This window comes from Euleptes europaea, chromosome 1, assembly GCF_029931775.1.
Source record: "Euleptes europaea isolate rEulEur1 chromosome 1, rEulEur1.hap1, whole genome shotgun sequence".
Lineage (NCBI taxonomy): Eukaryota > Metazoa > Chordata > Lepidosauria > Squamata > Sphaerodactylidae > Euleptes > Euleptes europaea.
In genome coordinates, this window is record NC_079312.1 from 113860494 (window position 1) to 114437209 (window position 576716).

The window sequence follows — 576716 nt, forward strand, 5'->3', positions numbered from 1 at the left end:
GCGATGGGGGAGGGGAGGAGGGAAAAAGCGAAAGGTCCGGCGGCCGAAGGGGAAGGGGGGGGGAAACAACCACCCCCACTGTAGACCTTCGCCTGGGCTCTGCTCGCCATTACTGCAGTGCAGATTTGTGCACAGAAGAGCGCACACCCTAGGAATGTCATATTAAAAGGAAAGCTCCTACCCTGCCAGAAAATATTTTTGCTAGTCTTGAAGGTGCTACTGGACTCTTGCTCTTTTCTACTACTGCAGACAGACTAACAGGGCGACCCACTGTGACTTATATTAAAAGGAGTACACAACTTGTGGCTGCGGATTCCTCCTGTCCTTTACGTCAGAGTAGGACGGTTTGTTTGGGCGGGATTTTTTTTTTTGCCCCCAGTGGAAGGCCTCCACTGGAAGCACATTCATTGTATTCCGGTCCAGCTCGGCTAGCGTGGGGAGCTGGATGGAGCATGCGTATTGCTCCCTTTCTGCAGTCACTTCCCTGGCCGCCAATCGGTTCCCGGGCTTAATTTAAGGAATTGGCTGTCACGTACACGCTTGGTGGCCTCGCGTCTGCGAGTCCGTCTCTCTCCTTATGCTCCCCCCCACGAAAACTCCGCTTATCTGAACAGGGTTTATCTGCACCAACCTGCAAATGGGCAAAATCGACAACTGCCCGTACATGTGTCTTCTCAGTTGTGGCCCCCACCTTGCAGAATGGCCTGCCCGAGGACGTAAGGAAGGCTCCCACTCTCCTGGCTTTCCACGAACTATCCAAAACCGAATTATTCAAGAGGGCTTTTCTAAGAGGGCAATAAGATAGCACTATACAAATGATCCACAGAGTTACCTGGACAAATTATTAGGGGCTGTGGTCTACACTACTGTGTATAGTTTGCTGTAAATTGGGCCCGACTTGATAATCTTTCATCATTTTATGTGTCGTGTTAGCACGTGCACCTTGCTTCAATCGTTTTTTAGATTTCTGTTTCGTTCTACAAACCAAATCCAATTTCATTGTTTATTGAATGTCCCGTCCTGTTGATCGTATTGACTCACTCTGTGTAATCTGCCTTGAATCCCAGTGAGGAAGGCAGACTGTAATGTAAATAAAATAAATAAATGTATGCATGGGGACAGCAGCCGATTCACACATGCATGTACATCCCTTGATGAATGCATTCCAGAATACACTTGCTGAGTTGGCAATTGATGTATGAACTGAATTCTTTGAAAAACACCTCCCAGCAACATGCAGATTTTAATCTGTGGGGGTTTGCAGGTGTAGTTCAATAACCTCAGGTGCACATTCAGTGTAAAAATGGTAATTTCAGCCAATGCTTAGGATAACTTGGAGCATTGCAAAAAAAAAAAAAACCCCACTCTATATCAATAAAGGCAATACTATTTCTACTGGGCACAACATTTCTAGATCTAGGGTTATCAAAGTAGGAGGCCGGCTTTAGTGCAAACAAAGGTTAGGGGAGATACCAGCTTCATGCTGACCAAACTTAGCTTCACTGAGAGTGCAGACTTACTGATTTCCCAACCATTACTGCCTAATTCACATGTGTGTATGCACCACATGATTGTTCTACACTTGATTATTGTACTTGTATTTGGCAGAACTTGCTTCATTAAAAAACAACATTGAATTTGTGAAAGCTCTACCTGTGGGATTATATTTGTGCTGTGACACATACATACGTGAACCAGCAAGACAAAACAGGTAACTGCACCTTCCCACTTCAGCAGTTCTCATGATACAGCCCAATTCTGTCCATGTTCATTTGGAAGTAAGTCGGATTGATTTTGGCATGATTCACCTTGTGTGCATAAATGCAAAAACTTGCTTTGCACTTCCCACATTACTAACGTAACTAAAATCTGAGTTGGTTAGAATGAGCATTTGATTTCAATGTTTCTTTTCTGCATTAACAACATTCACAAGATATACACTCCAAATTAAAAAGCATTATTTGGACTGAAGTCCAAGTCCACTCATTTCAAGGGAATTGACTTCAAATTAAGGGTGTCTCCAACAAAAACACCTTTCTTGGTGGCAGTCGATCAAGCTAGGGATCTAATGCAGAAGCTCCCTATTTTTGCTTGCTTGGAATCCCTCTCTTTGGACTTCCAAACATAAATTCTCTAATGGGGGAGATATCTGGGACAAGAGATAACTTTTTTGCTTTGACAGTTATGAGTATCAGGTGATTTCCCCCCCCCCCTTAGATTTGAAAACTCACTATTTAGTTAAGACTCAGTCAAGAACTAATCTGCTATATTAATGCAGACAGATTACTAAAACAAATTATAAATATCCTGTATGTTTATGATACTGAATGTCATTTGAAATTTAATTTTTTAATACTGCAAAATTACATTAAAGATTTACCTGCTAATTGGATTTAACACAAATATATACATTTCTGCTCTGTGGCTGCAAATTGGTACTTGCAGTCCCTATATTCTAAAATTGATGAAACTGGCTATCAAAATGCAAAAGATGTTGAATTAAAAATGATGCTGATTGTTGCATTCTAAACATGATACAAATGTCACCTGCAGAAACCAAAATGATGCACAAAATTATTTATGGGTGCAAGTGGTAAAAGCACAACATGAGCAACCTACACTTTTCCTGAAAGCACAACCTCCCCCACACCCTATGTAAACTAAGCTAAAGATGCCAGTGCAGGATCAGTGTAAGTGCAAACAATGTGCAAAACTTTCTGCCTTTTCTTCAAACAGCTGAGGCAATGTTTTAATTTCCAGTTGCTCACTTCTAGGTCAGGCATACCACTCATTTCACAAAGTGTGCTTTCACTCCTTCTGGTCTCTGACAGAACACTAGAAAGGGGCCAAACAATGCATGTGGAGTTTTTTTCCTGTCTCTGAAGTCTTATCTGTGGCCTGCTATGTTTAACGAAAGATCAGTTACCTGAGAGATGCTGCCTTTGATGTACCTCTGTAAACATGACTGCAATATGTGAATTTTTATACATGCACAAAAACTAAATTTCTCTGTTCAAGGCACGACACTGTGCACTCTCATATACAAATGAGAATTCACAGTTGCTCAGTGCAGCACTAATTTGGACAGCGCAATAGCCAGCAAGTGTGTGCTGGGAATGATGTGCTACTGTTCAGGTATGCTTTATTGTTTCTGTTACCCCACTCAGATTCCAAAGACTTTTGGTCATTCTCCCTTCCCCAGCAGCTCCTACACTAGCAGAACATAGAGGAGAGTGTTTCTGTCCTGTCCTCAGCATGGGTATGTGGGCCGCTTCTCTTCCATGGCGAGCTGCCACTGAGGTAGAAAGGGGAAATCGGTGTCTATTAGATGGGACTGGCAGCAGATATGGCTAGGACTGCTGCTGCCTGAAAGCTGAGGTGGGTGAAAAAGCTAAGATGATAATTTATCTTCCCTTGTAGTTTTGAGCAAAACAAACAATTTTTAGCCTCTGGGATAAGGATTCCAAACAACCTAGTCTCTAGCTTTCTGTACTAAAGTACACTTTCCTCTGTTTTGTGCTTGATGCAACATTTCGTAATTCCTGTTAAACTGCAACCAGCATTCCTAACTCAAGCCTTGCTTTGTATTGGGAGTGCTTCTGTTACTGTACTAGCAATCATCACTTTCAACACTATAAAAAGTACAAGTCTTGTAAGTTTCAACTAAATTGCATGCGACTTCCACCAAAAGGAAACCAAATAGATTGTAGTTGCAACCCTGGGTACATTATTATGTGTGAATAACTAGCAAATTTAATGAAACCTATTCAGAACCCTGACTCAGGTTGGGCCTAAATGAAGTTTGGAAAGTAACCATGCCCGATCCTGTACATGCAGACCCGGAATTAAGTCCTGTTGTGTCCACCGGGGCTTACCTTTAAGGGCGGCCTAGGTTGACATCATGTCTTTCGCACTCACCTGGCTTTGTTTACTCTGCACCCGCCACCCGCTATTTGCACACATTAGTTGACGTCTGCAGCGTGCATGTCCACGCCCTTAACGCAGCCGCAGCAGACCGCTTTTAAAATCTTCTGCCTCCACAAGCCTTGTACTGATTTGCTCCCTTTTCAGCAATGCACCCAAGCCACCAAGGTAAACAGAGCCCCCCCCCCCCAGTCTCAAAGGGCCATTTATGCACGGGAGGTTTTGCCTTGAATTTGCCGCTCTCTAGATGCACATTTCCCCCATCCAAATTCTCAAAACTCTGCACGGGGGCTTATGGTAGAGTGCTGAGAATTCGAATGGGGGAAATGTGCATCCGCATCTAGAGAGCTGCAACCCCAAGGTGAAATCCCCCGTGCATAAAAGGAGAAAGAAATACCCTCAACCGCTTCCGCTCCCCTCCCCCGGGCTTTCACACAGTTGCAAGGGCTCCTCCCTCTGTTTAGGTCACCCCAGTCTCCTCGGTGCCCGTTCCCCTCCCTGTATTATTGGGCGATGACGGCAAGGGGAGGAGTCGCAGTTGCGTCTGGCAGCGTTTTAAAAATGCTGACGCGAGTCGGCGGCTCCGGCTTCCTGTTTCCATACATGGGCAAAGGTTGCCCAGGGCCCCGCGGAGTTTCCGGGCGCGTGTCCAAGGGCTTGGCGCCTGCTTCGCGGACGCGGCGCGAGGCGAGGTGACGCGACGCTTTGTGCAGCGGCCCTCTCGCGCGCTGCGGAGCACCGGCGCGGCGACCGGTTTGTTTGTAGGCGCTATTTGGGAAGCCCTGGGCTCACGAGCGCCACGAGCTCTCAGCCGTCCGACGCGGGCGGAGAACTCTTTCCCTCGGTCGTTTCCACGCGGGCGGCTCTTCCCGCCGTTCTCACGAGCTGGCTTATATGAGATGCCTTCAGTTGGCAAGCGGGGGTGCAGCAGGCGAAGGCGACGCTCGCTCGCGTGTGACATTAAAGCCCAGACTATGGGAAGCATAAAGAGCACCGCTTATTCCCTTCCCTGGAGGTTTTTAGGAAGAGGCTAGATGGCCATCTGTCATCAATGCTGGTTCTATGACCTTAAGCAGATAATGAAAATAATAAAATAAAATAATAATAAAAGCTCATAATGTATAATAATATAAATAATATATAATTATAAAAATAATATAATAATACTATAAATAATAATAATATATACTAATAAAAGCATACTCTACCAGAAAATATTTTTGTTAGTCTTTAAGGTGCTACTGGACTCTTGCCCTTTTCTACTACAGATAATGAAAGAGGGCATCTTGGCCATCTTCTGAGCAGAGTAAGGGTCACTGGGGATGTGTGGGGGAGGCAGTTGCGAATGTCTTGCATTGTGCAGGGGGTTGGACTAGATGACCCTGGTGGTCCCTTCCCACTCTTACGATTCTATGTAACTGCGATCACTTTCCCCCCTACACGTATCCGCTAAGGCTACAATCAGATGCCCACGTACGGATTTGGCGCTGAAAACTGCACCGCCCTCGTAAGCTTGCATTGAAGGAAAATCCCCCCCCTTTTTTTTTAGCCACTCTAATAATGCATGAATGAAAGGTGAAGCGTGTTGTGGAGTAATTGATGTGCGTTACGGTCCCGAGGGGGTGCATCCTCGGAGCGGAGTTCGAGATCTCAAACGTTACCAGGCGTCTGTTGGTAAAGTCGGAGCGAGGTGGCGCAGAGATTAATGAATGAGAACCCCAGGAGGCTTCGCTGCTATTCTGGGCCACGTTGCTTGTGCGAGTGACGCATTTACCATTTCCAGGAAGTGGAAGGGGGGGGGAGAAACGGCGCCAAAAAACAACCCAGTAGCACCTTCAAGACTAACAAAAATATTTTCTGGTAGGGTATGAGCTTTCCTGAGCCACAGCTCACGCTGTGGCTCAGGAAAGCTCATACCCTACCAGAAAATATTTTTGTTAGTCTTGAAGGTGCTACTGGACTCTGGCCCTTTTCTACTACTGCAGACAGACCAACACGGCGACCCGCTGTGAAAAAACAACCCGGCAGGCATTCCAGGGATTCTCTCCAACCAAATAAACCCCGGGCGCTTCCCTCCCCTCTGCTGGCTCCTCCCTCGAGGGAAGGCCGGCTCCGCTTTGGAAGGCGGGCGGGGAAAGTCGCGTCGCCGCCGGACGGGAAGAGGCGCCCGCAGCCAAAGTGGCCGCCGGGGGGGCTTCAGCGCGGGCGGAAGCGGGGAGCTCGCGCTTCGCCCCTCCGCCTCGCCTGGCCGGCCGGGTCGGCGCTGGTTTCCTGGAGGCGGCTGGGGGCGAGGGGCTCGGCCGGTCCGCCATGTCTCTGGAGGACCCGTTCTTCGTGGTGAGAGGGTGAGTGACGGCCACTAGTGGAGGTCGCGAGCAGGCCCGGCGCCAGTCATTTTGGCACCCTTGGCAAAGCTAACTACTATTATTATTATTATTATTATTATTATTATTATTATTATTATTATTATTTTAATTTTAATTTTAATTTTCTTATTAAGTCACACACAATTTCAATATTGTCCTCTTCAGAGTTACATAAAATAAAAACAATTTCAAACTGATCAACCTAATCAGTATTGACTTTTTCTGACTTCCCCTCTCCCCTCCTCTATCCAATTAATATCTACGTAACCCCCTCTGTATTTGTTTCCTAATTCATTATAGTTCATTGTATCATTTCAATAAACTGCATGTTATCATCCTATGTACTTTAATTGTTAAATACTTCATCCTTTCAACATTAATCAACGTTCAGACATTAATTAATGAATTAGATTAAGTCATAGCCTTTAACATTTCCCATATTTAATTCGTTTTCACAATATGTTGTCCATGCCTCCCGTTCTCTCGCATATTCTTCATTGTCTTTTTGATGGACTAAAGACAAAGCTAACTACTTGTGCACTGCTAACCAACTTTCCAAAACAGAGGTCTTGTAGAAAAAAAATAAAAGCACACAACTTTTTAGAAGAGGTTATAATTAATGATATGCCAGAGCGCTGTCGTGGTGCTTATCTGAAAGTTAAAAAAAACATAAATTGTCAGCGGCGTTTTTCCCCAAGGAACGAATCTGTTTCCAGCGGTGCCCCTGAGGCCAGTCCTGCGCCCCAGGCGGCCGCCCAGTTCGCCTGAACGGGAGCGCCGGCCCTGCTCGCCCCCGCAGGCAGGCAGGCAGTCGGGCTGGCCGGCCCCGCGTGGGTTGTGCGAGCGCTGGGAGGTTTGAGTAAGCCGGAAATCTCTGTGAGCCGCGGGCCGGTCGAGAAGCCTGGGGAAGTTTTTTGGGGGCGTGATAGTTCTTCAGAAACCCCTTGGAACCGATTCGTCAGGCGGGCCCTGGCACATAATTTCTTGAACTCTAGAAGCTAGCCCCAACCTTTAGGCGTTTGGTCTTCCAATGACCAGATTTTCTGATGTATGGCCACTGCAAAACCTAAAACTCTTCACAATTTCTTGTAATTTTAAACTATATTTTTTTACAATCACATATTCAGATATATTTTATTTTACTTGATTAATATTCATGCTTGTTATATGGTATTGTATTCGACTAAGTTTATTTTTCCATTGAATCTGCTATATTGTTTTTGTATCTCAAACGGTTTTTACCCTTCCCTTCTTTTCCCTTCTGTATCCCCTTAATTATAAAAATAAACCTTTAAATAAAAACAAAAGTGTTGTAGTACCTGTAAATATAGGTGTGGCCCTGGGTGGTTGTCATCTAGGGTTGCCAACCTCCAGGTGGTGGTTGGAGAGCTCCCGCTATTACAACCAATGTCCAGGCGACAGATGACCCTTTCGGAAACAGTGGCTTGTTTTCCCCTCTCTGTCTTTTGTAGTGTGCATAGATCAGTGCAGATCATGCTTTGTTGCACTGTGGCCCCTGGTAGTATAATCGTTAACACGACTGCTCAAGAGAGTTTACTCCCAGAAAAGTGTTTTTAGGATTGCACTGTTAGTGTCCTCATGGTGGTGTAGTGGTTAAGAGCGGTGGTTTGGAGCGGTGGGCTCTGATCTGGAGAACCTGGTTTGATTCCCCACTCCTCCACATGAGTGTCAGTCACTAATCTGGTGAACTGGATTTATTTCCCCACTCCTACACATGAAGCCAGCTGGGTGACTTTGGGCTAGTCACAGCTCTGTTAGAGCTCTTTCAGCCCCACCTACCTCACAGGGTTTCTGTTGTGGGGAGGGGAAGGTTATTGTAAGCCAGTTTGAGTCTTCCTTAAGTGGTAGAGAAAGTTAGCATATAAAAACCAACTCTTCTTCTTCTTCTTTGCCCTGCTGGGTGAGGAAACATTGCTCTGTATCAAACTGTTCTTACTTCTGGGGTGTTTGCAATGTATTAATCAGTTTGTAAATTATTTTATTTATTTTTATCCTGACTTGGTTCTCAGGGTGGCATATATAGTTCCTCTCCCCCCCCCCCCAATTTTGTAATCCCCACAACAACCCTGTAATGTAGCTAGGGCTGAGAGAGAATGAGCGTCCCATTGTCACCAGTGAGCTTCATGGCAGAGTGTGGATTAAAGTTTGGTCATCCTCATTGTAGTCCAGCACTTTAACCACTATACAATAATGGCTTTCAAGTTTAGGCACGTTACTAGCTCACAACATATTTGTCAGGTCACCTGACCATATATGTCTGTGTTACATGTTTGTGGGTGAAAAGAAAGGGGGGGAAAGAAAAACCGTTCATAAAATTGTCCTTCCAGGTCATCTGGAGATGATTCTTAGCTACCACAGGTGACCACGTGAATACTTTTTACAAGACTGTACAGCAGGGGTGTCGAACTCATTTGTTATGAGGGCTGGATATGACATAAATGTCACTTGGTCATGCCAGGCCAGGCCTCCCCAGCCCAGATCGGGACTGTGGAGGTGGCTGCCTCGGCTGGCTCGTGGGCCGGATAAGAGCTCTCAAGGGGCCAGATCTGGGCTACTGGCCGTATGTTTAACCCCCCCCCCCCCGCTCTATAGTGATGATTCACCCAAGGGAGAGTTGTTGGGGCAGCAATTTCTACAGCTTCCAGCTTCCAAACAGACATCTGAAGTGAATTGGCTTAGATACAGATGCCTCAGGATATGGCAAGGAACTCTGCCTTATGCGAGACTTCAGATCAGATACAGCAGAGCTGTGTGACTCATGACCCACCAAGCCAAATACAGAGCAGCAACCAAGCAGCAGTTCAAGAAACCTGTTATGTTTGCTGCTTGTCTGAGCTCATGTCAGAAAAATGGAAGGCTTGTTGAGCACATAAAGGACATGCTGGATCAGACCAAGGTCCATCAAGTCCAGCAGTCAGATCACGCAGTGGCCACCAGAGCTGGTGGGTTGCATTCTATTAGGTGTCACATTTTGTGCGGACTCTACTTCGAGAGGCAACAAACACCTAGTCCTGGTTCCCTTGCCTCATATGTACCCCTCATTCTGCAAACCTCTTTTGTGCTCCACAGTGAGGTTCAGAAAGCAGTAAATTCAGCACGTGGGCTATACCAGCGCTGGTGTGAGCTGCTTCAGGAGACACATGTTGGCAGCAAAGAGGAATTTGACTGGACGACAAATGAACTCCGCAACAGTTTGCGCAGCATTGACTGGGACCTGGAGGATCTGGAGGAAACCATTTATATCCTTTTGAGGTCCGGTACCCTATTGAAATGGACTGGAGCTGTGAGAATTGGGTCTCCAGAGAGGTGGCCGGACCTAGGGGGTGGCATGCAGACGGGGCGGCAGCACTGCCGCACTTATAGTTAACATTAAAAATCAGGGAGCCAGCCCAGTGTCCATTCAGGCTTCGCTCCTGCTGCAATCGCCACTGCCTGCCGTCTTGGCTGCATTCGTTGCTCTGCGTGCTCCCAGGGGGTTGCCGCCACCGTGCCTGGCAGACGGCACTGGGTGTGTGCAGCCTCCACTTTGTTTGGGGCCTGCTCCCTTTGCAGCAAAGGCCCCCTCCCACCTCTTCCCACCCCGCCTCTGCTAACTTCTGGGTTCATCTCAATGCGCTGGGGTTTGTCATAATGACCCAGGGACAGAATGGGGTTTCCCTTCTATGCTGTAATTGGCAGCAGGAAATGCATGCACGGGCATAATTGTGTTAGGGCCTTGCGAGTCGGGACCAGGTGTTCTTATGCCTCCATTGATATTAAAAGTAGACTGAGGCTCAGGGGTGTTAATAAAAATGTAACAACATCCACTTGTCATATAGAAATATATATGAGGCACTAGGTATGCCCTTATCCAAAATGATTTTTTCTTCTCTAGCAGAACCAGTGCGTTGCAACGGGATGGTGTTAAGATAGGGCTGCCAGCTCCAGGTTCGGAAATACCTGGAGATTTTTTGGGTAGAGCTTGAGGAGGGTGAGGTTTGGGGAGGGGAGGGACTTCAATGCCATAGAGTCCAATGGCCAAAGTGGACATTTTCTCCAGGTGAACTGATCTTTATTGGCTGGAGATCAATTGTAATAGGAGGAGAACTCCAGCTACTACCTGGAGGTCGGCAATCCTATGTTAAGAGCCTGAACAGAACTACACGGAATGGGTGTTAAATGTGTGCTGAAAGTTCTCAAATGTCTTTAAGGCATCCCACTGTGTTTTGAAACAATATAGATTACTTCATGGCTCTTGTAGGTTATCCGGGCTGTGTAACCGTGGTCTTGGAATTTTCTTTCCTGACGTTTCGCCAGCAACTGTGGCAGGGATCTTCAGAGTAGTAACACTGAAGGACAGTGTCTCTCAGTGTCAAGGGTGTAGGAAGAGTAATATATAGTCAGAAAGGGGTTGGGTTTGAGCTGAGTATTGTCCTGCAAAAGTATTGTCCTGTAAGTATCAAGATAATGTGCTAATGAGGGTATGGTATGTTAATATGGAACCATTGTATCCTGAAGTGATCTGTTAATGTGTGTAATCCAAAGCTAATCTGTATGGCTATTGTTGAATGTTGTCTTTGTCTGGAGGTTTTTCAGGGCAGGAAGCCAAGCCTTATTCATTCTTAAACTCTCCTCTTTTCTGTTAAAGTTGTGCTGATGTTTATGAATTTCAATGGCTTCTCTGTGCAATCTGACAAAATAGTTGGTAGAATTGTCCAGTCTTTCAGTGTCTTGGAATAAGACCCTGTGTCCTGTTTGTGTCAGTCCATGTTCAGCCACTGCTGATTTCTCAGGTTGGCCAAGTCTGCAGTATCTTTCATGTTCTTTTATCCTTGTTTGTATGCTGCGTTTTGTGGTCCCGATGTAAACTTCTCCACAGCTGCAAGGTATACGATATACTCCTGCAGAGGTGAGGGGGTCTCTTTTGTCTTTTGCTGATCGTAGCATTTGTTGTATTTTCTTGGTGGGTTTAAACACTGTTTGTAGGTTATGTTTTTTCAAAAGTTTCTCCATCCTATCAGTGACTCCTTTAATAAATGGCAAGAATACCTTTCCTATGGGAGACTGTTTTTCTTGAGTTTTCTGATTTTTGTTTGGTTTAATGGCCCTTCTGATTTCATTCTTGGAGTAGCCGTTTGCTAGCAGTGCGTGATTTAGATGATTAGTTTCTTCCTTGAGAAACTGTGGTTCACAGATCCGTCTTGCACGGTCCATTAATGTTTTGATTATTCCTCTTTTCTGTCGGGGGTAGTGGTTGGAGTTTTTGTGTAAGTAGCGATCTGTGTGAGTTGGTTTCCGGTAGACCTTGTGACCTAACTGAAGGTTTGATTTACGGATGACAAGGGTATCAAGAAATGGGAGTTTACCCTCAATTTCCTTTTCCATGGTAAACTGAATGTTTGGATGGATATTATTAAGATGGTTTAGAAAGTCCATTAATTTTTCTTCACCATGGCTCCAAATGGTAAATGTATCATCTACGAACCTGAACCAGACTGTAGGTTTGTAAGGTGCTGATTCTAATGCTGTCTTTTCAAAATATTCCATGTAAAAGTTTGCTATTACTGGACTGAGTGGACTTCCCATAGCTACTCCATCAATCTGTTCATAAAATTCTTGATCCCATAGGAAATAACTTGTTGTCAAACAATGGTGAAATAAGGCTGTTATATCTTCTGGAAAAATCTGGTTAATCAATGAGATTGTGTCTTTTACTGGAACCTTGGTAAAGAGGGATACAACATCAAAACTGATTAATATATCCTTTGGATTGAATCTTAACGGACTGATTTTGTTGATGAAGTGAGTTGAATCTTTGATGTAAGAAGTGGTTTTTCCAATGTGGTCCTGTAGGAGGGTGGTCAAATATTTAGCTAATTCATATGTTGGGGAACCAATGGCACTCACGATGGGTCGGAGTGGAACGGAATCCTTATGAATTTTTGGTAGTCCATATAATCGTGGTGGTTGTGCTTCAGTCTTGCATAGTTTTCTGTGTGTGTCGGGATGAAGAGTGGAATTCTTGATCAGAATGCTAGTTTTCCTGGTAATTTTGCAAGTTGGATCTCGTTTTAGTTTTTTGTATGTGGCAGGGTCCAGAAGTTCCTCAATCTTCTTTTTGTATTCTTCTGTTTTCATGATCACTGTGGCATTGCCTTTGTCAGGAAAGAAAATTCCAAGACCACGGTTACACAGCCCGGATAACCTACAAGAACCAATGAACTCTGACCGTGAAAGCCTTCGACAATATTTTACTTCATGGCTGTTCCGAACTCCAGAGTATTCTGTTTCGGCTTTTACACCCCCATTTCAACTCTTGATATACTGTTGCTTTAAAGCAGTGGTTGGGCGTGTCCTTTGCAAGGTTCCTGGGAAACAAGGCGTAACTGTGCAACTCTCCCTTCCCATCCAAGAGCTTTGTGAAAAACTCTCTTACTCCATTTGCCTGGAGTATTTTAGGGATCCGGTGAGCATTGCAGAATGTGGGCCCAATTTCTGCGGAGTCTGCCTGATTTGGAGTTGGTGGTAGTCGGAGGCAGAGGCTTCCTGCCCTAAGTGTAAAGGAATATTTCAGCAAAGGAACCTGAAGCCAATTCGGCAGCTGGCAAACGTTGTAGAAATTGCCAAGAAACTCAGTCTTCAGGGAGAGGGTGGGGCAGAAAGAAAGGGGGTGGAAGGAAAGGGGAGAACTTGTGAGAAACACCCAGGAGCCCCTGAAGCTCTTCTGCTAGGATGACCAAGGTCTCCCCTGCGTGGTCTGTGACCGATCTAAGGGGCACCGAGATCACAGGGTCATTCTGGTGGAAGAGGCTTCCCAAGAGTATAAGGTAGGAAGTAAATGACGGTGCTTTGATGACGAATAGCTCTTTGGGGGGAGGGTTGACTGTACATTTGCTCCTGTAAAAAGTCCTGACAGGCCAATCCTGTGGCCCACCTGAGAAGGCCATTGCAATGCTGGAGCTTTACACTGCTGTAAGTAGCAGTAACCTCTATAGGAAAAAAGAGCGAAATCTATTTTATCCTCTAGTTTTTTTACACAAACTGCCCCCAATCTACCCTCAAATTACAGATCAACACCATGTCCACTGACTTAATCCTAAATATGATGGATCTAGTGCAATGCATCAACGGTGCAAAAAATGGGGCATGGTTCCTCAGTATAATTTTAATGCAATTCTCCTGTATTCAGTGGCAATTCAAAGAATGCATCTCCGCAAATTGCACTTTACAAATCACGAATCCAGTGCTTCGGCACAAAAACATAGATCCAAAGCAAAGTAAGCAGACAGTTTTTAGACAGAATAATCTGAAATACACTCTGAAAAACACACGTTGCGTCCATATCCACAGACTGCAGAGGGGGAAAAGGACATAGCCATTGCTTCCTGGTACTGCCACAGTGCAAAAACATGTATCAAAGCTCAAAGATCTTTTATGTATGTTCATCGTTTTCGGCCAGTACTACAGCACAAAAATAGGGATTCAAGTAACAGATCCTCCTAAACTGATATGATTTTTTCACTGAGACAACAGAAAACCATTCTTGTATCACGCTTATACCCTTGTCCACAGACACCAACATAAAAAATCACGGATGTAGTGCTTTGTGGTGCCACCAGGGAATAAAATAATTGCATTAAAAACCTGCATTCTCATGGGTACTTACAATTTTTGCACGGAGGGCCCCACAATTCACCATCAAGTCACACACCTTCATTAGGCAGAATCTAACCCCACCCCACCCCCACACACACTTCATAAAATTCTGAGTAACTAGCAAGTTTTCCTACCCTGTCTGGAATAGAAGCTGCGCCCATGAGATAATGCAAATGTAAAAGTGTAATCATTCATTAACAGTTCATAGAGGTCAACACAATTTATCGTTTAAAAGAGTTGTTGATTATATACATATATAATAATGACTATCTAATATATAGGGGTGTCATTTTGTGCTTTTGCCTCTCTTAAAAAAATGTAGATCTGGCCCTGTTGCTCGGGCAGTACTCTCAACCCTTTGCTGGAACTGGAAAGGAAATATATACAGAGTGCTTCTGCTGGTCTCTGGTAGAACTATGGAATATTTGTAACCGGTCTATCTTTACCCTCAAAGCTGAATGACTCGGAGCTCTTTGCCCTTAACTTACGCACACGCATTGTGGAATCAAACCCTCGTAAGTTCAAAATTAAGCCTTCCGAGGTAGCAGCCCGGCGTGCTTTCGTCACAGAGATGCAGGGATCTGTTAAGGTGAGTCTTCCCCAAAATATATACCTAGCCACCCTCATGGCATTGTGAAAAGCACAGTTGAAAAGTTTCCAATAGTTTAGTACTTTTGTAGTAAATGTGAAGGTTTGGGACTGTTTACTCATATCTGAGATGAGACATTTTCTAAGAAAAAGCAGTAGAGTTTGTGTTATATTGAAGATATTCAAAATATATCTGTTGAAAAAGTGAATTGTGGAATTAGGATTCTTTGGCAGCTCTTGGAGTCAGTGGGGTTGGGAGTAAGGAGTGTGAAATCTATTCCCAACTTTGGTAAAGTGAGATGGTTAAATGTTATATTAAATCTGGTGTCTATTCCTGGGGAGACTGCAGTATTGTGGTTAGAGTGGTGGTACTCAGTGGCTCGGGAGCCACATGTGGCTCTTCTGAGCCCTGTTTCCCATTGTGGCACTTGTCTGGAAAGTGTCAAGGCCCTTGCCTGGACAGGCTTGTAGTTGGCAGGTGGTTCCCGCCTAGAAACAGCTGTTGTCAGAGGAAGTGTATTTGATCAATTCATTTATATCCCACCTTTTCCCCCAATGGGGTCCCAAAGCAGCTTATATCAATCTCCTCCATGTTATCCTCAAAACAACCCTATGATGTAGATGTAGGCTGAGACAGTGTGACTGGCCCAAGGGCCCCGAGCAAGCTTCCATGGCACGAGTCTCCCAGGTAAGCTGCAAGTTTCTCTGTGGTGCAGGACTCATGCTAGGAATGTGGCTCTTTTCATTGATAGTAACTGCAAATGTGGCTCTCCAACATTAGACTGTTGGACTAAGAGTGAGGAGACTTGGATTCAAATCTTTGCTTGGTCAAGAAGCTCACTGAGTGACATAATGCTAGTCACTCTCACAGACTAATCTGTCTGCCAGGATTATTGTGAGGATGTAGTGGAGGAGTGGAGAACCATGTAGGTTGATTTGAGCTCCTTAGACAATGGGCACTTTACAATAGATCAGGGGTCTCCAACCTTTTTGAACCTGTGGGCACCTTTGGAATTCTGACATAGCATGGTGGGCACAGCAACAAAATGGCTGCCCCAAAATGGCTGTTGCAGGAGCCGGAGCTAGCCGCAAAACATTTGCCACATGTTAACTTCAGTAACACAGGTCCTTGTGCTGTGGTGGCAGCTGCTGCCAAAGCAACATTTAAAAAACTGCACAGCCATTCAAATCTCCAGTAGTCAGTCAGACGCTTTGCTGGGCAAAAGCCCTACCTGGCCCCACCCACTTTTCAAAAACACTTGGTGGGCACCAGAGAAGGTGTCAGCAGGCACCATGGCGCCCATGGGCACCACGCTGAGGACACTTGCAGTAGATAGTAATAAAATTGCATGTATACCAGGGTATCCTTGAATTTAGGGTAGAACATACAAGTTTATGAAAGTGACAGGTAAGGCTCATAATAAGTTACATGCTTTAGGATCCCTTGGAAAAAAATATATTCTTAATATTGTTACCGATGCACCATTTGAGGTCTGTCTTTACTGAAGGTTATGCTTTCTTATTGCTTCCCTTTCTTGACTTTAGGAAATATGGGATCACATATCCAGTCCAACAGCACAAGCCATTTTGGAGAAGAAAAACAGAGAGGTAAATGCATTCCCATCACTTCACCTGCGTGCTGAGCTGGGAATTGCCATCTCTGCCTTGAAACACACTTGGAAACCTTGGTCTGTTTGCTCGTTCTCAGCTTAATCTACCTCACAGGGTGGTGGTGAGAATAAAATTGAGGAGGGGAAGGGAGATCCTAGATCCTGGTTGGCCACTGTGTGAACAATCTGCTGGACTTGATGGACCTTTTTCTGATCCAGTGTGGTGTTTCTTGTGTTCTTACGTTCACATACCACCACTCCAAGCTGTTTGGCGGACGTGTATTAGTGCTCTAACCCAGGGTAATTGCACCTTCCTTTCCAAGGCACTTGGAATCACATGGTTGGCCTCTCTCCTAGTGAACCTTCCTGGGTTCCGCTGTCAGACACCAATCCTTGGGGCAAAAGTTGTGCTTTTGAACTTCTAAAAGGAACAGCACTACACCATATTTGCCAGTTCCTCATTTAGCAAGTAAAATCGCCTGGGAGTAGATGCCTCCTGTGTATTCTGGCCTCTGATCTCATTTCCATGTCTACATGAGATGCTAGACTGAACAGGGGGGGAAATCCCCTTTTCATTTCAAGAGAAGAGAGGAATTACTGCTTTCTAGCAGGAGGCAGGTTGTGGTGGTGGTGGGGGGAGCCAGTCTTGCTTCTTCCACCTGGTTCGCTTCTAGGATTTGTATTGCTTCCCGCAGGTTCACTGTGTCCCTTCCAACTCTGTGTTTCTATGATTTCTATGGCTTGTGGGCTACATATTACTATAGGAACTTGTAGAAGCAGCCATCCTATTCTCCCTGCCTTTGCTTCCTCCCCTCTTCCAATACCCCTTCTCAGTCTCTCCGTCTTTCTCTCTGTCTTTCTTCTCTCCATGCCTGCTGCCACTCTCTCACACACACTTTCTCTCCTTCTCCCTCCCCACAATGTCTACTCTGAGAGCCAGAGCAGTGTAGTGGTTAAAGTGTCGGACGAAGACCTGGGAAACCCAGGTTCAGATTCCTCCAGGGTCATCTAGTCCAACCCCCTGCACAGTGCAGGAAATTCACAACTATCTCTCCCCACCTGCTAGATGACCAGAAGATGGCAAAACACTTCCAGGTTCACTGTGTGCTGCTTGAATCCTGACTGCTCATATTTTTTCCCCTTTCCCTGTAGATGCCAGTGGGGAGCAGCGAACGATATCGGCTCTTGGATGCAGAAGGACTCTCAACAGTCGATTTGCGTGCTCTAGAAGAGCAGCAGTTGCATCAGAAGGTGGGAATAGGAACACTGTCTCCACTTAAATGGCAGAGGGCTAATCTAGTTCACTAATTCACCACCAGCCCTTCCTACAGTGAGCCAACAGACATCAGGGTGTGTTCAGCCACTGCCCAGCAAAGTCTGAAGCCTCCTTTTAGCTGAAGGATCCTTTCTCCAATATAAGTGGTACTTCTGTTGGAGGAAGGCTTCCAACTTGGCCAAGCTGGATTCATTCCACTCTCCAGTTTAGTATAGTCACTGAGAAAAATCATGGACTCTAGTGCAGATATAGAGCTCCGTGGTGCAGAGTGGTAAGCTGCAGTACTGCAGTCAAAAGCTCTGCTCGTGACTTGAATTCGATCCTGTTCAAAGTCTGTTTCAGGTAGCCGGCTCAAGGTTGACTCAGCCTTCTATCCTTCTGAGGTCTGTAAAATGAGTACCCAGCTTGCTGGAGGTAAAATGTAGACAACTGGGGAAGGCGATGGCAAACCACCCCATAGACAGTCTGCCTAGTAAACGTCGGGATGTGACATCACCCCATGGGTCAGTAAAGAACCGGTGCTTGCACAGGGAACTACCTTTACTAGTGCAAACACTATTAATTGGGCTTGTGGTGTGCATATTCCTTCTTTTTGGTATCTCACCCTTGGACAGTCTTCTTGGACATTCATTAATGGTTGCCTCAGTTCACCACCTTTCAAAGAGAGACTTCGTTCAGAATGATGCTACTCAACTGGAAGATATGATAATATTGGACTTGGTGTCTGTAGAGTGTGAGAATAACTTTTTCTGCAGCGCAGTATGCAAAGTAATCATCCCTTTTAAAAATGTATGTGTTGTCTATTACAGGTTGAGTATCCCTTATCTGGACTGCTTGGGACCAGAAGTGGTCCATATTTCAGGTCTTTCCGTATTTTGGAATAGTTGCATATACATAAAGAGATATCTTGGGGCTGGGACCCAAGTCTAAACACGAAATTCATTTATGTTTTATATATGTTTTATATACACTTTTTTTAATTTTTATTAAATTTTTAACAAAACATACAATATAAAAAAGAAAAAAGAAATATAAAATACAATAATATTAAAAGAAAAAAGAAAAGAAATTATACAAGGGTATTTATACAACATATTCAATTTAATCATAATCAATCTAAGTATCCAATAATACCCTTTCCCCCACACCCACCGAAAAAGTGACCCATCACCCGACTTCCGAAGAAGTGTCTGGTAGTTTTGTTTACCAATTGTCTAAAACTTAATTTTATTAAAAAAATTATTTTTCTATAACTCACTAAATAATATCGTAAAATCCATTTTTGCCATCTTATCCCAATATGAGGTGGCCTTAGACCATGTTTGCTTAAATTCTTCCATATCATTTCCATGCAGAAAGTCCGTCAATCTGGCCATCCTCATATACAACCATAATTTCTCTCTCCAGTCTATAATCGAAGGTTTATTTACTTGTTTCCATACTTTAGGTATCACAATTCTTGCAGCAGCAAAACTACCGTATTTTTCGCTCCATAAGACGCACCTGACCATAAGACGCACCAAGTTTTTAGAGGAAGGAAAACAAGAAAAAATATTCTGCTGAATAAAGACCCCCGTCCGGTTTCCAGGGAGTCCCTAGAAGCCGGGCGGGGGTCTTTAAACTGCTCTGTGCTGCCTGCCTAGGCAGCGCAGAACAGTTTTACCTCCCCCCCCACTTCCCGGTCCGAGGCTCAGCTATTGGGCGGGGACCCACCTGGCTTCTAGGGACTCCCTGGAAGCCAGGCAGGGACGGGTGGTCTTGAAAGGCCCCAAGTTCAATCTCCAGCATCTCCAGTTAAAGAGCCCGGGCAGGTAGGTGATGTGAAAGACCCCCTGCCTGAGACCCTGGAGAGCTGCTGCCAGTCTGAGTAGACAATACTGAATTGGATGGACCAAGGGGGGGGTCTGATTCATCAGAAAGCAGCTTCATGTGTTCATGTGTATTTTGGAGGGGGCTGTGAGCTCAGTGGCGGAGCCTCTGCTCAGCATGCAGGAGGTCTCAGGTTCAATCCCCAGCAGCATCTCCAGTTAAAGGGACCGGGCAGGTAGGTGATGGGAAAGACCCTTTCTGCCTGAGACCCTGGAGAGCCATGGGGAGGGGGCTGTGAGCTCAGTGGTGGAGCCTCTGCTGGGCATGCAGGAGGTCCCAGGTTCAATCCCCAGCGGCATCTCCAGTTAAAGGGACCAGGCAAGTAGGTGATGGGAAAGACCCCTGCCTGAGACCCTGGAGAGCCATGGGGAGGGGGCTGTGAGCTCAGTGGTGGAGCCTCTGCTGGGCATGCAGGAGGTCCCAGGTTCAATCCCCAGCGGCATCTCCAGTTAAGGTGACCAGGCAAGTAGGTGATGGGAAAGACCCCTGCCTGAGACCCTGGAGAGCCATGGGGAGGGGGCTGTGAGCTCAGTGGTGGAGCCTCTGCTGGGCATGCAGGAGGTCCCAGGTTCAACCCCCAGCGGCATCTCCAGTTAAAGGGACCAGGCAAGTAGGTGATGGGAAAGACGCCTGCCTGAGACCCTGGAGAGCCATGGGTAGGGGGCTGTGAGCTCAGTGGTGGAGCCTCTGCTGGGCATGCAGGAGGTCCCAGGTTCAATCCCCAGCGGCATCTCCAGTTAAAGTGACCAGGCAAGTAGGTGATGGGAAAGACCCCTGCCTGAGACCCTGGAGAGCCATGGGGAAGGGGCTGTGAGCTCAGTGGTGGAGCTTCTGCTGGGAATGCAGGAGGTCCCAGGTTCAATCCCCAGCAGCGTCTCCAGTTAAAGTGACCAGGCAAGTAGGTGATGGGAAAGACCCTTGCCTGAGACCCTGGAGAGTGCTGCCAGTCTCAGTCCCCGCGGGACGCCTCCGCTCCCACCCGCCCCTGGCCCAGGCGTGCCCGGCGCTGCCAGGCCTCCGCCTCCGCCTCCCCCCCACTCGCTGCACGGAGGCCGGGCGGGGCGGGCGGAGAGCAAGGCCGGATCCCGCCGCCGGGACGATCCGCCCGGCCCCCCTCCCTCCCCCCTCCTTCCTTCCCTTCTGCTCGCCTGGCCTCCGTGCAGCAGGGATCGCCGAGGGGGAAGTGGGAGAGGGAAAAAAGGAAGGCCGGGGGTGGGGTAGGCTTGAGGGGGAGACGCCGCCTTCACCCGCAGGGGGGGGGAAGCCGGGGCAGGGGGAGGGGTCTGCTTACCTCCAGCGCCGTCCGCCCAGGAACCCAGCAGCAGCAGGAGCCGCTCCACCCCGGCCCAGGCCTCCTTCCTGTGAGGACTCCCGGGAAGGGGGGCGGTGGGGGTTTAAGCCTCCCCCCCGCGCTTCCCGGCCCTGAAGCGCCCCCGCCCAAGCTGAGCGAAGGCGGTGTCTCCCCTCAGGCCTACCCCACCCCCGGCCTTCCTTTTTTCCCTCTCCCACTTCCCCCTCGGCGATCCCTGCTGCACGGAGGCCAGGCGAGCAGAAGGGAAGGAAGGGGGAAGGAGGGAGGGAGGGAGGGGGGACGGAGGGAGGGGGAGGGAGGGGGGGCGGGCGGATCGTCCCGGCGGCGGGATCCGTCCTCGCTCTCTGCCCGCCCCGCCCGGCCTCCGTGCAGCGAGTGGGGGGGAGGCGGAGGCCTGGCAGCGCCTGGGCCAGGGGCGGGTGGGAGCGGAGGCGCCCCGCGGGGACTGAACCGGGGGCCTCCTGCTATGCCCAAGCAGAGGCTCTGCCACTGAGCCACGGGCCCCTCCTCGGGAAGCTGCCTTCTGCTGAACCAGACCCCCCCCCCTCGGTCCATCCAAGTCAGTACTGTCTACTCAGTACTGTTCTGAGGCTCAGGAACGGGAAGCGTGCGGGGAGGGGAGGTTAAACTGCTCTGCGCTGCCTAGGCAGGCAGCGCAGAGCAGTTTAAATACCCCGCCTCCCAGCTGGCCTTCCAGGCGGGAACGCCGGCTTGCGTTCGGGCGCACCCAGCCGGCTGGCAGGAGGGGCGGGAGTCCGCACATTCGCTCCATAAGACGCACCGACATTTTCCCTCACTTTTGAGGAGGAAAAAAGTGCGTCTTATGGAGCGAAAAATACGGTATATTGGCAAATAATCCTGTCCTGGTCATAAATATTATTTGGTGGGATTCCCAGCAGACAAAATGATGGTTTCCTTTTCACTTTACTATTAATCAAATTATTTGTTTCTGTTACTATTTGTTTCCAAAAAATTTTAATTTTTTTGCACGTCCACCATACATGCATATATGTTCCTCTTTCTTTACCACATTTCCAACATATTCCTTTATATATGTTTTATATACACTTTTATACACATAGCCTGAATACAATTTTAAACAGTAATTTTAATAATTTTGTGTACATTGAACCATCAGAAAGCAAACTGGCGTGCTGTTGAGGGCCTGTGAGTAATGCCTGCATGCCAGCTCAAAAAGCCTTGTTTTCGGTTCAACCCGGATATTGGATGTCCGGATAAGGGATACTCAACCTGTATTCCCTTTGATTTGCCAGTTCAGTAGCAGTTGGGAGTGGTCCACACCTTCTCTAAATGAATTATTTACTCTTCTGAAAGGATGTTGATTGCTGGATCTACTGGATTCAATTCCTAATATTATTTGTTATTTGCATTTATTAATAGCCTCTCCCTAACCCCATCTTGATTTTTTTTCTGCTCTATGTGTGTGTATTTCTGCCAGCTGAGGGTTACACTTCATTCATTTGAAGCCGCGAGCTGCAGCTGTCAGAAAGCTTATGTCATCCAAATCAAGAGCCACGAGACTCTCTGTTGTGCATCCTTCCCTGATGTCTCTCTCCTTGACAGCTGATCATGGATGCCCAGGATGAGCAGCTGGAGCTGGTCTCCGGCAGCATCCGAGTGCTGAAACACATGTCAGGGCGGGTCGGAGAGGAGCTGGACGAGCAGGCTGTGTAAGTGCCGGCAGCAAAAGGGATGTTCCAGCAGTGTGTGTGTGTGTGGGGGAATGGAAACCATTCATTTGCAGGATGTGTAGAGAAGCCCCCACCACAGTAGTCCGAAAGGGCAGCAGAGTAGCCCGCCCCATGTGATACAAATCCAGCAATCCTGCTTCTATCACTAGCTGATTTTGTAAAGCTGGCTTGATGAGAGGCCAAGACCCAGGACCTTCATCTGTCGAGAACTGTGCCTGGCAACTGATTTATTAGAGGATTTATTTTTAAATTCAGCCTGGGCCAAAGGGCCAGCTCTGGCCACCCACTCATCCCTCTGTAAGTTTAGGCCCAGGCAAAAGGTACTCAAAGATCGTCAGCAGGAGCAGCAAAAGCGGCTGTGTCACGGCCCTCCCACTTCAGCTCTTGCTTCCATTGGCCTTGCCTTGTGCCTGGGAGGGGGTAGCTGAGGTTCACAAGGAGGAGACTCTGCCAGCGTGGTGAAGAGCGGTGGACTCTAATCTGGAGAACTAGGTTTGATTCCCCTCTCCTCCACATGAGCAGCTGATGGACGCTAATCTGGTGAACCAGGTTGATTTTCCCACTCCTCCACATGAAGCTGTGTGACCTTGGGCTAGTCACAGCTCTCTCAGCGCCACCTACCTCACAGGGTGTCTGCTGTGAGGAGGGGAAGGTAAGGTGATTGTAAGCCGGTTTGATTCTCCCTTAAGTGGGAGAGAAAGTTGGAATATACAAACCAACTCTTCTTCAAAGTCTCTCTTACTGAGCTGAAGGGAACTAAAGAATCTTTTGCCTCCCGCTTGGTTTTGAGGCTTGGATGCATTGTTAAATACCTGAGCATTCATGGGGGGGGGGGGCTCTCAGGCTCAGGGACTATGCTGGGGGAGAGACAACCCCTCCCCATGGAAGGTCAGATTGAATCCCCAGCCCTTCGTTTCCTATCCCTAATTGGACTTGAAACAGGAGCCAGCGTGGTGTAGTGGTTAAGGTGTCGGACTAGGATCTGGGAAACCGAGGTTTGAATCCCCACTCTGCCATGGAAACTTGCTGGGTGACCTTGGGCCAGTCACACACTCTCAGCCTCAACCCTGGCAAGTATTTGGATGGGAGATCTTCCAAGGAATACCAGGGGCATGATGCGGAGGCAGGCAAAGACAAACCATCTCTGAACGTCTCTTGCCTTGAAAGTCCTACAGGGTCGCCATAAGTCAGCTGTGACTTGACAGCAAAAAAATACACAAACCCCCCCTTAGCAGAGGAGAGATCCGCCCCTCACTCCAAAATAGAAAACATACATGGTCATCATGTCTTTGTACCAGGCTGTCAGGCTTCAGCAAATGCACGGCGTTTCAGGCAATAGAACTCAAATCCAGACAGAGCAGCGATTCAAGGATTTATTCTGAAAGTCAGTGATTTCAGTAAGGAGACGAGCAAGGCTGGAATACATGACTGGGGGAGTGTGGATACATATATACGGCTGATACAATAGGGTTACAGGAACAAAGAGACAATGTAGTCGTTTCCTGCCGATAACGACTTAAGTAAAACTGAAACAAACAATTATGAGCAATCAGTGGAAGAGATGGCCGAGCTCTCGGCTTTGTGCGCGGGACCCGATATCAGATCGGAGATTTACACGGGCGGGTCCCAATACAATTGTAAATCCCTGGCCGGAGCTCGTGTGCAAAACGGGGAGGGGGAGGAGTGCACGGAGAACTCCATCTTGTTTGCGGGGAGACCTTCTTGTTTGGGAACGGAGCTGTCAGAAGCCCTATCTGACATTCCGCCTCTCCAAAGACCCCCTCCCCGGGTTCCCAGGTTTGTCGGGACAACTCCGATGAAACTCGGTGATCAGAGAGGGAGCGTTCACGTGTTCTGCCGCGACCCACTCATCATGACTCGAGTTCAAGTGTTTCCAGTGCACCAGGTACTCCAGCTGACCTCTCCGCAGCCTGGAGTCCAGAACCCTGGAAATTTCAAAATGCTGTTCCCCCTGCACCATGATAGGTGTCGCCACCGGGGGTTCGCGGTGCCAATCGGGAGCGGGAGAAAAGAGCTTCAGAAGGCTAACGTGGAACACGGGGTGTACCCCTTGCAAGGTCTTGGGGAGGTTCAGTTCAGCAGTAATCTCATTGATTACCCGAGATATAGTAAACGGACCCACATACTTTTGACACAGTTTCCGACAAGGACGCAAAGACTTTAAATTCTTGGTGGAAAGGTACACCTTCTCCCCGACCACCAGATCCTACTGGGGCGTTCTGTGCTTGTCAGCCTGCGCCTTGTACCGTTCCTTAGCCTGGTCCAACTGTTTTACTAGCCCCAGCCAAGTATTTCTGATGGTGTTAGACCACGCCGACACCTCAGGAGGATCGCCTCCCGGTGGGAGAGGGACCGCCCCTAAAGGGTCGAAATCCATACCATAGACTGTCTTAAAGGGACTTTGTCCAGTAGCAGAGTGAACAGAGTTGTTATAGGCGTATTCCGCCAGGGGCAGCAGGTCGACCCAATCATCTTGGTGATAATTGGTGAAGCAGCGTAAGTAACATTCAACGATGGCATTCACCCTCTCCGTCTGCCCATCAGTCTGGGGGTGGTAGGTGGAAAATAAGCCCTGTTGTACCCCAACGATCCCCAAAAACGCCTGCCAGAATTTAGAAAGGAATACCGAGCCTCTGTCGCTCACGATCTTCCGGGGAAATCAGTGCAGACGGAAAACCTGTTGCACGAAAAGGCGGGCCAACTTGTGGGCTGAGGGCAGTCCTTCGCACGGAATAAGATGGATCTGTTTTGAAAACAGATCCGTGATCACCCACAGTACAGACTTCCCCTGGCTGGGAGGGAGATTGGTCACAAAGTCCATACCGATCACCCGCCAGGGTGCCTCCGGAGTCTCCAGGGGTTTTAGTAGACCGGGAGGCTTCCCCATAAGGCGTTTATTGGTGGCACACGTTGGGCAGGACCTTACAAAACTATCGATGTCCTATCGCATCCCAGACCACCAAAAGCGTCGCCTAACCAGGTGCAGGGTCTTAACAAAACCAAAGTGCCTCCCTGTCTTGGAGCTGTGGTTCCATTCTAGCACCTCCCGGCGCAGCTTCAGGGGGATGTAAGTCTTTCCCTCCGGGGCCCCGGCCTCTTCCCTCCCAAGAGACTTCCCCCCTCGTTCTTCCAAAAGGGCCTCCCCCCCTAGCCTGGGTGGTAGGGGGCAGGTCGCCAGGGGGTCCCTGCGAGTGGGGGGGGGGTGCGGCCGCTTCCCCTTGCGGGAGGTCAGGGGGAGATGGGGAAACTGCTGCCCGGGTCTGGGCCCGGGTCTGGACTCCCCGGGGACGGGTGGCTTCGGTGGCTTCCCCTTGTGGGAGAAGTGGGGGAGACGGGGAAACTGCTGCCCGGGTCTGGGCCCGGGTCTGGACTCCCCGGGGATGTGTGGCTTCGGTGGCATCCCCTTGTGGGAGAACCGGGGTAGGCGGGGGGGGGCGCTGCCCGGGTTTGGGCCCGGGTTAGAACTCCTGCGCTTGCCCCCTCCGGGTCTAAGCCAAGGTGTTCTGGGGTAAAAAGGGACCCAATCGGCCGCTCAACCCTGCAGTCATACTGCGGCATGCGGGAGAGACCATCCGCCAGGCAATTCTCCTTCCCGGGGACATGCTTAATAGTGAAGTGGAATTTAGAAAAAAAAATCCGCCCAACGAAGCTGTTTGGCCGAGAGTTTCCTCTGCCCCAGGATGGCTTCGAGGTTCCGGTGGTCCGTCCAAACCTCGAACGGCACCACCGCCCCCTCCAAGAACTGCCGCCAGACCGTGAGGGCATGTTTAATTGCCATGGCTTCCTTCTCCCCTATTGGCCAGTTGAGTTCGGCTCCAGAGAACTTTTTGGAAAAATAGGCGCAGGGTCGGAGCTTCCCCTGAGCGTCCTTCTGCAAGAGTGCTCCCCTCATCGCCCTATCAGAAGCGTCCACTTGAAGGGTAAAAGGCTGAGAACAGTCGGGATGAGCCAAAACGGGCCCGGTAGTAAACCGGCTCTTAAGCAAGTCAAACGCCGCCTGGCAGCGGTCGTCCCATGCTACCCGAACATTAGCGGCAGTGGCCGCCTGACCCCCCCCCCCCCTTGGTCTTAAGGAGTTCCGTGATCGGGAGGGCTATTTCGGCAAAATCTGGGATGAAACCCCGGTAGAAATGTGCGAAGCCCAGAAATTGTTGAACCTGTTTGCGGGTCCAGGGTGGTTCCCAATCCCGGACCGCCTGGACCTTCTCGGGGTCCATGATTAACCCATTGGGAGACACTACAAACCCAAGAAAAGTAAACTTGTTCTGGTTAAAGGCACACTTGGACAGTTTGGCGTACAGGTGGTGTTCCCGCAGCAGGCGCAACACCTCCCGCACCAATTTCCGGTGCTCTTCCGGGTCTCGTGAATAAATTAAAATGTCGTCCAAGTACACGATGACCCCCTGGAACAACAGATCATGCAAAATCTTATTGATGAGTTTCATGAAGCAGGACGGAGCTCCAGACAATCTGAAAGGCATAACACTAAATTCAGAAAGCCCATAGCAACACGAGAAGGCAGTTTTAGCATCATCCCCCTCCTTAATCTGAACCCGGTAGTAGGCTTCTGCCAAGTCCAGTTTAGAAAACACCCTGTCTTCCTGTAGCTGGCTGAGAAGGTCAGGGATGAGGGGGATGGGATACATGTTAGTTTCAGTAACTGCATTAAGCCCCCTATAGTCCACACACAACCAGAGGTCTGAAGTCCCCTTCTTCACAAAGAAGCAGGGTGAGAACACAGCCTTGGACGGACGGATGAATCCCCTAGCCAGATTCTTATCCAGAAACTCCCACAATACAGATTTTTCCTGGGGGCTCATGGGGTAAACCAGAGTTTTGGAGGGCTTCCTGTCCACTGTTAACTTAATGGCACAGTCTGTAGTGCAGTGAGGGGGTAGTAAGTCACAGTCCTTCCCCTCAAAGACATCCGCAAAGTCCTGATATTCCGGGGGCAGCGTTACGGGGACCGCTGTCGCGGCAGTCACCCTCCCCCCATCGGGCATGTCCTCCCTGCAATGCCACCTGCATTGGGGGGATTCAAACACTACTTGATGCTGGGATTGTGATCCGCCAGCCAATTGCTTCCCAGAACTATCGGGTAAACGATCCCAGGGGCTATGGTGAGGCCGATTTGCTCCCAGTGATCCCCCACCCCTAACAACACAGGGTCAGAGCGCAAATGAACGGGGCCCCCCTGAAGGTCCCTTTCGTCCATTTGACGGAAGCGCAAGGGCTGGTCCAACTCCACCGCCCCCAACTTTAATCGGTCAAACACTTCTTGGTCTATCAAAGTTCTGGAGCAACCAAGTCCAAAATACCACTACTGCAACTGGATCCCCTCCCTGGGGATTCTTTAACACCACGGGTATCAGGAGAGTCTCTCCCTGGTCACTCACCCAGGTCGGAACCGGTTCGGTTTCTTGTGGGGTAGCCTCCTGTGCTGGTTCACTCACGGGAAGCTTCCGTCTTTTTTGACAGTGAGACCTCTCTGGAACAGCAGCGATGTTCACATGGAGCAGGCTCCAGATCCGTGCTTAAAGCCGCCGTTCCGCGTTGGGTGGGTGTTCCCTCCATTCTCTTCAGATCCGGACCTTGGTAGCCGGTCTGAGCCTTCCTGCCTGTCGCCTGTCTGGGCAATCTGCTGGTACACTTGGCTGCGAAGTGCCCCATTCTTACGCAACGGAGACAAGACCCCTCTCTGAGGCGGCGCGCTCTCTCTTCCGGGAACTTGCCTCGATTTGCCTCGCCTCGGTGTACCTCTGATGCAGCGTTTCCTTTGGTTGGGCCTCTGGGGGGGGATTCCTTCCCCGGGCGATCCTTGGCGAACTGCAGGGTAAGCTTGCGGTGTTCTACTTGCCCTGCCAGCCGGATCCAGCCCTCCACAGTGTCAGGGTCTCCCAGAGTCAGGCAGCCGTCCAACACTTCCCAGCGCAATCCTTCGCGAAAGTGTTGGACCTTGGTGGCTTTGCTCCACTCTCGCACTTTGCACGCCAGGGGATGGAACTCCTGGGCATATTCTAGCACTGACCGGGACCCCTGTGTCAATTTGCGCATGGCAATCTTGGCCTCTCTGCCCGGTGAGGGTCCTCAAAACGGCGGTGCGGGGCTCCCAGGAACTCATTGAGGGAGCGCAAAAGTCCAGGGTTAACTTCTGTTGCTGCCACTGCCCACTCTACCGCCTCCTTTTCCAGAAGCCCTATGGCGTACTGCACCCGGGCTTCTTCGGAAGGAAAAGTCTCACCCTGGTCATTCATGAAACCAGAAAGTTGTAATAAGAAGTGGGGTAACTGGGCGCAGGTCCCATCAAAGGAGATGTTCAGGTCCCGAGCGACAGTGCGTGGAGGATACACGGGTGTGTGTGTGTGTGGCCGCAGCGCCGATGGACGATCGGAGTCCTCGCACCGTTCCTGCTAGCGCCGTCATCTCCCTCTGCAGGGCTCCCAGCTGGGCCTGAAGGTCCCGATTCTCCCGGGTCAGGTCATGGTTCTGCTCCTGTAGAAGACGGTGTTCTTCCTCCCGGGGGCAAGGGGCTGAGGTGACTGGCGCCTGGTCTCGAAGCGGTGTCTCCCTCCTGGAGTACCGGTCTTCCAGCGGGCCTCGGTACAGGTGAACGAAGCTTGGGGTTGTTGTCAATTGGTGGAGCGGTGCCTCCTCGACAAATTCTGCGGGGTACTCTGCCGGGGCTGCCTCCTCCCGGAGCGGGCTGGCTCCCTCTGGGGCTGCTTCCTCCCGGAGCAGTGCCTCCTTCTGCCGTTCCGACTGGCAGATGTGCTCGTACCGCCGGATCAGTTCGGTGGATCGGGACGACATAGAAAACATCTTTTCAAAAACAAACTGGTAGAAAATAAAGAAAATAAAAAATAGGGATTCCAGCCTAATGTCAGGCTTCAGCAAATGCACGGCGTTTCAGGCAATAGAACTCAAATCCAGACAGAGCAGCGATTCAAGGATTTATTCCGAAAGTCAGTGATTTCAGTAAGGAGACGAGCAAGGCTGGAATACATGACTGGGGGAGTGTGGATACATATATAGGGCTAATACAATAGGGTTACAGGAACAAAGAGACAGTGTAGTCATTTCCTGCCAGTAACGACTTAAGTAAAACTGAAACAGAAACAATTATGAGCAATCAGTGGAGGAGATGGCTGAGCTCTCGGCTTTGTGCGCGGGACCCGATATCAGATTGGAGATTTACACGGGTGAGTCCCAATACAATTGTAAATCCCTGGCCGGAGCTCATGTGCAAAACGGGGGGGGGGGAGGAGTGCACGGAGAACTCCATCTTGTTTGCGGGGAGACCATCTTGTTTGGGAATGGAGCTGTCAGAAACCCTATCTGACACAGGCTAAGGTCCCCGTGCTTTATGCAGCTGTGTATTTGAGACCAATGCCTCAATTGGGAAGGGCAGGACATGCATGCTTTGGACAGGGCACGGGTGCCACCTGAGTTGATGATACCTTTACTGACTTTTCAGGATGCTGGAAGACTTTGCTCATGAGATGGACAGCACTCACAGTCACATGGACGGAGTGCTCCTAAAGATGGCCAGAGTCTCGCACACAACCTTGGGTAAGGGATAAAGCTCTTCACGACTCATTCCTGTTCTAACCTAGAACAGAAACCAAAAGTCCTGGTTTCTGTCTCCTCTCTTCAGGTAGAGACCATGATAGAAGAAGAGTTGGTTTTTATATGCTGACTTTCTCTACCACTTAAGGGAGAATCAAACCACCTTCCCTTCCCCACAACAGACACCCTGTGAGGTAGGTGGGGCTGAGAGACTGTGACTAGCCCAAGGTTACCCAGCTGGCTTCATGTGGAGGAGTGGAGAATCAAACCTGGTTCACCAGATTAACATCCACTGCTCATGTGGAGGAGTGCGGAATCAAACTTGGTTCTCCAGATTAGAGTCCACCGTTCCAAACCACCGCTCTTAACCACTATACCACACTTGCTCTCATATACATATTTTGGTACACGGGAGTTTTGACTCAACCGCCCCCCCCCCAAAAAAAACACCCCATTCCCAGATTTCCTTTTCAGATTTGGGAAGGTTTGGAGTAGGGCTGTTGAAAAATTTTTTTGGGTATAGTTCGGCTTTGGCAAAATTCGGCCCGTTTTTATTCGGGCCGTGCCGAAGTCCGAACTCCCCCGCTTCGGATCCCCGGAAATTCGGGGGGGATCCGGAGTTCGGGGGAAAATTCGGCCCCCGCACGCCTTCAGGGGGATCCCCTGAAGGCACGCGGGGGCCCCTTTAAACAAGCCCCTCTGCGCTGTCTGCGCAGGCAGCGCAGAGGGTTTCCAGACCACCCCCCCAGCCCTGCCGGGAGTCCTGGCAGGGCTGGGGGGGGGCTTTAAATAGATCTGTGCCTCCCGGCTGGGAGGCACAGATCAATTTAAAGGGCCTTCCGCGCGCCTCCAGGGAAGCTCCCTGGAGGCGCGCAGCGGGTCTATTTGAAGCCCCCCCCAGCCCAGCAGGGCTGACGGGGGGCTGGCAGGACCCTCTGCGCAGAGGGTTTCCAGACCCCCCCCCCAGCCCTGCTGGGACTCCCGGCAGGGCTGGCGGGGGGCTGGCAAGACCCTCTGCGCAGAGGGTTTCCAGACCCCCCAGCCCTGCCGGGAGTCCCGGCAGGGCTGGGGGGGCTTTAAATAGACTTGTGCCTCCCAGCCGGGAGGCACAGATCAATTTAAAGGGCCTGCCGCGCGCCTCCAGGAAAACTCCCTGGAGGCGCGCGGCGGGTCTTCAAATAGATCTGTGCCTCCTGGCCGGGAGCCCCCCCCCAGCCCTGCCGGGAGACCCCCCCAGCCCTGCTGGGACTCCCGGCAGGGCTGGTGGGGGGCTGGCAGGACCCTCTGCGCAGAGGGTTTCCAGACCCCCCCCCAGCCCTGCTGGGACTCCCGGCAGGGCTGGCGGGGGGCTGGCAGGACCCTCTGCGCAGAGGGTTTCCAGACCACCTCTCCAGCCCTGCTGGGACTCCCAGCAGGGCTGGCGGGGGGCTGGCAGGACCCTCTGCGCAGAGGGTTTCCAGACCCCCCAGCCCTGCCGGGAGTCCCGGCAGGGCTGGCGGGGGGCTGGCAAGACCCTCTGCGCAGAGGGTTTCCAGACCCCTCCCCCCAGCCCTGCTGGGACTCCCGGCAGGGCTGGCGGGGGGCTGGCAAGACCCTCTGCGCAGAGGGTTTCCAGACCCCCCCCCCCAGCCCTGCCGGGAGTCCTGGCAGGGCTGGGGGGGGGCTTTAAATAGATTTGTGCCTCCCGGCCAGGAGGCACAGATCTATTTAAAGGGCCCGCCTCGCGCCTCCAGGGAAGCTCCCTGGAGGCGCGCGGCAGGTCTTCAAACAGATCTGCGCCTCCCGGCTGGGAGGCGCAGATCTATTTGAAGCCCACCCCCAGCCCTGCCGGGAGACCCCCCCCCAGCCCTGCTGGGACTCCCGGCAGGGCTGGCGGGGGGCTGGCAGGACCCTCTGCGCAGAGGGTTTCCAGACCCCCCCCAGCCCTGCCGGGAGTCCCTTCACATGAGTGCTCTAATCTGGAGAACCCACTTCTCCACATTAAGCCAGTTGGGTGACCTTGGGCTAGTCACAGTTCTCTCTGAAATCTCTCACTCCCACCTACTCACAAGGTGTCTGTTGTGGGGAGAGGAAGGAAAGAAGATTGTAAACTGGTGGAGAAAGTCAGCATATAAAAACCAACTCTTCTTCTATCACAGGGGAAGGGTGGGGGGGAGTAGAAAAGAATTGGAATGATGCCAGGGAATAAAACCTCGCGAATCCTGGTGAGATCTTAAAATTTCACTGTTCATTCTCTGTCACTTAACAGAAGCCCGAGGTCAGTGGCAGCCACTTGTCTGGCAAGTCTGCTACACGTCAAACGTTCAACAGTGCCATCTAGTGCATGCTTCATAACATGTGCAGCTCAAGCCTTGGTTTGGTCCTGTCTCTAAGGCAGAAAGAAGACAGCTGCACAGCAGGGAAAGAGACAGGCAGGAATGCAGGCTTGAGAGCATAACCAGGCCCAAAGCCCCCCCCCTTGACTCCTGCCCAAGAACGCCTCAAACACTTGCTACCTGTATGTTCTGTGCTTTAGAATGGCCACCGTTGGCATAGGTTAACATTTAGGCTAAGTACTGATTATCAGCCAAACCATTCTCTTGGCTACTGTGTTTTGTTTGCTACTGGCTTTGTCTTATACTTTCCCTATAATGGGGCCCTTAAAACTCCACATAACTGAGGAGGATTTTCTGAACAAACTAAGCGTTCGAGAGACAACATTCTTAGTTGTGTGTGTGTGGAGTGCCGTCAAGTCGCAGCCGGCTTATGGCAACCCCTTTTGGGGTTTTCATGGCAAGAGCCTAACAGAGATGGTTTGCCAGTGCCTTCCTCTGCACAGCAACCCTGGTATTCCTTGGTGGTCTCCCATCCAAATACTAACCAGGGCTGACCTTGCTTAGCTTCTGAGATCTGATGAGATCAGGCTAGCCTTAGCTGTACAGAAATAATAATAGTTGGTTTTTGTATGCCGACTTTCTCTACCATTTAAGGGAGAATCAAACCGGCTTACAGTCACCTTCCCTTCCCCTCCCCACAACAGACACCCTGTGAGGTAGTTGGGGCTGAGAGAACTGTGACTAGCCCAAGGTCACCCAGATGGCTTCATGTGGAGGAGTGGGGAAACAAATCCAGTTCACCTGATTAGCCTCCTCCGCTCATGTGGAGGAGTGGGGAATCAAACCCAGTTCTCCAGATTAGAGTCCACCACTCCAAACCACCGCTCTTAACCGCTACACCATGCTAAAATCCCAAACCAGAACAGATTCAGTCTCGTTCCAGTTTTAAAGAGTGGAAGTTACAGTGCAGAAGACCGAGACTTGGCTCTCTGGGCCTGTTTGGCAGGGTGGAGGAATGTGGCACTCAGCTCGGACTTGGGGCCCCAAACTTAAGATTCAGCATAAGGCTCCCCATGTGCTTTAAATCCAGTTGTTTGCGCCCGCTAGGTTAATATCATGCCCTTGTAAACAGTTCAGTTAGAGACTGCTGTACCTACCTGTGATGGAAAGGATGGCAGTTTTTTGAGGGGTTGGGCTGGTCTCCCTATGCTCATTCCATCTCCCTGTGTGCTTTCTCCTTATCCAGACCGGCGTCAGTGGTGCATCGTAGGCGTGTTGCTCGTCGTTGTCATGGTGGTGCTGATTCTCTTGTTCACGTTGTGATCAAGCAGCGGGAAAGGGGAGTGGAGACTGCTCCCGACCCTGTTGAGTGGGACACCTGGAGCCACCATGGCCTTGTATCTTGAGGAAAAACGGGAAAGCCTTCCAACTAGCAAGGAAGCAAGTCATTTTGTTGAAGGGATTACCACAAAAATTAACTGTTCAGAGCTGCGGATCTGGTGAAAAGGGGAGGATTTGGAAAGCTGGAGGTTTGTACCTTTGTCTGGCAGATCTGTACAATCTCCTTTTGATGTGTGCACTTAAGATATTGGGATGAAATAACACACAGAAGTTGGAGCTTGTTCACCTTGAGAGCAGGTTGTGCACGCCTTTGTGTTGCCAGTATTGCAGAGGTACCAGTTCCAAGTTTCTGTCTTCCAAATGGAAGAAGCCGAAAACACGCCGCGAGCTGATTAATCTTACTGACATTGAAGAATATGGATCTTTGTTATCTCTTTGAACGGAAGAAAATTGGCTGCACATTAGTTGTATTTTCCCAACCAGCTGTGATTGATTGAAGCAGTCAGTCGTGCTTCATTTTGATTAATGTCGGATGGGAACCATGGCTGGGATTGGACAGCATGCGGATTTGTCCTGCTTTTTTAAAAGATGAAATTACTCAGGGTTGAGGATGATCCAAAGCTGTATTGCAGTTTAAGTGCCAGGAGATCTCAGCTCTCTTATTAAATGGGGGAATAGAATTATGGGTGCCAAGACTCTTCTTCTAATCAGATGTCAACCCCCCCCTCCAGAAGCTGGGAGCAGAATCCAATAGTCCTGTCTCCCAGACCTAGGCCTCAGTGCTATGCTTCAAGATAACAGTGCTACTTCTGTGCTCCCACTAAGTACGCCAAAGAAAATAACTTGCAAGGAAGTCGACTCAGTCCTCTCTCTCCATCTTGGCATTGGGTACAATAGGGTCAGCTACCTCCATCTAAGACTAAATGTATGCCAAACCAACTGCTGTCACCTGCAGGCAGAAGCTACTTTCAGGTAAGGCTCTGTGACCTCTAGACTTACCTGGATGACAGGTCTGTGTGGCTGCTTAGGTCCTGCATGCAGGCCGAAGCCATTCTGTGTTTTTATCGATACAATGGTTTTAAATGCTAAAGAATAAACCTTTTCTATCTATATTTAATACAGTCTGATTCTGGTGGTTTTGTATTTGCTAGAAATTAGGGGGTCTGGCAATAAGTCGATGTCCTCATGGACTCTCTGTGTTCTGTCCCCAAAAATAACTATTTATGGATGCTGCAGGAAGCTGACAAGCAGGGCATGAATCAACTGCCTCTAAACATGAAGGTTCAGCTTTAACTATCATGGTTAATAAAGGTAAAGGTAGTCCCCTGTGCAAGCACCAGGTCATTACTGACCCATGGGGTGATGTCACATCCCTACATTTACTAGGGAAACCATGTTTATGGGATGGTTTGCCATTGCCTTCCCCAGATGTCTACACTTTACCCCCAGCAAGCTGGGTGCTCATTTTACTGACCTTGGAAGGATGGAAGGCTGAGTCAACCTTGAGCCAGCTACCTGTAACCAACTTCCGTCGGGATCGAACTCAGGTTGTGAGCAGGGCTTTTGACTGCAGTACTGCAGCTTACCACTCTGTGCCACGGGGCTCTATCATGGTTAATAGCTACTGATAAATCCATTCTCTATGAACTTCACTAAATCCTTTGTACATGAATTTGTTCCATAAGCGCACAAAGTGTAATTTCAGGGTTTTCCTCCCTGAAGCTTTCAGTTACCTGAACTGGAATGATGCTGGGAGTTAACGTTTTGAGGAAACAAATGCCTTTTGTTCTTTCACAACAAGATTATATCTTCCTACTTCCCATATAACCAAATCTGATATTCTTTCTATGCAAACTTACCCTGTGATCCTGTGAACGCTCACTTGGAACCAAGGCTTATCCTGTGCTGTGGGGCTTAGTCCCAAGTACACGATTTAGAGCCAGTGTGATGTAGTGGTTAAGAACGGTGGTTTGGAGCGGTGGAGTCTGATCTGGAGAACCGGGTTTGATTCCCCCCTCCTCCACATGAGCGGCAGACTCTAATCTGGTGAATTGGATTTGTTTCCCCACTCTTACATATGAAGCCAGCTGGGTAACCTTGGGCTAGTCACAGCTTTCTCAGCCTCACCTACCTCACAGGTTGTCTGTTGTGGGGAGGGGAAGGTGATTGTAACCCGGTTTGATTCTCGCTTAAGTGGTAGAGAAAGTCGGCATATAAAAACCAACTCTTCTTCTAGCACTGCAGCCTTAGTCCGCTTGCTCAGCAAAGTAGTAATTAATTCAACGAGTGTTGCTGAATTATATAAAGAAACTGTGCCAAGTAAAAGTCTGATTACAGTTCTAGCTAAGGAATGCTCTGTATGCAGCTCAGATTAGGTCTATATGGACTTGGAAATGTTTGCTCCTTAATATGATGGATGCCCTGAATTACTCAAAGGCCCAAGTTGTAGCTTTGAAACAGGCAGAGCAATCCTGAAGGTACGGGGAAGGGGACAGGAGCCAGCATGACCCCTGCGCTGGCGGTAGTCCCACTTGTACCAGCTAAACTGGCACTTACACCGGCTCTGGGGAGCAGAGTGAGCCACGAGTGCTGGCGCAACTGCACCAGCAGTATTGTGTCAGTGCCAGTGTTCCCGGGGGCAGGGCTGGCTTTAGTCAGCTCCCTGAGCCCTTTCACCCCAGGAACACCCCTTTTGCTAGCACGAACTTGCGCCGGCAAAAGGGAGGCGTAGCCCCGTTAAACTGCATGGAGCTGCATAAGAGTGCAATCCTGAGTGGAGGGGAGTTGGGGCGGGCCCACGAATGGCACCTCAGCGGAGCAAGCCGAAAATGTTATTTTAGTGAAACCCCCATTAAACTTCCCTCCACTCCGGATTGCACTCTTATGCAGTCTCTTTATAACAAGGCTATTCCATGATGACCCTCTCAAAAGAGGTCTGCAAAGAAATGGCCAGGCACGTGATTGTTACAAACTTTTTTTATTAACATTTCTGAATTCCTTTTTTTTTTCAATCTTTACAGTAGTTAATGTGCAATTCTTGATACTCTCAGGTCACAGGGATGAGGGAGTCACAAAATTTTTCTTGGCACTTTTATAACACAGAACAAATACTGGCATTATCCAGGGGCAAAGGGATGGGTTTCGAGGTAAAAGCAGGGAGTGCTGGGGGAGGGGGGGAGTAGAGTGAGAAAGAGGGGAGAGGTTGCTTTTGTTAATTTATTTTAAAGGTTTTTTTTTCCTCTGGAAGGATTTCACAAGGGGCAGGGGAGGGAAAAGGGGGCCAATATTGGAGCAGCTGCTTGCGTCAACCCAAAGCGCCTGGAAGGGGGGGTAAGAGAAAGTCCATGCTGCATCTGCACAGAAGGTTATATAATCAGGCTTTGTTAGTGCTTTTCAGTGTACATTTTTTGTCCTTTTTTTTAAAAAAATTGTTTGCCCTAGTTTAGAAAAAACAACAAAAATCAAAATGAAAGATGACAAAGTGGATAGAACAACAACAACAAAAAGATACAGGAAGGCCACACTTTCCCTTCCCTCGATCTGGAGTTACTCTCATCCCTAGCAGAAAGCAGGTCCAAGATGCAAATCTGATGTTTTGGAGCATTTCTCAGCTGGTTAACAAAAAAGGGGATCCGGCTGTTTTGAATCTAGGTGACTAGGCGGGTTGGAGGTATTTTGTTGCTTTACCTCCTCCTGTAGTCCATCTGACCCAGCCGGCAGTTCTGGAGGCCCACAAGTCAATGCTGGCCGCCTTCCAAGCTGCTAATGGCCAGGTACGAACCAAGTCCCCTACCAACTTCCCTCACTGTGTTTTCCCAGCACTTGCTGGGGGCAGGGGGTGGGGAGGAAAGATGTCTGGAGAACTGGCCCTGCAGATGCCAATCAGAGATAATCTAATCTAGGATTTGGAGTTACTCGAGTTTGTGCACAGCTACTGAGGTGGGAACGTAGCAAATGTGTTTTAATACATTCCAGTGTTTTTGTGGAAGATTTCCCTGTCCTTGCAAAGAATGTATCTTCTTGGGTTCTTAAATGGTCTTTGATTTTTAAAAAGGACACCATGTTCCAGAATAGCACCATCCCAACAGATGCCCTTATTTCAGGCATTCCTCCGCCAGCGTCTGCTTATTTTTTGGAAATTTTGATCTGATAGCCTCACTTTGGAAGAGATCCCAGTTCACTAGCAGAACAAGCCCCTTTGAGGAAAGAACCCACACCCCCTTCAAGCCCACAGTTAGTGGGGTGCTCTGTTTGTCACTCTGCCGATCTTCTGGTAAGTAAACCAACATTAGCACAACAGGTCTGCCTGTACAACTCTAGAGGCTATTCTGATTTACGTTCCAGTGTAAAACAGACTTGCTCAAAGTTCAGCTGAACTGGAATAACCACCTGGCTCCAATCACGGGGTGTCCACATAGGAACTGCCCTCTGGCACAGATAAATATGAACAGGATGGTGTGTATATGGTCCTCCTGTTTCAACATAAAACCAGGAATTTTTACTTTCCCCTTTGTGTCAAGTTAGATGCCACAGGAATCTGAATCTTCAACTAATCCTCCCTAGCAGATGCCACTATTTTGTATAATCCCAACTTTCTCCCTTCACCAAGAAGAGACCAGGCTCAAATAAGGCTACAAAATTTAAAGATTTAAACTCAGTGAAACACCACTAGCCTGTTGTGCCAAGTCCTAGACTGCCTGCCCTCCCCCCAGTTCAATCAGGTTTTTAGAGATGCTCTGGAACCACTAACCTTACATGAGGAGGCAAGAATGATGGAAGAGAGTCAGTACAAAGCTGGTTAACTAAAAGGGAGTGGGAGAAGGACACATGAACAGATGAAGCTGCCTTATACTGACTCAGACCCTTGGTCTGTATTGTCTGCTCAGACAGGCAGAGGTCTTTCACATCACCTACTTGCCTAGTCCCTTTTACTGGAGATGCCAGGGATTGAACCAGGGACCTTCTGCATGCCAAGCAAATGCTCTACCACTGAGCCATGGCCCTTCCCCACACAAAGGCATTCCACCCCACAAGAGCTTGACCACAGGCCTAAAAAAGTACTAAGCCAGGTAATTAGGTAAAGATGGATCAGCAACAGGCTTGTCCCTTCTTTCACAGACTATCAAACGATAGAGCTACAAAAGAAAGGCCAAGTGAATGTGGAATGTACATTTTTTTTGGTGCCAGCCCTAGTAAGACATCTCTATTCAGACTGCCACTTCTCTGCCCACACTTTCAAATCAGCTGTGGAAGGGAGAAAAGGAGGGAAGAAAATCATTTAAAAGGACAGATCTTAGTATGGTGGTGGAAACAGTCAAAGCAGGTAGCCAGGGTCGCTTCATGTTACCCACAAGAAAGGTACATGCAACAGCAAGGCAAGGCCAATTACAGGTGCAATTGCCCTTTGTCGGATACATGGTGGCATTTGTAGCAAACGTGTGTTGTATTTTAAAGAAGCACACCTACAAAAGTAATGCAGCTCCCAACACTCAGCAGCACAGCTGGAAGGTAAAAGCAAAGAATGTTCTGCTAGGACTTTAGTTGGGCAGAACCACTCTTTTTGGGTAGGACTGTTAGGAATAATAATTATGGATCTGGTAGTCATTCCAGAATTGAAACAATTCCTGCAGCTCCAAACAATTTTACATAAATACAAAACAGCCCGGGGTGGGGGGGACATTAGGCTTATCTTGGTTTTATATAGCCCAGTTTATTGTTCAATGATAGTATTCTCCATGACTTGACTAAGGCTAATGGTTGCACAATAGCTTGTTAGATTTCCCTCTTAAACTATTTAAGAAAGCAGAAGAGGAAAACTAGCATGAAATAAACACACTCTGCGTGCATATATATCACTTATCTTGTCAAAGCCATGCTCTACACTTCCCCGCTTAACTAGAGCATGACTAAAGATTATTTAACATAAGTAAATCTATTCACACACCCCTATTTGGTTTCTAGTAAATGTATTTTTTTTTTAATGTCTCTGTTCTATAGTTCAATTTCTTGAGGGGAAAATAACATCAAGAATGAATGGGTTTAGTCACATAAATGATCACACATGCAATGTTAGCGGCTGGTGACAACAGAACCCCTCCTTTCTACAGAAGGAGAAAAGAAGGACTTGAAAGTGAAAAGTTATTGTTTTATCTAAAATTGTGTCAATGACAAAAAAAGTTTCAGATGTTGGCAAAATGTAATCCATTTCTCAAAGCGTTGCGCAAAACAGCAACACAGTCAAGGCATGACTACACTGCTGTTACTTCATTTATCATGGGTTTTCACGGAACGACCCACCAGAACTATAACTCTGGAAAAGGTTAATTTCCTTTCTCTTTTACAAATGTACAGTTGCAGAGCTCCCCAGGGAAGGCCAGCCACTTAAAGCAGCATAAAAATCAGCCTAGGTTTGTAAAATAAATTAATGATCAGATGGTCACTGACCCTATTAGAAACATTTGATATTGAGTACCAGCCCCCGGGTCAGCACACAAGAAATGGGGGCTCTCCATATCCAGCGTTGTGTGCTCCAGCTCACAAGTCCCAGTTAACGGAGCCCCCTCAGCCAATGGTGTAACTTATACCTCTTATAACATATTACATGGATCGGTCTCCCTCCAGTGGCAAAAATGGGTAAGAAAATAATCCGGCATTTAGTATCAAAGAATTTTCTTGAAAAACAAAGCAACTCCCAACCCCTAGAAGCAGAACTGCCAATTGTCCTAACAAAAGAAAACCAGTAGTGTGCCCTGAAGAAGCTGCCAACCCTTTTAGGATGAAAGACCGACTGTGTAGTGTAGTGGTTAGAGCAACAGAACAGGATCTGGCTGATTCAGGTTCAAGCCAGGGAAACTTGCTGGGTGACCTTGGGCCAGTTACATACTGTCAGCCTAACCCACCTGACAAGGTTGTAGTGATGATAAAATAAAGGAGAACAATCTATGCCCCTTTGGGTCCCCTACTGGAAAGAAAGGTAGGGTATAAATTAAGTAAATAAATGAATGTGTACAGGACACACACAATGCTTTCACAGATCTGGAATTCTACACTGTTTTTCTAAGATTAGCGATACCAGTTCTTCCCCGGTAATGCTGGTACAATTATCTAGATAGTGGGTGGCTATTCTATCCAATTACATGGGAAAGTTCTTGACCAAGATGCTGAATCCCCAAGCGTTGTCTTAGTATCACAGATGTTTTCTCCAGAGCTTGGGATTACAAGCAAATTTAGTTAGGAAATAAACCTACTTTGTATTGATATGTGTCCTTCCTGTGTTGTAAACATTAATGAATTTGTTCGTTATCTGAGCTCCTTTGTGTCAAATGCAAGTTGTCTCCTCAATAAATCGGGACTAGTGCTTACTGACGGGCACTCACAGGTTACCAAACACCCTCTATATGCTGGGCAACTTTCAGACCCATTTTGCAATAATGACTTCTATTCCATTTGTTACTAAGCCTCTCCCATCCCTCTTCCTTATCAAAACTAGGGCAATCTAAAGATTGCAGCCCTCACTTAAGCACACCCAGTACAGTTGGTCCTGTCCACCAGAACAGTCTATAAAAAATTATAAAAAGGTTATTTCACAAGACGTAATTGTGCCTATTTCTCTTTCTAAGAATCACTTTCCCTTTACAAACGATGACAGAGACTGAACTGGCAATTACCAAGTCCTTCATTAGAGAAGAGAAACCCTTTTCCAAAACAAAGTCAGTTGAATTTAAAGAGAAGGTAAGGATCTACCTGAAGTATGCCGACCGACTAGCAGCTGACCTGAAACCAGTCACAGCACAATCTTAAGCAGAGTTACACTTTTACGTCCACGGAAGGCAATGAGCTTACAAGAGTGTACCTCTGCTTAGAACTGTGGCAGCGCAATCAAGAGGGGGGTCGTTTCGCCGAGGATGGCACAGCCGGGCTTCCTCCTGAGCGAGCAAGCTGCACATGCAAATTCCCCAATCCCCCTATGGAACTGCATGCAGCAGTTCCACGGGGCTACGCCACCATTTTTGTTGGCTTGAGTTCACGCTGACAAAAATGGGTGTTCCCGGGGGGGAAAGAGCTCAGGGAGCTGACTCAAGTCAGCCCTGCCCCTGGGAACGCCCCTGGTGCAAGCGCATATGCTGGAGCAGCGCTCCTGAGGCTGCGCTGGTGCCCATGCCTTGGGCTGCTGCACAGTGACCCAGTGCCGATATAAATGACCCAGCATCAGTTTTAGTGCCCATTTGGCCGCAGCAAGTGGCACATACACCGGCGCAAGGGTCACGCTGCCTCCAAAGGCCTTTCAGCACCCCTCCTCCCCTGGATTGCACTGTTAAGTCTTCTAAGGTGCCATAAAATTGGTCCTTCTGCCCCTACAGATTTGATACAGCTACTACTCTGGAATTCATTTCCATGGAAATAAAAGGTCAAGGGGTTGCTACCTTTAAAATATGTTTTGATTATCTTTCATAAAAGATCCCTGCCCGCTTTTGCCTTTCACATTTTAAAAGAACAGCTTGATTTGTTAGGGGAAAGCTTGTTTGCTATGTGGAAAAAAGTGTGCAAAGAAGTTATTTCTGAAAACTAGTGTCTGTGGGATTTGATTTCCGTAAGAGTAGCCAGCTCATTTTTCAAAGGTTTCCAATGGAGAGAGATCTCCCCCAATGCGATTGTGAGGTATTATCTTAACTAAACAAATAGAAATGCAAAAGGAGGCCAAGGGGGTGCACCAGAGGGCATGTCATCCACTCCAATTAGAATGCAAATATTCCGAAACCCTCTCTGTGCCCCACTTACTTTCCCCTACCCCCAACCCAAGATACGGATATATAGTCTACAAACCCACGTATGGAAGTTTTTCATTCTGAATTAGCACCACTTGGAAGCATCATGAATGCAAAATTGAGGGGACAGCTGACAGGGGGCGGGGCGGGGGAGGCAGGCAAGTGGTCAAGTTTCATATCTTGATTAAAAATAAAGAAGTTTGTGGCACTTTAAAAAAAGTAACAGTTCTTATGGAATAAGCTTTACTGGATGACAGCCCTTATCTGAGGGATGAAGTGCCCTCCATTGCTGTTGCCCCCTACCAGCAATTGGTATTCAGGGGTATCCTGCCTTTGAAAATGGCGGGCCTATTTAGCCGTCGCGGTCACATCTGACAGAAGCATAATCTTATCCACACACACAATACATTGTTGTTAGCTTTTAAGGCGCTGTGTGTATGTGTGTTAAGTGCCATCAAGTTGCTTCCGACTCACGATGACCCTATGAATCAATGTCCTCCAAAACGTCCTATCCTTAACAGCCTTGCTCAGGCATTGCAAATTGAGGGGAAAGGCTTCCTTTATAGAGTCAATCCATCCCTTGTTGGGTCTTTCTCTTTTCCTGCTGCCTTCAACCGCTACACGACTTTAAGGTGCTACAAGACCTTTTTTCCCCGGCCTTTCCTTTCAGAAGACTATCTCAAGCTCCCCCTCAGCAGTCGGTGTGACCTCAGCATCGGGTGTGGGGGGGGAAACAAGGGACTACAGTGCATGGAGAGAATTTGCAGTAGCCGCCACTCCTTACCAAGATGAAAATGCTACAAGGTTTGATACAAGCCTGTGATTAGTTGTTGGGAGGACAAAGCTCAGTCAAAGCTTCAGCCTTTAATAAAACACACTGGTCTTAAGAGTCCAACAGACGACACCCCTCCTCGCTCTGTGAACTGTACTGCAGCACCAACCCGGTTGCCAGACAGCTTGCGGCAACGTTAGGAAAGAGGAAGTCACACTTTTCTCCCTCAGCTTCGCCCCTTCCTTCGGAACCCAGCTTCCAAACCCTGTGACAATTTGTTGGGAACAGCCTAACTCAAGAGGCAGAAACAGCTGGAAAATGCTGTTTGTTCCACTGCTCAGCTTGGACAGATCTTTTAGGCAACAGTAGTAAAGAAAAAAAAGGGGGGGGGGAAACATTTCCAGACTAGGAACATTTCCAGACTGGGGCAGCAGGGGGGAGGCAGACAAACTCGCCTTTCAAATGCTCACCCTTGCAGCTGTAGCACTGCAGGTGACCACACAGGCCACACTGTGCATGTACAGAAATCTGGAAGTGGAAAGTGCCATCAAGTCGCAGCCGACGTATGCAGACCCCCCTAAGGTTTTCAAGGTGAGAGGCTAATGGAGGTGGTTTGCCGTTGCTTGCTTCTGCATAGCAACTCTGGACTTCCTCGGTGGTGCCCCATCCAAATACTAACCTGGGCTGACCCTGTTTAGCTTCTGAGATCTGACGAGATCGAGTTAGCCTCGGCCATCCAGACGAGGGCACGGAAATTTAGGCTGATCGAAAACTAACGGTTCAAAATTTACACCCCGTGTTAAAATTTACCGCCTCAAACAAGAGACCTGGTCAGAAGAAAAGGAAGGGGTTACAGCTGTTGGTTAACGGAATCAGTCTTCGGTGCAAGTACTGTAGTACTTAGAAAAGGAAACGATTGCATCTCCTCCCTACCTAACTGCGGAGGAGGCATTCTCCTTGTTCCCTTCACTGACTGGGGCTTGTTCTGTCACAATGAATTGTCTTATAGGTTTATTTTATTTATTTATTTAGCAAGTCAGGGTGATTTAAACCCAAATAAGGAGCTGCCATAGACTGGGGAAGAAGCATAAGTGGGTGGGTGGGGTGGAAAAGCAAGGGGAAGCAAGGGGAAGGGAGGCAGGAAGGGAGTTGAGAAGTATGGGGGTGCCATGACAGCAGCCTTGGGCTTTGATTTCCTTCCCTGTGTTTATTGTGGCACTAGAGTTTCCCCCTTCTCTAGTAGTGACCCTGAGGACACACTTGATGACATCAGTCTCTGTGGTACAGCCCTACCCTGGGAGAACGAGATATGATTAAGAAAGGGGTAATGGTCTGGGCAAATACTTCCCTGGATCATGGCCTCCATTTGCATATGGATTTGGTTTTTAACAATTTCTATTAAAATATATATCTAAAAACAACGGCACAGCGAGGACAGAGGGGAGGGAGGACACAAAGCCAGAGCTGCCCGGGCGGCGGCCATGTCCTCCCATCTGAGCTCGCAGTGCTTGCGGCGCCTGAGGAGTGACGCCCTTACTGGATATTCTTTTTTTTTTTAAGGTGACGGCATGGTGCTTTCTTTCCCCTTTGCCGGAAAAAAAAAAATCAACGGGGGAACAAAAAGGAAATGAAAAAAGGTGGAAAACCATCCTACAAAAATTCAAATTAGGAAATAAAAATCATTGATTGGAAAGGGAAAAAAGAAGAAGAAGAGGAGGGCATGTTTTACTGGAGGCCCTCGGTGGAGGTGCCTGCTTCGCCATCATGGCTGCCGGTCTCAAAGCTGTGCTCCACACCCATGATGTCTGGCTCCATCTTGCCGGTGTCGTTGATGAAGGTGGTGTAGGTGTCTCCTTCAGCCATCAGTAGTTTCAGTTTAGGGATCCAGCTCTTGCGGACAACGCGCCGCGCGTTTGTGCACATGTCAGCAGCGATTGCATTCATCTCACTTTCCTTGAAGTTGGGGGCAAAGTTCTGGCAATAAACTGACAAAAAGGAAAGAGGGCAAGTCTCTGTCAGTGTCCGTACTGCAAGTGACTGGGAATGTTCCCAAAAGATCTTTCCTTCTCTAGACTCCCAACATCTCCCCCAGTCTGCCAAGACATTCAGATATGTTGGTGGCACTCTTAGTTAGGGTTTCCAGCTCTGGGTTGGGAAAGAGCTACAGATTTTGGGGGTGGAGCCTGAGGAGGGAGGGATTTGGGGAGGGCAGGGACTTCAATGCCATAGAGTCCAATTGCCAAAGCGGTCATTTTCTCCAGGGGAACTGATCTCTATCAGCTGGAGATCAGGTGTAATAGCAAGAGATCTCCAGCCACCACCTGGAGGTTGGCAGCCCTACTCTCAGCATACAAGATCCACAACCAAGTGTGAGACAGTGATCTACTTCAGTTTTTTAGGTACAACTCCAAATTTATCTTCTTTGCAGCAATCATAGATTTGTGTACTCGGATGGGATGGAGTAGGATGTACGCCCACTGTCTTGATCTTACCCAGCCCTACTCCCTGCTCTTCAAGAAGGCAGTATTACTATGCTCTTACACGCCTCGCCCTCAAAGAAAGGCCAATTGAATGGATACTCACACTTCACAGCATGCAGCACCCTGCTGTCGAGGGGTTTTCGGCTAGGGTCATTGGTAGAGGAGCGGATTCCAGTGCCACAGCTGTTGGCAAGGGTGTTCCTAGAACATGATTAAAGAGAAAGCAATTAAAACTTATTGAACCAGATTTCTGTATCCCAGGGTCTCTAATTGTCTGTGCTACCCATTTCTACCCCCTCCCTAGCCAGAGTTCTGGCTCCTATCCTGCTCTAACTAAACCTCCTATACCTGCCACAGCTAGGAAGGGAACCTGGCGGGACTGTCTCCCCAATGACTGAAGCAGAAATGCATCCTGGGACAGGAAGGACAGAATCGAACTCCCCCCTTCCCCATTACCACAAACAACTGGAAAACCACACACCGGTCAAAAAAGGATGCTAGTAGCCGTCTGAGAAGCACTTTGTGCCTCGTCCCAGCACTGACGTGACAATTCATCAGCTGTGCCCGAGTGATGTACACATTGGTACCTGGACAGGGAAGAGAGAGAAGGTCTGTTTGGAGAAAAGAATACTTTGAAACAAAATAGAGGACCAAGGAACCAAGTGCTGATAGTACCAGATGCTTTAAGGAAGCAGCAAAAAAAAAGCAATGCAGTTGTGAAAAGGTTCATTTCCTCTCAACTTTTAGAGACATACCGAACATGAGATTGCCTAACAGCCTATTAAAGGGTACATGTTTTGTGGTCTGATCTAATCCTTCTTATTAATTCAGCGGCACAAGAGGCCCTCACCACATTGCAAAAAGAAAGGGGGCCGCACCAAAACAAAACAGAGACAAAAAGCCACAATTGATGCAAGGGAATAAAATTTAGTAAATAAAGTACCCCTACGCATTTCGCACAAGCTTCCTCAGGGGGGGATCTATTCTCTGCGCAAGACCCCGTTGTTTTATTGCTTGCGTTTTGTCTCACATCACCACATTGCACAAAACATCCCAAGGATACTACACAAAACTTTGGGAGACATGCTTGTGGCTAGCAACTTTTGGTGGCCACAGGACATTCGGAAGATGGATTCAGACCAACGCCTAGGAAAGAGGAAGTTTACTTCTGTGGGAAAGTCATCAGGGAGATGTTTGGTCTGTTGGACCTGCAGAAGTTGGACTCCTGAGCAACCCATTTCACAGCAGAACCCAAATCTTCCAAGATGTCTAGCAAAAACTGAATGATTAAACTGAACGATTAAAACTAAGATAACGTGGTAGCTGAAGCAATTTTCTCCCCTTCCTGCTTCAAAAGGTGGGCTAACATAAGTAAGGCATCAAGGAAAGGGAAACTAATTTCCTCTGAGTTCAGTGTTCTGCCCCCCCCCCCCCCGGTGCGGTTTAAAAAGAGGAAAGTAAGTGTTCTCGGCTAATACAAAGCATTTCAGGTGTGCTTGTGGTGTTTGTGCCACAAGAGGTAACAAGGTTTCGTTTTTTAAAAAATTGTAGCTGTGAATGTCAAGGAGAATGGCTGGAGGCTGATCTGCCCTGAGCACGCTATCTATCCCAAGGGCTAATCAGTCTCTGAGGCCATGCATTTAAGCACACGCACAATGCCAACTCCACTCCTATGCCCACAATGCTTGCTAACTTCAGCTTGCCCTCAAGTTAGCCTTGCCTTCATATCCACCACTTGCTGTCACGGGAAGTGTGAGACGGCATAACCTAGTTTAAAAAGGTAAAGGTCCCCTGTGCAAGCACCGGGTCATTCCTGATCCATGGGGTGACGTCACATTCCGACGTTTTCTAGGCAGACTTTGTTTTTTTACAGGGTGGTTTGCCAGTGCCTTCCCCAGTCATCTTCCCTTTACCCCCAGCAAGCTGGGTAGTCATTTTACCGACCTCGGAAGGATGGAAGGCTGAGTTGACCTTGAGCCGGCTACCTGAAACTGACTCCCATTGGAATCGAACTCAGGTCGTGAGCAGAGGTTTTGACTGCAGTACTGCAGCTTACCACTCTGCGCCACGGTGCTCTTCTTTACCAACGAATATATATGAAAGAGAAAATCCTAAATCTCATGGATCGTTTAACGAAAGATAGCACACAACTAGGACATTCTTTCCAAGTACCAACACCTTGTAGGCTAACAATCAGCACTACCCTGCTTCTTGAGAGAATAAATAGTTGATAACAGGACAAACTGCAACTATTTGTACCAACAAACCCTAGTTCAATTAGTCAAAAACTTACACAGAGGTGTTTTTTTTTTGCTAGCTCTAGTTAGGAGGAGGAAGGAGAAGAGGAAGGAGAAGAGTTGGATTTTATATGCCAACTTTCTTGACCCCTTAAGGAAGGATCAAACTGGCTTACAATCACCTTCCCTTCTCCTCCTCACAACAGACACCCTGTGAGGTACGTGGGGCTGAGAGAGCTCTAAGAGAGCTGTGACTAGCTCAAGGTCACCCAACTGGCTTCATGTGTAGGAGTGGGGAAACCAAACCAGTTCGCCAGATTAGCCTCCGCCGCTCATGTGGAGGAGTGGGGAATCAAACCCGGTTCTCCAGATAAGAGTCCACTGCTCCAAACCACTGCTCTTAACCATGGCTGCACGCACGCATGCATTTTACCTTAATGGGGGAAGGCGCAGGATCCTACCTGTCACAAGTTCCAACTTCTCAGCGGGGTCTCCTTCATCGTACAACTTGGGGTGGCATCGGTTCCCGATCTGGTTGATGAGCTCAGCAGGCAGCGAAGCCAAGTCCTGTCGCACTCGTATCCGGTTGCGGGACTCTGATGCCACTTGGTCTGGCAGAGCTTCCACTTTTTCTGCTGGGCGAGCAGAGCGGGAGGACAAGAGAAAGAGGGGAATGGGGACAAACAGCAGGGAAGTGAGCGAGAAACAGAGCCAAGCACAGAGTGGGGGGTGAAAGTTGTGGGATCTACCCAAGAAAACACTATAAAGCCTGTACATTTGTCACCAAAACACTTGTAAATTTGTCACCAAAACCTCACGTTCTTAACTGGGTTGTTTATGCAAGTCATGAAGATTTCTAGCTTCACCCCCCACCCCCGATGTATTTAATTCAGGATGCCTCAATACTACATTGGCAGTCGCCAAATTTCTTTCCCAGTCAATCAAGATTAAAAAAATACCAATTTCCTTGTGGGATATTTAGATAGTTCCTTTTTTAAAATGTTGGTCTCAGTGTGATGTTGTTCAGGGCCGAATTGGCCACATGAACAGTATCAATAAAGTAAGAAGGGTGCCTCAACTCATGCGCCACTTAAAAAGCATTAAACAAGTGAGGGTGGGAAGGGCTCTGCACGGCTGTTTTTCAGAGGAATGCCTGTCATGGAAAAGGATTCGACCCAACATCTCTCATCTGGCCCACGTGCAATTGCATAAATGGAGATGCATTATTGATAAGCGGCGAAAAGACTGACCAAGCCCCCACAGACTGAATACTTTATGCGTCCATTTCTCCTTATCTGAAGCATGAGCTTGATGTTTCATTATAAAAACAGCAAAAAGTCTCGTGTCCCCTTAAAGACTAACACGTTTATTGTTCCAGAAGGTTTCTTGAGCCAGAGCCTATTTCATTAGGCACGTCAGCAGTCTCTGGCGTACAAAGGTTTACACCACACTAACCTGTCGCCCTTTAAAGGTCCGATCAGACGGTCGTTTTCACTGCAGCAGACTAACATGACCACCCTTCTAGCATTTGAGTTCACCGTAGTATTTCATATTCATATGACATTTTCTGGTAAGGGACCAAAGTGTTTTGTTTTTTTTACACACGTTATCTCAATCATTTTTACAATGACCTTGCAGGGTCTTTTTACGTCTCTTTTACACCACCGGTATACGATGCAAACATGTCAGAGAGCCCAGGCTCCCTACAATGTAAGAAAAGCCACGCTGGATCAGACCAAAGGCCCATCAAGTCCAGCATTCTGTTCACACTGTGGCCAACTAGCTGTCTCTAGGAAGCCCACGAACAGGAAGATGGCAACAGCATCATCCTGCCTATGCTTCCCAGCAGTGGATTTAAGGAGGCATTCTATCTCTGGTACTGCAGGCTCCTAATCTATCATGATTAGTAGCCATTGGTAGCCTGGTCCTCCATGAATTTGTCCACTCCCCTTTTAAAGCCTTCCAAGTTGGCGCCCATGACCACATTCTGGGGCAGCGAGTTCCACAAATTAACTATACACCGTGTGAAGAAATACTTCCTTTTGTCTGTCCTCAACTTCCCACCCTTCAGCTTCAGTGGATGACCCTGGTTCCTAGCATTATGGGAGAGGGAGAAAAGTTTCTCCCTGTCTACTCTCTCCACACCATGCAAAATTTTATAAAGCTCTATCAATGTCTCTCCTTACTAGCCTTTTTTCTGTGCTAAACAGCCCTAAGCATTTTAACTGATCCTCATAGGGGAACTGCTCTAGCCCGCAATCATTTTGGTTACTGTTTTGGACACCGTTTCAAGCTCTAAAATATCCTTTTTTAGGTGTGGTAACCAGAACTGTACACAGTATTCCAAGTGTGGTCTCACCATAGCTTTGTACCAGGGCAGTATGACAGCAGCAGTTTTATTTTCTATTACTGTTCTAATTATGGCCAGTGTGGAATTTGCCTTTTTCACAGCAGCAACACACTGCATCCACATTTTCCTCGAGCTACCCACTACCACCCCAAGGTCTCTTTCTTGGTCTGTTGCTGCCAGCTCAAATCTCATCAGGGTATATGTGAAGTTGGGATTATTTGCCCCAATTTGCATTCCTTTACACTTGCTCACATTTAATTTCATTTGCCATTTTAGTGTCAATTTCCCCAGTCTGAAGAGATCCTTTTGGAGCTTGTCACAGTCTGATTTTTTTCTTAACCACTCTAAATAATTTGGTGTCATCTGCAAACTTGGCCACCTCACTACTCATACCTAACTCCAGATCATTTATGAACAAGTTGAAAAGCACTGGTCCCAATACAGATCCCTAAGGGTCCCCGCTGCTCATATCCCTGTTGCGAAAACTGACCATTTATTCCTACTCTCTGCTTCCTGTTTTTTTTAGCAACTTTCCAATCCATAAAAGGACTTGCCCTCTTATCTCATGACTCTGAAGTTTGCTCAGGAGTCTTTGGTGAGGGATTTTGTCAAAAGCCTTCTGGAAATCCAAATAAACAATGTCTACTGGCTCATTCCTATCCACACTGACACAGTGGATAGCCATGTTAGTCTGTCTGCAGTAGTAGAAAAGGGCAAGAGTCCAGTAGCACCTTAAAGACTAACAAAAATATTTTCAGGTAGGGTATGAGCTTTCGTGAGCCACAGCTCACTTCTTCAGATACAGCTAGAATGTGAATCCATCTGTCTTTAAGTAGAGGAGAGTGAATTCAGACAAGCATTAGTATGTAAATGTTAACAGTATGTAAATGTGAATAGCAGGCATGATGGGATAAGGTGTGGTATGCAGAAGAGTCTGTGATGTCCAGGGGAGAGATGGGTGCTGATTTCTCCACACCCATCTCTCCCCTGGACATCACAGACTCTTCTGCATACCACACCTTATCCCATCACGCCTGCTATTCACATTTACATACTAATGCTTGTCTGAATTCACTCTCCTCTACTTAAAGACAGATGGATTCACATTCTAGCTGTATCTGAAGTGAGCTGTGGCTCACGAAAGCTCATACCCTACCAGAAAATATTTTTGTTAGTCTTGAAGGTGCTACTGGGCTCTTGCCCTTTTCTAAAAGGTTGGTGAGACAGGGCTTACTTTTGCAGAAGCCATGTTGGTTTTTATTCAGCAGGGCTTGTCCTTCTATATGCTTGACAATTTTATCTAATAACGCTTTCCAACAATTTACCTGGAACAGAAGTTAAACTAATTGCCCTGTAATTTCCTGGATAACCTCTGGATCTTTTTTTAAAATTGGGAGTTATGTTGGCCCACTCTCCAGTCCTCTGGTACAGAGGCTGATCTTAGGGACATGTTGCATATCTTAGTTAGAAAATCCGCAAATTCACATTTGAGTTCTTTAAGGACTCTAGGATAGATAACCATCTGGTCCTGGTGATTTGTTAGTTTGCAATTGGTTTATTTGTTTGGGCAAGGAGCCCTGTGGTGCAGAGTGGTAAGCTGCAGTATTGCAGTCCAAAGCTCTGCTCACGACCTGAGTTCGATCCCGAAGGAAGTTGGTTTCAGGTAGCCGGCTCAAGGTTGACTCAGCGTTCCATCCTTCTGAGGTCAGTAAAATGAGTACCCAGCTTGCTGGGGGTAAAGGGCAATGACTGGGGAAGGCACTGGCAAACCACCCCGTAAACAAAGTCTGCCTAGAAAATGTCGGGATGTGACATCACCCCATGGGTCAAGAATGACCTGGTGCTTGTACAGGGGACCTTTACCTTTTACCTAAATGGTTTATAAGTCCTCTCTTGTCACCGCTATTTGCCTAAGCTCCACATCTTCCCCTTCTGAAAACGTCCATTCAGGAACAGGTATTGGCCTTATATCTTCAGCAGTGAACACAGATGAGAAGAATCCATTCAGCTTCTCAGCAATCACCTTATCCCCCTTTAGTACGCCTTTAATTCCACTGTCATCCTATGGTCCAACTGCTTCCCTTGCTGGTTTCTTGCTCCTAATGCGTTTAATGAATTCTCTATTATTGGTCTGTTTGCTTTTAGCAATGCATTCCTCAAAATCCTTTTTTGCATCCCTAATTGCCTGCTTGCAATTTCTTTGAGCAAATTTGTGTTTGTTTTAGTTTGCCTCATCTGGGTAAGCCTTCCAGTTTCTGAAGGAAGCCTTTTCCACTCTAATAGCATCCCTTCCCCTGTTTGTTAGCCATGCTGGTGATCTCTTAAACTTCATATTACTTTTCCTGACCTGTAGTATACATTTTGAGCCTCTAGTATTGAGGTTTTGAGTAACCCCCCAAAAACCTTTTCAAGAGATTTGACCCTCTTGACCATTCCTTTCAACTTCTTTTTTATACCAGAGTTTTCATCTTAGACAAGTTTCCTCTCTTGAAGTTAAATATGAGCATGTTAGAGTTCCCTGACACTTTCCCATGTGTAAATTAAATGTGATGCCGTTGTGATCACTGTTTCCAGTCGGTTCAGCCGCATCCACATCTTGCACTAGTCCTGGGCAGCAACACTGAGGATTAAGTTCAGGGTCACTTCCCCTCTGGGACAGATGTGAAGGCCAAGAAAAAACCTGGAAATTTTGAGGAGTACGGAGACAATTTCTATGAAACATTTTCTCTTTTATAATGAGTGAAATGTGTTTAAAGACAAGGTGGGCATGCTGTAGACATATACAGCTCTTAAATCCAAGATGCATTTCCGCACCTAGAAGGATACCTACTCTTCATGTGGGGAGCATGAAGGGGTTTCATTGCTTCTCAACAGTTGCTTGTCTTCTGTTGTCCTTTTGACCTGATGTGGTTGACCTTTTCACCTCCACCTGTGACACATTTACCTATAGACTGGGTAAAAAGTAGCTTATTGCCCTACCTTGCAGGGGGGAGAAAAAAAGATCAGAAGGAGGTGGGGCAGAAACTGCCTCAATACTTCAGAGGAAAACTTAAAGTTTCATTGAGAACTTAGCTCTCTCGTAGCAGATAGCAAAAATTAAGGTACATGTTGGGGGTATTCGCTTGCAGCTTTCTCTCGAGTATTGGGTATATTTGCAATTTTGCTTTTATAACTTTTTAATTCCATAAATATGCAATTTTATATGCTAAGTTATAAATGATGCATTTTGTTTTGTTAAAGCAGTAAAATTAGTTTAGGTTTGATAGGGCAGTAAGTATTTTATATATTTCAGTTTTCCCCACAATTTCTATATTCCCCCCCCCAAAAAAAATCCCAGAATAAAAACCACTTTCCCCCCACCATGGCTTCAAAATTTCCAGAAATTTTACACACATTTATCTAGTCGGTATGAGGGTAGTTAAAGTCACCCATCATTACAACTCCCTCTCCTTCAGATGCCTCCCTGATTTCATTGTTGATGTCAAGATCATCTGGAGCATCTGGTAGGGTGACAATAACATGTCCCCAGTACTAAATTACTTTTGGGGCCCGGTACTGTCACCCACAATGATTCTGTGGAGGAGTCGGCCCTTGTTTAAGGTTTGTTAGACACTATGTCCTCTTTGACGTACACAGGAACACCTCCTCCAGTATGCCCTTCCCTGTCATTCCTATAGAATTTGAATTCAGAGATGACCATGTCCCACTGGTTCTCTCCCTTCTATCAGGTTTCCGTTATGCTCACTTTATGTTTTCCCTTAAAACCAAGCACTCCAACTCCCCCATTTTGGGTTGGAGGCTTCCAGCATTTGCCTGGAAACACCTCCAGACTGCGTTTTACATATTCTTGTGAAAAAAAGACACACAGCTTGTGTTCAGGGAAGACGTGGACACACCACAAATCCACTTGAATACCTGCAGAAGCCCACTGGCTAACCAGATCAACACCTTACAGACTAACAAATTTACTGTGACAGAAGCTTTTGTAAGCCAGAGTCCACTTATCACAACTAGCACAATTGTTTTCCAAACTCTCATAATCTCCCATTCTGGAACGGGCTCAGAATTTTTCCTGAAAACCTGAACAGACAAATGGAATAAGTCTGCTCTTTTTAAGGAGGAGGGAACAGGAATGTCGCCCGTCACCATTTCCCACCCAGTACTCACCAGTCTGTCCTACATTCATCATGCTGTACATAGTGTACATGTTGCAAATCTGCCGGTACTGCTCATCGGAGCCTTCCTCGGGAGGATCCTCCTCTTCATCTTCCTCATTGTGATAGGAGCTGGGACTGTCGCTGGTGTAGGCGCTAGAGGTGCCGGGGCTCGTCTGGTCCGACGTGCTGGGGCCGCTGACGACATTTGCCCCTCCGGACAGTGCCCCCTGCTGCTGGGACTGCTGCTGGGACTGCCGGTTACCCCCGCTGAGCTCCTGCTGGGAGGAGATCTTGGCCATCTTGCGGCTGCCGTTGCTGCCGCTGCCGCCTCCCCCTTCCTTCTGGCTGTTTTCCCAGAGCCGCTTAACCACAAACGTGCACTGGACAGAGTCCGACTCCTGCTGCTCCGTCTTGACGCGAGAGACCAGGGGCAGGGGGGTGTTGCCGGAGGGCCAGGTGGACGTCTGCGCCACGGGGCTCTGCGGCTCGGACGAGGGCGCCTCCTCAGTGTGCAGGCCTTGGGAGTCGCAGCTAGGCGAGCTGACCTTCAGGAAGAACTCAGTCCCCTTCTCCATGATCTCCTGGATCTGCAGGAACCCTGCCGTGTACATTAGCAGGAACTGGTCGCCCACGTTCATGCTGAGGCGGCCGGTGTAGCAGAAGCTAAGGATCTGCTGGAAGGACTGCGGCTGCACAGCGGCAGGCAGCTCCACCACTGTGCTCTTGCTGTTGTTGAAAAGGTCCCGGAAGTAACAGCTACTGGCGGCCAACACGGCCCGGTGGGCCTTGAAAGCATGGCCTTTCACCACCACCGAGACGTCACAGTACAGACCTTGCAACCGCTGCTCGTTCAGGCACTCCAGGATGCTGTTACCGAAGTTGGGGATCTCCATTTGGAGAATCTGAGCCATCCTCTCCTTCTCTTCACTTGGGTAGGTCTTCTGCAAAGCAAATAAGGAGCCAGAGAGGATGTATACGGGACCAATATAGAAGGATACGTACAGAGCCAAAAGAGAAGGATCAACCAGGGGAAGGGAGAAGAGGAAAAGAAGGTTAGCCATTTCCTTTTACTACCTGGTAGGGAGAGATGTGAAGGCCTGGGGGTGGGGAATTGAAAATATTTTTAAAATCCTGGTTTCCCCAAAGTCTTAACAAAAACATTCCAATTTGGGGAGTGGGGAGAGAGACAAAAAAAAACTGGAAATGCTGGGCAGCACTGAAAAAATATTTTCTCTTTTGGAAGTGAAATGTTCTCTGAACGAATGAATGGTTTTATTTGCTTTTAGCCATAGTCCATTACAAACATAAAATGTTTTCTGTGATAAGGCTTTAGTCACTTAGAACATGTAGAAGTTAAGTTAATTTTTAAGAACTAAGTGAACTTCCGTATCCATTCCCTCAAGAAACAAACTGTCTTATTCTATCCAAATTCTCACCTGCGGCACTTCTGTTTTCTTCCTCCCCTCCATTCTTGCCTTAACATTAAAAAAAAATTCTAGTCTTTTTTGCAGTGAAAAAGCATACAAAGGAGTATACATATTCAGTGTAGTAAATGCAACTGTTCATAAAGCTGTTCCAGAAATATAAGACTTTATGACAGATAGTTCTTTCCCCCACTCTCCACTGTGTTAAATTTCAAGTCCTCAAACTTGTATTTGCAAAAGCAATTTCACAAGTACCCTTCTCGGATCCCACTGTCTCCTCTCAATGTTTTATGTGTGACCTATTTCTAGTTGTAACTTTCTCTATAGCTAGGGATGAAAGCACTTGCAGCTCTTGCGGGTACAAAAGTGTATCCATCACCCACGCTATGACCTATGGGAATACTGGGCCACGAACAAGGTGCAGGACAGTCCCGTTCTCAATGCAATGGTACTGTATAATGATTACTATACAGTTGAGGTCCACCTTGGCTGGGCCCTTAGACTTTAATGGTTAAACTAGCCTTAGTACAGTTCATACTCATTGTCCAAACCCCTTCCCCTCCCCCCCAAAAAACTGGCCACTGAAACTTGGAAAAAGAACGATAACATGCTGATAAATTTACCAGTTCTAAAAACTACCATGGATCCTACAATTCAGCTAAATGTGGAGCCTTCGCCTGGCTACTGTGGTGGAAGGCTCAGTAGTTAGCTGAGTAGAGTGATAGGATCCGATGTGTAGAAGAGATGATTGGATGGACTATGTAGATTGGATGTAGCAATCTGTCAGTAGAAGGTGCACGGGGGTCTTCGCTCCTTTTCTCTCCCTCCAGCAATCTTTTCCAGCCTTTTTTTTTTTAAAAAAAAACTTAAATCTCTAAAGATACATAATCACCACTCAGTGTTCTGAAATGTGAAATAGGCAGGAATAAAACCAGGGGACATAAACCATTACTTAAAAGAAAACACTAGCTATGATTCAGGTGAGGGGAATACTTCCCCACTCGACGCCAACAGTCACAGATTATTGCTCCAGATGACCATCTAACTATGTGGAAAGTCTCACCACTTGATAAAGACCCCAAATTTTACCACATAAGTATGCGTGGCAGGAGAAAAAAATTAACCACATTTTTAGTAAAACAGATAACCAAAGAATCATGTGATAAGTAGTTTGTCTGCATTGGTTCAATAGCTAGATTCGAGTCCAGTTAGCACCTTAGAGGTCAACAGGATTTTTGAGGTCTAAACATTCGAGAGTCTAAAGCTCCTTCCCAGCTTATACTCCAGCAATCCTCCCATCAGCGTTTGACTCTGAAAATGGTTTTGGACCCAGGAATGTTTTCCTTTAAGTTTTCAGCAGAATTTAAAAACAAATTTAAAAACAAAATTATACAAGAAAACCATGCAGTGGGAACTACTGGCAGACAATCCTGGTCATTTTGTAAAGCTTCAACCAGTGTTCTTGAAATATTCTGCATCATACACTCATGCAATAAGGATGAAGGGAAGCCAGATGTTCACTTTAATTCATCCTCTTGAACCGAGGACACACGACTCTCCATGCTCAACATTCACAACAGATTAGTGCATATCATAGAGAATTGTATGCCCACAACAGAACACAGGAACAACCAATGAAAGCTCACAAATGTGATTACGGGCCTTGCACATTTCCCCCCCAGCCGTTAAGTCCTGACTGACTTATGGCGACCCTGTGGGGTTTTCAAGGCAAGAGATGTTGAGAGGTGGTTTGCCATTGCCCGCCTCTGAGTCGCAACCCTGGACTTCCTTGGGGGTCTCTCATCCAAATACTAACCAGGGTTGACCCTGCTTAGCTTCCAAGATCTGATGAGATCGGGCTATCCTGGGCTATCCAGGTGATGCTCATAGAAGCTTCCAAACAAGACAATTTAAAAAATAATTCTGGGATTAAGGATGCCATGTGTGTGTAAAGTGCCTTCAAGTCGCAGCCGACTTATGGCGACCTCTTTTGGGGTTTTCATGGCAAGAGACTAACAGGTGGTTTGCCAGTGCCTTCCTCTGCACAGCAACCCTGGTATTCCTTGGTGGTCTCCCATCCAAATACTAACCAGGGCTGAAGGATGCCATAGGGGAGCAAATAATGTGATTAATGTAAATAAAGTTTTAGCCATGAAGGCTGACATGTCTCCTGAGAATTCAAGACAAGAGATGTATTGGTCATGAATGAACCACCCAAAGGCTCTGCTTCCAACATCCGGCCATGGCCTTCCATACCCCAACTTCCATATGAAATCAATCCACATCATCTGCTTTAGGCAGACAGCAGAAGTACCACATTTGCCTGCAAAGAGGTAATAAATTCAGTAAAGGTGAATCAAGATGGCTCCAACAAATGACACATGTAGGCATATCTCTTAAGGCCCGCGAAATCATTTGGTCTGGCCCTTCGTGGGTCCTGGCAGATCTCTAGCTCAGAAGGATCTAAGACTGGCGATCCGTGGACAGGAATAGCCTCTATTCAAGGTGGATGTGAGTTTGTTTTGCTGAGAAAAGGAACCCTTTTTCCCCCTTGCAGAAGAGTCGTTAGCTATGGTGCTGCTAGGACTGCCCAAGAAACTGTGTTAACCCTTTCCCACCCAGGCCGTGAAGAAATGTATTCCCTCTGTACTACAGGAGGGCTAGGGGCAGAAGTGGCGACAATGGAGGGGTTAAAGGGGGCAGGGCCAGAATGCACTTGCACGGGGGGGGGGGGGAGTTCTTAGCCAGTGTGTCCTCATTTCATCCCTGCAGGCAGAGGTAATAGAAGCCGGCTGTAGAATCCGGCCCCAACCGTGTGCAGCAGGAGCAACTCCGGCGTGTGGCTGGACGGCTATGCCCGGTTGGTGCAACAGACCATCCTGTGCCACCAGGTGGGTGAGTGCGCCACCGACTGGATGCCTGTCTGCTTGCCCGCACTGGGGCGGGGTGGTCATCTGGGGCAGCTGCCTGCTTGGGGCTTGGTCGGCTAATTTTTAAGTTGATAATTTTGTATGGCCCACGAATGATATTATAAATATCCAAATGGCCCTTGGCGGAAAAAAGGTTCCCGGCCCCTGCCTTAATGATTCTGCAGCATACCCTCTACTTACATCCAAAGCCAACCAGTAGTCTTTCGACTTGGCTCTATTAAGGACCTGTTCCCTTCAGAGAAGCCTCAATGAACAGGCCAACTCAAGAATGAAGCAGGAAGATGAGTATGTATGTGTGCAAGGAAGTCATAGCAGCTTGTCTGAACTAAGGGAACTGCTGATAGCCTGTTATTGTGTGTGGGGGGAGGAGAGGGAGAGGAAGACAGAAAGGTGTTGTATGTGCTAGTGAAGACTGCCTACAGCAGCAATTTTATTAATTCGCCGACACATGAGCCCTTTTGTACATGATACATTTGTTTATGCCACTGTGGCTATTAGCAGTCAGGAAGGACAATATTGGCAGGGCACTCTTTTTGCATGATTACCAAATATACAATGACCTGATGTTGATAAACTTCAGCTATCAAACAGATAGCCTTGGATTATGAAAAAGCAGCAAGATTCTTTTTATTTCTTGAGGGCAAGCTTTTGTTCAATATTGAAAGCCTGTTCAAAATCTAATCAGAAGCAGCACCTTTTGCTATTTTTTCTTTTCTTTTTTTAAAAAAGAGGTAGACTTGGCAAACAGGGCACAGGCCAGCAGAGGTAGACTGAAAAGTCAACGGGGCCTTTCTATTCTCAGGTCTAAGGGACAGAGCTCTGTGAGCTTACGGATCTTCCCTTCCCATTGCACGTGTGGCTCTGAATCATGGGTATTGTCTGTTCAAGACAAAACTGCATGTGTGTTAGAGATAAGAACACCATGAATGTAAATGAAAGCTTTTGCTAAAAACGGACAAAACCATCATGTGCTTTTTAGGCCTTCACACTTGCCAACTACGGGGCCAAGTTCATACTCAGCTGAATGTCAAAATGCTAAAAATTAATGTACACGGTTTTCGCCGAGGAGGCGGTGTTATTGCGCCTTGGTCAGGAATCACAGTTTCCAACAGTTCGCTTTAAAACATGCCTGTCACAAAACACACTGAGGAGGTATTGCTGTGTGAGGCTATTTTGACAAAGCACTGCGAGAGTGCACATGATCGGCTATGAATATGCGGCCCTGGAATCCTTGCTTTTTTAGAATTCTCCGGTATCCCACGGGCTGGTTGTGAGAAAGGGACATTTGGAGAAGCACAACGCGGTCTCCTGTGTTGTGTTGACAAAGTTATGCCCCCCCCATTTTACTGCAAACGAATATTTTGGGGGGCCCTGGCTGTTCGTTGGCCTTGCAGTGGCCTTATGCTACAAATGCCGCTTGTTATTGTTATTACCATTAGGATATGGAATTTTATTGATTTTAGACCAAATTTAGTGATTCGTAATAATTTTAATGTATGATTGTATTCATTGTATGGATTTTTGTTGTGAGCTGCCCTGAGCCCGGCCTTGGCCAGAGACCGAGGGCAGGGTGTAAGGATAAACAAACAAATAAATTATATTGACTGCTGTTTGCGAAAGCGCTTGTCCACATTTCAGTTACTTACAAGTAAGAAATAAAATTTCTTCAAGTGCTAGCCATTTTTTAAGTATGCGCTAAGTCCGGAAAACTGCAAGTCATCATAAGGATCAGAACACCATGGCACTGAAAAATCCTCAGTGTAACTATCAGTAAACTGATAATCTTTAAAAAGCAAAGCCACCTTCAAATTTGGGAACTCATGATCCCAATAGGGGAGTGGGAGAGGGAGAAAATTTCAAAATTTCCATTTTTAAAAAAGGTTTCCATTATGAGTTGGCGACCATCCACAAAGTACCAACTTGCGTCACCTGAGTTCACAGAACCATTTCTCAAAATCATGATGGGAGATTAGACTTGTTCTTCCCCCAGCTGAAATTATATCACAGCTTTGAGAGGGAATTCCATTATTCTTACTGGAATATTAATTCTGTGCCAGATTTACATCCCTATCCCCCTTCAACTCAAGTTAGCCAGGACTAAGTCCCATTGAAGCCAGTGAACTAACCTAAATTCCACTGCTTTCAGTGGGACTAACAGGGCCATCCCAAGCAAAGTTACACCCTTCTAAATCCATAAAAGTTAACAGTCTTAAAAGATAACTCTGTTTAGGATTGCAGACAGAACAAGTCATGGTGGAAAGCGCCGTCAAGTCACAGTTGACTTATGGCAACCCCGTAGGGCTGTCAAGGCAAAAGATATTCGGAGATGGTTTGCCATTACCTGCCTCCCCATGGGCTGACAGGGTTCTGAGAGAACTGTGACTGGCCCAAGGTCACCCAGCAGGCTTCATGTGGAAGAGTGGGGTATTGAACCCGGTTCTCCAGATTAGAGTCTGCTGCTCTTAACCACTACACCACAGGACTGGAGTCAATTTCCCATGACTGAGGCTCAGTGATAGAGCATCTGCTTGGCATGTAGAAGGTCCCAGGTTCAATCCCTAGCATCTCCAGTTAAAGGGACTAGGCAAGTAGGTGATGTGGAATACCTCTACTTAAGACCCTGGAGAGCTGCTGCCAGTCTGAGTAGACAATACTGACTTTGAAGAATCAAGGGTCTTATTCAGTATAAGACAACTTCATGTGTGTTCACATGTGAAAATACAAAACCTTCTGCCAAATTTCTTATTCACTACAGTTGAAGACAGATGCAAGGTTTAGTGAACAGTCAAAAGAATTACATTGTGCCCTCCCCTACTAAAATTAAAGGCATGATCCTCTTACAGTATGGACACAATGCCTGCAGAGGATCTTCATGCTGTTTTTCTCCTCCCATTGCCTACAAGCACAGTAGGTACATGCACAGGCAGTATGGCGGGACATTAAAGGGAATGGAGAGAATATATAATGTCCATCCCATATACCTCTGCAAGGCAAGGAGTTAAGATGTGGTTTGTGTGCACAAACTTCCTAGTATCCTGTTGTAATGCCTGTGTACATGTTTGCACAGGTGAGCCCTGTCTCATGCCCTATGAACATTATGGTTTTCTGTCCTCATCTTTACTATGAGTAGATCAACTACAAATATGGCACACTCTGGATCTGTCCAAAGGTGGTCACTTCTCATCACACACTTCCAAGCAAGTAGGTTTGGATTTTTTCTCCTGGCAGTAAATTAACAAAGAAGTAGTAATTCCCATTTTCAGCAATATATTATTATTTTTATGCATATAACCCAGGAAATAATATTGTTAAAAACTAATCTGTGGGATGAATAACTTTGATACTAGGACATTTTTTGGACATTTTTAGAACATTTTCCACAGTATAATTTAAAATCACACTACCACAAATCGTATGTGTATGTATGCATCATACTTTGGTCATATCGTACTTTGTGAGAAGGCAAAAGTCACTAGAAAAGACAATAATGCTAGGAAAAGTTGAAGCCAGCAGGAAAAGAGGAAGACCCAACAAGCGATGGATTGACTCAATCGAGTAAGCCACAGCTCTCAGTTTGCAAGACCTGAGCAAGGCTGTAAATGATAGGACACTTTGGAGGACGTTGATTCATGGAGTTGCCATGAGACAGAAGCAACTTGATGGTGCTTCACACACACACACACACACACCCAACTTTTTCCCTTTTGTAAAATTAATTTAGCCATATGTTTTAGAAGAAATCCATTTTGACCAAACTTGGCATTACAAGCTGCATCACCGTTTCCTCCGACCATGGACACAATACATCCATTTACAAAAGGAATGGAAGTTGCAATGGTTTACACATGGAGAAGAATGAGAGCACGTTTATTATTTTCTTTTACCGCTGAAAATATTGTTTGGTTATTATTACATTACTGGGAGATACGCTTCTATTATCATGCACTCTGCTTGGTTTAAGTAAAGCATTAACTGTGCAATACTGAAAGGGTGGGGAGCCCCTTAGGAGCTGGTGTGCCGGCAACCGTGCAACTGGAACTGTCCAAAGTGGCACGGACGCCGGTGCAGGGTGACTTATGCCGGCTCCAGGGAGCGATGTAGCAGCACGAACATCGTGCACCAGCACTGCCTCCCTGGTGCTGGCATCCGGGGGGGCCTTTTTTCTTGGGTGTTCCTGGGGGCGGGAACAAGCCTGCAAAATAGGTGGCGTAGCCTCATGAGACTCAATGGGGGAGTTTTATAGGGGTTCTTTTAATGCAATGTTAACACTTTTTCCCCAGCCAGGAAGCCTCTCAGGAGGTAGCACAGCTGCACCGTCCCCTTAGGATTGGGCTGCCCAAGCATTTTGCAAAATACTATGTAAAAGAAGTATGAGTCATAATTTTTCAAAAATCAAAAATCACGTTGCTTGCTAAATCCTATACCCTGTCCCTGTATATGTGATTCATAAATGGACAACCAATTGAACAGGTAAAGGAATTTAGGTATGTGGGAGTCACCTTTCAATCAAATTTGAGCTGGAAGGCCCATCTGACTAGTGCTTTGGAAGAAGCTAGATTCTCCGCAGTGCAATTATTCAATTCCTCCTCATCCATGGTGGCAATTACATACTAGATGCTATTCAGGTATTCAATTCTAAGGTAGTATCCCGATTATTGTATAGAATTGGGGTCTAGATAGAGGTGGAGGATGAATCATTCAATCGACTCCTGTTACAGTTTATCTGCAAGATTTGCTGGGCACCAAGCTGTGTTTCAGGTATTGCCCTCAGAGCTGAAATTGCCCAGAATTCATTGGAAGATAATGGATCTGGAAATTTAAATTAAAGTAAAAAATCTCCAATGTGAGGAAAGGGATTTTGAATCTTATTAAGAAAGACCCTTATATGGGGCCATGGAAGATAATAGTTAAGAACAGACTCCAATGGTTAGGATTTGATTACAAAGATATCATGGGCATCATAAAACAAATAAATCTCTCAGTAGTGAATTTGGATAGAACAAGTACCTTATTGAGACCACGACCTTTATGCTCACCAGCATTCTTTGGCGTTACCATCTCTTATGCTATTCCGAGCTACTTAAAAGACCTAACTATCCCTCATTATAGAAGAGCATATTTGGACAGAGTTTCTAAATGTGGATCTGGTCAGCTTGATTCCTTAGAACATATTTTATTAGAGTATGAAAAATGGTCTGATTTGAAAGAAAGATATTAGTCCTCCCTCTTAATGAGGTATGTGAATTGACCATCTCAAAAAATTGTCCAGTTCTTTGTAGATGAGGATTGGACAACAACCTTAGCAATTTCTAAACATTTAGCTGCGATGATTGCCTGTAAGAGGGCCTGATCTCGATCTGTTCAAGACCTTTGAGTCAAAAGAACAGTAAGATATGAAGAATACATTACTAGGAGGACAGACAAAAAACACTGGATTTTATTTCAATTGCAGCTGATCATTTGCAAATTTGTCTATCATGGCAGCAATAGTGAGTGTCTGAAAACCACACTGAGTTATTAACTTGCACACCTGATTTTTATGCAGTGGGTTTTCTTAAACTCTTTAAAATTAAGCATATTATTAAAAAAAAAAAGAACCCCACGCCGTTTTAACAACTTCGTATCTGACAGAGAAATGTAATGGTTTTTCAAGACAGAACCCTTGAATTGTAAACATTATCGTTTTTAGAACACTATCATACAATGCCTGTCAAAAAGGTTAAAAGCCACTAGAAGAGAGCCATGATAAAAAAGATAAAAATATGAACTTTTGCAGCATAAGGCATCTCTGTAGAGGGGATGAATGGGAGTGACAAAAAATAAGTTTGAGTATATAGTCTATTTCTTTGTAGAAGTTATTTCAGATTTGATTAGATGACCTGCTACAGTAAAAACTGTAGATCCTTTCTACTGCACTGTTTCCAACAGCTCTTGCTCACAGCTTGGAGACCTTGACAGAGATCTGAGATTGCATTTTTCACACCATTATCACAAGACTCAAAAGAGCAAACAGCGTCTGAATGAGCCCTTTGAGGACAGACACAGAGGTAATAAAGGAGGGGGAAACAACAGGTATACCTTAATTCAGGTGATAAGCTTCTGCATTTGCTTTTCATTCTGGCATATGCGCACCATTCTTGAGGTCTAGAGCTTTGTATTTATCTTTTCAATATAGAAAGTCCATCCATTTTGAGTATTAGCCATTATAATTTTCTAAGAAAAATCACTGCTGTCACTTTATACTAGAGGAATATGACGGGAAGTAGCAGAACAGGGGAGGGGACTTCACCCCAAACCAGAAAAGCATCTAGAAATCCTGATTGTTACCTGTTCCTCCAGCCAGTTAGATCTATTCTTTCAAAAATGCAGAGGGCCCAGAAATCCTTCCTTTCCTGCACTCCTGGCAGTATTACACAGCACATTTTCATTTATCTTATTTTCAAATTTGTAGCCTTCCCACCCCCCAGCAAGCTGGCTTCATTGTGATGAAGATCTAAGCACTTCAGTACAATTCAGTTGCTGTTCTCTGACAATGCCCTTGTGGGAGGCAGGATAAACTATTAGAAGATAATTAGGACCAGGTTCAGAATAAGAGCATGTGTGTGAATTGGGAAGGGAAAATTCGAGGAACGTGTGTTTGTTGGTGAAACACTGCTAATCTCTGGCTCCCCTCACCTACCCTGCCTGGCTTTGTCAAAGACCCATTGAATCATTATTTATTTACTTACTTAATGTTTATCTTGCCTTTCTCCCCAATGAGGACCCAAAGCAGCTTACATGGGTCTCCTCTCCTCCGTTTTATCCTCACAACAAACCTGTGAGATAAGCTGGGCTGAGAGTGTGTTACTGGCCAGGGTCGCCCAGCAAGTTTCCATGGCAGAGTGGGGATTTGAACCTGGGTCTCCCAGATCCAAGCCTGACACTCTAACCACTACACCACGCTGGCTCTCGTGTATATGTAAGATAATTACATATATTACTGTCTCAAGAAGCCTAGTAGGTAAGGCCTAGGACCTAGAATCCCCCCACATACAGACTATTAGTGTGACCTAGAACAAGCAGTGTGCTGTACAAACCTATACACACTTACTCAGAAATAAACCACACTGTGTTCCAATGTGATTTCTCTCAAATAAGCATGTATAAGTCTTAAGTCCTTTATGTCTCAGAGTTCTAGTTGAGCACACAGGTCTGCCTTAAGTGGAAATCTATACAGAAGTAGTAAATACTTGTTTAGATATTGTCGAAGGCTTTAATGGTCAGAGTTCATCGGTTCTTGTAGGTTATCCGGGCTGTGTGACCGTGGTCTTGGTATTTTCAGGAAAGAAAATACCAAGAAAATACGTCAGGAAAGAAAATACCAAGACCACGGTCACACAGCCCGGATAACCTACAAGAACTTGTTTAGATCTTTTATTTCCAAAAATATATGCTGTAACAAGAGCTGGCTTCTCATCAACAGAATTACAGCAGCAGCAGCATTTGCAGTTTCTAGAGAAGCCCCGTCAGAAACAAGAGCTTTCCCCCGTGGGGAACTGCCCCAGATCACAGAGTTCCATACTGAACACATGTATAGCTTCCCCACCACCTTCATGTACCTTACAAAAACTGGAAGTACAGCTTACTTTAGAAAAAGACTGAATGGTTATTAATAGAAGAGAGCATCACTCGTTGCTGAACATTTTGTGATATACTCAAGAGTTAACTAGAACCAAACAGTCATAACACTATATTAGAGTAGTTATACCCGCTACAGTGCCAAAAGCCATTCGTTGCCTTTGCTCCAAAACATATCTTATGAGAAGATGGAGGCAGGACAGGAGGGGGAGGATAAAGTTGGTGGAGAGGTTATTTGACTTTAAAGAACTTTTTTAAAAACTCCAGGTCTGTTCACAACACATAATATACGTTCCTCATTATTTTGGGCACTAAAGCTTCAGGGTATCCCCTACTTTTGACCCGGCACCCCTAGAAAGAGGTCTACAAATTATTCCCCTCAATCCTGCCAGTTTCCCCTAAATGAGGTTCCCAATGATGTGGGTGATAACTGGGTCCACACATGCTTAGCCCCACCAATCCTGGCACATCAGGTGCTGCTAGGTCACCCGCTGGTGCCATCTGGCCTCCCATCCTTCACTTACTATTTGCTCTCCTTGCAGATGCTGCCCCAAGTGGTACCATCTATAGTATTGGGAAGACAGAACATGCCACCGTTTCTTCTCCAGGAGAGGAAGGCCAAAGTTCGTTAGTTTGCGATAATGTCAGGGCTCACCCAACAGCTGTCAAGCAGGCCTAACTCACAACTCATCCTAGAATAGACTGCCTTCAGCATACAAAAATCCATCTCTGTATCTCATTGTTCCAGTGTCACTCAGGAAGCCTCCGCTCTTTTGTGTGCTATGTGCTGGCCACCTGGCTCAGACATACGATATCACCCTGTTTCTTAGGAAGGGAAGGTGTAATGGAACCAGCGGACCAGGGAGGATTTATGCATTGAAGGAAGAACAAAACTAGGAACAAAAGCCGGGGCCTGCCAGGGGAAAAAAACCATGGATCACTGCTTGTGTTTGCTGTTCTCCCCATGTGATCAGGACATCAGACACTGCTCAGGTGTTAAGACAGTCTGCAGGAATGCCGTGCTAGCAAGATTTTAGTGCTAAGGATCAAGGAACTCTGTGTTATGGAAAAGTGTGCTCTACTTACTCCTTATGAGGGATTTCAGAGAGAGAAAGAGAAGATAAGGGTATAGTTAAAGAAGTTAGGAGTTCAAGAACAGGCAGTTGCCTGGGGATTTTAAGGAGGGTGAGTAAAAAAAAAAAGTTAAATCATGAATCCGTGCAGAGCAGCTGTCTTGCTTGTACTTGGCATCCATCCTTGCTCGTATGACATGGACGGACCTCCCAATCTTGAGGCTATAAATGGAGGAAATATAGATCAAACTCGGCAATGCTCTAACAGAGCAAACAGCTTGGGACAAAATCAAGCGAAATACCAGCCTGAACTGATTTAAGAGAAGACTGCAGGGATTTCGTGATCTAGTTCCCCTCCAGGATGTTTCTCTATGTGTTTCAGACAGCAAAAAGCAGTTTAAGGAACAATCACATGTTTCTCAAGGGAACACACAACTCTGCTTCAAGAGTTACCAGATTTAAACCCTGGTACTTGCTAGTTACCCAGCCTTGCTTTAGAAACTATCGCAATCCAACAACTTCATCCTGTGGTAATGAGAGTGCCAGAACAGCTTTTATATTCACCTGGGATGAAGGTGAGGCAACACCCTGCCTCAGTTACCAGCCCATATTTCACAGTGGCTGAGCACACTTAAAATGCCCCAATTTCTAATGACACCGACAGCATGAAGGAGATGTTCCCATCAGTTTCACCTCCCGGTTATGTCAAAATTAATTTAATTTTGCCACCTCTAACTAAACCATGCCGTTTCTCTGATGTTCATCTCCCAAGCTGAGAAAGGTTCTTGATATTTGGCAGGCCTTGTACATAATGCACATTACTGGTAGCACAACTAACAGTGTCCACTCCAGTCCTAAAACTGGAGGCAGGCCAAAGTAAAAGCAAGAGAGCAGATCTCGATAAGCCAATAACATTTAAGAACATATAAAAACAAACAAGAAATATTGTATCAACCCTCAATGCTCCCATCAACACAAAGGGTGCAAAGGGCCTTTTGTCTCCTCACACATGAACTACTCACAAGTTGTTAGCAGGCACACAAACAACACTAAGAATCACAGATTCAAATGACCACAGCCTCCATCAACACAAAGGACAGGACAATTACGAGGGACACCAAATTCCTTACTCCTTTGGAGTTGTGTGTTGTGAAAGATATCCAAGGGTTGAACCTTTCATTAGGCTTAGAACTAGAAACTCAGCCTTACAGATAAATACCAACTCTTTACAGCCCACAACGTGATGAGCCTCCACCGAGTCACAAGATGGCTAGAGTGGCAAGTCTGACAAGTTATTTCCCAAAAGGAATCCAGCCCAGTGGAACATCTGTAAACGGCGATCATAAAGCCTCCATGTTCAGAGACAGTTTCTCTCTGGTCACCAGACTTTAAGGACAGCCAGCTTTTGGTATTTGTCTCCACAGTGCCCTACTTGTGAGCTTCCACAGACATCTCACTAGCCTCTGCTGAAGACAGAATACCGGCGCAGGTGATTTTGTGGTCTGTTTTAGCACATGTATTCTTTATATGCCCTGACCTGAATGGCTCAGGCTAGCCTGATCTCGTCAGATCTCAGAAACTAAGCAGGGTCAGCCCTGGTTAGTATTTGGATGGGAGACCACCAAGGAATACCAGGGTTGCTGTGCAGAGGAAGGCACTGGCAAACCACCTCTGTTAGTCTCTTGCCATGAAAACCCCAAAAGGGGTCGCCATAAGTCAGCTGCGACTTGACGGCACTTTACACACACACATATTCTTGATATCCTGATCCTAAACTTGTGTGTGTGTGTGTGTGTTAAGTGCCGTCAAGTCGCTTCCGACTCATGGCGACCCTATGAATCAATGTCCTCCAAAATGTCTTATCTTTGACAGCCTTGATCCTAAACTTAATTCACTCTAAATTAAACTGCACCAAGAACAGCGGAACACTGCCTTTGAGAATAGTCAGGATTGGAGCCAATGGATGTAAAAACTAGAGGATGTGGCAACTGGTCCCTTCTTGTGACTCGAAATGAATTTTTTTGTTTGTTTAAAAACAACAACAACTTTGTGCCGCGGTAAGTTGTCTCAGGTTCTTGAGGCCCTTTTCATGCATTGTTGAAGGATCATAGATCTTCTGAAATGTAGGCTGGTTGTTCCTCATGTAAATCAACCTCACCAGTGCTGGCCAAAAAAACATTTTGTGCTCTGATACTACAGTGCCAATGATCTCAGCAAAGCCCAGAAGAAAAAAGATCTCTATAACCTCTCCAAGGCTCAGAAGTAACTATTTTAAAAGTCCCTGTTCGTTTCCTTGTTATTAACATGAGAACAAATACACAAAAGGTGTAAGTTGCTCAAGAGTATAAGCAGGGCGGTGGTTATGAGATTTATAGCCTCCCCTCCTCCTTCAGCTATACTCATAGCTGGGGCACAGTACCCAGCAGTTGTTAAAATCTCCTGGCTTCCTGTTCTGTGTTTCTCTCCATGCATAAACCCCAAGTCTTTCACAGCAATAGAATGAGGCCTTCCATTTATGCAGACTTTATAAGCGTTTTGAGTACACAGCCAACCTGCCGTCCCATTGTTTAACAGGCACACAAACCTTTCATTCTTCTGCCTTCCCCTCTTCCCAGCAAGATCAATATGAATGAGAGTAAGGGGTGGGACTTTGATTGTGGCTTCCTTTTGCAACTGGATGAAAACAGAAACCAAACCTGTATGGCAGGCAAGGAATCAGGGAAAATACCCAGCAAGCAGACCCTGGAGACTAGTTCAAACAGCAGAATTGACTCGTCTGCTGATCTACTAAGAATTCTTGCTGATACACTGCAAAGAGGGCAGGCAGATAACCTGCCAAAGCCTTGGCCTAATACTTTAAGGACCCGAAGCTGCCTGTATCGGCATTCTCATCATACTCATAAGAACATCTTCTTCCAGTCAGTCAAACTCATCCACTGAATATGTACTCCCCGCAGCAGGGCTGGGTACGGCCAGCCTTAAATACATACGTACTTGCAGACTATACTGGAGGTATTTATTTCACTGCATAAATCACTTAGAAATCTCAAACATTTCCCAAAATAAACTACCTGATCTTTCTTCCCATTTACCCTCCCCCACTTTTGTCTGGTTTTTACACTAGGGGATAAAATTACCTCCATGTCCCCTCCTTTACTTTCTCACTATCTCCTCTAACTTTAAGCTGCACAATATTGTTACTGCATACCTTTCTATCACACTGGAAATCTGTCTTGGCTTGGCTAAAAGTACACTTGATTCTCGGGCAGGGTCCAAATCCATTAAGATAGTATAACCACTTAAGTTACTAAGAGAAAACCAGATTTCCTTTCTTCTTCTTCTCAGCCTTCAGGATGAGGAGTACTTTATGCAGAGAGAAACTCTGCCCCATCTTAGCCAACACCTATTCATATTTCTATCACTCATAAATTGCATTGTCCCTTCCTAGTGCTGGCAGTCCTGCTTCCAGTAGCAGACAGTATCACAGATCAACAGAATGGTGTGACAAAACAGTACTTTATTTAAATTTGCTGTGCATTAATTTAATCAAGGACCCCACTAGTTAGAAGAATATGTGAAGAGGTAAACAGTTCTGCTAATTTATGCATGATTTTGCATATGACTCATAAACTCACCTAGGTGTTGCTTATCTTGATAGCTCCTTCTCATAGGAAAGGCATTCTATCCCCTGTCCTCCTCTGTATCTTTTCCAAGTTCTGTAATTTTAAGATGTAGGCGGCCAGAACTGTACATACAGTATTTAAAATGCAGATGTTTCCACAGTTTGTTTTGTTAACATATGCATAATCATTGCACAGTGTTTGCATCAAGTCCTCTCTGCCAGCACTTGGCCCATCAGCCAGTGACAAGAACAGAAGTCTTGAGGTTCAGACAGGGTTGCAACCTCACCACAGAGTATCACATCCCAAGAGATCATAACAAGGGTCTGCTATTTCAGAGATCACCATAACTCTATAGAAACAGGAAATTGGATTAACCACACCACCAAACCTTTTCTGTTTTGATTATTTTGAAATCATTCGGTTAACCTGAACATAACACTCAAGCCCCCCAAGGTTCAGTTTACCAACGCAGAAGAAAGTTTTAACTAAAAGTGATGTGGCGATACAAGTCCTGTCTAAAATCAGAATTGAGCTTGAAGACGTTTATTTGATTTACTACATACGAACTAGTATCAGGAAAATTTTAAATACATTTTGCATTTTCTTTCAAGAACTGAAAAACAGGTTTAAGACAGCAACCCAGGGCAGAACAATGATAAGCAGAATAGTAGAGGAAATAAATACTGCATTTACTTGAATGCAAGACTAGGTCCCCCCCCTCAGGTATGGCATCCCTGCCCAAAAGGGATCGTCTTAAATTTGCATACAGGTTACAGTTATGTCCAGTAATTAAAAAAAAAATTGTGCATAACATTTTAGTGGTTCCTCTTCCTTCTGCGTAAATATGGTAGCATTTATAAATGTTTCCTCCCTGCTGCCAGTCATTCTAGCGTCTAAAATTGCCATCAAAACCCATACTTTTTGACCTTTGACCTGCCAGTCAACATATATATAGTTGTTTATTAAACAGTGAAGTTCCCAGACAAGCTGTTTCTATGGTGGTTAGGTTTGCAGTATCCTAGGCAGTACAGAGTCCAGAAGTCTCCCACAGTCCTGATTCTGAACTTATGTCACTCCATGAGAGAAAGGGGGGAAGGCCCTAGAATCAGGCAGCTGAGTGGCGTGGAAATGACCAAGTAAATGGAATTTTTACAATTAAGCTTCTAAGTGTCCCCCATCATATTACATCTTGCAGTAAGCGGAAATAATCAGGATCAACATACTGTTGAACCTACGTAGCCTTCCCACAGCATTCCAACTTCCTATAAACTTTTTTGTTTATCCACATACTATTAAAAGCAGGCTTTATCAGTGTTACGCATTGTATCAGATATGTCATATAACATTATAATGTGAATTGCAAGTAAATGCTCCCACATGAACTGGAACTGATCCAGTGATCAAATTTCTATTTGCCTAAATCAAAACAGCTTCCAGTCACAGCAAATACACACCAAACCCTAAAAGAAAAAAATGGTTTGACTTCATGCAAACACTCACCATTTCATGGTATTTTTCTAGTACCGTGAGTTATAAGACTTTTCAAACATGCCACTCCTATGCTATTTTTTAAAGAGGAAAGATGCACTATGATCATCTTATATTCAGACATCTCAATTCTTGACATGGCTAAAGATTAGCTTGATCTTTATACTCTAGGAAACAACCCACCACTGTTGCATTAGTATTTCAGTACATTGCACCAAAGTTGCAATCCTACATACCCTTACGTCAAGTCCCATTAATCATAGTAGGGTTTTGAGTAATTACGTACGTGCTCTTTGGGGAAGAGATTCTATTAGTGCAGATATCATAACTAACAGACCTTTGGCTTTCACTGTGGCCTGTCAATATAACCTTGGCCTTCATAACACTGTTCACTAATGCACAGACGCAACTACCAATAAGGTGCTCTTTGGAGCAGAACTCTGCTATACATATGCCCTTGTCACCCACAAACAGGGCATCCAGTTTCCCAGGACCCCCCTCAATATGGCCTTCCTATTAGCTGCAATACCCAGCAGAAACTAACTTTGGGAGACCACTCAGAAATAGAATCAGAGTTGGAATGGACCACCAGGGTCATCTAGTCCAACCCCCTGCACAATGCAAAAAATTCACAACTACCTCCCCTCCACACCCCCAATGACCCCTACTCCATGCCCAGAAGATGACCAAGATGCCCTCCATGTTATGTCTAAAGTCATAGAATCAGCATTGCTAAGAGATGGCCATCTAGCCTCTGCTTTAAAACCTCCAGGGAAGGAGCACTTACCACCTCCGGAGGAAGTCTGTTACACTGAGGAACCGCTCTGTTAGAAAATTCTTCCTAACAGCTAGATGGTCAGCCTGTTCAAACTTACATACCTGGCATTCTCCCATTCTTGAAGCCAATTTTATTGCAAAATAATAGTAAGTGAGAGAACCCACTATTTTGGAAGAGATTAGTGGAGTATGAAACACACTGAAATTTCCCCCCGCTATGAAATCACAAGTTCCAAGCCCTATGTGAGAGTAATCTTGATACTTAGAAAGGATAAATAAAAATTCAGCAAGATTTTTTTCCAACAAGAAAATGATTTATGGCAGCAACTTTAGAAAATTATTACTTGCATTGTCCAGTTCTCCTGAACCTACATGACCACCTCTCCAGAAACGCCTTTAAGAGAACAAAGTCATGCCCAAACCAAATCCTTAATATTAAGGTTTCCTTCCCTCATCACATGCACAAAACAGTCCTAATCCTATCCCTCTGAAAACAACCCCCGACAACTTCAACCTCCCCCACCCTTGCAAAATAAAAAAAGTCCCAAAGACCTCAAACCCATGCAAATTTACTTGAGAGCAAGCCCCATTAAACCCAGCGAGATTTTACAGTGCATTCCTAAGGAGAGTTACTCTAAGCCCATTGAAATGAATGGGCTTAGACTGGAGTAACTCTCCTTAGGAACAGAAAAGGGCCAGAGTCCAGTAGCACCTTCAAGACGAACAAGAATATTTTCTGGCAGGGTATGAGCTTTCATGAGCCATAGCTCACTTCTTCAGATACCAAGAAGTATCTGAAGAAGTGAGCTGTGGCTCACGAAAGCTCATACCCTGCCAGAAAATGTTTTTGTTCGTCTTGAAGGTGCTCCTGGACTCTGGCCCTTTTCTACTACTGCAGACAGACCAACACGGCGACCCACCGTGAATTCTCTCCTTAGGCATGCACTGTTAATTCCCGAACCTCCATGCAAAGGACCGGGCAGCACCCGCCAAGCACCGAAGAGCCCACCCCTCTCGGCTCTCTTCCAACACAGGATCACTTTGTAACTTTCGCCCTCTACCTGCCCATAAAAACCCACAAGCTTGAAACTTTAGGAAGTTCAGTTTCCTGGAAGGTTTCCAGGTTGCTGGGTTTGTGGTTGTCCCGGTGCGACTTGAACACTGAAAGGTCACCCTCCAGGAAGAGGGACCTTGCCCCCGGGCTGGAAGCGGGGGCGGGGAGGAGCCCCCCTCCCCCCTCGCCCAAACACCCCCCAGCCCTCGAACCCCCGGTTTCCAAGCCAACCAGCCGGCGAGGCCTCCGCCCGCAAAGGCCAAGTCGCTCAATGCAAACTTTTGTTTTTGGCTTTGTTGGGGGTTTTTTTTTTTGCCTTGAGCTTGCTGGCCGCCGCCGGGCCCTTCCCCCGGGCGGCGGAGTGCGGGGAAAGCGAGGCCACAAGGAGGACAAAGCCCCTGTGGGGGGAAGTCGGGGGATTTCGGACAGGCCTGCGAACAGTTGGAAGCCCGCACCCTCCTGGCCGCCCGGTGCAGACGCGCACCCCGGGCCGGGGGGGGCTGGGTGGTGGGGGGGAAGGAAGCAGATACCCCCAGCGCTGTTTCTAAGGGAAGGGGGTCTATTTGGCGCGGGGGGAGGCAGACGCCCCCCCCGTTCTCTCCAAGGGGGGGGGGAAGAGGTCGCAGACTGCAAAGAGGCCTAGGGAGCAAAGAGGCGCAGCCCCATACCTTCCTCCTCGAGCATAACAGCAGTTGCACTTTCGGGGTGAATTCTGGAAGGGGAGGCAATCGAGGCGGGGGGGAGGGGTGAGTAGGAGAAGGGGGGGTTGAAGAGACGCGGGAGGCCGGCTGAAGGCGGCCTCCCGCACCCAAAAGAAATAGGCACCGGCAACAGCTGCTGTTTTGAGGATGCCGTTTTCCCCCCCTCCCTCTTTGAAAGGTTAGGCAGGTTTGGAGGCTGCTCAAGGGGGTGGTGGTGGAGAAAGTTTAAACATCCAGGATAATGGGGGAGGGGTAGATGGGTTTTTTTTGGGGGGGGGAGGTGGTCGATGGGCAACGTGGCTACAGAAGTGGGGGCACACGAAAGTGGAAAGGTCTTTTGGCGGGGGGGAGGCGGCGTGGCTCTCACCTGTGCAAAGAGAAGAGGGGAGATCTCGCTCAATGGAGGGGCTCTGCTCCCCTAGCCCTCCAAGCAGCACTAGCAGCAGCCATTCATTGTCAGCCTAGGCGGGCTCAGCGGAGAGCCGAGCGGTCGGATGCAGCAGCCGCCGCCGCCGGTGAGCCAATGCAACACGATGCGATTCACAGCCAAGCCGTCTCTGTGCGCTCGCAGGCCTGGCTAGCCGAGCGCCGAGCCTGCTGCAGCCTCCTCTCCCACCCCGCTGCTTCGCTTTAAGTCTCTCCTGCCTTTTCCTTTTAGAGCTGGGAACTATTTGGTTCTGAACTTACTTAGCCTGATTTGTCCCTTGAGCCGGAAACAATTTTTTTGCCTCGGGGAGAAGGCCCTGGTAACAGTGCGATCCTAATCATGTTTACTCAGAAGTAAGTCTCAGTGGTCGCATTGAGTTGCAATAGTTGTATCTGAAGAAGTGAGCTGTGACTCGCGACACAGTCTTTAAGGTGCTACTGGACCTGCTCTTTTCTACTGCTAGTGACAGACTAACACGGCTACCCTCCGTGATCTATCTCAATAGTTGCATTGTAGTACATGATTCACAAAGTTACGTGGAAAACGTCTTAGGGACTGTGGGCTATACTACTGTATATAGCTTGCTGAAACTAGGATCCTGCTATGGAACTTTGCATAATTTAATGTGTCATATTAATACTTATGCCTTTCTTCAGTTCTGTTTTTAGACTTCTGGTTGGTTCTACAACCCTATTCCTATTGCATTGTTTATTGAATGCCCCATCTGTTGATTGTATTGACTCACTCTGTGTAATCTACCTTGAGTCCAAGTGAAAAAGGCAGACTATAAATAACACAAATAAATAAATGTGAAATGGAACTTTCTCCCTAGTAAGTGTGATCACAGTCCAGATATCCCCCCCCCGGAAAAAAAAACTTATTTTTTTTTGCTGTCAAGTTACTGCTGATTTACAGCAACCCCATAGGGTTTTCAAGGCAAGAGACATTCAGAGGTGGTTTGCATTGCCTGCCTCCACGTCACTCCCCTGGCATTCCTTGGAGATCTCCCATCCAAATACTTGCCAGGGTTGAGGCTGAGAATGTGTGACTGGCCCAAGGTCACCCAGCAAGTTTCCATGGCAGAGCAGGGATTCAAACCTGGGTTTCCCAGATCCTAGTCCAACACCACCACTACACCACACAGGCTCTTGAAAAAAACCCACTTCTACCTACATATTTAAGGGGAAATGTCTAGAGTAGGACAAGATACAGCTAAACAGCTGTGCACATCTCAGATGTTTTCCCAGTTTGGATCTCTCCATTCCACATTACCAATTAATGAAATAAAATGAAGTGACCGCTCTCATCCTGTTTGCCGGAATGAAAAGTTGGTACTCCGGGGTGAACCACATAGACATTTCCCATAAATCAGAGCAAGAAACTTACTAAATCGTGATGAAAACAAAATCAGGCTTTTAGAAATAGTCAGACCAACAAGAATTTTAATTAAATAGAAAGTGATAAAGTCTGGGCTCAAGCTTTGGGAAGGAAACAACATTTTCTGCCTACTTAGCAACTCCCCACCCAATGTCCTACACTGGGGTGTCAATAAAACAATAACAGACAAAAACTGGATGTTATATATATTCATGGTTTTATGATCTTCATAATTGAGCATTCAAAATTGTCTATTCTGGTCTTTTTCTTATCCTGAACTTCCAAGCCCAGAAACAGATCGATGAAGGTCAGTTGACAAAGTTCAATGTTACTGGCATGTTTACATCCCAATTCTAAATCTATTTGTGTTGAAGTAAGACCTATTGAGGTCAGTGTAACATAGCTCCAAGTAAGAACAGGATTGCTCAGGCTAGCCCAGTCTCATCAGGTCTTGGAAGCTAAGCAGTTTTGGCCCTGGTTAGTATTTGGATGGGAGACCACCAAGGAAATCCAGGCTCTCTATGCAGAGACAAGCAATGGCAAACCGCCTCTGAACGTCTCTTGCCTTGAAAACCCTATGAGGTTGCTGTAACTTGGCTATGACTTGATGGCACTTTCCACCACCAAGAACAGGAATGGAATATTTGCTAGACATGGATTGCCCAAACAGGACAAGAAACAGACCAATTGTTGGGGTGCGATCCCACCAAAGCTAATTGATTTACATGGAACAATTAAGCATATTCCTGATTCCCTACCACTTATTATAGTACTTAAGTACTTAAATTTGTTTAATTTATAGAGATTGTTTCTACCATAACCACAGATGTTTGGATTTGAAGTAGTACGCAAATGGAAAATTTTACCGAAGTGTAAATGCAATGTAACGTTCACTCTTCCTTCCCATCCCTTGTTCTAGCCTTACAACTGTAAGGTTAGGCCACCACTGATAGCAATTGCCTGTGTATGGTCTCACTCCTCTGGTCTCATAACCAACTGAAATGAAGCCTATATGAAGCTGCCTTTGCTCGCATTTGTGTTTAGGGCATTAGTCTTTTGTTAATATTATTTTGCAAAGCACTGTAAGCATTAAGGATAATATATAAAACAATAATGATAACTAACATCATATAAGTTCAAAAGGGAATAAGGTGTCTGTGGTTTGGGAGGCATAAGTAACTTCTGTTTCTGATATATTTATAGGATTGTGTACTAATGTCTGAGCTTCTTATACCATATATTCCTGGCCTGTAGCCAGAAACAGGGGTGGTGGCAGGGGCTTAAGGTTGCCATCCTCCAGGTGTGGCCTAGAGATCTCTCATAATTATGATTGATCTCCAGATTACAGAGATCAGTTCTTCTGGAGAAAATGGCTGATTTGGAGAGAGGACTAGTCTGGCATAATATTCTGCTGAGGTCTCTCCTCTCCCCAAACCCCACTCTCCTCCAGCTCCAGCCCCAAATCTCCAGGAATTTCCCAACGTGGCGTTGGCAACTCTACATAGACTTAAGGGTAGACTTCAACGACCACCAGTGAATCAGTGTAATAGGACCACTTAGGTTGCCAACTGACCAGACAGAAATGGGTCCACCTAGTCCTATGCTTTTATCTAGTATTATACAACTTAAGCTACAGGAATCAGCAAGTAAAGCATTGTCACATCATAGATACAAACATTATCATTTGCTAATGTTTGCAAAACATGTAATTCTAGAAACACTTACTTGGAAATAAGACCTACTGAATACAGTGGGACTTACCTCTGAGTAGATACACATAAGCTCAAGGTGTAAGGTACAGGTGTCCTATGCATTTGGGTGCTGTAGTTGATAGACTGGAAGGTAAAATATACGTTATGGTATCTTCTTTGAACTTAAGGTTTCATATCAGGATGTGGAGGCATGCTGCTGGGTTCCCCTGAAAGCTGTTCCACTTTACTAATTGTCTTATCGTGAGGCACTTGTTTTAGTATGAGTAGAAAGTGGATTACTCAGCGTTAAGGTCGAGGACGAGGAAACTGAAATTATTCAAGACTTTCTATTCCTTGGCTCCCTCATCACCCAAAAGGGAGACTGCAGCCAAGAAATCAGAAGGAGATTGAGACTGGGAAGGACAACCATGAGGGAGCTAGAAAAGATTCTTAAGTGTAAGGATGTGTCACTGGCCACCAAGATCAGGTTAATTCATACCACAGTATTCCTTATTACTATGTGTGGGTGTGAAAGTTGACAATGAAGAAAGCTGACAGGAAGAAAGTGGATTCCTTTGAAATGTGGTGTTGGAGGAGAGTTTTATGGATACCACGGACCACCAAAAAGACAAATAAGTGGGTTCTAGATCAAATCAAGCCTGAACTGTGCCTAGAAGCTAAAATGAGGCTTTCATACTTTGGTCACATTATGAGAAGTCAAGAGTCACAAGAAAAGACAATAATGTTAGGAAAAGTTGAAGGCAGCAGGGAAAGAGGAAGACCCAACATGAGATAGATTGACTCACTCAAGGAAGCCACAACCTTCAGTTTGCAAGACCTGAGCAAGGCTGTTAATGATAGGACGTTTTGGAGGACTTTGATTCATAGGTTTGCCATGAGTCAGAAGTGATTTGAGGGCGCTTCACTCACACACACACACACACACACACACACACACACACACACACACACACACACACAGAGAGAGAGAGAGAGAGAGAGAGGATACATGGTCCAAGTGTGGGGGTGGGGACAGGAACAAAGGAGTACGTTTTATCTGTGCGCATACTGCCTTGATATATTTGTGTCATTTCAGAAATAAAATAGAAACTGACTCATGAGATTCTGTGCATCAGGTGTGTACAGAGCCCAGAGAAATTATACTTAGGCACTGGGTATATCTTTATGAAATTAATGTGAAAAGAAGTGAAAAAGATTCCAAAATGTTCAAAATTCCTGAAAAATATGTAGGCAGCCAATCAGTCCTGCTGTGCAAACTTCTTTAGGTCCAGAAATAGGCAAGTTTTGGAGTTACTCAGAACACTTTCAGCCAGATCCTGTCTTTTCAGCTGTATGTCACTCTGAATTCACTCCCGAGTTAGCATATACAGGATTGCAGCTTTTATCAGCCAAAGTGTAAAAATAACTAACTTTATTCTTCCGAAGGATAAATTTGGTGCAACACCCGTCAGGACAAGACATTATCAAGGAGAAATATGCACAAATCATCATCATCGTTATCGTCATTTATTGTAGCCTTTTAATAGGCTAAACGATAGTTTTAGAGTTCTACACATCGTTATCTGTCTTTCACAGTAAGTCTCATTGAAATGGATGACAGAGGCTCCTTAGCTGGCGAGTTTATGTGTGTGTGTACAGTGCGGTCAAGTCGCAGCCGACTTATGGCGACCCCTTTTTGGGGTTTTCACGGCAAGAGACTAACAGAGGTGGTTTGCCAGTGCCTTCCTCTGCACAGCAACCCTGGACTTCCTTGGTGGTCTCCCATCCAAATACTAACCAGGGCTGACCCTGCTTAGCTTCTGAGATCTGAAGAGATCAGGCTAGCCTGGGCCATCCAGGTCAGGGCGGAGAGTTGATGGAAGCCCAGATTTTTCAGTTGCGTTTAGGAGCTCTTTTTGTTACTCTATAGGCTGATCCTATTGGCTCAAACGGAGTCACCTGATCATTCCCGAGCCCCTTTCAATATGGCGCTGTCGGCATAGCCTGTTCTGAGAAGCGTGGAAGCCACTGCTGGGTGTTTGCGCTGCTTCTGGGTAGGAAATGCTTGGGAGGAGGAAAGAGTGATTAAGGGGGTGGGTGATGGCTAGCTTGGCGGGCTGGGTTTCTCTGTTTTTTAGCGTGGCTCCTGGGGAGTGGTGCTGCACATTTCAGTCCCCGAGTTCTCTGCCTGTGGCGTGTGAATAAAGCATATAACTATTATCGTACAATTATTAGTGTGCTATTTCTGTCTCCCTCTACACCCCACCCCCCGCTATTCTCTCGTAGTTTTCAGCAGGCGCACAAGCCCACAGCCAGGATTACTAAGCATAATGGAAGTGGAAGTTACCTTTAGGCTAACTGTCTCAAGTTTATGACCTTCCTCTTGCTCCTAGATAAAATCCGTTTACTTGGACAATTCTCTCTTTAAGCTAATCCCAAGATAGGAAACTGTCTCTTACCAAGGTCTGATGGCAAACGCAAGTTTATTGGCAGGTACTACAATTATTATATCATTCTTTTGCCATCAAATCGCAGCCAATTTATGGCAATCCCATAGGGTTTTCAAGACAAGAGACATTCCGAGGTGATATGCCATTGCCTGCCTCTGCATGGTAACCCTTGACTTCCTTGGTGGTCTCCCAAGTATTAACAAAGGCAGACCCTGCTTAGCTTCCAATATCAGACTAGCCTGGACTATCCAGGTCAGGGCAAATTATTTAATTACCATCTGGAAAATGATTGGTTGGACATGGCATTTTGTAAAAATTAAGGAACACTTGTTCTTCACAGATAAAATTAATGAAGGCGTTTTCCACAGTTGATAATCTCCATGGCTTTCTGCGCGTCTTCCCAAGTGGTTAACTGTCAGTAAGCTAGTATATGATGTCCTGTCCATTACAGATTGTCACTTGTATGCAAAACTGAAGTGCTGACAAAGAAGTGCCTGAAAATTCAGGACGCGTGCAATAAGAATAGCTTTTCTTATATTTTTCTTTAATTTCTTATTTTTCTTATATTTTCACAAAACAGTTTATTGAGAAACCTGTGCTGATGACAGGAAAATTTCTCTTACGGATTTGGCTTGTGAGACACATCTTATCACCACACCGAAGTGTAACAGCACGTGTGCTTCAGAAAGCCTGGAACTGCCTGCCTTTTGTTGATCTTCGAGTCAGGACTCTTTCTTTTACTAAAGGCATGGATGGTGACCGGGCCCAAGACGTGGAAACAGATGGTTCTAAACTGGAGCACAATATCGCTCAGCCACCTGCAGTGGACTCCAGCAGTGGCAGTGAGCCTGTAAAAAATGGTGAGACTCTAATCACAGAAGGAAAGGCAAAAATAATTTTTCCAAGTGCCAATGAAGTTTTCTACAACCCTGTCCAGGAGTTCAACAGAGACCTGACGTAAGTGGGAATGTGGGGGGGGGGGGGGAGAGAATGCAGAGGTTGTTTTCCATTGGACTGTTCAGAAGATGGACCGCTGGAGTGTACCCCTATGTTGAGGAAAAGATGTCCCTCTGGTTTTATGATAAAGTGAGGGGTTGGGCTCGTGACTTAGAGTTCTGAACTGCAGTGCTGCCTTCGGTTAGCTTCATGAACCTTTCATGGATACTAAGTCCCCACACTCCCCTTTTGATGGCAAAGTGGGGGTGGGGTGCTTAATTCTTTCTTTCAGTGGTGAAAATAGGATGAATCTTCCTTCAACCCTGAAAAGGTCATAAGAGAAAGGGGAAAGAATTCGGGATCTGAAGACTCATGTTGGAAGGTAGAAGTCTTTGGCATTTATTTTCCCCTCCACTTAGGATCACTGGGAGCATTTCACATTTGCCAGAGAAAAGAATCCTGTCCCTTGGTAGTTCCAAGGATATCTGGATGTCAGAGGCCACTAGGAAGGCCTTGTCCTTGAGCCCCTCTTTGCTGCTGAAAAGAATTTTGCAAAGGGTGGGAGAGTGCTCTGAGGACACATGCCAGAGCATGTGCATTCTTCAATCCAAATTTCCACCCTCATCAGGACCCTTTTGGCTGTGGAGGTTGGCTTGTTGGAAAAGGGCCAGTTGCTGTATATCCATGGTGCTCAATTCATTCTCACTCGGGGTCCTTTTGATGGTAGAACCAACAGCCCCTGTTTGCTGCCAGAAAGAGCCCTGTCAGTCATCAATTTTGGGGACCTGGTAAGCAAGAGGTCCTACCGAGGCCTGTTTCACGTCCCAGTAACTTTCAGTTGAATCCAGGGCAAGTACTAGTTAGGTTTTCGTGTGAATGGCTTATTGCATGTGTCCAGTCTACTTATCCTATACAAATGTTGAAAAGAACACTTTACTGGGGAGGAATGAAGGTGAGAATAGGGCTCTTCTGGAGTCAGGCAGTGAGACTGCTGGGTAAGGATCCTGAACAAACAGTGGCATAAACAAACCCTTATGTAAGATTAGGAATTAGGTTGCTTGTTTGGTAACTATTATGTACTATTCCACAGCTTAGCTGGTGGGAGCTATTCCTAAGAAAAGTGGAGTCTGTTGGAAGTTGAGTTAATCCTATACAAAATGTGGTGCTCAGTTCGAATGCAGAAACAGACACAGGAGAAAATGGAGAATGAAACAACGAATCTGGATCTCTTGTATTTCTTGTAACAAATTATAGAGCATTTTGGTTCCTTGGAGAAGGAGATTCTTTGGAGAATCCAACTGCAGGGGTAGTCAACCTCTGTGTACCTGGTAGATTGAGCTTTCTGGAGTAGATAGGCCTTGGTCTGATATGCAAGATGATTAATTTGCTTGGTTCTTAAGCAAGAGTGCATCCTCAGAATCATTTAACACAAGGTATAATTAAAATACCCTGACCTGGATGGCCCAGGCTAGCCTGATTTTGTCAGATCTCAGAAGCTAAGCAGGGTCAGCCCTGGTTAGTATTTGGATGGGAGACCACCAAGGAATACCAGGGTTGCTGTGCAGAGGAAGGCACTGGCAAACCACCTCTGTTAGTCTCTTGCCATGAAAACCCCAAAAAAAGGAGGCGCCATAAGTCGGCTGCGACTTGACGGCACTTTACACACACACACACACACACACACACCACACACACACACACACACACACACAGCTAGAAATAGATTACATGTGTTTTTAGGGAACTGGAGTTGCACATTTGAAACACTTTGGTGACTAGCAGTGCATTCCTAAGGAGAGTTACTCCAGTCTAAACCCATTCATTTCAATGGGCTTAGACTGGAGTAATTCTTCTTAGGAATGCACTGTTAGTATATGGACTGGTCAGTCTACTTCAGTTGACTTCTGTACTATTTGATCATTTTGGGTACATATCTAGTGAGCCTTCACAGAGGCAAACAATGCATAATTAATGTATTTACTTATAGTCTGCCTTTCTCACTGAGACTCAAGGTGGATTACAAAATTTAGCAATGTAACAGGAATAAGACAATTTACTTTGTAGTAAGATCAAGACACAAAGTTAGAAAACAGTGCAATAAAACAGAATAAGACATGACAAAGAAATGTAAAAACATTAGTCAAAATATTAGAAAACAATACAGTAAAAACAAGAAATGCATACAATAAACCGTGTCATAAAATATAATCCTATTTCCTTTATAAAAATATCCTCCTAAATTATTCCAGTTTTACTGCAGCCCTGTTCTGTGTAAGAAAATGCCTCTCTGAACACTTTCTGCAGGATGATAGAAATGTGAGAGCCAGCGTGGTGTAGTGGTTAAGAGCGGTGGTTTGGAGTGGTGGACTCTGAGCTGGAGAACCGGGTTTGGGTCCCCACTCCTCCACATGAACGGTGGACACTAATCTGCTGAACCAGGTTGGTTTCCCCACTCCTACACACAAAGCCAGCTGGGTGTCCTTAGGCTAGTCACAGCTCTCTCAGCCCCACCTACCTCACAGAGTGTCTGTTGTGGGGAGGGGAAGAGAAGGAGATTGTAAGCTGGTTTGATTCTCCCTTAAGTGGTAGAGAAAGTCGGCATATAAAAAACTCTTCTTTTTCATGACCTCCTCAGGCAGCCCATTCCACAAAGCAGGAACCACTTTGAATGGCAGAAAGTATACGCATGAAGTATTGGATGTGTCATTCTGGAAAATAGGCCCCTTTCAAAGCACCCAGTGTCTTCAGTGATTTTATCCATCCCTACTTCAGGGTAACAAAATTGTACATGTAGCGTATTATAATGCAGAGCACTCTTTCCCCCCTCTATCTGCAGGTGTGCAGTCATTACAGAATTTGCTCGTCTGCAGCTTTCATCCAAAGGGATTCAGAGTGAGTGTTGCTGTTTTTCTCATTATCTTGTGGAAGGTGTTGCAGGGAAAGCCAATAATTGGCAAGATGTGCAATAATTGCTGCTGCTCAGGAAGAGGGGCCACGGCTCCTTTCTCCCCTGCTGTTGATCTGTTGAATTCAGGCTGAGGCTGTTGTAACCACTTGCTAGGAGGCAGCTCTGTGTTGTGCACATGTTCTGGCAGGCATGTGCCCCCTTAATGGCTATTTGACGTGAAACAGTCCAGATCCAGAAACCTGGGTTTGCCTCAAGACCCATGCTTATTAGAGAGAGTGGGGAAAATCTGCAGTACAGAAGTTCCTCTGGTCCTTGTATGTATTGCTATTTAGCCAGGGTCCTGCTCCATACTATAAAGTACGGTGAGCGACCACAACCAGCTTTTGCATCCTCGGCTGAAAGATCAGATGCAAGGCTCATAGAAAAGAGGAGCTAGATTTGACTAAGGGAGCTTATACCCCAAAAATCTTGTTGGTCTGTAAGCCGCTACTAGACTTGAATCGAGCTCTTCTACTGAAGATGAGCATGGCTACCCTCCTGAAACTATCCTAATAGGAAGAGGCCTCTCTGGGGTATTTTTTGAACAGCAAGTGTAGCTCTTGGGACTCCCTAGGGATGCCAGCCTGCAGGTGAGATCTGGGGATCCTCTGGAATTACAGCTTATCTCCAGACTACAGAGATCAATTCCCCCTGGAGAAAATGAATGTTCTAGGGGGTGGAATTGGTGGCATAGTTCCCTGCCGAGGTGCCTGCCCTCCCCAGGCTTCATCCCCAAATCTCCACAAGTTTCCCAACTTGGATCTGGCAGTTCTACCCGGCATGCCCCACTGGCAGCCAGGGGGACGACCTGGCAACCCTACCGCTAAAACGTCTGGGAAGGGGCTGCCATGCAATCCTTCACAAGTAGCTGAATTGCAGTATGGAGCAGCAGGGGCCGAGGAAAGCAGCTGGACCAACTTTTTAATGTAGTGTTGCTCAACTTAACATTGAACATACCTTTGCAGAAAAATGGTTTAGGAATTGCCTATTGAAGGTGAATGTTTTTTTGTTTTGTTTTGTTCACGCAAGATCCCAGGCATCAGCTCCATTGCAGTCTTTGTTGTTGCTCCTTCTTTTCCAGTCGCAGTTCCTGGGGAGGAGAACGTCTCAAAAGTGGTTGTAGATCTTTTAACGGGGGAAAAAGAGGATGAGTTGCAGCCGCCGCCTACTGGGGATAAGGAGGAGCGCAAAGTCGCCACAGTTGGAGAAGTGTGCCAGGTGCCGTGCCCCTCGGTCTCGAGTTTGGTGGCGCTCTTAATGGCTCCACAGGATGACAGCTCATCTTGTTATTGTGCTGATTTTATTGTTTTTCACGCATTCCTCTCTTGCTACCCTCACCTGGGAGGGGCTGTGGCTCAGTGGTAGAGCATCTGCTTAGAAGGCAGAATGTCCCAGGTTCAATCCCCAGCATCCAGTTGAAGGGACTAGGCACTTAGGTGATGTGAAAGACCTCTGCCTGAGACCCTGGAGAGCCACTGCCAGTCTGGGTAGACAATACTGACGTTGATGGACTGAGGGTCTGGTTCAGCATAAGGCAGCTTCATATGTTCATATATACCTTCCCTTCTCGTCTTCCTTTTGTGGTCTCCCTCCACCCCACCCCGGCATCAGCATTTAGATTATAAGGGATCTGTCTTCTTTGCTTAAGTGCCATGTAGGGTGATAGTGCATTACAAATAATAATATTCTCCATTATGTGCCACAGGTTTAGGGATCCGGGCTATATTTGAAACAAACAAGCAGGTGAAACATCACACTGCTCAAACATGTTCCTGCTTATAGCTGTCCACCAAATGTCTACCACTTACCTCCCTAAAATGCTTGAGCCTAAGCTTTAGGAGACATTCTCAAGAAAAGGACTGTGAGCACTGAAGAACAGCCGCTGAGCGGGATGCGTGCTGAAGCATTCAAAAGACCCTGACAACCTCTCAAGCTTTTTTTTGGCAACAGTCAGCCAGCAGTGACTTCAAATTGTGAATTGGTCTTTGGGACAGAAAAGTCACATCTTGTGCGATCTGCTCATCTGAATGCTGAGCCTCCGGTGATGGCTTCTTGATGCTGGACCATCCTGAGGGTGCTTAAATACTGCACCTTAGCCTTAGGAGGGCTGGGCAAGGGCCCACCCTACATACCCTTCCAGCTCCCCTATTTTGTTATTTTAGCAGGACATCCACAGAGCTCATTGGCTCACGGGTTTCCCTTTTTCTGTATCCCCATCCTTTCGCAGGATGGACTCCGAGTGCTGGAGGCCTTGGCTGCATCTGGACTGCGTTCTGTCCGGTTTGCCAAGGAGGTGCCAGGCCTTCGCAGCGTGGTGGCAAACGACGTCTCTGCCAAGGCTGTCGAACTCATCACCCAGAACATTCAGCTGAATGACACGGGGCACCTGGTGACTGCAAACCTGTCAGATGCCCGGTAAGTGGAGGTCTTCTCTTCCGGGCTTTACGGATCACCCAGGACAAGAGTGCCAATCAGTTTCATTTTCAGGCGTATCGTTTGGCCCAGGGTAGCATCTGTGGAGTAATTGAACAGTAGAGGACTGCCTTCTCTTCCCATTCTTCCATTTTTTTGTGGCCAGCCTGAGCGGTACACTGATAAGACATAAAGGTCAAGGGGCTGGAGAAATGGGCCAAACTGGTGTAGTGGTTAGGAGCGGTGGTCTCTAATCTGGAGAACCGGGTTGGTTTCCCCACTCCTACACATGAAGCCTGCTGGGTGACCTTGGGCTAATCACAGTTCTCTTAGAGCTCTCTCAGTCTCACCTACCTCACAAGGTGTCTGTTGTGGGGAGGGGAAGGGAAGGTGATTGTAAGCTAGTTTGATTCTCCTTAAAAAAGGTAGAGAAAGTCGGCATATAAAAACCAACTCTTCTTCTTCCATTCCTAGGCTGGTGATACATTGCTGCCTCCCCAAATAGACACACTTCCCCCTCTTCCTGCCTTCTTCAGTGGCAGTTAATAGGGGAAAACCTCTTGTGTCTGAGTTGCTGGCCCAGAAAAGAACTTTGTGTTTCACTGGCTTAGCTCACACTGAGGTGGTGAATCTGTGTTGGAGCTGTACCATTTAGTACTGAAAGTGGGGGGCTGAGATAACTAAATGTCCATCCATACAAAAACAATCCCTATGCATAAAAAACAACAACAAATAATTAGATGGCAGGGAGAAGACTGAAGCTCCCACTGAAGTCTTCAGTGGTACAATCCAGATACAGGTTTCCCATCAGTGGGAACTAGGCCACAGTCTGTTCTCCCCCACCCACCCAGCATGAAGTGTGATGCTTCTAGCCTGTCTCTCTCCTTCGCACACAGGATGCTGATGTACCAGCACAAGGCAGCCAAAGATCTCTTTGATGTCATTGACCTGGATCCATACGGAAGCCCTTCTATGTTTCTTGACTCTGCGGTGCAGGCTGTGAGTGAAGGAGGTGAGGCAGGAGCTGTGTGCTGCTCTAGGCTTTGCTAACACATTGCTGTGATAACTGGGACTCCGCAGGGATCTGGGACATAGAGTTTCCAACTTTTATTTGGCTGCTGCGGTTGTTTCATTTATAGTCTGTCTTTCTCACTGGGACCCAAGGGGGATTGCCAATATGATTTTAAAGGCTCTTAATCAGTAAGTGGATTACTAAATATGATATCATTTGAATCTTAACAGCCAAGGTTAATAGTAAGACAAAAAATACAGTTGGGCTGGGATTGTAGAACAGGGAACCCAAACAACGTATCTGTTAAAGGCAACAGGGCAATCAGTGTAGGAACGACTTTTCCCCTAATAAAAATACCGGTAATCTCCTGAGTTGAACCATTTTACTGTAGTTTTGCTCCTTCTGCATGAAAGTCTAAGTGACAAATACTTGTTTGCCATTTTGGCCAGTCAGAAGAATCTGTTGACGTTAGAGCAAAACTTGGGGTTTTGGAAGTGAAAATTCATACGAAATGGAGACTGAGGTCTTGCCTTAATGCATGAAGGAAGGGAGCACCGCTATGCCTTCTGGATGTTCAAGCACTATCAGGACCTTAGATAGGGATGGGTGGACGAGGGCACTGGGAGCGGAAAGTCTTGGGAGTCTTTAGCTTTGACACAGACTTGTTTTGGCGAATGATGTGGTCCTCGTTCCCAAAGTTCTCTGAGGACGGGTAGGCTCTCGGGAGACGGTTGTTAAGTCTGTCTGTGCCCCTCTGTGTCCTTCAACCTTCACATATTTTGTCCCTGGTAGGACAGGAGAGGAGTCTCCTTCTCTTTGCGCATACAAGTGCTGATCCAGCTAATGCACTGCTGTGGCTCCCTGCGGCACAACAGAGGCCCTCAGGCCTTAGCACCGTGACCCTTGGCTCCATAACCCTGTTGCATTGCTTGATGTCTCATTGGGGGCAAGCGGTGCGGTCGGGGCAGTGGGAGAAGAAAGGTTGTGTTGTGCTGGGTTGTCAGCAACTTACTCCCACATTGGGGATCCCGTTGCAGGCCTGCTGTGTGTCACGTGTACCGACATGGCTGTGATGGCTGGAAACTCTGGTGAGACCTGCTACAGCAAATATGGGGCCATGTCCATCAAGGCCAAGTTCTGCCACGAGATGGTGAGTTAATAATAATAATTTATTAATACGGTCACTGACCAGCAACCCCCCCCCAAAACAAACAATAACAGCCACAATAGATAATAAGAAAACCACAACAACAGCTACTATTGCTACTACAAATAATCTGAGCTTAAAAATTACATATTACATGTATGAATAAAATTTATATGAACATCATATAACTTGGTGTGACCCCCCTTAATATTTTGAGTAATAAAGTATTTCTGTTACTCTTATCCTGTCAGGGTATGATGTATTTTAATAGCTGCCGCACAGAATTTAGCCGTCAAGAGTGTAAACTGTGATTTTTCATCAGTTAGGAGCTTCTTAGCCAGAAACTCATCTGGTTGGTCAGGAAAAGTGTTAAGCAAAGGGGAAAGAACCCTTGTGCAGACTTCTTGGTAGAATGAACAGCGGATCAAGACATGTTCTGAAGTTTCTGTATCCCCGACCCACAAGGGCAACCTTTCTGCTATAGGGACCTTCTTATATCTTCCCTCCAATACTGCCGATGGTAAGACCGGGCACCTAGCGAGGGTGAATGAGATGGTGAGTGGAATGAAAGGTTGGGAATTCAGATGTGCCCATCCCTCCCTGTCCCTGGAGCCAGCATGGTGTAGTGGTTAAGAGCAGTGGTTTGGAGTGGTGGAGTCTGATCTGGAGAACTGAGTTTGATTCCCCACTCCTCCACATGAGTGGCGGATGCTAATCTGGTGAACCGGGTTGGTTTCCCCACTCCTACACATGAAGCCAGCTGGGTGACCTTGGGCTAGTCACAGCTCTCTTAGAGCTCTCTCGGCCCCACCTACCTCACAGGGTGTCTGTTGTGGGGAGGAGAAGGGTTTGAGTCTCCCTTAAGACTGTCAGCCGGTTTGAGTCTCCCTTAAGTGGTAGAGAAAGTCAGCATATAAAAACCAACTCTTCTTCTTCTGTAGAGGGAACCGATACTCCCCAAATGGTTGCTCTGCAGGGGCAGATGCTAACAACCAGTAGCTCCTTGACATGTCCGCATTACAATTGAGGTTGTGGCTCCACACTCCTTGTGTCTGCCTGCATGGCCATTCCATGTGACGTACCCATTTAGTAGAGAGTAAAGAGCAGCCAGCGTGGTGTAGTAGTTAAGAGTGGTGGACTCTAATCTGGTGAACCGGGTTTGATTCCCCACTCCTCCACATGAGCTGCGGCCTCTAATCTGGTGAACCGGGTTGGTTTCCCTACTCGTCCACATGAAGCCTGCTGGCTGACCTTGGGCCAATCACAGTTCTCTCGAAACTCTCTCAGCCCCACCTCCTTCACAAGGTGTCTGTTGTGGGGAGAGGAAGGGAAGGCGACTAAGCCACTTTGAGATTCCTCGAAGGTAGCGAAAATTGGGGTATGAAAACCAACTCTTCTCCTTCTCTGTGGTTCCTCTTTAGAATGAAGCAATGCACTATTTGAACAATGCGCATAATGTTCCTGTCCCAAAGCAAAAAAGAAAAATGGCTTTCACTGCAGATTCTTTCCTCTTTCAGGCCCTGCGGATTATCCTGCACAGCCTTGACCTACGTGCCAACTGCTACCAGCGCTACATTGTCCCGCTCCTGTCAGTCAGCGCTGATTTCTATATCCGGGTCTTTGTCAGGGTCTTTTCTGGGCAAGTCAAGGTCAAAGCTAGTGCCAGGTGAGGTCGCCCCAGACTTTGCATAGGTGTTCTGTTATGGTTCCTGCTGAGCTTCCATGAGGAGAAAACCCCAAGTCTCTGACTTCTCTGTCTGGGTTTCCAGTTGTTTGAGATAACAGGGAGCTCATCTTCTACAACCGGTCCATCTCAAGCCTGGCATCTGGGCCTTCCCTCCCCTCCCCCTTTTCATATCCAAAGTTGCTGTGTGGTAACGTTTCTCTTTTGTCCCTCTCGGCAGCAAACAGGCCTTGGTTTATAATTGTGTGGGCTGTGGCTCGTTTCATCTCCAAAGACTTGGCAAAGTGGCTCACAATGGAAACAAGTAAGAGAGCTGGGGAGCCAGCGTGGTGTAGTGGTTAAGAACGATGGTTTGGAGCGCTGGAGTCTGATCTGGAGAACCGGGTTTCATTCCCCAGTCCTCCACATGAGGGGCGGAGTCTAATCTGGTTGAACCGGGTTGGTTTCCCCACTCCTACTCATGAAGCCAGCTGGGTGACCTTGGGCTAGTCACGCTTTGTAAGCCCCACCTACCTCACAGGGTGTCTGTTGTGGGGAGGGGAAGGTGATTGTGAGCCGGTTTGATTCTTCCTTAAGTGGTAGTGAAAGTCGGCATATAAAAACCAACTCCTCCTCCTCTTCTTTTTCTTTCTTCTTCTTTCTTCTTCTTCAGAACCACAGAGCAGAATTCCCTCCTTCCTGCCTTTAAGCAATTTGATGGATGGGTTTTAGGCACAATTGTTTTACAAGGTGTTGACCAGGCCAGGAAATTAATTTTTTGGGTGGGCCTTTGAATGAGGCATCGGGGCGGGGGGGGGGGGAGGCCCAAGCATTTTTTTTTTTGGCCCTTTAATTTTCAAAACTACTTGCTGCCTCTGTCCATGATTCTGGCACTTCTGGCTGCAGAGGGCTTTGGTACAGTCATGTGTCTGGGACTCCCGAAATCCAGAAAAACGAAGTGGAGGGAGTGTTATGTGTGTCAGAAAAGAATCAATGTGCGTCCTACAACCTGGAAGCTCCACTAAAGGCTGTCCACATCATTAGCTACTGCAGCTGCTCTCTGCCTGTCATCATTATTGCAAGCATTACTCAGTTCTGTGCTGCACCCGTTAAATCTCTGGCGTACTGAGTGATGGCTTTTGTCGAAGGGGTTGTAAATTGAGGATATATGTAACCAAACCAGAAGCAGCTGTCAGAGCAGTATAAAAAGTCAGCCACTATATCTCAAGAAAGTGCTGTATTTTGCCCTCCAGCCTAGCTCGATTCTCCTCTAAATGCTGCTTTTGTGACCTTTAACCCAACAGTATCAACTACAAGGCCGCCTCCGGCCCGCCTGTGGGGCTCTCCTGTGAGCACTGCCACCAGCGCCACCAGGTGAGGCGTTATCGGTTTCTAAACCCCCTGGTGTTCTCCTCGCGAGCAGACCCCCAAACTTACCCTTGTCCCTCTCTTCCTTCCCACAGCTGGGCGGCCCCATGTGGGCGGAGCCACTGCATGACGCGGACTTTGTCCAGCAAGTCCTGTCAGCAGTTGGGAGCAATCCAGGGCGCTTCCAGACAAGCCAGCGGATTCAGGGTATTCTGAGCATGGCAATTGAGGTGAGGATGACGGTGATTGTGCAGGAGACCATTGGCTGTCGCCAGGCAGGATCTGTCACCTTGTAGACGTCAGCCCAACAGAAGCCACTTCTTGCCAGGGGCAGGGGGAGGGATAGCAAACTTTGCATATTGTAAGAAATCGAGAACAGAAGTTGCCTTTTCTCATTGGTGCCGTCTGGGACAAGGGCCTGTCTCTCTACTTGTTCCAAATCAGCTCGGCCTGATGCATTCTGATTGGGTGCAATACCAGTGGCCAGTACAGTACAAAGGACACCGCTGATCTCACCAATTGAGGGGCAGAACGTATGAACTGGTGTGATGTTGCGTGGCACTTTTATTCAGCGTGCAAATGCCTCCACAGAGGGTTTGTTTGTACTCTGCTCCTGTTAATGAGTTCTATGGCAGCGATTTTCCAACTGTGCTCTGGGGAACCCTTGAATTCCTCAGAAGTTATCAGGTATTCCTCAATGAAAAGGTCAGCATCACTGAATAAGTTTTCACAAATCCCCCTCCAAAATTAGCTTGCCCATCTCTGCTAATCTTTTCTGTGATGCACAGCAGCAGAGCAATGTTATTTGGGCCCAGGGGCTTACTCTCAGAAGCATAATCCAACAGGTTTGGCCAGAGACCTGTGCCAAGTTTCTGCTGTTAAGAACACCCCAGACTTGTCTGTAACGTGGCAAACATTCTGACGCAGAAAGGGCTCCGTAAAGAGAGAAAACTTTAAAACCATTCTTTACTAGGGTCTTCAAGCTGTATCTCTTTCAGAATTCTCTCTAACCCAAACCCCAACATTTACATCCCAAATATATTGAGGCAAAGTCTTGGGATCCTTTTTTGAGGTGTATTAAGGAGCCCCGTGGCGCAGAGTGGTAAGCTGCAGTACTGCAGTCCAAGCTCTGCTCGCGACCTGAGTTCGATCCCAATGGAAGTCGGTTTCAGGTGGCCGGCTCAAGGTTGACTCAGCCTTCCATCCTTCCGAGGTCGGTAAAATGAGTACCCAGCTTGCTGGGGGTAAAGGGAAGATGACTGGGAAAGGCAACAGCAAACCACCCAGTAAACAAAGTCTGCCTAGTAAACACTGAGATGTGACGTTACCCCATGAGTCAGTAATAACCCGGTGCTTGCACAGGGGACCTTTACCTTTACCTTTTTAAGGAGGCTCAAGGCGATTGGTTCTCCTCCTCCCTGGCCCCTGTTCATGGTTGGAATGAATATCCAGAACTGGGGTGAGGTACAGTATTGCTTGCTGTTGCAGTTTCTGAAGGCTGCACTCCTGGCACAGGGGACAAAAGGAGGCGGGAGACTGTTCTTTCTCCACCTGTGGCCAAGTTATGACTGACAGGTGGTCTCTGTGTTCAGGTTCTTTTTAAGAAGGCAAAACAAAAGCTGTAATAGTTTTGTACTAAAGGCAAAATAAACCTAACCCAAAACCATCCATTCTAGGTATAGTACTCCCCTCCCCCAGATTTCCCATTAACTAGAATCTGTTTCTTCTGTGTGGCAGGAACTCAGTGACGCCCCTCTTTATTACACCCTTGACAATCTCAGCAAAACCATCCACTGCAACAGTCCCTCCCTGCTGCAGTTCAGGTAAGTCAGGCCTGCGTTGCGAGAGCCTGTCCTGGCCCTCTGTTACATGAAACCTTGCACCCGCTCAGCTCTTCTCCTGGCCCATGTTACCCGAGCTCTTCTGTTTAGAAGCCAAGGGTCTTGGGGGTGCAAATCCTCTCCTGATTTCCGCTCCAGGTCAGCTCTCCTCCATGCTGGTTATCGGGTGTCTCTGTCCCATGCCTGCAAGAGTGCGATCAAGACAGACGCAACGTCATCTGTCATCTGGGACATCATGCGCTGTTGGGTGAGCAAAGCTTTTCTTCTGCACTAGGGTGCCTTCCTTTATCAATGCTTGCCACGACGGTGGAAGTGGTATAGTTTTCAAACTACTTGAGCCAGCATGGTGTAGTGCAGGGGTGTGGAACCTTTTTTCCGCCAAGGGCCATTTGGATATTTATAACATCATTTGCGGGCCATACAAAACTATCAACTTAAAAATTAGCCGACTAAGCCCCAAGCAGGCAGCATCCCCAGATGACCCCCCCCCCCCACTGCACGGGCAAGCAGGCAGGCATCCAACCAGTGGCGCATTCACCCACCTGGTTCCACAGGATAGTCTGTTGCAGCAGCTGGGCGTAGCCGTCCAGTCACACGCCAGAGTTGCGCCTACTCTGCATGGTTGGGGCCAGATTCTACAGCCGGCTCCTGCTGCCTCTGCCTGCAGGGATGAAATGAGGACACACTGGCTAAGAACTCCCCCCCCCCCATGCTCATTCTGGCCCTGCCCCCTTCAACCTCTCCATTGTCGCCACTTCCACCCCCAGCCCTCTTGTAATACAGAGGGAATACTTTTCTCCACGGCCCGGGTGGGAAAGGGTTAATACAGTTTCTTGGGCGGTCCTAGCAGCTCCATAGCTAACGACTCTTCTGCAAGGGGGGAAAAGGTTCCTTTTCTTGGCAAAACAAACTCACATCCGCCTTGAATAGAGGCTATTCCTGTCCGCAAGAGGGGGCGGATCGCCAGTCTTTGATCCTTGTGAACTAGAAATCTGCCAGGACCCACAAAGGGCCAGACAAATGATTTTGCGGGCCTTAAACAGCTCCTGGGCCTGACATTCCCCACCCCTGAAGAATGGTGGTTTGGAGTGGTGGATTCTGATCTGGTGAACCGGGTTTGATTCCCCACTCCTACACATGAGCGGCGGACACTAATCTGCTGAACCAGGTTGGTTTCCCCACTCCTCCACATGAAGCCAGCTGGGTGACCTTGGGCTAGTCACAGTTCTCTCTGAACTCTCTCAGCTCCACCTCCCTCACAAGGTGTCTGTTGTGGGGAGAGGAAAGGAAGGCAATTGTAAGCCAGTTTGATTCTCCTTAAAAGGTAGAGAAAACCGGCATATAAAAACCAAATCTTCTTCTTCTTCTATTTGCTCTGGGCAATGTCTGGCATTGGTACAACTGTCTGTTTTGAAACAAAAGTAAAAACCAAATGATGTCGTTGGCTGGGGAGACTGAAAATGCAGTTTGGGACACGCAAGCCTTATCATGGTTCTTACCTCATTGCATAGATGCTGGTTCTAGTTTTTCAGAAGATGCCTGCCTTGTATCACACTCTCAGGCTACTACACATCTTGCTCTTTGGTTTCTGACCCTAGAGACAGGCCTTACGCATTGACAGAGGGCCTATTCTCAGCCATCCTTCAGTTGAAGCTCACTGGTGGTTTTACCTCCCTCTATGGCCCTGGAAAAGACAGTCATGCTAGGAAAAGTTGAGGGCAGCAGGAAAAGAAGAAGAGCCAACAAGAGATGGATTGACTCAATCAAGGAAGCCACAGCCCTCAGTTTGCAAGACCTGAGCAAGGCTGTCAAAGATAGGACGTTTTGGAGGACTTTGATTCATGGGGTCGCCATGAGTCGGAAGCGACTTGATGGCACTTAGCACACACACACACACACATGGCATGTTCTGGTGAATAGGTTCAGATTAAGTGTCATTCCTACTTATGCTCCCTTAATTTGTAGGAAAAACTCAACCCTGTGAAGAGAGAGCGCCTTTCAGAGAACTGTCCAGCTGCCTGCATCCTCTCCGTGGAGCCCAAGTAGGTACCAGGGTATAGCAGAGGGCTGGGTCTCATGGGACGTTCGCCTCAGGCAGAGCAGGAAAATGGATTATGGGAGATCAGAAGGGCATAAATCGTTACGGGAGGTTCTTGGTGAAAGGCAGAGCTGGACTGTCAAGATAGCAAAACTCTGGGTATGGGGAGGTGGGTGCATTCTCCCCACTTCGTTCTGACTGAGCGAAGCCAGTGGCAAAAAGCGGCACCCACTAATGGGGCCCTTGAAAGTTTTGGATCCCTCATAGAACTTCTGGCTCTCCCTCCAGTGCTGACTCTCGCTCAACTCCACAGGCTGCAGGCGTCCTTCACTGTCCGGGCAGACGCGAATCCCAGCTCACGAAAGCAAGGCCTGAAACGGTTCCAGCTGAATCCAGAGCCCAACTGGGGGCCAAAAGCAAGAGCCAAAGCTGGGTAAGCCTTGCAGGGCCTCCAACAGCGCCAGGAACAAGAACACCTGGCATCTCTTCTCTGCTCCAGGAGAAGAAACGAGAGTCCGGTAGGCTAGAAGGAAGTCAGGACTCCCCGTTTCTTCCCTCTCCTCAGTGACATCCCTCTCCATTCGTGGCAGCAAGTGCAGTCAAGTTCCAGCCGACTTATGGCGACCCTGTAGGATTTTCAAGGCAAGAGATGTTCAGAGGTGGGTTGCCATTGCCTGCCTCTGAGTCATGACCTTGGGGGTCTCCCAGCCATAACTAACCAGAGCCGACCTGCTTTGCCTGCCAAGATCTGACAAGGTTGGGGAAGACTGGGCCATCCATGTCAGGGCTCCCTCTCTATTACATCCTTGATCGTATCAGCAAACCCATCCGCTGCCAGTCCCTCCCTGCCCAGGGCCAGAATTGTACTTTGGGTCTGTGAGTCGAGGCTGGTTTTTAAATGGAAATAGTGCTTTCGCAGAGGGCCTGATTGAGCAATCTATGTGGCTGATGTTTCTCTGCCTTCTGCTGCCTGGAGTCAGAAAGTTTATTTATAAAATTCCAAACTGGGAGGGGCTGTGGCTCAGTGGTAGAGCATCTGCTTGGCATGCAGAAGGTCCCAGGCTCAATCCCTGGCATCTCGTTAAAGGGACTAGGCAAGTAGGTAGAATCAGAATCATAGAGTTGGAAGGGGCCACCAGGGTCATCTAGTTCAACCCCCTGCACAATGAAGGAAATTCACAACTACCTCCCCCCCCCCGCATCCCCCAGTGACCCCTACTCCATGCCCAGAAGATGGCCAAGATACCGTCCCTCTCATGATCTGCCTAGGTGATGTGAAAGACCTCTACCTGAGACCCTGGAGAGCCGCTGCCGGTCTGAGTAGACAATACTGACTTTGATGGACCCACGCTCTGATTCAGTAGAAGGCAGCGCCATGTGTTCATGTGATCCTCTACTTCAGGAAGTCTCCAGCTACCAGCTCTGTTCTAGGGCCCAGCTTGCTGTCTGGTGTGTGTCTTGGGTAGTTGTGTTTTGTGCTCTCCAGCCTTGAGGGGAAGGTGAGCGGGCCTTTCCTTCCCCATTTGAGAGCCGATTGGCATCTTCCACATCTGTCCTTGAGGTTTTGTATGATGAGATTTTGAGAACAGCCGCCAGAACTGAGCAGCAGCCTTCCTGGCTCTGGCCTGACAGATCTGCCTGGCAGGGGCGGGATCTCTTTCTCTCTGCAGGAAAAGAGGAGGCTACACCAAAACAAGAGGAAGGGCTGTGCAGAAGAGAGTGACGGGAGCCACCTGAAGAGCTTTCCCTGCAAACGGTTCAGGGAGGTGAGTAGTCGGCGCTGCTCTGGCCTGGGGAGATGGGAAGGTAGAAACAGGACAACTCTTAGGCTTACCTGGAAAGGTAGCCTGTTTTGCCAGGGAGTGTGACAGCTTCGAGTCAATGATCCTGCATTAAGCAGGGGGTTGGACTAGATGGCCTGTATGGCCCCTTCCAACTATTAAAGATTCTGTGAAGTCTGACAGAGAAGGGTCATTTGGCATCTGTCAGAATTGGGCCTTTTCCTCATGTACTATGTCTAAGCACCCGAAATAGGTAGCTCTTCAGGTGCTCCTAAAACCCCTACATTTTCAATATTCTTGAGGTAACGTGTCAGTCTAGCAGAGATTTATGGCATGCCTACCTCAGTGATCTGCTCACTGGATGCCTTGGAGAGGTACCCTGCAGCCTCCTGTATTAAAGTAACCTTGGGGCCTTTCCTTTAGAAAGCACAGCAGAGGGAACTGGAGTGTTTTACACTTCTCCTACCATCGTTTCCTTCTGTGGATCCTGGCATCTGGAACATTATACAGGTCAAAGGAGTTCCAGCCAATTTCCCTGCCTGCCTGCCGCTATTCTTCTTCAGATGTTTCCCTTCTTCTAAAATTGTCACAGACTGCGGGTACGATGTGCCCCGGTCCCTTGAAGACTTCTGATGTTTCTGTTGTCTCATAATAGGAGGCTGTGTTTAGTATTCAGATCGACCACAGACCGCTCAGGCCAATTTACATTCTGTCCCAGAGCCAACAGTTAGGTTGCTTCAAAGCAAGGACTCGGATCCCTCGGTTGTTACGATGTGACAATGGATGCCATTTCTCTCCCAGGGCAACTGTTCACTAGGGGACCACTGCCGTTACTCCCACGAGACAGAAAGTGAGCGTGAGCAAAGCAGTGTGACGAAACAGCCCTGAACGTCTGCCTCCGGTCAGGTTTTTAAAAAAATAAATTTGCATTAACAACTGATCCTTTTTCAATTTTGAAACACCTGCCTATCGAGTGTGATCTGCCTGCCATTAAACGAATGGTGGTGTTTCTCTTCAGTGCTTGATTTGTGGTTCGTTATCCAAAAGTTCATTCCTACAGGTTGCTCCTTTGGGTTTAATCATCCAGCCTCTGTGACTGATTGATAGCCATGATTTTCAACTGCTGCAGGGGATAGAGGAGAGCCCCCCACCCCCGACTCTCAGCTTCCCTACAGTAAATATTTTAAGGGTATCCTAATGCATCACTTTACCAGTAAACTATTGGCCTTGTCTTTTCTCTACCAAAGGAGCAGAAAGTCAGGTTTGCCAGTCTAATAAAGGTACACGGCCACTATTCCCCCCAAGATCTTCCATGGGGTTCTTGAAAAGTATCCCAATATTCTGTCCTCTGACCCTCGTTTTCTTTTTCCGACGGCATAAGCTCTTGCCTGAAGCTGGCGGCAATGTGTCTTTACAAACTGAATGCTGATTGGCTTAGGCCTCCCTTGGTCCCCTCTTCCTTGGTGTGTGGGATAGACTTCTTCAGGAGCGAGAACAATTTGTGGTCTTGGTATTAAAAAAAAATACAGCCTGTAAACGGTGTCTGCATATTCAACTCATCATCATTCCTTGGGTGAACATATAGTGCAGGTCAGAAGAAGAAGAGTTGGTTTTTATATGCCAACTTTCTCTACCACTTAAGGAAGAATCAGACTGGCTTACAATCACCTCCCTTCCCCACAACAGACGCCCTGTGAGGTAGGTGGGGCTGAGAGAGTTGTGACTAGCCTAAGGTCACCCAGCTGGCTTCGTGTGTAGGAGTGGGGAAACAAATCCAGTTCACCAGATTAGCCTCCACCACTCGTGGAGGAGCGGGAAGCGACTCCAGTTCTCCAGATTGGAGTCTACCGCTCCAAACCACCACTCTTAACCACTACACCATGCTGGCTCTCAGGACGATGATTAACTGGGTCTACATGCTAGCTGTTCACGCCAAAAGCACAAATCCCTATTTGACCTGTGTAAATAATATTCCCATAGTTATGAGAGATAATGTAGCTGCAACATGCATTCATAGAATCATAGTTGTAAGGGACCACCAGGGTCATCTAGTCCAACCCCCTGCACAATGCAGGAAATTCACAACTACCTCCCCCACACACACCCCCAGTGACCCCCACTCCATGCCCAGAAGATGTCCAAGATGCCCTCCCTCTCATCATCTGCTTAAGGTCATAGAATCAGCATTGCTGACAATCAGCACTTTGCAGCCCTCCACACATTTGGTTGCTTGCACACCAGCAGCTTCAGAGGTAAATGTTGCATTGGGGGGGGGGCACTTTGGCCACACACGCACAAAAGAGGTTTCTTACACTTTCAGTGCAGAAAAACAGCAAGGGAGGGAAGCAGGAACCTCCCCCGCCCCCGCAGTGGCATTCTGAGGCCAGTCAGGGGTTAAAAAACCCATGTTCCATGTGTTGGAATATAGGAATGTATCATGTACATAGTAGCAGAAGAGAGAAGATCCTGCAGGGGGCATGTGGTGCTTGGTGTTTGGCGGGGGTCTCTGGGGCCCTGGGAGACCCCTTTATCTCCCCCACCACCACCCACCCGCAATAAGGATGCAAATCACAGAAAGGGGAAGAAGCGGTGGACTTACAGGTACAGGGCAAAGGCTGTTTTGCAGTCTAGTCCTGGCCTCGCAAAGAGCATGAGGCTCTCCTCTGGACTTGTCAGGCTCGAAGTGGTTTGTACGAAGTGGTTTATTTGAAAAGGTAATGATTGCACTTTCAGTAGCCCAAGAATACATTCATTCACGTCGCAGCCTTTTAGGGGAGAAGTAAAACAGAACCTTCTGTGATCCTTTTTCCATTCACCAACAGGGAGAAGGGGGGGGGAATCCTAACACAAACTCCAAGAAGGGCTTTAAGCAGCCCAAAAGAATCCTCTCTCTGCAAGAGATGACAATATTTGGCCTAGAGAACTGGAGACATTTGCTCCAGCGTGACAGGACCCCTTCCCGGAGACTTCCCATGTCCTTCCGCTGCTTGAGGTTATGGTTGACTCCCAACTGGACGGAATCAGAGGGAGAGTATTCATTTTCACAAGTCGAACACTTGCTGTATTTGAGCCAGGAAGGTCCGAATCTCCATGGGCTGCAGCATGATCCGTGTTGGATCCAGCCAGCGGCCTGACCGGTGACTCGCTACACCTGTAGGCAAAAGGAGAGTGAGGTTAGTCATACTGGAAGACAGATCCTCGTAATAAGTCTCAGATTGGGAGGGAACAAAGACTTAAACAACCTTGGTGGGTTAGTTGCAATTGCCCTCAACGTACCTTATGGATTCATAGCTCTCCTCCCTTAGAATTGGCCTCCATCAATTAATGGTAAGAGTATAAGTTTTGACAGGTAACAGGGTAGGAAGGATCCCCCCCCATACACACAGACGTGCACACTGGAGCTCTTGGAGAACCGATTTAGAAGAACAAGAAGAGTTGGTTTGGATATGCCGGCTTTCTCTATCACTTAAGGAAGAATCAAACCGGCTTACAATCACCTTCCCTTCCCCTCGAACCCAGTTCTCCAGATTAGAGTCCACCGCTCCAAATCACCGCTCTTAACCACTACACCACGCTGGCTGATTTAGGTGAATCAGTGGTTTGCTTCTACATAAGGTAGTCCTATATTCCCATGAAGGAAGACTGGGTATATGAAACTGCTCATGTAATATCATTAGCCCTCCCAAGAGAGGGGTGGTGCCTTTAAGGATACTCCAGCTAGCTGAAGCCAGTCGCCTGCCCTCCGTTATGGCTCTTTTGGAAAGCTGCAGCAAGCAAAGTCTTGGGGAAAATACTCTTGATACTTTTTTCTTTTAATTCTGTGAATGTTGGCAATTGACGTCTAGGGACGAGCAAGCCCCATCACCACCCTGTAATTCTCTTATCTTGCGTAAAGACCCACAACGTTATTGTCAGACACCTGAGGAGCGCTACAATACTTGGTTGTGCTCCCACTCGACAGAGCACAACCGGTTTTATAGTCTGTGCCTGGTGACCGTGACTGCAAAGTGATGCTTCTTGGTCGCATGAAGCTGCCTTATACTGAACCAGACCATTGGTTTATCAAGGTCAGTACTGTCTACTCAGACTGGCAGCGGCTCTCCAGGGTCACAGGCCGAGGTCTTTCATGTCACCTACGACTTGGTCCTTTGAACTGGAGGTGCCGGGAATTGAACCTGGGACCTTCTGCATGCAAACCAGAGGCTCTGCCACTGAGCCGCAGGCCCTCCTATTGTATCTGCGCAAGCAGAGCTCTCTAAATAGTGCCAGGGCTGTCAATGTAGATGGCTAGAGAGAACGAATAGCCCTCTAGAGATTAGCAAATTGAAAATGACCCGACATTATGAAGATAAAAATCACTTGTATCTGCTCCCGCAAGCCACATTAAGGGTTTACTTAACTTTGTTTTAACTAGTAGTGTCAGCAGATATAGGCGAGGCTGGTTGGCAGTTTGAAGGCCGCTAACTGATAAGCTATAACAGGCGAAGGTTACGTTATTTATAATAATAATAATTTATTGCAGTCATAGACCAGTAAATATAATATTGCATGGCTATGCTACAAATCCAAAATCTCAAACCTTACATTTAAAAACCGTAACTAGACAAATAAAAAACAGATAAAATGCTATTTCAGTATAAAACTTGGAGCAGAGTTTCTATAGTTATTAAATTTCCTTATCCTTTCCATCAGCCCTTTTCTTGCTCCGGGCAGTTACGTTTTACTTCATTTAGGATCACTTCTCCCTTTGATGCTGTGTCGTAAGCCATCCTTGTGTTGTAAGTACAGGATGGCTTACAACACAGTTAAAACTAAGCAGCTGACACACTACGGATCTCAGTTTGTGCTAAATTCTTTTGTGAGTGGTAGGATTAATACCTCTTCGCAAACCAGGGAAGTGTCTGCTAGACTGAAGCGCCAGACCCGTCTGCTGCGTCACAGTTCCAGGCTCCCTTTTATTTTTTAAATTTTTTTTGGGAGCATACCGGTTTTCTAGGTGTCAAACCAAACTCGCTTAGATGCTCCAGTCATAAATCTTCATTGAGAACTGGGCAAGGACCTTAGCTTTACTCGCAGAGATATTTAACGCAGACCAACAAATCCTCTCAGTTGCTGTCATCTAGAATCAAGAAACTGATTAAAGACTTGATACATGAGGACCAAGCAGGCTTTGTTCCAGGAAGACAAATAAAGGACAATGTTAGAGTGCTTTTAGATGCTTTGGAGTACTATGAACAGAACATTCAACATAAAGCAGCTTTCGTCTTCCTAGATGCAGAAAAGGCTTTTGATATGGTTTCTTGGGATTATATGAAAAAAACTTTGGAAGTGATGAACTTTGGAGAAAAATTCAGACGAGGTATAGAGGCTATATATACTAAACAGCAAGCGAAAATATTGGTTAATGAATCAATGTCAGGAGAATGTAACATACAGAAAGGGACGAGACAAGGATGCCCACTTTCTTCTTTACTTTTTATTTCGGTGTTGGAGTCCCTATGCTGTAGGATTCGTGAAGCAAAAGACTTAAAAGGATTAAAAATAAATGAACAGGAGTATAAACTGAGGGCATTTGCTGATGACCTGTTATTGATTCTAGATGATCCCAATCAATCTGCGATTAACTTGAAAGAGATATTGGACTCTTACGGTAAAGTTTTGGGATTTAAAATAAAGAGAAAACACAAATGATTTTTAAGAATGTTTCTGGTTCAGAACAGCAGAATTTTATTGCAATGACAAATTGGCAGAAAGCGACTAAAGTGGAATATTTGGGAATTTGGATTTCTATAAAAAATGCGGATATGCTTACTAATAATTATATTAAACTGTGGGAAGAAATAAAGAAAGATATGTTGATTTGGACGAACAAGAATTTATCCCTGTTAGGTCGCATTTCTACAATACAAATGAATGTATTACCAAGATTACTATTCTTGTTTCAGAATCTTCCTATTATATCTCAAGTAAAGTATTTCAATACCTGGAAAAAAGACTTAATGAATTTTATTTGGCAAGGCAAGAAACCAAGGATTGCATACAAATATCTGACAGATGCAAAAGAAAGAGGTGGATTAGCACTTCCTAACTTTAAACTACACGCTGAAGCGGCTGCTCTTGTATGGTTGAAGGATTGGATGGATTTAAAAAATACTCGTTTACTGGATTTGGAGGGCTATGAAAATAGAAGTGGATGGCATGGTTACTTGTGGTATAATAAAATTAAAACTCACGCATCATTTCAGCAACACTTGGTTAAATCATCCCTTTATAGGATATGGACCAGATATAAACATTTATTAGAAGTAAAAACCCCGCTATGGATTTCATCACAAGAAATGTTAACTTTACACCTACTAAGAGTTGCTCAATTCGTAACTTACCAGGATCTTTTGAAATGGGAAGGTACAAAATGTTCACTTAAGGAATATGAAGAAGTTAAGGATCTTTTATCTTGGTTCCAGTATCATCAAATAAACTCGGTTTTCTTACAAGATTTGAAAACAGGATTTTCTAAGACTAAACTTTACAAAAACTTTTACTGGACACAAACGATCATCTTATATCCAAGATGTATAAATTACTGCTATAACTTTATTGTGAACAAGAACGAATAAAACCTACCATGATTAGTTGGGCGCAAATGTTGGGACATGATATAATGTTACAAAAATGGGAAAGGCTATGGACAAAATATTTGAAATGTATATCTTCGCAATTACTAAGAGAAAATGTATACAAAATGATGTATAAATGGTATTTAACACCAAAGAAATTAGCAAAATCATCTCCCTCAATGTCACCTAACTGTTGGAAATGTAACAAAGAAGTAGGATCTTTTCATCATATTTGGTGGACTTGTGAAAAAGCTAAGAAATTTTGGGAGATGATACACAATGAAATAAGGACGATTTTACAACAAAATATTTCTAAAACTCCTGAAATGATGCTATTAAGTATGATACCAGACACTATTTTCACTCATCGAACTTTTTTGATATATACCACCACAGCTGCTTGAGTGATATATGCAGCTAAATGGAAGATTGATGAGATACCGACGAAAAAAGACTGGATTAATAAGATGCTAGAATTGACAGAGATGGCGAAACTTACAGCTTTGATAAATCAGACTGATAACGTACAATTTTGGGGGGAATGGGAGGCGTGGAGAATTTACTGTGAAAATCAATTCGTAATGGGTTCATTTAAAGGATATTCTTTGATTTAATCTCATATATATTTTGTACTATGGTTATATGAAGGTATTCAATTTATACATTTTTACCAAGATAAGATACCTATATATTAATTAAATAATATAAGGATTAACTCTGTTAGCAAAAGTATGTACAATTTATTTTTAGATAGAAGGGAGTGAAGGGGAAGTCATTTTAAGTTTAATCACTATGATTAATAGTTTGATATTATTTGTATAAATTTTAAGTAATAGATGATGATTTCTATGTTGATATTTTAAATGAAGAATAAAAAATTTATATAAAAAAAATGCTCTCAGTTGCTCATGGCGTTTAGGGGGCTGCTGGCACAGCCTTGGAAGGGATCTTTTTCTTGATGGGAGTGGTGTCAGAAAGTAGCAGTGGAGGACAGCTTTAAAATCTATCCAATGTGTTATTACACTGTTTCGTTTTGCCCTTTTTTTTAAGCATCCACATGTAGTTGATGGAAGAGACGGTTGATGACTTTGGAGTCTAGTGTTATTGAGCAGCGATGATACACCGCTTCTTGAAAACTTGACTGCGAGTATGGGCCGAACGTTAACAAAACTGAAGATTATTTATTTGATTACATTTTTACCCCGCACTTCCCAGCCAGAAGGCTCACAAAACTACCACTTCCCGGCTCACAAAACTACCACAAATAATAAAAACAGGATAAAAGCATTAAAACAACAGTTAAAACAGCCCAACACAATCTAATTAATAAGGACAAAAATGTCCAATGGTGCCAAAAAACGAACATCCGGCTGCAGCCGGGTAAGCAGATGGACAAGCCCAAAGGTGGTAGAAAAAAAAGGGGTGAAATTAGCAGTGGGAATGGGGAGGGCTAGGGAGGACAGCATTTACAGTAGCTGACCCTGCGGAATTTTTTGAGATCCCGCAGGGCCCTGATCTCACTGGGGGGACTATTCCACCAGGCGGGGGGCCAGGGCACAGAAAGCCCTGTCCTAGGCCAGCCGGATAATCTGAACGAGCCTAACCCAAGAGGCAGTGGCTCATGTCTTCCAAAAGGGATTACCGCTTCTCCACTAAATGAAGTGGGGCAGTCTGTGAGTACATCCTGATCCTGCACTGCTGCTTGATTCTCAGGTGTCGACGGTAGCCTTTTGCAAGTCTTACATGCTTTAGTCATCTCAGGTTTTTTTAACAAAATTTATGTCCCGCCTTTCTGCCCTCACAATTCAAAGGGCTGGTGGTGCCCTTTGAAGCCTTGAATGACAAGGCCTGAGCACCCACCTCCTTGAGGATGCACCTCTCTGTGCCCTTTAAATATGCCAGAGAAGCTCCGACCAGTGCTCTCCTCTATTATAGATGTGGCATCTAGGAGGGCATCTAGGAATGACATCTAAGACTGCCCTCCTGGAGCACCTGCTCTTATCTGTTGATTTTCTGAAAACATGGCTTTTCCAGTAGCTGATAGGCTAATGATAAATTACAGATGTGGTTGGCTAGATATTTAACTTCTTTTTTGGTGCCGTCAAGACACAGCTGACTTATGGCGACCCCAAGGCAAGAGACATTCAGAGAAGGTTTGCCTCTGTGTCATGCCCCTGGTGTTCCTTGGAGGTTGCCCATCCAAATATTAACCAGTGCCGACCCTGCTTAGCTGCTGAGATCTAATGAGATCAGGCTAGCCCAGGTGCTATCCAGGTCTGGGCAAACATTTAACTAAGTTCTCAGAAAAAGTAGATCATGGAGAAGGCTGACTTCCTCAGAATCCTCAGCACCCTTACAGCCACTGTACCCACGGTTCTTTAGGAAAATATCATGTGACATTGTAGTAAGACTATGGCCAAAGATTTCAGCTAGACTAGTCATCTGTGGGGGGGTAGAACCAGCTGGAGTTCAGAGATGAACTGTAGGATAATTCCTGCCCATTGGTCATCTTCCTCTTATACCAGTGGAGACTGCTGTCATGGACAGATCGGATGGCTCTAGGGTGCAAGCCCTAGTCCTGGATGGATGGAGACGTACCTGCGTCTGACTGCCAGATTAGCCTTCTCATGTCCTCTTGCTTCTGGTTAGCAGCCAAATTCATCTCCTGTATGGTGATGATGTTGAAGGAGGAGAACAAGTTCTGGCATGCGGGAGGGGGAAATAGTGTTATTTGCTCAGGCTTGGATGCTACTGGAAAGTGACTTTCCCCCCCACCGCATTGTGCTGCTTCTGTGTACCTCCCAGGTTTCCCTGTCTTTCCTGCAATCTCTCCTATCTGCTTTGTCGTCATGCTTTTGGAAAGGTCGCAGTGATGCTGGGGTGACACCCAGCTCGATGGCTAAATCTGGATCTCCCCCTTTGGTGCCATCTTCCCTGCCCCAGTCCCCTGCCACCACAAGAGGGCGTTTTGGGTGTGGTTTTTAATCAGCAATTCACATAGAGTTTCCATGTTACCGGAGATGTATTATCGCATTGCTAGAACCTATCAACTGCTGACATTTTTTAAAAAGCCCCTGGTGGCCGGGAATGGTTGCCATGAAGGAATGGGGCAAGGAAAATGCAGTGAAATCTGCCGTGTGGAAGCCCCGTTGCTAGTGCAGGGTGTTAGCAGCAGCAACACAGAAACCACACAAGCTTCCCCCCATATGGAATTCTGTTAACCAAAGCTTTCTCTCTGCTAAAATTTCTTTAACCACATCATTTTTTAAAAAAAATAAAAGACATGTAATACTTTATTAAAGGTAAAGGTCCCCTGTGCAAGCACCTGGTCACCGACCCATGGGGTGACGTCACATCCCGACATTTACTAGGCAGACTTTGTTTTTACGGGGTGGTTTGCCACTGCCTTCCCCAGTCGTCTAAACTTTACTCCCAGTAAGCTGGGTACTCATTTTACCAACCTTGGAAGGATGGAAGGCTGAGTCAACCTTGAGCCAGCTACCTGAAACCGACTTCCGTCGGTATCGAACTCAGGTCAAGAGCAGAGCTTGGACTGCAGTACTGCAGCTTACCACTCTGTGCCACGGGGCTCCAATATTTTATTAGAACCAATCAAAACGGTTCTCCAGAACTTAAACCACAACATCCAGACTTATTAGAATTCCGGGGACTTCAGACACTTGCTCACTCTGATGTTGGCTTGGCTGGTGCTAACAAAAGGCACTGAATGGCTTTTGACCTTGGATTTTGCTTTGGACCAACATGGCTATGTGTAACCTTGGTCTGCCTTTTTAGGTTTCCTAACTCTTTCATGTTTTTTTCAAGATATAGCCCCCTCCCGGTTGGATGCATTTGTTCAACTGCGGCATTAACTAGCCCCATCAAGAGCTAATATTATCTCCTCATATTTTGATTATTACTCTTAGGAGAGCAGCTTTCACTGAGCAAGTGTAGCAGCAAAGACACAGTGACGTAAGCCAGGAACTCTCTAGTTCAAGCCTTATCACAGCAACAGTATACTGAAAAAAGCCTTAGGCAAGTCACCCTCTCTCAGCCCCTGTCCATCATCTATATAGCTGCACAATACAGAAGACCCTAGTCTGCAAAACACCAACCTATCTCATAGGGCTATTGTGTGGATTCAGAACAGAGCGCTCGGCAAAAAGCACTACATGAAATAGCCAAGTATTATGATCTATTAATATTTTCTATAGAGAAGAAGAGTTGGTTTTTATATGCTGACTTTCTCTACCACTTAAGGAAGAATCAAATTGGCTTACAATCACCTTCCCTTCCCCACAACAGACACCCTGTGAGGTACAGTAGGTGGGGCTGAGAGAGTGTGACTAACCTAAGGTCACCCAGCTGGCTTCGTATGTAGGAATGGGGAATCAAATCCAGTTCACCAGATTAGCCTCGGCCACTCATGTGGAGAGGTGGGGAATCAAACCTGGTTCCCCAGAACAGAGGCCACCACTCCAAACCACCGCTCCACGCTGGCTCTCAAAAAAGAACTTCTCAGTGTTGATTCCTTGACCTTGTTCTGATCTATAAACTCAATAAAATAGTTATCACTCACCACCGTCCCTCTTTGGCAAATACTGGAAAAAGTGAGGGGCCTACCATCAAGTTAATGGTGACTGGCAGGGAGCCATTGATGCTCTCCCCTCGCTCAAACTGGTGCTCCAGGCGGATCAGGACGGAGTCCGGCCCCCACTGAGCCAGTGTGAGCAAATGGATATTTGCAGGGAGGGCCTGGCGCAGAGCAGAGAACTGGAAACAGGCACACAGAGAAGGAGAATCAAGGTGTCATGACAAAGATGAACAAGAAAGGCTGGTTCACTATCCTCAGTTCACCTATAAACAATGCTCTGACAAACAGCTCACAATGGCTTATAACATTTTTAAAAAATCAATCAATTCCACAAAAATAATCAGAATAGGAATGCATGGAAAATACAACCTCCTTTTAAAAATTACAATTCCTCAAAAAGAACCATTTCCTTTCAGGAGGACCTTTGTGGCACTTTCTAAAAGGCTCTCAGTTACAGCCGAAGCGCAACAACTCAGTTGGGATATACTCATCACAGAGAGGGATGCACTGCCCAAGGTAGGCTGGGCCCAGGACAAATCTGAACACACGAAGCTGCCTTATACAGATTCAGACCTCTGGCCCATCTAGTCTGGTCTGGTCTATGCTGACTGGACTGTGGCTCGCCACCAAGGTATCACATAGAGAAAGGACTTTACCAAACCCAGGGTACCCGCAATCTTTTAACTGAGCTCAACATAGGACCTTCTGCATAGGCCTCAGCGCCAAGCTGTATATCCCACCCCCCTCCCCAATATAAGACATTATTGGCCAAACACGCCACACTGAACGGGGTCCAGAAGCTTTCTTTTACTAGAGAACTCTGCTGCCTTCCTTACTCTCCCCTCACCTGCTTGAGGCTGCGCTGGCCGAGCTGGTACGGAGGTCCCCCACCAGGCGCTAGCACTAGCTGAGGGGCCATGAACTCCTGCTGGGCCAGCAGCCGGTGTTGCTCAGCGGAGGACTCGGCCGTGTCCAAGAGGATGAGGTGGCGGCCCCGGACCACGAGCCCATCATGGTAAATGCCAGGTTCCAGCAGAGGCTCCCCTACACCCCGGTTGTCATCGTACAGTAGCCGCCGATGTACCTGGAGGAAAGCAGAGAAGGGAAAGAAATGATGAACACATGAAGCTACCTTGGTTCCATCAAAGGCAGCACTGTCTACTCAAACCGGCAGTGGATCTCCAGGGTCTCAGGCAGGAGTCTTTCACATTACCTACCTGCCTAGTCCCTTTAACTGGAGATGCCGGGGATTGAGCCTGGGAATTTCTGCACGCCAAGCAGATGCTCTACCACTGAGCCACGGCCCCTCCATTATCGTCAGGACAGTTCTTACAGTGCCTGGTGCTGTGAGATGGATAAGCCTCTAGGGCAGGGATGTCGAACTCAATCGTTACAAGGTCCGGATATGACATTAATGTCACTTGGTCGGGCCAGGCCTCGCCAGCCCAGATCCAGAGCGGGAGGGGGGGGCTGCCTCGGCTGGCTCGCGGGCCGGATAAGAGCTCTCAAGGGGTTGGATCTGGCCCATGAGCCTTATGTTTGACACCCCTGCTCTGGGTGTCAAGAGTACAAGCCGATTCCTGGGACAGAGAAATGCTGAGTCTTCCTGTGCCAACCCTCAAGAATTTTGCTCTTCCTCTTGACTGGCGTAGGGGCATTTGCAGCAGTGGCGGCTCACCACTACGCAGCCACCTTCACCTGCTTCACGGGGGCTTTCCTTCTTCCTCCTAAACATATTTTAGCACAGGAATGCAGCTCTTGGAAATGCAATAGAGCAGGGGTCCCCAGTGTGGCGTCTGTGGGCATCATGGCACCCACGGATGCCTTTCCTGGTACACCACCATATGTTTTTAGAAAGTAGGTTGGGCTTCTGCCCAGCAGGGTTTCTGAATGGCTGTACAGATTACAAACAGCACTGCCAACGTGGCGTAGTGTTTCAGAGCAGTGGCTTGGAGCGGTGGACTCTGATCTGGAGAACTGGACTTGATTCCCCACTCCTACACATGAAGCCAGCTGGGTGACCTTGGGCTAGTCACAGCTCTCTTAGTGCTCTCTCAGCCCCACCCACCTCACAGATGTCTGTTGTGGGGAGGGGAAGGGAAGGTGATTGTAAGCCGGTTTGATTCTTCCTTGAGTGGTAGAGAAAGTCGGCATATAAAAACCAAATTTTTCTTCTTCAGCAGCAGCAACCGTCACACAAGTACTAATTTATTCTCACACTCCTTTTCCCCAGTGTATTTTTCCAAATTACTCCTCTTGTTCCCTGCACATGGGCTTTCTTTGTGTGTGTGGTTCTGCCTCCCACGGTGGCTATTTTGTGACTGGCTCCACCTCCCCCAGTGTGCCCTTCCTTCCGCCCAGAAGGATCGCTGCGCTCACCATGAGTTCAAGAGAGCCGTCGGCTGTGCTGCTGCCTCCCTGCGAACGGTCCGTCAGTACTGTTAGCTGGACCTTCTGGTCCTGGAGAGGACAAAGAGAAAAAAGCACAAGCCTCAAGTTGCATGCGTGTATACAAAGATGACTCGTACTTGGTAGGCGCTGCAGAATTACAGGTCAGGTTAAAGGTAAAGGTCCCCTGTGCAAGCACCGGGCCATTCCTGACCCATGGGGTGACATCACATCCTGACGTTTACTAGGCAGACTTTGTTTTACGGGGTGGTTTGCCGTTGCCTTCCCCAGTCATCTTCCCTTTACCCCCATTTTACCAACCTCGGAAGGATGGAAGGCTGAGTCAACCTTCAGCCGGCTACCTGAAACCAACTTCCGTCGGGATCGAACTCAGGTCGTGAGCAGAACTTGGACTGCAGCACTGCAGCTTACCACTCTGCACCACGGGGTTACCACTGCAATTACACTCCAGCCCTACCAGAATGCATCTGCAGCCTGCATTGCCCTAACCCACCCTGGATGGAAAGCTGCACCGGTCTCATACTTTTCCTTTGGCTGCAGTATTACAAGTCAGGCTACCGCTGCCAATTCTCCAGCCCTACCGGAACGCGTCTGTAGCCGGATTTCATCCATTGCCCTAACCTACCTTGAAGAGAAGGCTGCAACGGTCTCATACCTTTCCCCAAAGATGCTTTACAGCTGCCCTCCTTGAGCAAGAGTCTGCAGCTACTGTCTTAAATGTTTTTTTAGATTAATTGATTTATTTAAACCTCTATTTACTAAAGAAATCACCTCAAGCTTGCACGCTCTATATAAAAGAAATTTTTGGTTTAACCGCGAGTGTAGACTACTCAAACGAGCAATAACCAGGAAACAGAGAATTCAGAAGGAACAACACTATTTCAGTATTGAAGGAATTGTTAACTATTAAAAAGAACTACAAGGACTTGGTAAACTGGAGGAAAAAAGAGGTCCTATATAAAAATTGGAGGAGCTTGATTACAGCTATAAACAACAATGATAATTCAACCTTCTGGCGGACTGTGAATTCTTTAAGTAATGGCTATGTCAGAGTCCCTGCATGTATCCCGTCTTCAGTCTGGGTAGCTTACTTCAAGAGCCTCTTCTCCTACTCTGTGGAAAACCAGGGTCTTATACCTGTAGCACCTTCTATTTTGCTGAATTCCTGGCCAGATGTGTCTCCTAAGGACATTAAACCGCTCATTGATCGCCTACGCTCAGGCAAAGCCCCAGGTCCTGATCTAATTCCCTACGAACTTTTTAAAGTCAACAGCGAATGGTGGGCCAACATTCTTGCTCCTGTATTCACACAAATTAATGCATCAGGAGCTATTCCAAAATCTTGGAGACATACCATTATCGTCCCAATCTTTAAAAAAGGTCAGCGCTCTGACCCAAGCTGTTATCGTCCAATCAGCCTTTTGTCTTGCTTAGGCAAATTGTATTCCTCCTACTTATTAAAGAGGCTGTTGGACTGGGGTGAGAGTAATGACATCCTTGGCTGGGAACAGATTGGCTTCAGAAGGGGTTGGTCTATCATGGACCACTGTTTAGTGCTCTCCCATCTAGCCGAGAAATATTCCTCCCCCCGAAATGGCACCCTTTATGCGGGTTTTATGGATCTTAAGGGAGCTTTTGATACCATCCCGAGGGAGAGGCTATGGTTGAAACTATCACATTCTACTATGGATAGGAGGTTACTATGGCTTATCCAGCAATTTCATACTGACCTCACAGCTCAGGTTCGCTGTGGCAACCAAGGAGAACTAACCGAGCCTTTTGAACTGGCCAAGGGAGTTAGACAAGGTTGCCTCCTTGCTCCTCTCTTGTTTAATCTATACCTGAATGATATGGCAACCAATTTCTGAGTTTTGCCACCCCCCAATGCTTGCAAGCCATTCCACCCCGATTCTACTCTATGCTGACGATGCAGTTCTCCTGTCTCGCACAAGAATTGGTTTGAAAAGATCTTTGCAAACTTTTTCTGAGTACTGCTCTAGGGAAGGTCTTAAAATAAACCATCATAAATCTAAGATCATGATCTTCACTAAGAGGAGAAAAATGCCTCTTTTTCGCTGGGTATTAGATGGCTTTGAGGTTGACCAAGTCAAGGAGTTTGTTTACCTTGGCATTCTGTTTTCCCATAACCTAAATTGGAATGCCCATCAAAAAGCAGTGTCCAACAAAATTAAACCTGGGGTTGGTGCTATTGTCAATTTTTTTCACACCAAAGGTGGCAAATATATTCCAGGGGCTATTCAGGTTTTTAACCTGAAAATTACCCCAATTATCCTCTTTGGTGTTGCCATCTGGATTACAGCCATCAATGAATCTATAGATCGTCCACTGCTTCAGTTCTTACGAAAACTCCTAAATGCCCCTCGATGTGTTGCTGGCGTTACTCTTCGTTCCGAGTTTGGCCAAATGTCACTTGAAGCTAGGGTGTGGTTGGCCGCCTTTAAACTCCACCTTAAACTGTGCTTTAGCACTGAGGGGTTCCTAGCTTCTCTGAAGCATGACCCTTTCAAATCCTCATGGCAAAAAATCTTAGATGAGAAACTGGCGTTGCTGGGCTTCTCGCAGGATATGTTATCAGATCTTGGGAAAACTGAAGCTTTTGCCAAAATTAAAAAGCGCATTAAAGAACTCGATTATAACAGCACTACTTTTCGTGCTCGTCGCGTCTGTTCATCCCAGTTCTTCGGAATACCCCCTCCACGTGGTCTGCCTGTCTATACATATTATCTGACAACTCCTCGTCTCTGTAGAGCTTTTTGCTTGGCTAGATTGAATGCTAATCCTTCCATGGTAATGAAGGGCAGAATTCTGAATATACCATACTCAGACAGGATCTGCCCTTGCTCTTCTGGCTCTATTGACACATTAGCCCATGCTCTTTTGGAATGCCGCTTTTACGAGGAACTTTGATCGCACTATATTTTCCCCCTTTTAATATACAAATCCAATGCCTCTGTGACTGACATAATGCCTTTTTTACTAAGCAACAGGGACCCCAAGGCTATATTGTCAGTGGCAAGATTTGTTTCAGTCCTTATATCCCTCCAACACTAGATATATGCTGCTCAAGATCAATTGATCAAGGAGCTTCTAAGGGATAAAAGGAAAGATGCTTTACAGGTGGGAAGGTGGAGTCTCCCAAGAGCAGCCAAGCTTATCAGCAATCAGAAGGCACTATTACCTTGATGTAGATGCGGCTGTTCACAGGGTAGTAGTTGCCAGCCACTGGCTCAGTCTGGCTCAGGTTCCACGTGGCCCTGTAATCCCGCCTACCGAGGGGAAGCAAATGGAAGAAGAGGAGCGTCTTAGCTTCTTGCCTGTCTGGATCTGCTTTAGTGGTTAGAGTCTCAGGCTGGGGATAGCCTCCGTTTGCCCTGAGTCTCACTGGTTGTTCTTAGGCCAGTCGCTCACAACGATCCCATGAGGTGGGTTAGGACAAAGTGTGTGTGTGTGGTGGGGGGAGGTGTTCATATTTGCCACCCGTAGCTGCAACAACAGCCAGCTAGAGTTTGGGCAATCCACTGTGACGAGAATACATGCAGTGAAAAAAGACTGAGGGAGAGGAAATTGACCCCCCACAAAGCAGTAAAGATAAACATGGAGTACTCTTAAAGAGCTGACATATTCTCTTAGTAATTCTTACTTTGTACCTGGCAAGACAAAATTATACGAGGAAAAGCTGAGGAAGTTGGGAATGTTCAGTCTGGAGAAGAGGAGGTTGAGTGGGGGGGACATGATTGCTCTCTTTAAGTATTTGAAGGGCTGTCACTTAGAGGAGGGCAGGGAGCTGTTCCTGTTGGCAGCAGAGGACAGGACTCGCAATAATGGGTTTCAATTGCGGGTGGAAAGGTACCAGCTGGATAATAAGAATTATTTGTTTTTACAGTCAGAGTTGTTTGACAGTGGAATCAGCTACCTAGGGAGGTGGTGAGCAGTCACTGGCAGTCTTCAAGCAGAGGCTGGACAAGCACTTGTCAGGAATGCTCTAGGCTGATCCTGCCTTGAGCAGGGGGTTGGACTAGATGGCCTGTATGGCCCCTTCCAACTCTATGATTCGGGACAGGGAATAAGGCTAGTGGAAAATGACTTTAAGGCCCCTCAAACTTGGGGCAGAGTGTGATCTACCTATTTCACCATTCATCCTTTTAACTCCTGCACTATCCCCCCACTCTCCTGGGCTGGGCACAGAAATCTCCTTGTCCACCTACAAAAGGCCACTCCCAAGCCACAAGGTCTCACTCAACTGCACCCGTTGCCCGTACCTTCTCTCCAGAATCTCACGCCCGTTGGAGTCTGTGTAGAAACGCCTGTCTGTCTGCAGGTTTGTATCAAAGCGACTGATGATCTCCTTGCCGAGGCCGTCTCTGTGGCAGAAACAGCGGTCAGAGTCGTGCTCTGGCATGGGCCCTCGCTCCAGCTGCCGATGCTCACCTGATTGGGATGGGTCCTACGGTCCACTCGAGCTCGAGATACGGTTGTCCAGCATAGAGCCGTACCACTTGGGAGCACCAGCTGGAGAAGTTCTGGTACACCTCCTGTACCACTTGGGTCTGCCGAGTAAAACCATATACAAATATTATTCTTGCTTGGCAACAAGAGGGAGTGTTCCCCCTGCACCAACAGAAGCGGTACCAAGAGATGAACCTATTAAAGGGAGACTGTAGCAACTGCCCCTAGAGATACAAGACCCATTCGCAAAATGCTACAAGGGCAGTCTACAGTCATACCCAATGCACGAGAAACTTTAGAAGAGGAGGAGGAAGAGGAAGAGAAGGAGGAGAAGAAGAGTTGGTTTTTATATGCCAACTTTCTCTACCACTTAAAGAAGAATCAAACTGGCTTACAATCACCTTCCCCTCCCCACAACAGACACCCTGTGAGGTAGGTAGGGCTGAGAGCCCAAGGTCACCCAGCTGGCTTCATGTGTAGGAGTGGGGAAACCAACCCAGTTCATCAGATTAGAGTCTGCCGCTCATGTGGAGGAGTGGGGAATCAAACCCAGTTCTCCAGATCAGAGTCCACCACTCCAAACCACCACTCTTAACCACTACACCATGCTGGCTCTCAGGAATGGAACCAGGAGTGTTGTAATAATTATCCAGTTTTTCCACTCCAAGGAGGAATACACCTTCCTCACTCATTTCAAGAGCCGCCTCAGGAATGCTAGTGAGAAACAAAACCTATCTTCGCCTCCATATTCTGGTGACCACAACTGTGCTACCACAGAACTTCTCATAGAGATTGTATTTATACTTTCCCCCCCTGTAGCACTGCTGCCACTACAACCTCTAGTTGCAGGTAGTAAAACACTAGCCCTGCTACTTACATAGACACCTGAAGCTGCCTCATGCTGGGACTGACCATTGGTCTACCAAGGTCAGCACGGGGACCTTGATAGGGGAGGGGCTGTGGCTCAGTGATAGAGCATCTGCTTGGCATGCAGAAGGTCCCAGGTTCAATACCCGGCATCTCCAGTTCAAGGGACTAGGCAAGTAAGGTGATGTGAAAGATATTTGCCTGAGACCCTGGAGAGCCGCTGCCGGTCTGAGTAGACAATACTGACTTTGATGGACCAAAGGTCTGATTCAGCATAAGGCAGCTTCATGTGTGTTCATGTGTACTCTAACTGGCAGTGCGTTTCAAAGGCCTTGGACATCATGTGACCTACCATCTGTTCCTTTCAACTGGAGATGTCAGGGACTGAAATTGGGATCTTTATGCAAATCACCTTCCCCCAGGTATGCCAATCCAATTCTGAGACAACGGCATTGGATCCCACTTGGTTTCCAGGCCCAATTCAAAGAGCTGGTTTTCATAGTTAAAGCCCTAAGTGCTCAAGGGCCACCAGCTCCCATGAGCCTGCCCCACACTCTTGGGCCTCTGACAGATGTACTATTATTCTCTTGCCAAAAGTGTGGGCAGGTGGTTACATGGGAGAGAGCATTCTCGGTGGCAGCATGGAGCCTTTAGGATTCTCTTTCCAGGAAGGCTCACTTTGCGCCGTCTCGTTGATTAACAGTCTGAAATCCAGAAGCCATTTTGTTGTAGAGGGCATTTTTTGGGGGAGGGAGTCAATTCATATTTAGTTGCGCCAGGACACATGGTTTCCTAGGTAACCCTGCTGCTCAAGCCAAGCCCTCAAATCAGGATTAGCACTGCTGCAGGAACCCCTGCTTTTCTTACCTTCACCTGGTAAAAGCGGACTCCCTTGGTAATGGGGAAAGGTTCAGAATTGTTGGGACGGAAGATGTAGGCCCCAGATGCCTGCTCATTCTCATCATTTCCAGTACTGGAATTGTACCTACAAGAAGTGGGTCAATAGGCAGAAATGGTCATGACGCCGAGTCTCCAACAACCCAAATGAAAAGGGAAGAGAGTCCGGCCGTCCTTCGCGTCCCCCTGCCAGGAGTACACACGAGCGCCATTTAGAGTCACGAGCAGAGAGACACCCCCCCACTGGACTTCAGACGCGTCTTCATTCTCAAGGCAGAAGGAACTGAGTCTCCCGACTCACCAAAAGAAGTTTTGAGAAACTGGCAGCGATATGCTCTTGTCCAGGTTCTGAATCTCCTTCAGAAGGCCAGTTTTGGGGTCAAACAGGACCCGCAGATGCTGGAGAAGGGGGACAAGAGAAGAAAGAAAGAGAAGGAAATATTACTGGAGCATGCCCAGTAGGGGAGGAGACCAAGGAAAAAGGGGATTAGGGGAAGAGAAAAAAATTAAACCAGGGAACACTGCTTTCAGAAACAGAATCCTATACTATTTTTAAATTACTCATGTCATCCTACGCCGTTACTCCTTTGGTGGTTGTGGGAGTTCCAGGAATCTTTCCTCAAGACGGCACTTGTGGAAATCTCACCTCCCTGCTGCTGAAATTATAATACTTTAATCCTGGGCAAAACAAATATAATCCCCCCAAGCAAGTAAAGCAATTGCAATTGGGAGACCTGTCATGGGCACCTACTGGTTTTTATATGCCGACTTTCTCTACTACTTTAGGAAGAATCAAACCGGTTTACAATCACCTTCCCTTCCCCTCCCCACAACAGACACCCTGTGAGGTAGGTGAGGCTGAGAGAGCTCTAAAGAGCTGTGACTAGCCCAAGGTCGCCCAGCTGGCTACATGTGGAGGAGTGGGGAAATTAATCCGGTTCTCCAGAGCAGTGTCCACCACTCCAAGCCACTGATCTTAACCACTACGCCATGCCACAGACACAGAGATTTTCAAGAACTCTTGAGGTACAGCAACAGAAAGAAATCCAGGCATGTTGACTGGCCTTCTACCTCATGGGAAAAGTCCAGGAAGTTGACCAGGAAGCCCAGAGTGGAGGCATTCTAGTCAGCCCATACCTCATTCTGGATTCCCCAAGAGAGACTCTGCTTTCCAGGCTGGGCTTGATCATGCAATCTCTTCAGCAGCTTGGAGTGCGCTGGGTTCCTGCCAGGAAGTCTGGAGATGGCGTAAGAACTATAGCCCAGAGGTGGAGCAGATGCCTGGAATACCAGCTCATACATGGCATCGCCTCGATCATGCCGCACACCACGGGTGAAGCTCGATACAGGGATGACCTGGCAACGGGCAGGAGATTGGTTCCACTCATTATCCTGCTTAGCGAACAGCCCAAAAGGGGTGTCCTCCTTTCAAAAGCAAATACCAAGTACCTCAGCACAATTCCATGAACATTTTTCTCCTGCCCATCAGGTCTAAAACCACAAGGAGGCCTTCAGAGGCCTGGACCCCTTAAGACACTCCAGGCACTTCTGAGTTCTCATTTGAAAAAGTAATTACTTAATCATGGAGATATAAATGTGTAGGAGGCAGCGTTTTACCTAACTGGCCTTCAGGAACGAAACGGGCCCTACCCTTCCAGTGTCTTGGCCAACAAGATCAAAACCACAAGGGTGACTGGCAAGCATTTAATTTGCATTAAAGTTAAAGAACTTCTGCTGTTTAGGGATTGGGTTTGGTTTTTTGCTGTTCTTCATGGGACTTCTTCTTTCCACCCTCAACCACCAGCAAAGACTTCAGCCCTCTCACCACAAAATTTCTGGTTTGCCCCCAGTGTTGTAGCAAACCATGCTCGCTTCGATTCTGCGTGCTGCGTAAAACATCGTCAGCTCTACAAGGAACTGGGGTTGCGCCGCTTCCTACCTCGTTCAGAACAGCCTGACCATCAGGCGCTGTCACTGAGTAATGGCTTCCGTTCACCGGCAGTCGGATGTTCTGACTCACTTGGCGTGGCAGCGGGTTGTAGACAATCACCTCAAACTGCAAGGGCAAAAAGCAGCATGGCAGTCCAGGGCAGGCATAAATTTATTTATTTGTTTGTTTGTTTCATTTATAGCCCGCCCTCCCCAGCCAAGGCCAGGCTCAGGGAGGGTAACAATATTAAAGCAACATAACAATAAAACAATAAAAGACATTAAAACTCTAAAATTATTCTCAAATAAAGTGACATGAAAGGGGGGCAGTCAGGGAGCTGGGGGAAGGAGTGCTCGGGATGGGGGGGATGAAGGGGGGTTCCATGCGCGCACTGGAGTGAGGCACTGGTGGCCCCAGGGGCAGAGAGAAATGCGCTGGGCAAGACACATGGCAGCCGCCTCTAAAGAAAGAGAGGGAGAGCAGCAGCCAGTATGAGCTAAGGGTGGGCAGGTGGCATGTGCACCAGCCGGGCAGCGGGTGGGCAGCTGTGCCTGTGCTGCAGCACAGTGGCTCTCCTTCTCCCCATGCCCACGCTGGTGCCCTCCCTCTCCTTGTGCCCGGGGCAAGTGCCCCCACCAGACCTTCCCAAGATCCGGCCCTGACAAGAGGCCCGCTGGACTCCTGGAGCTAGTTAGAGAACTCCAAAGCGCAATCCTTGGTTCTTACAGCCCAACTGGGAGACTTACAGATCCAGAGGAGGGGCCTCAACTGAATGAGGGATCAGGCAGTAACACAGCCCACTCACCGTATGGGCCGCTTCAGTCAGTGGGCAGATGCTGATGTTGAGGTACGTGCAAAACATGAAGTTCTCCTTGCTGCCGCCAATACTGGCCAGGGCATTGGTGACCACAACCTGCAAAGAGAAAAGGGTCCCAATGACAGCATTCTCTCCCTGCCTCTGAGTTATCTAGCGATACAAAAGCATTGCAAGAGGAACCTATTCTTTAACCTATTCTTTATTTTATTGCATTTATAGCCCACCTGTAATTCAAGGCAGCGTACTTGGGATTCCGGACACTGATGAGAACTAGAACAGCTGAGGTGGGGAGGGGCTGTGGCTTAGTTTGTAGACCCTGGAGAGCTGCTGCCGGTCTGAGTAGACGTTACTGATTTTGATGGACCCAGGGTCTGATTCAGTATAAGGCAGCTTCAGGTGTTCATGTGTTACAGAATTCTTTCCAGAACAGCTGAGGTTCAGAAAGGTCACACTTCTTCCATGTAATCTAAAAACCCTCTAAAGACAACCATCAGGCCGCTGTACAGAGCAAGGCAGGAGCTCTACAGAACTTCTCTTGGTGTCAGAGCCAACCATAAATATCCCACCACTGTAGAGAAAATTTTCAATCTTCAGGCACCCCGCAGGCATAGTGGGATCTTAGAGGCAGCCACGATGAAGGGTTCGAGGTAGGAAGACCACAAGCTTCTAGCCTGCGCCGCCCAGGTCCACACGCACTATGGAGAATCAAACCATCTCCTCAGCCAGAGGCAAATTCCAATCTTAGGTCTCCAGTGTGCAGGTTCTACTATTCCCATGGGTCCTACAATCCTATCCTTTCATCTTTTTCCAACACTGGGCAGAGCACTAATGAGCTTCAGAGCAAGAAAGATCTAGGGAGAGCAGCTACAATCATCACTCTCTCAATATTTAAGTTCTTGACCATTTACTAAATGCTGCATATTAGACCTTGCATTGCATTTGAGTTCAAGGTGTTTTTTTTTAACATTATGCCTTACCTAGCATGCAATATGGAGGAGGGTGGGGGAGATCCAACCAATCTCTAAGTAGCCCTCCACCAGCCTAAAGAGCCTTCCAGATGAAGAGAGGCTGTGGCTCAGTGGCAGAGCATCTGCTTGGCACGCAGAAGGTCCCAGGTTCAATCCCCGGCATCTCCAGTTAAAGGGACTAGGCAAGTAGGTGATGTGAAAGACCTCTGCCTGAGACCCTGGAGAGCCACTGGTGGTCTGAGTAGACAATACTGACTATGATAGACCGAGGGTCTGATTCAGTAGAAGGCAGCTTTATGTGTCCAAGAGGCAATTATAACGGAGACAGGCTCCTTTCTTTGGAGGAAGGCTTCAAACATGAGCCAAAATGAAAGGTAGGATATAAATACTCTATCAATCACATAAGTAAATCAATAAAATTTACTAGTGGAGTGGTAGGACAGGGGTAAGATTCACCTCATTATTTCAGATCTTACAAAATGTAAAGGAGGTGCCAGAACAGCGACCCTCCTTTTTCCTTTCACACGTGCAACTGAGTGAATGCTGGTGCCCCCCTCTCCCCCAGCTGGTTCAGGCACATACCTGGCAGGCTTCCCAACCACCCGACAGCTGTTTGGCATAATCGTTCGTCACATGCTGCTTTGCGGTGCCGCTCACTGCATCGTGGTGCTGAGCAACTCCCATGGCCTTGCCTGCAAGAAGATGTCACATAGCATCAGGGTGGGATCCCTCGGGCTTGCGCACAGGGGCAGCAGGGATGCGCAGAGGGAAGTCTACCGCTCAGTGATACAACATGAACAAAACACTCACTCCTAAGTATCAGAAATCCTAGTGCTGAGAAATTAGTATTTTTGTTAAAAGACACACTGATGGGTTTGTTTCTTATAGGACCTCCCTGTATGCTCTGGCGGCAAAGAAAATAAGGTCCAATATGGTTGCTAAGAGAGCTGATTCTTCGAGTTTATTTTAATGGTTGCTAGGTCCCATTGGCTGATTGGGACACCACGGCAATTTTTAGTTATTTCTCTGTATGCATCGATTTAGCAAAGTTGTATTATGTATATTTACTATCAATCCAGCATTTTGTTAACCTTGTATTTCCTATTATTAAGTATCTGGGGTATTGTTGACATGTTTGTAATGGCCTTTGGCTAAATGCAAATAAACTATTCATTCATTAAGTATCAGAAGTACTCAATCTGAACAAAATGGTTTCTGATGGCCAGGAGCAGGAAGGTGCCTTCCAAATCTGACAGTTTCCGTGCAGTCAGTTTCACAGGCAGCAGCAGGAGAAGCCAAGGGAAAGACAGTCAGCTCTGCATGCAATGGGGATTTGGGAACAGGACTGTGTGGAATTGGCACATCTGTGCTCAGCATTTGCACTTTCCACCAAATAATGTATTATCCCAGTGGCCTTGGGAAGGCTTTCCAACTCTGGGCAAGAGCTGAGCTGTTCTGTCACCTCCCATGGTTTAGCCTACAAGGAAAAAAAAAATATTGGGGATGCCACAAAGCACCCAGATGGGATCCCCTGGGGCTCCCACAGGAGCATGTTTGTAGTGAAAATACAGCAGAGACCACTGTTTGCTCCTCCAACAAGCAGCTGGCCTGTTTTGAAGACCTGTGAGGAGAAGCAAACCGAGCCATGGCTCCCCCTCAGTGGCCAACAGCACACCTGCCTGGTAGAGGACGGAGGCAAAGGCTTTGCTTGCTCACGCCAGCAGGATGGGTGGAGGAATAGAGGCACAGATGGTCTTGACTCCCTCACCCTCCACAACAGGCTGGCAGGCAGGCAGGCAGAGCAGCAGAGATGGGAGGGGAGGGAGAAGCAGAGCCAAAAGGCCAGGATTTCACCCACCTGGCAATAAGCAGTTCATCTGCCCTATATCTATACTCAGTCATCTCTCACCAGGAGGACTGTGGGAGGGAGGGCAAGAACAAGGGGAAGCCACACACATCCCACCACAAGACACCATGGTATGATGAAGGGTCAGGTTGTCTCTCCATGAAAGAGAGCTAACAACTCAGGATCTGTGGTCTCTCATTATTCGTAGTGTCAGGCAAAAATACAACTGAAGAGTGACATCTCTTGATATAAATCACCCACCGAAGTCACTATTAGCCAGGGGTGCGGGGTGGGGGGAAAGCAAGCAATATCTGCCACCTACTTATAAAGAAAGATGTGGTGGTGGTGGTAGTGGATTTTCGCCTAACACCAGAGTGTCACGGGAGCTAATCAGAAGTAACTGGGAAATAAAATGTTGAAGGAACCAAAGCACAGCAACGTAAAGCAAGGGGAGAGGAGAATTCAGCTCCTCTCAACCACATGATCCATTTTCCTTTCTGCCTGAAATTTGGAAGAGAAGATCTAGTGCTGGGGTGTCAAACTCAATTTACAAGGGCAGGATATGACATAAATGGCATTTGGTCGGGCCGGGCCATGCCTCGCCAGCCCAGATTGAGAATTGGGGGCTGGGGCTGCCTCGACTGGTTCATGGGCCAGATGAAAGCTCTCAAGGGGTTGAATCCAGCCGCTGGCCTTCTGTCTGACACCCCTGATCTATTGGGTGAGGGATACAGACCCTGAGGATTTCATCCCAACTGTTTGGGGGGGGAGCGGATTGTGTTAAATAAACTTGTTATCTGTTAAAACACCAATTGGAATTATTTCTTAGTATGAGAGCTGTAATTCTAATATTAAAGAATCCAACTCAAAAGTGTTCAGCATGACCCACTTCCACAGTATACCTCTTGGCACACCCTTAACAGACAGTGGCCACCACTGGCCCCGATACGGAGACTACGACCCTGGAACTGTTCCCTCACGGTGCTCTCTAGCAGGACCGCTCTCTGGTCCACCTCCCTCAATCCAAGCACAAATCAGACCAGATAGTGACTGATATCGTTTGCAGGCTGTCACAGAAGCTGCTACTAGGGCTCTCGTCCTAATATCAACACGAAGTCAGGGTGAAATCTATTCTCTCCCACCCCACCCCAAAAACCCTCTCAGGATCTCACATACGCAGCTCAAAACTGCTGGAATTGCCATAAGGCCCCACGTTCGCTCGGGTGCCAGCCAACACCTCTAGCTGGTTGCACACCTGAAAAAAAGGAAAAGCAGTGTCAGAATGTGACATTCTTGCCTGTCAGGTACTGGATGAGATCGAAGGGACACAGCAGAAACAGGGATTGAACCTAAGGAGTCAGTGATCAAGGCTGGGCCAGACCTTGGGAAAGCTGGGCCTCTGTCCTTTTCCCAGCCCGGGGAAGGAGAACAACAAAAGAGTGTGCACGCAAAACCTGCAGGAAGTTGTTGCTGAGCCGCTCATAGCGTTTCAAAGCCGGCCGGCTGGTGAAGTATCCTGTCCAGAAGTGGTGGGGGCCATCAGCATACGGAAAGAAGTCGTCGTATTTCACAGACCTGTCCAATGTAGAGTTCCATCAGCCAGATTCTCCTCAGACAAGAGGGACGCCCCCTGCAGCGCCATCTCTCTGCAGGTGGCATGTCACCAGCCCCTGCCATGCAGATTAATCTCCAGTGCTGGTGAGCAGCCAAGGAGAGGGGCCAGTGTGGGGCAAGGTGCCACGACTTGGGAGGCCAATTCCCTCTTCACCCATGGTTTCACCAACCGCCTGTGTGGCTCCCTGTCTCTGTTTCACCCATCTACAATATGGAAATGGCATGAAACACTCCACAACAGAAGAAGAAGAGTTGGTTTTTATACCCTGATTTTCTCTACCTTTTAAAGAAGACTCAAACCAGCTTACAATTGCCTTCCCTTTCTCTCCCCACAACACCTCGTGAGGCTGAGAGAGTTCGGAGAGAACTGTGACTGGCCCAAGGTCACCCAGCTGGCTTCATACAGAAACAAAACAAATCACTTGAGGGAGAAAGTCTAACAACTGGCATAGAATGAGCTCCCTTAACCTACCCAGATGCCTTGGTACCAAGACGGTATTTATTACACTAACAACAGTTGTGTCATCAATTAATTTTTGTACCCTCTTGCAGATGGGCAGCAGGCAACCTCTTCAGCCAGTGGGGCTGGGCATTCTTATCAGCCATGATGTCCTCCTGAACATCTTCACTGGGGGAAGTCCAGAATCCCTAAGATGGAGAGCCCAGCAGACTCCTTTCCCGGGGAGGGGGACAAAGTTGCCCCAAAGGGCTTGCTTCAATGTAGGGGCTTCTAGGGGCCTGTAAAATGGAACTATTTCCGCCAGGCCTATAATTGAGGGCAGCCGCAAGTTTATCCATCGTTGCTGGCCTCCCCATTCCCCCCCCACTCTTGGTATCTGTGGGGGGGTTGATCTACCGAAATCCGGTTCCATGGTGGCGCATGAGTTGTTTAAGGTCACCTTGTTTGATATTTTACGATATAGTGTTTTAACTGATGTCTTTTTAGAGGATGTTACCTGCCCTGAGCCCAGCTTGGCTGGGAATGAGGGCAGGCTATAAATCTGAAATAACAACAACAACAACAGGGGGCACATTTGCCAGGAAGGAAGGGTTGCCCCACACTCCCAATCTGGCACAGGGAAGGATGAAGAGAAGCAGAAAAACATCAGGGCAGGAGTTAAAAATGACAGCAGCAATGGAAGGCTTTGGGCCTTTGGGCCACTCTCATTCCTTGGGGGACTCCATTTTGACAGCAGCTTTCACAGGCCTCTGAAGCAGCCAGTTCTTGCCACATTAAAACCCAGACCACGCAGAGATGGTCTCACAGAGGTAGAATTAAATTAAACCCAAGCTTGGAGGAAGAGGGTGAGAGAGGGAGATGAGATTAGGACCTGCCACAGAAAATGCTCCTGCTGCAAGCAGGACAGCGTGGAAGAACATCCAGCCCTCTCACCAGGACAGGTTGGCTTTATTCAGCTCCCACAAGTAGCAGCTTGGCGTAGAGTAGAGAACGTGGACGAGGCTCCCTTGGTGTTGCTGGAAGAGAGAAATGAGGCTAATCAATAGGCAAACGTACCCTGGGGAACTAAAGGGCTGTCCTGGGCCATACTGATGGAACCCTGACTGTGGGACAAGAACAGGCCTGACGCTCTGAGTGTCCCTTTCCTCTCTGCCAATTTCTTGTGCCCTTCACTAACAGGGGGGCCCCCTGGCACAGCTTAACTCTCACCTCTCTGCAGTATACCGACTCAGACGCTTCAATAAAAGAGGTATTTTTTTAAAGAGAGAGAGAAGGGCATGGGCAAGGGAGGAAGAAAGGGATGATAATCTGAGGTGGGGCCTACACAAGAAAGCACCAGAAGTAGCTGCATGCGACATGGTGGAGCTTTCCAGATCACAGAGCCTCCTGCACTAACTGGAGAAGCCAGTGGCTCAGTGGTAGAGCATCTGCTTGATATGCAGAAGGTCCCAGGTTCAATCCCGGGCATCTCCAGTTAAAGGAACCAGACAAGTAGGTGATGTGAAAGACCTCTGCCTGAGACCCTGGAGAGCCGCTGCCGGTCTGAGTAGACAATACTGACTTCGATGGACCAAGGGTCTGATTCAGTATAAGGCAGCTTCATGTGTTCATGTGTGTTCTTTGCTCTAAAGGAGGCAGTGCTAGTGGGAGACCAGGAAAGAGGCTCCTTCCCAATCTCAGGGCTGTCTGGAGTGAAACAAGAAGGAGGACAGAGGCTTTGCCTCTCCCCTGTTTTGTCTCTGCATGCAAAAAATGGAATTTGTGGGCAATGGAGGGGATGCCCGTATTTGTGTATCTGTCAGGCTTTGGATTCACCTATGGTGTGAAAAGGGAACACAAGCACACATAGTTTTGATGTCAGAATTCACTGACTGCTTCAGCGCCATTTAAAATCGGATTTACCAGTTCCAGATACCTTATGGGGGGGGGGGGCAAGATCCTTGTCTCAACTTGACATTTACTTAATGATACTGTTCATATGGCCAATTCGGCCCTGAACGATGTCACACTAAGATCAAACTTTAAAAGGAACTATATTATTTATACATACATATATGTATGTGTGTGTGTGTATAAACAGATATCTAGATAAACAATAAGAGAATTGGTTTTTTTATCTTGATTGACTGCGATAAAAACTTGGCAACTGCCAATGAAGTGTCAAAATCCACCCTTGCTAAAAGAACCCTCACATTTTCCAATTCACAAGCAGATTCCCAGATGAAAGGCTTTATCCATCTGTCTCTCCCTTCGTTGAGCAGGTCGCAGCTAAACAAGGAATACTGAAGAATGTCTATTTGACCAGAGCCACACTGTCCTACTCTCTCACAATACGGTACCCTATTTAGACGAACCGTTAACTCCCCTGATGGAATCGCATTTAGTCTAGCCAGCATAAATAATTGTCTGCATTGCGGGATTGCTGGAAAATCAAAATACATTGGGAGAGGACTTGACATTTACATAGTATTGCTGCAGAACAGCGTTTGTGGGGGAGAACCTGTGTTTTGACCTACCCCACCCCCAACTTCAGAGCACAGAATGTTCTTCGGCCCCTTTCCCAGGAACGTAAACAAAGGTCTTAAGAAACCAGGCAGTGTGGGGATAGCCTGCCCACTAGGAAGAGAGCCGAGGCTATAAGGCCAGAGTACCTGCGCATTGACGTGCTTGATCAACTTGTCCATGTTCTTGTACCAGAGGTTGGCGTTCTCGTATTGGAAATCGGAGCCCATTGTCATGACAATGTGGTTGGTGCGATAGTGCTTGGACTGCGGGGAACAGTGTCGACAATTGATAAACCGATCAGCGGCGACCCCCCCTACCCCAAGAGGCACGCCTTGTTCCTCAGCAAGGCACTCTTGGAGACAGCCGACCGTTTTTCCTTCGTCACTGCTATCCCAGACTCTGCTTCACCCCTCCCACCTTCCCTCCAGCCAACACTAACCTGACTAAGGAGGGGACCAAGGAGTCCCACCCCCCAAACCCCATTTCCTTCCTCTAACCTGGGCAGCTGCAACCCCTAGAAAATAGGTCACTAGACTCTGTACATTGTTTTCATCGCTGTTGTCATCCACAATGGGGTCATCAGAGCAGGACTGATCCCAGCAGAGAGCCATCGGCGGGTTGTAGCCATTGGGTAGGACACCTACCAAGAGAAAAAAAGAGGAAAGGAAAGGGCCATGGGTGCTTGCCAGGCCAGGTGTACCATAAAATTTAATGCCAGCTACTGGAACTACAAACTTTATGGAAGACACGGGCAAAGCCGATTAATGATATTATTTTACTTCATTTTTTACTTAAAATACAAACATGCTTAAAACAATAACACTCTTACAGTATTTTCTTTTATTTAACAGTCATTGATCACTGACAATGCAGGACTGGGGGGTGGGGTGGCTGCCTGGACTGGCTCTTGGGCCAAATAAGAGCTCTCAAGGGGCTGGATCCGGCCCCCAGGGCCTTAAGTTTGACACCCCTGCTCTATGGGGTTAAGAGTACAAGCCGATTCCTGGGACAGACAAACGCTGACACCCATGACCTAGCCAGTTATGCGTGTTGTTAGTGTTGCTCTCACTAGAATCCTAAAAAAAACCTCTTCAACTTTGTGATCTACCCAGCAGAACTGATGGCAAAGAAATAGAAAACAATCAGGAAAAAAGTACACAACACACATGACATTACCTCCCCCCTGGGAACCAGGGATCCCAAGTAAAGCTACAGGGTGGCCAACCACTCACTTCAGAAGTAGCTAGGCTATCTGATGGATAAAACGCAAGAACATCAAGAAAATTGGAAGCCTTTCTATAAGTTTATTGTGACAACTTTTTAAGAGAAAAATAAAAAAAGAACACCAGCAACCATATACAGAATAAGATTGAGTGATTGCTAACATACAAGGTGTGCGACAATCGCACATCTCAAATATATATTGGGTTAGACTATCTAACAATCTTAAATGATTATTTTACCGTCAGTATAACAGGCGAGAAAGGTTTGAACTGGCATAGTTATAAATATAATTATAGCTATAAATATTAAAATTATTTGTATGATAGGATTGATTTGTTCCATTCCCCAGTCTTGGTCTTTTTTTTAATGTTACTATCTATGTATCAATTGTACATATATACCTATCAATTTTTGTTTTCCTTTTTTTCTTTTTTCTTTCTTGAAAATCAAGAAAGTGGAGGATGTGGAGGAAACCAGCACCCCTGCTAGTGCCTAGTTTTGCTTCTGCAGCGTTGGAGTGAGAGTACAGAAACAAGCCTCGTTTCTTGGGATGGTATCATTTTCTTCCTACATTACGCTACGGTCCCATTGACCAGAAGCTCCACTTTTGAAGAAAAAAACATCTCTATTGCTTTCACTGGGCAGCTCAAAAGTTCAATTCCATCACCTCCTTGCAACTGTCTTCTCCCTGCTTATTCTGACTGACCACATCTTGTCCAAGACAAGCACATTTTCATGTCGAGAAGAGCAAGAGTCCAGTTGCACCTTAAGGACTAACAAAATTTCTGGCAGGGTGTGAGCTTTCATGAGCCACTGCTCACTTCTTCAGATACATTTTCATGTATTAGTCTGAAGCAAAACTTTAAGCAAGATGTAGCAGTGCCTAAGCATTCCTGTTCCGCCGTTCTCCCAACTATCTCCGCATGTTGCCTCAAGCAGCAGGCTTGACTCCTGTCATTTTTTGTAAGCTGTCCCCCCGCCCCCCGCATTTTCTAGACATTCATGTAGAGGGACCCAAGAACCAACTTCTGAACCTGGGGCAGTTTAACCACCAGCCTATCTCTTGCTTCCAGCTATCACCAGAGCCAGTTACTGAAAGATCCCCTGGTAATATCTGGAGGTAAGAGATTGCCACGTTTTCTAGGGGAACAATTCCACGTTTGCACTAGCTAAGCAGACGACCTGGCTGATGTTCAGCTATGGCGACCCCAAACCACAAGAAGGGAGGCTTAAGAACGTGCCCTTACTCACCAGTGAAGAGATCGGCCACTGGGGGTTCCAGACTCCCGCTCCCACGCCACAGCTGCTCCATCTCGCGCACCGCCTCGCGCCGGGCCTTGTCCTGATAGTCGATGCGACCCAAAAAGAAACCATCGTAGCCCATCTGGGCAAAGAGACAAAGAAAGGGTTTGAGAGGCCGAAGGAGCGGTGCAAATGGAGTCGGCGCATCCCGGCCCCGGGAGCAAGAAGGCAGGCAAAGCTCAAGGACCAATTCATGGGTTGAAGACCAGGACGCCAGTTACGTCGCCCCGTTCCATGCGGGCAAGGGGAGATGTAGCCACGGTGTGGGGGGCTGACCTGCGCAAACAGCGACGCCTGCTCTCGGCTGTGCCCAAAAGGGTCGATGTGCCAGGCAACCTGGGGCCGGCCGCACTCGCCGAAGGTCTCTTTCAGGAAATTGAGCCCAAGGCTCATCTGGTCAATGACGGACGAGTAGTGTACAGCCGCCTCGTCGTTCATGCACCAGCCACCATTCACAAACTCCAAACGCCCTGCCGAGAGGGAAAGCGCATCAGATTAGAGGAGGTGCAGGCGATGCTTCGTCGCCGCTCAGCTGAGGAGGGCAGGCATGCAACACACAAGCTGGAAGACAGTGGCCACCCACCCAGACTGAAACGGGAACCCTGGGGGAGATCTGTACACTACAGCAGGGGAAGAAGAGGGAACTGCAGCTTCACAACTACACTGCTAATGTGATGAAGCAAGACAGAGCACAGCGCAGGCCGTACGGCTATGCAAGAGGAAGAACAACCACTATTCTCCCTGCACATTTCTACCCACACTCAGCCTGCAACCCTATCAGCCACCAAAGTTGCTAAGTCACAGCCCTCCATTGCCACGGAGGATGCGGTCATGGGGTTGTCCCTCCTGCTACCCATCCTCCTTTCTTGCCTGGAGGAAACAGGACTCTTGCTTTGCCCTACAACAACTAGGAGGGAGCAGTGCTACAAAACGCCAGAAGAGCTAAGGAGGAGAAGCAACATCTATATTCCAGTTCATGGGTGCGGAGTAGTTTAAAAAATAATAACATAAGACCAAAGCGCTCTCCAGGCTGTGACCTGGCAATGCAGGTGCAAGTAGAAGCAGTGCCAGCCAATCTTCTCCATCCCCATATCAGGAAAGCCAACATGAACACATGAAGCTGCCTTATACTGAATGAGACCCTTGGTCCATCAAAGTCAGTATTGTCTGCTCAGACCGGCAGCGGCTCTCCAGGGTCTCAGGCAGAGGTCTTTCACATCACCTACTTGCCTAGTCCCTTTAATTGCAGATGCCAGGGATTGAACCTGGGACCTTCTGCATGCCAAGCAGATGCTCTACCACTGAGCCATGGCCCCTCCCCAAAGTAGTCCCCTGTGCAAGCACTGGGTCATTACTGACCCATGGGGTGACATCATATCACAACGTTAACTAGGCAGACTTTGTTTACGGTTTGTCAGTGCCTTCCCCAGTCATCTTCCCTTTACCCCCAGCAAACAGGGTACTCATTTTACCGACCTCAGAAGGATGGAAGGCTGAGTCAACCTTGAGCTGGCTACCTGAACCCAACTACTGCTGGGATTGAACTCAGGTTGTGAGCAGAGCTTTTGACTGCAGTACTGCAGCTTACCACTCTGCACCACGGGGCTCCTATTGAACTAGTCTTTTGAACTAGTTCTGGTGTTCAGGTGCCCTGGACTCCATCCTTGTCTTTCCCTTAAGCATGCTCATCCCTCCATCACTACCTCAAGCATTACATTATGAGGCAGAGAGAGACACCACACGAGGTCCAACTCTCTTTCTTCAGTCTTACCCTCAGCAACAAGCTGCTGCACGGCCTGGCGCATGGCATCGGTCTGCAGCCCCCACCAGCGGGCAAAGAAGGCCACCTCGACATAGATGAAGCGTTTGGTGGGGTCAGCCAGCAGCTCCAGGATGACCGAGTCAAGGATGTACTGCACCCCAGCGTGCTGGATGTCGTTGCGGACTGCAAGGGAAAAGCCGCTGAGGAGGAATTCCCAAGGCAGAACTGGGGCCTTCCACCTGTGAGGCACCACCTCCAACGGTTGGCTGGTTGGAAGAGGCAGCGCTTCATAGAAAAGCTGAGGCCCGATGCTCCCTGGTTCATCTGTGGCCACCCTCGGCCAAATGGGCTATAACAGCCAGTCTTCTAGACCAGAGCTTCTTAAACTTTTTCCACTCGCGGCCCTACAAGGTCGGACCATAACCAACGGGTTAAAATTAAATCAGAAGAGTTTCCATCTAGACATTAGGAAGAATTTTCTAACAGTTAGAGCGGTTCCTCAGTAGAACAGGCTTCCTCTGGAGGTGGTAAGTGCTCCTTCCCTAGGGATCACTGGGTGTGTGTGGGGGAGGTAGTTGTGAAATTCCTGCATTGGGCAGGGGGTTGGACTAGATGACCCTGGTGGTCCCTTCCAACTCTATGATTCTATGACTGTGAAAGTTTTACGCAACCCCGGGAATATAGGTATATAAAATAGATATTCAAATCAAATATTTATTGATAATAAATCAATTTTTTCGTGACCCCCACATTCAGTTACGTGACCCCATATGGGGTAGCGACCCATAGTTTAAGAAGCTTTGTTCTAAACCAGGGCTTCTTAAACTTTTTCCACTCGCGACCCCTTTTTGCCCGATAAATTTTTACGCAACCCCGGGTACATAGGTACATAAAATAGGTATACAAATCAAACATTTACTGATAATAAATCATAAAGAAATTCATTTAAAAACAATTATTTGGTATACATATAACATTACCATTTATTAAAGACAAAAGCAAATTTGCATACTAATGAGAGGGATGTGCTTGTTGCCAAATTTTTCACGACCCCCACCCACAGTTTAAGAAGCTTTGTTCTAGACCAAGGGTACTTTCACACATGCTGAGTAATGCACTTTCAATCCACTTCCAATGCACTTTGCACCTGGATTTTACTGAGTGAACTGGCAAAATCCACTTCCAAATGATCGTTAAAGTGCATTGAAAGTGGATTGAAAGTGCATTAGTTAGTATGTGTGAAAGCATCCAATGACAGGCCTCAACCCCACCCCCTCTTTCATCCATGAAGCAGCAGAGAACCAGCCCGGGATGCTCCTCAACAGCCAGATGCTGAAAGAAGGCTTGTATTTCCAGTGGCTTTGTTCTGCCCTTGGAAGGCAAATATGCTTGCAAAATCCAGTCACACTAGCACGGCCTTCAAAAAACAACAACAGGAAGGTATTAGGTGCATGCAGGGAAGGAAGAGGATGCCCAAGGCCTGTTTATCAGCAGCACTGATCTGCATAGATCTAATGCAAAACAGCAGGCTGGCATTTGTGTGCTCAGCAGGAAGCTGGAGGAGAGAAGTCCAGTTCTGAACACCCATCGACTGGCGGCAGTGGGCAACTCTGACCCATTTCCAGCTGGTGCAGCGTAACAGCGCCAGCTGCTGCCTAAAAAAAGTCATTTTTGCCCTGAACTCCTTGGACTGCCTTAAGCATCTCTCCCTCTCAGATCTTAGGGGGAAAAAATTCCAATAAGGCCATTTATGCAGGGTCAATTTTGATGCTCGCTCAAAGCTCTTCGTTAAAATGTGACTTTTAAAATGCCTATTCATGGTCCTGATGCAAAAGGAGAAATTCCATCCCCCACACTTGCCTGCTCCTTCGTTCCTTCCATTAGCCAACCACCGATTGCATAGCTAATGCCCAGCTGTCATTTTGCATGCTTCCTTGAGGGGATTCTTCAAGGTGGAGCAAACACAAAAGGTCGCATTAAAGAGGCTCTTAAGAAATGCAAAGCAGGTATGTGCCGGCTTCGCAGTCACTTCCTGAATGACGGTTCAGCGTGAAAAACTCAAAAATATGCGGGGCACTTCAGCCTGGAACGTGCTGCTAATTACCAAGCATAAACGGCCCAAGAGTTGTTCAACTGTGAGCTCCCCCCTCTGGCTGTCTTCAAGCAGCAGCTGGACAAACATTTGTCGGGGATGCTCTAGGCTGATCCTGCATTGAGCAGGGGGTTGTACAAGGATGGCCTATATGGCCCCTTCCAACTCTACGATTTTCATTTATAATACGGTAGAATCGTACTGGCCTGCCTTACAGAGCTGCGGTGAGGATTACCGTATATATACTAAGGGTTCTTAGACCATGCAGCATGTTTCCTACCACTCTGCTGAGCAGAGAATGAAGCCTTCCTCCCGCCTAAGGAGCCTTTCTTCGGCCTAAGGTAGGATGCATGCCAGTGAGGAGCCATACAATTCACTGCCAAGGAGATACAGGGCTTTGCTCTCCTAGAGCATCACTGATGTGGTTTAATCTGGCCAAAAGGCTAAGGGGTGCAATCTCAACTCCTATTTCAGCAGCGGGCAATATTGGACTGCGCCTGCTCCGACCTATGCGCAGTCAGCACAGACAGCCGTGACCCTGGCAGCAAACCGCAATGGTCAGCAAAAAGGGCCAACCCAAGTGATCAAGCATCAAGCCTTCTTGGTGCGAACAGCAATGCTAGGACCCTGCTGAGACACCATCCCCTTGCCCTGCGGCTTCAACTCACCTCCAAAGAAATACTGGTCCACTGTCTTCAGCCAGCCCACATCATCGTGTGTGTGTGGGATAAGATGGATATTGAGCATGTTGGGTTTTGTCACAGGGCAGGACTAGAAAAGCAGAGAGGGAGAGACAGGGTGCTTCTCTGAGCTACGTTACACAGCACAACAACACACTCCACGAACTGCCACCAGGGGGCACCAGTCAGCTGAAAAAGCCATCCCTGAAAACTACAATTTTACAGAAGGGTCGCTAACAGCTTCAGTACTACCGATTAAGTGTGCCGCAGGGTGTTGGTGGCGGGTTAAGTACTCTACTTTCCTATACATGCCTTACCTAACATCTTAGAACATCTTAGATGCAAGCAGAGAAACACAAAGCAAGGATGTCAGAACAGCCAAAAAGAAGGCCTTCTAAGGTTCTGCTGATAGTATGCATTGGGAAACAATTCTGATCTACGGGATAAGGCAAGGGGAGGGAGACATTTTCAGATGGAACAGAATTTGATAGCCACAGAGGCTGGGTGCCCAAATTCTCCAGGTTATCTTGCTGTGAAGGTAGCGTTGTCTAGTGCAACAGCAAAAGGGGCTGAGATCCATCGCCGTGGTTCTCAGTCGCACACTGCTGTCAAAGTTTCAAGCAAAGGGCTTTTCTGTATTGCTCACTTGTAGTTTGAAAGCTCGTTTCAGGACTTATGGAAACTTGAGTGGCTTAACTGAAGTGAGTTCCTGCAGAGTTCCTGCAACTCAAAAGACAAAATCCTATGCCCGCTTTATTTGGAGTTGTCCTGGTTAAATTATGAGACTTTCTTCTGAATAAATACGTGTAAGGCCGATTTTTGTATAGCCAAAGGGTGCTTCGATTTCATTACAACTAGGAAGTTTGTACCATACAGAGGAACAAAAGAATGGAATAGTGGGCCCGAAATGAAGAAGAAGAGTTGGTTTTCATATGCCGACTTTCTCTGCCACTTAAGGGAGAAGCAAACTGGCTTACAATCACCTTCCCTTCCCCTCCCCACAACAGACACCCTGTGAGGTAGGTAGGGGCTGAGAGAGTGTGACTAGCCCAAGGTCATCCAGCTGGCTTTATGTGTAGGAGTGGGGAAACAAATCCATTCACCAGATTAGCCTCTGCTGCTCATGTGGAGGAGTAGGGAATCAAACCCGGTTCTTCAGATCAGACTCCACTGCTCCAAACCACCGCTCATAACTACGCTGGCTCTCACAGCAAAGTTACGATAGGCCTTGGGGGCCTGCCAGCAATCAACTTACAGAAACTTGCCATACAGCTTCTGCTTCCTACTCTCTGCTGGAGCTACTTGATGTTCACATAGGCACTCCAAGAGCATTTTCATATATGAGACTTAACACTATTTGAGCCTCTTGGGTGAGTCCGCTTTAATGCAGAAAAGAAACATTCATCACAGAATTAAACTGGCCTATACAGGTTTACATTCATATTAAATAGCACAAAATGCTTTTTAAGCCTCATGTGTAAAGAGACGTCCAGGGGCATCAAAAAATATCTAGCAGTAGCTGTTGCTTTACTTCTGTTGCATTTTCTCCTTTCACACTGCAAAAGGCAGTTGCACACTTGTCCAGCCTGGGAGAGCAAATTCCTCCTCAGCCAAGTTGCTTGAGTGTGTGCAGGTAGACACATATACACACTGCTGGATGGAGATTAATCACGATGGGTAGCCGCGTTAGTCTGTCTGTAGCAGTAGAAAAGAGCAAGAGTCCAGTAGCACCTTAAAGACTAACAAAATTTCTGGCAGGGTATGAGCTTTCGTAAGAAGAAGAGTTGCTTTTTATATGTTGACTTTTTCTAAAGGAAGAATCAAACAGGCTTACAATCACCTTCCCTTTCCCTTCCCACAACAGACGCCCTGTGAGATTGGGGCTTAGAGAGCTTGGAGAGAGCTGTGACTAGCCCAAGGTCACCCAGCTTGCTTCATGTGGAGGAGTGGGGAAACCCACCCGGTTCACCACATTAGAGACTGCCGCTCCAAACCACCACTCTTTACCACTACACCACGCTGGCTCTCACTTCTTCCGATACTCACTTCTTCAGGTACTCTGAAGATATCTGAAGAGGTAACATCTGAAGAAGTGAGCTGTGGCTCACAAAAGCTCATACCCTGCCAGAAATTTTATTAATCTTAAAGGTGCTACTGGATTCTTGCTCTTTTCTACTGCTATGAATGGAGCTTGCTTCTTGGCTAGGGAAGGCTTGCCAGTAAAAGGAGGATACTGCTGTGTTTCCCGAGGAAGGACAGAACCAATGGTGAAGGTTTCCAAAGTGACACGCAGAGGCCTGGGCTGTGCTTTTCTCCTGGTTTTCAAATGCTCCACATCATTTTGCTACTGTGCTGGCCTTGACAACAATCCACAGCAATCATTTCCATAAGCTGCTAGGTTTACATGCGCCAAGCATTGAAGCATGAGAGCACAGTGCTCCTTCGATACAATCTGGCCTTGATGTAACACTTGATCTCACACCCTTTGCACCTATCCCACACGAAGCAGAGAGTTTATGCTGCCAGTGTGAGGAGGTAACAACGGCACAGGATGTTCTCCTACTAGAGCTGCGTGAGAAACTCAACTACCCACATGCAGGCGTGCCATACTGCCAGCCGTGATATATAGGCTTCCTGGGGCAATCAGTTCCAACAAACCCAAGACAGGAAGGAACTTTTGCCTGGAGTGAGATTGGCCAGACTTTTAGGCTCAGGGCATAAGAGAAGCAGATCAGAAAGCAAAGCAGCAGATTAGAGATGAAGGGGGAGGGGCCATGGCTCAGTGGTAGAGCATCTGCTTGGCATGCAGAAGGTCCCAGGTTCAACCCCCGGCATCTCCAGTTGACGGGACTAGGCAAGTAGGTGATGTGAAAGACCTCTGCCTGAGACCCTGGAGAGCCGCTGCCGGTCTGAGTAGACAATACTGACTCTGATGGACTAAGGGTCTGACTCAGTATAAGGCAGCTTCACGTGTTCATGTGACACAGCTGTTGGGAAAGGCATCCCCTACTGGCTGACAATAAAGACCCGGACCTATCTTCCTATTGTTCTCTAATCAGTTTATACCCACTGTCCCCAAAATGTTATCGGAGAGCGGACAATCGGGATCACAGTCCAACTCAGCTCTCTCTGGAAGGTGTGTGGTGTCAGGAAGATCAGGGATTTGTATAGTCAGATGCCACTCAGACAGCCCAGAAGCAGCAGTGGGGGGGGGGGGGAAACAGATGGCAGAAGATATTTATTCACGCAGCATGTAAAATTCATGGCCATAGCACATGGCAACGTTCAAAACAAATTAGCTCAATGGAACAATGGCTTCCACCATCATGTATCTCATCTATCCTTGGACGAAGGGCAGCATATGTGGCTCTCCCCTCTCCTGTTTTACCTTCACAACAAATCTCGGTGAAGCAAGCTAGGCTGAGAAAGAATGACAAGCCCAAGGGCACCCAGTGAACTTTATGGTTAAGTGAAAGGATTCAGCCCAAGACTCTCTGGTCAAAGTCCAGCATGTTAACTACAATATCGATACCATATTCTCAAAGCATGTGGGAGCCCTTCTGGATGGTTCTAGCTGGTAGTCACTACTGGGGACAGAATCCTGGCTTTAGATGCTCTTTAGTTTGACCCAGCAGGGCAATTCTTCTATGCTTTGCCTCCAGCCCTACTCTGTAGGAAAAGCCCAGACTGTATAGATTTGCCCTTTGAGCTTGCAGGGCTTGGTTTAAGAACAGCCTTGGTCTCATCTACCATCCCAAGCTAGTAGCACTCCTTTCCCACTCTTGAGGCTTTGTAGTTCTAACAATGTGCTCCCCCTGCCCACTGAAAACACTTCCTTCCTGCGTGGTGTAGTGGTTAAGAGCCGTGGAGTCTGATCTGGAGAACCGGGTTTGATTCCCCACTCCTCCAAATGAGTGGCGGACTATAATCTGGTGAACCAGGTTGGTTTCCCCACTCCTCCACATGCAGCCAGTTGCGTAACCTTGGGCCAGTCACAGTTCTCTTCGAGCTCTCTCAGCCTCACCTACCTCAAGAAATGTCTGTTGTGGGGAGGGGAAGGTGATTGTAAGCCACCTTGAGACTCCTTAAAGGTAGAGAAAATGCAGGGTATAAAAACCAACTCTTCTTCTTCCCAGATGGCCTATACCGATGATTCACCCTAGAACTGCTTCCTCTTTTTGCCATGCCTGCCTGATTTAGGGAATGCACCTTTGCTCTTGCCACTGGACTCTTACCGTGAAAGTAGGAACTTGAATGTGCATTAACAATTATAAGAGCAGAACCAGGCAGAAATAGTGATTCAGAGAAATATTAACATAGAAAGCAAGAGTGTCACTCTGGGCACGCTGCATCGCCGTTCCTCTTTCACAGTATTTACCAGGAACCACCCAAGATCCCTCCTTTCGTTTAAGTAATCTTTAAGGCCTACTTTTGATACATCATCTTACCAATGATTGTTTTTTCACCAAAACCTAAAAAAGGACCCATAGCTAAAATCTTCATCAAGGTCCTTTTTTAGATCCCAGGGAGAAAAAACTATAGCCCTAGTAAGTCCCTGATATGAGTGATCTCTGTAAGCCAACACATCTTACATTCGCCTTATCTTCCCCCTACCAGATCCCCAGAGTATCCGATCTCACTTTTTGATTGAATGCCTCTCTCTGCTCCATGCAGACATCCATTAAACTGCCGCACCCCTTTGGAGACAGCGCCGCTTTCGCTTTCCACCATCCGATCTCAGGCTCTCAGGAGACCCTTCCGCTCCCCGCACCCCCCGCGGCTCTCTCAGAGTCCCCTGAACACATGAACACATGAAGCTGCCTTCTACTGAATCAGACCCTCGGCCCATCAAAGTCAGTATTGTCTACTCAGACTGGCAGCGGCTCTCCAGGGTCTCCCTTACCTGATACCCGCACGATGCCTCGCCCCCACCCAGCAGCGCTGCTCCGAGCAGGAGCCCCCAAATCGCCGAGAACCCCATCGCTGCTGTTGCTGCTGCTCCACCAGTTGCCACAACCTAGAGCCTGTCATGTGACCAGCCACTCACATGACAACTAGAGCGGCACTCCCCCGCGAGCCACGCCTCCCGAGGGCGAGGCTCGAGCTGCAAAACGGAAGGGATTGGCGGTACACGGGACTGCGGTTGAACTCATGCAAATCGCCGTGTCCCCTGCGAAATGATTGGATGGGTGGGAGAAGTGGGCGGTGACAATTGTGCTAGCCTGTCAGCGGCGCTAAGTAGAGAAAGTAGAAGTTGGTCACTTTCGTGTTTAGGGTTGCCAGGTCCCTCTTCGCCGCCGGCGGGAGGTTTTTGGGGCGGAGCCTGAGGAGGGCGGGGTTTGGGGAGGGGAGGGGCTTCAATGCCATAGAGTCCAATGGCCAAAGCGGCCATTTTTCTCCAGGGGAACTGATCTCTATCGGCTGGAGATCAGTTGTAATAGCAGGAGAGCACCAGCTACTACCTGGAGGTTCTAAACAATAGATACGTATGCTGAATAACACAGTTAAAGAAATAAACAGCGCCAGCTCAACTCCACTTCCACCACTAGGAATTACAAAATAAAGTATGCAACTCTGTAACAATTCTAACAAATTATTATATATATATATATATATATATATATAAAAAACACACCTTACTGGCATTTCACTTCTACACAAATAAATCCGGTTGTCTCAGCATAGAATATTCTTATCAACTTAAAGTTAATTTGTTAGAATTGTTACAGAGTTGCATACTTTATTTTGTAATTCCTAGTGGTGGAAGTGGAGTTGAGCTGGTGCTGTTTATTTCACTACCTGGAGGTTGGCAACCCTGTTCGTGTTCCAAGCTAAGATTCGGGGGAGGGGGAGTCAGGCAAAAAACCTGCAGTCCCAGATGTAAGGCAGGATAAGGGAGATGAAATAAATCCTGGAACCGTCTGCTTTTCCCCATTCCCCCAGTTCTTTTACCTTGTTCCGAGCAAGAGATCGTCCTTCCACTGACAGCAACAGAAAACGTGAACTACAGAATGGTTGAAGCAATTCTGCACGTTAACTGAGACAGCTTTGAACACTTGAAGCTGCCTCATACTGAATCAGACCTTTGGTCCATCAAAGTCAGTACTGTCTACTCTGACCGGCAACGGCTCTCCAGGGTCTCCGGCTGGGGTTTTTCACATCACCTACCTGCCTAGTCCCTTTAGATGCCGGGAATTGAACCTGGGCCCTTCTGCATGTCGAGCAGATGCTCTGCCACTGAGCCACAGCCCCTGCAGTTTGGCTCTTTCAACAGAACAGAGGGAATGTACTATGGCAATTAATGGGGGACCTTACCCACAATGGCATCCACATGTATCCAACCTGGCTGCCCCCCTCCCCCTGTGCGTCTGTAGGAGAGTCCTCGCTAGAAAAAAAATAGGCACCAGTCCTGTTCAGGGAAAGATGGATGCCTGTAGGCCATTTCTTCCAATTATATATCTCCCTGAGAAAGTTCGGACGAATCCCAGGAGCATGGTTGGATAAACCACCTCTGCACTAATGCAAAAGAAGCAGTGAGGACTAATGCATTTTCAGGTCTTATAGGCTGGCTGTGGCACTAAGCATAATAGACACATAGGCAGTCATAAACAGATTTTGAAGTTGAAATCAAAATTATACCTGCTCCTTGATTCAGATTTTATGACAGCTAACATCTAACAGCCAGAACAGAATAATATTCATTCTTAACCTTTTTAGGTATATCATCTAGCTCAACTCTGTTTAGTCAAATAACCTTCCCCTATCTCCATCACTTCCTTCTTAGCGCATTTCCCCTTTCCTTTTTCCTTTCTTTAAATGTTACCATGATGATAATACCAACTGCGCTGTAACAAAATGGTTCAGAAAGATGCTTGAGCAAAGGGTTAGTGACTGTGGACTATGCTAGTAAGTAGGATCCTAGTATGTAATTTCTGGCAATGTTTAACATGTCACGTTACTACTTATGGTTACTTCAGCTCTGTTTCAGATTTCTGGTTGGTTCCTGATTTCCCCTCTTGTTGACAGTATTGATCTACTCTGTGTAATCTGCCTTGATTCCCAGTGAGAAAGGCAGGCTATAAACAATGTAAATATATTTTTTAAAAGGTTTACATGTTCAAACTGTGAAGTAGAACCTTTGACTTTTCTTCACTCCAGATTTTTGTAATGAATCACTAATACTACACACTCGTATTATAGTGACACTTAACAGACAAACCTAAACAGAGTCACACCCCTCTAGCTCCATTGAAGTACAAGTCATTCATATTCATATTAGTAGCAATATAGATACAGTGGCTATGACAGAATGATTAATCCAGAATAAAGGAATGTGGATTTGTATATGCTTTATGGCACTCTTAAAGCACCATTTATTATCTAGCCAGATGTTCTTATTTCACCTTCTCCAGCCATGTGTTCTGTGGAATTAGCTGGAGTTTTGAGTACTTATCACTTTTCATAGTTATGGAACAAATCAGAGATAATCTCTTTATGGCTGTTCTTAATGCAAGCAGAATGAAATTTTCATCCCATTGGACCAGCAAATACAGTGTTGTTTCTAATACTGCAGTGCAAATCTCTGATTTGGGGGTGGAGGGGGGCAAATCTAGTTCATATTTACTTTGGCATGTTCCTGAATGCTCATGCTCCATGTAGTCAGTTCCTGGGCAACTTGTATGACAAGTTAGCATTCAGAATCCAAGGTTGCTTCCAGAATCACAGAAACATACATATTGAGCCTTTGCATGCTTAAAAGGTAAAGGTGCAAGCGCCGGGACATTACTGACCCATGGGGTGATGTCACATCCCGACGTTTACTTTGCATGCTTTAAAGATAAAGGTGCAAGCACCAGGTCGTTACTGACTCATGGGTGATGTCACATCCTGACGTTTACTAGGCAGATTATGTTTAAGGGGTGGCTTGCCATTGCCTTCCCCAGTCATCTACACTTTACCCCCAGCAAGCTGGGTACTCATTTCACTGACCTCGGAAGGTGGGAAGGCTGAGTCAGTTGGCTACCTGAAACCGACTTCCTTCGGGATCAACTTCAGGTCGTGAGCAGAGCTGCAGCTTACTGCTCTGCGCCACGGGGCTTTCTCCATGTACTTTGCATGCTTACTCAAAGGCAAATCAGTGGGACTTCTATGAACTTAGCGGGACTTCCTCTGAGCATTCATAGAAAGGATCAATATGCATGTTTGCCCCAGAAAAAAAAAAGTGTGCCAGATCATAGCTATAGTGTGTTTCCATCCATACTTTTTTGTACCAGCTCCAATACAACACCCTCTAATGCTTCTGGTATGAAACTTATCATGTGCAGGATTTGACCAGTTTTGGAAGTTGCTCTTATCATAATTTAGACAACTATTAAGGGGACAGCCAGCATAGCCACTTTCCCCTCTTTAAGTGAACTTACAATTTCTTGAGGCTGGCATCTATGACCTTTCTAGTGAGCTGCCTTAGGACATGACCTTTTAACTTGGCTCTCATTTATTGATACAGATACAGTGGCCTCTGGTGACTCAACGTGTAGCAACCGTTTGGTTAATACAACCACTTATTGATAGCATAAATTAAGGGTTGTTTTGTGTGTGTGTGTGTGTGTGTGTGTGTGTGTGTGTGTGGATTACTTGTCTTCAGAACATTTCAGCATTTTGCAAGCTGCAGTTCAACATGTTTCTGGACCATGATGTCATGAACTGCAAGCTGGAAATGTGCTTGACTACAGTAACCCTACAATTGCCATAACATATGATTTTACCCTAAATTATGCAAACTGAAGAATGAGGAATAATAGTAAGGACTTGAAAGACAAGTTTTGGATCTCTGCAGCCATTATACAGAGTTGGTGGGACTATTTTTCTTTCATGCCCGGTGTAAACCCATTCAAGTAAGTGGTATGCAAGTGGAATAAGGGAAAATGTATAGCATTTTTTTGCCAGCTGTAATGGGGGCACAGGAATAAATCACTCTGCCTATTAGCTGCCATTCTTTGAGATACAACAAATGGCTTCTTCCTCAAGAGTCCCAAGATCATTGTAGGTTAACCCAAAGTGTTGGGAAATGAGCAACCTGGCTTGCATCTTACAATAGTGCAAAGAAATGACCGGTTGGAGCCTGGTCACAAGTCAGATTTGGTCCACTGAGCAAATTAATCTGGCTTAAACTTTATCTAAGTACAGTAAAAAGTACCTAGATATATTTAATTCACAAGAAAATTTTTTTGTTATCAAAAGTTTTCTCTGAAAGATTCCATACCTTAATGTTACATCTTTTGTGCTTTGTCTATAAGGCCATGTCCATTAGCAACTTCATTTTAGAACCTGAAGACACATGAGTAAGGTGGGTTGTACTGCAAACTACACCTTCAGCCTCTGGACCATAGGTGGTAGAATAACATGGCCCTAGAGATTACAGATGTTGACCATCTCTGCAACAGTCTCATACATAACCAAGCTTTCCATTTTTACAAGTGAGGGAACATGTGGCAGTTTCTATTCCTGAGTTGTACAGATGGATTCCAGAAGGATCCTTGTATGATACTGACATCTATAATGTTACTAGGCCCTACTGCATTGCAAAATATTAGTCATTTTTACAGCCTAGTCTTCATGCACTCTGTTGTTATGGGATTTATCTGAATTAAGACAAAGACAAGACATGCCCTTACTCAATAATTTAATGAGGGCTAGAATCTTGGTTGCAATGTTGCCCCTTGTGGTAATGCCATAATCGGGTGATACAGCCACATTGATTCCAGTTCAGCTTAGCTGCTTTATATCAACTGATGTTTCAGGCCCATGACCTTCTTCTTTATAATTTGTTCATGATGACGCCTTTGATGCCAGTTTATAGCAGGAGAGTTACTGCTGGAATAACCTCAAAGATAGTCCATAACGACCCATGTACCTAACGACACAGAGGCCCACTTTATGTAAAGGTGTATTGGTTGTATGTGACACTTGTCTGATTATAAGCCCTTTGTCACGTGGGTACACACTAGGGAATTTGGACTGGTCAGAACTGTCTACCACATGCATGCCCAGTGGCAAGTACCATGGGCTGGCACATGAAGTCCCTAAAATAACATAAACAAATAAATACCCAATTCAATTTTTGTCCTAGTATTATTCTAATATCAATCACTTCTGATATACCAAAAGATAACTAATGGGACAGTAGGTTAAGAAGTCAAGTGAGCACCAATAAATTTTGTTAATTCATCCTTGCTTGGTTCCAGCAACGGTTAGAGAGTGTTTTTTTAATGCATGGCTGTTTCCCTCGGTGTCACCCCTCCGACGACTTCGGGTCTTTGTGTTGATTAGGCATGCCGTTTCAGACCGTCAGAGGTTGCCTCGCTCTCCCCCTGCATTTCCCCGCGTTTTGAAATTCAAAATAAAACAGGTCTCTCAAAACAGGGGGAAACGCTGGGGGAGAGCAAGGCGACCTCTGACGGTCGGAAACGGCATGCATAATCAACACAAAGGCCCGAAGTCGGCGGGGGAAACAGCCATGCATAAAAGACCATTGTGGAAGATAAAAGGCTTGTTTGGTTCTTTGACTGTATAGTTCCAGCTGATAACTACAATGGTCTTCAATACGGTATAAAAATGTAACTGGTTCCCCGGGTGGGTGTTTGTCAGAATAGATGGGTAGATAAAAAGCTTGCTGCGGTTGAATACAAACATATCTGTGCGTCTGGGAATGAACAGATTTGGGGAAAAAGAAGACTCCAATCCAAGCACTCCTGTTGACCAGCTTCTACTTAACAATCTGTTGTTCATATTCCTCATCTCAGAAAGCAGCAAATAGCAAAACTTCTCATCAACCATGCATAACTGTACATTTCCCTTCATGCAGCATCACAGCATCATAAGAATGGGGGGAAGGTAGGGGTGAAGGAGAGAGGGGAGAGCAAAATATAAGATTAACAACAAAGAACAATTCAATCAAAAATTCATTTTTTTAATATTTTTGTTTTTTTAAGGATTTTTAATTTTTTTTCATTTGACTTTTTACTTTGTTTCATGCAATATTTCACAGTCCCAATCCCACAGGTTTTTTTCAACTTTTTTTTCAAACAAAGTAGGAAAAAAGAAATAAAGAAGCTGAGGAATTATTAATTTTTGATGTCATTTCTTTTTTCTTTTTTTTCAAGCAGGACCAAAATGTCAGAAGAAAATGCTTCATTTTTTATCAATTATTTTTGTCCTTTTTTGTTTTTTTCTGTTTAGTTTTATTATTTCTTTTTTTTTTATCTCTGCAGGCAGTAATATTAGGGTTTGGTATAACCAGCAAGCACTCCTTTGTGTGTGTGTTTGTGTGTATGTATGTATGTATGTGTGTGCTGGGTGTGTGTTCACGTGCGTGTGTCCCTCTTAAAATGGCAGGCCACAAACTTTTTTTTTTAACTTTTTGTTTTTTTTTAAAGTTAACCAGGTAAATCGAGATGATAAAACTCATCAATAGAAGCCCAGGGTTGATTTTTTTTTTTTTGTCTTTTCGCTGCGTTTTGCGCATGTTTAAAAGGTTTTTGTTGCTTACGCTTTTTCCAAAACGTCTTTTGCTGAGGTTGACAAAAAACATCCTTTTCCCATTGCTCCAGTCCCTAGGGTAAAAGTTGGCTTCTGGTCTCGTTTCTCAGAGGCATAGACAGCAGTGGCACGGGGGCTCTTGGACTGCACAAAACCCCCTCCCCACACCTGAGCGCGTTTCCTTTGTGTAGGTTCTGAGTAACGCCCCCCCCTCGAATCACCACACACGACTTGATCTGTAAAAGATAAAACATGCTCTGATCTCCCGGACCCTCGTTTTCCCACCCGACCCCAAAAACCCTTGTGTGTATCCCCCCACCCCACCCCCGAAACTCCCCAACAAAAGATAGAAGTCTCTTCCCCCCCTCCTCTCTCCCACCATGGCAGGCTTCTCCTCCAGGACGCCCCCCCCCCCCCGTCGGTTGGCAGGTTGAATAGTTTGGCTCGTCTCTCGCTTGCGCTCTCTCTCTCTCCCCCTCCCCACGACTGGGAACGCCCCCTCCCCGTCCCTCCCGGGCGTGTGTGTCGCGTGTGCCTGGCGCGCGTGCGCGTGCGTAACGTGGAACCCACCTCCCCTCCCGTCCCCTCCCCTTCCAGGGTTAGCAGCAGTCGTCCTCGTCGGTTTCGCTGTAAGGTTCGTGCAGTCCTTGGCGGGCGCCTGTGCCGCGCGCCTTGGCGGGTCCGTGCGCGTGATAGTACCCGTTGGGGAGGCGCCGCCCCCCGTGCCTGGACGGCGACAGGGAGCGCGAGCCGCCCCCGCCGCCTCCCCCCCGGGAAGTTCTGGGCGAGCGTGCCGCGCTGCTGCTCCCGTGCTGCGTCGTCTCGTAGGGGAAGGCTTCCTCGCTGGGGGGGGCGGCGGCGGCGGGGGCGTAGTCCGGGCTCCGGTAGTAGCCGCCGCCGCCGCCGCCGCCGCCTTGGCGGGGCCCCGGGGGCGGCTCGGAGACGTGCGGCGCCGACCACCGGCTGCTGGCGTGGCGGTAGGCCCGCGGCGAGTCGTTGCGCGGCGGGACGGTGTGCCGCTCCAGGGCCGGGGAGCGGCTGCGGCGCTCCGAGGCGGCTTGGTGGTGGTGGTGTTGGTGGTGGTGCTCGGCGGGCAGCGAGGGGTAGCGGCGCGGCGCCGGGCTGGAGAGTCGGCTGGGGCGCGCGGCCGGCGGCGGCTGTTGCTGCTGCTGGGGGCCGGCGTGGACGGCCTTACGGACCACGGGGGAGTAGGAGATATGTGGCCGGGGCGTAGAAGGGGTCTGTGGGAGCTGGCGGCGGCCTCGCCTCGGGGTGCTGGTGCCAGACGTAGAGAGGACCGGACTCCCACTGACGGAACTACTGCCCTACACGAAAATCGAAACAAAGGAAATCAAAAAGAAAAATATACAAGGGGAAATCAACCGAGAAGAGACAGGAGGGAAAGGGGGCGGGGGGCGGGGAGGGCACCAGGGCGGGGGGCGGGACACAGAGACGAGGACAAGGGCGGAAAGTAGTAATAATAATAATATAGGGGGTTAAAAAAGGGAGGCAAAGGAACGACAACACCATCGGATGGAGAAAACGAAATATTAAGCAACAGCCACATCAGGGGGGGGGAGGAGGGCAAAGGGAGACAACGAAGAAGGGCACAAAGAAAAGGAAACCAGAGAGAAAAAGAAAAGAACACAAAACGAAAAAGCAAAAAAGAGAAATGAGAAATGGAGGTTTGTTTTTGGTAAGTCTCGGGGTCTAAGAAGTAGCGAAAAAAAGCTTATAAGAATCACTGGCACGCTTCCCAAAAAAAAAAAAAAAGTAAAGCAAAAACAAAAGAGCAGAAAAAATAATTTGTGTGTTGTTTTTTTTAAAGGGTGGTGGTGGGGAACAGAGTCTGAGGGAGAAAGGCGGGGCGAGGAAGAGGGTTTCGCCAAGCAGGGGTCCGTACTGCATGTTACCAAAAGTGATTGGGGGGGAGGGGGAGAATTAGAAAAGATATTTGGAGCTTAAAAAAAGAAAAGGGGGGGGGAGTAGGTCGGGACAGATAAAGGTAGGGTTCAGGGAGTGGCAAAGGGGTGGGGATGGAGATCTAGCAAGGGAGGAGGAGGGAGAACACTGGGGCTGGAGAAGTTTGGAACAGAGCCGAACTCTTGACGGAGGCTGCCCAAGTGCTGCTGTCCTGCGTGAGAACTGTTTGCTTACCTATGGGATTGCTTACAAACATGCTAACGGGCAAGAAGAGTATTCACAGCTCACCAACAGTACAGCATAATGTTGTGAAATCAATGCTAAGCTGGCAGAGAGGGTCTGTCAGTCATATTTCTAACGGAGTAAAACTTTTCAGTGGCCGGCTCTAGCACTGAGAGTTACTCCAGTCTAAGCCCACACATTTCATTGGGCTTAGACTGGAATAACTGCATAGGAGTGCATTGTTAGTCCGTTATTTGCCAGGCCCAGACATGTGAAGTGGCCCATTAAAGAGTCAAGGTTGCTATTTTCACTCTTCCTTTCTATGATGCTGTTTGCACAAACCTGGTCAGGCCCTGTGTGGATATGTTCCAATAACATAGGGGACTCTGACTGCATTCTCAATCCAGGTGGTGCTGGACAGGTTGGGAACATATGCTGTTTCTAATCTGGTGAACTCTGCACCAACTGAGAGTACATCCCAGAGGAGTCTGAGGTAATTTATGCATGGCTGTTTCCTCACTGTCACCCTGCCTACTTTTGGAGCCTGGCTTTGATTATGCTTGCATTTTCCAACCGACAGCAGTCGTCTCGTTCTCCCCGCGCATTTTCCAGAAGCTGGCTAAACACAAATCCAAAAAATGCTGGCAAAACTCACGGAAATGTGGGGAGGGGGGGAGAGCAAAGTGACCTCTGACAGTTGGAAAATGCATGCATAATCAAAGCAAAGCCCAGAAGAAGTTGGCGGAGTGACTGCAAGGAAACAGCCATGCATAAATGGCCTCGGAGACAACCTCTCTGATTGTGCACCTGGCCCTCTGCAGCTCTTAGCCAATTGCTCTGTTGATCTGCAGCTCTTAGCCAATTGCTCTGCATTAATTGGGCTCTCCTTGCCCAATTAATACAGGGCTCACAGAGCAGTGGTCTATCCAGACGTCATAGTATATTTAAAAAAAACTAAGATGCTTAATAAGAAGCTGGAAAATAGCTGCTAACGCTGCACTCCTGAGTAGTTATATCCTTTTAAATGTATCAGCTCCAAATGTTGAGTCTGCTTATGACTACACTGTCTACAAGTCTGGGGCCACTAGATCATTGGGGAGTTTTTCGATTAATCATAGACATCTAGACATCATGCACTGCTGACACCTCCACAACCTGATCTCTGCCTGCTGATTGCCTGTTCTCTGCCTGCTGATTACTCTTTACTTTTCAACTTCTTGAACTCTTTTGTCAGTGAGCCCATATTATGTTACTTGTTCCATGAGAATGCTGTTCATGCAAAAGAGAATGCAGAAGAGAAATTAAGTATACATTTCTAGACACGGTAGATTGTACATTCACCTACAGATAAGATTAAGCACCGCATCCATTTAAAACGTGAGAAAACGTTCTTGGCTTTGTGCCACAGAAAACAAGATGATCCACTAAGATTCAAAAACGCATCTTCAGTGTTGTGGCTGCCGTCCAGAGAAGTGGCCAAGATAATGGTCAGGACCATTAACCTGATTGGTCTTGGTTAGGAGACTTTGGGTGTTGAGTAGCAAGCAGTAACGGGGGAAGCAACTAGTTATGTGGCTGACACTTTCAGGTGATGGTTTTCATACAAGAAAACAATCAAGGTTAGGACCACTATCTCGTGTTAGATAACCTACCAAGCTATGTTCCTAGAATCAGTGGGAATTTGCAGTTGCAGGCTTAGGTTGGTGTTTAGATCCCTCAATAGTTATAAAGCGTAGGAAACAGTACTTTCGTTCAGAGCAAATAATAATGAGTAAATTGGGAAGACAGAATTTTTACTCTAGTGCCAAGACAGTTCTGGCCTTTTCTAGCATAGGTCAACAATATTAGAAACGGGCTTTTTGGCTTTGATTATGTGACCGTGGTACTGTGTAAATTCTGTTGTAAAATTATCATCAGTCACCTTCAGACACATGTAAGTAAATAATGTGTGTGACTTTTAAAAAACTGCCACTTTGCAACTGAATGGTGCAGCTTCACCAGGTTGCTGTGAAAAAGCGACTAATAACATTTTCAGTACTGGCTGGGCCAGCAAAAGGTGAAGAAACAAACATCTGTCCTTTCAGTCACAGTTCTTTCCTTTGCCATACTGGGAATAAATTTGGTACCTGTCTGGTAGCTGGCAGTACATTTCGGTTGGTGATAAAAGTGATGTGAACTAGGATAAAAACAGCCCCTGAAAATCATTCAGAAGGACAAAACCAAGTTGGTCATTCTAAATTGAAATCTAAGCCACACATTTTGAGGAGAAACATGGTAGAGATGTTCATGGGCTGGTCAATCACCTTTTTGATGTATTTTTTTTCTCCTGGGATCAGACACCCAGTACTGTTACTTCTGTGGAACGACTGCCTTCTTCTGTGAAATCCTGGCTTTTATTCAGCTCAAACAGCAGTATTGTATAATATGACACATTAGATTATTAATAGGCCGTGGGAAAACTAGACTAACTAGGATAGTCTAGTTTTCAAATCTGCCAGGGAAGGGATTTTTTTTAGTCCTTCCTATTATAAGAGTGTTTGGGTCTGTGAAGTTTCAATTTACTGGGGAAAGAGAGCTTCAGAAGAAAAGCATGAGTGAGAATCCAGTTGTTTGTGGTAAAGCAAAGTTGATTCAGCTTTGTACATCTGAAATGCTGGAGAGTGAACCCCTGAACAACCTATACTGAGGGATAATGCAACCAGGTAAGAACAATCCACTGTAGATTGGGACAAATTACCAACCTCTGAGAGCAAGAATTGGGACATGGCACTCTAAGCTACCTGTAGAAGGAGTCTGTGCTGGCCAAGTCCTCATGGTAAGCTAATCGTCATCCATCCCTCAAGATGGACGGCTAGGAGAAGCTGCCCATCAATGACAGCATCACAGGGCTACATCATCAAATTTAATTTGGAATTGAGGAGCCTTATTTAAGAGAAATTCTAGTAGTACAGCCAGAACCCAGGTGGTGTAGAATTCGAGTTTACCAATAGCCAGGAGTACGATAAGAAGAGGAACCTGTTAACCAGGGTCCAGAAGAATCAGACCCAGATGCTCAGCCACACAGATCAGTTTGCCCCTCTGTGCACCAGCGAAACACAAGTGGCATAAAATTGATGACCGGGACTTGAGAAGAATCCAGGATCTAAAGAAGGAAGGACTGCATCTCACAGATCTGAAGCAAGCAAATGAACTGCTGTTGAGATTACATACGAATAAAGGGACAATAATGAAGTACTCCCAAAGATAATGGTCTTGTGATCAGTACAAAACTGGCAATAAATACTGCGGTTCAAAGTGGAAGGGGCCTTTCTGTGCTTTCTGAGAGAACCCCAGGGAGTATATCTTGCTGGAAATTGTAACCCTCCCTACATACCCTGTGTCCAATATGTATTTGTCGCATGCATACAATTGTGTGTATGTCTGTTTTTACTCCACTGCTTAGATGTGATATATGTGGCTTGTAAGCATGCCTGTCTGTTTAGGTGCAGCTTCATTCCAAACTTTCCAGATTCACAAACCCCAAGAGAGTTCAGTGCCACCAGCGTAACAACAAAGGGGTCACACCACAGACACTGGAGAAAGAGGCCAGCGAGCTGGGCAGGGGCCATCTGCTGGATCAGTTTGGTTTTTTGGTCCCTGCTCACCAACCATCTTACCTGCGCCCGCCCCTCGCCGTGACAGCAGAGCCAAGCACAACGGATACAGAAATAAACATGTAAATAAAGGCAGATTGGCCACGAGACCCTGAGTAAAGTGTCCAAATTTTCCAACGGAAACGAATGAGAACACACAAAAAAAGAGACTTTGCATTGGATGGTGGGGGGCTAAACTGAAAACAATGGAATAAATGACCTTAAAAGGAGCATTTGCCATCAAGTCACTGCAGACTCATTCCTAAACATCCCTCAACAAAACTGCAGTGGTGCTCACAAATCATCATGGCACGGGCCAACCATCTTGGGAGTTTAGCCTGATGTTTGTTCAATATCCCACTAGGGCATTAGATTGATTATTAAACGGACACACTCACTTTAAAGAATAGCAAGCCCGGTTTCACTTTTGTGTTTTCTACTACAGTGCAAATGTGTCTGCTGAACCTGGTGGAAGTGTCTCATCGTGACTTAGGCGAGCTTGGTTTTCCATGCTTCTTGCCTATATAATATGTGGACTGGTGAGAGTGATCATACATTGTTGATCTCATCAGTGTATGGTGGAGACAAAAGAATTATGCTGATCAGCAATCCTGTTCCAAACAATGGCGCAACTCAAAGGCACTACAGTCATAGCCATGGAATTACTCCAGATTGACCCCTGTGAAAAAAACAGCCTTGCTAGACTGCATGATTCAGCTTATTTTGTTGTGAGAAAGACTGCGCCTCCCATGGTATTTCCAACAACAGAATTCCCCGCCCACCTCCTCAACACAGTTGCCTTAATATCTCCTGCTGTTCTTCCCTTTGGGAAAAGCAGAGACAAACAGTATGTCATCTCCTGAGCAGCCTTTCTCCAGCCACTGATTCTCTGTAACATGGCTTCCTCTTATGATATCTTGAGGTGGTTGTAAATGTGGTTGAAAGACTTAGGCTTACTGCAGGGGTGGGGAACCTTTTCCCCGCCAAGGGCCATTTGGATATTTATAACATCATTTGCGGGCCATACAAAATAAAAAATTGGCTGACCAAGCCCCAAGCAGGCAGCTGCCCTAGATGACCCCCCCCATGCGGGCAAGCAGGCAGGCATCCAACCAGTGGCATCTTGGGTGGTCCTAGCAGCTCCGTAGCTAACGACTCTTCTGAAAGGGGGGGGAAAGGTTCCTTTTCTTGGCAAAACAAACTCACATCTGCCTTGAATAGAGGCTATTCCTGTCTGTAGGAGGGAGCCAGTCTTAGGTCCTTCTGAGCTAGAGATCTGCCAGGACCCATGAAGGGCCAGACAAAATGACTTCGCGGGCCTTCAACGGCCCCCGGGACTGACGTTCCCCACCCCTGGCTTACTGGTTCCTCTCTGCATATAAAACAGCAGAACAAGTAGTTGAACGCCAACAGCAGGCAAACTGCTATGAGCTGCCTGCTACAAATGTCTGATAAAAAGGATGGGTAAATGGATTCTCTTTGGAGTAAACGACTGCTGAAGTGGGGTAAAGGAGGGAATCACTTGAAGCAAAATGTACTAGATAGTTTCTCTGCACCATTTACTGGAAATCAAACCTTTTTATGTAGTCACAATATGGTACAAAAGTAGGGGGAAACATCCACATCCATACCTTTCTAAATCTCAAAGCATTCAGTAGTTCGTACAGAAATATCTATACCACAGATTGGTTTGTCAGTTTTTCTCCACAGAGAATCCTGGGAAATGTAGTTTTGTGAGGGGTACAAGCGATAGCTAACAATTCTTAGCGCTCTCACCAAACTAATTTCCAGTATTCTTGGGAGCTGAAGAGAGCCATGGCAATTAAACAGATGTGAGTTTATAGCGTATATCTGCCCTTTGACCTCCTGTGAGGAATTGTGCTACTATGTGTGCTGTCCTCCTCAGCCCAGCTGACGCACTCGCAAAACAGATGGAGCCCCATTACAAATAGCCCTTACATTTGACCACTCAAAATACGTGCAACATGCATTAAAGCAATTGCAAGATATTTCCACAAGTAATGTTTCAGCAACAATAGTACAATATCCGGCCCACGCATATCTTTTTGAGGTATAAGAGATTTGTGCTCTTCGCTACTTTAAAAATAATTACAGTGGGTGTTCAATAGGAAAGTATGCAAACTAAAACTAAAAAAAGTCAAAAGGTTCAAAAATGGCATGACATGCTTGAGCAATATTAGGAAACCATCTCCGTATATGTGCATTGCATTTTCTGACAATGACTGGCTGAAGTCCAGCCTCTGAGCAACGGGGGAGGAGGGAACTGAGAAAGATTAAAAAGGCCACAGTAAGTTATTCAGCACAGGGTAGGAGCTGTGTTGTTGTTCCTTATCTATGTCACAGACTATAGCCAATAGATATTTGCAGAACTGCATTCTGCACTGCAGTCAGCAGTGCTGAATGTGTTGTCTTGAGAAATACCTCCTTTCCCCAGCTACAAACGCATAGTTGTGCTCAGAAAATGCAATCTCTCACATAAGTAGCTACCTCGAAGAATGGCAAGCCACCTGTGAGTTACAAGTAAAAAGGCGTGTCCGGCTAGTGTAGAAAATGGAGCGAGAAGCCCATGAAATCACAAGTTTAAAAGGGAGTTTTGTAAACCTAGTTTAGCCACCTGCTGCTGCAGTTTGCCCACCTATTACTGGGTAAGTATTCTTAGGCTGTATAAATCAGAGGAAGAGCCACCACAGCTCTTCTAGACAACCTATTTCACTACTATTTCCAGCGTGGTGTAGTGGTTAAGAGCGGTGGTTTAGAGTGGTGGACTCTTAAGGAGAACCGGGTTTGTTTCTCCCCTCCTCCACATGAGCGGTGGACGCTAATCTAATGAACTGGATTTGTTTCCCCACTCCTCCACATGAAGCCAGCTGGGTGACCTTGGGCAAGTTATAGCTCTCTCAGAGCTCTCAGCCCCACCTACCTTACAGGGTGTCTGTTGTGGGGAGGGGAAGGGAAGGTGATAGTAAGCCGGTTTGATTCTCCCTTAAGTGGTAGAGAAAGTCGGCATATAAAAACCAACTCTTCTTCGGTTCTTGTAGTTTATCCGGGCTGTGTAACCGTGGTCTGGGTATTTTCTTTCCTGACGTTTCGCCAGCAGCTGTGGCAGGCATCTTCAGAGGAGTACTCCTCTGAAGATGCCTGCCACAGCTGCTGGCAAAACGTCAGGAAAGAAAATACCCAGACCACGGTTACACAGCCCGGATAACCTACAAGAACCAATGAACTCTGACCGTAAAAGGCTTCGACAATATTTTCAACTCTTCTTCTTCTGCTCATCAGTTCCTGTTCTAGAAAGATTATCCAGATATCCTTTTAAAGCTCTCCTTTGCTGCTCTTGAATTCACTGCATTTTGCCCATCCCTTGAGGCCACAACCCAGGCTCTCAAAACTCGTAGCACGTTCTATCTTGACCCCCCCCCTTCACCAAACTAAACAGGGTTACTTAATTTTAAACATATTCACACTAGCTTATTTCCTGGGTTAAGTCCCAGGAAAAACAGGTCCAATTTGCACTAATTTGGGGACACTAATTTGAGCTCCACTTGCTGGCTACGGTTGTGGGAAAGTCAGTTCCTCACAAAAGATGCTTCCACCCAGGGTTTATTTCAGGGTTGCCAGGTCCCTCTTCACCACCGGCAGGAGGTTTTTTTGGGCAGAGCCTGAGGAGGGCGGGGTTTGGGGAGGGGAGGGACTTCAATGCCACAGAGTCCAATTGCCAAAGCGGCCTTTTTCTCCAGGTGAACCGATCTCTATCAGCTGGAGATCAGTTGTAATAGCGGGAGATCTCCAGCTAGTAGGTTGGCAACCCTGCCAGCAGGGCATGCTTCCTCCTGTTATGAGCTTCGATGGTGTAGCTTAATAATTTTAGCTGTACTGCCAGTAGCGATGTGGGACATTTATAACTGTTTCTTTTGCTTCCTTGGTCTGCTAGGTGATACAACATTAGCAGAAGGCCTGAGGCAAGCTTTCCTCTCTTTAATGACTAAGCAGGGAGCCACTCCTATAGTGCACGGATGGGCAACGCTGTCTACCCTGGAAAGACGCTGCCACATAGCTTGAATGTAAAGGCATCACTTGCATCTCTAGCCGTAATTGCTTCCATATATTCCGGGCATGTTTGTAGGGTTGTCAGCTCTGGGTTAGGAAATACCTGGAGTTTTTGGGGGTGGAGCCTGAGGAGGGCGGGGTTTGTGGGGGGGAGGGACTTCTGTGGGGTATAATGCCCTAGAGTCCACCTTCCAAAGTGGACATTTTCTCCAGGTGAACTGATCTCTGTCACCTGGAGATTGGTTGTAATAGCAGGAGATCTCCTGCCACCTCCTGGAGGTTGGTAACCCTACATGTTTGTAATGGCTTAACAAATGTTGGTTGTTGAACAGAAGGGACAGGGCCGGTAAAAAAGAGGCAAAAAGTGTAGAAATGAGGTGGGTGGGGAGAGGACAAACTATGTCAAAATCTCAATGTACATTAACAATAAGGCAACCCAAAAGAGAATTAAGGGAGCAAACTGCTAATGAAACAACAACTAATAAGACACATTATTAATTTGTTTTTATATCTTGTTTTAATACTGATAATTTTATGGCTGTTTTTAATGATTTTATAGGGTTTGTGAACCACATTGAGCAGGTTTCTAGAGAGCTGTCATATCAGTGTTGTAAACAAATCAACACATTCCCCTGCTGGTTGCTTTAGGTCCTGATACAGAAAATGCCCTAAATAATTTGAGACCAGGGTACCTGAAGGACTTCCACCTCCTGTATCAATCGGCTGGCCAACTAAGATCAGCCTCTCCAGCCTAGCTCAGTGTGCCCTTTCCTTCTGACAAGGCCACGAGAAACAGAGCTTTTCTGTAGTGATGCCCCAACTCAGAAATTCACCTAGTGTTACGTCTGCTATCTTTTAGGCACCTTATGAAAGCATTTTTATTTGCTGAGCCTTTCTGTTAGTATCTGTTTGCGTGTTGTTATGGACAAAACTACTTAGGAGAAGCTATTTTATACTGCTATTTTATCCGCTTTTTGCTCCTTTTAAAATGCTGTTTTACATTTATAGCATTAATTTCTTTCAATTTTACTTACCCCATTTTACTCATGTTAACTTTTTTAAAAACCCATTATATTATTTTAGTGATGTTGTTATTTCATTGTTAACTGTTCTGACTAAAATGCATGCAGAAGCAGCTAATAAGAAGTCATGAAAATAAACAAACATATAGAAAGAGACAAGATTGAGTGGTGAGGTAGTCAAATTTGCCAATGACTCCAAACTATTCAGAATGGAGAAATTCCAAGTCGGTGGTGAAGAGCTCAAAGAAGATCTCTCTGAAGAGGGTGAACGGGCGCCTTGTATTTAACGTGACACACTTTGGGACAAAAAAAAATCCTAACTGCATATATATGCTCATGGTAAGCTGCGCCTACCATGGAAAGAGATATCGGAGTCTCAAGTGGAAAACTGACAGAAAACACACCCACATCAGTCAAAGCATGCTCACCCCACATTCTAACTACACCATATTGGTAACGTGAACTGCTCCTTCAGCACACCTTGTATATATATATATACAACTATAGGGTTGCCAGGTCCCTCTTCGACGCCGGCGGGAAATTCTTGGGGCAGAGCCTGAGAAGGCTGGGGTTTGGGGAGGGGAGGGACTTCAATGCCATAGAGTCCAATTGCCAAAACGGCCATTTTCTTCAGGTGAACTGATCTGTATTGGCTGGAGATCAGTGGTAATAGCAGGAGATCTCCAGCTAATACCTGGAGATTGGCAACCCTATGCAACTGCCACCATTTATAGCACCTATAAGTCCTGCTTAGGCCAAAGTGGGTCACAACTCCCTTAACAGAGATCCAGAAACTGATGATTGGGTGCTTGATTCCCTAGGAGCAGAGATCTTCCCAGCTCTTGAAGGACCTGTAGCCCTAGGGGCGCAGCATGGAATGGAAAGCTACACCCACCTGCCTGTGAGGCATATGGTCTCGGCCCTCACTGGGTGAGCGGGACCAGCGTCGATCTCTAGAGCGAGGCCGGCTGTATTCGTGCCTCTCCTGTGAGTACCGCTCCTTGTCAGAAGATGTGTGGTGGTGATGATGGTGGTGGTGGTGGTGATGATGTTTCCGGTCTTTCGGCCTTCCTCGTTCCTGGTCTCTTTCTTTGGGAGGTAGGTCACCCGACTGCGTGGTCATATTGAGGTCCGTACCCAGCTCTGCCAGCAAGAAAGAAGATGGCAGGTCAAGCTGAATGCTTTCGTAACATGTTTGTGCACAGCCACAGAGTCTGATAATGCTTTCCTTCCATCACTGGACCGCAAGCAACAAGAGGGAACATGATAACCCTCAAGGAAATACAGCAGGCAACATTTCACTTGACTTGTGATGTCAACCAGTGTCATATTAACCAGAGTTACACCCTTCTAAGCCTGCTGACTTCAGGGGGCTTAGAAGGATATAACTCTACTAAAGTTGGATCTGCAAAGCACATAACCGCTTAGATGTTTCCTTGCCACCCAGTCTCCTAAAAGGCTTAAGCAAGCACTCCTAAGTCCCTTCACAAATGATCAGGATTAGTTTCCAGCGAGTCCTCAGTGCAAAGTCAACTCAGCTGACAAGATGACCTGGAGGTGCTTCTGGGCAACGTGTGGTCTGTGAGCTACAGGCTGGGGGAAGAAATGGTTTGTAATGAAAGGGAATGAAGGTCCCTGAGGCATACCTCATGTTATTCAACTAACCTCTCAAACGCAGCATAGGTTAGTTACGCAAGATACCTCTGGAAGATACAGCATGAGTACCTCAGACACGTAATGCAACACTCTTCCTTGGCAGATGTCATGCAATTATCTGTATTTCAGTCAGCATTTCCTAGATGAAAAAGCTTCTATTTCCCTTACATTAGTCACTCTGCTGGTCCTGAATCATTAAGGGAACTAGTGACTACTGGAGATCAAATGCTGTAGATTCCATTAGCTGAGTTTCCTCTCGGAAAACTATTAGCCTTGATAAACCAGTCAAGAAAGAAAATCTTGCATATATAATCTGCTAGGATGTGTACATTGCCTCCTAGGTATTATTAAAGGTGTAGGTCCTTTAAATGATGACTGGGTACCATAAGTGAGTTCTGAGCATCCTCCACTTTCGTGATGCTCTCTCCTGTCTCCAGAGAAAAGCTGCCCTCGGCTTCTGGGTTCCGGGGGGCTCCCCTCTGTCCTGGATTGAAGTGTGTGAAGGAGGAATGGGTGGGGGGGAGAGACTGGCAGATGCTGCACAGTCTGTTGGGGCTGCTGCTGCACTTGCCAGAGCATCCGCAGGGCCCCGCAACCATCTCTTTCCAGCATCCTGATCACTGGGGCTCCTGTGGAGTTTCACACAAGCAAGCTTTGGGCCAGATGCTCTGCCGCGCCTGAGAAGAGCTCTGCAAGCTTGGCTGGGGTTATCCCTGTGTTGTGGATGTGGGGCAAAGAACTGCTTGGTTGGGGGTCACCTAGCAGGCTTCTTATTGGCCCCTGTGTGAACAGACTGCTGGACTTGATGGACCTTGGTCTGATCCAGCATGGCTTTTCTTATGTTCTTATAATTCTGTGACTGCAGTCCCTATATCACTCACTCTCTGAGTAGAGCCAACAGCCAAGATTGCAGCTACTCTATAGTAGTCGATGAAAGGACTGCAGCCTTACTCTAGGGCAGTGGTTCCCAAACGTTTCGGGCCACCGCCCCCTTGGTTCCACAAACTCAACCCCAGTGCCCTCTACCCTATCCTGTAAAAAGCACTGTTCAAAATAGGGGTTTGCATGACTCACTAAAGAAGATAATAACAGTAAAATTTCAAAACAGTAACAATTGATTGCACATCTATTCAAAATCAAATTAAAACTTTTTATTTGAAATTTACTCAACAAAACTGATGAACTTGATCCAGTGGCACTAGCTCTTCAAAGTGTAGAAAAAAATTCTGATAGTTTCCACTAAATTTGCCAGCATGGTGCCATAGCTTGATCTATTGTAAATTAGTGAACAACACAGTTGAAGGGGGCCACCTCTGGCGCCCCCCTGCTGCCCTCTTGGTGCCCCCCTAGGTAATCCCACCGCCCCCCAGGGGGTGGTTCTGCTCACTTTGGGAACCACTGCTCTAGGGGCTTACTCCCATGTGTCTCGCAGTCTGACCTGTGTCCACATCTGCATATCGGCTGAGCGAGCGCTCGGACGTCCGGTGGCCCCGTTCCCGCCGCCGGTGATGTCGCTGGTTCTCCTCTGGGATTACTCTCTCCAAAGAATAGTCATCCAGGCGCATGCCTTTGGAGCGTGAGTGGCCCAACATGGAGGCAGAACGTTTCATGGGGCTTGCATCTGTGATTGTCTGGAAAAAGGACAGAAACCCAGAACAGTAACATAAGAGGCACCTAATGAGAAGGCAAACCCCAATAGATTTGGGAAGGCGTGGGATATGGGTATGTGATTACGGGGTTGGCTATCTAGGCAACTAATCAACCAGATATAGTTCAAAGAACATATCTCCATCCACCCATCAAAGTATCTATTCAATTTGAAATCCATACTTCTATACCTATAGCTAGGAAATTATACATGTGCGTATGTGAGTTTCTATATATATATATCCATTCACCAAAGGAACTAGGAAGGGTTGTCTAGGAGGTTGGGAAGGACTGTCTAAGGATTACGAACGTCTGTTTCTGCCTGCGTACTATCCAGCCTGCCTTCCTTCCTTTTTCTCAATCCATTCAAAAACAAACATATGGACTTAGCTAACATATAGCACAGTTGACATATCACGTTTGCTCCAAAACAAGACCAAAACAGAGGATAAAATTGTAAATTTTACAAGAACACCTTGAATGGAAAAAAGCTTTCCCACAGTGTTTGCCATTAGATACTACTACTTTGGGTTGAATGCTACTTGACTGTCTTGACAGAGAAATGTGCTGCTACAACCAGAAGTATTCAGCATACTAATGGAGGAATGTGCTGAGCCAGTAATCCTACTGCTGGTCTCTTTCTCTCTCTCTCTTTTCCATTTTCTGTCATGCAGCTCTGCACAGCTCAAACACATGAGATAAATGTTCATTGAGGAATTGTAACGTCTCTGAAACATTTCAGTGGATAGCATTGGATGATGTTACTGAAAGCATAATTATGCCTTCTGGAGTCCCTCAATCCTGTCCAAATTGGTATTCCCCCGTCTCTCCTCCTGCACAATGAACTGTAATTTCTCTATTACTCAGGGATACCTATTCACTGCCAGAGAGGCATATCTCTCCTTCTTACCCCTTGTTCACATATGTTCATGATCACCAAACTGGAATTACGTATACTGTAAAAGGAATTCCCATTGCTTTAAGACCTGATTCATGCACAACATCTGGGCTGGTGATTGGTAGGTCCCTTCTCTACTCAACCTGGTTGGCACTTAACCTAGCATCTTAGCTGGCATATCTGAAACTGCGGAGTGCATTTGCAGAGAAGATTGACAGCACAGACTTTACCCTCCAATAGCAGAATTCAGAAGCACCTAAGAGACCACTTAATATTGCCCTAGATAAAGAGCCTTCTCACTCAAAAGTGCCCAATGTTATCATAAAGGGCTTGAATGGATTAGGGTACCTTTGGATAGTGCTTATACCTGAATATGGTAAACAGGTTGTAGGACACAGCAGAAAGGAACAGATTCTAAAGCCCAAGATAAAAGGGACAAAGGGGGAAATGTGCACTTATCCAAGCCCTGAACAGTTGCCATATCTCTTGAACGTAACAGCACACGGAGGCTACCGAGTTCTGCTGCTTGAACAATGTACAGGAATGTTGGTGTCAGAAAAGAGAGAGGCAAAATGTAGCTTGGTGAGGCTGAAGACTGCTACCCTGACTAGTGGAGTACCACACAGTTTGTCTACCATCATACTAAGGCTGCAATCACTTCAGAGATTAAGGGTACCAACAACAGTGCAAGAGATGTGAAGTGGAGATTTAGCTACCAGCCAGTTCTGGCCAAAAAAGAGACCTGCAGGGAGACCAGCTGCACCAGCAGGAAAGCCTCTTCATGTCAAAAGGCCAGAACAGATCAGATGATTCCCCTGTTCCCATTTGGGTCAGATTTGCTCACTGGTCTGAACAGCTTTGTTCTCACAAAAGCCTATGGGCCTTGCTCTCCCTTTGTGATTAGGTTGCCTTAGTATCTTTGTATCACATTTAATACAATGTAAACACGGGAGAAAAGAGCCATGGTGCTATCTGTCTACAGAGAAATCCATGGAGAGAAATTATGTTTATCTGGGCATCTGAATGAAATCTTCCATCTTGAATAAAACTTGAATGCTGGCGCTCAGGACAGAATGTGTAGTTCCAGGATTCTTTTCCAGGACACATCTTTATTATTGTTATTACGAAATAAAGCTGCCTGGATTGAGATTTAAATGGAGAGAGTTACTCGAGAGGGAAAGGAGATGGGAAGCAGATGGTGGTCTGCGGGTCCCTTTTTTGGCCAGAACCGGCTGGTAGCTAAATCTCCATCCCACATCTCTTGCACTGTTGTTGGCACCCTCAATCTCTGACGTGATTGCAGCCTTAGTATGATGGTAGACAGACTGTGTGGTACTCCACTAGTCAGGGCAGCAGTCTTCAGCCTCACCAAGCTACATTTTGCCTCTCTCTTTTCTGACACCAGCGTTCCTGTCCATTGTTCAAACAGAACTCGGTAGCCTCTGTGTGCTGTTACGTTCAAGAGATATGGCAGCTGGTGGCACACAGGTTAAATCCCTACCTCACATCTCCTGCATCTGGGGCAAGAAGGCTTTTTAATCTTTTTCCCTGTTGAAAATCACCGCCACCAAGCTGCTCTTACCTCTGCAGGGGAAAACTGATACCCACAAGTTTCCCACAGAGGTAAAACCAGGGGGTTTCCCCCAGGGGAAAAAATAGGTTGGGGAGATTATTAGGGGGAAAGTACCCAAGGAAAGTTTCCCACTTAGTGCGAGTATATCTCTCTTTCAGTCCCTGTGCCATGGGATCAGGGCCAGTTCTCTGGCCAAGCAACCCAAGGAACTGCTTGGGGTGGCATAACAAGGGAAATGCCAATGCACTGGCAGGGGTCTGAGCTTGCTCCCAGCCATCATTAGAAGTGAGTGACGTCCCTTCCTATGTCTGCCCTGCTACTGGTGAGGTCCAAGCCACCACCAGCAGAGGTGTTAATCTGTGAGGGGATCGTGTACCATGCTTGGGAGAACAAACTATCTTGCACCTGGGGAGGGGCCGTGGCTAGTGGTAGAGCATTTGCTTGGCATGCAGAAGGTCCCAGGTTCAATCCCCAGCATCTCCAATTGGGATTAGGTAAGTAGGTGATGGGAAAGACCTCTGCCTGAGTAGACAATGCTGACTTTGATGGACCAAGGGTCTGATTCAGTATAAGGCAGCTTCATGGGTTCATGTGAAGCTCTGCACAGGACGGAGCGACAATAATGTGTAAACAAAGAATTTGCTCTGGGATGTTGCTTACTACCCTGCTAGGAGGCTTGTAGAGTGTGCCCTTTGTCACTTCTCAGATACAGAACTTGAAGCAAAACCTGAGATACAGTAGGACACGACAGCTTCATAACACATCAAGATTGGAGCCAGGAATAAATTCTTCAGTTCCTGTTTTCTGTAATCAGTGCCCTGAACCCTCTCCTGAAAGGGTTAAGTCTGGATATCAGGGCTTGATTTGAGATTCATGTTGTTCCTTCCTTCCCAGTTTTCAGAAGCCATTCTCATTATCTACAGTAGCCAATGCCAGTAACAAGATCATTTTAAAGTATTATCACAAAATCAGCCCTGGATTGGCTCAGGCCGGTGAGGTTGTGCTGCATACAGGGCCGGTGCCACCATTAAGGCGACCTAGGCCTCAGAGAGGCGCAGAACTGGCCTGAGGGGCACCGTTTTAAACATATTAGTTTCTTGGAAAAAATGCAACTGACAATTTTTATTTTTTATTTTAAGATAAGTACCACAAAAGTGCTATGGAAAATAATTAATTATAACGTCTTATAAAAAGTTTTGTAGGAATGCATCAGGCTTTTATTTTTTTCCCCTACAATACATCTTTTTTTTGAAAATTGGTTAGCAATGGGGGCGGCACAAGTAGTTAGCCTTGCCTAGGGCGCAAAAAAGACTGGCACCGGACCTGGCTGCATACAAGCAATACGCACTGGGCAGTAATTTCCTCAAAAGCCGGCCATGGAAAAAAAAATCTGTACTCTGCAAAATACCCCACTCCCAATCCTCACTTTTCTATTTTTGCATGTCACAAAATCAAAAACTGCCAGGTTGGGCTGATATCATGATATATGAAAGTACTTTCACATGTTCTCAGAACTTAAAGAGGCTAACCTTGGCAACTCACATTTACTCAGCCTAAGACAGCTCAGTTTAAAGTAGCGAGTAAGAAGTATTAATAAAAAATGCTCCCCAATAGCCAGAGCTACATAATCTGACAGATAGGTTTGAGTCCAGTAGCATCTTAGAGTCTAACAAGATTTTTGAGGTAAAAGTGTTAGAGAGTCAAAGTTCCCTTTACTCTCAAAAGCTTATACCCCAAAAACCTTGTTGGTCTCTCAGGTGGCACTGGGCTTGAATCTACCTGTTCTACTGCTGATCAACATGGCTATTCTATGAAAAGACAGGCAGTTCATTCCAGAGCTTTGTGGCAGCTGGGGACGGCGTAGCCACAGCACCTCCAAAGAGCTTCCCCGGCTGCCGAAAGGCTAAAAATTAAAAAATTAAAAAATGGGGTATTTGTTCCCCATAGATAACAGCGAGGCTGCACCAGGAAAAGCCTGGTGCAGCAATGCTGTTTCGGAGGGGGGCGTTCCTGGACTGGAAGGGGTTAGGAGGCAGCCTACCAGCAGCCCTGCCTCCCGGAATGCCCCGGTAATGCCTCCCAGGATGCCGGCACGAGCACTTGTGTGTGCCGGCGTCCATGTGCTGTGCTGCTGTGCCAGTCCTGCGGCGCCGCCACAGTCCTGCGGCGCCGCCACAAGTGGCACTATGCCGGCGTCTGTGTCACTTTGCATGGCGCAAGTGGCAGGAACACCAGCGTAGGGGGCTGGTCGCCCCCTAAGCCTGTTTGGCCCCAAGGCTCAGGAATGAGCTGTAAATGTTTTCATTATCACAGTGCTAAAAATCCATCAAATACACAATAAACCTGCTATTAATACAAATGTGAATACCACTGAATTCTATTTGGACTTACAAATCACAAAAATGTATGTTTAGATAAAATAAAAGGTACATGTTGGGCTTTTCTGCATTCTTATTTTCCTCGCTTGTGTGTTCCTGTTGCTTTGGGGGTTTTTTCCTGCTCTGCACGTGTTTTGCTCTAGTGGTCAATTTAATGTTAAATAGCTTTGTGAATACCCTGACCTGGATAGCCCCAGGCTAGCCTGATCTTGTCAGATCTCAGAAGCTAAGCAGAGTTGGCCCTGGTTAGTATTTGGATGGGAGACTTCCAAGGAATACCAGGGGCGTGATGTGGAGGCAGCCAACGGGAAACCACCTCTGAACGTCTCTTGCCTTGAAAACCCTATGGGGTCGCCGTAAGTCAGCTTTGATTTGACAGCACAGCACACCAAAAAATGTCTGACAGGGAGATATGCCTGGCAGGGAGATATGACATAAAACGATGTAATATCAAATTGACCACTAGAGGAAGCAAAAAACGTCGGAGCAGAAACAAACACCCCAAAGCAACAGGAACACACAAGCAAGGAAAATTAGAATGCAGAAAAGCCCATTGTCAAGTTAATATGGATTAAAATACCAGTCTATAACTATATATCGTATTTTGCTATTCTTCTTTCAGCATATTTGTGATTTATAAATCTAAAATTGACCGAATGGTATGTACAGATAGTCATATGTAACAATGTACGTAGGAGAAATTCTAGTTTATTTTATAATTTTTAAAAAATAATTGTGATGTTGAGTGAATGTGATTGAAACACTAAATACACTTGAGTTTGGGTGTCTAGTTAAAGTCTCAGGACAAAAGCCCTTGAGACCTGAAGAAGAAGAAGAAGAGTTGGTTTTTATATGGCAACTTTCTCTACCACTTAAGGCAGAATCAAATTTGTTATTCATGTTCTTGCACACAATGTTGTTAGTGGTGTTACCATCCAAAGAGTACACTTAAGAGGTGTTTTATCATCTGTGCCATGGATGTTCCCTTGGCTTAATCATAATATCCTTTTGGAGAAATCTTGAATACCACTCATAAACTCAAGTATCTACAAACAACATACCCTCTAAAACACTATCTGAATGGTGGTGGTGACCTCATGCAGAATATTCTATAAATGCATTGAAGATTCCATATGTCTCTAAATACATCTTTAACAGAATAATAATAATAATAAGAGTTGGTTTTTATATGCAAACTTTCTCTACCACTTAAGGGAGAAGCAAACCGGCTTACAATCACCTTCCCCTTCCCACAACAGACACCCTGTGAGGTAGGTGGGACTGAGAGAGTGTGACTAGCCCAAGGTCACCCAGCTGGCTTCATGTGGAGGAGTGGGGAAACCAACCCGGTTCACCAGATTAGCATCTGCTGCTCATGTGGAGGAGTGGGGAATCAAACCCGGTTCTCCAGATTAAAGTCCACCGCTCCAAACCACCGCTCTTAACCACTACACCGCGCTGGCTCCACACACACACATCATCTGCCACATTCCAGGCAGAACAGAAATGGCTATGACATTCCTTCATATGACATGCTAAATTCCCTTCAGGAATGCTTCATTACAGTCAGCACTGTTCCCTAAAGAAGACATTGCCAGAACTGGCTGCATGTAGTATCAAGATGTATCTAGAAAGGATTGTGAGACAAACCAAAAAGCAAAGGGTGTTCACAAACAGAAGAGAAACATGTGCAGAAATGGCTGTGCAACATCCAACAGCTGTCATGATCTTACAAAATGAGCTGCCTTCATAAACCCCTACCAGGAGTTACTTAGGCAAAGTTGATGCTAATGCTGCCCACAAGCTAAACATTCTCCTAAGTACATTATAGGGAAATGAAGACATTTTCTCCCTTTTTAGTGCATTCCTTGAAGTGAATTAGTCCCAGGTCATCTGAAACATCTGAATATACTTGGACCGATACTCTGACATCATCTGAAACATCAGATCGCACATCAGGCGGTATTCTGGATGCTATAGGTTCCTTTTTTTTTAGTTGACTGGTGGTTCTATAGAGGTAAAGACAAGAACATATCCTCCACATACAACCTATCCTACTTCTTAAACCTTGTGAATGATGCAGTCCATTACAATGTGTGTGTAGAGAAGGGGTCAAGACTCCACAGAAAATCCCAACCCTGGATATACTGGCTTTGCTCCATTATGCTGTAGATGAGACTTAAGAACTACTTAGAGAAACTGTTCGTTCTTGAAAGAACATTGATTAAGGGTGGCACTCAGTCATGTGAACAAATAATCCCCGTCCTGGATATACAACCCAGAACTTTTAAGTTTACAGCTATCCAGAACTAACCCACTGTACGAAAGGCAGGAACAAAATTTGCTCCCAAGTTCTCTTCGGTGTAGCAGTCTGACTACTTTCACTCCACAGAAGAAGGGAAAAAACATACTCACTTGTAACTGACGTTCTTTCAGATGTCCTCCATCTGCTCCCATCTATAGGTGCAGATGTATATGCAACCGGGCCTTCCAGAAACCTCCCTCCAGTACAGAACTATTGGAGGAGTCTCTTCAGCAAACAGCTGCTTGTACACACTGAGCCACGATTATAACCAAACAAACAATCACACAACTGTGGAGGAGAACCCTTTGAAAAGGGTAAAGCTGCTCCATTTACTTTGGGTGCTAGCTCACAGTCCCATCTGAATATACTTGGACTGATACTCTGACACAAAAGGGTACATATTGCTTGGGGAAAGGGATAGAAATGTACAGAGATAGTTTTAAAGAACATCAGCTACAAGTGAGCAATCTTTTCTTCTTCAAGAGGTTCTGTCCAGTCCCAACGGTGGAACAATAAATAAGCAGCAATGTTTCCTCCAGTGTGGCAGGCTCAATAGGTAAACTCAGGATCAATTTATGGACCTGTCCATTTTTATTACTGTATTGAATAGAAATTACATTTTGAAAAAAGCCAAAGGTTTCCTTTTCATATAAGTTCCACATATGGGAAATCCAGCTTTCTGAAACAGCTGAGAAATGCTTTGGAATTGTTTAATGCAATTGCTAATGTGTCATAGGCTAGTCTGAAAATTAACTGACAAGCAAATAAACTAAATTTCTAGTGTTAATAAATGGAACATTTCACAGATTCCATTGCTGTGCCCAAACAAAAGGAGGAGGTATTTGGGAGCTCCATCCTTTTTAGATGCTTTCTGCGCAGAAATATTTGTGGGACATAGATATCCTTTTTCGGTGCACTGAAAACCTAAGCCTTTTATGCAGGGACATTTCCCCATGGTCACCCACGCCAACTTCTTCAGAACTTCCTTTTGATTAGGCATGCCTTTTCCGTCAGTCAGAGGTTGGCACATTTTGCCTGCATTTTCCAGATTCTGGCTAAAACAGCATCTGAAAAAAACAGGCAAAATACGTGGGGAGAGTTGGGAAATACCTGGAGATTTGGGGGATGGAGTCTGAGGAGGGTGAGGTTTGGAGAGGGTAGGGACTTCAATGCCATAGAGTCCAATTGCCAAAGAAGCTATTTTCTCCAGGGGAACTGATTTATATCACTAGAGATCAGTTGCAATAGTGGGAGATCTCCAGCCACCACCTGGAGGTTGGCAACCCTGTTTTGCAATGAAGGAAGAACCAAAGACTGACACCAGAAGGACTTTCTATCAGATACGAGCCTGGGATTTCTTGCTGGGAATTTAATTCCCAGGTGCACGAGGGTCTAGTTTGGATCAGGACTACATACACAAGGAGAAGGGCTTAAGCCAGGGATGGGGAACGTCAGGCCTGGGGGCTGTTTAAGTCCCGCGAAATCATTTGGTCTGGCCCTTTGTGGGTCCTGGCAGATCTCTAGCTCAGAAGGATCTAAGACTGGCGATCCGCCCCCTCCCGCGGACAGGAATAGCCTCTATTCAAGGTGGATGTGAGTTTGTTTTGCTGAGAAAAGGAACCTTTTTCCCCCCTTGCAGAAGAGTCGTTAGCTATGGAGCTGCTAGGACCGCCCAAGAAACTCTAATAACCTTTTTCCACCCAGACCATGGAGAAACGTATTCCCTCTGTACTACAAGAGGGCTGGGGTGGAAGTGGCGACAATGGAGGGGTTAAAGGGGGCAGAGCCAGAATGCACGGGGGTGTGTGTGTAGAATCCGGCCCCAATTATGTGGAGCAGGAGCAACTTCAGAGTGCGGCTGGATGGCTATGCCCGGCTGGTGCAACAGACCATCCTATGCCACCAGGTGGGTGAGTGCACCACTGGTTGGATGCCTGCCTGCTTGCCCACACTGCGGGGCGCGGGTCATCTGGGCAGCTGCCTGCTTGGGGCTTGGTCGGCTAATTTTTAAGTTGATAATTTTGTATGGCCCGCGAATGATGTTATAAATATCCAAATGGCCCTTGGCAGAAAAAAGGTTCCCCACCCCTGGCTTAAGCTTTCTCTTGCCCCATACCATTTTTGCTGAAACGAAACTGTCTTGGGGAGCTGTCATTTGCCCTCTTGGGGAAATGTAATATGTACAAGTTTTCCCAACAGGGTAAACAGCGGCTCCCGCAGGCCATTTCAGGTTGCAAAAACAGTGCATGGGGAATGTTTAAGCCCCTTTTTCATGCACTCTGCATTCCCAATCTCAATTGGGCCTACATACAACAGGCAACTGAGATCCCAGTGGGAAACTCCTAGTACACATTCAATAGAAACCCATCTGGTAGCCACAAGGACTTTATAATGTGTGAATTGGCTCCGAAACTACAAATCGGCAGGTCATCTTGAAGAAGAAATAAAGGAGATTGTTGGATACAGAATCCAGGCTTTGGAGAAGGGAACATGACAACAAGAACTGATCTGTTTTGATGAAGTTCAGGAAAACAAAACTGATGGAAATACTTGATTGGGCATCAGATGGATAGGAGGATGTGGTTGGTCACCAGCAGGTCCCAAGGAAGCTAGTCACCGGCTTTTTGTTCTTGGCCCACAGAGAACAGCCAGAGTTCAGGAAGGAGCAAGGCCGTGACCAGAATGCACGTGGGGCTGGGGATGACATGAAGTCAGCATAACAAATACAACCAAACAAAAAACTTCATCTGGCCTTAAGGTTCTCTTGCCTGACTCATAAACTTCCATGACTGTGATGTCAGAAAATCGAGCATACCTATGGGGAAGAGGGCTTATTAGGGTTGCCAACCGTGCATTGGAAAATTCCTGGAGATTTGGGAGTGAAGCCTGAGAATGGCAGTTTGGGAATTGGGGGGGGGGCTCAGCAGGGATGTGATGTCATACAATCCACCCTCCAAAGCTGCCATTTTCTCCAGGGGGGCTGACCTCTGTTGTCTGAAGATCAACTCTCATTCTGGGAGAACCCCACCTGGAGGTTGGCAACCCTAAGGCTTACAGTGCACCTCTAAACAGAGTTACACCCATGAACTTCAATGGACTCAGAAGAGCGTAACCCTGGTCAGAATGGCACTAGCAGAGAACTGAAACCAACATTGCAGAAAATAGAGGCAAGCATGGAAACGGGAAGTGAGTGGTTAGAAGCTGAAAGGGCAGTAAGCAGGAGAAAGAATGTAACGTAAGAGAAAGGATGGAGGGGAAAACGTAATGAAGTCAGTTTGAGGACTGAATGGATTGGAAAGAAAGCCATCGCCTGCCTATCACTGAATACAGCGAAAGCAATCGGGAAGGTGCGATATTGATCTGCGAGAGAGAGAAAGTCTATGGAGGACAGACAAAAAACACAGAGTTGGCAGCTTGCTAATCTAGGGAGACCAAGGGGAGTAAACTGAAGACGGGCAGGCGAGCGCACAGAGCCAGGAGCCCAGGCTGCAGTACATACACTGAGATTATTCCCTCGCGGTCGCGCCTTCCTCCTCTGTCGCAGCCATACAAGACGGTGCACACAGAAACGGGAAAGAGAGAGAGAGAAGGAAATAAATATAAAGGCAAAGGGAGGTATAGGGCCAAGGGGAGGGGAGGGCGAAAGAACCAAAATGTGGTACAAGGTTGAGGGGAGGAGTGTAGGGAGAGAACAATCAGGTTAATGTTGGTCATTTATGCACAAGACCGGCCCGACCCAGTGCTGGAGGCTCATCTCCTCAGAGAAATGGTTGCTCCTGACAACCGAGGTAGACAGAGATCGACACCATAAAGGGACAGACAGTTCTCAGTAGTGGGGAGGCGAGCAGAGCAGCGGAGACAAGAGCAAGGCCCCACGACGTGTCCCCCCCCCCCGGCCAGACCCCACACATGCGGCAACAAGCCCCAGCCACCGGAACCTTCAGCCACTGTTAAAAGCTGCAACATTGTGCATGGCCCAAACTCGGACAGTTATCCCAACGAGGAGGCCTACTCTTATTGATAATGCTGGAGTCCCGCATCTCCTCAGCCCTGATTTTGTTTGCCCAGCCCGACAGCCAAAGCAAGAGAGCCTCTGTCTCAGGCCTAACTCGTTTTACAGTTTTTCCATATGTCTTCCGGCTCCCCCTGGGTCTGCGTGATCAGACATGTGTTGCTAGTTCGTGTTTGGAACTAAGTTTCCAGGTGTACATGGGCCTGATTCAGATCGGGATTGTGGTGTGTGGGGAGAGGGAGCTTACAACTCTCCCCATGCCATTTTCCCAGCCTGAAAGGTCCTAGGGGGCTGCTATTTGCCTTACTGGGGCCTCCACATGAAGAAGAAGAGTGGGTTTTTATATGCTGACTTTCTCTACCACTTAAGTAGGGTTGCCAGGTGCCCGCTGGTGGCAGGCAAACCCCTGGTAAAGTGCCCCTGTGCCCGTCGACCAGCTGAGGGTCGGAGGGCAATCGTGCACACCCGCATGCCAGCCAGGAAGCCTCTCCTCTTCCTCCCTCCCCGGGGCGAGCGGGCCGCCCTCTGCAGGCCCGCGCACCAGCCGGGAAGATTCTCCTCTCCCTCCCCGGGGTGAGCGGGCCGCCCTCTGCAGGCCTGCGTGCCAGCCGGGAACCTTTACAACCAGACGTGCCGCATTGGAGCGCGCACCCACACAACTGAAGAGAAACCTCCTGCCGAAGGTGAGTGGGGACCTGGCAACCCTACACTTAAGGAAGAATCAAACCAGCTTACAATCACCTTCCCTCCCCCTCTCCACAACAGACACCCTGTGAGGTAGGTGGGACTGAGAGAGTGTGACTAGCCCAAGTCACCCAGCTGGTTTCATGTGTAGGAGTGGGGAAACAAATCGAGTTCACTAGATTAGCATCCACCACTCATGTGGAGGAGTGGGGAATCAAACCCGGTTCTCCAGATCAGAGTCCACCGCTCCAAACCACCACTCTTAACCACTACACTACACTGGCTCGTGATTCGGTATAACTAGGTTTCCCCAATGGGGCAAATAGACGTCTCTGGGGGCTTTTCAGCTTGGGGAACCAGCACAGGAGGAAAGGCTTAAATCCCCTCTCCCAGCACACTGTGGTCCCAATTCTGATTGGCCTGTGAGCACCTGAGCACTGGACTCCCAGCATGAAACTCCAGGCACATGCCTGATTGTGAGAACCTGGGAGAAATGTAACATGAAGTTAGGCCCTGCCAGGCAACACAGAACTGCTGCAGAAGTCTGGGTGGGGTTCTGTTAGTAGTGAAGCTGAGCTGGTCTACAACTTTTGTAGATATCTAGTGTTGGGTAGCCCAAGATAGGGAAATCCTGTGCACAAAACATTTATTTGGATAGAAGCAGCATTTGGGGGATTCTCTGCACATTTACTCTGGAATTTAGTAATGGCAGTATAGATCGATTGCCTGCTTGGTCCAAGGAGCTTAATAAGTAGAACATGAATGGCCATGGTGCCTTTTCTGCTGACAAGTGAAGTTGGTAGGCACTGGTGTTTTCTCCTGCTTGAAGAGACTTATCATCATAGATGTGAGTGTAAAGTAGGGTTGCCAACTCTGGGTCGGGAAATTCCTGGAGATTTTGGGGGGTGGAGCCTGCGGAGGGTAATGGGGCAGGGGAGGGACCTCAGCAGGGTATAATGCCAGAGGGTATACATCCTCCAAAGCTTCTATTTTCTCCAGGGTAAAAGGTTGAGGGGAGGAGTGTAGGGAGAGATCAATCAGGTTAATGTTGGTCACTTATGCACAAGATTAGTCCATTTGTCTCCAGGCCTCACCTGGAGGTTGACAACCATAGTGCAGAGATGGATCATTCCGTGCTCTGATTCTTGTACTCAATCCAACAGTTGTGAAGACTTTTTGTCAATCTTTTGCCTTGGATACAGAGGGGAACTACACCTGTATCTGTGTGTGTGTGAACGAGAGGGGGGGAGAATTAGGGAAGGAACATCTCTGGTGATCACAGAACTGGGAAAGAAGAACTAAGAGATGTGCCTGCTGTAGGGCATATCCCAAATTTAAAAGACATAGAGTTACAAGATTAGAGGCACTTCCATATAAATGCATTAGGAGTCGGCCAGCCCTATAAACTTACATATTGAGGAACAACTTCCAGTTCACAGGACTGCCGTGGGAGAACAAGCAGTTGTGACACCAAGACAGCAACACTAAGCTTTAATTCACACAACAGGTCGTACTACTTTAACGAGGCACAGCCTGATGCACCCTGCTACTATCACTGATCAGGGCAAGTTACGTATGTAAGCATCTTCATCCACGTTCCACCAAGTAGATTCTTCAGAGTGCCTCTTGTTCTAGACTCGTGTTTTTCCAGAGTGGGAGCAACCTTCCCTATGGACGGACAGCTTTCAAGTAATGGGAACAACACCGGCTTCTGTCTGACCACAACACCCTAGACATGGCACGGGTTGCCCAGCAATTGCTGTCTGTTTGTAGTGCTAATCTAAAGGATGTTGCCACTCCTCTCTGAACCTAGATTCTTGGAGAAGAAGCAGGAGCTTCATGCTAGTTCAGGTTCTGGACTGGGACCTGTTATATACCTAGGGAGACTTGGAGCTCTTTTTCAAAATCTTTGCAGTGCCCTCTAAGGAAATATTTCAGACCTCCTTGACCTACCGGTAAATGAATGCATCCCTTGGAGGGCTGACAACCCCTTTGCATCTTGGGCCAGAAAGAAATGACATCCCAGGGCAACGGGATACCTTGAAGGTCTCTGTAGTCCCCTCTCAGGCATCCTCCTCACCACATCTGATGGCTGCCAAACATAATTTAAATAGAAACCTACAGCAACAACATACTCTAGACCATATTATTTTTCCAGAGGGTTTAATAAATGAGTCTGGGCCCTCTTACTTCTTCTTTTTCTGCTTGGCTACCTTCCAGCAGAAAATGGAGGTAACTGTGGTCTCTTCTACTCTGGCAATCAGGGGATGGCTTTGTAAAAGTTACCTTGTTATTCCACACATGTGTAGGGAAAAGTAATACGGGAACTGGTTATGTCTGAGGTGAGGGGGAACAAATCCATAAGCAGAACTCGACGGGAATATAGGGTTTTGCTCAAATGATCATTCTCCCCTGCCCTGCTCTCTTAAAATTGCAATGATAGCCAGTTCTCAAATGACTTTTCTATTAATATTCTGAATTGATCTTCCAAATTATTGTCACAAGAAAACCAAATAATATATTGGAGTCAACTCTAAGCTACAATGTTTGATTCTGATATTTGCCTCACAGGAAAGGTCTTTTTGGAAAGCTGGCAAACGTACTTTTCCTAAAAAAAAACACCCAATGGTTTTTTAGTAGTGCCCAGCATCTCTTGAGGCAGCCTTGTCAAGGAGACATTTTCCTTTCCCATGACTCTTGAATGACCCTGCTTTCTAGGAGCCAAGTGGGGTGTGTTGCCAAAAAGAATTAATGCAAGTTTAGGCATGGACAGGTAATATCCCAGTAGGCATATAGCCTCTTCCTGTTTGGGAGCCATTGTCATAGCGTCAGGTACAGTGACACCATTTGTCTTTTTCTCCCTCTTCCATAATATTAGAACTGGGTACAACTAATTAAGTCAGGTGGGCAACAGGTTCAGCACAGACAAAAGGAAATACTTCTTTGCTCGAGTAATTAAAAAAGTGGAATTCACTGCCAGTGGTTGTAGTGATGGCCACGAGTGTAGATGGGTTTATAAAGGGGTTAGATAGATTCATGGAGGAGAGGCACGTGGGGACTGAAGGAAGACTTTCCTTTTGCTGTCTTACTCCCTGCCTCCTCCCTCCATCCTGCTGCTGGGAATAAAAGCGTCCTGCTGCTGAATGCCTGAAGCAGCCTATCTCAGGCAACCGGCGACAGGATACCGCATTCTCCACCACAGGGGATGGGGACAAGTCGGCAGCAACAATGTGGCCTGTGGTTGCAGCACGTATCAGCACTGGAGTGGCTCATCTATGACAGTCACACATGCATTAAAAGCAGAGCCCCTTTTCAATGTCCCTCTGTATGCAACGTAAGGACGTTTCACCATTTCAGACTGAGGAGCGTGAACTGTGGGGGGCTAGAAGGCACCGTTTCAGTACTTTCACTACCCGCAATCGAGGTTGCGGGGTGCTGCCGCCTAGACTCAACCCGAGAGTCAGTTTTCCAATGAGAAAGGGGAAGAAGGACCAAGAAGAGAGGCAGTGCTACACAAAGAAAGGCCGATAAAAAAGCTTACAGTGCAAGTGGGGGGGGGGAGGTGCTTACATGTGTTGTGACAGGAAAGTGTCGAAACTGAGAAGAGAATGGGTGGTGTGGTGGTGACAGAATTCCAGATTACTTTGTTTATAAGTGCTATTACATGCTTTGTGAATTTACAAGTGAGATTACTTTGTTTATAAGTGCTATTACATGCCCCTACTCTGTTAAGGATAACAGTTAAGCAGATCTACAAAGAAAAAGTGGTTTCCTTTCTCCTCAGACAAAGAAGTTGCAATGGGACAGAAGAACGGTTTACCTCAGGGGAGGCAGGCAGCCTTCCATTCTGACCTTTTCCTGCTGGCCACACACTGCTCCACCAGTAAGAGCTAAAAAGGTGGGCAGAGATGGAAGGCTCTAACCCTGTCCTGACTTTGGGCTGTAGATGTGCAGCATTTAGCAGGTTCGTTCCCCGTTTAACTCTCTCTGTCGCCTGAACGTTTGATCATAGGACGCGAAGCTCATGCAAAAGAGAAAAGGAGAACCCACCCTGGTCGCTTCTGTCCTTATAGCCAGGCTTTTTTCCTCCTGCATTGTGCCTGTGATCACAGCTGTGCTGAAAGCGACATTTGAACTCTCTCGCATCCTAACTTGTCTTCTCTAGTGGCTGTTTTTGAGGACATTTCCCCAAGACTTTGCAAAAGGTATCCATTCAGTGCCATAGCAAACAAGCAGAGCAGGCAAGTAGTTGGCGGGGAGCAAAAGCCTACGAGACCTCAGAGCACTAGCGGCCAGACACCACACATCAAGTCTGAAGGGTACTGGAATACATACATAATTAAGGCTTATGGTGCCTTGCCATGGTTCATGACTCTGTTCCACTGAGCAGGCAGTCACACAGCCCAGGAGAGTCAGGCAGGGACTGCAGGCCTGACTCTGTGCCATAGGCCTACCTAGGGTTGCCAGCTCTGGGTTGGGAAATACCTGGAGATTTTGGGGCGGAGACTGAGGAGGGCGGGGTTTGGAGAAGGGAGGGACTTCAATGCCATAGAGTCCAATTGCCAAAGTGGCCATTTTCTCCAAGGAAACTGATCTCTGGTGCCTGGAGGTAAGTTGTGATAGCGGGAGATCTCCAGCCACCACCTGGAGGTTGTACAAAAGCAGTATAGGAATATACTAAACTCTATTCAAACAAGATAGCTGATTCATGAGTATAAAGCCAAAGTATAATGTAATACAAAACAACACTCATAAATCTCAACAACAACACTGTGAACAAAATATCAAATAATCTTTAACAAGTGGAGTCTGTCATAACATCCACCTCTGCAAGGTGCAAAGATACAAAGCCAAGTCCACAGATTACGACAGAGAAAAATTGATTTTCTCCAGTCAGCTCCGTTTTAGGCTTTACAATATCTATGAGTGTTGTTTTGTATTACATTATACTTTGGCTTCATACTCATGAACCAGCTATCTTGTTTGAATAGAGTTTAGTATATTCCTATACTGCTTTTGTACTACTTTAATTGGTATAGAGGTGTGATTTTGTACACACACCACCTGGAGGTTGGCAACTCTAGGCCTACCTGTGGGCCTTCCATCTCCTATCCAGATTGCCACAAACCTCTGCTGCTTCTGACACAGCTTAGTCACCTATGCCTTTAAAGCACTGTTTTTCAAAACTTGTGCCTTTCCACATTGACTTGCCTACCAAGGAACCCCTGAATGGTGCAGAGGATTCTGGGACATGTTCTAGGATGCACACTCAGTTCACATAGAGCGTTCACCAGCCTTTGGGGGCCTCGTGATGAACCCACACATGAACCCGCACTGAGGTTTACCTCAGAACACATCCAGAATTTCCCTGAAGTTTTGCACTGCCAGAGAAGATCAGTAATAGTGGCGGTCTCTCAGGGCACCTTGTCTGCCGTTATTGGCTTTCCCACTGAGTAATTCCCTGATAGGCTTCTGAGGAACTCTGGGGTTCCCTGAAACAAAGTTTGAAAAGCACAGCCTTAAAGCAATAAGGCCAAATGCTGAATCAAAGGCTCACACAATGGTAAAATTGCTGTCCAGATGACAGTGAGGTGCTCTCTGTCAGAAACACCCAAAACCAATATGCACACTGGGTTGGCGTGCACCTTGCCCAGCTATCTTTCCACAACATCCCACATTGTTGTAAGGTCATTCAATTGATAGACCTCTGCCTCAAAGACAAGGCCAGTCTTTTGGAGCTAGGTTGCCAAAGCAGAGGTTTTCAACAAGCTGTGACTGCTGAGATCCCTGTTATTTATTACCTTTTGTTTCCAAGTCCTCCCAGGCAAAACGGGGAGACACGGTTATGAAAGACACTGTCTTTACAGTACTTGTTTAAGTCACAGTACTCCCACATTCTCCTTTGCACACACATACACAAAGACACAGATACGCTTAGCCTGTTGGTACAGCGGTAAATGCTGCTACACAGCGGAGCATGCTAAGAGCAATGGCTGCTTGGCACATGCTTAGCAAAGAGCCCTCCCTCGCCCATCCTACCCATCCCACCTCATACAACAGTGGGTGCTGGGAAAGCACCCCACCGCCCTGGAGAGGGTGCTGCCAGAAAGCATGCTTCATGCCAGATTCGGAAGCGTATGTCACTAGCTGGACAGCATCTGCAGAGAGACGAGACCTTTGCTTCTCTGACTGGTGCACTGTGACAGGCTGTAGAGAGGTAGCTGTCAGGTTTGATTTAGTCCTCCTCAACCCCCAGTTGGAGAAGCAAAGAGTGGTGGATACGACTAGCATAACAAAACAGCACTCCACAAGCAGGTAGGGTAAAACTCCAGCCCTGTCAAAGAAACACGTTAAACAAAAAGTGTGCCTCAGAGCAAGGCCATTTATGAGGGGATTAACCCTGAGGCATCCAATGTTGGTAGGACTGCAATGGGAAAGCAGGGCGGAAGGGATGAAATCCTAGGAAACCTCATTCCTAGTCCCCCCAGCCCTGTTAAGATGTTCTGTTTCATAGCCAGAAGTGAATGACATGAGATGCTCCCTCAGGGCACCCCTCCCTCTCTCACCCACACAAAGGCACCATGTCTCTTCCTTGAATCATACTCAAGGAAATCTCAATGGCTGGGACTTGTTCCATGGCTGAATTCTCAAGCCAGTCAATATTTTGATGTTTCTTAAGGAAAAGGGTGTCATCTTCTACCTGGAACCTCTCCCTCTTTGGCCACAGTGGGCTGTACCCCGCTTTCATATCTGCTAATGGAGGCGCGAGAGAGGCCACGCTGCAGCAAATGCTGCTATAGCTGGACACCGCTTACTGATGCAAGTTGAAAGCAATGTGTACCGGGCGTCTGATGCCTTCAGATCAACCAGGCACCATGGGGCAGCTCTATGATCTCAGCTCAACCGGTGGCAGCCAGGAGAACAAAAGAGACACCAGCAGATCTACTCTACTTTCTCCTTTCATTGTGCAATTCTGGTCGGAGTGGGGCTGGAGATAAAAATCTACCTATGCTGTGCTACCAGCTAGCTGTTTGCTCGACATGACCGGACTCCTTGTTCTTCTCCAGCAATTGGGTTCTACAGAACAGAGAATTGTAGAAGTGTGGGGGGCCTTTCCTATCTGAAAGCGTCTTGGAGAGGGTGACACCACTACATTGGTGGTGGAGTGGTGAAGGTGGCGGTAAAGCTGAGAATATAAGGAATGCTTCCTGGATCAGAATCCTGACCTCATGGCATGGAACTGTTGTGTTAATGAGAGCAAATCCACATGTGGACCAATAAGCTGCGATGACCAGAAATGGTTGTCTTTGGCGATATCTTTTTGGGAAAGCTGAACAGCCCCTAGGTGAGTGAAAGAATCTTCACATGAGCATCTGTGACAGAAAGGGTTACCGCACTTTGTATTCCCATCGATGTATTAAGAGTTTGAAAATGTTGTAAAAAACATCGCTTTAAAAGGGTTTTTGGATACCACGGCTTATAAATGGTTGGAAGACGTCTTCACAGCTAAAGGGGCCAAACAAAGTGCGAACAGTATTTTTTATAACGTTTTCAAACTCTTAATACATCGGTGGGAATACATAGAAAGTGTGAACAGTATTTTTTATAACATTTTCAAACTCTTAATACATCGCTGGGAATACAAGTGCGGTAACCGCCAGAGTTGAAAAGCCTAACATCTCCTTCCTCGCATCTTGTCTTTTTCTGAAGGAGGTGGGGATCTCAAAGATCTCCTAACATCTCCTTTCTCGCATCTTGTCTTTTTCTGAAGGAGGTGGGGATCTCAAAGATCTAAGGAAAGTTATATTCTGGTTAGGAACTGCTTTCCACACAGTTCAACAGAGGAAGCATTACTTTTCCAAAAAGGGGGACAGGATTGTCTATGTGATCTTGTGGGCCTGTGTGATCCTGACTGGAGCTTTCCCTTGAACATTCCTGGTAATCTATACTGTCACTTGGTCACATGTCTTTTCCTTAAACTTTCATCTTTCATGTAACTGGGAGGATGATGTTTACATCGCCTATGGGAAAGCACTATATGGTAATTAACCCAAAATATTTCCTGGAAAGAACATGAGATCCAGACCTGACAGTCAGAGCGGTTCCTTAGTGAACAGGCTTCCTTGAGAGGTGGTGGGCTGTCCTTCCCTGGAGGTTTCTAAGCAGCAGCTAGACGGCCATCTGTCAGCAATGCTGATGCTATGACCTTAGGCAGATCATGGGGAGGGGGCAGGAAGGTATGCCGCAGTGTTTGGCTCTCGTGGCCCTTTCTTGCATGCCCAGGGTAGTGCCGATCGCCACTTTGGGGTCAGGAAGCAATTTTCCTCCAGGCCAGATTGGTCACGGATCCTGGTTTTTTTTTTTTTTTTTTTTTTGTCATCTTCTGGGTGTGCAGTATGGGTCACTGGTGGTGTTGGGGGGATGTAGTTGTGAATTTCCTGCATTGTGTAGGGGTTGGACTAGATGACCCTGGTGTTCCCTTTCAACACTATGATTCTATGATTCTATATACACCCTAGAGAAGTTAAGGAGAATTGGACAGTAGAAACATGCTTTCACTTTGCATCAGCACAGGCAGTACTAAGCCCAGCATTGCTACTTGAGTGGTGTGTGTGACATTGAAGACTATTGCTGCCTCCTGGGGCAAGAGAGACTGTAAGGATGGGAGATCCACCACAGTCCTCCAGTTCACAAATGAAACGGATAAAAAAACCCTCACCTGGTTCTCAGCTGGCAATCGTGGCATGGAGGCAGCACGTCCATGACCTTCCATGGGCAGGTACGGGTCACTGTCTGAGTAACCATCCTTTGCCATCTCCCGCATCTCTACAGACTGCATTAGGCAAGAAAGACAATGGGGTCAGGATGTGAGAAGCCAGGCAGAAGGAAATTATTTCCCTTTCTGTACTTGGAGAGTAGGACAGAAGTGGAAACATTTCCTCAACACTAAAGGGCTCCATGGATTTCACCGATAAAGCTTTAGTGTTCTTGCTTCATAGCTTTGCTAACAACATATGTTAATTAAAATGCCCTTCTGCTGTCATGGGCATCTACCCCCCGCCCTGCACCTAAACCCCTAGAAGTCAAGGTCACAAATACAACAGACAGAATGGATGGTCTAGACTCCTATCACTAAAGACTGTGACACTGTTGCTGTGTGTTTTGAGGGCTATGCAAGAAATGTCATATACAAATAGTCCAAAGATGCTGCAAAACCTCCTGTTGGAAATCCTCCTCCAGCAGAGCAGAACAAGAGCCTATTGGGCATGTGTGGATTCTTCTTAATGCTTTCCCCCATTGTTTGGTACATGTAAAAAGCATGTAAGGAAAGGAGGACGAATTGTGCCATTCCATACTGCTGCTGAGTCTTTTCCTGGAGAAACCAATCCTATCCTTCTCCCAATGCACAGACTGAGAACGGAATAGGAGCATCTGTTCCAAAAAAGGGCACCAGTGGAAAGAGTTTGGGTTCAGGTTTGCTCATTTCCACATAGACGCACAGTGCCGCGGTGGTAGCCATCATTTTGCTTCAATGAGGTTTCAATAACTTCCTTACACTTGTGATACCCAAACGCAATCCATACCTACAGAGTGGTCAAGTGGCCAATGCTCCATCAAGACTGTGTGGTGCTAGGACATCACTGTGGCCCAACAGCTGAGTAAGGGTCACTATATCAGAAACAGTAGAAAAGAGCAAGGCTCCAGTAGCACCTTAAAGACTAACGAAATTTCTGGCAGGGTAATGAGCTTTCGCGAGTCACAGCTCACTTCTTCAGATAACTGAAGAAGCGAGCTTTGACTCACAAAAGTTCATACCTTGCCAGAAATTTCATTAGTCTTTTAAGGTGCTACTGGACCCTTGCTCTTTTCTACTGCTACAGACTAACATGGCTACCCATCATGATCTATATCAAAAACAGTCACTATTGCCAAAGGTACCACATCACTGACATGGGGCTCTTTGGACAGATAGACTTGGCTTAGGCAGGATAGGAGTGGAATTGGGGAAGGCTCACCTGCACATTATCCTACTGCTATTTTTGTACTCCACACAGCTTGGAATATTAGTGTAAGTCAGTTAGTGATTTCAAGTGACATATCACACACTTGGGCAGACAAATCTGGTTAAGATGGGATACAAGGCCTATCTTTTGAGAAACTTCATAAGTAACATGAGACATCAAATCCATGTTTTCGCCACATGTTGGCCACATGGAACCTCAGTTTTGGTGGTGGTGGTATTTTGCCTTATCTCTGGAGCTTTGTTTTTAAAAAGGGTGAGGTAAATTCACATGACCAAATTGGCACAGTGAGATGAAGAAAGACAAAGTGAGTTAAGTTTTGTGATAGAATCATAGAATCATAGAGTTGGAAGGGACCACCAGGGTCATCAAGTCCAACCCCCTGCACAATGCAGAAAATTCACAAACACCTAGTGACCAGAAGATGGCCAAGATAGCTTCACCATGAGCTTCATTAGCCATTCAGCTCATATTTACTGTGGCACCACAAACTTTGCATGAAGGTTCAGTAAATATTGGTCACTTTATGCTTGGCTATGGGGCAGCAACCCTCACAAGCTTCCTTCATGTCAAGGAGAGGCTCAAACCAATATTGGCTAATCTCACTATTTGGTCCTGTGAGTTAAACCTTACTTCCCCTGGCGTGATGTCTGATCCTAGTGAAGAGCTGAATTTTATAACAGATCTTTAAAAGGAGGATCAGCTGGGGCAGGGAAAAGAGAAAGACAAGGGAAGGGGAAAAAAAGAGATTGGAGAGTGCCAGTCCAAACACCCTGCCGGCACATAAACCACCTGGGAATTGGTCCTGCTGTTTGGGATGTCCTCTGGGTGCCCTCGGTCAGGGCTCCAGGTTCCTGTTTTCTGGAACATCTCCTGGGCTCGCTGCGTGACCCATGACTCACTTTCTTTCATTCCCCCTTCCTGCATACTCCTGAAGGCAAGAAGAAAAGTCAGAATACAGGCAGCTGCAAAGCCGCGGCCCTAGATAAATGACACAAAGGATCGCTACTGGGTTGGAGGAAGGCAGGGCGACTACAATACAGGAAGCTCCCCGTTATTCTAAACCTGGATTTTCCCAGCAGAAGATGCATAGCAAACAGTGCTGCCTCTAGGGACACTAACTACATGCAATCAGGAATAATCTGACAGGCAAAAGCATCCAACAAGAAGACTTTCAAGCAAACACTTTTCAAGGAGATCTGTTCTCCAGTCTTTGGTATGGCAATGGGATATCTTTTCTGTGGTGTTCTACTGCACTTAGGTGACAGGAAGCATTGGATCCAGAGAATTCCATGCTCCTGAGGAAAGGTCCCTTGAAATACAGGATTCTGAAAGTCATATACAAGACTCACATTACACCTCCTTGATCCAGTTGTGATGAGGGGAGAGCATTCTGTCCTGGGCCACCTTCCTGGGATGGGGATGGTGGTTCCATGCGTTGGAACATAAGTGGTGTCCGATTCTACAGGAAAGCACAGAATGGTACAGAGGCTGGTATCATATATATTCCAGCCCATGCCATAGAGGACCAATACAGCCACAAAATGGATCTGGAGCCAGATGAGGGGATTTATCTACAAGCCTGAAGGAAGCTCTAGATTTGCACAAAAATCTGAAATCTCAAAAATATATATTGCGGGATTAAAAATCCCCAGAGAATAGAACCAACACCTGTAGCTTTAAGAAAAGAATGCCCACTGAACTCTCAGTGGCCATGTTGCAGGGTGCTACGCAACTACAACATTGTTGACCCTTCCAAGCCTTGGTTTCTGTATCTTGGAGGAGAAAACAGCCAAGGAAAATGTCCCATCCCCCTTCCCTATCACATCCCCTGATAGAGGACGACTCACTGGCCTCACCTAGCAATAGCCACTGTATAACTGGGCCCTGCCCGATGGCACCACTTCCCTATCACATCCCCTGATAGAGGATGACTCATTGGCCTCGCCTAGCAATAGCCATTGCATAACTGGGCCCTGCCTGATGGCACCAGTTACCATGCAACTGGTCCTGGTGGCAGCCACCATGCAAATGGGTTTGGTGGTGGTAGCCTCTGCACCACTGGGCCCACTCTAGGGTTGCCAGGTCCCACCTCTTGATCGGTGGGATGTTTTAGGAGGTGGGGCAGCCACGTGCAGGTGCTGACGTCACTTCTGGTTTTACTGCCGAAAGCGTCACATTGTGGCGCTTCCAGAAGTAAAACCAGAAGTGACATCATCGTGTGCATGTGGCCGAGAGTGCACACGATCGCCGCTCCAGAGCGGGTGGGTGGATTGGTGGGCAATTGCCCACCGAAACCACCCACCTGGCAACCCTAGCCCAGTCTATTGGTGGCGGCTGCCAGGCAAATGAACTCGGTACAGTCTGGCAGCAGCAGTGGTCACCTCACAACTCAGGCAGTCTTTTCCCAGGGAGAGGCTGCTGGGGGAGGGAAGGAGGGAAAGCTGAACAGACGGACATAAAAAGGTAGGTTGGCTGATGGGTGGAAAGGAGAAAAGGAAGCAGGAAAAGAAAAAAGGCTATGGGGACTGCCAGGGAAGGGAAAGAGGAAACTGCGGGGAAGGGGGATAGTGGGGGAAATAATATGGTCCCCAGCGAATCCTTGTGTCTACCTTGCTTGTCAAGATATATTTTACAAAGAAGATAAAGCTATCAAGCAGCCTCTCTTCCTCAAGTAAAGTTCAATGCATTTAAGAAAATGTCAGTTACACACAATCCACCTGCCCTGTAAGCACATAATTGGCCATGGTGCCAGGGGCACACGTATGAATGTACTGGAAAGGTGGGTTTGGGGGCATAAATACAGGAGACCTTCTTTTGCTGTGATGCATAATGCAATCCTTTATCTTATAGCTTTAAGTTCGTTGCCCTGATTCCTGATCCTTCACAACCCCTTTGCTCAAAGATTTTTTTCCTCCACAGAAAGGTGCACAAAAGGTCCCATAAACTACTCTTCATTTCTTCCTGTACTGCCTTGCTCATGCTACAGACTGGGCTATGTCTTCCTGTGAAAAGAAAACTGTTAGACACCGTGTCATTTCATTTCTGTTACCTGGTAAACACTGAATAAACAGTAACTAATTTTTGCTCTGCGACTGAAAAAAAAGAGAAGCATCTGGCCCCTGGGCAGCTTTAAGTGAAGGTTAGTGCCTCATGGAAGAGGCACTAACCTTTCTCTTTTGCTTATGTCAGAACAAACATTTTGTGATGTTCCATTTGTCCAAGCAGCTGTTCTACTCCTCCCCATTCATTATTACTATCTTCTTCTTTTAAAATATTAAGTAGAATTTATGCATATTGATCCCTTGCTGTTCCATTACTGGAACTCTTTTGCCTTTGCAAACAAATTAAACAGAAGTTTAATTTGGGTTGCCAGCTCTGGCATGGGAAATACCTGGAGATTTTGGGGGTGTCGCCTGGAGATCAGTCGTAATTTGGGTTGCCAGCTTCCAGGTAGCTGGAGATCTCCTGCTATTACAACTGATCTCAAGCCAATAGAGATCAGTTCACCTGGAGAAAATGGCCCCTTTGGCAATTGTACTCTATGGCATTGAAGACCCCCCCCTCCCCAAACTCCGCCCTCCTCAGGCTCTGCTCCAATAACCTACCACCATTAACGAACCCTAGTTGTAATAGTGGGAGATCTCCAGCTACTACCTGAAGGTTGGCATCCCTAGCTGCAGCCCTGTGACGATTCTGCCTTGTTATTACATTTTATTTTTAATTTACTTTCATTTATAGTCCAGCTTTCCCATTGGGACTCAAGGTAGATTATAAGCATGACAGAAATAATCAGTTAGTCAGTAAGCAGATTACAAAATATGATAACAATGGAATCTAACAGTCAAACAAAAATACTTGGTCAATCAACGAGGCGATTACAAAATATAGCAACAGTTGAGTCTAACAGCAAAGATTCCTAGTAAAACAACATAATTCAGTGGGGCTGGGACTGAAGGGGGGAAATGCATTATCTCTAACAGGGGCATGAGTAGGGTTGCCAGCTCCAGGTTGGGAAACACCTGGAGATTTTGGAGGTGGAGCCTGAAAAGGGCGGGGTTTGGGGAGGGGAGGGACCCCCAGAATACCATAGAGTCCACCTTCCAAAGTGACCGTTTTCTCCAGGTGAACTGATCTCTGTCACCTGGAGATCAGTTGTAATAGCGGGAGATCTCCAGTCACCATCTGGAGATTGGCAATCCAGGGCATGGGGCCTGCTCATTTCCTTTTTCTTTCAGCCCTTTTCAAGCATAAATAAATTCCAGAAAGGAGAAAAAGGGGCACATAGTTGGACAGGGACATTTTTTAAAAACTCTCCTTCCAGGTATGCAAGTTTAATTTCTCATGTGAATTACAGCTGTTAAAAACAGAAATAAATGTATCTCCTGGGAGGTGGGCCACAGAATCAATAAAGGAACAATGATTACAGTAATATTATTTCACTTATGCTGTCATTTGTCACAGAAATGTGAAGTTAAGCATCAAGACATAATGAAGATATATGCTGTAAAACCATATTGAGAGTCTGATGAGGTTTGGCACAAAAGCATAACTACAAGAGGCATGTGAAGTTGCAAAGGTTATTGGTAGAAAGTATCATAAGAAAATCTGTTCTCATCAAAAGCTAATACTGTGAGATGTGTGATTGGACTCTCCACTGTGAAATGGTTCAAAAGAATAAGAAGAGTTGGTTTTTATATGCCAACTTTCTCTACCACTTAAGGAAGAATCAAACTGGCTTACAATCACCTTTCTTTTCCCCTCCCCACAACAGACCCCCTGTGTGGTAGGTGGGACTGAGAGAGCTGTGACTAGCCTAAGGTCACCCAGCTGGCTTCATGTGTAAGAGTGGGGAGACAAATCCAGTTCACCAGATTAGCCTCCGCTGCTCATGTGGAGGAGCGGGGAATCAAACCCGGTTCTCCAGATCAGAGTCCACCACTCCAAACCACTACACCACTCATAGTTTTCAAGTGGTCTGGTGAATAACATGCCCGTCACTGTTATTTACAACAGGATTGGACCACTTGTAGAAGAAGCCTCAGCTTTTAAATTATACTTTTTTGTTGTTGTTCTTAAAATTAGTGAATTCAGAATTGGCATAAGCCAGTACTGAAGAAGGGACAAAGAATTCACTAAAAATGTCTATGCTGAGATCTAGGGGATCCTTTCTGAAGTTTTTCTTAGTGGTCCACACATACCTGCTCCTCCCGTATAGCCTGCAATTTCTTGGCCTTGCTTTGGCGGTAATATTCCATGATCATCATGGCTGCATAGATTTTGCCCACTGTCAGGTCGGTGGCTGCAGGGTGAATAGAGTGGGACAGTGAAGAATGGCTCTTTCTGCCTGTTCATAAGAATATAAGAAAAGGCATGCTGGATCAGACCAAGGCCCATCAAGTCCAGGAGTCTGTTCACACAGTGGCCAATCAGGTGCCTCCAGGAAACCCCCAAACAAGATGACTGCAGCAGCACCATCCTGCCTGTGTTCCGCAGCACCTAACATAATAGGCATGCTGGATCCTGGAGAGAATAGGTATGCATCATGACTAGTATCCATTTTAACTAGTAGCCACAAATACCCCTTTCCTCCATGAACATGTCCATATCCCCTTTTAAAGCCTTCCAAGTTGCCAGCCATCACCACATTTTGGGGCAGGGAGTTCCACAATTTAACTATGCGTTGTGTGAAAAAATACTTCCTTTTATCTGTTTTGAATCTCTCACCCTCCAGCTTCAACAGATGACCTCACGTTCTAGTATTATGGGAGAGGGAGAAAAACTTCTCCCTGTCCACTCTCTCCAAACCATGCATGATTTTATATACCTCTATCATGTCTCCCCTTAGCTGCCTTCTTTCTAATCTAAACAGCCCTAAGCGTCTTAACCGCTCCCCATAGGACAGTTGCTCTAGTCCCCTAATTATTTTGGTTGCTCTTTTCTGTACCTTCTCAAGCTCTGTAATATCCTTTTTTAGGCGTGGTGGCCAGAACTGTACACAGTATTCCAAGTGTGGTCTCACCATAGATTTGTACAAGGGGAGTATGATATCAGCAGTTTTATTCTCTATTCCTCGTCTAATTATGGCCAGCATGGAATTTGCCATTTTTACAGCAGCCGCACACTGGGTTGACATCTTCATTGAGCTATCTACTACCACCCCAAGATCCCTTTCTTGGTCTGTTGCTGCCAGCACAGAGCCCATCAGTGTATACGTGAAGTTGGGATTTTTTGCCCCAATATGCATCTTTACACTTGCTCACATTGAATATCATTTGCCATTTTAATGCCCATTCTTCCAGTTTGTAGAGATCCTTTTGGAGCTCTTCACAGTCTGATTTTGTTTTAACCACCCTAAATAATTTGGTGTCATCTGCAAACTTGGCTACTTCACTGTTCAATCCCAACTCCAGGTCATTGATGAACAGGTTGAAAAGCTGTCCCATCACAGATCCCTGAGGGACCCCACTGCTCACATCCTTCCATTGGGAGAACTGACCATTGATTCCTACTCTTTGCTTCCTATTTTTCAGCCAGCTCTCAATCCATAAAAGGACTTGTCCTCTTATCCCATGACTATGAAATTTGCTTAGCAGTCTTTGGTGGGGGACTTTGTCAAAAGCCTTCTGGAAATCCTTTGGCACTACCCAACAGGGCACTCTGGACTCTACTTCAGGTTAATATCTCTAGGCTGCTTGGTCATTCTGTGCAATTGAGTGTGTGTGTGAAAGGGTTTGGTCCTTGTGGCCTCTTCAGAGTGGAAGCCCAGGTAAACATCTGAGGGAGAGTTCAAATCTGAGTGGGAATTCAAATGGTTAGTATAAATTATGGTGAGTCCCCGTGGAAAACTACCTCTTTATCTCTCAGCTTGGCTCTCATTTGGAGCTATTTCTCTGGAGTGGGAAGAGGCACTGGTCTATGGTGAAAAAGGGGAAATGGCTTGGTTTATATCCTTGCTCTTCACTGTGATCAGTTTTGAGCAGCCTTTACTGTTTGGGTCAGCATCTCCCTGTGACTCAGGAGGTGGGCCCTCCCAAAGAGTGACTCCCTGTCTGTGCAGTTTATCATAACAAGAAAAGACCTCTGGTGGATCACAGCAAAAGTTTAACAAATTCAGCTTCCTTTATCCCACAGTAGTCAAACACAAGTACTCCATGACTAAGTGAGACGGTGACAGATGGCTCCCATGTTTTCAGAGATTGTCGGGTCCTTTTCTTCTGTCATGCTACATCCTAGTCAGGGAAAGGCTGCAGCGCAAATTGGACAGGGATCCCAGAGGGCTTTGGTCACCCCATTGCTCCTTTTCCTCTGGGTTAGAAGGGCAAGAAAGGGAACAAGGCACAGCCAAGGGAAATTGGTAGACTGAGGGGCAGGTAGGCACTTGCTGGGAAAGCAACTCAGAAGTGTGGGCATGGGACCAGGAATACGAAAGGGAACTCTTACATTTGTGAGGGGTGACCAGGAGATCCAGCGTTTTCTGGGAGAGGTTGGGCCAAATTGCCATCATCTCTTTCCTCAGCTCAGAATCCATCTGCTGTTTGTCTGCCCCCCCTAGGAAAAAAAATGAATCAAGGATGAGAGATAAGCAACAAACATGTAATGCTCTCTTGGACATATCAGAGCTACTTGTTTATTCTATTTCTATGGTTAAAAAAAAGTGGATGCTGTTACACCTTTCCCATTATTAAAGCTGGTATGAGCCAAGCAACATTTTAGAATGAATCACATGAGAGGGTCCTTCCTCTACAGTAACACGTCAACATTGCAAGTGGGAGAACAGTATGTTTGATGTTTCCCCACCAAGAGGAAGATTCTAGCATAGACTTCTTCTTGCCCTTCAGTTTTTCTACTTGCACAGATGCTTTTTTAAATGGAAGAGCATTCTAATATTCATTCCAGGAAAGAGTCTGACCCCCAGTTCTGTGAGTTTTAAAGGAAAGGGATACATATCCAGTTTGATGCTTGTTCCTTTGAGAGTTATTGAGAGGTGAGTGTACTTGGTATGATATTCAAGCACCGAATGAGTTGTGCAAAGAGGTTTTGAGTTGTCTGTGTGAAAGCCAATAAACATTTATAATGCTTCTAAAGTCACAAAAGAAAAACTGATACCAAATCTGACCATACCTTCACAAAACGGATACACACTGTTGTAGCATAAAGTCCAGGTAGTACTCCAGCCCAGGAGACTCCAAAAAACGGGAACCATGAGACTTTTAATAATTGCAAGGACAACCAGTTGAGTTCATCACATGACCCCTTGTACTGAAAAATGCCCTGGTTCAAAACAATAGCACCCTCTTTCTTTAACAGAAGCTCCTTCTTCTTCTAGCAGGGGCTAGCACTGAAGAAGTTGGAAAAGGAGATACAAAATGCCCGCTCCGTGCCAACTCCTCCAGGGAGTCTCATCTCTTTCATAGGCCATGTTTACCCTTTAGATCAGGGGTGTCAAACATAAGGCCTTTGGACAGGATCCGGCCTCTTGAGAGCTCTTACCTGGCCCGCGAACCAGCTGAGGCAACCCCCCCACACCTCCACTCCCAATCTGGGCTGGTGAGGCCTGGCCCGACCAAGTGACATTTATGTCCTATCCGGCCCTCGTAACAACTGAGTTCGACACCCCTGCTTTAGACTGAAAATGTCCCATACTTTAATGTGCCATACAGGCAGGGTCTTACGAGCTCAGGATATGCTTCCCTGTGTTTACGTCTCATTTCCTGGAACCCTGTGATCTGACAGATGGAATCCCTAGTATGTACGGTAGCATCACTTGCCTTTAGCAATCTTGATGTCAAGCGCAGTCCGGATCAATGCCATGAGGGTGGAATTGAAGTGGACCGTATTGTCGTCTGCTACAGGCAAATCCATACGAAGTAGTCTCTGCAGAAATCCAAGCAGAAAGGTGTCATCTTATGACGCCAACTTCCCGAGATATCTTGTACACAGGAATATAAGAGCCCTGGGGAGAACTCTGAGCTCAGCGACTTTTCCTCTGTCACTCCTACTACTCAGAGTGTAACCTCTCCTCTCCCATGCAGATTACAATCAAAGCCCTGCTGTAATAACTTCAATACTCAGCAGGCTCCTCAGCTCTTGTCCCCCTCCAAACTTTTCTTTTGGCCAGAGTGTTCCACACACTTTTGTCCAGATATTGGCCAAGAAACAACCCCATGTTGCAATTCTAAGCATGCTTGCTTGCTTGCTTAGAGGTTTATCCCAATGAAATAAATGGAACTTACTTCCATTGGTTAGAATTGACCTGGATTAAAATCAGAGTTTTGCCATTTGCTTTATTAGGAGATTATTACTTGTGTGTGTGTGTGTGTGTAAAGTCACAGCTGACTTATGGCGACCCCGTAGGGTTTTCAAGGCAAGAGAAGTTCAGAGGTGGTTTGCCATTGCCTGCTTCTGTGTCACGACCCTGGTATTCCTTGGAGGTCTCCTATCCAAATACTTGCCAGGGTCGACCCTGCTTAGCTTCTGAGATCTGATGAGATCAGGCTAGCCTGGAGCTATCCAGGTCAGGGTGATTGTATCTTAAATGCCTCTTTATTTTGTAGCAGAACAGGAAGCCAGAACTTGGCTTCCAAGCTTCAGATTTCACATCCTATCCAAGATAGGATTAGCATAGTGTTCTAGCGTTAATCACTATGCTAATTCCTTTGAGGGGTGTTAGAATTTAAGAGTTCTGATCCTGTGTATTTTGCCTCCACTAGACCTCACACAATGTTCTCTCCAGAATTAATAACTTTTAAAGATCCTAACTTTCACAGAGTTCTTCCAAGGAGCTCGTTATTTGTCCGTATAGTAAAATAAAGAAATATAAAAGAACCAAAAAAAAAAATATCAACTTTCCAAGATAGCAGCAGACAGCAGTGGTAAAGGGAAGGGATAAAAGGAGAATGCATTGCAACCATTCAATAGAGCAGGTTTCATAAAATGTGCAAGACTACAATCATGCAAGAAGAACATGCAACATGCGTCACGGCACAGCACAGTGCAAAGGCATCCCACAGATAACACATTGAGACTCATTCATAGCTCTGGTATAGATTGCTCTAAAGGGAGAGATCCGGATTGTGGGCTTTTGGTGCAAAAAATGGGTGGGTGCGTCCTTAAGGTAGAAAAGAAATAAATGAAATTGACAGACTATGGGGCCATGTGCCATTCCTCTGAGCCAAGGCCATGGGCTGGAGTTCACACAAGATGCTCGGGGTGGGGCTTGACCAGCTAGTGCATTAGCTGAGATAGGCTGTGGACCAATGGAAATGGGGGTTAGACGATCAGGGTCTTTGGGGGATTGTTAAGTGGATGTCACTGAACAGAGGTGTGCAGGGTGAAGACAGGTGAGTTTAAAAAAGGGGAGGAGGTACAGAATGAGGAAGAGGAAGACGCACATACAGGTGCTGATTCAGCAGGATGATGCCTCAAGGGATCTGGTGCCCAGAAAACCTGTAAATCTTGGAAACCGCTGTGTTAAGAGCCTAATTAACAGATCTCCCCAGTGCTTTTGTGTATCGGTAAGCAGCATTCTCTCCCGTTGGGCAGTTTGGCAAGAATGCTGTCTGTTCCCTTCCGTTCTCTTGTTTCTACACTGTCCGTCAACAGGCCATTGTGTCAACCACAGTTCTGTTGCAGAAGTCACTTCACCCTGGCAAAATCTTGTTTTTGCTGTACAGAAAGTTTGGTGCGGATGCCAAGGATGAAGCGCTCCTAGTCAAAACGAAGTAGCAACATCTTGAAGTAGCATCCTCCCCCTCCTTTGTACTACATTTGGAAATACGTGACAAATGTTAATGGATGGGATCTTTACACCTTTTGGCAGCTGACCAACAATTTAGGAGCAGTTGCAATTTTTATTTTGCAACCAGAACCCAACCGGTAAGCCCCTTGGGAATATCAGGTGGCTGTCACGCTGCTCAGTAGCCACCTTTTGAGGAATTTCAGGGCTTTTATGCATGGGTTGTTTCCGTGGCGATCTCCCCCCCCCCCCCAAATACTCCGGGCTTCGTTGTCATCATGCACATCTTTCCCAACCTTTAGAGGTCAGTTCACTGTCTCCCCACATTTTCCCTGCATTTTCTGGATGCTCTTTCGGGCAGCATCCAGAAAATGTGGGAGAAATGCAGGGAGAGGGCTTCGTTTTCATTATGCACAACCTCCCCAACCTTTATAAGTCACTGCTCTCTCCCTGTGTTTCCCCTGCATTTTCTGAATGCTGTTTTTGGCAGCATCCAGAAAATGTGGGAAAAACGCGGGGAGTGAAGTGACTTCTAAAAGTTGAAAAAGATGTGCACAATGAAAACGAAGCCCTGAAGTATTTTTTTTTTGGGGGGGGGGGTTGACTGCCATGGAAACAATCAGTGCATAAAGGGCCTCAGTCTCCAAGACTGAGAGTCTATTTGTGTATTACCAGGAGAAGTCTGGGATTATTTGTCTACTCTATTGAACTGCTGTGGCATGGCTGCTTCCTTTAACATCTGAAGTCATGTTGGTGGGCCCATCAACATGGTGGCTCTTCATAGTAGCATCACATTACCCTGGGGGTACATTACAGTGGGGGGGGGTACCCACTGTCATGGGTAGTATTCACCTTGGTGCTGCCGCCCGCATACTTGGCTTCTCTCCACCATCCTTCTGCTGCTAAAAATGTAGGGACTGAAGCACATAGCAGCAGCTTGGGACTTGTTGCTCATCTTCCCACAGCGCCATGTTCAGTTTCCCAAAAGCCTCTGAACTGTACCAGTCTTCACCCTTTTGTTCCACTTCCCTGACCACCACAAGCTTTTCTTGAATTGATCTAAAACACCTCGATACTTGCCAAAAATTCCATAATACGTGAATATTTATAAGAAAAAATATGTACCGTATATACTCACGTATAAGCCGACCCGTGTATAAGCCGAGGTGCCTAATTTCACCCCCCTCCCTCCACCTACCGTATTGACCGAGTTGGGATTTTCAGCCCTTTTTTTGGGCTGAAAAACTCGGCCTATACGCGAGTATATACGGTACTTCCACTTTGCATACAGTATCGCAGTCACATAATTTGTTTCCATTTTCTGAATGTGAACTTTCTTATGGAACATTTTTTTTTTTTTTGCTGGTGGCACAAAATTTGCAGGACACTTTTTTTTGGGGGGGGGACACTACTTATGTTTTTCATCCCTGCAGTGGAGCCAAACATGGACTGGCAAGCTAAAAGAGATGAAAAGGCCATGCTAAAGTAAGGTAAAGGTCTCCTGTGCAAGCACTGGGTCATTTTCTAGGCAGACTTTGTTTGCGGGGTGGTTTGCCAGTGCCTTCCCCAGTCATCTTCCCTTTACCCCCAGCAAGCTGGGTACTCATTTTACCGACCTCGGAAGGATGGAAGGCTGAGTCAACCTTGAGCCGGCTACCTGAAACCAACTTCTGTTGGGACCGAACTCAGGTCGTGCTAGAATACATGAAAACGCCATAGGCACCAAGGTGGTAAGAAAAATGAACCTCTGGGTGGATGGCTGAAGCAGAACTACTTCCGAGGAGACTGCTTGCTCTTGGATAGCCACAGTGAAGAAAGGAAACGGGGGTGGGATGGATACAGACAGCAATTCTCCCTTGGGGCAGTTAGGGCACTCAGAAATCCCCTTTTCCCACAGGCAGGCAAGGGAATTGCAGACTGCATATATCTCACAATGGTTTTCTGGACAACCAATGTCATGGAGAAATAAACATAGGGATGTGTAGATAATGACAGCAGGTGGGAAGAACATGGAAGTGTAAACAAAGAAGGCCACTGCAAAGGGAGGAGGGAGGTGATTGTGAGATATTACTCCAAACAGTTTTACTCAAAGGATTCAACAGAGTTGGGAAACTGAGGGCCAAACTACACGCGACGGCGTCCTCGTGATGGCCATGAGGACACTGCCACCATTTAAAAGTAATTTTAAAATGCTGCCCACCATCACTCTTATTTCCCCCTCCCGTGCCTTTTCAAGTGCCCAAACAGTCACAGTGTGTGTGTATATTTAGCTGTTTTGGCACTTGATACGATGCAGGAGTGAAACAATAGTGCCTCAGCCTGCCACACTGTGGGCCCTGCAGAATTTCAAAATGCCTTTAAAATGGCGATGGTGTCCTTGTGGCAGCCACAAGGACACAGTCACGTTTAGTTTGACCCTGAAGCACAGATATGGAAGTGGCACAGCTGAGAATGGAAACTGTGGGCCGATAACCAAGACACTAGCCCAAAGCTCATGTTCTTTATTCCTGTTTCCATGTCTTCGTCCTCTTTTTACCAAGCCTGTATTCATCTCTCACATTGACAGTGCAACTGTACGTAGTTACTCTACTCTAAAACAATTGATTTCAATGCATGTAGACTGAAGTAAATTTACATAAGATTGCTCTGTAAGTCTCATTCATAGAGCCAGGAAAATCATCAAGGATTTTCAGCATCCAATACAGTTCTGTACCTTTACTCTGCTGTTAAAACTGGCCTTTAAAAGCAGGTGCCTATCTGGCTCTGATGCTCAGGTGATGGGTGCATTTCTTCTTATGGTAGGTAGCTCTTGTAAAAAGTTGAAGTGGTATTAAGTAATCTTGCTTTATTGCTCCCATCCTCAACACAGTCTTGGCCCAGAGTGTTATATAACCAGGAACTGCTTTAACTGATATTCAGAGGTTTACTACCTCTGGATGTAGCAGTTCCCTTTAGTCATAATGGCTAGCAGCCTCCACAAGACTGGCACAATGCAGGTTTCGTAATAGGTTTGTACTTATTCTACGTTGAGCCTTGTCTCATTGGATGTGCTTAATTTACTTAAATCTTGTTTGTTTAGCATATCTGCTACACTCATGCTTTCTGTTATCCAGGACGGTCAGGTTCCTATATGACTAACACAAATGACTGAGAGTGAGAGAGCGAGAGAGATTTCTGTGTTTATATGAAGTATATAAAGGTAAAGGTCCCCTGTGCAAGCACCAGGTCATTCCTGACCCATGGGGGGACGTTGCATCCCGACGTTTACTAGGCAGACTTTGTTTTATGGGGTGGTTTGCCAGTGCCTTCCCCAGTCATCTTTCCTTTACCCCCAGCAAGCTGGGTACTCATTTATTGACCTCGGAAGGATGGAAGGCTGAAACCAACTTCCTTTGGGATCGAACTCAGGTCGTGAGCAGAGCTTGGACTGCAGTACTGCAGCTTACCACTCTGCGCCACGGGGCTCCTATGAAGTATATATATGAAGGCCCTTTCTTCAACTTCTCATACACAGACAATGTATCTGCAGCTCAAAAACACTGAAGGTGTGTAACATTACTACTTTTATCTGCTAGGTCAGAAGCTGACTTAAGGTGGACTGCATTTCCAAGCACACCTAAAATCAAGCATTTTCTGGACCAATCAGAGCCTACATGACCTGCCATAGGTGCTGCCAAAATTAGACAGGATTTTGTGCAGTAGCGTACAGGTGATGGCTGGGGGATAAAGAATCTTCTTGGTCCTTGGTTCCTTTATTGGTATATGTATTGGTTGGCATTATGTTATATTGCAACTATCTACGTTTTTGGTGTGATAATGTAGCAGCCATGGCTTTTTCAATGAATATAGCATGAACAACTTTTGCTAGATGGTTCTGCTTATTGGGAAGACATTTTGGTTTCTTGCTTGCTTCATCAAGACTGGATCTTCTTTATGAAATTTTCAACTTTTTTTTTGCAGTCAAGTCACAGTTGACTTACAAAGACCCCATAGGATTTTCAAGGCACAAAACATTCAGAGTTGGTTTGCAGTTACCTGCCTCCACATCACAACCCTGGTATTCCTTGGAGGTCTCCCATCTAAATACTTGCCAGGCTCAGGGCTAAGAGTGTGTGACTGGCCCAAGGTCACCCAGCATGCTTCTATGGCAGAGTGGGGATTCGAACCTGGGTTTCCCAGGTCCTAACCTGACACCTTAACTAGGGGTGTGCAAAAAAATAATAATTGGTAAAATTCAGATTAGGGTCTAATGGACCTGAAATTTTGGGGGGAACCCAGATGTGCTGGAACCCCAATATTAAAAATAGCTGGATTCCCCAAAATGTTGGGTCCATTAGACCCGAATTCTAATTTTACCCCGTCTCCCCTCCCCCCTCCCTTTGCTTTCCTTGAGTCCAGCGATGGTGGTGGCTGCCTCCAAGCTCCAAGTGAGACCCGGAGGTGGTGGTGGTGGGGCAGAGAGCTGCACATTGGAGCCCAGCTCACAGCTCTGCGCCAGCTGCTGCCTCCAAACCCCATATGGAGCCAGGAGACAGCGGTGGTGGAGTTCTGCGCCAACTTGGCCGGCTATCAGGTGAGGGAGAGGGGAGGGGGAATTTCCCCTCTGTTTTTTTTTTTTAATGGCGGCAGGGCCAAGGCGGCTTGAATCACGCTGAAAAAATTTGCATGATCAGGGATCAGCTTTTCGGCGCCCTTTAAATTGCTGCCATTTGGGGGTTTACCAATTTTTCAGGGTTTTTTTCGAGTTGGCTTTGCTGAATGCACCCCCCCCCCAACCTTAACCACTACACCACGCTGACTCTCATTCATTTCAACTCTTATAGACCTTATTTAACACAGTATGTAGAGCTGGCCGCAGCAACTTAGGTTCCTGGAATTCCGTGATGATGAAACAGTTTGGTCTTCATTATAATGTTTATGCAGATCACATTAAACTTCATCTTTCTTTCCTCCCCCTTCTGTTCTGTTTAGCATCACCGCTTTTCTGTTTGAAAAACTCATTGTCTTCACCTCTATACCTCCTCCTTTTTAAATATATGTCCATTGGCTGCCCATTCTTTCCCATTTCAGTCTCCATGGCATTTTAAAAAAATTATCTTCTCAAATTTCTTCTACTGATAAGTCCTTTGGTACTTTTATTTTTAACATCACAGGGTTTCATTCTTTTATCTCTGTTGATACTTCTAAGGTTCTGCTCCAAGTTCTTATTGTCTCTTGACTTCTATAACATTTTTCTTCCAGTTTTCTCCATGTGTGTGTGTGTGTGTGCTGCTGACTTATGGCGACCCCCTTTTGGGGTTTTCATGGCAAGAGACTAACAGAGGTGGTTTGCCAGTGCTTTCCTCTGCACAGCAACCCTGGTATTCCTTGGTGGTCTCCCATCCAAATACTAACCAGGGCCGACCCTGCTTAGCTTCTGAGATCTGACGAGATCAGGCTAGCCTGGGCCATCCAGGTCAGGGCTTATACCAAGATCATGAAAAAGTTTGAAGAATGAGAAGCAGTAGTTTACAGTGAATGTAAACAACTGACAACAAATGCAGGGGATGATAAACTGGGGAGTTGTGACTGAAATTATGACCCAACAAGATAATATGGACAATAGAATTTTTTTTTAAAGGTTCTCCTTCATATTGAACCTTTAAAAAAATTCTACTGTCCGTATCATAAATTCATAATCATAAAATTGGGTCATAAATTCAGTCACAACTCTCCAATTTATCATCCCCTGCATTTGTTGTCAGTACTTCACATTCACTGTAAACTACTGCTTCTCATTCTTCAAACATTTTCATGATCTTGGTATTCCTTATTTCCCTTCTTCAATAGTCCAGATCATGCACTTAATTTTTGTGATCGTTCTTCTGTTAAAGCCAAAGATTTTATCCTATTTATGATAATTTCCTTTTCTAACCTGTTTCTGTCAACATAGAACTCTCTACCTTCTAACATCTGCATAGTGTAATCATTAAAAGCAGTGGACTCTAATCTGGAGAACCGGGTTCGATTCCCTGCTCCTCCACATGAAGCCTGCTGGGTGACCTTGGGCCAGTTACAGTTCTCTCAGAACTCTCTCAGCCCCACCTACCCCACAAGGTGCCTGTTGCAGGGAGATGAAGGGATTGAGATTGTAAACCACTTTGAGACTGCTTCAGGTACAGAAAAGAGGGGTATAAAAACCAACTCTTCTTCTTCTGTTACACTTCTCTACCCTCCTTTGAAAATGCCTTTACCTTCTCACTTGCTTTTAAAAAAGATTCCTCTGCTTTAATTTAAAAAAAAAAAAAAACAGCTTGCGTCTATTTGTACTTGTGGCTTGGATCCACTGGAGAGTTTTGCAGACAAATGGGTGTTTATCCATGAAGCATGACTTCCTTGCCTCCCTGTCTCATGGTGCAGCCCATGCTATCCCCTGAAATGCTGCTCCTGGAGGAAAGGGGACCCCATAAACAGTATAGGTGGGTCAGAGATTTGCAGTAGGGACAGAGATTTGATGAAAAGTGCTCCCCTTCCATCTTCAAAAATCCTGCATGGGATTGAAGCTTCGTATTGTATACTTGTTATGAAGAATTTTATGCTACGTATTCTAACATCACTTTCTGCCCTCTCTCCCTTTTCCTATATTTAAATTGCAGCCCATCGTGCAAGTGCACAATTCCCCCTCCCAATCCTTGCCACAATTACAATGCAGGGGTGGTGGTGTGTGTGTGTGTGTGGAGGAGGGGGGGTAAGGATCTACGAATTAGCTGAAAGAGCTGGTATCTTTAGTTCAGCAGCAAAAAGCACCTGAGGACTAATTATGACTTCTCTGTGACGTCTGATCTGGTAACCTTGGAATGGAGGAAATATGTATGGAGGAAGGCTGAGATCATGTGGGAAGAACCACACAAGCATTAGAGACCAAACAGGTGTGATGGGACTCGCACAGTAATAAAACTGTGCCTCTCCCCATGAAGTTCCTCTATTGCCAGAGCAGTGGGAACCAGATGATCTTGTAATTCTGAACCTTGTGATTTTTCAGTATGCTCAGTTTGGTCTGCAACTGTCCTCTGAAGTACTGGGTGCTGTTGTTATTTGAGCTAGTTATTTGAGCTAGGAAACTACACAGATGGGTCATTTTCAAAACATTAAGGGACGAGGGCAATCCTTCATCTGAAGAACTTCAGTCACAGGAGTGTGTGTGTGTGTGTGTTAAGTGCTGTCAAGTCACTTCTGACTCATGGCGATCCTATGAATCAATGTCCTCCAAAGTGTCCTATCCTTAACAGCCTTGCTCAGATCTTGCAAATTGAGGGCCATGGCTTCCTTTGTAGAGTCAATCCATCTCTTGTTGGGTCTTCCTCTTTTCCTGCTGCCTTCAACTTTTCCTAGAATGATTGTCTTTTCCAGTGACTCTTGTCTTCTCATAATGTGACCAAAGTACGACAGCCTCAGTGTAGTCATTTTAGCTTCTAGGGTCAGTTTTAGCTTCTAGGGTCAGTTGATTTGATCTATAAACCACTGATTTTTCAGTCACAGGTATTCCCTCCTAATCGCCATCACGTTTGGAAGAATGTAATCTCTCCTTGCCTCTCTTGACTGAGTGGGAACCATGTCCCTACTCCCATCATACAATGGCATGCTCGTTCTATAACATGTGGCATCAAAGAACCACAGATTCCACTCCCATATTGACAAACAGCAGAGGGATTTGGCTCCCTCCACCTCTCCATATTCAAACAGTCACTGCAGTGAGAGTGAGCATTTCAATATCTGTGCCATGAATCATTAGCAGAAACCCAGTGGCTGAGGGAAAGAAAACAGGAGACACGCACATGAAGGAAAATGTCACAGGGAAAAACTCTGGGTTGCTGAATGATAAATAGTATAGTGGGAAAGAAAAAGAGAAAGAAAAGGCCAGTCATGGATCAGCTAGTGAGGCATATGGGGATTAGGGTTAGAGTATGGAGATATGGAAGGGCAAAGGGGAAAGCTTTTCATAGGTTAGAACTGCATTGACAGAGAAAGGGGCATGGAGTAGCAGAGAGAAGGGGCAGAGAAATAGGATTAGTTGCTGTTAATTTGTCTCTGATTGAAAGTAGAGAACTACTACTCCTAATGTTGTGTTCTTTGGTAGGAAGTTGCATCATCATGGAGACAGAAGCCTGCTAGACCCTTAGGGGACTGAAAGGATGTAGGTGTCAAAGTTATGTAAAGAGGCCAAAGAACTATGAGATAAACCATGAGAACATTTTTGCCTTGTTGTTTTATAGACAGCCGGAAGGGTATGAGAGAGCAATCTGACAATACAGTCAACTGCTAACAACAGTTGCTGTCCTCCGACAGGTGTGCAGGACCCAGTACAAGCACATCAATCTGCTCTTACACAGAAAGAGCGCTGTTTGGGCATGTATCCAATGGTTGCTCTGTGTGAGTACAAGAGAGAACAGCCCTACGCTTCTTGGATCGGATAAACGGGCAAGTGTACTGACGGTGCATAGTGACTGTCACAAAGCTCTCTAAAAGTAAAAAGGCTTTTAAACCAGCACATTATACAAGTCCACTTGTACTAATTTGGTCTCTCCAGTTTTGCTTAAAATGATACGAGTGTTCCCAGGTTAACAAATGGGTAAAGGCCAAGCACTCCAAAAGTTAGCTTCCCCTCCCTTTAATTTTCAGTTCTGCATGGAAATCTGCAGATATAGGATTTCTCAAGTGGAAAGCACACCAACACCCGCAAGTCATGTATGCACGATACTGATTCCCAGGCTAATACTTACTGGAACCAATGGTAAACTAGAGAACTGACAGGATCAGCATGGGCAGCATAGTCCAAATCATGGACTGTGACGGGACTATAGTACAAAACTCTACGCAACTCTGAGTGTCTTCTTATTTGAGGTGCCGTTTATGGCCCTTCTGTTTGGAAGCTAAATTCGCACAACCGATAGCAGTAAACTAGATAGAGCTTGAAGTGGCCATAAACGTCTATAACCCTGTTGCTAAGCCGGTTGCTACACGTGTTTTATGCTTGTTTTAGAGCATATGCAATTAGTAAATTCAGCTGCTTTTACTTTCAGAAGCATTTACTTATTTATAATGAACACTTCTTAAATAATAGCTTACTTAAACCACTTCTTGTCTCCTTTAGTTACCAGGCCATAGTAGTTGATGGAGATTTTTTTAAAAGGGATCACTTCAACATGTTAATGGTGATAATGATCTGGAAAAACCCACCTGGGGGATCTTGGAAGAGAGGACTGTGCAGGTCAGATAGGTAAGGGGCTTGAACAATGCTGTGGAGAGGGACACACACACCAGTCCCCACTTTTTTAAATACCAGAAAACGTTCCTATTCTAAAGCAAGTTCTCATTCTTTAAATGAAAACAATCATACCCCACATTTAAAAAGACAATTTTCCAATAAATTCTTAGGTGGGGTAAAAGGGAGCACATCTGGTTTGGAATTTATCTAATGCACAAAGACTAACTTCCAGGACAGTGTCTGGACATCGAGGACTCAACTACATGTTATGCTTTCTTCAAGCTTATTTTAATTCATTTTTTTTAATTTTGTAAATTTAACCCCCTGAGAGTCTTTTACCAAGAAGGAGTACTTTACCAAGCTGGGGGGGGGGGGGGTTGAGAGGGAGGAAATTTTTAACCATTTCCTCCCCTGCCATTTTCTTACTGGGAAAAAACCCACCGAGCTGCTTTTATTCCCACTTGGGAGGGGGGATATGTGTACCGGTAGGTTTTCCCTGGGAGGAATAAAAGTGGCTCTGGGATGGTTTTTTCCCGCAAGAAAATGGCAGCGGGGGGGAGGCTAATGGTTCCCTCTCTTCTCACCACGTTCTCTTCCTTGTTTGCACATGCACAGATACTCCACCCGGAGCAGCTAAATTGGGGAAATAACTCCTGCCGAGCATAGTTTTCATGTGGGAAAACAACTGGGGGGGGGGGGGAAGCAGGAGCCCTTCCTCCCCTGTGGCATCAGTCTGAGCTTGTTTGAATTCTCCTTTTTTATTTTTTAAAGAAGCTGTTCCCTGCAGCTTCTTTATGGCTGCAGAGAACACGAGTTTGGTCCTGAGATACCAGACCCAACTCTTTAAAAACGTAACGTTTAGTTTGTCCCATAGCTGAGCTCTGAAATACTTAGTCTGAACTTCAGTTTGGATTAGGGTTGCCAGGTCCCTCTTCACCACCGGCGGGAGGTTTTTGGGGCAGAGCCTGAGAAGGGCAGGGATTGAGGAGGGGAGAAACTTCAATGCCATTGAGTCCAATTGCCAAAGCTGCCATTTTCTCCAGGTGAACTGATCTCTATCGGCAGGAGATCAGTTGTAATAGCAGGAGGTCTCCAGCTAGTACCTGGAGGTTGGCAAACCTAGTTTGGATCTAGCTTTGGCCTATAGACTCTGGTGCTAGACAATGACTTTGCCGGAGCACATCAGGGCACAGGTGCTAAAGATCCAGTTTCTGGTTTCACATCACTAATGGGGCCTTCACCGCTGCCCTGCATGTCACATTACTTAATGGACGCGGGTTGGGAATTGTTGGAAGGATTGTTTTGTTTTGTGCCATAAGGGCAGCAGTGTGGCCTTTGGTCTTGGCTGTTGAGAGAAACATGTGGTGCATTCAGGAAAGCTGGGAACCCCGGGAACTTTGTTTTAACTGGGGGTGGGGGAATCCACTCTGAATGGAACAATATGAGGCAAATATCTAATTTGTGCTATGTTGCTCAACTGTGCATATGGATAGTTGCTAGGTGGACATGGGGTTTATGATGATTCCAAGCCCAAGTGCATCAACAACTATCCAACGATGGTAATAACATTAATTTCCTCTCCAGTGTTCAGCACTCCTCCTTGTCTACATGTTACGCTTGGTATATTGTAACCTGGTTCAACCCTAAAACCACTAGATTTTAATGGGTGTTCCACAATAGAAGGAAATGTGCTGCGTTAAAGTGGAAGGTTGCCTAGGGAGAGACAAAGTGATATGCAGAAGTTCCTCAAGGTCTGATTAGATCAGGGGTGTCGAATTCAATTGTTGCAAGGGCCGGATATGACATAAATGTCACTTGGTCGGGCCGGGCCATGCCTCGTCAGTCCAGATCGAGAGTGTGTGCGGGGGCTGCCTCGGTTGGCTTGCTGGCCGGATAAGAGCTCTCAAGGGGCCAAATCTGGCCCCCAGGCATTATGTTTGACACCCCTGGACTAGATATGTTATACCCCAACCCAACTCACATTTCAAGTGTAATCTGGCACTAGATTTAATGTGTTTTGGACCATTGATCTCTCATCCCCTTACAGCTTTGCTATTTCCATTTGATCTGGGGATTTATATGGGTTGGGTAGTCACAGAGCCATTACTGCTGTAGGTGGTCCAAGAGGTGGCAAAATGCAAGTGGGAAGTAGAAAATGTTCAAAGCAGTGTTTCTTCTGCTACAAGCAGAAGGATGGGCTGGTGGTACTTTGATGAGAGATTTTGAGTAGGAACATGCACCTTGGATTGGTTTCTTACCAGCCCCACCTTTACTGGCCATAATGGAGTCTCTGAAACATGAAACGCTAACGGTACTGAACGGACACACTGTTACTGCTCAAGAGATTGATTGAGGGGGGGGAAAAGAAAATTACAGATTTATACTTTGTTTTTGGGGGGAAATGATTAAAAATGAAGCTAACTTGAAATATTTCTTGTTTATTTCTTAAAAATTATTCTACCTTATAAGCCACACGGGCTGGGCATTTCTTGCCTAACCCCAGGGGTGGAGACATATGTCTCAGCATCTCATACATGTCCATGAAAGTCATCCGGCCCCTGGGAGCAAAAAATTAAAAAACAAAAAAATAACCAAAAAAAAAAAAAAAAGGAAAAATACACGGAAAAAATAGAAAAGACAGAAAGATGCAAAGAGAAAAATATCGGAAATCAATTGGAAAAGGAAAAAAATGGAAGATAAAAATGTAGACATTACTGCGCTGCTTGCCAGCAAAGAGTTTGAATATGCTTGATCTTCGTGGATGACTGGGACTAGAAGGATGGATCGCGAAACTGTGGCTGTGATATAGCAAAATGCTTAAGCATACACTTCTATACGCTTGGAGCAGGTGTTCGCATCCCATCAGAGCCAGATATAAGCTTGGGCCTCCATCTGTTTTTGCTCAGCCTGAGATTACAGTGCGGACCACCATCCCACTTGGGGTTATAGGGCCGAGTGTGTCAAGACCCCTTAGTAACAAAGAACCTCAGAAAGGAGGAGAGAAACAGAAAGAAAGACTGAGAATGAGGGAGCCCCTCTTTGCCAATGTGGGGAGGAGGGCAGACGGCGAGGAAAGAAGGTGGAGGGAAAAGGAGGGTGGAGAGGACTGGGGAGGAGGAGGGAGGAAATGGCTGAGGTGTCAATGTAGTCTCTGTCCTCCCCAAATGAAGAATTAATGCGCAGAAGGTGGTGGAGGTGGGTAAAGAGAGACTCATAGAACCCTTCAGGCCTAGCTCCAGCTAACAGCAAGCAGAGATGGTTCAAGGTAACTGATATGCTCCATGCTTTACTGGTCCAGGTGGCAGCATCATTTCACGCATTCTGTTGGCTAATTACATTACTAAATTACTCTTGAAAGTGCAATATATAGATAGATATGTGTACAGATAGATATATATATCTTAAAAATATATATATTAAAGAAACCATAAGCAACATTCATTCCGTTGATGCTAGCAGGTTTTAGTGTAAGTCAAACCTTGCAAGCAACCCTATGAGGGCATTTCTTGCCTAAGCCCAGGGGGGGAGATATTACACGTAATAAACTGTACATATCCTTATAATGAATTCGGCCACTGCAAGAAGAATACATGGGAGTTAGTGCAGATGCTACAGGGCAAGAGAAACACATACTGTCAAGTCAACATAAAACACAGCAGGGCTGCTGGCTAGAGACCTTCAGTCTAGCCATACACCACTTCCCTCAGTTCTACGGAGGAACTGTGAATCCCCAATGGCTGCAATCAGAAAGGAGCCTCTCTAGGCCTTATTGCAGCTCTATGTGCTTCTCTGTCAGCATTGTGAGAAGCAAGGAGACTACCACTGGCATTAATATATGGGGAATAGATGTGCCTTATTGGACAGACGTGAGATTTATCTTAGATCTTAAGTCAGACGTGACCAGACCCACATATGAGTCTCAACTTCTAGCTTTGACATTTCTTCCATGAAGAGCCTTAGGAATCAATCACATTGTGTGCCATGTAGTTTTTGGAGTCTGGTCTTTATACCAATATTTCCCTCTCCTTTCTTTTCAGTGCGGTTGAGTAATAAATGCACTGGAAACCAGTACTCGGGCGGGGGAAGGCCTGGATTTCCTGCCCTCGCTCGGCACAGGTTTCCTCACGGACACTCCCTCAGCTGGGCTTGGCAGGGCTTGCCAGTTAGGGCCGGCAGCGTAAACGAACACATTAAACCTGGACACAACGGGCATTCATACTGAACAGGGCACAGGGATGGTCAAAGATACTGAGAGAACTCTGGGGGAGAACCTTCTGCTAGGTGCACATTATCACAACCCTGCTGACTGCATCTGCTTGCAACAGCAGAGTGCCTGGCCCCTCACAACAACAACAAAAAATTACAAAATACAGCATTACATAGCAGAGTGGAAGACCAGGCCCTAGCACCCGTGCACGCACACACACACACACGTACACACGTCTCCACAGGTCGAAGTATTAGGAGCATGTCATCTATTACTAACAGAGCTATTAAGTATTTCTTTTACTGCTGCGTAATACATACTACCTGTGGGTTTTGTCCAGGCTGCGAAGCCAATACCCCAATTACTCCTATTTGGCTCAGATGTGACTAACGTGGCACAAAAACACAAAGCATCGTTGCCAGGGGGGTTTCACTGACACAATCATTGTTTGGCTCAAACATTGCTAATTATGGTACTCGGTTTTGCCCATTGTCAGGTCAATGTAGCCCACAAGGCAGGATGGGAAAATGGCAAGAGGCGTGTCTGGACACACGGGACACACAGCGTGCCCTCCGTTTTTGGGTTTTTTAGGGGATAATGTGAGGGTGTATGTGGCCTTGACAGAATCCAGCTGCAAAAACCTAAAATTAAAAGAGGAAATGTTAATCAGTGATTAAACCACCACATACCTGCTCCCTCCAATCATTTGTTTCTGGCGAGACCCATAAAAAAATTAGCCAACAGGAATGATAATGGGAATGGCATAGTGGCGGGGGGCCACAGATCCACACACTGATTGGAGTTCAGCTCAGGTGACACACAATGGATCTGCATGCAAACCGAGGCAGTGGCTCTCGTTTTTGTGTCCGCTGGAGCCTCCTGAACACGCTCGAAGCTGCCTTCTCCAAAGTCCGAATTTATTCTATCACGGTCAGCACTGTCTACTCTGACTGGCAGTGGCTCTCCAGGGTCTTGGGTAGAAGTCTTTCACACCACCCACTACACAATCCTTTCAACTGGGGATACCGGCTCTTGGACCTGGAGGCCTTCTACTCGCAAAGCTGACGCTCTGCCATTGAGCCTCAGCCCCTCCCTTCCTCTCGTGTCACAGGAGATAAAGGCTGCGTCTGCCAAAATAACTTCCCATCTCAGCTCTGCCAGAATAGACCGTATCCTTATTTTCAGAACATAAGCAAGGAGCTGTAGTTCCCACCCACCTTCCTATTCAAGCCCATAATTATTGCTTCCCTCCCACGAGTGGAGCAAGAACCCAGGGTTGAGGCTTGTATCAGCCTTATGCCTCTCTTATGTGAAGGAAGCAAAAGGATCCTAGGACTCCTGGCCTTCCCTGCTTTCCTCTATGAACTATTACATACTACTTCATACTAGGGTGGAACCCAAAAACTGGAGGTTCCAGCTGACATGCCCAGTTGCTAGGTTTACTTCTTTAACTCTCCCTCACCCCAGTCCTGCTTAACCAAAAGGCTTGTGTCCAAAGTTGGATCAGTATGATCCACTTACTCCAGCTTTTTCCTTCAGGGAGGGACAACAGCTCTACATTTATCACCAGGAGGATCAAGAGAGGTATGTCCTTACCAGGCAGAAGGGTCATACTCAGCCCACACACGCACATACTCGTCCAGGTGGTGAGGCCCCAAAATGGAGGAGTCTCGTGTCAGGTACTCAAAGTTATCCATGATGACAGCCACAAAAAGGTTCAACATCTGCAGTTTCAAGGAAACAGGGAGACAGACACAGGCACTGAGTAAGCTGAGATGCCAGAGAGAATGCTGAGATCTACCTTAGCAAGAAATAAAACACAGACAAAGGTGTCAAATGGGACCTTGAAACCATGGGAGTCAATAGTAACAACACACACCTCCCCCACTAGGGTTACCAACTCCAGGTTGGAAAATACTTGGAGATTTTGGGGGTGGAGCCTGAGGAGGGGGGGTTGGGCAGGGGAGGGACTTCAATGCCATAGATTCCAATTGCTAAAGCAACCATTTTCTCCAGGTGACTGATCTCTATCGGCTGGAGATCAGTTGTAATAGCAGGAGATCTCCAGCTAGTACCTGGAGGTTGGCAGCCCTATTCCCCACACATGTATGCACAAACACATACGTACATATGGTCACCTCATTGTACATCCTAGCAAGGATAGTCATAAATACCCATGGATGGTCAATTCACAAACCTACAGATGTACAGGGATGAAATTAGCACATTCAGACTGGAAACCAGCATGCACAAGCTTCTCTCTACATGCACACGCTCTCTCTTTTTCAAATGTATACATGTTTTTTGTCACAGGAGAGTGACAGCTTGCCTATCTCTAAATACTCTCTTACAGCTGCAGTTTCAAACACCTTCAGCATACTGTGCAAGGCATGAGAACCGCAGGCCCTTGTTGAAGCACCAGCCCTGCCCCAATCATCTTCTGAGAAGGGCCAATAGCAAGAAGGAAGGAGCTGCGATGGACCCAAAGCTGCTCCATTTCCCGATTAAAAAGAAGGGGGGGAGGAGGAGGAGGAGGAGGAAGAGAAGGAGAGTTGGTTTTTATATGCCGACTTTCTCTATCTTTTAAGGAGAATAAAACCGGCTTATAATCGCCTTCCCTGCCTCTCCCCACAACAGACACCCTGTGAGGTAGGTGAAACTGAGAGAATTCTGAGAGAACTGTGACTAGCCTGTTACAGGCTTTGAAATATTGGAACATATGAAGGTTATGTAAAAGTTGTACTTAAACAGAATTTTCCTATTGAACTCTCATTGAAAACTATTCAAGGACTTTCTCTCCCTAGTAGAAACTAGTTGGCAAAATTATGCCTCTTTCTATAGCAAGGCTGGAGAGCAAAGAATGCCTACATTCCTTGCAGAGACCTTGAGCACTCTCCAAGTGTTAAAATGCTTTAAAATTAAGCATCCAGGAAAGCCTCGGTAACTAGGCTGGTAACTAGGCTACAGCTGTGACATTTTCCAGCCTAAAATGTTGTCTGTTTTAGCTTCAAGGTCAAGCTCTTTTCAATCACAAGGTTATGTCTTATTTTACAGTACAGTGAAAAGTGTCTAAAGAGTGTCTCATTGAAAATAATGCAATGATATTGGGTTTATAAACGATAAGTATTAAATATAGTTAAATAAACTCAATGCATAAACAAAGCTAGTAAATGAACAGTGCTGTGTAAGATATGTAACTTTATCTTTTCTTAAGTTTCTTATTGTTTGTTTAAGAAAAGAAACATGGTAAGCATGCTTATATATTCCAGGGGCTATTCAGGTTTTTAACCTGAAAATTACCCCAATTATCCTCTTTGGTATTGCCATCTGGATTACAGTCATCAATGAATCTATAGATCGTCCACTGCTTCAGTTCTTACGAAAACTCCTAAATGCCCCTCGTTGTGTTGCTGGTGTTACTCTTCGTTCCGAGTTTGGCCAAATGTCACTTGAAGCTAGGGCGTGGTTGGCCGCCTTTAAACTACACCTTAAACTGTGCTTTAGCACTGAGGGGTTCCTAGCTTCTCTGAAGCATGACCCTTTTAAATCCTCATGGCAAAAAATCTTAGATGAGAAATTGGACTTGTTGGGCTTCTCGCAGGATATGTTATCAGATCTTGGGAAAACTGAAGCTTTTACCAAAATTAAAAAGCGCATTAAAGAGCTCGATTATAACAGCACTACTTTTCGTGCTCGTCGTGTCTGTTCATCCCAGTTCTTCGGAATACCCCCTCCACGTGGTCTGCCTGCCTATACATATTATTTAACAACTCCTCGTCTCTGTAGAGCTTTTTGCTTGGCTAGATTGAATGCTAACCCTTCTATGGTAATGCAGGGCAGAATTCTGAATATACCATACTCAGACAGGATCTGCCCTTGCTTTTCTGGCTCTATTGACTCATTAGCCCATGCCCTTTTGGAATGCCGCTTTTACGAGGAACTTCGATCGCACTATATTTCCCCCCTTTTAATATACAAATCCAATGCCTCTGTGACTGACATAATGCCTTTCTTATTAAGTGATAGGGACCCCAAGGCTACATTGTAAGTGGCAAGATTTGTTTCAGTTCTTATATCCCTCCAACACTAGATATATGCTGCTCAAGATCAATTGCTCAAGGAGCTTCTAAGGGATAAAAGGAAAGGTAAGCATGCTTATAGAAATGCTATGTATTTTGTATAAAGATGAATGATCTCGAGATTAGAATCTCTACAAGTATATGATACTATGATAACAATTTATGATTATTTGATGTTGATATTAGACTGTTAAAGACAATAGTAATTGTTAATGCTAATAGTGGATGGCTTCAAGTTAGCCACAAACTTCCTTGGCTGGAGGAGGAAGTTCTTATATGGAAGTGCTATAGGAAGCCTCAACTAGATAGCTCAAGGATAGCAGTATCCTTGAGTACTAAATCTCCATGGATACTTGACTAGTTTACAGATGGGAAAAGTAGCAAGATTCTCTACTCTCCTATTATTTAATTAATATTGGAGACATATATATATATATATATATATATATATATATATATATATATATATATATATATATATATATATATATATATATATATATATATATGAGTGCAGAAAGCTAGAAAAGTTAGATCTCTCTAAGAGGACTAAGAGAATCTCAGAAGATACTGGCTTGGTATGTATGAACCACTTATTCTAGATAGTGTGAATCAGATTCTTTTAACTAAATCAGACTTCTTGAACTGTTATATTCTAAATGTTTGATTTTAAGATTACTTAGTATATAGAACTTGCTTGTATTCTTGTATATGCTTTTAAGACTTTAAAGACTTTATAATACATACATATACACAAATATTACATTGAAGTTACACAATAAAAAGACTTACTTTTGTGAGTAAATTAAGTTGTGTCCTGCTTATTAGGTGACTAATTGAATTAGATAACATACCACTTCTCAGGAAGGGGACAATTCCAAGAGCATAGTCACACGAAAGGCACTGACCTGCTTCAAGCCCAAGGTCAACCAGCAGGCTTCATGGGGAGGAGTGGGGAAACCAACCCAGTTCTCCAGTTTACAGTCCGCTACTCTTAACCACTTCACCACACTAGCTCTCTTTGGAAGACAAGACCAAGACATTATGTAAGGTACATTGGCCTTCCATCTGAGCAGAAAGGGAAGCGGGGCTGGATTGTGTTGGTTCAGAACTTCAGCAAGCCTTTCCAACTAGTACCACCAATGCATGAGGAGGTGACAACGACCAAAAGCTAGAGCCATCCTTCAAAGGCATCAACAAGCAGGGTTGACCAGCCATAGAAACAAAGTAGGCAATCTCCTAAGGTGCCCATATGCCAATGACACCACTCTACTGCCAGAACTTTTGGCTGAGTGGATATCTCCTGTATTCTAGGGGACATAACAGAGAGATTTCTGATTTCCAATGGCTTCCTAGGGGGCAGGAAGATGTAAAGAAGTGACAGAGATAAAAACTGAAAAATAAAAACCATATCCTTATCAATGCTTCATCATTTAATAAGAACATAAGAAAAGCCATGCTGGATCATACCAAGGCCCATCAAGTCCAGCAGTCTGTTCACACAGCGGCCAACCAGGTGCCTCTAGGAAGCCCACAAACAAGACAACTGCAGCAGCACTGTCTTGCCCGTGTTCCACAGCACATAACTATAATGTACTATAGTTATGTCATTCAAGATTTAATAAAACATAGCTTTGATGGTGTTTTGTATGCATGGGAGGAGGGACCCATGGGGTGACGTCACACCCTGCCGTTTACTAGGCAGGCTTTGTTTACAGGGTGGTTTGCCAGTGCCTTCCCCAATCGTCTTCCCTTTACCCTCAGCAAGCTGGGTACTCATTTTACCGACCTCGGAAGGATGGAAGGCTGAGTCAACCTTGAGCCAGCTACCTGAAGCCGACTTCTGTCGGGATCGAACTCAGGTCGTGAGCAGAGCTTGGACTGCAGTACTGCAGCTTACCACTCTGCGCCACGGGGCTCCTACTTAGCATTTTTTAAAAGACTTGCTGGGTGTTCAATTGGTACAGCAAAGAATACTCACCCTCTAAAATGCCATTAAGAAAAAACATAAATGTATACTAACAGTGTTCCAAAATCCAAGGCAGTACTTGCCTGGGGAAAGGCACCTGGATCCCATGCAGTAGCTGAGTAACAGCAGCCCATTGTGTGTGTGTGTGTGTGTGTGTGTTAAGTGCCGTCAAGTCGATTCCAACTCATTGCGACCCTATACATCAGTGTCCTCCAAAATGTCCTATCTTTGACAGCCTTGCTCAGATCTTGCAAATTTGAGGGCTGTGGCTTCCTTTATTGAATCAATCCATCTCTTGTTGGGTTTTCCTCTTTTCCTGCTGCCCTCAACTTTTCCTAGCATGACTGTCTTTTTCAGTAACTCTTGTCATCTCACGATGTGACCAAAATACGTTAGCCTCAGTTTAGTCATTCTAGCCTCCAAGGTCAGCCCAGGCCTGATTTGATCTATAACCCACTGATTTGGTTTTTTGGGTGGTCCAGAGTATCCGTAACACTCTTCTCCAACACCACATTTCAAAGAAATCTATTTTCTTCCTATCAGCTTTCTTCACTGTCCAGCTTTCATGCCCATTACTGTGCTATAAATCTATGACCTGGAAATACTGTCTGCCAGCAACCTTACCAGGGGCATGCACTGCCCTGACCACCAGATGCACATGCGTTGCACGCCCACACCCACACGTGTTGTCCTCCCCACGCCCCTCGACTCACCAGGAAAGAGCACAGGAAGATGAAGGAAACAAAATAGAAGTATGCAAACTCATTGCCGCACTCGCTGTCTTTGGAGTCTGCTTTCTCGTCACAGGCCTTTCCGCTCAGACAGGAGAGCATGATCTCATGCCAAGCCTCCCCTGTGGCACTCCTGGGCGAGAGAAGAGGAAGAAGACGAGATAAGGGTCACCAGGGAACCACTTACAGCCGGATGGCAGGTGTCTCCATCTCATGAGGTGCTCCAGTAATCCTAAAAAGCACAACTGGTTCCACACAGAGGTGGGGCTTGCACACTAGGCATGTGTGTTAAGTGCCATCGAGTCGCTTCCGACTCATGGCGACCCTATGAATCGATGTTCTCCAAAACATCCTATCCTTAACAGTCTTCTTTTTTCATTTTGGATTGTCTCATCATAGGGTTTTCAAGGTGAGGGTTGGTCAGAAGTGGTTTACCAGTGCCTTCTTCTGCGCATTACTAACCAGGGTTAGCTGTAGTGGCACTGCCGTTGTCTATGAAAGATGTTCCGCCAGTGTCACCTTCCACTACTGCTGTTGCTCAGTAGCTAACCTTCAAGGATTCCTCCGCCCCCATCACCACTGGAACTGCCTGTTCTCTTCTGTGGATGTGACCATAGATCCCTGAAGGGGATCCCTGAAGGGGGTGGACACATCTTCATCTGGTGTCTCAACTGTGACCATTCTGTCTTGAGTGACTCTGCTAGGAGTTTAGTCTCTTGACAGAGTCTAGACCCCATACGGTACTGCTCCCAGCTTCGCTGACACAAACAAACCCCCTCATCACATGAACACATGAAGCTGCCTTATACTGAATCAGACCCTTGGTCCATCAAGTCAGTATTGTCTACTCAGACTGGCAGCGGCTCTCCAGGGTCTCAGGCAGGGGTCTTTCACATCACCTACTTGCCTAGTCCCTTTAACTGGAGATGCCGGGGATTGAACCTGGGACTTTCTGCATGCCAAGCAGATGCTCTACCACTGAGCCAAAGGTGTGCATGCAAAATGGGGGGCTTACACACTACTGAAATGAAATGACTGATCTGGAAGCTTGGTAATACAAGTGCACTTTTGTGTGGGTGTAGGAAGTAATGTACGAAAGGCTTTCTCACACATTAAGGAAACACATTCAGTTTCCTTGAGGCACAGTAGCTGACCAAGGCACTGGGGAGACTTGGCTAGGCCAAGTGGGTAAACTGCAGGATCAGTATGAGTTCCCTAGGGAAGAGTTAGGGATAAGCCTCACCTAAAGAGAAGCATCAGGGCTTGAAAGAATGTGCGGAAGTTGTTGTGCTCATTGATTGCAGAATCCTCATCTTTAATGCCAATGTTACCAAACACCTGAAGACATGACATCAAACAAATAACAATAAAATACATGCCGATACAAATGTTAAGTGTTCTGGAAATAGTAAGCTCCTAGAAGTTGCCATCCAGTAGTAGAAAAGCTAATGCTTGCAGAACTGGTCATTTGTCAACATGAGTGGGTACAACTCATTTAAAGGTAAAGGTAGTCCCCTATGCAAGCACTGGGTCATTACTGACCCATGGGGTGATGTCACATCCCAACGTTTCCTAGGCAGACTATGTTTACGAGGTGGTTTGCCATTGCCTTCCCCAGTCATCTTCCCTTTACCCCCAGCAAGCTGGGTACTCATTTTACCGACCTCAGAAGGATGGAAGGCTGAGTCAACCTTGAGCCGGCTACCTGAAACCGACTTCCGTTGGGATCGAACTCAGGTCGTGAGCAGAGCTTTTGACTGCACTACTGCAGCTTAGCACTCTGCTCCATGGGGCTCTACAATTCATTTAGTTGTAGAGATTTAGGAAATCCAGGGACAGTTTAGTGACACATAAAGCTCAGGTGATTATGTAAAGCTTTGCTTTAGCTATCAGAAAAGGCAAGGCTGTCCTGTACTGGCAATAGGCATGGCAGCATAGAATGCTGCTATAAAAATAGAAATGAAAGGGCAGAACTGGGAGTGCTGCTCTATGCCTCCTTGTGTAAGTGCAGAGGCCACAGTACCTGCCCCATGCTAGACCTTGCTTTGCTTTGTCCAAAGGTCTCTGGCACAGAGTCAATAGTGTCAATGATCCTGTGCTGTGCCAAAGGCATGGCAGCATGCAGGGAATGAGGCTGATTGGGACTAAATGTAAGAACATAAGAAAGGCCCTGCTGGATCAGACCAAGGCCCATCAAGTCCAGCAGTCTGTTCACACAGTGGCCAACCAGGTGCCTCCAGGAAGCCCACAAACAAGACGACTGCAGCAGCATTGTCCTGCCTGTGTTCCAAAGCACCTTATATAATAGGCATGCCCCTCTGATCCTGGAGAGAATATGCATCATGACTAGTATCCATTTTTACTAGTAGCCATGAATACTCCTCTCCTCCATGAACACGTCCACTACCCTCTTAAAGCCTTCCAAGTTGGCAGCCATCACCACATCCTGGGGCAGGGAGTTCCACAATTTAACTATGTGTTGTCTGAAGAAATACTTCCTTTTATCTGTTTTGAATCTCTCACCCTCCAGCTTCAGCAGATGACCCCGTGTTCTAGTATTACGAGAGAGGGAGAAAAGCTTCTCCCTGTCCACTCTCTCCATACCATGCATACTTTTATAGACCTGAATCATGACTCCCCTTAACTGCCTTCTTTCCAAGCTAAACAGCACTAAGCATTTTAACCACTTCTCATAGGGCAGTTGCTCTAGCCCCCGGATAATTTTGGTTGCTCTTTTCTGCACCTTCTCAAGCTCTGCAATATCTTTTTTTAGGTGTGGTGACCAGAACTATACAGTATTCCAAGTGTGGCCTCACCACAGATTTGTACAAGGGCAGTATGATAGCAGCAGTTTTATTCTCTATTCCTTGTCTAATTATGGCCAGCATGGAATTTGCCCTTTTCACAGCAGCTGCACACTGGGTGACATCTTCATCGAGCTATCCATTACCACCCCAAGATCCCTTTCTTGGTCTGTTGCTGCCAGCACAGATTGAAGCTGATCAGCACTTACCTGCATGCCTATGATGGCATAGATGAAAAAGAGCATTGCAATCAGCAGGCACACATATGGAAGGGCCTAGTGGAGGGAAAAAATGAGTGTACGTTTACTGCTTTCTAGCTTCAGTATTCTCACCCGGTTACACCTGTTGTGCTGGGAATATGATTATTATGAAGCAGGGCTTCCTTGCTTCTGACGTAATGCTCGTTCCCACTGGATGAATGAAAGGGAGTGCTTTAGGCTGTATTGTTGCCCCACCATTATCACCACCACATCCTACCTGGGCTACATAAATCTTGCAGCAATTGTTGACCCATCTAAAAAGGATGAGCCTATGTAAAACTGCGTGAATAAGGATCAGCACCATAACAGAGAAGTCAGGATTCAACGTTTCTGTAACTAGGTAATGAACAGATGATCCAAAAGGCAGATCAAGAATAAGCAGAAGAGTTGGTTTTTATATGCTGACTTTCTCTACCTTTTAAGGAGAATCAAATTGGCTTACAATCTCCTTCCCTTTCTTTCCCCACAACAAACACCTTGTGAGGTAGGTGAGGCTGAGAAAGCTCCAAGAGAACTGTGACTAGCCCAAGGTCATCCAGCTGGCTTCATGTGTAGGAGTGGGGAAACCAACCCAGTTCACCAGATTATTTGTTTATTTATTTAATTGCATTTTTTTACCCCACCCTCCCCAGCCCAAAAGCTGGGCTCAGGCAGCTTACAAAATCCAGAATAAAATCAATAAAACAGAATATAATTTAAATACATTTTAAAATAACCCAAATCATTCCAATAAATGAAGGAGTAGTAACTCCCTCTGATGGTGCTAAAATCACATATTAGTTGTCTGCAGCCTGATAAATGGAACTTGCCTTCCCCCTAAAATGGGGGAAAGGGCTCAGCAGTGGGAAGGGGGAAAGGCCTAGGGAGGCCAGTATTAGAGTCCACCGCTCACGTGGAGGAGTGGGGAATCAAACCCGGTTCTTCAGATTAGAGTCCACCACTCCAAACCACCACTCTTTAACCACTACACCACGCTGGCTCTCGACATGGGGATGGATGTATCTTACTGTTACCTCTTAAGACCACAGCACGGGGATGTCCACCACCCCCTTTCTCCCCCAACTCCTGTCAAATCCCAAAGGCTCCCAGAGTTAGTAACTCAACCTGGAAGCCCTTTATAGTTACCTTAAAAGACTGGACAAAGGTCCAAAGCAGGATGCGGATGGTGTAGCCTTGACGGAGCAGCTTAATGAGGCGGGCAGCTCGGAATAGCCTAAGGAAACTCAGGTTGATGAAGTTGTTCTGGGGAGGTGAAGGGAAAGTGGCATAAGAGGGATCGGGTTCAGGAAGCGATGGCAGCAGAACCAGGGAGACTGGCAAGAAAACAAACCCCAACCAACCCTGCAGTGATTAGTAAGATTAGTAAGGACGACTGAACAGCATGGAAAGGGAGGGGGGAATCACCCACGTGAAAATAACGAGCATGATAATAAGGCCACCCATTCCCTTGGAAAATAAAGATGGAATAATCTATTTGGGAAAAATCAACCATTGATCATTAATACAGGATTTTTTTGTTTGTTTGTTAAAGATACCAACAACCAAATGCACTGATAATTTTTTGACACGACAAGCAGGTAGAACATTATTGTGTGGCCTCACATCACACATGTTCTGTGCATACAAGATCTAGGGGAAAGGGAAAGCGAGACGTGCCAGCGAGGAAGAGAAGGACAGCTGGGAGAAGGGCTTGTCAGAGACTTGCAATCGCATAGAACGGTTTGCATGGCAAATGCATCTGCCCTGTGCACCCAACATGGTGGCGACACCAGGGACCTGAAGGAATGGTCACTACCAAACAATTTGTAGCTAAATGAAGGTTTCGTACCTCTGGTAAAGCAGGAAAAGAACACATTCCTGTGGGGTTCACCAAGATGCATTTGTATCTCTCCGCTTCAGAGGAGATGGCAAAAAAGCTTCTGGGACGTAGGGAGTACATTGCAATGTGACTATGCTATTTCCTCTTTGAGCACTGCTCGAGGGCTGGCAGCCCCATTTTTGAGAGCTATAGATGCCCAACATTTCTGGGAGATGAGCGCTGGAGTTCCTGGACTATCTCACCTGACTTGGGACAATGTACTCTTTTCTGTGTGTGTGCCATTGGCTCAAGAGACCTTGGCCATTTATGCATGGCTTTTTCCTTGTGGTCACCTCGCCGACTACTTCAGGGCTTTGCTTTGATTATGCTTGCATTTTCTGACTGTCAGAGGTCACCTTGCTCTCCCCGTGCATTTCTGTGTGTTTGGCCAGCGTTTTCTGGAATTGTATTTTGCCAGCATCCAGAAAACACGGGGGGAAATATGTGGGGAGAGCAAGGCAACCTATGACGGTCAGAAAATGCAAACATAATCAAAGCAACTCCCCGAAGTAGTTGGCGGGGTGACCGCGAGGAACAGTCATGCATAAATGGCCCTTCCGGTCTTTCCTAAAGTCAACTCAGTCAGCACAGAAAAGAGAATCTAACCAAGATGCAAAATCCAAGCCTTCTGTTAGCCAGTGTAAAGTCCCTCCCTGGGCAATAGCCCTTGCTCAAGAGCTTTAGCCCCACAATCAATGGTCAAGGATTAATTCAGGCATGACTTTTGCTGGGTTCTCAAGCTGAGCACACTGGAGCTAGACTTTGGTGACTCGCTGCGTGTTCAAGAAGAGCACCGGTAAACACGTGAGGCGTAGGTGGTTCTAAGAGATCCACAGGTTCTGCCGTGTGGCTTCAGTGATTATGCACCGAGCAGTGGAAGTGATCTGGTCCTTTGTGTGTGCTAAGATATCTGTGCAATATGTGTCACAGGACTGAATGTAGTTGCAGCTGCACCACCTACCCCTAGACATGGTCTGGGGCACCAGGTGCATAAGGCCCCGATGGAATTGCATGAGAGGAAGAGAGACAGAGACACAGAGAGAGGACTCAGACATTACACATGCCAAGAGACTGATCTGAGTGCTTGACATATACTTGGTGTGAAGTGTGCCTTGTTCTGTAATTGCAAAACAAATATCGAGGAACTGCAATGTGATTACACAGTGGACACAAAAGGACATCAGACGCTGCGGCCAAGGATTTCCACGTAGTCCTTGAAGGCCCTTCTTCCCAACAGCAGCTGGTTGCTGCGTTCTCCCCTTTCTTTGGAAGTTCCCTTTGCGTATGTTCCCAGAAGCTGTAAGCCCATCTCTCTCCAGCCCTCCCCAAAAGCTGGTCATGTAACAGGGAATCCAGTACACATGCATGATGGCGGAGTAACAGGAGTCACTGCAGGGCTGCATCCAAAGGAGCAAAACCTGTTTCTTCACTTCCAGGTTCGGTTCATGCAAGGCCAACAAAAAGAATGATGTTCGTGCAAAGAAGAAGAGAGACAAACAAGGAAGCTGTGCTCACTGTCAGTGGGAAAGCTACACCTACTCTGACTACTGGAAATTACATAGCATGCCAGTGCTTTGTTCTCCCTCTCCCCCTGCTAATCACTTCCAACACTCTCTTTGCATGTATCTTTGGACTAGAAACTTACAGCCAAAGAATTGGCTGGTTGCTAAATTTTGGCCCCGACCTTGCTTTTTTGCCATTTTCAGGCTGCAATCCTCCAGTGAGAGTATAGGCCACAACTGGCGGAATCTACACTTTGGAGTTAACAACCCCATGTTTCCTTGATTCCCTGGTTCATATTCATTGTCTGTGTCAGGGGTGTCAAACGTAAGGCCCGTGGGCCAGATTTGGCCCCTTGCGAGTTCTTATCTGGCCCACGAGGCAGCCGAGGCAGCCACCCCTTCCAGTCATGATCTGCCATGGCCCGACCAAGTGACATTTATGTCATATCCAGCCCTCATAACAAATGAGTTTGACACCCCTGGTCTATGTCATCCCACTTCCTTCCTTAACACCTTTCCTACCACTCCTTTCTCCTCCTCACGTATATAGCCCTTCCTGATCTTAAGCACTACAAAGTTTTTCTTTTTTCACGTCCCCTTTTGCTTCAGCTCCCTAAGTTTTAGATTCCTGTTTCTCTGTCCACTTTACCTCTAAGCTTCCCTATGGCTCCAGATCCCTTCATAACCATCAACCACTCCTGCACATAGCTTTAGCCCCACACAAACTAACATAGAATCTGGACTGTAAACTCCTATCCAGCAACTGAGCCTTCCAACCCATCACACCCACTCAGCCTATCAATTTCACAAACTCCATTGCTACACATGAGATGCACATGTGTGGACATGTGGTACCTATTTTTGTCAAAGACATGAAAGATTCTTACGTGAAATTATTCTTTACTTATGTCTACATTCATCCTCAAACACTAGTATCAAAGAGGGATGTCTGTGCTAGAGAAGAAACATTGAAAGTGCCCCCGAGAGTCAAAAATGGATCTCTCCTTCACAACTGACTCAAAGGCATAAGCCAACATTCCTTCTCAGTTCTCCTAAATGGGCATCAGGCAAATTTCCAACACAGAAGAAAATAAGAAATGGTTTTTTACTTCTTGCAAGGGTTAGTTTTGTCCTAACTGACCTAGCCAGGGAATGCACAAGCATAGCTGAAAGAGTGTGGGGCCTCACAGGCCTTTTATGCATGGCTGTTTCCCTCGCTTTCACCCCTCCAACGACTTTGGGCCTTGTTTTGATTATGTGTCACATTTCCAAATCTCACAGGTTGCCTCACTCTCCCCCTGTGTTTCTGCACATTTTGCCCGTGTTTTCAGGGACCTGTTTTATCACGAATTTGAAAACGCGCGGAAACACAAGGGGAGAGCAAGGCAACCTCTGACATTCGAAAATGGCATGCATAATCAAAACAAAGGCCTGAAGTCACTGGAGGGATGACTGTGAGGGAAAGAGCCATGCATAAAAGGTCACACTGTTGGATACCGTGTTTAGGTGAGTGGGTCAAGAGCAAAAGTATGTGTGATGCATTCTAAGTGATACAAGGAAAGAGGCTATACAGAGGCCATCTAACGCTGTTGTGTTGTGGGAAGAAGATGAAGAAGAGTTGGGTTTTTTAGCCGACTTTCTCTACCACTTAAGGGAGAATCAAACCGGCTTACAATCACTTCCCCTTCCCCACAACAGACACCCTGTGAGGTGGGTGGGGCTGAGAGAGGTCTGAGAGAACTGTGACTGGCCCAAGGTCACCCAGCTGGCTTCAAGTGTAGGAGTGGGGGAACCAACCCGGTTCACCAGATTAGAGTCCACCACTCATGTGGAGAAGTGGGGAATCAAACCCGGTTCTCCAGATTAAAGTCCACTGCTCCAAACCACTGCTCTTAACCACTACACCACGCAGGCTCTCTGGAAGATTATATGCAGATGGTTTTAAATGAGAAGACATCCCTGTGTGTACAGAACTAAGCAGGATGCACTTTGTTATGCAGAGATGTTGTGTGCGTTTATGGAGGTAATTAGGAAGGAAATGCCCTTTTATCTACCCTATCCTGCCTATAGACATGTGTGTGTGTAAAGTGCCATCAAGTCACAGCCAATTTACAGCATCTCCATAGGGTTTTCAAAGCAAGTGTTTAAGAAGAGGTGGTTTGCCATTGCCTTCCTCAGATATACACATTGAGGGCCGATTCAAACGTGTGTTTATTCCTCTGTCACTTATCAGTCGATGATATGCAGCATAACCAGATGGTACCCTCACCCTTATATAAGAATATGTGTAGTATGGAGGGGTGGGGCACAGAAGGAAATGTTTCCTATAAATCATCCTATTGACTGGGCAACCTGCATTAACCACCATTCATGTGCAGTTTGCAGGTGTCAGCAAGTCACTGTCTGCGATGTAATGTCTTTCAAAAAAGCATATACACTGCCTCCATTGAAAAGCTTTGAGTTTGGGGATTGTGTCATGTGATATTTGGTCAGTGACGAGAGCGATGTCTATTAAAATTGTCAAGAGGCACTGGGGTCGTAAAGTGAGAAGCAGGCCTGTGATCTCATCCAAAGTGGCCCTCTGTAGAGCAACCATGCACCTGCCTTGCTGGGGGTCTGCTTTCCTCTTGCCTGCCTCAGGATGCCCAGGATGTTTGGGGGAGTTTCCAGTAACTGGACTTTGAGAAGGGACAAGGATTTGAGCAGTTAGGAAAGCAGCTGGTAGGAATTTACTTACAATAGTAGAATACTGTGGGTTGGATCGAAATGATCCATGGATGCAAAGATCATAGATCTTTCCCTCCCCACAACAGACCTCCCTAACCCCAGGAAAGTTGATTCCCAGAATCAAGGGACTTGCGTAGACTAATAGCCATGTGAGTTGGGAGGCTGCATTGAGGATGGTGGGGGGAAGGGGACAAAATCACCTTTCCACCCTCTTCCACCAGCAGAGCTGCACTGAAGGAAGAGGGAGGACAGGAGTGATTCTGCCCCCTTTCCCTCCTCCTCACTGCTGTGCCCCAACCCATGTGACCATTAGTTCATGCACGGGCAAGTGACTCTGGGAATGAGCTTCCCTGGGGCTGGAAAGGACAGCTGTGGAGAGAAGAAGAGAAAGATCTATATCCGTAACTACCATCATTGGAACAACCACTGGATCTAACACTATCCCGTTCCAACCACATCAGTGATTCACTCCCCCAGTTGCAGATGCAGTTACCTGTCTGCTTAGGTATCCAGCTCAGCAAAACCAAAAAAAGGGGGAAAGATGCAAGGTGACCGGTGACAGCTTTATTGTCATGTACAGCCCCTACAGGTTTCGCTACTAAAGCTTCATTGGGGGGGGGGGGGGAAATCTATGAAACCATAATTTTACAATAAATATAACTAAGAGGAGAACCACATCTTAAAAAAATTACAAACTATTCAATTTTATATTAATTAAAAAGACAAGATAATTTTGTAATTAACATTTAATTAATATAAAATTGAATAGTTAGTAATTTTTTTAAAATTCGTGGTTCTTCTATTAGTTATATTTATTGCAAAAGTATTTTTTCATAGATCCCCCCCCGATGAAGCTTTAATAGTGAAACGCGTAGGGGGATGTACATGACAATAAAGCTGTCACCGGTCACCTTGCATCTTTCCCCCTTTTTTTGGTTGGCCGACACGTTGCTTGGTGTAGCTCTATTTTTCTTCTTTTGGGTATCCAGCTTTCTGGACGGCCTAACCTTTTACACATCTCAGACAAAATGGAACTCTCTCTTTAGAGAATGCCACTGCTAAGGCTGTAGAATCTCTCCACTAACCCAACCTTTCCATGGAGTTAAACTGAATCTGAGTAAGATAAAACGAGCAACAGAAAGTGGGGCTGGGGGTAGAGGCTGGAACAGCAAGCTGGCCAATATTCTGCAGGCATCTTTGGCTCAAAAAGAACATGCAATGTGCCATGAAGATGCTCTCCATGAACATAAAGCACGTAAGGCTTCAGAAAGTAACCAACCGGATCCTAGATGCAAATGTTGAGATGGAGAGGATCAGAGGAAGTCAGGGAAGGGTGGGCATTTTAATACCGCGAGTGGAATTCCCAACCAGCAAACGGAGAAAGGCAGGAGGTAGTGATTTTGTTTTTGGTGATGGGAGAGGGAGAAGGGCAGGGAAGTTCAGAAATATTCATTGGCATGGACACACAGACCGGTTCATGGATGGACAGATGGATTTTTCATAGTGCATTTTGATTGGATGACATTTTCAGAGGGTGTTGCGCCAATATAGAACAGTATAAAGAGACAGCATGGAAAGAAGATAAGACAAGAGACACAGTCATTATATATCACACATAGCCTTGGGGAAGGAGATACCTAACCCACCCTTCTCCCACACCCAACCCTTTCTCCTGCCTGCTCACAAGGTAGAAAGCCCATTCTGACCCCAAACATTCACAGCCAAAAGGCCTGCATACATAGCTTTATTTCCAGGCTTCCAGCATAAACAAAACTCACCACTGAGCTTCCATTTCTGGGAAGCGGGATGAGAGAAACTGAGGCACCTATTGGAATACAGACTTCTACGAGTCAATGGTGCAGTCAGCATTAGGAATAAAAATCACTTACCATTACAGGTCTTCGAAATACTTCAGCGAAATACTTTTGAGAGGGAGAATCAGGTGAACTTAGCCATAGCATTTCCTACTCAGCGGTACCTGTTGGAGCACTCCCATCATTCCATCTCCTCTCAATGTGGCAAGAGCTAGAGCAATGCCTTGTGCAAGCAGCTGGGGCGTTCAAATGATGCGGGTCAGACAACTGCCCCAATTCTCGTCAAGGATTCAAACCCCAGGAAAGTTGGAGGAGTGATTTGGGAATTAAGCTACTTGCAGGTAACCTGTTTTCTCTTTGAGCAACCAGAGTTTAAATCTCCTCTGGAAAAACTTTAGCATTCTTTGTTGGCATTAAACATGTCAAGGATGCAAGGCTGACAGGCATGACCAGAAGCAGAAATGATGCCTGTCAAACATCCACTGAAGGAACGGAGCCATTCAGAATGGGAACCACAAAGAGGAATACAAGGCTGCTTATAAAGGAGAGCATACATTCCTTACAAACATGGAAGATCTCAGATTGATGTCCTCTACAGATTAAAGTCAGCATTAATTGAGAGTTTACTAGGGGGTGATTTCTTCAACTCTTTGGTATGGTATTTGCTTATTTAAAAGAGGGGATGCTGCAAATTTCACTGCGAACACGTTCAACTGTCAAACATACTGTGTTCGAAGGTGGCAATAAGATGTCGGCTGATCACAAGGTCTGTTCGGTTCATGCCGAGCAGCCGCGAGCACCTGTCAAACTGGTTTGCGCTGGGCTTTCCCAGAACTGAGCATGTACAAAGATGCTGCTGATTCGAACCGACTGGTGGCCCTTAGTGCCACTATTTCGATGAGCAGCAAAGGATAGGATTTTAACGAAACACAGCATTCACTGATGACTGATTTATATGATTGTGTGAGCAATCTGTCTATTTAAACGACTGCCTGTTGAGCGGAGTAGTTACTCAGCAAGGATGGGGTGTCGGCAGAACTCAAATCAAGCTGTGTGAGAACACACGTCTGTGAAGAGCCAACTGTGCTGCCCTGTATGGTTAGTAAGGAGCAGAGCGAACAACCTGCCAAACACCCCAAAAATGGATTCACAAACTTTCAAACCATCCTAAAAAAAACCCAGGTCTCTGTTCTCAACCAGCATACCTGTTTTCATGTTGTTCAAGCTGGAATTATTTAAATAGTTGTAAGCGACCATGTTTATTCCAGAAGAATGGTTTCTTGGACTAAATGTAGCTCCAGTAGCTACAAACTAGCAGGGGAAGCAGATCTTGTACAAGAGTAACCTTTTAGCTCCCACAAAGTGCAACATGCTACATGCTGGCCAATGCCTCTGCTTCAGGTTTTTCTGATGCGCTTTCTGAGCTGGTGTCCAGCTGCTGGAGGAGTTGCCCCCTGGAAATGCCCATTCAGGTTTTGCCCTTGTTTCTCATCTTTGTATCCTAATTCTTGCTTGGCTAGGGAAGTAGACGTAGCATGTGTTTTTTTCTTCTTCTTCTGGTTTTACACAGGGATGCTCCAACACCTGCCAGTTCTTGCTTCTTACTAAATAATGAAGATTCTTGACTTTTCCTCTACAGAAAATATGGACTCAGCATCTTATGCAGCTATTTGCCCCAGCTTGGTCCTTATCTTGTTGAAGGGTTGTAAATAAGCAAAGATTATCTATGCTCCCCCTGTGCACACACAGCAGCCTCTTGCAATCTCAAGGAACTAGTTTGCCATGGATGCCTCTTCTCTGGGAAAGATCGTTCCCCTTTCTGATGACTCTGCGTGCCACACTTTGTACATGGGAGATCAAGAAGAATGGATATTCATGGAGGATCAGCAAGAAGGTCATCATCAAAGCAAGATCTCTCTATACCTGCGGGGACCTAGAATCAAGCCTCGTGCACTATATACCTTGTGGAAGTCTTTCCAAGCTTGATGCCTCAGTTTCCTTAGAAATAAACATGGGTGTGATGCTGGCTATTAAGTCTGTTCATGCTGGAAGAATGCCTTCTCATTGCTCGTTGAGCTCTGAAAGGGAGGCTCTGCCTTTAATTTCAGAGTATTCCCAGGGGTCTGTTCCACTATAATAATTCAGGACTTCTGTCCAAATGTGATTTCCCCAAGGGGGTTGGAAGAAGAGGATAAGGGACAATGCTGACTTTTTGCCCTGTCACCTGTTCTTGGTGATGGAAGTGAGGGCCAAACCAGACAAGGCATTGTGAGTTTTGTGTATGGAGCTCCCAGCTTCCCCTCCTTTTTAAACAGCCAGTGTGTAGGAAGCCTATTTGAATCAGGACAGCAGTGCCGGTGGGGAAGAAAGGTTTACACCTTCCCAACCTGGCCATCTTTCTGACCTAAAATAACTCCATGGAGCTATTGTTTACTTTGTTTGCCAGACATACAGGACAGGACCTGTATGTTTTCCCAAATGTGACAAAAAGCGGACTGATTGTTTGGAGTCAGGATAAAGCAGGGGGCCTTAAATTCTTCCTCCCTTGCATCATGGTCCTGATTTCAGTTGGGATCTCTCACACCACCTATCAGGAAAATAAACCCGGGTGCTCCATACTTGAATCTCCCAGCACCTTGTGTTCTCAAAATGGAATGCCAGTCCTCATACAGAATCTCCCCCTTTTGGCTTCAAGAGGACAAATTCTATTCATTATAGATTCTTTCCTCTCTGACGAGGTTTTTGCTTCTGTAAGCAATCTCCTGGAAAGTGCCAGAGAATCTGACCATGTAGTTGACACAACCGGGCCACTCCACACATTACAACAAAGGCAGATGCACATAAAAAGATGGGTTGTATATCAACTTCTACCCTGTAACATGTGAGTTGGTGGGGGGGGTATGTATCTTTCCCCCCCTCTACATATAACCTGAAGGAACTAAACAGTGCTGATGTAGCAATTAAACACTGCAGATGGCTATGATTGGTCCCAGATCTCTGACACGCATGTCTGTGCTGTAGACACACTAAAAAAAGTGATGCGCACCCATCTTGTTAACAGCATAAAAGCGTCTCAATGTTTCCTAAACTTCTGATCAGTGAGTTAAAACTGGAGGCAGACTCCATTCTTGCATCCACATTTCAGAATGTGCAAGGCCTATCTTTCTACAGAAAAACATATTCACTGTGTCTCAACACAAGTCACTGTTCTGGTCATGTAGAACAGAGACTCATGCAAAAGGCAATGCCCTGCCTCTTCTGAGATTAGATAATTCTGCTGTAGCTCTACGTTAGGAATGACTAAATAACCCCATCACATCTGAAGCAAAAACGTGGCAGAATATCTTCTCCCAGAAGAGAACGATTGGAAGGAGGCAAGAACAATGCCTCATGCATAGTTGCAGCTGGCAGCCTCCTCCGTGGTGGGTTCCCTGGGCTCACGGGAGATTTAAATTTGTTATTTATTTATTTCTCCCAGTTCTCTTGTGGCACACCAAGATGCCACACTGGTGATTACTGAAGTAGATACTAATTCTTTTCATGTGTACTCACGTCTGCTATAATGTGTGAAATGGCCCTCAGCCAAACGGCTGTAAGGTTGACGGCAAATGCCATGCAGAAATGGATACAACTTTAGAACCTTCTCACTAGAAAGCCTCTGGGTTAATGCTGGAGTAAACATCTTACTACAGTGAGGATGGCTTCATGCCAACGTTAACGACTTGCCTCAGGAATTCTGAACTTATGCCAACATAAAGGCCTTCAACAGGAAGAGTTCCCATTGACACTGTAGCAAGCCTTTCGCTGAGCAACAGGATTTAAATAAATACCAGACTTTTATTGAAGTGAGGTGTCAACATTTTGGAGAACCTATTTCTGGAGAAAAGTAAAACTCTTCCTCTTCTCCTCCCTAAATAACTAAGGCCACTTGGACCTCCTGGTACAGATATACTGTCCAGCCTCTACCCTAGTTAAAGACCCAGTTCAATGGGATGAAAATGTCATGTTTCAGTTCTTGCCCCCACTCCCTGCGGAATGCCTCCCTCCCCCGAATGTCATCCCCACCACAGTTTTGAACTTACCCCAAACTCTGTCACTAAGATGTCTGTGATGCTACCCAGAACTGTGACAAAATCAAAGATATTCCAGGCATCACGGAAATAATTCTATAAAGAAAGAACAAAACAAAGGACGAAAAGGAACAGCCACACAGCAGCAAACAGGTGACGACATTCAATCACAACGGAAGCAACAGCAACGAGAACAAAGAGGTCTCCACCCTGACTACTGCCCTTGGCCAGCCCCAGGTTACCTTTTAGGTCCACTTTGATTCTTTTTTATGGGGTATTGTAAAAAGAAATGTAGTGACTTATTAGGGAGTTACTTCTCTAGACTACATTTTCTTTTCCTGAAATGGGGACCTGGCTTCTGATTTACGAACCTGAGCCCACATTCAAAGGCTCACGGGATCTTACTCACTGGCCATGAGCAAGCTGCAGGCTGACCAAAGGAATGTCTGTTTGCAAGATGCTCTCTGTGATCATCTGAAGCAACAGCATTTCCCAGTGAGAGCAAGGGCTGGGCCAGTCTCAAGCCAAGAGCCAGCTGCCATGTTCCTTTCCACTCCCCCGATTACTTGCACGAATATCAATAAAAATAAATATAACACAGATGAGTCTAAGAATATGACTGCACCTGGGGGAGGCACTCTTCAGCTGGGTTACTTGTTGAAGAGAAAGCCAGCTGCTGTTGCAAGCGGTAGCAATAGCAGAGCTGTTAATAAGTGGATTGATTCGGCTCACAGAACTCAACCAATGGCTTGGGTTGTATCAAGAGAAAGGCTTCGGAATTAACAGATTATGGAAGGACCCGTTGTCAGCAACTAGTTTTGGTGGAGAGCCCTTTTGACAAGGAACTGTGGCCATTCTCATTTTAGCAAATAATAATAATAATAAGAGTTGGTTTTTATATGCCGACTTTCTCTACCTTTTAAGGAGAATCAAACCGGTTTACAGTCTCCTTCCCTTCCTCTCCCCACAACAGACACCTTGTGAGGCAGGTGGGGCTGAGAGAATTCTCAGAGAACTGTGACTAGCCCAAAATCACCCAGCTGGCTCCTTGTGTAGGAGTGGGGAAACCAACCCAGTTCTCCAGATTAGAGTCCACTGCTCCTAACCACTACACCACGCTGGCTCTAACAAGGTGGCTAACAAAAGCATTTTTTGTTAGCCACCTTGAAGTTTTTAACAGAAATGTAGGGTATAAACATTCAACCAAGTAACTAAATAAACTCCACAACCCTCAAATGGTTTATTGCCAAGACTCATTGCCACAGACACTACTCAACAACATCCTTCTTTTCCCTCTGGGGTTGGCAGAGAGTGGACAGGAAAGAGATGGCACTACCTAGGAGGCTAGCTCTCACCCAGGCTGCCAGCTGCTTATTCCAATACTGGAGGGAGTCTTGTATCTGCCTTTTTCTTGCTATTTCATTTGCCCCACTCAAGGGGACCAGCCTTCAGTATGGATAGACACATGCCTTGCTATTGCAGCTACTCTCATAGGGCTGTAATGCTTGTAACAATAAATGTTATTTGCAAGATTTATACCACCCAGCAATCACCATCTCCAGCCATGGGTCTGGCACAGGCCCAAATGTTTTTTTGTTTCCAAATCCGAATCTTTCAGGAAGTTATGAGTAGTGGAGGATAAAAGCCTTTTCATCTGAGTTGGTTGTGAGGAGTATGCAGCTTCCCATATTGGAAGCTAAGCGCCCTAACAACAATAGAAATAGCAAGAGACTTGTAGAATCAGGATGGGCCTGATGGATGATCTAGTCTGGCACCTGCTCGGTGCAGGACATCCAAAGCTAGAGTTATCAATGGCAAATAGCTGTCCAGCCTCTGATCGGAGACCTCCAGCAACCTGTGTGAGAGAAACCGCCCTCTAGGTAACTGGTTACATGCCCTTATCTTCAGGTAGGTTCTCCCAATGTTCAACTGAAATCTACTCTTGTATAAAGAACATTAAATCCGGTGTTCAACTAACCTTTATCCTTCCCCATGTAAGCCTTCCGTATTTGAAGAGTGCTATCTACCCTCTCATTCCTGGCTTCACTTTTCCAGATAAACTGATCTGGTTTCTTTAGCCTTTCTTCACTATACTTGTTTTACAGTCCCCTGAATGCTGCCCTTGTCTAGACCCATTTAAATTTGCCTACTTCCTTCTTAAAATGCAGCACCTAGAGCAGCCCAGTACTCCAAAAGTAGTCTAACTAGTGCAGTTTATTTCCCATAAACAATTACTTCCCCTGAATTGGATGCTATGCTTTTATTAATGCAGCCTAAAATTACATTACCCTTTCTGGAGCCAAATAACACTGTTGGCGCATGTTCAGCTTGTGATCTACTACAATTTCAAGATCATTTTTACATGTGCTACTACCTAGCCAGTTAACCCCCATTTGATTATTTTTGCCTAAATGCAAACTTTGCATTTGTTTCTGTTGAGTTTCACTTTGTCAGCTTCGGTCCAACTTATAAAGATAATTTTAAATTTTATTTCTGACTTCTGAGGCTACCTTTCCCAGTTTTGCGTCATCTGCAAAGTTCTACTCTTTGTACTCTTTAGCAGTTATTCCCTGTGTCCTCTAGGTAGAAGTGTTGAAAGTACTGATAATTTCTGACACTCCCTCATGGTGGAGGCATTCCTTACTTTCCTTGCTCCCAAATGAGATGCAATGCTTGAGGGCCCTGTTGAGTCATGTGGTCAGGCAGAAGTTTGAGATAAATAAATAAATGATAACGAAGGCACAAGGTATTTTCTTTCTTCTTCCCATTTAACAAGGGAAGGGTTATGTTTCTCATGATCCACAGTGCAGACCTTTCTTTATTTCTCGAGAACTCTAGCAAGAGTGATACTTACCAGCACTCCAAAGGCAATGATTTTCAGAACACATTCCAAGGAGAACAGGGCAGTAAAGACAATGTTGAACATCTTAAGTACATTTTCGTATAGGGTTGAGGCATTGTAGTACTAGAGGTAGGGTGGAGAAAGAGTGAGAGAGACAGAGAGAGAGACAAAGCAAGCTCTGTTACTCATAAAGGATGGAAGTGGGGTTAGAATTCAGATACTGGTAGGGTAGGAACACTGTCCCACAGGGTCAAAGAGCCATTTTAGGTTAGGGTGGTACTACAGGATCCAGATTAGTTCCTTCTTCAGGATCATGACTATCCCCATTGAGTCAAGAAGAGGCCAATGGGATCTGGTTTTTAGGAGTTTGAAGGACCCCAAATAGCTATGAATGTGGACAACAGTCAGCCAGCTTTACAGTATTCAGAATGACCCCACAGTATATGGCCAGGTAAGCCCCACAGGATGTGCACCCCATGGATCCCACACAGATTCACAGCCTGGCTTACTCACAGTCACTTCTCTCCTACTTACTTTCATCATTAAGACGATGGTGTTGAGGGCAATCATGGCCATAACGGTGTACTCGAAGGGAGGTGAAACCACAAACTGCCACATACGATACTGAAAGCTCTGCTTGTTCTGGGGCATGTGCCGGGTAAGGGGCTTGGCGCTGATGGCAAAGTCAATGCAGGCTCGCTGTGAGAAAAGGACAGCACATCAGTGAAGAAGGTAGGGGCTTTCAAGAGACAAAAGATGCTGAGAAGAAAAAGCAGGTGTGGGTTCCTTCCTACCTTGGAGTCTCTGACTCTGAACACATCTCTTTAGAGGTTGCTTAGTGCACAACATTTCCCCTCTCCCTCTAGTTCTTGCTTTCTCTGATCAAACAAATGTCCAACTTAATTTAGAGTTGAAAAACAATCAAATTGTCTTGTGGCACCTTAAAGACTAAAACCTCTATTCTGGTATAAGGATCAGAAGTACTTTGCATTTCTGCAAGGATACATTATCCCTGGGGACAGTGTAGATCCAACTAAACATTTTTTATTAAGACTACCAGCGTGTTTAGCGCTGTTCAGAACAAACATTGCAGCAACAGGAAGTTTTTACATCTGATAAATCAGATATTCCTGCAGGAGATTCCCAACTGGTACAACCTATCGCTATAAGATAATGGAAGTTTGCATTAGATATTAATTCTGGCTCCAAGTTTGTCCACACCACTATCTTAAGATGCCTGCATATGTAATAAGGGAGGGAACACATGTGTGGCTATATCTTAGGGAATAGTGTTCTTTGGATTTCCTTTCAGAATTTGCCATACACAAGCCTTCCAAAGGAAGAAGATGCGCATCACTCTTTTTAAAGTTGGCATTAAGACTTTAGTATGTGCATTTAAGTTTCCAAAAGTGAATGGGGAAGAAATTCTCAAGGAATAGATCCACTGAAATCAGAGGATAATAATAACAATAATTGCCTATGACGTTTCTAGGCTCATCTGAGTACAACTGGTAAATTCTAATCTCAAAGGGTAATTTCTATTCCCTCAATTAAACAGGTTCAGTGAGATTTGCTTTCCATAGGATCCTCAGCTGAATAATCATATGCCCTTCCTTTGAGAAAACACAATGGTTTTCACTAAGGGCAGATAGATGAGGTACACTGTGACTGTTTCCAGAGATCAGGAACAGAAGGGATCTACACAGAAGTAGAAACAGAATCTTCTTTCTTTTATAGACAAAGGAAGCACAGCCTATTCACATCATCTCAATCACACATTTTAGGAAATGCCAAATTCTCTCAACCTTATAGGTTGCAGCAGCAGATGATATTGCCAAATTCAGGTGGCACATCATGACCAAAATATTATGGTGTAGGGAAATAACCAAGGATTATCGATGATGGCTTTGCTTAAAAGTGTGGATTTATCTTATCTGCAGATAAACCTGACATTTCATTTTATTGATAAATATATGTTCTGTATATTGAGTACAGGTTTTTTTTTTTTTTTTGCTATCAAGTCACATCTGACGTGTGGTGACCCCGGTGGGGTTTTCAAGGCAAGAGACATTCTGAGGTGGTTTTTGCCTTTGCCTGCCTCCACATCACAACCCTGGTATTCCTTGGAGGTCTCCCATTCAAATACTTACCAGGGTCGACCCTGCTTAGCTTCTGAGATCTGATGAGATCAGGCTAGCCTGGGATATCAGGGCAATGCTCTCATATATACTTGATAAAAAGTCTTTGTACTGTACATTTTTATTATTCTAATAGTTTTGTTAATTTTGTAGAATGTCTTCTGATGACAAAATGTTTTGGCTTCTGAGCATTATTTTCTGCAGGTCTGCCTTTGCAGTTATTGCTAGTTGACTTTTTCCTCAGAAAAATTTCATTACTAAAAACTGCGTTCTCAAACTGTTAGAATGTGTGTGTGTGTTCATGTGTGTGTGTAAAACACCTCACACACTACCAGACAGATCTGGTCTGTATCAGGACTCAGAAGGAAGAGAGCGGACTGAAAAGTACCCACCTCTTCGTCCTTGTTTTCGGAGTTTCTTCAAGAGCAGCCTACAAGATCCTTTCTCCCCAACTTTTCTCACAGTTGTCTTTTAATCTCCAAATTATGCCCGTTTCCTATTCCTCTCTTGTACTTTTCAGTTTGTTAACAGGACTCAACTCCTGAGCTGGTTATTGGCCTCTATGTCTGGCTGGAGGAGGGCTTCAAGTCAGCTACTAAATAGGCATACCTACCCATTGCTTCTGTTCCTATATCTCCAACTCACTTGGGCCCACCTCCAACTTCCTTTATCCATTTCTCCCAACATGGATCTCATTCCTGTTGCCCATGGCCTCAGTTCAGTGGAGATAACACCCTCAGTCTTACAAAATCACCTCTCTCCCTGTCCCAAGCCATCAGAATATCCTTCTACCCAGCCACAATTTTGAAACTTTCATGCAGAAATGGAGGTGAATCTCTCTGGGCTTAAAATAATTCCCACTATTCTTTGTGAAAACAAAATTTTCACTTGATGTTGCCCCTGGCACTTTGCCCATCCCAACATGTGCCACACCTCATTCTTCTCCAGGCTGTACTCTTCCATCATCTTGTCCCCCTGCTCCTGGAAGGTGATGATGATTAAGGCCACAAAAATGTTGACAAAGAAAAATGGGAAGACCACAAAGTAGACCACATAGAAGATGGACATCTCCATGCGATAACCAGGGCTGGGGCCCTGATTCTCATATGTAGCATCCACTGAGTTCTTGAGGACTCTGCAGAAAGGACAAAACAAGGAGAGATGGAGATAGGAAAGAGAGGGAAAACAGAAAGAGCCACATGAATGACCCATCATGCTCACTATCCTACCTGTAACAAGATTGGCACCTGAGGTATCTGAGATAGGTCTGAGATGCTCAAATGTAAGAAAACTGTGGCAGTATGCTCTACAAAGGTCTTTCTGGATACCTACTATGCAAGGGATATTTATAAACCAGATTTGGCTTGTTAACCAAATCTGGAAATATGATTCCTAATTTTTTATTCTTATCCTTCAGAGACTAATAAAACTGATTTCTGAGTGACAGGAATTTCAGAAAGTCTCAGCCAAAAATTCTAAAACATCAGCCATATAAGTGGCAGCTAAGAGAATGAATTGCAAGTGGCAGAGAAAGATGGGTAGAAAGTAGCCCCACCTTTTCTTTTGCGCGAGGGGCATAAAGAAAGAGACAAATGCTCTTGTGTTCTCTGGATCATTTTCCTGTGTGATTGTTCATATAACCATTGGTACTTCTGAAACTGAGACACAGTCTAACAATTTTGCCCCCCAGGTGGAAGCAACCCCCACTATTTGGCGCTGGAGATTCGGCACTGCCATCTGGCACTGGAGTATAGTACACAAAAACCTGATTATATAGTTATGTGTCACAAAATCAACTGTTTCTGTGGTTTAGGTGTTACTGTTATTTTGCCTATAAGGAACAAAACTCACCACCTGGATCCCACAGAGTTACTAGAGCACTGGAAAGAATGGGATGGGCATCCCAAATGCCTTAACAAATGGGCCACCTTTTCAGGCCTCCTGATCTAACAAATCTGCTCAAGTTCCTACACAAAAACGAAAAAGTCCTGACCCACTTGAATCATAGGTCATTTATGCATGGGAGTTTTGCCTGAGCTTCGTTGTTCGCTGGACCCACACTTTCCTGTTGCGAATCTATGCACCAGCAGTCTTCAAGCTCAAATCAGGAAGCATTGGAGTCTCCGCCCCTTGAAACACTGCTTTGTAATTGGCTGTTGTGCTCTCTGTGAGAGAAAAGCCCCCCCCCCCGGGAAACCCAACTGCCCAGTTAAAAAGCATTAAAAAAGCAAAAAACACGGAAATTTCTAAAAGGAAAGCAAGTCTCATTTTTAAAATCCTCTTCTGCTCAGAAAGAACTCTGAAGAAGCAGGAAGGATTTGAATCCCCCCCCCTTTACATGCTGCTTTGTAATTGGCTGTAGTGCTGTGAGAGAAACATCACTCCTGCAAGCTTCCGTGTCCCATGCTTTGCCTTGTGCATCGGGATTTCACCCGGGCTGATCTCAGAAGAGATTGAAGAATCAGGTTAACAGAGGAACGGGTATCCCGGGATTTGCGAGGGCTGGCCGTGAGGTCATCTCTAACAGATGGAAAACTCATGCATAACTTCAAGGAACAACTGAGACAGACTGGGGGCAAACATGAGTGAAAGTACCCATGCATAAATGACCATAATCTTCCAATCAAAACATTCTACATCCTCATTTGAATTACAGATTGACCACTTTCAGTAATCTCCTGTCAGCATAGTAAGAACAGAACACATACTCCTCACTCCTTCTGGGATGGTGCAAGGGCAAACTCATCTCTGACCAAAGTTGCTTAGGGATGCAACAAGTCCATCAGAACCATATGTGTTTGAGCAGACTAAGCATTAATCTAATCCCCTACTCCATCTCTAACAACAGCCAGTCAGATACCCCATCACCCCAGTTTACTGGTAGAGCTCCGTTTTCTTGAATGACTTACTGTGGCCAGCCTTCTCCTGTAGATACTGTGAAAAGTGTAAGGAGCGCCCACAACACGTTGTCATAATGGAAATCATATTTCTTCCACTCTCGTTTCTCAGCCTTCACTTCATTGTTCTTTTCATAGACTAGGTACTCTCCCCTGAGGAAATTGAACACAACAAATATTTAGGGGCACACTTAAGCAGTGATCTTTGGGGAATGCAGTAAAGCTATGCAAGTGACTTCTCTTCCAGTGACTGAATCTCCAATCTGTGTGCCTGAATGGATAATCAGTAACTTTTATTTGTTTTACAAGATTAAATTTAGGAAGTTAACTCTATTGGAGCTGGCAGTCATACTGCTTGGGGGATGATCCCTGGATTCCTAGTCAGGGGTGACACAATATAACATGCTTCACCACCAACCTGGGATTGAAGTGTGTTCTTGGGAGAAATCCTCCTACAATATCTGAAATAGTATTGTGATGGACAAAGAGGCAGCTGCCACTCCATTAAATGGGGCTGCCAGGACAACCAAGATGGTGCCTGAAGTCTCTCAGGATGAGGAAATCTTGTGAGAGCTCAAGGAATGCTACAGGCCATATATGACTTGCCACACGCTATTTAAAGAGGACTGGGGAGAGGCTGAGGGCAAAACAGATCCATCTCTCATTCAGCTTGACAGGAGGGTGAGAACAGAGAAGAGAAAATGGGTGTCTGTCTAATTCCCCCTTATTGGATGACAAAGGGAGCCACAGGGACACCAGGTGGTCCAGAGCATGGTGGCTAAAAACAAGTACACATCTCATTGGACTTAAGTGGGGATGACCCACCTAGCTCCAACATGATAGATCTAAATCGGGTCAATTTCTAATTAGATTTATCCTGATTTGAACCAGATTAGGAATGGACTCAGTGATACTGCATGGGGGTTAGTGGGTAAATTATAGTCTTCTAATCAAGACACCAGTTTCTAATTGATCTCATCTCCATATACCTCAGGAGGATGCAATCACTATGACAGTACTGTGGTAAAAAATGACGCTAAGGGATGGGCATGCTAAGATCAGGTGGGCACTAACGTCAGGATGGTATATGGGTGCAAGGGTGCTTAAAAAGGTATAAGGCAATTTAGTCCCAAATTTAACATAACAGAAAATGTCCTTGTGTCCTGGGAAACAAGACCATATACATAGAGATCTTGGTATTTAACAACGTATGAACACATTATAGGCCACATAAAACTACAACATCCAGTTGCCATTGAAGCATTAAGGTGTGTTTTAGATGAGAAGCCGTATTGTTGGTAGCAGCAAAACAAAAGAGGAGTTCAGTGGCATGTGATGAACTGAGCTCTGACTCATGGAAGTTTGTACTGGAATAAATGTTGTCAATCAATGTACTGCTGGTCTTTTTTATTTAGCAGTGAACTTGTTTAGGGTTACATGGAACCCATTTGATATCAAGATAGGATCGTACATCAAGATTTAGGAAAAACATTCTACTGCACAAATGTTTTAGGATTATAATGGAAAAGCTTTTCAAAACATAACTTTTGAACTCAAAGATGTATCAGGACCAAACCAGATGAGATTCTGGAAAATCTGTGGTTGGATCTGTAGCATGATTTCCTGTGGCAAACAGCAGCTCCCCAATTTAAATTGGAACCATGAAAGACGGTGTGGTGTAGTGGTTAAGAGTGTTGGATTAGTATTTGAGAGAACAGGGTTTGAATCCCCACTTGTGCCATGGAAGCTCCGCTGGGTGACCTTGAGCTAGTCATACTCGGTCAACCTAACATATCTCACAGGGCTGTTGTGAGGATAAAATGGAGGAGAGGAGAATGGTGTCAGCCGCTTTGGGTCTCCACTGGGGAGAAAGGAAGGATACACATGAAGTTAACAATTAATTAGTTAATCAATAGGCAGGATATCACCCTGAGTTACTTTCCAAGTTGGTGAAAACATATAGTTTGCTAGTAAGGGGCCAATATCAAATCTGGGGAAGCACTTGAGATCGGGAAAACAATGCCAGGGGAATTGGTTCTTGTAGGTTATCCGGGCTGTGTAACCGTGGTCTTGGAATTTTCTTTCCTGACGTTTCGCCAGCAACTGTGGCAGGCATCTTCAGAGTAGTAACACTGAAGGACAGTGTCTCTCAGTGTCAAGGGTGTAGGAAGAGTAATATATAGTCAGAAAGGGGTTGGGTTTGAGCTGAGTATTGTCCTGCAAAAGTATTGTCCTGTAAGTATCAAGTTGATACTTACAGGACAATACTTTTGCAGGACAATACTCAGCTCAAACCCAACCCCTTTCTGACTATATATTACTCTTCCCACACCCTTGACACTGAGAGACACTGTCCTTCAGTGTTACTACTCTGAAGATGCCTGCCACAGTTGCTGGCGAAACGTCAGGAAAGAAAATTCCAAGACCACGGTTACACAGCCCGGATAACCTACAAGAACCAATGAACTCTGACCGTGAAAGCCTTCGACAATATTTGAATGCCAGGGGAAATTCCCCCCATGCCATAGTCCCAATCAAATTCCCAAGGGTCCCATGACTATTTACCAAGAAAAATCAGGCTGGATATCCAGTTGTTTTTTGTTTTTGGCCTGACCTTTACAGGTCGTTAAATTTCATAGAGGTTTATTTCCTAGTATAGCCATAAAATTTCAGTTCCCATCCATTTGGAAATCAAGAGACTACAAAATGGACTGTAGTGGCGGAAACTGCTTGAACAGCTTGCTAGAAATCCTTAGGGGAACAAAAGCAAATAACTGGTCAGTAATGTTAATAAAAGAAGGTAGGAAATGCAGTTCTTTCCCCTCCAAATATGGATGAACTGATATGGCCATTTTGGGTTTCTTTTGGTTTCATATGTTGCTGTTGCCACCTCATTTTTGTTGCTGTCGATTCTGTGGTTTCCTTTACAGCATTTTAATGTCATTTTTATGCCTTCTACATACAACTGGTGCAAAATAATGTTGAAAATGAATACATTTTTTGCAGGAAAAAATTAACTGTGAGGAAACAAAAACTGGTTCAAAAGCAAAGACTGGGAGGGGTTTCTTTTTCACAAAGGAGAAACAAAGTCAGAATAGGGATATCTGAACCGAGCCATCGCATTTGTGAAATTCTCAGAGCTATCTACTGTATAGTTTATACGCTTCTCTGGGCCAAACTAGATGTGATGCTGTCCTCATGGCCATCACAAGGATACCACCATCGTTTTAAAGTGATTTGAAAATGCTGAGACTGATTCTGATTGGGTCTGCATCGCAGCAGGCTGAGGGGCTCTGAAGTGCTAACATGGCTGTACCTCCCCACAGCTGTTTCAGCACTTGGAAAGGCATGGGGGAAGGGGGGAAACAAGAGCACAGCACTGTGGTCAGCAATGGGCCCTCACAGCGCTTCAAAAATCACTTTTAAAATGGTGATGGCGTCATGTCTCGTTTGACCCTAAGGCCATTTATGCAGGGTCTATTTTGATGCTCGCTCAAAGCTGCTTTTTTAAATCTGCCCTTTAAAATGACTATTCACGGTCCTGATGCAAGAGGAGAAAGCCAAACAAATTCCACCCTCCCACACTCGCCTGCTCCTTCGTTCCTTCGTTTGCATAGCCATTAGCAATGGTCGTTTGCATAGCTAAGCCACGGCTGTAATTTTTCATGGTTCCTTCAGTAAATGCTTCGATGCGAGGGTGGAACAAATACAAAAGGTCGAGTTAAAGGGGCTCTTAAGAAATGCGAAGCAGGTATGCGCTGGCTTCACAGTGACCGCTGGAATGATGGTTTAGCATGAAGAAGAAAAAATGCGGGGCTCTTCAGCCTGGAATGTGCTACTAATTACCAAGCATAAACGGGCAAAGTTTACTGAAGTCAGCGGGCTGAGAATGGTGTTAACACTCTTTAGGATTGTATTATCAGTCTCCTTCCTGCTTTCAAATCAAACTTATGAAAAATACCACTTAAAATATAAAAAGATCTTTTCTACAAGAATTTTTTTGTAAAATCATTTTGGGGGTGATACATTTACATTATTTTGAATTGCTTCACGAAATCTTTGTATTCTATCTTAGAAACTGATGGCTAGCAAAACCGAAAATATTACACCTCTGCTAAACATTTCATCAATTACAGGGTTCCTTCAAACAGTCCATGTAAGCAGAAATAAACTTTTAAGGTTGCATTTTAGCACAAGTGCTTTGGCACATAGATAGAAGACCGCTGGAGAGGCTGTACTTATTCCTGAAATAAATGTAAAGTTCTGAAAAACAATCACAATACATCTACACTGGATTGACATCTTACAGTTGTCTCCTGATATGGGGGCATGTTCAGCTGCAGGACATTTCCCACCCCCCCCAAAATCTGCTAAACACAAAATAATTCTCAATGTCTGATCCATCTTACCTTTCAAATCTCAAAGGATTTTGCTGCTGCATTAGATTTGCTTATATTGAAACTTAAGCCATTTCCACACAAGTATTCTGTCCCATGTTCAATGCTTTTGGCAAGCAGGGCTTTCCCCCCTGTTTCCCATAGCATATGGGTATATTTGTGCACTTCCAGGGGGTTTTCCTAGCTTTTCTCTGCTCTTTCTCAAACCTGATTGCTGTAAAGCTGTCAGATAGGGCTTCTGACAGCTCCGTCCTCAAACAAGATGATTCCCCCGCAAACAAAATGGAGTTCTCCGTGCACTCCTCCCCCTCGTTTTGCACACGAACTCCAGCCAGAGATTTACAATTGTATTGGGACCCGCCAGTGTAAATCTTAGATCTGATATCGGGTTCCACGCACAAAGCCGAGAGCTCGGCCATATCCTCCACTGATTGTTCATAATTGTTTCTGTTTCAGTTTTACTTAAGTCGTTACCGGCAGGAAACGACTACATTGTCTCTTTGTTCCTGTAACCCTATTGTATCAGCCCTATAAATGTATCCACACTCCCCCTGCCATGTATTCCAGCCTTTTGCATCTCCTTACTGAAATCACTGACTTTCGGAATAAATTCTTGAATCGCTGCTCTGCCTGGATTTGAGTTCTATTGCCTGAAACGCCGTACATTTGCTGAAGCCTGACATTAGGCTGGAATCACCTTTTTAAATTTTTTTAGTTTTGACCAGTTTGTTGTTGAAAAGAGGTTTTCTCTGTCGTCCCGATCTGCCAAGCTGATCCGGCGGTACGAGCGTATCTGCCAGTCAGAACGGCAGAAAGAGGCACTACTCCGGGAGGAAGCAGCCCCGGAAGGAACCGGCCTGCTCCAGGAGAAAGCGGCCCCGGCGGATGCCCCGCATAACTTGCCGAGGGGGCACCGCTAAACGAACTCCGCACCGGACAGCACGCCAACCGATTGACAGAAACCCCAAGCTTCGATCACCTGTACCGAGGCCCGCTGGATGACTGGTACTCCGGGAGGGAGACGCCGCTTCGAGAACAGGCGCCTACCACCTCGACCCCTTGCCCCCGGGAGGAGCAACACCGTCTTCTACAGGAGCAGAACCATGACCTGACCCGGGATAATCGGAACCTTCAGGCCCAGCTGGGAGCCCTGCAGAGGGAGATGACGGCGCTAGCAGGGACGGTGCGAGGACTCCGATCATCCATCGGCGTTGCGACTACCCCCCCCCCCCGTTAATTCTCCACGCACAGTCGTCTGGGACCTGCAGATCTCCTTTGATGGGACCTGCGCCCAGTTACCCCACTTTCTACTGCAACTTTCTGGCTTTATGAACGATCAGGGTGAGACTTTTCCTTCCGAAGAGGCCCAGGTGCGGTACGCCATCGGGCTTCGGAAGAAGGAGGCAGTAGAGTGGGCAGTAGCAGCAACAGAAGTTAACCCTGGACTTTTGCGCTTCCTCAATGATTTCCTGAAAGCCCTGCACCGCCGGTTCGAGGACCCCCACCAGGCAGAGAGGGCCAAGATTGCCATGTGCAGATTGAGGCAGGGGTCCCAGTCTGTGTTAGAATATGCCCAGGAGTTCCAGTCCCTGGCATGCAAAGTGCGAGAGTGGAGCGAAGCCACCAAGGTCCAACACTTTCACGAGGGACTGCGCTGGGAAGTGTTGGACGGCTGCCTGACTCTGGGAGATCCTGACACTGTGGAGGGCTGGATCCGGCTAGCGGGACAAGTAGAACACCGCAAGCTAACCCTGCAGTTTGCCAAGGATCGCCCGGGGAAGGAACCCCCCTCCAGAGGCCCGACCAAGGGGAACACTGCGACGGAGGTACACCGAGGCGAAGGGAATCGAGGCCATTTCCCGGACGAGAGAGCGCGCCGCTTCAGAGAGGGTTCCTGTCTACGTTGTGGAAGGATGGGACACTTCGCCGCCAAGTGCACCAGCGGATCACCCAGGCAGGCGACAGACAAGACAGCTCTGACCAGCTGCCAAGTTCCGGACCTGAAGAGGACGAAGGGAACACCCACCCGGCGTGGAACGGCGGCGTTAAGCGCGGACCTGGAGCCTGTCCCATGTGAACATTGCTGCTGTTCCAGAGATGTCTCACCGTCAAAAAACGAAGAAAGCTTCCTGTGAGTGAACCGGCACAGGAGGCTACTTTGCAAGAGAATGAGCCGGTTCCGACCTGGGTGAGTGACCAGGGAGAGACTCTACTGGTGCCAGTGGTGTTAAAGAATCCCCAGGGAGGGGATCCAATTGCAGTAGTGGGCATTTTGGGCTCTGGCTGTTCCAGGACTTTAATAGACCAGCGTGTGTTTGACCAATTGCAGTTGGGGGCGGTGGAATTGGATCAACCCTTGTGCTTCCGCCAGATGGATGGGAGTGACCTACAGGGGGCCCCCGTTCATTTGCGCTCTGACCCGATGTTGTTGGGGGTGGGAGATCACTGGGAGCAGATCAGCCTTACCATTGCTCCTGGGATCGCTTACCCAGTGGTTCTGGGAAGCAACTGGCTGGCGGGCCACAACCCCAGCATTGACTGGGCGCAGCGTCAAGTGGTTTTTGAGTCTCCACAATGCCGGTGGCATTGCCGCGAGGACATGCCCGACGGGGGGAGGGTGACTGCCACGACAGCAACCCCCATGATACTGCCCCCGGAATATCAGGACTTTGCGGATGTCTTTGAGGGGAAGGACTGTGGCTTGCTACCCCCTCACCGCACTACGAACTGTGCCATTGAGCTCACTGTGGACATGAAGCCCTCCAAGGCTCGGGTTTACCCCATGAGCCCCCTGGAAAAGACTGTGTTGCGGGAGTTTCTGGACAAGAATCTGGCTAGGGGGTTCATCCGTCTGTCCAAGGCCGCATTCTCCTCACCCTGCTTCTTTGTAAAGAAGAAGGGGACTTCGGACCTCCGGTTGTGTGTGGACTATAGGGGTCTCAATGCAGTGACTGAAAAGAATGCATATCCCATCCCCCTCATATCTGACCTTCTCAGTCAGTTACAGGAAGGCAGGATATTTTCGAAACTGGACCTGGCGGAAGCCTATTACCGGGTCTGGATTAAGGAAGGGGACTAGGCGAAGACAGCCTTCTCATGTTGCTTTGGTCTTTTTGAGTTTAGCGTGATGCCGTTCGGGTTGTCTGGAGCTCCGTCCTGCTTCATGCAACTCATCAACGAAATTTTACATGATTTATTGTTTCGGGGGGTTATTGTGTACTTGGATGACATTTTAATCTATTCTCGGGATCCGGAGGAACACCGGAAGTTGGTGCGGGAGGTACTGCGCCGACTGAGGGAGCACCACCTATACGCCAAACTGTCCAAGTGTGCCTTTAATCAGGACAAGCTTGCTTTCCTTGGGTTTGTAGTGTTTCCCAATGGGTTAATTATGGACCCCGAAAAGGTCCAAGCGGTTCGAGACTAGGAACCCCCCCGAACCCGTAAGCAGGCTCAGCAATTTCTGGGTTTTGCAAATTTCTATCGGGGATTCATCCCAGATTTTGCCGAGATAGCCTCCCGATCACGGACCTCCTTAAGACCAAGGGGAAGGGTCAGGCGGCCACGGCCGCTAACTATCAGGTGGCGTGGGACGACCGCTGCCAGGCAGTGTTCGACTTTCTAAAGAGCCGGTTCACGTCTAAGCCCGTTTTAGCTCACCCCGACTGTTCTCGGACTTTCGTCCTGCAAGTAGACACTTCTGACAAAGCAATGGGGGGAGCACTTCTGCAGAAGGACGCTCAGGGGAAGCTCAGACCTTACGCCTACTTTTCCAAAAAGTTCTCAGGGGCCGAGCTCAACTGGCCGATTGGGGAAAAGGAGGCCATGGCTATCAAACATGCCCTCACAATTTGGCGCCAGTTCTTAGAAGGGGCGATGGTGCCGTTTGACATTTGGACAGACCACCAAAACCTCGAGGCCATCTTGGGGCAGAGGAGGCTCTCGGCCAAACAGCTGAGGTGGGCGGACTTTTTCTCTAGATTCCGCTTCACCATTAAGTATGTTCCCGGGAGGGAGAATTGCCTGGCGGATGGTCTCTCCTGCATGCCGCAGTACGACTGCAGAGTCGAGCAGCTGCTTGGGTCCCTTTTCACCCCAGAATACCTGGGCTTGGACCCAGAGGGGGCAAGCGCGGGAGTTCTGACCTGGGCCCAAGCCCGGGCGGCGCCCCCCCCCGCCCCGGTGCTTCCACAAAGCGGCACAAGCGGTGCCACTCGTCCCCCAGGGGTTCGGACCCGGGCCCATACCTGGGCGGCGGTTACCACACCTGTACCGGACCTCCAGCGAGAGGGAGCACTCAATGCCTCCCCCCCGGGGAGTCCGGACCCGGGCCCAAGCCCGGGCGGTGGGTTCTCTGCCTCCCCCGGCCCTCCCGCAGAGGGAGGCTCACGATTCCCCCCCGCTCCCAGGAGGTTCCTGGAGATCTGCCCTCTGCCGCAAAGACCAGGTGGGAGGAGGCTCTTCGCGAGGAATGAGGGGAGGGTCCCCTTGGGGTGGAGGAAACTGGGACCCCGGAAGGAAAGACTTATGTTCTCCAGAAGCTGCGCCAGGAAGCGCTAGAATGGAGCCACAGCTCCAAGACGGGGGGGTCACTTTGGTTTCGTTAAGACCCTACACCTGGTACGGCGGCACTTTTGGTGGCCAGGGATGCGCCAGGACATAGATGGTTTCGTAAGGTACTGCCAAACATGTGCTACCAATAAACGTCTCATGGGAAAGTCCCCTGGAGACTCCGGAGGCTCCCTGGCGGGTGATTGGTATGGACTTTGTAACCAATCTTCCTCCTAGCCAGGGGAAAACCGTGCTTTGGGTCATCACGGATCTGTTTTCTAGCAGATCCACCTTATTCTGTGCGAGGGGTTGTCCTCAGCCCACAAGTTGGCCCGCCTGTTTGTTCAACAGATCTTCCGTCTGCACGGTTTTCCTTGGAAGATTGTGAGCAACAGAGGCTTGGTATTCCTGTCTAAATTCTGGCAGGTGTTTTTGGGAATTGTTGGGGTACAACAGGTTTTGTCGTCAGCCTATCACCCCCAGACAGATGGGCAGACGGAGAGGGTGAATGCTGTTGTTGAATGCTACTTGTGCTGCTTCACCAATTATCACCAGGATAACTGGATCGACCTGTTACCCCTGGCGGAGTACGCCTATAACAACTCTGTGCACTCTGCTACTGGGCAGAACCCCTTTAAGACTGTCTTCGGGGTGGAATTCGACCCTTTGGGAGCGGTCCCCCTCCCACCGGGGGGCGACCCTCCGGAGGTGTCGGCACGGTCTAACACTGTCAGGAACACTTGGCCAGGACTTGTCAAACAATTGGACCAGGCTAAGGAACGGTACAAAGCGAAGGCCGACAAACACCGAGCGCCTCAGTGGGATCTTGTGGTCGGGGAAAAGGTGTACCTTTCCACCAAGAACTTAAAGTCTCTGCGTCCTTGTAGAAAGCTTTGCCAAAAATACGTGGGTCCGTTTACCATATCCCGGGTAATCAATGAGGTCATTGCTGAACTGGACCTCCCCAAGACTCTGCAGGGGGTACACCCTGTGTTTCACATTAGCCTCCCGAAACCCTTTTCTCCCGCCCCCGATTGGCACCCTGCACCCCCAGAGCCAACTCCTATCATGGTACAGGGGGAACAGCATTTTGAAATTTCTAGGGTCCTAGACTCCAGGCTGCGGACGGGTCTGCTGGAGTACCTGGTACACTGGAAACATTTGAACTCGAGTCACGATGAGTGGGTTGCGGCAGAACATGTGAACGCTCCCTCTCTGATCACCGAGTTCCATCGGAATTGTCCCAACAAGCCTGGGAACCAGGGGAGGGGGTCTTTGGAGAGGCGGAATGTCAGATAGGGCTTCTGACAGCTCAGTCCTCAAACAATATGGTTTCCCCGCAAACAAAATGGAATTCTCCATGCACTCCTTCCCCCCACATTTTGCACACGAACTCCAGCCAGAGATTTACAATTGTATTGGGACCCGCCAGTGTAAATCTTAGATCTGATATCGGGTCCCGCGCACAAAGCCGAGAGCTCGGCCATCTCCTCCACTGATTGTTCATAATTGTTTCTGTTTCAGTTTTACTTAAGTCGTTACCGGCAGGAAACGACTACATTGTCTCTTTGTTCCTGTAACTCTATTGTATCAGCCCTATAAATGTATCCACATTCCCCCTGCCATGTATTCCAGCCTTTTGTGTCTCCTTACTGAAATCACTGACTTTCGGAATAAATTCTTGAATCGCTGCTCTGCCTGGATTTGAGTTCTATTGCCTGAAACGCCGTGCATTTACTGAAGCCTGACAAAAGCCTAGATGACTGCTGTGTAGGTGGGAAAATTTGGATTTTCCTGACCCTGCAGCAGCTACTTTGTTTCCCCGCCAACAAGGGGATTTTTTTAAAAACATTGGCACTAGAATATTGTTATATCAATATACTGATAGGTGTGGCAAGATCTCTGAATTCTCAGCTATCGTTTTTTTTAAGTCAGTCTGTAGTCCCTTTCCTTGCAGCGATATAAGGAAAAAGGGAAGGGGCTCAAGTTAATCGCAGGTTGAACTGTTTCTACTGAAGAGAGTGAAAGGGAGAACATTTTATAGTGGTACTAATAGTAAGCAAATATCAAAAGTGAAGAGCTGGGTATGGGGAATGGTAGGAAGACAGGAACAAATTAGTATGAATATCCTGTACCAGGTTGAATTAGGGTTGATTTCCACCAGATAGATTTCACAGGATAGGGACGCTAAACCCAACCTGTGCACTCTTTCACAACCATATGTGATCTGTGTGTCCTTTCCCCCATGTTCACTGTTCTGTTCCTGCTCCAGATCGGACCATAGTTCATGTACTTCATGAAGTTCATGAAGGCTTCAGCCTTCCTTCCTGCACTGTTAACCTGAACAGAAGTGGTCTGGGGAAGGAACTATTTGCCTGTTGTGGAAGAGCAAATGGCCATGTGGTCTACAACAGGCCAAATAGCTCCTCCCCAGTCAGTCCGTGTTCACAGTAACAGCGCAGGTGGGAAGGTTGATGTTCCTTCCACATGTGTGATGCGGTTCAGTCTGAAGGAGGAACAAAATGTGTGGGAAGACAGAAGAACATACGAATCACATAGGACTGTGAAAACGTGCACAGGTTAGATTTGGGGTCCTCATCCTCTCATAACCAGGATAGTGGTCCTGGATGCAGAATAGTAGCAGATGGATGGAAACTACATACTTGCAATCCTTTTCAAACTCCTTGGACTCATCAGTGCAGAAGAAGAACTTGCCCTTGAAGAGCTGGACAGCCACCACAGCAAAGATGAACATGAAGAGCATATACACAATGAGGATGTTGAGGACATTTTTGAGAGAGTTCACCACGCAATCAAAGACAGCCTGGAAAAAAAACAGAGGGCTTTAGTAAGGGTTGCTGGCTAACCAGAGAAATAAGTACATAAAAAGGCCATGCTGGATCAGACCAAGGTCCATCAAGTCCAGCAGCCTGTTCACATAGTGGCCAACCAGGTGCCTCTAGGAAGCCAACAAACATGACAACTGCAGCAGCATCCTGCCTGTGTTCCACAGCACCTAATATAATAGGCATGCTCCTCTGATCCTGGAGAGATTTGGTATGCATCATGACTAGTATCCATTTTAACTAGTAGCCATGAATAGCCCTCTCCTCCATGAACATGTCCACTCCCATCTTAAAGCCTTCCAAGTTGGCAGCCATCACCACATCCTTCTTTCAAACCATCAGCTTTGCCCCAACCACCTTCCAGTTTCTCCTGATGTTCAAAGTGATGATTATGAATAGCCCTCACTTCCATGAAAACCCTTTTCTAATTTCTCCATGAACCACCCTGAACTTACCTTGAGCTTTGGCAATCGCTTGATAGTTTTGAGGGGTCTGAGGACACGAAGGACACGCAAGGATTTAATGGTGTTGATGTCTTTCCCTTTGCTGCCTCTGTAGAGATATGTTGGGTGGGGACAGAAGAGCGGGGGGGGGGGGAGAAACAGTGAGGCCTGCGTCTTTGCACTGGTCCAGGACACGGCTGCCAAAGGAACCCACACCCGGCAGCCACTTACTGATGCTGCATTCCAGAGCACCACTGAGAACACCATTACTTGACCCTTTCTGTCATCCACATTCCTCAAAAGGTGCTCCATGTTACAGATGCCAAGCCTAATTCCCCCCCCCCCAAACTAAGATGTCATCTCAGAAGCTATTCTGTTTTGTTTGCCCTACCTACTGTTTCAGGTATCAATCTTTCCACTCTTCCCTTTTTAAAAAAAATTCCTCTTTATAGGCTTCTACTTCCCTCCACTACTGTATCTACTAGAATGCCCTTTCATTATCTGCCCGCTCGCCCAGTCGGCTTTCACCTGCTTCAGCAATGCTTTAATCTAATGGCATCAAAAACACCCTGTGGGGGGATTTCTTAAGACCCCAAAGAAACACCACATTCAGTCTTGTAGCATGTATTCCTCATGTGGTCTGGTGGGGATGCTTTCTAAGGGGATTACGTCTTGAGTGCTGCTGGATACAGCTTCTCTAATTTGTTTATTTTCCATTCTTTCTGAGTACTCCAGAGACATGGAAGGGGCTGCTGCTTGCAGTTGTATCAGGACATAAAGAGTAACGTGACGCTCTTTAGGGCACTTATTCATATCAACTGATGCATAGTGCCAAAGTATTTGTACAAAATACTGAATCAGCTCTCATTTCTTTCTAGCCCAACCCTTGCTACGTCCATGCCTGGGATGCAGGCTACAATTCCAGACTCATTATCATTTTTTCCATGTACATTTTTCACAAGCAGCTTTCGTGCACCAATGGCATTTACCAAACTATGACTGCGGATATCTCAGAATACAGAAGGGGAAAGAAAAGATAAAGAATTCCAAGCACTTCATTAGCACCTCACCCAAAGGGTTTAAACAGAGCCTGCATTTTATAGTCGAACAAGAGAGTAAGGAAAAAGTGATTAGGCCAATCTCATCCACAGACTTGTGGGGGTACATCTGTGTAGGGTACCCTTGCAACAGTTTAAACACGCTAGCACTTTTTACAAGAGTGCAATTCTAAACAGAGTGTTACACCCTTCTAAGACTATTGACATTCAAAGGGCGTAACTCTGTTTAGAACTGCATTGTGTTTCCTTGCCCACATCTCCACCATCTTTTCTCACAGTCACAAAACGGAACAAATTTCTCAGCTCCCTCCTTCTGACTATGGATTTATGCACACAATCACATAAAATATCTTGCCACTCTGGTGCATCCTCTGGTGACATCTGGATTAGATTACTGCAATTGGTACAGAATGCTGTGGACAGAGTGTTGACAGGAGTGGGTCATAGGGACGATATCACTCCAGTCTTGTTCCATCTCCACTGGCGTCCAATTTGTTCCTGGGTTCAATTCAAGGTGCCGGCATTGACTTTTAAAGCCCTGTATGAGCTAGGACCAACATACCTGAAGACCACCGCCTCCCATATAAACCTACTCGTTCACTCTGGTCGTTTTTGGAGGCCCCAATTCAGTTGCCCTCACCATCTGAGGTCAGATGAGTGGCAACCTGAGAAAGGGCTTTCTTGGTTATGGCACCAAAACTTTGAAATTCCCTCCCCAGGGAGATTTGTCTATCTCTCTCTGTCTGTGTCTTCTATCAGCAGGTGAAGATGTATTTGTTTCATTTGAAGTATCTCCAATAACAGTTACTGGCCCTCTTCCCTGGTTCAGGTGTTGTTAGTTTATAGGTTTATTCAATTATTTTATAATTTTAAATGTTGTTTTACTTGTCCAAATGGTTTTGTGTTTTTATGTGCGCCACCTTGAAGACCCTGATCAGGTGGAAAGGCCACATAATTAAATAAATAAATAAATAAATAAAAATGATAAATAAATAAAAATGATAAATAAATATTTCTATTTTGTACTGGTTTATACCACATGTGGGAAAACTAGTAAAGGACAGAGCTGGAGCATATAAGTGCCAACATATAGTGCTGTTTTATCACTTTAAAGAGCAATAGGGAAGTGTAGCAGCTTTCTGCAAATAAATTCCACAGAGATATCAGAACGAGAGATATACAGGAAGCTTATTACAGAATTGCTGCAGAATGAAAAAGCACATAGACATCAAGGAACATCTAGAGAACCATTCCATTTCTGAGGCAGAAAAGGTCAATACATCCTCAAAGGCACTGATATAAAATACTACTGGGGTGTTCGGGGTATAGGTACCAATATGAACTTGATTCATTGTTATTTCTGAGATGGGAAGGCAATCAAAATATTCAGAAAAAGCATGTGTTAAAGTCTTTTGGGGACTGTACCATTACAGAATGCAGGAGGGGACCTGGAATGTTTGAACGCTCTCCATGTCAAAAGCTTGTTGCGTATGGCAAACTAGCACTTCAAGGAAAAGTATTCTAGCCTAGCTGTCTACATGACATGTTACTTTTCTACTCAGGGCTTTTCCACATGCGCGACATCTGGTTTTCTTGGCAGTTGATCCACAAGCACTGGAGTTGGTTTGGGCACGGTTCTCCCACACATCTGCCCTCCCTCTGCATTTTCACAGTTGTGGAGTTAGTTTATTTTCTTCTGCATGTGGCTTCAACCATGAGGATTTTCAAGGGAGGGTGCTGTCATCATCAGTGGTGTCAGTTAGGGGAGGAGCTGTGGATCAGTGGAAGAGCATCTGCTTGGCATGCAGAAGGTCCCAGGTTCAATCCCTGGCATCTCCAGCTAAAAGGACTAGGCAAGTAGGTGATGTGAAAGACCTCTGCCTGAGACCTCTGCCTGAGAGCCGCTGCTGGTCTGAGTAGACAATACTGACTGAGTAGACAATACTGACTTTGATGGACCAAGGGTCTGATTCAGTATAAAGCAGCTTCATGTGTTCATCCTGTTTTTTTCAAAAAAGGCACTAAAATATCGGTATATCCTGGAGCACTGTAACAATAGGCTTCAAGGTAGGGTTGCTGGTCCCTCTTTGCCACTGGCGGGAGGTTTTTGGGGCAGAGCCTGAGGGCAGGGTATGGGGAGGGGAGGGACTTCAATGCTATAGAGTCCAATTGTCAAAGCAGCCATTTTCTCCAGGTGAACTGATCTCTATTGGCTGGAGATCAGTTGTAATAGCAGGAGAACTCCAGCTAGTACCTGGAGTTTGGCAACCCTACTTTGATGGCTCTCTGAATTCCCATCTTTCATTTTAAAAAGGGTAAATCTCTAGTCTCTTCCCTTGTGGGAATATAAGAAAAAAGGTATATCTCTAGCAATATATATTGATATTTTAGTTCTTTTTTAACAAAAGACATCACTCATCTTCAGGGTGGGGTGGAGTGGGAGTGGTTTGACCGCAACAGTCCAATCATTGAATAGTGGGCTTGAGGTGGGTGGGAGTGGCGGGACAAAGAAAACCGACAAAAACATTATGCCTGAGGAAAAAGCCGACTCAAAATCAGCTTCCAAAAAAAGTGCAGGCTAAAAGTGGTCTCAAAAGAACCAGGAAAAAATGGGGGAGGGGGAAATAAAAAACAAACAAATAAACAAGCAAAAACCAAAATGAAAACCAAAGGCACAAAAATGCATACGGGGATCAGGGGATAAAGCAAAGCAGTTCGGGGCCAGAATCGATTAAAAAACTCATGCGGAAAAGTAGTCTCACAGAATTACTGGCGGGGGGAGGGATTCCAAGAATATTCTGAAATGGTCCAGTCCTGGGACAGCTGTACCACATGCTTTTCCAAACTCGTACATCAGCACATAATCTGTGAGATGCATGATGTTTTAAAAGGTTCTCTCCAGTAGCGAACGGTTGGAAGAAATTCTAGCACTGGTTTCCATGCATGACACACACGCTAAGACAAGAATATCATATATACTAACTGTGCAACCCTGAAGGGAGGGGGAAAATGCTCTTAGGAACCTGCGTAACCCCAATGCCAGCGTCCGTGCCACTTGCACCATGCAAGCTGGCACGGACACCAGCCTAGGGCCACTTACGCTGGCGCAGTCTTTAGGCAGCTTCCTAACCCCATTCACTGTTTGCAATGGGGCCTTTCCCCCCATTTTAATTCCCCCCCATTTAAACCGCCTTTCCCCACCTGCGGCAACTGGGAAGCCTCTGTGGTAGCGCCGCAGCCGCGCCATCCCTGGCTGCTGCGGTTCCCAGGATTGCTGTGCCTATGACAGTGTAAGCAACCCCAACTGCCTTAACTCTGTTCGCCTTTACCTTAAACACATGTATTCCTACTGAGGGAAAGATTAGAGGAAAGTCGGAAAAGATAGACTTTTTGTAGTCTCTGTTTCATTCCTACTTTAGAAAAATATATAACCTGTCCTCCTCATCTTCAAATGATGCACAAGAAGCTACTGCAAAAATGCCAAAAACAGGATGTGCAGTGATGTGGTAAATTAGATAGCTACTCAAATGTTACTGTCTGAATAAAAACATGTAAACTGAGAGTAACATAACAGAAACATTGATAGTGTATGCATTACTGACATAGTGTTAAGTGTGTCTGTTCTCTGAACTTTATGTAGTATTCAGCTGTGTAGTCATAATGACTTCCCTAAGGAAAACAAAAATCCAAATCAACCTTAGCATTAGTGAAAATATAGGAAGTTTCTCCTAAGAAGCATGCTATTGTATGCCTGCTACAATAATGCTACTAAGCTGTCAAACAGGGTTTACATTCTTCCAATGCTCAGTCACAATTAGGGTTGCCAGGTCCCTCTTTGCCACCGGTGGGAGGTTTTGGGGCGGAACCTGAGGAGGGTGGGGTTTGGGGAGGGACTTCAATGTCATAGAGCCCAATTGCTAAAGTGGCCATTTTCTCCAGGCGAACTGATCTCTATTGGCTGGAGATCTGTTGTAATAGCAGGAGTTCTCCAGCTAGTACCTGAAGGTTGGACACCCTACTCACAATCTTAATGCCAAACTATGAGATCTTGGAGAACAATCTCAAGTCCCTGAAGCTGATTTCCACTTGGGAGGCTGATGCACTTGTTTGGGTTCTGATGTTGACTCGTAAAGTGGCTCATATTATTTTTCACGTCATAGAATCATAGAGTTGGAAGGGACCACCAGGGCCATCTAGTCCAACCCCCTGCACAATGCAGGAAATTCACAACTACCTCCCACACACACACCCCAGTGACCCCTACTCCATTCCCAGAAGATGGCCAAGATGCCCTCCCTCTCATGATCTGCCTAAGGTAATAGAATCAGCATTGCTGACAGATGGCCATCTGTGTGTGTGTTGTGCCGTCAAGTCGCTTCCGACTCATGGTGACCCTATGAATGAAAGTCCTCCAAAAAGTCCTATCTTTGACAGCCTTGCTCAGATCTTGCAAAGTGAAGGCTGTGGCTTCCTTTATTGAGTCAATCCATCTCTTGTTGGGTCTTCCTCTTTTCCTGCTGCCCTCAACTTTTCCTAGCATGACTGTCTTTTCCAGTGACTCTTGTCATCTCATGACGTGACCAAAATACGATAGCCTTAGTTTAGTCATTTTAGGGTCAGTTCAGACTTGATTTGATCTATAACCCATTGATTTGTTTTTTTGGCAGTCCATGGAATCCGTAACACTCTCCTCCAACACCACATTTCAAAGGAATCTATTTTCTTCCTATCAGCTTTCTTCACTGTCCAGCTTTCACACCCATACATAGTAATAGGGAATACAATGGCATGAATTAATCTAGTCTTGGTGGCCAGTGACACATCCTTACACTTCAAAATCTTTTCTAGCTCCTTCATGGCTGCCCTTCCCAGTCTCAATCTCCTGATTTCTTGGCTGCAGTCTCCCTTTTGGTTGATGGTGGAGCCAAGGAATAGAAAGTCTTGAACAATTTCAATTTCCTCATTGTCAACCTTAAAAGTTGTGTAATTCTCCTGTAGTCATTACATTTTTTTTCTTGATGTTCAGCTGTAGTCCTGCTTTGGCACTTTCTCTTTTAACTTTCAGCAGTAGTTGTTTCAAATCTTCACTATTTTCTGCCAATAATGTAGTGTCATCAGCATATCTCAAATTATTAATGTTCCTCCCTCCAATTTTCACTCCACCTTCATCTAAATCTAATCCAGCTTTCCTAATTATATGTTCTGCATATAGATTGAAGAGATAGGGAGATAAAATACATCCTTGTCTGACACCTTTGCCAAGTGGAAACCATTCTGTTTCTCCATATTCTGTTCTAACTGTGGCCTCTTGTCCACAGTACAGGTTGCGGATCAAAACGATCAGATGTAGTCGCACACCCATTTCCTTTAAAACCAGCCATAGCTTTTAAAACCAACCACATCCATTCTCTTTAAAACCAGCCATAGATGGCCATCTAGCCTCTGCTTAAAAACCTCCAGGGAAGGTCCTTCTCTGCCTTGGGAGAAGCATCTATAACAAAAATATCTGTAGATATGTTGTATGGTGTTGGCGTTGTTGTGTAGTGATGGATGAGCTTGTGTAGGCTTATTTGGCTAAGTCTCTTCAGATCTGTTCAGGCTCTCAGTATTGGACCTTTAAACCTTTCTGCTTTGTCTAGGCTATGATAAAAAGAGTGCCCTGAAAATAATAAGGAATCTGGAAATTTAAAAGAACCCGCACACAATAATGTTAAGGTATATGCCAGCAGTAAGCTAAACGTGCAAGTCAGTTACAACAAACCTTTTCAGATACTGTCTCACTTCAGACATCTAAGTCATAAATTACAATTATAGTTTCAGAAAATGTCTTAGATCCTTAACAATATCAACAGCAGTTATTACTACTGCAGCTGCTTCGCAGATTGTAATTCCTAACTGTTGCCCGGACACTTGAACAATTCTGTTTCCACACATGTAAACAGCAACATTATGCTATTAAAAGGACTGGGGGGAAATTGCTCTCAGGAAGTTATTGCTAGAGAGATGGTTTTAAAACATCTGACTGAACACTTTTTCCATTTCAAGGGAGAACCAAGAGAGCCCCTGAAACACAACGCCCTGATTATAACTCTTCTGAAGGCCAGACACAAAGGCAACAGGTTCCAGCATGTGGCTTCATATCGTAACAACTGGGTAACTTCTCCTAGTAGTTCAACGTTGGACAATATTACAAGCACAGAGAGGTAAACTCCATCAGCAACACATTCTGGCAGTTTGTAGTCTCTCTGGCTAGGGCATACCAAAATATTGTCTCTGTTTAGCATAAATGTGGAGCACTCATTAAAAGAGCAAGTCTACAGACCACAGAGATAAAAGGGTTATTTGTATGTAGAAGAAAAAGAATAACACCTTTCCAAACTGTGGGGATGCTCTGTCTATGGAAGTGACACCCTAGGTTCTCCAGAGGGCTTTCCTTCTGATGCCACTAGACTCAAGAGCTATTGACAAACCACCCTCGTCCTTGGTCCCTAGGAATGTGAGAATATAATGAGTCTATGGCACAGGTAGGATATGGATATATTTCTCCCGAGCTGAAGACAAACGTTCTGCCCACAGGAACATTGACAGGGGTCTTCTGCCCCTAATTCAAGAACCCTACAAATAAAGCTGGGTCCCCCAGAGAGTGAAACCCAGACAGGTAAGACACTAAGCCCAAATCAATGTAAGATACAACAGAACCAATGAAATGCTTGATGTCTCGAGAAATGTCCAGGATGTCTTCCATTCCTATTGTACGGCATTAGCCGCTTAAAGTGACGCACAACCAAGATTACACAGATAAATAGAATGTGTACCAGAAAGTGAGTGAGAAAGAGACAGACAGAAAGACTTTACCGTGAGCTGCTCCTGTTGTGAAGTGGCAGTGAAAGGGAAGAGACAAGGAAAGTGAGTAACAATCAGAAAGAGAACACACAACATAAACCTTGACGAACCCGCACCCCATGCTTGTTCTGTCCAGCAGCATGTCTCACCAAATGTACTGCGTTGCCTGCTCCAGGCAGGGCATTAATTTCCTCTTCGGCTGCTTTCTTGAGGTTATGGCTTCATTAAAGCTGAGTAAGGTCAAAGCTCTGACGCTGAGTAAATCCTCCAAGCCAGCTATAGGCAATGAAGCTAGGATCTTTCCAACAATACTGGGCAACGTGCTTGCATTTCTCTCCGCAACATAAGGACAACTCTAGCTGTCTTTGCTCATCCTAACATTTCTCTTTAACTAAACTGAGGGCAAAGGGCTCAGCTTGGTATCTTTGCAAAAATCTTATTCTTCCCTTCCTCAGACTTCATTAATACCTCATTCAGAGTGAGATTGTTCTTTACACGATCTTGCCCTTTGTGCTAGATTTACAAGTCCCTTGTTCTTTTTCTATCCTTCATTCATCATCTGTTTCTTAACTCACTTGTTTTTACATACCTCTTATATTAGGATTTTCCTGCTTCTATTTTTAGGTTAACTTCAGACAAATTTCCACTGAAATTAAGGCAATGGTTCAAATCTGTGGTTCTACCACTATTAGCCCCAGCTGACTTAAAGGGTTGCTCTTGCAAGATGCTGTGTTCCTATTGCTACAAAATGCCAGCCACCGAGGCTCTTTCACAAGTTGTTACCTGTTCTGTCTTATACAAGTGTAGAGATGTGAGCCAGGACTAGATTCAGAGCTCAGAGTTTAGACCACTAGATAGTGTTCTTAAGTAAGTAAAGCGACATGGTATAACCTGATCTTTTCAGATCCTGGAAGCTAAGCAGGGTTGGTACTTGAATGTGGGACCACCAAGGAAGACTCTGCAGAGGAAGGCAATGGCAAACCACCTCTGCTTCTCACTTGCTTTGAAAGCCCCTTGCTGGGGCCGCCATAAGTCAGTTGTGACTTGGTGGCACATACATACGTAAGTAAACAGGAAAACTGAAGGACTACTCCTGCAAACTGTTTATTTAGTAGTAATGTATCTTAATTTAACCTATCCTCTACATTTTCATTCCTTAGATAAGATCTGCTTGTTGCTAGTTTTAGGTTCCACTGAAAAACTGTCTGCACTCCTTCGTGGACTTACTAGGCAGTGTCCCACTGAATTCAGTAAGGCTTGGTTTCAGTTAAAAATGCACGTGACTAGGATGCATGCCATACCCATGTTGTAGAAAGCAAATTAGGCAGTAAAGTATGACTGTCTAGTGTGTAGTGTGGTCCCTACCCCAAAGCTGATGCAAATACACTACTCTTCCATATGGGCGAAAACGAATGGTTGCTTTATCCTCCTTTAATCCCTGTTTCAGCCAGGATCGAACGCACATTAGGTGAAACGCATGCGTTCAATCCTGGCTGAATCCTGGCTGAAACATGGATTAAAGGAGGATAAAATGACCATGCTTTTTGCCCATAGTTATCCTAATTTTCCATATAAAGGATATATCTCTGTAGTCTAACCTCAGATCTCAATGGTGGTATATGAAGCCAAGTTTTCACCACCATAACTGATTGACTAGTTAAACGCAGAAGGCAAGGAGAGAGACAGCAAACCTCTCTTCTCTGGAGTGTTATCACCAGCTCAGACTCACAACATGGGCCATGAAATGTGTCTGTAGGTACTGGTGTGGCAGCTACTTCCAATGTGACACTATGAAGTAACATGACGAGTACAGCGTATTATATACAGTCAGTTAACAGCAACACATCGAAACAATACAGATCCTTTGTATGAGTAACTAAAGTCAGTATGATCGGTTCAACAAGACAATTTCTAGGCACTGATGAATTTAGATGAAACTGATGACAGACGAGAGGAATAAACTAGATCGATAATGAACTGGTACACATGAAGGAAAGAAAAGGAAAAATTGCAGTAGAGGGTGGGAGGACCATCCAAAGTGATAAGCTATTGGGAAACATCACAACCAATAAGTCCCTGCAAAGTTGCTTGCAGTGGCTCTTTAGAGGTCAGTTAATGTTTCAAATTAATCCCATTTTGTCACTCTTCCTTAGTTGTTGCTCTCAGTGGATCAGGGTCCCCCCCGTCCTTTTGGAGCCTGGAGGAACCTTTGGAATTCTGACGCAAGGCGGTGGGCCAGACCACAAAACCGCATCCGTGGGAAGCGGAGCAAACCACAAATCGGCTGCCACAGGAAGTGGAGCCACATACAAAGGAAGCCCAAGTGCAGGGGACAAGAAGAGTAATTTCTAAAAAAAATACACTGGGAAAGAGGAGTGAGACACAGCATAAAACCAACACTGTGGTGGTAGCTGCTACTGAAAGACGTGGCTTTATTTTGCATAGCCAATCAGATCTTCAGTGGCCAATCAGAAGAAGCCCTGCTGGGCAGGAGCAACACCTGGCCTCACCCACTTCCTAAAAACACTTGCCATGTTGGGGACCCCTGCAGTAGATTATAAACAAAAAGTAGAGGTACATGTGATTCACTCCCACAGCTATACAACACTGACCATTCCAGAGACAACTATAAACTACAACAATGCATTCTAAGTTCTCTTTTATCGCTCTTACTGTCGGTGTTACTTCTGAAGGGGAAATGAGGTCCTCTTCAGACCTCTAAAGCTGAGCTGTGTGCCCTTTTGCATGCTCAACAACCACAAAATATGCAGATCTCTTGGCGGATGTATTCATAGCTCACAATCAACTCAGCATGCACCAGGGCTAAGCTCCACTGTGATGATTGAGCTGCCCAAAAGAAAGAACAACATCTGGAAGACTGTGCTATAGCTAGATTTAAGACCAACTAATTATCTGCTAAGAGCCCCGTGGTGCAGAGTGGTAAGCTGGAGTACTGTAGTCCAAGCTCTGCTCACGACCTGAGTTCGATTCCAACAGAAGTTGGTTTCAGGTAGCTGGCTCAAGGTTGACTCAGCCTTCCATCCTTCCGAGGTCGGTAAAATGAGTACCCAGCTTGCTGGGGGTAAAGGGAAGATGACTAGGGAAGGCACTGGCAAACCACCCCGTAAACACACAGTCTGCCTCGTAAACGTTGGAATGTGACATCACCCCATGGGTCAGGAATGACCCGGTGCTTGCACAGGGGACCTTTACCTTTACCTAATTATCTGCTACAAAAACTGTCAAAAGCCATAGGGGCACATTTTTGCCTTAGTCATGCTACTGGACTTTCCCTTTTAATGTGATGGCACCAACTCAGGGCCCGTGTCCAGAACATATGAAAACATCTGACTAGAAATCTTAGTCACCATGCTAGGATAAGAGCCTTGATTCATCTGAATGGCTTCTATGCAGTCCCACATTGGGACTGCGCAGGCGCAGGCCAGCCACGGATAAGATTTGTCAGCTTCTAGCAAAATCTAAAAGAGAGTGCTCCCCCTCCCCTTGGGGCATGCAATCTCCCCGCCCACGGTCACATGACCCAAGGAGGAGGGAGCACTCTTCCCTCCAGTTCTCTTTCTGCCGCCACGGAGAGAGAACATGTCAGCACCTCTCTCTAGCCATGGAGCCCAAAAAAGCTCCACTTTTCAAAAGTGTTCTGTGTGTGGTACTAAAATGGCTAAGAATGATACCCACACTCAATGCCTTCTTTGTTTGGGCGAAGCCCACATTCCGGCTGCTTGTAAGAACTGTTCTAAACTTACAAATAAAGCCTTGAGGGTTCGTTCCATTCGACTACTTTCTCACCTCTACAAAGAATCACTTCGTTCACGAGGTCGTTCTGCTGAACCCAGTACTTCAACCAGTAAGTCCCAGTCTGAGGCAGGACCCACTATAAAGAAGTCCAAAAAGTTCAGCGCTTCTAAGAAACCTTCCTCAGTAGTTATTCGACCAGCGAAATTTATCGCTCCGGTTTCTCAAGATGGCCGCGGTTCACCGCACCATGCTTCCCGCTCAAAGTCTCCTCGGCGTCATTCACCTTCAAAATCACCGAAGCCCCTTCGACGCCGATCGCCTTCAGCGTCTCCTCGACGCCGCTCCCAAGGCAAGTCGCCGCGCTCGCCTCGTCTGCTCGGGTCGTGAGCCCCTGACAAATCTGCGCAGCAGTCTATTGTCATTGAGGATTCACTTCCTCGTTCCCTGGCTACCCCCTCAACTCCAGTCCCGAGCAGGGCCCAGGAAGACTCGGCTGAGTTTAAGCGGCACCTCCTTCATCTGTACAAAGATGTCCCTCCGGTGCCTGCGAAGTCCCCAGGGCCCAATGATAAAGGGCCTGGGACACAGCCTGCAGAGATCCAGGTCGATGCCATTCAAACGCCTCAACCTGCGACTGCCCTTCAGGACTCCCAACAATCAGTAGAAAAGACCCAAGCTGAGTCGCCGAAGGGTTCGTCTCATCTGGAGCCCGGGCAACGACCTCGGCGCCGATCACTCTCTCGGTACCACACTCACTCCCCGGCTTCATCCGATACAGCTCGACGTCAATCAATTTCGGCTCGTCGTTCTACCCGTCGGAGTCGATCTCCTTCTCAGCGCCGAGCTGATCGTCAGAGTCGTTCCATGTCCTGTCGGAGCGGATCTCCTCGACACCGAACCAGTCATCTAAGTCGATCTTCTTCTCGACACCGACCCAGTCCTCGAAGTCGATCTTCCTCTCGGCGTCGACCCAGCCGTCGGAGTCGATCTTCCTCTCGAAGCCGAGCCACTCATCGGAGTCGTCCCACTTCCTCTAAATGGCGGTCATCTTCTTGTCGGAGTCGATCCCGTCGTAGGAGCCGCTCTTCCCGTCGGAGCCGCTCATCCCGTCAGAGCCGATCCGATCACCGGAGCCGTCGGAGTCGATACCCTCGACACCAATCCAACTCTCGCCGCTCCAGGTCTCACCGGTCTTCATCCACTCAATACTCTTTAGGTCACCGCCGTTCACATCACTCGCCGGCCGCTCCTCAACTTCAAACATCGTCCAAGCAGTCAACTTCTGGACATTGCCGTTCACTTCAACCACATGCTTCAGTCATTCAACAGCCTATCACCAGACATAGCCGTTCATATCACTCACGCAGTCCGATATCTCATGGGCACCGTTACTGCACTAGGAGCCGGTCTCCCTCCCGCCAACATCCTTAGTCAGTGACCAAACTGATACTTTCTTGGATCGCTTGAAGAAAAACAAGATAAATGCTAAGTCGCTAGGGATTGCTCCCCCAGCTCCTACCATAAAACGGCGTTATTTTGGTCGTCAGACCAATCAGCCTTCCCGCCCTTATCGTTTCCAGGGTTCTTTCCATCAGTCCTCCTTCCGCCCGTCCTTTCCCCGCCCGCAGCAAGACAGGAAATTTCCACCCAAATCGAGGGCCCGCAGAGGCCCCAGGGGTTCTCCAGGCCTCTTTAACAAACAGAAGCAGGCATGACTAGTCATGTCTACTTGTTTTCTTGATCGCCTGTCGGCTTTCTATCACTCTTGGTTTGCTATTACCACCGATGTTTGGGTTCTCAAAATAATAAATGTTGGTTACTTTATAGAATTTGATACTTTGCCTCCATACAGGCCTGCGGGCCATGTCCACTCGCCGGCTCCTGACTTACTTGTGCAAGAAGTTGACACTCTTCTTTCCAAGGGGGCCGTTTCTGAGATCCCACCTTCAGATCAACAGCGTGGGTTTTACTCCTGCTTCTTTCTTGTTGATAAAAGGGGGGGAAACGCCCTATCCTGGATCTCCAGGATATGAATGTTTTTGTTAAGACCAGGAAGTTCCATATGCTTACGCTTCCGGAAGTCCTTCCCCTACTGGATTCACATATGTGGTTCGTGGTGTTAGATCTCCGTGATGCCTATTTCCATATTGCTATTCACAAAGAGTGTCGCCAGTACCTGAGGTTTGAATGCAATGGGAAATGTTATCAATACAATGCTCTGCCTTTCGAGTTGTCCATAGCTCCCAGGACATTCACGAAATGCCGTGGCCCATCTAACCCTGAAGGGTTGCGTGTTATTTCCCTACCTTGACGACTGGCTGGTAGTGGGTTAGTCACAGTCAGAATTGTCCACACAAGTGGACCTTATTCTTTCAGTCCTCCACAACCTGGGTCTTTTAGTTAATTTTTCCAAATCTAAACTCGTACCCGCACAGGTTCAGACCTTCATTGGAGCACGGATTGATGCTGCTCAAGCTAGAGCCTTCCTTCCTGTGCAAAGGGCCGAGCCATCCAGAAAATGGTGGCTCAGTTTACGCAAAAATGTTTTCAAACGGCCCTTTGTATACAGAAGTTGTTAGGCCTCATGGCCTCTACTACGGCTGTAGTGGAGTTTGCACGTCTCCGTATGCGCCCGCTTCAAAATTGGTTCCTTTGGGCGTTTAGGCTTAATGTCGATCCCCAACACAAACGCCTTTCCATCCCTAGACATGTCATTTCTTCCTTGCAATGGTGGACACACGATATCAACATCCTTTCAGGTGTCCCCTTCCATCATCCTTCTCCCCAGCGATTCCTTTTCACGGATGCTTCCCTATCAGGATGGGGGGCCCATTGTGGTAATCTTACGGCCCGGGGTACCTGGTCTCTCTTAGAATCCCGGTTGCATATTAACTTGTTGGAGCTGCGTGCCATCCGTCTCGCTCTGTCTTCATTCGCAGGGCACCTGGACGGACAGCACATTCAGATCGCCACAGACAGCTCCATTGCCCAGTTCTATCTAAACAAACAGGGCGGCACAGGGTCCGTTTCGCTATCCAAGGAAGCCAGCAACATCTGGGAATGGGCCATAGCTCACCGCGCTACTCTTGTAGCAATTCACATTGCGGGCAAGAACAACACCTTAGCAGATGCTCTGAGCCGATTTCCCAATCAAGAGCATGAGCTCACCCTAAGCAGCGCGTGCCTCCATCAGATATTCCGCCTTTGGGGTTACCCTCAAGTAGACCTTTTTGCCACACACCTCAACTCAGTGTGTCTCAGGTTCTGTTCGAGGGCAGGAGTCGGTCCGGCCTCAATGGGAGATGCCTTCCAGGCAATTTGGAACGGGGCCCTGTTTTATCTCCCCACCCCCATTCCTCCTGCTCCACAGGGCATTGGCCAAAGTGAACTACAACAAGACAGATGCCATCATTGTCACTCCGTTTTGGCCCAGGAGATCGTGGTTCACAGTGCTCATGTCACTTGCACAAGGGAATTACATTCTTCTACCGAAGGATCCCTCTCACTCCCCCCCCCCCGATCTGCAGCTTGCAGCCTAGAGGGTAATGCCCCAGGGCAGTGGTCTGACAGGGTAGCTAAAGTTCTGTTACACTCACTAAAGTCTTCCACACGGTGATCTTATGAAGCTAAATGGAGACGCTTCTCTGATTGGGCTAAAGTTATTTCACCAGTCAACTGCCCACTGTCTGTTGTATTTGATTACCTTCTATCTCTAAAAGATGCTGGTTTATCTAATTCTTCAATTAAAGTTTATTTAGCCGCAATATCGGCTTTTCACCCAGATATTGACTCCTTCTCAGTTTTTTCTCACCCCCTTTCCAAAAAGATTTTGAAGGGTCTCAATAATTTGTATCCTCCCGTTACTCCATCAGTTCCCCAGTGGAGTCTCTCCTTGGTCCTCTCACAGCTCATGAAACCTCCGTTTGAGCCGTTAGCTACCTATGAATTAGCCCTTCTATCCTTTAAGGCAGACTTTTTGGTCGCCATTACCTCGGCAAGGAGGGTGAGCGACATCTCAGCACTCTCCCACTCCCCTCCTTATACTCAGTTCCACTCGGATAGGGGGGTATTGAAACCCAAGATTTCCTTTTTACCTAAGGTTGTCTCAGCCTTCCACCTTCCACAGGACATTGTCCTTCCTGTTTTTTCCCCTCACCCATCCTCCGATGCTGATAGGGCATTACATTCCCTCGATGTCCGCAGAGCCCTTCTCTTTTACATTAAAAGGTCTCAGGACTTCCGTAAAGATGACAACCTTTTTTTTTTTTTGCTTCGGCAGCACCGCAAGGGTTGTCGTGCTTCTCCTCAGACCCTCTCGAGGTGGATCACGTCAACCATCAAGATGGCATATGAGTTTGCTCACCAGGAGTGCCCTCCTATGATCAAAGCGCATTCTACCAGAGCGTATGCGGCTTCCATCGCCTTCTCCTCTAAGATAGATCTCCGGGACATCTGTAAGGCTGCCACCTGGTCCACGCCCTCTACGTTTATGAAACACTACGCTATGGATGAGGACTCGGCAAGAGATGCAGCCGTGGGACGTGCCGTATTGCAATCTTTATTTCGGTAACTGTCCCACACCCACCGTCCTGGTAAGCGAGTTTGCTACTCTCCCAATGTGGGACTGCATAGAAGCCATTCAGATGAAAAACCAAGTTTCACTTACCTGTAACTGTTGTTCATCTGATGGATCTTCTATGCAGTAACACATTCCCTCCCTCCTTCCGCGCTGTGGGACTGTGGTTCCGATGGCCTGGCCTAATGGTCGGTTCAATGGCGGCAGGTTGGAGAACTGGAGGGAAGAGTGCTCCCTCCTCCTTGGGTCATGTGACCATGGGCGGGGAGATTGCATGCCCCAAGGGGAGGGGGAGCACTCTCTTTTAGATTTTGCTAGAAGCTGACAAATCTTATCCGTGGCTGGCCTGCGCCTGTGCAGTCCCAATGTGTTACTGCATAGAAGATCCATCAGATGAACAACAGTTACAGGTAAGTGAAACTCTGTTTTTCTTCCCTCATCCCCATTCTATAACAGACAGCTCCAGAGGCGTTTTCTGTGTGAAAGGCTTGCTTTACCTAAAAATGCCATTAAGATCTAAAAATAAAACCAGCCAGGGTTACAGAAGGGTCACAGCACGCAGCCTGAGCTTCCTGTCTCAGGCCTTTAGCTCTTCGTGAAACCAAAGGCAATGGCATGACCCTCCAACATGCTTCACCACGCATAAACCCAAGCAGGCCTGACACCCTCCAACATGCTTCACCACGCATCAACCCAAGCAGGCCTGACACCAAAGCTTAGCATTTCACAACTGCTGGCCAGAAATTAATTTCCCTGCTCCCAGTCTATGTTTGGGCTCCTCCACCAGGGTTAAACAGAACTATGAACACCATGGGGTCATAGGAGTGTGGTATAGGAGTGGGGGGAAACACCTTGAAACATCTCCATGCCTGGCCAATTAGGTGACAATGCTACCTACCCAAACTGGAAAGAGCAGCCCCAAGTCCCCTACTTATGTGGAGTAGCAGGATGCAGATACTTCTGTGGAGACCATGGCAGTTTCCCAGCTCCATGCAGAAGATCCAGAACTACAGAAGGAAGCTGCTGATGTGTGGAGAGCTGGGGAATGGGTGCAGAACATGCAGGTAGTGGAAGTGGGGTAAATATTCCAGCGGAAAGGCTGACTGCACCATCCATCCTCTGGGTTGCTGTGCCATCTCCTACAGCTCTTAGAGATTATAGACAGAAAACTCGAGGCAAATTTGAAAACCGGGTAAGAAGGGGCCTTTTATGAAGTGTGGGCCGCTCCAGAATAATTGGAAGGGACCTGGGAGGGATCTCAGTGTTGGCTAAATAGGGAATACAACACTTCAACTGGCCATAATTCCTATGAGGGGTCGAACTATTGCATGCCCATCTGTTCCTCTAGAACCAACGACGTCGGGAGCAATTAGAGGTCCCGATCCTAGCCAAGGTACAGTGAACCTCCACAGTCATCATTATACCCTCCCCATATTCACATGGCAGACAGAAGATGCCACTGTCTGTTTTTTCCACTCCACCGAGTTCCTGTTTGCTGTCCTCTTTCCTTTCTTCAAATAGGAGCAAAGGAAATCAGGAGCTAGGGCCAGTTCAGACATGGCCCATGAAATGGACCAATTGTGATGCAGAGAAGGGAATAGACTTGCTGAACCTTATAACAACAGACCTGGGAAAGAGAATAAGACAAGTGCTGGTTTCTTGTTTTGCTGTTGTCCTATCCCTATAGATTACACTTTCCTCGAACAGGATATAATATGCAAAGTTCTTGATTTACAGCTCACATTAATTTTAACTCACTCATCCCCAAACTTGGATACAGAATCCAGGATCCCCCAGTTTAATCTACAACACCCTATTTTGCCACAGGTAGTTTACAGAGATCCTATTTTCCTTTTCACATGAATAAGGGAATATAACAGCACCGGCAGCTCTTTGTTTTCATATCATTTGTTCTTCACTATCCTGGTACTAATCTTAGTGTAGTTCCTGTGTGTGTCTGTGTGTGTCTGTGTGTGCTGCCTCCTGTCAAGACTGTGGATTCAGATTTTTAATATTTATTTTACATTTTTAATAATGCTGAATTTATACAATTATATTTGGATACCCTACTCCCAATTGACCCACACCAATCATTTTGATGTGGGAAAGAGAACCTCAAGCCAGCCAAGGTATTAGTGGTACTGTATCTGCCTTACATGCAGAAAGTACCCTGTTCAATTCCTGGCATCTCCAGTTATAAGGATCAAGCAACAGGCAACGTAAAAACCTACTACCTGTGACCCTGGAGAGCCGCTGCCAGTCAGAACACACTCTACTGACCTTGGTTGTTTATGCATGGGTACTTTCACTCATATTCACCCCTGGTCTGTCTCGGTTGTTCCTTGAGTTATGCATGAGTTTTCCATCCATTAGAGATGATCTCGCAGCCAGCCCTCACAAATCCCGGGACTTCTGTTCCTCTGTTAACCTGATTCTTCCATTTCCCCTGAGATCAGCCCGGGTGAAATCCCCACACATAAGGCAAAATATGGGACACGGAAGCTTGCTTTCTCTCACAGCCAATTACAAAGCAGGGTATAAAGATGCTGGGATTCAAATACTTCCTGCTTCCTGGGAGCTCTTTCAGAGCAAAACGAGGCTTGGATTTCTCCCCCCCCCCTTTCAGATTGCTCTGTTTTTTGTTTTTTGTTCTTAAAATACTTTTTAATGCTGCCATTGGGTTTCGGGGGAGAGGGCTTTGCTCTCTCAGCACTACAAAGTAAGCCAATTACAAAGCAGCATTTAAAGGGTCGGGGACTTGATTTGAGTTTGGCGACTGCTGCTGCATAGTCTCCCAACAGGAAAGTGTGGGTCCAGCAAGCAACGAACCTCAGGTAAAACTCCCACGCATAAACGACCTATACTGGCCTTGATAAACTAATGGTCTGACTCAGTACAAGGCAGCTTCATGTGTTCATGTGTTCATTTTGGGTTGGGGGCTTCAGTCACAGTTTGTTATTCATTTTGAACTTGGCACACTTGGTTGGAACATATTTCACTGCGTCTGGGTTACAAATGGACCCTGAAGAATAACATTAATCAAGGACAATCTAGGAATAGATATTGGATGCGTGTAAACTGCAGCAGCTACTCCCGCTATCGTCAGTGACAGACTGCAAGAAAATGAACCGATACAGACATACCCTCAATGTAATAACTGTAAATGTCGACTAGGGCTATATTTCATTAGCTGTTTTCGCTACCCTGGCCAGAAGTATAATAGCATCATTCCTTGCTGTGACGGGGGGAGAATTATTTGCTTTGCCAGTCTTGTTTTCGCCTTGTAGCTACACAAGGAAGCACCATATCCTGAAAGTCTAACTTCTACTGCTGTTAATTCTTTAATGCAAAATAGGAGCTAATTTTTGTTGTGGAATAATTGGCCGAGTTCCCCACAACCCTGAAAGTTCGTGAAGAGTAAGAGAGGCAGTCTGCCATTCCTCTGCTTGGCCCTTGGGGGAAGCTCCACATGCGAGGGGCATCCCCAGCCAGAAGGGAGAACATTTGAAGTGTCCATGCTCTATGAAGACTTCTAGTGGCACCGAGAGAGGAAAAGAGACAAGGCAAAAGGGCAGTGGGGCCAGGTTGCCTGTGTGTTGAAATCTAGTGACACAATCCATCATGCAGCAAGCTTCAAGGAAGAGATCTTTTCCATGAAAGAGAAAGATGCTGGGCTTCCTGGAGAAAAAAGTGAAGGCAAGCGTTACAGCTCCTTAAAGAAACTCACGTGAAGGCAAATGCCACCAGTGCTCCACTGACCACAATGAAATCCAGGATGTTCCACAGGTCCCGGAAATAGGCACCTTGATGGAGAACCAGTCCTAAGTCTATCATCTGCAGAAACAACCAAAACAAATCAAGTTACACGCTTGAGGCACTGTGCATAGTTCTGGTTATGACTATCTTCAAGGCCTAACTAGACATCAGCGACTGGATCTTTCCTCTATGCCAATAAAGGTTTGTATTAAATTGAATTGAATTGGATCTTTCCAGTGTCTTTAAAGGCAAACAGCAGCTATGCTAGGGCTTATTTTGGTTTAGGATTATGATGTGGGGAGAGGGGTGTTTAATAGGGTTGCCAGATCCCTCTTCACCACCAGCGGGAGATTTTTGGGGCGGAGCCTGAGGAGGGTGGGGTTTGGGGAGGGGAGGGACTTCAATGCCAGAGTTCAATTGCCAAAGCGGCCATTTTTCTCCAGGTGATCTGATCTCTATTGGCTGGAGATCAGTTGAATTAGCAGGAGATCTCCTGCTACTACCTGGCAGTTGGCAACCCTAGTGTTTAACTTTTCTTGCATCACACTGATGCCCTGACTTCAAACTGCCCCACGGAGCTGTTATTTGCATTGTTGGGGGAAATACACAGGTTACAGTCTTAGCATTTTTTACCATGTATCAACCTTGCATTTTGTTGTATCTGAAGGGGAGATACATGCATGCAGTCATGTGGGAAACACCTGCTTGGCAACCACAGAATGCAGAGACCGATCTCTTCTATAATCAATGAAGCTGCCCTCAAAATGTCATTGAGCTTCCAGAATTGTTTTTGTTTTTTAAAGATCTAATGCCTGAAAAAGCCTTTGTAACTCAATCCTCACCATGTTTACCCAGAACTAAGTTCCACTGATTTATACTAAGGCTTATTTCCAGGAAAATATGCTTAAAGAACTACTGCATTTATCCATCAGGCGCTATGGTTTCATCGAGTAGTTATCAATCACACATACAAGCAAGTCCAACGCACACGAGACAGCACAGGCTACCGCGAGTCAAAAGAAGCAATTTATGTTTGGGATTGTCAGTAACTTAGATATATTTCCCTTTTAAGCAATTATGGTAAGGGCATAGATTACAGCAGCAAGAGGAAAGACACTATTTACACAGACATGCCATTTTGGGTATCCAGTTTCTAGCCTAAAAGTGCACCTCATTTTAGCATTCAAATTAGTAATCTCAGTTTTCTTTAAAGATCTGCAACATCGTCAAGAGTTCAGTTTCTATTTATGAAAATGTGCGGAAGTGAAAGCATTAAACCCCTTCCCCACTTCCCGTATGGCTGGTGTGTAACTGTACTTTAAAAGATGCTGGGAACATCCAATTACGAAGTTTCCCAGGGTCTCATTTATTTTAACCCTAAATTGGTGTGCGTTTGAATTTGCACTCATAATTTTCAGTGTTCATAGCTGGCTTTTTGCTGAGGAGGAGAGGGGGCTGGCAGCAGACAGCTCTACATGCTGCTTTGGCAAAGCAGATTATCGTAATATCAGCTCAGCTCTTTGGATGATGCCAATGGACTTGTGCTAGCAAAGGAAAATGAGCTGTGCCTGCATGGATCAGTCAGAAGGAGAAAGAGGTGATAACTGGGGGAGAAGGGCAGAGGGACACTGGTAGAAAACGTTTATTGCTCCTCCTTCCTGTTCAAACACAGACTGCAGAGGCTAGTCAAGCCTGCAGCCAGCTGATCGTGACACCTCACCTTACCGATGGGAAATGAGCATGCTTTGTTTTGTGTTGCCTGTGACAACTGAATTTCAATCAGTGGCTGAACAATCAGATCTGCCTCACGGCCCGGGCACCAGCCTTTCCTCACCAGCCATGCTTGTACTTCAGCCTAGGGCTGAGCTGAAAAGGGAGGCAGATTTTTTTTAATGCACATTTTCGTAGCCCCTGGCCTGAAAACGGCTTTTCCTATTCAGCAGAATTTCAAGGGGAAGGCTAAAAAAACACAAAAGTATTTGCTGGCTGAGAAGGGACGCATCCCCGTCACCATGACGACGGAGCTGATGCCGCCACCCCGTCCTGTGCTGCAAAGAAACTTGCACAATGTGAAAGGGTTCCCACTGGCACTGCCACCCCGTCCTGTGCTGCAAAGAAACTTGCACAATGTGAAAGGGTCCCCACTGGCACTGCGACACGGAAGCACCCTCTCTCCCCTCTCAGATTGAGGGCAATGAAGCTTTGTTTGCCTTAAGTGATTCTGCCACGTCACCAGATCTGATGAGCTGCGTAGCGTTACAATGTCATGACTCTCCCAATGTGATCCCTTAGCAGCATCATGCAATGATAGCAAAGTAAATGGGCACTGAAGGAGCAACGGAGAATGGCAGTGAACAGCTGTCAGAAAAGGTTTCCTTGGAAGTGGGGAGGATATTTGTTGTGATCCCCAAATACTAACATTTGCTCTTATGATGTTTGCTGGTTTGCTTGTCTCGGGCAATATGGGTGCAATTGGGCGCCACCTTGAGCTTCGAGTTTAGGGCTATTTTAACTGGGATTTTATTGTTTTAAACTTAGAATTTATTGTCAATTTTATTGTTTATTACTATCGATGTATTTTAAATGATGTTACCCGCCCTGAGCCTGGCCTTAGCCGGGGAGGGTGGGCTACAAGTCGCAAAAACAAACAAACAAACAAACAAATAAATATTTGACTCCACTTCAACCTTGCCTACATATGGTCCTGTGGTTTGCAATTCTGTGTTCCACAGCCAGGTAAACAAACCGCATACTCTACCATAGTCCCCCTGGGATTACAAACCCAAGCCCAGTCCAACTCCCCACCCCAAATTACTAACCTTAACAATCATTTCAAAGGTGAAGACACCTGTAAAGACATAGTCAAAGTAACGGAGAACCTATAGGGAGGAAAGAAGTATAGATACAGTAACAGTGTACAGATAAGCCAGTTCAGGCCTCGCCACCACCTCTGGAGACATGAATCCTAACCAAATTTGTGGCCCAGCCAGACCTCTACTCCTGAGCTAAGGCCACTATGATGGGAGCAAAACCTATGCATAAATACATTTCAAATGGCAGCACTCAGGAAAAAGCTCAAAGTAACAAGCATAAAAGACCCCATAAGCTACCCAGAATCACTGAAGTAATCCATAGGGAATTCCAGTTATCCTTCTACCTGTTTATGAGATGTTTCAATATCACAATGGAGACTGATCGTCGCTTCAGATTAGGATTTTGTATATCTAACTTCCCAGCAATGCTGATTCTGTGAAGTTAGGCAGAACATGAGAGGGAGGGCAGGAAGGGTTGCATCAGTGTTTGGCTCTTGTGGCCCTTTCTTACATGGGTGTCAGGAAGCAATTTTCCTCCAGGCCAGATTGGTCAGGGATCCTGGAGGGTTCCCCATCTTCTGGGCATGGAGTAGGGGGTCAATTGGGGGTGGGTTGGGGTGGGGAGGTAGTTGTGAATTTTCTGCATTGTGCAGGGGGTTGGACTAGATGACCCTGGTGGCACCTTCCAACTCTATGATTCTATGGTTCCAGTACCATCAACATGATAAAGAGTTCTTATTGTAAAGCTATCACCAACAGACCATTATTATAAAGCTATCACCAACAGCCCATCTTGTTGCTGTTAGGAATGGGATGAATATCCGACTGTAAATGGTTGAAAGCAAGAGAGGAAGCTTTTCCAGTTTAGTGTAAGAAAAGCTCTTTTCGGGGACTGGGGACACAAACAGAAGGAAGTGAGGAATTCTTGTGGTGCTGATGACATCAAGATGAGCAGGGGTGGGCTCCCAGGAAACAGAGAAGGTGCCGTGGAGCTAATGAACTGTGAGGTGCACAGCTCACTAATGGCAGTCACGCAATTCATTAAAAAGTAAATAAACATTAATCTACCTCCAAATTATTTTAACACAATGCCCAACCGCCTCACCCCTGTTAGTGGTAGTACAGAAAACACCCCAAGGCCTTATCCAAAGTTCACAGGATTTAATACACTTTTCTCCTTAGATTTTGCTTCATTTCCTACAAATTTCTGGCAAGGTTGCGAGATCATTTGATGCTGAAGCCTGGGAAGCTACAGCTGTGCTTTCAGCGAGCAATCACTTTGCAGCATTGCCTTCTACCTGCACTGGAGGGAGGACTACGGTCTTTTATGCGTGGCTGTTTCACTTGCTGTCACCCCTCTGATGACTTCAGGTCTTCGTTGTGATTCCGTACGCCGTTTCCGACCATCAGAGGTCGCCTCGCTCTCCCCTTGCGTTTCCCCACATTTTGCCTGCGTTTTCAAATTCGAGATAAAACAAGTCTGAAAACGCAGGCAAAACGCGGGGAAAGGCTGGGGGACAGCGAGGCGACCTCTGACAGTCAGAAACGGCATGCAGAATCACAACAAAGACCCGAAGTCGTTGGAGGGGTGACGGCGAAGGAAACAGCCATGCATAAAAGACCTATATCTCCTTGAGGTAAATGATTCCAGCTGTGAGGCATGGAAGCCGGATGCCTGCTCTGGGCCCTATGATCCTTCCGTTCCTCTGTTAAATGGATTTGGGATCCTTTGGTGATCAGGACGTATTTCATTATTTCTACTCTAATCCTAGCACAAAGGCTCCTTTTATTAGCACCCGCAATACAGGATCTGGAGTAGCAGCCTGCCCTCCTTCCCATCCCGGTGGGGATGCTGCTCTAATTATTTCGCTCATTTTTCCTCGGGGATGTTGCGTTGAACCTGCCCAGCAAAGCTCTTGAAAAAAGAAAGTGCAGCGTAAGCTGCTTGCAGAGCCAGGTCATGGTTTCTGTTCTCCCCCTCCCCTTTCTGCCATTGCCTCTCTCTTAACCTATTTAAACCCCAGCTGCCTTTCTGTGGAAGTCATAAAGATGGGAAGAGGCTTTTTGCTTATCCCTGTCTACTTCCGTAGCATCTCCAATTGCTTCTCTTTCAATAGACTGTAATATTATGGATAATGTTATAGAATCAGGATGAGGGTTGCTTCCACATCAAGGATTTCTCACATTTCTACGGCCCAACTGGTATGTTTTCCCCTATGTTTCTACATGACATCGTGCACAGACCATTAACAACCCATTTTTCTCACAAACAAAAATCTGCTCTATTTTAAACCTGTATAAATGGTATTTCCTGGGCAGGATGCTATCCATACAAGCAGTTTCTTGTGTCTGAAGGGGGAAATGGGTAATTGCAGGACTTCAGTGAAAGGCTAGTGCTGGTCAGCTACTCTTTTCATTTGTTGATGAACACCGTGGCCAGTCCCTGAGAACACTTAGCATAAACAGAAGAGAATCACCTGCCTTTTAGACAGAAGGGAGAGAATCGTCAGAGGCTCTGAAAATACAATGAGGGTTTTTTTTAAAAAATGTTAAAGGTATTGTGATATTCCTTTCCAGAATTACTCATGCTTTTGGGGGGGGGGGAGCAGAAGAGAATCACCCACAGCTCAGCCTGCCTTTTAGGGAGGGGGAAGAATCGCCAGAGGTGTCTACAATTATGTGGAGTTGGGAGAAGAATGCAAAGGAAAGCATAAAGCTTCCTTCCCCCAGATCACACAGTCTGATTCCTCCACTCACCCTGCTGCTACTTTGAACTGAAACACACACACCAGAGAAATGATCATTATTCCTCCATTTTATTGGCTAATTTGTCCTAGAAATGAGAAAGACGGCAACAAAGCAAGATCCTTTCTCCCACCAGAGCTCCCTTCTCTGCTATGATAAAGAAGTTCGTGAAGGCCTTGCAGCCCTCCTTAATGGGACACGGTTCAGCTTCCCTCCAGGTCTGTGCCCGCAAACTAGCTCATGAAGTAAACAGTAGAAACCAAAGGGGTCGAGCTAAACACTTTCTAATATAGTAACCAATAAATCTAATTTTATTATATATCGTGCACAACTGTATTTAAAAAAACACAGGGCCTAATATACAGGCTTCCTAAAAAGCACAAACATAGTTACAGTGATTGCAGTGGAAATGACGCCAGTGAGAAGGGAGCTTTGCTTTCTTGGCAATAATATGAGCGTCCAGGGATATTTTGGCCAGTCTGGGGTGGAATGTTTTAAGTATCCAGAGGGGCATATTCTGTCCCCTCTGAAATGTGAGGCTTTTCAGAACTGACTGTACCTATGAGGGAGGGCAGAAAGCAGCCAAGCACCTCTTCAACATGCTGGACCCAGTTGAAGAAGGAGGAGGAGGAGGTGGAGAAGAGTTGGATTTTATATGCCAACTTTCTCTACCACTTAGGGAAGAATCAAACCGGCTTACAATCACCTTTCCTTCCCCTCCCCACAACAGACACCCTGTGAGGTAGGTGGGGCTGAGAGAGCTGTGACTAGCCCAAGGTCACCCAGCTGGCTTCATGTGTAGGAGTGGGGAAACAAATCCAGTTCACCAGATTAGCCTCCGCCACTCATGTAGAGGAGTGGGGAATCAAACCCGGTTCTCCAGATCAGACTCCACCACTCCAAACCACCGCTCTTAACCACTACACCACGCTGAGCGTCCTCCTTCCAAATGCCAAGGAAGGGGACATCAGAGGGAGGCAGAAGAAGTAGCCAGGCACTTCTCCATCATGCCTGGATCCAGCTCAGCTGAGAATTGTCACCCCCAAGGAACATTTGGCATTAAACCTTAATCGTTGTTTACATTGGGTTTCAAATCCTTTGGGCCCCTTTGAAAGTCAGTATGAAGCTAAAAAAATTGCAGAAAAACATAAACAGGTAAGTTTGTTTCAGTCCCCGAAGCTTCATCTCCATAGCTAGGAAGTGGAAGAACACGAGTTTCAATGGAGATGCACAGAAGGTAAGGTGCTGTAGACAGAACTTACGTTGTTACGGGGAGCGCTAGGCTGCACAGGATCTTCAGCGGCTAGTGCAATGCTGCTCATGGCAATCACCATCAGGATGGTGATCTCAAAGTAGCGCAGATTGACAATGTAATGGCACAGACGCCGGAACCTAGGACAAATAGGCAAAGGCGTGCTTTATTACGAGGCATCAGTGCCAGGCAGATGGGTACCTTCCCCTTGTTGTGTCAATATTTGTTGGCTACTATCCGTCCCCAGTCTTGGGTTCTGGATCATATGCCAGTCCTCCTAGTATCTCCTAGCATTTTTCTGGATCAGTCGTATGAACCCAACCCGTATGATACTCCTCTTCCTTTGTGTAAATACATACGGTCCGGTAGTCTGCCTAAATCAGTGCTCCAAAAATCCAGCCCTTGCAATATCAAGAGCCGCTCCTTTGAAACAAATCACCAATATGGAAAGACCCAGTCAATTAACCCATTGTCTTATTCTAATGTTGTGTGGACTGCGGTACCCACATTTTGGCTACCTGTTCCACTTCTGCAAAGTCCAACAAACACTCACGGGTTAGTGGTGGAAAGGATGAACATGGAGCTGTATGGGGGCATGGGCTTGGGCCCGTTCTCTCCTCCGTCATCATCGTCTTCCTCCTTTTTCTCTTCCTCCTTCTTGGGCAGAGGCTCGGGGTTGGCATTCTTATTCACTGACAAGCAGGAGAAGTACAAAGAGAGTGCGGTCAGTCTCAAAGTGTTTCTTTGCCTACTTAGTAAGGGTTCAGCCGATGCTGGATAAAGTGAAGCTCGTGTTGAGCTGCAGAATGGCCTAGTTCTATTGCAGTTGACCCATTTCAGGAGGTCCAGACCAGAGGGGATGGGAGAACCATAGGGAGAGGTCTGATGAAGTGGGTTCTGGCTCATAAAATGCCCCCAAACTATTTGTTGTTTAGTGACCTATCAGGAATTTCAAGAAATGTGAGATAGTCTGTGGATTGGAAATATTTAGTATAATGCAGGGTGGATGAATATCGGTGTATCTTTCCCAACGACTTTGTCCATGCAAAACAGGGTAAGTGGAAACTATAGAGCATGTCTTCTTGCACTGCCCTTTCTATAATGATATTAAATCCCAGTACATTGTCCCCATCCTGTCAGTTTTTTCAGGAAGATCTGATGAATTCTATGTTTCTCTTCTTCTTGCAGACTCTTCCCGGGAGATAACCATCCAGGTAGTCTCCAGGTGAGTGGGATATGCAAACCACAAACTGAGACTAACAGTCCTATTCCATAGATGGCATTAACCCTCTTTTATAGACTACTCTTTTGATTGGTAACTTAGAAGGGCAATGTAGCTTACAAACAGGTATCCAGAAGGAACGGTAAATCTTGTAAGCTGCGTGCCATATTGTGAGATGCTTGCATAGGTGCAATACGGAACCAAAGAAACAGCAAGGAATGAAAAGAAACTGAGGAAGTACTTAGTACGAAATGGCTTGAGTGCCTCTGGAGGATAATTTCCATCTTGTGTATGTTCTTGGACTGTTTTGGTTACATATTTAGGCGTTCACCCATCACTGGAAAACTTGTCTGGTCTTAGACTATTGAAGAGATACATTTAGGCATTTAGCCAATATTGAAATAATTATGTAATAAGACTCTTGATGTGTTTAAGATTTATGTATGTGCACTACTGGGGTTGTGTTGTTGTTTATGTACTAGTGTGAGCACACATACTGAATATATTTTGATATAGCATTTTGGCTGTACTATGCGTTTTTTTGTAACCTTGTAGGAGTGCGTAGATAGGTGTATATTTTCTGTTATGGACTGGTACATAGGAATATGTTTACACAAACACAGAGCCCCAAATATGTATTCATTTACTTACTCCATTTGTATGCTGCCTTTCCATAAAAAGCTCAAAGGCACTTACAACCCAGAGTACTAATATTTAATAAATGTAGTATATTTATGTGGTATCTGCCAGGTACAGAGTGTTTCCATCCTACTCGGTGCATGGGGCATTGACAGTTCAGTGTATGGTGACTTTTCTTCCTCATTGTATGACAACAGCCCTATTCTCAGGCTGCTGTTGCAGATACCTATATGCTCATCCAAAGAGATCCTACATATCAGCAGGACTCCAAGGATGTACAGACATATCAATAAATAAACGCAGACACTGAAGGGGGTATGTAAATACATACCCACATCCAAAGGAAAAGACATGCAAAGAATCATAAGGGCTGACTCACACACAGAATGTCAGTGAGCTGTACTATTGGCTTGGATGTAACATAACCTGCTGTCACAGCTACTAAATCAAAGAGTGGATCGTATTTACTTCTTCCCCCATGTGGGCATTTTATGACTCCAGCTTGGCCCATCCATAACCCGTAGTTCCTATTGCCTCCTTAAATGAAACAAAGCCTCCCCCCGTGACAACTATCTAGCTCTGAGGATGCAGCGCATTTGATGCTCACCTTGCATGATAGCATTGTTAATAGGTGGTGGGAAAGTGGGTGGGATCTCCACTGCCGTGTGCTCTGGTTTCTTAACAGTTTGGGGTGGGTTGTTCTGGGTGGTGGGGTTGGTAACGATGAGGCTGTTCTCGGGGTTCTTAGGGGGTCCTGGGTTGGATGGATTGCCAGGGTTGTTGGGCACACGACGACCGGCAGAATTCTGAGAGTTAGGGAGTGGCTGGTCTAAGGGGACGGGTAGGTTTTGAGGGGTGTGACTTGGCGTGGAGTTCGAGTGACTGCCTCCTTTGGTAAGATTCTGCGGGTGGCTGATGGGGTGAGGATTTGAGGTCTCGTTGGTTGCCAGCTTATTGTTTTTCATGTTGTCAATATCCTCAGCCACTGGGGGATCTATGCGCCCCATATCTTGTTGAATTGGCCGTGTGGTAGACAGGTTTGGTCCAGGTGGAAGGCCGGAGCCTTGGTTCTCTCTGTAGTATGCAAGAAAAAAAGGTAGATCACAGATCAACACAGTATGGCCTACTGGTCACTAAAATACACACAGCAGAAACAAGCGGGATTTCAAACATCCAGTTTTTGTAATGGCCACATCATTGTTGCAGCCAACCCACTGTGAGCATTATTGTACACTGCCTACCAACAAAGTAGACATGATATTCAAACATTCTATATTATCCTAATCCATGCATTTTCAGCTCAACAAGACTACCCTGTGTGCACATATTAACCATACTTCGCCTCCAACCCAACCATTAAAGTTATCAGTCCATCGCCACATCTCCAGTTATAGTATCTGCCTCCTGCCACTAAAAAATAAGCTTCTGCTGCCCAGCCCTCTACCAGGTCAGCCATGTGGACTGTTCTCTTTAGAAACCAAGATAAACTTCACCCACTTCTTCTATGAGCTACTGGTTCCAATGAAAGTAAGCAGAGTGGCTATTTCCGGAAAGAGGCCCCACCTACTAAGATTTTTGGCAGGCATCTGCAAAATGACTTCTGATCTATCTTTGCAGAAAGGCAGGTCACAAATGCCAACCTCAATGGAGGTTTTTTAATCCTCCTGAGGCCTCTGACTAGGTTTAAGAACATAGGGAAACATAAGAAATGGCATGCTGGATGAGACCAAGGTCCATCAAGTCCAGCAGCCTGTTCACACAGTGGCCAACCAGGGTGCCTGTAGGAAGCCCCCAAACAAGACAACTGCAGCAGCACCATCCTGCCTGTGCTCCACAGCCCCTAATATATTCAGCATGCTCCTCTGATCATGGAGAGAATAGGTATGCATCATGACTAGTATTCATTTTGACAAATAGCCATGGTCATTTTGATTAATAGCCCAATCCTCCATGAACATGTTCACTCCCCTCTTAAAGCCTTCCCAGTTGGCAGCCATCACCACATCCTGGGGCAGGGAGTTCCACAATTTAGCAAACCCGAGCATGTTCCACAGAGTAAGGAATTTCTCTACAGATCTCAAAACTTAAAACACAAGCTTAAACAAATGAATATTCTGAAAGGTTTTGGTGGTGGTATGAGGAAACAACGTTAGAGAAGCCTCCAATAATCATGCCTCTTTTCTACCCTTACTCACTTCCTGCGCCGGTGCCGGCGCTCCTTGCCATCAGCGTCATAGGTGGACTGTGCAGTATGCCGGTGCCGTCGGCGCCTTTCTCCATCAGGCTGCTCCCCATCAACATCACCCCGCGCAGGCCTGCTCCCCTCACGGTGCCGAGGCCGGCGCTCACCTTTGCCAGTCTCCTCACCGCCTCCCTCATCTGGTGTCCGGCGGTGAGCACGATGCCGCCGGTGTTCCCGATCGCCATCGGCTGCACGGGGAGACCCACTCCGGCTCTCTTTGCTGCCTCGGTGGTGGCGATGTGGGTCCAAGACTTTGATGCGCTCTGAGTCACAGTCACCACGATAACCACGCTCAATGATTGCATTGTGCTCCTTGCTGGGGTAGTCAATCTCATGGTACCTGCCTTCCTGGTTAAAGTCGATCTCTTTGCTGCTGCTCCGTGGGCGTCGCGGCTCTAAGCTACCCGAGTCAGGACGCTCGTAAGCATGAGGATCACGCGCATGCTCATGGTAGCGAGGGGGCTTTCGTAGGAATTCCTCAGGCCGCTGTTGTCCAAAATGTTGGTCCAGGGGTGGTTCACTGGGACGTGTCTTGTTGGTGTTGTTGTTACGATTCTCCTGAGGATCTACCACTAGTGGCCGGTCTAAGTGGGTTTTCATATCTGGCCGCATTTGCCGGGCATAACTGACCTTCCAGCGATCCTCAGGGTCCATTTCATTGTATAGTGCTTCCCGGCTTGTCATCAGGTTCTGCTTCCGCATCTCACTTGTCCGCTGCTCCCATACTGATTTGGCGGATTTCTGGTTTTTCTGTTGTTCTTTCCTGAAGGCAAAGCAGATTCTTGAAACACTCCCTCACGCACAAGAATTCCTGCCTAACACCATAGCCTCGAAAGGTTCTAATTTTCCACTACTGACTTTTTGGTTTCTGTATTGGGTCAACTAAACCCAGTCAATAAATAAGTTTTCCAGATGCAGCCAGGTTGTACCTGCAGAGCAACATACAAGTCAAAAGGTTGTGAATTTACAGAAGATTCTAGAATGCAAGTCTCAGCTTGCATGGAGTTGGTTCTGCTTGAAACAGCATGCAAGATTAGGGACAGAGTTCAGTTGGTAGGCTTCACCTGGTGTCGCCAATGCTTGACATGAGGCTAGATATATGCAGCCATAACCCAGCATAGGTCAGGAGGCAGTAGAGTTGCCAGGCCCCTTTGCTCCATCGGCGGAAGTTTTGCGGGGGGCGTGGCTGGGGTTGCGTGATATGCGCGCACCCCACACAATGCACTGACCTCACTTCTGGGTTTACCCGGAAGTGACACAGAAGCTCTAGCATTCTCCGCCAAAACTCTATGGTTTTCATATTAGAGTTTCGGCAGAGGTTGCTAGAGCATCAGCGTCGCTTCTGGGTAAACCCAGAAGCAACGTTGGCACAATGCATGGGTTGTGCGTGCATTGCACACTTCCCCCTCTACCTGGCTCTCTTTTGCCCGCCAACACTCAGCAGGTCGGCGGGCAGCTCGATGGATTGCTGGGCTTTTGCCTGCCCCCATTGGGCAATTGGCAAACCTAGGAGGCAGCAAGAAACATGCTGAAGATGAGTTGCTGTGGCTGAAGGTGTCTCTTGGTTCTTGGTTTAGCCTCTCAATCTTCTTCCATTACACTGACATGTCAGTTTCTATCTAGAAATGTTAGAGGACTCTTCTCCTTGAGCTGTAGTAGCTGATAAGTAGCCATACAATCTGCATTCCTCCTACCTCCATTTTGTGATGCCTTCTGTTTGGAGCAGCAGACTGGAACAGAGAGGGCCACACCCTACAGTCCACCACTCTTCTCCCTGCTGTGCTTTGTGCTGCCATTGAAATTGCGAGCACTTTTGCTTGGAAGTGCTTATGGAGGCCAACTCTGCACACCACCATCAATAGGGTGACTGGAGATCCCCCGCCATTACAACTGATCTCCAGGTGATAGCTCCCCTGGAGAAAATGGCTGCTTTGGCAACTGGACTCTATGGCATTGAAGTCCCTTCCCCTCTCCAAACCCCGCCCTCCTCAGACTCCACCCCCAAAATCTCTAGGTATTTCCCAACCTGGAGCTGGCAACCCTAACCATCAAGTTTTCTCCACGGTTAACAATGATCCAAGTTTTCCCTGCCACCCCAACTAGGAGCAACTGTAGCAGCAGCAATGATATCACTCCTCTTTTCTTGCTGAGTTTGCAAGTTGACTGAGAGTTCAAGGACTTTTCAAGTGTCAACGAACTCTGTTGCACAGAGCTACCTTCCCCTTGGACAGTTAGTTGAAACAGTTACAGAAAAAAGATTAATGGCTTTTTAATAGAGGTTAAGAGTTGAGATTACCCTGACCTGGATGGCCCAGGCTAGCCTGATCTCGTCAGATCTCAGAAGCTAAGCATGGTCAGCCCTGGTTAGTATTTGGATGGGAGACCACCAAGGAAGTCCAGGGTTGCTGTGCAGAGGAAGGCACTGGCAAACCACCTCTGTTAGTCTCTTGCCATGAAAACCCCAAAAAGGGGGTTGCCATAAGTCAGCTGCGAATTGGCGACACTTTACACACACACACACGAGTTGAGATTGGCCTTCTTACCTTGCTATATCAGAGGTAACTCATATGCATGTGCTGATGGCCTTATTTGCACTTGTATTGATTATCTCATATTTAATTATATCCAATCAGATATTTAGATATGATCACATGATTATAACTGATCAGATTTAGAGAAGGAAAAAAATGATATTTTTCTGTAAATATAGAGTTCTGTGAGAAGCAAACCAGATTTCTCTGGATGGAAGTCTCAGAAGAACAGGTGAGATCTCTAGGTGAGATTTCATGGTTAACTTGGCCTTTTTGATAATCTCTAAAAGCAGTGAGACAAAAAGCTGAAACCTGATTTGCTTTTTAAAACTATCACTTGCCATAATATGATTAAGCAATGCTAGGATCATTGATAATTTTAGCATTTATCTCCATAGTAGGGTTAACTTTTTCATGCCTATACTTCTGTCTTGCTCAATAAAAAGAATGTTTTCTTATCTCAATAAAAGACAAGAAGTTTCTCCAGGTGTTTTGTCTGGTTTGCTGGTTAATAGTTCAGAGAACCGAACCCTACCCCCTACTCTTTTGTATCATCAGAGTTAAAGGTTGTAAATCACCTTTAGTTGATAAACCCTGGAAAACTCTGCTGCTAATCAGTTTTGCACAGGCAAAGCTTTAAAAACTGTTTAGTACATATCCCCTAATAGGATGCGGGAGGGAATCTCTCGTTACACCAATCATTGAGAATCAGACCTGCGGGCAAACCTGCCCAACTTTGTATCTGTGAGAGACAGTACCCAAAGGCCATGTGGGACAGAGGACAAACAATATGGCACTTACACTGCTATCGACATGTTGGCTGCAGACAAAGGGCTCACTTCTGCTACCTCTTTTGCCTTCTGGAGGGCAAGTTTCTGATTGGCTGCTTCTTCTTCTTCTTGTTCATCCTGTGAAGCCCATACAGCACAAATCAGCTGCCATTGCCTCGAACCATCATGAAGAAGTCTGGTGTTCATTTCTTCGCTAAGTAAATGCCAATATCACAAAACAGAAGTCTGCCTGCTGCTCTGACCACAGGACCATTTACTGCCCATGTGAGAAGAATTTCAACACTAAGGTGAATATAATGGGCACTTTCATACCAGTTGCCTTGATTCCTTCCCCAGTCAGAAAAGGGGCTGAATTTCCTGTGTAATCTGCACAGTATATTTACAGCAGAGGGGCAGAGCAGGAGGGAAGTAAAATAAAAACAAGAGAGAGAGAAACATGGTCTCTTTCCAAGCATATAAACTGGAAAGATAGGATGCATCTAGACAGCAGCTTCCTCTAGTGGCTTTAATATGAAACAGGAAGTGAATGGAGGGTTAGGAAGAAGCATCATGTAGCATGAGGTGCTGACACGGTCACTGCTGATTTGGCCTATCAGCTGCACTGACCTTAGGAATGGCAGTGACCAGCACAGGAACCTCTAGTGCTTCAAAGGTGGTGATTCAGACTGCCTGACATTTATATATGCCTCAATCAAGGAATACCCTTACAGAACAAGTTATCGATGAAACTTGTCCAGTGGAACTACAATCTACCTCCTGGTCACAGCTTCCACCATGACGTCACTATTACCAGTTCTGACTGAACACCACTCACTTACAATCCTATTCAACGGAAATATGGACTCTCCCTTTTCCTTATCTCCAACAAATATCATGCAGTCCATCATATTCAATTAGAAAGTGTTCCTACAGTTCCCTGAGCACTTATGCTGGAGAAGTCGTCTCACCTTGGTGAGCTCTTGTGCATTGGCTAGATTATCCACAGCGATAGCCAAGAAGACGTTGAGCAAGGTGTCTGAATGTTGAGAGTAAAGGCAAAGCAATAGCAACTCTAATAGCAACTCCACTTGACTATTACAAGAGCATTTTAATGCCTGGGCTTCCCTTGCAGGGATTTTCCCCTAAGATTTGACCAGGCCACAGACGACTTAACCTACAAGGCTTACTTGAGAAAGATGAGATTCATCCATCACACCCTTTAGTTCCATTTCAGTGTATTACACTCTTTACAGAATGGATGTCCCCAATGACCATATGATTTCAAGACTTAAGAACAAGACTAGGCTGCCTTGCAATAACTTTTAGTTTCTACTAAATACACTATTGACTGACTAAGATGCCGTCTCTGGGTTGTATGCATTCATGGACTGCCCCCTACCCCCCACCCCCATTTGAACAGGCTATGTATTTCCTCACTTGCTAAATTGGAACAGGGATATTATGTATTTGCCATAAACATCAAAGTCAAAAACTGAGCCAGGAGAACTACTGAGGAATTATGGCTTCCAGGCTCCTGATGTTGGTATAATCACTAGGTATTTCTTCTGCTCTCAAAGTTCACACTGTAGTCCCATAAGAGTATAAGAACAACTGTAAGTTTTGAACAAAGGATACAGTTACCAAACAAGGTCAGTACAATGAAATAGATTGAGAACACCATTCCAGAATTGACACCACCCTGAGATTGGATACCGTCATACATCACTGCGTTCCAGTCTTCACCAGTCAAGATCTAAAAGACACAACAAATAAATTTCAGCTACTAGACACAATGCTGATAGATTTACTCGCCTAGATAATACTACAAAAGGACTCATGCAAGAAAAGTAACACTATCTTTAATAAATTCAAAATAATTTCTGGACATTTTTCATGGAATCTTTGGAGAAGTGCATTTTATTTTGAGGCTTCGGCTCGGCACAGAACTCGCATTTGGTTTTAAAAAGGGGTTTTTTTGTGCACAGAAGACAGACAGGAGGGGGGAAGTCAATTGCTTCCAAGTATCATCCATCATGCCAATGGCTCTAGCGAATACAGAGCCATCAAGGCTTTATAAGGGCAAGTGGCCAACCTAGCTGGAGAAAATGAAGTGGCCATCACACACCTTTGTTGGAATCCCACACCCAGAAGATGACTGAGACTGAAATGCAGGAGGCTAGATAGGGTCTTCCTGGTAAGTCCAGGAAATAAAGATTTGATCCATAGAGAGTGTGGACAGAAAAAGAAGATAAAATCCCTTAGCATGGGGGGAAAGGTATCCATTTTGCAAGGTCCATTTTGGCAGATTCTACCTGCAGGAAGGAGTTGTCACACCTGGGCACCATCTCCATTGCCATATGGAGCAGACAAAGTGCTGGCTGCCCAGACAAAGTTTCCAAGGTAATACGAAACTTTTAGATCACTGTAACTTCTAAGCTTAAAAAGCCTGTCTTAGAATAAGACCACCTAGGGCATGTATAGAATTGAGGACAGGAGATTGCATGTTTGTATCCCTTGCTCAATCTACTGCTGTGCAGAGTGTATATGTGAACTTTTTCCTTTTAATAATTTAAAATTCTGATTTACTAATTTAAATGCTGATTGTTTTTCTCCGTACCACCTACTTCTCCATTGTTTGGACACACTATTCAAAATGGGCACCAGAGGAAGGGAGGCAGTTCGTTCCTCGATCACTATTGCCCCAGGAGTGCAAATATGGTAAGTTATCCCTGTGGTAACCAGTCACTGGATGGTGGGAAATGAGGGCAGTAGGTGGAGCCTTAATTGGCAGTTAAGAAAGAAAGCTGGGTGTGTAACCTCTCTCAATCTGATCTATACCACAGAGTTGTTGGAGATAACATGGAGGAGGAGAGATCCATGTATATTGCTCTGAGTTTCTTGGGGGAATAGTGGAGTAAAAACATGATGAATAAGGACCTGCTTTGGGTGCTCCCACCTTCTGAGGTCAGGTAGGTGACAATCTGAGAGAGGGCCTTCTCGGTCATGACACTGAAACTGTGGAACTCCCTTCCCAGGCATATTCCTCTGTCCTCTTCTATTACTGTCATCTGCCAGTGGGTGAAGCTTTTGTAGTTTCATTGTCGTTGCCTCAAAGATCTCTCCCTCCTGCCCTATGTTTTAATTGCTGGGTCTGTATTTTGACATATGTACTTTACTTTTGGTTTAAATTGGTTTTATAACTGTTTTATAATGTTCTGCTTTTAATTGTTATCAACCTTGGTGGCCCTGACTGGGCAGAAAAACAGATTATAAATTTTGTAAATAAACAAACAGAACTCAAAGGAATAAAGCAAAGAGCATTTGTGTGGGCACACCTTTACAGTGAAGAGAAAAAAGAGGTTTATAAAACATATAGTATACACTATGAATTTTTTTTTAACAAAATAGTGCTCATGATATAAACCTGCATAAGAGCTCCTGGCTATATATTATTTTATTATGAATAATCCTGCTTCCAAAATAATGATACAATGTAGAACAGAAAAACTGGAGTGTCAACCAATACATATCGTTTTGCCATTCTGCAAAGAATAGGCAGCCAAATCATTGCCTGCAGTTCTTTGCCTGCAGTGGCAAATTTGCAATCCTAAGCATACAAATTGTGCACAGACAGACAGCTCTGCTCTGCCACCCAAAAAGCCCTAAAATTTAGCAAGCATCCTGAACTGACCTGCCATATTTTGTGAAGGGGATGTTGTTATTTTCCCTTCTTTCAACTAAACTGGTCAAGAAACAACATCAAGTAGAAGAGGCAGGTGCAACCTCAATAGAGGACCCAGCCATGGACTTATGGCCACTCTACATGAGTTCCATGTGAAGGTTAGAAAGAGGTCTTAACCTGAAAAAGGGCAGACTCTGGATATACCAAGCAGGCTCCTTCCCATTCCACACCATACCTGAAATACTGTCATTATTGCTGCTGGGAAAGTGTCGAAGTTGGTCGGAGGGGTCCCTTGATCAAAATTGAACCTGCACAGGGGAAACACCAATTCAACACAAACATGAATGTCATACAGTGCTATTTTAATTTCATTTCTACCCTGAAGCTCCAAGGCCATCCACTTCTAGCTTCTCTACTGCATGTAATACAGGTACTAGAAGGGGACAGTGGCTGTTTGTGTGTGAAGAGATCACAGCTTTTCCAAGTCCAGCAGAAACACTGCCACTATCAGCAGAAGTTCTAGTGTATAGCCCCAAGGGTTGTTGGAGATAACACGGAGGAGGGGGAGATCCATGTACATTGCTCTGAGTTTCTTGGGGCAATAGTGGAGTAAAAACATGATGAAACAGGACAGGAATACTAGCTTCTTGGATTTCCACATGGCTTCTTTGATTTAAATTTTTTTGATCAGGGCCCTCTAGGAAATAGGCAGGGATCCTGGGTAGGATTGCCAACCCCTAGGTACTAGCTGGAGATCTCCTGCTATTACAACTGATCTCCAGCCAATAGAGATCAGTTCACCTGGAGAAAATGGCCACTTTGTCAATTGGACTCTATGGCAATGAAGTCCCTCCCCAAACCACACCCTCCTCAGGCTCTGCCCCCAAAATCTCCCATCATTGGTGAAGAGGGATCTGGCAACCCTAATCCTGGGTGGATGGTTGGGGGAAATTTTACATTCTTCTACATAAGATTTGAATAAGGAGCATCTATTAACTTCTACCTTGGCATGAGAAGATGAAAATTATTTCTGCTTTAATACAAGTTCAGTTATAACTACAGCAATGCCCCCAGACAAGATGTTAGACAAAAAATGTAACAAGGAAGGTTATTATCACCCCATTCCACCTGGGCCCTAAAGAGCTGCATTACTTACTGGCCCCCAAAGAGCTGCATTCCCAAAAGGGCAAAGACGACTATGAAGAGGAAGAGGAGGAAAAGGAGGCTGATGATGGACTTCATGGAGTTCAGCAGAGATACAACTAGGTTCCGTAGGGAAGCCCAGTACCTGCCAAGGGAATCCACACATGAGCTAGATCGGAGAGCCCCACCTTCAAGGGCAAAGCATCACACAGAAAACACTCATTTCAGGGGACACAAAATAAAAGAGAATGACCATTTTGGCCTTGCAAGGTCAGGATGAAAGACAATAGCTTGGCTAGTTTCAGTTTACAAGAAATGCCTGTACAGAACACATAGTAGAAGAAGAAGGGTTGGTTTTTATATGACGACTTCCTCTACCTTTTAAGGAGAGTCAGGCCATCTTATAAACTCCTTCCCTTCCTCTCTCCACAAAAGGCACCTTGTGAGTACGGCTGCCAATTTCCAGGTACTAGCTGATAGAGGTCAGTTCACCTGGAGAAAATGGCCACTTTGGCAATTGGACTCTAAGGCATTGAGGTCCCTCTCCTCTCCAAACCCCGCCCTCTTCGGGGTCTGCCCCAAAAATCTCCCACCAGTGGCGAAGAGGGACCTGGCAACCCTACTTGTGAGGTAGGTGAAGCTGAGAGAGTTCTGAGAGAACTGTGACTAGCCCAAGGTCACCCAGCTGGCTTCATGTGGAGAAGTGGGGAAACCAACCTGGATCACCAGATTAGAGTCTGCTGGTCATGCGGAGGAGTGGGGAATCAAGCCCAGTTCTCCAGATTAGAATCTGCCACTTTTAACCACTACACCGCACTGGCTCTCACCAACAGTTACCACAAACTATTTTTACAGAGTAACATGAAAATGGCACACAGTTCTGGGTACTAGCCAACTCATATGAATCCATCGTTGAGCTGCCATTAAGGTTGCTTTTACATGGCAGTAGGGCTCTGAAAGCATCCACATGGCAGTTTCCCCACACTTTCACTGCCCCAATCACTTGTGGCTGCCCTTACCCCTCACTGCACCACTAGAAAGCTATCACCACATGTCAATTACCAATTAAGGGGGGAAAAGGTGTAACTGGGAGGGAGGAATGGCAGCCACAATGAACTGCAGTAGGGAATATGGTGTGGTGTGGATGGGACCAGGAAAAATCTGTACTTGCCCATCCACATGGCATCTACCCCGCTTTGACTATCTTTCCAGAAAAACCGTAGCAAAGCAGGTTTAGGAAAGATCACAACAAAGCAGGGGGGAAAGACAGAAGATACATGAATGCCAGAAGAAGAAGAGTTGGTTTTTATATGCCGACTTACTCTACCAGTTAAGGAAGAATCAAACCAGCTTACAATCACCTTCCCTTCCCCTCCCCACAACATACACCCTGTGAGGTAGGTGGGGCTGAGAGAGCTCTAAGAGAGTTGTGACTAGCCCAAGGTCACCCAGCTGGCTTCATGTGGAGGAGCAGGGGAAACAAATCCACTTCATCAGATTAGTGTCCACCCCTCATGGGGAGGAGTGGGGAATCAAACCCGGTTCTCCAGATCAGAGTCCACCGCTCCAAACCACCGCTCTTTAACCACTACACCACACTCTTAACCACTACACCACTATGCCATGTGGAAGCTCTAAAAAACAACAACACTGTGCTTTCAGACCCAAGCCAGACCCCAAACACCCGTGGAAGTTATCTCAATAAACTTACTTTGTAACTTTGAAAATGCGCAGTAACCTGAGAGCTCGTAAGACGCTGATCCCAAAGGAGGTGCCAGGCTTCACCACAGCCCAGATCACCTCAAAGATGCTCCCAATAATAACCTGCCCAAAAACAGAGCAACGAGTTTAGTGTCTGGCATTTGAAGCTGTATTGTTCCAAATGGCAACACACCCTCTAGAATCCCAGTCATCTGGCAACCCTAACTTCTGCTCAGAAACATGCTGCTAACGTACACATCTCTCCATCCATCACATACTAACACGGCTACTCTCTTCACAATTAAATTATAAATCCCCAAATCTCAAAATATAAGCTAGGTACAGAAAAGTCATGCCTTTGGTTATGATCAGGAGCAATTTTTAAGACAAACAAATTGAAATCACATTCTTAATCTTCTATTATCTTGGCCTCTGTGGTTTTAGCTTAAGTGTCCAAAATGGACAACCCAAGTTTCCCAATACAAGAGCACATCTAATGTGTAACTGCTCCATCCTTGCATGACGGCATCTCCAATGACAAAGAAAACCGAGTAGGAGATAGTTTTGATTAATCAGATTTTTAAAAGTTAAAGTAACAGGCAGATGGTTGGTTTGACCCAACAGGTGTAGGTCCCCTTTGCGTGAGGAACTATCAGCATTATATTTGCGTAGCTTCATAAGGTAAGATAGGGTTGGTTGTTCCTGTTGTAAGGCATGAGATATTCTATGCAACATCTGGGGCAAAGATGCTCAGTAGAATTTGCCTGCTGGTTGACCTACTCAATGGCTAGCCATCTAAAATATACAGAGAAGTACAGGGTCTGTTAAAGTAGCTCTACGTCTGATAATAGCGCAGGCAGTTACAAAAGCCCAGCCATGTTGGACAGACTTACAGCACAGTCGAAGCAGTTGAAGGATGAGTGAAAGTAAGGCCGCGTTCCGAGCCCATACATTTTTATAAACATTTCGGACATAAAGAGCCCTAAGAAAATGAATTCTGCATAGTCTGGAACAAAAAACAGAGAGAGAAAGGGGAGGGCAAGGGGACAGGTATTGGGTCAGAGCCATGCTTTTCTGCCTCACCAAATCATTCCTCCCTTTGTTTTCCACCTCACAAAATCATCCCTCTCCTGCCCCTTAAGGAATCCCTTTCTTAACCTTCCCTAACAGAAATGAATTAATGTACCTCTCATTGTATTGTCTATCTCTGAGGGCTTAAAAAAGCGCTCACATCCCATCGCCATATAAGGGTCCCTTGGCAAAGGGACATTTATGCTTCCCTAAACTATGAAGGGTTGCTTAGGAGATAATTTCCCTGCATCACAGCAAGCTTGGATTGCTTTTCAATGAACCGAGTAACAACAGCAACAATAATCTGCTCCAGTAATAAGTGCTGAATACAGGAAGAGATTCCCACCAAATTTTCTAACCCAGTGTAGGAAAGGAAACATGAGCAGAGGGGACAAAAACAGTGACCAGTAGCAACCCTTCTGCCTGAGCCCAAACCAGAACCCAAGAATCATCTCTCTCTCCATGGCTAGTTCTTAAGGCCAAGCTGCACAGTACTTAGGAGATCCATGACTTGATCTCTTGATGTTTTCTTCTTAAGGCTTACAAGCCAAGTGAAAACGAGGCCTGTTTCTACTCAGCAGCTTCTTGGGGCCTACCGTATTGTCCGGCGTATAAGACGACTTTTTAACCCAGGAAAATCTTCTCAAAAGTCGGGGGTCGTCTTATACGCCGGGTGTCGTTTTATAGGGCGGGTGCTGAAACTTCCGAGCTGGAGTGGAGAATCTGCCTGGGGAGCCGCCTCCGCTCTGTCCATGTCCGCTGTAGGAGAGAGGGGAGGGGAGCCCGGCGAGGGCGCTCACTGCCCGGCTGGGAGTCGGAGCCAGGCGCGACGGGGCGCACGGAGGGAAGCGCTCGGCCGCGCTCCGGCGGCGGTGCAAGGCAGGCAGGCGGCTGGCTGGCCGGCTGGCCGGGGCGGCCGCTCTCCCTGCGTCCTTCTCCACCTCCTGGCTCCTGCCCACCCGCTCCGGCGTTGCGACTACAGCTGCGTTGCGCTCCAGCCCAGACTGAGGGTGGTTCGGGGCTGAGCGAATGCGGGCGGGTGGGCTGCGCGCTCCTCCTCCTCCTTGGCCCCCCCTGCCTCCCTCCCTCCCCGCCTGTGCGTTGGTGCGTCTGGCTCCGCTCTTGTAGCGTGGCCAAGAATGTGACCAACTCCCCAGGCGGGGCTCTTCCAGACACAGGCGCCGCCTCCCCCCGGCCCGGCTCGGCTCCCAACCCTTGTGCAAAAGGCGAGCGAAGGGGGGCGGCAGGGGAGCGCGCGAGGGGCGGGCCTTGGCTGCGGAGGAGTATATCCCAAACTCTATATTCTAACTGGAAAAGTTGGGGGTCGTCTTATACGCCCAGTCGTCTTATACGCCGGACAATACAGTATATGCACTTCAAACCTGTATCAGTTTAATAAAAATAATAATAACTGTCATTAGTTTCTTCAAAAGAATTCTGGAAATTACAGTTTGGTGAGGGTACTGAGAATTCACTGTTAGCAATTCCTAGCTCACCACAAGAACTACAGTTCCCAGGCTTCCATTTGGAGAGGCCATTTATTCATTTATTTAAAACACTTAATAAAACATTTTAAACAATGACAACACAATCTGCTTAAGCCTGTACAGGGCTGCCAGGCCTCACCTGGTGGGGGATCATCTGCCCCTAGCTGGCATTTTCCAGCACCACCCAGAGTGGCAACAGGAGAAAAATAAAATTTAAAAAATGGCCATCAGTTCCCCCTGGAAGTGATGTCAGTCCTCTACAAATTGTTGAAAACTCAATGGCTTTTCCATAGAGTTTCGGCCAATTCATAGAGAGGCATGACAAGACGTGTTCCCCCCCACCCGCCGCCCCAGTCTCCCACTGATTGCCAGGTTGGGCCTGGCAACTCTAAGTCTGTGATGCAGATATGCTTTATCTTCTTTCCCCTTCTAGAGTTAAGGGAAGGATAACAGTAATTTACATTCGCAATCTCTGTTGCTGTTTTAAGCACAAACCCTAAGGCTTTGTTCCATGTCAGACACATTTCCCTGAATCCTAGCTGTGAGACTCTTCTCAGTAAACACTAGCTACCATTATAAAATAAAAAGAAAACGATAAATGTTAAACAATGGGAAAATATGCCATCGTAAAGGGAAAGTGAAGAAAAAAATGAAAATGCATAAACCTGAATTAAGAGAAAAATGAAGGATGAATATCGTAAATGACATTCAATGAGATAGACTAAAAAAGAAAAGCATGTGATCAAAACACACCTTCTGAACAAAAAAGTCACTTGAGTATATAAAAGGCTTCTTTCATGTCAGCATAAACAAGCAGCCTGGAGTTGGAAGCTAATTCTGATTGTTTACAGATGGCAGTGCTTAACAGAGAGCTTTACTAGTCATATGAAACCCTTTTTAACTGGCTATGCTACAAAAAAAGAAGAGAAGAGAAGAGAAGAGAAGAGAAGAGAAGAGAAGAGAAGAGAAGAGAAGAGAAGAGAAGAGAAGAGAGAGTTTCTATAGTAAAGACTGACAGAGTTTTCACGACTTGTATCACTCAGGGAAGTTGGCTAAATGATTGTAAGGGTCCCTCTCTCCAGCCTTTCAAGTCTACAGTTCTGTTTAATAAAGGTATGTGGGCTACGGCACTCACAGAGGAAGTCAGATAGCCAATCTGGCTGGTTGTAGTGTACTATAGCAACACACAAAGTGTTGAGAGCTACCAGACTGAGGACTGTCCAGTAAAAGGCCTGAGTTTTGACCATTCGGCGGATATAGAAACGCAACCTCCGCTCCTTTTTGTGAAAGAAAGTGGCGTTTTCCAGCTTGGCACTTCTGATGCTGGCTCGAGCGAAGGGTGAACCTGCCGAGAAATGGAAGATGTTAGAGTGTGGATCATGCCAGACTGGTTCAGTCCTGTAGTCCATCCAACACAGTATCCCAACTATCTCCAGTCCCATATCTTGCACTAGGCAGATGCATGACAAATTTAATCTAAGCTGGTCTTTGACCGTAATAAATAAATGATGATGATGACAAGTTTAATCTAAAGCTGTTTTGTGCTGTTTATGCCCCTGGGATTGTTTCAATAGCTTGGTGTTTCCATATTGATAACTTATTATTTTAATTGTAAGCTGCCCCAAGCAGAGCCCTGATGAAGCTTTTAAAAATGGGCTTGGATTTCTCCCCCGACCCACCCATTCCTTTCAAATAGCTCTGTTATTTTTCTTAAAATGCTTTTTTATGAGGCAATTGGGTTTCCGGGGGTGGGGGTGGGATGAACTTTTCTCTCACTACAGCCAATTATAAAGCAGCATTTCAAGGGACAGGGATTCAAATACTTCCTGATTTGAGCTTGGAGACGGCTGGTGCATAGACTCCCAACAGGAAAGTGTGGGTCCAGCAAGCAACGAACCTCAGGCAAAACTCCCCTGCATAAACGACCTTAGAAAGTGCAGCACTGAAAGGACTGAAAGGTCTCTATCAGAACTGCAGCACTTGCATGTGCACAAATCCAGAATTTGTGTGCTCTACAAACAAACCTCTGCCCCCAAGGCCTATCTGACCTACCCACTGAGGAGATGTCAGCCAGTGGGTCATCTGCTTCCTCCGGGTTCAGCAGGTCTGTCTTGCTTTTCTTGATTGTGGCCCTCCGAAGAGCTCCAACAATAGGAACATGGCAAGAGAAAAGGACATTATCCTCCAGGTCTATTGAGCAGCCCCTTTGCATCACTCTGCTACACATTCATTGCAACCGAGAGTCAAACTAGACATGATTATCTCTAAATCCAACACTCCATCCACTACTGGCTCTCTGGAATAGACAACAGACCACTCTGCTATCACCCTCTTTCTCCGACTGTGCCCCATGAAGATAGGCCAGAATTTCTGCACTGTTTTTCTATATATAACATTTACACTCATTGGGAATGGTCACAGACCTTTCGGTTTAAATAGAATCATTCCTATAATAACCCTTAGTTATTACAGATCAGACCTACCTATCAATGGGACTGTGAGATTTCTTTTATGGATGCTCCACCTATTCTCTCACATGCCTTACTGGTGGAAGATTGTGGCTTACCATCGAAGGGGTGACGAGGTTCTCCTTCTATGTCATCTTCAGCCAGAATCACTTCTTCTATGAAAAATTAACTGAAATTAAGCTGAGCTTTGGCATCAAGACAGGTAAGACAAGTTGGCAAAATAATCACAGTTCGGTATAGAATGGAGAACATTTGCTACGGATCCAAGGAATCCACATTTCAGCCAGTCAATGGGTAAGGTGTTGTGGACTCCTGGAGGACTCAAGACAGCAGGTTCTCCCTGACTGTTTAATAGCTGGCTATTTGCCCAGAGGTTGTTAAAGAGTAATAATATAATAATAATGTTACTTAATGATCATGCATCCTTTCATTTTGTAAATTACTTCTTGACCTGCTTTTTTCTAAGTTGAAAAGCTACTAACAAATAATGCGTGTAAAGTGCTGTCAAGTCGCAGCTGACTTGAACAAATCATCGAACAGTGAGTCCTTGAGCATTTAGAAAGGATGGATCTGATTACTAAGAGCCAGCATGGGTTTCTCAAGAACAAGTCATGTCAGACTAATCTTATCTCCTTTTTTGAGAAAAGGGAATGCTGTAGACATAGTTTATCTTGATTTCAGTAAGGTTTTTGATAAGGTTCCACATAATATTCTTGTTGACAAATTGGAAAAATGTGGTTTAGATCCTATTACTATTAGGTGGATCTGTAACTGGTTGACAGCCAAAGAGTGATTGTTAATGGTTCCTCATCTTGTTGGAGAGAAGTGACTAGTGGAGTGCCTCAGGATCTGTGTTGTTCAACATCCTTATAAATGATTTGGATGAAGGAATAGAGGGGATGCTTATTAAATTTGCAGATGATACTAAATTGGGAGGGATAGCAAATATGGTAGAAGATTGAGCCAGGATACAGGATGATATTGACAGGCTGGAGAATTGGGCTAAAACCAATAAAATGCATTTCAACAAAGATAAATGTAAAGTTCTACATTTAGGTAGGAAAAATCAAATGTATAATTATAGGATGGGGGAGACTTGTCTTAGCAGTAGTGCGCGCAAAAAGGATCTTGGGGTCTTAGTAGACCAAACACTGAACATGAGTCAGCAGTGTGATGTGGTAGCTAAAAAGGCAAATGCGATATTGGGTTGTATCAACAGAAGTATAGTGTCCAGATCACACAATGGTATCGCTTTACTCTGCTCTGGTTAGACCTCACCTAGAGTATCGTGTTCAATTTGGGGCACCGCAATTTAAGAAGGATGTAGACAAGCTGGAATGTGTCTAGAGGAGGGCAACAAAGATGGTGAGGGGTCTGGAGACCAAGTCCTATGAGGAAAGGTTGAAGGAACTGGGTATGTTTAGCCTGCAGAGGAGAAGACTGAGAGGTGATATGATAACCATCTTCAAATACTTCAAGGGCTGTCATTTAGAGGATGGTGCCGAGTTGTTTTCTGTTGCCCCAGAAGGTCAGACCAGAACCAACGGGTTGAAATTAAATCAAAAGCGTTTCCATCTAGACATTAGGGAGAATTTTCTAAAAGTTAGAGCAGTTCCTCAGTGGGACAGGCTTCCTCGGGAGTGGAAAGCTCTCCTTCCCTGGAGGTTTTTAAGCAGAGGCTAGATGGCCATCTGTCAGCAATGCTGTTTCTATGACTTTAGGCAGTTCATGAAAGGGAGGGCATCTGGGCAATCTTCTGGGCATGGAGTAAGGGTCAGTGGGGGGTGTGGGGGGAGGTAGTTGTGAATTTCCTGCATTGTGCAGGGGGTTGGACTAGATGACTGGTGGTATCTTCCAACTCTATGATTCTATGATTTTATTCTATGACTTATGGCAACCCAGTATGGTTTTCAAGACAAGAGACCAACAGAGGTGGTTTGCCAGTGCCTTCATCCGCATAGTGACCCTGGTATTCCTTGGTGATCTCTCTTCTAAGTGCTTACCAGGGCTGACCCAGCGTAGCTTCTGAGAAATCCATCAGGGGCCATCCATCTAACACATTATAAATGTCTTAAATTATAATTTTGTCTTCTTTTATGTAGATTTTTATATTACCAGTTGCTGCTTAAAACACTGATGATGTATAACCATTCAAGTTTTAGTTTACTGAAATACTGTCATCATTATATATCTACTTTTAAAATTGTATTATTTATTGTTTTATTTTATGCTGTTAGCTACCTCAGGTAAATTCTAGAAATGTGAGGTATGCATTTTAAAAATAAATATAAACAAACAGCGGCCAGGAGGCCAAAAGCACCTTAGTCATGGATGAATGGAGGACTAGTTTTCTGCAGTGGCCTTATGGGTACTGTGACATACACATTAAAGGAATTCTCCCCAAACTCACTTACCACAACTACTACTGCTACTACTACCGTGTTTCCCCGAAAATAAGACACTGTCTTATATTTATTTTTCCTCAAGAAGACACACTATGGCTTATTTTCAGGGGATGTCTTATTCCGAGGGAATCAGAACTGTCCTCCCTCTCGGCTCCCGTTCTCCCCTTACCAACCCCTTTCGGTCCCGCCCCCAGAGGCCCAGGCGCGCTGGTTGCTGGGCCTTTGAAGTGGCCGCGGGAGACTGCATCTGCTCAGCTGGGCTCCTCCTGTCTTCCCCGCCCCCAGAGGCCCGGGCGCGCTGGTTGCAGAGCCTTTGAAGCGGCTGCAGGAGACCGCCTCTGCTGAGCTGGGCTCCTCCTGGTCTTTTCCACCCCAGCCCCGGGCGCACTGGTTGCCGGGCCTTTGAAGCAGCCGCGGGAGACTGCATCTGCTCAGCTGGGCTCCTCCTGGTCTTCTCCACACCAGCCCCGGGGTGCCTTATTTTCGGGGTATGGCTTATATTAAGCAAATGCTTAGAAATGCTGCTACGGCTTATTTTATGGGTATGTCTTATTTTCGGGGAAACACGGTATTATTAGAATAATTCATCAGTCATGCATGTATAAATTGAGAGGGTGGCTTCACACACCATAAGCTGATCGGGTTCTGGTTCCGGCGTGATACTGAAGGATGCTTCAAGGCTGTGCTCCATGTCTTGAACTTTATATTTCCTAGTTTCCCTTGTTTTAGCTTTTGTTTAGGGCTTGCTTTACTTGTTTACGTCTGTCTCCTGCAGCCCTTTTAAGTTTATTCAAGTTCTTATCTCTCTTATATTTCTTTTTAGTTTTATTGGCTCCTTTCCCAGCTGTGAGATTGTAGACTTGCAGTGTTTATCCTATTTTACTACATTAAAAGTAGAGATAGTCCCCCTGTGCATGCACTGGGTCATTACTGACTGATGGGGTGATGTCACATCCTGACGTTTACTAGACAGACTTTGTTTACGGGGTGGTTTGCTATTGCCTTCCCCAGTCATTGTGTTTTTAATGGCTTTATTCGGCCGAATTTTCCCGTGAACTCTGGATCTCATGCCGAATTGCACGGACCCGAAGCGGGGGAGTTCAGACTTCGGCATTTTCTGAATAAAAACGGGCCAAATTTTGCCGAATCCGAATTTTACCGATTTTTTTCCCCAACAGCCCTATGTGCAACTCTGCTTTAGGACGGTGCTGCTATGTCGTGTAGTGTCTGTTAGGGTTGCCAGGTGGGTGGTTTTGGTGAGCAATTGCCTGCCAATACACCCAGCTGCTCCGGAGCAGCGATTGTGCGCATGCACACCTGGAAGTGATGTCATCTTAACCCTCCAGCCCCGCCCCCTAAAACCTCCCGCTGATCAAGAGGGGGGGACCTGGCATCCCTAAACTGTCTGTATACTTTTGCCAGTTTATTAAGTAATTTCATTGCCCCTTCATTAAGTAAAAGGACTAACAGTGCACAAAAGTTGAAGAAAATTTTGTGTTTGTTCACAGGAGAAAATCCAAACATTTCTTGAATCAAATGTTTCCATAGCAAAATATTTACGTTGTGTTTATTTTCTTTTGGTCCTCGTACACAAAAGGCTATTTTCCTGAAAATAAACTCTTGGCTGAAAGAAGCAAAGCCAAATTATTTCTCAGAACCAATTTTCAAGGGGTGGGGGAATAAACCTTTCAAATCCCTCCTTTAGTTGGATCCTAACTAGGCTGACCATACGTACTGTTTTGAATGGGACAGTCCCATTTTTATCATATTTCCCGGCTGTCCCGTCTTTTTAATTAAAATGTGAATTTTGTCCCGTTTTGCACCTCATTACACTTCCAACATTTGTTTCCTTCTGCTCTAACATTTTTTATGCTGCATGCAGGCATGGCTGGGTAAATTCTCACAGAAAACGGGCTCTGATCGGGTTACACTAATATTACATAACCCGTCCCATTTTTGCCCTACCCAATGTCCCGTTTTTGTCTTAAGGAAATATGGTCAGCCTAATCCTAATGGCTGAGATATTTTTTAAATTCTGAAAACGTTTAATGAAATAAGTAAAATCGTGGCTTTTATTTATCAAAAGCCCCACTCAAGAAAGCAAGCAAACACCAGTCCTTTTCATAAATGGTGTCCTTCTCAACTAGAGGGTGAGATGAACGGTTCTCAAAAAAGAAGGGAAGTATAGCAAGGAGGATGCATAGGAAAGGCACAGAAAGAGCGCGCACCCGCTTTGGAGATCCACTCCATATAGCCATTGAGTTCCCGTTCAATCTGCTGCTGTCTTCTCAGCTTCAGAAATGCTCGTCGGTTCTCCACCCGCTCTCTTTCTTTGGCAAACTCCCTGTAGATTGAGATAGGATAGCTTGTTAAAGGTTCTCCATTAGCTGACTTGGCCTTATCACAAGGGGGGGGGGCACAGAAATGGCATGAGAGCAAAATAAAATAAAAACATGGATCAAAGACAGGAATGGATCCAGATGTCATCATTTCCAGTTGTAATTTAAACTTCACATACTTTGCAGGGCTCAGAATAGCAATAACAAGCCTAGCTATGAGTGATGGCCTTACGAAACAAGACTGTTACAGAGATGAGTCTACTTAGGACTTCTGTGCAACATACTTACCCAGAAAGCACCCCCAGCACAAGGTTGAGCATAAAAAAGGATCCAATGATGATGAGGGGGATGAAGTACAACCAGTTCCAAGCATTCCCTGAGGCATCGTTGCTCTGCAGAAGGGAGATAAGAGAGGGAGGGGATTTTAAAGAATGAGAAGCTCAAGTCCAGAAACGGTGAATGTGCTCACGATAGGCTTAAAGCAAAAATGGCAACCAAAGGGTTTGGATGCTAGCTTCACAGTATGCCAACACACCAACATGGAAGTGGACAATATAGCCAACCTGAGAATCAGCCAACCAACCCACTAACCAACCTGTCTGCTTCCTGTTCTCTGCCAGCTTAACAAAACATGGGCTGTACCGTGTGGGATGAGTCATCCGTTGCCTGGCTGTCCCTTTTTGCAAAATGCTGGAGAAACCTCCAGCCTATAACCCAAATTTGTAGTGAGCCCGGAATCAGCTTCCCCAGGACTGGAAAGGGCTGCTGGTGGGGAGAGGGGAAACTGGAGAAGAGCCATGATTCTTGTGCTAGATCCATCCAATTATGATCTTATGCTGAAACAGTTCCATAGATGACCTAGACCAGTGCCATCAGTTCTCAAGGGTCTTGTGCAGATTTTCCCAGCCTTGATACTTAACTGTAGATTCTAAGCATTCAAACTGGGATTGCATACACATAAGCCACATGCTCTGACACTGATGTTGGAAACTGGATAGGATGGATATAGCTCAGTGGTGGAATGCATACTTTGCATGCAGAAGGTCCCAGGTTCATTCCTTGGTCTGGAGAGACGCTGCAAATCAAAATAGAATACAGGGCTAGATGGACCAATGACCCGACCTAGCATAAGCCAGGTTGTATGCCAAGACCACCCCCCAAGAATGTCTTTCAATTCTAGGCCAGTAGTTCTAATCGCATTAGATCATAGGTGGGCAGAAACGTTTTATGAATATCTGAAAGGTTGTGAAAACAGACTTGGTAAGAAAGGTCCTCCTCTTGTGAAAGTCAACAACCTCCTTCACATCACAGCTGAACTGGTGGACTATAAGACATGGATACAGATTGTGGATCTGGGCCTAATTTTTCAAATGTCCACTCATGCATTCGATAATACTTCCCCCTCACTACTGGTACCAGAACCCAGAAGTCCCGTCTTTTTCCTTCTAATTCTTACACACTATGCCAATCAGACTCACGAATTTTTATTTAAAAGATACATCTCTCTGATCAGTTCTCTTTTTAGAGCCAAATGTAGAAATGAAAAGTCTTTAACCACTTCCCTGTTGCTCTCTGCTCTATATAATTGCATTAAACACTTTGCACAACACAATTCCAGCCTTGCTTTGCTGTATACAGATACTTCTCAAGTGGAGAATAGCTTTCTCTCCCCTGTGTCCTGAAAGCCAACATTAGTAGCAGGTCAAGGAAGGTGCCCCAAGGAATGTGCTAATGGAACTACCCCTTTTATGAAGCCTGGCTACTCAGCAGTGGCTGGAGGGGGCTTTATATAGATTGCAAATATGTGAGCCACTAACAATGCCTCGTCCCCATTTCTCTTTGCTAAATATAGGCTGAGGAACAAAAAGAGCTTTTGCAGTATGGCAGCTGGTGAACCCTGGCCTTCAGGAGAGTGCTAAGGTACTGAGCGACTTTATGTGGGCACAAAGGTCTCTGTTCCCATTTGAGTAGTGCATACATTGGACCACATTCTTCTTACAAAAATATGAACTATGGTTGACCTCCTGTTCGTGGAAGAGCAACCCAAACTTCAAACTTCAAGTTTCCAGCTATCTTTAGTTGAATAAGCAGTCATTGGTATGATAATGTGCTCTCACCTGTGTTCAGTCTCATTCATTTTAGTTTTCCTCCACTTTCTCTCCAACTAGCTACTTAACAATTTCATTGTACGACGTTTCTCAATAAACCCCGGGCTCCACCAGAGGGGAGAGGGAGATTGGGGGCAACTGAAACCACCCCAGGTCATCTTTGCCTTTCGCAGGTCAACCAGAACTGAAACAGGAATGTCATCCTTGCTGACCAGAACATCTCCAAGAGATGTCAAGAAACCTTCCAGGCCTGCCAGGCATCTGGGGTGGACCATCCTAGCTGACCCCCTACCCTTGAGGAGACTCTGATTGTGAGTCTAAAACTTACCAGGTAATGGTGCCCCTGATAAGGGCAGAGTAAAAAATTCCCCCATCAACAAGCCATGCGCTTTATACCACGAGAAAACCAAATCAAGCATATGAGACACATAGAGACAAGCCCCATAAATGATTCTGAGAGCTTTTTCCTACCTAATGCTTTTATGTGAAATGATTCCATCTATAAGTCAAGCCTATATTAAAAAGTAAGTTAAGTTTACAATGTTTAGTGTTTACAAAGTTTAGTTTACAAGGGGGCAGGCTACACTATTTCCCGTTATGAGATCATTCAACACAATGATTTATAATTGTATATGTGAACTCACTCCATGGTGCCTGTTGCTGTAAGTATGATTCCACTGTGTAATTTTTGTATTGTTTAATGTGTCATGTTTACACTTAAGCTTTGTTTCAGCTCTGCTCATATTTCTGCAATCCAAATCCTATTGCATTATTCATTGGAAGTCCCATCCTGTTGATAGAGTTGACTTACACTGTGTAATCCACCTTCAGTCTCAGTGAGAAAGGTGGACTATAAGTAAGATAGATAGACAGACAGACAGATAAAAATAATTTAAAAAGCATTGTTTGAAATGACATGAAAGTTCTCCGGGGTATCAAACCCGAGGGCCGGATCCATCCCCTTGAGAGCTCTTATCTGGCCCGCCTAACCAGCTGAGGCAGCCACCCCCGCATTCCCGATCTGGGTGTGGCCCATCCCATCCAAGTGACATTTATGTCATATCCGGCCCTTGTAACAAATGAGTTTGACACCCCTGTTCTACATGCCATTACCTTGACGCGGCACTCAACAAGGGCCAAACTAGATGTTACAGCATACACAGGTCCAACCTGTGACCACTGACACCATTTTAGAGCTGAAGTTGGTTACTGAAAAATACTGCAAGGGCCTGATCCTGATTGTTCCTACAGTATGGTGGGACAAGGCAATCTTGGCCCCCCCATGCGCCTTTTAAAGTGCTGAAACAGTCCCCCACGGCACTTGAGAAGGCGCCAGGGGTGGGAGATCACCTGGTACTGCCACAAAAGTCCTGCCGCAGCATTTTTAAATGTCCACGTTCAGCTCTAAAATGGCGTCATCCATAGGTTGGACCCATGGCTGTTGTAATGTCCAAGTGATGCCTTTTTGCATTAACTGGTTCTAACTAAGAATGAGCATCGGACAGTGGCTGACCAATGACTTATTCTTTCTTGGAAATATGCATATGCACGCATTCTTGTTCCAAGCTGCATTCTTAAATATGTGAGTAATTTTTCCATGAAGAAATTCAACATATTTTAAATAGGTGATAGAAGCCCTAAATCAAGATAGAGGAATGTGACAAGGAGGAGCACCGGATGGTAATGAAATCTTTTTGGACAGAAACTAGTTTTCTTTCCCAAGAGGGTGGAAATGAAAAACGTGCTGGTTTACCTATCCAGGGCACCTTCCAAATGTAGCACAAAAGGCACAAGACACAGAGAAAGGAGGACAAAGTGGTTACAGGAAATGTGATCTGAGAAATGGTAGGAAAATAATAAAGCAGCAAGGCCATCCAACTTTAAAGTAAACGTATTTTAATTAAACATGGTATTAAACAGTACTATACCACCATGCAACTCTAGATTCCAAAGGCAAGGGGAGGGTCACAAAATCCTGTCCATCTTGAAGCTTTATCATTGTTTTCGGACCCGCAAGATGCACATGACAGACACAGCAAATAATTTAATTCTGAGGACCTGAAAGGCTTCACTGTCATTAAGCATTAAAACTATATGGATGGGGAAACTCTTTACTGACAGCACACCTCTGGTAGTCTGGAATTTACAAACTATTTCCACATGAACATGCATAAAGATGCCCTACGCTGAATCAGACAGACTCTTGGTCTAACAAGGTTGGTATTGTCTACTCTGAATGGTAGCAGCTTTCCAGGGTCGCAGGCAGAGGTCTTTCACATCACCTACTGACTGATCTTTTATTTGGGTGGGGGGACTGAACCTGGGACGTTATGCACACCAAACAGATGCTCTCTTACTGAGCCACAGTCCCACCCACATCACTTTCCTTCTGAAACGCAATGGTAAAGGGAACAGTTTGAGATTGGGTGCAAGTGTTTTATATGCCTCAGATGTCCTGAACAAGTGTGCCATGGATATGCCATGTAATGAGTTATAATGTATCTTACTGTTTCTGATTTAATTAGGGGGAAAGTGTGTACTTTGTACGCATGAACAGCCATATAGATATGTTTTCCACAGAAATGACATGTCTCAGGGATAAACCCACTATGTTTCCCAGCTCTCTAATCTGCAAACCCAAGACAGAAACATGCTGACATACATCTATTACAAAAACTGCATTTGTGTTAGGGAAAAAAAACTACGCATAAAGAATCCTTTCCAAGCCTCTGCCTTTCCTCCTACAGTTCACTGTAGTCCATTTAGAGTTTCCCCTTGATGTATTTGTTCAATGTACAATGACAGAGTATGGAAGGATGGTGTTGGTAGCTGTGCCCAGGGGCAGTCTTAGCCAATGGGCAACAGGGGCAGATCTTGGGGGGGGGGGATGCAACTGCCCACAGCCCTGTTCCCTGAAGGAGTGGGGAAAAGAAGAAGAGCAAGTTCCTCTCTGGGTTGCACCTGCTTCATCTGGGTCTCATGCAGCTGTATTCTGGCAAGAGCAGAGGCTCCTGCCCACCCCCCTAGGGGCTGAGGGCCACCCCTTGCTTGGCCCCTGCAGTGTGGTGTGGTGGCAGCAATTCTTGGGGATCCATCTTGGACTTCTGCCGGGGTCCCGCAATCACCAAGACCACCCTGGGCTGGGCCACAACCGGAGAACTCTTTCCACGGGAGAGTCTTCGCAGCTCTGTAGCACTGGGATTCTCCCTTATCCCAGTTATTATTTACTCATAGGCTTGAGCCAGTATTGGCAATTGTGCATATATTATAATAAGTGATAGATCTTAAAAACTTATTATGCAGCTTTTAAAATGAAAACTTTAGCGTTTTTATTTTCAGCAATGGGACGCACATAATATATCTTGTGAGTTTTCGAGGGTGTGTGTGAAAATCTAAATAACAATATTTTAACTAAATTTAGGAGACAGAATGATCCAGGAGATCCTCAAGTTCTTACTTAGCTCTTAAGTAATGCGAAGCAGGTATGCGCCATTTTCGCAGTCACTTCCGGAATGACGGTTCAGCATGAAAAATTTTAAAAAATATGCGGGGCATTTCAGCCTGGAACGCACTGCTAATTACCATGCAAAAATGGCCACAGTTAAAGCAGCTAGAGGCAATTTACATCCTTGGATTCTGTCTCCCGTAATTTGTGATGTCTTCTCAGATATCTGCGATGTCTGCTGAAAGCACCTGTATGCGCTGAAGTCAGTCAAACGTTTATTGCATATACACCAATATGGAGATATCTAACAAATTCATCATTTCCTTTGTTCCAGGAAGGTTGGGTCTCGCCAAGAAAACTGGTGCAAAGCAGATCCTCACCCCAGTTTTCTCTTGGAGGGATTCATGGCCACTGACTCATGAAGCATTGCTGGCTGCTGCAAACTCATTTGGAAGCCGTTGGGGAATATAGTGAGAGACAGTCCTGGGACAGCAAGCCTTCTTGTCTGCATTAGCTTGATTAGCTCATGGAGCAGAGCATAATTTTGATGTGCAGCACACTTCCCAGCACTAGCCACTTGGGAAACTTTATGCAGAGGAATTAAGCCGCTGCCTCCCAAAATACAGCTGCAGCAGCAAACTCAGAACTCATATAGACAGCCAAGTATAAAGGACGTTTTGGCAAGAAGTAAAGAAAAATATCCCAAGGATCTGCAACCAAAGATCTGAAATATTTTTCAGCCTTCCCATTTTCTCTCCCTGTCGTTTATAAATGGCTTTGTTTCTAATTTTACCCTTGGGGAGAGAACTTCACAAAGTTAATAGATGCAGTATTATGCACAGGGCATCCCTTCTGACCTATTAGCCAGATGTCCTAACCTGATAGCTCCAATCGTGCTTCTCAGGACAATATTTGTTCAGCTCCTGACATCAGCGATCATTCACAGACATTTAGGCCATTTATGCAGGGTCAATTTTGATGCTCGCTCAAAGCTCTTTTTACGACTTTTAAAATGTCTATTCACAGTCCTGATGCAAAAGGAGAAATTCCACCCCCCACTCGCCCGTTCCTTTATTCCTGTTTGCATAGCCGTTAGCAACCACCGTGTGCATAGCTAATGTGCGGCTGTAATTTTGCATGGTTCCTTGAGGGGATTTTTCACAGCGGGGCGGAACAAACACAAAAGGTCGCATTAAAGGGGTTCTTAAGAAATGTGAAGCAGGTATGCGCCAGCTTCACAGTCACTTCCTGAATGACGGTTCAGCGTGAAAAACTCAACCAAAAAATGGGGCAATTCAGCCTGGAACGCGCTGCTAATTACCAAGTATAAATGGCCTTACTGAAACAAATCTCACACCACAGCCTTTGAAGAAAAAGAAAATTGAACAGGAATCTGTTTGGGGTTTGATGAACCAGACAGAGGGTGTGATTTCAAAATCTGAATTAAAATGTTCCTTTATGCACCACACACATTCATTCAGCATTCCCACTCATCACCCTGCCTGGGTCTCACACACATTGCACTATATACCTGCACAGGAACAGACATCCACAAATCAGCTTGCTTATGTCACTACATTTACACATTTGTTAGCACACTAACACAGGCTGCTTTTCCGCAGGGAGGTTTTTCTCTCCTTTGGCTCCCAAACTAGAGTGCTTGCTACTGGAGCGTCCACTGACATCATGATCTAACCATCTGTACTCTGTTCTCAGTAACTCTTTCCCAGACCTATTTTGCTCTAATCTTTTGGGAAGAGTGCAGTCCAAGCATATTGTCGTGCCAACTGGACAGAGCGGTGCATGTTTTCTTGCCCGGCAATGGTGTTGAGACAAGAGACTGAAATCTGATCTGTTTTAACTAATTTTGATATGTATTAAAATAATGTTAGGAACTTTAATCATACTAGCCTGCATAACCACATTTTGTGTGGGTTCAATTATTGCACTTCTTTACTGTATTGGCTTAATAAAAAGAATCTCTTCTTTTATCAATAAAAGATAGAAAGATTCAAATAGGTGTTTGGTCAATTACTGGTTACTTGAATAAGAGAAAAAACAGGACTCACGGTCCAAAAGATTATATTGCATTATCATAAGTTGGAAAGGGTGAGACCTTTTTCTGACATGGTAAAGGCAAGGATTGTTATGAAGCTGCAAATAGGGTTGCCAACCTCCAGGTACTAGCTGGAGATCTCCCGCTATTACAACTGATCTTCAGCTGATAGAGATCAGTTCACCTGGAGAAAATGGCCGCTTTGGCAATTGGACTCTATGGCATTGAAGTCCCTTCCCTCCCCAAACCCTGCCCTCCTCGGGCTCCACCTCAAAAACCTCCCGCAGGTGGCAAAGAGGGACCTGGCAACCCTTGCTGCAAATTGTTTCAAAAGCAGAGCTTTGGCAAATTCTCAGCTCACAATCTTTCTTAAGTGTTGTGATTGGAAAAGCCGAACACTACAGACTCTCCGCACTGGTGCCATTTTCCTGCCCTCAGCCCCATGCGGCCACAATTTTCCCCTGACATACCACTGGAGGGCTTAAAACAAGACCCGTTAACTGCTGTACTGTTATAATGGAACTAATGCTTTTTAAAAAAGGAACCCCCCCCTCAAAAAAAAAACACCTTGTGGCAGGGAAAAATGCAAGGCAAATGGTGGCTGGAGGAGGAAAGTGCACAGAAAACTCTTGTGTAGAGGGCTCCATTGCCAAGCACCTGCTTCTGCATTTGCAGTAGCGTTGAATGGAAAATGAAGAATTCTTACAATGTGGAGTCAGTCACAGTCACATGCTAAATCAAACCCACACTCATGGTTTTCTCACAATAATATACTCAGAAATCCACACTTGACACATCTCTGATAAAAAACACTCTGAGGCAATCAGCGAGTGCGCCAGTTTTCTATCTAGGACACTAACTAAGCAGCACCTGCATTGAGAAGCTTAAAGAGGAGCACAGAAGAGGCTGAAACATAGTAGGAAGCCAGAACTAAGCATTAGGGTTGCCAGGTCCCATTTCACTACAGGCGGGTTTTTGGGGCGGAGCCTGAGGAGGGCGGAGTTTGGGGAGGGGAGAGACTTCAATGCCATAGGGTCCAATTGCCAAAGCAGCCATTTTCTCCAGGTGAACGGATCTCCATCGGCTGGAGATCACTTGTAATAGCAGGAGATCTCCAGCTAGTACCTGGAGGTTTGCAGTCCTAAAGGAAATAATTCTCAGTACACAGCCACTAATGATTACAAATGTATTCAGTACTGCAATTACAGCATAAACATCAATGTATACAAACGTTACCAACTTATCAAATTCAATTAACCTATCTAAGGTTATAAGTTCAATTCAAGGTGATCCTGAAATCAGAAAACACCATTGGTAACAAGTTGAACCTTCCGGAGAGAAGATTTTCATACGTTCCAGCAAAGATTGCCCTGTTGCGATGGAAAACTGCACACGAAGTTGCAATCAGCTGGTTGGTGCTAGCCAATCACATAGCTGAAATCCCGCTTGCTGGATCGGCTAGCTTCTTTGCTGGAACGTATGAAAATCTTCTCTCCGGAAGGTTCAACTTGTTACCAATGGTGTTTTCTGATTTCAGGATCACCTTGAATTGAACTTATAACCTTAGATAGGTTAATTGAATTTGATAAGTTGGTAACTTTTGTATACATTGATGTTTATGTTGTAATTGTAGTATTGAATACACTTGTAATCATTAGTGGCTGTGAACTGAGAATTATTTCCTTTAGGATTGCAAACCATATATCAGTACCCGGAGGTTGGCAACCCTACTAAGCATGGTTAGATGGATGCTGAACTTCTGTCTAAATAAGATGTTTCCCATAAAAGTCTTATAAGGCCAGAGGCGCCCAGTGGGGTGCAAGTTTTGAAAAAAAAATCAGGCAGACCCCTTAACTTCACACTGTAAACACCGTCCCTATCTACAAAACGTTGAGGAATTAAGCAGTCAAGATCTCTGCATGAAGTTGCTGGTCCCTGCTCTATTTTTGCTGAGCTGTCTCACAGCAAAAATATACACAGTTTTATATTACATTTTGAGGGAGAAACAGACGTTTTCCCACAACTCCAAAAGTTTGCAACCACAGTGTAAACTATTTGCACCACCACTAAAAATACACGGCCCCTATGCGGCTCTAGTGCCAGTAGCCTCTCTTCCCACTTAGTTTACACTTACAGCCCAATAGGGTTGCCAACCTCCAGGTACTAGATATTACAACTGATCTTCAGCTGATAGAGATCAGTTGTCCTGGAGAAAATGGCTGCTTTGGCAATTGGACTCTATGGCACTGAAGTCCCTCCCCTCCCCAAACCCTGCCCTCCTCAGATTCTGTCCCCAAAACCTCCTGCTAGTGGTGAAGAGGGACCTGGCAACCATTCAGCCCAAGCAGAAGCAAATCTATAAAGCCAGATGTGGGGGGTTGTCTAGATGTAAAATTTTAAGGATGAATCTAAGGTTGCCAACCTCCAGGTACTAGCTGGAGATCTCCAGCTATTACAACTGATCTTCAGCTGATAGAGATCAGTTGTCCTGGAGAAAATGGCTGCTTTGGTAATTGGACTCTATGGCACTGATGTCCCTCCCCTCCCCAAACCCAGCCCTCCTCAGGCTCTGCCCCAAAAATATCCAGGTATTTCCTAACCCGGAGCTGGCAACCCTAGAGGAGCCCACTATGGAAACGGACTCATAGATTTTGGACCATGTTCTCTCTCATAGTGAGCTGAAGGAAACCCCTTCTTCCAGTTTTTTGCAGACACCCGAGCACTGCATAGTACTAATTTGCTGCCACTCTTGTCAATTATAAAACCTGCACCCTCTCCTGTTTGCAGCTATGTGAGAATGCAGCCTACTGCATGCACCTTTTTCCTCATGCCTGGTAAGAACACATACAAAGGCACATCATGCATGAAGGCAATATTTATAAAAAGGCATATAAAAGGCACATCACAAACGAAGGCAATATTTATACACTTTTTTCTAGGGCAAAAACAGATGACATGCAGGAGATCCGTGACTGGGCTTCTGAAATTTAAATTTGTATCTAAAAGCAGAGGCAGGGCTCTGAATTTAACTGAAGCAACGGTGCTAGGGGCATTTTAACTCTTTTTCCCATGTGATTTCACTACATTTCCTCCTTAAGCAGCTATTATTTATTTGTCTGTTTAGGTTATTTCTAAGCTGCCTCTTAGCCAAAGGACTTCTTATAAGGTAGCTTACAAAAAATATAAATAAAAACAATCACCAAGCAACATAAAATACAAAATCCACCCAGTAAAATTAGTTTCTAGAAGGTAGCCTTGCTGTTCTGCAGTGGTAGACTTAGATTCAAGTCCAGTAGCATCTTAGAGACCGACATGATTTTTGGGGGTATAAGCATTCAAGAGTTTAAAAGGGTGGCCAGCTAAAACTCAACAAAAATTAGCCTCACAGCAGACTGTAGCTTTGGGCAGGTGTGTTATTTAGGGGCAAAACAGATGATACACTGGGAATTCTGTGTACAGAACTAAAAATACTTTTTTTTTTTTTTAAATAGGAGGCATATGAAATGCCAGCTCTAATTGGAACTGTGGCGCCAGAGGAAGGGGAGGTTTTTTTTAGTCTTTTTCTTGTGCCATTTTTCCATACTGAAATGGCTTTGCGTGAGAAAACATTCAGAGACTGTATATAAGCAAATAGCAGCTCCAAGGGGCCATTTCAGGTTGTCAAAACGGTTCATGGAAAAGGTTCAAGCCCACTTCCCCCCATGCCATGGTTCCAGTTGGAACTGGAGTCCTACATGCATTAAAAGAAATGCTTGGCAGCTTTATTCATGAATGCCCAGCATAACATCTGTTTCAACTCTTGATCAGGGAAAAAGCTACTTAGGTGTAAAAAGGTAAAACACTAGGAGATCTCCCACATCTTGCCTTGTTTAGCCCTAGGTAGAAGAAAAAAGATAGAAATTGCATAAACCATAACAGCTTATCCAAATCTGTATGGTTTATCACAGGTGTATTGCTCAAATGTAGGGAGGATAAGTATCTCAGGCCTTTTATGCATGGTTGTTTCTCTCGCAGTCACCCCTCCAATGACTTTGGGTCTTTGTTTTGATTATGCATGCCGTTTCAGACCGCCTCGCTCTTGCCTGTGTTTTCAGAGATCTGTTTTATCTCAAATATGAAAACGTAGGCAAAAAAGAGGGGAAATGTAGGGGGAGAGCGAGGCATGCAGAATCAAAACAAAGACCCAAAGTCATGGGAGGGGTGACCGCGAGGGAAACAGCCATGCATAAAAGGCCTTAGAGTATGATTTTACAAGCAACATGCACTTAAATATCCAGTATTTCTAGTTTGATGGGAAAATAGCACAAATATTGCTCTTCTGTAATTTTGAATATGTTGTCACGATTTTGAGGACAGGTGGGAAAAAATGATTCATGTACTCTGAATATTTTAGAGTTAGCAAACCTCAATGGGCTAAAATTAAGGAATCTGAGATATTAGTTCACAGGAAAGACTTGTTTCCAGCATGGAGAGAGACATGAGGTAGTGCCTCTTCCATGTCCCAATTAATGTGAATCCCTATGGGTGCTTTTTGCAGAAAATGGAAATGCGGTTTCTCATGGCACACAGGGACAGGAGTCAAGGCAAAATGCCTTAGTAGCTCTGTGACATTATGAGCAACTCAGACGCTCGGGCTCCAGAACTTTATCCTATCCCTCTCCTGTATAAATCAAGAGGACAGAAAAGAACCATTTTGCATCCCACCACTATTCATTACCATTTAGAGCTCAAGGACCGCACATCAAGGATCATGGTTTCATGCCAGCTACAGGATTATGGACAGTGAGGCCATTTATGCATGGCTGTTTCCTCACGGTCAGCCTGCCAACTGCTTCGGGGCTTTGCTTTGATTATGCTTGCATTTTCTGACTGTCAGAGGTCGCCTTGCTCTCCCCGCGTGTTTCTGCATGTTTTGACAGAATTTTCTGGATTCGTGTTTAACCAGCATCCAGAAAACACAGGGAAAACGTGCTGAAACATGCAGGGAGAACAAGGCGACCTCTGACAGTAGGAAAATGCAAGCATAATCAAAGCAAAGCCCCAAAGTAGTCAGCAGGGTGACCGCAAGGAAACAGCCATACATAAATGGCTTGGGAGTTTGAATTAGCTGTGAGTAACCAAGAAAGTGCCCTGACCTGGATGGCCCAGGCTAGCCTGATCTCGTCAGATCTCAGAAGCTAACCAGGGTCAGCCTGGTTAGTATTTGGATGGGAGACCACCAAGGAAGTCCAGGGTTGCTGTGCAGAGGAAGGCACTGGCAAACCACCTCTGTTAGTCTCTTGCCATGAAAACCCCAAAAGGGGTCGCCATAAGTCGGCTGCGATTTGACGGCGCTTTACACACACACACACAACCAAGAAAGTGATCTTGGGGTCACTGGAGATGGGTAAATAAAATAATAACTCAATATGAAATGACAGTGAGAAAGGCAAATTCTGTAATAGCGATTATTTAGAAAAGGATAGAAAATAAGATAGCCAGTACTATAATGCTTTTTTTTATAAAAAAAAAAATACATCTTTCATGTGGTTACATTTAGAATGCTGTGGACAGTTCTGGTCTCATCTAAAAAAAATGCTTACAACTCTGGAAAAGGTGTAGAAAACAGTAACCAAATTGATCAAGGGGATAAAGCATCTTCTTTGCAAGTAAAGGCTAAGACAGTTGTGGTTTTTTACAGTGCAAGCCTAAGGGGGGGGAGAGATGTGGTCAGGGAGTCAACTGACCTTCATGCCAGCGTCTCTCTGAGATATGTCAGCATAAGAGCCAGTCAAGCTGATGCAGGCCCCCAGCGCTGTTCACGGGAACCAGCACAGTCCCACAGCAGCTGCCCATCAGCGCAACTGAGGCTTAGGCCCATACGCCAGGGTGGTTGTGGGCCTGATTGGTTCTGCCTGCCCTGTTTATCACTGCCCTGTTTATAACAGCCCAGCCGTCCCAACACAACACACAGATGGGACGCTGTGGCATGGCTGCTGGGGACACTGATGTGGTTGCAGCCTCAAAACCCCAGCTACGAAATCTTGTTCCTGCCGGCTGCTCACCAACCCAACCCTATAGGGAGTGGACTAGCAGCATCACAGTTACACCATTGTTATAGTTGACTAGAAATATGATAGAGGTTTATAAAATTAAGCATGGTGTGAAGAAAACGGATAGAGAGAATCCCCCCCTTCCACAACACTAGAACATGGGTATGGTTGCCAACCTCCAGGTACTAGCTGGAGATCTCCTGCTATTACAACTGATCTCCAGCCTGATCAGTTGATCTGGAGAAAATGACTGCTTTGGCAATTGGACTCTATGGCATTGAAGTCCCTCCCCTCCCCAAAACCCTCCCTCCTCAGGCTCCACCCCAAAAACCTCCTGACGGTGGCAAAGAGGGACCTGGCAACCCTAACCTGGGGTTACCCAATGAAATTGATTGACAGTAGATTCAAGATAGACAACATGAAGGACTTCTTCCTGCAACATGCAATTAACCTATAACATGCGGTGGTAATCACTGGCTTAGGTGTCTTGAAGAGGGACATATCAATGAAGAGGGACATATCAATGGAGAACAGGTCTTGGATCTATCCAAGTGCCAGTGTTGACAGCATGGCAGAGTCTCAACTCTCCAAATAAATAAACAGTTTGTGGTTGTGCAGCAGCTGTGGTTGACAGGTTTCATTTCTGCCTCGTGCCCCCTTTTGCCCCTGCACTGTAAGGGAAATCAGTTACCCCCTAAGGGGCATGGTTGGGCCAAGCCATGACAATAGGCAAACCATTCAGTTTGCCCCCTCTTTGCGAATGCACGGTAGGAAGCATCACTTAAATGATCTGCTCACTCCCTGATATCGGAAGCACACTTACCTGGATCTATTGCAAGATTTGTCTCCTAGGTCCCTGGCCAGGTCATGAGCATTTGTATAAGGAAACTACTTGGGAGGGGGGGACAGAAGGAGGGAATAAACTACACCTCCCATGAGGCTGTGCTCAAACACATATTCTCAAACTGCTCTTTAACACATGTGGTGATGGCTGCCGACTTGGAAGGCTTTAAGAGGGGAGTGGACATGTTCATGAAGGAAAAAGGCTATCCATGGCTACTAGTCAAAATAAATACTAGTCATGATGCATACCTATTCTCTCCAGTCTCAGAGGAGCATGCCTATTATATTAGGTGCTGTGGAACACAGGCAGGATGGTGCTGCTGCAGTTGTCTTGTTTGTGGGCTTCCTACAGGCACCTGGTTGGCCACTGTGTGAACAGACTGCTGGACTTGATGGACCTTGGTCTGATCCAGCATGGCCTTCCTCATGTTCTTATGTTTTCCTAATCCAGACAGATCAGCAACCACTAACATGAATGTCAGATTAATACCCCACAGTAAGACATAGGTATTCATTATTATGCCTATGTTACTGCATTCTTCCTCTGAAGATTTGGTGGAGATATGTGCTGGCGGCGGAAGAAAGGGATTCACTTCATGAATAATTGCTACTGATTTGCACATGCCAAAGATGGAAAGCAACCCACCGAGCAGGCTATCATTAGTGATCAGAGCAGCTTGTCCAATGACGAGCATCAGGATAGCCACATGCAGTCATGACATGAGCTGAACCAGAGGTTGTTAGAGTATGCATACTAGCAATTAGAGGGAAAATGTCAGAATTTGATTCCATAGAAATCAGTCTGGCCTTTTCCAGAATTCCCTGCTGTGCAATAGATTGGGGGGGGGGACGAGAGGCTGAGGGTTTATTTCAGCACTTCTACAGAGTGTGAAATGCTTAGGAGGTGGGTAGGGTATGTATAAGAATACTCAAGTCTAATCTCTCACATTCTATTTTTGCTGTATCATATCCGTTACCCCTGCTCACCTGTCACCTATCAGCCTCTTGGTTTCTCCATGACGTCTTCTTTGCTTTAGTCACGGAATACGAAATATTAAGGAAGTTTAGAAAGAACTGCTGTGTTCGCATTCGGTTTCCAAGACAGTGTTAACAATGCATCAGTATTCCATAGCAGCCTCAGCATTCTTGGGAATGCACAACTCCTTCAACAGTAACTAGTGCTTTGCTACCCAGGATTTAAGCAGTGACATTCAATATTGAGGTTGTGAGTTTTCAGAGGCAAAATAAAACGACACTTTTGAACACACATTGCAGGAGTACCCCCAAAATATGGTGCTCCTCTAGCTGGCTCTGTTGGCACTGCTACAATGAAATTCAGTACACAAGAATGATGTTGGCTCTTGGCTCTCTTCCTCTTCTCATTGTCATCCTCATAGAATCTAAATTTCTTGCTAAAACTACCTGTTCCCTTGACCTCACCTTTCCTTACACTTCTTGAAACACTGACTGAACATGCCCAATTTCATTAATTGCCCTTCACGCAACTGATCGATGCTCCTTGCGTTACAGCTGTCCTCCTCTGGCTACTAGCCAGTCTCCTTCCACATGTCTCAAACATCACCTCCTTACTGCCAAACTTTTTCTTTTATTTTTTTTCTTTTATTTTTTAACAATAACACACCAAAAAACACAACACTACAGATGCATACATACTTCAAAACTACATACTCCCATTACTTGGATAAGACAAATATCTGTTAATATTTGAATCGACAATAAAACCAACCTAATTTCAATTATATAAATGTTTTTTCATGTATTATATATTATTATACATATATATATATATAAGAGATGTTATAATTGGAGAGAGGGAACTGCAAAGCCTATAAACTTAATATATATGATGGGAGAAAAATTAATAAGTAGAGAAACTATGATAACATTGTACTATATTGGTATTTTTTCTACTATAAATCCTAAACTTTTCTTACATATTGACCAAGCATCCTTTTACTAAATATAGTAGATAATACTGAAATTGTGCTAAAATAACTTGAACTGCCTATGTATCAGAACTTTATATAGTTTTTGCTAACAGCCTGACTGCCAATTAGCAATTATATCTTCCTTATTGCCAAACTTCTGTTTGTTTTTTAAGTTCCCCTGCTAACATGGAGAGCTCTGTCTTTCCCATTCACCGGTCTTTTTTTGCCTTGGGTGTTTCCTATGCTTCTCATCGGTACAGATATTGCTTTTCATGTTAGCCGTGATTCTTTTGAATCTCTGTCTGCTTTCAACATCTGCTCCACTACCTGCTTTTATCTGGTTTTCATATACCAGAGTGTTTCTGGTGGGAAAACACCCCAAACCTCTGTTTCTTAGGAGATGCATATTGCAAAACAAAACAGAACTCTGTTTTCTAAAGAATAATAAAAAGAAAGGGCTGTGATGAACCACTTATGTTGACCACGTCAACATGACTAGCTTGAATTTTGGGGAGTCAGCAATGCTAGTCTGTTCTATTTCTTATGTGGATTTCTTAGGGTGCAAGCCTAAGAACATTTTTCTGCCCATTGAATAAAATGGGACTTACTTCTGAGTAGAACTACTTAGGACTGCTCCCAAAGTCTGTCATTAGGATGATGATAATGATGACAAGGAACGCCATTTATATAACATCTTTCCCATTGATCCTCAAGGCAAATTAGAAAATATTAAAAACAATTTAATCAGAAAGCAGAGACCTCCAATAAGCAATGTAGCAGGACTCAGATTACAGAACTGGAAAAAGGTTACAGAGGTAAAGGACATGGTAGTAAACAGGGAGGTGATACATACAATAAGCATCACAACAGACTGCAATATTATCTCTTATAGAAGGGACCACTTGAGCATTTCCATTATATTATAGTTCTAATCCCTTTGTTAAAATGCCCTCCTGGACATTTCTGTTTTGCACATTTTGCAAAACATCAGAAGCCCATGGGCCTTCCTGCGCTCCCCAGGCAGGCCATTCCACAAGGAGGGAGCCACCACAGAGAATGGGCAGGTTGCCAATCTTACTCATTTGAGAGTGGCACCTTTTTGCAAAGCCTCTTGTCTTCCTTTGCTCTTTTCCCTCCCCGGCTTCCATCAGTCAGGTAGAAATTCTCTTCTTTTCAGATTTCCATTTAAAATGTTAAAGTTTTGGCGCCCAACAGAAGTGAGGCGCTCCAACCTGAATGCACCATGTAATTCATGTCTCTCTCAGGTCTGCCTACCTTTGCACAAGCTCTTATAGTGTTTTGTTCAATTCTGTAGGATTTTCCCTATTAAAAGCTAGAATGCTAATTTCCCCCCCCCCCCAAATTCACAATGAGATATATTTAGTCCCTCGGAGAGTATGCTACTATGGGATAAAAGCTCTTGCTGTTAATTCTTTGACCTCTGGAATAAATGTGGTTGGGATTACCGTACCAACCTCATAGAACCTGCCTTTGAAAAACAGATGACCTCTAAACTCAACAAAAATTAACCCCATTTCTATTTTTAGAAACACCTTTTACATTTTGAAGTCCAAGTGATCTCATTTCCTAATAATAAACCTATTTTTATCTACTGCATTTATATTCATATGGATTTCAACCTCTGCATCAACCCGTGTGCTTAAATGCAATGTGGTTCTATATACTGCTGATAAATTATATTCTAGTTTTATATGACAAACTGAGGAATCTACAAATGCCTACAGAGCTAAAAGGATGGAGGCAGCTGACAATTATGATTTGGGGGATTTTTTTAACAAGCTGAGGAAATAATTTTTTAAAAAAAAAATCTCACACGAGGATATTGTGCAGAAATTCAATTCTCTCTTTCCAAATGATTCCAAGGTTGCAGTAATCTACTATGATCCTAAATCAATATGCTTCCCCATATTAGACATACTGTGCCTTAGCCACACACCAACAACCACATGCTGAAGTGAACATATAAAAGGAGAAAAGGAGGGGCTCACTACTGACTGACATCTTAGTATGAGATTGAAATATGCATGGGGGAAAGAAAGGGTGTCATGCAATTCTAAGTATCTTTGATAAACAGGACTATGTCTGTGCAACTGTTTCAAACTCTACTACTACAAAGTTTTAGAAAGAACCCTTTCTCATATGATTATTATGGAGCCTATACTTGCCTCAGGATCCTGACTGGTTCGAAGATAATCTACCTCTTTATGGATGTATATGCGGATGACTAAATTTACAGATTATTTACATGCTAAAGATATGGATGAATAAAAAAAATATGGTCTAAGGCCGCTGCATATTGGGATAAATTGGCAAAAACGGATTTTACAGGGATAGTTAATGAATTATAGATTAAGATGATGTTAATAAATGACTATATATTTTTTTTTAAATACTGTCATAACACCGCTCCGGAAGTCAAAGGGTGGTGGGCACAATAGGAGGGTGGTGGAGGTTTGGGCACTATACTTTTTTTTTATAAAGGATAGTTTATAATGTATTAGTAATGGATGTAATAGTGCTCTATGTGTGATTTTGTATTTTGTATTTGTATTATTATTTTTATATATTGTATTATGATTTTGTTTTTCTTTTGTTTTTTGTTTGTTTTTTGTTTATTCATAAAAAGCAATAAAAAATTTAATAATAAAAAAGAAGATAATCTGCCTCTCATTTCTCCCTCAAAGCCCACACCCCTGATCAGCGCAGCTTCCTTTGTAGTTGAAAAGTAATAAATGCCAAAAGATTCAGCATGTTTGGGACTATCTAAAATATAAATAAATGGTACAGTTACTCGTTATAATTAACTACTCTTCTATTACTTTATTATTATTTATTACTCTTCTATTCAAATAGAATGGTCTTCTATTTGGGTAGAATTCCGATAGAACAGTCTCATAGAATGCCTATGAGATGCGTATAAGAGCTAATGAGTTACAGTCTAGCAAGAGACTGTTTACTAGTAAAGAAACTGAGTTAGGAGGAGGAAGAGTAGGTTTTTATAGACTGCTTTTTTCTACCTATAAGGAGTCACAAAGCAGCATACAATCACCTTCCCTTTCCCTCCCCACAACAGGTACCTTGTGAGGCAGGTGAGGCTAGGAGAGTTCTAAGAGAACTGTGACTAGCCCAAGGTCACCCAGCAGGATGTATGTGGTGAAGCAGGAAATCAAACCTGGTTCTCCAGATTAGAACCACTACACCATGCTGGCTGAAAAAGGATACAGATATGGATCCATGTAAGTAGCAAACAGAGGAGTAAGGAAAGGAGTTCAATGGTCCTGCTTCCCATGTCTAGGATCACATGAGTCTCATCATTCCTTTATTCCATATGAAAAGAGAATTGTCCTTTCACCAGCATCAGAATAGCATCTATAGTCATTCACCCAGAGCTACCAACTGGAACATTTTGGAATTACTGACAATCAATAATGTTTTTCTTTTTCCTGGCACCAGCATATTCTGCAGACAGAAGCTGAATACAACCACTTTACTGTTAATATATTTATTTATAGTTGGCATGGATAATTCCATCTCGCTCAGATTCTAGGAAAAAGAGATGCTGATAGATATCGAATGAGCAGAGCACTAGTTAATATTCACCTAAGCAAGCACCGGTTCGATACTCACATAATAAAGGAGGTCGGTCCACCCTTCCATGGTGATACACTGGAAGACAGTCAGCACAGCAAACAGGATGTTATCAAACTGTGTGATCCCGTAGTTGGGTCCATCCCAGTACTTGTCACACTTGGTCCCATTAGGACAGAGGCGCGCTGGTGCGGCTGTTCCACACGGAACTTCAAGCTTGATTTCCTCTGAGAAGGGGTGAGAAAGAGACCATCTATTAAGACTGTGGAACGCAGATAAGCAAAACCAAGGAAGTAACAGCAGGAAGCAGGAAAATTCCAAAGATTCTACCTGCTTAGTGTAAATTTTTAACTGTTCCCAAATACAGAGTGCTTTTCTCCAAGGCCAGATTAAATGAACTGCCATTGGGGGAGTCAGCAGGCAGACTTTCAGGGGTCCCCTTTTCTGAGCAACTCTGTGATTGTGGATCAGGGAGTTTGGACACTGTTTGACATTTTTTTTGTAGATTGTAAAAAGCATGATCTCGCCAGAGACAAATGGATCACAATATACATTAAGAGGTGGGGACCTGCCCTAAAGCAAGATATAGTTACAAAGTTATTGGCTGATACTGATCCAAATGTAACCCTCGCAGTGGCAAAAAAATTATCTATGGTTTTTAATGATACCTCCTTTTAACTGTACTGCTTAGTTATTATATTTTTGTATGTTTGGTTATTTACGTATTATGGAATGTATTGAATTTGTTTTTCTCAGGACCTGTTGGTCCACGAGCATAAAGAATGGAATAAAGGCATAAAATAATATGTTACTTGCCTCGCAACAACTGTGTTTGTTCTTCAAGAGATCACTTTCTTGTAACTCCCACTCAGGCTAGGCCAAAAGATTCACAAGCCTACATTTCTTTGTAAGGGTGCATACAGACATACAGACATACATAATAACAGGAGTCAGCATGATTGGTGTGGGGGGGGGGGCATTAGCCAGGCTTCCCTCCACCTTTACTCATCAAATGACACACACACCTACCTCTGCAGCAAATGGTGATTTCCAAATGCCCTTCCCCCGTGCTTCTAGCTAGCTGTCTGCTTTATGGGTTTGCTTAAAGCACCATTTGTATGATTATAGGTTTAAGACAACCATGAGGCATGGTTTTATGAAAATGTCATTTGTTTTCAAATGAAGAAATTGCTTCAGGGACAAGATGGAAACTTCAGAGCCAATCAGTGCTGTACATCCCTTACAGCTTTTAAATAGTTCCCTCTGCTGCTTGATCCTCAAGAGAAAACTATGGGTGGTTGTTATACACGGTGAGTACTCCTGTTTTTTATGTACATCTGTATTTACCCTCACTTCCCTCGTTTTCCATACAGAAAATTGTTCAATGCATCCAGTCAGATACCAAGCAGACCCATGCTCAGAAGCCTCCCCCAACTCAGACTGACCCACACTCAAAACGAATGCTAAACCTTTAACAATGCAGGAAGCTGAAAAAGTTGCCTCACAGATGACAATATAAGACTTTTATGCACAGGTTATTCCCGTTGCAATCACCCCCAACTATTTTGGGGCTTTGTTTTCATTATACACATCTTTTCCAACTTTTAGAAGTCACTTTGCTCTTTCCCCATGTTTTCTGGATGCAGTTTCTGGTGTCATCCAGAAAATGCGGGGGAAATGCGGGGAGAGAGTGAAGTGACTTTTAAAGGTTGGGAAAGACATGCATAAGGAAAATGAAGCCCCAAAATAGTTGAGGGGGGATCACCACGGAAACAATACACGCAATAAAAGCCCATAGTTAAATTGTGGAACTCCTTGCCCCAGGATGTGGTGCTGGCTGCCAACTTGGAAGGCTTTAAGAGGGGAGTGGACATGTTCATGGAGGAGAAGGGTATTCGTGGCTACTAGTAAAAACGGACACTAGTCATGATGCATACCTATTCTCTCCAAGATCAGAGGAGCATGCCCATTATATTAGGTGCTGTGGAACACAAGCAGGATAAATGCTGCTGCAGTTGTCTTGTTTGTGGGCTTCCTAGAGGCACCTGGTTGGGCCACTGTGTGAACAGACTGCTGGACTTGATGGACCTTGTTCTGATCCAGCATGGCCTTTCTTATGTTCTTACATTTCATAACTTGATTCTATGAGCAGTCTGCAGCTTTTTTGGTTTGTGGTATCAAAAAGAGATTCTCATTGTAAGCTTCATGTGCCAAGAAAGAGTATAAAAGCTACAGCTCAGTTATTTTTTACCACAAGACTTCAAATCATGTTAATCTACCCAGTTATTTGTATTTGGGATGTTTATGTCAGAAAAGCCCCTAACTGGTAAACAATTTAATAAAACTATGCCAAATGCATATAAAAAAATACAATCATGTAAACAGTACAAAAACTTAAAGGCCAAACAGCAGCTGAGCCATCTAAAGTTAAATAAGAGGCATTCCATGTAAGTTCTATGGTCTCAAGAAGAGGCGGGTACCAGGAAGAATGTCTGGATTCCCTCAGCAAGATGATACTTACGGCTGATACCCGAGGTTAGTTCACTATAGACAGCAGGAGAGACTTTGGGTTGATCCTCACAGCCTGTGTGCTCTCACCCTTAGGGCTAACGCACTGAGAGATTATTTATTTATAATCCCCTCTGAAAACGTGCTCATGGTGAGCTGTCGTGTGATTAGTTTATCACAAAAGATAGATCATAGTTTCAATCCAGTTTAAGAAGGCTTTTGATGAAGTGTGAGATTGCAGCCCGTGCCTCTGATACCCTCATGGCAAGCTTGCTGTGAAAGCACTTACAGCTGCAACTGGAAAAAAAAGGTCTCACAAGTACAGGAACATTGTGAGTTGATCTTTGAATTGAACCTTCCACTGCTGATTTCTTTTCTTCTTTTCCCCTTTTACCATCTATGGGGTCTATTCATCTGTTTGCCCCTCTGTAGCTCCATGTGACAATCTGGGGGGCGCCATCGGATAGCTTTATGCTATTTAGGATTTTACGGGGCTGTTTTAATTGCTGTTTTTAAAAGTTTTATTCTATTTTAATGTATACTGGAGTTTTTATGTGAGCCACTCTGAGCCCAGCCTTTGGCTGGGGAGGGCAGGGTATAAATCAAACAAACAAATAAATCTCCTTCAGTGCCATTGATTTCCCGGATTCTGGACACCCAGAATTGTAATATGGGAACCACATACCCTATCTCTGTGTCTCAGGGTTCAAAACAGACTACGTAGCAAATGTTTCACCTGAGGGCTGGTGCTGCAGCAAGGAGCTGAGATCAGGAATCCTTTTTCTAGCCCCTCGGTTACGAACTGAACAGTGTCCCTTACAGCTTGCTCCTGTGCATATATATTCAGAAATAAGTCCCATTGAGTTCAGTGAGATTTGTTTTTCTCAAGTAAATTTCCATAGGATTGCAGTCTAAATGTAAACATGATTACAGAATAACCCCACCCTGTCCCACTTTGCCTCAGTAGATGAAATTCCCACCTTGCCTGATCCTCCCAGGGCCATTTATGCTTTGATTGTGCATGAGTTTCCCCCGTGTTTTCTGGATGCTGGCTAAACATGAATCCAGAAAACATGCGGAAATGCTCGGGGACAGCAAGGCAACCTCTGATGGCCAGAAAATGGATGCATAATCAAAGCAAAGCCCCGAAGAAGTCATCGGGGGGACCACGAGGAAACAGCCATGCATAAATGACCTATGTGAACAGATACACACACACATACACACCCTTCTCTGTCTGAGCTGGGGTGAAAGGGATGGTGGTGGATACCAACAGATGCTTTTAACCTACCTGTATGAATGTCTAAGCAGGTGGTGTGAAATTTCCCCATATAAAATTCTAACCCTATGATTGCAAAAATAAGGATTGCAAAAAATAGGAGGAGGCCAATTTGTAGCAGAGGTATCATGGCCTTCATGATGGACTTGAGGACGACTTGTAAACCTGCAGGGAAAAGACAGACGGCCGATCAAGATCATCGGAAAGCGCACCCACAAACATGTATACGCTCGTGGAATCTCAACTGGAGCAGGATGAGGGCCTGCACTCTGCTCTATGCAAATATCCCATCCCCTACTTTCCAGTTTGGGAGTTACAATCTAAATCCTTATTCAGCAATGGTAGATGCAGAAGAGAGAGAGGAAATTCATTCCCATTCTGTACATAGCATGTGGTATCAATGTCTCGTTCTACTCTTGAACAATCTTATCAGGAAAAGAGGTCAAAGTTGTAATTAAGACCTCCTAATAACAGAACGGTATCGGCAAAAATAAATTTAAATCAATCCAGAGGAATCTTAATCGGTTTAAGTTCTGAATTTAGGTGGACTCTCCAAAGTCAAAATGGACAGACATCTTGTTCTGGGACAACTTCCATTCAAGTAAGGCTCTATGCACCCTCTCCAACTTAGAAACTCCACCAGCTCTTGACTTTGCTCTCAGGAAACTTTGGAAATATTTTTCTGCAAGGCCACACCTTTGACTGAAGGGTGGCTGGTTTTTGCATGTAAAGGTAAAAGTAGTCCGCTGTGCAAGCACGGGTCATTCCTGACCCATGGGGTGATGTCACATCCCGACATTTACTAGGCAGACTTTGTTTACGGGATGGTCTGCCAGTGCCTTTCCCAGTCATCTTCCCTTTAACCCCAGCAAGCTGGGTACTCATTTTACCGACCTCGGCAGGATGGAAGGCTGAGTCAACCTTGACCCGGCTACCTGAAACCAGTTTTCGTTGGGATCGAACTTAGGTAGTGAGCAGAGCTTGGACTGTAAGGACCGGGAAAACGGGGAACTGGGGCTCTGGAAAAACATCAGATTTTTTGTCTAGACGCTAGGTTCTTGGGGACACTGCAGGTCTGGGAGGTGGCTCTCAGTGGGTAGAGGCAAAGGTATAAGAAGCTACCAAGGGTAGAAATTGTATCCCATAAGGAGGTGGTAGGGTGGCAATTCTAAATATGGTATTTCAGCCTGCCATCAACTGAGGAGTAACTCACTTGGGATTCCTGACACTAGCTTCAGTGGCCGGAGCACACGAACTGCCCGCAGAGTCCGCAGGTCAAAATCGGTGCCGACTGTTGCCAAGATGCTGCAAGAGAAAGACAGAAAATGAAGGTGTTGATTCGGAAAACTTGGATTATTTTAACATTGAGGGAGGAAATGTGGCTTTCCCCATAAAAACATATGAAATCCAGATTGTTCCCACTTGAGAGGGCAAAGTGTTCTAAAAATCAGGGGGTTCTCCAAACTGTTGAGGACTTTAGGATCCTTGTTCTTTTGAAGCTTGGATAATCAGATTGTTTCTGAATGAATACAAAGATCATCCATTTAATCTGAACTGATTACAAGGAGTAACACTTTTTTCGATTCTCTGTCTGCAGTCACCAATACAAACTACATTTACCACTCCAAGGACTAATTGCAATAAAAGAACGCAAAATCCAAGAAGTCCAACTTTTATTGGTTGTGCTCTTGTGTTTTTAACAGCAGCCTGATGAAAAGAAATAAAGCATGTAAAGTTTATCCATCAATTGGTCTCCAAGTTCGTTAGTTTCGCCTGTTCTATTGCTGCACTTCAGGTTCCCATTAAAGGAACAGGTGAGAGGCTAGTGAAATATTGGCAATCCAAACTATGACCGGGAGTCTGTAAGACAGGACCGTAACGGGGGTGGGGGTAGGGGCAGCTGCCACATCTGTGGCATGCAGAGTGGGCGACAGAGCTGCCCCTCCTACCCAGCCCGCTCTTCCTGTATGAGTGGCAGTTCTGCCACCCTCTCTGCATGCCTCAGGGGCGGTGGTGGCCTCCCCCCCAACTATGGCCCTGCTGTAAGAACACATTGCCCTGTGCCCTCCCACTCCACTGAGCAGTTTGGAGCCTTCCTCTAGCCTCAGGAGCCTTTCTGCAACATAAATGGCTCTTCCTCCAACTCAAGAGCCATAAGTTAGAGGAGGAGGAGGAGGAGAAAAAGAAGAATTGGATTTTATATGCTGACTTTCTCTACCACTTAAGGAAGAATCAAACCGGCTGACAATCACCTTCCCTTCCCCTCCTCACAACAGACACCCTGTGAGGTAGGTGGGGCTGAGAGAGTGTGACTAGCCCAAGGTCACCCAGCTGGCTTCATGTGTAGGAGTGGGGAAACCAACCCAGTTCACCAGATTAGCCTCCACCACTCATGTGGAGGAGTGGGGAATAAAAACCAGTTCTCCAGATCAGAGTCCACTGTTCCAAACCACTACACCACGCTGGCTCTCTCAGGCTCCTCAGGCTAGAGGAACGTCTTCTAGCCTCATGTAGGATACTGCCCATTGTCTCTTTTGACCCTGGGAATGTGTGTGTAGACCAATCCCCAAAGGGGAAAAAAAACTAGGCCTGTGCTTATGTTTCTTTATTTTGAATATATACGAAAATTATGAATCATTATTTGATTAGCTTGGCAAGCAAGCAAAAAAGAAAAGGACGCCAGAGAGAAAAATCAACAGGAGAAAAATCACATTTGATTATCAACCCCAGAAATGAGATCCCTCATATTAAAAATGCTGGAGACCATAGCTTTATAATTAATAACAAGGAGCGGTGACAATCCATGTGAATGGATGTCTGAGGCTCAAAATATATTTTTTAAATGCCTCAGTCTCTCTCCCTAGCTCAGAATAGCAGCTGGGAGGCATTAGCCCATTATGCTTAAGTAGAGGGAAGCTGTCTCTCTTTGCTGTAAATTATAAGCGCAACACATCATTTAACTCAGCAAATCCATATGTGATTATTGGTTCATGGGCAGAAATAATTTGTGTCTGAGAATAACTGGAAGTCAAACCCTTGTTTTTCCTTCACTGTTATCAGATGGAAGTAAAGGTCAGGTCAAAGGTTCTTCTCCTGCCAAAACTTCAGCTTACTAAATGAATTTTGGAGCGGGGGTGGGAAACAGATTGTGAATGGTAAAAGAAGTTGAATTCTGTATGTTGTCAAGAAGTAGGGTTGCCATGTCCCCCTTCGCCACCGCCGGGAGGTTTTGGGGGCGGAGCCTGAGGAGGGCGGGGTTTGGGGAGGGACTTTAATGCCATAGTCCAATTGCCAAGGTGGCTATTTTCTCCAGGGGAACTGATCTCTATTGGCTGGAGATAGCAGTTGTAATAGCAGGAGATCTCCAGCTACCACCTGGAGGTTGGCAACCCTATCAAGAAGCAGGAAAAGCCATGTAGCATATTCTATAGCAATTAATAAAGTGAGATGGCCGTGGTGCAGTGGTAGAATATCTGCTTTGCATGCAGAAGTTCCTGGGTTCACATGAACACATGAAGCTGCCTTATACTGAATCAGACTCTTGGTCCATTGAAGTCAGTATTGTCTGCACAGACCGGCAGTGGCTCTCCAGGGTTTCAGGCAGGGATCTTTCACATCACTTACTTGCCTAGTCCCTTTAACTGGAGATGCCAGGGTTTGAACCTGGGACCTTCTGCATGCCAAGCAGATGCTCCACCACTAAGCTACAGCATCTCCAGTTAAAAGGATTAGGTTACAGGTGACACAAAAGTCCTCCACCTGAGATCCTGGAATGCCACAGCAAGTCAGAGCAGACAGTACTGACCTTGATAGACCAATGGTCTAACTCAGTAGAAGGCAGCTTCATGTGTGTTCAAAAAGGCACAACTGAAAAGTTTTAATTCAGGTCAACACAGAATATTGGGAACTAATAGACTTCTGTAATCAGTAATGCAACGGAAGTGACGCTTTGGATTTTACATTTTTTTTCTTTTACATTTTGCAAAACTGTACACATACAGAAAGACTATACCATACTGTACAGAACAGACTTTGCATGTGGGAGAGAAGGATAAAACATAAGCAATTTGAATATAGAGAGTAGGGTTGCCAACCTCCAGGTGATAGCTGGAGATCTCCTGCTATTACATCTGATCTCCAGCTGATAGAGATCAATTTACCTGGAGAAAATGGCCGCTTTGGCCATTGGAATCTATGGCATTGAAGTCACTCCCCTCCCCTCCCCAAACCCCACCCTCCTCAGGATCTGCCCCAAAAACCTCCCGCTGGTGGCGAAGAGGGACCTGGCGACCTTAACAGAGGTATCTAAAATTTGAAACAAGATTTCATCATTGTTTTTGTAAGTCATTAAAAAGCGACTAATTTGATGTAAAATCTTCTCGTTGTTTTCTGCCTTCAGATTTGTACATATTCAGCTATTATGGACATTTCTGTTATTTCCCAAACTCTAATAATTCTCTAACAGTTGAACTATCAGAAGAACCTTGGTTAGAGAGCTCCCATAACACTATGTATTGGAGGGGGGGGGGGCTTATTCATACGGTTCATCGCCCCCTATTTATCAGAGAGAGGCCATATGTTCTAGCATCTGTGCCAGGTAAATAACTTTCTCTCTTTTGCCACTATTTTCGTCTGATGTGTAAGGCTTGTTACAAAATTGTACTGCAGGTTGCTGGACGTGTCATTCTTCTAAGCTCAGCTGCCCTCCCCTCCCCGAATCTCTAGAAGTAAAATTTCAGAATAGATATCTCTCTACTGGATATGCAACTATACGTGCACATACACCGAAGCACCTTGCCGCGCACCATCTGCCGCTACACACCCTGTAGCTACTGAGATACATTTTGAACTACCAATAACCTATTTTAGGACATCACGTTTTTCTACTGTATTACTGATGTGAACTAACACCTTCAATTTTTAAATCAGTGAAGCAAAGTATATGAATTCAGCATGTAACAGTGGGCAGGTGGGAGGCTTATTTATTTATTTAGAATATTTGTAGGCTGCTTCTTCAGAGTCCTGTTCAAGGCTGCTTATGATTAAAAAACCACAATATTAAAACACAAGCCATTGGACATAAGCAGCGTAAAAAACTATCCATTAAACTAAAGCAGACCATTAAAAAGCTGATAAGATAAAGCCCCCCCCCCAATTAAAAATTGGGAAAACAAGGAGTGTTTTAGCCTGGCATTTAAGAGAAAGTAAAGTAGGCACCGGGAGAGCTTCAAGGGGGAGGGCACTCCAAAGGGGAGGTGCCACCACTGATAATGCCCTGCCTTATGTGCCAGCTGCCCCCCCTCTGAAGGCAGAGGCACAGAGAGAAGAGTTTTAAAGGCAGATCTTAACTGGCGGGCTGGATAGTATGATATGTGAATCGGGGTATCACAACCACGTCATGTTTTCATATGTGAAATGCTGCAGGCTATCAGAATTGGTCTATAAATATCCAATCAAAATGAATTAATATATTAGTAATGCATTAAACTGAATAAAATATTTTTAACCACAATCTGTTATGGCAAGACTACCACATATGTTTAAAATCAACGTTTCTGGCTAATCACACCCTGCCCTCTATCTTGTCCAGTTTTCTATATATTATTCAAAATGTAAAATGTCCACTTTATATTGCATTTTACTCATATGGCAAAGATGAATTCATATGAGGAATGGTTAACCAGTGTCTAAGCAATCCCCAGTTTTATTGGAGTTGAAGGTTTATGAAGACAGAAGACACTTTACGATCATGGGCAATTTTAAACTGAAATTAAAACAAATCAGAATACAATTAAATAATTCAAAAATACATTATATTTGAAGTGATTTTGATCTGTATTTGAGAAATCAGTCCAAAAACAGATGCTTTTAATCTATAACGTGTGGTTCATATACGGCTATTGATGGCGCAGTTAGCCATAAAATGAGAAGATCATAAAACTGTAGTTCTATGAGAGTATACATGTCTGTTCCATGCCATTAAGCATCATATAAACTATTTCTGAGGTGGCCCAACTACTGCTGGGCATTAGATGATGGACCTGACTTTCCCTGGCAATTTTGTTCAACTTCAAAACTACTTACAAAAGTGTTCCTGAAATTCTACCTGAACGTTTTCTCTGGGAGGGTTGGTTGATGATACAGCAAGTCTTTCTTTGCAATGCAAGCAGTTGTGGACTTCCCTCCCATGCATTTACTGGCAGGGCATTTTATGGAGTGTGGTTAGGGTTGCCAACCTCCAGGTACTAGCTGGAGATCTCCTGCTATTACAACCGATCTCCAGCCGATAGAGATCAGTTTCCCTGGAGAAAATGGCCGCTTTGGCAATTGGACTCTATGGCATTGAAGTCCCTCCTCTCCCTAAACCCCGCCCACCCAAAACCCCACTGGTGGCAACCCTAAGTGTGGTGAAGCCTAACCCTAACCCTCACTCATGTTGAAACGGCAATCAAAGAAAACTAGTTGCTGACCAGGGATGTACAACTTGGCCCAAACTAATGTTTCTCTCTACATGAGTGTGCATGGCCAAGAAGCATGTGGAAACCACCCCTTAGCCTGAATTCATTCCCTTTTGTTCTGCCATCTGCGGTCACAGACCCAGAAGACCCTGCATAAAGCAGTACTTTATATATTTGAAGTTGATAAATTTTTTGGCTCATTTTTTTTGTAGCTACCAATCACTACCCTCCCTAACCGGCTTCAACTCCAACTCCCAGCTAATCTAATCCACCCTTCCCATAGCTGTGACTGAGCCCAGGGACTCTGTGATTGATTTAGCATTACAGAATAAGATGATGATCGCTAACATCATCTCTTCATTTTACTGTAATGCTTTCCAGACCCTACTAGCAATGAAATAAAAGTAAGCACCAGGAGTTTTTTCTTTCACTGCATAGAAATGCAACAATCCTCTTAGTAAATTAAATCCTTTTGCTGATTTTTGATGAAGCAATCTACTTTTTCTTCTATTTATTTACTTTTTTGCCTTTTCCTAACTTAGAAATTTTGGAGGATAGTAATTGCGTTATAGCAAGATTTCTTGGCTCCAGAATTAGAGCTTTATTTTTATTTGTGCCTACCTTTTTCTTATGGTAATTAAAAGCTGACTCAGATAGGCTCCATGAGCAACTCTGATTAGGAAATACTTATCTACTCTGGCCACATGAATCATTAAAGTGGGAAGTCACACATGTATGCCAAAGACCCAGACAAAGTGGAAGATAGATATTGGACTAACTTTAGGATGACCTAATCCTTTTGAAAAATCTATGGCAAATACATTACAAGGTAGCATCTGTCCAGGATTTCACATGTGGTTCTATCCCAGGGAGAGACTACTTTCTAGCCCCCAAACTGCAGGGAAAGAAGGCTTTAGACCTGGGCTTCTTTCCACACTTCTACTGCAACATGGGAGTCCCAGGGCTCATCAGATCTCAGCCCTGGTTAGTACATGGATGGGAGACCACCAAGGAAGTCCAGGGTCACTAAGAAGAGGCAGGCAAAGGAAAACCACCTCTGTTCGTCTCTTTGCCTCGGAAACCTTTTTACAGGATTGCCATAAATTGGCTGTGACCTGAAGACACTTTACGCACACACACACACACACACAGAGGGAGAAACATGCAAAGCGGAACTGCCCAGTGTTCCCTATGGTGAGATCCACGAGTGCAAACGAGTCATCTGGGGTTTACAGATTGAACTGAGATACACAAACCCCATTTCACACATTGCACAGAAGTTCACTCCTATGGCTTAGAGTGACCAGATACTTCTGCACTTTTAGCAGTTACACACACACACACACACACAAATATTTTTGGCAGGAAGAAGAAGAGGAGTTGCTCTTAAAGGTAGAGAAAATCAGGGTATAAAAAGCAATTCTTCTTAGTCTCATACCAGTTTACAATTGCCTTCCCTTCCCACAACAGACACCTTGTGAGATAGGGAGGGTTGAGAGAGTTCAGAAAGAACTGTGACTAGCCCAAGGTCACCCAGCAGGCTTCTTGTGTAGGAATGGGGAAACCAACCCAGTTCAACTGGTCATGCATGAGGGAGAAAAGCCGCATCCTCTGAATTCCATCTTATACAAAGCACAAAACTATCGTCTAGCTTCAGATGACAGGCCTCCAAAAATGACCAGAATGTATGGAAAGGTTCATATGGGAGGAGTCCATCTTTAAAGTATGTTGGTCCCAGGTCATCCAGAAGCAATACCAGCAACTTGAATTGAGCCCAGGTGCAAATTAGAAGTCAGTGTAGATGGAACAAGACTGGAGTTATATGGTCCCTACGACCCACTCCAATTGACACTCTGGCCACAGCATTCTGTACCAATTGTAGCTTCCAGGCAGTCTTCAAGGGATGTATTGCACTAATCTAATCCAGATGTTATCAGGTCATGTACCACAGAGGCAAGATCTTTTCTTTGCATTGAAAAAACAGAATGGAGTGAAAAGTGTTTTTTTAAAAAACATTCTGGTGAACTGTGACACACGTCTTGCTGCTGACCCCACCTGCCATGGATTATCCAATTATTTGGCATGCTAGTAGTAACCTTGGATACTTGGGTGTTTCTCTAATCCCCCATTCCCCCTGCCCAGTGACCCTACCTGCCCCTCCCCCATGCATTTTATAGTTATTGAAGTGAAAATTATGCCCATCAACATTATTACTGTGGGAATGCTGTTTAAAAAACACTTTTCAGTCCATTCTGTTCTTTCAATGCAAATTCAGCCTGCCCCTTCAGGAGCTGATATTCCCTTCACTGGAAAAGGGGAGTGGGAAAAGAAACATACAGGTAATGTGTGGTAGGTAATCATCTGCCCTTTTAAAATTTAACTGAGCTACCAACGGAACTACCATCATCCAACCAAAGATTTGGCTGGGCCAAGGAGGCATATATCACATTGAAGCCACAGCAATAAGCAAGCACAGATTTGATTCACAATCTACCAGCTGCTTCTCAGGAGCCTTGAATTTTTCTATTTTTAATACTACAATTATCAAGGCCACCTAAGCTTTAGAAGCTTTTTTTTACAATGATCATCGGGAGCATATTTATAGCAGGGCTGGTGTTAAGCAACTTCCCCTGTGGAAGAAAAAAAAAGCTTGAGGTGAAGTTATTGTCACATTTCCTTTAGCAAATAAGGAAAATGTGGTAAGAATGGCTCCCGCGCTAGAAATCTATATGCCTCCCAATTAATAAACTAGCTTTTTGCCCTTATGCATAGCATTTCATCCCAAAGTACTGAGATTGTACACAAAAAGGGATTGCATAACCACACTGGTCTCAGGAGCGGGGGACTGTGGCTTTTTAAAGCTCTTTGGCCATTAACAGTGCTATATAATTGATAACAACAACTACAACAACAACAACAAAAGCCTTACACTGATGCCAAAATATGGCTGCTTCTTGTGGCAGGCAGGGGAAAATATTCTGGTTCAACCAGCTCTGAACAGCAGTTTATCTGTTCGGAGTAGACATGCTTTGGACCTGGATCTTAAAGGCCTAAACCACAGGTTGCATTTTTTAGCAAGTCAGGTTTGGGTTCCCTGGACCCAACTCGTTTTCCCTGCATCCACACAGCAAAGGCAGAGAGCAGCTTTTTAAAGCACTGCAGAGGCCCAGTTTGGCTGAGGACCATGGTATGCGGGGAGGAGAGGCTTCCGACTTCCCTGTCGTGTCATTGTTTGAATGGAAACAAGAGTTTAATTGTGAACAGAAGGGTCAGAGGTGAATCCTTGTATACTCCCTGTAGCACTAGAACATTTAGGTAAACCTTGACTCAGGGCTGTCACCATTCTGATCATGGTTGTTGTTGTTTTCTACAACCTATGGACGTTTCCTGCATCTGGACAGTAGATCATTTGACTCACACCTCACAGGCAGATGGCTTCTAGTATTCACTGCTACCAACAACCCAATGTGGAAAACAAGTCATGCAACTAGGGTCATTTATGCATGGGAGTTTTACCTGAGGTTTGTTGCTCGCTGGACCCATACTTTCCTGTTGGGAATCTATGCACGAGCAGACTTCAAGCTCGAATCAAGTCCGCGCCCTTTAAAAGTGGCTTTGTAATTGGCTTACTTTGTAAAGCTTACTGCAAGAGAACCTCCCCCCCAAAAAAAATCAGTTGTTGCATAAAAAAGCATTTTAAGAACAAAAACAAAAATTGGAGCAATTTGAAAGGGAGGGGAGAAATCCAAGCCTCGGTTTTTAAAAGCCTTTCTTCAGCTCAGAAAGAGCTCTGAGGAAGCAGGAAGCATTTGAATCCCTGCCTCTTTACATGCTGCTTTGTAATTGGCTGTGAGAGAAACCAAGCTTGTGTGTCCTGCGCTTTGCCTTATGCATGGGGATTTCACCCAGGTTGAGCTCAGGGGAGAGGGAAGAATTGGGTTAACAGAGGAACGGGAAGTCCCGGGATTTGTGAGGGCTGGCAGCGAGGTAATCTCTAATGGACGGAAAACTCATGCATAACTCCAAGGAACAACCGAGACAAAGCGGGGGTGAACGTGAGGGAAAGTACCCATGCATAAACAACCTAGGACAGCCTTCTCCCTCACCCTACCCAGGCAGGGCTCCTGTGCCTTTATCAGCTGCGGAAGAACTGAAAATCAGAAGAAGCTTTTCCCTAGAAAACAGATGGAATAACTGGAAAAACATCACCTGCTAAATTTCTCCTTACCATGCAATGGAGCCCTGTTAGGGGAAAAAAATGCTGGCAATTCTAGGGAGGTGAAATGTCACAGACTAACGAAAACAGCTGCACCTAGAAGCAGAGCAGTTGTGTAAATGGAGCCCCAAAGAGTATTACACACCTGTGCTTCTCTCAGCACATTTCTAAATGGATGTCCTTACAGGCGTTAGAAGTGTGAGGCTCAAAGAAATAGGCATCTTACGCTACAGTCTAAAGTAAAGGTACACCCTTCTAAGTTCTGCTCCTGCTTGAAACAAAACTAGGTTCTGCTCTTGCTTGAATCAAAACAAGTATCCATGCAGAAACTAACTTTATGCATATACCCGAGGCAAAAAAAATTTTAAAATCCATTGTGCCAACTGCACACACGTTAAAGCATGCGTTCTTTTCCAACAAGGAAATTAATTTCCATGCCAAAAATGTAAGGTGCAAGGCAGCCTTGAACACTTCTGTCAGATACTACTCACATGTTTCCAAGCTGTTCTCTGCTGTCATGAGAGTTAGGAACTCACCAATTTAAAATGAAAGCTGCAATTTCAAGATGCCAAATTTTGTGCCAAAAAATAGATTGTTCGCTTGTGAGATGAGCATGAGAGCCCTGATTATACATCAGCTGGATGAGATACTTTATACAGTAGATTTTGTTCCTGGCAAATGTATAAATCTACCCACTGACAAGTATATCACACCATAAAGTAAGCAAGGCATATTCAATATCCATTTGTCAGTTATCCATTCATGTTATATGTAATATATCCATTTAGTTTTTAGCTTTCTCTCCCCTTATTTTTAGCCTTCTCTCCCCTTCTCTTTTGTGTTCATACAACTGAGAATTATTCTGCATTTCATTTTTAACTGCTGCTGTTCAGGGAAGATACTGAACAGCAGAAGATACAGGGAAGATCCTATACAGATGACATCTTACCCCAGGCACAACTGGGTAAAAATAAAACTCATAAATCAAGTTCCTTCCTAAGAAAACCCAAATCAGGATAAGGAAATATTTGCAACAACAATTTATAAAGCAATTAAGGTAGAAATGTTGAGCAGTTCAGATATCTCAGAAGAAACCTATAGGTGGACTTTTAGGAAAGAAACATCCACAGAGGACACACTCTGAGCAATTGCTTACAGACCATATAAAATCGAAAGAACAAACTAGACGTTATGGCTACATGTGTTGGAACTTGGTTGTTCCAAATTCCTATGAAGTGAGGGGGTATTTAAAGTGCAGCGTAAGTGGGACAGAAGGGGATGATGAAGCCTTTCCATGACCATGCTTTTGTCCCCAAAAGTGGCAGAGCATCTGCTTTGCATGCAGAAGGTCCCAGGTTCAATCCCCGGCATCTCCAGTTAAAGGGACCAGGCAAGTAGGTGATGTGAAAGACCTCTGCCTGAGACCCTGGAGAGCCGCTGCCGGTCTGAGTAGACAATACTGACTTTGATGGACCAAGGATCTGATTCAGTATAAAGCAGCTTCATGCGTTTTTGCGTTATAGTGTCATGGGGGGAGGGAGGAATAGTTACAGAGAAGCAGTTTGGACCACAAAAACATGGATGGGGAAGAATTCAGCACCTGCTGCTATCCAGCCCATTCAGCCCCATATTGCATAGACTTCTGGTTTACAGAGACTTCTCATTTACAGACACCATCTGTATTACAATACATGACCTGTGCCACCATAGAATCTTTTAGAACCTTGGAGCAAAGCAGCAGATTTTATTTTGATGGAGCAGTTTATACAGTTCCTCCCCACTAAGGGGCGTATTTGGGTTGCAACTCTCTCCCAGAAATCTTACCAGCTGCAGTGCAGCTGATAGAATCGTATGTAACTGAATGCATTACCAAAACCTCTGGCATGAGGGAAAGAGATGCAGTGTACAACAAAAGGAACAAGAGAGAACAGAATATATATTTAAACCACAGGAGGAAATTCGGGGAAGTTACAAACATCTGTCTCTATAGTGGAATGTCCACCGGAAGACACCCCTAAGGGCCGAAAGGGTAGGAGAGGTACTGCTTAAGGATGCTAGAGAACCACCAACCTTGCAGAAAAATATTGGAAGGTTGGAACAACCTTTTCAAACCCTAAAACTGGCCCTGGGAGGGGCCTGCCCATGTGCTCCCCTCAGGATGCTGGGAAATATCTCTGGCAACAGAGGGCAATGTGCATGTTCTAGCCCTCATCCCGGGGGAGAATTGTGTTGGCTGAGAGGGAAGCAAGCAGTTTGCGTCTGACTCAGCTGCTACACTAGTCAACTCTGGGCCACTGCTGCATCCAAGAGCTCTCATACTGCAGCACAGGCCTTCTCGAGATCCTCCTACCCACCAGACTGTGCCTGCTCAGTTCCCCCTCACCTATTCTTCTGAGCTGGTCCCAGAGACAAAGGGAGGCTGAAGCCTCCTACGGTGTCAGAAGCAACTGTGGCTGGGGGAAGAACTGGGCTCAGAAACAGTGTTCCCCTTCTGTGAGTTCTCTCTGAGCCTAGTTCCTATCCAGGGTTGCCAGGTCCCTCATTGCAACCGGCAAGAGGTTTTTGGGGTGGAGCCTGAGGAGGGCAGGGTTCGGGGAGGGGAGGTACTTCAATGCCACAGAGTCCAATTGCCAAAGTGGCCATTTTCTCCAGGGGAACTGATCCCTATTGGCTGGAGATCAGTTGTAATAGCAGATCTCCAGCTAGTACCTGGAGGTTGGCAACCCTATTCCTATCCCCTGTAGTTATTTTTGTCTTTCCTTTGTCCCCAAAAGGACTACTGAAGGAAGAGAGAGCTTCCTCCAGCCTAATCCGATTTTCCTTGGATCTGTTGTAAGGGGAAGGAATGGGGATGTGCCTGAAGGAATAAAAAGAGTTCCTCCTTCTTCCCAAAATTTCTTGCAGATTCCTCCATATTTCCACTATACGATACTGCAACAGCTTGCAAGAGGTGCCTATCTTTAAGGCAAGAGAGATAATAGTATGTACGAAAACCTATTCGCCAACCACCTGTTTCCAAAATCCAGGGACTAGATTGACAAACTGAGGCCAAGCTAGAAGGAAGAAAAGAAACCCATTGACTCATCTGCTATATACAGGTTGAGTATCCCACATCTGGACAGCTTGGGTCCAGAAGTGGTCTGTATTTTGGATCTGTCCATATTTTGGATCTGAAGTTCGACTGCGGTGGGGAGAGAAACTCTGTGAGCAAGCCTGGACTTCAGTTTAGCTTCCCTCCCCGCCACAGTCAAAGTTTGATCTGACTTGCGGCCACTCCGCCCGGCCTCTCCAGACTTCGAAAAGGCCGGGCAGCATTGTTGCAAGTCAGATCCGCACCACTAGCCTCTCAGAAGTCAGTAGAGGCTGGGCTGCGCAGATCTGCCTGCATGTCATCTCAAAGGGTCCGGTTTTCCCGTCAGTCCGGATATTTGATGTCTGGATAAGGGATGAACAACCTGTATGACACTAAAAGATGAGATCTGGATTCCCAGAAATACCCACCATAAATTTTAAACCTTTGGTTAAAGGGTCTAGTACTTTAAGGAATGTGCAGAGGCAAGACACCAAAGATTAAATACATTATAGTACCTTCTTGGAGAAGATTATGGAACTTGAATCTTGGAGGGATAATAGATAAGTGGAGTCACATTCTGGGGCATTTCTGTCCTATTACACACATTGCAGATCAGTGCTGATTGAGGCATCAGTGATACTCACCTGAACTGCTTTGTCTACACTGTTACATGTTTCCTTTCTGTAGTAGCTCATGGTCTCCCATAATGAAATCCCACAGGAATCTGTGTAGGAATGATGTAGCCCAGAATTATGTTGCCATGGACTGAACATTAAAAGAGGGGAATGTGCATGGTGTAGTGGTTAAGAGTGTTGGAGTCTGATCTGGAGAACCGGGTTTGATTCTCCTCCACATGAGCGGCGGAGGCTAATCTGGTGAACTGGATTTGTTTCCCCACTCCTACACACGAAGCCAGCTGGGTGACCTTGGGCTAGTCACAGCTCTCTCAGCCTCTCCTACCTCACGGGGTGTCTGTTGTGGGGAGGGGAAGGGAAGGTGATTGTAAGCCGGTTTGAGTCTCCCTTAAGTGGCAGAGAAAGTTGGCATATAAAAACCAATTCTTCTTCCTCCTCCTCCTCCCCCCTACAAAAAGAATATTTGCATGGATGTCCTGCCACCTTTGTTCTCCTCACAATTAAAAACAAGGCATTTGCAGTGGCTCTGAGGGGGGGGGGTTTGTCCTTGTTTAAGCAGAAGCTGTATAAATGTCCAAATTCAGCCACAATAGCCATTATACTGAACAGTTTTTTAAAAAAAGGCATGATTGCACATTGTGCGGCAGAACTTTTGTACTTGTCATTAATTTCCACAGTTGCCCAAATGTAACCAAAACACTATGATGTGAAACAAATATAGAGAAGAGAACTACACAGCTGAATAATTCTCAGAGTCCTAGAGTCAAAAATTATATATCAGAATGGATGGCAACCCTACCAGGGCTTTTGATCACCCTAATGAGGTAAGGAAAGCCCTGTGGCGCAGAGTGGTAAGCTGCAGTACTGCCGTCCAAGCTCTGCTCACAACCTGAGTTCGATCCCGACGGGAGTCGGTTTCAGGTAGCCAGCTCAAGGTTGACTCAGCCTTCCATCCTTCTGAGGTCGGTAAAATGACTACCCAGCTTGCTGGGGGTAAAGGGGAGATGACTGGGGAAGGCACTGGCAAACCACCCCATAAACAAAGTCTGCCTAGTAAACGTCAGGATGTGACGTCACCCCATGGGTCAGGAATGACCCGGTGCTTGCACGGGGGACCTTTACCTTTTAATGAGGTAAGGAGAGAGACCCACATAGCCATGAAACCCTGGGTCATGGAACACCATCAGAGCAGAGTCATGGCAACATATCTGTGGACAGACTGCAGAGCAGGCCAGGGAGAAAAAAAGGTGCCATCTGAAGGCTTTCTGGCTTGTGGTAGCTGAGGGCCTGGTAGATTAACCACTGTCCTCCGCTGTCGGGGTTAATTTCCGTTCTAACAAGCGAGTAGATAGATAGAGGATGCTTAGACCATGCCAAATAATTTCTAATTTCTAACACACTGAATAAAGCTGAACAAATTAGGAAAAACCTGCTCACCTCGTTATGCACATGCACTATTTGAAAGCTGTTTGGAGCCCGTCTGGCTGCTCGTTCTCTTCTGTGCCATTTTTTCCTTCTCTGTCTTTGCCCTCTCTCTCTTGGTCTCATTTGTCCACATTACCATTAATCCCAACTGGCTTTGGTGACACACATTATTTTGTTTATGGATATCCCGTCACATCACTGCATGACACACAGCATTGTGGCATCTTTGACAAACTCATAAGAGATTCCGCAGTCAATACAAGTAAATGGTAGCGTGGGAAAATGAGACCAATGACGGTGAAGAAGAGGAAGTAAAATGGCACAGAGAAGAACAGTACTGAGCCAAGGGGAATGTGTTTACAATGAATGCCAAAAACCATCAAAAAACAGAAGACATTTTTCAACATCAACGAAAACGTACACAGACACATGACAGTAGCTTCTATTCAGTTCTGATGGGCATCGTAAAAGCAAATGCCCATACTGATGCCATATCAGAATCGAGTTATATACATTAAACCAATACTACACCATCTAGAAGGAGCCCCGTGGCGCAGAGTGGTAAGCTGCAGGACTGCAGTCCAAGCTCTGCTCACGACCTGAGTTCAATCTCGACAGGAGTTGGTTTCAGGTAGCCGGCTCAAGGTTGACTCAGCCTTCCATCCTTCCGAGGTTGGTAAAATGAGTACCCAGCTTGCTGGGGGTAAAGGGAAGATGACTGGGGAAGGCCCTGGCAAACCACCCCGTAAACAAAGTCTGCCTAGTAAACGTCAGTATGTGACATCACCCCATGGGTCAGGAATGACCCGGTGTTTGCACAAGGGACATTTACCTTTACCTTTTTACATCATCTAGAAGCAAGTTCACATGTAACTGTGACAAGCTCCAGTATCAAATGTTTTTGGAATATATTCTCCTTGGCGAATCCAACTATGTGCTTGGACTATCTCATGCTAGGTGATTGTTTCCAGAGGAAATGTTACAACTACTAGCTCCCAGCATCCCTTGCTTTAACTCATTAGACTTAATTTCCATACCCCTAATCCCCTACCCCCCCTAAATTAATAGAAGAATCTACTTTTCAGCTTTCCCTGCTAGACCTCATTATAACATATTTGTTCCACTGTGTGTGTGTGTTAAGTGCTGTCAAGTCGCTTCCGACTCATGGCGACCCTATGAATGAAAGTCCTCCAAAATGTCCTATCTTTGACAGCCTTGCTCAGATCTTGCAAACTGAAGGCTGTGGCTTCCTTTATTGAGTCAATTTGTCCACTAGAATTTGGTAAAATCGTAGGCATCTTGGTCTCCTGCATCCACATCTGTCATGCCTCTCTGACTTGCAGGTATGGGCAGAAAGAAATGGAAAAAAGGAAATGACTCTATACCGTCACACAGACTAGAGATGAGAACCACTGCTATTATACATCTTACAGATTGCACTAGCTGGATCTGATGATTGATCTGCTGAGTCAGTGGTCTGGTGACTTGCAGCAGACCAATGGCTGAATGCCAACAGAGTATATAGCTTCTCAGCTCCGTTGCCTAAGCAACATGCCCTGTTACCCGATCAGACAGATATATTAGCACGATTCCAACACAACTCTGCTTGCTTATCGACACTCCATGTACCCTTTCCTGCACACTACCATTATGGGACCCTCATTTTCTGTCTTCCTTCCTACTCTGCTGTCTAGATCTGACCAGTGGTTGCCACATACATGTGCCTTATCAACTGCACATGATATTCTATTTCACTTGATTCTCCAAGCACAACTTCTGATTGCCATTTTCATACGGGGGAGGTCTTGTAATCTTGTTTTCCTCAACCATGTACCTGTAGTAGCTGCTCTGGTCTTACAAGTACCCCAAGTGGCTTCATACATACTTAGTCCTATCACCCCAAGTGTAACAACTCTGACCCTTCTTCCACCCTCCCCCCATCAATATGAAAAGTGCTGCTGCCTGGTGATGAGCCTGCTTCTGTCACTCCAGAGGGGCTCTTCCTATTTCCTGGATCGCCATAGCAACTGGCCATTTCCCATTCACAGTCTCCACAGTTACCTTCCTATGTTCATTCATGCTGGTTACCTTAGCAACCGGACTCATCTCATTGATACAATCTGCCATCTCCTTGCGAGCATGTCTGTGCTTGTATATGGTGTGTGTGTGTGAGTGTGCATGTGTCCTTCTGCATCCCAGGACAGCAGCAATGGGAGACCAACCGGAGTTATGCTACTGGTGGTAATCCTAACATGCTTCTGAAGGAGCATATCTGATGACCAATTCAACAAGTTGTTACAGTCAATATATTTTCTGAGAACCTCAATAAAGTATTTTTCCTTCATGGCTGACCAAAATGCAGAAGAGACACCAGCAATGGGAAGCATACTCTTAAACTGGTGATTTCTTACACCCCCTACACTAGATATACACTCTCACATCTGGCAGAATCCTGGATAGGGCATTGAGCCAGGGGGACAGAATCCTGATAGACTACGGCAACAACACCTCCCCGCCCATCAGGCCTGTACTGATGCACCACTGAGTACCCCAGGGGCACAATTGGGAGAGGTTAATTCCTCCCTCCAGGTCTCAGTGATACGATACAAGCCAGATCAACTCTCTCATCCAGAAATAAATCCTGGATGGCTGCAGCTTTACCTGTAACTGAGCTGGCATTTAAAAGCAAGCTATTATAGCCCAGCGGGATGTTGATATGATATTAAAACAATATGAATTAGTTGTACTGTTTTCACTCTTCTTATTGTAGTGCTTTTAATAACTGTTGTAAGCCGCTTTGGGTGCAGTTAGAGGTGAGGGTAAAAACCAACTTGTAAAAATGAGTGAGATTCAGAATTTTCTGTAAATAGACAAGGGCTTATTTTCTTTTTAAGTTTTCTCCTGAGGTGCTGCCCCCCCCCCCAGCCCTCCCAACCTGACCTGCCTGGCAACCCTACTTAGAAGCAAAGACTGGGGACCTCCATATGGAAATAAGGCAGGACAAACAAAGAACAGGCAAAAGTTGTTCACATAATCATTTTTACATAGGATTGCCAGCTCTATGTTGGGAAATATCCAAAGCAGCCATTTTCTCCAGGGGAACTGATCTTGGTCACCTGGAGATCAACTGTAATAGCGGCAGATCTCCAGGTGCCACCTGGAGGTTGTCAACCCTATTTTTGCATGTCAGTATTTTGTGACATCACTCCTTGGGTCAGTAATCTGGAGAACCGGGTTTGATTCTCCACTCCTCCACATGAAGCCAGCTGGGTGACCTTGGGCTAGTTCCCTTAGAGCTCTCTCAGCCCCTACCTACCTCACAGGGTGTCTGTTGTGGGGAGGAGAAGGGAAGGTGATTGCAAGCCAGTTGGATTCTTCCTTAAGTGGAGGAGAAAGCTGCATATAGAAACCAACTCTTCTTCTTCTTCAGGGGACTACCTTTACCTTTATTAACACAGTGACCCTTTCAGTGATTTTGACTTGTGGGACCAATCTTGCGAACCTTTGTCCAGATCACCATACCTTGAGAATTTCTGAAGACAGGTTGAACTAGAACGTGTTGGAACATTTACAAGAGTGTTTCTGCACACTGAAATCCTTCACGATTCCACAATGTAACAATGGTTGCATGAATCATCCCTAAGTGATACAATTGAACATACATTTAAAAATAGATCATGGTTGCCTTTATTGCTGCCTTTTCTGGTGGGAGCAAAAACATAAGTCTATCAAAATATATTAATCTAGTTTAACGGATGATTCTATAATAGTGTAAGGGTAGAAAAGGCTTGTACACTGATAAAACAAAGATTTAATTTTATTCATATGTCAACGTTTGTATTTTGCTGGGTTGACATTTCTGATTTTTAAAAGTTATGTTATTTTAAAACTTCAAGTCAACCCACAGCCAATTTATGATGATGCTCTAGGGTTTTCAAGGCAAGAGATGTTCAGAAGTGGTTTGCCACTGCCAGCCTTTTCATACCAACCCCTTGACTTCCTTGGTGGTTTTCTATCCAAATACTAACCAGTTTCCAAGATCTAATGAGATCAGACTTGCCTGAGCGATCCAGGTCAGGGCCATGATACTGGTATGCATTTATTTCCCTTTGTCACAAGCAACTAGTTTTTGAGATACAAATTATATATCGAATAGCCAGATATACAGTTTTAGACCAGGCATACCCTGGAAGCCATGATAGGAGTTGGCATTCTTAAACCAGCTTCAGAATATTGAGTAAAATCGTTACTGAAACCCAGATACAAAACAACAGATATTGGAAACAAGAACGGGAAAAAGAAAGCCACAGAATTCATTTACACAAAACTTATAAACTCATTAGGTTCAATTACTGGCTAAATTGTTAGGGTTGCCAAACTCCAGGTACTATCTGGAGATCTCCTTCTATTACAACTGATCTCCAGCCGATAGAGATCAGTTCACCTGGAGAAAATGGGCACTTTGGCAATTGGACTCTATGGCACTGAAGTCCCTCCCCTCTCCAAACACTGCCCTCCACAGGCTCAGCCCCAAAAACCTCCCACCAGTTGCAAAGAGGGACCTGGCAACCCTATGAATTGTGTGTGTGTGTGTGCATGCCCTTTTAGCAGTGCAGATGACAGGCCAGGTTAATGGTTGTAGTCTTCTCTATGTGTAGCAGAAACTACTGGCAGAGCAGGCTGAAGTGTGAAATAGAAGATTCTAGAATTTTCTGAATCTTTCAGCGCTACTCCTTGTAAATGTGCTTCAGCTTCATTTCTGAAATAGATGTTGTTACTAAAACCACACAAATGAATATCACAATAAAAAAAATGATGTAGACTATAGCCCACTACAGTATATGCCCTAATAAACCTGTTAATCATTGTATGTGTATAAAGTGCCATCAAGTCACAGCCGACTTATGGAAACCACAGCAAGGGGCTTTCAGGGCAAGTGAGAAGCAGAGGTGGTTTGCCATTGCCTTCCTCTGAAGAGTCTTCCTTGGTGGCCTCCCTTGCAAGTACCGACACTGCGAAGGAGGAGGAGGAGAGTTGGTTTTTGTATGCCAATTCTTCTCTACCTTTTAAGGAGAATCAAACCAGCTTACAATTTCCTTCCCTTCCTCTCCCCACAACAGACACCTTGTGAGGTAGGTGAGGCTGAGTGAGTTAGAAGAAAACTGGGACGAGCCCAAGATCACCCAGCTGGCTTCATGTGGAGGAGTCTCCAGATGAGTGTCCACCGCTCTTAACTACTACACCACGCTGGCTTCTGAGATAGATGAGATTAGCCTATATACTATGCCTCCTTCCCTACCATGTTAATCATTAAGGCACCACAATACCCTAACCTAAACTAATTACTATTAGAGATTATCAGTATTTGCAAGTTTTCTTAAATACCTGAAAGGGTAGCTAGACCAGCTTGGAGAAGAAAACATAGCCAGCATTGCTCAGAGGGGATGTAAAGATCCTTCATTTAAAAAAATTGTCCAGCAACGCTTTTTAAATGAAAGAAAAGTGTTGCTGAACACTTTTTAAATGAAAGATCAGTAGCCTTATGACCGTACCATACACTCAGGATCTTCTTAAATGCTATGTCTGTCTTCTCAAATTAGGAACTAAAATTTGGACCCCCTACAATTCACTTGAATCTAGATTCTAGAAGCAGTAACACAAGAATAAGGGAGACCAGAAACATGGAGGGAACCAGATGCTGGGAATGACAGCAATCAGAAGCAAAAACAGAAGCCCAACAGTTGGACAGAGTATTGTATTGTCAACAGTGTATATACTCATCAACACGGAGGTGGTTTGACAGCATAGGATGGTAGGCAGACCTTTCCTCTGCCAGTTTCAGCTATGATAACAAAGGCTGGTGTAAATCAAAATCTAGGCCTGTTCTTTCCCTGACAGCGGACTCATTAAAGCCACAGAAAATTCTGCACCGCATCTCTGCTGCTTACGGACCACCTTTGCTCAGAATAGGGAAGAAGTTGACTCCTGAGTGTTACAGACATCCTGGTAGAGTTGCCAAGTCCCTCTTCGCCACCGGTGGGAGGTTTTTGGGGCAGAGCCTGAGGAGTGCGGGGTTTGGGGAGGGGCTTCAATGCCAGAGTCCAATTGCCAAAATGGCCATTTTCTCCAGGTCAACTGATCTCTGTTAGCTGGAGATCAGTTGTAATAGCGGGAGATCTCCAGCTAGTACCTGGAGGTTGGCAATCCTACATCCTGAGCACTATCCATGACCCACAGCAGAAGGAACTGCAGTGACAGAATTCATTTTCATTCTTGGAATATTTTTTTGGGAGAAATGTACTGCTATTTTATTGTTGAGTTCTTCACTGTACTGTTTGTCATGGAATTTATATCCTGAGCTTAGCCATTATTTAAGAAAAGCTTGAGTAATGTCAGGCTGATCTTCCCCAGGCTTTGTGTTGAATAAGCAAAACAGAAGACACCTAGGGGAGAACTAGGAAGTGATTTGATTGTATGCACATAGGGAAGAAGACACTTTAAAATTCTCCAAATTATGTTAGCTTTTGTGCGCATGAAGCCTTGTTTTCTGAAGTTCCCCATTTGCAGACACGGGACACCGATCTGGAAGAGTTTTCAGCAACTTTGCCTCTTCAATTATCCGGCAATTGCAAATTCATAGAATCTGTCTACGCACTCTTAATTGAAAGACAACTAGGTTCAATACGGAGTTTTGACCAGGGCTCTGCAATGGAACAGATAAATGGGCATGTGTACACACAGGAGGATGTGGTGGGAGAGGACCCACACAGGCAGGCACACACTGTACACTGCATTGGTCAGACTGCACCTGGAGTATTGTGTGCAGTTCTGGAGGCCTCACTTCAAAAAGCATGTGGACAGAATGCAGCGGGTGCAGTAGATAGCGACAAGGATGATCAAGGGGCCTGGAGACCAAGCCCTTTGAGGAACAGCTGAGAGGGTTGGGAATGTTTAGTCAGGAGGAGAGGGGGTTGAGGGGGGACATTATTGCTCTCTTCAAGTACTTGAAGGGCTGTCACTTAGAGGAGGGCAGGGAGCTGTTCCTGCTGACAGCAGAGGATAGGACTCGCAATGAGTTTAAATTGCAGGTGGAGAGGTAAAGGTAAAAAAAGGTAGTCCCCTGTGCAAGCACCGGGTCATTCCTGACCCATGGAGTGACATCACATCCCAATGTTTACTAGGCAGACTATGTTTTACAGGGTGGTTTGCCATTGCCTTCCCCAGTCGTCTTCCCTTTACCACCAGCAAGCTGAGTACTCATTTTACCGACCTCGGAAGGATAGAAGGCTGAATCAACCTTGAGCTGGCTACCCGAAACCTACTTTTGTCAGGATCGAACTCAGGTTGTGAACAGAGCTTGGACTGCAGTACTGCAGCTCGCCACTCTGTGCCATGGGGCTCCTGGGTGGAGAGGTAGCTCCTAGCTGGATATCAGGAATTTTTTTTCCTGCAAGAGTTGTTCGACAGTGGAATCAGCTACCTAGGGAGGTGGTGAGCTCCCCCTCACTGGCAGTCTTTAAGCAGATGCTGGACAAACACTTGTCAGGGATGCTCTAGGCTGATCCTGCATTGAGCAGGCGGTTGGACTAGATGGCCTGTATGGCCCCTTCCAACTATAATTTCTATGATTCTACATATACATGTGGACCCTCAAGACATATATATATACTCTTGGGATCAATGTTCTCCCAGAAAAACAGCAAGATATGCAAACAATAGCCATTAAGGGCATAGCGGGGCACCTGAGCAGACATGCCTCCTCATGTGCGGAATAAAAGAAAGAAGAATGAGCAGAGAATGTGCCACATGTGCATGGGAGCCTATTAGTGCAGCCACACATAGGGTTCTAGCTGCAAAGGAGCTGCTTCGACCAAAATCCAGCCACCTTGCACATCCTGGCTCCCTTCCTGCCTTTTAACCATTCAGGTTGTGCTGGCTGAGGCTCCCTTGGCATTCGAGGCACGCCTGGAAAGCTCCTTTAAGTAATAGTGCTGGGAGGACTCCCTAATCAAGAAGCAAAGGCTGCTTGGCATACTAATGAGCTGTGTACTGCTAGGAATGAAGCAGGCAGAGAGTGGCAGCAATTTTGAACCCATACACGTGTGAAGACACTTACTACAGCCAGGGGGTTTGGAACGGGGGGGGGGGAACATTCAGACATGCAGTCCGCAGACACTGCCTGCATCCTGACTCACCCCATTCCTGAGAGAGCTGCACCTCTGGCATTTTCTGAACTGGTAGGGCAACCTTTTGGATCCAACATATTTCTTACCACCAAAGCTGAGCCCTAGGCTACAGCATTAAGGCGCCTGCCGCTCCTAGCATGTTGCTCTGTTTTCTTATCATAGCCACCAGGATTAATCTAGAATTAACCCTGCAAAAGTCTAAGAGTGCATGTTTTGGTTTCTTGAAGATCTAACGATTCAGGACTCTGCATGGTCTGTTTGGCTACTGTCCACAGATTTACTTTAAACGGATGAAGTTGAGTGCGGGATTGCTAAAGACTGAATGCTTATGACATCACGTCTTTAAAAAAACGTGACTTCATCAAGGAGTCTAGTTTGGCCCTTAACCTTCTTATTCCACTGTTTTTGCCTTAACAAATGCATAGAGATATTTAAAATACTGCGTTCAGTTTTATCTCAAAGTACCTCAATCAACCTCTTTTGTGGAAGCCCTCCACTACTACCTGAGAAACCCCTCAGCAGCATACAGTAGAGTCACCAGGAATTACCAGGGTATCACCCAAGAAATTTAGGGTTGCCAACCTCCATGTACTAGCTGGAGATCTCCTGCTATTACAACTGATCTCCAGCGAGAGAGATCAGTTCCCCTGGGGGAAATGGCCGCTTTGGCAATTGGACTCTATGGCACTGAAGTCCCTCGCCTCCCTGAACCCCGCCCTCCTGAGGCTCCGCCCCAAAAACCTCCCACCGGTTGCGAAGAGGGACCTGGCAACCCTAATGAAACTCCAGAAGAAGCACAGTTCAGTTCAGTACGGTTTTATTGCATATGGCCAATGGCCATTACAAAAAATAAAACACTATAAATCCAGATGGCAATCATTAATAAAAGTTACATTTTAGAAACAAATTAAAAGCTTATCAGAAGATGCAGAAAAAATTTAACTATTCCCTTTGTAGGGAGCAACCATGGCAGCCACAAAAAAGAGGTGGGTAATGTCATGAAACCAAACCCTGAGCTTCAGACAGATACTACTGTGGCCTCAGTCAGAAGCAATAGAATTATACAACACAGTTCTAGTTAACACAGTACTTTCCCACCTACACATGAGCAGTCCAGAATGCAAGTCCACTATGCTGTGGAGAAGCTCCCGTGTCAATCACACTATACAGCCAAGCAGCAGTTTCCGCAATTGCCAACAGACCTGTTTTCAAGCACCACAGTTCACAGGGACTAGTGGCATCCTGCCTGCTTCTTAGTGATGTCTTCCATGCCATCATGTCCTTAGTGGACTGATCAAGCTGCTCTTATGAAAGCCAAAAAACTTTGTATGAATTGCCCAGATACCTGACCCACAGGAATAATGTGAAGGTAATGGACATTATAAAAAGACTCAATGAGTACAATTCACCAAAAGCTAAGCCTCCATAAGTCCAACTGACATCCACAGAACTGAATCTAGATTATGCCCACTGTCTAGCCACAGCCCCTTTCCAAGCAATCCGTTAATGACTGATGACACTCAAAACATACATATAAAAAAGCACATTATTTCAGATGTTCAGACTAAAGCAATGCCAGAGCACAGGACTGTGCCTACAAAACAGAAGATGATCAAGGCACTGAGAAAATTAACTCAGAATGGGATGGCATGATGAAAAGGGCATCTCCAACGTCCTAAGATTTTCTCAGGGACGAAAGGGCACAGGACGCTGGGCCATCTGGGTTTAGATTTAGCTACAAAAAGCACTGGCAAAGGAAGGGGTTTGATATGGATCACAGCAGCAGTGCTGGGTATAAGACAGTTAACTCTCCCGCAACATTTTCCCCTCTGGAGCTGCCCCCACCTCCAGCTGCTTTAACCCATATTGTACCTGTATTTTTCTTAAAACACCACATGCGGGGGATTTTCTGCTCAGAGATACAATCCCCCCTCCTTCACTGCCATGCCCTCAACCAAAGCCCTGCTGTTTGCTTTTTGAAGCTAAATTACATACCTGGGGGTCTGAACATAGATTCTCAGGCTCAGGTGTCATTTGACCCTTAGTAGCATGCCCTCTAAAATTGTTTCTGGGAGTACTCTATAAATTATTGCTTCTGGGGTAATATAAAAGAAGGGAAGAGCAGAACAGGGCAACAATTCTAGGCAAACAAACTCTGAACAGAAGCTGCATTTGAATGTCAGTTCCCTAAAGGTATAATTTGCAGCAGCATTATTTACTATCCCTATAGCACTTTTTACTGTACAAAATACATTATAACTGGCTTTATATTTATCATTGTGATTCCCATGAACTGCTCACAGCTACCCAACGAATGTCTTTTCTAAGGATGGATCTGAACCTGGAGTTCCCTTGGTTGAATTCAACACTACCTAGAAACAGCAGTTATCAGGTCAGGGAAGGAAATGCTTTCATGTTCCGTTCAAGGATAATATGGGCCAGCCCAATGGGAACATGATGAGGTTTTATCAGGGCAACAATCAATCCCCCACAATGTATAAAACTGTGTAAGAAGCCACCAAATGAAGGGACAACATGCCAGGTTTAAAACATGTCAGTTACTAGCACAGAGGCAGAAAGGGACAGAAGCAACAAAATACAGTGACACTACACTGCAAAGAGCTGAGAACATTCTCTCTGTTAAATAGAGAGCCTCCAATCTAAGAACATGCTGCAAATGAAAACCAATGTGGGTGCTGAGAACATACCCCCAGCAATAGCATCTCTGCTTTATCAGGAAGAGTCTTTTGTTCCCGTTTTGGGAAAGGCAAGCAGGTTGGGAAGCAGCAGGGAACAAGCGACACGAACCAGAAAAGTGTGAGGACACCGCACTGCAGACAGACTGTACCTGTTACACAAAGCTCCAGCATGTCATGATCATGTGCCACCGTTAAAGCTATGGCTTCTGAAAAGTGCCCTAGAACCATATATACACTGATTTATGAGATAAATCCTTTGGCTGGAGGCATATAACGGGCAGGATGGGAACAGCACAGGTCAGAGTCAGAGACATGGAAAAGCTGAAAACATTTAATCTGATACGTTCCTCATTCTTCTGCTTGAAGGGTGAGATGTAACGTTTTAAGAGATGTATGGGAGTAGGAGGGTGAGTTTGAAAGTTCTCCACTATATTTGATACCTTTTTCTGTCCTGAGAAAACTCTCAACAACTGTTTCTGCCATCGTTTAGCGTGGTTCAATTTGAACTAGGAAAAAGCCAGGCACAGCAGGCACCTACTGGCTAGTGCCAGTGTATCATCAAAATACTGTCTCCCACAAAACCTCAGAGCAGTTGTGCAACTGTTTTCAACACGCTTACAATTTTTTTTCCCAATCAGGTAAAGAATGTTTCCATTTTTGTGTATGTACACACACACACATACATATAATATACATATGCATATACCCACACATAGCACTTGATTTTTTTTTTTTAAAGATGGGCAGCCTGAAAGAAACATGAGGGGCAAGACTGCTGTCTATACCACAGTTTGTTTTGTTGGTATGTATATGTGAAAAAACCTGTGAGGTCTGGATCACACCAGAGGTCCACAATCCTCTATGATGACGCTTGTTCATCCTAAAATATACTACAGAAGGAATCAAAACCAGAAGCCCCATTATCAAACCTACTCTCACTCTGATGGAACCTCTCTATTTCAGTTAATAAGGAAACAGGATCCAAGGTGACTAGAACTGAAAACAACCATTTATAACTTAAGCCAGCTACTCACCCTGTGAGAACCACCACAAAGTCCATCACGTTCCAGCCATTCCTTAGGTAAGAGCCTTTGTGGAAAGCAAATCCTAAGGCAATAATTTTAATTCCAGCCTCGAAACAAAATATTCCAATGAAGTATGGTTCCGTGTCATCCTAGCAAGGGGAAAAAACCCAATGAAATAGAATCATCACATATCGCATTTAGAATCGTCACATAAAGGAAGTATTTCTTCACACAATGCATAGTTAAATTGTGGTGATGGCTGCCTTGGAAGGCTTTAAGAGGGGAGTAGACATGTTCATGGAGGAGAGGGGTATTCATGGCTACTAGTAAAAAAAACTACTGGTCATGATGCATACACATTCTCTCCAGGATTGGATGGGCATGTCTATTATATTAGGTGCTTTGGAACACAGGCAGGACAATGCTGCTGCAGTGGTCTTGTTTGTGGGCTTCCTGGAGGCACCTGGTTGGCCACTGTGTGAACAGACTGCTGGACTTGATGGACCTTGGTCTGATCCAGCAGGGCCGTTCTTATGCCTTGGAGGGGTAGGTGAAATGAGGCTACAGAAGGCTACAAGAGTTCTGAAGCCTTTCCACACTATTTGTTTATGGTGCAATTTGTACTCATAGGCTACATGCCTTCCCCCTATGGCCTATCCACTGCTATTGTGATTGCGGGGTGGAATGCAGTTCTAAGTATCACAGGCACCTAAGCAATATTGCCTATGGCTCGGCTTATATAAACAGCAGAATAAGCTGGCAATGTTCTGAGAAGGTAAACTGACAAATTAAATTTTTGAATGCTCCCCTATGTGAAAAATGAACCACAAGTAATAAACAAATATAACTGAGAGTGGAGTGAGCTACAGCCTTTCTTGATGATGGACAAGATTTTCATGTGTAGGGACTTTTTATATAAGGAAGCATTTTAAAATTGGTATCCTCCTTCTACAATCTGAAGTGGTACAATCTACTGTGCAACCTGTGCAATCTACTGCCTACTACATGTGTAGACCTATCTTATCATTAGTAAGGAACCATACAACCTGACCCCCAACCTCCCAGCATTTTGTGTACCCTTCGTATTTAATTTTTCTCTGCATCACCTTTACCCTCTCATATGCTGGACTACACATCTATTGACATTTTTAAAAGATGGGCGACACAGAGAAGGTATATTAAGTTGGTACTGGACTGAGGTCTATGGGCCTCTAATGATAGGGAGCATTATCTAAATGTCTGGAACAACAATTTAGTTGGTCTTCAGTCTTTCTTCCTGAAAAAAGAGCCCAATAATCTTGATTCTTAGCCTCACCAATTCCTCCCCAGATCCAGATATTTAAGAGGTACCCACCTTAATACATTCTGGCTCTAAATAAATTCTATGGCCATTTTTTCTTCTCTCCAATACACTATTGAAACTTGAAGCAGATCCATAAAGCAGATCACGCAGCAGAAAACAATTTCTTATCTTTATCTAGGATATCCATTCTGACCCCGTCTACCACAGCTAACAGACAACTCATATCCCTATTCCTCCCTGGAGCTTCCAGAAATCATTAGGTTCTCTTCCTTGTCCCACCCAAGGACCAGAATGTTTTTATTTTAAGGGCTGACAACCTTAATTCCACATCACCAAGTGCTGCACCATGTAATGATGTTAGAGCATGGGCTTTGCTAGACTTTATGGAATGGGAACTTGACCAAGGACCATCATGTTTCTTTGATTATTTAATTCTACTATAAGAGGGGGGAACAGTACTCACCAGTCGTTCTGACATTGGAGTCTTATCGTCATCAGGCAGATGCTGCTCCAGAGCAAGGACAATGCAGTTTGCTATGATGGTTGCTAAAATCATGTATTCAAAAGGAGTAAGGAACTGTTAAGGAAAATCAGACATGTAGGTAGAACTTCTGGGCATGGGGAAAACAAAGAGTTCTGCTATATCCCTTGCTCCTGAAGCCAATGGGATCTATTTTGAACTAGATATACATCAAAGGCGCTTTCACAAAATGATAATAACGTACCTTAGTCTAAAATGCATGAGAATTATTTTTAAATCAAATACAATTATTTTTAAATCAAATACGCCAAATCCACGTAGTATGCATTTTAGTCAATGTAGTTTTTTAAAATCTGGTTTACAGACATGGAAAATACAAACACTGTTTAAATCACCCTGTAAAAATAGGATCTAACCAGGAACGAATGAAACTCCCTGCACCAAAATATATCCCTATTTTGTATATTACAGGGATGTAGGGTATTTCTCCAAGAAAAAGGATGCCTTAAGAGAGTGATCCTGAACAGGTCTACACAGAATTCTATTTATGTCTATTCCAGAAAATGTTCTTAGGATTGTTCGGTTACCCTATGAAAAATATTAAGCAAAAGTTATGGGGTGTGGGGAGTAACGTCACACGTTACATGGCAGCAAACATATGTAATGCAAACTGCAGTCAGCCTTACCTCTTTGAACTACACACATGTTCACAAACACATATTTGTTGCAATCACACTTTATACTATTGGTGAACACTTGAAAAATGAAAATTGTGTGAAATAATCCCAGGGGTAAAAGAGTTTTGAGCTTTCCTTCCACAGATTCCGCTGCTGCTACAGACTTAATCTGTTTAGAAGAAAACTCATCTTTGGCACGTAGCCAGAGCTGTTTTATTATCTGTCCGTCTTTCCCATGACTTCCCTCTGCACCTGAATCTTTTCCAACATGAGTTTTGAGCCCTATTTAATATCCAGTAGTCACCTGACTGTCTAATTATTTTCTGATTGCAATGACAACTCAACCTTATCTGCTCCAAAGTACATAATGCCAAAGGGTAGCATTTCTAGAACATTTCAGCTGTCTGCGTACAACGAGCACTCTTCACACAGCATACTACTAGTCTTGTCACCTAAATGGTGACCTACATGGGGGTGGGGTAGAATTTTAGTCAAAAGATGCAGTTCAGCCTTTTCTGAACCCACTCAAAAATCCACCCAGGTTGTTCAATAAAGCCTTTTACTCAAAGATGAAGCATTGCATATTCTCCCAATTTTTCCAGTCTGCTTACACTAAAAGGTACAGAAGCCTTGCCATAAAAAGAAGCAGCCCTGAAAACACATATCCCACTACTTTCTCTTTCATCGTTCATTCCTAATTCTGGTCAATATATATCCAACTAAAACGTCATTACACAATACTTCACTGTGCAGTTAACTTGCAAACTCCTCTTCACAGCACTAATTTGTATCAAAGGTGAGAACACTTACATACAGATATTTGAACTAATTACAAATATTATGGAGTAATTTACTCCATTAACTACATTCAGATGTCAGAATAAACTCTGTTTTATTTAAAGGGCAGTTTGTTGCACTGTGGACAATACACAGTTGCTTGTACCAGTTACATCATACCTATTATTCAGTCCCTGAAACTGTTTTGCAATTCTGCTAAAATGCTTGCAGCTTTTATACATGTATATCATGTAAAATGAATATCTGCAAAGAACAGGGCTTTTATCAGGGGGTCAAGAACCTGCCGTAACTTTTGCTTTACTATTGCATCTGCCTTTACCGTAAGACTACCAAGTCCATGAAGCAGTGAACTATGAAGGAAATGAACACATATCTGTGAAGGAAACAAACACATCAGGGTCTACAAAATGATTAATATTAGAAGAATAGCAATGGCAAAGAAGGTTAACCAAATTCTGACCAAAGTGATGAAGGCTAGCAGTAAGCCCTCCCAAGGGCTTATTCCCAAGGAAATACTACGAGGGGTAGAGAAAGTGCTGCAGCATCACACAAGGCTTTTGGGATGTTCTGTGGTTTTCTGCTTCTGAAGTGCTGGTTGGGTGCCCAGCTAAAGACCAAAAAGGGGTGCATAAACTGGAGCTTATCTCAACTGATCTGCTGCTTCCTATTTGTTTGTGTTCCTAAGAGGAGGGACAGTTCAGAAGCAAGTGTTTGGTGAGAAGTACCTGCAGATGGAGCAGTTGGTACACCCTATCCTTTGCCCGCCTATGTTTCCAGTTCTTCTAGTTAGATACTACTTGAAATCAATATTTGTTGTGCACATGAGTTCCTTCCAGAGGACTCTGTAGCTCCTGGCCTTTTAAAAAAAATTATAGCAGAGGCTGCTTGCTGGTAAGGCATGTCAGATGGGAAACAGCAAGTATAATCGTCTGGTATCTGCCCTCTTCTTTCTGTGTATAAGTGCCGTCAAGTTGCTTCCGACTCATGGCAACCCTATGAATCAATGTCCTCCAAAATGTCCTATCCTTAACAATGTCCTCCAAAACGTCCTATCCTCAGATATTGCAAATTGAGGGCTGTGGTTTCCTCTTCTTTCTACCCATAGTAAACTCTTCACTTGCTTCTATGTGTGGAGTGGTTTGTCCCTGCACCCACTATTCCTGCTGCACTTGAGATTCCCAATGGGTTGTTGTACAGCAAAGGACCTATAGGAAATCTCGAAATACAAATATTACATAGTTGCCCTTTCTTCTATTCCATGAGCTTGGTGCCCTCAGTTGCTTCTCTTTTGTGCTTGGTACTCTGCCTGAGCAGTTTCAATGTTGTTTACACTTCCTATTTCACTCCATCCTATAGAGTTCTCATGTATTATGTTTCTAGTTGGTCCTCCTTTTTAATCTGTCTGTATTACGGGGGAGGGGCTGTGGCTCAGTGGTAGAGCATCTGCTTGGCATGCAGAAGGTCCCAGGCTCAATCCCCAGCATCTCCAGTTAAAGGGACTAGGCAGGTAGGTGATGTGAAAGACCTCCGCCTGAGACCCTGGAGAGCTGCTCCTGGTCTGAGTAGACAATGCTGACTTTGATGGACCAAGGGTCTGATTCAATATAAGGCAGCTTCATGGGTTCATGTGTACTGTGGTCTCATGGCACCTCTTGGTGCATGCGTGCGTTCGGTTCTTTTGGTGTACCTTGCAAGCACCTGTAGCCATGGCACTGAATAATTTCCACAGCAGCAAGAACAGGACATGAACCTGACATCATGAATAAGTTGCCCCATTCATGAGGCCCGAGCGCAGTTGATTCAGCACTCCCTTTCTGCTCACTTCTGAATTGCAGTGGAATATTTCCAATGAGGAAGATGTGTCATCTCACCTCCTTTGTGAGAGAACAGTTAGGGAAAGTATTGAGGGGGTGGGCGAGGTGATGACTACGGCATAAACAGGAGCACCATTTCCTTAGGGCGAGAGGGGGCGGCCCCTCTCTTCACATTTCAGACTGTAGATGTTACTGCTCAGGAGCACCTATACCCCGTTTATTATAATGTATAAGAAGTAACCGACACAAATGCTCTTATACAAATTACGTTCAGTTTAATCCAGTTATCCAAAAGCAGGCCTTTCAACTTTGTTGTGAATTCTTCCCCAGCCACAGAAATCTCTAATTCCTCCCTCCCCCGTTATAGGGGGTGGTCTACCCAGCTTGCATTTTGTGACAGGTGGGATCTTGCTGACAGGCTTCAAAGTCTTAGAATGGGAGGTTTAGGCTTCCTTACTTAAGCGTCACAGATATTTCTAAAATGCTGTAGATAACGCTATGCATATCAACTGAAGTCAGCACATTTGCCATTTAGAATTTAAAGACTCTTTCGCTCCTTCTGGGGATGTATAAAACAGTTGTGCAAGATCTTGTAATTCATTAAAAAAGGGGTTCCCTCCCCCCAAAAAAGGTTTAGCAAGTTGCTGCTGCATTAATAACGTGACCAACAGTTCAATCCTGAACAGAGTTGCGTGTGTGTAAAGTGCCGTCAAGTCGCAGCTGACTTATGGTGACCCCTTTTTGGGGTTTTCATGGCAAGAGACTAACAGAGGTGGTTTGCCAGTGCCTTCCTCTGCACAGCAAACCTGGTATTCCTTGGTGGTCTCCCATCCAAATACTAACCAGGGCTGACCCTGCTTAGCTTCTGAGATCTGACGAGATCAGGCTAGCCTTGACACCCTGACCTGGATAGGCCAGGCTAGCCTGATCTCCTCAGACTTCGGAAACCAAGCAGGGTTGGCCCTGGTTATTATTTGGATGGGAGACCATAAAGGAATTCCAGGTTTGCTACATAGAGGCAGCCAATGGCAAACCACCTCTGTTGGTCTCTTGCCTCAGACATCCCACCAGTGTCACCCTAAGTCGGCTGCGACTTGAATGGGGGAAATCAGTTAAAAATAATGGTCCAAAGGGTGTAAGTCTGTTTAGGACTTTGCTGCCAGTTATCTAAGTAACTGAATTTTAAAGGGCTGAAAGTCTGAGTTCGTTGGAGACTTTCCATAGTTGGAGACAAGAGAGTCTCTGAACATACAAAGAATGCTTTGGCTGTGTTACAGTTGATCCTCGCACTGTGGCAGAGATCCCGCAGCAATGGCAAGAGAACTCCATTAAGTTGGTCTCCTGGAATATTGCAGGGTGGTGGGGGGCTCAATTACAAATTCCATGAGTTGAACTTTCCCTCTGTGAGCATCCTATTATTTTGCTCCAGGAAGCCTGGAGCCTTGAAAGCTGCTCCTTACAGAATATTCAGCGAATTGCTTGAAAGCGCAAAGAACGCCCATCTCTCAGAGACCCCAGGATCAGACTCTCTGCATGTAGGATGAGGAAGCACAGTGTCACATGAACACATGAAGCTGCCTTCTACTGAATCAGACCGTTGGTCCATCAGAGTCAGTTTTGTCTACTCAGACCGGCACTCTCTGAGGTTTCAGGCAGGGGTCTTTCACATCACCTACTTGCCTAGTCCCTTTAACTAGGGCTGCCAGGTTCTTCTTTGCCACCAGTGGGAGATTTTGGGGGCAGAGCCTGAGGAGGGCGGGGCTTGAGGAGGGGAGGGACTTCAATGCCATAGAGTCCAGTTGCCAAAGTGGCCATTTTCTCCAGGTGAACTGATCTCCATCAGCTGGAGATCAGTTGTAATAGCAGATCTCCAGCCACCACCTGGAGGTTGGCCACCCTACCTTTAACTGGAGATGCCGGAGATTGAACCCGGCACCTTCTGCATGCCAAGCAGAGGCTCTGCCACTGAGCCACGGCCCCTCCATGGCAAAGGGCTGGGATGCCAGCAGATTTGGAGCCCTCTTTTTAATAAATGAAGGATTAACCCAGTTTCAATTGGGTTCGCCTTTCCTCGAGCAGATCGCTGCACCTGAGCTAGGCAAACAAAACCCTGCTGCTCCAGACTCTCTTCCTGCTCCCTGGGGAACCACGCTTCCCCGAGCCCCGCTGACTCTCCCCGCCTGCCAGCTGCGCTACCCTTCGGCGCCGAGGGGGTTAAAGCGCTCCCAGCTAGCCGCCCGCCCGCCCGCGACCGCGCTCGGGAAAGTGGAGCAGCGCAGGCCGGCGCTGACACGCGCCGCTGGGACTGGCCCAGCCCTCGGGGCGGGCGGGCGCGAGGAGCTGAGACTGCAGTGCCGCCCCGCCTGCCTCGCAGCGGCAGCAGCAGCAGCCCCGTCAGCTGCTGAGCCGCCGAGGCCGCTGCAGGCCCTTCCTGCTCATTGATTGGCTCGCGCGGGAAGAGGCCTGAATCAGCGGATCCGGCGGTGGAGAGAGAGCAGGGGAGGCAAAGTGAAGGGGGGGGGGAGGGGAGGCCAGCACACCAGCCAATTCCTTGAGCGGGGAAAGGAAGGAGCGCTCGTGGAACTGCACTGACGCTTGCTTCCCTTTCACCCAAGCGCCTCCAGCCCATTCTCCCTGATTCCCAAGTCTCCAGGGCTCGTCCCATTATGGGACACACACACAGGGCTATCAAGAGTGGGAAGGGAAGAGCACAGAAAAATGCACATCTGGGGCGATACCTAATGCGGAGGCAGCCCCAGCCCTGGATTCTGGCTCCAAAGCTCAATGTGTGATTTCTCTACCCCAACGTCTAACAAGACCGTAAGATCTGCATTAACAAGATCACACCAGTTGTGTGTGTTAAGCGCCGTCAAGTCACTTCCGACTCATGGCGACCCTATGAATCAAAGTCCTCTAAAACGTCCTATCTTTGACAGCCTTGCTCAGATCTTGCAAATTGAGGGCCGTGGCTTCCTTTATTGAGTCCATCTATCTCTTGTTGGGTCTTCCTCTTTTCCTGCTGCCTTCAACTTTGCCTAGCAGGACTGTCTTTTCCAGTGACTCTTGTCTTCTCATAACATTAGTCATTTTAGCTTCAAGGGTCAGTTTAGGCTTGATTTGATCTATAAACCACTGATTTTATTTATTTATTTTTTTGCAGTCCACGGTATCCGTAACACTTTCCTCCGACATCAAACCAGTTACTCCAGAACAAAACCCACCAGGTCTTCACATTCACTAAGATACCATGCGCTGAAAGATACAGGGTGGGGTGCATCAATTCTTTAACTACCATGTCTCTAAGGGGTTGGTTACGGTATTTTATGGAGTACCTGACTGACATTATGTGATCAGCAGCATACTTTGGTTATTCCAGCTCCCTCAGAGGTACCAGGACTGACCCCCGGTTCCTCATTCTCTCTCACACAGACCTAGTTCCGCACCAGTGCCTGACTGTACCACTTCAGACTGCAGGTGGGGTTTCACAGGACTGAATGCTCCTCCATACAAAAAAATCCATACAGAAAAATGAATGTGTCTGGCAAAACAACATTTTATAGAATTGGGGTTGTTGTTTTTTTAACAATCCTTGGCCACTGCTCTCCCCCAGGATCTAGCACTTCTGAATTACTCGTTGCCGTTCCCTTCCAAAACCAGAGAAGGAACTCAGAAGCCTTTGCCCCCAAGCTTCAAAATTCCTTCTGTATATATAATCTTGTTTTCTTAGATCTCTGGAGCCAGACACCCTTACACAATGAAAATATAGGTATGCATCATAAACAACTGTAACCCAGGGGTGTCAAACACAATTCTTACCAGGGCCGGATAGGACATAAATGTCATTTGGTCAGGCCAGGCCGGGCCTCGCAAGCCCGGGGTGGGGGTGGCTACCTCGGCTGCCTCGTGGGCCCAATAAGAGTTCTCAAGGGGCCGGATCCGGCCCTCGGGTCTTATGTTTGACACCCCTGCTCTAACCTTTCAAAGGTTTTGCCTTCAAAATAAATTGATTCGTTTTATCTGAAATACAAAGCTGAGAAAGAAATGGGAGAATGTTAAAGCCAGCAGGTTCAGTAAGCGTTCCGGATACAGCTCCACCATGGCTGAGGTGTGAGATCAGATAATCTCTTCTCACATCACTGTGCACATGCCTAAGATAAATGTCCACCTAAAACAGAAAGTGTTAGTGCAAAACTATGTTTGCAAATATGTATAGCATATAGGGGAAACTGACAGGGTTGGCACTTTCAGTGGCAGACACAGGCTTGTCTTGTCTTGTGCAATGTGGGAACACATGAACACACATGAACCTGCCTTATACTGAATCAGACCCTCGGTCCATCAAAGTCAGTATTGTCTACTCAGACCGGCAGCGGCTCTCCAGGGTCTCAGGCAGAGGTTTTTCACATCACCTACCTGCTTGGTCCCTTTGACTAGAGATGCCGTGGATTGAACCTGGGACCTTCTGCATGCCAAGCAGAGGCTTTACCGCTCAGCCACAGCCCCTCTCAAAGTGAAAGTGCTTTGGAGTCAAGGAGGGACTTCCAGTCAACCCTTTGGGGGTCTACGGGAACAGAAGCTTGGAGTGGACTGAATGGTATCAGACAGCTCCTCCAATGAAAACCGCCAGCTGAGCCCATAACAGGCCCTCTGACCCACAGAGCAATAGATTAAGGTAACAGCAGTGCCAGCAGAGGCAGTTCCTGTCAGAGTAACAAGTTGCCCATAATAATCTGACAGAGACAGCTGACAGATAGCTGTCAGATCAGAGGCATCTAGGATGATGCAAGAGGCAGCAATAGCCTTGCAGGTTCTAGGGTGAACTGCAACTAACCGGTTTGAAGCAGTAAGGATGATGTAATACTGTGGCCAGGTCTGCAGGTGCCTTATTGGTTTCAGGTGGAGTTTTGTATATAAGCCTATGTAACTGTAACTCTGTGTTGGGAAGTTTGGTGGAAAGAAGTGTTCGTGACGGTTTGACTTTTATCTGTGCACTGTAAATTAAACAACACTGTTTTCTATAAAGCAAGGAGTTCTGGTGGTGTGTCCTGGATAACTGCTAATCCGCCTGCTTCCACGTCAGTTCCATCTCTATTAAGTGATGTTGGCACAAGGTCCAACGATGCCATGGTGGACTTGCTTCTTCGAGACATTTATATTCTCTTTTGGCACAAGGCTGCTAAAGCGTGTGTGCACGGAATTCCAGAGCAGTTACGTCCTAATTGGATTAGAAGGGGGAGCATTTGTCCCCAGTTCTTGGAATAAGTTGGGCTATTCATTGACAAAAAAATATGTTTTTTATTCTGCATTCACTTATGAAGAAGAAATTTTGCTTGGCCAAGCTATAAAAGCCAGCCGAGGCAGCAAGAGACTCCGCCTAGCCTCTCTTCCCACAGGCAGCAAAGTTGAGAAATGGCTGTGTAGCAAGGGCAGCCGCTTGGTGCCGAACCTATTTTCAGCATGCTGGCCAGCTCCTCGCTGAGCAGCTCACCTCCGCTCAGCCTGCGACCTTGCAAGAAAGACTTTGCGTGGCCTTTCTTGGCTCGCGTGGCAGCATTTGTAGGCCAAACCACAAGGATGACACTTGACTCACAGCTGCTGGGATGAGCACGAGCGAAACAAGTCTGCGTAACAGCTAGGAAAACAGGACTGGGCGGGAGACAGATCAGGCGAGGTACACTGATGGATAAACAGGGACCCATCCGTGAAACAGAGAGTCACTGTGCTTCAAAGGATGCAAGGATATTGCATTTGGCCAGAAACCATGTTGCAAGATACAAGTGGCAGATCTGTCAATTTCACCTTCCATCATTGGCAGATTAATATCACTTATTTTAGTCAGCCACACAAGGAACCCAGGTCACTGTTCTCCTTTTGTAGGTGGTATCACGAGACAGCGAGATAGTGCTTAAGCACAAAGCAAGCCCAGTTAAACTGAGACCTGAATCCAGATTAACAGTTTCCAAGATCAAAATACTACTCAGTGAATTCGGCTGATTCTGCATCTTGAAGCTGGACCAATAGCTAACAACAGAAGCTGTAAGACAGGATGTCCCCTTCCGATGCCATCCTCTGCCAGCAGGTGAAGGCTGTTTTTAATTGCCATTTTTATGGGTGGGCATTTATTTATTTACTTTATTTATATCCTGACTTTAATCCCAGTGGGGACCCAAAGCATCTTTACATCATTCTCTTTTCCTCTGTTTTAACCTCACAACAACCGTAAGAGGTAGGTTAGGCTGAGAGTATTGCATTGGTATGTGTATTTTAACTTGGTTTTGCTTGAATAATGAGTTCTTGTTTGGTTTTAATGGATTTTAAAATATGTTTTTATTATATATGTTTTTAATCTGCTTTTCACCTTGGTGGCCCTGATGAGGGCAGAATGGTAGAAGAAGAGTTAGTTTTTATATGCCGGCTTTCTCTACCACTTAAGGAAGAATCAAACTGGCTTACAATCACCTTCCCCTCCCCTCCCCACAACAGTGAGGTAGGTGGGGGTGGGTGAGAGAGCTCTAAGAGAGCTGTGACTAGCCCAAGGTCACGCAGCTGGCTTCATGTGGAGGAGCAGGGGAAACCAACCTCATTCACCAGATTAGCGTCTGCTGCTCATGTGGAGGAGGAGGAGGAGAAGAGGAAGAGTATGAGTTGGTTTTTATATGCTGATTTTCTCTACCACTTAAGGAAGAATCAAACCAGCTTACAATCACCTTCCCTTCCCTTCCCTTCCCCACAACAGACACCCTGTGAGATAGGTGGGAGGTGAGAGAACTCTAAGAGAGCTGTGACTAGCCCAAGGTCACCCAGCTGGCTTCGTGTGTAGGCTTCAGGGGTCACCCAGCTAGCTTCATGGGTCAGTAGTAACATGGTGCTTGCACCTTTACCTTTTTAGGGCAGCGCAGCCCCCAACAGACACACTGCCAGCACCATAGACAAGGCAGTGACCTCCAGCCTCTCTGGGGGCAGCACTGCCCACAGTGGCCTGACTGCCCCCAACTAGGGTTGCCAACCTCCAGGTACTAGCTGGAGATCTCCTGCTATTACAACTTATCTCCAGCCAATAGAGATCAGTTCCCCTGGAGAAAAAGGCCGCTTTGGCAATTAGACTCTATGGCATTGAAGTCCCTCCCCCTCCCCAAGCCCTGCCCTCCTCAGGCTCTGCCCCCCAAAATCTTCCGCTGGTGGCAAAGAAGGACCTGGTAACCCTACCACCGACAGAGAGCTTGGAATGCTGGCCATTCTGTTGCTATCCAGATGAACCAATAAGTGCATCTCAGTTTCTTGTTTAATAAGAGTGTTGCCTCTTCTCCTAAGCAGTCCAGTAGCTGTCTGCGTACTTCACATAAGGATTGAAATCCTAAAGCGGGCCTGATATTATGCTCCAATAAAGAAGACAAAATGGAAGTCTGTGTGCCCTTAGAGTGCATGTTTGAAGGTGGGCCATAGAATCTAACACTTGTGAATTCTCCAGGTCAACTGATCTCATACTTTTTGAAGTGGGAACCACTTTTAAACCTATAATACCTTTTAAACCCCACTTCTAAACTTACAGTACTTTGGAGGATCCGTTTACAAAGTAACTCTATGTTACTTTCCTCCTCCCCAGCATAAAATGCAGAGATCTGACATCAGTTAACAGCGAACAAATATCGCTTTAGTTCATCTTTGATCCTGTTCTGATGCTGTGTTCATATTTTTTATGCTTTATTGCTAATAAGTTGTGAGCCACGTAGAGAGAGGAGGAGATATGTACCTTTGCATATTCAAAAAAACCGCTTGCAAAAATATAACAGAGAGCTCTTATTAACGGATTCTGGAATGCACACAAGCATGGTCCATAAGCTAATATTTCACATTTCCCCTTAGATAGGAATAAACAGAAGTGCCTTATGCCTCTGCAAAACCTGGGGGAAAATACAATGCAAATAGGCCTTCTGGCGGCTAATAAATTCCAGGTCTATATATCATCATTATCTAGGTTAAGCTCCCCTAAGACCAGTGGAACAAAACAAATTCCAGAAAGATGCTCAAACAGCAAGAACAAGAGCTAATTCAACAATAATCAGTACAGTTGGAGGAAAAGACTGAAGTTAGCAGCAAGTTGCACAGTTGCTGATCCTGGTGCAGTATCATTTTATAACCAGTTTTCCTGACAGAGATACCTGAGAAATCTGTCCTTCTTATATAATGAGAAACACATGTATACCTTGGCATGTCAATATTGGGCCAGTCACTTTGCTGATGCACCCCATTCTTAAATCCCTAATTAACCCACATCTTGGGCAGTTGCTGGGAAGAGTCCCGTAAGTTTTATCATTAAAAAAATAAGCTCCAATATTTTATGTCTCCAGCAAGGAGAAGCTTTTACTTTTGCAAACTGTATTGATTTAATCCTAGAGGCAACTGGCAGCAGTCCCAGGAGCTTAATCAATACAACAGGACCCTACAGCATCTCACTGCAAAGCAGTTCTTCCCCTTCCCCCCCTCCCCATAGTGCTACTCGGTCTCAGCCCATGTCTTAAAAGGACTGTAGAGAAGAGGGTGACATTGTTGCATGAGAAGAAGAAGAGTTGGTTTTTATATGCCTACTTTCTCTACCACTTAAGGCAGAATCAAACCAGCTTACAATCACCTTTCCTCCCCCTCCCCACAACAGACACCCTGTGAGGTAGGTAGGGCTGAGAGAGCTCTTAATAGAACTGTGATTAGCCTAAGGTCACCCAGCTGGCTTTATGTGTAGGAGTGGGGAAACCAATCCGGTTCACCAGACTAGCCTCTGCTGCTCATGTGGAGGAGTGGGGAATCGAACCCGGTTCTCCAGATCAGAATCCACCAAACCACCGCTCTTAACCACCACACCATGCTGGCAAATTGCCTCTAAAGTTAACTGCGCACAAAAAATAAATTTGACAAATTCATGGAGATAAAGTTTATAAATGGCTATTAACCATGATAGCTAAATGAAGCCTCCACTCTCCTCAGATACAGCATACCAATGAGTAACCATTGCTGGGAGAAGCAAGAGTACAGAGTTGTCACTTTCATGCCCTGCTTGTTAAGTCCCCAGAAGCATTGGGTTGGCTAAAACTAGAAGCAGAATGTTGGACTACTAGATGAACACCTGGTCAGATCCAGCAAAGCGACTAGACTTCAAGCACATCTCAACCTTCATGGGATTTGGATGGGGAGTGAGCGGCCTGGAAATGGAAAGGAATTATTTATCACAGGCAAGTGTGGGCCACAGACTCCACATAAAACACCCCCTTAAAATGAGAATTAATAGATCTGACTTTTCTTGGAATTGGCAGCAGGAGTGTAGGAGGCAACAACTACTCATACAAGTATGTCTCTAGACAAACTTACCGGGGTGTGTGTGTGTATGTGTGTGTGTGTGTGTTAGAAACATCAGTAGCCATTGGAGCAGGATTTAGGAGGAAGTAGCATTCTGTTCAGGCCATATCTAAATCCCAAGCTTGCAGGAAGAAAAACCACAGACAATAGTATTCTAGTATTCTGGGGTTTCATATTCTGAGCGGTCCCTCAGTGGAACAGGCTTCCTCAGGAAGTGGTAAGCTCTCCTTCCCTGAAGGTTTTTAAGCAGAGGCTAGATGCCCATCTGTCAGCAATGCTGATTCTATGACCTTAGGCAGATCATGAGAGGGAGGGCACCTTGGCCATCTTCTGGGCATGGAGTAGGGGTCACTTGGGGTGTGGGGGAGAGGTAGTTTGGAATTTCCTGCATTGTGCCGGGGGTTGGACTAGATGACCCTGGTGGTACCTTCCAATTCTATGATATGCCTTCTCTGTAGAATTTTTTTTTATTGTTGCCAGTGGTCCCCCAATAATTCATATTTGTTTTGCTCTGAACCAATGTTTGTCAGTAAGTCTGGCTGAAGCCAAGTGAGATTGGAAATAAAAGGAAAATAAGGAATAACAAGCAAAAGCAGCCCGTTCCCCACCAGCCTCTTTTCCATCCGATGATCCCTGGGCTCTTTACTACTGGATCTCCTTGCCCCCCTCCCGTTCCCCGCCAAGGGAAGCAGAGTGCTGAAATGTGCAACACTAGCACCACATCTTCCCTCCTGCTGAAATGGACGTTTCGAGCCCCATGGAAGTAATTGGGCAAGGATTCAATTTCCTGCACAAGAACGGCTCTTGTTCTTAGGATGGGAGCCAAGAATGCAATGATTCTATGACCTGCATCAGTGGCTTTAGAAACAGAAGCAGCACCCTTTAGGCCTCTCTCTCCTTCTACACACGAAATCCACAGCCCATTTATATCCCACCATTCCTCACAGGAATGGAGGGCAGCAAACATGGGGTTTCCCCATTTTTATGGAGAGCTCCATGAATTCCACAATGAAAAGAAACCAGTGTTAAATATGGGGAAGCCAGACAATGGATAGTCAGTCTGCAACCAGCAGAAAGCATTAAGATCGCTCTTGCTATTCATGTTCACCATATTCAGATACAGCAAACTCCCTTTTTGCACATACCAACACAGTCTAGAAGTCCCATCATACTATCTGTCCTTGCCTTTTCCAGGACCAAGTGTGGGATCATAGCTCTGTGTTGGTGAACCTATGGCACGCGTGCCGCAGCTGGCACATCGAGCCCTCTCTGTGGGCACGCGCGGACCCGTCACGTCTGCCTAGGGCTGTGCCGTGTTGCCGTGGTGAGGGAGCTGAGGACGGTGCTCCTTCTCCCCAAGCCCATGCTCCCCAAGCCTGCGCTGGCACCCTCCCTCTCTTTCAGCTGAGCTGCAGCCGCAGCTCAGCTGTTTGTCGGGGCCCCCGCCTGTCTTCAGTTTGGACCAGGAGGCTGTGGCGGAGCACCTTGCCACATCCCTCCTCTCAGCTGAGCTGCGGGGCCCCCGCCCGTCTTCAGTTTGTCTGGGGCCCCGTCCGTCTAAAAAAGCATTTAGAAAATTCTACAACATTTGCAGACAATCCTACAAGCCATCAGGAAATCTACAAGGAATTTTCTAGCATTGTAGCAGCTGCAAAGGTGAATTTCAGTAACAGATTTTTACAGTTTCATATGATGGAGACAACCTTGCCACACCCTGTCTCAGTTCAGCTGTTTGTCGGGGCCCCGCCGATCTAAAAAAGCATTTAGAAAATTCTATAACATTTGCAGACAATCCTACAAGCCATCAGGAAATCTACAAGGAATTTTCTAGCATTGTAGCAGCTGCAAAGGTGAATTTCAGTAACAGATTTTTACAGTTCCATAAGATGGAGACAAGCCTGTGTTTTCTTACTTCTCCAGATAAAGCCAAATTTGAAGAACTTGATCTTTCCTGCCTACACTGGTTAGATTTAGAAAATCTGGAAATGGAGCTAATAGAATTTCAAGAAACCTCTATCTGGAAAAATAAATTCTACGACCTGTGGAGAAACACTTGAGAAGATAGAAGGGATGACAAAGGACAGCACAGTTAGTTCTGAAAATGAAATCCTAAAGTGTGGAATTCTCTGCCAAATAATTTTAAGTCAATGAAAGCAATTGGGATTGCTTTCCTTACTTTGTTTGGATCATCTTATGCTTGTGAGCAGCTGTTTTCAGCTTTGAATTATATCAAATCTGACACCAGAAACAGGCTAACAGATGACCTGAGTGCTGCATGTGTTGCTCTCAAACTTACAAAGTATGAGCCAAGGATAGACAAATTATCAGCATGCACACAACAGCAAAAATCACATTAATTGTTCAAAAAATTTGACGATGAGCTCAAAGATGTCACAAAAATGGTGAATTACATCATGGCTCGTGCTCTGAATTGTCGACAGTTTCAAGCACTTCTTGAGGAGGTTCAGGCACAGTATAATTGTTTACTTATGTACAATAATGTCCGGTGGCTGAGCAGAGGACGAGTCCTGGAGAGATGCATGTCAAATGCAAACTTTTACCTTTCAATAAAAAGTTGTTTGTATCATTGAAAGCTCTGTTATTGTGTTTTTCTTTTAATGCAAAATATGTGAATGTATGAGTTGTTTTTTCTAAACTAAAACCTCAGTATTCAGGTTAAATTGCCGTATTGGCACTTGGCGATAAATAAGTGGGTTTTGGGTTGCAGTTTGGGCACTCGGTCTCTAAAAGTTTTGCCATCACTGTCATAGCTCCTAAGTTCAGTCCTTGGCACTTCCAGTTATCAGGATCAGGTAGCCACTAATGTCAAAAACCTCTGCCTAAGACCCTGTAGAACTGTTAACAGTCAGAGAAGACAATATAGACTGGTAGACCAATGGACTGACTCAGTAGAAGGCGGCTTCATGTATTCAAGTGTTCAACCAAGAATTTTTTTTAAACCCTCAGAGCTCATTCCTTTTATTCCACTTCTATATAAATCCTCTCATTTCAGTTCTTAGTACCAGAGGCAAACCTCAGTGGTCCTGGTGGGTGAAGGAAACTGCTTAATTGCTTACAAAATGGAAGGCGCGAGATCTACAAAGTGACTAGGTCTTGCCACAGGCTTTGTGGCATGTGCAGAGAAGAAAACAACACTTCTGGTTTTCCCATACACTCTCTCCCTTCCTGCCATCCCTGATCTTCCAAAGAAATACAGCCTGTTTGCACAGCAGCCAGGACATTTGTCAGTGCTAAAGATAGAGAGGGGAAAGGAATAAAGCATTAGGGAAACACTTTATGAGGAGCATCATCAAAGAAACAGAATCCCTACAATTCAGCACATGCTCAGTCGGATAGTATCTGAGCTGACCCTCAAAGCTTGGGTGACATGGAATGCATGGTGTTAGGGAACTGTTGACAGGTATGACTCCAATCATCAATATATCTCTCAATATGGATTCTTAAATCAAGACACTGGAGCCATGAACAGACAAGACAAATCTTAATAAAAGAAATAATTAATAAAAGAAATTAATTCCCTCAGAGGTCAATGCTAGGAAACCACAACAGTATTGCTAGCTTTCAAGACTTGGTTTCTGACAGTAAAAGGCAAGGAGAGGGGGAAAGGCTTTTTGCAGGGTTGTTTTGGCCTTTGAGGCCAGGCCTGGCAGCAACTACTAGGTGACTTGATACCATGTGACCTGCATGTCTCACCCAGTACTGGGTGCTTGCTACTGTTCTGTAGCAGCATCCCATGAAAGCCAGGGTGGTATCAAGTTTTAGACTAGGACCCTGGAGATCCACATTCGAATCCCCACTCTGCCATGGGAGCTTCCTGGGTGACCTTGGGCCAGTCACGAAATCTCAGCCTAACCTGCCTCTCAGGGTTGTTGTGAGCATAAAATGAAGAATGATATAAGCTAATTTAGGTCCCCACTGAGGAGAAAGAAGATGTATAAATAAGCAAATAAATAATGAATATAGCTGAAGATGGAAGGGCAGATAAAAGGTAGGTGGGTGGGCGGGTGGGAAGGAGAGAAGGAAGTAGAGAAAGGGGAGGAAATGGGGACTGCCAGGAGACAAAAAGAAAACAGTGTAGGGTGGGCGTACAGGGGAAAAGTGAGGTGCCCCCCCATAAGTTCTTCACCACACAACTGTTCCAGGCTCAGCGCAGCTTCAACAATGGAAAACTAATTTGAGGGTGTTTGGAAATGGAATGGGTTCTCTTCCAGTCTTTTCAGACCCTTGCTTCCCAGATGCTGACTGGCTACTCTTGCAGGGTGCCCTGAATCATCTTCTCATGATGCCTTGGGTGTGTGTTTCCCAGTTTTCCTCTTTCATCTATTGCAACCCTTAGGTCAGTCCTCTCAGGCTGTTTTATTTCATAGCATCCAAATCCTTCTCTTGGGGAAGCAGTGCATACCCAGGCTTAGCTATCCTGTCTTTGGCTTTGCAATAGAAAGCAGGAGTTCTGTCTCTCCCTCTCTCATAAAACTAGAGTGCGGGGATATCTGCTGAAGCTGGAGGGTGAGAGATTCAAAACAGATAAAAGGAAGTATTTCTTCACACAACACATGCTTAAATTGTGAAACTCCCTGCCCCAGGATGTGATGATGGCTGCCAACTTGGAAGGCTTGAAGTGGACATATTCATGAAGGAGAGGACTATTCAAGGCTACTAGTAAAAACGGATACTACTCATTTTCCCCAGTATCAGAGCAGCATGCCTAATATACTGGGTGCTGTGGAACACAGGCAGGATGGTGCTGCTGCAGTTGTCTTGTTTGTGGGCTTCCTGGAGGCACCTGGTTGGCCACTGTGTGAACAGACTGCTGGACTTGATGGACCTTGGTCTGATCCAGCAGGGCCTTTCTTATGTTCTTATGTCTCTTAGTTCCTTTTCTCCAGTGGTCTTCATTCTTGCCAGACTTGAGACCCTCTGAGACCCAGATGACAGGGAGAGAAAAGAGAGTTGTCATTCCCTTATTCTCTATGTTTCCACAACAGATCCTTCCAAAAAGTACTCCCTCAAAATGGCAGCCCTATAAGAGCTAGTGACTGGGCTGAAGACCTCTGCTCTCCTTTGAGCCACTGTTTCCTAGCGCCTTTAAACAGACATGGAAGGAACAGAGCGATCTGAGCTCTGACCCTCTTGCTACTCTCTTGCGTTAAATATGAGAACCTGTAGCCTCTTTGGGCTGAGCCTTTCCACATAATGTCTCCTCTCTGAATGCTGTGTGTTCTTTCCTGCCGTTGCTCTGTGGTTCACCAGTGCTGTTAAGTTAGGCCGTAGCTTTCTGCTGCCAAGACCAGCTTCCATTTTTCCTCTTTACCGGTCTCCTTATTCTTCTCTATAGGGATGACCAGTCCTGAAGACAGGATAAGACTCTGACCAGTGTCTTTACATTTCAATCAACCCCTTTGTCCTGTATTAGTAAATAATAATGATAATGAACAAAGTACTTGTGACCTCAGGGTATTGTATGCAAACCAACCCTACTACCATACTCTCAACCGAGCTTCAATCAAAGCGGCTGTACCTGATTCACACAAATTTATAAAGCTGTTGCTCATCCTCTGTCACTGAGAAGCAGACATTTTGGGGTGTGGTGTAGCAAACTCAAAGCAATACTGCACTGGGATCACATGCCCAGTACTGAGACGCTGCTTACTGAGAATAGGGAAGGACAGCTGCTGATCTCTTATGCAGTGTTGCTGTTAAAATCAGAAAAGGAAGTAAGGGCATTTTCACAATAGATGCTAAAGAACGACTTCTAGTCTAGAGTATGAAGTCACCTTTAAAATTATCAAGTAAGCCATAAAAGGCAAAAGGGCTTCATTCAAAAAGCGGAAGGTTTTCCCAAATGAGCTGCACAGGAAGGAGCACAGGTTCTGGCAAAACAAATGGGAGTTGACATTAAGGCAAGCAAAAAGAGAATTTGAGGAGCAGATCACTAAAGACAAACAGTAACCATGTCTACTAATTTATCAGGAGCAAGTAACAGCCAGGGAGGCAATTGGGAATTTGGATGACCACAGAGTGAAAGGATTGCTTAAGAAAGAGGGGGAGATGGCAGTGAAGCTGAATTAATTCTTTGCATCTGTGTCCATTGTGGAAAATGTGGGGCACGTATCCACACCAGAGCTGCTGCTTTCAGGAAAGGTGTCGGAAGAACTGGATCAAATTGAGGTGACAAGGTCACCCAGCTGGCTTCATGTGTAGGAGTGAGGAAATCAACCCAGTTCACCAGATTAGTCTCTACCACTCATGTGGAGGAGTGGGGAATCAAACCCGGTTCTCAAGATTAGAGTCTACCACTCCAAACCACCGCTCTTTAACCACTACACCACACTGGCTCGCGATGATTAAGAGGTTGGAATACTTTTTCTATGAGGGAACACTAAAGAGTCTGAGACTTTTCAATTTAGAAAAAAAAAGATGAATGAGGGGGTACATGACAGAGGTTTATAAAATTAATAAATTGGTGACAAGAAAGTGGATAGAGAGAACTTTTTCTCCTTCTCACAAAACATTAGAACCTGAGGACAACCAATGAAATTGATGAGCAATAGATTAATGAAAGGCAAAAGGAAATACTTCTTTACTCAGTGAATAACTAAACTGTGGAATTCACTGCCAGTGGTTGTAGTGATGGCCACAAGTATAGATGGCTTTAAAATGGAGTTAGACAAATTCATGGAGGATATGCCCATCAGTGGCTGATAGCCATGATGAAAAAAGGGAACCTCCACATTCAGAGGCAGTAAGAATACCAGTGCTAGAAGGCAATATCAGGGGAATGCCTTGGGCTCTATGCCATGTTTATTAGCCCTCCAGGGCAACTGGTTGGCTGCTGTGTGAAACAATTTACTGAAGCAGAAGAAGAAGAGTTGGTTTTTATATGCCAACTTTCTCTACCACTTAAGGAAGAATGAAACAAGCTTACAATCACCTTTCCTTCCCCTCCCCACAACATATACCCTGTGAGGTGGGTAGGGCTGACAGAGTGTGACTAGCTCAAGGTCACCCAGCTGGCTCCATGTGTAGGAGTAGGAGAAACCAAACAACTCCAGATTAGCCTCCACCACTCATGTGGGGAATCAAACCCGGTTCTCCAGATCAGAGTAGGGCTATTGATTCGATTCCATCCAACAAGAAAAACGGCCAAATTTCCCCTGATTCAGCGGTTTCAACTTTGGATAGAACCGAAGTAAAAAAAAGGCGGGAAAACAACGAACCGAACTCAGCGAGTTCGGGCGGATGCCGAATAAATTCGTACAAGTTCGGCGGCCCCAAAGCAGCATTCTCCCACGGCCAATCGGTGGCCAAGCTGGGTCTTCTTCTGGCCAATCAGTCGTGGATGAGTGCGTGACCCCAGCCGCTGCGCGGCCCGGGCACAGAAAGAGAGACTGGGAGTGTCTGTTTATGTGAGAGAGAGATCCCCGTGGGTAGGTGTGGGTGCGTGTGTACATTTGCAGCTTTCCATGGCTCGGGGGGGGCATTTGTAGAGGTAGAGGTCCCAAACTTTCAGTGTAGCTTGAGGGGACCCTTCTTGCGAGAACCCCCAAGTTTTGTAAAGATTGGGTCAGGGGGTCCCGAGATATGGGGCCCAGAAGGGGTCCCCCCAAAATCACCCATTGGAATAAAGCCATGAAAAATACATTCATGGCTTTCCACGGCTCCAGGGGGGAATTGTTGGAGGTAGAGGTCCCAAACTTTCAGTGTAGCTTGAGGGGACCCTTCTTGCAAGAACCCCCAAGTTTTGTAAAGATTGGGTCAGGGGGTCCCAAGATATGGGGCCCGGAAGGGGTCCCCCCCAAAATCGCCCATCAGAATAAAGCCATGAAAAACACATTCATGGCTTTCCACGGCTCCGGGGGGGGGGCATTTTTGGAGGTAGAGGTCCCAAACTTTCAGTGTAGCTTGAGGGGACCCTTCTTGCAAGAACCCCCAGGTTTTGTGAAGATTGGGTCAGGGGGTCCCGAGATATGCGGTCCCCCCCATCTGCCCATTGGAATGAATGGGAGCAGGCGATCCTTAATGTGCATCTAGAGAGAGGCAAATCCAAGGCAAAACCTCCCGTGCATAAATGGCCAGAGAGAGTCTCTGTGTGAGTCTGCTAGAATCGCATTGGATTACTCCTGAGTCCCGACTCCCAGTCCTTGCTCCTGATGGAAGAGAAGAAGACATCCACAGTATGACCCATTTTGGGGCTTTTCTCTATAACTTGTTTCCTGTGTGTGTGTATGTGGGGGGGGGGAGATTCTGTGTGTGTGTGAGAGAGAGAGGGGGGGAGCCAAAGGGGGGTGGGTTTACCTGTTCTGCTGGGTGGTGGCCTTGATTGCCTCTGTGTGGGACTGTGCTTTCTGCTGTTTTCACCGGTTGCCAACTTTGTCTGCAGTTAACTGTGGGTTAACAGAGTCTCTCTCTGGCTGGCTCCTATTGTTTCCAATGGGCTGTGCAGCCACTCCTGTTGTTTATAATGGGCTAGCCTGTCATTCATTTTAGTACATCCCATGTCAGTGAGTCTCTCACTCTCTCTCTCTGTCTGGCCCATTCTTCTCCTTCATTAGGAATTTGCATCTTCTGGTTCTGGGGGGCTGTTCTGCTGGGGGGCCCTTGATTGCCCCTGTGGAGTCTGATTTTGGGGGGCTTGCCTGTCCTGGGGGGGCTTGATCTCTTTGCGAGTGTGATTGTTGCTGTGGAAGATTTGAATCCAGCAGCATGAAATCTATCAATACTGAAGATACGCAATATGCGCAGGTCACACTTTGGCTGTGTTGAAATTAAAAGATATGTACGTTACCCATGATACTTACGCTGTTTACTTGAGCTTTGAGCGGGATGCACTTTCGGCATAGTTACATCGGCTCTTAGAAGCCACGGACTGGCTTCTACTTTGTGGGGGGGGGAAGCCAAAGGGGGGGTGACCTGTCCTGGGGGGGGGGCTTGATCTCTTTGCAAGTGTGATTGTTGCTGTTTTCACTGGTTGCCACCTTCGCCTGGAGGCCAGTGTGGGTCGGTGGTAAGTCTCTCTCTGGCTGCCCCAGAAACAATGGGAAGTTTTGCCTTGGATTTGCCGCTCTCTAGATGCACATTAAGGATCACCTGCTCCCATTCATTCCAATGGGCAGATGGGGGGGACCGCATATCTCGGGACCCCGACCCAATCTTTACAAAACTTGGGGGTTCTCGCACTTTCAGGCTACACTGAAAGTTTGGGACCTCTACCTCCAAACATGCCCCCCTGAGCCACAGAAAGGCGCGAATGTGTTTTTAAAGGCTTTAAATGGCCGAATTTATTCGCGAACTCCGAATTGCGTGCCGAATTCCACGGATCCGAATTGGGGGAGTTCAGACTTTGGCATTTCCCGAATAAAAACCGGCCGAATTTTGCCGGATCCGAATTTTTCCGAATTTTTTTTTCAACAGCTCTAGATCAGAGTCCACCGCTCCAAACTACCACTCTTAACCACTACATCACTAGATGGACCACTGGTCTGATCCAGCAAGGCTATTCATTTGTTATTATGAATGTGAAATAGAAAACCAGTTTTAAGCTGATTATTAATTTTGCCACATGTACATTTTACATTCAAAGCTCAGATGAAGGAAAGGCAAAAACAACAAGCATCACCAAAGTGTCACAGTATCATCTTCCATCTCTGAAGGATTCCTATTGAATTGTGCCAGGAATCTAAAGCCTTGGTCTGTCATCTCAAAGACAACACAAAATAACAACTAACTTTACTTGCCCACAGGTTGGGCTGGGCTCCATGAGGCCCAAAGGTGAGGATTAGGGTAGGGAAAATATGTCTGCCAGAAATATGATTGACTGATTTGGCTTTACATCTCACACTGGGCTCATGAGGTTAAGCCAGTGACAGCTAGCCCACACAGAAATAATGGTTCATATCTAGGGTTGCCAACCTCCAGGTACTAGCTGGAGATCTCCTGCTATTACAACTGATCTCCAGCCAATAGAGATCAGTTCATCTGGAGAAAATGGCGACTTTGGCAATTGGACTCTATGGCATTGAAGTCCTTCCCCTCACCAAACCCTGTCCTCCTCAGGCTCCGCCCCAAAACCCTCCTGCTGGTGACAAAGCGGGACCTGGCAACCCTATTCATATCCTTTGAGTACGAGTTGGGGAGGGAAAAGGAGAAATGTGGAAAATTGAAGGGAGGGGGAACAGAAAATTGAAAGGGGAAAATAGGGATTGAGCAAGAAAAAGAAAGATGGAAGAAAGGTGGTAGAGGGCAAGAGGAAACCACAAGAGACGAGTAGTTTAGCTGAGGACGCAGTTCCTACTGTTCATGTGTGCCACCTACAATCCTCTCTTCTTCTCATTAATTTCACTATTACATGAGCTGCAGCCTCGATTCCTCCATGATGAAATATTCAGCTCAGAGGAGCCCAACCGAGATCAAAGCTTCTCGTTTACAGCATGACCCCGAGGAGAGCAACATAGTCACTACTGCTGGGATTAACCAGAGGCCACGCACCTCGACAGTGCTGTGACAAGAAACCCACAGTGCCACCAAAAGATGGGAGGGGGAGGAAGGGAAAGCACTAGGCCTTGCTTTTCTGGCTCATGAGGACTGGATGGGGGGAATCAGAAGAATGGAGGAACGGCTCAATTAACACGTCAACAGACATTATCAAGAAAGGAACACAAAGCATTTAAGGCCAATGCACGGAAGAGGGAGGACAGTGAGTTCAACTGATCTCCTGCCGATAGAGATCAGTTCCCCTGGAGAAAATGGCAGCTTTGGCAATTGGACTCTATGGCACTGAAGTCCCTCCCCTCCCCAAACTCCGCCCTCCTCAGGCTCCATCCCAGAAATCCTACAGGTATTTCCAAACTCGGAGCTGGCAACCCTACTGATGATCCTTACTCCAAATCCAGTTCACAGTTTTCCACAGAAGAGAACTCTTCCTCTAGCAAAATCCTTAATTTTGGCCTGATAACCCTAGCTGCAGAGGCATACCATAACGTTCTGAAAACTGCAAGGGCCGGGGTGGGGGGTCCTTTCTGCTGAAATATGAGGCATATTTAATTTACATTTTAGAGGATTATGATCTTGGAAGCAGCAAAAACATTTGGTGCTTTGATGCGGTTTCCCAAATTCTAATGAGGAATGCTGCACCCCTTCTTTAAGTACCGTCCAAGAACTTGGCCTGATTAGGACAGACCAATAAGAAGCTCACTGCAGAAAACCCACTCGCGGCCAGGCTAGCTTGCTTGTCCCAGGTGACAAATGCTGTGTAAAGCTCTCACATCCCAAAGCATCTGAACAATCTTTTCTGCTGTCACCTTCCCCACTATATTTGGCTCTGCGCAAGGAGGTCAGTTTTTAAAACTCCCCACTATTCTATCTTCAACTGTCTTTCTCTTCTTATGGAGCCTTATTCCCCTTCTTGCTCTCTGTGTACTTTACAGCAAGCTCATCTGCTGCTGCCTCCCTTGGTGTGTATCCTTTCATCACAACTGTCTTTGAAAGCCTATGCCACTCCATCAGTGCAGCCCAGATGTTCTTTTGCTACCTGTCAAGCAATCTGCCTCTCCTTTGAACAAAACAAGCCCTTCTCAAAAGCTATGTCTTCCCAATCAACAACTGCCACTAGTCCGGTGGAATCTGTCTCCCCTCCCTCCCTCAAATCCCAGCAGCTTTGGGCTCATTGTACTAAGGCTACTTAGTAAGGAGCAAGTCACATCTGAATTACTAAGAAAATGCCCAAAAGGGCACAAGGATTCCTCAGAAATTGTCTGATTCATGCCCTTAATCCAATGAAAAAAGGGCCATTTATGCAGAGCTGTTTCCTCACGGTCACCCCCACTGACTGCTTCGGGGCTTCCTTTTGATTATGCATGCCTTTCCCGACTGTCAGAGGTTGCCTCGCCCTCCCCGTACATTCCCACATGTTTTGCCCACATTTTCCGGATTCTGGATAAAACAGCATCCAGAAAACATGGGTAAAATGCAAGGGGAGAACGAGGCAGCCTCTGGTGGTCGGGAAAGGCATGCATAATCAAAGGAATCCCCAAAGCTGTCGGTGGGGTGACAGCGAGGGAAACAACCCTGCATAAATGGCCAAGCATTATATTATTACAAATTGTTTTTCCTCACGGAAACCAGCCTATGTGCAGCTTTGGGTAGCATCGGAATTGCCATTACCAAGCCACACAAACACACACACACACACAAGACCCAGATATAAATGCTTCCAACACAGGAGGCAAACCTTCAATATCCATCTCCAGCCCTGCCCACTCAGAAAGAGAAAGGTGACCCTAATCCTTGAACAGAAATCATCCTTCTTTAAACTTCAGTCTTGTCCTCAGAGGACACAGAAAATAGTGCATCTTCTAAAAAAAGGTCCAGATGGATCTATGCACCATAGAAATATTAGAGCATTCGCTAAGATTTGTGGGATGCCACACAAATGTTAGAGTTGTTCCTAAACCTCTGAATGGCAAATGCCATAAATTAATCAAAAGGACTGAAGGGGGGGGATCCGATCTATCCATAACTGCTGTCTTTATTGTTCCTCTAAAAGCACCTTCATATACTGAACATATGAACATATGAAGCTGTCTTATACTGAATCAGATCCTTGGTCCATCAAAGTCAGTATTGTCTACTCAGACCGGCAGCGGCTCTCCAGGGTCTCAGGTAGGGGTCTTTCACATCACCTACCTGCCAAGTCCCTTTAACTGGAGATGCCGGGGATTGAACCTGGGACCTTCTGCATGCCAAGCAGATGCTCTACCACTGAGCCACAGGCCCTCCCCACCATTCTATCCTATAGGGATCCCAAATGTCTTACATACTTCTCCTCTCTTCCACTCTATCCTCACAACAACCCTGTGAGATAGGGGAAGCTAAGAGTGTGTGACTGACCCAAGGTCACCCAATAAGTTTCCATGGCACAGTGGGGTTCGCACCTGGGATCCCTGGGATCTCCCAGATCCTAGCTTGTCACTCGAACCACTACACCACACTTGCATATTATGCAAAATGTTTTAAGTATAAAATACTCCTGTTTTAAGTCTAAAATATTCCTTTAGCGTTGTTCATTGGTAGTCTTATGTTGTCTGATTGCTCTGCTTTATACTTTATCCCGAGTCTCAGTGAAAAAAGTAGAATATATATAAATAAACAAGTACAAAAATAAATGTTTTATGCATGTAGGAAAAAAGAATGTCTGCTATGCAAGTACAGTTATGTGAATATAAGTTTTATTTAAAAATCAAAGAAACACCATTCCTGGCCTTTGTGGATGTGGGAGAAACCTAAATATACCTAAAAAGTTCATTAGTCTCTTGCTGCAGGAATTACAATTATCTCTTGGTTTTATCTCACTTGCTTTCACAAGGCAGGTAGAGATCTCTCTATCAGTGCCACACTTGCTCTCTGCCGTCTCCTTACTCCATTTAAGCATTGCCCTGTGAAGAGACATAGAAAGGAATCCTAAGGAAGTCTACTCAGAATCCTACTCAAGTCTATTCATTGAGTTCTCAAGTGTCCATTGCTAGATTCACATGGTAATGTACAACAAATATCTCCTTTTCACCTGGGTTTTCTATCTGAGAATCATTCTTATTGTGACATGTGATGTCTTCCCTTTTTGGCAGAATAGGCTTTGGAGATTGGTCACTCAAGTGAGACTATAAGGCTGGGGCAGAAACCCTTTGCTCACTATTTTCCTCCAGGGAAGAAAGCCATTCAGATATCTTATTTGAAAGTCCTGGAATTGAGATGTGAGTGGGGTTTTCCTCTCTCTCCGCTCCATCATGGCAACTCTGAAACGACCCAGAGCCGCAGAGACTGACTAGTTCTAAAACAACAAAGCAGAACTTGCAGACATTTGACCAACTTATTCTAAGATCCCATAAACCACTCAGTTTCATACATTCAGATGATAATATTTTGAGACCCAAAGCATTTATCTGCTAGAAAGAACCTGCTCCAAACCAGTCCAGAACAGTTTTTATATATACTCCATACAGGTAGCAACATCAAACAGGCACCTTACAAATGAACAGTTTGGTCATTTTTTCACGGAGGTTTGGCACGGTTTCGCCTTTGTTTTGCGCCGCTGCAAATTTTTGATTTTTCATGAACGCTTCGAGCTTTAGCAGAAAAACCGCGTCAACTCCGCGTCTTCTCAAACCTGTGTTGGTCTGTTCTTTGTGGTTGCTACGTTTTTTTTCGCTCCATGAAAAACGTTCCTGTGTTCGGACTAATTGTCCCCGCCCATGTCAGCTAATTTCTCCTCCCCTGTGAACGGCAATTGGCTGGGAGAGTTTCAAGCCCGGGGGACAGCCTCCCTCCAAGGCAGGACAGATCTCCCTCCTGCAAATCCAAACCAAAACTCCCGTCACCCTTTTGAAGAGGGGCAGCCAGTCTGCTCTGGGTCTCCCTCCAGCCGGTGCGATCCTGTGTGTTGGGGGGGGGGGCATCCTGAGAGTGGCAAATCCAAGCCAAAACTCCTGTCACCCTTCTGAAGAGGGGCAGCCAGTCTACTCTGGGTCTCCCTCCAGCTGGTGCGATCCTATGTGTGTGTGTTGGGGGGGTATTCTGAGAGCGGCAAATCCAAGCCAAAACTCCCATCACCCTTCTGAAGAGGGGCAGCCAGTCTGCTCTGGGTCTCCCTCCAGCAGGTGCGATCTTATATGTGTGTGTTGGTGGGCGGCATCCTGAGAGTGGCAAATCCAAGCCCAAACTCCCATCACCCTTCTGAAGAGGGGCAGCCAGTCTGCTCTGGGTCTCCCTCCTGCCGGTGCGATTCTGTGTGTGTGTGTTGGGGGGGGGCATCCTGACAGCAGCAAATCAAAGCCAAAACTCCCGTCACCCTTCTGAAGAGGGGCCGTCAGTCTGCTCTGGGTCTCCCTTCTCTATCTGGATGGAAGTTCTTGGCAATGGATGGCCAGAACACTACTGGGGGAGGGGGCACAATGATGACCGTCTGTCAAAGTCTGGGAAAGGGGTGTGTGGCCAAGTACCGGGGGGGGGGGGAATGGGCAGCATGGTAATTAGAAAAGTTATATAAGGAAATCGGAGGGACTGGTGCTTTTTTTTGGCTGGGGCTATGTCCACAGAGGTGAACTGCTCTGGGTAATCCGCTGGGTGGAGTTGGGGGGGAGTTGGGGGCGGGCATAAACCATGAGCTTTTCAGAAGGGGACAGAGCAAACCGTTGTAGAATACTGCTTGCTTTGTTCCCATGAAAAACCCAAACTACTTCTGGATTGACGGGGATATGAAAACATGCATTTAAATCGCACCCATGAAAAATAAAGTTAAATCGCTTTTTTTTTTTTTGCTCCACAGCAAGAGAGCATCAAAATCTTCTGTGAAAAGTGGGCCTTTCAAAATTTTAGCAAAAGCTTTTGTGGCCTAGAGGAAATGCATAGTTTCAATCATTTGGTGCCAGACAAAAATAAACATGGTATTAAAAAGTGGTATGTAGCAGGGTTAAATAAAATGCACGAAGTCTTGGGTTTGACATTACCATGTCAAATTCAAATGCCATCAGAAAAAAACACACAGTGACCATTCCTAAGAGCACTAATTGGTGATAACAGCAATCTCCCTAGTTTTGCTAAACTTAATCTGTTTAGCAAAACTAGGGAGATAGCGTTATCACCAATTACCGCTATTATGGCTTACAGCTCTTGGGAATGGTCATTGTATGGTACTTTTCTTGATTACATATGAATATGACACAATAATTTCAAACTCCTCTTGCATTTCTTGGCCTTTTGACCTTGCTGCTTTATAACCTTTTTTTCTTCAAACAATGTATGTACTTGTCTTCTAACAGAGGATCCAACTCATCCATAACAGCTAGAACAGGGGGGGCGAACTCGGATATGACATAAATTTCACTTGGTAGAGCCGTACCATGCCTCGCCATCACAGATTGGTGGTGGGGCTGCCTCGGCTGGCCTGCGGGCTGGGTACGAGTTCTCAAGGGGCTGTATCCAGTCCTCGGGCCTCGTGTTTGACACTCCTGAGCTAGAATCAAAATGTGTTAGTTTAAGGTACCACATAATCATGTTTATATAGAGAACATAGGTTTTTTTTTTTTAAAAAAGTGTGTGTGTGTGTGTGAGAGAGAGAGAGATAGAAACAGCTATCCTCAGATAGTCTTGGAAGGAAAGTGCTGAGTAACATTAGTATCATAATTTGGATGAACGGCAAGAGCTGATTACTGGGTTGTGATATTTTACAGGAGACACCCCCTACCCCAATAGTGCCTGTTGTTTACCAACAGAAAAACGACCAGACAGTGACAGAAGAAGCAGATCCTGCTGCTGAGTGACTGGAACTGAGCAGGATGGACCTCCCACAAGTGGTGATTCCATATGCAACTGGAACATTCATACAGAAAAGGAGAACAAGGGGCTGCTATTAAACAGATGTACAAAATCAGCAGGAGAATCCAGAAGACTTATCAAAGCTGTGGTTCATAAGGAGTTGCTTTTGTTTTGAGACATTTCATTGGCAAGCAAAATCATAATCTCTACTCTCTGTTGCCTCTTTCTGATATTACCTTCACAGTGTGATAGCCACAGCAGACAGTATGTACTGTCCCGAGATGGACCTGGACCCGGTCCGTCTGGGCCTGAACACCCCTCCCCAACCCTCATGGGGCGCAAGAGATAGGGAGAGGTCGGGACGGATCCCGGAACAATGGGGTAATTGACCCCTTACCGGCAGGCTCTTTCATCCCCACTGGCTCGACGGCGAAAAGGGAAACAGCCCCCGAAGACGCCCAGTTCGGCAGGCCCAGCCAAGGAGAGCAACCCGGCCAGCACGTCTCCACCGGAGGGCGGGACTGATGGCCAGAAGAGGGTCCTGGAGCGAGCAACCGCGGCATCCCAGCCAGTCCCCCAGGCAACCGCCCCGCAGCCCAGCTGACAGGTGGGCGGGCGCGTCCTGGGCGGGGTCGCGGCGGCGCATCCGCCCGAAGCACGGGGATATCTCCATAGCCCAGCTGGCAGGTGGGTGGACGCATTACGGGCTGGAGCGCAGCAGTGCTAGCATGGAAGCCAGCCTGGGAAGGCTGGCTTCCAGGGGAGGGCTCTGAGAGCCCTCATAAGGTCTCGGGGGGGGGGGGGGGCTGGGAGAGGGGTGGAGAGCCAGGCCTATATAAAGGCCATTTGAGCAGAGGCCGAGGAGGGTAGTCAGAAGCCTCCGTGCTGGCGACTGGCAGCGGTGAGACTCTGGCTACGTCGGAGGGAGAGGGCGATTCGGACTCTCCCTCCGAATGGTCTGAGGCCAAGGAAGCTCCATTGGCTCGACCCCTACAGGTTACGGAGGAGCGACGGGCGGGGAACCCAGAACCCACTGCTCTTACATGTACCATTTCTGCACTAATCCAGTAATACCAGAAAATCTTGGCCACGTGGGAGAGGCACATGACAGCTTCTTTTCAACACCAACGTTGACCCCATTCCTGGGAGGGTCAACACTAGTGCAGGAAGGGGCTGTGCTGTGGTCTCTCATCAACTGGCCTAGAAGATTAAGATCTTTCAGGAATACCAGAGAGGCAAGGAAGGAGCATTTACTGCAATGATTCCCATGCAACAAAGGCAACATTTTAAAAATCCCCTATAGGGAGCAGAAACCAGGTGCACCATGGACTGCATGATTCCACTTCCCCTTCCCTCGACTGCCTGATCCTATTCTCCTCTCGAAGCTGGGATGACCAGTGCATGGGCAAAAATTTATGGCATCAGTTAACTGCAGCAGGTACAGCCCACCCAAAGACTGTTACTGTTCCCCGGAAATAAAAGCGGAGCCTTTTTGAGCCTGTGATTTGTGTTTGTTCTGGGGAGGAAGCAAAATGGAAACGTGGTATTTCCGGGCAAAATAGTCCTCGATAGTGCATGAACGAGAAGCTTTAAGGAACACCATGCTTCTCCAAGGGAACAGCTCCTTCTTTGACATTTGGCCTGTCTCTGTTGGCTTGCTGTTGCAAACACACAAACAGCTCTCTCTCTCTCTCTCTCTCTCTCTCTCTCTCTCTCTCTCCCTCTCTCTCTCTCTCAGGATGATAACATCTCTTGCAAGTAAGAGATAGTGACCAGAGACTTGTGTGATATGGAGCCAGCTTCTAACATGCAAGGAAATAAAAAAACAACAACAGACCATGCAGGAACTCCTTGTCAAAAAAAGCAGCTCACAGCATCAGGGCCAGAAAGCACTGAATCTGTTTGGTGAAGACACAAATCCTGTGCCTACCCACACATCAAGAGTGAGATGCAGATCAAGGGATTCTGAGCCTCATCACTCACTACTGTGCGAAAGAGAAGGGTCCAGATGCAACCGTCATTAGAATGGCAACAGGTTTAGACTAAATAAGTACTTAACTTCCCTGTCTGCAATGCAGATTTTTTACTTCCCACCCCCATCCCCTGTAATATAGATACATTAGCCTGTTATTGGTGAAGGCAAATGTCTTAGACACCTCACATACTTCAGAGAAACCTGGCCTGGGATCCATGGCATTCATGCCCCCAGAATGATTCATGCATTAGTAATAATATTGTCATCCTAGCACCTGTATTTGTGACTACATTGGAAGGGACACTGGGCAAATAGTCAAGGTTGCTGTGATGGGATTATTTTATAGATGGGAAATGAAGGCACCAACATGTGGGAAAGAGCTGGACTTAAGCCACGCTGTGTGATACGGCAAGTGCTCAAAGAGGAAGGAGTAGTTCCACAGCTCTACCCGTCTCAAAAAGGTCAATTACAAGAAGCCACGCATCCTAATACGTGACCCTCTTATATGAATCTTGGGCCAGATTCTCTCCTGAAGCTGACAATTCAAAAATTTTTGCCACTGAATGCAAATTCAGAGGATACTGTTTCAAGTGCCTTGCCCGCATGATTCCTGAACTCTGAGGATACAACTAAAGGCCTATAATGAAGAGGAGATGGACACAAATAAAACTGTTACCAAATGCATGTCCAAACGAGGAGCTGCCATTAGACAGCCTCCCGTCCCAGTACGCCCTGGGTAAGGTAGCAGCAAGAAGAGTGAGGCTGTGCCTACTTTTTAGCAGGCGCAGCCTCGCTTTTCTCTATGGGGCAAAAAGGCCCCGTTTCACACAAAAAAGCCTCTAAAAGTCTTGGGGTTTTTTCAGCGTGCGGGGAACGGCTTAGGAGGCGGAGTGGCAGCACCTCCTCCCCACCATCCACGCACGCTGCATCTCAGGAATGCGCTGCAAATCTCTTGCCCAGGAGATGGCACAAACTCTTGGAAGAGACAGAAATGAAGGAACACAAAGTGTGACAGAGTTGGTTTTTTGTTCCTTTCTTATCAATACCTGAGGTGAGTTTGATCACAATGGGTAGCCATGTTAGTCTGTCACTAGCAGTAGAAAAGAGTAGGAGTCCAATAGCACCTTAAAGACTAACAAAATTTCTGGCAGGGTGAGGTGAGTTTGAGAGTCATGAGCTGTGTGTAGTCCACACCAGGGTTGAAACATGAAGCTGCTGTGCAAAACCACTATACTCTACCATATACAGTCACCATGGCATTTACAGGCATGGCTTCTCAACTTTCTATTTTTTGACTAAAGACACAGACAGGAAAGGCAGGAAACTTTAGTGTGAGCATGCACTGAGATTTGGTTAATTTTTCAGCCTCTTTGCTCATCCATGATAACAAAAAGTTACTCTCCAACAAAAGATGGGAATAAATGGGAATAAAGCAGTAATACCCACAAAGGCCAAATCGAAAAGGTCTCTCTGTCATCTTGCTGGGACAGCAAACTCAAGGCCTACAAACCCAAGTTGTAACATTAGACTCCAGGTGATGCATATCCTTATGACCTTCCACTGATAAATCTACTCGGATAGATCTATGCTTGCAGTTTTAGACACAAGTAATTCTATGCCCCCTTGATCTTAGAAAAAGAAACTCCCTTCATCTAGCCACCTTAATTTTTACAATGCCATTGACCAGACATGACCCTTGTAATGGAATCAACTGGAACTAATTCCCTACTCTGCCTGTTGTTCTGTTATGATACTGAAGCGCACAGTATCTGCATCAGACTCCATGTGTTTAATTATCTCTATGGGGCCAAATTCTGATCCAAATTACATCAGTTCAAATTTGAATGTGCTATAGATTCCATAATCAAACTATCCACTGGAGTCTAGCTAAGTCCCCAGCCCAAAGTTACACCTATCCATCATGTTTCTTCTTCCCCAGCCCCTCCTCCCAATCAATGCATGCAGTAAATAACACTGTTTGCCACCAGCAGAGAGTTGAAGCTTTTCACAAAAGGTGCCTGTGGGAGAAACTGTTCCATGTGATACAAGGAAATAAGTCAAGCTATAAGCAACAGTCACCCAACTGACAAACTGCAAAGCACTGGGCTTCTTCCTTTGCATACCAACAGCCAATGAATGGACATCTTGAGCTGCTCAGGCTATCATCATCTTCTCATTAGCCACTCCTCCATGAGCTTCTCTGATTAGAAGAAGAATTGGTTTTTATATGCCCATTTTCGCTACCTTTTAAAGAGAATCAAACCAGTTTACAATCTCCTTCCCTTCCTCTCCCCACAACAGACACCTTGTGAGGTAGGTGGGGCTGAGAGAGTTCAGAGAGAACTGTGACTGGCCCAAGATCACCCAGCTGGCTTTATGTGTAGGAGTGGTGAAACCAACCCGGTTCACCCGATTAGAGTCCGCCGCTCATGTGTATGGAGGAGTGGGGAATGAACCTGGTTCTCCAGATTAGAGTCCACAGCTCTTAACCCCTACATCACGCTGGCTCTCAGTGACCTTGTATGCCTTGGAATGAGCTTGGTGGCCAACAAGGATACAGGTTCTCAGCTGCAAGAGGCTGCAGGGCAGTTAGCAGACCTATGAGGCTGTTTTAGTTAGGGCTGCTTCCATATGGAGACAATCCTCTATGTAGTTCTTGTTGCTGCTGAGAGTTTAGGGGCATCTGCAGTGGGCAACAGAGCATCCGCATGACAGTTGTCCCCACACATTCCTTATCTTGGCACCCTACATGCGGCCACATTTCTCCCCCTCCACAGGAGGGCTATTTATATATAAAAAAGGAAATTGCTACATCACTATGTTTTAATGTTATAATGACCTATTGCCACCACCTGCTAGTTCTCATTTTTTACAAATACCTAGCCCCTTTTTTTTTATTGTGGAAGAAATGTGTAGCCTGCACTTTTTGTACCAAGACAGGTTTGGCAAAGATCACTGCACAGTGGAGGAAAAACACAGAAGCAGGACAAATACCAGGATGACATCATTGAAGGATGCTCCAGAAACCAGGGATGCTGTAAGGAATCCAAGGTGGAACAAAACCTCCATATGGAAGCAGCCTAGGAAAATAGTATCAAGAGACAGTATTAAATGTGCCTCCTCTCCCTGCAGCTCCAGTTCAAATTAGAGCCCACTGTAAGAACATAAGAACATAAGAAAGGCCCTGCTGGATCAGACCAAGGCCCATCAAGTCCAGCAGTCTGTTCACACAGTGGCCGACCAGGTGCCTCTAGGAAGCCCACAAACAAGACAACTGCAGCAGCACCATCCTGCCTGTGTTCCACAGCACCCAATATAATAGGCATGCTCCTCTGATACTAGAGAAAATAGGTATGCAGCATGGCTAATATCCATTCTAACTAATAGCCATGAATACCCCTTTCCTCCATGAATATGTCCACTCCCCTCTTAAAGCCCTCCAAGCTGGCAGCAATCACCACATCCTGGGGCAGGGAGTTCCACAATTTAACTATGCGTTGTGTGAAAAAATACTTCCTATTATCTGTTTTGAATCTCTCACCCTCCAGCTTCAGCAGATGACCCCACGTTCTAGTATTATAGGAGAGGGAGAAAAACTCCCTGTCTACTCTCTCCAAACCATGCATAATTTTATAGACCTTTGTCTGTCTGTCTGTCTGTCTGTCTGTCTGTCTGTCTGTCTGTCTGTCTGTCTGTCTGTCTATCTATCTATCTATCTATCTATCTATCGAAAACCCCTTAGGAGTTCAGACCACAGAACAGTGGAAAGCGGTAAGATATACTGTGATCAAATTCAGATAACATATGCCAGTTAAAAGCCAATCCTACCCCCTCGTGACTAAATATATGATCTCTTCTGTATATGTATTAACTTGTAGAACAAGAGTTGCCAGGGCCAGATCCTTTCTCACAACTGAGAAGTCTTTACCTCATTCTTAAACATGTAGAAATTTGTTGTTACAATTCTGTCATGAGGAAAAGCACTCTGCAAATGCTCAAAAGTGATCCGTGATTGCTACACATGTTCAAGGGGTACGTTCTTGGCACTTGCAAAACAGGCTCTGTGGTTGACCCCTGGCTCATATTTAATCTCTGAGTGCATTTCAGATCCGACTGAGATCAGATCTAACCAACCACAGCAGATTGCATCTGCAAAAACTTTTGTAGAAACATTAAAGATGACAGAAATGCAACTGAGAATTTGCCAGGAAGGTGCAGTTCTTTACAGAAGACTATTTAACAGAATACACTATTTTGCAACTCAATGGTATGGCAGGAGAACCAGCAAACATAAAATTCTATTTTTTAAGAAGCCCAACACTTCAGCTGGACATTGTCAAGAGTCTTCTCCATGTACTGCCTTGTGATTGAAAAGCCAAACAAAAACACAAACAGCTTTTCCTTTAGCAACTAGCATAAATTGGTACTATGCATCCGTGTCTATTTCAGTCGTACAAATGAGAAATGGAGGCTAAATGAAGGGGGCAGGGGAAGACTATTCTTAGTCTAATGTCTATAACTCCACTGCTTTGCAGGGAGGAAAGGCATGTTATGAAGGCAATACAGGGTTCCACACCCCAGGCTTGTTTTGTAATGCTAGCGTGGGGGGCAGGATTAGCAAGGGAGAATTGACAGATGGAAAGAAGGTACATAACCCTTTCGCAGTCTGCTGATTCGCCCCCACAACCCCTTTCCCAGCCATTTTCCCCCACAGCTAACTCTGACCAGAAATGTGTCCAGCTGGGAAGAAACGGCCCAGAAGAAGAAGAGTTGGTTTTTATATTCTGACTCTCTCTACCACTTAAGGAAGAATAAAACCGGCTTACAATCAACTTCCCTTCCCCTCCCCACAACATATACCCTGTGTGGTAGGTGAGGCCAAGAGAGTGTGACTAGCCCAAGGTCACCCAGCTGGCTTCATGTGGAGGAGTGGGGTATAAAACCCGGTTCTCCAGATCAGAGTCCATCGCTCCAAACCACCGCTCTCAACCACTACACCACACTGACTCTTAATCACTACGCCACGTTCCCTGCCAAGCCCAGGGAGAGTTGTTCAAGGGAAGAATTGGTAGGAGGGGAAAGGTATTTGGGAATGAGGTGTCACCAATATGTAACACCCAGCTCTACTTCTCCCTAACAGCTGGGACTGTGGAAGTCCGAAACAAATGCTCGGAGAACATAATAGGGTAGAAGAAGGCAAATAAGCTGAAGCTCAGTGCAGACAAGTCTGAGGAGCCACGGGTCACTATGAAAAGTGGGGGCTTTTACTTCTCCAGAGGAACAGGTTCATACCTTGGGGGTGCTGCTGGATCCTGGCCTACAGTGCAGATCTCCTCTGTGGCACATACCACAGCCTGTTCTTGAAAAGCATAATCTAGCCATGATTATCACAACCAGATTAGAGTACTATAATACATTTTATGTGAGGATGCCTCTGAAAGCTGTCCAGAAACTTCCAAAATGTGACAAAACTATTGTTGGAGGCAGGATACAGGGACCACTTCTCCCCTGTGCTGAAAGGTCTGTGCTGGATGCCTGTCTGTTTTGGGGGTACAATTTATCTTTAAAGCCCTAAACACCTCGGGGGTACTTCGGGGGCTGCCTTCTCCTACTCTGTCCAGCCTTCCAGTTAAAGATCTTCCTCTCAAGCCCGCTGTTCTATGTCCACCTCTTGCCATCCCCTTCTCACCCACCACCTCTTGCAGAGACATGGCAGTGCCTGAAAAACAGGACTTTCTCAGTAGTGGCACCTTGCCTTTGGAGTGCCCTCTCCTGCCCCCTTGAGGCTGGCCTGGCACCTACCTCACAGTCTTTTAGGTACCAAGTTAAAAAAATTATTTTCACCCAGTCTGAGGTTTTATCCTATCTTTCTGTCATCCTGTTTTTATTATCTTAGCTTGTATTTTCCACTTCTTTAATGTTTTAATGTTTGGAGCTGTGGACTCTGATCTGGAGAACCGGGTTTAAATCCCCTCTCCTCCACATGAGCAGCGGACACTAATCTGTTGAACTGGATTTGTTTCCCCACTCCTACACATGAAGCCAGCTGGGTGACCTTGGGCTAATCACACTCTCTCAGCCCACCTACCTCACAGGGTATCTGTTGTGGAGAGGGGAAGGTGATTGTAAGGCAGTTTGATTCTTCCTTAAGGGGAAGAGGAAGTCAGCATATAAAAATCAACTCTTTTTCTTCTTTATGTTTTGGGTTCATGCTCCCAAGATGTGATTTACGCTCTTTGTTTTACTGGCTTCATTTTTGTTGTTGTTTTTTTAAAATAAATGTTTATGATTTTACTGCAGGGGAGTAGTTTTATTGAATGTTTATTGTCTTCATGTTTATATATTGTTTTATCTCTTCTTTTTCTTAGCAGCCTCGAGAAAGTATCTGGAGAGGCAGCATGAAAATTCACAGAATAATAAATAACTGAAAGTGACAGAACCAAAACAGTTGGGGGAGGGGGAATGGGCAGCTACCATCAGGACCCAGTCCTTCTTAAACCCACATCCAAAAGGTATAAGTCCCTAGTTATATCCCAGTTGTCTGTAACAAGAGAGTTGTCCCCAAGCTAAGTAGACTTTTTAGACAGCCTACACTTTAGGCAGTTTCACATGTATCATTAAGAAGTGGATTTGAGCCTTCAGTATGCTTTTTGTGTCACTTCTGATGAACTGTGTAATTGCAAGAGAGAAATGAAAAGCAACATCAAATGCACACTGCAGCCAGTGGACGTTTTGCTAAATCCACATCAAAACAAAGCTGATCGAATCCTCAAGTGTAACGATGATCCTAGTCAAACTATTTCTTCAACAATTATGAGCCTTTCTGAAGTCACCCATCGCTATCAGGCTACCCTAGCCACCTTTCCAACTTTGGCTTAGCCTGATTCAGACTCCTCACAATGTTATCTCTGGTATATTCTCCCTCCTATCTATACTATACTATATATATTTTAGAGCAACTATGTGTGGTAGGGCAAAGAATATGAAAGCAGCAGCTTCTGTGTGTGTGTGGAGGTAAGAGCCAATACTAGACTTCCAAGGGGGCACTTAAAAAAATTGCATAAAGCTTTCTTATCTCTAACCGGGCATGGACCTTGCTTTCAAAGCCAATCCAGTCTGCAGTCCTTGCCTGATCCCAGAAAGTAAAAGCCTTATGACAGAATTAGACACCAGCTATTTGGTATAGATTATGAGCTACAGGGAAGTGGGTTTTTTGCACCTCCACTCACCTTCCATCTTTTCTCCAGCTATTCTGTGATTCCCCTCCTCCCCAAAAAACCATCTTTACTACAATCTTTTTGGAAAGATCACAGCAAAGCTGTGGTAACTACCATGTGAATAGGAATCGGGGAGTCAAACATACGGCCCGCAGGCCAGATCCGGCCCCTTGAGAGCTCTTATCCATCCTGCGAGTAGGGTTGCCAGGTCCCTTTGCTCCAACAGTGGGAGCTTTGTGGGGGGGGTGTGGATAGGGACCCAGAAGTGACCTGGGCACTCTAGCAATCTCCACTGAAACTCTATGGTAAACCCGGAAGCAACGCTGGTGCATCGCATGGGTCGCGCACATGTGCATTGCATGCCTCCACCTCCCCTGGCTGTCTTTTGGCCACTGACTCTCAGCTGATCAATGGGCAGCCCAGAGGATTGGCAGACTTTTGCCTGCCTCCAATGGGCAATTGGCAAGCCTACCTGAGAGCCAGCCAAGTCGGCCACCTCCCCTTAGTCCCAATCTGGGCTAGTGAGGCATGGCCCAGCCCAACCAAGTGACATCTATGTCATATCAGGTCCTCGTAACAAATGAGTTTGACACCCCTGGTCTGGATCTTGCCAAGCCCCACCCTCACTGGCACCATTTCCAGTCCCAGTCCCCTGAGGCAGCCATCCTCCCCCAGCTGCAAGATCACTAAACTGTTATGTTATATAGATCTAATTATTAGGTCCTCAGAATTTCCAGCTTTCATTTTTTAAAAGTAAGTCTCTATCCTCTCTCATTGCACAGATATAAGAAAGGCATTATCTCTGCAACAAAAGGTATTAAATACTCTTTGTTTTAACAAAAGAAAGCTAAGATTTTAACGTGCCTAGTAGATAGATCACTATAATGAGATAAATCATTGTAATGGGGGAGGGACCCGTGGCTCAGTGGTAGAGCATCTGCTTGGCATGCAGAAGGTCCCAGGTTCAATCCCTGGCTTCTCCAGTTAAAGGGATCAGGCAAGTAAGTGATGTGAAAGACCTCTGCCTGAGACCTGGGAGAGCCGCTAGTGGTCTGAGTAGACAATACTGACTTTGATGGACCAAGGGTCTGATTCAGTATAAGGCAGCATCATGTGTTCAATTTTGGAGCTGAAATTCACCCAATAAATTCAATATTTATACACAGTCAGGTAGTGGAGTATGGCCAGTATTCTCAACATAGGAGATTCTTTCTCCAGATATAGAATATGTCTGTAGACCATGACTGGTCACCTAGCTCGCATCTTCTTCAGACTGAACTTGGTGACATCAATATGGAAATGTATCCAGAGATGCAATTTCTCCCAGAAAAAAGAGCTATTGTTCTATTTTATACAAATTTAAAATAGAGTGTGGGGGGAGGCAGGGAGAGAATCAAGCAGCAATACATTGTACTCTGAGGTCAAGGAAAATGACATATAACTGTTATATTTATCTACTTTTTTTTTGCAGTACTTAAAAATAAGCCCTCCTCTTTGCTGACTTGTAACCAAGGACCAATGGACCAATGGACCAGATGCCTTGAAGAATTTAATTGTGCCTTAGACAACAAAGGGGAAAAAGCATTATATGCCTCTGTGGAGGCTGGTTGGATGTGTGTAGGGTTACCAGCTCCAGGTTGGGTGTTACCCGGAGATTTTGGGGGTGGAGCCTGAGGAGGGCAGGGTTTGGAGAGGGGAGGGACTTCAATGATAAAGAGTCCAATGGCCAAAATGTTTAAATCCTCATGGCAAAAAATCTTAGATGAGAAATTGTCATTGCTGGGCTTCTCGCAGGATATATTAGATCTTGGGAAAACTGAAGCTTTCACCAAAATTAAAAAGCGCATTAAAGAGCTTGATTATAACAGCACCACTTTTCGTGCTTGCCGCGTTTGTTCATCTCCGTTTTTCAGAATACCACCACCACGCGGTTTGCCCACTTATACTTATTATTTGACAACTCCTATTCCTCGTCTTTCTAGAGCCTTCTGTTTAGCTAGACTGAATGCTAACCCCTCTATGGTTATGCAGGGCAGAATTCTGAATATACCATACCCAGACAGGACCTGTCCTTGCTCTTCTGGCTCTATTGATACATTAGCTCATGGCCTTTTGGAATGCCGCTTTTATGAGGAACTTCGATCACGTTATATCTCTCCCCTTTTAACATATAAATCTAATGCCTCTGTGTCTGACGTAATGCCTTTTTTATTAAGTGACAGGGATCCCAAGGCTACACTGTCAGTGGCAAGATTTATTTCAGTCCTTATATCCCTCAAACATTAGATTTATGCTGCTCAAGATCAATGGATCAAGGAGCTTCTAAGGGAGAAGGGAAAGGAATGGCCGAAGTGGCCATTTTCTCCAGGTGAACTGACCTCTATCACCTGGAGATCAGTTGTAATAGCGGGAGATCTCCAGCCACTACCTGGAGGATGGCAACCCTAGATGTGTGGCTTACTTCTGTTTTGTCCATTCACTCTTTATGAACAATAAGCTATCCCACACATCTTCCTCACAAGGCAAATTATGTTCTTATATAGTACAATCGTAACAGAACATTCAGACTCTTCCTTTGCCTTTTCCCTTAATTCCTTGAAAGCATAAAATGGTTGTAATGCAAAGCATACGCTGAAGCTGCTTCCCAGTGAATAAGCAATCATCCATATGTTGGCACCTAACAAAGCGGTGGAGGGCAATCTTTCCATGAAACAATTTCTCCCCTCACTTGATGGTGGAAAGTGCCATCAAGTCACAGCTGACCAGATCCCCTTTTAGGTCTAATTTATAGGTTAGAACTCCAGCAACAGAACTGCTCCCAAGGTTCATGCCCATAACTTCTATTAAAAAGTGCCATGTGGCAACACTGGTTTGGGGAACGGATCATACCATTTATACAACCTGACTGGTTCACACTCTCATTTTAACAAGGATCATAGAATCATAGAGTTGGAAGGGACCACCAGGGTCATCTAGTCCAACTCCCTGCACAATGCAGAAAATTCACAACTACCTCCCCCCAACACACCCCCAGTAACCCCCTACTCCATGGCCAGAAGATGGCCAAGATGCCCTCCCTCTCATCATCTGCCATGATCTGCATTGCTGACAGATGGCCATCAAGCCTACTTTAACCTAAAACGGTATATCCTTCTTTATCCTGTTCTTGAATAGTTTGCTCAGGGAAGGGCTGTGGCTCAGTGGGAGGTCTCTGTTTTGTTCCAAGAGGTCCCAATTCCACCCCCACCATCACTAGTATACAGGATGAGGTAGAAGGTGATGTGGAAGACCTCTGCCTGGGGTCCAAACTACACATTACATCTATTACATAATTACCATGGGAGGCTCGTATCAGGATACCGGCTGCAAGTTCCCCATGGGGAGTTCAATTCCAAAGCACTGCAGGGGCTAATTTGTATTGGGACCATGATATGGAGGAGGAGGGCTCCTGCCTCCCCCCTGCACTATTTCCCCAAACAGAAATGGCCCCAGTGGGCATTATTTGCTGCACATGTACTCAATGTTTGCTGATTAACAGTAGTTTTTTATGATTTTATATAAGTTATATAGATATATAACTTTGAGTGAGTGCATGAAAGTTACTGTTGTGCGTGTAAATTGTCTCTTGCAAGGGTAAAAAGCAGCATTTCCCAGCAGGAAAAAAATACACAAGAAAGTGTTAAATAGATCCTCTTCCTGCACTAGTCTACCCTTCCAAATTGCAGCCCCCACCAAACCACAAAACAGCTTGTAATATGTAGTTCCACACAACGTTAATAAAACAAAGGGTGGAATTGTAGCACATGTTCCTCAATGACCTCAACAAAAGCATATAATACTTTTCACTTCTGTTCATAAGAATGGAGCCAAGGATTTGCAAAACTGAAACAGCCATTTGAGAGAATATGTTGATACTTAAGTCAGAAGTGACCACTGAAATCCTGCAATCTGAATCCCAGAATAGCTCAGGAGTCTCACCTCTGGCAAGGTAAATGCAGAACTGGAGTAAGACACACCAGGGGACATTTAAAGAGCCAAAGACAGAAAAGCTAACCATAAGACGTTTTTTTCCTAAATTTAACTGCATTAGGCATGCAGTCTAATGAAATCAATGGGCTTAGAAGGGTGTAACTCTGTTTAGGATTGCACTACAGAAATAGGATGTCAGGTTGGAATCTGGTGGAACCATTAGATCGGGGTGTCAAACATAAGGCCAGACGGCTGGATTCAGCCCCCTGAGAGCTCTTATCTGGCCCGGGAGGCAGCCGAGGCAGACACACACACACACACACACTCTTGATCTGGGCTGGCGAAGAATGTCCCAGCCTGACCAAGTGACATTTTTGTCATATCCGGCCCTCGTAACAATTGAGTTTGACACCCCTGTATTAAATCATCAAGGTATATGAGGAAGAATCAGTGACATCAAAGCCATGGAAGGCAAGCTTTATGAAACTTATGTGTAGATGGTGAAGCAACTAGCTTTCAACATGTCTGTACAACCTGTTTCTCAAAACTAGTGTACATCCAGCGTGTTTATCATGTGTAATTCACATCCAACTTGCAGCGGCCTACTGTTAATCCTCAATGTAAACCTCCAGGAGCCAGTGCGAGTTTGGCATTAGGGTTGCCAGGTCCCTCTTCGCCATCAGTGGCAGGTCTTTGGGGCGGAGCCTGAGGAGGGCAGGGTTTGGGGAGGGGAGAGACTTTCTCCAGGTGAACTGATCTCTATCGGCTGGAGATCAGTTGTAATAGCGGGAGATTTCTAGCTAGTACCTGGAGGTTGGCAACCCTATTTGGCATAGTCAGCTGTCGTGATGCAATCCGTTGCTTTTGGACAGAAACGTTAATTCTTTGCCCAGCTGCTGGATCTCTTTCCCCTTTCCTTTAATTTCCTTTAATTTTTTCACAACTGTAAAAGTGCAGCATCAGTACTCTCTGCTAAGAGAAATAAATACAGAAAAGTAGAAGGGCTACGCAGTTGCATAATTTTCTGTGGAATGAAGAAGGATTTAGACAGAAACTGAAAAATCATGGCAAGTCGTTTCAAGGGGCAGGCTACCCTAGAATAACCCTTACTGAATGGACACAGGATGTGATTCAACTTTCGAGGAGCTCATGACCTAATTCATATAATCACAGCAGCAAATCTAATGCAGTGAATGAATACTGCATCAAACGGAAGGAAGTTTAATTGCCGTGCAGATTTGCCTTCAGAAACTGTAGTTCGGATAAGGGCAATAAATCTGAAGGAAGATTAAAAAAAAACATCACAAATTGATGTGTCATTAAAAGTTTAAATTGATAAACAGAAAACTGTTTGAAGGACAATACGGCAGCCAGCCAAGAGTTTTGAAGGAACTAACCAAGGTATGTCAAATACCACTAAAATCAGACTTTTAAAAAGATGGCTAGAAAAGAGCTAATATAAACATAAGATTTTTCAAAAGAAAGCACTAGAAGTAATCTTGGACATGACAGTCCAGTAAATCTAACTTCCATATTTGGAAAACAGGTATATACCACAAGAAATAAAAGAACTATTAGACTCTCACAGAAATATGTTACAATAACATTAGCATCATTTCTGTCAAGAAAAGTTACCTCAACAACATACTGAAATTATTGGCAGTGTTTACAAACATCTCATCAAGGACGATCTACTCGGCAAAGCTGAGGAGAGGAGCAGTTAGTTTTCACCACAGGGTCTCACAAAGATCTTCGTTAAAAGATTGGGATGGTCTCAAAAAGAAGAAGTAGCAAACCATCTTGTGGTACCTCAAGAGTATCAAACATATTGCAACGTACGTTTTTTATAAGACAAAGGCCTTTTCACGTTCAAAACTATAAACAACAAAAGCAGCAAGGGAAAGAAAGGCCAGAAGGCCTGGTGTTAACACTAAATTTCAGTACCAAAAAACAAAAGACACATCATCATGCCTTTTATTAGGATCAGCCAAAAGAACATAAAACAGTGTGCAACTTTTCCAGATTTCTTCCTCAGGTTGGATGTTAAGAAACGAAAAAGGACATGGTGGGCCATCATCTTAAGGCCTCTTGTAAGCATCCTGTGTAGTATGCTGAACAGGTATGCAAAATAATGATGGTGTCAGGTTACATGTTTGGCCTTCTAGAGAGAAAAAAAGGCATCCAACAGTTAATCAAACCTCCCCCCATCCTCTGAAGGTTTGGTCGAAAGATGGGCTAGAAATTTACTTCAATAAATTCTTCTTCCTAGAAGGCCAAATGTGTTGGAACGCTCAGCCACTGATTTTTAGGTGTCTCCATTTTGATTCTTAATATGGGACCATTTATACTCTTGTGTTCAGTTTGGATAAGGTAAATGGCAAAATGACATACAGCGTGTAAGATGATGAGGAAGTAAATGATGGCATGTTTGGTCCTGTGATAAGGTTACTTAAGTCAGAAGAAGAAGAAGAGTTGGTTTTTATATGCCGACTTTCTCTACCACTTAAGGAAGAATCAAACCGGCTTACAATCACCTTCCCTTCCCCTCCCCACAACAGACACCCTGTGAGGTAGGTAGGGGCTGAGAGAGCTCTAAGAGAGCTGTGACTAGCCCAAGGTCACCCAGCTGGTTTCATGTGTAGGAGTGGGGAAACCAACCCGGTTCATCAGTAAGGGGGTTGCATCAGGCTAGTCCCTGGGTTTGTGCTAATAGGGATGGGTGGGAAACAGCTGCTGGCTACAAGCCAGTGTTTTTAAGTGGGGAAAAGATGCATACTAAGGGGTGGGGGAACCCAACCGACACTCACATAGTTGATCCAATTCAACTTGGATAACATAAATTACTGTTTTGCTACTGACTTCAGTGGGAGGTGGGTTGCACTTGTTGTTGGGTCCTAAAGGAAGGTCAGACTGAGATGCTGGAGATCTGCAATCAGAACTTCCATCTTCTGAGACTTCGGTAAATAGCACATGGGGGAACCAAAATTAGATCAGGATCAGGGCACTGGGCAAGTGTGTTTTTAAACCATCCACACACACCCTCCAACCCTCTTCCCAATGTGAGGACTGATTTACATGTGACTGTGGCAAGCAAGAATAGTCACTCAAAGGAGTGACTTATTATGGCAAAGATCGCTTGCACACGCACACGTACACCCCGTTTGAGGGTTTCATAACCTTCACAAGCCAATCAACGGGGAGAGCGAAGAGGAAGTCGGGGCTCGTCCGTCCCCTTCGGTCTCATTGTCACTCCTTTGAAAAGCAGCTCTGCGGGGTAAAAGCCCGAGGGCGGCAAAACAGGGTTGCACACCATTAAGTCTGTTGTGGTGCTGCTGGCTGGGCTGCTCTAATTCACTGCCTATTAAGGGTACCTGTCTTTGCCCAGCACTGTTATCCCAAATATCACTGGGCATTTTCTAGAACCTGCTTTAATGCCCTCCCTTCAGCTTTACTAGAGGGCAGATATTACAAGATACCAGTTGAACAGAGAATATGTCCACGTAGTTCAGATGAGATCGAAACAATTGGTCATGTTCTTTTATACTGCATGTTTTATTGTGACATCTGAAGTGAGCTGATCCAACCTTTAAGAAAGCTACCTGGTTGCTCAGAGGAATTATGTTAGGTATCTCCTCTCAGATAAAGATCCAAAAATCACTAAACTTGTGACAAAATTATGTTTTATGGTGTCAAGGATAAGACATGCTATGGTGACAGCAACAGATGAAGGATGAATACTAATCTTGATTTTAGATAGATTTCAGATTTTAAGATGATAATGTAATGTTATTTAATGTAATTTAATTATAGGTTGTATTCTGATTTTATTTACTATATTTGTTTTTATCACTGTTATGGTGGTCTATGATAAGTAAAAGTAGTTTCCCCAGCACTGGGTCAGAGCCTTGGCAGCTCATGCTGCTGGATGCATCTTTTAGAGTGGCACAGCAAATGCAATGCCCTTCCTAACATGGAGACAGACTCTGGGACCTTGGCCTGCAACAAACCAAGATACCAACTTTGTTCCCACTTCCACTCTGACAACACAATCACCAGGCCTAATAACATCAGCTATACCATCTCGGGTTCATTCACTCGTTCATTTTCCAACGTTATACATGCCATTAAAGGGCAGCAATGCCCTTCCACTCTCTACATTGGACAAACACGTCGGTCCTTAAGCAAAAGAATAAATGAACAAAAATCCAACATTAAACACAACATTCAAAAACCAGTAGAAGAACATTTCACTCTTCCAGGTGATTCCATTGCTGACCTAAGAATGGCAGTTGTCAAAGAAACTTCAAGGGCAAATTACAACATGAAATTTTTGAACTTGAGCTCAGAACAAGAGCTCAGAACTGAATAGTGACATAGGATTCTTATCTCACTACAGATGCTAATTTTTTGCCCTCAAGCATTTCTCCTCTAATCAATCAGAGTACAATATGCATTTAACCTTGTTCCTTCTTTACAACACCCCTCCCACCTTCTGACTGGGATGTAAGAGATCTCCATTCCTATTCGTATTTGACAATGGGACTTTCAAAGGTTTATAACCCCAAAGTGCCACTGGACTTGAATCTAATTGTTCTACTGCAGACCAACATGGCTATCCATGTTGAAAATATATACTGAAGCCAGTCTGAGATCAACGGGCTTAAACAGAAGTAACTCTACACAGATTTGCCCTCTAAACCTCCTAGAGATCTCGAACCCTCCACCACGCCCAAATTTATTTGTTTTCATTTATTTCTATGCCATCCTAAATTCTCACTGGTCCTGTGGCTCTTATGTTCAGCACAGCATATGCAGCCTATGTAACTTTGTGCCATACTCAGACTGAAGACTAGTGCTCATGGAAGGCTGATGAACCCAGTTATGTGCTAAACACACTGCCAGCAGAGTCAAGCAATAGTTATATTAACTGTGTTGACTGTGTGAAACTGAGGCAGATTCACACACATCACCCTTGATCTACCATCATTAGGAAAAATTTCAATTCCAAATAGCTTTACATTTGCTGACGTGAAAGGTTTTTGTCTGGCTTGAGACGCAACAGGCCCGGTCCGTCCTCCTTCGATAATGTAATCTTTCCCTTCCATTGGGATATGCTAACATTTGCTAGGTAACTGCAAATCAAAGATGTTAGGTTTAAGGCAGTGGAACTGGTTCCCTAGACACACCATATACAGTTTGTATAGACCTGGGCCATAGACAGATTGAATTAAAAGCCCTACCCACTAAATCACAAACCCATTCATCCCTTCCTGTGCTACAGCTTTGAAGACCAAAACTGTTTAATGTGTATACCCTTAGATTCTGATCTGTGGTCAATGAAACTCTTAATTACGCAGATTACAATATACTGAAGAGATGCAGCCAAGAATGACCGACAACACTCACAGCAAGTGACAGATCATGCCCGGAAATATTTAAACGAGTCAAGGCAGATAGGAAAGGCTGTCATCCCTACAGTACCAAGGTTGGAGAGGACTGAGCTGTAGAGGCCTCTTTTCCCAGTGGAGACTATGGCAAAATTTTAAAAGTTTATCCATCATTACTGGCCTCCCCAACCCCCCCCCCCCACTCTTGACATCTGTGGGGGATTGACCTGCCGAAACCTGGTTCACTGTGGCATCTGGGTTGTCTTTTAATGCCACTTGGTTTACGGTTTTAATGTGAGGTTTTAATTATTGTTCTGTGGTTTTTATGTATTTTAAAGGTTGTTACCTGCCCTGAGCCTGGCCTTGGCTGGGAATGAGGGTGGGTTATAAATCTGAATAGTAATAGTAATAGAAATCAAATCAGGTTCGATTCCCCACTCCTCCACATGAGTGGCGGAGGCTAATCAGGTGAACTGGATTCGTTTCCCCACTTCTACACACGAAGCCAGCTGGGTGACCTTGGGCAAGTCACATTCTCTCAGCCTCACCTACCTCACAGGGTGCCTGTTGTGGGGAGGAGAAGGGAAGGTGATTGTAAGCCGGTTTGAGTCTCCCTTAAGTGGTAGAGAAAGTCGGCATATAAAAACCAACTCTTCTTCTTCTTCTAATAGTAATAATAATAATTTTTAAAGCCCAGTTTCTCTTGAACTTCTGTTTCTTGACTTAATTCATTCTCCTCCTCTTTGTACTTAATGAAACATGATCGAGCAGGCACACATTTGTGCTGAAGGTAATCAAGGAATTTGTGTCAGAAGAGACCTGGAAGAATTTCTGCCTGTGAACAAACAGCTCATTCAATCTACCTCTCATGTACCAAACAAGCAGATGATAGCAATCTAACAACAAAATAGTTCAAGCAGTAATGGTCCAATGTTAAGTTTGGAGTCATGAGAAGCAATTCACTAACATACAAACCAGCCACTCACTCCAATGATGTCAATGATCATTAACTGATGCCAGAGAAGAAAATAGTCTCACTCCTATCCTGAGACCTTTCAAAGAAGCATCAGATTGACAGCAACATGACAACTTTCAGCTTCATTTCTGTGAAACTAACAAAATTCTGGTCAGTTTCCACACAGTGTTCTCAACAGCAGCAGCAGTGGGAGCCCTCTGCTTGTAGATTCAAGGCAGTCAACCATTTTTTTTTTTCCTTTGCATTCACACCAGATATGGAGCTGAAAGCTTAAACTGCTTCAACTTGGCTTGGGAAATGCTTCCATTGCATTAAATACATACGCCAAAGTGCAGGAAGCATATCAATATTTTTAAATGACAGGGGCAGCCCATTCCTGAAGAAGGAGCAGTTAGGCAGCAGCCGGGAGTGGCACAGCCATGCTGCCTCGACAGAGGCTTCCTGGCTCCTGGAAATAAAATAAAAGGAATTAAAAATATAAAAGAAGGGAAATGCCCCCATTGAAAACAGCGAGGCTACGACACCTAAAAAGGTGTCGGAGTATGCCGCTGCAGGAAGAATCATTCCCAGGGTAAAAGGGGTTAGGAAGCTACCCAAAGGCAGCTCTGCCCCCAGGAATGCTCCGGGAACACCTCACAGAATGCTGGCATGGGGAATTGCGCCACTAGAATGCTGCCAGGAGGCAGCACCTGTGTCTGAGCCCTGAGCTGCAGCGTGGCATACGGGCGTTGGCGTGGATGCCACCCGTGATGGTGCAAGTGCCCCTTATCATGGATTAAATGGGCACTTACACCAGCACAGGGTCAAACGGGGCCTGTGCAGCTGATTTATGAGCCACTGCCGTACCTCCTCCACCCCCACCCCCCAAACGGGTTGAGGGCTGTCAGCTCACCACAGTGGTGGCTATGAGGGCTGTTCATCACTTGGGCTGTGGTGGCCTTGGGGGTAGGGAGATGGCCCCCAGGCCATCAGCCCACTGGGATTCACCCCAGTGACAAAGGCCAATCCGCCCCTGCCTCACATAGTGAGGACAAAATGAGAAGAACTCTGAGCTTCTTGGAGGAAAGGCTGGATAAATATTGGATGGACAGAAAGGCAGTTGATGGGAAGATATAAGCTTTAACAGTTCCCTAAACCTATAGCTCTAGCAATGGGTCAATGGGTAGCCTTAGGGTGACAGGGAAGCAGCAAAAGGCACTTCCAAGCCACATTTCTATCTGACAATAATGGCATGATCAGAAAGGTTCCTATAGCCTTCCTTCACTCTTTTTCAGCACAAACCATAGGATCTCAAGGAATACAGCATGTCTTTTCCAAAACAAGTAGTTCTAATCTTAGTTAGACCTTGAAATTCATGGATTTGATTTTTCTAAAAGCTTTGGAGAAGCTCCTTCTAACAGACAATCCCAACTCATATATACAGTTATTACACAAAACATGCAGAAATCCCAGACAGGGTAACCATCTGATACACACCAATATCAAGACAGAATCAAAAACACACAATCCTGCAGATGAAACTGCTTTTGGGAGTCAAATCAGTCTCCCGATCATTACCAGCCTTTATATTTATTGTGAGAATATTTCTAAAGAAATGCACGTGTCCTTTATTATTCATTAGATAAAGGTCCCTCAAGTTTGCGAGCAGGGAACAACAGGGAGTTCTGGTCCTTTCCACACAGATATTTACCATGCTCACACCTGTACGGCATTCTTGCTCTACCAAACATCACTGCCATGGGTAGACTGGGGCCAACATTATTTTTTCCAAATCTAGGCCCATTCCAGTCCTCACACACACAGTCCTATCCCAGAAGCAACCAGTGTTCAGAAGGGGGATGGATTGTGTCCCTTCTCCTGGATCTACTTCTTGATGCCAGAGGGAAAGGGACACAGAAGTGTCAAGGACAAGATCCTTCTCCCCTGAAATCCTGTCAGGAGGGTGAGATGATGGGATACCCCATCCCCTCCTCTGGGAATGCTTGCTAATGGTGACTGAGCCACACTGGGTCTACACTGTCAGTTTTCTCCACCGCAATACTGTATCCAAGTGTAGTGCTTTACTTTTCCTCATAGAGCCCTATAATTAATGACAGCCATTCATTGATTTAGGCAACAGTAAAGCCATTAACTCAGGGATAGCAATAGGATGGAGGCTAAACCTGCCCTAGTGATCCCAGTGCCTAAAAAGAGAAGTTTTTGCCCCCTCTCAATTGTGTCCCATGGGGCAGCCTGTTCCCTCTGTCCTATAAAGCTTAACAGATGTCAAGTCAGATCTGAATAGCCCCATTTCATATAGTTCCACCCCCTCCTCTACATACACCTGCCCAGAGTCCCATACTAGACACCTGTCAACAACTATTTGGTTGGAGGAAATAAAGGAAGGAAGGGGAGATGATGGTAAGCCAAGGCCCAGCTGGCATTTCTCCTGCTTCCATGTCTTGTTGCGACATATACCACCCCTCCACACATGTTTTGAATCTTGATTGGCTGGGGGGGGGCAGGGAGAGGTAAGTGGCATCTCTTAGAAGGCCAGATTTGGCCCAAGAGTTCTCCAGTTACTGACATTTGTGCTAAAAGGTGATGAAATGTTGGGAAGACTGTGCAAGAATGTTGGAAACATAGTGAAACAAAGGGAGAGAAGGCTGAGTGCTGGCTATTTTATATATTGATGATGGCTGCAATTTCCATTCAAAATGGCTGGGATCCAATGAGGCAACCCTGTGTGCCTGCAGAGTTCCACATCCCATAGCTTGATAGAAGTGCTACATACTGGCAGAGCTTTGGATTATGGCCATTGCATACAGAACATTTATTATCTTAGCTATACTTACAACCTCACCCTGTGACGTTTCCCATTATTAGTCCCATTTTACAGGTGGAAAACCAAAAAGGCAGTTATTTGTCTCAACCCAGTGAGACAATCGCTAGGCTGATGACAAAACAGAGTAAAATCCCAACACTGCGTCTATTGGGTCATGTTCACTTTGACCACCACCAAAATCCCAAATTATATTATATATAATTATATTATAAGACACATTGCAAATTCATGAGAAAAAATGTAAGAAATTAACATAATTCTTCAGTTCAGTCTCAGGATCTATAACCAATTGCATTGGATGGAATGAAATTGAACAGTTACTCCATTCATCTATATAACACATCTACCCATCCATAATACAATTTTCCTAGCACCTGTTTTTATTAACATCAAAACATACACTGCATATGCTCAGTGATCTCCCTTTTTAGGTAAACAGCTAGACCCCTCACAAGGTAAAAAGGAGCACCTACAAGCTGTTTTTCTATGACAGGGGAGGAACCAGCAATAAACTGGAGTAATCTAAGTTGTACCAGATAAACTCATCGGTCCCAGTAGACTTGCTTTGGCTTCACCTCCATGTGAGCAAAATGTAAATGTTCTCCCTCAAACCGACAACCCAGTTGAACAAACACCTATCCATTCCATTGCAAGCTAGCTGTGGAAACACAACTGTAATTCCAAAACAATGTTTCCTTATGCACACACCCAACACCCTTATTCCAAGATTCTCCAGGCATGAGAAGACATTTTGCTCTCAGATCATATTCTTGCTCTCAGCACTAAACTTTTCTCAGCAGGGAAGGAATAGGTTTGTGGTTTATGTAAACCAGGAGATCCAAAGACAGATAAACGCAATACAGTTCTATAACCAATAGCATGTGGCTCCTTCAGATAAAGATTAGCTATACAAATAGTCACAAGAAGCAGCAAGATTTTTACATACCAAGTTGAAGTGATGGATGCAGAAGCTGGAAATCTTGCATTTTTCTCCACCAGCAGAGGAAATCCCATATGCAAGACCCAGCAAGGGTAGCTGAATCCATACTTTCCTCTATACTATCCCCACCTTACCCATCAAGGGGAACTGCTCTCTGTCTATGCTCTCTGGACCCATTTGAGAATTTAAATTCACGAACTCCTCCAATCCTGTAAAGTTTAAATAAGCAGGAGCAATATTTCCTGGCACTAGGTATTAAAACTGGGGAGAGGAAATTCTGAATCTATGGGCTATAGTTTTGGTCCCGACTCACATCTTTGACTCTTCTTGATTCCCTACAGTTTCAACTCTAGTTATGGGCTACATTCACTTCACAAGGCCTCTGTTAGATCTCTTTCTGTTCACTATGTACCTCTTTTGGAAAGGAAGGTGATGTTGGTGCTTATCTCAACTCCGCCTGACAATTCTTTGCTAACAACGGTGCTATTTTTTTTATTTTTTGCACAACTAGCAGATATCATACTAAGAAGTCCTATTCTACATACCACATCTCTAGGGAACAAGCTGGTTGCTGGTTGCCCAAAATCTATCAGCCCCGTCTGAGGAAGGGGAAATGAGGACATGGCAAACAAATGCAATCTCCAAAGCTCTCAATTTGGGAAAATGAAAACTGATGCTCTCTGTCCTGCCCTCCCCCCAATCCCACCCTTTGCATGGATTGAAAGACAAACAGCTCCAGAGAGAAGCTAGATAATAGGTAACACAGGTAAGGGGATGGAAGGAAGGCAATGAAGAAAGCGGCAGATGCATGGGCTCTTGAGAGAATACTGACCCCTGCATAGGGGAAGCATGCCTGTAGGATCATTCACCGTAAGGCAATAGACAAATTAGTGGAGATTATAGGAGCCCGGAGACATACATGGAAAGCTCACAGACTCAGAAGTAAGAGATGCAGGAGAAAAGGGGAGGGGGGAGGAGAATGCATTAGGAGCAAAGAGAGATTTTTTGACAGAAGAAAAAAGGAGTACAGCTGCATGGATCAGAGCTGGGATGCAATTTGTTGTTAGGCTCAAGAGTTTCATCCATGTATTTGAGAAGGGATTTTTGATAGATCTGTGTAGACCATAAATTTGCCTTAGCAAGAGGTACAATGACTAGCTGGTAAAAACATGCAGAAGCAACACAGATGTGATACACTAAAGGTAGGAATATGCAATTCTGGGTAGGAATGCTGGGGACAGGTGTGTGCAGGTGGGGCATCATGCATAAGGCAGGCCAAACATGCAGGAACCAAACTGGGACACATGCTTTAATGCTCCCTTTCCCACATTTGATGTGCTGCTGAGGCCTAAGTGCTGATCCTTGGGATCCTCCCCCCCCCCCACAGAAAGGATATGGCCATTCGGTGATCTTTTTGGCGTATTTCCTCACCACGTTGTCCTCACTGAAGAGGAAGAGGGAGCGGTTGACAGTCAGGCAGCTCTGCCGAACAGGAATGGGGTTGTAGAGTGCCATGGTACGGGCTCGCTGGGCCATCGACTGTTTGTATATCCTCTGGGCCCCCGGGGGCCCCCCTTGCCGGACGCCCCCAGCACCCCGGCCACCTCCACCGCTTGCTGTTCCAGAGCCAGCTCCCCCTGAACCTCCTGCCCCATAGCGGGCTGGCACCTCATCTCCAAACCGAGCCATCCTGCAAAGAGCAAAGGGCCGGGGGTTACGCCGCTGAGGATGCTGCCGGAGAGAAGAAGCTCATCACATCCCATCGGCTGCTGTAGGATGCTGCTAGGGGAGCTTGCAGCAGAGGGAGGGGGCACTCAGGCTGGAGCACGGCCGGGGAAAGCGGCAGAAATCCTGGACATAGTCACACTCGCCTCCCTTTGCGGGGTGGAAGCGACGGAGAAATCCTCCACCCTCTGCCCAAAAGGTTGCAATGATGGGGGGGGGGAGACACACCCCACAAGAACAACAACAACAAAAATCCCCCCAAAATTGTAGAATTGAAATGCAGGGGGGAGAGAGACCAATGCACCAAACTGCCCCTAACAAAAAAAAAAAAAAAAAACTGCAATGAAAAAAAATTCAATGCACCATCAGTTAAAAATGTTTCAGTTTAAAAAATAAAATAAAGAAATGCATTGCCCCTGGGAGGAGGAGTGGGGGAGGACAATTAAACGTAGCGACAGCAGCACCTCCTCCCCACTGAGGGGGAAAAATGCAATTAAAGAAATCGAATGCACCAATTCCTCGCCCCTAGCACTCTTCTCAAAGCCAGAAGGGAAGGAAATTGAAATGGAAATAAAAAATGAAAAGACGCCATCAAACGAGGTTCTCTGTCTCAGTATTTGCAATGCAGTTTGGTGGCTGAAATGCAGGCTTCTTCTGTGCTGGGCAGCTTGGCAAATTTTTTGCACTCGCAAGAAGAAAAAATATTTTTTTCCCTGTACGATTTATGAGATCAGTACATGCCCTCCCATCTCACAAATAAAGTACTGCACTGGTGAGGAAAAACAATGAGAAATCTACCAAAAAAAAAAGGGGGGCAGAAAAATCACCCACACTAAAAAACACACACACACAACCCCCCCAAATCAAAACAACCCCCCCTCCCAAGATTTTTTCACTGGAGCTTCATCTTGCCGTCTTCAACAGTGTCCAAGATCTGAAAGGAAAAAAGCGTTTGAGCTCTACTTAAGCTTCTGGAGCTGTAGATGTTTCCCCCCTCTTGCTATCCAGCAGTCTCTCTTTCTGCCTTTTTATCCGGTGAGCTTGTGTGTATGAGTGTGTATGTGTGTGAGAGAGAGAGACAGAGCAAGTGTGTGTGTGTGTGTGTGCATATGTCAATTTTGCCTCATCTTGGAGTTGAATGCAGCAAAGAAATCCTGTAAAATCCAAAAAATGAAAGAGACAAGAGAAGTAGTTGCCATCCACCATCTACTCATAAGGGTTCTCTGGTAGCTGCAATGTCTAGTATTTTTTTCCTGCCCTGTATTCCTCCTCCTTCTCCTCCTTCTCCTCTTGGGTAAGCTAAAATAAGACTGGTGTTAGGGAGGGAGGGAGGGAGGGAGGCAGGCAGGCAGGCAGGGAGGGAGAGAAAATGGGGGAAAAAAAAGAAAGGAAAGGTCTGATTCACTGGCAGGTTGAGCTCTAATGTGCAGCAGTGGATCGATTGAATGCAAGCACAGATCATCCAAAGCCTCAGCCAGGCTTGGCACATGATGGCCTAGAACCAATAGCAGGGGCTACAGCCCAACCAAACCCAGATGGGTTTTTACAGAGAGAAGGACACACACACACACACACACACTGATCTTGATGGGGCAAGGAAAACCTGCATACAAATTGCATCTCTCAGCAGTCCACACCCCGGCAGATTTAGACTGATGTCAATCCTCTCCTGTAAATTCAGGTGTGTTCTCCCCCACCCCACCCCCTGAATTGGAAAGCAGCAGCACAAACAGAACCCCTGGAGATGCCTTCATTCAGAGTTTAAAAAAATCAGGTCAAATCAGGCTCCTCTTACTTTAGGCCAGTTTTCTAGCAAAGAAGTGGGGAACTTGCGAGACAGGTGAGGTGACAGGAGAATGCAGTGTGAAGACGCGATGTCATGTGCATGTTTATGGAGGGCAGGTGTAAACGCACATGCCAACGTCAGCAAACACATGACAGCGTACACAAACATGAAACCACAGGAATGAGCATAGGTGGGTGTATGCGCTGGTCCATGTGTGTGGCACAGAACTGCAAGGTACGTATATTGTCACTGCCAGTGTGTGTCTTTGTAGGCATAAAAGCTGAGATATCAAAAATGACACATCATGTTTAAAAATAGGTGTTCTGGTCTCCATTCTTTTATAAGAGCCAGTTAATTCCAAATTAACCACTATTACTCTAGGTGATGGCTTTAGCTATCCAGATATAAATCTAGATTTATCCCAGATTTGAATTCTGAGATTAGGTGTCGGTGCCCATGAAACCGCTCTCATATAAACATCACTACATTAAACTGCAGCCACTGACTCCATACGGCAAGCAAATGATGTGCAGCAGTTAGGAAGATCAGGGGAGCTCTTCTCCATGTTACCATTTGAAGGCGTGGGGACAAGCAGAGGAAAAACTTTCTTGTGCAGAGTGGAACACCACTGCGCTGGGATGGCCAGCCACGGGACATAACTAAATGGGAAGTAATTTAAAGGGTCCTCCAGGAAACGGATGTTTCTATATGTTACCTTTATCAGAGGATACTGTTAGAAAAAGCCTCTGCTTGGCACTTTATCTATGTCACCACCGGATCATGTAGCATATATCATCATGTCATTATGGCTGACAATGTTTGTATAACACTACTACAGCACATTATGGCACCAGTGTGGAGAACGTGCCACACACAAGCTGTTTCCTGTCATGTCTACATGATAGAAACAACATGTACGTTGCCCTTCATTCACAATGACACGGTTGAAAAGGACACTCAGGCCATTTATGCAGGGTTGATTCTGCTCCTTGCTCAATGCTGATTTTTTAAAACTGACCTTTAAAATGACTATTCACTTTCCCGATGCAAGAAGAAAAAGTCAAACGAATTCCACCCCCCATTCGCCTGCTCCTTTGTTCCTTTGTTTCCATAGTCATTAGCAATAGTCATTTGCATAGCTAAGCCGCGACTGGGATTCTGCATGCTTCCTTCTGTGAATGCTTCAATGCAGGGGCGGAACAAATACAAAAGGTCACATTAAAGGGGCTCTTAAGAAATGTGAAGCAGGTATGCACCAGCTTCCCAATGAGGTCTGGAAGGACAGTTCAGCGTGAAGAAATAAAAAAAAAATGCAGGGCACTTCAGCCTGGAATGCGCTGCTAATTACCAAGCACAAACGGACTCAGAGTAACTAAAACATTTCTAGGCTTTCTATTTTTAGTTCTGAAAAGACTAGGAATCTATGGATCTAAAACATAGTCCCTAGGCAACTGCACAGTGGTGGTGGGCATACTGTATAGGCTGCAGTGGGTACCAGAGCAAACCCCCGAACAAGCGCCACAGAGTACATTGAAAAGCGATGAGTATTATCATGTAAATTCTGGTAGTATTAGACAGCAATCCTAATCAGGTCTGCTCAGAAACCTATTCAGGTCTGCTCATTGGGGCTTATTCCCAAGAAAATGTTCTTAGGATGACACTGTATTGGCATTGCAACTGTAGCTGGAGGTCTCAACTCCCCCAGTGCAACCTCTTTCCCCTTCCTTCCACCATTTTAACACATCAGCAGCATTCACATTTCTTCTCAGTGGTGAGACGTTGGGCAGGCACCCAGGCCAACACTGAGCCAGCGTTTGGGATTAGCACAAACTACTAAAGGTACAATTTTGAACTAACAGCACAATTTTGAGTTGGGGCAGGGTAGTTGGGTCGGGCCCAGGGATGGCGCACCCCGCTGCCTCCTGAGCGGCTTGCCAGCCTGAAAATACAGGTTAAAAATTGAATTTTTAAAAATCCTAATGAATCTATTGTCGAAGGCTTTGAAACTCCTAATGAAACTCCTTCATAGAGTATCACAGGACTACACCTGCCTTTTTGCTAGCACAAGTTTGCACCAGCTAAAGGTGGTGTTCTCAGGGCAAAACGGCTTTGGGAGCTGTCTAAAGTTAGCCTCCACCCCCAGGAACACCCCCTTTGGTGCCGGTGCAAGCCCTTGCACTACGGAAATGCTGCTGGTGAGGCTATGTCAGTGTCCGTGGCTCGTGTTGCCGCGCTGCTCCCTGGAGTGTCCCTGCGGCGGCATAAATGCCACTTTTGGCATAAATGCCAAAAAGCCAGCGCAAGAGGCACTTACGCTGCCGCAGGGGTCACACCAGCTCCTAAGGGCTTTTGCTGCCCCCCTTCAGGATTGCTCTGCCCAAGAATAAAAGGAGGAAGGAAATGATGTAAATAAAGCCAGGAATACTGCATATGTTGGTACTGTCGAGCCACAGGACTCCAAAGAATAGAGCAGAGGCAACACTTAAAACAAAAAGGTATAGCCAACTGTATCATTGGCTGCAATTCTTACTCTTAAGTAAGTCCCACAGTACTCAGTGAGACTAAAGTTACAGTCAATGTACTGAGGACCTTCCCAGATTTTTTTTTTAATCATGGAAGGGAATGGTGAGATACTCAATAGTGCATTACGACAAACACAAACCTGCATACCTGTGGACTGTATTCCACAGCAGCATTGCTCTCGCGACTCAGCTGAAAACTCATTTTGTGCCCTTGAAAGCTAAGATAAAGATAGCAGAGTAGGGGGGAAAGGGGGGAAAGGATCAGTGACACCACTGTTCTGCTTCCTTCTTTATAGCCCACTGTGAAAACACAGCACTTTGCAAGGGAGAGGATTATGCTTTCAAAACAGAAGACAAATGTCCACCACAGTGGTCTGTTCCATTACCATTACCACACCTTTTCTTGAAGTGTGCTGCTGAGGGAAGAATACCCCTGGCTTCAGTTTCAGTTATACCACCAGAGACAACAGGCCCAGTACCTCAGTTGTTCAGTAATATTAACCTTGTTCATTTTCTGTATCCTTCTTCTCACACATACACACCCTGGCCCTCTCGTTATATGCCAAGGGGAGCCACTATGCCGTAGAACTTCAGTTGTGCTGAGGAAAATTTCAGCTCATGTAATAACACTGTTGTACTGCATAGTGCTGCAGGGAATTGAATCTCAGTTATTCTTGGTGAGTTTTACAATGGTGGCATGGAAGTCAAACCTTAAATTTGGGACAGCCATCTGTGGAGATCACTCGCCTATCAATAGGACTTGGGCCTAATCAGAGAGGGCAGAGCATGAGTTGCTACCCGCACAAATTGCTTCTAGTCCTTGGAAGGAAAGAAATGTGGAAAAGAAATTACCAGTGGTCCAGAAGAGACACTTGCACATTGGGGATGTGAAAGTTCATGCTGCCACACTGCCTTCAGTTGCCTCTCTCCTTGCCATTCAAAAACAAGGCAATAGGCATTTCATCTTTAGTTAGTAAAATAATTATGCCAAAGATTACTAAAGGTACATCCAGATGATCCTAATTCCAGAAACTGTTGCCTTCATCATTTAAGGATAGCATTTGATCAGTTCTTCTAGAACTTGTTTTGACGCATGACATGCCTGTAATCCCCACTATCAAGATAAGCATGGTTTTATTTAATTTTTAATCATTCTCTTCTCCATCTCTCTCTCTCTCTCTCTGACTTCACAAGATTTCACCAAACACGCATGAACACACACACACAACACACATGATTTTTCTCAGCACTCCTGCTTCTTCCCTAACAATCAGCAGCACGGAAAACAAAATAAGTGCATCACCATTGTGGAAGCCCACCACCGATCAGGTATAACTCTTCATTTCAAGACTAATGCTGTAAAATCAGCACTGGATTGTAGGTCACAAAGACAATTGTTTTTCTAACAGCAATCCTGATGCAGCTTCAGTGAACTGTCACTTTACGCCTCAAATGGAATGGATCATATTTGTCTAAACACAGAAGTTGCGATCAAAGGGATGTGTATGCCTGAGACAGAATTGTGCTCAGCTCAAGATTTGTCTGCTGTGTTTGCAACGGCCATTTGTTCTGCTGTTCGGTTTCTAATGCAACGTGTCTCTTTGGCAGTGGCAACTGCTGTGATAAAAATGGCAAGCAAAGCTCCAGTTGTGCATTCTTGACTCTCCTATACATGTACACCCTCTCACTGAACAGCACTCACAGTAGGGAACACATTGGGAGAAGGTTTTTGGGAAGGCATTTTAAGAAACAAGAGGCTTATGGTAAGGGTTGGTGGACTTCAACAGGACTAGAGCTGGGGATCAAGGAACAGAAATTAGCTGCAACACTAAACCATGTTCCTTGTGATGCTTGTGGCTACTCTCGGCACACATGCATACGTGGCAGTTGGCCTGACTGGTTAAGGGCTGGGTGAAATGGAAGGCAACAGAATCTGTTATCTTCTATTGTTTAGAACATGTTCTGCTGCAATGTTCCTTCTACAACGACATAAGATCGCAGTTCATTCTCCCCATATTGTCATCCCTTCCTTGGAGATCGGAAGAAGCTAAAGTTTCCCTTCTCTTAGCAGACTCCTCTCAGGAGATAACCATTCAAGTAGTCAAATTTTGCCTCCGGTCTAGTGGGATTCGTAAACGGCTAATTAAAAACCTTTCCCCATACAGGATCTTTCCTCCTCTTCTTCAAATCATCCCTCCCAGAATCACCAACTTTTATTATTTAAAAAAACGTAAAGGTCCCCTGTGCAAGCACTGGGTCATTCCTGACCCATGGGGAGACGTCACATCCCGACGTTTACTAGGCAGACTTTGTTTACGGCAGGGGCGGGGAACCTTTTTTCTGCCAAGGGCCATTTGGATATTTATAACATCATTCACGGGCCATACAAAATTATCAACTTAAAAATTAGACTGCTATTTTTGGTCAAACATTTAGCCAAGAGGCACGACCAGAGATGGCTCCGAGTGTCTGCCGTCCCCAGCTGGGCCCAAGAGATTCAGGCAGGGCAGCAAACACGTTTCTCCACCGCCCAGGTGGGAAAGGGTTAACACAGTTTCTTGGGCGGTCCTAGCAGCTCCATAGCTAGTGACTCTTCTGCAAGGGGGAAAAAGGTTCCTTTTCTTGGCAAAACAAACTCACATCCACCTTGAATAGAGGCTATTCCTGTCCGTGGTAGGGGGCAGATCACCAGTCTTAGATCCTTCTGAGCTAGAGATCTACCAGGACCCACAAAGGGCCAGACCAAATGATTTCGCGGGCCTTATACAGCCCCCGGGCCTGACGTTCCCCACCCCTGGTTTACGGGGTGGTTTGCCAGTGCCTTCCCCAGTCATCTTCCCTTTACCCCCAGCAAGCTGGGTACTCATTTTACCAACCTCGGAAGGATGGAAGGCTGAGTCAACCTTAAGCCGGCTACCTGAAACCGACTTCCGTAGGGATCGAACTCAGGTGGTGAGCAGAGCTTGGACTGCAGCTTACCACTCTGCGCCACAGGGCTCTTCTTTATTATTTAATTTTATTATTTTAACCAAACTTTGATTTTTATTCAGAGCTGATATTGTATTGAAATAAAACTTGATTGACTGATTGACTATTGTTGTGTATAAGTATGTTGTTACTGTTCTGAGGGTTATTTTTATGCTTTAGGTGATATTTTAGCTAAGCAGCCTTGAGCTTGTAAGAAAGGAATCTATAAATTGTTTAATTTTTTTTTAAATGGAAAGCAACAGAATCTGTTATTTTCTACTGTTGTGTATAGGTATATTGCTACTGTTCTGAGGGTTATTTTTGTTTTAGATGATATTTTAGCTAAGCAGCCTTGAGCTTGTAGTAAAGGAACCTATAAATTGTTTCAATTTTTAAAAACGACTGTGCTTTTAATTTAATTAATTTTACCTTCATTTATACCAGGCCTTTCTTCCCAATGGGGATCCAAAGCATCTTTCATCATTCTCTTCTCCTCCATTTTATCCTCACAATAACCCTGCAAAGTAGGTTAAGCTGAGTGACTGGCCTAAGGTCACCCAGAAATGTTTCAAGGCACAGTGGAGATCTGAACTGGGTATCCCAGATCCTAGTCTGGCCCTCTACCCACCATACCACACTGATTTTCTTGGTACATATGACTCTAACTTAAGAGCCAGTGTGGAATAGTGGATAGAACGTCAGACTATAAGACCTGAGTACAGATCCTCCTTCAGCTATAAAGTGATAGACCTTGGGCCTGTCACTATCACTGAGCCTAGGGTTGCCAGGTCCCTCTTCGCCACCGGTGGGAGGTTTTTGGGGTGGAGCCTGAGGAGGGCAGGGTTTGGGGAGGGACTTCAATGCCATAGAGTTCAATTACTAAACTGGCCATTTTCTCCAGGTGAACTGATCTCTATCAGCTGGAGATCAGTTGTAATAGCAGGAGATCTCCTGCCACCACCTGGAAGTTGGCAACCCTAACTGAGCCTCACAAGGTTCCCGTGAGATAAAAGAGGAAGAAGGATTTTGAAAGTCACACTCAGCTCCTTAGAGGATGGTGAGATAATAATGTAATACGTAAAATTACAACAATTAATAAATGCCACCGAGGCTGACTACTGATGAATCTAGGCCGGTATGTTTATATTTTAAAGAGATCTTTTAAAATTGGAGATGCTAGAGACTGAATCAAGGACTTTCTGCACACAACAAAGCATTTGCAGTAATGCAAGTGAGTCATGGACTTCTCCTCTCTTGAGGGAGGGAGCAGCACCTTAAGCTGGGTTTAGGTTTGGAGGGACCCTGGATCAGACAATCTCAATGGCTCTCCATTAAGTATGCCTCCCATCTCTCATTTGATGAACATACATGCAGAGGCATGTGTATGTACACATGCATCCCCTTCTGGAGGGAGCAGCAGCATGACTCCTTCATGTTTCTTTGTGCTGGTAGGGCTTAGAGGAGCAGATGCAGTGGTGTTCCATGCCCTCTTCCAGACACCACCAGCATCCAGATGGAGACAGGCAAGACAGCAACATCTACTTTTAGTTGCCATTGTTGTATGCTCACTCATTTGCCTGGGTGCTTCTGGGGTTATGCGAAAAGGGGTCTCCAGCCAACTTTAAATGTGAGACTAGTAGCAATTGTTACCAGAATTGAGGACTTGTTCATTGACAATTCCACTTTTAATTTCCATGAGAAGATCAGTGACCATTATTTATTCAGAATTCAACTGTATGGCATTTTGGCATGATGACACTGGATCAAGGTGTTGGTGCGCACCTTTAAAGCTAGTCTGGGACCCTCGTATTTGCAGAACTGCCTCTCCCAATACATGCCTCTGAAAGCCTTGTGCTCTTTGAGAGAGAACTGCCCGGTGGTCCCTGGCCCAAAGCTTACCCAGCTGTCCTTAACCAGGGCGAGCTTTTTTAGTGGTGGCCCCAACCTTTGTGAAACTCTCTGTCTAAAGAGAGCAGAGCCCTGACTGACTTGGTTCAGTTCTGCAGGGCTTGCAAGACAGAAATGTTCTGCTAGGCTTATGGTTGAGGACAGCATCGGTTATTATAAACTGCTGGCCTGAATACCAGCATCCCCTCATCTCTCATTTGCTGGACTCCATATTAAATCACCTCTATTATTATCCCTCAGGCAAGGTGTATTATTGTTCCCTGATTTTACTGAATTACAGTTATTTGCCCTATTAATATTTTAGTACTGGGATAGCTAGGAGCCCCGTGGCGCAGAGTGTTAAGCTGCAATACTGCAGTCCAAGCTCTGCTCACGACCTGAGTTCGATCCCAACGGAAGTCGGTTTCAGGTAGCCGGCTCAAGGTTGACTCAGCCTTCCATCCTTCTGAGGTCGGTCAAATGAGTACCCAGCTTGCTGGAGGTAAAGGGAAGATGATTGGGGAAGGCAATGGCAAACCACCCCGTAAACAAAAGTCTGCCTAGGAAATGTCGGGATGTGACGTCACCGCATGGGTCAGGAATGATCCGGTGTTTGCACAGGGGACCTTTACCTTTTTACCAGAATAGATGGTGGGGTGGGGCTGCCATCTTGTGTTTGGTTTTATTGGGATTATGATTTGATATATATGATAGTTATATCTGGTTTTATGAATTGATATGATATTTGTATTTTATACTTATTTATTATGCTGTGAACAGCCCTGAGCGGGGGAGGGTGGTATAGAAATTTAATAAATAATAATATAAAAGTGCATTTGTTTGGTGCATGTATCCATGTGCTGTGAGTATGTGTGTTTGTGTACATGCGCACATTTAGTTATTTCCCCAGCAGCCACACTTCTCTGTTCAAAATGCCTCCAACTGCATTTTCCCTTCTAGTGAATCAGATACATGTCCAATATTCTGTTGGTTTCTTGTTTTTCAAAAATGCCTCTGGAATTTCATAACATGTGTTTTGAATGTTACATGTAGTTTGCCCTTTACAATAAACAATATGAGAGATCACCAAGTATATTAGCCAAGTCTATTAGTATTATATGGGTAGGAGATATTCCAGCAGTGGGATTCAGTCTAACATGGGTATAGTGCTAAAAATAAAATCTGTCGGGGATCTTTTTTATCATCTAGAAAGAGCCCCGTGGCGCAGAGTGGTAAGCTGCAGTACTGCAGTCTAAGCTCTGCTCACGACCTGAGTTCGATTCCAACGGAAGTTGGTTTCATGTAGCCGGTTCAAGGTTGACTCAGCCTTCCATCCTTTCGAGGTCAGTAAAATGAGTACCCAGCTTGCTGGGGGTAAAGGGAAGATGACTGGGGAAGGCAGTGGCAAACCACCCCGTAAACAAAGTATGCCTAGTAAACGTAGGGATGTGACGTCACCCCATGGGTCAGGAATGACCCAGTGCTTGCACAGGGAACCTTTACCTTTTAGAAAGGCCTACAATGTAGATACACCTTCAGAGCAGGGATGGTCAACTGCTAGCCATGGGCCAGATCTAAGTTATGTAGGGCTGCCAGCCTCCAGGTGGGACAGGGCTGCCAGCTCTGGGTTGGAAAATACCAGGAGATTTTTGGGGCGGAGTCTGAGGAGGGCAGGGTTTGAAGAGGGGAGGGACTTCTATGCCATAGAGTCCAATTGCCAAAGCAGCCATTTTCTCCAGGTGAACTGATCTTGACTGGAGATCAGTTGTAATAGTGGGAGATCTCCAGCTATAACCTGGAGATTGGCAACACTAGGGTGGGACCTGGGGGTCCCCTGGAACTACAGCTCATCTCCAGACTACAGAGATCAGTTCCCCTGGAGAAAATGGATGCTTGACAGGGTGGATTTTGTGGCATTGTACCCTACTGAGGTCCCTGTCCTCCCCAGGCTCCATCCCAAAATCTCTAGGAGTTTCCCAACCTGAATCTGGCAACCCTACTCCCCCATCCCCCACTGGTGGCCTAGGGGAGAGACCTGGCAACCCTAAACATATGAAGCAGTTTTAGTGAGCTCTCAGTGACCCCGCCAAATTTAAATCAAAATCTTGTCCTCTTGTTAAGACAGAGAGCCATCCTGCACTTTAAATATCACCTAGCTTTTAATTTTGATATACAAGGCACTTAAGAGATGTAACATTTACAGAAAATTTGAAGGCAAGTTTGTTTTTCCAAGAAAAAAAAGAGAGACTGCATACCCATGAACTGCGCTCAAGGTATAAAAACATGTTGACAGTGCAAAAAGCTGTGATTGCAGAAAACTGCAAGTCAGTGAAATGGAACAGATCACACACCCCAGATGGACCACACAGTCACCCCTGCCTTACCCCCTTTGCCTGAAACATCTTGCCGACACAGCAGGACACTGGCCTAGATAGGTCAATTGGTCTTTCTTGTTCCTATGTATGAGGAGCTGAGGGAAAAATACAACCGAAACAAACCTGTGCTGAAGGGACGGAAGATCCTGTTTAGTAATGTAAAGAGCTATAAAAAATACTGAATAAACAGGCCTATAGCAGCTCAGAGAACAAGCCCTCCGCAATGAAGGCGTAAGAGGCGGGCTTGTTGAGTCCCTAACCTATTTTCTCTTCTCCCTTTTCTTTCCCACCAGCCTTGACGTCATCAGTTTCCTTTGTCTGAGGGTAATGCTTTTGTCCCATGCCAGCAGATCTGAGGCTGCCTAAATATAGTCCTCAAGGCACTAAAATCTTAAGAACTGGCCTAAAAGTACCTAGCTAAAAAGCTACCAAACTGAAGAAACAAGCAGGGCTGTCAGCAATTTCTGAGATAGTCGCCTGTGGTCTTTTCCTTGAATTGTCCAAGGGGAGAACAATGGATTCTTGTCAGTGAACATCAAAGGAAGCAAAAGATAAAACTGCAGCATAGTCCATTATTTATTTATTGGGGAAACTGTTTTATTCCAGCCACACCACCCAGCAGAGTATGTATGATGGGGCAGGTTCTCTCTGCAACGACTAGAAGAACAGTGGGCCTGTGAACAAACAGGATAGGGAGATCCCCCCCCACACACACACACATCATTCCTGCAATGTCCTGGAAGATAGCCTCCATCAGTGTAGGTCTCCATAAACTCTTACAATGGCTCTCTAATGCATTTACCGCGTTTATCCTCCATGGCTTTGATTTGCAGGGCTGGAAATATGCAAGTCTTACGAAAGGTCAGCATTGTGCCTTTACCTGCACTGTAGGTAGGACTGGGTACGGATTGAGCCTGGTTTCTCTATAGTGAAAGCACTTGGGTACCTCTTTCTTTAAGAGTCCCAGGGTATGGAGGTGTTCACAGAAGCTCTTAAAGAAACAGGCAGTTTGGAACTGGTGTCAAAGTTATTATATATCTTGCCAATTTTAAACACATGGGTCATTAGTCTATCGAGATCAGTATTCTGTACCGACTGGCACTGGGCCTCTAGTGTCTCAGGAAAAGGTCATTCACCCCACCTACTACCTAAAACTTTTAACTGGAGGTGTCTGGGATTGAAACTGGGACTTTCTACATACCAATCACGAGTGGTATTACTGAACCATGGTGGAGGTGGAAAGTGCTATAGAGTCACAGGTCATTTATGCATGGGCACTTTCACTCACGTTCGCCCCTGGTCTGTCTTGGTTGTTCCTTGGAGTTATGCATGAATTTTCTGTCCATTAGAGATGACCTCATGGCCAGCCCTCACAAATCCTGGGACTTCCCGTTCCTCTATTAACTCAATTATTTGATCCTTTCTGAGATCAGCCCAGATGAAATCCCCATGCATAAGGCAAAGTGTGGGACACGGAAGCTTGGGGGGGGGGAGTGACATTTCTCTCACAGAAAGCACTACAGCCAATTACAAAGCAGAGTGTCAAGGGGCAGAGATTCAAATGCTTCCTGCCTCCTGCTTCCTCAGAGTTCTTTCTGAGCAGAAGAAAGGATTTAAAAAAGAAGGCTTGGGTGTCTTCCCCCGCCCTGGGTTCCTTTTAGAGAGCTCTGTGTTTGTTTGTTTTTGTTTTTAAAATGCTTGTTATCATGGCAATTGGATTTCCGGTAAAACTCCCATGCATAAATGACCATAATCTGAGATACCTCTGTGCTTGACAGCAAGATATTCACAAAAATTACCTGGAAGATCCTGAGCAAAACATAGACTAGAATCAACAACAAACCATTTATCTCATTCCTGTCTGCCTTTTAGGTCTAGCTTCTCTAAGTCCTTTAGATAAAACAACAACTGGCTATACCTGAAAGCAACATGTATCCTTCTGATTCAGCAGTGCTGCAAAGCTGCCATAAAGGAAACTGCTTAAAAACACAGTAAAATACAGCAGCTGGAAAAGGCCCTTTTTATACTCAAATAACGTCTTCAAACTCTCCTCAGTCTCCTTTGTGATTGTTTCTTTTATCATGAGATTTAACTGAACTCCCTAAGGTGCTACTGGACTCAAATCTAGCTGCCCTAGAGTTCTGTCAATATTTTTTTTCTTGTTCTCAGATAATTTTTGTAACTTTTCTACCGGATGCAGCCCACGGGCCATATGTTTGACACCCCTGGTCTATGCAATATAAAACTAAGCAGTAGGATATATTTGGGCTTGGCCAGAATACTGAGGCACAGCTCAGTAATGGAAAAGGATTCACTTCTGGGCAAACAGAAAATGAACATTAAATGTTGCATATATGAATATGTAGAGATGGAATATGTTGAGAAACAATCTATACTATTTGAATAGATGCCTTGAGCATCCGTGAACTGCTTCCTGCAAGAGCAGCCAAAGTTCTGAAAGAGCAATCATGGCTCTCTCATGCAGCATGGACTGCATAGTGGGGACATCTAACAAGAAGACAAAATGTTAGATCACATACCCCCCCTTTTTTTAAACTGCTGTCTTGGAAACCGAGCAGGAATGATGGATGAAGTTTGGCTTCTGAAATAAAGGTCAAGCTTGATATTTTGGCTTGCTAAAAAATTGGGACAAAATACCTTTATCATTATGGGGTAGAATTTCGATAATTAAAATGATGGTATTACCCAAAATGCTTTTTTTATTTCAAAATTTACCAATTATAAAAGGGGTTAAAATATTTAAAATTTGGAAAAAAGATATTTTAAACTTTTTATGGGGTAAAGAAAGACATAGAATAGCATATAATAATTTAATTGAATTAAAAGAAACAGGAGGTTTAGGGTTACCAGATTTAAGAATGTATTACGAAGCATCTTGTTTTGTTTGGTTAAAGACCTGGATTTTGTTAGAGAACCCCAAGATATTGGAAATAGAAGGCTTCAATTTACGTTTTGGATGGCATGCATATTTGTGGTATGACAAGGAAAAGGTAAACAAAGATTTTAATATTCATATTATTAGATTTGGTTTACTCCAAATTTGGAAAAAATATAAAAGGTTTTTGGAAAATAAAACTCCGGGATGGATTAATCCAGTAGAAGCATTTATGAAGAGAATGTAAGGAAGGAGATTGGGCTTTAAGAAGTAGAGAAGAACTTAATATTAAAGATTAGTTTTTGTATTATAAATTAAAAGATGTATTTAATAAAGATAGACAAGTTGTATTTAATAAAAATAAATCCAAACTGAAAAATATATTAATAAAGGAAAATAAAGGATTGATAGGAAGGATATACAGACTATTAATTGAAGTAAATTTAGAACAAGAAAGAATTAAACCAGTAATGGTGAAGTGGATGAAGGAATTAGGATATAATATTGATTTGGAAACATGGGAAAATTTATGGAAGAAAGAATTTAAATTTACAATAACCAATGAAATTAGAGAGAATTTATATAAAATGTTTTATAGATGGTATATAACTCCCGTGATGATAAGTAACATGAAAAAAGGAGATATGACTTTATGCTGGAAATGTGGAAAGGAAAGAGGAACTTTTATGCATGCATGGTGGATATGTAAAAAAATTAAAAGTTTTTGGAAAAAAGTTATTAGAGAAACTAATAATTTGATTAATAAGAGAGTAAAAAGAAATCCTGCATTCTGTTTATTGGGAATTCCTCAAGAAAATATGGATAGAAATGATAGGGTCATTTGTCAATATAGTTTTGCTGCTGCAAGAATTGTAATAGCTAAAGTTTGGAAGCAACTAAATAAACCATCAATACGTGACTGGAGAGAGAAATTATAGATGTATATGAGGATGGCCAAATTAACAGAATTCCTACATGGAAAAGACATGGAAGAATTTAAAAAAACATGGGCAAAGGCCATCACATATTGGGACAAACTGGCAAAAATGGATTTTACTAATTTAGTTAGTGAGTTATAGAAATTAGTTACTTTTATTTTCTAATTTTATTGTTAATAAAGTAATTTTTAAACTGTTTAGACACTTCTTCAGAAGTCTGGTGATGGGTCACTTTTTATGGGCGGGTGGAGGGTCAAAAGGGTATTTTTGAATTTTATAACTTTGTAATTTTGAATGTATTAACAAGATTATATAATCGATACTCTTTTGTATTTTATTTTTTATATAGTATTTGTTTGTTTTGTTTTATGTGTTATGTTATAAAAATATTTTTTTATATAAAATTAAAAAAAAGATATTTTGGCTTGCTTAGAAAATTACAGAGCTTGAATTTTTATGGACTGGGCTTTATTTTATTCATATTTTGAATTTTATCCATCCCTTCAAGGAACACAGAACAATGTACATGGTTCCTCTTTCCCCTTATTTATCTTCACAGTAGCCCTGAGAGGTAGGTAATGCTGAAAGAATTGATTGGTCGAAGGTGACCTTTATGACCAAGCAAGAACTTCAGCCTCAGTCTCCCTCTGTCCACCATATTGTGACATGAAAACTGTGATTTATTTTCTATTTTTAGAATACCCTGTGCGCTATTTATAATTTTTAGTATATGTATGTCAGAAACATATTTCTTTTAAACTGTAGAAGCAAAAAGGATCAGACATTTAATATAGCGTATTTCTACATCTATATCACAGCTTCAACTATATACAGAAAACTTCAAAGTTCCGGTGTGTTAAACACACATACAAACTCACCTAACACCCATTCCTGTGGGCAAAATGTCCTCCAAATGGTGCATCATGAGCTATCCTTCATTGCGTATTGGGCGCATGGTAAAGTGGAGAATGGGACATGTATCCTGCACCATCCATAGATACAGCCACAGCTTTCCATCTGCAATTTCTGTGATTGCAGCCAAACATTTCAACTGCTGCAACTGCAGAAATCATTGACAGAAAATTGGCACTATATCTCTAGATGGCTTGGGTCACACATTACATTTCCTCGGGTACGTAATTTTTCCGGTGAAAATCAGGACACATCACGTCGGAGCATTTTTAGTGTACAAAGCAGTCCTAAATTAGCTGGTTAACTAGAGTTGAAAAAAATCCAGATGGAATATGTAGGTGGATTCAGGTACATGTTTATTAACAAACAGCTACATCCACACTGAAGATTCTACATTGCTACTTATACCTCTTCAGACGTTTATGTACTGGGTGATCTTTAGTTCTGCTTTACCACATGGCACAAATTAACCAGTGACTCACAGAATTTCAGAAAGAAGATCTAATGAAGTAAAGGAAGGGGAAAAACCGAAGTGACTGAATAAGGAAGGATCCAGAGCCAGACAACTGCCTACCAAACATCTGCTTATACAGATTTAGGAGGATTTAATGTCTCAAAATCTGAAAAATTCAATTGTCGCAAATTGGTTACTTGAATATTTAACTCAGCACTAAGAACCATTTCCACAATATAACCAAGCTCAGGAAACTGAACTTAACAACCAAGTGTTTTTTTAAAGCTATAATCCTTTCCCTTATTTGTTACTCTTGTCATTTAATAAGCACTAATTAACTAATGTCGTTTTAAAAGACATATAATGTTATTAGGCCTTTTTGATCCACCACATATGCTTTGTCTTCTTTATGTATGGACTTAATTCTGGCAATAGCTTGAAGATCATATACATTAATCCAAAAGGCCGTTAATTAATTTTCTCAATTATTTTGTATCTGGACTTTTTTAAATAAATGAGAGAGGAAGAGAGAGAGAAAACTAGCAATAAATTTGGCATATATGACTAAGATCTCAAAAACAAACCAGAGTTTGTTCATGACAGGTATGAGCCTGGTTAAGAGTGAGACATGCACACCTAACTTCATAGTTTAATCATAGTTAAGAATCCCAGTTACCAGGAAAGAAACAAGCTTCAGTTGATAAAGAAGCCTATTTTCAGATAATATGACAAACTGAGTTAGTTGAAGATGTCCATTTTCAATGGCACTCAGACAAAGACTGCAGGGGATATGTGAGCCAGCCCATCAATTAACCAGCTCACGTACATCATGAACAAATTTGTATTTGTTTATTATGTCTGAATGTAGCCTAATATAGGAACTGTGATAAATGTTGGTATATACCTATGTGTACCACAGAAGGATAGTGATCCTGAGATACAGATTAATCAGGGCTGGAGCTAAATCCCACTCAGTGTAGACTTAGTAGTGGAGGAAAACCTAAGAGCAGCAAATAGTCCAAATGCCAGACTGCCACAGGCCCCTTTGTGTGCCTGTGGTATATTCACTTAATACATTACAATGGAACAGTATGTTCCCCCCTCTGATGTGTGTGTGTTGGTTTACTCTTATGGGGTGGAGTAATCCTATTTGAGTATTTCCCCCCTAGGGTTGCCAGGTCCCCCTTCACCACCAGTGGGAGCTTCATGGGGGCAGGGTGGGGGCGTTCTATGTGCACAGCGCACATGGCACAATGACATCACTTCTGGGTTGACCCTGGAAGTGCCGGCATAGTGCGGGACGCTCTGGCATTCACCCCAAAACTCTAAGGAAACTATAGAGTTGGGGGGGGCGGAGAGTGCTAGAGCATCCCTGTTGGGATGCCAGAGCTTCCAGGGTAAACCCAGAAGTGATGTCATTGTGCCATGCGCGCACAGATCGCCCCCTTCAGCTGGCCTGCTTCCGCCCGTCGGCCCGTTGAGGAGCAGCGGGCAGGTCTGTTAATTGGTAGGCAATTGCCCGCCATAACCAGGCATTTGGCCACCCAGTCCCCCACCCCCCATGATTCATTCTTTATTGAATTGTAACTTTGTGGGTAGGCTAACTTTCGTATGAATGTTGTTGGTGATGATGATGGAGATGTTGAAGTACTAACCCCACCATGCAACCCCTTCTCCTCCCCTGGCCCAAAGGAAAGAACATCCACTTACCTAATCAACTTTAGTAATGTAAATAATGTTAGACAATTCTGTGGGGCCTATTAAGGACTGACACGGTACTGTACTCTACTCTTCACACAATTTTACATGCAGACTTAGTGACAGCCTAAATCTTTAGGCAGCACTTGCCTCAGATATTTTGCGGAAATGAAATAAAATGTCAAAATGAAACTCTCTGCTGCTTGTTTGCGTGCTTTCCTAACATCACATAGAGAAGCTGATCCCTTCCTTCTGAAGAGCCTTTATGCTCACCCGTTTAAATGCTGCACCCTCAGCAGTATTAAATGGAAGATATAGAAAACTACCATACTCTGACAGACTTTGCTCATGCAATTCAAAGAAAATTGACACATTATCACATAAGATGATGGAATGCCCCCTCTTTAAACACCACCGAGATAAAAGGATCACCCCCATACTGGCAAGAATTCCTGCCCCCATAACAAGAGACAAAACAGTCCCCCTTTTTGCTGATGGATAGAGATCCAAATATAACATTGTGTGTGTTTGTGTGTGTGTGTAAAGTGATGTCCAGTCGCAGCCGACTTATGGCGACCCCTTATGGGGTTTTCATGGCAAGAGACTAACAGAGGTGGTTTGCCAGTGCCTTCCTCTGCACAGCAACTCTGGACTTCCTTGGTGGTCTCCCATCCAAATACTAACCAGTGCTGACCCTTCTTAGCTTCTGAGATCCGACGAGATCAGGCTAGCCTGGGCCATCCAGGTCAGGGCAAATATAACAATGGCTGTGGCCAAATATCTCTCCATCATATTTCCTCTAAGAAATAACTGCTCAGGACCTATGGGTCATAGGAGGAAAGGAAAGGAATAAAGAAGCTGGGTGCAGCATAACCGGGTCTGCTCTGGAATCTGCTGCCTGAAGCAACTACCTCATCATAATTAACATTTTGTCCTGATGAAAGTTGTCTGTCTGCCCCTCAGGTTGCAGAAGTGCAAATTTGTACCACGTTTATGAACAGAAGCAGATGCACATTCATTCCCACAGCCCATGTGCATGTGAAACGACATTCAGTGTCAGTGCCTGAACTGCCCATGCTTGTCCACACCACTGGCAGTATCCTGTTGTGGGACCAGCACAGACTGCATAATTTGAATGCCCAGTGCATTGAAACCATACAGTGTACTTGTCCCTGCCCCCCCCCCAAATATACTTGTTTGCTCTTTGTTCCTGCACTTTAGTTTAATTAAAAGCACTGATCCAAGAGCATAAGAAGCTGCTGCCTGGATACATTTGTAGGAGATGGTGGAATAACTATTCTGTTAGGACAAGAGGGGAATTGTGGGGACAGCTGTGAGCAGACCACTCACACCCCTCATTTGCAGGGTGGGGGGCCCACAGTAAACTTGGCGGAGGTCGCCCATTCATAGTGGGTCACCTTCAATAGGGAGGCAGTCAGAACAAATCCAGCCACTTCCCTTTTTACTGGCGCACTGGGACATGTACAGGTACACTTTTCCCTTGGGGAAATTTACGGTACTTCCCCAAGTCCTGGATCCATGTGTCCTCTGCTCCGCCCATCGACCACCACCAACTCCACTCAGCCATGGCCTTAAGGGCTTTCCCCAGCAGCAGGATCCACCCTCTTATTCCAGCCTCTGTCCTCCGGGCCCATCAGTTCTGCAAGCTCTTTCCCCGCCAACGGCAGCTGATGCGGCTAATCCGCCACGTCCAGCAGTTCTGGTTCCTGGCCAGACCTGCCCCACTAGTCAAGCAGTGTCCTTGTGCTTCCCTCCATCCAGCATGCCCACTTCCCCTTTTTGGAGTATAGCCCCGTCCTGTGTGGGAGGGCAGGGATCTTTGAATCCCCCTGCCACAGTGACCTTAAAGGATTTGCGAGGGAAAGGAAAACAGTGAAACTGTGCAAGGATATCACTGAGTTCTTCTCTTTATCCATTATTCTTTGCAAGCTTATGTTTTCCTTCCTGTAACCCTTTGCTACTAACATTATTTGTGCAAGCATGGTATGCAACCTAAGAATTTATTGCTCATATAAAATATGGCCCCTAGAGTCCAAGCTACTCTAACTTTGGGCATAGGATACAGTACTCCTCTCTTGCTGAAACTAAGCAGCTTTGGGTCTGGTCAATGATGGGAAGGGAGACTCTTGGGAATCCTATGTATGCCTCTTTGAATTCCACGATGGAAGAAATGTGGGTTATAAATACAATAAAAGACTAAATCTTCCATCTCAGGAAAAGGAATGTATTGTAGTAATACAGTCCCAGTCTCTTTAAAGAGTCTCTGTGGGATCTTGGAATAAAACCCAATAATGTTGCTTTGTCGAATCCCTTAGATCTCATATACTTTGCCAAAAGGGCTTAGAATGCAAACATTTCTGGCTCCTAACCATCCTGGTGTAACCTGCTAGATCCATTTCAACCCAGAACTGGGAGGTGTGCCCTGACACATTGGCTCCCAGACTCAGATTTCACTATGAGCGGCTCAGCTCTTGTCCCCTGTTCACCTGTGGAATTAGTCAAATTTCTGAAAGGACTAAATGCTCGTCCACACCCACCAAAGCAAAGGCTTTAATTGAAAATGCTTTGGAGATCTCACTCAGGTGTCTTTTGTTGTCTACATTAGGTCTTCCCAGCGCCAAAAAAAGAAGCAAAATTGCTAGTTGCCAGTGTATTCACTGAACCACACGTGTCCTCTCCAGTCAAGAGATGAATTTCAGAGACAAGCACCCCATGCCATAAATTAGGCCCAGATTACACAATCAGCCTGCTTACGGTCATGTGCCTTATCCCTGCCGAAATAAAATCATGTTTGTTGATTACAGGTCATCTGGGTAACCTGCCATGAACAGAAGACATAATTTTATATACCAAATGCTCGACATGCTTTGGGAGGGCTGCCCTCTGGCATGCAAAACTGTGGGTTTGCTTACAGCAAACAGCGCAGATGGCCCATTCACTATAAACATGGTTAATAAGAGGCTGACCATGAACAGAGCGAGCATCATCTGAATCAGCTGTCAGTCACCAAGTGGCTCTGTTGGGGGAAATGTTGCAGCATTACTAATGAACAGGGGGGAAGAGTGCAATACGGTGATCAGATTACCAAATGGCAGTTGCCTGAGGCTTTGGATTTGCTAGTACATATTCTTAAAACACTTGGGGCAGCTTCAGATGTTACAACTTCCTTCATAAACGGAGATCAATCTCTAGAAAGGGAAAAGTATGTGCATTCATTGGAGCACATTGATATAGCAATGCTGTTTCATTGCAAATGGTGACTCTAAGCTTTTGTAAGCAATCACTACTGGAGGCTACTTAATGGACACTGGAGTTGGATGGAAGAAACAGCCTTTGGAATGGGGGAAGGGAAGCTTATATGTTGATCTCCCCCGCCTCTCCCGCACTACCTATTATACACCTGCTTCAATAACCTCCTAATATTGGCTCAGATGTACATCTGTAAATTAACAGATTAGTGCAAGAAACATCTTCTGCTATTGGGAAAATCATAATTTCTGAAAATCATGATTGATCCAGTATCATGTAGCACATTCTAGGTACAGATGGCAGGTCTCCTCCGTTAAGATTCATAATTATCCATATGATGTAGCTCTCCCTAAAAAGTTGGAAGTACTTTCTAAAAAAGGCATAACTGCAACCTTGAGCAAGAATGGTGGTGTGCTTGTTTTGATTACACCAATAGGCCTTCCACTCTTTCTCAAACAGAATCATAGAGCTGAAAGGGGCCATACAGGCCATCTAGTCCAACCCCCTGCTCAATGCAGGATTGGCCTAGAGCATCCCTGACAAGTGTTTGTCCAGCCTCTGCTTAAAGACTGCCAGTGAGGGGGAGCTCACCACCTCCCGAGGTAGCTGATTCCACTGCTGAACAACTCTTACTGTAAAAACAAATTTCCTAATATCCAGCCAGTACCTTTCCTCCTGCAATTTAAACCCATTATTGTGAGTCCTATCCTCTGCTGCCAATGGGAACAGCTCCCTGCCCTCCTCTAAGTGACAGCCCTTCAAATACTTAAAGAGAACAATCATGTCCCCCCTCAACCTCCTCTTCTCCAGACTTAACATTCCCAACTCCCTCAGCCATTCCTTGTAGGACTTGGTCTCCAGGCCCCTGATCATCCTTGCCGTTCTCCTCTGCACCCGCTCTATTCTGTCCACATCCTTTTTGAAGTGAGGCCTCCAGAACTTGTCTCATGTCACTATGGGATAAGGCAGAAAGGGCTGACCTGCTGGATTTTGGAAGCTAAGCAGGGTTGGCCCTGGTTAGTATTTGGATAGGAGACCACCAAGGAAGTCCAGTGTTGCTACCCAGAGCAGAGGCAGGCAATGGCAAATGACCTCTGAACGTCTCTTGCCTTGAAAACCCCAAAGGGTCACCATTAGTTGGCTGCAACTTGATGGCATTTCCCACCACCAACAAATAGTGCAAAGCCAGGTTCACATCATGGGCAAGAGTCTGCTACAACTGCTCTTAGAATTTTGCCTCTGTCCTTATCCTCACAACAAGCTGAAGCAGGGCTGAAACTGTTTACATTAATAAAAAGATTTCCTTTGCAGCTCAAGATTTCACAAGGAACTACAGACTTGGCCACAACGTAACTGGCTTCTGTCTTTCTTACACTGTGCCTGCTGAGGCCTCTAGACTTGTTGCCAAATTGCTGAGCTCAGCTGCAGTTAACTGCAAGCTGTCAGGGCGCGGAGCTGCCTTTGTTGGTTTCCAGGCTTGTATCAAACCAGGTCAGCAGACAGCCATCTTGATCAGAAGTCTTTCACTGCCACATGAGGTTTGTCAATGAACGAATGGATATAGTTTTGGCCCCACGTAACACCTCACAGACAAAAGTGCAGGTTGTCAGATAGACACCTCTCAGAAAGATGAATGAGGCAAAAGGATTCATTAACCTTTAACAAGAAATGAATAGCTTTACAGTACCATCCTAAGCAGTTACAACATTCTAAGCCGATGGACTTAGAAAGGTGTAACACTGCTTCGGAAGGCAGTTAGTCTCCCAAGCAACTTCCTTTTCCAGCACTGACACATTCATTGGCATATAAAATAAAATGGGGTGGATGCCTTCAGACTAACATTTTTGCACAATTTGCTATCAATATTCATATGAGATGAGGTACAGCCAACACCTGTACCTGTATCCTAAGATCTGTCGCTATTTCTGTCGCAGTACTTCAGGGGTTTTGCTCATAAAGTTTTGGCATACTGGCCTGAACAGAAGTTTATATCCTAAAAATCACTTCACTTCACCTCCTTGATTATTATTTTATTACAGTGACTTGTACTAATACACCCAAGCAATAGTCAGCTTGTTGATTGTGTCTATTCATTTTTAACAGGTTAAACATGGTTACTTTACCATCCATGGCATGGTTTACCCATTTCTGCTATTATTAATTTGTTTGTTTCTGGAAACTGGATATTTATTGGGAGAGGTAAAATTTCAACTGTGCAAATTCAGCATTTATTAAGGGGGCGGGGAATCAGCATTTGTTTAAAGCGGGGGAGAGATCAGAAATGGAGCCTACAGTTCCAGGAGGAAAACATGCATGTATACAGAAACCACAAGATTCGTTCCCAGGATAGCAAGGAGCAAAAATGCAATGAAATGTGACAAGGGTGCTGATCTGGACACACCCTTATCAAAAGAGCGTATGCCATGGGCTAGTAAGGCAGAAGAGCAGTGGTTCCGTAGGCACATGATGCCAGATTAGTTTACACTGTGCAAGCATAAGATTAGAATTGAAGGAATGGTTTACATTCATACAGACAGACAGCTGTAGCAAGGATTATAATACTATGTATGTTAAATAGATTCCCAGATCCCATCCCTGGGACCTCATCTGCACAGTCAAATGACACAGATAGAAGGGCATACCATCCGTGTCACAGGTTTATTTCAACATCCTTGTTATGGAAATTAATGTTACACTAACAGTATTAACTACACACAGTCAACTGTCCATTGATACACTATCTGTATAATTAACTCTTGGGGGGGGGGTGCATGGACACTGATCATTGAGTAGAAATAGCAGCAGACTTTTCAGGGGAGGGGGGAAATTCCCCATCTGTCCACTATGTTTTTCCACAATGACAACTATTATGTGTAGAGGAGCAACATCTGTTTGAAAATATACAGTAAACACAGCCCTGGAAGCGGCAATTAGCCACGGCTCTTGAGTGTGCGTGTTTAATGCATGTTTTCAGACCTCCTTCTCCTCTGCACACCATCATCACCACCACCCACTTCTCTACACTTGCACTAGCTTGGTTTACCAAGGTTTCAAGAACAGTTGAGTGGGGGGTTCTAGTTGGGGACATATCTTTGCTGTGAACTGTAATATAGTGAGGGAGGGGTGGTGGCTCAGTGGTAGAGCGTCTGCTTGGCACGTAGAAGGTCCCACGTTCAATCCCCAGCATCTCCAGTTAAAGGGACTAGGCAAGGAGGTGATGTGAAAGACCTCTGCCTGAGACCCTGGAGAGCCGCTGCTGGTCTGAGTAGACAATACTGACTTTGATGGACCAAGGGTCTGATTCAGTAGAAGGCAGCTTCATGTGTTCATGTGGTTCATTCAGGAAGGGAACAGGGTACACAGCAAAGGGATACTTTGGTAGAAGCTGATATTAAAAACAAAAGGCCTGTGCTGCCAGCATCTCTCACCTGTCTCACTAGACCCCAATTCTTTCCATGGAATTCTGGCTTTAGTTATTATCAATAGGGTTTCCAACCTCCAGGTACTAGCTGGAGATCTCCTGCTATTACTGATCTCCAGCTGATAGAGATCAGTTCCCCTGGACAACATGGCCACTTTGGCAATTGGACGCTATAGCATTGAAGTCCCTCCCCTCTCCAAACCCCATCCTCCAAACCCCATCCTCCCAAAAAAAAACCACTGGTTGCGAAGAGGGACCTGGCAACCCTAGTTATCAACCAGCTAGACAACACTGGTTGTAAATTATACCTACACAAAGCCTCTGCATAGAGGCTACCAAGTATTATTAACTCATTAATTTAGCAAAAACACAAAGCTCCACAGCTCACTTTTGCTTCAGTTCCATGGCACGTGCCTCCAGGATTCACAGAATCATAGAGTTGGAAGGGGCCATACAGGCCATCTAGTCTAATTCATCCAGCACCATTCCACTGTGTGACTAGCACTACCAAGTTCACTTCAAACTTCCACCCAGCCAGTTTTGCTTTAATTCCAGAAGCACTGTGGATATCCAACACATCCACTTAATCTTTCCGCCAACCTTTCTCAAAGCCATTGAATTTCCATGCTGCTTGTCTCTAATAGGAATTTAGATAATAGACGTTTCCCTATTCTAGAAAGCTGTAAAACATGCAGATGCCAGGAACAGAGTGGCAAAAGTTGAAGACAACAATACACAATCTGTGGAACTCTGTGCAATTGGAAGCCATGAAGGGAAATTAAAAGGGACCAAGAATAAACTGTTCTACCAATTGTTACTGGCAGCTGTTTTGTTCGCTGTGATGATTGGTATTATTAATCAGTATTGTAAAGACTAGGCCAGTCTTTGGAGTACAAGTTTATTGGTGCTATTAGCTGACGGGCAAGCAACTCAATCTTATAATGAATGCTTTTCCACATCAGAACTTGTCATTGTTGATGGCTCTGAAATTGAAATTGATAGGCCACTGATGTGTTGTGATTCCCTAGGCCTGCATGCACATATTTATTTAAAACATTTATTAGCCGCCTTTCTACCTTGCAGAACTCAAGGCAGCTTACAATGCAAATAAACCAACAATTATTTAAAAAATGCATAAAAGACCACGTAGGAAATGTGATCCTAACCTCAATGACTTGGATGAATGGATTTTGTGTGCTTAGGAGAAATGAAAGAAGCTAGCCCGCGAAGGTGGCTTAAGATTAGGGTTGCCAGGTCCCTCTTCACCACCAGCGACAGGTTTTTGGGGTGGAGAGGGACTTCAGTGCCATAGAGTCCAATTGCCAAAGCAGCCATTTTCTCCCAGTGATCTGATCTCTATTGGCTGGAGATCAGTTGTATTAGCAGGAGATCTCCAGCTAGTACCTGGAGGTTGGCAACCCTACTTAAGATAGACACATCTTATAGACATATTGTACCATCAGTGTGCCACAGGGAGGCAACCTGGTAGCCTAAGAGCTGTTTCTGAGGGCAGGCCGCACAAGGGGAGGAAACAGCCCCAGAGTTTTAATGCCCTCTGTGATGTTCTCCTCTGCACAGCGGCATGAGGATTGGATGTCAACATGAGAGAGCAGCCCCTCACAGGCAGTGGTGTGAAAAATCAACTCGACAAGCCCGTCACATCCTGCTCATCACTCCTGGAAGCACAGTCGCTCTTGTGTTCTCCCCCACCCTTTGCCACTCGGGGCTCAGCCAGCACGAAACCTTATATACCTTATATACTAGGAAGTGCAAACAAAACAGAAGCTTTGTTAGGACTTTTGTATCCTTGAAGGTATCGAAAGGAGTTGGACTCTTTAGCTGCTGCTCTCAATTTTTGCTCTTGAAAATCTCATGAACACATGAAGCTGCCTTATACTGAATCATACCCTTGGTCCATCGAAGTCTGTATTGTCTGCTCAGACCGGCAGCGGCTTTTCAGGGTCTCAGGCAGGGGTCTTTCACATCACCTACCTGCCTAGTCCCTTTAACTGGAGATGCCAGGGATTGAACATGGGACCTTCTGCATGCCAAGCAGATGCTCTACCACTGAGCCACGGCTCCTCACTGGAAATGGGGGGGCTTTACATTTATAGCAACAGACAGCTCCTTCTACTGTTCTTCCTACTGCTATCAAGTGCTTGGTTCAGCTAAGTTTGAGAATCATCCAGACAGTTTGGTTTACAGTCCATGAACTCTGACATTATAGTGGCCTGCATACCCAATAGCTACAATGCCTTACTATAACCTCTTCTTACTAGGTTAAAGTGTAGTAGGTCCTGACAGAGAGCCGAGTGTCTCAGGAGATCAGCACATTGTTTTCCTTAATGCTACCATTTCTCCTGTCCCTTTCCTGAAGGCTCCAAACATCCAGTGCACTGTACTGAGTTTGCATTTTCAGTGATCTCTCCGCTGTCCTTTCAACTGTGTACTATTATTTATGAGAGGTGTGCCCTGGATCTTATTTATTTAGAATATTTATACCCCACCCTCCTACTATCTTTAGCACTCAAGGCAACTTACAAGGAGTACAAGTTTTACAATGTCATAAAAAGCACATTTAAGAATAAAAAGAAAAAAAACATACAAAATCAGTACATTAATACTGCAATCCTGAACAGAGTTACAGCTTTTTCAGTGTCTTCAATGTACTTAATAGGATGCAGCTCTGTTTAGGATTGCACAGTTAAACAGCTAGAAAGCATACAACTCACCCAATTCTGAGAGCTATCTGGATAGGGTTGCCAGTTGCCACTGGTGGGAGGCTTCTGGGGCGAAGCCTGAGAAGGATGGGTTGGGGAGGGGCTTCAATGCCATAGAGTCCAATTGCCAAAGTGGCCATTTTCTCCAGGGAGAACTGATCTCTATCGGCTGGAGATCCTTTGTAATAGCAGGAGATCTCCAACTTGTATCTGGAGGTTGGCAACCCTATATCTGGAGGAAGCAAGTCTTAACATTGTGCTGGAAGGCCGGGAGGAAAGGGGACAAACAAATCTCAGGCGGAAAGGAATGACATAGTCAGGAGACACCAAGTGAAAAGGCTTTATCCTGCATGCCCACAAACTTAAGAGTTCAGTACAGGCTAGCAAAGCAGGGCACTATCAGTTAATACCATCCCAAATTGGTTCCTATGGCTGAAGCCACCTTGTTCCTAGGCAATTAACGGTTTTAAAGGTCAACCCCAGCACTTAGAACTAGGCCCACAAACAGACTGGCAGCTAGAGAAGCTGATAATGCACTGGTATTATATTTCATCATGGCAGGTCCTCATTAGAAAGGGTTGCCAACCTCCAGGTATTAGCTGGAAATCTCCTGCTATTATAACTGATCTCCAGCCGACAGAGATCAGTTCACCTGGAGAAAATGGCCGCTTTGGCAATTGGACTCTATGACATTGAAGTTCTTACCCTTTCCAAACACTGCCCTCCTCAGGCTCCACCCCAAAAACCTCCCACCGGTGGCGAAGACGGACCTGGCAACCCTACCATTAGATCGTTGCTGCATCTGAACAAGCTTCCTGATATCCTTCCAAGGATATGTAAAACACACTGCAGAAGTCTATTCTGGATGTAACCACCGCATAAGTAACTGTGGTCATGTCTGGTTATATTGGGAACTGCACAGGAAGTGACATGCCACAACCTTTGCCCCGAAGAACATGAGCAGACTGGGAAGTGAAAATGGAGCAAGCCGCGCTAAGTGCACACTGTGAGGCAACAAGCTAGAGCTGTGGTGCCAACCATGGGCATTGGCTCACCCATTGCTTCCTCCTGCAAATCAGTGGCAGCGCAGGAGGCAACTATTGAGCTGACTCCAATCTCATTGTTGCTGAAGGGGACAAGTCAAGTGGCCCCTGAAGTGCTCGCAGAGTTGCCAAACCTTGGCTCTGCTTGCGCCTTTTTGCTAGTGGCCCTCTAGAGCCGTGGTGGCCCACCGGGAAACTTCCATGTGATTTAATTGGCTACTTTATTCCTGCCAAAGAAACCTTGCCTACACAGATCCCTAAACAGGGCCAATTTGCCCGTTACAAAGTCCCTGTGTTTGTTGCACAACAACACAAGGACTTTGAATCAGACATTCAATGGGAGTGATGCACATTCCAGATTCATGTATGCCCTTTTCTCTTTATCACCAGGATGCATGGTCAGAAATGGATGTAGTCTTCCCCTTCACACTATTTTCTCCTCCTTAAACCACTCCATGAAACTGCTACTGACTCCATTTGCAAAATCACGTTATTTCATTTGACTGCACATAAGTCTCACAATGCAGCTAATAGTGGGGCAGTATGCAGAGGAGAAAACAGCGCAGAGGGGAAGGCTGTAGCTTCTTCTTCTGTAGCTTGGTCTTCTTCTGACATCTTGGTCACAGGGGCATGCTTGAGACTGGGAAGTGTTAAATAGCCCCTGGCTCCCCATTAATATTTGTTATGTGTGTACCACAACAAGACCTATTGGCTTACATAGACCAGAGGCATGGTACAGTATATTCTAAAAATCTTCAAAACTTTAAATTAACAGTAGCATGGAAATAAACTATTCCAAGAACTTAAGCCACAGGATGCAAGATGAGAGAGAAAATGCATCTCTTTCCCATCAAAAGGTCTATTGATCAAAGGAAGGAATTGTTAAAAGGCACTGCCTACATGGGAACAGCCTAACGTCCCAGATACACCAGAAATGCATGGATCAAAAGCCCTTTTGAAACTTCAGAGTTCCTCAAATATTCTTGGCCATAAAGCATGACCCAGGTTTTGCAAGATAAATAATCAAAGAAGAAGAAGAGTTGGTTTTATAAGGTTTTTATACCTTGCTTTTCTCTACTGTAAGGAATCTCAAAGTGGCTTACAATCACCTTCCCTTCCCCTCCCCACAACAGACACCTTGTGAGGTAGGTGAGGCTGAGAGAGTTCAGAGATAACTATGACTAGCCCAAGGTTTCCCAGCAGGCTTCATGTGGAGGAGTGGTGAAACAAACATGGTTCAACAGATGAGAGTCCGCGGCTCTTGGGGAGGAGTGGGGAATCAAACCCAGTTCTCCAGATTAGAGACCACTGCTCCTAACCACTACACCTTTGCTAAGGTATTTCCCTGATACCCAAGAAGGACAATTTTAAATTAACATTTAAATAAATAATTTGGGTTATCTTTCCAATAGCACCATCATATTCATGCCAATCTTAATACCCAGTCCAGGTGCATCTTCCATGCATATTCTAGTGCCCCTTTCCCTATAGGTTGACTAAATAATCATAAAAAAGGTAAAGGTCCCCTGTGCAAGCACCAGGTCATTCCTGACCCATGGGGTGACATCACATCCCGACGTTTACTAGGCAGACTTTGTTTTACGGGGTGGTTTGCCAGTGCCTTCCCCAGTCATCTCTCCTTTGCCCCCAGCAAGCTGGGTACTTATTTTACCTACCTCGGAAGGATGGAAGGCTGAGTCAACCTTGAGCCGGCTACCTGAAACGACTTCCGTCAGGATCGAACTCAGGTTGTGAGCAAAGCTTGGACTGCAGTACTGCAGCTTAACATTCTGCACCACGGGGGCAATTATCATATCATAGCCTAAATTCTCAGTCTACATCAACAAGGTCTCAGGATCAGAGCTGCACTCATCAGGATCTACCAGTGACTGTTAGGTTCCGAAGTTTTTGTCCAATGCCAGCAAATATCCCAATATTGGGCCCCAAACAACCCTTCACCATTGGTATTTATTTGTTCGTTTAATGTTATTTATAGTCCCTTTTTCTCACAGGGACTCAACGCGTTTTACACATAGTGAGTCACTACAGTCAACAAAATGGGACATTTAATAAACAATGCATTACGATTCTAGAAGTCTGGAACCACCAGAAAGAACTGAAGCACAGAATAAGTATTAACACAACACATTAAGCAGTACAAAACTTCCATAATAGGATCCTACTACAATAAGCTATAGATCACAGTCCCAACCACTCATTCAGGTAACGTTGTGAACCCTTGGGTACAGTGCAACCCTATTACCTGTGCAGAAAAGCCCTTTTGAACAGGTCAGTTTTGCATAGTTTGCAGAAGGCCAGGACAGTGGGAGCTTTCCTGACCTCCTTGGACATGCCATTCCACAAGGCAGGAGCCACAATGGAGAAAACATGTGTACAGGCAGATGTTGATTTTGCCCATTTGCAGGCTGGTGCATGCAGAAGCCCCTGCTAGTACCAAAGGCTCCACAAGACCTCCATCCTTTGTAGATAGCTTCCATCCAAAACCATCTTCTAGTCACCATGAACACAACATTAGACCCTTTCTCTTCAAGACAGGCAGAGTAAAATTTCTTCTCTCCCATTCTGCTCTCCCAAATTTAACCTTCCCAGATTTAGCCTTTAAAGTCTTCTTTTCTGTCCCCACTCGTACTTCCTGTTACAGAACACTTTGCCCTACTACACCTGGCCCTTTCCCACTGCATCCTGTCTTCCCTAGAGCACCTTCTAGTCCCAACGTCAGGACCCCATTACCACTCTCTTCTCTCATAGCTGGTTTGCTGGACTAGCCAAGTGAGAAGAACATAATTTGAATTTAAAAATAACTTTAATTGGGTATTTGACTTAAAGTAACTCAACTCTACTTTAGAATCGAACAAACTGGTTTTATTTGGTCTGTGTGACACAACTGCCTACTTATGTTCATTTGACAGCTTCCTTACTGATTCTCCATTTCTAGTATGTATCGTTAGGGTAAAAAAATTACTTGATGGTTAAATGCTCGGTCTCCCTGGTCTTTTTTCTTTGTCTGAGATTTACTGTGTCAAAAAAGTGTTGTGAATACATCAGACTGAATGATTCCAATTTTGCCCTGGGTCTTGTGTCTTGGTTGTACATGTACAGGAAATGCTCTAATGTGACAGGCCTGGTACATGGACTGATTTGGGTAACTGACAGGGGCAGGTTAGCCTTTAAAGTCCTACCACAATGTCAGAAAGCTGGAATACCCAAAGAACAGACAATTAACCAGTGGGATAGATGGTGGGACTGAACTTAAGCTGTTCAAAAACATGTCTTCACCTGTACTTCGATTTGGTGCACTGTTATGTTGCCTATAGTAAGCACATTTGTCCCCCTCTTGGATGCACATTTTAACATAGTGAGGGGGTTTTGTGTATCAGCAAAGCTGAGAACAATACCTAGGGGCCTAGACACTGTCAAGAGGCTAAACTCCTAGCAGAATCACTCAAGCTGAGAAACCAGACTAAGATGCATCCACCTCTTTCAGGAATCAACAACAACATCAGCAGAAGAGAACAGACAGTTCCAATAGTGATGGGGGCGGAGATATCCTTAAAGACGGGTAGTCAGGGGCTATAATGAAAGTCTAACCAAATAGTATCAATCAGACTTCATGGAAAGCCTATCAATATAACCATCATTCAAGTTCACACACCAACTACAAATGCTGATGAGGAAGAAACTGAAATTTTTTATGCAAGTGTCCAGGAAGAAATTGATCACACACCTAAACAAGATGTGCTGATAATCATAGGTGACTGGAACGCAAGAAGTAGGAAACAAGCAGAATTCAATATTGTTGGAAGATTTGGGCAAGGAGAACGAAATGAAGCAGGAACGTGACTCAGAATTTTGTGAAGACAATTTTTTATCACAAATATACAGTATGTCTCAGGCAACTGAGCAGATGATTGTATATGTGGACATCATCGGACGGTCAATAAAGAAATAAAATAGATTACATAATTGGAAGCAAAAGGTGGAGAAGCTCTATTCTCCCTGCTAAAACAAGACCGGGGCCAATTGAGGTACAGACTATGAATAGTTAAAATTGAAAGTTAGAATAAAGCTGAAGAAAAAACATCAAAACACTCATAGTGCCAAAATACAATCCTGTAGCCAAAAGAAATGAAAAGTTTTGATGGATGAATGATGAAAGTCTTCAAATTGCTAAAGACAGATGAGCAGCAAAAGTAAAAGGTGACAGAAACAGAATCAAAAGTCTAAATGCAGCGTTCCAGTGACTGGCATGTAGAAACAAAGAGAATTATTATAATAACCAGTGCAAAGAAATAGAAGAAAACAACAACAAAAGGAAGAACACAAGGTCTGTTCCACAATGTCCAAGAAATCAAAGGGAAAATTAAAACACAGAAAGGCATGCGGAAAGTTCACCATGGAAATACATTTAATTGAACAGGACAAATAAAGAAAAGATAGGAACAATACACTGAAGAACTACACAAAAGAGATGAAAGGATGACGGACTCCTTCCACAAAGAATCTTTTGAAGAAGAACCTACAGTTTTAGAATGTGAAGTGAAAGCTGCATTGAGAGCAATTGAGAGAGACAAATCACCAGGGGTAGATGGAATATTAATAGAGCTATTCCAAGCAGCAGAAATGGAGTCCATCAAGATATTAACTAGAATATGCCAACAAATATGGAAAACAAAACAATGGCCCACAGACTGGAAACACTCAATTTACATTACAGTGCCGAAAAAGGAGACATCAATGACTGCAGCAGCTATCGAACCATCACATTAATTTCTCATGCGAATAAAGTTATGCTCACAGTCTTACAACAAAGATTGTCACCATATATGGAACAAAAAATGCCAGATGTTCAAGCTAGATTCAGAAAAGGAAGAGGTACTAGAGATCATGTTGAAAATTTACATTGGTTACTGGAGTGTACAACAGAATTTCAGAAGAAAATCAGTTTGTGTTTCATAGATTACAGCAAAGCTTTTGACTGGGTGGCTCATGTTTGGTTTTAAAGGAAATAGTGTGGCATACATCTGATTGTTTTGATGCACAACCTGTACTCTGAACAAAAGACTACTGTTAGGACAGAATATGGAGAAACTGAATGGTTTCCAATTGGCAAAGGTGTCGAAAAAGGATGCATTTTATCTCCCTATCTCTTCAATCTATATGCAGAACATATTATAAAGAAAGCTGGATTAGATTTAGATGCAGGTGGATTGAAAATTGGTGGAAAGGACATTAACAATTTGAGATGTGCAAATGACACCACATTACTGGCAGAAAATAACAAAGAATTGAAACGACTACTGATGAAGGTTAAAGCAGAAAGTGCCAAAGCAGCAGGATTACAGGTGAACTTTGAGATGACAAAAGTAATGACTAATGGGGAATTATACAACTTTAAGGTTGATGATGAAGAAATTGAAATTGTTCAAGATTTTCTGTTCCTTGGCGCCATCATCAACCAAAAGGGAGACTACAACCAAGAAATCAGAAGGAGATTGAGACTGGGAAAGGCAGCCATGAAGGAGCTAGAAAAGATTCTGAAGTGTAAGGATGTGTTGCTGGTGACCAAGATCAAGTTAATTCGTGCCATAGTAGTCTCTATTACTATGTATTGGTGTTAAAGTTGGACAATGTAGAAAGCTGACAGGAAGAAAGTAGATTCCTTTGAAATGTGGTGTTGGAGGAGAGTTTTACGGATACTTTGGACAGCCAAAAAGACAAATAAGAGAGTTCTAGATCAAATCAAGCATGAGCTCTCCCTAGAAGCTAAAATGACTAAACTGAGGCTACAGTACTTTGGTCACATTATGAGTAGATAAGAATAAGTGGAAAAAACAATACCGCTAGGAAAAGTTGAAGGCAGCAGGAAAAGAGGAAGACCCAACATGAGATGGATTGACTCTATAAAGGGAGCCACAGCAAGACCTGAGTAAGGCTGTTAACAATAGGACGTTGGAGAGAACAATAATGCATAGGATCGTTATGTCAGAAGCGACATAATGGCACTTAACACACACAGAAGCATATTTTTAACCTGTCTTCGGTTTTCCATTGCTCTTCCATCCAAAAAAGTATTCTATGACTGACTATGTTTGGGGACAACTGGATGGCCACAAGATAACTGGAAGCTGCTGTCTAGCCCACTTTGCCCACATTTTTCTAAACGTCTGAGAAAACTTACAAGCCATTTATGCATGGGAGGCTTTGCCTTGGATTTGGTGCTCTCTAGATACACATTTTTCCCATCCAAATTCTCAAAACTCAAAAATAAGCCCCCATGCAGAGTTCTGAGAATTCGGAATGGGAAAATATGCACCTAGAGCAGCAAATCCAAGGCGTGCAGCAAAACCTCACGTGCATAAATGGCCACAGAGTTGCACCTTAAAAAAGGCACATTCTATGTTGCTCCCCTTTGGGTATCTTATCCCTTTGGGTATCATTGGGTTCATTCAGCATATTCACAGTATTGCACAGTCATACAAAACATTTTAAAAAATAACCACAAGTCTAATTTTTTGAGCCAAGATAGTAGACAAGGAAAATAAAAGGAGCATAGGCTCCACCCACTGGCTGCACTTTGGATTCACAGAATTCTTACAAAGCTATATTTTTGTTCTGCCTGTCAGGATATCTTCCCTTGTTCAGAGAGTTTTCACCACAGTCGCTCCACATCTGCATAAATGCTAAGTATATCATGTAAGCAACACTAGGGTTGCCAACCTCCAGGTACTAGCTGGAAATCTTCTGTTATTACAACTGATCTCCAGCAGATAGAGATGAGTTCACCAGGAGAAAATGGCCGCCTTGGCAATTGGACTCTATGCATTGAAGTCCCTCCCCTATCCAAACCCCGCCCTCCTCAGGCTCCACCCCAAAAACCTCCTGCCGGTGGCAAAGAGGGACCTGGCAACCCTAAAGCAACACAGGTATGAATACACCAAAATTGGCTCTGGCCTTAACGTGCAGGAAAGCATACTTCTAACAAAGCACAAATCATTAACTCACCAGAGAACCAGACCAAACTGCAGGCTTCCCATTCTTGCCGTATTTCCTTCCATTTCTTAGTGAAGTTTGCATGGCATAAAAATATCCCAAGCTTGGATATGGCTGTGTCTTTTTGAACATGGCTGGTTTAAATAATTCCCAATAAGCAAATCCTTGATGCTTTTAATCTCCAAGTACAATAATTAAGAGGAGTAAACAAGGATTCAAGAGCTACTCAAATCAGTGTTAAACCAGAGCCCACTTTATTCAGGGCACCCATGAAACTAAAAATGCCTTTGATCTTCCCTCATGTCATAGGTGTACATGTGTAAATGTTAATGCAGCATACAAAGAAGAAGAGACTCAGTTTTGATAAGCCAAATATTTGAGCCAAGGAGATGCTACATTTGAATCATAGATACTGGAAACACAAACAGAAGGACTGACACCATATATGAAAATCTACTTAGATTTCTCTCCTCTCTCAAAACTCCTGACATATTCACCTTTTTTATCTCAAAATTATACCACCGCCTGCTTTTTATGAAATTTAGACCCACTCTAGTTTAAAAAAATGGATCTGCCACACTCACATGTATCTTGAGCCTAACCTCTTAATACATAGAACAGAGGTATGGTTGCCAACCTCCAGGTGGTGGCTGGAGATCTCCCACAATTATCACTCCAGGCAATAGAAATCAGTCTACCTGGAGAAAACAGCCACTTTGGCAATTGGTGTCCATGGCATTGAAGTCTCTCCCTTCCCCAAACCCCGCCCTTCTCAGGCTCCACTCCCAAAATCTCCAGGTATTTCCCAGCCCAGAGATGGCAACCCTAAACAAAGGCCAGAAATTTGGCTTTTAAAAATTTCTTACTGTAAAGCCTTAAAGCACTATGCCAACAAATCCCAAGTGGAATGTAGCTGGTGCAAACATTTTTCTATACAATGAAGACAAACTGCTAACTGGCTGCTAACAACCGGAAAATTAATTTTACTGTGTCTGGATAAGCCACCAATAATCAGTTTTATTTTACCAAGACTGGATGGCACACAATCTATTCAGTACAGAGATGGTACAATTCCAGATTTCTCTCTGCTGTAAAAATTGATAACAGGCTATTTTCTAAAGTGGCCATGGCCCAGCTACCCGCCCTCTTCTCATCCCACAAAATGAAACTAAACTCTTACTGCATGAACTTGGAACCTGGGGCTCACCAGTTCTATAAGCTCCCTCATGCGGAGAAAGCCTAATGGATTTTCCAGCAGGTTGTTCTGCCAGACTCCTGCCATCAGCACTTTCAAATTCCAGGGTGCTGCTTGGCTGCTTTCTCTGGGCTACGAGGGCCAAGCTTGTGAGTATGCACTACAAAATGCAGTCCCCTTAAGTCCTGCATTAACCCATGGCAGATGGGTCAAAAGCAGAAGGACTTCTGGAATTACAGGGAGATGGAATAGGTTGGACACAAACTGCCTGTCACTGCCCCGGCAATAGTAATGGAGACGTGCCAACAGATCTATAATGTGCGCTAGGACACATTTATATAGGGCTTTCTTTACAATCAGCTTCTTTTGTTCGGAGTATTAGGGAGGGGCCGTGGCTCAGTGGTAGAACATCTGCTTGGCATGCAGAAGGTCCCAGGTTCAATCCCCGGCATCTCCAGTTAAAGTAGGGTTGCCAACCTCCAGATAGCAGCTGGAGATCTCCTGCTATTACAGTTGATCTCCAGCCAATAGAGATCAGTTCACCTGGAGAAAATGGCCGCTTTGTCAATTGGACTCTATGGCATTGAAGTCCCTCCCCAAACCCCACCCTCTTCAGCCCAAAAACCTCCCGCCAGTTGCGAAGAGTGACCTGGCAACCCTAAGTTAAAGGGACTAGGCAAGTAGGTGATGTGAAAGACCTCGGCCTGAGATCCCGGAGAGCCGCTGCCAGTCTGAGTAGACAATACTGACTTTGATGGATCAAGGGTCTGCTTCAGTAGAAGGCAGCTTCATGTGTTCATGTGTACCATCTGATTCCCACGTCTGTTTCTGCCCATGGTTTCCTGGCTCTGGGGCAAAAGAACAGTTTTTCAGACCTGAATACAAACGTTTGCCTCACTCCCCATATAAACACAGCCTAAACCTTCTTGCTTTTGGCAGCAAGTGTCTGTGAAGCTTTGTGTTCTCTGGGCAAAATAAGCAGACGTCTCTGCACTACTTACAGCCCCCCTCCAGAGTCACTGTGACATGACCTCTTTGGAGTGCCTGTTGCCTCAGACTGACGACTGCTAGACACACGCAGGAATGTGATGTTCTATTGCTGAGAGGGATGGAGCAAGCTCCTTGTCAGCCAAACAGGAATTCAACAGACAGATGAGAAGTAGAAATGGGTGCACAGGACATGTGCCACGGTGCAGTGGGCTTGGGTGTTCGCTAGAGGGACACAGAAGCGCATCAGCGTCACCGGGGAACTGCCATGGGCTGTCCCAAAAGGAGGATGTCAGTTGCTACATCGCTTGCTGAAGCCAGAATACATTTTGCTCAGTCTCAGACAATGGTTCCTAAGTCATGTACAAAAAGGTATCGTCTTCTTCTTAATCAGGATGTATCTCTTGAGTGTAGCCCCCTAAGGCAGGGGTGGGGAACGTCAGGCCCGGGGGCCCATTTAAGGCCCGCAAAATCATGTGGTCTGGCCCTTCATGGGTCCTGGCAGATCGCTAGCTCAGAAGGATCTGGTGATCCGCCCCCTACCGTGGACAGGAATAGCCTCTATTCAAGACGGATGTGAGTTTGTTTTGCTGAGAAAAGGAACCTTCCCCCCCACCTTGCAGAAGAGTCGTTAGCTATGGAGCTGCTAGGACTGCCCAAGAAACTGTGTTAACCCTTTCCCACCCGGGCCATGGAGAAACATATTCCCTCTGTACTACAAGAGGGCTGGGGGCAGAAGTGGCGACAATGGAGGGGTTAAAGGGGGCAGGGCCAGAATGCACGGGGGGGGGGGGGTGAGTTCTTAGCCAGTGTGTCCTCATTTCATCCCTGCAGGCGGAGGTGGCAGGAGCCGGCTGTAGAATCCAGCCCCAACCATGCAGAGCAGGAGCAACTCCGGCGTGCGGCTGGACGGCTACGCCCGGCTGGTGCAGCAGACCATCCTGTGCCACCAGGTGGGCTAATGCTCCACCGGTTGGATGCCTGCCTGCTTGCCTGTGCAGGGGGGTGTCATCTGGGGCAGCTGCCTGCTTGGGGCTTGGTCGGCTAATTTTTAAGTTGATAATTTTGTATGGCCCGCAAATGATGTTATAAATATCCAAATGGCCCGTGGCGGGGAAAAAGGTTCCCTACCCCTGCTCTAGGCCCTGACTTATTTGGGAACCTTGGCTGTAGAGAACGAGAGGCCTGAGCTGTTAAGGAGGCCCCAGAGGCAGGTAATAAATGTCCCTCTTGGAACAACCAGCATGTTATGCAATTGGAACTGTCACTCACATTTGTGACTCAAAAGGAAAACGAACAGTGGCACCCATTTGCAAGAGGCTTCCTCAGGCAAAATGTTTAAGTAAAGTTCAGAAAATGCATCCATGCCAAGGCTTCCCATTTGTATCTGACTCCCCAACATCACAGATTTTCTGAGTCCCTAGCTCTCCAAAAAGAGAAGTGCAGTAGCAGATTTGTTCAGGGCCTCAACCTTAACTCAAATGACTCAGCAAAAAGCAACACCCCTCAAAAAATTATTAATTTTTTGTCAGCTGACAAAAACACTGGGACATTTGGTTTGCTTTTGAAGGCAGTTGCCAGTAGAGCAAAGGCAAGATCACCACGGTTGCCAGGTCCCTCTTCGCTACCAGTGAGAGGTTTTTGGGGCGGAGCCTGAGGAAGACGGGGTTTGGAGAGGGGAGGGACTTCAATGCCATAAAGTCCAGTTGCCAAAGCAGCAAGTTTCTCCAAGTGAACCGATCTCTATCAGTACCTGCAGGTTGGCAACCCTAAAGATCACCTTCCCCCCAACCTGAAGTTTTTTTTTTTAACTGGACAACAGGCTAGTCTGATCTCCTCAGATCTCAGAAGCTAAGCAGGGCCAGCCCTGGTTAGTATTTGGATGGGAGACCACCAAGGAATACCAGGGTTGCTGTGCAGAGGAAGGCACTGGCAAACCACCACTGTTAGTCTCTTGCCATGAAAACCCCAAAAGGGGTCGCCATAAGTCGGCTGCGACTTGACAGCACTTCACACACACACACATCATCATTTGCGGGCCATACAAAATTATCAACTTAAAAATTAGCCGACCAAGCCCCAAGCAGGCAGCTGCCCCAGATGACACCCCCCACACACAAGCAAGCAGGCAGGCATCCAACTGGTGGAGCACTCGCCCACCTGGTGGCACAGGATGGTCTGTCGCACCAGCCGGGCGTAGCCGTCCAGCGTGCAGGGATGAAATGAGGACACACTGGCTAAGAACTCCCCCCCCCCCGTGCACGTGCATTCTGGCCCTGCCCCCTTTAACCCCTCCATTGTCGCCACTTCTGCCCCCAGCCCTCTTGTAGTACAGAGGGAATATGTTTCTCCATGGCCTGGGTGGGAAAGGGTTAACACAGTTTCTTGGGCGGTCCTAGAAGCTCCATAGCTAACGACTCTTCTGCAAGGGGGGATAAGGTTCCTTTTCTCGGCAAAACAAACTCACATTCGCCTTGAATAGAGGCTATTCCTGTCCGCGGTAGGGGGCGGATTGCCAGTCTTAGATCCTTCTGAGCTAGATATCTGCCAGGACCCAAGAAAGGCGAGACCAAATGATTTTGCGGGCCTTAAACGGCCCCCGGGCCTGACGCTCCCCACCCCTGCCTTCGATGAAGAAAAAGATTTTGTTCTTAATTTCCCCTACCTCACCCCAAAATTACCAAATTCTGCCATGGGCCTGCCAAAACTACTGGGCTCTGCTCTCTATCTTCACCCCAGATCCACTCTGGCCTCCACTTTCTGAACCACAAAGCTTCACCCCAGCCCCTGCCCATTGCACATTTAAAGTGCTGTCAAGTCACAGCCTACTTACGGTGACCCCACAGGGTTTTCAAGGCAAATTATTAAGCAGAGGTGGTTTGCTATTGCCTTCCTCAGCAGAGTTTTCCTTGGTGGTCTCCCATCCAAGTAACAAACAAGCATAGTTTCTGAGATCTGATGAGATCGGGCTGTACTATACTATACCAAATCCCCCCCCCCCACCCATTAAAAGGTAAAGGTAGTCCCCTGTGCAAGCACCGGGGCACTCCTAACCCATGGGGTGACGTCACATCCTGCCATTTATTAGGCAGACTATGTTTACAGGGTGGTTTACCATTGCGTCCCCCAGTCATCTACACTTTACCCCAAGCAAACTGGGTACGGTACTCATTTTACCGACCTCAGAAGGATGGAAGGCTGAGTCAACCTTGAGTCGGCTACCTAAAACTGACTTCCATCGGGATCGAACTCAGGTCGTGAGCAGAGCTTGGACTGAAGTACTGCAGCTTACCACTCTGCGCCACAGGGCCTTTAGTCCACCACCCATTACCAGAAGATAAAAGGGTTGGTTCAGACACAAGATATCAAAATCCAAACCCTTGAACTGCCAAGTTATTGATTAGGATAACCTCGGTATAGAGCAGAAAAGAAATAAGAACAAGTTATTGCTTTTATTCCTATGCAAAAGCACATGGAATCAGCACCACGAAATATAGATCAAGTTGTATTTTTCTCATGCTTCAATTAATGCTTGATTAAAAAGGGACACTGGCAGGACAGAAGAATTTACTTGTATGACTTTTCATTTGTCCTGCATTTCTTTACACTGGGCCACTATGCCGAGTGGTTACCTGTGCAATATTAGCTCACCAATTAAATGCCCAATAGGATTATGGATCTCTGGCATTCTAACACTGCATGCATAGCAGCTGAGGGCCTATTATAAACAAGATGCTGGATGCATGCAAAGTAGCGCAGGTAAGTTGTATTCTGCCAGCATTACATTTAAATCAGGACTTACTCATCACTGTTGCTGACTCCAGAAGATCAATCCAACCCATTTGCAATCTCCAGTTCTGCTTCTGACTGCTGACTATTCCTACCTTCCAACAAACCTTTGGTATTTATCTTTTACCTTATCTCTTGGACTGTTTTGTCTCTTTACCCATTCTATACAAAATGAGAGATGTTGTTAGCAAAGGTTGGTAAACCTAACCTTCATCTTTTCTTACAAGACAGATTGTATATTACTGCCCCATTGGTTGTAAATGAACCAATGCGTCATGATGCTATGTGAAGATAATCATGATAGAAGTGCTGTTCTTTTCCCCATTTACTACCCAAAATCCAAAGCAGGAGTAAACAACCTGCAGCATGTGTACTGAAGAGTGGCACAGCAGACTATTTTGCTTAGTGCATAGGGCCAGTTTTCCACAAAAGTAACCTCTAAGACAATGGCAGTGCTACTGGAGCCAGTAGCATGGGGCAAAGCCTGTCATTACATCCCAGAACTGCACAACTGCCATTTGGGACTGAGGCAAGCCCCTAAGACACAGGCAAAACCACCAGGGCTTGGTTTGCTTCCAGCGTGTCTCACCAAGTACAAGTCTTATATTTTCACAGGTAAATGGTGTGGGGGTTTTCAGCCCTTGGGTCAAAAGTGCTGTCTATCCATGATCTATAGGAAGGTGACTGCTGGAATTCTAAGAAACTTCGGCTAAGTTTGACACAGTTCGTTGACATTATCCTATCACTTTTTTCAAGCTGAAGTGACATAAATTAGTACAATTTCACCCTTTCTCTAGCTTATGTGGATTTGTGAAGGCATATGTGAGTCCCCCCTTTGATAACTATAAGAACTCTGGGTACTGTTTTATAGAGAGTTGTTGTCATATTTACCCAAGGGGAACTAAATGTATGTTCTTTCACAAAAGACAAATAAGCCAGTAAAATACATCATTCTACCCATTTTGAGTCTGTAAATTAAGTGCTCTGGTTAGCTAATATGAATCATCATCCTCGGCTAGAGACAGAATCCAGGAATCCTTCTTTGGTCCCACCATCAATGAATCGCCAATCTTTTAGCCTTGTTTCAGGAGGGTTGCTTGAATGGCCTCCTTGTACCAGTTCAATAAATCTTTCTGCAGTTTACGGAAGCAGTCTGTGAGAGAGCACGAATGCCACCCAGTGGACTTGCTGGAAACTGATTTAAAATAAGAAAAATGTTTGTGAAGCAGGAAACATCTATTGGAAAACCTATGGACATTCTCACAATCAGGTTATTCTCACGGCAACCTGCATTATGACAAAGCCTAAATATGCCAAGTTGGATTCTGGCTTGGCTGAATGACATCAAAGACACAAAAGTGCAGTTGAAATTTCTAGAATAACAAAGACTAAGTGGGGTTCAGCTCACTGCAGGAATTTACTAATGATTAGGGCAGTTTGATCAGAAAGCAAATGCTGATGAAAGGTGGGTAGGGACAGTGGTAGGAGAAATCTAGCAAAACAACTACACTTACTCTTAAGGGGGAAGTTCAAATGTTACTTAGCATTAGACAGGATAGTCCTGGCATCGCAAACGATTTATGGCAACAGTACATTTGTTAGGGCTCGTGGGGTATGGTCGGCTTCCTTTTTGGGGATTGCCCTTCCAAAACAACTGCTGAAGTATTTCTGTTGTCTGACAATACCAAAGCTCAGAAGAGCTTTTACTTTGGCAAGAATGAATGCCCTTCCTTCGGCAGTTCTGAAGGGCAGATATAACAAAGTGCCATACTCAAATAGAACATGTAAATGCTCACGTGACAAAGTTGAAAATATCGAACATATGATCATGGAGTGTCCTATATTTAACGAGCAGAGGGCCAGTTTAATTACTCCTTTATTTAAAAATTTGGAAATGTCCAACGAGACATCGGCGGTACAAGAGCGCAGGTGATGCGGCTATTATAAACAATGCTGTTACTCTGTCTGTGGCAAACGTTATAGGGGCAATAATTAAATACCAGAAGAATAGCACTAAGAAGGCATTTTTTTTGTTTCTTTGTTTTCTGCTCAAGGCTATGGCTACATGAGGATAGATAGATGATAGATAGATTATAGACAGATAGATGGACAGACGGATAGATGGATGGATGGATGGATGGATAGGATAGAATAGGACTTGGATAGCCCAGGCTAGCCTGACCTCATAAGATTTCAGAAGCTAAGCAGGGTTGGCCCTGGTTAGTATTTCAATGGGAAACTACCAAGGAAGTCCAGGGTTTCTATGCAGAGGCAGGCAAATGTAACCACCTCTGAATATCTCTTGGCTTGAAAACCCTACGGGGTTGCCATAAATCGGCTGGGACTTGATGACACTTTCCACCACCAATACAGGAAAGTGTGGGGCAGTTTGGGGGGGGGGTATTATTAAAGGGCAGTGACCTGTTAATATTTTTACCATTTTTGGAGCACTATCTGGATTTTCTGCCCAAGACACTAAAAGGCTTTCTCCGGGGTACTGTTGTAGATACACTCCAGATATTGCACATACATTGAAATATATTAAAGAGCAATCCTAAGATCAGGTTGTGAACAACTTAGAAGAGTAACTATCTCCTATGCTGGCAAGAGGGTGCCTCTGAGTGGAAGACAGGCCAGTGTCAAGGTGCACTGGTACTGAACCAGTACATGTCTGGCATCATCATACAAACGGGCAGCATTGGGGGCATGCTGAGGGAGGAGCAGGCCTTAATCAGTATCCACTCCCCTGGAGCCATCATAACATTACATCAACAGCCCTAGCAGATTTGGAAGGAAGTAGGTGGTCCTTCAGGTATGTTGGTCCCAAGCCTTGTAGGGCTTCAAAGGTCAGCACCATCACTATGAATTGTGCCTGTACTGGAAGCCACCGTACTTGGACTAAGACAAGGAGGAGGAGGAGGAGGAAGAGTTGGTCTTTATATGCCGACTTTCTCTACCACTTAGGGAAGAATCAAACTGGATTACAATCACCTTCCCTTCCCCTCCCCACAACAGACACCCTGTGAGGTAGGTGAGGCTGAGAGTGTGTGACTAGCCCAAGGAGTGGGGAAACAAATTCAGTTCACCAGATTAGCCTCTGCCGCTCATGTGGAGGAGTGGGGAATCAAACCCGGTTCTCCAGATCAGAGTCCACCGCTCTTAACCACTACACCATGCTGGCTCTCCTAAGACCCACTCCAGTTACCATCCTGACTGCAGCATTCTGCACCACTTTAACTTTCCAAACACTTTTCAAGGGTAGCCCCACGTAGAGTATATTGCAGTAATCTAATCCAGATGCAGCCAGGGCAACCACCACAGTGGCCATATCTTTTCTGCCCATTAAAGACCACAGCTGGCTAACCAATCAAAGCTGCTAAAAGGCACCTGTAGCCCCAGCTGCCACCTGCTTATTCAGCAGTAGGCCTGAGTCCAAGAGCAGCCCTAAACTATGGACCTGACCCTTCAAGGGGAGTACAGCCCTATCCAAAACAGATGACACCTTAAGACCTGGGTAAGACTTTTCATTCACCAGAAGCACTTCCATCTTGTTGGGATTAAGCTTGTTTATTAGCCCACATCCACTCCAAAACTGCCTCCAGGCACAGGTTCCTGGTTTCTTCAGCCTCCCTGGGATCTAATGGAAGCATGAGACAGAGCTGAGTGTCATTCACATATTGGTGACAGCTCAGCCCAAATCTCTGGATGACAAGATACAGCCTTGCAGGACCTCACAGGCCAAAGCCCGAGCGGCTGAGCAGCAGTCCCCCAGCACCACCTTCTGAAATGTACCCTCCAGGTAGAACCAGAACCACCACAAAGCATTGCCTCTCAGACCAAGCCCAGAAAGGTGGTCCAGAAGGATACCTTGACTAATGGTTTTGAAAGCCACTGAGAGGTCCAGGAGAATCAATGGACTCACACTCCTCTGTTCCTTTCCCGACGCAGGTCATCCACCAGGGAGTCAGGACTGCTTCAGTCCCATTAGCAGGCTTGAAACCAGATTAGAAAGGATCCAAACCGTCTGCTTAATCCAGGAATTCCTGGATTAAGGAATTCACCACCCCATGAATGGAATGCTTGAGACTAGTCTATAGTTACAAAAATCTCCTGTGACCAGAAGAAGAGTTGGTTTTTATATGCCTACTTTCTCTACCACTTAAGGCAGAATCAAACCGGCTTACAATCACCTTCCCTCCCCTCAACAGACACCCTGTGAGTTAGGTGGGGCTGAGAGAGTTCTTAATAGAACTGTGACTAGCCCAAGGTCACCCAGCTGGTTTCATGTATAGGAGTGGGGAAACCAACCCGGTTCACCAGATTAGCCTCTGCCGCTCAAGTGGAGGAGTGGGGAATCAAACCCGGTTCTCCAGATCAGAGTCCACCGCTCCAAACCACTGCTCTTAACTGCTACACTATGCTGGCTCTCCATGCAGGACAGCCTTCTTTAGAAGTGGACGTACCGCAGCCTGTTTCACAGCTGGGGCAACCGACCCCTCAAGGAGTAGGCATCAAATTGCTCTGCTGTGGAGTTGTCAGCTCTCTCAATCTACTAGGCCAGGGGTTCTCAACAAGGGGGGAATCCCCCCCCGAGGGGAATTTTATGGTTCCGGGGGGTGGGGATTTGGACCACTATTCAGCAAAGTGTGATGTCCTGTAAATTATGTGCAATCTGTAAAATTGTAGGGGTTTTTTTTTTTTTGTTAGACTATTTTGGGAAGGGGGAAATTATATTCTGAACAATGGTGAAAGGGGGGAATGGAGTAAAAAAGGCTGAGAACCACTGTACTAGACTGACTCCTGCAATGATAGGGACAGCTCTATCTGTGATCCTGCGGTCAGACAGCACAACTTGCAAAGGCTCTGGAGTTGTAATTAGAGAGTTGGTGACCCCATTCATCTGACAGTTTCTGAATATTGGCTGGTACTGTTCAATAAATGTGTGGATTGTTTCACATCCATGTCTCTGTTTGACTGGGGTTTGGTAGACAGGAATTGGTTCTTATCTCCCACTCTTGATTGACCTCCGCTGTCTTCAACATGTAACTCCACACTGGGAGGGGGCTGAGAGTGTCGTCCACTGTTGTGCTCTAGTGAAAGGGATAGAAAGACTTCTGAGGCAACACAACCCCACTGATCACCACTGGTATCTTATAAGCTTGCATGACAGGGAGGGGGGAAGGAGAAGGAGGTATACCCCGATTTTCTCTATCTTTAAGGAGTCTCAAAGCAGCTTACAATCGCCTTCCCTTCCTCTCCCCACAACAGACACCTTGTGAGGTAGGTGAGGCTGAGAGAGTTCTGAGAGAACTGTGACTAGCCCAAGGTCATCCAGCAGGCTTCAGGTGGAAGAGTGGGGAAACCAACCCGTTTCACCAGATTAGAGTCCGCCGCTCTTAACCACTATACCACACTGGCTCTGGGGAATGGAAAAGGATACAGCACAAGGGTTGGTGAGATGAGCAGAAGCAGGTGGTGGTAATAAAGCCCCTAATTGTAGCAGAGGAGTGACATGTGGGGAATTGCTGACCAAGGGCCTAACTATATGTTGTGTTTTTCCTGGGGACATCCCCAGGTTCATTAGAGAGGCATGTTCTGAATTCCTCTCTTTGTAAACATGGTGGGACCCAGTTCAGACCATGGGGTTAAAACCTTCCCTCTGCTCTGTTTTACAAATTTTAAAAGGTCTGGATGGGCCCTATTTGCCCCACTTTGAAAACATAATGGTATGTGGTGTGTGTGTGTGGGGGGAGATCAAAAGCTCCATCTCTCCACATACCACAGCCCCAGTCTGAATCGAGTTTGTGTGTGCCTGGAAAACACAGTACTCCAGAACATGGCTCTCCATCAAACCTGTGAGGGGCCGTGGCTCGGTGGTAGAGCATCTTCTTGGCATGCAGAAGGTCCCAAGTTCAATTCCCGGCATCTCCAGTTAAAGGGACTAGGCAAGTAGGTGATGTGAAAGACCTTGGCCTGAGACCCTGGAGAGCCGCTGCTCGTCAAAGTAGACAATACTGACTTGGATGGACCAAGGGCCTGAGTCAGTGTAAGGCAGCTTCATGTGTTCATGGCCCTGGAGAAACTGTAGCAGACTTTTCAAAAAGATTGGCAACGTGGGGCAGCCAATTAGTATAACAGGCCCATCCCAAGTGATTGCATTTCATGGCCCAAAACCTCAGTTGTGCTGCTGATAATCCCATTGCTGCCTGAAAGATGAGCTTTGCATTCTTTCTAGCCACCTCTTGTCAGAATTTGAACCCATGACTCCTGTTTGCCATATGGGTGCTTTTCCCCAGTGTGCTCCTGGAGAGATAACATGAATGTGTTCTGTGATTGTGCAGTTGGGGTTCTCTTGCTGCTGACCTAGTGTCTACATCTCATAAGAACATAAGGCCATGCTGTATCAGACCAAAGTCCACCAAGAGCAGCAGTCTGTTCACACAGTAGCCAACCAGGTGCCTCTAGGAAGCCCACAAACAAAATGATTGCAGCAGCATGATCTTGCCTGTATTCCACAGCACCTAATATAATGGCCACGCTCCTCTGATCCTGGAGATAATAGGTATGCATCATGACTAGCATCCATTTTGACTAGTAGCCATGGATAGCCCTCTCCTCCATGAGCATGTCCACTCCTTCCAAGGTGGCAGCCATCCCCACATCCCGGGGCAGGGAGTTCCACAGTTTCCCTTGCCTGATGTTCCTTAGCCTGCTCCCCCACACACACCCAAAAAACTGAACAGTTGAGCAGGAGAAGACTCAGGAACTATACCTGGGTCACCTCTGCAAAGTGAGCATAGGAGGCATAGGGGTGATGTGGTCCAAGTGGTCCAAGTGGTCCTGGTCCCATTCCTGTGTATTCACCTAGAAAAAGGAAACACAGTTGCCCATCCCAAGATGGGGGTCTTGGATCCACATCTGCAGAGTGCCTTAATTATTCCAGGGCACCTACTGCTCACCCCACAGTCCTATTTCCAGTGGAGGGTGCAGCGTGTTACATTCTTTCAGGTGTTGTTTTCTGCACACAGGTGGAGACAGGTATCATTACAGAGGCATGCCAGCATCGCCACTGGTTAACCGCTTCCACATATGGCTGACAGGGTGTGTCATTGTCATGCAGTACCATGAGTGGTGGGGTTACACTGTGTTGACAATTGCATTGCAAGTGCTATGCTTTTTTTTTTTTTTTGCCCTTCTTACAATGCTATTTTTTTTTTGGCCAAACCTTCCTCCCAGCTGGAGGGCACAGGATACTGTCATGACTACTGGAGAATCACTCAACTTTAAGGTGGACAATAGGGAAGTTGAAATTGTTCAAGACTTTCTATTCCTTGGCTCTGTCATCAACAAAAAGGAAGACTGCAACCAAGAAATCAGAAGGAGATTGAGACTGAGAAGGGCAGCCATGAAGGAGCTAACAAAGATTCTTAAGCATACGGATGTGTCACTGGCAAACAAGATCAAGTTAATTCATGCCATCATATTCCCTATTACTATGTATGGGTGTGAAAGCTGGACAATGACGAAAACTGATAGGATGAAAGTACATTCCTTTGAAATGTGGTGTTGGAAGAAAGTGTTACGGATATCGTGGGTCACCAAAAAACCACAAATAAGTGAGCGCTAGATCAAATCAAGCCTGAACTGTCCCTTGAAGCTGAAATGACCAAACTGAGGCTATTGTACTTTGGTCACATTATGTGAGGACAAGAATCACTGGAAAAGACAATAATGCTAGGAAAAGTTGAAGGCAGCAGAAAATGAGGAAGTCCCAACATCAGATGGAGTGACTCAATCAAGAAAGCCATGGCCCACAGTCGGCAAGACCTGAGCAAAACTGTTAACAATAGGATGTTTTGGAGGACATTGATTCATAGGGGTGCCATGAAACAGAAGCAACTTCACAACACTTCACACACACACACACACAGGAGCAAAGGCAGTGTGTCCCCATCCATCCCTCAGGTGTGCAAATCTTAAGACTGTCTCTGGGGAAACACAGTGAAGAATAGAAAGATCGGGAATGTTTTCAGTATATGCATGTAATATAAGGTTCAATAAACAGCCTCAGGATTAGCTATTTCAGAACTGATAATGACTAATAAGAAGGAATTTCCTGAGAACGCAAAGACTGCACATAGCTTGGGTAAAGCAATCACAAAACTACATTTAGAAAGGGTGGAATAAGGACAGCAAAACAAAAGGAATGGATTTCAGAATAGCAGATCTCAACTAATTCTGGGAACTGGTAAGAAAAAGTAAATGTGTGGAAAAGGGTAAGGAAAGATATGCATAAGGGCTTGATGGCACTTAACACACACACAATCTATCTTACTCTAGTCCAAAGGAAACATGGGATGACTTCAAGTCTAGTGGCTTCTCTCTCAGGTTTCAAAAGTGATTTGTTATGCATTTTGGTAGCAGTAAATAGTATAAATGTCAATGTGAAATGTCAATTCAAATGTCAATCCACATTTCATTCGGAAACTTCCCTAAAGCCTTACCACTTCATGTTTTGCTTACTTCATCAATTGCCATTTTTTTATTTGTTGGTCTCATAATTAAAGGGCAATATGTACAAGCTGCATCAGAGAACCCTGGTTTTTTATATGAATTATAACTTGTATGAACTATGAACTTCCAGGTTAGTTGAAGTTCATTGAAGTTTTCAGAAAGGATGCAGATTCCATTCAACTCTATGTCCTGTTGTTGGCCCTCCAGAGTAATTTAATGGGTTGGCCACTGTGTGAGACAGGATGCAGGACTAGATGGACCACCGGTCTGATACAGCAGGGCTCTTCTTATGTGCTGAAGAAAGTGGGTAAAGCATCATCTTCCCCAGAAATGACAGGAGTCTCCTACATGGAAATAGGCAAACTCTTTGTTCTGCCCAGAAGCAGAAAATGATGTAGATAATAGTTGTACCTACAGCAATTACAACAGCTACCAGACTTGAGTTGAAAATAAACCCATAGTACCACACAGTCCGTTCTTTTCAAATGGAGATGTGCCAAATGCACAAGGTTCTAGGGGAAAGTACACCAATGGCAGGATGGCTGTTCTTCACTGCATTGGCCAGACAAAAACTCTTTCCTTGATTCAGTGATACTTTTCTACAACTGTTCTAAAATGGGGATTATTTCTTTCCCTGATGTGCTCAACACATGATGTCAGCAAATGGGATTTCCCCCCCTATCTGCAGTCAGTAGAAAAGCTGCTGGCAGCACAGATTAGATACAGCATTCTACACCGATCTCCCCATCTATGATGAAAGCCACAGACAAAGTCTAGGTACAGGTACGCCGTCCCCAAGGGCAACCTATATTTGCACCCCCTCCTAAACATTCTAGGCAGGCAGAAGTGTCCTCATTTCTTTGCTTACAACAGCAGATGCAAAGGGAGGGGCACCTTTCTGGAACACCTGTAGACAAAAAGGAGCATTTTTTTTCCTGCACTCGCTCCCCGATCACATGTTAACCACATCATTTGTTATGTAATTAGATCTCCAGTTCAATCTGTCTTGAGTTGCGCAAACACTTCAGATGCCCCATGGGCTATTGTTCATTTGCATATTCGAAAGTACTATCCGTTTCAGATCTGTGTGGGGCAGTGCCCAGGGAATCCCCCTGCTGAAATGCTCAATGAATGGGGGCAATGTTGAGACAGGGAAAAGCACCCTCCACTAAATTACCATCCATTCTCTCTGCGTATTCTCACCCACACATTAAGCAAGTCAGTTCCCTACGTGGCAATGGAGTGCCAAATGCGTCACAGCCACAATAGTTTCACTGCAGCTTTCTCCACTGCCAGCTGAGACCCACATTACAGTATATTACTTGTCTCGGTCCCCAGCAAAGGGGGTGTCCCTCTGCCCCAATCCTGAGCCTCCCCACCCCCAGGCAAGATGACTGAGCCCTTGGTAAAACTACAGTCCTCTGCTAGAGACATCAGTGTTTCCAAGGCAACAAGCTGCGATTTCTTAGAGGCAGCAAAAAAGGAAAAAAAGAAATGGCTTGGAAAGAAAATGAGGGAGTTGCGGGGGTGTCGGGGAGTGCCACTGTCTTTATTAACCTGGGGCTTCCAGATAAGATGGGGAAACTCCTCCATAGTGGGCTCCCAAAAAACACCATGAGCCAGCAAATTCTCAGAGTCTGATCCCCACAGGAGGAATTAATCAGTAGTAAATAGCTCCCTTTCTATCAAGAAACAAGCAGCCGTATTAGTGAGCTCTCCTGTCCAATGAGGCCTCTGGAGAGTAGCAAAACCTTCTGTGTTCCTTAGCTACTTCTAACTAATCAGGCTTGTGGACCAGAATGAGTATTCACAGGAAAAATTATCCTTTATCTTTTCTGATGGCTGACCACCAAATAGAGAGCTGGTGTGGTGTGGTGATTAAGAGTTTTTGGACTAGTATCTGAGAGACCTAGGTTTGAATCCATACTTGTGCTAAGGAAGCTTGCCGGGTGATCTCGGGCCAGTCACACTCTCTCAGCCTAACCTACCTCACAGGGTTGTTGTAAGGATAAAATGGAGGTGAGGAGAACAATGGAAGCCACTTTAGGTCCCCATTGGGGAGAAAGGTGGGGTACAAGAGAATTAAATAAATAACAATAAACAGTGGAAATGTATTGAGAATGCACTGGCCGTGCAAGCAGCTTATATGCTCTTGCTGAGAAACCACTACCCGAACTACCCTGGGCCTATCAATAGGCCTATCTAGCCTGCTCTCAGAAGAAGAAGAAGAGGAAGAAGGAGGAGGAGGAGTTGGTTTTTATACACAGACTTTCTCTACCACTTAAGGAAGAATCAAACTGGCTTACAATCACCTTCCCTTCCCCTCCCCACGACAGACACCCTGTGAGGCAGGTGGGGCTGAGAGAGCTCTTAATAGAACTGTGACTAGCCCAAGGTCACCCAGCTGGCTTCATGTATAGGAGTGGGGAAACCAACCTGGTTCACCAGATTAGCATCTGCCACTCATGTGGAGGAGTGGGGAATCAAACCCGGTTCTCCAAATCAGAGTCCACCGCTCCAAACCACCTCTCTTAACCGCTACACCATGCTGGCTCTCTGCTTTGGGGAGGTTTTTAACCTGGTCAAGCAATCCCCCCCATAACTGACCACATTTTGAAGAAGAAGAGTTGGTTTTTATATGCCAACTTTCTCTACCACTTAAGGAAGACTCAAACCGGTTTACAATCACCTTCCCTTCCCCTCCCCACAACAGACAACCTGTGAGGTAGGTGGGCTGTGAGAGCTCTTAATAGAACTGTGACTAGCCCAATGTCACTCAGCTGGCTTCATGTCGAGGAGTGGGGAAACCAACCCGGTTCACTAGATTAGTATCTGCCACTCATGTGGAGGAGTGGGGAATCAAACCCGGTTCTGCAGACTAGAGTCCACTGCTCCAAACCACCACTCTTAACCACTATACCACGCTGGTTCTCCACATGAATCTGTGATATCCCTATAATCACATATTAATAGAATCCATACAGAGTGAACTAATCTCTAAAATTAGCACCGCTGCCTGTGCTCCTGGCATGGTACTATTGTATGGAATGAGACATTTGGGTGATAATTCCTGGAGAAGTCAAGCAATGACAAGGAAAATTCTGTCATGCAGACTACAAAACCTGTTTTGGTCCCCAAGGTCTATCAGTTGTGTGCATGAGCTGAAACCAGAACCGAACACGTATATTGTATGGACAAATTCAAGCTCCAAAATAATGTATGTGCAGTAGGGCTGTTAATTCGGTTCGGCCCGAACTGAAAATCAGCCGAATTTCCCCTGATTCGGTGGTTTTTAGTTCGGGAGGAACCGAACTCAAAACTGGCGGGCAACCGGGGGGGGCCGAATTCAGCAAGTTCAGGAGCTCGCGAATAAATTCGGCAAATTCGGGGCCGTCAGTAAGCAGCATAACCGTCAGTAAGCAGCATTCTCCTCCCCCGGCCAATCGGTGGCCAAGCTGGGTCTTCTTCTGGCCAATCAGTCAGGATTGAGTACTGGAGGAATCAGCTGATGTGCGGCCCGGCCAGGGAGAGAGAGAGAGAGAGAGAGAGAAATCCTCGTGTGTGTGTGTGGGGTGCTTGTGCACATTTGCTCCTTTCTGTGGCTGCAGGGGGCGTATTTTTTGGGGTACAGACCCCAAACTTTCAGTGGAGCTTCAGATGAAGCTTCTTAAGATACCCCCCAAGTTTTGTAAACATTGGGTCAGGGGGTCTCGAGATATGGGCTCTCCCCCTTTTCCCTCCCCCCTTTTTCCATTTATGTGGCTGCAGGGGGCGCTTTTTTGGAGATATAGCCCCCAAACTTTCAGCATAACTTCAGACAATTATTCTTAAGATACTACCCAAGTTTTGTAAAGATGGGTTCAGTGGGGGCAGAAATATCGCCTCCCCCTTTTCTCTTTCCGTGGCTGCAGGGGGCGCATTTTTGGGGGTGCAGATCCCAAACTTTGAGCGGAGTTTCAGACCAGTGTTCTTAAGAGACCACCCAAGTTTTGTGAACATTGGGTCAGGGGGTCCCGAGATATGGGCTTTCCCCTTTCCCCTTTTCCCTATTGGGATGAATGGATCAGCCGATCCTGTGTGCATCTCCAGAGCAAAACGTCCCGTGCCTAATTGGAACCATCTTGGATTACAAGTCCTCCCCAGCCCGTCCTGATGGAACAGAAGACAGCCACAGTAAGACCCCTTTGGGGGCTTTAATCTATAATTTTTCTCCTGTGTATGTGTGTGTGTGTGTGGGGGGGGAAAGCAGAGTCTGTGTGTGTGTGGGGAGGAAGCAGTTTCTGTGGGTGGGGGGGAAGCCAAAGGGGGCTTTCATCGGTTCTGCCTGGGGGGGGTGTTCCCCCTCGAGTCTCTCGCTCCCTGGTTTGAGGGGGGAGGTTTCAGTTGTGTGTCTTCTGGTTTTCCCTGTTGCAAAGTTGTTGTTTTACAAGGTTGTGTTGTTTTGCAGTTGCTTTGCAAACGTCTCAGCTGTTGTCGGGGCTGGGAGCTTTGTGCGTGGGCGGCAAGCTCTGCTGAGAGATGCACATTAAGAGTGGGGGGGACCCCTTTCAGGGCCCATATCTCAGCCCCCCTGACCCAATCTTTACAAAACTTGGGGAGTCTTTCAATAAACGTCCTTTGAAGCTCTGCTGAAAGTTTGGGACCTCTAACCCCAAAAATGCCCCCCCCCAGAGCCGCGGAAAGGCGCGATTGTGTTTTTAATGGCTTTATTCGGCCGAATTTTTTCCTGAACTTTGAATTCCCGCCGAATTGAACGGATCCGAAGTGGGGGAGTTCGGACTTCGGCATCTCCCGAATCTAAACGGGCTGAATTCGGCCAAATCCGAACTATACCGAATTTTTTTTTATTCAACAGCCCTAATGTGCAGGTATGTGTTAAGGATATAACTATGCTCCTCCTTGCCATGGTAATTTTCAGTCATATTGATTTCTATACCATATGGCAGGATCAAGTCTGCCTCCAGTTGAACTGCTCAAGCCTAGTCATTGGACTATATGAGTGGAGTACCAGAGGAGTCACAGGTTCAAAAGGATTTCTTTAAGGAATTCCACTTTAAGAAAGTCCACTTGGCTGTCTGTAGAATAAACATCAAAGCCCTTCTACATGGTCAGGAAATGTTAGACCCCTAATGTGTATTGGCATGCCTTTTTTGGAAGGCAGCATTGCCAATATGTCATAGAGAAGTGTGAAAATGTATTGCTTCCAGTTTTTCTGATCTGTCTAGTTGAGAGTACCAGCACAGAAGAAGGTAAGTGAAAAACTAAACATGTTTACTAACCTACAATAAACAAAACAAAACAAAATGTTCACCAACTGTTGCGAACTGTTGCGTATGTTTAAATCTTAAATCTCCCCACCCCCAACTTCTATTAGCCTTGGTAGGGAAAAAGACGGCTAACAGTATCTTGGAGAGAAATAGCAAACCGGGATCTGTGTGTTAACAACACTGTATCCTTAATCCAAATCCCCCTTCCAAGGCTTTTTAAGATTTTGAAATACTTTTATTTATTTACTTAATTTATAACCTTCCTTTCTTTCCAATGGGGACACAGACCAGCTTATATCGTTCTCCTCTCCTCCATTTTTAACCTCACAACAACCCTGCGAGGTAGGTTAGGGTAAGAGTTTGTGACTGGCCCAAGGTCACCCGGCAAGTTTCCATGGCAGAGTGGGATTCAAACCTGGGTCTCCTAGATCCTAATCTGACACACCGACCACTGGGAGATCTGATCATGGATCTCTTACGTAACATGAAGCTTGACCCTAAGGTATTTGTTACAAGTCTTTGCTAGAAGGAGGAGGAGGAGGAGTTGGCTTTTATACCCCGCTGTTCTCTACCGTAAGGAATCTCAAAGCAGCTTACAATTCTGTCACCCTTCCTTATAACAGGGACCTTGTGAGGTGGGTGGGGCTGAGAGAGTTATGAGAGAACTGTGACTAGTCCAAGGTCACCCATCAGGCTTCAGTGAAGGAGCGGGGAATCAAACCCAGTTCTCCAGATTAGAGTCCGACGCTCTTAATCCAAACTGGCTCAACACCTTCCTATCATTCTTCTTTTCAGTGATTTGCTACGACTTCCCTTTCCTATGATTCTTCCTTTCAGTGACTGAGCACTTAACACAGAAAATCACGTTCACTTCTTAAATACTGGAGACCTTTTCAAAAGCCCAAATGTCCAACTGTGTATTCTCCCTGCCCCACCTATTCAAACAAGTCACTGACCAATGAAGGAATCAGCTTTGGTATATCTTATGAGACTACCTGATTAATTAAGCATTAACTGATTGGTCAGAAGCTAGATGGACTTTTTGTGCCTTAAGGATTACGATTTATGGTCAAACCAGAAAACAGACTGGAATATAAACGTCCAGATGTCCATCATGTTTCCCTCCCCCCGACCCCTTCCTTTGTGACCAGCAATTGTAGGAGACCCCAGTTTGGAAGCGTGATCAATCTTCTCCCCACTCCAATTTTCCAGGCCTTAAGTAATCCCCAGAACTATCTGTCCCACTGGGGCAAGCATAGAGGTTGTTCATATGATACCTCTTTGTTTCCCCCAATAGGACAAATATCAGCTAATGGGGCTGTTAGATATTGAGAAAACACTGCTTTGGGAAAGAGTCAAATACCTCTTCCCCAAGCTCCACAGTCTAAGTCTAAATTGGGACGTCCCACAGCTCCTATTTACAAAGGACAAACATGCTGGAGATCCAACCCCAGATCTTGTGTACTTTAGCCATTGTTCCCTGAAATACTACCAATACCAGGTGAACAACACATTAGAAATCCTGGAGTGCTGAAACCCCAGCAACAAAGAAGACCGTGAACACTTTGACGAGTTTTCTGAACAAGGCTAATTAGGTAATTAGAAACCCCTGACCTGCTCCAGCTGCTGCTGCGCATCTGCCCAACTGAGGATCCAACTACATGGTATATTGGGAGTTCCGTATATGGAGGGAGCCCCCAGCACTCAAGAAAGCAGGTATGTGGGGGCCCAGTTTGGACTGGGGCCACAGTGTGAGGGAAGGTGACTTTTAAGCTTCCTCCCGTGTCATTTTCCCAATTGAAAATGTGCAGTTTCACAGCAGGACAAACAGAACTTCCTTTAGGCTGGTTCTGTTTTCAAAAGCAGCTTTCCCCCGGTCCCAGTCCGAGTTTTGTCCCTGTGTATCTGCTAAATGAGCTGTAAAGAAGCCAACACTGGGTGCTCTATATACACTCAACTCTCAGCCAATCATGTAGTTAGGCCCTAATAAGAGGCAAGGTGGAAACTGGGTAAGGTTGTAGATACAAGTTGACAGGAATCAGTAGGAAAAGCCAGGGTAGAACAGCAAAGCAACGAAATGAGAAAGGATTAACAGGCAGGGTTCTGGGAAGTATGTATTCAGCGACAGAATACTGGGAAGCGATGCATCGGAGCTGAGGAGAATAATTCAAGGATTTTCTAGATTAGGAAAAGGGCAGAGGGGCAAAAGGAGACTGTGGCATACCGCTGCACCTGTTGGGAAACAAAAAATCAGTGGCTGACACGGATCAAAAGAATCTGAGTATACTCACTCCCACTCCTTGCGCTGTGCCTGGGGTGTATTGTGGATTTTGTGGGCCTGATGTGCCATGATGATATCACGGTGGTCCACCACACCTCCACGCCGCTTGTACGAGAGAGGCTCCTGTCCCATGTAGTGGTACCAGCCACCAAGGAAGGGGTACTCAGGGCTAGTAGGCCCACGCCCATCATGCACTGCTTCATAGTAGCTGGGAGGGGACAACAGGGATGATCGGACCACGGCACGCCTCGCCATCCATGGGACTTGGACAGAGACCCCCGAAGTTCCTGCCTGGCTAGCTGCCAGGGAGATAGCTGTGGAAACAGAAGGCAAGGGGAGAAATGGTAAATAAAGGGAAGTAGAGCAGCTCTTGCACACCGGAACAGCATTACAGGTTTTCCTTTCAGACTGGCTCAGTCCCAATCCCACCAGGTCTCTGGCTGTTCAGATGGAAGGGAAACAGTATTTTAATAATGTACCCTTAGTGAATAGAAGCAAAACTGATTGTGGATTTAAATGTAAGTCTGTAAGAAATCTAAGGCTAATAGATGAGGAAAGTGTGAATGAGTGAGGTTTTTCTTAATAAGTGGGGCTTGCTTAATGTGTGGGAATGACACCATATCCACCTTCTCCAGTCTAACCCTTGTATGGAATAAACCTAAAGGGACTTTCTCCCTTCAAAGCACTGGGCAGCATTAGCCTGAACAACTTGCATCAAGCGAAGAGCAGTGAGATAAGAGTGAAAGGACTCAGAGGACTTCTGTCTTCAGAGCTGGATGGCAAACATGTCCTGGATCTTTTTCTGGGAGGTTTGTGCCCCTTGGGAGATTTTGTACGTCAACTAAAAATAAACAAGAGATAATGGGGCCCTAGGGGGATTTCTCAGGCCAGCACAAACCCTAACACCAGGCCCTAAAACTTCCTCATTGCTTCCTAGGCTATTTAAAAATAACAATAAAACACCCAATGGACAACCACACACTACTATTCCCCTGGGCGCTACAGAAGCATTGCTTGGGTATGCACTGGCCACTAGAGGACACTCTCACCATTAAGAAATAATAATACAACCAGAAAAGAGGGGGAAATCAATTTTTCAGAGCAGAAGTCAGGCTAAGAACAAGGTACTAGTAATACTGTATCGTCCTACCCAGTTCAGTAGCTTTTTCGCACCTATTCCACCATCACATTTAGGCACGTCCCATGACACTGCATGCCCCTGAGGATATACTCTTCCTCACCCACCCCACAGCAAGTGCCTTTTGAAGCAAGGCACTGCACCAGGGTATCGCAAACCCATTTGAAGGTATACTACTAGCAGGAGGAAATCTGGCAAACTGTCAAGCTGTTCTACGCCTTCTCTAATTCATTCTAATTTCCTGTTTCTTTTCATTGCTCTCATTTCTCCATTAGTTTTCCAAATCCCAGTTCAACAAGCCAGAGATCTTAAACAGCAATTAAAAAAATGTAAATATTGTAAATGTAAATGAGAATGTAAATGAGAATGTCCACATTCTCAATCTCCAAAAACTGTGGATACTCAGTAGTAATTTATTTCTATCTCTCATTCCCTCAGTGCTCACAGAATTCTTTATCCAGTTCCCTTCCTGCCTGGACAACTGTTTTTAAACATCTTAGTGGATTCTCCAGAATGTACCCTTTAATGAAGATCCACAGAGCTCAGCCCCGTTTTACCCTTTCTCAGGAATACTGCATCAAAATCTATGCCCAAATCATAAGCTTCTCATATTTCTTCTTGCCCTGCACAAAGTCTCACCCTTGACTCCACCCTCTCTGAATAAAACAGGAATCCAGCAACACCTTAAAGCAGGGGTGTCGAACTCAATTGTTATGAGGGCCAGACATGACATAAATGTCACTTGGTCGGGCTAGGCCATGCCTCCCCAACCCAGATTGAGACTGGGGTGGGTGGGGTTGCTGCCTCAGCTGGCTTGCGGGCCGGATCAGAGCTCTCAAGGGGCTGGATCCAGCCCACAGACCTTATATTTGACAACCCTGCCTTAAAGACTAACAAAATGTAGTATAAGCTTTAATAAGTCACGTTGGAATATATCTCATTAGGCTTTAAAGTGCCACTGGACTTCTATTTAATTTTGGTACTACAGACTAACATGGCTACCCATGTGGAATTATCTGCCCTCTCTGACGTTCCTTATAATCAAATCAGCTGCCAAGTTCTATTGCTTCCTCTCCCCAGTAAATCAAGATTGGCATTTTCCTTTCCAGCCAACAACCCAAACTCTGGTACACATTCTTATTTCTCCCTTGCAGTTTACTGCCCTAACAACTCGACAGAACGAATGGTAATATGTTGTTGGAACATGTTACCACCTGGGTAGGTGAAATAGATGTATTGTTTTCATGTCAACTGAAAGAAACCCTGCAAATGAATATTTGTCTTTTCCAGTCCTTTATCTTCAAAGAGAGGAAAAAAACAATGTCAGCTTTGAATCACAAAAGAGCTCATACCTAAACGTAGTCACTGATGGGGCTAAGAGACCCATGGGCAGTTCTGGCTGGGCACCAAGTTGCCATGGAAAATGAGCTGTTAGTAAGGAAGAGGCTCGGATGGAAACACTGATTGCCTAAAATCCAATTAGACCACCTCTTGTAGGTTTCTGTACCCTGGATTTCCTGCTCCATCTAAAGGGACCTAGTGATTGTTGACGGTTAAAAATCACTAGGACATTTTCTAATACTGCTTTCCCCCCCCCCCCCCATGTCTTTGTGTCTCAGTTTGGGCTTCTGGTTCTCTGGGGATAAACTGCACCTGTGAATCTGACAAAGGTTGCATTCAGAGGTCATGCTAAGCTGAATTTAAACTGCAATTTGTCATGCTGGGCACAAGCACAAACAGTTTGTCATGCCAACATGGCATGCTCCCTTTACTCCCCCCTCCTTTCTCACACAGAGCACAAATACAAAACTCTATGATGTCCAAGTGTAGACAACTGGGCAAATTGGAGTTCGGTTGCCCCACACAAGCCAGGATTCTTAAAATCCTGGTTTGTGGTGGCAAATAACCTCGAAGCTTTCTCTGACGCCTGCGTTCAGTCATCATGGGCAGCGGGAGTTTATTTTCATGCTCTGCACAAGAAGAGAGAAAGAGAAGGAGCAAGGGAAGCATGCAGGAACAATGAAAAGGCTGCATTTGTGTCCAATGAAGCAAATTGGGAGTTTGATTGTAGCTTACCATAATGTCTGAACACAGTCAGAGACTGGCTCATGACCCCAGTAACATCTTCTTACTGCTAGCAAGCAGGTCCATTAGGCTTGGGGGAAAAGTTCAGTAGATCACTGAATGTACATCAAATTTCTGGAATAATTTTTCATAAAGTATAATCCTACTGGTGGCAGCAATTTCCTTATCCTTAGCCAACCTCTAGAATTGACTACCTGTGAGAATTCAATACATTTGTATGAGTCACGGAGAACAACTCCCCTTCGTTATTGCAATGTTCTTTTCTGTGTCCTTCCTTTACTGCTAACCAGTTTATCTTATGCACTGACTGTACCAAGCTTATTTTGAATCATCTTCCCTGGATTTCCCCCTCCTCATGCCCAATATACATCTCTAGTTCTTTATCTAATGGTTACTATTTTCCCTTAGTTAGCTTTGCTGTTTCGCCCTCATTGATCTCTCTTCCTGGAACACCTTTTTGGTCTTTTCATCATACTTCAATGAAATGATGGATACCTCTGCACAACATTCCAGAACAGCCATATTTCATGTGCCTCTCTGTTGACATCACATGACATCACATCTCTGATGACATCACATGTTTATAAAGGTTCATCTGCAGTTCTAATTCATCTCTACCATCTTTTAGTGCAAGAGAGGCCATACCCAAGGTTAGCCCAAGACATTTTGGTAAATCCAAAACGACCTCCCTTCCCTCATTAAAAATATGACCATGTTAGCCATTTTATGTCTATGAAAATTTACAAGAAATTTACAAACTGTGCTTATCTTTTGCTTGTCAGTGCCCTAGAATACTGTTAAACAGCTAAAAAAAGTAGGTTGTGTTTGGTCTATAACAAAATCCAACCAAAATAACACAACAGTGTACAAGATTTCAAGTTCTCTACAACTCTTTACTTAGTGCATCAACTAAAATTAAATCACCAGCATTGTTAAAATAAGGACTTCTACATTTTTCTTCAGCATTTTTCCTTAGCTCTCAGACCTTAAAGGGACCTGTGAACTCTATATGGTGTCTGAGAGACAGTTGATCAACTATTGGTAGTTATGCATTGTTTTTTGCTTCTTTATCCCAACATGCCAAAAGCGCAACCTGATACCAGCCATACCTTTGCCTGCTGAAGTCAGCAAAACATTCTACACATGATGTAGTAGAAATTATGGCCTGATCTTTTTTTTTTTTTTAAAGAAAAGTCGGTTTTTATATGCCGACTTTCTCTACCACTTAAGGAAGAATCAAACTGGCTTACAACCACCTTCCCGTCCTCTCCCCACAACAGACACCCTGTGAGGTAGATGGGGCTGAGAGATCTCTACAAGCTGTGACTAGCCCAAGGTCACTCAGCTGGCTTCATGTGGAGGAGTGGGGAAACAAATCCAGTTCACTAGATTAGCGTCCACCACTCATGTGGAGGAGTGGGGAATCAAACCCAGTTCTCCAGGTCAGAGTTCACCGCTCTAAACCACTGCTCTCAACCACTTCACCACACTGGCTCTAGTTCTAGAGAAGTTGAAAAGATGTGGAATGATATAGTATAGCCTGATCTCGTCAGAACTTGTAAACTAAGCTGGGTTGGTACTTGGAAGGGAGATCTTGAAGGAAGACTCTGCAGTTGAAGGCAATGGCAAACCACCTTTGCTTAATCACTTGTCTTGAAAACTCCACCAGGAGTTGCTATGTCGGCTGCGACAACGGCACTTTATACACACAGAGAAGTTGAAAGCCTGCATACTGTGCTCTGTTATTTTAGTTGGTCAGCTATTAGTTAAATGGCTTTTTAAAATCTTCTTAAACAACTGGCAGTTAGTTATCCTTTAACACTGCCCCAAATCTGCAACATGATGCAGCAGTCTCATTCCATTATTTTATTTTATTGCATTTTTATTCAAGGTGACATGCACACAGTTCATGGGAGGTTTCGTATTCAGGCACTGACCGGACACGTATCTGCTTATCTTCAGCATCACGTATTCCAAGCTATAACCTGATCCTACTTCAGGATAGGGCCAGCCCTGGCTACATCCCATAGAACAGAGCCTGTACAGTTCATATTTAGTAATGGTACTAATGTGCCTATCTAAAACCAAAACAGAAATATATATGTAGGGACTGTTGTTCAGATTTTAAATGCCTGTTTCCTACATTAGTTATATAATCACACTTCTTAAAAAAATCATTTGGGAAAAACAAATTCTCTCTGTCATTTGTGAAAGCTTTAATTTAATTCTAAAATAATCCCCTCCGAGCATAAGCTCAAACCACATATTGCCCAGAGTTCTTTTATTATTTCATCCACATTTGTTTAATCTCAAGCTGTCTCATTGCATGAATCAGAACTGATGAAGGCTTTCCATATTTTTCCCACCTGGTGTGGAGGGCAGCTACATCTTTTTGCAATCAGAGAACTCGGTGTTACATGTAATTTGAGTCTTTCCTTCTTGGATTTGATGTGTACGCTGCTTCTTCTTGTTGCCCTTCCTTTTATGCCCAACTTGAGCAACTGGGAGTAGAGATCTGTACAATCATCAATAGTGAATAAAGAACAAGCAGCGTAGTTTCCAACATCACTCTAAACTATACTTGGCAGTTGTTTGCTAAATGCTAGCAAGCGCTAACAGCAGATTAGCACTTATGGTTAACACTTCCATGAAGCTTCCTTGTGCTCTATAAATGGAAGCTGGCAGTAACTTAATGCTAACGGATGTCAACGCAATTATCATCGGGAGCCCCTGCAGCCAATGCTGTCTGTGTAAGGACAGCAGCTTCTCATGCATATCACCATTTCCTCTCCTTCCACACTGGCTCATTAAATATGCACAACGAGCAGGGAATCAGCAAGGACTTGTAGGGGTCGCTTCATTTCCCTCCCCTGTATCCCTCTTTCTCTCCTCCTGGAAGACCCCATATCCTTTCCCCTTTCCCTGCTTCCATCTCTCCACTCACTAACCGACCCTTGTTTTATCTCCCACCCTGTCTTCAACTTTATTTATTATGTATTTACTTCATTTATACCCCACCTTTCTCCCCAACGAGGACCCAAAGCAGACTGTGCCATTCTCTTCTCCCCCAATTTTATCTTCACAACATCCCTGTAGGTTAGATTAGGCTGGGAGAGACTGACTAGCCCAAGATCACCCAGCTGGCTTCCACAGAGGGTAGCGACACAAACTTGGGTATCCCAGATCCTAGCCTGAGACTCTAGCCAATACACATTACTGGCTCTCAGTTTTCCCTCCTTCCACTCCCCTAGCAGCCTCTTCCTGGGAAAAGACAGACCAAGTTACAAAAGTTGTGTGGAAGCAAGTTGCTCAGGTGAGTTGGGTAGTGGACACTGCCAGGCCTGCCCAAGTTGCAGAAGTTGTGTGGAGGCTACCACTAGGCAAATTGTGTGGCATTGTCTGATAGCTGCCACTGCACCTGGGTGAGTTTCACAAATGGCATGGTAGCAAGTTGACCACGTTGATGCTGAGCCTGACTTATGAGTACTCCCCTCTAGGGCACTAGGGAGGGGAAAGGGAAGTACTGGGAGGCCAAAATAGCCCTGAAAGGGCCCTCCCTCTGCCTTTTACTAACAGAAACAAAGGTTTGAAGGTTGGCAACACTGTTGTTGTTGCCTAGTTATCCCCACAATGGTCACTGAGATCTAAGAGGATGTTCATTTCTTAAAGATACAAGCACTGCCTCTATTATTGGGGGACGTGAACCCCCCAATGTAGTTTTTTATTTCAGATTTTTCTGCAAACCTGGTGCTTTTCTCAGGTTTGTAGAAAGTTCATGGCTCCAGTCTCCAGATTTAGGCACCCACAAATGGCGCCATTTTGAGAATTACATATTTTGTTAATGGTTCCCAAGCTGTTGGCCAAGGCACACTAGCATGCCATGCCAGGGGCTACAACGTACCTTGAAAAATGAAGCCACCTTTATTTATTTAAAACATTTGCATGCTGCTTTTCAGCCCAAACCTGGATGGCCTAGGCTAGCTTGATCTTGTCAGATCGCAGAAGCTAAGCAGGGCCAACTACGGTTAGTACTTGGATGCGAGACCACCAAGGAATACCTGGGTCACTATGCAGAGGAAGATGATGGCAAACCAGCTGTTAGTCTCTTGCCTTGAAAACTGTACTGGGTTGCCATAAATCGGCTGCACCTTGACAGCACTTTTAGACAATATACATACTGCCTTTCAACCCAACTTACAGTCCTCAAGGTGACAAACAATCAAAACAGCATTTAAAATACAGATATTTATAAAATATCTAGAACATTTAAATAAAACATATAAAGACACAGACAGGGAGGAGGGCCAATGAGAGTTAGAGAACAGCAATCAAAAGATAATGATAGAGGGCAAAAGACAATGACAGAGGAAGCCAGATAATTCTCCTCGAGGAGGGGGTTCCAGATTTTGGGTGGCATGACCAAGAAGGTCCTTTCTCAGGTTGCCACCTGTCTAGCCTCAGAAGGCAGGGGCAGCCAAAGCAAGGCCTTTGAAGTTGACTGGAGTAGTTGCATAGGTTCATGAAGAAGTAGATTGTCATTAAGATATGCCAGTCCCAAGCCATATAATGCTTTAAAAGTCAATAATAGCACCTTGAATTTATTGAAAATATTTATTAGCCAACTTTCAACCTTCCAGAACTCAAGGTGGCTTACCTTGAGTTTTCATTTGAAAAAGAAAGAAGGGATATAAATACAAGTGTATAAATTAAAAATATTAGCAATGACATCATCCCTAGGGTTGCCAGGTCCCACTTTGCCACTGGCGGAAAGTTTTTGGGGTGGAGCCTGAGGAGAGCGGGGTTTGGGAAGGGGAGGGGCTTCAATGTCATAGAGCCCAATTGCCAAAGCAGCCATTTTCTCCCGGTGAACTGATCTCTATTGGCTGAGGTCAGTTGTAATAGCAGAAGATGTCCAGCTAGTACCTGGAGGTTGGCAACCCTAATCATCCCAAGGAAGGGAGTAAGGGTGCACTGGGATTCCAACATTAATCCTGCCCTGCAGCTTACAAATACAGGGAACTTTCAGAAGCATCACCAAGAAAACAGTCTCATCCCTGACTGACAGTGCAAAGTGGGAAGTGGAGCACCAAGAAGCAACATTAACCCGCCTCTCCTCTAGGTACAAGAATGAGTTGCCTGCCCATTGCACTGGCAGCTGATTGAGAATATATACATGTATCAGTGTGAGAGGACAAGTTAAATGGGCTTCCCATATTAATCCCGGGGGGGGGGGGACTTTTCCAGATGTTTGGGAAAGTGTTGCACAGGATAGGACCGTAAGAACAGCTCTGCTGGATTGGACCAGTAGTCTATCTAGTCCTGCAATGCATCCTATTTCACACAGTGGCCAACCAGTTGCCTTACAGGTCCAAAAAACAGGCCATATAGGGCAAGGCCATATAGGGCAAGGCCTTCCCCGGATGTTGTCTCTGGTATTCAGAAGTTTACTGCCTGAAGGTTCCCTTTATTTACCATGGCTATTAGCCACTGGTAGACATAACCTCCATGAATCAGTCTAACCCCCTTTCCTTTTTAACCCCACTCATGGCCATCACTACAATCAGTGGCAGTGAATTCCACAATTTAATTACTTGAGTTTTTTTAAAAGTATTTCCTTTTCCTGTCCTGAACCAGTTGCACACCAGCAGCCCCAAATTCTTCAGCCCTTTCTCATAGGATGTGGGGCAAAAGTGTCCTCCCGAATGCCCCATTGTTTGGAAGGCTGTGAGACCACAGTGTAATACTCATAACCCCTAATTCCTGTTGAGGGGAAGCAGACTTAATCTAACAATGTTTAACCATATTTCTTTTTACTACACTGCTGGTTCATGATAACAGAATCGGTTTCTGTAGGTAGCTAAAGGGAATCTCTGCCATAGGAACTTCCTTTCGGTCTCAGTTCTATTGCTCCATGTCTCATTTTGTTTCTTATGCCTTGTCCATCCACTTTCTTCTCTTTTTGTCCTACCTCTTTCCTCAGATGTCTCTTCAGCTTTTCCCTTCACTCCAACTGCCACCATCTGACTTTTTCTCCCTTGCTTCTTCTTGGCATTCAGTGGCCCTCCCGGCATCCTAAAATGTCATGGGTACAGGTGTGCCTTATTTTTCCTGCACATCCTAGGGATGCCAGCCTCCAGGTGGGACCTGGGGGTCCCCTGGAAGTACAGCTCATTTCCAAACTACAGAGATCAGTTCCCCTGGAGAAAACAGATGTGTTGGAGGGTGGACTCTATGGCATTGAACCCCACTGAGGCCCCTGTCCTCCCCAGGCTCCATCCTCAAATCTCCAGGAGTTTCCCAACCTGCATCTGTCAACCCTACCTTCCCCAATCCCCCACCGGTGGGGAGATGGCAACCCTAGCACATCTTCATTAGTTCTGTTCAAGTGTGCCCTTCCCCAAGAACACTTGAGAATTCTTATCTTAATATATCACCAGTTTTATAACGGATCCCATTAATTTTGTACCCCACCCAACTCCATTCCTGAATCAGTCTCTGGTGGGGAGCGGTGAAGGGAGGATCGCAGAATATTGGGAGGGAGCAACAGAGGGAAAGTCAACTGGTGATGACTCAATTGAAAGAAAAAGCTGAAAAGAATCCCTAGGTAGGAAAAAGGACAAAAAGAAAAGAGAGCAGATTAAACAAGCTGTTAAAAAGAAGAGGGAGCCATGTACATGGAGTAATGTTGCTGAAATTAACAGTGCAATCCTATACAGAGTTACATCCTTCTGAGCCCATTGATTTCAGCAGACTTAGAAGGGGGTAACACCGTTTAGGATTACACTGCCAGAGGTGTCTTTTCAACCAACTACAGAACCTGACACCATTGTGGGGGAATAGCGCTCAGCCATAATGCTGGGATATGTACTGTGCACTGGAAATAGGTAAAGAATGCATGAATTCTGCTTTATATTCTTTCACAGCCATGAGTGAAGGAAACACCTGTCCAATAGAATACAGCAAAGCAGCAAATCGTTCTTTTCTGCCTTCCTTTCATTCTGGAGGGATGAGAGACAAACAACATACACCCACCTTCCTATGAGGACACCAGCTATTACTGATAATAGCACAAACCTTTGGCAAGTAGGTTGGGGTGGGGGAAGGAAGAGATCTACGGTAGCTCTTTCTCCCTTGAAAGTGGCAATTTATCTCAACTGCTATACAAGTGTATCTACACTCAAATAGACTAGGATATTCCTACTACTTTGTGACTAAATACAGAACGTACAATAGAAAGGCCCCAAATACACATCCAATCCAGTTTGTTCCTCTGTCATGGCCCTGGGTTCAATGTGGAGTCCAATCTCAAAATATATATATTAGCAGTGAACAGATTTGGGAAACATGGTAACCGCTAGATCCCACAGATACTGTTTTCTTCTGCATGGACATTCAGGAGGAATTACATTGAGGGGGGGATCTGGAAACTAGAGAGTGATCTAGGCAAACCCCCTTCTGCAGTAGGATATCCCACAGATAAAAGAATTCCCAATATATACCTGTCTGGTCTTCCTTTGCCTTCAAAAAAGGAGACTTTGCAGTCTATATAGTTTCCATCCTTTCTAGTAGCTCACAAGAAAACAGAAACCTTAAGAATGAATTTCAAGCAACCATTCAATGAAAAAAAGTGTACAGTTTGAATACACCCTTAGAATTATGCTTTTCTTGTATTTTAAGACTCCAGGTTCTGAGATTAGGGAGTCACATGTAGGATCCTAAAATTCCTGAGTTTGACGTGAAAGCTAATAAAGGAGGCAGACATTCTCATTCTCCTGGGGCTAATTCTCCTTTCCCTCAGCAAACTGTGCTTGTGTTCAGGGAGGGGATAAGGAAGACATGCATGACAGCAGCTGCTGTGGCCCAGGAAACAGATCTGAGGTCACGATGATAGAAAAAGCATTAATGAGACCTAAGCAAACAGTGTTATCTGGAGTTCCAGCTGCAGCATAAGGTATAAGTACGTGGTGCATACTCCAAACAAACCCTCAACTGCTTCTGTGGCATGTGTGTACTGGTCTGTAAACAGCGGTGAAAGAAAGAAGCAAAGCAATATTTATACTACAGAGGGGCAACAGAGAGGTAAGGAGGGTGGGAGTTTAAGGGAAATGGTGTTTGAAGGAAGTTGCTGCAGCAACGGCAAAATAAAACACACACACACACACATATTCCTTTCAGATGACAAGGAAGAAGATACCTTTCATTGGGATAAACCAGTGTGGTGTAGTGGTTAAGAGTGTCGGACTAGTATCTGGGAGACTTAGATTTGAATCCCCACTTGGTCACTCAGCGAGCTTCCACAGCACTTTAGCCAATCACACTCTTTCAGCCTAACCTACCTCACAGGGTTGTTGTGAGGATAAAATGGAGGAGAGGAGGAGGATGTTCGCCACTTTGGGTCCCCAACAGGGACAAAGGAGTGGTATAAATGAATTAAATTAAATTAAATTAAAACATAGATGAAATCTTTTGAGTCATACAACTTTCTTTACATAGCCGAAAGCAGCGGTTCTCAACCTGTGGGTCGCGACCCCTTTGGGGGTCGAACGACCCTTTCACAGGGGTCGCGTAAGATCAGGGGTCAGCAAACCGCTCTTTGGCCCCTCAAGTGCAGGCACGTGCGGGGGTGTTGGTTGACTCGAGACGAATGCCGGTCGGGACGGGGGGGGGACGAGATGAATACCAGCACGGCAGTACCGAAAGGTTTCCGAAAGGGGGCAGGAGAGAGTCTGCGCAGGAGGCGCTCGCATAATGAAGGAGCGACCGCGTGCTGCTGATGCTGGCGGGCCTGCTTTGGGGAGCGCCAGAGCTGGAGCCGCGCTGAACCGCCTGCCGCTCTGGCGCCTCCCTTTCCCAGCGCGCTCCCCCCTCCACCAGCCAGCTGATGGGCGGGCTGTTTGGCCTCTCCCCGGGGACCCGGCTGGCTGGCCAGCCTGGGGGCCAGGGAACGTCGCGGCCGCTGCGGCGCCCTGTTGGCCGGGCGTGGTCCACCCGGGCCGGTTCTCCCGCTCGCCAGCTGACGAGCGGGTCTGTCGGCGGTTGTGGGGGCTTCTGGCCCGCCCCCCCGGACGCTGGGAGGAGGCTCTAACCGGCTGCCGTTCGCCGCCTCTCCCGACTGCTCTCCCTGTGAGTGGAGGCTTGAGGGCTCTTCCCTCTTCCCCTGCCTAGGGCGCTGGGGTCGGGGTTGGTCCTGGGCCGGGGAGCCCAGGCGGGAGGGCGACCCGGTACAGGGGGTTATTGGCCATTTATAAATAGGAGGTTTTGCCTTGGATTTGCCACTCAGATGCACATTTTCCCCATCCAGATTCTCCAAACTCTGCATGGGAGGTTATTGGCCATTTAATAATGGGAGGTTTTGCCTTGGATTTGCCACTCAGATGCACATTTTCCCCATCCAGATTCTCAAAACTCAACAATAAGCCCCCCTGCAGAGTTTTGAGAATACAGATTGGGAAAATGTGCATCTAGAGAGCAGCAAATCCAAGGCAAAACCTCCCGTGCATGAATGGTTGTTAAAAGGCGTTGAGGAAAGGGGGGGATGAATGATCCAAGTCAGCGTGTGTATTATTAAGTTTATTAAGTTAATAAACAGTGTACCTGTAAAATTACAGGTATGAAGTAGCAACGAAAATAATTTTATGGTTGGGGGTCACCACAACATGAGGAACTGTATTAAAGGGTCGTGGCATTAGGAAGGTTGAGAACCACTGGCCTAAAGTGAAACAAACAAAACAAAACAAAAAGCCCAATGCACATCAATTTCTGCCTTTTAACCACCTAATAGTTTAGTGTGATTCAGAAGCTTGCTTCTATTATTTTAAATCTTAATTTATTATTCACTGTTTATTTTGCACCAGCATTGTAGACAGCACTCTACAGAACAACCTAAATAATAAAAGGAGGTCTGTGTCCTGAGGAGCAAACAATATAAGTGTTGTCAGTAGGGAAGACCAAGGGGAGGAAAGGATAATAGTGACAGAATGGAAGCAGTAGCAAGTCAGATGAGAAACACAGCATCACACAGCATCAAATAAATGGACTTCTTAAATAACTTAAAGGAAGTCCCCAAACAAAATCCACGCAGCAAATGAATGTGCAGCAACCACACCAGAACGCTTCACAGCAAAGGGAGGCTCCGTAGCAGTGTATAGGGTCTCAGCATGAGGAGATGAGATCAACGCTTCTTCAGCCAGTACAGGGAGTCAACTAGTCAAGTCCAACTGCAGAGTGCCCAGTTGGGGGCAGCTGAGGAGATCCAGGAGCTGAGTGAGAGGCTGACGGGCTTGGACAGTGGACTTATGCAGTTGGTAGCTGAAAAGCAAGAGACTTTGTTTATCCAAGAACCAATCAGCAGAAATCGAAGTGAAAAGACTGGAGAAAGAACATCCCATGGTTACAGAGCTTTGACAAAGAGCAAGCTACAGCTTGCAACCACGGAAGAAGAGCTTCTCATAGAAAAGGACGTGTAGGAGGAAAAGCAGGAAGAAGATCAGCCACAGCGTGGAGATATGGGTGAGGAACAATCCTTCACAGACATCTTTATCCCATATGTACCACAGAAAGGCCTTAGTGGTTGGGATCAGGCTCCGGTAGCTGATGCAGCCAAGAAACAGGTTCTTCCAGTGGGAGCCATCCACAAGCCTGTAAATCAGGGGTGGGGAACCTCCGGCCCGCACGCCGCATCCGGCCCGCGACATCATTGGCGGCAGCCTGCGGACTCTCCTGCAGAAGCCGCCGCCATTGCTGCCACTGGAGCAGGCGCAGATGGCCAGGCGAGTGGGGAACAGAAGCCAAGCGCCCACACTCAGCATGGCCGGCGGCTTCTCCGGCGCCCTCTGGGCCTGTGCGAGCGGAGGGGCGTGGCTGGCGGGTGGGCGCGAAGGAGGCTCTGCCCCACCCCGCTCGCCTCTCACAAGCCTGAAGCTGTGCCCCACAGCCACATCCCCCCTCGCAAGTGGATAGGAAGGAGCCCCCCTCGGGTCAGGCCGGCCGGTGGGAGATCCCCCCCTGAGCGGGGGGCTTAGGGGCCTGGCAAGCCAGGCAGGCAGAGAGGGGCACTGGGCTGGGCTCCCTCCCTCCTTCCCTCCGCACCAGATGGGCCTCCTCTGAAAGGGTTGGATGGAGGAGGTGGCGGCAAGGCCCAGCTGGGCGGGGGATCCTCTCCTGCTGCTTGCTCCAGGCACGTGGGAGGCGGCGGGGCCCAGCCCGGCCCACAGGAAAAGGGCGCGGCGGTCGGGCTGGTGGCTGGCGAGCCGCTGGGCAGGAAGTCGGGCGGGCGGAGGCTCGGGCACCTCCCTCCACTCCCTCGCTGGCGGTGGGCCCGGCTGGGAGGGGGCAGCTGTCAGCGGGGCAGGATGCCGAGCCTCCGCGAGAAGGGAAGGGTCTCCCGGCGCCCCGTGCGCTGCACGCTGTTCTGCGCACAGCCCCCCACTTCTCTGCTGAGGGGGGAGGAGGCGGGGGCCGTGTGTGTGTGTGTGTGTGTGTGTGTGGAAAAAGAGGGAAGGCTTTTTCTGTCTCTGGCCATTCATGCACGGGAGGTTTTGCCTTGGATTTGCCGCTCTCCAGATGTACATTTCCCCCCCTCCAAATTCTCAAAACTCATCAATAAGTCCCCATGCAGACTTTTGAGAATTTGGAGGGGGGGAAATGTGCATCTGGAGAGCGGCAAATCCAAGGCAAAACCTCCCGTGCATGAATGGCCAGAGACAGAAAAAGCCTTCCCTCTTTTTCCAAAGACACATACACACACACGGCCCCCCGCCTCCTCCCCCCTCAGCAGAGAAGTGGGGCGGTGTCAGGCTGTTATCTCGGTTTAGATGTTTCCTTTCGTTCCTTTGCTGAACCGTCCAGACTTCAAGGACGGCTCCACATACCAAAGCCTGGGAACGCCACTCCTGGGAAATAATGCTCTGTTTATGCTTTGTAATCTCCCGCCGTTTCTATGCCTTATATTTCCAACTAATGAGCAAGACAACTCATAGCTGTCATCTTATCCTCAATGCACTGTATTGCCTATTTGACCAGTAAAAGCCATCTGCTTGGAATCTAATTGTCTCTGTGGTGATTTCTGGTTCTTTGGGTCAAGAGCTCACATTATGAAAGCTATCACAACTCTTCCTCACCGATTCTCTAGTCAGGCTGGAGCCCTGGAGGGTTCGCCTGCCACTCGGATGGGAGCTAGGAGGGCGCTCTCCGAGTGAACCGTGACTACTACTTCTTGGAACCCTGGAGCCCTCATCTGAGGATCCTACCCTTCTACAGGACATAGTCGCTGAACTCTTTAGGACTAATTTAGAGGTTTGCCGCTTGAGGGGACTGGTCCAGACACAGTGGCAATCTCTAGTGAGGGTTCTCTGGATGTTAACGTCGGAGGATACTAATGCTCGTTTAGACCTCCAGGATTTTGATCAGTTGCTGGATGATGCCCGGCTGGCAACTGAGGACTTACAAGTACTAACCGGTTTATTGGATAAGCTTATTGCCCGTGAGACTCTCTCGTCCACGGCTCTAACGCGTCCTATCGCCTTGGGGAAAGCTACCATGGCGGGAGCCACACCAGCAGATGTGTCTTTGGTACCCGATGCAGCTAGCTGTCAAGCTGAAGCCAAGCGGGTCGCTATCCATACGGCTCTCCTCTTTACGGATTGTACAAAGGATACCACGGTAGCCACCTTGGCTCAACGTTTGGCCTCGACGTTTGGGGCCGATGCACCCGCGATTGCGGTCCGAGTGCAACCATTGCTAGGCGGGGAACCCGGCCCCATACTCACACTCCTGGAAACGGAACTTTTACCGCACGTTACCGCAGCTGCAGCCCTGAGACTTGAAAGCGCAAAAGTTCTCGCGGATAAAGAAGCTGCTGAAGCGGCTAAGGCGGAAGCCGAGGCTCAAGCCGCAAGGGATAAAGAGCTACAGTGGGCTGCGGATCGGGCGCGGACAGGCGGTCGCCCCAAGGACACCATAAGAAGCGGTCCTCCGTTGGGTCTGTCTTTTCCCCCGGTATTTGCCCCGTCGCGCACGACCCAACGCGCACGCCGCCTCGCGGAACGACGCCAAGACTCCGGGGAGTCTGAGGAAGAGGACTTATATGGGGACAGTTCTCAATGGGCCACGAGTTTTAGGACAAGTAAACCTCATCGTACGGGTGGCCCAGGAGAGGATGTTCACCTGTTACGAGCTCAAATTCGAGAGTTATCTGGCCGTGTTGCTCAACTCCAGGAGCTAATGGAACGTTTGCTTCAGGACAACAGGCAGTTACAGCAGGCCCTGACAGCCCAGGCACAGCCCGTCCCACAGGGACCCGCAATACCGGATCAGGGGGTGCCAGTCCAGCCACCCGCTAATGTGCCTGCACAACCTCCGCCTCCCGGAGGTCCCGTTTTACCTGCACCCAGGGCACCCGTGCAACCGGGTCAACCTATGCCCGGTCCTTGGAAACAACTCAAGTTGAAAACTATGTACGATGGATCTCTCAAAACCCTACCCTGTTTCTTGCATCAGGTGGACAGCTATATGCGAGAACAAGGACAGCTCTTCCCTACAGAGGACAGCCGGGTTCGCTATGTGGCTTCCCTTTTGACAGGTAAAGCAGCCGACTGGATGGTCCTCCAGTTCGACACCCGATCCCGCTCTATCCGTTCCCTCAACAATTTCATGACTGCCTTACGGAGGAGGTTTGAGGACCCCTTTCTGGGGGAACGAGCCAAAGCGGAGCTTCTACAACTAAGACAGGGCTCTACTCCAGTTCGAGAATTTGCCGATGAATTTCAAAGACTGGCAAGCAAAATTGTGGGCTGGCCCGAAGCCACCCTAATTCACCATTTCAGGGAAGCCTTACACCCTGACATTCTGAACTGGTCGTACATGCGGGGTGATCCCGACACCCTCGAGGATTGGATTCTATTAGCCGAAGAGGTGGAAAGCCGCCGGCGCTTTATTTCCCTTGTACGCCAAAAATACAAGGAGAAAAGCGTCCAAAAGCCCCAGCCTAAGGCACCACCCCCCAATCCACGGAAACCTGCGCGTCCACCCCAGGATCGCGAAACCCGATTTCAAAGAGGTGCCTGCCTCACTTGTGGGGAACTGGGCCACTTTGCAGCAGTCTGCCCATACCGCCCTGAACCCTTTCGTCCCAGCACGGCAGCCCGAGCTAGAGGACGACCGCAACGCAGAGGCACCGCGGCCACCCGCAGCGCAGCGCCGGGAAGACCCACACCCTCTGCACTTCACGCTGGAGACTCATCCATCCTGCCTACATCGAATGACCCCGCCGGGTCCCGGATTACAAGTGCCCCATTGGGGGACAACTTTCCCTCTTCTGACGAAGAGAACCCATGGAATTCTCCAGCTTTAAACCTGGAATCCCCCCTTGATTTGTCAAAAAACGGCTCCGGTCTGTGGTGAGTGGAGCGTCTCCACAGACCTCTGCAGATTCTCCTGCTAAACCGAAAGCTCCCACTAAAGTAAAGGAAGTAGAAACCACCGTTTATGTGGACGCAATTTTACAACACCATGAAGGTGGTCCCCAACTACCCGTTAAGGCACTCATTGACTCCGGTTGCAGTCGCACTCTCATAAATGAAGCCACCTTTGCAGCACTCAAAGTCGAGTCCGAGGCTTTACCAGCCCCCGTCCAATTTGCCCAAATGGATGGGAGCCATTTCAAGGGGGGCCCAGTTGATCATCGCACTATAGGGGTGGCGATGGGAATTAGCTCCCACTGGGAGCAAATAGACTTTACCATAGCTCCTATCCGATTTGAAGTGGTCCTAGGAATTAACTGGATTAAAGGTCATAGTCCCAGTATAGACTGGGAGACGAACACCATCTCCTTTGCCAACCCCAAATGCGACCAGCACCGACAGCAAGTTGCGCTGCTGTCTCCACCCGCTTCGGCATTAATCTCCGATGTCCCATCACCACCATCCCTCCCTGATGTATACCAGGACTTTGCGGATGTCTTTAACATTAAAGAATGTGATGCCTTACCCCCCCACCGGGCCACTGACTGTGCAATTGAAGTGGTGAAGGACTGCACATTAACCAAGAGTAAAATTTACCCTATGAGCACTTCCGAGCGCACTGTACTACGGGACTTTTTGGACAAAAACCTTGCCAGAGGGTTCATTCGTCCCTCGAATGCTCCCAACTCAGCCCCCGCGTTTTTCGTCCCAAAAAAGGAGGGCGACCTACGCCTCTGCATTGACTTCCGAAAACTCAATGCGGTTACTCAAGCCAACGCCTATCCTATACCGCTAATATCAGATATTTTGGGACAACTGCAAGAGGGACGTATTTTCTCTAAATTGGACCTAGTAGAAGCTTACTACCGCGTCTGTATCCGCGAGGGGGACGAATCCCTCACTGCCTTCTCTAGCTGTTTTGGAATGTTTGAATTCCTTGTGATGCCCTTCGGGTTAAAAGGGGCCCCGGGGGTCTTCATGCAACTCATCAACGAAATCCTTCATGATTTACTGTACCGCGGGGTGGTAGTTTATTTGGATGACATTCTTATTTATTCAAAAACCATGGACGAGCACGTCGCTTTGGTCCGAGAAGTTCTACACCGCCTACGCAACCACCAACTCTTTGCAAAACTGGCTAAATGCGAATTTCACCAGAGCAAAATAACTTTCTTGGGATATATAATCTCCCACCATGGCCTTAGCATGGATCCGGCCAAGGTCCGTTCCATCCTCGATTGGACACCTCCCTCCAACCGCAAGCAAGTACAACAGTTTCTGGGCTTTGCTAATTTCTACCGCGGATTTATCCCTAACTTCGCCCAAATAGCACTGCCCATCACCAACCTTCTGAAAACCAAAGGTAAAGAAAACTCTGCCACATTACCCTCCGCTAAGATACTGTGGACTGATCAATGCCAGACCGCCTTTGTAGCCCTCAAACGCCTTTTCACATCGGAACCTGTGCTACGGCACCCAGACCCTAATCGAATGTTCGTTGTACAAGTCAGTGCCTCCGATGTAGCTATGGGAGGGGCCCTACTCCAAAAAGGACCAGATGGTCTCCTTCACCGCTGCGCTTACTTCTCAAAGAAATTTGCGCACTCCCAATTGAACTGGCCTATTTGGGAGAAAGAAGCCTCAGCTGTTCACCATGCACTTACTCTATGGCGACAATTCCTGGAAGGGTCTAAAGTCCCCTTCGAAGTTTGGACCGATCACAAGAATCTAGCCCTCACTGGAACCCATAAGTTATCCGCGAAACAACAGCGTTGGGCGGAATTCTTTGCTCAGTTTCGTTTTGTCCTGAAGCATGTCCCAGGAAAACAAAACGTTCTCGCAGATGCTCTCTCCCGGTTGCCTCAGTACCCGGCGAAACTCGATCGGCCAACAAACTCTTTATTTACGCCTGCACAAAGAGAAGCCCTGCCCGTACTGGCTGTACAAACTCGATCGCAAACGCTGCCCCAGCGAAAGCACACAGTCACCGGCGTGCAAACTCCTCCAACCCCACCGGCTGCCCAGCTGCCCCCGCAACGGAAACCCACGATGACCGGCGCTCCGGCTCCTCCAACCCAACCAGCCGCCCAACCGCCTGCAGTCTGCGCACCGCCGCACGTAAGCGCTTCCCCCTCGTCAACCCCCATAACTGCTCCTACTGCCACTGCAAACAAGGGGGGGGTCCCCGTCTCCGAATCTTTCTTAAATTCCCTTCGGGAACAATGTCTTATGGAACACTCTGATCAAACCCTGCCTCCTGGTGTAATCGAACAAGGAGGCTCTTGGTACAAAGACTCGAAATTGTATGTGCCCAAGGCGCTCCGAAAAGACGTCTTACACTTGACTCATGGAGTAAAGACAGCTGGACACTTTGGATTCCTAAAGACCCTTCACCTGTTGCGCAGACAATTTTGGTGGGGGGGAATGCGTTCTGACATTGACTCTTTTATTCGCAGCTGTCCTGTTTGCGCCACAGTCAAACGATCTCAAGGCAAGCCCCCAGGACTACTGCAACCACTTGAAATACCCAGCAAACCCTGGGAAGTGATTGCTATGGATTTTATGACAGATCTCCCTCTCAGCGGGGGAAAAACTGTATTATGGGTTATCACTGACTTATTTTCTAAGCAAATACATTTGGTTCCATGTGCGGGGATCCCCTCCGCTCAGAAGTTAGCCCGCCTCTTCGTGTCACATGTCTTTAGACTACATTCGTTTCCGCACAAGATAATCTGCGACCGCGGAAGTAGTTTCGTTGCTAAGTTTTGGAAAGCTTTTCTCAAATTGGTGGGGGTGGAGCAGGGGTTGTCTAGTGCATACCATCCCCAAACGGATGGTCAAACCGAACGTGTTAATGCTGTACTTGAATGTTATTTACGCTGTTATGTCAACTACCACCAAGATGACTGGGTAGAACTGTTGCCTTTTGCGGAATATGCTTACAATAATGCTGTACATCAGTCCACAGGTTTCAGCCCGTTCTATGCGGTGTATGGACAGGACTTCGGTCCTATCACCCCAATAGAAGGTTTGGAAGGGGAGGGGGATGCCGACATTGCCTCTTGGGCACACACCCTCCGTACCACATGGCCCTGGCTGGTTAGCAACCTTGACCGAGCCAAGCGCAAATACAAGGCGCAGGCTGACAAGCATCGTTCCCCCGGTGGGGACCTGCAAGTGGGTAACCTGGTATACCTTTCCACCAAGAACCTGCGTTCCACCCGTCCGTGCCATAAGCTCAACGCTAAGTACATTGGCCCATTTCCCATCATTCGCATCATAAATCCTGTCACGGTGGAACTGTCTCTCCCCAAAACCCTGAGGCGTGTGCACCCCGTTTTCCATATCAGCCTTCTAAAGCCCCATGTTGCTTCCCCGCAATGGCACCCGGAGCCGCCTCCTGAACAGCCCATAATGGTGGGGGGGGGGGAAAGTACATTTCAAAGTCTCCAAAATCCTGGATTCCCGCATACACCATGGGACCTTGCAATACCTGATCCGCTGGAAGCACTTCCCCCCTGCCTATGACGAATGGGTTCGCGCACGGGATGTCTCCGCCCCCAAACTCGTCAACGCCTTTCACAATACCTACCCAGACAGACCAGCCCCCTTGCCGGATGGGAGGGGGCCTTAAGGGGAGCAGGATGTCAGGCTGTTATCTCGGTTTAGATGTTTCCTTTCGTTCCTTTGCTGAACCGTCCAGACTTCAAGGACGGCTCCACATACCAAAGCCTGGGAACGCCACTCCTGGGAAATAATGCTCTGTTTATGCTTTGTAATCTCCTGCCGTTTCTATGCCTTATATTTCCAACTAACGAGCAAGACAACTCATAGCTGTCATCTTATCCTCAATGCACTGTATTGCCTATTTGACCAGTAAAAGCCATCTGCTTGGAATCTAATTGTCTCTGTGGTGATTTCTGGTTCTTTGGGTCAAGAGCTCACAGGCGGGCGGGCGCGCAAAACAGCCCACAGCTCACGGGGCACCGGGAGACCCTTCCCTTCCCGCGGAGGCTCGGCGTCCTGCCCCGCTGACAGCTGCCCCCTCCCAGCCTCTTTCTGTCTCCCTCCATCCTTTTCTTTCCCTACTTTTCTTTCTTTTTCTCCCTTGCTCCATTTCTTTCTCTCACTCTCTCTCTCTCCCTCTCTCTCCCTCTCCCCCTTCTTTCCCTCTTTCCGGTGGCTTCTCCAGCACCCTCGGGTGGAGGGGCATGCAGTCCTATTCCACCTTTGAACTGCCCACAAGCCACTCTCCAAACACCTTTCCATTTGTCTTGATAGGTAGAGAGAAAACAGTAAGGAACTAGGGTCGCCAATCTCCAGGTACTACAAGAAATAAAGGCTCAGTGCTGTAAGGATAATTGGAGCAACCCAAGACAGCACTATAACAATATAATGCAAATAAGTGAATTTTATAAAGTGCTAAAGTGAATAAATATATACAATAAAAATTTTATAAAATTTTACAAAAAGCAATCCAATAAATATGACTGTCCAAAGGATATCACAGATCCTAATTAATTAGGATCCGTGATATCTTTTGGACAGTCATATTTATTGGATTGCTTTTTGTAAAATTTTGTATCTGGTTGTACTCCTATTTGTACATGTTGTATATATTTATTCACTTTAGCACTTTATAAAATTCATTTATTTGCATTATATTGTTATAGTGCTGTCTTGGGTTGCTCCAATCTCCAGGTACTAGCTGGAGATCTGCTATTACAAGTGATCTCCAGCCAATAGAGATCAGTTCCCCTGGTTAAAATGGCCACTTTGGCAATTGGATTCTATGGCACTGAAGTCCCTCCCCAAACCCCGTCCTCCTCAGGCGCCACACAAAAAACCTCCCACTCATGGCGAAGAGGAACTTGGCAACCCTAGCCTCCCCCCCCCCGCCCCGCGGGGAGATCAATGTCTGGTATGGCCCCCTATTGATGTTATAAATATGCAAATGGCCCTTGGCAGGAAAAAGGTTTCCCATCCCTGCTGTAAATTATGTGGGCAAAAGAGATTGGTGGATCAATCTGCCTCAGAATGAAATCCTGCCCTGCTTAAGTGATGGGGATGATGGGCAGATAGAGGCTTGAGTATAACAACCTTGATATTGAACACATGAACACATGAGCTGCCTTATATTGAATTAGACCCTTGTTCCATCAAAGTCAGTATTGTCTACTCAGACCAGCAGCAGATCGTCAGGGTCTCAGGCAGAAGTCATTCACATCACCTACTTGCCTAGTCCCTTTAACTGGAGAACTACAGGGAATGAACCTGGGACCTTCTGCATGCCAAGATGATGCTCTACCACTGAGCCACGGCCCCTCCCCTCTTGCACAGTATACCCCTGATAAAGAACTATGGCAATGCATAGAGGTTAAAGTGTCAGACTAGGATCTGGGAGACCCAGGTTTGAATCCTAACTCTGCCATGGAAGCTTGCTGGGTGACCTTGGGCCAGTCACTCTTTCTCAGCCTAATCTACCTCACAGTGTTATTGTAAGGATAAAATAGAGGAGTGCAGAATGATGTTGACAGCCACTTTGGGCCCCTGTTGGTTGGGGGCAAGAATTAATTAAATAAATAAGACTGAGCTTTGAAGTCTAGACTGAAGCCAAAGTTGGATTAGCCAGAGAGCTAGTTCAAAAGCAGCAAGAAAAAAACAGTGAATCTGTCCATAACTTGCCACAGAGAGACATTTTGCTCCAGAATTCCACCTGGAAATGTACCTAGACAAACTTCTGCATGCTGTGGTAATGACCCCAGACTTGGAATCCTGCTCAGACCAAGAACAAAGAGAAGTCCATCTTATCAAAGAACCTGTGCTTTGGAGGAGGAGGAGAAGAAGAAGAGTTGGCTTTTATATGCTGACTTTCTCTACCACTTAAGGAAGAAACAAACTGTCTTACAATCACCTTCCCTTCCCCACAACAGACACCCTGTGAGGTAGGTAGGGGCTGAGAGAATGTGATTAGCCCAAGGTCACCCAGCTGGCTTCATGTGTAGGAGGCAACCCAGTTCACCAGATTAGCGTCCGCTGCTCATGTGAAGGAGTGGAGAATCAAACCTGGTTCTCCAGATTAGAGTCTACTGCTCCAAACCACCCCTCTTAACCACTACACCACGTTGGAGAGGGAATGCATTTGGAATTAAGTGCTTTGACATAACTCCATTATAGGAAATAGGTTTAAAGAGATCTGGCAGAACTAGAATTAAGTTTTATAAAGAGCTGTGATTCCTAACAGCGCATTCCTGACCTTCGAGGGCAAAAGCCCTTAGGAGGCCAGGAAGCGGCCTTGCCGGTGTTAGAGCAACCTGCACCGGCATCTGGACTACTTACGCTGGCATTACTGGCCCCAACACTGGTGGGGAGGCCCAGACACTGGTCTCTAGGCGCTGCCATGGCAGCGCCGCCCCGGGATGCTAGTGGGGCCTTCTGCCAGTGTCCCACTGGCATAAAGGCCCACGCTGGCATTCCAGGGAGCATTCCGGCATCCCAGGAGGTGTTCCCAGGGTGGGCTGGAGGGAGGAGCTGCCATTAGGCAGCCTCCTGTCCTCTTTCGCCCCCGGGATGCCGGCGGTGAGAAGAAAGAGGCTGTGCCTGTTTTTTATCAGGTGCAGCCTCGCTTTTCTCAATGGGGTGAAAAGCCTCATTTTAAGAAAAAAAAGCCTTTCAAAGGCTTTTTTCAAGCTGCTGGTGGCTGTGGAACGGCTTAAGAGGCGTCGCAGCGGTGCCTCCTCCCCGCCGTCCCCGGCCGCCAGCAGCTCAGGAATATGTTGTCTTTTAATTTTTGTTCTGACTTATGTACTTGTATTTGGGTTGGAAGAAAAAATGTTGTCTGATATCTTAAATGTGCTACTGTAGCAGAAAGCAAGTATAAAAATGGTAAAATTCCTATGGCTAAATATCATATCTGTGAGGGTTCCCAACCTCCCTGTGCAAACTCCATAAAATCACTTGCTCAGAAGGTCATGCAGAAACAAGGAACTTTATTGGAAGCTTCAGGTAGTACAGGCCTTACACTGGTAAAGTTGCAAGTGCTCACGGTTACACAAAGACAGAATTATAACCCCTACAGGGAAGCAGATGTCAAACGTATGTTATGGGAATCTACGAGATAATTGTGCATGGTACAAGAACATCAAAGACCTCAGGGAGCTCGTTATTGCTATCTACCCACCAAGGCCACAGCTGGCGGGAGGGAGTCAGAGAGAGCAAGGGAGGTGGACGTGGGAAGAGACATTCCAACCTGGGGCCTGTCAGACGCAGCGCCTGAACCAAGAAAAGGCAAAAGGCCTGGACTGCTTTTACGAGTCCAGGGGGCAAAGGCATACAGACCCTCACAATATCCTTTTCTGGATTGCAGTCCTTATCGATACCAAGAGGAATGATTCTATCCTGTGATTTCTGAGCATGTCATAAATCCATTCTTAGGCTTTTTCCTAAATGTGAAGACTGTTCAAGCAAATGAAGAGAGTCATTTAACAAGAGGATGATATGCTGAAGCGACGTTAGGAATGTGCCTAAGGATGGCTTTGAGTAAAGGAATGAGGGGGGTCTTCTTCCATTGGTAATAATGAAGGGTTGCATAAAAACTGCAAATGGGAATCCTTTTCTAAGTTGAAGGGAAGCATGTGTATGAGGACTTTGGTAATATGTAATGAATAATTTTGCATGATCTTGATTTTTTAAAAATTAAACCCATTGATTTTTTCCACAGGAGGCAGTATGGACAGCTAGTCAGATGATCAGATCTTCTCTTCAACCATCTTTAGATCTTAGGTTCTGATCACCGTGTCTCAGTCTATAATACAAGAGAGGGAGAAGAATTTAAAATGAAAAGTTATGCTGACAATGTGGTGCTGACTGTTTCCAACCCTCGACATCCATTGGTTATTTGATGGAATAAATTGAAGAATTTGGGCTATATTCTGGTTACAAAATCAATAAGAAAAAAAGATTATTGTAAAATTTTTATCAAGACAAGAAGGAGATGCTATTAAAGAAATTACACCATGTACAGTGATGGAGGACCCTGTAAGATACTTGGGAATAAAAATAATGGGACAGAATAAGGCTTATTTAAAGGCAATTTACAAAGCAACGTTGGGAAAAACTGAAAAAAAATTACAGAGATGGTCGAAGTTTAAAATTTCATGGCTTGGAAGAATCTCAACGTTAAAAATGAATGTGCTACCTACACTTAATTTTTTGTTTCAAAAGCTCCCAATTTATCTTGAGGATAAGACTCTGAAAAGTTGGCAGCAACAGCTAAATAAACTTGTATGGAACCGGCAAGAAACCAAGAGTTAGATTGAAAGTATTACAAGATGAGAAGAAAAGAGGAGGTTTAGCACTACTGAATATAAAATTATACTATCAAGTGACTGGACTAGCTTGGATACTGGATTGGATTAAAAATCCTGAAATAAGATTAATGAAATTAGAAAATTGGATATGAAAGAAAGATTCCATCATCACTTATGGATCAAAAAAGCATCAGGGACAAAAATGCATCAAAATACGGAACAGCCTGTTGAGGATATGGGAGCTTAACAGAAGAAGATTTTCTCCCTCAGCATTAATGTCTGCCATAGACGCATATTATGACAGATTTGTAAGGAAACATGATTATATAATCTATATAGATATGATTAATGCACAAGGAGACATTAAGACATGGCAGATTATCAAAGAAGAGAATAAAACTATACAACAGCTTATATACTTTCAATTAGTATCAAGATTAAGAAAATACTGTCCCCTCACTGGAGGAAAAATAAGAGACTAGACTGAGTTTGAAAATCCGATAGTGAAACATAAAGAACATCTTTTGGGAAGGATTTACAAATTTTTACTCAAAAATGATACTGAATCTGAACAAGTTAAACTGTGCATGGCTAAATGGATGCAGAATTTAGGAGAGGAGATATCTATGCAACAGTGGGAGATGTTATGGTCAAAAGCAATGAAATTTGAAACCAGCCATTTGTGGAGAGGAAATTGGTACAAGATGATCTAACGTTGGTATATAACGCCAAAAGATATTCAAAAGATGAATAAGGAATTTAGAGGACAGTGCTGGAAATGTAATGAGAACGAAGGGATGTTTTTTTGGATCTGGTGCTCTTGCACCATGCAGAAATACAAATAATTTCAAAACTACATTTGGCATGGATTAAAAGAATATGCTGTTGGGAACTGTACCAATAGGCATCGCAAAATCATCAGAAGAACTGCTTAGATATACGACAGCAGCTGCAAGAGTTGTGTTGGGTACAAAATGAAAAGCAGAGCAATGCCCAGATGTAGAAGATCGGAAGAGTAAATTACGCGGTGATGGCAATACACGGTGATGGCAAAATTGACAAACTATGTGAATAAAAGGCCAAGTAAAGAATTCCAAGATAAATGGGAAATCTTATTACCTATACTCCTCTCAAAATCTGATTTGAAGGCAAAGATGAGTCTTAAGAGACATGTAATTTATTTGCTGAAATTTTAAATCAATTCAGATTAATATAATATTGTTTAGAAATTGTAAACAAGATATTACAGACAAACTTGAAGATAATGAAGGAAAAATGTAGAGGATTGTAAACATAATGTAATACCCTCTTAGACACATAAAATGTAAAGTAGTAAGCTGGATCTATTTAAGATTGTATAGATGGTGATAGTTAGATAACGTGAGTTTTGTAGGTTAGTTTAACTGAATATATAGTAGTAATATTAATATGCTAGATTATGTATCATTGCAACCTCAGTTTGATCTCATTTATAGGTTTTTTAATAACTTTTTATATTATTTCTTTTCTTTATACGTTTTGTATTTTATATATTTCTTTGTATCTTTCTCTATCATAAAATAATAAAAACATATTATGCATAAGTCTATCCTACATGAGAGAACAACTGGTAATGCTTCTGGATGACTATGGATACCCCACTCAAAAAGTGTTAATAGCTCTGGCCAAAAGCACTCTGTCAGGATTTGAAAGTAGTGACCCCTTGGATGAGACAGAGAGGGAGAAGCAGAAAGTCTACTTGGTGCTGGCTGAAGCACCTTCAGGATCCCTCTCCACTCTCTCTCAGGAGCTAATGTGGATAGTTGATCTGTTGCTCTAAAGGAGTAGTACTTCTTTGTCTCCACCTACATGTTTATTTGTAAATATACTGCAAATACCACAAAATACCATAAATTTCCAACTTGCTCATCTCCAAAGGGAGCCAACCTGGAACATTGCACTATGCAGAGAAGAGGTCCAAGTTTAACAATACCGTTGTTAATAAAAAGTTCATTTGCACTGTCAGACTGAGATTGAAATATTACAGTAATGAGCATCTTGCAATTCTTACTTTCAGAAAAATGGGATGAGAACAGGGTAAAGCAGGATAAAGCAGGTTTGAAAGCACAGTTAAGACCTTTCTGTAGCAAACTGTTGGGGAAAAGATTGAGTTTAGATACACATAAATGGGAATTCTATGTATAAGATTGCTATCTGTCAATTCAACAAAACTTTTGGAAAAGTGTCCCTGCAGATGAAAATATATATCTACCAACAAAGTTCTCAGTTTCAAGCCTATTAATTTTCCTCACATATGACTACCAACATGTGATGTTGGAGGTGATGTGAAAGACCTCCGCCTGAGACCCGGCAGAGCCACTGCTGGTCTGAGTAGACAATACTGACTTTGATGGACCTTGATGGTCTGATTCAGTTTAAGGCAGCTTAGTGTGTTCAAAAGCTCCAAGAAGCCCCAAATCAGCCTCCACAAGCCACTGAATCATTTGACTCTCATTCTTCAAACCCACATCTTCAATAAAACTTTTCCTGAGTTACTACAGCTTCAACTTTCTTCATATTCTTCTGCCAGGTATCTCTTCCTATTCCTGTCCACGCAATTCTTTTATCAAGCCCTATCTTCTTTCTTGGACACGTACTTTAGAACATAAGCAACCCAGGCAATGATTATGCACAAACCTAACAACTGGCGATGCTCAGCTAACGAACAGTAGCACTACTTCTCAGTAGTACTGACCTCTTTCAGCATTAGACATCATTGTCCTTCCAGAGTTTAAGACAGACCTTGGAAGCCCTGTTTCCTAGAATCCCCAAAACAGCTGAAGGTTTTAAAAATCTTTTTCCTTTCTGAAGTGCAGAGCTAGGAAACCTTTGTTTCCTCCTCAGACCTTACTCTAGGTCTCTTATCCTACCCTCTCCAGGTCATCCCAAATTGTGTGGGTGATGGAACAGGAAGACATCAAGCTGATTGCACTTTACTAATTACCGGTACTTCAAGAAGCTCAGAATTAAGGTTCAATCTAAAGGAGGTTAGGCTGAGAAATACTAACTGCTCAAGACCATAAACGACTTTTATGAGGACCCTGTATTTGCACCCTATACCAAATTCCAGTAGTAATATCTAGACTTACATTCCACGTTTCAAGTATATAAAGCTCTTCATATATTATCTGAGGGTTGGTATTCACATGCAGTAGAGTGCGGAGATGGTAGAATGGACTATACCACTTCAGACTTCAGGAGAGGGATTACATTTTTCAAAGTCCCCCTACATTAATAATTCCTGTTAAGTGGGAAACTAGCACAGCATGTGAAAGGTAAGCTTAGAACCTTTCGGCATTATATATTTTTTAAATATTTGCAGGGAGTTTGTAGCTGAGGAAGTACTGAAATACGACCTGCAGCCTGAAGTGGTACGGTTCATTTTGCTGTCTCAAAATTTCACAACCTCATTCTGCTGCGTGTATAGACCAGGCCTCAGTAATGCTCACAAGAGTTCTGCACGGCAGGCCAGCGTTTTGACCCCATACTGTAAATGGGAAGCTGAAACTGAGAAAATGGTGACTTGCCTAATGTCATCTAGTGAGGTTCTGAACCAAGGATTTACCAGTCCACACTTAGGTAGCACAATCACACGCATGGTAAAGTGTCCCACTGAATTCATAGGTTTGCAGTCACTGCCACAAAAGTTCTCCTGTGGAAAATTCTCCTTTACTTAAAGAAACCCCCAAATCTCTACACAGCGAAGAGAAGTTGAGAAATACTGAAATGAGCCATTTTCTTAGCCTGGCTGCACGGTAACATGTGGTTTTTTTCATATATACTTACTTTATACCTTGTCTTTCTCCCCAGTAAGGATCCTAAGTGGCTGACATTGTTCTCTTCTCCATGTAATCCTCACAACAACTCTATGAGGTAAATCACAATGGGTAGCCGTGTTAGGCTGTCAGTAGCAGTAGAAAAGAGGAGGAGTCCAATAGCACCTTAAAGACTAGCAAAATTTCCGGTGGGGTATGAGCTTTCATGAGCTTTCTATCTGAAGAAGTGAGCTGTGTGGCTCACAAAAGCACAATACCCTGCCAGAAATTTTGTTAGTCTTTAAGGTGCTACGGGACTCCGACTCTTTCTATGAAGTAAATTAGGCTGAGTGTATGTGACTGGCCCCAGGCCAAGTCAAGCTTCCATTGCAGAGCAGGGATTTGAACCTGGGTCTCCTATATCCTAGTCCGACGCTCTAATCACTACATCGCACTGACACCTAGACCATCTTGTCTTTTCCGCATAACATCTGGTGAAGGGAGACTATTTCTCCCGTTGCTCAGACAGGAAGTCAGGAACACTCATCCTAAAGGTTATTAGGAAAACATTTTTTTACAGTAAAACAGGGGTGGGGAACATCAGGCCCAGGGGGCGTTTAAGGCCTGCGAAATCATTTGGTCTGGCCCTTCGCGGGTCCTGGCAGATCTCTAGCTCAGAAGGATCTAAGACTGGAAATCCACCCCCTCCCGCGGACAGGAATAGCCTCTATTCAAGGCGGATGTGAGTTTGTTTTGCTGAGAAAAGGAAACTTTTTTTCCTCCTTGCAGAAGAGTAATTAGCTATCGAGCTGCTAGGACGGGGGTGGGGGGTGCCCGGCTGGTGCAACAGACCATCCTGTGCCACCAGGTGGGCGAGTGCGCCACTGATTGGATGCCTGCCTGCTTGCCCGCGCAGGGGGGACATCTGGGCAGCTGCCTGCTTGGGGCTTGGTCGGCTAATTTTTAAGTTGATAGTTTTGTACAGCCCGCGAATGATGTTATAAATATCCAAATGGCCCTTGGCGGAAAAAAGGTTCCCCACCCGTGCAGTAAAAGTTGTTCAACAGTGGAATCGGCTACCTAGGGAGGTGGTGAGGTGGCAGTCTTTAAGCAGAGGCTGGACAAACACTTGTTGGGGATGCTCTAGGCCAGTGATGGCGAACCTTTTAGAGACCGAGTGCCCATACTGCAACCCAAAACCCACTTATTTATCGCAAAGTGCCAACACGCCCAGCTGGGCAGTGGGCAGTCCAGGGAAGGGGGGTTGAACTGGGCCGTAGGCAGTCCAGGGAAGGGGGGGCAGTCCAGGGGGGGCAGTCCGGGCAGTCCAGGGGGGCAGTCCAGCTGGGTGGCGGGCAGTCCAGGTAAGGGGGGGCTTTGAACTGGGCCGCGGGCAGTCCAGGGAAGGGGGGGCAGTCCAGCTGGGCGGCGGGCAGTCCAGGGAAGGGGGGGCTATGAACTGGGCCGTGGGCAGTCCAGGGAAGGAGCGGGCAGTCCAGGGAAGGGGGGGCTTTGAACTGGGCCACGGGCAGTCCAGGGAAGGGGGGGCTTTGAGCTGGGCGGCGGGCAGTCCAGGGAAGGGGGGGCTTTGAACTGGCCCGCGGGCAGTCCAGGGAAGGGGGGGCAGTCCAGGGGGGCGGGGGGGGGGCGGGGGGGCAGTCCAGCTGGGCGGCAGGCAGTCCAGGGAAGGGGGGGCTTTGAGCTGGGCGGCGGGCAGTCCAGGGAAGAGGGGCTTTGAACTGGCCCGCGGGCAGTCCAGGGAAGGGGGGGCAGTCCAGGGGGGCAGGGGGGGCGGGGGGGCAGTCCAGCTGGGCGGCGGGCAGTCCAGGGAAGGGGGGCTTTGAGCTGGGCGGCGGGCAGTCCAGGGAAGGGGGGGCTTTGAGCTGGGCGGCGGGCAGTCCAGGGAAGGGGGGGCTTTGAGCTGGGCGGCGGGCAGTCCAGGGAAGGGGGGGCTTTGAACTGACCCTCGGGCAGTCCAGGGAAGGGGGGGCAGTCCAGGGGGGCGGGGGGGCAGTCCAGCTGGGCGGCGGGCAGTCCAGGGAAGGGGGGCTTTGAGCTGGGCGGCGGGCAGTCCAGGGAAGGGGGGCTTTGAGCTGGGCGGCGGGCAGTCCAGGGAAGGGGGGGCTTTGAACTGACCCTCGGGCAGTCCAGGGAAGGGGGGGCAGTCCAGGGGGGCGGGGGGACAGTCCAGCTGGGCGGCGGGCAGTCCAGGGAAGGGGGGCTTTGAGCTGGGCGGCGGGCAGTCCAGGGAAGGGGGGGCTTTGAACCGTGCCACGCTGCCTAGCAGCTCGGCACGGTTCAAAGCCCCCCCTGCTGTCAAGTCACAGCTGACTCGCCCAGGAGACGCAATGCCCCCCGACGGCCCTTCCGCGCGCGCCCTGCCTGCCCGCCTTCGACGGCTCCTCTTCTTCCCCCGGCGGTGTCCTCCACGCGCACCACGCAGAGAGCCAGGCGAGACGGGGGTAGGAGCCGCCGCCTCCCGCGCTCCACCCACACGTTCCGGGGCGGCTCTTTCCGCAGCCGCGGCTGGGCGAAGTTGGGTCTGCCCCTGGCTCCTGGTCAGCTGAGCGCTCAAGCGCGGTAGCCCGGCGAGGCCAGGAGAAGCGAGCGCGGGGGTGTGTGAGATGTTGCATGGAAGAGAGGGGGGGCGGCCGAGCCGTTCCTTTTCCTCCCGGTTTGCTGGCCAGGGTCCGGCGGCCGCCGCCCCCCGGCACACAGCTGCTGCGGCCCCGCGGAAGGGCCGTCTGGCCGGGGGGTGTGGGGGCAGGTGCTGTCCCACCCAGTTAAGGCCGGGGGTGGGTGGGTGGTGGAGCTTGGGATCCCCGAGGGCCAGAAGGCTGCGCCGGCTTTGCGGGCGGTGGTCCCGCTTTCCCCAGAGGGGCCCAGGGGCGCGAGCGCTGGGCGCCTGGCGCCAATGACGGAGCACAAATGCGGGACAGGCCCCCCGTTCCCCCACCGGGCACCTGGCCCTGCTGCCCCCCAACCTCCCCCCCATTAGAAAGACCCCGCCACCCAGCTGGGCGGCGGGCAGTCCAGGGAAAGGGCGGGCTTTGAACCGTGCTGCGCTGCCTGCAGGCAGCGCGGCGCAGTTCAAAGCCCCCCGCCCACTTGGGCGGCGGGCGCGTGCCCACAGAGAAAGCTCCGCGTGCCGTGTCTGGCACGCGTGCCATCGGTTCGCCAACACGGCTCTAGGCTGATCCTGCATTGAGCAGGGTGGTTGGACTAGCTGGCCTGTATGGCCCCTTCCAACTCTATGATTCTATAAATCTCTCATTATAGGTTTGGGTGGCAGATGATGTATTTGAATTCAGCTTGATGTCTTTGGGTCCTAGGTAGTGCTTTAACATCAGAGATAGCATTTTCCTCAAAAAACAAAAGGCAAAACTTTAGTGCAAATAAAGGCCAACCCTAGACCATACATTGCAGCCCACTCCAATATGCCACAATCCTTTTGCATCACTTGTGGGCACTTTTCCCTACATTGGATTGGTTACAGAACGAAGAGGCTTCTTTACTAAATTGTACTAGAAGTCATGGCTTGGGTATGGGAGAGGGAAAAGGTAGCTCTTTAAATATGGGGTCAAATAAGGCTCTACTAGATCCCATGCACAACCAAGATAGACTGAGAGAAGCAATTGCACTGCTGCATTCATCCTGTCCATCTTTACACACAGGATCCTTTTTGCTCTCACACCACAGCTGACCCTAGTCCATGTCCAGAGGCCTCCAGAGGATGCCTTTATAGACTACCGTTTATCTCCTAGGGTCAAAGGTTAAAGCAATACACTAACCTGAACACTCTGAACTGGCAGCTCTCTGGCCCTGAGCTCTGGCTGTTCTTGTTAAGCAGAAGCCAAGAAGCTAAGGGGCAGTTGGAAATGGCATGCACAGTGCCTGCTGGAAGCATCTGTTCCTTGGAGCAGACGGTGAGACAAAAATAATTCACCATCGCATCGTCTCCATTGGTTTGCCTAAGGTTCCCTGAAACTCCGGCTGCCACTAACCAAGGATGGCAGGAGTTAAGAAGGCAGGGAGCCCACGCTCCCTATTTCTGATTTCAGGGAGAAAGAAAATGGAGATTTTAAGAATCACCCCCCAACAGTTTAGCATGTCTATCTGCTACCCTGTTTGTGTCACGGTTGCAGAATGTACATTGCATTGGGCACACACGGGGAGGGGGGGGGCAGCTACAGTTATTGGCGACTGTTAGAGATTCAAAGGCTAAGTTAGGGTCTCCCCATTTTCTCCGTTTCCCCCATTCTAGCACACCGCAGGTAGATGCATCCTTCGTAGTACTTACTGAGATTCCCACCTAGGGGAAGACAGGAGTTACTGCTTACAATCAGTGCAAGATGGAAATGTACATGGTGGAGGAGAGCAGAGATATTAAAAACAGATATTGGAGTGTAAGGAGGGCACCAGGGCTCTATCAAGGTTTCCATCTCCTGAACCCACCAAGTGAACAAAATAATTACATCTCACTGCTCTCTCTTCCCCCGCCCCGTTCAGTCAGTCGCAGCCTTGAGCTGGTTTGGACACATCTGAAATAAAACCCTCCAGCCCAGGACTCTTCCCTGCACATTAAATGCTGCTCCCCCCACCCCTCCAGTGCGGTGTCTCTCTTAATGTGTGAATGTGCGGAAGGATGATGTGGGCAGGTGAAGGAAAGGGGGCTTTGGCCCCTATCTGTCTCCATTTCCCAGAACTCCTGAATGGTGGATGGTTTCAGCTAGGAGGCATCCTCCTCAGCTCCCCCCACCACGACTTCCGCCCCATGCCTAAGCGGCAGCGGCGCCCCGCACTCACCTGTTCTCTCTTCAGATCTCCCCGCCGGCCGCCAGCAAAGAGTTAACGCCGCCAGCCGTGCCTGGCATCGCTCTCTGCCAAGCGTCCCGCCAAGACATCCGAAGGCGTATCATAATCCGTAGCCGTCTGGAGAGGCTGGGAGGCGCGCGCGCGGGGGGGGGCAGGTAAGGGGGGCGGGAAAGAGGCCGGCCGGCCGGCAGGGGTGCAGCCGGGAGCCAACCTCAGGGCATGGCGGCGCCCCAGACGCCCAGCTTGGCACTGGCCCAGCACGGGGAGGAAGGAGGAGCGAGCGGCTCTCGGGAAAATCCTGGCGCGGGAGAGGGCGAGGCGGCGGGGACACCCCGCGCCCACCCCGTGGGCGCGCGGCGGTCAAGGCTTGCACAGGGCGGCCACCGTGCAGCTGCCGCCAAGCCCAAGCCCGCCTCGAGCCAGGAGGGGGGACGTCCAGCTGGCCAAGCCGAGTCACCTGCCCTGAAGGCACGCTGGACGGACTCCCCCTCCTCCAACCCCCCTCACGCGCCCCTCCCTCCCCCTCGCACGTGGCTATTAACGAAATGCAAAAAAAAAAATATCCTGGCGGGAGGAGCCAGCCTTCAATTATTGATGCCGGCGACGAACCCCAAACGGTAATTACAACGTTGCATCTGCCGTCGCCTCAGGCAGGGCTGGGGCCGCGGAGGGAGGGCCCGGCGAGGGAAGCCCCCCCCCCCGGCCGCTGCCTGAGAAGGGGGGAGGCGAGAAGCAGAATCCCCCCCCGCGCGCGCGACAAGGCACGGGCGAAGCTCCGGCGCGCGTGGCTGCGCGGTGCGGGCTGCAGCTCGCTTCGCCCTGGGGCCGGCCGGGCGCAGACGCTCCTCTCCAGCTGGCTGGCTGGCAGGAAAACCCCCCCCCCGCGCCTGCCTGCCAGAAGAGGGGAAGCTCCCTTCGGCCTTTTTGGCGTTTGCAAAGGGGCCAAGGGAGTCACTGTAAAAAGGTGGGGTGGGGGAGAGAGGAGGAATTGACGATAGGAAGCGCTATTTATGTTTTGGCGTTTTAAAGGGCGCGGCGGTTTTAGAAACGAACCCGTGGCTTGACTTGTGGCGCGCAGCTAATCTGCGGAACTCATTGCCGTGGTCTCTGGGGGGGGCCGTTTCAAGCATCTGCCGCGTGTGCGCTTTGCCGTTTCAGGACGCAGGCAACTAGATTCACTACCGGGCTGAGAGGTTTGGGTACAGCCAACATTAAATTGTTGCCCAGGTCGGGTTTGCCATCGGGAGGTTTAAGCTTCTTCCTTGGACAGTTGGGGGGTGTGTGTGACTCTCTGAAGAAAAAGAGATGTGCCTTAAGCAAAAACTATTCCCATGGATTAAGGGGAAGCGATTCCCATTTATAATACAGAGCAGGACAACCTGGATAAAGGGCAGGTAAGGCAACTTGATCTGACCTGGGGAAGGGCTGTGGCTCAGTGTTAGAGCGTCTGTTTGGCATGCAGAAGGTCCCAGGTTCAATCGCCTGTCTGCAGTTAAAGGGAGAAGGCAAAGGAGGTGATGTGAAAGCAGGGCCGGTGTTACCATTAGGCTAACTGGGCGGTCGCCAAAGGCACAGATCTCAGAGGGGCGCAAAACTGACCCGAGGGACAATTAAAAAAAAAATTAGCAGTTTCAAGTTTTGTGTTTTTATTTTTCCTACAAGGCATTTGTTTTTGAAAATTGGTTTTCAATGGGAGGGGTGCAAGTAGTTAGCCTTGCCTAGGGCGCAAAAAAGCCTGGCACCGGCCCTGTGTGAAAGACCTCGGCCTGAGACCCTGGAGAGCCGCTGTAGGTCTGAGTAGACAATACTGACTGATGGACCAAGGGTCTGATTCAGTAGAAGGCAGCTTCATGTGAAATTATGCTAGCCTTTAATCAAATTAGGACTCTGAGTTCAGAATAAATAGCATCTGTTCACAAGGAACTATGGCCTCCACCAACCTGTATGTAATCATTTTTTGTTGCTTTACTTTATTGAGGCTTAATAGCCCATAGGCCATACACCAAAAGAATTTAAGAAATAGAAATAACAGCAAGACTAAATTTAGCCACGTCATCTGTGCATTTTTTTGTATGGCTATATTCACTTAAAAACAAGCTTTGTTTGTGAATGTCCGAGGTAGCTGAGTATTTTAGTAGCCACTTTGCAAGAAATTTTTCCATGGTAGTGGCGTGTTTTGGGCAGTGAAAAAAGGCATATAATAATGAATCAGCCACCAGTAACGGACAGTTGCAAGGCGCTGTTCTGGAGGTATCTTAAGAATTGTAGTTGTTACTTTTTTATACCTCATTTGTAAGGTTGTCAACCTCCAGGTGGTAGCTGGAGATCTCCCGCTATTATAACTGATCTCCAGGCAACAGAGATCAGTTTACCTGGAGAAAATGGCTGATTTGGAAGGTGGATTCAATGGCATTATACCCCATTGAAGTCTCTCCCCTCCCTAAACTCCACCCTCAGCCTCCACCCCCCAAAATCTCCAGGTGTTTCCCAACCTGGAGCTGGCAAACCTACTCATTTGTAACCTGAGATCTAGGCGGTTCTGAAGAAAAATCATATCATGTTAATATTTATGCTTGGTTTCAGATTACTGCTTGGTTTCAAATTCCATAAATCCTAATCCTGTTGCATTGCTTATTGAAAGTCCCATCCTGTTGACTGTATTGATTTACCGGTATACTGTGTAATCTGCCTTGAGTCTCGGTGAGAAAAAGGTTGACTACAAATCATACAAATGAAAAAGCTGTCATCTGAAACTCGGGAGACTGGATAACTCCTCGCCCTCTCAAAATGGTGATCCTGTACACTTGGAATACCAATAGCAGAATTGTGGTTTTTTGTAAAGCAGTGTAAATTAATCATCTATAGTTAATTGGGATATCCATTACATGGCCGCTCGATGCTATGCATACCACAGGCAGGCATGAAGGTTGATGGCCTTCTGTTATCCACTATACAATGATTCCAAATAGTATTTTTCATTCACAGAAGAATACACATTAAAGAACAGATGTGAGAAATACTACAATAAACAGTGAGATGCATGTGATAGGGATGATTCATGAGCAGAGGACAGCAGAAATGTGCCATCCTATTTGTGGATCTGTTCTGCAAAATCCACAAGGTTTTTTTTTAACACTCTGAAGCATTGTTTTCCACTTGTTATTATTCCGTGTCTATTGAGTTGTGGAAGGAAGACTTGCATTGATCTCACGCTAGGTGTGAAATCGATTACTCTCTAGCTGGCCTTTGCGTTCTTTTGTCTACAACATTTGGTCCTAGCCACTGTTGAGAGGGAGGATACAGGGCTGCATTGTCCAGTGGTTTGGCTCATGGCTGGTTATAAACTGTAGGGTGCCATAGACAGAGCCCTACTCCATGTCTCCCTAGTAGTTAGTGACTCTGAACTTCTCTCTTCCTTTGTAACACTTTCTAGACCTAAAGCGATACCCACCCTTGGGACTCTTTCACACATGCCGAATGATGCACTTTCAGTCCACTTTCAATGCACTTTCCAGCTGGATTTTACTGTGTGAAACAGCAGAATCCGCTTGCAAATAATCGTTAAAGTGCACTGAAAGCGGATTGAAAGTGCATTATTATGGTACCTCCCTGTAATTTGCAAGGTAGCCCCCTGCACAAGGATTTATGAACAGGACCCCACTGTTCTGTGACTGCAGCCGGCACTTGTTAATGCTGCTGTTTATCTGGTCAAACAACAATCAGCTTGAAGTGAAATTAAAAAGAAAGAAGGGGGGTTCGGTGGAGCATGTTACTTTGGGGCAAGCTTCACTAGAACTGAATTCTAATCCTGGCCCTTCTACAAGTGTATTGGCTGCTTGCCTTTGTGCTAGGCTTGCCAAATCCGGGTTGGGAAATACCTGGAGATTTTTGGGGTGGAGCCTGAGGAGGCCGAGGTTTGGAGAAGAATCTTCAATGCCATAGTGTCCAATTGCCAAAGCTGCCATTTTCTCCAGGAGAACTGATCTCTGTCGGCTGGAGATCAGTTGTAATACCAGGAGATCTCCAGCTAGTACCTGGAGGTTGGCAACCCTACTTTGTGGTGTATCAGTTCTAAGGTCTGAAGCACATATAGAGGCTGAAGGTCTGCTCATGAAGACTTCCATTGTGGTCTGGTACAGCACTGTAAACCTGAACATTGTTCAGAGACTGCCTTATTTCAAAGAGTTGTAGACATCTGCTGCTGTGGGGCTCTTGGCAGCTTACACAGCAGGCCCAATCTATTCTTGACAGGCCTCTTCCTCATCTGCATAGTTTCAGGTATCATTAAGGATTGGGCTGGGAGACCCAAATCTGTCAAGCTGGGCTAAAACAGGATTCTGCTTACCATTTGATCATTGCTGCCTTCTCCTTCTGTCTAGCTTTCTTTTGTTCTCTCCACCCTTCCAATTACAATGTAGATTTAAGTCCCGAGACTGTTTTAATAAGCAAAGCACATTCCTCCATTGAAGGTGCTGGGAAAACATGATATTTAGGGGAGAAATTGGCTACAGCGTTCAAAAAGTGTCTTCTAGTTCCTCCAGTGACATTTGCCAGCTGAAATTGAGGGGTAGCCTGACTGCAGAAGTAGTAACAAGATGTGTCTCTACTGGTATATTTTCTTTGCAAAAATGAACACATCTACTTTTCTTTCTTGTTCTTGAAAAGTCTCAAGTAGTTCTCCAAGAAATTATACAGTTTGAGAATATATTTTTCTGTGAAACTCCATCGCCCATTCTGTGTATTTTTTTCTTCCTTGTTAGTTTACAGGCAGAGCATTTCATAGTTTGCTAATTGCATTATTTTTAATTTTTATTTTACTTCACTAATACCCTGCCTTTCTCCCCAATGGGGACATTGTTCTCCTCTCCTTCATGTTATCATCAAAATAACCCTTTGAGGTAGGTTAGGCCAAGGTTATCCAATGAGTTTCCATCAAGGAGTGGGGATTAAAACTTGGCTCTCCTACATCCTAGTCTGACACTCTTAACTACTATGCCACACAGGCTCTTTGTTACTATTAGTAATATTACTGTTTGTGCATGTAAAGCGCCATCAAGTCGCAAGCGACTTATGGCAACCCCTTAGGGTTTTCAAGGCAAGAGACAAACAGGGGTGGTTTGCTATTCCCTGCCTCAGCATAGCAACCCTAGAATTCCTTGGTGGTTTCCCATCTAAATTCTAATCAGGGCCAACCTGCTTAGCTTATGAGATCTGATGAGATCGGCTGGCCTGGGCCATCCAGGTCAGGGCAATATTATTATTACTATTAATAAGCTACTATGTTAATAGCTTAATAATAATAATATTAAGGTACTACCATATTTTGCTATTAAAGTACCAACAGGCTTGAAGCTGCTCTGTCACTGATGTTTGGCTTAGGTATGTGAATGATAGTGAGGTGGACACTTTGTGGAATGGAATATTCCAGTCCAGTAGGAGAACTATGAAGGATGAGGTTTTGTTACTACTCACTGTCTGCCTTGTAGGAAGCCTAACAATTAGGGTTGCCAACCTCCAGGTACTAGCTGGAGATCTCCTGCTGTTACAACTGATCTCCAACCGATAGAGGTCAGTTCACCTGGAGAAAATGGCCGCTTCGGGGATTGGACTCTATGGCATTGAAGCTCCTCCCCAAACTCCACCCTTCTCAGGCTCCACCCCAAAAACCTCCCGCCGGTAGCGAAGAGGGGCCTGGCAACCCTACTAACAATGCTCTTCTCTGGCGAAGACACAACAAGGCCTAACATTCTAAAACTTCCGTAGGATTTCAATTTATTGTACCTCTTCAACTCATTCCCATTATCCCTCTCCCTTCAACATGTATGTCATGTTCACTTTCTGAATTCTTGCCAGATGTTCCTGTCAGTACTTGGTGTTTCATTCCAGATGCCACATCCCGTTTCTTTTCAGATGCTGTCAGGCTTTCTCCTACATACTGGTTATCACCTAGTCGCCTTCATTATCATCATAATCACCCTCTTTTACAGCACTGTTAAATTACAGTGTATTTTACAACTTTTTGTTTGTCCTCACAGTAATCCAGCAAGGCAGACCATTATTGTCCATGCTTTACAGATGATTGACTAAGTTTGAGAGACATAGGCTTCCCTAGAACCATGCAATCAGTGAGTGTATGGGTGAGCTGGGATGTGAAGTTAGGCCCTGCTCAAAATTATCCCCCACCCCAGCTGCTCCTACTTACATGAAATCCCTGTATCTTTTCTCCCTTGAGAAAAAAAATGCAGCTGGCATAACTATGATTATGAGCAAACAAATAGTTGACAAGGAAAGGGCCATGGCTCAGTGGTAGAGCATCTGCTTGGCATGCAAGGGTCCCAGGTTTAATCCCCAGCATCTCCAGTTAAAGGAACCAGGCAAGTAGCTGATGTGAAAGACCCCTGCCTGAGACCCTGGAGAGCCACTGCTGGTCTGAGTAGACAATACTGACTTTGATGGACCAAGGGTCTGATCCAGTATAAGGCAGCTTCATGTGTTCAAATGCCTCTTCTCAACTGGTCTTCGGGCCAGCCTGAAGCCACTGCAGCTGCTCTGCTTTTTTTAAAAAATGCAAATAACAGTAGACCACCTCCATGTTCTCAAGATGTGCTACTAGGAGTACATTTAATTCTTATTAGGCATGTAAGTTGTATCATATGGTGCCTTCCTCTACCTTCATTCTTGTAATGCCACTAAGTGCAAGTGCAAAACTGTCACTTCTCTAATGTAATGAAACCTCCTTAGTAACTTCACAGTGGGTAGCCGTGTTAGTCTGTGTGCAGTAGTAGAAAAGAGCAAGAGTCCAGTAGCACCTTAAAGACTAACAAAAATATTTTCTGGCAGGGTATGAGCTTTCTACAGGGTATGAGCTTTTCTACTCCTTAGTAACTGTCGTAATAAACATAAAAAGGTAATCGTTTTAAACCCTCACTGACTGAGTTCCCTTTGCTAGACTAACAAATTGTCTGCTCCATCTGTTACCTCGACGGCTACAGCTAAAATAGTTGGGATCCATCACAGAGTGAATAATGTCCATATGCAGTGATGAGTGACTGATTTAATTTCAGATTCATAGTAGTTGTTCTTTTCCAGATCCTTACCCATGAATATTTCTTAGCCTTAGCTGTTTTCCTCTTAGTAATTTAACACCTCTGGTGTGAGTGGCCGCGAACCTCTGGAGATATTGTGTGTGTGAAACTGTTCCAAATGGCAATTTTATCTTCCAATACATGCTATATTATATATAAACTTTCATTTCGACACAAGTTACATTTAAGAAACCAATCTGTCAGGCCAAAGAATAACTGCTAGTTGTTTTTTTAAAAAACTTCTAAAAATGCATTAGAAGCAAAAATCTGGACAATTAATAGAACTACTTGACCACCAGTTACTGTTTTCAGAAGATACTGCAGAGAAGCTAGAAAAAGACTGATGCAAACTAACTAGTAGAGAATAAGATACCCACAGGTGAGCTACAATTTTCAGATTCATGAATACGATGAGATGTTATAAATCAAAATACCTAGACAGTAATAGGTTTTAGAGCAAATTGATGCAATAAAGAGAAGCAAATGGCCAGATCCAAGTGATATTCCCCTACATGAATCCATTACATGAATACACATGCATGCACCTGAACACTGTGATGTACATTCTTCTTGAGCAAGTAGCTTTGTGGATGGAAGTTGTGCAATCTATGCTCTCTTCCATTTCTGCCTGCAGTTATATAGGGTTTTAAAAAACTTCTATGTGTTCTAAACCTGCGTGGTGTAGTGGTTAAGAGCAGTGGTTTGGAGCGGTGGATTCTAATCTGGAGAACCAGGTTTGATTCCCTACTCCTCCACATGAGCGGCGGATGCTAATCTGGTGAACCAGGTTGGTTTCTCCACTCCTTCACATGAAGCCAGCTGGGTGACCTTGGGCTAGTCACAGTTCTCTGTGAAATCTCTCAGCCCCACCTACCTCTCAAGGTGTCTGTTGCTGGGAGGGGAAGGGAAGATGATTGTAAGCCAGTTTGATTCTTCCTTAAGTGGTAGAGAAAGTCAGCATATAAAAACCAACTCTTCTTCTTTCTTCTTGGTACATGAGGGAACATGTGTAGAGGTAGGGGAGGTTTGTAAAGAAAATGTATTCCTAATTTTCTTTTTTGTTACACTTCACTGGTTCAGGCTTTTGGGCCTACTAGGTTTCGATATAAAACTATAAGGGCTGAGACAGCAAACACAGCCCTCATAATTTACAGCCTGGGAACCTACTTTCAGTTTGAAGAATGTGCTTTGAAGATGGGGGGCTGGGCATGCCAGCTGCATCCAACTTTACACCCATCCTCCCTAAATGGAAGGCCATTAAGGGCTATCAGTAACCCAGGTTACAAATCTGCCAACCTTGCTCTTATCTCTAAGTAGAGAGTGTCCAGGTGCCTCGCATTTCTGCAGAATGCAACCCACCTTTTGACACCCTGATGCAACAGAGAGGCAAGAGCTGACAAGACAATTAGTTGTGGGTTTATTATTCTCCTCGCCCTCTCATAGGCTAACAGGCCCTAGCTTTTGAGATTGAGAGGATAAATATGATCCCTGTTCAATGAGAAATCATGGATGTTTGGGACGCGCTGGTTGCGTCCGGACTTCATCACCATCTTGTGATTTTCTTGCCCTTAGGGGGAACCTTTGTTTGACTGAGGAAACTCTGCTTGCTGAATCAAAGATGCTTGAAACTCTGATGTCTGGTAACTTGTAAACCACAACCTTTTGCCTTTTGAATCTCGCTCTAAAGCCTTGCCAAAACTGCTTGAACTTAAGAACTGAACTGTGTAGCTAGAAATATTAAGCTTTCTTGTTTTGTGCTAAATGCTTCACGAATATTCTTTTCTGTAACGAGCACAACTCTTTAATAAATCTTATGCCTATAAATTGGCGTGTCTTGTAATTTTGTGGATCCCAAGGCTAAATCTGAAAGTGCCTTTTTGTGTTTGACCACCTACCAGGTTCAAACTGTTTTGTTGGTGTAATTCTCCCCTGGCAGGGCCTCCTACCTTGCAGGGAGAGCGTTGTGCTTAATTTGGAACTAGCTGGTGAGGGTTGCCCTTAGCTGTTGCCTGGAAGCTAACCTTTTAAGTAGGCTGACCATAAGTACCATTTTGAACGGGACAGTCCCGTTTTGGTCACATTTCCTGGCTGTCCCGTCTTTTTCATTAAAATGTCAATTTTGTCCTTTTTTGAATAAGCCAAGCCAGTTTTGTTGCCGCCCCCTCACCAAGCAACTTTATTTTACACTCCAAAGGAAAAGGCACAACTTTCCAGCTTTGGGTGGAAGCAAAATGTGGTCCGTCAATCAACACATTCCCACCCGCACAGCCCACTGAAGATAATGGGAGCCTGGAGTGCCAATCGCCTTGCATGAGCTCCTTTGAAATACATTACAGCACACAAAGAGTTGCAAAGAAAACGTGGAATGGATTTTTCAGTAAGGTCTCTCAACCCAGATACGCTACTCTGGGACTGGAATGACAGCCCCCAGAGTGGAATGACAGCCCTTGGGATGAGCAGCAGTGTTCTGGGACTGGAATGACAGCCCCAGGGGTGCAATGATGGCCCTTCTATATGCCTGACAATTCTTTCTTTAATAATGCTTTCCATCAATTTACCTGGAACAGACGTTAAGCTAACTAGCCTGTAATTTCCTGGGTCCCCCCTGGAACCTTTTTTTATAAATGGGTGTTACATTGGCCATTCTCCAGTTCTCTGGTACAGAAGATGGTTAAGGAGAGACAGGAAAGAGGTCTATAAAATTATGCATGGTTTGGAGAGAGTGGACAGGGAGAAGCTTTTCTCCCTCTCCCATAATACTAGAATGTGGGGCCATCTGCTGAAGCTGGAGGGTGAGAGATTCAAAACAGATAAAAGGAAGTACTTTTTCACACAGCGCATAGTTAAATTGTGGAACTCCCTGCCCCAGGATGTGGTGATGGCTGCCAACTTGGAGGAAGGCTTTAAGAGGGGAGTGGACATGTTCATGGAGGAGAGGGGTATTCATGGCTTCTAGTTGAAATGGATACTAGTCATGATGCATACCTATTCTCTCCAGGATCAGAGGAGCATGCCTATTATCTTAGGTGCTGTGGAACACAGGTAGGACGGTGCTGCTGCACTCATCTTGCTTGGGGGCTTCCTGGGGGCACCTGGTTGGCCACTGTGTGAACAGACTGCTGGACTTGATGGGCCTTGGTCTGATCCAGCAGGGCTTTTCTTATGTTCTTATGTCTTCTTTCCAAGCTAAACAGCCCTAAGTGTTTTAACCGCTTCTCATAGGGCAGTTGCTCTGGTCCCCTGATCATTTTGGTTGCTCTTTTCTGCATTTTCTCAAGCTCTGAAATATCATTTCTTAGGTGTGGTGACCAGAACTGTACACAGTATTCCAAGTGTGGTCTCACCATAGATTTGTACAAGGGCAGTATAATATCAGCAGTGCATTAATATTTATCATGTCTCTGTACAATTATACAAAATTATTACAATTAAATATTTTTATTTAGTAGCGTGGATATTTCCTATATTTTCCTATTGCACATTATTTTTCTGAATATGGCATCCATGTACTCTTGTTTCTGTTGATGTATAGTTGGAACATATTGAGAAAACATGGCCCCAGGAGCATAAAAATATTTTTATTTAAGCTCTTGGTTTGAGAAATGTGGTGATTAGCTAAAACTACTAAAATATAGTGAAATGTTGTGTGTACTATAAAATAACAGACAATAAGGCAGAAGATGTCATAATGTTCCGTGTGATAAATAGACTGTTTTATTAAGAGCCGTTATAATTAAATTCTTTTTTCAGCTGATCAAATTTTAGACATTATTTTAACTATTTATGAATTTTTTAATGTAAGCTGGTCTTTGATCGTAATAAATAAAATGCTGATGATAAAATAACAGTATTATTTTTAAATTTCTCAATTTGATTTTAGCCAGTCCCCCTCTACGTTTACCTAAAGTTTTGTATGGGTTCTGTCACTGAAGAAGCTCAATATGTTTGTGTAATAAAACTTTTTTTAATCATCTTGCTTTTTCATGATTACAGAATATTACATAACCTCTGTCCCGTTTTTGGCATCCCAATGTCCCGTTTTTGTCTCAAGGAAATATGGTCAGCCTACTTTTAAGGGATGGTGGCAGCATACCACACTGCATTCAGGGGAACGCCTGGGCATAGTGCTTTGTTTTGGGAAACTTTTGACCACCTCTAAACAAATGAAGAGACGGCCTTGTGGAGGCAGGACGGTGCTCTTTGACAAGGTTGTGTTCACATAATTCCCCAAAGTAGCTTTTGCTTTACCTTGCTCATGTTAGAACAATAAAAGTAACTGAGAAACACAGGAGGTAAAAGACCAGTAGGCTACCTTGACCAATAGCTCTCTTGTCTCTGTGAATAGAAGGGAATGACATACTGCATGACCAAAATAAAACCTCTTCATGAGGAGTTTATCCAGAGTTAAAGGGTGTGGTATCACCAATCTGGAGATGACACCCAGCTCCGTTTCTTGTCCTTTCCAGATCAGGTGATGTCATCCCTTAACTCAATAATGGACTGAGTGTGGGTGAATATGCCCCAATCCAACCAAAATGAATTTCACACTGGGACAATCACAGTGCAATCCGAAACAGAGTTACATCCTTCTAATTCCACTGACGTCAATGGGGTTAAAAGGGTGTAATTCTGTTTAGGATTGCACTGTCAATGTACCTGTTGGAAAGGCCTGTCGTAGATGGAATCACTTGCTCTCTGAAAGATCAGGTTCACAGCACGGGATCACTTTTGGATCCAACCCTTCTGCTGGATTCTAAGCTATGGTGGCCTAGAGCATTTTCTTTCAACTGCAGATGATTTATCAGCTGTGTCCTTTGCTAGAAGGTTGTTTCTTGCCACTGTCATCTATATCCCAGTGACTTCTAGATTAAACTTCTGCTGTGTGTTATATGTTGGCCAGGCCTCGAACAGCCCTCACCGTCAGGAAGCTCTTCCTAATGTTTAGGTGGAATTGCTTTTCTATTAGTTTAAATCCATTACTCCATGTCCTAGACACATTACTCCGTGTCCGGACACAGTATTCCAAGTGAGGTCTGACCAATGCAGAATACAGTGGTAGTATTACTTCCCTTGATCTAGACACAATACTTCTATTGATGCAGCCCAGAATTGCACTGGCCTTCTTAGCCACCATATCACACTGTTGACTCATGTTCAGTTTGTGGTCCACTAAGACTCCCAGAATCTCTTTTACATGTACCGTTGTCAAGCCAACTCTCTCCCATCCTGTACCTGTGCCTTATGTTGTTTCTGCCTAGGTGAAGAACCTTACATTTCTCCCTATTGAAATTCATTTTATTACTTATGGCCCAGCTTTCCAGTCTATCGAGGTCATTCAGAACTCTGACCCTACCCTCCGGGGTATTAACTACCCCTCCTAACTTGGTGTCATCTGCAAATTTGATTAGCATGCTCTCTGTCCCATCATCCAAGTCATTTATAAAAATATTAAATAGTACCAGTCCCAGGACAGACCCCTGTGGCACCCCATTGGTCACTCCTCTCCAGGATGAAGTTGTGCCATTAATGAGCACCCTTTGGGTTTGGTTGGTCAACCAATTACCAATCCACCTAACAGTAGCAGTGTCCAGCCCACATTTTACTAGCTTTGTTTCAAGAAGATCATGCGGGACTTTATCAAAGGCTTTACTGAAATCAAGGTACACTACATCTACAGCATTCCCTTCATCTACCATACTCGTCACTCTTTCAGAAAAAGATATGAGATTAGTTTGGCATGACCTGTTTTTGAGAAATCCATGTTGACTGTCAGTGATCACGGCATTTCTTTCTAAGTGCTTACAGACCCTCTGTTTAATTATCTGCTCTAGTATTTTACCTGGTATTGCTGTCAGGCTGAGTAGGCGATAATTGTTTGGGATTTCTTTTTCCCCCTTTTTAAAGACGGGGACCACATCTGCCCTCCTCCAGTCTGCTGGAACTTCTCCTGTTCTCCATGAATTCTCAAAGATTATTGCCAGTGGTTCTGAAATCACTTCAGCCAGTTCTTTTAACACCCTTGGATGCAGTTCGTCCGGCCCCGAAGACTTGAATTAATTGAGAGTAGCCAGGTATTCCCGTACTATCTCAGTGTCTATACTATGCTGTAATCCCCCTATTGCGTCCTCTGCTCCATTATTCCCAGGTTGAGTACTATTCCCCTTTTGGGAGAAGACTGATACAAAAAAGGAGTTAAGTAATTCTGCCTTTTCTGCCTCCCCTGTTAATAACTCACCGTCCTCTGCACGCAATGACCCGATCGTTACCTTGATCTTCCTTTTGTTATGGACATAACCAAAAAACCCTTTTTTGTTGTTTTTAACTTCCCTGGCTAGCTGGAGCTTATTCTGTGCTTTAGCCTTCCTGACTTTCTCCCTACACGTGCCGGCTACTTGTTTGAACTCCTCTTTGTTAATTTCTCCCTTTTTCCACTTCTTGTACATGCCCTTCTTAAATCCTATCTCAACCAAAAGTTCTTTAGACATCCACCCTGGTTTCTTAAAACCTCTACCTTTTTTTCTCCTCGGGAATTGATTGAAATTGCGCCTTCAGTATCTCCCTTTTTAGAATTTCCCATCCTTCATGTACTCCCTTCTCATTCAATATTCTCACCCACGGGATCACACCCAGTAGTTCCCTAAATTTATTGAAATCAGCTTTCTTAAAGTCTAGAATACATGTTTGACTATTTCTTGCTTCTCCTTTCTGCTGTATAACAAACTCCAGGAGAACATGGTCACTCCCACCGAAAGATCCCACTCTTTCTACCCCATAAACCAAGTCATCATTATTGGTTAAGATCAGATCCAAAATGGCTGTTCCTCTTGTCGCTTCTTCCACTTTTTGGACTATGAAGTAGTCTGCAAGGGAAGTGAGAAATTTGTCGAACCTAGTTTTGGCAGAGTTAGCATTCCAACAGATGTCAGGATAATTGAAATCTCCCATTACTACTACTTCATTCTTTTTTGAATGTTTGGACATCTGTTCCAGGAAAGCATAATCTAACTCTTCAGTCTGGCTTGGGGGTCAATAATATACCCCCACAATAACATCACTATTTTTCTCCCCCTTAATTTTTACCCAGATGGTTTCAAGCTGGGTTCCATTGTTTAAGTCCTGGATCTCCTCGCAGGTGTAATCATCCCTAACGTATAATGCTACTCCTCCCCCCTTCTGATTTGGTCTATTTCTCCAAAATAGGTTATACCCTTCAATTAATACATTCCAATCATGAGACTCATCCCACCAGGTTTCCGTAATGCCTATTATATCATATTTGCTTTGTACTATTAAAAGTTCTGGTTCAACTTGCTTATTTCCCATGCTCTGTCCATTAGTGTAGAGACACCTTAGACCACAGGTCCTTCTTTTTGGCAGCCTATTTAAGATTGTTTCCCTCCCATTATTAAGTTTTTGAACTGTCTTTCCTTGCATATGTGCTACCCTCTGGAGATCGTTCATATCTATATTTGCAGTTATTGTCCTCACTTGAGGCTTTAAATTTATGTCTCGCTCCCCCGGAAGATTTAGTTTAAAGCCCTCTTTATCAGGCTTGCAAGGCTGTGACCAAACACATTTTTACCTACCTTTTTGAGGTGCAAGCCATCTCCTGATAGAAGAGTATTATCCAGGTAGCATAAGCCATGGTCCAAAAAACCAAACCTTTCCTGGCAACACCATCGACGCAGCCACTCATTGATTTCCAGAATTTTTCGTTCTCTTCCCAATCTGCAGCCTACTACAGGAAGAACTGACAAAAACACAACCTGCGCTCCCAGTTCCTTCACCTTTTTACCCAAAGCTGTATAGTCCCTTTTAATACTTTCTGGGCTCTGCCGGGCAGTATTGTTTGTTCCCACATGAATAAGAAGGAAGGGATAATGATCCGTGGGTCTAACAACTCTATCCAGACTTTCCGTCACATCCCGGATGTGCGCTCCCGGCAAACAACACACCTCTCGAGACAACAAGTCCAGTCGACACACTTTACCCTCTACCCCTCTCAGTAGGGAATCCCCAATAACCAACACTTGCCTATTCCTACACTGGGGAGCAGAGGTCTGAGTCCTGTCCTCCACAGGGACCTGAGAGACCAGAGAGGACTGGGCGCTGACCCTTTGTTCCAATGATCCAGGGTCAGCATCTAACATTATAATGTTATAATGATATGTCAATTGCCAATTAAACCCTGAATAATTTATTTACTTTATTTATTCTCTCCTTTCTCCCCTGTGAAGTCTCAAAGAAGCCTTACATTGTTCTCCTCCCTTCCATTTTATCCTCACAACAACCCTGTGAGGTAGGCTAGGCCGAGAGCATGTGACTGGCCCAAGGTCACCCAGCAAGATTCCATGGCAGAGTGGGGATTCGAACATGGGTATCCTTGTTCCTAGTCTGATTAACAGCAGATTCAGTGGCGACAAGAAGACCACAAAGTAACATCACCATGCTGGAAGTCACCATCGCCTTCTGCTGCCATTCTTGGCATCATAGAGCTGATATGTTGTAGCTTTTCTTCCTCTCCACTTGAGCCTCTGCAGTCTTTGGGGCTCCTCTTCGACAACCCCACTGCAATCCACTTCAAAGCTAGCAAGGTTTTGGGAGGGGGCAGTTTAAGACCCAGAAGGCTAGAGGTTACTGTGTTCCAGATTTTCCTGAGCAATGTTGGCAATCAGTTGTTTACTCACTGGGATCTTTTCTGTTCCTCAACAATTCAGAACTTGAAAAGAGCATTTGGATCAAAAGTTGTTATCTTCATGGCCTCTTCCTTTGCAGAGGACCTCCAGAGAAGGGGTCCCCAACATGGTCCTGCGTGCGCGATCCTGTTTTTTAATCAGGCTAGCTGTAGAGAGCATATTAACACCTGTTGTAAAAGAGCTCCACTGGCTGGAAACTGAATTAGTGTGCGTAGGTTTTGGAGCAAACTGACGCATTAAAGAGAAGCAAATTACCTGTTCCAGTCATATTCCCCCAAGGGTTCATATGGAATTGACACTGAATTAGCCTTAACTCTGTTTATAGCTGCTAAAATGGTTATTGAATCATAGTGGGGAGAAAAACAGAACCTCATGCTACAAGTGATTGGTTTAATTTTATCTGGAATGTAGCCTTAAAAAGGTAAAGGTAGTCCTGGGCAAGCACCAGGTCATTCTTGACCCATGGGGTGACGTCACATTTACTAGGCAGACTATGTTTACAGGGTGGTTTGCCAGTGCCTTCCCCAGTCGTCTATACTTTACCCCCAGCAAGCTGGGTGCTCATTTGACCAACCTCGGAAGGATGGAAGGCTGAGTCAACCTTGAGCCGGCTACCTGAAACTGACGTCCGTCGAGATCGAACTCAGGTCGTGAGCAGAACTTTTGACTGCAGTACTGATAAGATGTATTCTTTTACTTTTTATGGATTGTTGTAAACACGCTTCTTCTCCCCTCCTTATCTTTGTGTTGTGTTACTATGTCGTGTAATGTATGCAACAATTATAATTAAAAACTGAAACTGCAAGAGTCCATATGGAATTCAACATCTGTTATTTATTTACTTACTTTATTTATATACTGCCTTTTTCCCCAATGGGGATCTAAAGTGGTTTACCTCGTTCTCCTCTCCTCCATTTTATCCTCACAACAACCCTGTGAGGTAGGTTAGGCTGAGAGTGTGAGACTGGCTGAAGGTCACCAAGTGATCCATGGCAGGGTGCGGATTTGACCCTGGGTTTATCCAGATCCTAGTCCGACACTTTAACCACTATACCGCATTGGCTCTCATTTGGGGTTTATTATAATGACTGTTCCATTACATGTATTTAAATTGTTCTCAATTCTGTGATTTTTAAAAATCTGTTTGAAGTTATTAAAGTAACTGGATGGCCCAGGCTACTCTATCTTGTCAGATCTTGGAAGCTAAGTAGTGTCAGCCTTGGTTAGTACTTAGATGGGAGACCACCAAGGAATTCCAAGGTTGCTATATAGAGGCAGGTAATGGCAAACCACCTCTGAATGTCTCTTGCCTTAAAAATCCTACAGGTGGTATGGTTGCCAGGTCCCTCTTAGCCACCAGTGGGAGTTTTGGGGCAGAGCCTGTGGAAAGTGGGGTTTGGGAGGAGAGGGACTTCTTTTTTTTAATAAAATTTTTATTATTTTCAAATTTATTCATATTCAATTACATTTGTGCATTAACCAATTATATAATATAACAACGTTTTCTTATCATATCTAATATATGTTTCTTTAACTTCCCCTCTCCCCTCCTCTGTCTGTTTATTGTCATTATTACTCTCTTAGTATTTATTGTCTAATTCTTTATAATAAATCACCCATATCTACTTCAACAAGTCTGAATTAGATCAAAATATATCCCTTAATATCACAATTAAATTCATTCATGCAGTATTTTGTCCATGCCTCCCATTCTGTCACAAATTCAATTTCTTCTTTTTGATTTATTAATGCTGTAAGTTTTGTCATTTCAGCTAGTTCCATCATTTTTTCTATCCACTCAGTCTTATTTGGTGTCTCAGTCCTTTTCCATCTCTTAGCGTATACCAATCTAGCGGCTATAGTGGCATACATCAAAAACGATCTCTGAATCACTATGGTATCTGGTATTATACTTAACAGCATCATCTCCGGTGTTTTGGGGATATTTTGTTGTAATATCAACCTTAATTCATTGTAAATCATATCCCAGAAGTTCTTTGCCTTCTCACATAGCCACCAAATATGATGAAAAGAACCCACTTCTTCCTGACATTTCCAGCATTTTGGTGACATATTTCCATACATTTTGGCTAATTGCTTTGGTGTTAAATACCATCTATAGATAATTTTGTATATATTCTCTCTCAGAGATTGTGAACACATATGTTTCATATCTTTTGACCAGAGTCTTTCCCATTTATGCATATGGATATCATGTCCCAAGGTTTGTGCCCAAGTTATCATCATTGGTTTAACAAGATCTTGTTCCGTATACAAAGTCAATAACATCTTATACATTTTTGATATTAAGTGTTCATTATTCTCACAACAATCGTTGAAAAAGTGATTTATCTTTAATAAAACCTAACTTCATATCTTGTATAAATACAGACTGTATTTGATATTGAAACCAAATGATATATTCAATTCTCTTTAGCCATACTAATACTGATGCTTCTGCATAAAGTCTGAAATTTGGAAAGGAAATCCTCCTCTTTCTTTGGAATCAACCAAGTATTTATAGGCAATTCTAGACTTTTTCCTTGCCATATAAAGTTGAGCAAATCTTTTCTCCAAATATCAAAATATTTAGAATGTTCCACTATTGGTAAGTTCTGGAATAGAAAAAGTAGCCTTGGTAAAATGTTCATTTGAGTTACTGAAATATGGCCCAATAATGAAATGTTTTTATTGGACCAAATTATCATATCTCTTTTAACAGATTCCCAAAGTTTCACATAGTTATTCTCAAGTAAATCTTTGTTTTTATTTGTAATCCAGGTACCTAAGTATTTAACCTTATTTGTCTTTTCCCAACCTGTAATATCCAAAAAGTCTTTTTGTTCTTCTTTTGAAAGGTTTTAAATAAAGTATGAGTCTTATCTTGATTTATCTTAAAGCCAGAGACTTCACCATATTGCTTCAATAGTTCCAATAAATGATTCATGGATTGATTCGAATCAGACAAAATGAGCAGTAAATCATCTGCAAAGGCTCTCAATTTACATTCTTGTTTTTTGACTTTCAAGCCCTGAATTGCTTCTGTTTCCCGGATCTTACAACATAAGGTTTCCAAGATCAAAATAAAAAGCAAAGGAGATAACGGGCATCCTTGCCTAGTTCCTTTTTGTATTTCACAATTATCTGATATTGATTCATTTACTAAAATTTTAGCTTTTTGTGTATTATATATCGCATCAATTCCTGTCCGGAACCTTATCCCAAAATTCATTGTTTCTAAAACCTTTTTCATATATCCCCAGGAAACCATATCAAAAGCTTTCTCTGCATCCAAAAAAACAAAAGCTGCCTTATATTGATTATTATGCTCATAATATTCAATCGCATCCATTAAAATCCTCAAATAGTCTTTTATCTGTCGCCCAGGTACAAATCCCGCTTGATCTTCATGTATCAAAGATGTTATGAATTGCTTCAAACGGCTAGATAAAATTGAAGCATATATTTTGTAATCCACATTTAAAAGCGAGATTGGCCTGTAATTAGTCGCCTTTTCCATGTCTCTTCCGGTCTTATGAATCAATGATATATAGGCATGTGACCATGTCTCTGGAGCTAACCCTGTGTCCAGAATTGCATTACATACCTGCAAAAGAGAGTTTTTCACATTCTCCTTAAATGTCCTGTAAAATAAAGTTGTAATTCCATCTGGGCCTGGTGTTTTATCTATCTTTTGTTTCATTATTGCTTCTTCTATTTCTGCCATTGTAATTGGTGCATCTATAATTTTTTTGCTGTTGGGAGGATAATTTATTTACCTTTACATTGCTCAAAAATTTATCCATTTCCCCCCCGGAGATATTATCTTTTTGATATAGTTTCGTATAAAATAGTTCAAATTCTTTCAATATAGCTGTTGTTGTATAAACCGGTCCCTTTGTGGTCTGTATCTTGCTAATTATCTTTTTCTGCATGGAATCTCTTAATTGACTTGCCAACAATTTACCAGGTCGATTTGCATGCTCAAAATATCTCTGTTTTGCGGTTTCATGTTTTTGTTCATTTCTTCCATAGTCACCAAATTTAGCTGGTGTTTGACTACCTTAATTTTTGTCTCTATTTGTCTCCTTTGATCTTCATGTATTTCCAAAATTAATTTCTGTTCCAAATTTTGTAGTTCCCAAAGTATATCATTTGTTTGCTGCAATTGTTTTTTCTTCCATGCCGCGTTCTTCTGAATCATGTATCCTCTTAGCACCGACTTAAAAACATCCCATACAATGTTCAAACTGGTTTCTCCATTCATATTGATCCGAAAATAGTCCTCAACAATGTCCTGTATTTCTTTCCTTATTTTTCCATCTGTCAGTAACCTATCATTAAGTCTCCATCTGAATGCTTGTCTATTATACCACTCAAAGGCAACCAGGTTATGATCTGAAAAAGTCCTCGGGATTATTTGCACCTTTCTCAATTGGGTAAAAACAGATTTACTCGCCCATATCATATCTATTCTGGAGGGTGAATTATGTCTAGCAGAATAAAAAGTATATTCCTTTGCTGTAGTATTCATTGTCCTCCAAATGTCTTGTATATGAAATTCCTCGGTTAATTGTGAAAAAATTTTTGGTAAACAACCTTCTTGTTCCTTCTTCGCAGTTGATTTCTTGTCTGATATACAGTCTATAACTCCATTGAAATCTCCCATCAACAATAGTTGTTCTTCTACATTTTGCAATAAAATATCATACAGTTGCTTATAAAATTGAGCTTTCCCCTCATTTGGGGCATATATCCCTGCAATCAGTATTTTTTGTCCACCTATTTTAACTCTTACCAACAAAATTCTGCCCTCTTCATCTTTATAAACCAGTTCTGGAGCAAACCTAGCATGGGCATAAATCACAAGTCCTTTGGTTTTAGTTTTAGCTGAAGAAATAAAAGATTGTCCCAAAGTCTTCCTCTCCAAGTATTTTTTATCTTTTCTCGAAATATGTGTTTCTTGTAGGCATATTAGTGAATATTTTTGTTTTTGTAAAAATTTAAAAATCTGTCCCCTTTTCACCTTCTCATTCAGACCGTTAACATTCCACGATATAGCTTTAGCCATTTTGTCAGAATTTTAATTATATAGTCTTATACTCCACCCACTGCTCCTTTGGTTGCATCCTCTTCTTCTTGACTTGAATCATGTTTCTGATCTGGTGTGTATCCTGCAAGCTCCTTTTTGTATTTTCTCAGAAATTTTCCAACGACTTCTTTTGTAGTAATTGTATATTTCACATCTTTGTAGGTGAATGCCAACCCTTGTGGTAGCAACCACCTATATTTGACACCGCTTTTTCTTAGAGATGTTGCAAATTCTTTAAAAATACCTTCTTTTTGCCATCAAGTGTCTTGGGATATTCTTCAAGAGTATCAATGCATTGCCTTCCATTACTTTAGGATCTTGATAATGCTGTTGCATTATTATATCTTTCATCCTTATATCATAAAAGGATATCATGACATCTCTTGCTTTTGCTCTTTTCATGTTAGGTGGTAAAGGAATCCTGTAAATTATCTTGATGGTGTGGTCTGAATCTTGTTCTCCAATGCTAAACAAGTCAGCCAAAATCTTAATCAGTGATTCTCTGGTGCTACCACAATCCTCCGATAAATTTTGCAGGCGTAGATTAGATTCTCTGGCTTTCAAATCCACCTTAGCAAATTGGTCTTTTGTAGATTCTTCTTGCGTCTGCAACAGTTCCAGTTGTTTATTGTGTATATCCACTTTCTTCTTGACTTCTTTATGGTCTTCCACCATCTTCTTTACCGAGGTATCCATGGTCTTTATATCAGCTTGTAATGAGGTAACCTGGGTTTTAGTTTCTTTTACCTCTTTTACTATCTCAGCGAGCATTTCAGTTAGTTGAGTCATTTGCTTCTCCTGCTATTGGGACACATGCTCCATTTGCTGCTTAGACATTTTTTCCATCTGTTTAGTGAAGGTATCAGTCTGTTTGGCCAAAGGTTCTTGCATTTTCTTATCTTGCTTCTCCGTCATGGTATCAGAAGGTTTTGATGTGGCAGGAGTATGAAATGAGCTTGAGCGCTGCCGTGGAATAGACATGAAATCCGGCAAAAAAGGCTCAGTTTTTCAGCAAGCTCCAAGCTGTTAGTCTTTGAGAGATTAAATGCTAGTATACTTCCCCAGCCATTTCGCTATGGTAGAAGTTTAATTTGCCCACTGAATAGTTTTTAAATCAAGTTTAAAAAATTTAAAATACCATCGAGTTTAGAGTCGCTCTAGGTCGGCTTCTAGGCAGGAAGTAGGAAGTGCCGAAGACCTTCTGGCGTCCTCTGTATGGTAAGTCGGAGACACTTACCGATTACACCATCAGACGTACTTCCCGTCCTTCGGCGTCGCTTTGCAGCCTGTCGTCTCTGCCTTGCCTGGAGTCTCTCTCTCTTTGCCTTGCCGCGCAGTAGAAATTCAGCTATTCGGGGGCCATTGCTGGAGGTGGGAACTTCCTCCTTCTCTCCCAAGGAATTCGGCTTTGCTATTGGGTACCGGTATGTCAATTTTCAGTCCCGTTGTTTAGTCTATCTTCCAATAGCTTTAATAAGCTCCCCGCCGGTCTAATTCAGAATTTTTGTACAGTCTTATGCAATCATTCTCAGAGTCGGGAGGTCAGGAAGCAGTACTCATTTTTTTAAAAGTTTGTTTGTTTATAGTTCCAATGTAAACAAAGAGATTCTTATTACTCACTTGGATTTCGGAGGGTGAGGCTTTTGTTCCCTTAATTAGTTGCTTTGATGGTGTTGGGTAAGGGAGAGCAAGGCCTGATTCCAAATACAACGTCTGCAGCGATCTAAATCCTCTCAGCCATCGCGGGACAGCATCTGAGCCTCCGGGAGTCTTAAAAAAGCACTCTCGAAGGACTCAGGAGTCAACACCGCTCTTCGCTGGCAGCAGAAGAATTCCTGATTCCCGTTCCACTTTTTAGGGACGGGCAGGGGTCAGTAAATGCCCCTATTTTAGACGTATTTCGGTCCTTCACTGGGAGCTCCCAGTGAGGCAATTCACCTCGGTCAGCATCCTTACCAGAAGTGTCGGGAGGGGAGGGACTTCAACGCCATGGAGTCCAATTGCCAAAGTGGCTATTTTCTCCAAGCGAACTGATCTCAATCAGCTGGAGATCAGTTATAATAGCAGGAGATCTCCAGCTAGTACCTAGAGGTTGGCAACACTAACGAGTGACCATAAAGTCACTTGTGACTTGACAGCACTTTAAATGCACAGAGTTACAAAATTGGATGTTTTAGTAAGTATTGCAATTTTAAACGGTATCATATCTTTAGATTAGGTCTGGCCCAAGTTATTTGTGCAATATCAGCATTCTAAGAACTGAATAATGCTTCTAATTTTGTACACGGGGAAAACTACCAGGCTTGCTTTAGTAGGCGTAATCACTTAACGCAGGGTGCTTGAATACCAGTAAGCTTCCTTATTCCCCCACCCCTCAGGAAAAGGCCATTATGGACAAGCTCAGCTGCTGGAGAGCTGCACATTGCAACATGACAACCATTCATTTACGTAGAATGGACGCTTCCTGGATGTGACACGGATGACATAACAAAGGGAGAAAATTAAACCAACCAGAAAGTAATTAATTTTCCTTAATTCCATCAACCCAGTGACTCCGGAACAGTCGCAAAGAAGAAAGAGAAGTAGGCAGAGGGAGGAAAGGCCCCGTGCAGGCATGAAACAAAAACAGCCTCCGTACAAAAAGCCCCAGCCCAACCTGTCACTGCAACCTGTATTGATGCTAGTTAAGGGGCCTGTGCTGAGGCAATTGCCTCTTTCCTGTCTACTTACGGCATCCTAAGTGTTATGTATGCATGTGGGTGTGGGTGATTGAATCAAGGGAAGGAGCTCCTTGTAATTGCATCAGGGGAAACCCTGGGCAGCTTGGAGTTCCCCAAGGCTCCTGACCGGTATGCTCTAATTGGCTACTGGGGTTTTCCCCCCCAATCAAGGTCGTGGGGGGAGTGGCCGCAGGCGGCCCAGCAGGCATATAAGCAGGGGTCTGGTCACTGTATTTTAATTCTGTTCCTGTTCGCCTAATAAAGCGGTTGCTGTTGGAACTCTGTCTCTGACCTCGTGTGTCCTCCCCACACGGACTTAACACTAAGCAACTTATTGACTCAGAAATAAATCCAACGGAGCTCAGTGGGGCTCAGAGAGCCAGCGTGGTGTGGTGGTTAAGAGTGGTGGTTTGGAGCGGTGGACTCTGATCTGAATAACCGGGTTTGATTTCCCACTCCACATGAGTGGCAGGCGCTAATCTGGTGAACCAGGTTGGTTTCCTCACTCCTACCCATGAAGCCTGCTGGGTGACCTTGGGCTAGTCACAGCTCTCTTAGCCTCACCTACCTCATATGGGTGTCTGTTGTGGGGAGGGGAAGGGAAGGTGATTGTAAGCCGGTTTGATTCTTCCTTAAGTGGTAGAGAAAGTTGGCTTAAAAAAACCAACTCTTCTTCTTTTCCCCCTCCTCCTCTAATAAACGTGCTTAGGATTGTAGCATTTTTGTACTGCATCTGGAAGGAAACTGATTATATAATGGAACAAATACGCAGGTCTTTGATTACAGCAGAAAAAGAAAGCAAAGAACTCTCACTTCATCATGTTTCTAGACATAGTAGCCTTGCTTAAAAAGATAAAAAAGTAGGTCAGATCTACATGGGCCGTTGTTAGGGTTTCCAGTCAAGTGCCGGCAACCATCAGGAGGTTTATTGGAGCAAGGGCACGCTAATAGGTATCAGGAATATGCTGTGACATCCGTTCTGGGTTTGTACCAGAAAGGACATCATGGCATCAATACAATATCTATCCCCTCCTTCATTTCCCTCACCTCCACTATACCAAGCAGTGGTGGCTAAGCTGGGCTGCAGGGTGGCCATACGGTTGCCAACCTCCAGGAAGAGCCTGGAGATCTCCCAGAATTACAACTGATGTCCAGATGACAGATCAGTTCCCCTGGAGAAAATGGCAGCTTTGAAGGGTGGAGGTTACAGCATGATATCCTGCTGAAGTCACTCCCCAAACATTTTCCCAAGGCTCCACCCCAAAATCTCCAGGAATTTCCCATCCCAGGGTTGGCAACAGTTTTTTTTCCCATATGTCCCTCCTCCCCCTGAATCAAGTCTTAAATCAAGTCAGTATCCCTTATTTTCAACTATACATCCAGCTAAGTTCTTTCTTTTCCTCATGAAGCTAAATCTAAGGGCCATGAAAAATTCAACACCCCCCCCAAATCCTTCTCCCCCATTACCACTCCTTAAAAGACAATACTTAGGCAAAAGGCAGCACAACACAACAAGAGCCCTGGTTTTACCTACCCTTTTCCAATGCACTTTGCATCTGGAATTTACTGTGTGAAATGCCAAAATCCACTTTCAAAAGGTCACTAAAGTGGATTGAAAGTATATTACTCAGCGTGTGTGAAATTGCCCTTGCCTAGTCTTGACTGAGCAAACCACACCCACTGACTCAGCCTTCAGTTATTATCCACTGCTAAAATGGAAAGTAGGCCATTGGTTTCTGTTGCACTTGACTGTCTCTGATAGGTCAATAAATTCCATATGAGTCCATTGACCAAGCCTATCAATCTTTGCTTATTTTGGTATGTCTCTCCCTTTTTCTATATTTTTCTATGGGGCAGCCATGGGCTTTGCCTTGGAAAATAATCTGTAACTTTAAGGTATATAATTTTATATTTAGATATAAATTTTAAATCTAAATCTAAATTATTAGGATATTTTATGTATGGTTGTTTCCCTCACAGTCACCTCTCTGACGATTTGGGGTCTTGGTTTGGATTATGCATGCCGTTTCCAGCCGTCAGAGGTCACCTCGCTCTCCCCCTGCGTTTCCCCGTGTTTTGCCTGCGTTTTCAAATTTGAGAAAAAACAGGTCCCTCAAAACACGGGGAAAACGCAAGAGAGAGCAAGGTGACCTCTGACGGCCGGAAACAGCATGCATAATCCAAACAAAGATCCAAAGTTGTCAGAGGCGTGACCATGCAGGAAACAGCCATGCATAAAAGGCCAAGGAGAGAAAAGCCCTCTAGCTGTGTGTAGGGAGGCAAGAAGACTAAGGCCATTTACGCAGGGTCAATTTTTATGCTCGCTCAAAGCTCTTTTTTTAAGTGCAACCTTTAAAATGCCGATTCACGGTCTCGACGCAAAAGGAGACATTCCACCACCCCCGCATTTGCCTGCTCCTTCATTCCTTCCATTAGCAACCGCCATTTGCATAGATAACGCACGGCTGTGATTTTGCATGCTTCTTTGAGGGGATTCTACGAGGTGTCGCGGTTCGGGCCGTTAAGTGCCTACACTCTTAGAATGTACCATTTACTGAGAAATGGAGTTATCTATTCAGCGAGACACCACTAGACCGGAATCAACGGTTCCTAGAAACTTGTTATTGCTTCTAGGACATCTCTTGAACACGCCAATAAATTTATAATAATGGACAAGAGTAGAAGTATATATAAAAAACACATTTATTTACATTATACAATATATGCTTTTTGGTTGCAAAGCCTTAAAATATCATATAAGGATAGACATCATTAGTCTTAAACATGTTTATGTAGCAAGTAATCATTCACATTCTCTATGCCTCCATAAAGGAGTATCTTAGTCAGAATATACTCATAAAGTATCCTTAGTGCAATGCACCTTCATTCAGAATATAAGGTTACAGAAATCCTGTCAAAATATGGTTAATTCTTTGGAGAAAGATTTGGTTAGAAGCATCCTAACTTAAATCATTCGAAACATCATAACATTTCTGTACAGAAGACACACTATACCTTGCTGTGTCATCTGTGTCACCTGGAGTCCTTTAAAGACTTCTATTAATATTCTTAACTGATCATCATTAAGATCAGGCATTGTGTATGTTCATGCTATGCATGCTCTTTCTAGTTTTAGACAGCAATGCTGAATGTATAAATACTATGTGTTAGCTTACAGCTGTTTACAGTCTCTTTGACTGTGCCAATCTGTGTATGTGCATTGTGCATATCTCATAGAGTACAGAGAATCTCCTTTCCCTTCAGGAACTTCTCTGGTCTCTTGCTCTGAGGAGGTTCAGAAGTCCCTCTGTTAAGTAGAGGACGTTCTGACACAATCTCAGAGGTCTAGCTATTAGCCCTGTATTCAGGATGCTTCTTAGCATTGGTAAGCCAAATAGGCTTAGTTTGTAAGAATCCATAAATCTGATGGACTCTCAGTGTTCCAATACATGGAAAGATCACTGCACTTAGATTCCTATTCAAAGAATAGGAATTCTAAGGGTCTCTATCCTCTTCTAGGAATAGAGCAGTCTCACAAGAAGACTGTAAGTAAGATATGTTGAAATATCCAGATCTTGATACCTCAAGATATCTCTGATAACTACTGTCCACGCAAGAACAGAGTTTCAATGTTTTACATCTCAAGCCTTTTGAGATGGAGGTCCTACACCAGACAGCTGCAGTCTGCCAGCCATAGAACTCTAAAGTGCCAGCTGTACTGTGGTTCTATTTATACAATTTCTAGACCCATTAAGAGTGAAGAGTGTTCCTTTTTCTCCTCTTCCTTAGCCCTCAAAAGGGTACCTTTATTCCCCTTTCTTAGTGGCTTCTGCTCCTGTCTTATGTCCTTATATGGATTTCCTTTCCTTTCACTCCTCTGTGCCTAAAGTATAAATACTCATTTCTGAGTTACATGATCAAGTTACATATTTAATTTCTATACCATCCTCTTCGTTAGGACTATACGCATTAAATGAGACTACTTAGAAATCTGTAGCACAACGTTTAACTATATAACTCATGAAACATAATTTTAGCTGACATTGTCACTTTGCAAAGTGTTTTGTTTACATTAGTTAGCAGGTTTGCATCTGGCAAGATTACAGTAGAGCAAGGAAGCATATTACTCTTATCTTTGAGAGAACTATAATGCCTTTAGGCTATATTTTAAGCACAATTTCAACTATTAATGCACTCTTAGTACATTAAGATATCTTAAGACCTTGAAAAGGCCATTTAAGATTCTGACATCTGGCAGCTAAGTCAGAAAGATGACTTTTACGCTGCCCCTTCAAGGGCAAGCCAGAGTAACTTTAGTAGTTAGCTTTGATAGAGCTAACCTTGAGAGTAGTCAGTCAGCCTGACACAGAGTTGCCTGTCAGCATGACCCACAGACTTTCATTATACATTACACAAACCTCTGTATGTGCATGATGTGTTTAAGCTCTATATGGAATTAATTCTGCACATGTTCACAAGATACCATGATCATGTCAGAGACTGCTACACCCTCTCCTATGAACATTTGCAGTATTTATTCCCGCAAAATATTTAACATGTCACAGAAATACAAAAACACAACTTAGGTACTTTCATTAAGTTGTAGAGTCTTTCAATTTTCTTGGATCTGTCATTCCAATTTTTTTGAATCCTCCATTTTTATCCATTTAAGAATATGATATGGGAATCCATGAGCATAGCATGCCTCATGAATCCCCCCCATGCTTATGGAATACCATAGAATCAATCACCAAAATTAAGTAGCAGTGAGAAACAGTATCACTATTATATAACAATACAAATCAAACTGATATACAGCAGAGCCATTACATGTAGGCTATTACAAAATATTACAAAATAACAATGAAGTACAATGAAGGAGATGCCTTTACATAAGTCTTCATGCCATAATATAATGTCTTCTTTAATCAGTTGTCTTCAAACATTTGCATCTGTAAATCCATAGTTCTTCCTACCTCAGTGGAGGAAAGTACTTAAAAACAATCTGTTAATTATAATTCCAAAGCATTTAACAGTAGCTTTACTTTTCAAACCAGTGTTAAAGCTTAACTAAGCTCATAATTGCAACTGCAATCATACAGTCCTTAAGTGTTACTTCCCTGAAAACACCAAGACCAGGGTCATATAGCCCATATAATTTACAAGAACTTTGACCATGAAAATCCTTGACAATATATAGTTTAAGCATTCTATGCTTGATACATACAAATTGTGGCATATATGCATTCCTTTTAGCAATGGTTATAATTGCATTGGAAACCTCAGTTTCATAAAAGCTCATCCAGTGAACGAGTGAGAGTAGGGAGTTACTCAAAGCTTATCTGAAGCTGTTGGCTCTGAGCCCAGACACAGCTCTCTTCATTTTTTCTAAAGTCAAGCCTCGGCACAGGAAAAAAGTGGTCGTTTTAAAATGTACTGTAAATGATAGAACGCTCGTTCGTTCTTAAAAAAGGTTAATCTCATGTAAATTGAGATGAGCCCCCAAGTCATGTATGATTTCGTAGGGTTGTATTAAACCCATTCCAGAATTGGTCTTTGTGGCTATTGGTTTAAAAGCATGGCCAAACGTTTGTCTTAAACAATTGGAGTTGCAAGGTTAACATTGCAATATTCTACAAAAATATGTTCTGGGTTCTTCCCTTCAGATTGACATCCAAAGTGCCAGAAACCATGTTTCCTGGTCATCTCATTGTGAGAACCCACAATTAAATTGGAGCAGAGTGTACTGCTATGTGGGTCCATATCTTTCAACATGGGTATTAATGCAGAATTAGCTAATTCTAAGAGATCATTAAAATCATTTAACACAAACTCTTACATGTCACTGTCACTGTCACTGTGTGTCAGTTGTGTCATTATGTAATCTTGTATTCTATGACACAAGTAAACATGACATCCTTACAGTTATAGTTCAATTCTGTATAATACTAATACATTCTGAATTGTAACAAACATGAATAGTATATTTATAATATACTCACACACCTACTATATACTCCCATAAATCTTAAGACCTGCTCACTGCAGAGACCAGAAACTTGTGTCTCCCATAGTGGGCAGCACCTCTTATGGGTGTACAGTTTCTGTTTGTAAAATATAAATGTGAGAAGCTTTCACATTCTCAATATACAAGTATAGGCAATACCTCACATTACATTGTATATTTATTACATTTAATTAGGCATATAGTCAATTATGCCATACATTCCCTGTGGGAAACATATCATTTTTACCTCCAATTACCTGGTGCCATGAAATACTCTAGGAAATATTCTTGTTTACACCCTTGGCGTAATCTTTTTGTATTCAGCTTTCAAAACTCTAGACCATACCATTTCCATCTCTGGATACATATCTTCTTTGAAGCACTTTACTTGCTTGTAGTCATATTTTGCTGAACTGTGAGCTTTTCTCAGCTATGTTAGCCAGCATATGAACATTAGTATATAGAAATCTATACAGTCTTGTTTGACTATTTCTTCTTATCACCAAAGCTTCTTTGGAGTATAAACCTACAACTTTGTTGTGGTTTTCTATGATCTTCCACTTCAAGTTTATCTTCAGGAAGAATAAGATTATAGTTTCTTTCTTTCTGTATCATTTTGTAAAAAATATTATTTCTCATTCTGGTCATCATAATACAATTCTTCTTGTTGTGCTGTTTAGTCTTGGATAATCATCTGCAATGAACTCTTTTGTGGGCCATTCACGAAGTTTTCTCCAAGAGGAATAACACAAAAAAGAGTCTCAATGTCCCGTTTACGTAGCTACATATCTTGGAGTTAAGCAAACTGAAGTCCCTCTCCTTAGGATAGGATGAGGTTAAGGCTTCCAGCTTCTCTTGTATATGGAGCTTCCATCATACAGACTCACTGATCTTTAATTCTTTTTCCAATGGCATTGGAATATACTGTAATATACTGAAGCATAATTATTTCTTGCTTCTTTATCATAAAGCATTTATGCTAGTCTTGCATTTTCTTCTTGGATGCAAAGTATATAAAAAAGTTCACTGTACCTTTATCAAGGCTGTCTTCAATCCTTTATTGAATGACGAATATGGTTGATATGGTTGTTTCTTCCATATTTCTTCTGACATGAATATTGATTCATCACATTTATAGTATCATCAGTTCTTCCAGCCCATATAAGTTTGCATTTTAGACAGTCTCTGAGGAGTTTGCCTCAAACTCATAAAGGTCTATCATGAGAGTCCTTATCTCAAAAGGTCCTCTATGCCCGTGTTGGCGAACCTATGGCACGGGTGCCACTTCCGGCACGCGTAGCCCTTTCTGCCGGCACTCACGGTTCCTCCAATCCGCTGGCCTTTCCGGCTCTGCCCCACCCCGGATGGGGGAGGCTGTATCCCAGGGGTGGGGAACCTCCGACATCATTGGCGGTGGCCCCCGGACTCTCCCACAGAAGCTGCCGCCATTGCTGCCGCTGGAGCGTGCGCGGCCAGCCAGGAGGGTGGGAGAGCTGGGAACAGAAGCCGAGCGCCCACACTCGGCATGGCTGGCGGTTTCTCCGGCGCCCTCTGGGCCTGTGCGGGCGGAGGGGCATGGCTGGTCGGTGGGTGCGAAGGAGGCACCCTCTGCCCCACCCTGCTCGCCTCTCACAAGCCTGCCGCCGCGCCCCACCGAGTGGCAAATCCAAGGCAAAACCTCCCATGCATAAATGGCCTCTTTCTTTTTTTGTCTCCCTCTGTCCTTTTCTTTCTCTCCCTTGCTCCATTTCTTTCTCCCTTTCTCTCTCTTTTTCTTTCTTTCTTTCTCTCCCTCCCTTCCTTCCCTTTCCCCCTCCCTTCCCTTCTTTCCTTCCTTCCTTCTTTCCCTCCAGCGGCTTCTCCAGCACCCTCTGGGTCTGTGCGGGCGGAGGGGCGTGCAGTCCTATTCCACCTTTGAAGTGCCCACAAGCTATCCTCCAAACACCTTTCCATTTGTCTTGATATGTAGAGAGAAAACACTAAGGAACTAGTTGCCAATCTCCAGGTACTAGCTGGAGATCTGCTATTACAGGTGATCTCCAACCAATAGAGATCAGTTCCCCTGGAAAAAATTGCCACTTTGGCAATTGGACTCTATGGCACTGAAGTCCTTCCCCAAACCCTGCCCTCCTCAGGCGCCACCCCAAAAACCTCCCACTCATGGCGAAGAGGAACTTGGCAACCCTAGCCTCTCCCTCTGGGCCCCCTCTGGGGGTGGTATTCAGGTTAAATTGCCGCATTGGCACTCGGCAATAAATAAGTGGGTTTTTGGTTGCAGTTTGGGCACTCGGTCTCTAAAAGGTTCGCCATCACTGCTCTATGCAAAGGTTTTGACTTGCTGCAATCCGATGTACACCTACTGGGTGGTATCCCAAAACATCAATTGCTCACAAGCTTAGAGGTATACTTGCTTCTGAGTATATAAATGGGTTGGATGGATAAACAGTTGTTTTCACGCATAACATATCACATCATTTTTCAGACATCCATACCTGCTTCTGATGGTTAGTATGGATAACCAGTGTCGAGTCACCAAGCAGGGGTAGGTTCCAGATCAGAGTTAGTCACTTATTCTGGGGGGTGACTTTTTCTGCCAATTCAATCAGAGACTCATCAGGTTAGTCTCTGTATATTCTCTTCTTCAGCTGCACATCTTATGTAGCAGATGGATTCCAATACAGTTCAGATACAGTAGGCCTTATACATCTGTCTGTTGTTTATAGCTGTGGAGTAAATACAGTTTTACTTACTTCTTTAACAATGATCCCTTTGGGCTATGTTCCATCATATTATGTTCCACTATGTGGTTTTAACAACTCTTCAAAATATTCTCTTCAGATCATTGTTCAATTATTTTCTTCAAACATATATGGTCCATTATTCTCAGATGACCTCAGGCTGGTGATGGCATTTCACCAAATTCTTCTTTCACATCTGCTGGAAAGTAAGATCTAGAACACTTGTACTTTCTGAAAAGTATAACATATACTTATATAAAATATCTTCATGTTTCTGAACATTATCATTGGTCTGAGTAACATCAGCTGAACTTTATCCAAATTCCTAGACACCAAGATTCCTTTTACTCTATTTGGAGATAAAAACGAAATATTTTTACAATGAATCATTGTATATTTTCTTTCAATCATATTTATAATGCATGATATTTACTTAGTAATTACACATTGGGGAACAAATAGGAGTTCAATCATACTACATGTCATTCTGTCCTTTTTTCGCTCCACTTACCCACTACTTAGGGTGTGACAAACGCTCCTGTATTTATGATCATAATTGCCCAGGTTTCAGTTTGTCTATCCAGCAGACAACTGTTTGTCCTTAGTACAATAATCTCATAATAGCATAATGAGGAACAGAAAAGTGAGTAGCAGACATCCCTTCAACCACCTGAACACTCGTGGGTTAAGAACCAAGTAAAGAAACATACATTCCATTTCATTAATATTAATTTGTATTCATCATGTCTTACATTCTCTTATATAAGTACATGTTTCAGAAATTCCAGATATTTTCTAATCTGGCATATAGCATTGTATGTGTACCTTAGTACTTCAATTCAACATATCAATACATTCAAAACCTTATGTACCTTAGTACAATCATCAATACATCTTAATGTATCTTAATATATCTGACTGCATATCATACAGTTATCACATAGAGTTGCTTACTTGCTCAGCCACCTGTAGGCTGTTATTGAAAAGGCTAGTACAGTATAGTAGCCTTCATTTCTCTATAAGTACTTAGAGAAATGCCCATTGGTTTAGTTGTGCCCTGGCTCAATGTACAGTATACAAAGGGCAGTAGATTGCAAAGTAATGTTACCTTTACCTTCACCTTATGAAGTCAGTCAATTCCTGACTGTGGTATTGTCATTGTAGTCACTTCTACAAGCTTTGCAAATATATAGAGCCAAAATCTCCTAAGCCTTGCTTTAGGATCCTGCAGGAATAAATACCAATGGTTTAAATTGTGTGCTTGCAAAACACACTGAATTCGAACCCACGTCTAGATTCGAACCCTTCGCTCTGTCCTGCCGCGGTCGCCAACTGTCGCGGTTCGGGCCGTTAAGTGCCTACACTCTTAGAATGTACCATTTACTGAGAAATGGAGTTATCTATTCAGCGAGACACCACTAGACCGGAATCAACGGTTCCTAGAAACTTGTTATTGCTTCTAGGACATCTCTTGAACACGCCAATAAATTTATAATAATGGACAAGAGTAGAAGTATATATAAAAAACACATTTATTTACATTATACAATATATGCTTTTTGGTTGCAAAGCCTTAAAATATCATATAAGGATAGACATCATTAGTCTTAAACATGTTTATGTAGCAAGTAATCATTCACATTCTCTATGCCTCCATAAAGGAGTATCTTAGTCAGAATATACTCATAAAGTATCCTTAGTGCAATGCACCTTCATTCAGAATATAAGGTTACAGAAATCCTGTCAAAATATGGTTAATTCTTTGGAGAAAGATTTGGTTAGAAGCATCCTAACTTAAATCATTCGAAACATCATAACATTTCTGTACAGAAGACACACTATACCTTGCTGTGTCATCTGTGTCACCTGGAGTCCTTTAAAGACTTCTATTAATATTCTTAACTGATCATCATTAAGATCAGGCATTGTGTATGTTCATGCTATGCATGCTCTTTCTAGTTTTAGACAGCAATGCTGAATGTATAAATACTATGTGTTAGCTTACAGCTGTTTACAGTCTCTTTGACTGTGCCAATCTGTGTATGTGCATTGTGCATATCTCATAGAGTACAGAGAATCTCCTTTCCCTTCAGGAACTTCTCTGGTCTCTTGCTCTGAGGAGGTTCAGAAGTCCCTCTGTTAAGTAGAGGACGTTCTGACACAATCTCAGAGGTCTAGCTATTAGCCCTGTATTCAGGATGCTTCTTAGCATTGGTAAGCCAAATAGGCTTAGTTTGTAAGAATCCATAAATCTGATGGACTCTCAGTGTTCCAATACATGGAAAGATCACTGCACTTAGATTCCTATTCAAAGAATAGGAATTCTAAGGGTCTCTATCCTCTTCTAGGAATAGAGCAGTCTCACAAGAAGACTGTAAGTAAGATATGTTGAAATATCCAGATCTTGATACCTCAAGATATCTCTGATAACTACTGTCCACGCAAGAACAGAGTTTCAATGTTTTACATCTCAAGCCTTTTGAGATGGAGGTCCTACACCAGACAGCTGCAGTCTGCCAGCCATAGAACTCTAAAGTGCCAGCTGTACTGTGGTTCTATTTATACAATTTCTAGACCCATTAAGAGTGAAGAGTGTTCCTTTTTCTCCTCTTCCTTAGCCCTCAAAAGGGTACCTTTATTCCCCTTTCTTAGTGGCTTCTGCTCCTGTCTTATGTCCTTATATGGATTTCCTTTCCTTTCACTCCTCTGTGCCTAAAGTATAAATACTCATTTCTGAGTTACATGATCAAGTTACATATTTAATTTCTATACCATCCTCTTCGTTAGGACTATACGCATTAAATGAGACTACTTAGAAATCTGTAGCACAACGTTTAACTATATAACTCATGAAACATAATTTTAGCTGACATTGTCACTTTGCAAAGTGTTTTGTTTACATTAGTTAGCAGGTTTGCATCTGGCAAGATTACAGTAGAGCAAGGAAGCATATTACTCTTATCTTTGAGAGAACTATAATGCCTTTAGGCTATATTTTAAGCACAATTTCAACTATTAATGCACTCTTAGTACATTAAGATATCTTAAGACCTTGAAAAGGCCATTTAAGATTCTGACATCTGGCAGCTAAGTCAGAAAGATGACTTTTACGCTGCCCCTTCAAGGGCAAGCCAGAGTAACTTTAGTAGTTAGCTTTGATAGAGCTAACCTTGAGAGTAGTCAGTCAGCCTGACACAGAGTTGCCTGTCAGCATGACCCACAGACTTTCATTATACATTACACAAACCTCTGTATGTGCATGATGTGTTTAAGCTCTATATGGAATTAATTCTGCACATGTTCACAAGATACCATGATCATGTCAGAGACTGCTACAGAGGCAGGGCGGAGCAAACACAAAAGGTCGCGTTAAAGGGGTTCTTAAGAAATGTGAAGCAGGTATGCGCGGCTTCACAGTCACTTCCTGAATGACAGTTCAGCGTGAAAAACTAAAAAAACTATGCGGGGCACTTCAGCCTGGAACGCACTGCTAATTACCAAGCATGAATGGCCTAAGATTTATCAAGGAGGGCCCTGACAGCCTGCAAGCCCTGGACTAGTAGTTCATTACGGCTTTTACTTTACTTTTAGAGTAAGGTCTTTTATGCATGGGTACTTGGACTCATGTTCGCCCCCGGACTGACTCGGTTATTCCTTGGAGTTGTGCATGAGTTTTCCATCCCTCAGAGTTGACCTCACACCCACCCCGCACTCTGTCTGGGTCTTCCTGATGCCTTTTTAATGTGATCCTTAGTTCTTCTCCGATATCAACCTGGGCCAAACTGTCGCCATTACTGTGCATAAACCAAAGCGCAGTTCTCTTTACCCATGCCCCAACACGCCCCCGTTCTGGTGTTTCCTCCTCCCACTCCTCCTGCCATCCTTCAGCCATCCCCTCAACAAAGCCCTGGGAAGCCATTGATACTGGAGAGGAAAGCAGCCATGTGGCTGCTTACTTCTCCGGCTTCTCTCCGCCGTTTTTTTTGTTTTTTGTTTTGCCTTTTGATATGATGATTTATCGTTAAATTGTTAAAATATACATAAAAATGAAGAGAGAGGCAGCCGAGTCTAAGATCCAGCGCTACCTCACCCCCCGGGGAACCCATCACCCAAATGAGGGTGGGGGAGGGAGCATCGGCTCTTAGACTCGGCTGCCTCTTTCTTCATTTTTATTTGTAGTTTTAATGATTTAATGATAAATCATCATATCAAAAGAAATAAAATGGCAGAGAGCGGCCAGAGAAGTAAGCAGCCACATGTCTGCTTACCTTTCCAGTCCCTGTTGATTGCAGGGGACAGGTAGCTGAGCCCGGCACTTCCTCACAATTTCCAATCATGGGGGAGGGGAAGCCAAGTGCTGGGCTGCCGTCCAGGGCTTAGCTTAGCTTTTTCTCCGCTGCATGCTCTGTGATCGCAAGGGACAGGTAGCTGAGCCCCGGGCTGCAGTGCTGGCTTTTGTTTTTGTTTTGTTTAATGGTGGCACTTGGGTTATAGAATGGCCACTCGCCAGGGGAGAGGGTGGAGTGGTGGTGGTGGTAACTTTTTCTAACAATAAACACTGCAGCCAATTACAAAACAGCGTTTTCAAGGGTCGGGGATTCAGACCCTTCCGGATTTCTGCTGGTGATTCTGCAGTACTCCTGATACTCCAGGAATTTATTTGGGGCAAACAATTACCATTCATAGGATTTTGAGAATTCGGATCAGAAAAGTATGGGTCAAGAGAGTGTCATATTGACTTACTATTGCTATCTACCCACCCAATGCATCCTTACACATGAAAAGCCATTACCACCACTTCATATTTCTGAGTATTGCCCTGCACCAAATTCCAACAAAGTATAGCTGTCAAGGCCAAGTTCGCTCTCATTACATGCAAAGGAGTTGTCATAAAAAGCTAATCAGTCTCAATAATGCATCAGATTGCTTCCTGTGCAGTGTTTCTAAAAACAAAGAAATAGTGAAACAAAGATGCAGGGTCTGCTCAATGAACTCTTCTAAGCCAGGAGGTTCTGAAACCCAGGGACAGCTGATAATTCTGCCAGACACATTCCTAAAGGAGAAAACCAATAGCAGCTCTTTGTCAGGTGGCTGGCTATCAGAAATTGATATGTTTCTGACCTGGATTTTCAGAGGGTAGCCATGCTGATCTGCAGCGGAACAGCTAGCTTTGAGTCCAGTAGCCCCTTAGAAACCAACAAGATGTTAGGGGAATTTCTGAACAAAGGGAGCTTTGACTCTCAAAAACTCCTACCCCCCCCCCCAAATCTTGTAGATCTCTAAGGTGCTAACTGGGCTCAAATTTAGCTGTTCTCCTGCAGATCAACATGGCTACCCTCTGAAATTATCTTCATGAAACACCATATTCAGCTGCATGGAGTAGAAATCCACCAACCTCATGTTAACATGAATCTCCAATGATGAACAATAGTACAGCACTTGCAGCCATGCCAAAGGGCTACTGCTCTCCATTTGTCCTCGATCTACCTGTCTAGGCCTTCTATGAGTTTTTGCTATGTAATTCATTGTTCATATGAGAAGAGGGAGCTGGTGGCCATCTATAAGTTGCCTGGACTAGAAAACAGACCTGTCATTCAGAATTTTTGCTAGGTGCCTTTGGAAAGAGGTGTAACAGAAAGTAAAATGAACCAGTTAAATCTTGTTAGTGTTGGAATTACGCAATCCTTACCTTAGTTGGTTTTTTTTTGTTTTTTGTTTTTTTGGTACCAAATCACTCTTGCCACACATTCACAGGCAGATGGTAAGGAAACCAAAAAGGGATTTATTTCCATAGCTTTAGAGAACTGGCAATGCTTTGTTTTGTGGTCTCAAGAGGAAAGGGAAATGGGAAATGATAGGGGGGAAAGTAGGTGTCACATTCTGCTCCTGAGACAGCTTTTCTGCTTGGCAAATAGTAGGAGTTCTGTGGCAGAACTTGCTGAAACCCACTGAACTGGCCTTGGGTGGCCAGGCAGGACTCTCAAAGGTCTGGATTGCACTCGGTACCCTTTCCTCAAGGAGTCAAAGGGGGAAATCTAGTGTGGTGCAGCTGCTAGAGTGTTAAAATTAGGACCTGGGAGTCCCAGGTTCTAAGCTACTTCATTGGATGACCTTGGGCCAACCACTTTCAGACTAACCTGACCTTGGCCCTGGTGGTCCCTTCCAACTCTATGATTCTATGATTCAATGATTCTAACCTATTTCACAGGGTTAGGAGGGTAAAATGGAGGACAGTGGGGAACCATATATGCTGCCCTGAGTTCCTAGGAGTGAGGGTGGGTAAATAAAATCCCAGCTCCAGGTTCCAGAGGAGGGGCAGGTAACAATGTAATTTCTCTAAAGAATTCTCAGCTTCTGTGCTTTTGCCAACTGTGTTGAGATGCATAATTCTCCACTACTAGGGTTGCTAGGTCCCTCTTTGCCACCGGCGGGAGGTTTTTGGGGCGGAGCCTGAGGAGGGTGGGATTTGAGGAGGGGAGGGATTTCAATGCCATAGAGTCCAATTGCCAAAGCCATTTTCTCCAGATGAACTTATCTCTATCGGCTGGCGATCAGTTGTAATAGCAGGAGATCTCCAGTTGCTACCCGGAGGTTGGCAACCCTACCCACTACCCTTGGCACTGGTATCACACGTGTATAAGGAGACAGGAAGTGACAGAAGCAAAGTGTAGCAAGAGCTGGATGAATTAATGAAGAGGATGACTACTCAGCCTCTAGACAGACACACAGATAACACATCGGTTGCTAATGCTCAGAGAAAGCTTAGTGCCACAAAGAGTCGCCACTACATATATTTACCATTTGATGTTTAAAAGCATCGTTCACCTGCGTCAAAGAGCGTATGAGTCAATCGGAATCTATTCACCCAGCACTCCCGCTTGCCTCTCCAGCGACGGCTTGTTCCAACCCACATGGTAAAAGGGGTTCTATGGAACTGTTCGAGCCACTGAACAGGCCCTGAGTCATCCCTTGGCCAGGTGTACAGATAGGCCTATATTCCAACCTTGGAACAAAGGCCGCGCCTGCCAGGCAGCCGCTCTAGGTAAACAAAAACAACGAGGAAGTGTCAGCGGCTTGTCAGCTGTCTCTTCAATGAGCAGCTTCACAAGTGCTGGGAAATTGAACTGTAGTTGTCACTTTTGCCATGATGTGCATTGCGTAATAGCTCCCCTAAAGCAAAGGAGTTTATGCCAGGCCAGTTCAGCCCCTGGAATAAGGGATGGAGGGGAGGAGGGCTGGGAATCTTTGGTTGCCAGAGAACTCATGAGTAAGCAAGAGACACTTCCCCTAGAGCGTGCTTCCGATGCTCTTCCACCTCGCGGTCGTGAATGTCCATCTGTGCCACATGAGCTTACTGGGGTGACAAGTTGAACACATGAAGCTGCCTTCTATTGAATCAGACCCTCGGTCCATCAAAGTCAGCATTGTCTACTCCAGTGGTTCTCAGCCTTTTTTGCTCCGTTCCCCACTTTCACCCCAAGATAGTTTCATTATATAGAGAACAAAAGAGAGCTAGACAGAAGGAAAAGGCAGCAATGATCAAATGGTAAGCAGAATCCTGTTTTAGCCCAGCTTGACAGATTTGGGTCTCCCAGCCCAGTCCTTAATGATACCTGAAACTCTTCCAACCCCACTTTCACCTAGGTGGCTTCCTCCTCTCACCAACAAACCTCATTGGACTTCACTGGACTAGGCTTGTATGTTTACTTTGCCTGTTCTTCCCCACACCCCACCTTTCATATTAGTAAAATTTGCTTAGGTTAGTAGAAGTTAGGATCTGTAGAAATTTCTTTAGTATGTGTGTGCACGTGCACGCATATTTCAAACCCCGTATTCAGTTTGTTAGTTCCCTTGGCTGTTATTCTTTTTCTTAATCCTTAACTTTAAACCAATGTCTGTTTATTCTAAAATCTGCACACCCTTATGAGGTGTTATGAGATCAAATCAGGCAGAACGGGCCCGATAATATCTGCCCTAAGCACAGGTCTGTATAGGCTTTGGACCCCTTAGAGCGAGGACACTCCTGTGGTCAAAGTATATGCACATTTTGGCCATTTGGGTAATAGAAGGGCTCCCGCCTTTCTCACATGCTGTTTTCTTGAGCCGAAAGAGACCTTGAGGACTTTAGCCTCCTGTTAGAAACAGCACATGCGCTGAATGGTTGTGGAGGGAAGGCCGGAGCACCTTCTTTCTCTGTGCCATGGTCACAGCCCAAATTAGGCCCTGACATGCTTCTAAATGGAGTTGCCACTGGGAACTTGCAGATGGAGTATGGCTGCAAGTCGCTGTGGCAAATTCATATAAAAGGTAATGTGTAGTTTGGCCCTGGGAGCAACTGCCTTAGAGTATGTGGGTGAATCTAACAAACAGGCCTAACAATTTATGTTACCAAAGGTGTCTCTGTGTCATGCAAATCCCTTGTGAATAGAAAGCAACTTCATGTGTGCTACAAAGCGATTAAGGCAATATCTGGCTTTGGAATCTTTGCTTTAAAAAAACAAAAACAGCTACTAGGTGGCAGTATGACTACATCTTCTGGTTGCTGTATAGCTTTATTGCTTTTGGTTGATTTCACTTTAATAAACTGCGCCTAGTTTTTCCCCCAGTGTCCAAATATTGCTGGTGTGTATTCAGCTTGCATGTGCAGCATATCTACTGGCAACTTTTCCCAGGTCTACATCTATTCCCAAAGGAGCAACTCCACTACATTCTTCAGTGTTTTACTAGTACTCAGAATCCCAGTTACAGGAGGCAACATCAGGGGAAGGCCTCGGCCTCTATGCCGTTGTTGGCCCTCCAGAGGAACTGGTTGGCCCCTGTGTGTGAGAAAGGATGCTGGACTAGATGGAATAGTGGTCTGATCCAGCAGAGCTCTTCTTAGTGTTCTTATGTTCTAAAGTTACATTTTCCTTCCCACAAATATAAGAGTGAAAGGCTAATCTTGATACCTTTGTCTTTAGCAAAGTCCACATCAATCGCTAGAATCAGGGAGCACACAGCACTTGAATAGCCAAGAGAAGAAAGAGGAGGAACAACAGTTTTTAATTTATGATCAGGGACATTATATGCCTCACAGTGATGACACAGCTGTGGTCCAGTCAGTTCCCACATCTTGTAAGTCTGTGATTGCTACTGCAAAAAACACAATAACTGTGCTAGCTGAGACCAGAATTGCAGACTCTTTTCTTATTAAAGTATCTAAATCAGTTAGGTACTGTACTGCTGGCCCTATCCTTAACTCTCTTTTCTATAACAAATGGGACAAGAATAGAAAGAGAAAGGGAAAGCAGAGCCATAATCAGGGAAAGGCTGGTTGAAACTGTACATCAAGAGAAGTTGCTTGAAGGTAGTAGAACAAGAGATTTATTTATTTACTTCGTTTGTACACTACCTTTCTCCCCAAGGGGAACCCAAAGCCACTTTCATCATTCCCCTCTTCTCCATTCTACTCTCACAACAACCCTGTGAGGTAGGTTAGGCTGTAGGGTTGCCAGATCCCTCTTTGCCACCAGCGGGAGGTTTTTGGGGTGAAGCCTGAGGAGGGCGGGGTTTGGGGAGGGGAGGGACTTCAATGCCATAGAGTCCAAGTGCCAAAGCGGCCATTTTCTCCAGGGGAACTGATCTCTATCAGCTGGAGATCAGTTGTAATAGCTGGAGATCTCCAGGTATTACCTGGAGGTTGGCAACCCTATATAGACATGTAATTGCATTGGAAAGTGGGGCATGCAGGTTAAATAAGATGACATAGTTTTGCAGTAGTTCGTCTCTTAAAACCAAACCTTGGAAAGAACATCCATGTCATTCACTTTTTTACAGCAGTAAGACAAATGTGTTGTGGCATCTTATGATTAAAGCTTTAGACTGTAATGCCCAGATATAAGGGCTGGTATAGAACACTATGTATTCATACGCACACACATGGAAGCTTTGGGAACGTTGGCATCCACAACTATAAGAGGCCAACAGATTACATTGCTTGCCTGGTACGGCCTTTCACCAGTAGAGAGCTCTGAATTACCTTCATCCTTAGGAATGTGTTTTCGACTTCCTAGATCACAAGACCTAGCACTTGCTTAGAGACGCCTTCGGGCAATATCTATAGGCTATGCTAATTAATGTGAAGTTGACACCTAATGTGTATTGGTGCTTTTGTGGATCAATGTGCTTGTCAGCAGATTGGGCCTGCCCCATCCGAAAACATAAATGATACTGAGCGTCCTTTGTTCTCCGGTGAATAACCCTGCATCTTATCTTTGGTTATTTCACCCCAGGTCTGTGTTTAGCCAAATAAAGAACTGTTGCTTTTAACCTCCTCCTTGTTGTCTATCATTGGACTATATAAGACAACCAGGCACTTCAAGACTAATGCTCACATCTGGGGGAAACGCACACAGCAAAACTAGTGGGACTTACTTCAGAGTAAACAATTTGTACATGGTAAATATTGGTATGGCCATCAAATGAGGGAAGTTCTGATCACCACACCTTAAAAAGGGTATTGCAGAGCTTGAGAAGGTGCAGAAAAGAGCAACCAAAATGATCAGGGGGTTAGAGCAACTGCCCTATGAAGAGCGGTTAAAACACTTAGGCCTGTTTAGCTTAGAAAGAAGGCAATTAAGGGGAGACATGATAGAGGTCTATAAAATTATGCATCGTATGGAGAGAGTGAATAGGGAGAAGCTTTTCTCACTTTCTCATCACACTAGAATGCAGGGTAATCTGCTGAAGCTGAAGGGGGGAGATTCAGAACAGACAAAAGGAAGTATTTCTTCACACAATGCATAGTTAAACTGTGGAACTCCCTGCCCCAGGATGTGGTGATGGCTGCCTACTTGGAAGGCTTTAAGAAGGGAATGGACATGTTCATGGAGGATAGAGCTATTCATAGCTATTAGTCAAAATGAGTACTAGTCATGATGCAACCAAAAGGGAGACTGCAGCCAAGAAATTAGAAGGAGATTGAGACTGGGAAGGGCAGCCATGAAGGAGCTAGAAAAGATTTTGAAGTGTAAGGATGTGACTCTGGCCACCAAGACTAGATTAATTCATGCCATCATATTCCCTATTACTATGTATGGGTGTGAAAGCTGGACAGTGAAGAAAGCTGATAGGAAGAAAATACATTCCTTTGAAATGTGGTGTTGGAGGAGAGTGTTACAGATTCCGTGGACTGCCAAAAAAACAAATCAGTGGGTTATAGATCAAATCAGGCCTGAACTGACCCTAGAAGCTAAAATGACTAAACTGAGGCTATCGTATTTTGGTCACGTCATGAGACGACAAGAGTCACTGGAAAAGACTGTCATGATAGGAAAAGTTGAGGGCAGCAGGAAAAGAGGAAGACCCAACAAGAGATGGATTGACTCAATAAAGGAAGCCACGGCCTTCAATTTGCAAGATCTGAGCAAGGCTATCAAAGATAGGACATTTTGGAGGACTTTCATTCATAGGGTCGCCATGAGTCGGAAGTGACTTGACGGCACTTAACACACACACACACACACACACACGTGATGCATACCTAATTCTCTACAATAACAAAGGAGCTTGCCTATTGTATTAGGTGCTGTGGAACACAGGCAGGATGCTGCTGCAGTCATCTTGTTTGTGGGCTTCCTGGAGGCACCTGGTTGGCCACTATGTGAACAGACTGCTGGACTTGATGGGCCTTGGTCTAATCCAGCATGGCTTTTTTTATGTTCTTAATTTAAAACATTCCACAAAGCGAACAACCCACAACTGCAATAAGCTTTTATTGAGCGTGATATGAAAGATAACTCACAAAACTTTTAAAATCTAGTACATAATTGCAAATAATGAATCATCAAACCATTGAAAAGGAAATAATTTCAGAATTACACATATAAAGATCAGTGAATAAGAATAAGCAAAGGCTGATTACAAAATGCCATAAGGCAATCAAAGTAAACTTGCATATTTTCCTTTGGGAGTATTATGCAAAATGCTGTGTTTTTAAAAAGGAAAATGTTATTTTTCTCCCCTAAACTAACAGCAGTTTAGGAAGCTTATACCATGTGACCACCCTGCTACCTTTACCAAGACAAGATTAAATCATAGGCTTAACTCACTTCTCTCTCAGCAGTTACTGCAAGCTTCTATTTACAACCATCTCTGAAGTCCTCCTGAAAAAGAGCATCTGCTTATCTGAGAGTGGCATTTAAAATGATAATGAACACGCAGCACCTAGCACAGCACAGCATCCTTTCTGTATGTCTGTTCCAACGGTTTTTCTGCTTTCTGCCATGAGAACAGATTCATAAACAGAGCCTACAAAGACCTGTGTTGTTACACTGCTGGTAGTAAACTGGCTTCTCTATGGCAGTTGGGAGCTTGAACTCTCTTGACATGCTCCTCCAGAGGAAATGTGCAGGAAGGACGCCAAACCCATCACAACGCTACCCCCTTTATTCCAGTGATATCTGTCAGATACTTGAGAGTCTAGCACGAAGCAAGGAAAGTATATATATATTTTGGAGAAGGCAAATATCTATCTTACCACTAAGAACCATGCCGGCAGTTCCAAAAGTCTTTCCTCCAGTTTGTGCTTTGTTTACAGGGCAACTATATTTTGCTGCGGGAATTTCCCCCTAGACTAGTCCATTGCTCTTGACATTGCCTTGTGAAATATGGTGACAAGAATAGCACAGGCACCTACAGGCTAGTGCATGTGACGTTACTGGTGACTGCTAACGTACCTTCTGTCAAGTCTGTATTATTTGAAGTCTTTATTTCTTCCCTTCCACTATTTACATGATAGGCACTTACTGGTTCTATCATTCCGGTCAAAGGACTTGTTCCGTTTTTTAAAATGAGAGCGAAAGTCCTGGTCAATGCCAGCAGGATTCCGCAACCCAGATTGGAGATTTTGTGAGGTTTTTCACCTCCAGAAACTTCGTTCTAAGCTGAGCCTGCCCTTTCTCTGGTGCTAGAATGCTCAAAAAAAAGCAAACATGCAATCTCCTTGCACTGTGGATATTTCTGCCTTACAACAAAGCTATCTATCCCATGTCCATGGGAAGGAAATTAATTATTGTGCTGCTAGGCTGAATTGGGCAAGGACTACTTGGAGATGCTCTTTAGCGCATAGATTTTTCTCTGCATGAAGCATTTCTCGGAAAAAAGGCATCTTTCAAACGCTCAAGGACATCTAGATAAAGAGATTAAAAGCCCACTACAAACAATATGGTACTAATATCCTGGATGAATCAAGCTGCTTGCTGTTTTATCAGCTACATTTTCTTTAAATACCATCCATACTCATTGTTTAGCTTTCCTAGTTTCCTCTTTGCTACGGTTTGGTAATTAATGTTGGGGAAAACCTGTATGATGGATGCATCGGTAAAGTTACAGAAAAAATATCATAATAAATGTTCCCCCGCCACCACTCAAGAGACTGAAATCCTTTTCTTTTTTTAAAAAAAAGTTCAATACATATGTGGTTTTAAGGCCCCCCTGAACACCTGTGCAATGAATGAATCATTCTGTTCTGAAATTATTAGCTGCTAAATGCTGATAGGGGAGAGGGAGGCTAGAGAAAGACAAATCCAGAGCATTATAAAATCCAATCCAAAATATTTAAAGTCCCAATATTTTTGTTATCTGTTGCTGCATCCCACAACTGCTCTGAGAACAAATCAAATGAGAAACTCATGTGTATAAAAAATATGTGAATCAGTCAGGAAGTTTCCATGTGTCAATGCCTGCAGATCAAATTTGTGTTTGGGAGGGGCACACAGGTTTCAGAATCTCTCACATTTTTTCCTAATGTCATAAATTACTGGGATGCAGCCACTATGAAGGAGCCACAGAGAACTGGCATTTATGGATCAGATGCAACTGGACAGCCAAATGTGAGCAGGTATGTATAATCACATACATATGTGGCTCAGTGGTAGAGCATCTGCTTGGCATCCAGAAGGTCCCTGGTTAAATTCCTGGCATTTCCAGTGGAAAGGATCAGGTAGCAGGTGACGGGAAAGACCTTTGCCTGAGATCATGAGGCAGATCAAGAGAGGGAGGGCATCTTGGCCATCTTCTGGGCATGGAGTAGGGGTCACTGTGTGTGTGTGTGGGGGGGGTAGTTGTTAATTTCCTGCATTGTGCAGTGGGTTGGACTAGATGACTCTGGTAGTCCCTTCCAACTCTATGATTCTATGAGATCCTGGACAGCTGCCACCAGTCTGAGAAGACAATACTGACCTTGATGGACCAGTGGTCTTATTCACTAAGACAGGTTCATGTGTATCCATTCCCATATCACCAGCCATTCCACTTCCAGCAGGCTGTTTGGTAGGGGTTTTTTAATTGGTAGTTTGTGTATCGCTACAGTGTTTTAATACTCTAGTGATGTATTTACTAGTGATAATTTTTTAAACCAGCAAAAAGCCCACCAGAAGTGGGTGGAGGGAAATGGTGGGAAGGAAGGGAAATGGCCCCAGATGTAGTGTAGATGGGGGCAGGGAGGTGCAGAAATCCACACCTTTGAGTGTGTTCAAATGTAACTGGTGGTTGCCTGCATTGGATCATTTGTTAAAATGGGTTTGACCTTGTTAAAGTGGGTTTACTCTGTGCCTACTTTGGTTGATCGGTCACGTTTAAGCTGGAAGAATTTTTATCCTTTTTATGGTGCCATTGCACTCCTATTTAACTTTGTTGCAACTGACTAACACTACGCCTCTAGAATTATTCCTCACCATGGTAACACACACTCAGTGGGGCTGGTTTCTCGCCCATCCAAATGTGTGACAGGGCATTTGCTGGATCCTATGGGAATATCGACACCTACGTATAGTCACAACCTTACCTTCAGTATGAAAGACAATTGTTTCACGTGTCATGTAATCTAATTCTGAGGTCTGTTATGGCTGATCTGGGACCATAAATTGACACGTGAAATTCCTTCAGATCCAGAAGAAAGGATAAAGGACAAAAGGCATAATTTTCCATTTAGGTGCTAGGGAGTTTGAATACATTCCAAGATGGGATAGGGGTATGTAAAACAGCACAGTCCTGTCCCAAGAGCTGGTCCAAGGTGCATCTCAGCAGACGAGGCGCTTTTTGCAAATCCAGTGATATGGAAGGGAACATGCAGCAGCTGCCCATGACCCATTGGGGTGCATGATACCACAGTCCTTGTTATAACCCTTCTTTGGCTCCCCGATATCCCAAAAGCTAGAAAGAAGATCAGAGATCATGGAGAAGATAATTACAACAACATATATGCATCAATAGCTGTACCACGAGGAATGGATCTCAGTCTTCCCATGCTATGCAATGTTCAGCCCTGCATAGCTTACATTAAATTAAGTTGGAAGAAAGACACATACACACACATTCTTCAATACAATCTGGGGAAAATTCTTGCTAAAACTATTAGCAAAGGTAGGAATGCAATATAATGGGAGCATCCCATTAATAAAATACAACAGAAAATGGACAACTATTAGAATGAAGATACTGAAGGACAGCCCCCCCCCCACATACACACACACATAATATTAGATTTATAATAGTTTGGAGTGATTACAATGAATGATTATCTTCATGCAATGTGATAAATAAATAAATATAAAGGGAAGTTAAAAAACATAGCAGGAAATGGATAGAAATCAATAATAAATATCCTGTTTAATGATGGAAAAGCACTCTTAATAAATAACCTGCATATAACAATCATACATATTAAAATATAGGATTCTATAGCAAAAGCCAACAGGAGAAAATCAGTATCAATCAGTTACAGATATTAGAACAGAAATAATTATCACTACGGTAATCTAGAATACAACTCTAGTCCCTTTTTATTTGCATGGGATTTTAGAAGTTAAAAAAGTGACTAAATTAAGTTTTTGTTTAATCTTGAAATAAATTTAAATGAACATGGTTTAACAATGGCATCACGAGCAAGACAACTGCTTAAAGGGTCAATAGATGTTATTCTTTTACAGGAAATACTTCTTTTAAATCAGCATTTTCATTACATAAATAGAAGGAAAATTGGAGAAGTGTTTGTTCCTGGAACTTGCATGTTGCAATAATGATAAAAACTGTGTCTCATTTTGTGCTTTTGAAGCAAAAAAGCAATCTTACGGGTCATATTTTAGTTAGGGGTTGAAGTGGAATGCTAATATTACAATTAACAAAGTAGTTACAGCCTGCATCAGTTTTTAGCTAGTTTTTCCTCTAATCCTATTTTTAAAAAAACTGTAGATTTTGTGGAAGAAAGCTTCCTTTACAGGCATAAGTATAAAGACAACGCTGGACCCCTAAGCCCGCTATTTTAGAAGGGACTGTGTCTGAAAAGTCATTTATGCAAGCGTAAATTGAATAAGCTGCTTTCAAATACCCAAAGCAAGAAACTATTGAAAAATACAAATTAATATTTTTACTGAACTGCATACTAGGTATTGATTGGCAGATTATGTGAATATAAAGCATGTAAATCTCTTCTTGACTAAATACAGGCCAAAATAAGAACAGGAGCTCATACAAAAAATATATATGTTAAGCTAAAGAATCAATAACTGATAGAAGAAGCAAAAAGGACTGAAGAAGAAAATCCAGCAAGCAAAAAACTCCACTTAGAGCTGACAAATATCCTTGAACACAGTAAAGCCTTCATCTTCACGAAGCTTATTTTGAAAAAAGGTAACATAGTTGATTAAATATATTAATGTGAGAGTGAGGGAAGTTTATAGGGTTGCCAGGTCCATTTTTGCAATCAGCGTGAGATTTTGAGGGCGGAGCCTGAGGAGGGTGGGGTTTGGGGAGGGACTTCAATGCCATAGAGTCCAATTGCCAAAGCAACCATTTTCTCCAGGGGAACTGATCTCTATCGGATAGAGATCAGTTGTAATAGCAGGAGATCTCTAGCTAGTACCTGGAGGTTGGCAACCCTAGAAGTTTAGCTCAGCGGCCGAGTACATTTACAGTACTGACCTAAGCAGAGTTAACCCACTGACTTCGGTGGATGGGCAGCGCAATCTGGGGGGGGGGTAGATCCGCCACGGCCGGGAGCAGCACAGACGCGCTGCCTCCTCGGAGGTTTCCCAGCCACAAAAAAAGAAAAAGAAATGCAGTGGAAATTTTTTTAAAAAACAAAAATCAGCCCATTGAATTAAGTGAGGCTGCAACACCCAAAAAGGTGGCGTAGCAACACTGCTGCATGAGAAGGCGTTCCCGGGGTGAAAGTGGTTAGGAAGCTGCTAAAAGGCAGCTATGCCCCCAGGAACGCCCCGAGAATGCCTCCCAGGATGCCAGTGTGGGGACTTGCGCCACTGGACCACTGCCACAAGGCAGTGCTGGTGCCCGAGCCCCGTGCCGCTGCATCATGTCCCAACGCCACTGTGGATGCCACCCGTGATGGTGTGAGTGCCACTTATTCCGGGTTAAATGGGCACTTAACACCACCACAGGGTCACACCTGCTTAGGGTTGCCAGCTTCGGGTTGGGAAATACCTGGAGATTTTGGAGGTGGAGCCTGAGGAGAGCAGGGTTTGGAGAGAAGAGGGACTTCAATGCCATAGAGTCCAATTGCCAAAGCAGCATTTTCTACAGGAGAACTCTCGCCTTTTTGGAATTTTGATGTTGAACCTATTTGTATTTTGCATTTTGATTCCCATTATATTTTGGGTTATTTGCATGTGAGTCAATTTCTGTGACCGCCTGGAGGTTGGCAACCCTACACTGGCTCCTATGGAGTCCCTCCCGCCTTAGGATTACAGCTTTAGAAGGATGTTAACTCTACTTAGGATGGCACTGTTAGAAGGTTATACACCCGAGTAAGTCCTTAAATGGAACAATGATCCATCTTAAATGTGTTCATAAATCTTTGGCCTATTATGCAGCCAAAGAGCAGAATACAAAAATAATTACGTCGGTTAAGCATGAGAAAGTTTATAGTCTGATTCACATTAAAAAAAAGACCTCACTAATGAATTTGTGATCCTACAGAAAATTCAGAGTTCTTTTGTTTGCATTTAGAGACCCATTAACAGATGTGCACTGATGTATAACAACTGACCAAAACCCATTTTTATCAGTCTTTATATTATTGACTATTTAATTCAAAATAATCATCATTCAATGTAATACATTTTTAGTTTATAGACTTTAGTATCTAGTTATAGACCCGGAGAAATAAAGCAGAACTTTAGAGGAAGTAAACAGTTATTTGTATAAATAGATGTGGATAAACAAAAAAAAATGTACTCACCTGACAGTTACAAGCTTATCATCTTCACTCCATCTCCATTTTCCATCTTGTGCTATGTCAGTTGTACCTAACCAGTGTATCCCATTGGTATTGATGGTATTTCTCAGAAAACCCTGGAATTAAAAGAATCTAATGTAGAAAAAGAGGTACAGGGGGCATTATATTTCTTTAGATATATGTGATGCCACCAAACCAGAGCACTGAAAAATGCAATAAGGCAAATTAAGAATAGGGCAGCTGTCACTCGGATGATACTGAGTTGATAAAGGCTGGAAAACCATGATTGGCCTCACCTGGCTAGGCATCTTTAAAGGCTGGGTGGAACCTTTACTGTGGTCAAGTTGGAACCCGTCAGGCACCACAGGGCTCAAAACAGATCAGACACTGATTGGTTACTCTCTGCCATCGTCCAGTTCACTGAAAGAAGGCCATTCAAGTCCAGGCACAATTTCATATGCCAAAATCCTCCTGGGGAGCTGCAGGTGATCCTAGGTAGCCAATCCCATGCTACTGCTTGATATAAAGTTCTGCTGTCTTCTGCTCTCCCTCATTCTGGGCAACTCATTGCTGAGGAAGGCTAAACAGCTATCCCACTGCTTCTCTACCTCTGATTTCGGGCTAGCACTTCGATCCAGGGCCTTGACAGGATCTTCAATCTATGACCATTTGAACTTATGGTATTTGGGTTTGCTGATAGCCACATGGACCAGGAGATATTTGCAGTGAGAAATTAATGAGCAAATGAAAAAGGTGGAGGTCCCAAGATAAGGAGTGGCAAGGATAACACCACTGCAGAAGCACTGAGAACTGTAACGTAAACTGTGAATAGTTATGGTTGTGCTATCTACAGGTTTTTCTTGTATTTCCTTGTTTCTGCTCATTCTTGCACAGCAATGTGAATTCTAATGAAATGCACCTTTTGATTATCCAAACTAACAGAACCTGTGCCTTATGAATAAGCACAATGGTACATCTACAGTACCTATAGTGTTCCCAACCTCTACGTACTAGCTGGAGATCTTCTGCTATTACAACTGATCTCCAGCCGATAGAGATCAGTTCACCTGGAGAAAATGGCCGCTTTGGGAATTGGGCTTTATGGCATTGAAGTCCCTCCCCTCCCCAAAACCCACCCTCCTCAGGCTCACCCAAAAAACTCCTGCCGGTGGTGAAGAGGGACCTGGGAACTAGGGTTGCCAACTGCCAGGTAGTAGCAGGAGATCTCCTGCTAATTCAACTGATCTCCAGCTGATAGAGATCAGATCACCTGGAGAAAACTGGTTGCTTTGGCAATTGAACTCTATGGCATTGAAGTTCCTCCCCTCCCCAAACCTTGCCCTCTTCAGGCTCCACCCCCAAAACATCTCGCCAGTTGAGAAGAGGGACCTGGCAACCCTAGGGAACCCTAAGTTCCTAGCAAGGCACTAGAGTTTCACTCCCTTCTGGCACTTTCACTATTAACAGTGTCATTTGCTAACCAGAATCAGCTGCTTAGTTTTCTGCATATGGATGAAATGATGGTGGTTTGCAGTTTTGCACAAAAAAGTGGAGTACAGAGGGCCTCTATAGCTTTCCTGGAATCCCATCAATGTGCAAACTGCCTGAGAAGGTCCATTGTCTTGGCAGGTGAGCTTACCTGTTCCTCATCAGATTCCACAGTGACCAAATGAGCCCTCTGTTCAATACAGTTTGATAGAGACTCGCTCCAAGTTTTTGTCCCAAATGAAAAGTAATAGCAGGTATTGCCCTTGGTCTTCCATTTGGGCGGGCATGTTGAATGACTGAGAGAGAAGTGTCCACAGAGAAATGCTGAAAAGCAAATGTGCCGTGGCACTCTATTAACATTTTGTCCAACTTGGAGACTGCAGATTGCACAGAGGCAGTTGGCAATTATTGTAGCAGGAAAGGCATGCATATCACCTTGCCTAAGCCTTCCATAATACTGTGATGAAGACCCAACAAGAGATGGATTGACTCGATAAAGGAAGCCACAGCCCTCAATTTGCAAGATCTGAGCAAGGCCGTCAAAGACAGGACATTTTGGAGGACACTGATTCATAGGGTCGCCATGAGTCCGAAGTGACTTGACGGCACTTAACACACACACAAGCCAATCTGACCTCTAAGGCATGTTGAACAGTGTGACTTCCCCTGCGGGGTCTCTTCCCTTCAATCACCTGGTTATAAGGCAGAGCCGTCTGCATTTCACACTTTCTCCATTCCAGGCTTCTCTCACTGACATTTCAGGCCCATAAGCAAAGCCCAACAGGAATCAGGATACCTGTAAGGGCAACACAACTGACTGCCAGAACTTGCCAAGCTGATCTGTGGCTGGCTGTATTTCCCCCATCTCCTCTCTTCTTTCCCTCCATAAATACCAGTGGGGCATCTTGCCCAATGATTAGGGTTGCCAACCGCCAGGTAGTAGCTGGAGATCTCCTGATTTTACAACTGATCGCCAGCCGATAAGAGATCAATTCACCTGGAGAAAATGGCCACTTTGGAAATTGGACCCTATGGCATTGAAGTCCCTCCCCTCCCCAAACCCCGCCCTCCTCAGGCTCTGCCCCAAAAACCTCCCGCCGGTGGTGAAGAGGGACCTGGTAACCCTACCTATGAAGTCATGCTTCCAAATAGGCGTTGACCTCTATATGCCCTTTTTAATTCTTAATGGTGGCTTAGGTCCCATAAAACTCAGTGCAGAAAATCAGCAGTCATTAAAGCAGAGTAGATCAATTAGAAGTAGTGTTGTTCAAAAGTCCAGTGTGTTTTGAGCTTTACCCAGCTCTCTGTCAGGGAAAATATTCACCAGAGGTGCGTTTCGCCAAGCAATTTTATTTTAAACTTGTATTTATTTATTTTTTATTTTTCCAAATTTATAGCCCGCCCTCATTTCTAGTCAAACTGGGCACAGGGCAGGTATAGCACCATCATTGTCCATGGTCATATACAGAGTGCAAGAAGACAGATCCCTGCTCTGAGAATCATACAATATAAAATTCACTATAATGGCAACAACAAAAGGTAAGGTAGGTAGGTGGGAACGGGGATAAACAGAAGAGAATATGAGCTCATTGTAGGCACTTGCTTAGTACAACGGGGGTCCAGTGGCACCTGAAAGCCTAACAAAATCTATCCCAGCATAAACTTTTGTGTGAGTTAGAGCTCACTTCATCAGATGTGCTGGAGTATAAAAACTGAAGGGCCACTAAGGATTGATGTCAAAGTCTTTACAGAAAATGATGGGTTTTGTGGAGAGATTTGAAGGAAGTATGAGCCAAACTGATTCAGTTTCCCTGCAGCCACAGAACAGATGCGGGAAACTTATTCAATTCGGATCATTCTGTTACAGGTCTATGTTTACCCAGCTGTTCAATTTCTTGAGATCCCTTATCTTTTTACAGACCCAGCGTGGCCCTGTGGGTACCATGCCAACACCCTTCATGGCACCTTCCAAGTGTTTTTGGAAAATGGACAGGGCCAGGTGGGGCTTGTGCCCAGCAGGGCTTATGATTGGCTGTGCAGATTACAAGGCATCCTGTTAAACAGAGTTCCTGCCTTCATTGTTGAACAGCTACTATGAGAGTTGCGCATAACCTCGCTCCCTGACATTTTGAGGTTGGCTCCGCCTTCTGCAGCAGCCATTTTGCTGTTGTGCCCACCACCCTGCTTCAGAATTCCAAAGGTGCCCACAGGATCAAAACGTTTGTGGACCCCTGTTAGAGACAAACACACAAACGCACTCAAATACTGGACTTTGTATGTCTGTGAAAGCCAGCTGGGTGTTGCCTGGTCTCTGACACTTTTTGGCTCACATGGCTGGAATTTCCTGTAAACAGATAATGTTGAGAAACTTTTTTTTTTGCTGTGGAAAGTCCCTGAGTATTTTGGGTTAGTTTAAGGGGTAAACAAGTCCAGGACAGAGCAATTGTTAGGGACAACAGTTGACTGGATCAGTATGGATTCCGTATAACAAAAAAGAGGAATTTACCAATAATTGATTGATACCATGTCCCAAATAGGGAGATTAGGGGCTTTTTGGAATAGAGGAACAGGGGTTTCCAGCCAGTGGAAATATTGTTGATCATGTATTTGCAGTATAAGCATCTCGTATGCACTGTCTGAGCAGGATAAATGGATGAGGTGATGAAGATTATAAATTGGCAAAATATCATAGGTTGATCCAATGACTGGAAGATATGGTCAGAACTTTCTAGAATGTTCTGGAAGGTATCAACAACTACTCCAATAAGGTAGGATCTGTTCACTATTGGTACTGGTGTGACAAAAGCTAGAGGAAAGGATTTACACCTCAGTAGGGTTTAAATGATAGGTTACACTCTCAGAGGGGTTTCTCTTTCTTTTTGTAATTGCCTTGGTATTTCTGTCTGTCAGTTCTATTCTCCTTTGTTTCTCTCCCTCTCTCTCACTGCACAATTTAAAAGATCCTGTGGAGTTCATCCATGTTTGTAAGCTTGGAATAGAAGCTTCCAAAATACAATGGTTAACACATTTTTTCACAGCAGAAAGACTCTTGAGGTTACATATTTGGCCCATGGGGAAATAAATATTCCTAGGTTACTACATTCCATCCCAATTTGCTAGTAAGTCCCTCTCTGTGCAACTCCACTGTCCCTTTCCCTTATTTTGGATTAAGGAAAGGAAGGGTAAAGCCTGTTCAGAACACAATCTTGACAAAATCTGATCCTTCCTTCCCCTCACTACTAAACTATTTCGGGAAGAGAGGCTTCAGGCTGGAAAGGTGTCCTACAAACTTTCTCCTAATAGCATTGCCTGTTTTTTAAGTTTCATGGGAATTCTTGGGGAGCACTGTCATAGGAAACAATTCACATATAGATCCACCCCAGTGTTCTCTCACCAGCAGTGCCCTGAAGTTCAGCGACGTCATTTCTTAGAGATTTTTGAATAATTTCTTGCTTTGCTCGGATATCATCCAGGTCCTTCAGCACTGAAAGACAAATCAAAATGTCCACAGACGCTTGTGGTTTCAGGACCCTGAGGCTGCTGCTTGGCCATTGAGTTAATCATGCAAAGTGTTCCTACTATCAATAATGATGCTAGAGTGACGCATGCAGTACTTTCGGTGCTTATTCACATCTTACTAAAGTTTTTTTCAACTAGCTGAATCAGAAGAGCTCTTGTGGGGAAAGAAAGGTCCTGCTTTCGTGAAGTCTGAGATGCATGAATGGAGCAAATCAGCCTTCACCTGATGGAATCAGTGGGGCCTGGCTGCTGATAGGTGTAGATATGTTTTAAAGGTAAAGGTCCCCTGTGCAAACACCGGGTCATTCCTGACCCATGGGGTGACGTCACATCCTGACGTTTACTAGGCAGACTTTGTTTACGGGGTGGTTTGCCATTGCCTTCCCCAGTCATCTCCCCTTTACCCCCAGCAAGCTGAGTACTCATTTTACCTACCTCGGAAGGATGGAAGACTGAGTCAACCTTGAGCCAGCTACCTGAAACCAACTTCAGTCGGGATCGAACTCAGGTCGTGAGCAGAGCTTGGGGCTGCAGTACTGCAGCTTACCACTCTGTGCCACGGGGCTCCTTAAATACGTTTTACAACACTGGAAATAATGAAATGTCATACTTCACTCTGATATTGCCTGCTTTTGACTCTGTGGCCTTGGCATTACACACAGGCATCGCAGTGGTTTATATTGGTGCAGTCATCATTGTTAGTTTTCACACCAACAAACTTAGTTGACTTCATTCTTTTTCAGATCACATGTATGATCTCAAGGATAGCACAAACATTTTACACACAGTCACATAATCGTATCAGTAGATGTAAGTGTAAGGGTAATACACGGCCCAGTCTATGCCAGTGCCTGCGGAAAGGACTGAAAAAATTCACATTGGTGGTCCCCAACTGTTCCCATTCGTGCCATGGAAGCTTGCTGGGTGACCTTGGGCTGGTCACACACTCTCAGCCCTGACCCTGATGAGTATTTGGATGGGAGACCTCCAAGGAATAACAGGGTTGTGACGCAGAGGCAGGCAATGGCAAACCACCTCCAAAGGTTTCTTGCCTGGAAAACCCTGTCACTTGATGGAGGGGGGGACCTGTAAAGCCACTCTTATCCACATCAGTGTCTTTCCCAAGAGATTTAAGGGAATGTACATATAAAAGAGTCACAAGTGCTTACCAGTCATTGTCGTCTCGGAGTTGTTGAAGTGTAGCTCTTTTAACTCCTCTGAAATTGCTGAGTCTAAAAAGAAAAAAAGGATGGAGAAGGGACTATCCTGTTCCTCATTCTTGTGTCCAAATAAGCTGTGCTCGAACCACACACTTCTTGTCGAGCCTCCCTTGGCCTTCCTTCCTACACTGACTAAAATTGAGACAGGGGTCTTGTTTGTCAGACTTTACGAGTAACAAAGGCCATTTATGGATGGGTTGTTTCCATGGCCATCATCCCCGACTACTTCGGGGTTTCTGTTTCCCCCTCGTTTTCTGGATGCTGTTTCTGGGAAAATCCGGAGAGAGAGCAAAGTGACTTCTAAAGGTCGGAAAAGATATGCATAATGAAACCGAAGCCACAAAGTATTTGGGGGGTGGTCACCATGGAAACAACCCATGTATAAAAGGCCTATCTCATCATGGCCAGCTATCTCATCATGGTCTATTATCCCCAATTCCTTTTGTAAGATTGGTTTAGAAAGTCTTATCATTGAAGCTATTAGGTTTTAAATTTAGGAAAATATAAAAGAAAATGTTACACGAAGGTTAAATTTTAGTGTAGTTTAGAAACACTTCATATGCTAAATAATTAGTTTGTTCCCTCTTTCTCATTCTTAGGACCAACGTGACAACAATTCCTCAGATCAGCCTATAAACATTTCTGAGCTTTCCCTTAAAGTCAGTGGCAATCTGTTGAAGGCCTGATACCACATGGCCCCTGGAGCGTTACCCTACCCTAAAGGAGAATGGCAACCACAGAATGCCCAGGAAAAGGGTAACTACCATAATGCAACTGGAGAAATGTCTGAAGTTTAGAGATCCAGTCCAGTGGCCACCCAGTACTAATTTCTCTGTAGCTCCCTCTTAGGTAAGGAACCAAAAAGTACAGTTTGGTAACACATAAACCACTGAAACCAGTAGAGTCACTGTTGGTTTCCACATGGACAGATGTTATGAATAGAACTACAGCCGTGAGCAATACGGTTGTGGCACTTATATAGATGGATGGGGGCTCCTTGATGAGTTCAGCCTGATATAAAATTTTTGTTTTGGAGCACTTTTCATTATAATAATATAAAGTTTTCCCATTTTGTCCAGATCAAGTAGACTCCCTAGCCCACATTGTTTTAGCATGTTCACAAAATAATATTGAATGAAATAAATATATCACTCCCTGGATAAAACAGCTAATGACACTTTCTGAGAAGTGGATACTACGTTATCTGTTATCAAGTAGATCAGTGAATTGCAAGAGAGATGTGGCAACTTCTCTCTTTATAGTGTCAAGAAAAAAGTAATCTTCATTTCCCCCTTTTTAAAGTGTGAAATGACAGATGAATAGCTAATGGATGTTAAATATCAGGAAAGGAATGTAAAGTTTTACATTCTCTGACTTGAAAAATAACTGTATGTTTATCCTTGTATGTATGTAAAAATTTCTGAGACCACTGGGGAAGGCCTTAGGGCTGAAATGCATCTGGTGACCGTGGTTTATGTGTGTTACCAAACAGTACATTTTTATATATGGTGGCTTTTATACCTCGATGAGGCTTTGCTTTCGAATCTTTTTATGAATTTGTGCACACAATAAGGAAATTACTATTTTGTTATTTTATGATATCACAACCTTTTTGGTTCCTAACCTGGTTTTTGGGTTGGGTTTGGTTCCTTGTTTGAATTTTGTACCCTCTTAAGTAGGGTTGCCAACCTCCAGGTACTAGCTGGAGATCTCCTGCTATTACAACTGATCTCCAGCCAATAGAGATCAGTTCACCTGGAGAAAATGGACACTTTGGCAATTGGACTCTATGGCATTGAAGTCCCTCCCCTCCCCAAACCCTGCCCTCCTCAGGCTCCGCCCCAAAAACCTCCTGCCAGTGGTGAAGAGGGATCTGGCAACTCTACTCTTAAGTATACTAAAGCCTAATTTCCAAATCCCCTATGAAACTTAGTCCCATCTTAGTTTCACTAGTGGAGTTTCACTTACACTTTCCCAAGAACAAGAAGATGAGTACAGCCAGCATCACAAAGCACAAGACCATCATCCCATAAAGAATGAATATATGCATTCTTCTACTGTCTTTCCCTTGTGCAGCCTGAGAGCTGGAATAAACTGTGGAAGAGAACAGTGGTGGAGTGGAAATCATTCACTGTAATGAAGACATTTCTTAGAATTATTCCCTTTTCAAATGAATAACCACAAGCCAGGCCTGAGTGCATCAGAAAGGCCTCAAAGTCAAGCATGTGCAAGCATGCATGCATGCACCCTCAAAGCAAAGCTCCTAGGTTCTATTTTGAGACAGTGAGAAGACATACGCCGCTTTAGGCAATGTTTTGATCAACCCATTTGAAAAAGGAAATAGCAAAAATAGCAAAGTCAAGGGCAAGTGAACCAAACCAAAGACTTCTTCTTCAGACCCCTGATCCACCATGCGCAGAGACTCACAAATTGAGATCTTTTTACCCTAAAAAAATACATTATAGCTGAAGGTAGTAAGTTAAGGTCAAACTACATGTGACGAGAGTGTTCTGCAATCAGGATCTCTCGCATTGTTTTTTAAAGCTAATAAGCAGCCCACAACACAGCTGTCTTGAAGATTCGGTCACTGGGAAAGGGATGAGAAGGGAGCACAAGAACTGCGAATAAATAAATGCTTCTTCCTGGGTTTAAATAGCCTCTCTGAAACTGTAGATAGCTCCAAGCCCAGTCCTCCCTACCCAGTGACTTGTCCCTGAATTTTCAAGTAGTTATGTGAGCCTGATAATTAGCTTTTTAAAAAGAGATGTGATAAATTCTAACCACAGAATTCTTATGCCAGGTGTAGCTTGGCTATAAAGTTAAAACCTATTGTGAATTATATAAAATATAATGAACATAGTTATATTTGATGCCAAACCTGGAAGGTAGCCAGTAAAATTAACATGTCCAACAAGTATTGATCTATGTTGAACTGTCACAGTTGTAGTGATGGTAGGGTTGCCAACCTCCAGGTACTACACAGTGGGTAGCCGTGTTAGTCTGTTTGCAGTAGTCAAAAAGGGCAAGAGTCCAGTAGCACCTTAAAGACTAACAAAAATATTTTCTGGTAGGGTATGAGCTTTCGTGAGCCACAGCTCACTTCTTCAGATACCTGAAGAAGTGATACCTGGTATCTAAAGTGAGCTGTGGCTCACGAAAGCTCATACCCTACCAGAAAATATTTTTGTTAGTCTTTAAGGTGCTACTGGACTCTTGCCCTTTTTGACTACTCCAGGTACTAGTTAGAGATCTCCTGCTATTACAACTGATCTCCAGCCGATAGAGATCAGCTCACCTGGAGAAAGTAGCCGCTTTGACAATTGGACTCTATGGCATTGAAGTCCCTCCCCAAACCCCACCCTCCTCAGGCTCTGCCCCAAAAACCTCCTGCCGGTGGTGAAGAGGGACCTGGCAACCCTAAGTGATGGTCTAAAAGTGAGCCCTGTAGTTTCCTTTAGCCAGGGGGAGGAAGGATGATTCTTCCCCAGATCCACATGCTTGCTTGGCAGAAGACCAAATCTACCCAATACACAGACGCAATGGCTTGTTCCCCTTCTACTCCCCCCCCCCGCCCATTCATTCTTCTTCTTTCCCACACCAGTCTCCAGTAATTAATCCTTACGAGGAACAGGACCTTTTATGTTACTATTCCATTAATGGCAAATCCAGACAAGAAGCCCAGTTCTTAGGAATAACAGAAAGTAGTTTCTTGCCACAAACACTGTTATTCAGTTTTTCAATAAGGAAATATTTTGATCACATGTACGATATAAGGTTGCCAGCTACAGGTTGGGAAATTCCTGGAGATTTGGGGGTAGAGCCTTGGGAGGGCAGGGACCTCAACAGGGTACAATGCCATACAGATAGGGCTGCCAGCTCCAGGTTGAGAAATACCTGGAGAGTTTTGGGGTGGAGCCTGAGGAGGGCGGAGCTTGGGGAAGGGAGGAACTTCAATGCCATAGAGTCCAATTGCCAAAGCTCTATTGGTTGGAGATCAGTTGTAATAGCGGGATATCTCCAGCTACTAACTACCTGGAGGTTGGCAATCCTACATATAGTCCATCCTCCAGAGCAGTCATTTTCTCCAGGGGAACTGATCTCTATTGTCTGGAGATCAGCTGTAATTCTTGGAGCTCTACAGGCCCCACTTGGAAGCTGGGCATATGCTTTTAGTAGAGACTTTGAAACATTACACCTTTCTGGAGAAGAATGCATGTGAGTCTGCACACATCCAATGTAGCAGGGAGCCTAATACAGTCCAGCTCTCTATTCACATCCTGTTCAGAGTGACATAAGATTAAAAGCAGCTGTGCCAGGCTTCTGCTCCATACAACAGTCTGGCTCACTTGAATAGGCTGGCTGTACTATAAGCCAGCAGAAATCAACTGTGTCCACCCTTGACAAGCCATGGGAGCAGTTTACTGTCTGAATGTGTGCACGTGCCACTTAGATGATCTGCCTACTCAACTTGATCATATCCGTACCTTTCTGCATTTCCATGTCTTTTTTTTCTTTCTCAGTCGAAGAGCACTGCCGAGTTTGAGGATTCATCCCGGTTATAAAACCCGTGTCATCATACTGTTGCTCGCCGCCCAAACTATGTGGTGAATCTAAATCGAAGAAAAGAATTAATCCCACCGCAGTAACTGGAACTGATTTGCACATGTTTATGAACCATTATTAACATTTTTATTGACTCCTTCTGAGTCAAACTAATTTATAGCACATCAGGTATTACTCCATTGCGCTCGAGTGTCAGCAAAGCTGCCTTTTTATTTCCAGGTGATGAAGATAGTATGATAAACATCTTCAAGTATTTGAAGGGCTGTCATATAGAGGAGGGTGTTGAGTTGTTTTCTGTTGCCCTAGAAGGCCAGACCAGAACCAACGGGTTAAAATTAAGTCAAAAGAGTTTCCGTCTAAACATTTGGAAGGACTTTCTAACAGAGCGGTTCCTCAGTGAAACAGGCTTCCTTGGGAGGTGGTGGGCTCTCCTTAACTGGGGGTTTTTAAGCAGAGGCTAGATGGCCATCTGTCAGCAATGCTGATTCTATTTCCTTAGGCAGATCATGAGAGGGAGGGCACCTTGGCCATCTTCTGGGCATGGAGTAGGGATCACTGGGGAGGTAGTTATGAATTTCCTGCATTGTGCAGGGGGTTTGACTAGATGGACCTGGTGGTCCCTTCCAACTCTGTGATTCTACAATTCTGTGAAGAAGACCACTCATGGATGCGCCTCACAGCAAGTCTGAGGATTCCCCCCCCCCCAAAAAAAAATGCTTAATTGTCCTGGCCCTTCTGACTCAAGCACTGGCCTTCAGATTGAGGGGGAAAAAACCTCAGTCCATTCTGAGCCCCACAATATTCAGAAGATGTGCCCCGGAATCCTTTGCAGAGTTTGCATGCAAAGGCACACGAACTATACTTCACTAGTGTCATTCATTGCATGTACATCATGCAAATGTTTGTGCTGCTTCACATGCACTACAAGCAAATAACTGCGTGGATGACTGGAATGAGTTGTCTCTGTACCATGTACAATATCCTTTTTAAAAGGCCCAAACAACGAATTCTGGACTTTGGATATATCAGCAAAAGCTGCTGTTCTGCTAGGATATGCCCTGTGGTGGCAGATGAGTGCTAGGCAGTATTAAATCAATCTTATTCTTTGTTTCCAATTTGGCCTATGGGAATTTGCTGACGCTAACCTTCAAGAATACAGCAAACTGATCTCCAAATATGACTGGTCTCTACAAGAGCCACACAAGTTACGGCAAAGTCATAGAGAACGTTTACAATAAAGATTCATGATTTCAGTCATTTTTCCTGGTTGGTCTTCAAAATGATTGAAGTGCAATGTTGAAACTGATCTTTATTGTTTGCATAGAGAACCATGTTGTAACATCGTGTTTAATTGCTCAGGAGAGCCACTGTGGGGTAGTGGTTAAGAGCAGTGGTTTGGAGCGGTGGACTCTAATCTGGAGAACCGGGTTTGATCCCCCACTCCTCCACATGAGTGGCGAATGCTAATCTGGTAAACTGGATTTGTTTCCCCACTCCTCCACATGAAGCCAGCTGGGTGACCTTGGTCTAGTCACAGCTTTCTCAGCCCCACCTACCTCACAGGGTGTCTGTTGTGAGGAAGGGAAGGTGATGGTAAGCCGGTTTGATTCTCCCTTAAGTGGTAGAGAAAGTTGGCATATAAAAACCCAACTCTTCTTCCTCACCACACAGGTAATAGGGCTGCACCATAATAAAATGGTTCAGAAAGATACTTGGGTGAAGAGTTAGGGCCTGTTACTGTATAGAGTGCAAACTGTCTATTGCTGTAAGCAGAATACGACTATGTAATTTTTATATCACTTAACACGTCATGTTAATACTTATCCTTTGCTTCAGGTCTGTTTTCAGATTTCTGATTGGTTCCAGATTTCTACTATACAAATCCTATTGCACTGTTTTATTGAATGTCCCATCCTGTTGACTGTATTGACTTACTCCATGTAATCTGCCTTGGAGTCCCAGTGAGAAAGGTGGACTATAAATAACATGAATAAATAGATAAAACTGTGCCAGAGTTGGAGAAAGAGAAGGAAATAATCATACTAACTCACCTGTTTCTGTAGGAAGGGGAGGTGCTGATGGACCTGCAAATAAGTAAATCCCTGTAGACAAAAAGAAACAAAAGAAAGGGAATTGAATTTTTGCCGATGTTGGCATTCTAATAGCAACGCTTTCAAAAAGACAGCAAAGAAGAAAACCAGTGAAGATGGAGGGGATGTACTGTGATGCCCCTCCCAGGATCCTTCAGGGTCACAGGAAGCCCCACTGTACTTAACACCGAGATTTGGGCATGCCTGTTTGGGCACATGACCCCACCCGTCTCAGTTGTCAAGCAGTCACTACTAGGCTATCATCTGATATATGTATTGCATAAGTCATTGGACAGGCAGCTGACATGCAGACTCCACAGGCATTTCTGTCCTGCCAAGCAGATGGGGAATTTACCCAGCTGTCCCAGGTCCCAAGTTAATGAGAAGTACACCTCTCCAGGCTTCTTCCACCAACCCCCATAGACATAAGAAACTTCAACTGCTTTCCACCACTAGAAGCTTGTATGGATATGCCAGCACAATCCTTCTGGAAACTAAAGCATCTCCATTGGATTCTTCAAAAGCTCTTCTTCACATAAGGAACTGTATGTTTTTCCTTCGTTCCTTGTTAAGCGTGTGTCCAGTTTAGGCCTTTAAACAAGGCAGAATGATCATGATAAGATGTTAGGGTCTTAACATGAAGAAAAAACACTGTATTTTAATTAAAGCCACTAATTACAAAAGGGAAAGAAAAAACGAGAACAAGAAAATGTCTAATGACTAATTGGCAAAGGACAAAGGAAAAAAGAGCAGTCTCTGCACAAATTGGTCCACCTTTGCTTCCAAATTGGAGCACTTTTTCAGTGTTATTGATGTCTTCCACATGGTTATCTGCCCCAAGTGCAATGCTTTTGGGAAGGATTTTTTTTCCTGCTTCCACACAGAATTGTGCTGCATTAATGCACCTCCAGTAGGGTTGCCAGCCTCCAGGTAGAGCCTAGAGATCTCCTGGAATTACAACTGATCTCCAGACTATAGAGATCAGTTCCCTTGGAGAAAATAGCTGCTTTAAAGGGTGAACTTGATGGCATTATACCCCACGGAGATCCCTTCCCTCCCCAAATCCTGCCCTTCCAGGGCTCCATCCCCAAATCTCCAGGAACATTGCAAAAACTCCAGGAACATTCCAGGAACATTTAAAAAAAAAAAAGAGTCGAGACGCCCCTCCCCCTTTTTTAGAATACACATGGACTTTCACACGACTTGCATGGTGTAGTGTGGTTAGAGTTTCAGAACACAATCTGAGAGACTCAGGTTCAAATCCTGCCGGGTGACCTTCTGCCAGTCACTCACTCCCAGGACAACCTATGTTAAGGGGTTGTTGTAAGAATAAAATGAAGGAGGGGAGAAAGAGCTTGTAATTTGTTTTGGTTCCTCAATGGGGGAGAAAACTGGGGTATAAATATCTAAATAATGGCTGCCCCTCTGTCTTGCCTAATTTGCCTCTGAATCTTTAACAAACAAGAAGTGCTTGTGGGAGGCTTAGGGGATTTTCCTTGACATAGTCGGTGACTGTTCCCAAGCAAATGTGTCTTTCACACACTTGCAAACATATGTCTCTTATTCTCAAAACCGTGCATTTTTACTTGCACCCAGAAAGCAGATGTTGGGCATGTTGTAGCCCATGGGAAATTAACTGTGAGCAAATCTGAGAATCCTGCTTTACATGTCCTGTTTAGGCTGTGGAGTTATTTGTAAAGATATAACATTTCCAGAAATTATGAAGCCACCGGGGGAGGGGGGGTTCTCCCAGGAAAAAAAACCTGAAATTTTGGGGGAAATTGAAATATATGCCCTACTTACTGTCCTATTAAATCTAAACTAATTTTACTGCTTTAACAACATAAAATGCATCATTATAACTTACTTTTTTGCCATCAAGTCATAGCTGACTTATGGTGACCCCAAAGGGTTTTCAAGGCAACAGACATTTGGAGGTAGTTTGCCATTGCCTGCCTCCACGTCACGACCCTGGTATTCCTTGGAGGTTTCCCATCCAAATACCAGCCATGGCCGAGCCTGCTGAGCTTCTGAGATCTCATGAGATCAGGCTAGCCTGGGCACAAAAGTGTATATTTACGGAATTTAAAAGTTATAAATGCCTTAGTTTTGTTCAAGCAAAATTGCAAATACACCCAGTACTTGAGAAAAAGTTGCAAGCTGATGCACCCTATGCTATCTTAGCACATGTCCCTTAATTTTTGCTATCTGGTTAGACAGCACCAAGTTCTCAATGAAACTTAGTTTTCCTTTGAGGTTTTGGTGCAATTTCTGCCCCTCCTCCTTCAGATCTTTGTTTCTGCCTTCTGCAAGGTAGGCCAGTAAGCTACTTGTTACCCAGTCTGTGAATAAATGGGTCACAGTGGTTTAAGAGAGAGATGAAAAAGTTGACCATCATGTCAAGTCAAAAGCACAACACAAGACATACAACTGTTGATAAGTAATCGAAGCCCTGAGTGCTCCCCTCATGAAGATTAAGTATCCTTCTAGGTGCAGAAATGCATCTTGGATTTAAGAGCTGCATATGTCTACAGAATGCCCACTTTGACTTTAAAAGCATTTCACTCATTCTAAAAGAGAAACTATTTCATAGGAGGGTTTTTTTAGGTACTCCCCAAAATTTCCGATTTTTCCATTGGAAAAATTGAAAAACAAGCCTCACAAAAGAATGGGGGGAAACTAACCTTAGTTTTCTGCTTTAAATTGTCTGAACTAGTTTGAAAATAATATATATATATATTTATCATAGAAGGGAAATATTATTTTCATTAAGGACAAAATGTGTCTATTAGCTGTATGAAAACGCATTAAACTATAATCAGTCGACATCATAGCACATCCTTTTTTCCATTCTTTAAATGTTATTGACATCTTTCAAAAGTTTTCTTTAACAATGCACTCAAACAACATTATCCCAACGACACCATAAGCTAACCCCGATGAGATGGACTCAAAAGAAATTGCTTAAATATATTGGATGAAAATGCAACCTGGTCAATTATATTCTCATTTTTGTTGTATCCTGGACAGATTGTTTCAGGTGCCAAAACCATCATCCTAGAAATCCATCTAACCCCAACAGCAATGTTGCCATGACCAGTCACCATCCTCTCCTCCAGGCCATGCCTGAACCCCATTCCCCAGTTCCACGTCTTAACTTTGGACTTTTATGCATGGCTTTTTCCCTCGCCTTCCCCCCTCCGACAGCTTCGGGTCTGTTTTGATTATGCATGCCCGTTCCGACCTTCAGAGGTTGCCTCGCTCTCCCCCTGCGTTTTGCTGCGTTTTGCCCACGTTTTCAAGATAAAACAGGTCCCTCAAAACACGGGCAAAAAGCTGGGGAATGCACGCCCCCTCCCCTCCCATACACACTTACCAGCTCTCTGTACTGGGCTCTAAAGTGAAGGTAAAATGGAGGGTGACTGGCAGATAGCTGAGCTCAGCCGATCTTCTCTGAGCAGGGAGAAAGGCCAGAGCCGCCCCTGAGGGAGGGTCTTTAGCAGAGCCCAAGCCAAGTGGGAAAGTACAGGGCTTGGAGGTCCAGGGGAAACAGAAACTAGGCCACTGTAAGCCTATTACCAAATAGTCACCATAAATAACTTTATGGAAGGTTATTTCCCTGTCGCTAAGGAATGTCCAGATATTGGGGAATTTACTGAACTGATGTGTAGCTTTAAGAAAGGCTGCAAGAACTAATTTCTATTTTGTGTCAAGGCCTGTTTTTTTTGGGGGGGGGGGGTCTTTTATCTTTGATGAAAAGGCTGTGTGTTCCCTCTCTGGCTCTGAGTAGAGTTCTCTAATAGTAAGTGTCCTCTGCCTTGGTTTGAAGGAACAAACAGGCCTTGTTGAAACGACCATAGTCTGCTATGTGTACAGAGCAAGCAGGGTAGGCAAGCCCTTAGGGTTGCCACCCTCCAGGTGGGGCTGGAGATCCCCTGGAATTACAACTGATCTCCAGACTAGATAGATAGATAGATAGATAGATAGATAGATAGATAGATAGATAGATAGATAGATAGATAGATAGATAGATAGATAGATAGATACGGGTTGCCAGGTCCCTCTTGCCAACCGGCGGGAGATTTTAGGGGCGGAGCCTGAGAAGGGCGGGGTTTGGGGAGGGGCTTCAATGCCATAGAGTCCAATTGCCTAAGTGGCCATTTTCTCCAGGGGAACTGATCGCTATTGGCTATAGATCAGTTGTAATAGCAGGAGATCTCCCGCTAGTACCTGGAGGTTCTGAATATAAACGAAATATTGTCGAAGGCTTTCACGGTCAGAGTTCATTGGTTCTTGTAGGTTATCCGGGCTGTGTAACCGTGGTCTTGGTATTTTCTTTCCTGACGTTTCGCCAGCAGCTGTGGCCGGCATCTTCAGAGGAGTAACACTGAAGGACAGTGTCTCTCAGTGTCAAGGGTGTAGGAAGAGTAATACATATGTATCTCCAGGTATTTCCCAACCCAGAGCTGGCAACCCTACAGATGAGCCTTGCTCCCCGCACACATACACTTCTTAGGGTGGTGTGCAGCTCACAAAGGGAGCAGGCTGAGGGGGTTGCCCGAGGAGGAAATGGTTATGCTGTCATGGGGGGGACTGGTATCTGGGTCACACACTCCACCACACTACTGCTGGCACATGCATCTTTGTGGGAAGTGTAAGGTTCAAGCTTCCCCTTGCCCCCTGTTCTGAGTGCTGATCTCAGCCGTCCCAGTAACAGACAAGCCAGAGGGGCGTTGACCTATTTGTTTAAGGCCGGTAGCTTCCCTGACAAACAGGCTACACTACCTAAAGCTTAGGGTTCATTTCTTGGGTGAAACCACGGACCAACTCGGGTCCCACACTTCTGTTTAATAAAACCAAATAGGTTTGTTAATCAGAGAGAGGAAAGGATAAACTCGCAAACAACAGGCACATTAAAAAATAAGAAACTTCTAGCTGCTAAATCACTAACCTAGCGAGACAGACAGCCAACTTGCTGAGCGAGGGCAACTCACATCCACATCCAGTTCCCCTCCTCTCCTGCAGAGTGTCCACTGACAAAGAAAGAAACAAAAGGGACATGCCAGCCAAGACGATGGACATACGGGGCAGCTGGTCAGCAGGACCATCCCATCCCCCATTTTGCTGTTTGCAGGGGCAAAACATCGTATGTGTATGGCTAGATTCAAACAGGGATCTCCCCATGTAGGAAATGAACCTGGGCCATGCTATCCCAGTGCCTTTCCAATGGACCATACCTGTCTTGGCAATGTTCCCTGCCCGGCTCCTTATGGCCAGTGAAGACATCAGGGGCATGGTGGGAGTTAGCTCCCTAAGCCTCTTCAGGTCAGAAATGCGCCTCACAGCTGGCATAAAGTTAGGGCAGCAAAAACTATGGCATAGCCCATAGGCACCCATATCATGGAAATGGGAAACCACACGCAGCCACGGTTCTGCCTACAAGTCCCAGTGTAGCCCAGGATGCTGACTGCGAATGCAGCTGAGCACCACTCCCTCAGTGGCTGGGCTCTCCTCCCACCCCCCACAGCACAACCCCAGCCAAGACATCGCATAGCTTGGACAATGGGGCAGAAGGCATGAAACTCTGCCTGCAAGGTCCCTGACATGCACAAAGAAGGCTCTAAGAAGAAGAAGAGTCGGCTTTTATACCCCGCTTCTCTCTACCGAAAGGAGTCTCAAAGCAGTCTACAGTCACCTTCCCTCCACCCCCACAACAGGCAACTTGTGAGGTAGGTGAGGCTGAGAGAACTGTGACCACCTATTGCCTTACAGGATCAGAGACCTATACAGCAGCCCCAGAGGATGGGATGGTCACAGTCATAGTGCAAGTCCACACAGGGGATGGGTAAAGTGTTGATTGGATGGCATTTCCATGCACGGTGTGTGTGTGTGTGTGTGTGTGTGTGTGTGTGTGTGTGTGTGAAGCCTAGCAAGTGGAGATCCCCTCCATGGCAGTACCACAGACCATGCTAGGGCTTCACAGGCATGATTCTACCAGTCATGGCTACCATGTCATTTGTTAGGGACATCAGGCAACATTAGGGTTGCCAACCTCCAGGTGGTGGCTGGAGATCTCCCGCTATTACAACTGATCTCCAGTCTATAGAGATCAGTTCCCCTGGAGAAAATGGCCACTTTGGCAATTGGACTCTATGGCATTTAAGTCCCTCCCCTCCCCAAACCCCACCCTCCTCAGGCTCCACCCCAAAAACTTTCCACCGGTGGCAAAGAGGGACCTGGCTGTCAGGCTTCAGCAAATGCACGGCGTTTCAGGCAATAGAACTCAAATCCAGGCAGAGCAGCGATTCAAAGTTTTATTCCGAAAGTCAATGATTTCAGTAAGGAGACAAGAAAGGCTGGAATACATGACTGGGGAAGAGTGGATGCATATATAGGGGTAATACAATAGGGTTACAGTAACAAAGAAACAATGTAGTCGTTTCCTGCCGTTTCCTGCCGTTTACTTTAGTTTAAGTAAACTAAAACAGAAACAATGGTGAGTACTTAGTGGAGGAGATGGCTGAGCTCTTGGCTTTGTGCACAGGACCCGGTATCAGATCGAAGATTTACCCGGGCGGGTCCCAATACAAATGTAAATCTCTGGCCGGAGCTCATGTGCAAAATGGCAGGGGGAAGGAGTGCACGGAGAACTCCATTTTGTTCGCGGGGGAACCATCTTGTTTGGGAACGGAGCTGTCAGAAGCCCTATCTGACACTGGCAACCCTAGGCAATATTTCCAGTGGCTGCAATCCTAAAAACACTTCCCTACTGGATAAAATGGGATTTACAGATGAGTCAATGGGCCTAAGATTACTCCCTATGTCTGTGTTGGGTGTCGGTGCTTCTAATGGGGGTGGTCAAGAACAGAGAAATGGCCAAGGGGAAGGACTGAGTGCCCACTCCTCCTGCCACTGCTTTGCTACCTACCAGAATCAGCTTTTTCTGTTCTAAAATGAGCCAGGCTTCCATTATACACATTTATGTGTGACACGTAGCTTGAACTGTACAGCCCACTACCCCATCTCTAATACAAGGTATCTCTAATACCTTAGAAGCATAATCTTCATGGACAATATATTTTTTCTTAATTCGTATGGGATATTGTATACAATGGGATAGCTACTCCAGCAAGTTTCTCCCGGGTCCTCGCTTGTTATATTTTAACAAGATGGTAGAAAGCTACTTTGGCTATGGCTGTGACCTGTGCCTCCATTGACATGGAGGCATTCAGAATCACATTCAGAATCTCGACAGTGGATGGAGATGTCAATTGCACATCATCAAGAGGCCAGTGTACCACCTCTGACCCTCTACAACCCAGCCACAGGACCTCTGTCTTCAATGGCTTTTGAGGGAAGACTCACTGGCTAGGTTTGCGAGCTCCAGGTAGGGAAATCCCTGGAGATTTTGTGGTGAAGTCTGCGGAGGGAAGGGTTTAGGCAGGAAAGAGACCTCAGCAGGGTATGATGCCAGTCCACACTCCAAAGCAGCTATTTTCTCCAGGGCAACAGATCTGTTAGCTGGAGTTTGGTTGTAATTCTGGACGATCTCCAGGTCCCACCTGGAGGTTGGCAACCCTAGGCCTGTCAGCAACATCTGGGTGACTTCATGCCATCTGACTTGCATGACTCAACTAGGCATGGCTGCTTGCTACTGTTCAACAGCAGCCACCCTATGAAAGCTTGGGGAAGATGGGGTTTGAGGAGGGAGGGACCTCCAAAAGGGTATGATGCCATAGATGCCTCCCCTTTAAAGCAGCCATTTCCTCCAGAGGAAAAGGCATTGCTAACCTCCAGGTGAGGTTTGGAGATAGGGTTGCCAACCTCCAGCTAAACAAACAAAAACTTATGCTGATAAGAACTAAGTTCAAGCAACAACAGCACACGGGCTCATAGTCTAACAATATTTACTAACGGTGGTATTTCTACACAGCTATATATGAATAAAGGAAATCATACACATAGTACAAAAGTACAATAATTTGCACAAATTGGAAGACAGGTAAGTAGAAATAATAACGAAGAAGTGGTAAGCTTCCTTTCAATTTCTATTACAAAAGCATCACTAGGTTTCTTCACCAGGACATGGTACAATTCCAAGAAGAGAGTTTCCTCATTCAGTCATGCAATGTCCAATCGTAAGTACAATGTCCAATCATAAACAAAACGGCACCTCTAGATTGGTGTTCATTTCGCAATAAAGCTTGCTTCATCAGTTAGACTTGTATATTATTTGTGCGAATTGCATCAATATAGAATGTTAATTCATGGGTACAAAGACCTCTGAGAATAACATGAAATAGTCTAACCTTCCTAACTTCATATATTATATGATTGAACTCGAGTTCATTTATCATTTATCGCCATTGGTCTTAAACTACGGATCGGAGAACATAGGTCTCAATAATGAATTTGACCTAGCATGTTTCCTTTAAGCAATCCCCGTTCTGTGAAAACAATTTCAGCTGGCAAAGATAGACTAGAACAAATTTAAACCATAGAAAGCGCCTTTGAGGTCCACTGGTCGTAGTTATGGTAAGCTTACAACATGTGTTTAATTTATGATTGCTGTGTTAAATTATGCTATGTATTATAAAAGATTAGACTATTTCATGTTATTTTTCAGAGGTCTTTGTACCCATGAATGAACATTCTATATTGATGCAATTCGTACAAATAATATACAAGACCAACTGATGAAGCAAGCTTTATTGCGAAACGAACACCATATTTCCTTTATTCATATATAGTTGTGTAGAAATACCACTGTTAGTAAATATTGTTATACTATAGGCCCATGTGCTGTTGTTGCTTGAACCTCCAGCTACTAGCTGGAGATCTCCTGCTATTACAACTGATCTCCAGCAGATAGATATCAGTTCACCTGGAGAAAATGACCACTTTGGCAACTGGACTCTATGGCATTGAAGTCCCTCCCCTCCCCAAACCCCACCCTCTACAAGCTCCGCCCCAAAAACCTCCCGCCTGTGGTGAAGAGGGACCTGGCAACCCTATTTGGAGATCACTTGGAATTACAACTGATCTCCAGATGACAGAGATTAGCTACCCTGGAGAAAATGGCTGCTTTGGATGGTGGAGTCTATGGCATTATACCCTTCTGAGGTTGCTTCCCTCCCCAAACCTCACCCTCCCAAGGATCCACCCCCAAATCTCCAGGAATTTCCCAACCTGGAGCAGGCAACCCTAAAGGGGACTGATCTCTTTAGTTGGGAGGTCCTTTGTGATTCCAGGAGAGCCGCTGTGTGTGGAGGGGAGGGTGATGGGGGCAGAAAGAGAGAGAAAGTGACTCGCATGGAGGAGAGAGAATGAGAAACGGGGTGGCAGGAAGGAGAAAGAGTGAGGGACTGAGGAAAGTAAGGGGAGAGGGGAGGAAGCCAAGGTGAGGGAATGGGATAGCTACTCCAGCAAGTTTCTCACAGATCCCCGCTTGTTATATCTTAACGATGATCTCCACACCAAAACCATTGTATTTACTCTCATCACCTCCATTAGCTGCCCAGTAAATTTACACTGATTGAGGCTCTTTGTTCACCTCAACCGGGAATGGTATCTAACCCAGTTAGTCCTGTCCCATGAAAAGTCAATATAATAATTGTGTTAGCTTCTAAAATGCAGGACTTTTTAAAAATACAATATGTTAAGTCCGCGTGGGGAGGACACACGAGGTCGAGACGGAACTGGAGAACTGTGTGAACCGGCCCTGCTTATATGCCCCCCTGGCCGCCTGCGGCCACTCCCCCGTGATAGGGGGGAACAACCCCTGGGTCGCCAATGGCACGTGCCGGCTTAGAGCCAATGGCGCACGCTGGCTTAGGGCCAATGGCGCTTGCAGGTTTAGGAGCCTTCGTCGGGGACTCAAGCTCCTAGGTTTTCCCCTTGCTGACCGGACTAACTAAATACATACATAACACAGTGCATTAAAATAACTCTTCTGGAATTCATTCTATGGGGAGTAATTAGGGTTGCCAGCCTCAAGGTGGGGCCTGAGGATCTCTTGGAATCACAACTGATCACCATATGACGGAGATCTGTCCCCCTAGAGAAAATGGCAGCTTTGGGGGGTGGACTCTATGACATTATACCCTGCTGAGGTCCCCCTGCTCCCCAAATCCTGCTCTCATGAGGCTCCATCCCCAAATCTCCAGGAATTAACCCAACCCAGAGCTGGCAACCCTTGTAGTAATCCATATGTTCTAGATGCAATATTTCCATAGAGCCTAAAGCTTCTCTGTGTGTCCCCCTCCCAATTCAGATCATTCTGATCATACCTGTCGGCTGCAATTCCATCTCAGAACTTGGTGGCATGGGAGGCAGGGGAGGTAGCACCCGGTTTCCATGTTGTATCGCGTGGGCCATGCCTCTTGCCTGTTTGAATTTTAATGAGAAAGGATGCACTCCACCCTTTCAACTCTACTCATCATTCACTTCTGAGAGCTCCACGGGAGATTGGCTCGTGTCTTCTTTCAGTTCCTACTTTCATTAGAGCTACTTCAAGTACCACTATGCAAATATTTACTAAACCTGGCTTGGAGGATAATGACTATTTGTGGCAATCTGTCAAGAGCTGTGGACAGAGATAACTAATTGAAAGAAACTACTGTACATTATTCACATAACAGTAGATACTAGCCCTGCTTACTCGTTGCAGTGAACTCACGTTCTCCTTGCCTGTACATGCGTGCCTCTGTTCGGAAGAATGCGCCGACGCACATTCACTTTACAAATGAAATTAAGTTTGTGTCGCACATTCAGTTGTACGTGCATTAATGGTAACATGAGAATTACTCAATGCACATACAAAGAACAATCAAGTATACATGGTACATGGATTGTACAGGCATTCACTGTAACTGGTGAACAAGGCTAGTGTAATAGTTTGTGGAGGGAATAATGGAGGGAAACCCGCCTCTCCGAGGACAAAAACACCTAGGGCGCTTTCACACATGCCAAATAATGCACTTTCAATTCACTTTAATGATGGTTTTCAATGCACTTTAATGATGGTTTGCAAGTGGATTTTGTCATTTCACACTGTAAAATCCAGCTACAAAGTGCATTGAAAGTGGATTGAAAGTGCATTATTTGGTATGTGTAAAAGCCCCCCTACTATTATTGCTTTCACACAGCCTGAATAATGCACTTGCAATCCACTTACAGTGCACTTTAATGTTCGTTTGCAAGTGGATTTTGCTGTTTCACACAGTAAAATCCAGCTGCAAAGTGCATTGAAAGTGGATTGAAAGGTTTCCTTTCCTCCCCTACTGGTAAGCTGCAGTACTGCAGTCAAAAGCTCTGCTCACGACCTGAGTTCGATCCCGACGGAAGTTGGTTTCAGGTAGCCGGCTCAAGGTTGACTCAGCCTTCCATCCTTCCGAGGTTGGTCAAATGAGTACCCAGCTTGCTGGGGGTAAAGGCAAGGTGACTGGGGAAGGCAACGGCAAACCACACCATAAACAAAGTCTGCCTAGTAAACATCGGGATGTGACGTCACCCCATGGGTCAGGAATGACCTGGTGCTTGCACAGGGGACCTTTACCTTTAATGTCACCCACAGAGCTTTGCACTTGAACAGGGACAGCAAACACATGAAGAGGAAGTACATCATGATTGCTGGCATTTTAACACAGCAGTTCTCCGATCTGACTAGCTTGGCCCACAAAACATGCATGGTGCCTTAAATTGAGGTTAAAGCATGTTTATGAAGGTCACTTTCTTTTTTAACAAATATGGCTTCATCCAGGAAACCATTGGTGTGTTTGGCCCATGCCTGGCTTCATTCCGAGCCTTTTTTATCCCCAGGGTCTCTGTCAAAAAGGCAGGATTCCCTCCACTATTTGTGTTCTGACGGAGAAGCCATGGCTTAGTGGTAGACGATGTGCTTTGCATGTAGGTCCCAGCTTCAGTTGCTGGCATCTCCAGCTAAAAAGGATCAGGTGAACTGCAATATGGAAGACCTCTACCTGAGACCCTGGAGAATTACTTCCTGTCAGAGTAGACAGTGGTCTGACTAAGGATAAGGCAGCTTCAAGTATTTGTTCATACAAGTCAGTGGATCAAATGCACTGCACTGACTTGCGTGGGACAAGAGGAAGGGGTTCAGTCATTGCATCAATCCCTGGTAGCCACATGTGAGAAATCATCTTTTAACATGATAAATATTTGAAACTTTTACTCTGTAACCGTAATGGTTAGAAACTTTCTCTTTTTCTTTCTGTTTCTGAAAGATCAGATGCCTACAATTCTATTTGGCAGTTATATTTAATGATCTCTGCTATAACCGTGGCCATGTAATGGTTTTAGAACTCTTCTTGGAACCTGATATTTCAAGATCATGACGGGTAGCCATGCTAGTCTTCCTGTAGCATTGGAACAGAGCAAGAATCCAGTAGCACCTTAAAGACTAACAAAATTTCTTTCTGTGACTCAACGAAAGCTCAAAACCTGCCAGAAATTTTGTTAGTCTTTGAGGTGCTGCTGGACTCTTGTTCTTTTCTAATGATATTTCAAGGCATCTGTCTGGTCTAAATTATCCTTTAAAAATTCCAGTTCCTCACAGAGCCCAGGACTGCAGGATCTGATCACCTTTGCATGAATAAGGTTGGAGTAGATAGATACATTTGCTAAATCACACCTAGCAAGTTGTAGTGGGAGGCCAACCAACCTAGTCTACAAGGTAGATATAGCAATAATCAGATAAGACTGTTAGTTAAACAATTACCTAACCTAGACTAAACTGAAGCTATCGTATTTTGGTCACATTATGAGAAGACAAGAGTCACTGGAAAAGACAGCCATGCTAGGAAAAGTTGAGGGCAGCAGGAAAAGAGGAAGACCCAACAAGAGATAGATGGACTCAATAAAGGAAGCTACAGCCCTCGATTTGCAAGATCTGAGCAAGGCTGTCAAAGATAGGACATTTTGGAGGACTTTGATTCATAGGGTTGCCATGAGTCGGAAGTGACTTGATGACACACACACTTCCTAGATTTACCAGTCAACTGCTGTGGTAGTTAACATTCTACTAGGTCTTCCTTGGAAGTAATTTTTTTACTATCCAATAGTTCTGCCAGCAAACACTCTTTTGTGATCATAGTGGCAATTCGCCCATTATGAAGTCCTTGTGGCTACCATGAGTTTTTGTATACAAATGCATGCTTCCCGGGTGAGCGTGGGCCCTATTTTATTTATTTACTTATTAATATCATTTATACCCCACCTTTCTCCCCAATGGGGAACTAAAGTTGCCTACTTCATTCTCCTCTCCTTCGTTTTATCCTTGCAGCAACCCTGGGAGATGGGGTTAGGCTGAGAGTGTATAACTGGCCCAAGGTCACCCGGCAAGCATCCGTGGCAGAGTGGAGATTCAAACCTGGGTCTCCCAGATCCTACTTTAACACTAACAATTAAACCACACTGGCTCAGTTTAGACTGGGGCCACAGCACACACAGACGAGGGCTTCAGCCTTTCCCCTGCACCATTTAGTTCCAGGGAGCTGCTATTTCTTCCATTAGAAAACTGACATGTCAGCAAATGGCATGTAATGTGTCAGTTGGCCCTATAGGGGTGCCATGTCCCTCTTTGCCATTGGCAGAAGGTTTCTGGGGTGGAGCCTGAGGAGGGCGGGGTTTGGGGAGGGGAGGGACTTCAACGCCATAGAATCCAATGGCCAAAGCAACCGTTTTTTCCAGGTGAACTGATCTCTGTCGGCTGGAGGTCAGTTGGAATAGCAGGAGATCTTCAGCCACCACCTGGAGGTTGGCCACCCTGGTAACAAACGATACAGCTCAGCAAAGTGTATGGGGGGAAATCCCTCTAATGGTAGTGGGTTGGTGGAGAACCTGATTTTTCCTTTTAACTGAAGCGCTGAGTATGATTTTCTTTAGTCCACCTTAGATTTTCAGATAATAATTCTTCTAGGAGCACTTTTAGTACTATGAAATTATTATTTTTCTTTTTTTAAGAGTGTGAAGCATTCTTGCATCTTGCTTGAGCATGGCAGTTGCTAACAGCTGCTGCCCATATATCAGCCTGGGTCAAAGTATATGGTATGCAAATACTGTGGAT

General features: G+C 45.3%; 5 protein-coding genes across 6 annotated transcripts; 2 read left to right on the forward strand and 3 right to left on the reverse strand.

Annotated features, from left to right (window-relative positions):
* The first annotated feature begins 6234 nt into the window (after nucleotides 1–6234).
* STX10 (syntaxin 10) lies at nucleotides 6235–33538 on the forward strand. Its single transcript, XM_056863790.1, has 8 exons — nucleotides 6235–6269; nucleotides 9381–9550; nucleotides 14441–14535; nucleotides 16080–16142; nucleotides 17297–17395; nucleotides 22186–22292; nucleotides 29809–29903; nucleotides 33462–33538. Exons 1-8 carry the CDS (start codon nucleotides 6235–6237, stop codon nucleotides 33536–33538), a joined length of 741 nt encoding a protein of 246 aa, XP_056719768.1.
* Nucleotides 33539–44799: 11261 nt separating this feature from the next.
* Nucleotides 44800–55249, reverse strand: NACC1 (nucleus accumbens associated 1). Of its 2 annotated transcripts, none has more exons than XM_056861710.1 (5): nucleotides 54328–55249; nucleotides 48272–48445; nucleotides 46055–46160; nucleotides 45677–45774; nucleotides 44800–45078 (listed from the first exon to the last, which is right to left on the reverse strand). In XM_056861710.1, the coding sequence occupies exons 1-5, from the start codon at nucleotides 55226–55228 to the stop codon at nucleotides 44819–44821; spliced, it is 1539 nt and encodes a 512-aa protein (XP_056717688.1). In that variant the 5' UTR covers nucleotides 55229–55249; the 3' UTR covers nucleotides 44800–44818. The 2 variants fall into 2 exon arrangements, with proteins under 2 accessions (XP_056717688.1, XP_056717680.1); XM_056861702.1 differs by having other exon boundaries at nucleotides 48272–48442; nucleotides 54328–55230.
* Nucleotides 55250–81561: 26312 nt separating this feature from the next.
* TRMT1 (tRNA methyltransferase 1) lies at nucleotides 81562–96750 on the forward strand. Its single transcript, XM_056855480.1, has 14 exons — nucleotides 81562–81906; nucleotides 84722–84777; nucleotides 85914–86050; nucleotides 87060–87247; nucleotides 88141–88256; nucleotides 89294–89406; nucleotides 90921–91069; nucleotides 91308–91391; nucleotides 92371–92440; nucleotides 92530–92664; nucleotides 94172–94257; nucleotides 94414–94522; nucleotides 96241–96317; nucleotides 96627–96750. The coding sequence occupies exons 1-14, from the start codon at nucleotides 81698–81700 to the stop codon at nucleotides 96748–96750; spliced, it is 1653 nt and encodes a 550-aa protein (XP_056711458.1). The 5' UTR covers nucleotides 81562–81697.
* Nucleotides 96751–101135: 4385 nt separating this feature from the next.
* On the reverse strand, nucleotides 101136–140126 carry MAN2B1 (mannosidase alpha class 2B member 1). Its single transcript, XM_056848005.1, has 24 exons — nucleotides 140049–140126; nucleotides 135134–135236; nucleotides 132383–132556; nucleotides 130888–131081; nucleotides 130561–130693; nucleotides 128583–128725; nucleotides 128232–128348; nucleotides 126514–126596; nucleotides 124961–125081; nucleotides 124683–124761; nucleotides 122243–122352; nucleotides 120681–120788; nucleotides 119885–120001; nucleotides 119083–119301; nucleotides 118247–118344; nucleotides 117916–118033; nucleotides 116164–116282; nucleotides 115995–116096; nucleotides 114914–115001; nucleotides 111685–111765; nucleotides 110153–110389; nucleotides 109335–109484; nucleotides 107310–107412; nucleotides 101136–101245 (listed from the first exon to the last, which is right to left on the reverse strand). Exons 1-24 carry the CDS (start codon nucleotides 140124–140126, stop codon nucleotides 101136–101138), a joined length of 2985 nt encoding a protein of 994 aa, XP_056703983.1.
* Nucleotides 140127–147282: 7156 nt separating this feature from the next.
* CACNA1A (calcium voltage-gated channel subunit alpha1 A) lies at nucleotides 147283–406847 on the reverse strand. The gene is made up of 47 exons (XM_056867234.1): nucleotides 406319–406847; nucleotides 352654–352759; nucleotides 350897–351036; nucleotides 324384–324475; nucleotides 323183–323335; nucleotides 319423–319610; nucleotides 299630–299733; nucleotides 299231–299346; nucleotides 294698–294752; nucleotides 294182–294279; nucleotides 293265–293474; nucleotides 290465–290577; nucleotides 289582–289694; nucleotides 287884–288015; nucleotides 286963–287035; nucleotides 284681–284798; nucleotides 284014–284081; nucleotides 283077–283183; nucleotides 279698–280507; nucleotides 278110–278576; nucleotides 276195–276333; nucleotides 275652–275781; nucleotides 271651–271710; nucleotides 268803–268909; nucleotides 248855–248951; nucleotides 248217–248377; nucleotides 236618–236758; nucleotides 234642–234843; nucleotides 232105–232269; nucleotides 231583–231693; nucleotides 228741–228824; nucleotides 217883–217999; nucleotides 216707–216772; nucleotides 214937–215031; nucleotides 213676–213826; nucleotides 208511–208638; nucleotides 205169–205265; nucleotides 191497–191602; nucleotides 190169–190276; nucleotides 187927–188027; nucleotides 184078–184187; nucleotides 183518–183653; nucleotides 181423–181536; nucleotides 171507–171542; nucleotides 160645–160837; nucleotides 158446–158693; nucleotides 147283–148008 (listed from the first exon to the last, which is right to left on the reverse strand). The coding sequence occupies exons 1-47, from the start codon at nucleotides 406609–406611 to the stop codon at nucleotides 147283–147285; spliced, it is 7485 nt and encodes a 2494-aa protein (XP_056723212.1). The 5' UTR covers nucleotides 406612–406847.
* Nucleotides 406848–576716: the final 169869 nt, after the last annotated feature.

Bases quoted from the DNA above. Each gene is read 5' to 3' on its own strand.
- TRMT1 (XM_056855480.1), top strand. From the start codon at position 81,698: ATGGATGGTGACCGGGCCCAAGACGTGGAAACAGATGGTTCTAAACTG. The intron at 89,407-90,920 runs GTGAGTTAATAA...TTCCTCTTTCAG, and splicing joins CCAAGTTCTGCCACGAGATG to GCCCTGCGGATTATCCTGCA. The intron at 91,070-91,307 runs GTGAGGTCGCCC...CCCTCTCGGCAG, and splicing joins AAGGTCAAAGCTAGTGCCAG to CAAACAGGCCTTGGTTTATA.
- CACNA1A (XM_056867234.1), bottom strand. From the start codon at position 406,611: ATGGCTCGGTTTGGAGATGAGGTGCCAGCCCGCTATGGGGCAGGAGGT. The intron at 290,578-293,264 runs GTGAGTGCCGTA...TTTTTGTTCCAG, and splicing joins TTGGCTATCTGACTTCCTCT to ACTATGCAGAATTCATTTTC. The intron at 205,266-208,510 runs GTAAGGACATAC...TTTTGCTCCCAG, and splicing joins GAGTATGACCCTTCTGCCTG to GGGCCGGATGACTTTCATGG.
- NACC1 (XM_056861710.1), bottom strand. From the start codon at position 55,228: ATGGCTCAGATTCTCCAAATGGAGATCCCCAACTTCGGTAACAGCATC. The intron at 48,446-54,327 runs GTGAGTACTGGG...CTGCTCGCCCAG, and splicing joins GATGAATGTAGGACAGACTG to CAGAAAAAGTGGAAGCTCTG. The intron at 45,775-46,054 runs GTGTGTGGTTTT...ATCATGTTCTAG, and splicing joins CTAGCATCCTTTTTTGACCG to GAACACCCTTGCCAACAGCT.
- STX10 (XM_056863790.1), top strand. From the start codon at position 6,235: ATGTCTCTGGAGGACCCGTTCTTCGTGGTGAGAGG. The intron at 14,536-16,079 runs GTGAGTCTTCCC...TCTTGACTTTAG, and splicing joins AGATGCAGGGATCTGTTAAG to GAAATATGGGATCACATATC. The intron at 16,143-17,296 runs GTAAATGCATTC...CTTTCCCTGTAG, and splicing joins TGGAGAAGAAAAACAGAGAG to ATGCCAGTGGGGAGCAGCGA.
- MAN2B1 (XM_056848005.1), bottom strand. From the start codon at position 140,126: ATGGGGTTCTCGGCGATTTGGGGGCTCCTGCTCGGAGCAGCGCTGCTG. The intron at 130,694-130,887 runs GTCAGCCCCCCA...CTCTTTGCCCAG, and splicing joins AGGCGTCGCTGTTTGCGCAG to ATGGGCTACGATGGTTTCTT. The intron at 128,349-128,582 runs GTTAGAGGAAGG...TGTTCCCCGCAG, and splicing joins TAGGGGTTGCAGCTGCCCAG to TCCAAGCACTATCGCACCAA.